General features: G+C 44.2%; 1 protein-coding gene across 1 annotated transcript; it reads left to right on the forward strand.

Moving 5' to 3' along the window:
- Positions 1-8856: 8856 nt before the first annotated feature.
- On the forward strand, positions 8857-463541 carry LOC124605243 (transient receptor potential-gamma protein-like). The gene is made up of 19 exons (XM_047136797.1): positions 8857-8924; positions 36710-36911; positions 65811-65981; positions 120469-120703; positions 142793-142951; positions 231489-231628; positions 237997-238127; positions 257149-257282; positions 281869-282004; positions 284207-284411; positions 290968-291162; positions 329893-329934; positions 336331-336514; positions 338947-339104; positions 350497-350507; positions 378604-378874; positions 378923-379036; positions 383599-383823; positions 463296-463541. Exons 1-19 carry the CDS (start codon positions 8857-8859, stop codon positions 463539-463541), a joined length of 3027 nt encoding a protein of 1008 aa, XP_046992753.1.
- Positions 463542-576716: the final 113175 nt, after the last annotated feature.

Below are 576716 nucleotides of genomic sequence, written 5' to 3' on the forward strand. Positions count from 1 at the left end.
TTGAATTAGCTTTAAGCAAATACACAAAAACAGGCATTCACTTTAACAATTAAAAAAGATTTCAATAAAATCTGGCACTGGGCTAAATTTCGAGAGAACAACTCTCATCATAAGACGATGTTCAAAACAAGTTACTCCTGAACAAAGACAGCTCCACCAACACTGGTTGTAACATCGTTAACTAGAACTTAGCAGGAGGTTCTCAAAATTGCTAATTACAGTTCACAGATCATGACAAAATAAAACTCACCAATTACTACAGAATTACAGCTAGACACTTTTAGGCCACAAACATAGCATTCAACCTTACCCAACACTCATATTAAAATTTTTTGGGAAAGATAAAGAAATCAACATATCCCGTTTACAAATAGAAATGGTTTTCATTTTTTTACAACCAGTACAGGCTTGTTTTGAGTGCGCCTTTTTCCCTTGGGGCAGACAAAGAATGGTCAGGCCACAATATCGAAATAACACCTCTCCTGCTGAGCTCAGATACTTCACAGTTAAGCAAAAGGTTCCTGACCCGTCAGCACACAACACAGTTACTATTTGAAATTACTGACAAAAAATTAAAACTGCTGCAATCAACACTCTGAATATGTGTAACAAAGTTAGCGTGTCACCCAAGTCTCAAGTGCAGCTGACCCAGTTATCGCTTGTCCGTACGTACAGTGACGTCCTGCTGGAAGACAAGGCAGAGCCCACTTCACGGCCATATCTCACAACTTGTCCACGCCGCTGTACAGAACAGCTGCCCTGCGAGTCCTCGCGGCATCCCTAGCGACAGCCGACTGCCCTCCCTGGGCCTGTGACGTGCCGTTTCATAGGTTTCGCGCTCCACAGAGCCTACGTCCCTCAGTATAAACTGATAGGTCGGACTCAGTGCAGACACATCAATCTCCCACCCTTAAAGTAAAACTCCCCAGGAACTGCTCACCTTAAGCTGGTTTATACGGGTACTGATCTCCCTGTACGTTTGCAGATGTTTTACCAAGTAAAGTGAGGACGCTAATCACCATTCATGGGCCGACATGTCTGGGTCCTTGTAATGGACTGGCCTGCACAGAGTCCTGACTTGAACCTGTACAACGCCTTTGGGATGATTTGGTACGCCGACTTCGTGCCGGGCCTCACCGACCGACATCAATACCTCTCCTCAGTGCAGCACTCCGTGAAGAATGGGCTGCCATTCCCCAAGAAACCTTCCAGCATTAGAATTAGAAATTTTTGTATTAGAATTTTTAATAGGTTGGTGTATAAGTTGAGCAAATATTCTAGTAGAAAATCAAACAGCACGTAGGTATGTCATCAATATGACCATAAACACATGGAATACTGTGGAAAAAATATGGAAGATGACACAAAATCGGTAAAATTGGAGGAAAACCGTGTGTAATCACGAAAAATTGATGTGAGATACGTAAAAATAGATGGAAATACGGTGAAATATGTAAAATCGCGAAAACCTAGTAAAATTACGAAAATTGACTAAGAAAACATAAATTTAGGGACAAGTACCATGAAAAGAGTACTGAGAAAAATAAAAAAATGGCGTGTTCCGAAGGAGGCGAGTAGACTGATGCCATATATACATACCTTAACTGTCGAGAGGAGGCATACTAGAGACGTGACGTCAAGGGGAAACGGCAGTATTATCCTACACATGAGCAACACAGCCTAGCATCGGACTTCGACTTCTGTGAGAAAGAGGAAGGTTAGCAGGAGCGGTGGTAAATTGCGGTAAGACTGTTACATATCCTCTGGCTACCGATCGTGGTGTTTATTCCGTCGTGAGAAGTCACTGTTTCTTCGTATGCATTTTTGGCTGTCGACGATCATTTTATAGGGCTGTTATCAGCGTATCATAATTTCCAAACCGTAATCGTCCTTCGTAATCACCAGGCGTCATACACCTCTGGAAACATACGTAGTGTTTGTATTGCTAAGTCTCAGGCGCTGCAGTCATGGACTGTGCGGCTGGTCCCGGCGGAGGTTCGAGTCCTCCCTCGGGCATGGGTGTGTTAGTTTGTCCTTAGGATAATTTAGGCTAAGTAGTGTGTAAGGTTAGGGACTGATGACCTTAGCAGTTAAGTCCCATAAGATTTCACACACATTTTATTTTTTTGTTTGTATAGCAAAGAATCGATGTTTTCTTTGGTGTGCAAGGTAGTACTTTTATCACTTCACAATTTGTCGCCAAAGTATGCCGTAGAGACAATTTCATGGAGAATGTATGTCATGCACTGGGAATATATTTATTACTTCGGAATATTAACAATGGTGCATTCCGCACGACTAATAGGTAGGAAGCCGCACTTCTCTGGCATTATACTCGTAGCATACAAGTCCATAAACGTGAAGCCTTAGGAATGCATGTGTTTGTCCACGATCATTTCTCTCCTACCAATATCTTCTTCGTTCTGACTTTAGACACTAGATCAATACTTCTGAATTGATAGCACGGTTGATTTACGTAAAATGCTCCAAACTACGTCCGTCTAGAGCTCCATCATAACCGTATGTTATATCATCACAAACCCCCATATGTGCTATACACCAATAAGGGGTGATAACTTCCTCGAAATGCGCGCATCTGGATAGATGTTGTGCACTTGGGTGGCGCCGTGAGTAATATTGGTGCGGAGCAGCCTTTGTGGAGACCTGTTACGGACTCGGCTCGCTCTGTTCCTTCACGAGACGTGGAATGTAGCGCCTCCTACTTCTAGTCTGTTGCAAATTGAATCAGTGATAGTGTTGCAGGAAGGATTGGTCAAAGACAATCTGGGCGAATTTTTCAATCTCCATCTTCATCCTAATAATGCGAGTATGCTCTGTGACTCCCATGTGTATAGGGGCAATTGGCAGTCGTAATCGTAAATTGCGTGCTATGACCGAAGTGCTAGAAATATGTTGATCTATACTGGACGCTGTCCAGTATACTCACAAAGTGGTGGTGGGGTTGCTTAGCAATTATACAGAAATTGGGAATCATGCTGCCACATCATTGGTCTGTGTTGAAATTACGGGAAAACTGGTAAAACTGCTAAAATTGATCACGCTATCAATTGTGGTGCTTATTACAGTACATCGATGGTGTCTTTTCTATCCCATCCGTCCACTGGTACACTGATGATTACCACATAGTGATTGACTAACATCATTTGTTTGAGATAGATAATATTAGCGGGAGCAAACCCCTCCGAGGATGGCCTGCACAGAAACAGCGATCACGTCCATGACTGCAATGTGAGGGATCCGTCGAAATGGAACACCTAGACGTCTGCTACCACGTCACTGTGAAAGATGACTCTAGATGTAGAGGTCATCAGTCACCGTCGGACAGCTGTGTGGGAATACCCTACAATGCCACAACACTCTTCCCGTTTCTATCTGTTGCAATGTCTTCCACATTTTTTTTTCAATAAGAAGCACCACCTCTGTCTTTTGTTTCAGTCACATTGTGTATATTGTGGAAGTAGCACCAGTATAATCTACACCATGTTTTCTGTGCAAGCCAATGCACTTGCACCTAACACAGACCTCACGGTGGAGAAAACAAAATGATGCCAGTGTATGTAGCTGTAGTCATATACTGCTTGGAAGTGTTACAGTAAAAAAAAAAAAAATAAATAAATAAATAAAGTATCTAACAACTGCACGGTGGATGATCCTCCTACAATATAGGTGACGAAACTTTACATTGGTCTGTGAAAGCGACTTCGATTATGAGCCACCTGCTACAGCGAATATTTAATATGGCCAATGCCGGTACGCAGACAGTATCTGTTTCCGATATATCAGCAGACAGGGACATGGTAATATGTTATCGAGTTCTCTACTGGATGATGTTAGTGGAGTGTTTATAGTCCATAGTTTTTTTCTGTTGGATGGTAAAAATAATGAGGAGGGAGAGAATGTTTGGATGACATAATAATGCACCCTGTGGGACGCACATCTCCTTTGGACTGCAGTACCTGTAAGTAGTTTGGAGATGTACCGCATTGCAGTAGCAAAACCCTCGTCCTTCTTCCAGTTCCTGTATAATGTGGAGTCTTCCTAATTTTCCTGATAAGGAACACCACTGTAACTACTCGCACTATTTTTTCTGCTACCTCGTGTTGCAGGAGAAAGCTTCGTTTGGCGCTGGCCTTACACATTATACATGTTTGGTGGAGCTAGAACAACATGTTCGCATTTCCAGCGAGTGGTCAAAACGTGGTCCTATCACATCAGCTTAGCTCACCCTGTTTCTCCACGGGATGCAGAAAGTCTTAGTTATAGCGCTCTCTGACTTCCTTGCAGTTCCGACTCCCATTGGGACGATCACACGGACGAAGCTGCAGAGAGGGCTGGCAGAGACTGAGCAGCAGATACAAGACGCAGAGGGACTGTCTAGGAAACCACGCTGGTGTTTTTGCTGCAGCAGATAGGTTCGCAAAAGTTGACTCGTTTTGAGATATGAGAGTGGCATGAATATGATTCGCCAGTTGTAATCATTAAAAGACATCTCCACAGTATCCAACGCAAGTATGTGAGTGTGAGGTTGAAAAAAATGGTTCAAATGGCTCTGAGCACTATGGGACTTGAGAGCTGAGGTCATCAGTCCCCTAGAACTTAGAACTACTTAAACCTAACTAACCTAAGGACATCACACACATCCATGCCCGAGGCAGGATTCGAACCTGCGACCGTAGCGGTCGCGCGGTTCCAAACTGAAGCGCCTAGAACCGCTCGGCCACTCTGTCCGGCGTGTGTGGTTGAATGGGCTTAATTCAAAAATCGCAGACAGCATTTTTACAAGAAAGCGAAACCCTATCGGCGACTCTTGTGTGTGCCTGTAGGACCAAGACCGCTTTTTATGGAGTGTGGCAGTAACATACACCACTGGCCATTACAATTGCTACACCAAGAAGAAATGCAGATGATAAACGGGTATTCATTGGACAAATATATTATACTAGAACTGACATGTGATTACATTTTAACGCAATTTGGATGCGTAGATACTGAGAAATCAGTACCCAGAACAACCACCTCTGGCCGTAATAACGGCCTTGATAGGCCTGGGCATTGAGTCAAACAGATCTTGGATGGCGTGTACAGGTACAGCTGCCAGTGCAGCTTCAACACGATACTACAGTTCACCAAGAGTAGTGACTGGCGTATTGTGACGAGCCAGTTGCTCGGCCACCATTGACCAGACGTTTCAGTTGGTGAGAGTACTGGAAAATGTGCTGACCAGGGCAGCAGTCGAACATTTTCTATATCCAGAAAGGCCCGTACAGGACCTCCAACATGCGGCCGTGCATTATCCTGCTGAAATGTAGGTTTTCGCAGGGATCGAATGAAGGGTAGATCCACGGATCGTAACACATCTGAAATGTAACGTCCACTGTTCAAAGTGCCGTCAATGCGAACAAGAGGTAACCGAGACGTGTAACCAATGGCACCCCATACCGTCACGCCGGGTGATACGCCAGTATGGCGATGACGAATACGCGCTTGCAATGTGCGTTCAGCGCGATATCGCCAAACACGGATGCGACCATCATGATGCCGTAAACAGAACCTGAATTCATCCGAAAAATGACGTTTTGCCATTCGTGCACCCAGGTTCGTCGTTGAGTACACCATCGCTGTCTGTGATGCAGCGTCAAGGGTACCCGCAACCATGGTCTCCGAGCTGATAGTCCATGCTGCTCCAAACGTCGCAGAACTGTTCGTGCAGATGGTTGTTGTCTTGCAACCGTCCCCATCTGTTGACTCAGGGATCGAGACGTGGCTGCACGATCCGTTACAGCCATGCGGATAAGATGCCTGTCATCTCGACTGCTAGTGATACGAGGCCGTTGGGATCCAGTACGGTGTTCCGTATTACCCTCCTGAACGCACCGATTCCATATTCTGCTAACAGTTATTGGATCTCGACCAACGCGAACAGCAATGTCGCGATACGATAAACCGCAATGGCGATACGCTACAATCCGACCTTTATTAAAGTCGGAAACGTGATGGTACGCAATTCTCCTCTTTACACGAGGCATCACAACAACGTCTCACCAGGCAACGCCGGTCAACTGCTGTTTGTGTATCAGAAATCGGTTGGAAATTTTCCTCGTGTCAGCACGTTGAAGGTGTCCCCACCGGCGGCAACCTTGTGTGAATGCTCTGAAAAGCTAATCATTTTGCATATCACAGCATTTTCTTCCTGTCGGAGCCGCGCGACCGCTACGGTCGCAGGTTCGAATCCTGCCTCGGGCATGGATGTGTGTGATGTCCTTAGGTTAGTTAGGTTCAAGTAGATCTAAGTGTAGGGGACTGATGACCTCAGATGTTAAGTCCCATAGTGCTCAGAGCCATCTGAACCATTTTTAAATTTCGCGTCTGCAGCATGTCATATTAGTGGTGTAGCAATTTTAATGGCCAGTAGTGTAGTCGTTGTGATCCTGTTTTTAATAGCGCAGTCTGTAAGCAAAATGAATGTTGCCAATAGTGGAATCCTTGTGTGGTCAACTGCAGCTGTCGGTTCTGACTGTTGTTCCTCGAAAAGAACGTCTGCCCTTCAGGGATTCCCATTTGAACTACTTGGTGATTGTAATATGACTGCTGAAAAAGAAAATTACTCGACATGCTTAATGACTCTCATGATCATTTTTTTTAATTATCCTGTCAATCCGATATCAGAGACGTGCTTCCTGGTGGATGGAAGCGATAGCTAGGGCAATATGGATATGATTCTTGACTCGGGGTGATAAGCACGATTTTTCTTTTTTTGTTTTCGTAGCGGCGCTGACTTGTAACGATATTTCCATCTCCTCCACCTTCACAGGGAGACAACCATCATAATAAAAGCAGACGTAATCCCGAATTTATAAAGTGACACGTAGTATAAACCTGATATTTACAGCTTCCCTGTGCTGTTATTTAAGAGACTTCATACACTCCTGGAAATTGAAATAAGAACACCGTGAATTCATTGTCCCAGGAAGGGGAAACTTTATTGACACATTCCTGGGGTCAGATACATCACATGATCACACTGACAGAACCACAGGCACATAGACACAGGCAACAGAGCATGCACAATGTCGGCACTAGTACAGTGTATATCCACCTTTCGCAGCAATGCAGGCTGCTATTCTCCCATGGAGACGATCGTAGAGATGCTGGATGTAGTCCTGTGGAACGGCTTGCCATGCCATTTCCACCTGGCGCCTCAGTTGGACCAGCGTTCGTGCTGGACGTGCAGACCGCGTGAGACGACGCTTCATCCAGTCCCAAACATGCTCAATGGGGGACAGATCCGGAGATCTTGCTGGCCAGGGTAGTTGACTTACACCTTCTAGAGCACGTTGGGTGGCACGCGATACATGCGGACGTGCATTGTCCTGTTGGAACAGCAAGTTCCCTTGCCGGTCTAGGAATGGTAGAACGATGGGTTCGATGACGGTTTGGATGTACCGTGCACTATTCAGTGTCCCCTCGACGATCACCAGTGGTGTACGGCCAGTGTAGGAGATCGCTCCCCACACCATGATGCCGGGTGTTGGCCCTGTGTGCCTCGGTCGTATGCAGTCCTGATTGTGGCACTCACCTGCACGGCGCCAAACACGCATACGACCATCATTGGCACCAAGGCAGAAGCGACTCTCATCGCTGAAGACGACACGTCTCCTTTCGTCCCTCCATTCACGCCTGTCGCGACACCACTGGAGGCGGGCTGCACGATGTTGGGGCGTGAGCGGAAGACGGCCTAACGGTGTGCGGGACCGTAGCCCAGCTTCATGGAGACGGTTGCGAATGGTCCTCGCCGATACCCCAGGAGCAACAGTGTCCCTAATTTGCTGGGAAGTGGCGGTGCGGTCCCCTACGGCACTGCGTAGGATCCTACGGTCTTGGCGTGCATCCGTGCGTCGCTGCGATCCGGTCCCAGGTCGACGGGCACGTGCACCTTCCGCCGACCACTGGCGACAACATCGATGTACTGTGGAGACCTCACGCCCCACGTGTTGAGCAATTCGGCGGTACGTCCACCCAGCCTCCCACATGCCCACTATACGCCCTCGCTCAAAGTCCGTCAACTGCACATACCGTTCACGTCCACGCTGTCGCGGCATGCTACCAGTGTTAAAGACTGCGATGGAACTCCGTATGCCACGGCGAACTGGCTGACACTGACGGCGGCGGTGCACAAATGCTGCGCAGCTAGCGCCATTCGACGGCCAACACCGCGGTTCCTGGTGTGTCCGCTGTGCCGTGCGTGTGATCATTGCTTGTACAGCCCTCTCGCAGTGTCCGGAGCAAGTATGGTGGGTCTGACACACCGGTGTCAATGTGTTCTTTTTTCCATTTCCAGGAGTGTATGTAGCGAGGCATTTGATTACCTTAAGAGAGAGTTCGAAAGTGGTGATCTTAGCACTCCATCTTGAGCCAAATAAGTGTTAAATATTCTAGTCCTGTGATACGTGATGTAACGGACAAGGAAAAATTTTTCCTACCTGATGAGAAAATACTTAGAGGAAATGTAGTCTATGCCATACTGCTACAGGATTTTCACAGAAAGTAACACTACTTCAGCGATGTGAAAAGCGCGTATGGCTCGATTTCTTCTGTCTTCGAAAATAACTCGCATAAAAGGGGGAAATGTACATTTCACGTCAGAAATTCTAAGTGTATGCAAGCAACATTGCCGTATCGGATTGAGTAAAGTGGTATTTTTAAACTCGTGGGTGTATGTCATGGTGGAATTGTTTAGCCCTTTCGCGGTTACAACAAGGGCGGAGCGTCCTTCCTGCCCGGCCGGCTGACGGGAGCAAACGCCTGGCTGGCGGGCGGCGGACCCAGCTGTCAGCCATGTGGCCGCTGCAGGCTGCGGGCTGCGGCCACTCCGGGCTTCACGGCGCGCACACAGCCACTGCTCAGTAACGTTCTTCCTCTAAACAGCATACCCTCTATGGTCACAGTGGTTACAGTTTCCGAAAACCACGAAAGACAGCTTCGAGACTAACCAACACCTTCAGCTCTATGTTTATTATGGGTTCAAAAATAGTTAGTTCAGAAAAATTATGGGAACTTTTTAAATAGTGATTCCTGTAACGTGAAACTTACACCGTCGATTTATGTGTCTATAACATATTTAAATTTCATCAACATCGAATGAATGTGTTTCAAGATATATAGTTTTAAAGTGAGTAGTGCATAGCGAAAACGCCCAAATCTCGGACAAGTCTTGATGCTATCTTAATTAAAACCAAATTGTGTCCTGTATCTGGACTCAGAGTTAAACAAAGAATATATCTGGATAACACATTTTGTGTTAGGTCCGTGGCTTCGTTTGTAACTAAAGCCTAAAGTCGATTCCCCGCAGTAAGACATCGGATAGTAAACGTCTGCCTTCTTCATGCTCGCTGTTTTCTTTTTTAACTCGCCACGTTCAGTACGACTTACTTCAGTGGTTTCCCATCCTCATTTTTGACGCAGGCTTTGGACTGCAGCTGGCTGAGTCAAAAACCTTTTATTTACTTTTTTATTTTTATTTTTTACTTTCATTTACTTGAAACGTACACAGTTACTAATATTTCTTTAGTGTGTGATATTTTTCGAAACATGGCACCATGCAGACAACCACATCACACTTTTTGCATCTTACTCGTATCATTTTTCGCTGTGAATTAGCAGTACATATTACACAGCGTCTCTGGGGAATCTCCTTTCTCTCCGTTGCTACGAGGAACCCTCGTTAATGTCCCTCTTTATTCTGCAGCCGGAAAGGGCTTTCTTCTTTGGTTGTCCGTGGGAATGCACTTCTACACGTTTGACTATGAAATTTATCAAACAATTGATGGATTCAGAATGAGATTTTCACTCTGCAGCGGAGTGTGCGCTGATATGAAACTTCCTGGCAGATTAAAACTGTGTGCCCGACCGAGACTCGAACTCGGGGCCTTTGCCTTTCGCGGGCAAGTGCTCTACCAACTGAGCTACCGAAGCACGACTCACGCCCGGTACTCACAGCCTTACTTCTGCCAGTACCTCGTCTCCTACCTTCCAAACTTTACAGAAGCTCTCCTGTGAACCTTGCAGAACCAGCACTCCTTTTCTTTTCTGTCCCCTAGAAGTAAGACTACTTTTTTTCCAAGGACCTTTCATATTTTTTTTTTTAGACGAGGGTCGAAATGTAAAAAAATAAAAATAATAAAAATAGTAGGCCGCGAACAGGCGACCATAAGTTTAGAACGCACGACGGTTTCCACTTTTTTTTTTAACCCTCCTTTTTTCTTAGTCTCCTTCTTCTTGTTGGCGAAGAAGCAATCTTTTGGAAAAAAAAATTTTTTTTTCAAAGCCAAACTCAAATTTCTTTTTCCTTTAAGAACAAATTGTGAGGAATAAATAAGGAAAAGTTTTTTTTTTTTCAAAAGAAAACAAAGACTCCGATTATACTGGTTTCTCCTTCCAGCAAATAAAAATGAGTCTCCTTCGTCTTGTTGGCGAAGAAGCAATCTTTTGGAATAAAAAAAGTTCCTCAATGCCGAAATCAAATTTATTTTTCCTTTAAGAACAAACTATGAGGAAGAAATAAGGAAAAGCTTTTTAAGTCGTCGTGCGACTTGTAGTTAAAGTCCAGTTCTTACAGGAGCTCCTGAAGTGTATCCGCCTACAGCATGCCAGCTCGTCTAAACGTGTCTTCTCATGGCGTAGGCGTGGGTTCTGGGTAGCAGATCTATTCAGTTCGGTTCGTTTTATACAGTTTTCAGCTTCTCAGGGCTTGGACGTTCCAGCTACTAGGTGGGTCATCGAAAGTGCTCCGTAAGAAATTGGAAAAATATTGTTTATAGCGTGGGTTGCGTATCAGGACGCAGTGTCGTTTGTTGAGATAAGTCCAATATCCTAGCGTAGACTTGTCGCCAGAAGTAAAAAGATAGCGGATCGTGTGGCGGAGGGGTAGAAAGTCTTATCGGGGTACAAAAGCATGTGGACGTCGATCTGAGCCGGTGTCTGGCGAGTAAGAAACGCCAAAATTCGCCGCGCAAGTGTCCAGACGTCTAGCGCTGTGCCACAGTGGAACCGGTGGACATCCGTGTCATCCACTCCACAGTGGGTGCAGAGGGATGAATCGGCGAGATGGATGCGGTGCAGACGATCTCGGTTAACTTGTTTGCCATTCGCGGTGATGTACCACGCTGATTGAACGTCTGATTCGAGAAAACGCGCATGGATCGCCTTCCATATGTGTTGCCACACGTACTGTGGATACTTACGTTCGATGGGGTTGGACGGGCGGCACTGTTGTAACAATTCGGAGACTGTTTTCGTGAGGTACAAACGTGTAAGTGGTAAGGACCGGTAGATATAACTGAACTCCAGGAAAAATCGTTGGATGTAATAAAAGGGGGTTGGAATGGTCGATACCAGTACTGGGGCGGACAAGGAGGCCGGTGCAAAGTTGTTAAGCAGGAGGCTAGTAAGGCTCTGCGGGCAACGATGCCAATGTTTTAGTTGGGAGCTGACGTATAGTGCCTTGACACGAGTCGGCACGTGGATGAGTCCCACCCCGCCACGATCTCGTGGCAGTGCAAGGAATTCATACTGCACCTTGAATAACATCCCCGAGCTGACGAAGGAGCCGAAAGCCATCAACAGTCGTCGCGCCAGGAGATTTGGGACTGGTAGTACTTGAGCCACGTGTGGTATACGGGAAGCATGATACATGTTCACGTAGTGCGCGCGTTGGATAACGTCGAGAGCTCGTAGCCGGTGATCTGCGAGATTTGCTCTGATTGTCTGTAGCAAGCGTCTACCATTGATAGTCGCTGAGCGGCGCAGGTCTGCTGTGAAATCAAGTCCAAGACACCGTATGGTGGCGGCGACACTAAGGGGGGCAGCGCATCTCTCCGGCAAGCCCTCACCAATGAGCAGGACCTCGGATTTTGACACGTTGAGGCAGCTCCCCGACGCTTCTCCGTAAGTCGCCACCCATGTCAGTGCTGCTCGTACTTCATCTTCAATGCGCAGATATAGTACTATGTCGACTGCGTAGGCTGTACAACAAAAACGGTGGCCTCGCACAGCCATGCCTTCCAAACGTTGGCGCATGCCCTGGAGCAGGGGTTCCAAGGCGAAAGCATACAAAATCGTGGAAAGAGGGCATCCTTGTCGTACAGATCGTCCGACGACCAGGGACGGTGTAAGACGACCATTGTACATGATTTTAGAGGTTGCACTATTCAACAGGCGCATAACCACTGTGACAATACCGCCAGGAAAACCCATATGCTGAAGAACTGTCCGTAAATAGAAGTGGTCAACACGGTCGAAAGCCTGGCTAAAGTCCAGTGAAGCCAAGGCGCCAGGGAGACGCTGATGATGCGCTAATGCTATCATGTCTCTGTAACGGCAAAGGGCCGTACGGATGTTGTTGTCGCCTCCTAGGGAAGTCTGGTCGCAGGATGTGACGTAACGTGCGACCTTCTTGAGTCGCGATGCCAGTAGCCGTGTGAATATTTTCATGTCGCTGTTGAGCAAAGTAATTGGTCGATAGTCCTGGACCCTCGATAACCTGCGCGGTTTATGTACGGGGATAATAATTCCTTCTAGAAAGGCGCTCGGGACCACTGTCATCGGTGATATCAGCTCTTGTGCGATTGCCGTCCACGTGGAAGCCAACAAATAGTGAAAAATTTTATAAAATTCGATGGGTAGACCGTCAGGTCCAGGAGATCTGTTATCGGAACCCGCCTTGATAGCATCTACCACTTCATCTGTGGTTACGTCGTCTTGGAGGTCATGCACTGCATCCTCCGGAAGAGTGTTCGTAGTAAGCTGAGCGACTTCTGTGATCAGTGCTGCAGAATGCGGTGCGGCTGCGTAGAGCCCGGCAAAATGAGCATGGAGAGCACGACCGATGCTTTGTTGGGTGTCGTGCCGGCGCCCTTCCACATCAGTAGGGACTTGGATCAGAGCTCGTCGTCGTCGTTGTCTTTCCTGGAGGAGGTGGTACATCGACGGACGTTCTTGAGGGATTCGATTACAAGCGCGAGAACGGACTACAGTGCCTTCCAAGTTACGCCGCATGATCAAGGAGATCTGCGCCTTCGTGCGATGGACCATCGACTGCCGGGCTGGTGAGAAAGGCATCGTCGTACAGTCACGTAGAATGGTGTAGTAGAAGTGCAGGGTATTAGTTTGCCACGCCTTTAATTCCTTCCAAAAACTCATCAGAGTCTTCCTGAGGGTCGGCTTTGCACAGGAGAGCCACCATGATAAGGTGGAGTCATAGGCTTCTCGACGATGGTGGTAGCGTGCCCACGCTTCTTCGACCATACGGCGACAGTGAGGAAGTCGGGTTGAGCGACATTGAGTTTCCACAGACCACGACTATGCCACACTTGCTGTCGGGCGAGAGTGACGTCACAGAGGTACGCATCATGGTCTGAAAAGGCCAAGGGCCAGACTTCCGCATGACGTGTGCCATCAGCAAGGGAGCGGGTAACGTAGATGCGATCTATGCGGCTTGACGAGTGAGAGGTGTAGAATGTATAGCCCGGTTGAATTCCGTGGAGCTTCTTCCATGTGTCAACAAGTCGGAGACGGTCGATGACCACTGAGAGAGATGCACAAGGGGAATGTCGCGGGAGTTGGTCCGCGGGCTCTTGTGTCGAGTTAAAATCCCCACCGAGTACCAAATCGTCCTGCGGACCGGTGAAGAGGGGTGTGACGCTTTCGGCAAAAAAAGTTTGTCGGTCATGACGGCGGCCAGTGCCGGACGGAGCGTAGATATTAATAATACGCACGCCGAACAGTGTGAGGGCCATACCTCGCGCAGTGGGGAGGTAGATGACCTCCTCTGCAGGGAGTCCGTCGCGTAGCAGGATGGCGCCGCCGCTACCGGTATCGGATGCGGGGGAACGTGGGCGTTGTATCCGGTGGGAACTAGGAAGTCAGCCACAAACACCTCTTGTAAGAGTGCTATATCCACATCCGCAGAGTAAATAGTGTCTCTGAACATGGCCAGTTTATGGGGGGCACGAATGGTGGCAAGATTCATCGTGGCGATACGATATTGCTGTGTGCGGCCATCCTCAGTATTTGCAGAACGTGCGGTAGAAGTAGCCGGCAGGTGGAGACCCGCCGGTGGTCCCGCAGTGGTGACAATTACTGGCGGGGCGCCAGCCCCAGTGTCGCCGAGGTGGACTCCTTTGCAGACACGCTGGCAGTCTGTTCCACTTCTTCTTCAACGTCATCGGCCCAGGAAGCTGACGATGTGGACATGTGACGGTCACGTACTTCCGGAACGGGTGTTGTGGATTCCGCAACATGAGTGGCAGGGGGACCGCCGTCATCATTCGTTGACAACGGCGAGGACACGTCCCTGGCTGGGAGAGTAGGCGTCACAGGAGGGGCGCCTGTTGCTGCCACATCGCGTGACTGGACGCAATGTGGGAGATCACCGTCAGACATCAGGTCGACATCTCGTGGGGCCGTCTGAGAAAGGGCGTCATCGGAAGGCGTTCGTCGTCGTTTCCTGTGTTTGCGAGGCGACCGCTGTTTTCTGAAGTGGCCTTCTGAATCAGAATGTGGTCGCCCGTCGTCTGACGCCGAACCCGTCTGGACAAAGGCAGACGTCGGCACGACACCGAGGTCGACGTCCATGGTTCCAGCAGGAACGTCGGTTTCGGTCTGCAAACCGGACGGTCCTGAAGCGAGCACTGGAGGTGACGCCGTTCTTGTGTCCTCGGCGCGTTGTGCTGCGGCGGGTGGCGTTGACGATGCTGCTGGCGCAGTCGAGATTGGTACGACGGGGTCCTGTGCAACCTTGGCGTAGGCGATGGGTAAGGACGTGACCGTCGAAGCCTGGGTCTCTTCACGTAACGGCGTCTGTATTAAACGGCGGTGTAAGCATTCGGAACGTACATGTCCCTCCTGGCCACATCCTGCGCACGTTCGTGGCTGTCCATCGTACATGACGATGGCCCTCACACCGCCAATCAGCAGGTACGATGGGACATGTTTCGTCAGCTCAATTTTTATTTGCCGGACGCCATTTAATACGGGGTAGCTCGTAAATGTTTGCCACTTCTCCGCGACGTGACCCAAGACGGTGCCATATGGTTGGAAAGCGGCAATGACCACATCCTGAGGCACCTCGAACGGGAGCTCAAACACCCGCAATGTCCGGAGACCGCATCCAGCATGGGCGACCGTCACGGCACCCATATGACCATCAGAGTGTTTAAATTTCAGTCCGGTGGCATGACGGTGAATTATGTCATTGCAAATTTCCTCCGTCGACATCTTGATGTAGACAACACTTCCAGTGATGAAAAAATGTATGCCGATTACGTCCTGGGGGTTCAAACGTAGATCCTCACGTATGAACTGTTCGACTTCGAAAGCTCTGGGTCGTGGATGTTCGGGCTGAAACGTTACTTTGATCGTTGCACGGCGGTACGAGTGCGCCATGGTGTACGTTAGTACTGGACTCGATAGACACAAACACCGCGACGCGGAAGTAAACACCGCCGACAGCGGAGCGTCGGACGGCGCGCGGAGCAGCTCCGCACGGTAGCACGGCTGAGAGCCGACAGACTGAAAGAAAGGATATTGCGGAGACATGGCTTAGCCACGGCCTGGGGGATGTTTCCAGAATGAGATTTTCACTCTGCAGTGGAGTGTGCGCTGATATGAAACTTCCTGGCAGATTAAAACTGTGTGCCCGACCGAGACTCGAACTCGGGACCTTTGCCTTTCGCGGGCAAGTGCTCTACCAACTGAGCTACCGAAGCACGACTCACGCCCGGTACTCACAGCTTTACTTCTGCCAGTACCTCGTCTCCTACCTTCCAATATCCTTTCTTTCAGGAGTGCTAGTTCTGCAAGGTTCGCAGGAGAGCTTCTGTAAAGTTTGGAAGGTAGGAGACGAGGTACTGGCAGAGGTAAAGCTGTGAGTACCGGGCGTGAGTCGTTCTTCGGGAGCTCAGTTGGTAGACCACTTGCCCGCGAAAGGCAAAGGTCCCGAGTTCGAGTCTCGGTCGGGCACACAGTATTAATCTGCCAGGAAGATTCAATTGACGGATTATTTACAAGTGTTACTTCGCTAGTGGTACCTTCTGTTGCTTTTGTATTTCAAAAATAGTTTTTGCATTAAGCACACACAAGTCAGTCAAATCAAAGAATACTGTCTTGTATCACTGCACTGTCTTGCGGATGCACTGTACGAAGATAACAGCACTTTTTTTTTATCAACTACACCCACTGACTTATTACAGCTGACAACACAGGTAGGTTTCAATTTGTTTTGGCCTGTTCAACGTTCTTTTCGCCCTATCTCCACAAATTCTAGTCTATTTACTGTGGAAAGCATCCAGATTTCTTTCTTGTTCATCCATTTTAGTGCCATTAATGTTCCACAGGACTTGAACTGTATGTCCCAATTTTTCAGCTTGTCTGGCAACGGTGGTTTCCTTTTTTTGCGTATTGTTCCTATGAGGTTGACGGACATCATTTTGAGCATTCATTGCATTAGTGTGGTATTTACAGGTAATCAAGCTGTAACAGCATGCGTTCTCAGAAATGATAAGTTCACAAAGATACATGTATCACATTGGAACAATCGAAATAAAATGTCCAAACGTACATACGTTCTGTATTTTAATTTAAAAAACCTACCAGTTACCAACTGTTCGTCTAAAATTGTAAGCCATATGTTTGTGACTATTACAACGCCATCTATCAGAAAGCGAGAAAAGTGGTCCAACTACAACATTCATATTTCTTTACGTACTACACGAATGTGTAACAAAAAAATGGGGCTCTTATTTAAGAAAGCGCAGTTGATATCCGTTTGACATATGGCAGCGCCATCTAGAGGGCCAACCAAAGTGCCATCTGGTTTCCCCCTTCAAGCTAGGCAAGTCTCGTTGTGTGTAGTTTTTTCGTTTGACGCTTATTTCCTGAGATATTTGGCCCGGTAACGATCAATGGACCACCCTGTAGATATTGATCTGTATCAGTATTTCATATGTCAGAAATGAATGAAATGCCCTCATACATGACAACTGGTAATTTTAAAATGGGGAATGCTCTCAAACTACACCGATTTTGCGTGTAAAACTATAGTAATTGACTATATCTATTCTCATGGAATCATGTTTTTTTATTATTACTTTAACGGTTGTGTGTTTGCAAATACGTTGTATCGCAACTCTTGTGTTATTTCATAGTACACAGCTCCTAATTATAAAGTAGACACTGGTTGAATTATAGCTCGTTGTGGAACCTAGAAATGATATACTTTTTGCTGACATGTGAGTAGATTGCATGAAACAGGCTGTTCTGTGATTACCAAATTGCTTATGAAACTACAACTCATGAATCTGCTGCAGCTGTGGATGGTGGTCTGTTGGGTGACAGGAACTTTACACACAGGCCGCTAAAGCCTATTCCCGGCGGCGTCAGGGATTTTCTCTGCCTCGTGATGGCTGAGTGTTGTGTGATGTCCTTAGGTTAGTTAGGTTTAAGTAGTTCTAAGGTCTAGGGGACTGAAGACCATAGACGTTAAGTCCCATAGTGCTCAGAGCCATTTGAACCATTTTTTTTTTTTTTTTTTTTTTGCTAAAGCCTAGTTATGGCGCAAAAAAAGTCAAATGTTAGCACACATACAGTATAATTTTCGATGTATTGGTGGTATCTTAAGGTCGCTAGAGGCAAGTTGTGAAGCAAAAAATGTCAGATGTCAGCATACAGACAGTATTTGTTTTCGATTGATTGGTGGCATCTGAAGGTCGCAAGAGCCAAGTTATGGAGCAAACGATGTCAGACGTCAGCATGCATATGGTATTTGTCTTTTATGTATAGGTGGAATCTAACAGGGTTCTCCACTATGTGATATTAGGAGATTCTGTAGCAAGTCGTGCCCTCACTGTTTTGTTTCTTTTCGTTTCGTAAACGATAAAGCGATAGAGAAAGACATGGGTAAAACAACGAAGTCTTCTTGAATTCTAGCTTCTTGTCATTGCATGTAAAATGTTTTGTTTCTTCCAACATATGGGCAACTGGCATGAAAGGCTGTATTCTGTGATGTTATTTCACATATCTGGAATGTTTTTAATACACATGTGCACGACAATTTATTTATAAACACTGATGAGAATGCGAGGGACGTTCTCTAGTCATGTCACTTTGTCCACCAACCTGAAATAAATCGATTAACACAGATGTTTTTTCTTTGGAATTTAAATTCTCGCGTTTTCTTTACTCTGATGACAGTTTCGAAACAACATTCTGTAGTGATCGGTATATTTCACGGCAAAATGGTGGAAGGCTTTAATTTCGGTTTTAGACAGGGTGGACATGTAAAGGAGATGTGAGAATAAGTCAATACATCGGTCTGATGTGTAGCACGGACCTCTGCTGTTTGGTCATCTGTAATCAATGTCAGTGCTGCAGTTTTTTCTCCACTCGGGTGGATGTCGCAAAATAATGGGAGGCAGGTTGGGCAGCAGAGAGATGTGAATTGTATTCTCTAGTCGAACATAAAAAGCTGTATCAATTTTGCAGGGGTAGCATACTGAAGGCGTGGGGGTGTGTTCCATAGGCGGTCGCGTCTGGTGAACAGCTTGTGTTTGGGGTAGTCGTGATCCTACCTCGCTCTGTTCTGTGACTTGCCGGCATCGTGGCCTGTTCTGTATGTTGGCATCATTAGCACCGACCAACTCCCTGGGCCACCCAGCCACCTGCTCTGCTGGGCGGAGGTGCCGACAGCTTGCTGGGTGGGTGCCAGCGGGGCGCAGAAGTGGTAGCAGCAGCTGTTCATTTGAAAAAGTGATCTCGTCAGTTCTCAGAAATTCCGTTGTTGTTCTGGGAAGTGGAGCGGAGGGGGGGGGGGGGGGGGGGGAGGGATGTAGTCTGTCTGAGAAATATGTTTAACAGCTTACAGGAGGCGTGCATCTGTGACTGAGTTCCGCAGACCGGAAACAGTAATCACTGCCACCAGACGGATCTCTTAGTGGTCCATCAGTGACGAGGTAGAACAGGCGTGTACCTGTGCCTACGATGGGGAGAGTGAGGGGTGAGGGGTGGTAGGGGTGAGGTAAGACTGCCTGCTTTGTGACCGCACATCGAGGAGAGCACACGCGCAATTGCCGCCCCTGTCCCCTGGTGCCGTATTTTGGGACGATGAATTTTCCCAAACCCTAGTACATGTCTTGAATGATGACCCATTTTTTACGAGCTCTGTTTTTTTTTTTTTTCACGACAGTTTCGATGTGTAATTAGAAGAGTGAAGCACTTTCCATCATGTGCTGCAGTGTGATTGTCTAGCAGTGCAGTGGAAGACGTCAGATGTCAAACAGCGATAGACACGGTCCTCAGCTGTACGCTTAGAGGTAATGCATTCATTAAAATTCCTCTCTGTCCAGCACCCGCATCTCATCAACTGAACACAGTTCCTAAAAAGAATAAAGGTAGTACCTTACACTGCAGCGTTTTTCCATCCGGCTTGTAGGTGAAGGGTCATCCTATGTAGCGTTTGAGTATGTCTGACATTAGGTTCGAGTGGCATTGTGAAATTTTTCCCCAGCAGGATAACACCAGTAGTATGACATTGTCAATTTTTGAGCTGTATTGCGATTTTAGGTGTTCCATGTGTAGCGCTGTGAATATAGTTGTGTAATTAGGACCGATCTTTATGATTAATTACGTAATTAGGACCTATCTATACTTCAGTTTCCCACACAAAAAAAAGTACACTAACCTAACCTTCCTCTCCCGCATCTGACAGTTTCCCTCTGTTGGGGGGCCACCTTGGGCTCCCATCCAGAAGGACCGGGCTTCGAGTCTCAGAAAGGGACCGCTATTTTTAATTTCCAGCCAGTTTCCGGGTGAGGGAAGGGGTGGGGCGTCAGCACAGCCTTGGGACAAAGAAATTCCCGCCATTTTTCAAATTCCGAACAATTTTTTTAATTTCCCGCCAAAATTCTAAATTATTGCGAAACTCGAAATTTCTGCCTATACGGTACATGGCCCCCCCATGAACCATAGACCTTGCCGTTGGTGGGAAGGCTTGCGTGCCTCAGCGATACACATATCCGTACCGTAGGTGCAACCATAACGGAGGGGTATCTGTTGAGAGGCCAGACAAACGTGTGGTTCCTGAAGAAGGGCAGCAGCCTTTTCAGTAGTTGCAGGGACAACAGTCTGGATGGTTGACTGATCTGGCCTTGTAACAATAACCAAAACGGCCTTCCTGTGCTGGTATTGCGAACGGCTGAAAGCATGGGGAAACTACAGCCGTAATTTTTCCCGAGGGCATGCAGCTTTACTGTATGGATAAATGATGATGGCGTCCTCTTGGGTAAAATATTCCAGAGGTAAAATAGCCCCCATTCGGATCTCCGGACGGGGACTAGTATAGAGGACGTCGTTATCAGGAGAAAGAAAATGGCGTTCTACGGATCGGAGCGTGGAATGTCAGATCACTTAATCGGGCAGGTAGGTTACAAAATCTAAAAAGGGAAATGGATAGGTTACAGTTGGGTATAGTGGGAATTAGTGAAATTCAGTGGCAGAAGGAACAAGACTTTTGGTCAGGTGAATACAGGGTTATAAATACAAAATCAAATAGGGGTAATGCAGGAGTAGGTTTAATAATGAATAGGAAAATAGGAGTGCGGGTAAACTATTACAAACAGCACAGCGAACGCATTGTTGTGGCCAAGATAGACACAAAGCCCATGCCTACGACAGTACTACAAGTCTATACGCCAACTAGCTCTGCAGATGTGGAGAAATTGAAGAAATGTAAAATGAGATAAAAGAAACTATTCAGGTAGTGAAGGGAGACGAAAATTTAAATCACGGGTGACTGGAATTCGATAGTAGGAAAAGGAAGAGAGGGAAACGTAGTAGGTGATATGGATTGGGGGTAAGAAATGAAAGAGGAAGCCGCCTGGTCGAATTTTGCACAGAGCACACCTTAATCATAGCTAAAACTTGGTTCAAGAACCATAAAAGAAGGTTGTTTACATGGAAGAAGCCTGGAGATACTGACAGATTTCAGATAGATTATATAATGGTAAGACAGATATTTAGGAACCAGGTTTTAAACTGTAAGACATTTCCAGGGGCAGATGTGGACTCAGACCACAATCTATTGGTTATGAACTGTAGATTAAAACTGAAGAAACTGCAAAAAGGTGGGAATTTGATTAGATGGGACATGGATAAACTGACTAAACCAGAGGTTGTACAGAGTTTCAGGGAGAGCATAAGGGAACAATTGACAAGAATGGGGGAAAGAAATACTGTAGAAGAAGAATGGGTAGCATTGAGGGATGAAGTAGTGAAGGCAGCAGAGGATCAAATAGGTAAGAAGACGATGGCTAGTAGAAATCGTTGGGTGACAGAAGAAATATTGAATTTAATTGATAAAAGGAGAAAATATGAAAATGCAGTAAATGAAGCAGGCAAAAAGGAATACAAACGTCTCAAAAATGAGATCGACAGGAAGTGCAAAATGGCTAAGTAGGTACGGCTAGAGGACAAATGTAAGGATGTAGAGGCTTATCTCACTAGGGGTAAGATAGATACTGCCTACAGGAAAATTAAAGAGACCTTTGGAGAAAAGAGAAACACTTGTATGAATATCAAGAGCTCAGATGGAAGCCCAGTTCTAAGCAAAGAAGGGAAAGAAGAAAGGTGGATGTACTTGAGGGCAATGTTATAGAAATGGAAGAGGATGCAAATGAAGATGAAATGGGAGATATGATACTGCGTGAATAATATGATAGAGCACTGAAAGACCTAAGTCGAAACAAGGCCCCAGGAATACACAACATTCCATTAGCACTACTGACAGCCTTGGGAGAGCCAGTCCTGACAAAACTCTACCATCTGGTGATCAAAATGTATGAGACAGGCGAAATACCTTCAGACTTCAAGAAGAACAAAATAATTCCAATCCCAAAGAAAGCAGGCGTTGACAGATGTGAGAATTACCGAATTATCAGTTTAATAAGTCACGGCTGCAAAATACTAACGCAAATTCTTTACAGACGAATGGAAAAACTGGTAGAAACCGACCTCGGGGAAGATCAGTTTCGATTCCGTAGAAATGTTGGAACACGTGAGGCAATACTGACCTTACGACTTATCTTAGAAGAAAGATTAAAGAAAGGCAAACCTACGTTTCTAGCATTTGTAGACTTAGAGAAAGCTCTTGACAATGTTGACTGGAATACTCTCTTTCAAATTCTGGATGTGGCAGGGATAAAATACAGGGAGCGAAAGGCTATTTACAATTTGTACAGAAACCAGATGGCAGTTATAAGGGTCGAGGGACATGAAAGGGAAGCAGTGGTTGGGAAGGGAGTGAGACAGGGTTGTAGCCTCTCGCCGATGTTGTTCAATCTGTATATTGAGCAAGCAGTAAAGGAAACAAAAGAAAAATTCGGAGTAGGTATTAAAATCCATGGAGCAGAAATAAAAACTTTGAGGTTCGCCGATGACATTGTAATTCTGTCAGAGACAGCAAAGGACTTGGACGAGCAGTTGAACGGAATGGACAGTGTCTTGAAAGGAGGGTATAAGAGGGACTTCAACAAAAGCAAAACAAGGATAATGGAATGTAGTCGAATTAAATCAGGTGATGCTGCGGGAATTAGATTAGGAAATGAGACACTTAAAGTAGTAAAGGAGTTTTGCTGTTTGGGGAGCAAAATAACTGATGATGGTCGAAGTAGAGAGGATATAAAATGCAGACTGGCAATGGCAAGGAAAGCGTTTCTGAAGAAGAGAAATTTGTTAACATCGAGTATAGATTTAAGTGTCAGGAAGTCGTCTGTGAAAGTATTTGTATGGAGTGTAGCCATGTGTGGAAGTGAAACATGGACGGTAAATACTTTGGACAAGGAGAGAATAGAACCTTTCTTAATGTGGTGCTACAGGAGAATGCTGAAGATTAGATGGGTACATCACATAACTAATGAGGAGGTATTGAATAGGATTGGGGAGAAGAGAAGTTTGTGGCACAACTTGACTAGAAGAAGGGATCGGTTGGTAGGACATGTTCTGAGACATCAAAAGATCATCAATTTAGTATTGGAGGGCAGCGTGGAGGGTAAAAATCGTAGAGGGAGACCAAGAGATAAATACACTAAGCTGATTCAGAAGGATGTAGGCTGCAGTAGGTACTGGGAGATGAAGAAGCTTGCACAGGACAGACTAGCATGGAGAGCTGCATCAAACCAGTCTCAGGACTGAAGACCACATCAACAACGACAGGGTACATGGAGAGTCAGGGGTGGGGAATGGTAGGGAGCGGGCTTGGGAAAACATATGCAATCACCTGCAGCTGGAGTGTGGGGTGAGGGATAACTATTTGATCAATTTAATTAATTTGCTTATCAATTTGATATCAAAAATGCACCCAGAGCCCCGTCATCCCTCTAATCGAGCGACCATCGTGTTTGCGTTGCCTGATGAATACTGATACGTTCTACATTATGCTCGTGGAAGGACGCACGTCCGTCGTCTTGCAGGCGAACAGCTCCCACGCAGCTGCTGCGGGCCTGATACAAACTGGCGGCAGCTCCATTATGGTCTGGATAACATTCACATGGGCATCTATTGGTGCAGTGGACCTCTTACAAGGCACCATGACGCCAAGGAATACCGTGCAGACCACAGACACCCCTTCGTGACGATCACTTTTCCCAACGTCCGGGGGTTTCTTAATAAGATAATTGCACCAAGGCCAGGCGTGTGGTTCGAGGAACACAATGGCGAGTTCCAATTGATTTGCTGGTCCCGTAACTCTCCAGGTATGAATGTGATGGAACACATCTGGGACATAAGTGAACTTGGCGTCAGAGCTCAACACCCTGGGGAGTAGGTGTACGGACGTGGTGCCGGCTCCCTCCCGTGGCCTGCCGAGGCCTCACTTCTTCTCTGCCACGACCTCGCCGCTGTTACCCGTGCCACAGGGGACATTCCGGCTGTTAGGCAGGTGGTAATAATGTTCTGTCCGACAGGTGTACTTGGGCGTGCACCACAGCTGTGCTCTGTCACAGCTCGCCTGCTTTACAGAGCAGGCTAGCCTCTGACGTTCAGTGATGAGGCCCTTCAGCCACTTTGGACAGTGGCACACGAATAGCCTTCGCCCTCTGAGTCGAGCTACGAGGCCTGCCCTCTGTCAAAGACTCTCGCGTCAGCGGACTTTGCCTTCTTCGGCCTGTATCGTCGCTAGAATGATTTCCCGCCCGTCCCTGCTCCACTTACGTCCTTCTCTTAGCGCACCACACGTCCGTTCAGTCTCGCAGTGAGCACTGTTGGTAATGTTTTGGGTAATCTGCTCATACTGAAAACTTTTTGCTGTCGCCACGCTGGAGACGGAGAAATGATCATCGCACTAGAATAAATCGTAGTTCGTCCCAAAAGATTTAAGTGTTAATTTCTGCCGCTCGCTCTTGCAGAAAGGAACAGTGGAGAAATAGTCCGAAAGTGGTTCGAAGAAACCTTTTCCAGGCACTTAATTGTGGGTGCAGAGTAATGCTGTAGATGTAGATGTGGCTCTATAATGGCTAGTTAGAAACGTCGTCTCACGATGGTTTATTACTTACGTAGCCATTCCATCGCTTTTTTTTCGGTAGCTTTCGCGCACCTGCTCATTGAAAAACCAACTGCTGAATTTTTATCCAGGCATGTTATTTGTGACACTCTGACCTCATCTGTAATGAACTTCCTGATTTTTGCAAACTGACAAATCACGGCATATGAGGTTGCGGCTGTTGCAATCAATTTGCCGACTGTGAGGGCAATTCTGCCCTCTAGCGGCACGGCGTGGAACTAATGAAATGACGTCAGCACGAAAACCACGTGCTTTTCCGGTCTCTCTGGTCTCCTTGACCATACTGACGTCATTGCGGCGTAAACAGGAGCTCTGCGTTTGCCACTGTACGGTGTATGGTTTGCAAGTATGGGACATCAATCCGGCATTCGATATCCACTGCCGAGTTCTATGTCCGGTCATTCGTTACGGTCTTCAGGCATCCACGTTGCGCTCCTGCATTTTTCATCTCTACACTTCCCACGTCAGTCTGTCGTTACCTCTCGGAATCCGAAAGACACCTCGCTTGACGGTTCTACCGTCCGCTCGCTTGTCTTTACGCCCCGCCTCCTTCTGTTACGTTTTCATTGGTGTCATAATGACGTTATCCTCTACAGTCTGCTCGCTGTTGTTTGTTTTCGGGGCGTCGGGAGTTAAGACAATAAGCTACACATGTCGTCCCACGTTAAGACCATCGCACAAAGAGAGTGGTGGGCTGCGATGAGAGAGTACAAGTTCCGAATTTGCTTCAAGCACAGTTCTGCTGCGGCACGAATAACAGTTGCACCACAGTGTGCAATTGAAATGGTAGAGCAACTGGAAACGCACTCGACACTTCAAGTACGAAATACTAAGAATTTTGTGAGAAAGACGTGTAATTTGCGCACAGATTCACCGTGAAATTCTTGCAGTGTACGTATCAAACGTAATGTGACATTTAGTCGTAGTCAACTAATGGTAGAAACTGTGTGACGATGGCCGCACGGACGACTGACTCTGACCGGGTGAAGGACGGCCATCAATATCGGCCACAGATGGCGCTCACCAGGCACTCGGGGAAGAACACCTCAGGAGGGGGCCGAGGTTTACTAACGAAACGTTAAATAGGATTTACATCTGCCTTTATTCAACGACCGCACCCACAGAACAGAACTGACTAACAATTATTCAAAACTGATATATACTCGTTGTTGAGAGTGCTCTCGACACTGTCAGTAATATGTACCACACTCCAACAGAGATGCACCCCAACGACGAGGAAGTTCACGCAGCGATTCTCCAATGGCCCCGCGACCAGTGCGCAGATTTCTGCCGTCTGGGAATTTGACGGTTGGTACAATGTTCCGACCGGTTTTTACGCAGACTTGCTGTCTATGTCCAAAAATAGCGTCAAAAATCAGTGTCACTTTCAAGTGTTGTACACTACTCAATAAAAACTAATTGATATGCCATAATAATGTGGAACTTACTTCTTAAAGACTCTTTGTAATTTCCATTACGCACCTCTGCATCCCTCGTTGAGCTACATCCATTTTGTAAGTGGTTTTCGTATTAAAAGCCTGTGCAGCACAGCTGAAAGCTGAAAACTAGAAACATACTAAACAGTGAACATAACACAGGGATTTTAGTTTTCAAAACTCTGTGTGTGCAGTGTACTGAATGCACTCCAGCCTTTTTTTCTGTGCATTTCATTTGATATCCAGCTAGTGCTTGTCGTCAGCTATTGTAAATATAAAATTTGATGAACTCGTTGTACTAATTTATTGGCCATTTTTCACATTTTCTTATCCACATGTTGTAATCGAACAGAACGCATATTAAGGAGACAACGAAACCTAATGTCAGGTGCTGTGGATGCTCACCAAAAATGATGTTAACGCTGGTTCAGAGCTCGAAATTATCGTCCAGGCGCGTAGAGATGCGAGCCAAAGATTCAAAGGCCAGAGTCGCTCATTGTGTGCGACAGAGCCGAGTGGAACGCGTGGAAGATGATCGCGGACTCGCTGGCGACGGGAAGGACCGCTGGAAGCCGGCGGGGAGGGGGGGGGGGGGGGGGGGGGTCACGGTCCAGTAAGTCCTGTGTTGCTGAAAAACACGTTTCGACCAAGAACCGGGTCTGCGAATCTCAGCTGTCCATTTAGTTTTTGTATGGGCTAGTCGTATAAAACAGAAAGTGTTATTTTGCTTCAAGGCAAGTACACAAGGAGAGTGTGTCTCCATCCAAATCATTTGGAATGTTACTTCATTTTCGTAGTATACAGTAGATTGTGCGTACATTGTATTGAAATCAAACAGTCACGTTGAGAGAGGTGCCGGCTGCGGATTGGCGAGCGAACTGGTCAGGAAACCGCACTACCAGCTCGAGACACTTGTTCACGACGATTCAGAGGGGCAACTTTGACCGTTCACATCATTTGGTTGGATGCTGTGTTTCGTGTGCTTTGCTCGTGTTGCGCTGGTCTTCCTAAAAAATAAACAACTGAGGGCAAAGACCTTCTACTGTGTGTGTACTCAAGGAATGGTTCTTAAGTGAAGCTAACTGAGGAGATACGCTTTAGGTTGACTAAAATACATGTAATTGTGGGTTAGGGACAGGGTCTCGACCTTGGCGTTTTCCTAGTGAATACTGACGCCGTTTTACACGCTTTATGCGTGCATCGTGTGACAAGGAGTACGATTAGATGTAGATGTAAGCTCAGATGTGAAAGTGTAGCTGGGTGTTGTTTGAGTTCGTGCAGCACAAAGCAGATCGGCACACTGCGTTCCGCAGGAAGACGAATTAACGCAGTTAATTAGGATACGACCCGCCACACATTACTATCGGAGTTTTCATTGTAGATTACTACACTCTATACTAAAGGTGTTATCCAACTTCCGTGCTCTGTAAGTTCTGTGTAACTAAAAGTGTATGTTGACCGACGTTAATATACTTCCTATTTGCTGAATTCCTTTAAAAGCACCAGTGATGTAAACTTTTGGAATATCCAGAATGTTTGCGATGGTTCAAGAGAACTTGCAGATTGAATTAGATCGACTAAACGGCAGAATTCCTCTACGCATGACGCACAACATGACATACAACCCGAGCACTCAGGGGAAGTCATTTCAGCATTGCGAGCTGCAGCTGTCCGCCCCCGGTAGCTGAGTCGTTAGCGCGACGGAATATCATACCTAACGGCCCGGGTTCGATTCCCGGTTGGGTCGGAGATTTTCTCCGCTCAGGGACTGCCTGTTGTGTTGTCTTAATCATCATCGTTTCATCCCCACCGACGAACAAGTCGCCGAAGTGGCGTCACATCGAAAGACTTGCACCCGGCGAACGGTGTAGCCGACGGGGGGCCCTGTTGTTGTTGTTGTTATTGTGGTCTTCAGTCCTGAGACTGGTTTGATGCAGCTCTCCATGCCATACAGTAAAGCTGCATGCCCTCGGGAAAAATTACGGCTGTAGTTTCCCCTTGCTTTCAGCCGTTCGCAGTACCAGCACAGCAAGGCCGTTTTGGTTATTGTTACAAGGCCAGATCAGTCAATCAACCAGACTGTTGCCCTTGCAACTACTGAAAAGGCTGCTGCCCCTCTTCAGGAACCACACGTTTGTCTGGCCTCTCAACAGATACCCCTCCGTTGTGGTTGCACCTACGGCACGGCTATCTGTATCGCTGAGGCACGCAAGCCTCCCCACCAACGGCAAGGTCCATAGTCGCACGAAATTTACATTTTCCTGCAGCTTACTTACATTTATTATTGTTGTCAAGTTATTGTAAGCAGACTAGCTGTTGAAGTAATGTTTGAGTAGAGGGGTGGCTGACCGCAAGTGAGAACGCTTTAGATCAGGGCAGAGCTGGTGTCGCAGGCTGCGCCATCCTCGTCGCCGGCCGTGAAAATCGCTGTGTGGCGGTTCTTCGATGCTTCGTGCGTTTCGTGTTGGACAGCGGTAACTGCAAGCTGACCGCCGCGGCACACTTGCCAACTCGACACACTGTATGAAAAGTAACACCACAAGAAAAGAAAAAAACTGGCGACGAAAGATCACTTACGCTGCTCTGTCTGTGGTCGGCGGCGGCGGCGCCCTCTGTTCCGAGAGCCTGAAAACTATTTCTGTGGTCAGCCCGAAAGCGACGGAGGACATACTCACCGTTGTTTCCAGTCTGCAAGTCCACATTCTTGTCCACCCCACTGAAAGAAATATTTCCATTCTCTATTTAATCAGCGGTATCAGGAATTACGATTATAAATTAAATTTTAAGTTGTAATTGATAGATATATATGATCAACTTTCGCACGCAAAACATAGTAATATTCCTAATGATAATAGTGATAATAAATTTGATGTCTCTATCTTAAACAGCACTATGAGTAGTTCAGGGGCGACCTCTACGGCAAGTTCCCACTAAATGGTCTTCCTCCCTGACTTCTGATAATCAAAGTTAATTGCTTACTACAAATGTGGAAAATACTTATCACCACGTACCATGCGGCTTTGTTAACATTGCGGGCGGCACACAAACAGTCACTTCAGCGCAATCTAAGCGATCCAGGACGGTGTACAGTCATCGCGTATTCACTTCCTGGTTGTACCGATAACACGAGTTTCGTTGCAGTCTGGCTGTAACGTCACCCGAGACAGCGCGTAAGCCGGTGTTTGACTGATGCAGACGACACGGTAGCTGGGTGCGAACTGAAGATTCTGCTTGCTTCCTTCGTGACACACAGCAGAGTCTGCTGTTCCTGCTTCGGTGAACCATAGTATATTCATTTTCTTTTCTTTTTGGCTCGTCTTCTGGGTTGCATTCTTCTTCTCTTGCTGCCCGGTTATCATTCCAGGAGCAGGTCCGGCCATCTGGTGGCTGGGCGTCAGTGAAGTTGGTTTCCCAATCCACTGACCAGCGGGTTTCTGGATGTCCTCGCCGACGCGTAGAATTTCGTCGCAAGCTCGCGGAATCGTCGCTTCAGCGTCGGTGCATATGGTTCGTATGGCTCTGAACACTATGGGACTTAACTGCGTCAGCGTCGGGATTGCCGCGATATCGTTAAGCTGCCTCGTACCAAAGTCTCGAGGCAGATGAAGCGCCACAGCCGGAGGGCTTTATTCTGCGCTCGTTGCAGTGTCTGCAGATGAGTGTCTGTCGCGTTTCCGCACACCACCGCCGCGTACTCCAACATCGACCTGATGAGTGCTAACAAGGGAACCTCCCCATCGCACCCCCTCAGATTTAGTTATAAGTTGTCACAATGGATAGGCCTTGAAAAACTGAACACACATCAATCGAGAAAACAGGAAGAAGTTGTGTGGAACTATGAAAAAAATAAGCAAAATATACAAACTGGGTAGTCCATGCGCAAGATAGACAACATATAGCACAGCTCGACCTCAGGAGCGCCGTGGTCCCGTGGTTAGCGTGAGCAACTGCCGAACGAAAGGTCCTTGGTTCAAGTCTTCCCTCGAGTGAAAAGTTTAATTTTTTATTTTCGCAAAGTTATGATCTGTCCGTTCGTTCACTGACGTCCCTGTTCATTGTAATAAGTTTAGTGTCTGTTTTTTGCGACCGCACCGCAAAACCGTGCGATTAGTAGCCGAAAGGACGTGCCTCTCCAATGGAAACCGAAAACATTTGATTGCAAGGTCATAGGTCAACCGATTCCTCCACAGGAAAACACGCCTGATATATTCTATACGACACTGGTGACGGCATGTGCGTCACATGACAGGAATATGTTGTCGACCCACTTAACTTGTACACTTGGTGAATGGGTAAAAAGTTTCTTCTACCTTGCCCGATTTAGGTTTTCTTGTGGATGTGATAATCACTCCCAAAAAAGTGATGAAAACATAACAGTTTGTCACATAAACTGCAACAAATGAATGCAACAGTTTCACAGTCGCACAGTTTTGCCTGTGCTCTGTCAAAACATATGTTTTTAACGTTTTCAAATTTTTCCGTGTGTAGACCGTCAAACCCTGCATATGTCCAAGCAAATCTGAACATGTTCTGGAATTTTGGAGAGCGAAGTTGATTATGTGTGAGTGCCTGACCTTTGATAATTGTCTGAAAATAGAAAGTTAAACTTTTCACCCGAGGGGTTGAGCAGGGGGTACAGCTGTAGCTTAGCGGCATCTGACTAAACAGTTACGTTACAACAGCTCTCAATGCATGTGCAGCTGGTCTTACCCGTAGAAGCAGACCTGACAGGGGAGGATATGGGGAACTTTCAAACACATCTCTAAATTTCTATCTGTATACCTACATCTCTAACTAAAAGCGTTAGATATTCGTGTGATCTCTAAGCTTCGAGTAAATAAATCGGTATTCTGACACGTGTCAAATGACTTTCTAATTGTTTCCACAGTTCTGGTAGCTTCCGAAGTTCCTCAGTTAACCCCTTGCATCGCTTACTGAAACCTACATGCAAAACCACTATGCACCCCACATACACATCACTCTGTGATGAAGTTTCATGTGCACGACTGGCTGTATGGTCCATTACGCTGTTATTCACTTCTAAACCCGTAATTTTCTCTTTGACTAATTAAATTGTCATGACTTTTTACCATCATTTAATAGTATGCTACAGACTTAACTCTCTCGTTCGTTGATAAAATTTTACTAAAAACAGTCTTGACTGCATAAATATTTTGTTTAAAGTGGTAAAGCGGGGATCGGTTTCGATCTATTGCACTTAGACCATCACGACGGTGACAGGAGGTGCGCCGGATGAGCAGGCTGAGCAGGCCGGCCCAGCTGCTGTGGAGTACAAAGTCTGAAGATGGTCTAAGTGCAATAGATCGAAACCGGTCACCGCTTTACCACTTTAAACAAAATATTTGTGCGGTAAAGACTGTTCTCAGCAAAATGTTATTGACATTTCCGAGATCGCTGTTTCCCTAGGAGAATGTTCCAGAAAACATTTTCTTGTTTGTTTATGTGTACGGTTGCTCTCAGTGCATATTTTCTCCTTCTACATATGTTGTTTGCTGTGTCGTTGTTCTTTTGGCATCCATCAGACATTATGTACATTTTAAGTTTACTTGTCTTTCGGAAGGAACTTGCGAGAGGAACAGGCACAAAATTATAGGGCTAAGTTTCTGTGTCTCACATCTGTAGTTGACATAAGCGCCTGGTCAACTCGTACGATAATTACACTGACGGCCCAAAGTAATGATCACCTGCATCGGTACACCTTTGGAACGGAGAGCCGTAGCGATTCTCAATAGCGCCGATCCGACGAGCCCTCGGTAGGTTTCCCGACGGATGTGGTGCCGGATGTCTGGGCACAGGTCGCGAAGTCGCCGTAAATGAGGGGCCGGTGGCCGGCATCGTCCCAGGAGAGCGCCGTAGGGCTGAGGTCAGGCGGCTGTGGCGACCGAGGTAACAGCGTCAGGGCACTGTCACGGCCCTCAAACCACTGTAACAGGATTCTGGTCGGCTGACACCGGCAGGCAAGACACCCAGTCTGAAACGGTGCAGGTGATGTGCAATGACGTACACGTAGTCCACAGCTCCCACGGCACCTCCAATTACTACTACGGGCTCCAAAGATTAATGTTTCTCCGACAGTCACCACGTGTGGAATGGTGCAGTTTACGTAGGTAACTGCATCTCTGGACACGACCTTCGACCTGGTATAACATGAATTGTGATTCGTCTGACCTGCAGACAGTTGTACATCTATCCGAGGCAGAATGTAGGTGATCTCGTGCCCACTGCAACTGTAGTTGGCCAAGTCATTAGGTGGAAAAGCGAACGCAACAGGACGTTCCTGAGGCCGTAGTCAGGAATGTGGGCTGAGTGGTACGACCTGCCACAGGTCGCCGCTCGTGCTGCTTCACAGACGAGGCCGACCTGCGACACCTCGTCATGTACTCGAGGTTCCGCCATTCCTTCCTCAGATGCTCACGCCAGTGTCACGTGAAGAACCGACCAGCTTCGTTACTTCCAGCTTCCGGTTGCCACGTTCCGCGCCCTGTTCTTTGCCGAAGTGGCTCGCGTCAGTGAATATCCCCGTATGTGACCCGTATCGTCGCTAGATCATTTCACAGGACACAGTGTTGTGCACATATGGGCAAATCGCTGTGTACATCATTCAAATTATTAGAATACGTTTCAGAATCTCCCACCACAGATGATAAATTACCCATTCTGGTCATTTTTTCACTAGACAGCCGTAGAAACCAACAGGTAGTGTTTATTGTGTGGTTTGTCCTTATGTGTGGTTTACATCTAAATACATGGTGCGACTTAAATCCCTGGACTTTTTCTTATTCAACTGTTCACCCGTTTGCGGATTATTTGCACTGGTGTATGCACAGACACTTCGGGAAAGTCCCCCATAAATCCCACCTGTGAACAACAACAGCCGGTCAACATCGTTTAAGAGTGCACTGTTCACATATGTCGGTTCGAGCACAGTGTCCTATGGAAGTCCCGGTGCAGTGTAGTGGAATGCAGGATCCAGAGAGGATGTCTCCAGGCTTACACTCTGGAAACTCGTTCCAAAAGCTCACCTTGTGGCCACACTCCACACCTGGCCTTTAAGTTTGCTCGAGAACGCCGCTACGTCAGGCAACGTAGTTTACTGAATTTCTCCACCGAATCCAAATAATCATACTGGAATTCCCCTTTTTCATTACAAGCTGAAATATATGATCATCGGAATGCACAGCTCGAGTGAGATACAAATCCTGCTGACGCACGGTTTCAGAAAGTGGCGCCTCCGTGAGTCTTAGTGATTACACGAAGCGTAGAGTGATGCTCTCGGTGATTCCCTTCAAAAATGAAATATATTTCTCTGTGCTGTCAGTTAGGACACAAATCCTGTCTTACAATGAATGTAATCGGCCGAGTGCTCACTGAGGAAAGGAGGATCGTACCCTCTGGAATTGTGTGTGGGTACGGATATGTGTCACGGTAGTGTGCGCAGAGCAGCAGAGATTGCCAATTAGACAGCACTGAACGCTGCACAGTGTTTCAGATGGGTGTCGGAGCCGTCAGTGAGCTAGTCCGTCCCGTATGTGTGTCAGCTGACGCCAGCTGCCCTCGTCGGCTACTTGCTGGTCGCCACGCCCACGCGGTGCAGCCACCACGTGTCCGCTGCTCGCACCGTACTGTCTGTTCAAATAAAGGCTCACTTGTTCCTAACACATCGTTTTAAACCGAGGACAAGTCAGCTGTTCGGCTACAAACTGAGAATGGCAGGCTGCGATATCAGCAAGATATGCAAATTATTTGTAGCTAAAACACCATTTTACACACAGTACAAGTGGCACGTGACGCCAGGGGAAAGCTCAGTAGCCATCTTGGATTCTAAACCTAAAACACACACTCAGGTGACGAAAGTCATGGGATAGCGAGGTGCACACGTACAGATGGCGGTATATCGGCAGAGCATTGGCGGATCTCTCGTTTGTACTCAGGTGATTCGTTTGAAGAGCTTTCCTACGTGGTTATGGCCGCACGACAACAATCCATAGAGTTAGAACGTGGATTGGTAGTTGTAGCTATACGCATAGGACGTTCTATTTAGCATATCCTTAGGAAATTCAATATTCCGAGATTCACAGTGTCAAGTGTACGAAATTTCAGGCATTACGTCTCACCACGGACAACAAAGTGGTCGACGGCATTCACTCGATGACCGAGCGCAGCGGCGTTTGAGTAGAGATTTAAATGCTAACGGACAAGCAACACGTAACCGTAGAAGTGAACGTAGGACGTACGGCGGACGTATGCGTTAGGACAGCAGACGACCTTTGCTAGCAGCGCGACCTCGCATGCAGCGCCTATCCTAGGCTCGTAACCACCCTGGTCAGTACATAGACGGCCGGAAAACCGTCGTCTGGTCAGATGAGTCCCGATTGCAATTAGTGACAGGTGACGGTAGGTTGAATCCAGGTTGTCAACAAAGCACTGTGCAAGCTGGTAGCCGCTCCATAATTTTGTGGTCTGTGTTTTCGTGGAATGAAATGGTTGCTCTGGTCCAACTGATCCGATCACTGACTGGGTAGTGTTCGGCTACTCGGAGACCATTTGCAGCCATTCACGGACTCGATGTTCCGAAACAACGAGAGAATATTTAGGCGTGTAACCGTACCACAATTGTGTTGCGATTGATGTGAAGTACGTTCTGTCATTTCGAATGAATGGTTTGGCCACACACATCGCCGGCCGGAGTGGCCGTGCGGTTCTAGGCGCTACAGTCTGGAACCGCGTGACCGCTACGGTCGCAGGTTCGAATCCTGGCTCGGGCATGGATGTGTGTGATGTCCTTAGGTTAGTTTGGTTTAAGTAGTTCTAAGTTCCAGGGGACTGATGACCTCAGTAGTTGACTCCCATAGTGCTCAGAGCCATTTGAACCATTTTTGAAGCACACACATCGCCCGACATTAATTCCATAATTTAGAGATGATTTAGTGCGTAAAATCGTAAACAGGCTATAGAGGCTGCACGGCTCAGAACTTCTGCAGGCGACTCCCAGCGACTCGATGAGTCCACGCCTCGTCGAGTTGCTGGACTACGCCAGGAAAAAGGAGGTCCGACGCGATGTTAGTGCCACGCCATTAGGTTTTGTCATCTAGCTGTATGGATCACTGAAGTCGAGTTTGTGAACGGTATGAGATACAAAGACGCATTGATTGTTGGTGATGAGGTATGCGGTTTTGATGGAGTGGTAAAGCTGTGGGACAACGTAAATACATGCTTAAAGCAAAGTGGACTTGCATAATTTGGAGGACGTTAGTGTAAGGGATACCTAGGCAACACAACAGGTTGAATCACGGTTTTGTGGGTGGGGAGGATAGTGGAAGATACTATCCCTATGTTCGACCGCTTGCCTGCTTCAGCAGTCTTACTCTATAGTGTGACTTAAGTGTAGCATTGCACAAAAAAAAGTCACTTTTTCGAAAGCCCGTAATTGTCTCCCACTGTGAGGCGTAAGTTTGAAATTTGGCTCAAAGGTGCCTACAACCTTCCAGTGTAATCGCGCAAAAGCGAGGCCCCCTGCGGCGCCACCGTGCTGTGGCCCGGCGGCGCTTGAAACAGCGAGGGGTCGCAGCTGTGGAGGAACTGTCAGCTTAGTGATGTCACGCTGGCACCAAATGTCACCAACCCCATCTTTGACATGTCACATGACTGAACGGTCGTCTCCCTAACCCGCATTTCAGCCCTTGTTTCGATGCCTGATGTCTAATGGAGGTCAGAACCGCCACGTCCAAAATTGAAATCGTGCGGTTTTGTTGCGGGCAGCCGAGGAAAACAATTCAGAGACTCCGACACCCAGAATCGACACGAAAAGCCCTGAGGGGATGGAAGAGAGGCCGTCAATGAATGCACCTCTCGACTACCACACATTTGCACATTCGGCAGTGCGATGAGCAACAGGACCACGTCTTGACCATTTTCTACAAGGCTGACATCGCCCCGGAGGATTCGACTCTACTCTAAGGATATTAGGGGGCTGCAACCCCGTCGAACGTGATCTCATCCCTTTGAAGTGTAGTCCGACCGCAGTTTTTGCTGTTACCGTACAGTGTGTTACCACTAGGAACCGCTGAATACCATTCGAGGAAATCTGAACGTCATCCGAAGCAGCAAATGCTTTTTCATGCGTCCTGTTTTGCACTCTCCTGTGGCGTGATCACGGATGGGTGCAACATTGGCACGTTCGCAAATAAAATGCCAAAGAGTCCCTCCGAGACCTCCGACTTCGGCAACACCCTCTGTGCCACCCACGCATCTTTGCTAAGCACGTTAAAAACGTGCCTCTAGAGACTTCGGTATCCATTCAGCTGAGTGGCTGCACTAGCACCCGAAGGCACGCAACCTCGACGGCTGTGGAAGGGCTCAAATTTGATCAAATGATTTTCAACGATCCCCGGTCTTTCCAACTCGTATACTAGAGCAAAAATAGCGATTGCTCTACACTCCAGAGACGTCTAACCGCGTTCAGTGGGGTTGCGTCCTCGGAGTTGCTGAAATGTGGTGTTAATGTGACATCGGCACAATTGCAGAGGGAGGTTTTAGGGCCCTACGAGCTAAATTCCCGACAGTTACGGGCTTTACCTCTTCTTTGCGAGCCGTGTGCCAGTGTGGTGAGAGTGCGTGCGGCCCGCAGGTGCGGCTGCGACGAGTGCGTGGTGTCGCGCCAGGAGGACTCGCTGCGCCACTCGCGGTCCCGCATCAACGCGTACCGCGCGCTGGCCAGCCCCTCGCTCATCGCGCTCTCCTCCAAGGACCCCATCCTGACCGCCTTCGAGCTGTCCTGGGAGCTGCGCCGCCTCAGCTTCATGGAGCACGAGTTCAAGTGCGAGTACCAGGTAGGTGGGCGCAGCGCCGCCACACACCACACACCACCTGCAGGCTTCTGCTGCTGCTGCTGCTGCTGCTGCTCTGTGCGGCCGTGTTCAACTTTCTGTTTACCCGCATCAGCTGCTTCATCACTACCACAAAGTACTCTCCCTTACTAGTTTCCATTGGTTGCTCTAGTATACTGTGCACATCCACTTCCAAGTGTCCACTGCCTGTGTCTACCGTATGTTATACAACCTCCCTTTGCTGTAAATAATAATCTGATTCTTAAGTCGTCGATACGCACAAGTCGCACCTGTCCCTCTGCAGGTCTTTGCAACAAAAATCAGTGAAGAAGGACTTGATCCTAGTGTCTATCGTTTCGGTATAATAACGGTCAGTCCGTACCACATTCATTCGCGTTCCTATCACCAAAGACATTTCCAGGGGCAGATGTGGACTCTGACCGCGATCTATTGGTTATGAACTGTAGATTAAAACTTAAGAAACTGCAAAAAGGTGGGAATTTAACGAGATGGGACCTGCATAAGCTGACTAAACCTGAGGTTGTACAGAGTTTCAGGGAGAGCATAAGGGAACAATTGGCAAGAATGGGGGAAAGAAATACAGTAGAAGAAGTATGGGTAGCTTTGAGGGATGAAGTAGTGAAGGCAGCAGAGGATAAAGCAGGTAAAAAGACGAGGGCTAATAGAAATCCTTGGGTAACAGAAGAAGTACTGAACTTAATTGACGAAACGAGAAAATATAAAAATGCAGTAAATGAAGCAGGCAAACAGGAATACAGACCTCTCAAAAATGAGATCGACAGGAAATGCAAAATGGCTAAGTAGGGATGGCTAGAGGACAAATGTAAGGATGTAGAGGCCTATTTCACTAAGCGTAAGATAGAAACTGCCTACAGGAAAATTACAGAGACCTTTGGAGAAAAGAGAACCACTTGTATGAAATTTAAGAGCTCAGATGGAACCCCAGTTCTAAGCAAAGAAGGGAAAGCAGAAAGGTGGAAGGAGTATATAGAGGGACTATACAATGGCGAAGTACTTGAGAGCAATGTTATAGGAAGGAAAGAGGATGTAGATGAAGATGAAACGGGAGATACGATACTGCGCGAACAGTTTGATAGAGCACTGAAAGAACTAAGTCGAAACAAGGCCCCGGGGGTAGACAACATTCCATTAGAACTACTGACAGCCTTGTGAGAGCCACCCCTGACAAAACTCTGCCATGTGATGAGCAAGACGTATGAGACAGGCGAAATTCTTCAAGAAGAATATAATAATTCCAATCCCAAAGGCGGCAGGTGTTGACAGATGTGAAAATTACCGAACTAACAGTTTAATAAGTCACGGCTGCAAAATACTAACACGAATTCTTTACAAACGAATGGAAAAACTGAAAGAAGCCGACCTTGGGGAAGATCAGTTTGGATTCCGTAGAAATGTTGGAACACGTGAGGCAATACTGACTCTACGACTTATATTAGAAGCTAGATTAAGAAAAGGCAAAGCTACATTTCTAGCATTTGTAGACTAGGAGAAAGCTTTTGACAATGTTGACTGGAATACTCTCTTTCGCCAGCCGGAGTGGATGTGCGGTTCTAGGCGCTACAGTCTGGAGCCGAGCGACCGCTACGGTCGCAGGTTCGAATCCTGCCTCGGGCATGGATGTGTGTGATGTCCTTAGGTTAGTTAGGTTTAATTAGTTCTAAGTTCTAGGCGACTGATGACCTCACAAGTTAAGTCGCATAGTGCTCAGAGCCATTTTTTTATTCTCTTTCAAATTCTGAAGGTGGCAGGGGTAAAATACAGGGAACGAAAGGCTATTTACAATTTGTACAGAAACCAGATGGCCGTTATAAGAGTCGAGGGACATGAAACGGAAGCAGTGGTTGGGAAGGGAGTGAGACAGGGTTGTAGCCTCTCTCCGATGTTATTCAATCTGTATATTGAGCAACCAGTAAAGGAAACAAAAGAAAAATTCGGAGTAGGTATTAAAATCCATGGGGAAGAAATAAAAACTTTAAGGTTCGCCGATGATATTGTGATTCTGTCAGAGACAGCAAAGGACTTGGAAGAGCAGTTGAACGGAATGGACAGTGTCTTGAAGGGAGGATATAAGATGAACATCAACAAAAGCAAAACGAGGATAATGGAATGTAGTCGAATTAAGTCGGGTGATGCTGACGGAATTAGATTAGGAAATGAGACACTTTAAGTAGTAAAGGAGTTTTGCTATTTGTGGAGCAAAATAACTGATGATGTTCGAAGTAGAGACGATATAAAATGTAACTGGCAATGGCAAGGAAAGCGTTTCTGAAGAAGAGAAATTTGTTAACATCGAGTATAGATTTAAGTGTCAGGAAGTCGTTTCTGAAAGTATTTGTATGGAGTGTAGTCATGTATGGATGTGAAACGTGGACGATAAATAGTTTAGACAAGAAGAGAATAGAAGCTTTCGAAATGTGGTGCTACAGAAGAATGCTGAAAATTAGATGGGTAGATCACATAACTAATGAGGAGGTATTGAACAGGGTTGGGAGAAGAGTAGTTTGTGGCACAACTTGACTAGAAGAACGGATCGGTTGGTAGGACATGTTCTGAGACATCAAGGGATCACCAATTTAGTATTGGAGGGCAGCGTGGAGGGTAAAAATCGTGGAGGGAGACCAAGAGATGAATACACTAAGCAGATTCAGAAATATGTAGGTTGCAGTAGGTACTGGGAGATGAAGCAGCTTGCACAGGATAAGCATGGTGAGCTGCATCAAACCAGTCTCAGAACTGAAGGCCACAACAACAACAACAACACATCACCAAAGACATGATTTCCCATGAACTGTCCTTTACCATTAATATTCTAAGTTCTAGGGGACTGATGACCATAGATGTTAAGTCCCATAGTGCTCAGAGCCATTTGAACCATTTGAACCAAAATGTATTTCCAGTCACAGATTTTACTTGCCTTTTTTTTCATGTCTTTTATGAAAATATTAGTAACTAGAAGATATTGATCATTACCTCGCTTTATTTGCGGTGTGAAGTAAAAATTGAATAAAAAAGGATTGTGAACTCGACCCACGACCCTCGGATTGCCAGTCTGTGCTCTTACCTTTATGCCCCACACTGCCTGGAAAGCACACTATGACAAATTGCTGATGCCTCCTGACGAGGGCCAAAAATACTATTCTCTAAACATTTGGCCATCCGGAATTCCCAGTTCTGTTATTTTTATTTCTGACCAAAACTCGCATATACTATAAATTTGGACTAAATCGGAATTGATAAGTACGCACGGTCTCCTTCTGAGTGAAATCTAAGTTAGATCACAGCAGAACTTGTAAAAGATAAATTCTGTGAACTTGTGCAAAGTGAAGTAAAGTAGTCATAAACAAATATGTATTATTAAAATGCACTGACGAGGACGACTGGTGTGGTAGCATGTTGCCCGGTTAAAATTACGTCACACAGGAACAGGCGTACTGGACCAAAGGGCTGGCTACAAAATGTGCAACACGGCAGTGTGGCTGTTTTTGGCGTCGCAGAATTTTTGTGAACAAACAGCCAATGGATGGTAGTCGACGTTCGCCAGTGCCCAAATTAACATCTGCGAAAGAGTGAACTAAAAGAGCACGGATCATTTAAGAAATTCGTGGCAAGTGCGGATCTGAGTTAGGAGAAGACAGTTAATGCAGCAGCATTTGATATGAACGGGCGGAAGTATAGCTGTGAGGACTGCCTCTGGGGCACACAACTGTTTGTGTTTGAAACCGTCTGTGTAGCAGAACATGCCGTGATGACTCAGCCAAGAAGGAAAGTTACCTTTCGATGGAAATAATGTTAGAACGACTTATTTTGAAATCGAAAAGTTCCTAGAAGAAGAATTAAAGGTGAGTTGGGACGATGTTATATGAATCCATATGTCGAGTGTCAAAAGTGTTTGTTTTCTCAAAATGGAGAAGGCAGAACTTTGTGACAAAGGAGTAAATTCGTGTGGAAGCAGTTTACAAGTTACACGTTGTGAGGGCAGTATTGGTGATATTAGTGTTTCACATGCTAGATGTGATATCAGAACTATCAGAATTTCTGAGTAGCCGTTTGAAGTGCCTGCTGAATCGGTATGCATGCCACAGTATGCATACTTAATATGTTCCAAAACGCCGCGCATAACAGTGGGATTTTCTGCTGCTTATATGTCGGGTTCTATTGGTGATAGAAATGTAGGGTCAAGTGTTTTCGACAGCCCTTGAGCTGGGAACCATTTTTATATTCAACAGAATAATCTTAATGTCGTTACCCTACAGCACAGGGTCAAAGTATGAATATTCCACGCTTCCTTCTGCTTAGGCAAATGGAGCAAATCGGTGGTTGGTTCTTCTTGTATTTCATGTGGTCTGCGGTGGCCTTAATGAGACTTGCACGGGCTACATTAGTTCATGGATGGTTCCTCGAAAAAACCCACAACATGGGTTTCTTTACTATATTTTCGCCGTCACCAGCGGACCAAAATCCAGCGTAGGATTCCGAGACGACTATGCACAGCAAATGTCTGAAATTTTTACAATGTATTCGTAAGATCTAGATCTCGAACAACCTTGAAAACTTTCTTTGTAACTTTATCTGCTCCCGAGATACAGATGTTCAAAGTTGCTCTAATTCTATACGTAAAATCCGGTATGAAGCTGAATCGAAATAATAAATAATTGCAGCAAATTGCTCAAATTTTAACGTTATGTTCTATAGGCATTTATTTAGAAGAGACGTCTCCCCGTTTTCAAAAATCTTTATCCGTTATCGCGAAACACCCATAAAACTCCTTTCTTGGGTACTAAGACCCAGCCGCGGATTCCGAGAGGGCTATGCACAGGAAATGTCTGTAATTTTTACGTCGTATTTCCAAGACCCAGTTCTAGAACAACCTTAAAAATTTTCTTTATATTATTGTCCATTTCCGAGATACACAGGTTCGAAGTTACCATATTTTTACACGTAAAATCCGGCTTAAGGCGTGCCAAAATTTTTGGAAAAGTATTTAAAGGTAGAATGAGGCAGCTGGTAGCCCACTTTTTGTGTCAGAGCCTTTTCTACAGACGGGAACATATTCGCATTTTTTGGGCTGGGATGGGAGCATTTTTCCGCTAGTATATTAATTCAGTTTTCTCGAGTTACGGGAAGTCACCAGTAATATTGCATGGTCCAATGCCTACAGGTTCCCTGTATTCAATGGCGTCAGACAAGTAAAAGTTTATCAGCAACGACATTTTGCGTTCTACGTTAATGTGTGCGGATACACATCCCTTGTATATGGTGCGCACCCGTCCCCGTCAACTGGAGCCGGGTCACGTGCACACGGAGCTGCCTGCCCGCCTGAGAGCCGTGGCCGCGAGCTGACTGGGCAGAGATCGGCCACCCCGGTGACGGCAACGATCCCAGGTGGCAGTGCCACTTCACAGCTCCATACCCCACGCCGTCCCCCTGACAGGGTCTCCGCTGTGTGCTTCTTCCAGCTCACTGCATACTGTGGAACAGAGATCAGCGTGTGCAGGGGTAAAAGGCGTCTGGCCGACGATTAGGCAGAAGTTAGCTCGAATATCTAGAACAGACCAACTAGTATCACATCGGCAGACTTTTTACATACAGGTGGAATTGCATATCCGAACACGAAAGGATATGCCATCGAGTGCTTCAAGGGACATACGAGCCATTACATTCTGACGGCAGATAACAAATGAGAGGAAAACTTCCCCACATGCAAGGGGAATTTGAAGGCAGCAGTGCCAGCACGGGCAATCTTACGCATGATTTTAGCCGCTTTCTGAATAACAGATTTCATATGTTCTAGAAAGTTTCTTGTCTACTCTAAAACAATGCCTAAATATCTACTCGTACAAACAGTGCAACGTATTACAGGGATTCCGTCAAGCCTCAGGGAGGCATCCCTCGCAAGGCAAAGTCGTCCCTTCAGAAGTATGTATGTAGTTTTATGAACTGCTACAGTCAATTTGTTGCCCTTGCACCAATGCTGCAACTGAGCAAACACATCATTAGTCTTTTTTTCTTTTCTTCTTCTTCTTCTTCTTCTTCTTCTTCTTCAAATCTCGCCCTGGAGTCTGCAGACACAACTATTAGGATGTCATCTGTGTATCCACAAACAATTACAATAGCGTCTGCCCCGTCTAACAGATGTAGTAAGGGTTTAGTACTAAGATCTCGGAACAATGAACCACTTACGGAGCCTTAAGGGCAGCCCTTGGTAATCTTTTTGATTACCTCACTCTGCTCCACAAGCCACTGGACGCTCCATCCACTACAATAACCCATAAAGGTCTTACGCAGACATTAGGGGCACCGACATCTCGGAGGCGTGCAAACATCGCAGGCCACCAAAGAATATCGAGTACCCTGCGATGTCAATCATGAACGCGCCTGCATACTTCACTGTCGAATTTTCTACAATCAGAAAAGCTCTATTAACCGTATCATCTATATACTTCCCTTTTCTGAAACCACATTGACACTAGTTTAGATCCGGGGGCTCCCTATGCACCTGCAACTGGTCACACAGCAAACTCTTCTGAAGTTTGACAAAGACGTTAGAAGTAAACAGGTGATTACGTCTTTATCCTGTCACTTTTTAATCACTGCTGCACTAGCTCTTTTCCATATCGCTGGGATCCTACCTGTCCGCAACACCTCTTTTAGTAATGCTGTCAAATATGGCACCATCAGTGGACCCACCACCCGCACGATCTCAGGGTAAACGCTGTCCGAACCAGGTGCGTTTCCAGTTTTGGGCTTGCTACAGCAAGAAAAATTCGGAGTAGGTATTAAAATTCATGGAGAAGAAGTAAAAACTTTGAGGTTCGCCGATGACATTGTAATTCTGTCAGAGACAGCAAAGGACTTGGAAGAGCAGTTGAACGGAATGAACAGTGTCTTGAAAGGAGGATATAAGATGAACATCAACAAAAACAAAACGAGGATAATGGAATGTAGTCAAATTAAATCGGGTGATGCTGAGTGAATTAGATTAGGAAATGAGACACTTAAAGTAGTAAAGGAGTTTTGCTATTTAGGGAGTAAAATAACTGATGATGGTCGAAGTAGAGAGGATATAAAATGTAGACTGGCAATGGCAAGGAAATCGTTTCTGAAGAAGAGAAATTTGTTAACATCGAGTATAGATTTAAGTGTCAGGAAGTCGTTTCTGAAAGTATTTGTATGGAGTGTAGCCATGTATGGAAGTGAAACATGGACGATAACTAGTTTGGACAAGGAGAGAATAGAAGCTTTCGAAATGTGGTGCTACAGAAGAATGCTGAAGATAAGGTGGGTAGATCACGTAACTAATGAGGAGGTATTGAATAGGATTGGGGAGAAGAGAAGTTTGTGGCACAACTTGACTAGAAGAAGGGATCGGTTGGTAGGACATGTTCTGAGACATCGAGGGATCACCAGTTTAGTATTGGAGGGCAACGTGGAGGGTAATACACTAAGCAGATTCAGAAGGATGTAGGTTGAGTAGGTACTGGGAGATGAAGAAGCTTGCACAGGATAGAGTAGCATGGAGAGCTGCATCAAACCAGTCTCAGGACTGAAGACGACAACAACAACAACAACAACAGCAACTTTGTGAGCATGAAGTACCACGAACATCTGATTGCCCTATTCGTTACCCTGTGCACTTCTAAGTTGTGCGTATATTTCAGTATTAGCGTTGTCATCAGGAAGTACGGCGGTCAGCAGGTATTCTGCTGACTCCATCCATCCAATTGTCTTTGACCCATCCTCATTACAAATTCTAGGCATGAGAATAGATTCCTTAACCTTTTCAGTCAGTGGCTTGTAAGGTCTTTTACATAAGTCAAATTGCAGTTGCCTTGCCGGCCGGAGTGGCCGAACGGTTAAAGGCGCTACAGTCTGGAACCGCACGACCGCTACGGTCGCAGGTTCGAATCCTGCCTCGGGCATGGATGTGTGAGATGTCCTTAGGTTAGTTAGGTTTAAGTAGTTCTAAGTTCTAGGGGACTTATGACCACAGCAGTTGAGTCCCATAGTGCTCAGAGCCATTTGAACCATTTTGCAGTTGCCTTCGCAGGAACCTCTTACAGCATGATTTCCTCTGCTTGTGGCCCTCTGTTACTGGCAGTTATCCCTTTGATGACAACTGCATATTGGTCACTGGACCGCCATACAATTTGCTAAAGTGACATCTGTGTTAGTGGCTACACATGCTTGTCTCTCTAATATAGTGTTACTTAAACATCGATAAACTATCAGCTATCGATAGCGTCTGAACTATCTACACGATCAATAGACTTCTTTAACAATCGATAGTCATATCGCTTACAATGCAAATTTGCTCTAATCGGAGCGCGAAAAATTGGCGGATTCTGTTACCTCCATGGCGTGTGGAGTGCACAGGAAATCTATTGTGTGGAGGTATTTAATCAACATCAAATATGGTGGCGTCTTTATTAACGTTTATTGTTAATAGATTGGCCTCTGTGGGCGGAGGGGGCGAGGGATAACGTGTGACACGGAATTTTGTAATTTTGCTCCTAATGATGATAGATAACTCATCGTCGTGCGTATCTCGTAAATTGCAACGTAAATAACATGGATTCATGAATAAGCATTATAAAGATAGTCATCTTCAATTGTATGTGCATACTTACGTGTAACAAGAAATACAAATGAAAATAACGCTGTTGCACTACAAAACAGGTAGTAGAGGTAAAACGACATTTAAAATATTTGTTGAGCGTTTTTGACTGTACTGCATAACCAATTTTAAAATAAATGCAATTACTATCGTTATTAATCAGACACACCCGCTAATGTAATTTCTGGTTCTGAGTACTCATTGTGCTTACAAGTGTCTTCAACTGTACATGTTAACGCATAAGGTGATTCGAAAATACAAAACATCGATGAAATTCTAATGGCCCTATGCCACTTTTCCTTTCGCAGAATTACAAATATCGTTCATATTTTGGCTGACTGTGTTGTGTTCGATTAACTGAGCTTGTTCCTTCAAAGATGCACCAGTTACCAAAAAACTGAATGTAGTAAAATCACAACCTGCCTAGTGTCAAGTTTATTTGTGTGGTTTTAAAATATACATCTGTATTTACATGCTGTCAGTTTTAACAGTATTGCAATGCATATTTATAAGTAATTCGGACGAAATGTAAATGTTTTAATGGAGGTGAGACAAAACTAATCTCTGTGGGATGTGAGGTCCGCCAGTTATGCAAAACACCGTTTTTTTCAGTACCCAAACACGTTTCAGCACCACTGTGCCATCATCAGTGGGTCTCCGTTTTATTTATTCTGTAATGTGAATATTTCTGTTAAATGATTACAAAATTATGAGGATGTTTAGTTGAAACAATAGTTCGTTTCTTTTTGTTAATACCTTTACACTTGGTGTGCATGAATTTTCCGTATCATTTGTCTATTATTTACTACAGGTAGCTTGTCAACTGCAACAAAACGATGTTGATGAGAAAATTTTGCTGGGCGTTAACCTATCCTCTAGAATGTAATTTGGTTTGTCGCGATGTTTTCTCTCCTATATGCGTTTTTACTTACGTTTTCGTGTGGCAAGTCCTTTTATTCTCCACATCATGGTGAGGTGTCGTAATGCACACGTAAATATAACACCTATTTTCCACAAATAAGGTAGTAAAACACTTTTCACTTCACCAAAACACAGTCTCATTGTGGTTTGTTGTGTGTCCCAGTAAGTGTTCATTTGTTCACCAGACTTCGGTGCCAAATTTGAATTTTGTTTACATTTTATCTTTGCGTGTGTGTGTGTGTGTGTGTGTGTGTGTGTGTGTGTGTGTGTCTGTTTTCTGTACGCTTCTTAGCTGCTTGTGTTGTCTTTTACATGGTAACTGGCGGACCTCACATCCTACAATTTTAACTGCAAACATGTCAACACAAGGAGCTGCAAATCCAAATTATGAAAACTAATTTCTTCTTGCCAAGAGCTGATGGTGAATTCCCGGGAATGATTTTGCTAAAACTGCCAACCCTGTAGCTACTTCTTAAGCGCTAACCCAATAACGTTAAAACCCCTTGTTTGAAACATGTGAAGAGGATGAATTAGCTCACCATCATTTTTTTTCTTTTTTTTGTTTACAGCAATCTGCAAGTTGATTAATAATTTTTCGAGTGTCACGAGGAAGAATGCTGCCCGTAAAGCCTGTAACTCTTCGGGGTGTCGTGGGAGATGCCCCAGTGTGTCAACCGTGGCTTCTTCGTCACTTATTTCATTATTTAAACCCCACACAACAATCGGATCTACATCTGCATGGATACTCTACGAATCACATTTCAGTGCCTGGCAGAGGGTTCATCGAACCACCTTCACAATTCTGTATTATTCCAATAACGTATAGCGCGCGGAAAGAATGAACACCTATATCTTTCCGTACGAGCTCTGATTTTCCTTATTTTATCGTGGTGATCGTTCCGCCCTGTGTAGGTCGGTGTCAACAAAATATTTTCGCATTCGGAGGAGAAAGTTGATGATTGGAATTTCGTGAGAACATTTCGTCGCAACGAAACACGCCTTTCTTTTAATGATTTCTACCCCAAATCCTGTATCATTTCTGTGACACTCTCTCCCATATTTGGGTATAATACAAAACGTGCTGCCTTTCTTTGAACTTTTTCGATGTACTCCGTCAGTCCTATCTAGTAAGGATCCCACACCGCGCAGCAGTACTCTAAAAGAGGACGGACAAACTTAGTGTAGGCAGTCTCCTTAGTAGGTGTGTTACATTTTCTAAGTGTCCTGCCAATAAAACGCAGTCTTTGGTTAGCCTTCCCCACAACATTTTCTATGTGTTCTTTCCAATTGAAGTTGTTCATAATTGTAATACCTAGGTATTTAGTTGAATTTACGGGTTTTAGATTGGACTGATTTAGCGTGTAGGTGAAGTTTGAGTTCCTTTTAGTACTCATGTGGATGACCTCACACTCCTCGTTATTTAGGGTCACCGGCCGAAGTGGCCGCGCGGTTCTGGCGCTGCAGTCTGGAACCGCGAGACCGCTGCGGTCGCAGGTTCGAATCCTCCCTCGGGCATGGATGTTTGTGATGTCCTTAGGTTAGTTAGGTTTAACTAGTTCTAAGTTCTAGGGGACTAATGACCTCAGCAGTTGAGTCCCATAGTGCTCAGAGCCATTTGAACCATTTAGGGTCAACTGCCACTTTTCGCACCATTCAGATATTTTTTCTAAATCGTTTTGCAGTTTGTTTTGATCTTCCGATGACTTTATTAGTCGATAAACGACAAAGTCATCTGCAAACAACCGAAGACGGCTGCTCAGATTGTCTCCCGAATCGTTTATATAGATAAGGAACAGCAAAGGGCCTATAACACTACCTTGGGGAACGCCTGAAATCACTTCTGTTTTACTCGATGACTTTCCGTCAATTACTACGAACTGTGACCTCTGTGACAGGAAATCATGAATCCAGTCACAAAACTGAGACGATATTCCACAAGCACGCAATTTTACTAAGAGCCGTTTGTGTGGTACAGTGTCAAAAGCCTTCTGGAAATCCAGGAATACGGAATCGATCTGAAATCAATTATCAGTACCACTCAGCACTTCATGTGAATGAAGAGCTGGTTGTGTTTCACAGGAACGATGTTTTCTAAACCCATGTTGACTGTGTGTCAATAGACCGTTTCCTTCGAGGTAATTCATAGTGTTCGGACACAATATATGTTCTAAAATCCTGCTGTATATCGACGTTAACGATATGGGCCGGTAATTTAGTGGATTACTCCTACTACCTTTCTTGAATATTGGTGTGACCTGTGCAACTTTCCAGTCTTTTGGTACGGATCTTTCGTCAAGCGAACGGTTGTGTATGATTGTTAAGTATGGAGCTAATGCATCAGCATAATCCAAAAGGAACCTAATTGGTATACAGTCTGGACCAGAGGACTTGCTTTTATTAAGTGATTTGAGTTCCTTCACTACTCCGAGGATATTTACTTCTACGCTACTCATGTTGGCAGCTGTTCTCGATTCTAATTCTGGAATATTTACTTCGTCTTCTTTTGTGAAGGCATTTCGGAAGGCTGTGTTTAGTAACTCTGCTTTGGCACCACTGTCTTCGATAGAATCTACATTGCTATCGCGCAGAGAAGGCATTGATCGTTTCTTGCCGCTAACATACTTCACATACGACCAGAATCTCTTTAGATTTTCTGCCAGGTTTTGAGACAAAGTTTCGTTGTGGAAACTGTTATAGGCGTCTCGCATTGAACTCCGTGCTAAGTTTCGAGCTTCTCCAAAGGATCGCCAACCTTGGGGATTTTGCGTCTGTTTAAATTTGGCATGTTTCTTTCGTTGTTTCTGCAACAGTGTTCTAACCCGTTTTGTGCACCAAGGAGTATCAGCTCCGTCGTTAGTTTATTTGGCATAAACCTCTCAATTGCTACCGATACTATTTCTTTGAATTTAAGCCCCATCTTGTCTACACTTGTATTATTAATTTGGAATAAGTGGAGATTGTCTCTTAGGAAGGCGTCAAGTGAATTTTTATCGGTGTTTTTAATAGGTATATTTTTCGCTTATTTTTTCGTGGTTTTGGGGATTACAATATTCAGTGTCGCTACGACAACCCTGTGTTCACTAATCCCTATATCGGTTTTGATGCTGGTTATTAACTCAGGATTAATTGTTGCTAAGAGGCCAAGTGTGTTTTCACAACCGTTTACTATTCGTGTGGGCTCATGAACTAACTGCTCGAAATAATTTTCAGAGAATGCGTTTAGAAAAATTAAACATGTATTTTCGCCAACATATCGAGGGTACATTAAAGTCACCACCAACTATTATTGTATGAGTCGGGTAGGTGTTTGAAATCAAACTCAAGTTGTCTTTGAACCTGAACTGCATCATCTGAACTGGGAGGTCGGTAAAAGAATCCAATTATTACCTTATTCCGGTTGCCAACAATGACCTCTGCCCATACTGACTCACAGAAAGTATCTACTTCAATTTCGCGACAAGTTAAACTACTTCTGACAGCATCAAACATGCCACCACCAACCGTGTTTAGCGTATCTTTCGGAACACCGTTAGGTTCTTCGCAAAAATTTCAGTTGAGCTTATATGCGGCTTTGGCCAACTTTCAGTGCCTATAACGATTTGAGCATCAGTGCTTTCTATTAGCTCTTGGAGTTCTGGTACTTTCCCAACACAGCTACGACAATTTGCAGCTGTTTTACCAATGGTTCCTGTGTCTATGTTTTTCCTGTGTTCAGCCTGCACCCTTTGTGACTGAAGCCCATCTTGTGTTTTCCTGAGACCCTCTAACAAACAGAAAAAAAAAAACCGAGTCCATGCCACACAGCCTCTGCTTCCCGTGTAGCCGCCTCCTGCGTATAGTGGACACTTAACCTAATCAGTGGAACTCGAAACCCAACCACCCTTTGGCGCAAGTCGAAGAATCTGCAGCCTACACGATCGTAGAACCGTCTGAGCCTCTGATTCAGACCCTTCACGCGGTTCTGTACCAGAGGTCAGCAATCGGTCCTGTCGACTATGCTGCAAATGGTCAGCTCTGCTTTCATCTTGCAAGCAAAACTGGCAGCCTTTACCACTTCTGTTAGCCGCTCGAAACCAGAGAGAATCTCTTCTGATCCAAAGTGACACACATCATTGGTATCGACGTGAGCAACCACCTGCAGTTGGCTGCACCCTGTGCTCTTCATGGCATCCGGGAGGACCCTTTCCACATCCGGAATGACTCCACCCGGTATGCACACGGAGTGCACATTCGTTTTCTTACCCTCCTTGTCAGCCAAGTCCCTAAGGGGCCCCATAACGCCTTAAGTTGGAGCTCCCACCCTCTGCGATTGCCCGGATCTTGCAAGCTGCGTGGTTTCCTCTGAAACAGGACAGGCGACAGCATCCGGCTCAGAGACAGTGTCAGCCACAGACACCACCTGGAACCTGTTTGTCAGACGAACTGGGGAGGCCTTACGTGCGGCCGCATGGGAAGTCTTTCGCCGCCTGCTTCGCCCCGGGGCCGACCTCCCACTCGACCACAGGTGAGGGGTCAGCCTCAGTGCGAGCAGTAACTGGGTTCCCCCCAGTGAGGACCGACCGGAGGACTCTGACGCGATGGAGGTCCGTTGGATCCCCACGGTCGGCCCACAACGGTGGTGCCCATCCACTGCAGCCTCAAGCTGTGTAACCGAAGCCATCACAGCCCGAAGCTGAGGGCGAAGTGTCACCAACTCGGCATCTGCACACAACAATCGCAGTCCCTGTCCATAACAAAGACCGTGGGAAACTAAACTATGCAGATAAACGGACTATCGGCACGTGCTGCGCAGCTCTAATGACGAAAACGCACGAACTGTTGTTGTTGTGGTCTGCAGTCCTGAGACTCGTTTGATTCAACTCTCCATGCATACAGTAAAGCTGCATGGCCTCGGGAAAAATTACGGCTGTAGTTTCCCCTTGCTTTCAACCGTTCGCAGTACCAGCACAACAAGGTCGTTTTGGTTAGGCCAGATCAGTCAATCATCCAGACTGTCGCCCCTGCAACTACTGAAAAGGCTGCTGCCGCTCTTCAGGAACCACGCGTTTGTCTGGCCTCTCAACAAATATCCCTCCGTTGTGGTTGCACCTACGGTACGGCTATTTGTATAGCTGAGGCACGCAAGCCTCCCCACCAACGGCAAGGTCCATGGTTCATGGGGGGACGCACGAACTATGTCTAGTAATACGCAGATATCCAAGAACCGAACTACAGAAGCACTGAGGCGAAACTAAATAATTTGCCCCTGATAGGGAACTTGTAAGATATCACAAAATCGGCTTACATTCTGACACAAACTAAAATGCGAGAACTGCGGCCATTAGATTTTAAATTTACACGCAGAAACTCAAGAAACTAAAGTATTAAAGCAGACAGATGTTATAATAAAATTCGCTCCTGGTTAGGAACTCGTAAATGTCACAGAAGCGGTTTACTTATCTGTTGCTGCGACTGTCGCGCTCGGCTACTGCTGCCTTACTTTTTCACGCAAACATAGTGCCACCCACAACTGTTGAATCGCTGTCGATGGCACCAGTGAGACAAAGAACGCTGTCGCCACGAAGAGTTCCGAATGATGCCGATATGAAACGATTAGTATTTTTCGCTTGTCACCGATTTACTTTTCTCATTAAGTAAAGAAATAATTATATTTTCATGTTCCATGCATTACTAAATTACCAAAGGCCAGGAACTATCGAGAAATAAATCCAAAAACATCCGAAATTCACTCTTTCAGTGTCTTAAGCTGTTGTTTGTTCATGAAGAAACATGTTTAAATTTGAGAGAAACTGCAGCTTACTTCGCTGACAACAGGAAATACAAGCAGACATTTCATGCCCGAGAAGCATGTATTTCTTTTGTCGTCTGTTCTTACCGTCATAAGCACTTCCCTTGACGCGTAAAAATGTTTGTATGGAGCCCAATGATTCGACCATTCTTAGACTATCCGACTTTCTGATGCACAAATATTTTTGTAAATGTAATTACTTTTGCTTCAAACGCGAATATGTTGTAGATTATTTCCGTTTGTAACTCAGATGCAGCAACAATTGTGGAATTGGTTCCTTCGCTGCTGCGAAACAGGTTTATTGGTTTTTAACGTTTCACTATAGCGTCTTTGCGGTTCTCCCTTCAGGTACATGTGCGTTGGTTTATTTGCTACGTTAAATAATGTAGGTATTGCCTTTCATACCGGTTTACTACGCTCCACTGGTCGTGGCATTACAATTACTGTATTGCTGTCTTTCCAGTGGTAATGGATAACGCTCAGTTATAGTGTAAAGGACCTCCCCCATGAACCATGGACCTTGCCGTTGGTGGGGAGGCTTGCGTGCCTCAGCGATACAGATGGCCGTACCGTAGGTGCAACCACAACGGAGGGGTATCTGTTGAGAGGCCAGACAAACATGTGGTTCCTGAAGAGGGGCAGCAGCCTTTTCAGTAGTTGCAGGCGCAACAGTCTGGATGATTGACTGATCTGGCCTTGTAACATTAACCAAAACGGTTTTGCTGTGGTGGTACTGCGAACGGCTGAAAGCAAGGGGAAACTACAGCCGTAATTTTTCCCGAGGGCATGCAGCTTTACTGTATGGTTAAATGATGGCGTCCTCTTGGTAAAAGCCGGCCGTGGAGGACAAGCGGTTAAAGGCGCTACAGTCTGGAACCGCGCGGCCGCTACGGTTGCAGGTTCGAACCCTGCCTCGGGCATGGATGTGTGTGACGTCTTTAGGTTAGTTAGGTTTAAGTAGTTCTAAGTTCTAGGGGACTGATGACCTTAGAAGTTAAATCCCATAGAGCTCAGAGCCATTTGAACCTCTTGGTAAAATATTCAGGAGGGAAAATAGTCCCCCATTCGGATCTCCGGGCGGGAACTGTTCAAGAGGACGTCATTATCAGGAGAAAAAAACTGGCGTTCTACGGATCTGAGCGTGGAATGTCAGATCCCTTAATCGGGCAGGTAGCTTAGAAAGTTTAAAAAGGGAAATGGGTAGGTTAAATTTAGATATAGTGGAAATAAATGAAGTTCGGTGGCAGGAGGAACAACACTTTCGGTCAGGCGAATACAGGGTTATAAATACAAAATCAAACAGGGGTAATGCAGGGATAGGCTTAATAATGAATAAAAAAATAGGAATGCGGGTAAGCTACTACAAACAGCATAGTGAACGCATTATTCTGGTCAAGATAGACACAAAGCCCATGCCTACTGCAGTAGTACAAGTTTATATGCCAACTAGTTCTGCAAATGACCAAGAAATTGAAGAAATGTATAATGAAATAAAACAAATTATTCAGATAGTGAAGGGAGACGAAAATTTAATAGTCATGGGTGACTGGAATTGGGTAGTAGGAAAAGGTAGAGAAGGAAACGTAGTAGCTGAATATGGTCAGAAATGAAAGAGGAAGCCGTCTGGTAGAATTTTGCACAGAGCATAACTTAATCATAGTTAACACTTGCTTCATGAATCATAAAAGAAGGTTGTATACGTGGAAGAAGCCTGGAGATACTGACAGGTTACAGACAGATTGTATAATGGTAAGACAGAGATTTGGGAACCAGGTTTTAAATTGTAAGACATTTCCAGGGGCAGATGTGGACTCTGACCACAATCTGGTGGTTATGAAATGTAGATTAAAACTGAAGAAAGTGCAAAAAGATGGGAATTTAAGGAGATGGGACCTGGATAAACTGAAAGAACCAGAGGTTGTACAGAGTTTCAGGTAGAGCATAAGGGAACAATTGACAGGAATGGGGGAAAGAAATACAGTAGAAGAAGAATGGGTAGCTCTGAGGGATGAAGTAGTGAAGGCAGCCGAGGGTCAAATAGGTAAAAAGACGAGGTCTAGTAGAAATCATTGGGTAACAGAAGAAATATTGAATTTAATTGATGAAAGGAGAAAATATAAAAATTCAGTAAATGAAGCTGGCGAAAAGGAATACAAACGTCTCAAAAATGAGATCGACAGTAAGTGCAAAATGGCTAAGCAGGGATGGCCAGAGGACAAATGTAAGGATGTAGAGGCTTGTCTCACTAGGGGTAAGATAGATACTGCCTACATGAAAATTAAAGAGCCCTTTGGAGAGAAGAGAACCACTTGTATGAATACCAAGAGCTCAGATGGAAGCCCAGTTCTAAGCAAAGAAGGGAAAGTAGAAAGGTGGAAGGAGTATATAGAGGGTCTATACAAGGGCGATGTACTTGAGGACAATATTATTGAAATGGAAGAGGATGTAGATGAAGATGAAATGGAAGATATGATACTGCGTGAAGAGTTTGACAGCGCACTGAAAGACCTGAGTCGAAACAAGGCCCCGGGAGTAGACAACATTTCGATTAGAACTACTGACAGCCTTGGGAGAGCGTCCTGACAAAACTCTACCATTTGGTGAGGAAGATGTATGAGACAGGCGAGATACCCTCACACTTCAAGAAGAATATAATGATTCCAATCTCAAAGAAAGCAGGTGTTGACAGATTTGAAAATTACCGAACTATCAGTTTAATAAGTGACGGCTGCAAAATACTAACGCGAATTCTGTACAGACGAATGGAAAAACTGGTAGAAGCCGACCTCGGGGAAGACCAGTTTGGATTCCGTAGAAATATTGGAACACGTGAGGCAATACTGATCCTATGACTTATCATACAAGAAAAGTTAAGGGAAACCTACGTTTCTAGCATTTGTAGACTTAGAGAAAGCTTTTGACAATGTTGACTGGAATACTCACTTTCAAATTCTGAAGGTCGCAGGGGTACAATACAGGGAGCGAAAAGCTATTTACAATTTGTACAGAAACCAGATGGTAATTATAAGAGTCGAGGGGCATGAAAGGGAAGTAGCGGTTGGGAATGGAGTGAGACAGGATTGAAGCCTCTCCCCGATGTTATTCAATCTGTATATTGAGCAAGCAGTGAATGAAACAAAAGAAAACTTCGGAGTAGGTATTAAAATCCATGGAGAAGAAATAAAAACTTTGAGGTTGGCCGACGACATTGTAATTCTGTCAGAGACAGCAAAGGACTTGGAAGAGCAGTTGAACAGAATGGATAGTGTCTTGAAAGGAGGATATAAGATGAACATCAACAAAAGCAAAACGAGGATAATTGAATGTAGTCGAATTAAATCGGGTGATGCTGAGGGAATTAGATTAGGAAATGAGACATTTAAAGTAGTAACGAAGTTTTGCTATTTGGGAAGCAAAATAACTGATGATGGTGGAAGTAGAGAGGATATAAAACGTAGACTGGCAATGGCAAGCAATGCGTTTCTGTAGACGAGAAATTTGTTAACATAGAGTATAGATTTAAATGTGAGGAAGTCATTTCTGAAAGCATTTGTGTGGAGTGTAGCCATGTATGGAAGTGAAACAAGGACGATAAATAGTTTGGACAAGAAGAGAATAGAAGTTTCCGAAATGTGGTGCTTGAGAAGAATGCTGAAGATTAGATGGGTAGATCACATAACTAATGAGGAGGTATTGAACAGAATTGGGGAGAAGTTTGTGGCACAACTTGACTAGAAGAAGGGATCGGTTGGTAGGACATGTGTTGAGGCATCAAGGGATCAAAGGGATCACCAATTTAGTATTGGAGAGCGGCGTGAAGGGTAAAAATCATAGTGGGAGACCAAGAGATGAATACACTAAGCAGATTCAGAAGGATGTAGGTTTCAGTAGGTACTGGGAGATGAAGAGGCTTGCACAGGATAGAGTAGCATGGAGAGCTGCATCAAACCAGTCTCAGGACTGAAGACAACATAGTGTAAAGGAAGCCGTTGTATCGTAAGTATTGTGAAGCTGGCGAAACGCTGTCTCTCAAGATCTCTCAAGCGCAAACTTGAGCGGTCCGGGTATGTTACAGGAATACATGGTATGATGGGCGAAGGTGCCCCACACCTTCCCTTACCCTTCGTTACTGTTGTGCTCATTATGCCGCTCCGAGCGCTTCCCTCAGTGAACAGCGAAACTCCCAAGAAATCCTGTACTTCATGCCCGCTGCGTTAAGATTACGGGTGCTGCCGACCTCAGCGATGTAGCAGCCGTAGAATGATCGCCTTATTGTTTCGTACTGAGTGTCAACTTCAATGAGAAACAACATATGAGTGCCGAAGCCACCCGGGGTCTCTTGAATGCCCTTTCACCGAACCTTGATACTCCCGTGCGCAGTTTGTTTCATATCTGCTGCAGTTCATGAGCAAGCATGCAGACCAGTGAACACTTCCCTCCCGCACCCCTCTTCTTCGTCTTCTTCTTCTTCTACCTCTTCCTCCTCCTGCTTTCCCCGTGCTTCTAAGACGCTGAAGCTCAAATTGACATCGACAAATACTATATTACCCCCATTTTTAAAAGACTTATTTTTTATATATCAAAGTAATTTTTCAGAGAATAAGACATTGAAGAAAGAATTTTTTGGGGAATAATATGCCAATTTTCCGACGTATTGGCATTTAACATTACATTTTTCGGGTAATCAATCAGATCTTACTAGAATATAATATTTGTGATAAGCCAGTAGTAGTGGTTACAGACAACGCTGCAGCTATGTAAACAACTGCTGGAATCTTAAAGATTGTGTTTTGCCCACTGTACACCTAAATAGTACGAGACCAAAATTTTATGGGAAATGGAAGCTACTGTGACTTTCTTTCATAACTCTATACTAACCAATAACAAACAGGGCAATGCTCAAAAAAGAGCAAACAAAAAGAAGTGAAACTGATACAAGAGGTGCTGACTCGATGGAACTGCTCAAACTCCATGCTCAAAAGAATTCTGGAAGTACCAAGTGAGCTTGCGATTGCTATGAATGAAAGTTCAAAAGCAACACCTTCCTTCACAGTAGAAAATTACTGAGCTGTGCAACAGATAATAAGTCTTTTGAACCTTTTCAAGTAGCAACAACAACAATTTCAGGGGAGTCAGACCTCACTCCTCCATAATTATATCTCTTATTCCGTTTCTTTTGCAAAGGTGTCAGACTTTGAAAGCAATTTAACAATTAATGGAGCACTAAGTGTTCTGGTTTCCTTGATTAAATCAGTCAGTCGAAGACTGGAACCATTTAACACACGGTCTTTTAATATGCTTGGGACATAATTAGATTCTAGGTTTAATAAAGCTTGGTTCCAGGGCATTTCAAGAGCAAGACAACGCTGCACAATTACTTCAGAAAGAGTATACTGTAATCATCGCATCAACACAAAGAAATAATATCTGAAACAGATGCACCCATGAGCAGTTCTAACACGTCTCCTGATACGTATACCAGTTTGAAATCGGATGATCTCTCTCTCTCTCTCTCTCTCTCTCTCTCTCTCTCTCTCTCTCTTTCTTTCTTTCTTTTTTGCCGTATTGGGAACAGCGTAACGTCGATAACGTGGCACTAGTGGAGGATTCCACAATTGTAGTATGTCAGTATTTAGAAAAACCTTTAATAGACTAGCAGGCCTGCGTATTAGAATAACGAGCAAAATGTAAAAGTACGTTGTGTGTAACGGCCACACTAAATATTTGTGCTGTCCAGAGACTTCACTTCCTGATGAGAGAGTTTTCCCCAAGACAGGAGAAATAATGAATGAGAGACGGGACTAAAGAAAGTATTTAGTACCTTACTTTTTATAAAACAAAGATTGTATATTTTGTAATTTTGTATTTTATCAAAATACTGAAGGACAGTTGTAAAATATCTTACTTTTTATAAAACAAAATTTGTATGTCCTGTATTATTTAAAAGAATAAGAAATTCTTAGAAAGTTACTTTTCATTTGAAATAGCTGTACGAAACTGTCGATAGTTATTCGACATACTTACAGATTTTAAAAATGCTATTGATAATGTAGTATGTGTCAACTATCGATATTTAAGAAACCATACTCTAATGTACACGGCTGGCCATCTAGACTTAATAAAAAGAAAGAAAAAAGAAAGAGGTCTGTAGTTCCTGTACTGCGTCCTCTGGTATCTCACCTCGTTCGTCAGTCTGTCTACTGTGCCACAGAGAGGATTTTGCACTCGCATCTGTTGCCACAAGGAGATACACACCTAGTTCATACAGAGCTGTCTCCACGAGTTTATCTGCGTGAAGTACGATGGGATGAGAATGCTACGCGTATGTGCTTACTACATCCATTTTGTCGGCGCGTTCTTCACTTCTGTTGTGTCCAGTTACATGGACAATGACGTGGCTAGTAATAATACAGTTAATTAGAACAGTCCGGATAAGTAGTATCTTATTAATTACAATAAAACTTGTCTCTGGTCGCCTGGCTCGGCTGTAGCTATGAAATTGCAAACGTGGACTTCCGGCTCAGAACGCACTAAATGAGCCACAATTACTGAGTGGAGAACTGACAGTGCAGAACGGGTGTACCGTGGCTACCCTACAGTCACTGGAAAACACAAGTTCGTAGACACTCGTCGCAATTCTGATACGGCTGAGGCTTGGGCGGAAGTGTCTTCACTGCCCTACGGTTGACACGGGCTGCGTCACGGCGAGTAGGCAGCACTCTAGTCGTTACTACTAGTGGGCAGCCTCAGACCGCCAGCAGGGCTGCCCCCCTGCCCCCCCTGGCCCTGCCCCCATGCCACCTTAGTCGCTACCTCAGGGCAGAGGCGACTCGGAACTGCGGGAGGCGCGGCTTCCTCCCAGCCTCGCGATACAGCTCTGCAGTGGTCCATACTTGCGGCGCCGCACCTGCTACTGTGATCATGTGCTTGTCACACAGCTGTGCCACCTTAGTCGCAGTGAATTTCCTATTTTAATCACAAACATCTGCAGATAATTGTGGGAGCCTATTATTTCTATAGTATAACAGATTATATGAACACTGCGCTCGTCAATTAGTTTTCGTATCTCAGTCCCAGACAGTTTAATTCGCGGAATAGTTATCTGTTGTAACGTTCCTTTAATGTGTTTCACTTCGGAAAGGGGAGGGCTGGGTCGAAGAAAATGCGCCCGTACGCTTTTACAAAGTCCGAGTATAAATGCCCAATGTCGAATGGTTCATTTCTTCTGGTGAACACATTAAGTGTGTGCAACATCCTGAGGGAGCTTGCCACACCAAGTAAGGAACTTGGTAAAGGTGCGTACAGTGGAAACAAAAGCCAAGAAAATACCAGTGGCACTGTCCCACAAATTCAGCGTCAGAACAGGAATAAGACAACGCATTGTTGTTTGACCACCAGTTTTTCATTTGGATGCGGAAGCACTGAAGCCTTAGCGGAGTGAGAGGTGGAAATGTGGATTATGATTAATGTGGATAAGATGGAAGAACCAATAACGCCCCATTTCGCTAGGCGTACGGAACGTAGTCAGAGTGCAAAATTTTAAATATTTTGCACCCTCTTGAACAGGCATAATAATTTAAAACAACAAATTAATCACTGTTTTGTCAGTGTCAAGCAGATAATGTCAGAAAAAAACTTTGAAGGGAGACCAGACTTAAAGTCTACAATGCAATGGTAGGACGAGTGTTGTTAGATGGGGCATAAACCTTGAGCACTGCAAACGAAGATGATCTTTGAACGGAAAACCATGAGAAAGACCTTTGGACTCTCTGAAGAGAACACTCGGAGACGTAGAAAGAGCCGTGAATTGTGTGACCTGATGAAACAACCGAACAGAGTGGAGAAGCGTGCCGGCCTCAAGCTGTGCTTACGGGAGGACCTGCTGGTCTCCGTCCAATTGTAACACCGACGAAACGGTCGCAGAGAGAACTGCAGAACCGTCTTCGGCAGCTGGGTGTCCTGGAGAGCAGGATACAAAGTGCACTCGATCGCCTCTTGTGGAAGAACATTGTGGGTCGGCACGGGATCTTCAGAATCTGTGATCGCCGGTATGTACGTATGTATCACAAAGGCGTAAAAATACTGTAGAATCAGTTTGATAACGTCCAGTCGGGGTGTCTGAGATGCAAGACATTCAATTTTCATCCATGTATTGTGGGGGGAGGGCGGGGAGGTTATAGAGCACAAAAGGTCATATTATTCTGGAGCAAACACGTAGTTTCCATTCGATACCTGCATCAGCTCAGATGGAAACCCAGTTCTAAGCAAAGAAGGCAAAGCAGAAAGGTGGAAGGAGTATATATAGGGTCTATACAAGGGCGATGTACTTGAGGACAATATTATGGAAATGGAAGAGGATGTAGATGAAGATGAAATGGGAGATACGATACTGCGTGAAGAGCTTGACAGAGCACTGAAAGACCTGAGTCGAAACAAGGCCCCCGGAGTAGACAATATTCCATTGGAACTACTGACGGCCGTGGGAGAGCCAGTCCTGACAAAACTCTACCATTTGGTGAGCAAGATGTATGAAACAGGCGAAATACCCTCAGACTTCAAGAAGAATATAATAATTCCAATCCCAAAGAAAGCAGGTGTTGACAGATGTGAAAATTACCGAACTATCAGCTTAATAAGTCACAGCTGCAAAATACTAACACGAATTCTTTACAGACGAATGGAAAAACTAGTAGAAGCCAACCTCGGGGAAGATCAGTTCGGATTCCGTAGAAACACTGGAACACGTGAGGCAATACTGACCTTACGACTTATCTTAGAAGAAAGATTAAGGAAAGGCAAACCTACGTTTCTAGCATTTGTAGACTTAGAGAAAGCTTTTGACAATGTTGACTGGAATACTCTCCTTCAAATTCTAAAGGTGGCAGGGGTAAAATACAGGGAGCGAAAGGCTATTTACAATTTGTACATAAACCAGATGGCAGTTATAAGAATCGAGGGACATGAAAGGGAAGCAGTGGTTGGGAAGGGAGTAAGACAGGGTTGTAGCCTCTCCCCGATGTTGTTCAATCTGTATATTGAGCAAGCAGTAAAGGAAACAAAAGAAAAATTCGGAGTAGGTATTAAAATTCATGGAGAAGAAATAAAAACTTTGAGGTTCGCCGATGACATTGTAATTCTGTCAGAGACAGCAAAGGACTTGGAAGAGCAGTTGAATGGAATGGACAGTGTCTTGAAAGGAGGATATAAGATGAACATCAACAAAAGCAAAACAAGGATAATGGAATGTAGTTTAATTAAGTCGGGTGATGCTGAGGGAATTAGATTAGGAAATGAGACACTTAAAGTAGTAAAGGAGTTTTGCTATTTGGGGAGCAAAATAACTGATGATGGTCGAAGTAGAGAGGATATAAAATGTAGGCTGGCAATGGCAAGGAAGCGTTTCTGAAGAAGAAAAATTTGTTAACATCCAGTATTGGTTTAAGTGTCAGGAAGTCATTTCTGAAAGTATTCGTATGGAGTGTAGCCATGTATGGAAGCGAAACATGGACGATAAATAATTTGGACAAGAAGAGAATAGAAGCTTTCGAAATGTGGTGCTACAGAAGAATGCTGAAGATTAGATGGGTAGATCACATAACTAATGAGGAAGTATTGAATAGGATTGGGGAGAAGAGAAGTTTGTGGCACAACTTGACCAGAAGAAGGGATCGGTTGGTAGGACATGTTCTGAGGCATCAAGGGATCACCAATTTAGTATGGAGGGCACCGTGGAGGGTAAAAATCGTAGAGGGAGACCAAGGGATGAATACACTAAGCAGATTCAGAAGGATGTAGGTTGCAATAGGTACTGGGAGATGAAAAAGCTTGCACAGGATAGAGTAGCATGGAGAGCTGCATCAAACCAGTCTCAGGACTGAAGACCACAACAACAACAACCTGCATCTTGTTCACTATGAAACGATGTTTGCTATGTTATGAACCGTAGTGCCTATTTGTCAAAGCCAGACTAGATTATCGATGTCCGTAGCGTATCGACAAGTACCTGAAGTGAAACTGATGCCGGACTCCGTGCGCGGCATTCGAGTAAGCTACGCTAGCCATCTGTGAGGGACTGGCTCGCCGTCTCCGTGTTGTGTTCAAACGGGAGCCCCACTGAACCCTGCCTCCCACTGCCAGGCCTTACTCGTCGTGCTTCTGGTTACGCCCGTTTGCCGTCGCAGCAGCTGCCGTCGGCTTGTGTGTAGGATGACGCCGCCACCTGTTGCAGTGGCCTAATCAGTTACCTAGCGGAAGATCACCGTCACAGACACTCTGACGCTGCGCATTTCGGCATTGCATACTGAGCGATTTTGAGCCGAATGTTAATAATAAGAGAACTGCGGCACTTGTTTATTTTTTAATTTTTAATATAATAACAACTACAATAACATGCAGCTATTTCAGTCTCCGGTCAGATACAAATTCTTCAAGTCGAGCAGTAATTTATGGAGAATGGAGGGCTCGTGCGTTGCTGCAGAGTCCGCAAAATGAAGCGGCCCTCGTCGCCCACTCACTCTCCTCCTCCCTCCCTCCCTCCCTCCCCCCCCTACCTCCACCACTCCCTACCTCCCCCCCTCCCTCCCTCCCCCTCCCTGTCCCTGCCCCTTCCAGGCTCCACTCGTCGGCCGCCCTCGTACACCTCCCATCATTTTGTCACCCATGCCTGCAAATTTCCATTTCGCTTTCTTAACCTGCGGTATTACGTTACTAACTTCCGTCGTACTCGAGTTTCAGTAGTTCTTCTACGTTCCATTAGAGTCAGGAGTAGCATCCTTTCTTCCTTGTCTCTCTGTACAGTTCTGATCGCCCCATTTACGAATTCCATTAATATTCAAAATTCGTAAGCATAAGTTAAGACGCGTGAAAAAAGTTGAATATATCATTTGTTACGTGAGCAATACTAAAGACTAAAATCTTTATTCTTAGAAGAATTTTAAAAAATCGTTCACAGAATAAGAGTGGCTTAGAAGAAGCTATTTTAGATGGGACTTAAAATTGCCTTTCTCTCTTTCAGACATTTTATGTGATTGACCAAAAGCAGAAAGACGTTTGTGGCTTGCTACTGAAGTTATTTCTCAGCCATCGGCAGCCTTAGTGATCAGTACCAAAGGTCACTTCTCCGAGAGTGTTGTTACCCCCACACCACTAATTTCCTCAAATTGTGATGGTTTATTTATTACGAATTTCATTACAAAGTGCGGTTTCCGGTTCCTTGTCTCCACATATGATGCTTTTTCAGTGTCCTGCCATCAGAAATGAAGCTCCCATTTTGCAACCACCACATGTGCTGTTTCCAGTTCCTCAACACCACATATGGAGTTTCCAGTTTCTGCCACAAAACATGAATTTCCAGTTTTCTGTCACCAGGCATGTAGCTTCCAGTTTCCAGCTACCAGGCACGGATTTTACAATGTCCTGACGCCAAAAATGCTGTTTCCTATTTATTGGCACCAGATATTCAGTTTCCAGTGTCCTGCCAACGATATGTAGTTACCAGTTCATTGCTACCAGACATGTAGATTCCAGTTTCCTGTCGCCAGATACAGAGTTTCTAATTCAGTGTCTCCAGAGACGCAGTTTGCAGTTTCCAGTTTCTTGCCGCCAGACATGCAGTTTCCACTTTATTGGCACGAAATATGTAGTCCTGTTTACTGCCACCAAACACGTAGTTTCCGGTTTATTGCCACTAGACATGAAGTTCAGAGCTTCCTACCTCCATAATTTCCCGATACGACCAGGTGGCGCTGTCCCGCCGCTATACCTCTATTTCGGCTGCCCCAGCCTTACGCAGCGCATTTTTGTGCTCTCGGTCTTCGGTTGGCATCGTTTTTCTACCCAAGTGCATAATACTGCTGAAGGAAATACACTACTGGCCATTAAAATTGCTACACCACGAAGATGACGTGCTATAGACGAGAAATTTGACCGACACGAAAAAGATGCTGTGATATGCAAATGATTAGCTTTTCAGAGCACTCACACACGGTTGGCGCCGGTGACGACACCTACAACGTGCTGACATGAGGACAGTTTCCAACCAATTTCTCATACACAAACAGCAGTTGAGCGGCGTTTCTAGGTGAAACGTCGTTGTGATGCCTCGTGTAAGGAGGATAAATGCGTACCATCACGTTTCCGACTTTGATAAAGGTCGGATTGTAGCCTATGGCCATTGCGGTTTATCGTATCGCGACATTGCTGCTCGCGTTGGTCGAGATCCAACGACTGTTATCAGAATATGGAATAGGTGGGTTCAGGAGAGTAATACGGAACGCCGTGCTGGATTCCAACGGCCTCGTATCACTAGCATTCGAGATGACAGGCATCTTATCCGCATGGCTGTAACGGATCGAGCAGCCACGTCTCGATCCCTGGGTCAACAGACGGGGACGTTTTCAAGACAAGGACCATCTAGACGAACAGGTCGACGACGTTTGCAGCAGCATGGACTATCAGCACGGAGACCATGGCTGCGGTTACCCTTGACGCTGCATCACAGACAGGAGCGCCTGCGATGGTGTACTCAACGACGAACCTGGGTGCACGAATGACAAAACGTCCTTTTTTCGGATGAATCCTGGTTCTGTTTAAAGCATCATGATGGTCGCATCCGCGGATGGCGACATAGCGGTGAACGCACATTGGAAGCGTGTATTCGTCATTGCCATACTGGCGTATCACCCGGCGTGATGGTATGGGGTGCCATTGGTTACACGTCTCGGTCACCTCTTGTTGGCATTGACGGCACATTGAACAGTGGACGTTACATTTCAGATGTGTTATAACCCGTGGCTCTACCGTTCATTCGATCCCTGCGAAACCCTACATTTCAGCAGGATAATGCACGGCCGCATGTTGCAGTTCCTGTACATGCCTTTATGGATACAGAAAATGTTCGACTGCTGCCCAGGCCAGCACGTTCTCCAGATCTGTCACCAATTGAAAACGTCTGGTCTATGGTGGCCGAGCAACTGACTCGTCACAATACGCCAGACTACTCTTGATGAACTGTGGTATCGTGTTGCAGCTGCATGGTCAGCTGTAGCTGTACACGCCATCCAAGCTCTGTTTGACTGAATGCCCAGGCGTGTCCGCATCTCGTGGTCGTGCGGTAGCGTTCTCGCTTCCCACGCCCGGGTTCCCAGGTTCGATTCCCGGCGGGGTCAGGGATTTTCTCTGCCTCGTGATGGCTGGGTGTTGCGTGCTGTCCTTAGGTTAGTTAGGTTTAAGTAGTTCTAAGTTCTAGGGGACTTATGACCACAGCAGTTGAGTCCGATAGTGCTCAGAGCCATTTGAACCATTTTTTTTGCCCAGGCGTATCAAGGCTGTTATCACCGCCAGAGGTGGTTGCTCTGGGTACTGATTTCTCAGGATGTATGCACCCAAACTGCGTGAAAATGCAATGACGTGTCAGTTGTAGTATAATATATTTGTCCAATGAATGCCCGTTTACCATCTGCATTTCTTCTTGGTGTAGCGATTTTAATGGCCGGCAGTGTATAAGATGAAGTGGCTAGCGGCCCCGCTGTGCCGGCAGGAGCTGCGCAAGCAGTGCCAGGACTTCGCGACGGCGCTGCTGGACCACACGCGCAGCAGCTACGAGCTGGAGGTGCTGCTCAACCACGACCCCACGGGCCCGGCCTTCGAGCACGGCGAGCGCATGCACCTCAACCGCCTCAAGCTGGCCATCAAGCTGCGGCAGAAGAAGGTAAGCCGCTCGCCCGCTCTCGTCTCGCACGGCTTAACATAAAAAGGACTCACTTCACTCAGTCTGTTCTCCGTTTGTTTTCTGTATTGGAAAAAAGTGAGCACTTAACCACCTCATTTTCGTAGCATCTAACTTATGCAGTGTAGTGGTATACTCTTATAAACAACTCGAATTACGAACACGAATAAATTTGGCGTTTGTGCTACACAGGAACACGCAACATATATTGTCCGTGAGAGAAAAACGGCTCTTTTAAATTCACTTCACAACAGTTAACACTACCCTTTCAGTTATTGGAAACTTTTGAAATTTGATGGTAAGTTAGTTGAAATGAGTGGAATTAGTGGCATGAACTGTCCTTTTCCTTTCCGGATAGTATTTCCCCTCTGTGGGATCATCTAGAAGGTTTTTTGCGATAATGTAAGGGGAGCGTGAAGCGAATTCAGTAATTCCGTTGGCAAGTGTGCGGTTTCGTCTCGGTTTTCGTCGTGTAAATGGATTTAAATATTTCTTCCTCATTGGATATGAGATCTTTCAGGTATCGTGTTCTGTATTCGCTGATTTGTTTTTTGAACTATATGATTTTTACGGTTGCGTACCTCAGTTGCCAAAAACGGAAAACCTAATAGGATCACTTAGTAGTCAGTCCGTCTGTGTGGCTGTCTGCTAGGACGCCTTTTCCTCTCGATTGGGTACGGGTGTTAAGTTCAAATTTATTTCACATACTAAGGTCTACGGTCCCCCGGCGTTGTGAAAAACTTAAACTTGTAAGTTAAAGCAGTCAAAAAATGCGGTTACTCCCGTTATATATTCCTGTAGTAGCAAACCCACTCCAGAAACCTACACGGTACTTCTCCTTTAACTTGAATCGTGAAATTCGGCAAGAGGCAATGTTCCGTCGTATAAGTTAACGAAAAAAACAAAAAATTGTTTATTAATAATTCTAATTAACATTTTTTTTCGTATTGCTTGCCCGTCTGTCTGTCTCTCTGTTGATATCTCTTTCTCCCAGGAACGGGTGGAAGTCCAAGTTCAAATTTATGTCAAATACAAACGTCTGCGATCCCTTCGTGATGTAAATAATTTAAGCTTCCCAGCCAACGGCGTCAGAAGACACGACGATGTTGGTCACATATTCTGATACCAGAAAACTCATTCGTGAGAATCTATAGATGTTCTTTCGGACATGTCTGAATAAACAGACAGAATCTTTTGATCCAGCAGCCGTCATGAATTAAGACCCGAAGGAATGGCAACCATTGGCTGTTAGCGGCCATTTATAGTATCAGTGGGGAAAGTTGAAAATTCTTGCCGCACCCGGATTCGAACCCGGGTCTCCTGCTTACTGGGCAGAAGCTCTGACCATCTTTTTTTTTTTGTGGTAATTATTGTTTATTTACTTATTTTTATTTACTGTTTTAATACATTCTGAATGTGGTTTTACTTTATACCACAACAAAAATAAATGTATCTAGCACCGCATCGTGCTCTGAGAAAAACAAAACAATATCTCGGCACGTTCCTACACCGAGGTAATGTATATGGGGAAAACGAAAAAAAAAAAGTGCTTCATACAGGATACAGAAGGGTGTGTCGCTACTCTCCCTACGCTTCATCATCCAGGTACGTCTTCACGTATATCATGTTGTTCCACCGAGAATCGAACTTAGTCATGTCAGCTCACTCAATGGGTATCTTCTCCTACCTGTTGATGATCCAGCTGCGCGGAGGGTCGCGTAGGGCACTCCCTAAGTAATTAGAAAAATACTGTCTGTATTTTGGGTTCCGTACGATCTTGCAATGACGTTCTTGTAGGTAGTTCCAAAAGTCTAATACATCTTTAGGTCCATCGTGAAATAAGTAGTGTACCGCATGCGCGCGGATCCACGTGACAGCGTTGGTCTTGGCGCGCGGGAAATACTGTTGATCCGGAAATAGTAGAAACCGAGGTGTAATGTGTTCCGGAGTCACTCGTAGAAAATACGACAAAATTTGTCGCACCAAGCGCCATACGTCTTCTGCCGCGCCACATGTGAGACGGTGTTCTTCCGTGTCTGGTATCCCGCAGTCTACGCAGAAAGGCGATTCCGCCATGTTTATCTTGTGGAGGTGTGATCGGGTGATCTGTTTACCATTGACTGTGATGTACCATGTGGATCGGACGGCTGTGTCCAGTGTAACCGCGTGAATCGTCTTCCACACCACCTTCCAATTAACCTGAGGGCTTTTCGTCTCCACGATGTTTGGTGGGCGCCTCTGCTGTAGGACATGATATATATCCCGCGCCGACGCCTGTTTCGTCGGTGGTAGTGAGATACGGACATAGCTGTGTTCAATGTAAAAGTTCCCGAAGTACTAGAAGGGTGGGGGTATGTCTTGCGTCGTCAGTGGGGGCATAATGGACGGCGGAGCTAAGGACTCCAACAGCAAACCTGTCAAACTTTCCGGGTGGTGGCGCCACAGCTTGATGTGTGAGCTGACATACAGGGACACAGCTCTGTCGTGGACATGGACTAGGCCAAGACCTCCCCTTTCTGGGGGAAGGGTCAGTGACTCATAACTGACTTTGAAGAGCATGCCTGTACTGACGTAGGCTCCGAATGCCGCTAATAGACGTCGAGCCATCAGTAACGGTATTGGGAGAACACGCGCTATGTGTGGAAGGCGCGATGCGAGGTAAACATTAACGAAGTGTGTCCTTTGGAGAATGTCGAGGGTCCGCAGACGAAGGTTGAAGATCTGGACCCGAATTTGTTGTAATAAGCGGCGGTAGTTAAGAGCCGCGGTGCGCCGTATGTCGTCGTGAAACTCTATTCCGAGACATTTGATAGTGCCACGAAGCTGTAGGGGTTCGACACACGCTGGGGTCAACCCGTCTCCTATGGCCATGGCGACCGATTTGACGACGTTGAGACAGCTGCCGGAAGCCACACCGTACGTGGTAATCCATTCTAGTGCTCTGTTGACATCATCGCGATTGCGGAACACGAGAACCAGGTCGTCTGCATATGCTGTACAGCGAAATGTGACGTCACGTAGAGTAAGACCGGTGAGGCGTTGACGGAGACCACAGAGGAGCGGTTCCAGTGCCAGAGCATATAGTAACGTCGACAAGGGGCAGCCTTGACGGACGGAGCGGAAAATCGGGAGGGACTGCGAGAGACGCCCGTTAACGAGCACTTTGGAAGTCGCTCCTCGGAGTAGGCGCATCACGACGGCTGTGAATTGCTGTGGGTACTGCATGTGCTGGAGAACGGACGTTAGGTATGCGTGATCCACTCGATCAAACGCTTGGCTAAAATCTAGTGATGCCAGTGCTCCCGGGATGCGGCGCGCCCTGGCTAGGGCTATTAAGTCACGGTATCGACACAGTGCTGTGTGGATGTTGTTGATACCCCCTAGGGAAGTCTGATCTGGCGAGATGACGTAAGGTAGGGTCGGTCGTAGACGGTTTGCTAATAGTCTGGTGAATATCTTCATGTCGCAGTTGACGAGTGTTAGCGGGCGGTAATCTTGTATTCGAGCCCCACCTTTAGGCTTGTGAACCGGTATAATTATTCCTTCTACGAAGGTCGCAGGGAGCGGCACCGCGGGGGACATAAGCTCCCGACAGATGTCTGTTAACTTGGGAGCCAGTAAATACTGAAAAGTTCTATAAAACTCCACAGGGAGCCCGTCGGGGCCAGGAGACTTATTCGCCGCTCCTTTACCGATGGCGTCGATAACTTCGTCTTCCGTAATGTCGTTCAATAATTCAGTTTGTAAATCCTGTGGAACAATGCCGTAAACCAGTTGTGAGACTGCTGTCACCGTCATCGGGTCGGAACATTGAGCAGAATAAAGTCGTGCGTAATGGTCGAAGAAGGCTGCAGCAATATCGCGTTGTGTGGTGTGATGAAGGCCGTCCTCAGTGGTGATGGCATGTATCAGCGCCCGTCTTCGCAGTGTACCTTCTCGGATGACGTGGTACATGGTGGGTCGTTCCGTTGCGAGTCTGTCTTGTGTCCGCGCTCGGACGATCGTCCCTTCGAGGTGTCGGCGCATATGGGCTACGATCTGTGCTTTCGCACGCTGGACTGTCAGCTGTCGTTCCGGTGTGGGTGGCAAGGAGGCGCATTCGCGAAGGACGGTGAAATAAAAATCAAGGGTCTGCCGCCTCCAAGCAGCAGTCTCACGACCATACGTAATAAAGGTTCGCCGTAGGGCCGGCTTGGCGCAGGTTAACCACCAACTAATCGACGTAGGATACGTTGGGAGGCGGCGGACGCACAAACTCCACGTGTCTTCGATGGCGCGTCGACAATCCGGAGAAGCGAGATGAGCAAGGTTTAATTTCCAGGGATGTCGGCTGCGCCACACCCGTTGGCGACGAAGGGTGACGGCACATATATAGGCCTCGTGATCAGAGAAGGCTACTGGCCACACCTCCGCGTCACTCACCGTTGCCGCGAGAGAACGGGAGACGTAAATCCTATCGATGCGACTAGACGAGTGACTCGTGAAATGGGTGTATCCCGGTCTATGTCCTCGGACATGTTCCCATGTATCTACTAGCTGGAGATCGCCGATGAGTGTCCCAAGTTCGGGGCACGGTGAATGGCGTGGCAGCTGATCTTTAGGTGCTTGGGTGCAATTGAAATCGCCCCCTAATATCAAGTCATCGTGCCTGCCCTGAAAAAGCGGTGCTATTCCTTCTGCGAAGAAGAGCGATCGGTCACGACGGCGATTCGTTCCGGAAGGGGCGTACACATTGATAAACCGGACGCCTTGCACCGTTACGGCCATTCCTCTAGCGTCGGGGAGATATCGGACCTCGTCCGCCTCGAGGCCCTCTCTGAGGAGAATTGCGACTCCACTGGTAGTTGGCGAGTCGTGGGACACATCAGCCGTATAACCATACATACCCGGGAAATCTTCGACGAAGACTTCTTGGAGAAAGACAATGTCAACGTCTGCTGCATTGAGCATGTCTTGGAGCAGCGACAACTTCGTACGTGACCGAATGGTGTTAATGTTGATGGTCGTTAAGCGATAGGTTTGTAGATCGTCTCCTGCGGTGGGGGCTGCCGTCAGTGTCGCCGTAAAAGGTGGGGCCTGTGATCTGCTGGCCGCGTCCGCGCCGTCATCTGTTGCTACTCGAGAGGGGCCGAGGTGTGGGAGGAGAGACCCCTCTCCTCATCCACCACAGCGGCCGTAGAATCGTCTTCAATGTCATCCGCCCAAGGTCCGCAAGTTAACGGTGGCTGCGGCAGAACACTTGTGGGCTGAGTGACTAAGGGTGAATCCGCAGTTGTTTCCGGTTGTGTACCAACGGCGGGCGCTGTGCTGGCCATCCGTTTGTCCGAGAGAGCGGAAACGGATTTGTCAAAATCAGACAAAGTGACAGGTGAGGGCGATCTCGTGTCATCCATTCTCCTCGTCGTTTCGTCGGCCGTCCGGTCGTCAACTGGAGAAGACGTCCGCCGGAGGCAATCGTCTGAGGGTGTGCGACGTCGCTTTTTATGTTTTCTCGGTGACCTTTGTTTGCGGACGTGGGTTTCTGAGTCCGAAAGAGTTTGAGGTTCCCGTATAGCATCCCCCTCAGGGAGAAAGGCAGAGATCGGTACAACCCTAGCGTCGAGTTCCATTCTCTCGTCCGAATCTTCTTGTGGAGTCGATGGGCGGCGTTCTTCAACCCCTGCAGACACCGTAATGGTGTTGGTCAATCCAGGACCGGCGACAGGTGCGCATTCTAACGCTTCCTGTCTTCCGGGGGGGTCGTCGTCTGTCATGACGGTCGATCGTGTCACCTCTGCGTAATTGAGGGGGAGGGCCCTGAGCGTAGGAGGTGGTGTCGTGTCATGCAATGGAAGTTGTGTAATCCGACGTTGAATACACGCCGAGCGCACATGACCCTCCTGGCCGCAACCAGAACAAGTACGAGGTTGGCCGTCGTACATTATTATTGCTCGACTGCCACCTATGACTAAGTAGGACGGCACATGTTTCTTTAATTCAATTTTCACTTGTCGGACGCCGTTGAGGACTTGGTACGTCTCGAAGGTGTTACATTTTTCGGCCACGTGGCTAATTACCGTCCCATAAGGGCGGAAAGCTGAGGTAGCGACGTCCGGTGGTACTTCGAAAGGGAGTTCGAAGACTCTTAGTGTGCGTAATCCTAGTCCAGCATGGTCAACAGTAACCTCTCCGATGTGACCATCGGAGTGTTTGAACTTGATAGTGTTCGCGCATCTGTTCACAACTGCGTGACATAACTCGTCATCGACCATCTTGACGTAAACGACGCTGCTTGTGATGGATAGGTGGATACCGATGATGTGCTGTGTTGGTATTTGAACTTCGTCACGGATAAATCGTTCGACTTCAAAGGCTCGTGGTCGTGCGTAGTCGGGCTGGAAGCTGATCTTGATGGTAGCTTTTCTGTACGAATGAGCCATGGCGACTCAGCGTTAACGGACGCGAGTATTAGGAAGTAAACAAACTACGCGCGCTCGCGACTCTGCCGACGGGACCGCGACACTGCGGACGGGACGTAAACAAGACGTCCTCGCCGTTCACCAGCCGAAAGCAGACTGCGACCATCGAACCATCCGGACATAGCGATGGTTGCAACTGCACAGTCTAACCGTGCACGCCTCCCGTCAGGCCCAAAGTCTCGACTACTGACGTAGTGCCACATGCCCATTATGCTCATTACTCGAGGCATTTCGCCAATTTCCGTAAGAATTTGAGCCTGTTATACATCCCCACTGAAGAGGTCATTGGCCATCTGGCGTTAATTATATGTATATATGGTGTTTCTTCTTTCAGACATGTCCGAAAGAGCAAACATCATTCTTTGATCCAGAAGGCGTTATGAATTAAGACACAAAGAAATTACATATTCCCCCACTGACTGCAATCAATGCCCGCTCGCAACCAGTGTCTGTAATGCCTTTGAGTCCTTTGTCTTACAGATGAACTATCTACGTACAAGGCGTGCCTGGTGGTTTAGCGATGCCTGTATCTCCTAGAGGTCGCGGGATCGAATATCGAATATCTTCATTGTAACCTAGACTTCACCTACCAACGATGTGAAGCTTCGCTGGAAACAACACGTGGTTCGGATTGCACGGAAAAGTGGAGGTCCCTTTCCCTCTGACATAACTGGGGCGGGTCAGGGACATGCAAGTCGCAGGAGTGCCGCCCTGTAGGACTTGCACCAGGCCACTGAACCACACGGCCTTATTATCAGTCTCTGTGTACCCTCAGAGTGGGGGTCCTATTCGCACCTGTCCGCCTTTATGTTGCTATCATTGTTTGCTCATCACACAATCAATCTTTGTTCATGTATCCCTGTAATCGGATACAGTTTTTCGAAGAGTTGCTCGCCTAACTATCTTTACTACGTTGTACAACTCACCGTTAAGGACTATTTTGACAGAGTGCGCATCAGTGCGGTACGTACCGTTTCAAGGCTGTACTGTCGAACATTTGAAAATATTCTAGAACATTAGCAAACATATCAGTTAATATTTGCAAAAGCTCGAGAAGTTTATAGAACGATTTCGAATTTGTTTCCTTGAAAAATACACTGATGCGGAAGACACGGAAGGTGTCCTGGTGAGCACCACGACGTGATGGCGGCCGCTTCAGTGACTCGCATCTCCACAAGCCCGGCAGCGCCCCCCCCCCCCCCCCCCCCCAGGGGCTCACTGTTCTTCCGTGAGTACGTGCGTGGCGAGCACGGGGCCCCGAGCTATGGCAGCCCTCCTTCTTTCCAGGGCTGCATTTCCTTGCCCTTCCCCTCCTTTCCTCTCCTTGCTCCTTCCCCTTCGCCCTCTCCTCTTCCTCTCTTGGTGTCCTTGTTTATGTTGGCGCCGCTATCCTCCTAGTTCTGTTGGTTTTCAATTTGGTTTTGTTGCGTAATCACCTCATCCTTTTGGCATTCCCTTTGACCTCCATTACTAAATTTCTGTTCCATAGTGTGAGCCATTTGGGGAAGAGCACCTTACCTAGTGTCTCCGACGTGTGCCCTCCTAGTTCATTCCACCTTTTCCTTCGCGTCGTTGTCTGATGCTAGGGTGCATAGCCAGCAAGGCAGCCATCCCGTGTGGTGGGGTCGCTATGTACCCTTTTGGGTGAACCCCCTGAACACACAGGGGTCACACTTCTGATACCTGAGCTGTGACCTCCTCATGTCAGACTAGAAGTGGTTGCTGGTCGTCCTGGAGCATCGGAACTTCCGGCAATGGCCACTGTGCCAGAGGGCCGTTGCTGTGGCTGGGCGGCGCCCTTGGGGAGAGCCCCTGATCAGAGTGGGTGGTATCAGGGCGGACGCTATGCAAATGAAACGCATACGGATTCAGAACTCTGGCCATTCTTCTGCGGCCGTCTGTCCGTGTGGAACTGATTCTTTTAGTGCTGCTTCTCTTGCCCCTTCGGCCTTCCCTTCCGTGGCTACCCCCTGGGCGGAGGGTCAGGCCCGTCGGCTAGGGGCGAAACCTTTCCCACGTTATCTGGTTTGCACCAGGACTGATGAGGATACTTTCACCAATACCAAACCTTTATTCTTTGTGGAACACATTGAAGGCAAGTTTGGCCAAGTGGACTCTCTGAGCAAGATGCGATCAGGTTCGTTATTGATAAAAACTGCTTCAGCTGCCCAGTCTGCGGCCCTTTATGCCTGTAACCATCTTGGCACAATTCCTGTGTCCATTACCCCCCACCAGTCTCTAAATATGGTTCAAGGTGTGATTTTTCACAGGGACCTCATCCTTCAAACTGATGAGGAACTTTGGGACAATCTCGGACAGCGGGATGCTCATTTTGTTCGGCTTGTTCAGAACGGTCCGAACGACAATCGTATTGATACTGGTGCCTTTATCCTGGCCTTTGAAGGGGACACCCTCCCTGAGAAGGTCAAGGTTATGGTTTATCGATGTGACGTGAAGCTGTACATCACACCACCTATGTGTTGTAAGTGCTTGCGTTTTGGACACATGTCTTCCCGCTGTCTGCAGGCCCCTCTCTGTGGTGACTGTGGACGTCCACTCCATGAGGGGAGTTGCTGTGTTACCCCTCCTGTGTGTGTTAATTGTCATGGCAATCATTCCCCACGTTCACCAGATTTTCCAGTTTATAAGAAGGAAAAGAAGATACAGTAGTATAAGTCCTTTGATCGTTTAACCTACAGTGAGGCTCGTAAGAAGTACGCAAATCTTCACCCTGTGTCCATGACATCTAGTTATGCTTTAGTTACATCTCCACTCCTTCCTCCCCCTTCCTTACCCCAGTCCCGAACCCCTCTCCTCCCTCCCTTCCCCTATGGCTCCCACACCCTCTCCTCCGGGCGCCGCTCGCCCTCCACAGCCACAGAAGTGTCCCACTTCTTCGGCGTCTGCCGGTGAAGGGCGCCCCTCCCGGGATACCCCTTCCTGGTACCTTCCAGGCCAAATCTCATTTCACTGATGACCACTCACCGACCCTCTGTGGGTTCCATGCAGGCCTCTGGTGCCGTTTGTACGTTGGTCCATATGGACTTTGCTAGCACGTGGATTCCTATTCAAACTACATTGAAAGCGGTTGCTGTTAGGGTCCACCTGGACTCTGAGGTCGCGGTTTGCAATCTTTATCTCCCTCCTGACAGGACTCTTACACCTGCTACCTTAACTGCCCTTCTTCAGCAACTTCCTCCTGCCTTCCTCCTTCTCAGAGATTTTAATGCTCATCATCCCTTGTGGGGCAGTGCATTTCCATCTAGACGAGGTCTTCTCATAGACCAGTTTTTTGCAGACGACTTGTGCCTTCTTAATGATGGCTCCCCTACTCATTTCAGTGCCGGTCATGGTACCTTTTCTGCCATTTATCTTTCTCTTTCTTCTCCCTCCCTCCTCCCTTCATTACACTGGTCGCCACACGATGACCTTTCTGATAGTGACCATTTCCCGTCGATTCTCTCGCTCCCTTCCCGCTCTCCGATGGACAGGTTACCTCGTTGGTCTTTCCAACGCGCCAATTGGCCTCTATACACTGCACGGGTCGAGTTTTCTCCCTCTTTGTCGGGTTGTATTGATGACGTCCTACGTGACGTGTCTGACGCGATTGTTCGCGCTGCTAGCCTTGCTGTACCGCGCTCATCTGGACCATTTCGTCTTCGGCAAGTCCCGTGGTGGAGAACGGCCATTGCCAATGGCATCCGTGATCGCAGTCGAGCTTTGTAACACCTTAAGAGGCACCCATTGGTTGCCAACCTTATTACCTTTAAACGCCTTCGCGCTAAAGCCCGTTACTTAATCAAACAGAGCAAACAGATGTGTTGGGAAAGCTTTGTTTCTTCCCTCAGTTGTACTGTCACTATGTCACAGGTATGGGCTATGCTTCGGTCTCTCCAAGGTTGCCATCGGCAGTCTACCCTCCCGGGCCTTCACATCCTGTATGGCCTTTGAATGGACCCGTTGTTTCTCGCAGACACTCTTGCGACCCATTTTGCAACAGCATCAGCATCAGCCTCCTATCTGGTTGCTTTCCTTCACCAGAAACAGCGGGCCGAAGCTTCTGCCTCATGTTTTACCCCATGTCAGTCAGAATCTTACAATGTACCTTTTACTGAATGGGAGCTTCTTTCCACACTTTCTTCTTCTCGTGATACGGCCCCTGGCCCAGACTCCATTCATAACCAACTGCTTCAACATCTCAGTGCTCCAGGTGTTCAACCGTATTTGGTTCAAGGGTGACTTCCCTACTCAGTGGAGAGATAAGATCGTGGTTTCTGTCCTTAAGCCTGGTAAGAACCCCATGTTTGTCGATAGCTATCGGCCAATTAGTCTGACAAATGTTGTTTGCAAGTTACTTGAACAGATGGTAGTCCGTTGGCTCAATTGTGTCCTCGAATCTCGGGATCTATTGTCCCCTTACCAGTGTAGCTTCCAAGAGGGACGGTCTCCCATCGATCATTTGCTTCGCGTGGAGTCCACATTTCGGCAGGCTTTTTCCCAGCTCCGCCATTTGGTTGCAGTATTTTTCGATCCTCGCAAGGCCTATGAGATGGCTTGGTGCCATCATATCTTACTTACACTTCATTAGTGGGGTCTTTAGGGCCCACTCCCGATTTTTATCCGCCAGTTCCTGTTCCATCGGTTGTTCAGGGTTCGGGTTGGTACTGTTTTTAGTTCTCCACGGACCCGGGAGAATGGCATCCCACAGGGTTCTGTATTGAGTGTACTTCTATTCCTCATTGCTATAGATGGACTTGTGGCCTCTGTCGATCCTTTGGTCACCCCTGCTCTGTATGTGGATGATCTCTGCATTTTGGTTAGTTCTTCTTTGATGGCCTCTGCAGAGCGGCAGCTCCAGGGAGCTATACAGCGTGCCTCTGCATGGACTCTCTCACACGGGTTTCAATTCTCTCCATTAAAATCGCGGGTGGTCCACTTCTGTCTCCGTACTACGATCCACCTCGATCAGAAGCTCTATCTCGATGCACGACGATTACCTGTGGTTTAACAGTTTCGTTTCCTGGGTCTTCTTTTTGACAACAAGCTGACTTGGCTGCCTCATATCAGACTTTTGAAGGTAGATGTTTCCGTAAACTCGATGTCCTTCGCTTCCTTGCCCACACCTCTTTGGGTGCGGACCCCTCCTTCCTTCTTTGCCTTAATCGGGCTTTAGTGCTGTCTCGCTTGGACTATGGTTGTCAAGTTTATGGTTCAGCTGCTCCTTCCACACTGCATCTGCTGGATCCAGTCCACCATCATTGTATCCGTTTGGCCACTGGTGCCTTCCCTACTAGCCCTGTTGATAGTCTCCTGGTTGAAGCTGGGATCCCCCCCCCCCCCCCCCCTTCCTTTCTGTTTGGCGGTCCCAGCTTCTGGTTTCTTATGCAATTGCTGTCCATTTCTCTCCCACTCATCCTCCCATTCTATCCTGTTCCCAGACCATGGACGTCACCCACCTGATTCCCACCTTCAGACGGGTTTACCAGTTGGGATCCACCTTGCATCTCTTCGCCGTGATTTTCAGCTTCCTTCTTTGTCCTGTCTCCCACACTCCTTCCCCAACATCCCCCCTTAGTTAGTTCCTCGGCCCCAAATTCGCATGGATCTCCACCGAGGTCCGAAAGATTCCATTCCCCTGATGGTGTTCCGTTGTTTCTTCCACCGAATTTTATGGGAGTTTCGGGATGCTGTTGCTTTTTACACCGATGGCTCTAAATCTGCTGATCATGTGGGATATGCCTTCACGTCCTCTGTTGCCACGGAAAATCATCTACTACCACCTACATGTTGGGCGTTTACTGCGGAATTGATGGCAATTTTACAGGCCCTTGCCTTTATTAAACAGTTCCAACTCAACCACGTTTTCTTATGTATAGACTCAATGAGTGGCCTTCTGGCTATTGACTGGTGTTTTTCCCGCCATCCCTTGGTCTCGGCCATCCATGACCATCTCGCTGATCTTCACCGTGCTGCTTGTTCCGTTGACTTCCTTTGGGTCCCTGGCCATGTGGGTATCCCAGGTAATGAGCTTGCTGATCATTTGGACGGGGGAGCAGTCACTTACCCCTCCTTCTGTGTAACCCCTCCTGCGGCGGGGCCCGCATCTCGTGGTCGTGCGGTAGCGTTCTCGCTTCCCACGCCCGGGTTCCCGGGTTCGATTCCCGGCGGGGTCAGGGATTTTCTCTGCCTCGTGATGGCTGGGTGTTGTGTGCTGTCTTAGCTTAGTTAGGTTTAAGTAGTTCTAAGTTCTAGGGGACTGATGACCATAGATGTTAAGTCCCATGGTGCTCAGAGCCAGAGCCTGCGGCGGATTTACGGCTTCACATGAAATCCCACTTCGCACAATAAAGGACCAACTCTTGCGAGGCAACCTCCCTGTCTAATAAACTTCGTGCAATTAAGGTGACACTAGTCCCATGGCGTTCTTCCTTCCGCCTCTCCCGAAAGGCCTCAACCACCCTGTCTCCGCATCGGCCATACCAGGCTGACTCATGGTTTTCCTTTGCGCAATGAGTCACCCACACTTTGTTGTTGTGTAGCCTTCCAGTCAGTAGCCCCCATTTTGATGGAATGCCCCCTTCTTTTGGCTCTGCGTACTAAGTACAGACTTCCCCACACTTTACCTTTAAGGCTGGCTGACGATTCCCAGATGGTCGAATTGGTTCTCAGTTTCGTCCGTGAAAGTGGGTTTTATTCTCAGTTTTAAGGTTTTTAATCCCATTCTGGTGTTGGGGCAGGGCGGTGAGCGTTGGGGTGTCTCCCACTGTAAGCTGTGTTTGGAGATTCCCGACTCCCCTCCCTGGCCAATATCCTCTTTTCTTTCCCTTTTACTCTGTTTTTATCACTTTTTGGAATTGGTTAGTCTCCTTTTCCCGTAAGCACTTCTACATTCTAGCGGTTGAACGCTTTTAAATAGCAGGTGGTCTTGCCTCTACTGCTTCAGAGGTGCCTGCCTCTAGCAAAGCTTTGGGGTTGCTCTCTAGCTGACTTCCCGCATTTTGTTTCTACCATTGACGACACGACTGCACTTTTGCGTTTTTTAGCCTTTTCCCTTTTATCGTTCTGACTTTTCTGAGATGTCAAACTGTCTGAGTGGACCACATTTGAAACAAGGGACTGATGACCTTGCTGTTTGGTCCCTCCAACCCCAGTCAACCAACCAACCCTTCAGCGGCGCCACCCGCCTGAGGCACTCTCTCACAGGTATTCATGCTCAACACGACAGTATACATTGCAATCCATTAATCCTTCAAACTGTAATCATAAACTCATTTGCAAAAAAACTAAACTTTTAACATAGCATAATGAGACAGGAAAATGAAATGAAATGAAGCAAAATGAGATGAAAAGGATGAACACAACCAACGAAAAAAATGTTATTTTTTAATTTGTTGTTTTCTTTTAATTTTTAATTCCGTACTATTCAGGTTTTCATCGTTGTTTCGGAAATACTTATAGTTTTTCCAACCTCTTTTCGTGCCTCCTGGCCTAAGTACATTGCATCTTACTACTCTGTGTTCGGCATCTCTTATATCTGTACCACTGTTCGATTCTCCATTTCCCCTATTCTAATTCTACACAGTACTTGTACAACAGTGTACAAAACAACCGATTCCCTGCTGGTAACATTTTAATAACTAAGATATATGATTTGCAAGAGGTCATGAAGAAGCACTACTTTCGATACCCTCTTTGCAGTTACGTCCACGATGAACGTGGGTCTAGGTGTCTTAGAAGAATGTACACATCTCTGGAGGGAATTTGTTCCCTAACGTCTGCTACAAGTCGACAAAGTGATATCATGTGCTCGGGACCCCTGACTCGTTGACAGTTACACTCGCTGCCCCACCTACGCCGCCATTCGTTTACTATCGAGAGCTCTAGGCTGCCTTTATCCGTCATCCTGGAGCCTGTAATTAATTTCGTAGGCCCTGTTTATTTCACGTGACCGGATCCAATACGACGAACCCGTACACTGAGGTGACAAAAGTCACGGGGTATGCACATATACATAGGACAGTAGTACCGCGTACACAAGGTATTTAAAAGGGTAGTGCAGTGGCTCAAGTCGCCCACATGAAAAGGTTTCCGACATGATTATGGCCGCACTACGGGAATTATCAAAATTTGAACTCGGAATGGTAGTTGGAGCTACACACACAGGACATTCCCTTTCGGAAATCGTTAGGGAATTCAATATTCCGGGATCCAGAGCATCAAGAGTGTGCCGAGAATACAAAATTTCAGGCACCTCGTCTCACCACCGACAACGCAGCGGCGACGGCCTTCACTTAACGACCTACAGCAGCGTCGTTTGCGTTGGGTTTTCAGTGCTAAGAGACAAGCAACAATGCGTGAAATAACGATAGAAATCAATATGAGACGCACGACGAAAGTATTCGTTGGGTCAGTGCGACGAAATTTGGCGTTAATGGACTGTGGCAGCAAACTACCGACGGGAGTGCCGTTGCTAATTTATGGATTCGTAGTTTTAGCTTGACGATATCCACTCTGGACAAATGGTGGTTACTGTGATTCTGAAGAAGGTTGGGTTATCCCGACTAAAACCTACGTGCCGCGCGGGATTAGCCGAACGCTGCAGTCATGGACTGTGCGGCTGGTCCCGGCGGAAATTCGAGTCCTCTTACGGGCATGGGTGTGTGTGTTTGTCCGTAGCATAATTTAGGTTAAGTAGTGCGTAAGCTTAGGGAATGATGACCTTAGCAGCTAAGTCCCATAAGCTTTCACACACATTTGAACATTTTGAAATCTACGTAAATTCTAGGTAAACGGTGCAATTGAGGCTGTTGATTATTAAAATTAAAATTACCATTACAGAGGCTTACCGACAATCATTCTTCCCGCACGCTATTCGCGAGTGGAACTGCGTTGGAGGGATCAGTTAGTGGCTCAAAATGTATCCTCTGCCACACACCATTAGGTGGCTTGCGGAATATGATATACATGTAGTAAGCACTAACCCATGAAACTTATAATATAGGAATTTTGAAATTTTTAATTAATTGGGTCATATAGAATACAGGGTGGTCCATTGATAGTGACCGGGCACAATATCTCACGAAATAAGCATCAAGCGAAAAAACTACAAAAAACGAAACTCGTCTAGCTTGAAGGCGGAAACCAAATGGCGCTATGGTTAGCCCGCTAGATGGCGCTGCCATAGGTCAAACGGATATCAACTGCGTTTTTTTAAAATAGGAACCCCAATTTTTTATTACAAATTCATGTAGCACGTAAAGTTGGTAGAGCACTTGCCCGCGAAAGGCAAAGGTCCCGAGTTCGAGTCTCGGTCGGGCACACAGTTTTAATCTGCCAGGAAGTTTCATATCAGCGCACACTCCGCTGCAGAGTGAAAATCTCATTCTGGAAATATTAATGTTTTAGTTGGACCACTTTTTTCGCTTTGTGATGGATGGCGCTGTAATAGTTACAAACGTATAAGTACGTGGTATCACGTAACATTCCGCCAGTGCGGACGGTATTTGCTTCGTGATACATTAAGCGTGTTAAAATGGACCGTTTACCAATTGCGGAAAAGGTCGATATCGTGTTGATGTGTGGCTATTGTGATCATAATGCTCAACGGGCGTGTGCTATATATGCTGCTTGGTATCCTGGACGACATCATCCAAGTGTCCGGACCGTTCGCCAGTTAGTTACGTTATTTAAAGAAACAGGAAGTGTTCAGGCACATGTGAAACGTCAACCACCCTGCAACAAATGATGATGCCCAAGTAGGTGTTTTAGCTGATGTCGCGGCTAATCCGCACATCAGTAGCAGACAAATTGCGAGAGAATCGGGAATCTCAAAAACGTCGGTGTTGAGAATGCTACGTCAACATCGATTGCACCCGTACCATATTTCTGTGCACCAGGAATTGCATGGCGACAGCTTTGAACGTCGTGTACAGTTCTGCCACTGGACACAAGAGAAATTACGGGACGATGACAGATTTTTTGCACGCGTTCTATTTAGCAACGAAGCGTCATTCACCAACAGCGGCAACGTAAACCGGCATAATATGCACTATTTGGCAACGGAAAATCCACGATGGCTGCGACAAGTGGAACATCAGCGACCTTGGCGGGTTAATGTATGGTGCGACTTTATGGGAGGAAGGGTAATTGGCTCCCATTTCATCGATGACAATCTAAAAGGTGCAATGTATGCTGATTTCCTACGTAATGTTCTACCTATAGTTACTACAAGATGTTTCACTGCATGGCAGAATGGCGATGTACTTCCAACATGATGGATGTCCGGCACATAGCTCGCGTGCGGTTGAAGCAGTATTGAATAGCATATTTCATGACAGGTTGATTGGTCGCACGTTCACCAGATCTGACGTCCCCGGATTTCTTTCTGTGGGGAAAGCCGAAGGATTTTTGCTAACGTGATCCACCGACAACGCATGACAACATGCGTCAGCACACTATCAATACATGTGCGAACATTACGGAAGGCGAACTACTCGCTGTTGAGAGGAATGTCGTTACACGTATTGCCAAATGCACTGAGGTTGACGGGCATCATTTTGAGCATTTATTGCATTAATGTGGTAGTTACAGGTAATCACACTGTAACAGCATGCGTTCTCAGAAATGATAAGTTCACAAAGGTACATGTATCACATTGGAACAACCGAAATAAAATGTTTAAACGTACGTACGTTCTGTATTTTAATTTAAGAAACCTACCTGTTTCCGACTGTTCGTCTAAAATTGTGAGCCATATGTTTGTAAGTATTTCAGCGCCATCTATCACAAAGCGAAAAAAGTGGTCCAACTAAAACATTCATATGTCTTTACGTACTACACGAATATGTAACAAAAAATGGGGGCTCATATTTTTAAAAAACGCAGTTTATGTCCGTTTGACCTATGGAAGCGCCATCTAGCGGGCCAACCACAGCGCCATCCGGTTTCCCCCTTCAAGCTAGACAAGTGTTGTTCTTTGTACTTTTTTCGTTTGACGCTTATTTCGTGAGATATTGTGCCCGGTCACGATCAATGGACCCCCCTGTATACTAACTCAGCGGGATTTTTCGCGCTTAAAGCCAAGTTCACCACTCAACAGAATCTTGCGTTTATAACATTTAGTTTTCTTGTTACTGTCAGATCAAATCGAAATTCAGGATGCCCGTTGAAGTCACAAGTGATTTCAGAACTTGAGCTGCCTCGGTATGAATGTTTTGCCACGGCGGACGCTGGACAGTTATCTCGGGCGCCGATGACCGGCAGCTCACAGACGGACCGCGCCGCACTCACCTGTCCAGCTTGTGGTCAAGCCCCCCAACGCAACCCGTTTCGTATTATTCAGAACCTTATGTATGTTGTCCGTTTGCTTATGTGCTCTTCCTCCCGTCACGGACCGAGCGACCTAGACGGGTGCGAAGACACGGTCACCCAGGGCAAGGGTTCGAAAACAATACAGGATTTGCTTGTGGGCTTTTGGCAAGATCTACGGGTAGTTCATTGTCTATAATAATACATCACAATAACAGTTATTGTAATAGCGATCGTACGTTCAGGAGCCTTCAGTTTCTTCTTCTTGCGTGCTGAAAGCGTTATGCACTAATCGGCTGTCTGACTTGGCAATGTCTCGCCCTCATTGCTGGGATGGCAGAGCGCACTTTCCTCTCTGTTGAAAAGTGAAGCCACTAGATTCACTGTGAAATGCATGAAATGCAGCTCCGGGGCGTGTTCCTCAAACAGACGGTCCGTGCGGTCTTCGAGATTCTGAATCTAACGTCGGTTACCTTATACCTAATTTGTAACGAGGTAGGAACTGGCTTAATGTTGGAGTGATTTACGGCAACCGGGCGGAACGTGGAGGTTTCAAAGCCTGACCTGATGAGAATGTTTCACCATTTTGTTTAATGAAACTTCTGAATTGTTAGGAAAGATTCCCTTGCAAGTGCAGTGTACGTATTTAATTCTCTGAGTATTTAGAACACGAATGTAACTGAAAAGTAAAAGGGTGCCTCCTAGAGGACTGTACCCTGTGTAGACGTGCTCGCTGTATTGTGTCCGCCTCAGCAGAGGCGACTCGTACAGCAGAAGTGGTTTGCTTGTTGCGGTCCCCTTTCATGTCGACACGCCCATTGTTCGGAATGCTCGGCGTTTAGCGGGCCGCGCGCCGCTCCTGAACACACAATACGTAGCGCTGCCACAAGGGACGCACGCCCTTTATAGCCAGCCGCGTGTGTGCGCCGCCAGACGAGATCGAAACTCTTACTGGCTAAACGACGGGGCCCGAGTGCCGTCGGGTATCCACATTAGTGCTCAGCGTGTTTTCTTGTCTGAAACACGTCTTCATGGTGTTTTATGTTTGTACAATGAGAAAATCTATTTCTAACAGTGTAGTACTGTCTTTTGTCACACTTCACTTCTGTCTCAAGTCCAATACTACCAGTCGTAGGAGTTCTCGCTTTCAAAAATGTAACCTATCCCGTTTGTTCTCGACAACGGTGTTCTCAATTCCTTTAACATGAATCCAGTCGTTACTTCCTAAGGAGTTGTCCACAGTCCGAGGGCTGGCTTTGAAAACACAACGCTTTATTTAGCACTTTCATATTAGAGGTGATGCGCTCCTTTACCTTCCTCCGATCTTCGTACGGACTTACACTCCACTTACGCACTCCAACTTCGACTCACACGTACTCGTAAAATACGTCCAAGAAAGCTCTGGTATTTGGTGTCTGACAGTTCTTCGCAACAAAGATCTTCTAGCACTATTTTGAAAAATGCTAGATATTTTTCTCGGAAGGTCTTTACTTCTATTTTATTATCAGATCACTTTTAAGTCGTATACAGATGTCTGCAGATAGCTTTCAGCGGAGCTATCTTGTCCGAATTTTCAAATAATGTTTTGTACTGAATCTTCCTACTTCGTCAGGAAGTTGCCCATGTTAAATATTTCAATCTATAAAGTGTGTACAGGCGCGATGCTTACATCCTCATTAGTTTTCAGTTTTTCAAGTAGGTGAGTAGGTGACCATATCTCTCTCTCTCTCTCTCTCTCTCTCTCTATATATATATATATATATATATATATATATATATATATATATATATATATATATATATATATTTATTGTGTGTGTGAGAGAGAGAGAGTACATTCTTCCGGGCAACGAGTGAAATCTCGCGCGGAAGCTCACCAGCCAAAATGACTCGTCATTATTAGCTTACTGCAGATTTGTTATATGCAGAGCTTACCCAGAAATGAAAAGTTTCCCAAGTGAAAGCTCCAAAGGAACGAGTGTAAAAAGAATAAAAAATAAAAAATACAGCATTTCCGCGTGGATCGGGCGTGGCACGAGGCATTTATGTTAGCGTTGTTACTAGGCCTCGGTTGGCGCACTCAAAATAGTACAGATCAGTAATCCGAGGGCCCTAAGTTCGGATCGACCTTTGGAAACTGTTTTTTTTTCTTTGTGTTACTTACACTGGAAATAAACCGAAATAATGCTCAATGTATTTACTAACATTTTCATAAAAGCCTTGATAAGGAAAGGCATAAGACAACCGATCCCCTCATTTAGTCAGGTTGTGCCTTAAATTTCTTGTCTCCCTATTTCTGCTGAGTACCTCTTCATAAGTTTCGTCATCTACCTATCTAATCTTCAAAATTCTTCCATAGCTCCAAATTTCAAAAGCCTCTGTTCTCTTCTTGTCTAAACTGTTTATCATCCATGTTTCACGTTCGTACAAGGCTACACTCCAAACAAGTACCTTTTGAAAAGACTTCCCGACACTTAAATCTACGTTCAATATTGACAAATTTCTCTCCCTCACGAACACCAACTATGCTGTGGTTCCCATGCCATCCTCTCTGCGTGCCACTCTTGGAGACATGTCCCCCTTTCTCAGCGCCAGCCAGGTTTGGGCTCCCTCCTACAACCCCTACCCTTGACGTTTCTCAGACTGAATGCCTGCTACCACAGGCTTGTACATACACCACAATCACACTGTGTGCCCTAAGATTGCCTGCTCTCTTTCAGTTCCAGATCTTTCATAAGCCTCCTCTCCCTCCATGCCCTGCCCTCCTCGACCTATGAGAGACCAGAAGAAGAAACAAAAGTCTCAGGACAATTCCCCCCCATTCCAGTGCCACCACAGGTGCCATCTCCATCTTCACAACCTGAGTCTGACTTCTTATTCGTGGATGCAATCCCATCCTCTTTGGTGATGGATGTTGACCTGGCAGCATGATTGGCTTGAGACCGTTGGATACCCGCTCTGTGGTTGTTTAGTTGAATTGTAATGGATTCTACCGTCATTTCCCAGAGATACAATCCCTTATTGCCTTTTACTCGGCAGCTTGTGTCGTTCTCCAGGAAGCCCATTTTACTGATGCTCACTTACCAATGCTTTGTGGGTTCTGTGCTGTGTGTTGGAAACAGGTCGGCCCTTTGAGGGCTTCTAGTGGCAATTTGGTACGTATAGATCTTATCAGTACATGGGTCACCCTTTCTACCTCATTCAAAACAGTTGCTGTCGAGGTCCAGTTAGACTCTGTGGTCATAGTTTGTAATCTCCCTCCTAACAGGCCATCTCCACGTGCTGTCCTAACTGTCGTTCTTCATAAATTCCCCCTCCCTTCTTCCTCCTTGGAGATTTTAATCCCTATCGCCGTCTGTGGGACATGCTTTCTTGTGAAGACTGGGGATCCTCACTGACCAATTTCTTGATGACCACGATCTGCACATTCTTAATGATGGTTCCCCTACTCATTTTAGTGCCACATATGACACTCTTTCTGCCATTGATTTTTCGCTCATTTCCCCTATCCTTCTTCCTTGCTTACACTGATCGGCATACAACGACCTCTGCGACAGTGACAACTTCCTGTTCATTCTCTCATTCCCTTCCCGCCTCCCAGTGGCATGGTTAGCCTTCTGGTTTCCATCATGGAAACCAGAAGGCTCTGTGTTCGCCTCTGTGTACCTCCTTTGTCAGCCTGTATTAATGAGGTTGCACGTGAACTGTCCGATCAGTATTCCAGGATGGAGGCATCGCTGTTCCCTTGCTCGATGGGCCCCATTTGCCATTCAGCCAGTTTCATGGTGGAGCACAGCAGTTGCCGCCACCATCCGTGGTTGTCGCCTGACCTCTGCTAGTCTTATTACCTCTAAATATCTTCACACCAAAGCCCATTACTTAATCAAATAAGAGTAACAGGTGTGTGAGAATGCAGGTTCCTCAGTCCCTTTGTCACACGTGTGGGCTACACCTCATACCCTCCAAGGTTGTCAGTGGCAGTGACCCATTCTGGGCCTTGCCCTTCCAGGTGAGCACTGGCGTCAGCCTCCTATCCAGCCACTGTTCTCCTCTGGAAACCGCAGGCTGAAGCTTCTCGCTTATTTATACCCCTTGTCAGGTGGATTCCTACAATGAACCTTTTACTAAATGGAAGCTTCTTGGTCCTTTCTTGTTCCCACAATTCAGACCCTCCTCATCCTGATTCCATCCATAGCTAATTATTCAACACCTTAACGAAACTATCTCCTCGAGATGTTTACTCATATTTGGCTCAAAGGCATTTTCTCCTCTCAATCGATAGACAGCGTTGTTGTTCCTGTCCTTAAGCCAAAAATAAAGAAAATAATCAACCCCAATTGTCCTTCTGTAGCCACAGCTCAGCTCAGACTGAGCTCTTTTCCAACTAATTTCCACGTGGGGGAGGGGAGGGGAACACTCTGTAACGTAATTGACACTGATTTGAACTTTGTATCATGGGACCTTCCACACCAACATCTCAGCACAGATTTAGTCTTTTTCCCACCAATTCAGAAATGGAGGCGGGGAGGAGATGTGGAGGAGAGGGAAAGTGGGGGAGGGAGGGGGCCTGGAGGGATTCCACAGGGGGAAGAAAAGTGGCTCAGAAGTAACTAGGGATGGGTGACAAGTAAAAGTATCCCAGGATCAGCATCCCTTTTTCCAGAGGGCAGGGGAGGAGGAGGGGAGAGGTGGAAGGTTTCTCAGCATCAACCCCAAGGGGCCCATAAATCAGTTAGCATACCAATAGCTTAAGAGGAAGAGAAAGGGATAGTTTAGCCCTGATGAATGTTTGCCCCTGAATAAATGCAACCTGCTCAAACAAAGTGGCATAGAAGTCTGTATCCTCCACAAGTCTGATATATTGAATTAGCTCCATAGTTAACTCCCTTGCTAAGCTCATATTGCTTAATACTCCCCGATCTAAACCGGACAATCGAGCTACATGCCATGTGGTGACACCCTTCATAGATTTCGCCATTTGCTGGATCTAGCGAAGTGTATAATCTAATTTCCAAACGTCTTCCTCACCCATTGTCTCAAACACTATTTTTAGTAATTTACCACCTGCATTGAACCAACCTCATTTCATGCAAACTATGGTCCATGGTACAATATTCACCAAATATGATAACTGCTCTCTCAATTTACCCTAGGTTAACTGTAACTCACGGTATTCCGATTGCCCTTGGCTTTAAACGTCACCTCCCTGTGCCTCTTTACACCATTTAGAAACACATCTTCAAATTTTCGAATTTCATTCCCGATTTCCCAGGTCTCTGCTGTTGATTTCGGTTGTGGTCTGGGCGCGTCCACTCTGATGAAAATCTCGCTGCCTCTGAAAAGACTAATAAAGGCGTCCTAGTAGGATGGTTCCGTGGGTTCTAGGACAGCACACACACAATGGAAGTAATACAGAACAGTGCATAATAAAATACATTACTCAGCTTTGGTGACGTTGGTTAGAGCAGCTGTAGAACGCAGCTTTAGCCTGTCTGTCCTGCGTTGACTACAGTTCCACGAACACAAATTAAATAATGTTCTCCGAACTAAAGTCAGAAGAAAAGTAATCTTTTGTCTTGATGTACTATTCGACGAACAGCTCCAAAATAATAGTACTCAGTTTAAAACGCTAGGCAGGCTGTCACTGTTCATACACGATGATTCTATTCAGTGTTCTGTTTCTATTGGCCACTGCCTCCGTCCAGCTCGACGACTTGAAGGTGCGACGAACGTTCTGCAGGAACTCCCTAGCAAGACTCTGACTGACTTACAACTTGCAACCCACAACTCCTGCTCGTGCGCGGTTACTGAGGCGCCCGTCTCTCTGGCCGGTGGCGCTGTCGCCCCAGGGGGCGCGACTCCGCGGGCGGCGTGGGCGGCTTGGGCGCAGCGACGTTCTTGCTGCGGACGGACGTGTGCTACCAGCTGCCGCAAACTCTTCTTGTGCGGCATCTCAGTTTCAGTGTCCACTGATGGCTCGTAAGTAAGGCACCCGATTTCCTAGAGAAAACCACAACTGATCCCAACAGCTGAACGACAGTTAAGCTTTCTGCTCCACTCCCCATGAAGTATGGCCAGGGCACGACCGTTCCCATAATCCAGGATATCCTCACCAAGTCCCTACCCCTCCCTCCTTCCAAAACGAGTGACTAACGACAATTAGCAACAAAAACCTGACAATAATCCTGCAATAATAAAAGAAAAATACACACGGCAATAACATGAAAACACTAAATCCAACAGAACACAACACACTACAAAACATAATCATAACACAAATATCAAAAATAATTCCAGCTCCAACATAACACTGCAAGGAATCTAACAATATAACTAATTTTGTGACCTCAAAGTCCTTACTGTGTCTTGTGGCTTGCATTGTCTAACCCCTAGAGGTTCCTTCTTTCTGTCTATTGTACCTCTGTGCCCACAGTTAGTCGTAGCATTTGTAGTACCACATCTATCATACCCTTGAATAGTTTCACCTGACTGACATGCACGATAGACCGTTTGGTAGGTAACTGTACGTTTATGCTCTGTTGAGGTCATCTTAACGATCTGATATTTTCCGTGATACTCGGTCAGGGAGTTCTTCCTCTTTCCCTTTGGTGTAGACATAAGTGACCAATATTCACCGTCGTAAACGATGTTACAGTGCTTTGTCCGTGTGCCTCTTCTCCCATTCCTCGCATTCCAGAGCTTTTGTGCTCGGCTTTTGTACATTTCTCCCTACACCCCGTATTCTTGTCACAAACTTTTTCACTGATTCGCAGTTTGGCTCTAATTTAGGGCTTAAAACGTCAAAGGGGGCAGTAGATTTATTCCACACACTAACTCAGATCGTAAGCACTTACCTTTTCCCTGCAGGTACTCTGTTACATGGTCTACAAATGTCGAACACAAGCATTTGAAATAGCTTTGATGCCTCTGAGAAACAGTGCAAAGGGATTTTCTGATGCAGAATACTAGTGGAGCAAATTTGTGCCATCGCACTCTCCGTTGTTGCCAGTTGTATCCAAGATGGCGGTAATGACATCATCCAAGATGGCGGCCTGTAGACTTCGAAACAGCGCATGACGTAATCCAAGATGGCGGCCGTGACATCAGCTGATGCTGCGAGTACCGTTATCCAAGATGGCGGATTTTGGCGGGAAAGTGGCACGCCCTCCTGCTGGGATATTTTCGAGTGGAAATATCAGTTTCCTCTATCTTTTCGAGTTTTCACGTAAAGGTCTTCCGAGACGGGATGCGTTTCTCAGTCGAATGTGTAGAACTATATCGATTTTGTTTATAAAACTAAATGGACATAGACTTTGTCTATTTTCGTGGAAAGAGGACATGTATTATCGTCGCCGATTGTTTTTTCCCTTTTTTTAAATAGTTGCTTTATTTCAGGGCTCGAGTTGATGTTAAATAATCCAGCACAGAATGGCGAGAGAGCTCTCTACGAGACTGTGGCTCTCGTCCGGTCCCATCCGGAGCATCCTATGTGACGTTAATCAAAAGTGTTTTCCATCCCAGAACGAGAGGCGTATTGGAGGCATTGGGACCTGTCTAATCTGTGACAGCTTGTGGCCACAGCTGCGCCCCCTAACCATTAGGGGTAGCTGTCTCACTGCATTATGACCCATTAAATACGAGTGCTTGTTTTTCCACGTCAATTTCGAAGTGTAATTAGAACTGTGACGCATTTTTTCCATCAGCTGTGATAGCGTGTATTGACTTCGGTTAGCTGGGCTTTAGGGTGATTTTTAGTAGGCGTGTGTAGTGAACTCTGACGCCAAACAGCGACAGATGCTGTATGCTTGTAGGTAATATACTTTTTAAACTCCTCTCTGTCCAACACCAGCATCTAGTCAGTTGAACGTATTTCCCTCCAAAAAAAATAAAGATACTACCTTAAACGCCAGTCTTTTTCTTCCTAGCTTGAAGGTGTAGGGTTGTGTTTGAGTGTTTCTGTTGCTGTTTTTGAGGCGTGTTGCGAAATTTTTTCCCGGCAGGATAACACCAGTTGTATGGTATCGTTAGGTTTTTGAGCTGCATTGCTATTTAATGCCGTCCTGGTGTAGCGCTGTGCATATAGTTGTGTAATTATGACCGATCTTTGTTACTTATTTGTAATTTGGATAGATGTTTGAGTCAGTTTCCTGACCAAAATAAATAAAATACACTAACCTAGCCTTCCTCTCTCGCATCAGGACAGTTTTCATGTGTTAGGGGTGCACTTGAGTTTTCCATCCAGTAGAATCAGAGTTGCAATTGTTGATACGTTGCGGCTTTTACGTACACTGAGTGTTTGTGTACTGCATCAGGCTCTATGCTCCCATCTCGTAGTTGCTGTTCAATGAACTCCTCACTATATAACAGTTTCCTATAAAGTGGTGTACTATGTGCTGTTAGTATACAGTGTATTGGTATACAGTGATAAGTTACCGGAGTTTTCTTCCTCTAATACTTCCAGAGTGGCTATGACTATATGTTTTGACAGACTAACTTCACTCTGGGGGAATTCAAGAATATGTGGAAGGAGTAGTTTGAAGAACTGCTGAACCCAAATGGAGACCAGGATGAGGAGGAACAAGCCGAGGAGAAAAAATAGGTGGAACAGCAAATAGAAAAGGCCTTACATGGGGAGAAGTGGAAGAGGCATTGGACACGATGAAGGGCGGGAAGTCACCAGGTCTGGATGAGCTAAGTGTAGAGATGGTGAGAGCATCAGAAGTGGGGACACAATGGCTCTATCGAGTAATGAAAATTGTGTGGAGACAGAAGATGATCCCAGAAGACTGGAAGAACGAAATAATTGTCCCGACTTTTAAGAAGGGAAATAGAAAAGAGTGCAAGAGCTATCGGGGTTAGCATTGATGAGTCCTGTGCAAAGATTTTTGAGAAAATTTTGTAAGCACGCATTCGGGCAAACTTAGAAGGAAGAATGACAGAAGAGCAACATGGCTTCAGAACGGGAAATTGCACGGTGGATCTAATTTTTGCTGTAAGACAACTGCAGGAACAGCACTATGAATATGGAGTAGATGTACTAATGACCTTCCTGGACACTGAAAAAGCGTACGATAGTGTACGTAGAAGCAAAGAGGAGTAGCAAAACAGATTATTTGGAGGATAAGGGAATTGTACCATGGAAGTGTGAACTGTGTGAAAGTGGGAGGAGAGAGATAAGCTTGGATTGGACAGAAGAATGGCTTGAGGCAGGGAAGTGCACTTTCACCATTACTCATCATTGTAGCGATGGATGATATAATGAGTACAGTAGCACAAGTAATTGGTGAAAGGAAGATGAAAGCTATGGTGCTTGCAGATGATCAGATGATTTGGAGGAATAAGGAGGAGGAAGCACAAGAGCAGTTCGACGTATGGGAACGAGCAGTAAAAGAATATGGGATGAAATTTAGTATAAGTAAGAGTGAGATGATTATTACAACAAGAAAGGAGGAGAGAGGAACTACGGGAATAGCAATTGGTGGGGAACGATTGAGGAGAGTGGAGAGTTTCAAGTACCTAGGATGCCTGATTCAGGAAGATGTAAAAAAGTACAGAGGAATAAACTAGCGGGGGAGAAAAGCAGAAGCATTTAGGAAGAGTGTCAGAAGCCTGATATGGAGCAAGGATGTACCCCAAATCAGTAGAAAGATTATATACCAGTCATACTATGTCCTGCATCAGAAACCTGGGTTACGAAAGTAAGAGAGAAAAGCAGAGTACAAGATAGTGAGATGAAATTCTTGAGAAACAGTTTTGGAATGACAAACATAGACAGGTTAAGAAATGAGAGGATCAGAGAGTTAATGAAGGTGGAACCATTACAGGAGGAGATAGAGAAATCAAGGATGAGATGGTATGGACACGTTAAGAGAATGGAGGAGAAGGAGGATACACGAGATGCAATTGGAAGGAAAGAGACCAAGAGGAAGACCGAGAGACAGATGGCTGAAAGGGGTAGAGGAATGCGTCCAGACGATAGGAGAAGACTGGACCAAGGCGAAGACGGAGAGATGGTGGCAAGACAGAAGCCGATGGAGAGGCCTATGTTCCATGCAGACCCGGTCAGAGGCTGGAACTGTCCAAGATGATGTGATGAACCGTGGTTCAGGCTGTGACTGAACCTGACCAGCTTCCAAATCTATGAAAGAGGTCTTCATGCTCCTAGTTTTGGCGAAGATTTTCCTCTGTTTACACCCCCACTTCCTCCGTTAGAGCAGCAACAGACTCCACAGTACGTGTTTCTTCCATTTTGCGTACTGTAGTTTAATTGATGCCAGAAATAAATAACCCACTAATACACTAAGAAAAAAACCTTCTAAATTACTTGTTCAACCATGTACGCTATGAAAAATAGTGAGCCAAATGAGCAGCACATCTATTCGTAAAACATGTGGTTCGTACAGCTTTAGTGCACAGCAATTTGTATCCTGCAAGACTGCGAAACTGACACCTTATTCGTAGTAGGTCGTTGGGTCTGCCGTTATCCATGAACAGTAATAAGTCAGAATGTCCTTATGACTTTGGAAACATAACGTTAAACATACTCTATGCAGTATTCCACAAATTGGGTCTAATAACTGAGTACAAATACCGAACTGAACATAAACAAAGTCAGACCTACGTTACCCCCTTGTGCTGAGCCGATATTGCTGAACTGGAGAGATGCCAGGAACCACTTCTCTTACATAAATCTCGATCTTAGTGTTCAAAATTAAATCACAGTGTTTAGGTGTCAAGAGTTATCCAAAAATATCTTCTCTCATCAAACCGTACCGTTTGGTCGTTGGACGAACACTTCCTGACACACCCTGTGACGTAAAGCTGACACCAGCTGTAACGAACTGGCATATTCTGGGCAGCTATGCATCAGGATTGGTGAGAGAAATGATGAGGGACAGGGCAGATTTAGGCTGGGGCGTACAGTCAGAAATTGGAAGTACTGACAGGCTCTTATACAACTAGCCTTATACAGCACCCCAGCCTCCTCACGACCTTGCTGTATGCTTGCGACCGCAGCCGATCACAGAATGCGCCGAAGACCCAGTCCGCCTGTGACGTCCATTGTCCTGAATGCCGAGAAGCCCACCAGCAGACGACGTCGATCGTGCCGCCAGGGATGAGGAACTAGCGCAGCTCTTCCAGCTCCTCCAGCAACTACAGAGCTCTCCACTTACTCGTGCCCCATGCCGTGCGCTTGGGTGCAGTAGCCGACACCAGATGTCTGTTGCCATGTAGCAATGCCGTAGTCAAGCCCGCTCTACCCCGACTAGGCACTGACTGGGACGAAGGCTGACGACATCTAGATGGCTAAGAGACCGCAAGGACGCGTTACAAAATATTGCTTCACTCTTTGTCACACCATACCAGCTGTCGCACGTGCTTGACCGTTCACCAGTGTCATAAACTTTCGACTGCCCAGAGTGGTTTGTTGTAATGTCAACAATACCGTCGAGTGGCTTACTTGAGCAGGTCAGGCTTAGCTGGTCTCTACTGCCTCGACATGGTAGGAAAAAAACTTTTAAAAAATGCCAATTCGCGTGCCGAACTTTTCTGTTGCGCAGCAGCACCTTTCAAAGACATTATCCATAAAAACCCTCCCCAAAGTATAAATATAACCCTTCTTAGTTATAGAACGAATTGTGATCCCCAAGTCCATAGCACACTTAATAATAACGTACCATATGCAATCTTAACAGCATAATAATGTTTGTAAGGTTTTAGTTGAAAGAAAATTGGCTATCAGTTTAGGGGAGAGAGGGAGGAGGAAGTTGATTAGAAGGTGGGGAAGCGGAGGTACAATGGTATACTATATACATTTGACGTTCCAGAGTATTTATTGAAGGACTACTTCCAAACATAATGGGTTGCATATGAAATGTTTGTCAAACTAGTATTCAGATGTATAACCCATCACACAGAGAAACAAACAACTGTATGTATAACAGTTTCTGCGACATGACAACTGTACATACGTGTGTAATAGCAGCCTTGGATTACGCAAATCTATAGCAATGATTTTTGTGTGTGTGTGTGTGTGTGTGTGTGTGTGTGTGTGTGTGTGTGTGGAAAGGGGCGGGGGGGCAGTAATATGACAGGACATGAAAACCATCCTATCACGTAATACACAGATTGTCGTATACGTTATTGCTGTCGAGCCTTCCATGTAACAATTGTTGATCACGTCCGACATAACTGTCATATAGTGTAAATATGGGACTGGCAGATCAAAGAGTCTACATTACCTGTCTCTTGTCATTTGTCGAATCATATTTATATACATCTGTGAGATGCCTTCAGATATACTGACAGAAAAGCATCCCAACACGAAGAAATAATTAATGTAGAGTAATGAATTTTCGGGAATATATTTGTCTAGGAAACATATTTAAGTGATTAGCTTTTCAGCATCACAAGAGCGATTGCAATTGTGAAATTGTGGTACATTAAAACCGGTGAAATCGGCAAAATGTTGAATTCCAGCATAGAAACGTGCATGCATTATGATGTGCAGCTGCTGGATACCACTTTCTGTGAAGGAGTTCCGTGCCTGCTAAATCTGGTCGCTCAGGAGTTCCATGCCTGTTGCATCTGGTCGCTCAGTACAGAGGCTGTTAATGCTGTTTGTGGATGACGCTCGAGTTGTCGTCCGCTAATCTCCAATATGCGCTCGATTCGAGACAGATCTGGTGATCGAGCAGGCCGAGGCAACACATCGACACTCTGTAGAGCATGTTCGTTTACAACATAGATTGTGGGCAAGCGTTATCGTGTTGGAAAACACCCCCTGGAATGTCCCTCATGAATGGCAGCACAGCACTTCGAATCACCAAACTGACATAGCAATTTGCTGTCCGGACGCATAGGATAACACGAGAGTGCTCCTGCCGTCCTATGAACACAAGTACAGGTGCAGGCTCAGTGCGTCCAGCACGCACACAGGTTGGCTGTAAGCCCTCAGCTGGCCCCCTCCTTACGAACACACAGCCATCGCTGGCACCGAGAAGAATCAGCTTTCATCAAAAAACACAACAGCACTCCACCCTGTCCTCCAGTGAGCACTTGTTTGACACTACTGAAGTCGCAAATGGCGGTGGTTTGGCGTCAGTGGACTGCACGCTACAGGGCGTCTGGATCGGAGCTGTCCTTGAAATAACCCATTTGTGACAGTTCATTGTGTCACTGGGGTGCCAGCTGCTGCTGCAGGCGCAGCCATACGCCGCAGACGACGGTATTCCGTTTCTTCATTTTTTCTTTGTGTCGGTAGTTTCATGTGGTTTTCTTGGACCGTACCTTCCCGTGAGCACGGCTGCCAGTGGCCACAGTCCTGCCAAGTCATTCAGCAGTGTCGCCTAAGGAACATCCAGTTTCACACAGCCCTATTACACGCCCTCACTCAAACTCAGTGAGTTGTTGATAATGGTGTCTTCGTCTTCTTAAAGGCATTCCTGACTGACTGCTACTCGCTAGGCTACTCTCAAAGGTAACTTACGGTCACGATCGCTACAGTGTGTGTTTAAAGCAAGGTTGAAACTCATCCTCCTAGTGGTGCTACTAGCCCCACTGGTAAGTGACGGGCGTGAAATTTAAATACGTATCATCTTTCAGATGTAGAAAGACGCCTACCAACTTTCGTTCATCTTGTACTACGCCTTCGGGGTGTTGGAACTTTTTCCGTCAGTGTATGTAAAACGCGATCTTTGGAGAATTACTATATAAAGGTAGAATAAACAAAACTGTATAAAATTGGCAACTAATCCAACATATCACGTCAAGTTAAACAATTTTACGTGCAAGGTATGCAGAGATTCCAAACCGAACCTGTTCGATTAGAACACTGTGTATTTCGTATGTCATACTTCACGTTCCGCAACTCTGTTTGCTTATTGACGATGTTGTGCAGTTGTTTTTGCGTCGTATGGGTGTATATTTCAATTGTATCTACAGTATTTAATAATGTGCCTTCCTCTGCTCTATGAATAGTGGTGATGTTTTTATTAGGGTCATTAGCAGAATTCTCTTAAAAAGGCAAAGAATGCTGAGGGACAACTTCACTAACATAATATGTTCTCTCCGTCTCGTTTTGAAGTCGCTCCCTGTTTGTCAAACACAAAATCTACCACATTCACTACGTGTTGTTTTATATACACTTGACATGTTATATTTTTGGTTCTTATCTGTAGTGTGCATACGACTTGATATTACATTGTGTAGTCTGTATTCGACGTGATTTTACATTATTCTCTGCCCTGAAGCAAATTTGAAGACTAGCTGACGAACGAACGACTTATGTTGTTGGAGATCTGACCCTGTATGGCAAGATTATAGACTTATTTTTCTCTACTTGTTCGTTCTTTCTTAATGTGATCTGATTTCCATTCTCAGTACGTTCCGTTTTTTGTGTATGATTTCTTAACCACTTTTGGGTCATAGCCATTGTTAGATGCTACCTCGTCCAGTGAATATAATTCAGGATTGATGTTCACCTCGTTTAAACGGTATTTGATTAATCTTTGAGTCGCTGAGCGGAAATGTGACAATTTATGGGATCTTGGATGACAAGAACTACTACGAATTATGCAGTCTGACGCACTGGGTTTCCGGACCGTGTTGAAAAAGTGGATATCTCCTTCTCCTTTAACTGTAAGGTCGAAAAGTTAATGTCCCCATTGCGTTCATATCATGAAAGTGATGTTCTTATGTAACTCATTAAATCATTGGTAACAACTATTAGCTTCGTAAAGAGTGCCATCGTACAAGACTAACGCATTGTCTACATAAGAGAGAAAGTATATGACTCTTTTAGTCAGATCATCCCGATTTGAAAAAAAAAAAAAATATATTTTCGAGTGTTCCTGACAGGCAGTTCCCTATATCTAGACCTACTTTCTGTTCATATTGGCTATTGAAGGTAAAACAGTTCTGAGGCAGAAATAATTCAATAATTTCACCCAGGTCATGAATTTACATTTAGCTCATTTTATTGAATTTGGATAAGTTAGCTTTGATAATGGATATAGTTTCAGCTATTGGGATGTTCGTGTAAATATTAGTGAGATGTATGGAGAAGAATCTGCCGTTAGCTGGGATGGGAATGTCTTTGATCTGGTTTATCAGTTCTACTCAGCTTTTAACTGTGAACTTTTCTCAAATGCATAATTTGGTTAACGATAAAATTAAGCTTTCTGCTTAATAAACATGTTGGGCTATTTATACAATCAAGTGCAGCTTATTGTGTATAGAACAGGTACTTTAACAAACATCTAAAAGTTTCGAAGCAGTGAACATTCAAGATTTTTATATGCTGGGGTATTTTGTAAAGAAATCACATATATATTCAATAGTTTCATGTTACTACACACTTAATATAGCTCGATAATGTGAGAATCTGAAACATACAAAAAAGTTCTGTATACATTTTCGAAAATAACATACCAATATATTCATCTTAAATTAACAGAAGAAGTCCTATAAGACATAGGCTTATTTATAGTAAGGGGATGACACAGTCCTAATTTTAAAAAAATAGAGAAAATTGTTAAAAGTCCCGTATGCAAAGGATTGTAATAAAGAGATGGTAAAGCGCCAACCTGTTTCTACCGTTATATGGGTCGTTTGTCCACTTCGACGGGACAGTTTGGGTGGATTTCTCCATCAGTTCAACTCGCTCCACGCCAACATACAGTTTATTATGGAGATGGAACAGGACGACGTCCTCCCGTTTCTTGGCGTCCTGGTGAAACGGAAGCCAGGTGGCGAGCTGGGACACCGTGTGCACAGAAAGCCTGCAGACACTTATCTGTCTCTACTCGCACGCCTGCAGTAGTCAGCGGAAAGGCGTCTTACTACACTTTTTCACAGGACGTGATCCATTTGAGATCAAGATAGCTTTCCAACTAAACTGAAGTACCTGAATACAACGTTCCGAAGCAATGAGTACGGCGTATAATTCCTCGTCTGGATTTACCGTCTAATTATCCTGCTTTATTAAAAGTGTGACTGTGAGCATCGGACTACAGTCTTGTAACAAACATCTAAGTACACGCGGTAATAAAATTTCACTTTTACGTGAATAACTTTAAATTAGAGAGAAAGCAAATATTAACGATAATAGTAAGGGTGACCTAGGTCTGTTAAAGCAACCAGCGAAAAAATGCATCTGTATACTTCGGTATATTTATGTACTTTGACACATTAAACAACAAATAAGTACGCCAAATATATGGTTAACACAAAATCGCTTGTCTTACTTTTTTTGTGGATACTTTGCTGATCGATCGCAATTCATCAAAAACGACCGCAGCATATGATTTCTGTTTTAAAAGAACAAAAAGATATATTTTACTGAATTTACAGTCTTTTCAGTTTTAATAATTTTTGTCAGTCATTTTACGTTTATTTTTGAGACATGTTAAGAACCTTTTTAACCAATTTTTTTAATCATTGCAGTACCACCTTGGCAATATTTGTGCCCACTGTACGTACAGTGCGCGACATAAAGCTTTATTCGTGAAAAAATGCCGACTTGATGGCCTCAGAACCCTTCTGGTGTCACCAGAACCATTTCCAAGTGTTCACTATGCCAGTTAAAACAACATTTACGCCTCAGACTGGATATTACGTGCATATTTTAAGTGCATTATCTACGGTAATTGTGAACCTCTAGATCTCAGTAACGGATAATTACATCGAAAAAAGTTTCGAGATCCCTCGAGATCATCGTCTTATCAACATATGGCAAAAAATTCGACGATTTTCCATGAACATAAATTATAGAAGTATCCCACTGGCACTTTTCGTACCCAAAAATCACGATTTTTCGGGGTTTTCTTAGAAAGTGTCCTAGAACAAATGGTGCTTTGATAGGCTACCTAAGATGCGCCCTAGCCTGATCTAATACAAAAGAACCAACCGATTTGCTCAGTTTGGCTGGGCTGGAGGAAGTCTTTAAGTTTTGACCCCGTCCTGTAGGGTAACTACAATATGGAAGTCCTTCCGACTGGTATACAAATAGTCTCTAGACCAAAGGTTTCCAAAACACTTGACCCTTGATCTCTGTGACCGGTGGAACCCTGATATGAGCCTCTGAAAAACTGCACAGTCGCGCGCGTTCTTGGAGCACATTGGTACCGTGCACTCGATGCTGTTTTAACGAATAAAATATCTAGCTGACCAGTGCAGTTTACCTACATGCGTGATAAAATGTTTAATTTCTTTTTATGGTACTGTTCTGGTGATGTTCACTGTTTAGAAAATTGATCACAAAAATAATAATATACACAATTACTAGTTTTCTCAAACAAAGAAAAATAGCATCGTTTATACAAACAAATTTTGCGCTACTAACAAATGGCATTACTACTTTACATTTTCAAGACACTCGGGCATACTCTGAAATACCTCAACTGGATTATCATTTGAAATTAACAAATATGCGAATAAAATGGTTCTGTAGATTTATGTGTGGAAGGTGAGTGTCTTGAAATGTATGCTACCGTCTTAAGTGTGTCATTACAAGCAACAAGCACGCAGTTAGAGAGGCTGCGCCTATTCACGCATCATAAATCATTAGGATATATTCCGTTTGTCGGCAATAATTATGGAAATTTCAGCAGAATCTTGGAACAGCACAGTCTCACATTTGTATTTCCCCCCGCCCGCTAAGATCTTGAAACTACTAGATTCACTAAAGGGTGATCTAGGCCTCAACAAAGCAAGGGTCTGTCAAATCACTTGGGGAAACAGTACGCACGATAGAAGAAGAGTTGTTGTGAACATAGAAGCCACAATGAATTACGTGTGACCTTAAATTGGCTGTAGTTGGTCACAAAATTAGCTATACTATTGAAGCAACCAGAGGAGATGTTTGGAAGTCAGTGTAACTTTGTATACTCTGTCTCTGTTTCTCTCTGTCTCTCTCTCTCTCTCTCCCTCTCTCTCTCTCTCTCTCTCACACACACACACACACACACACACACACACAGACACACACACATTGGTGTGTAAGTGGCTCAGATGGCTCTAAGCACTATGGGACTTAACATCTGAAGTCATCAGTCCCCTAGGCTTAGAACTACTTAAACCTAACTAACCTAAGGATGTCACACATATCCATGTCCGAGGCAGGATTCGAACCTGCGACCGTAGCAGCAGCGCGGTTCCAGACTGAAGCGCCTAGAACCGCTCGGTCACAACGGCCGGCGGTGTGTAAATAAGTAGAGCTCCAGTTCTCTCTGGGTACCAGAGTGTTGTTCATGTATAACCCCCATCGACGGGTATATAAATAATTGTAGTTCCAGTTCTCTGACAGGCATCTAGGCTACCAGAGTGCGTTGATGTTGTCCATGTGTAATGGTGTTACCAGGCCTGCGGGGTGTAAACAGTATCAAATATTGATGCCCCAGACTCGAGTGAGACCGCGTTTTGGGCACATAACAGAGTTTGAATGGATTCTCCTTGTCGAATCGTGCAGAATCCAGATTTGTAGAGCCTTCGGACGTGACAGTGGCCTACACGGGAACATGAGGACAGGCATATTTGTCTTCAAGGTTCCGGTCGAGCACACCTGGCCACCACAAAAGAGTATCGCTGTATTACGCGCCGAGCTCACTCTAGGTCCTCCACATCTGCAAGTAGTAAACTCCATGCAACGTTCTATGTCATCTGGCACCACTAGTCGGAGACTAACAGTAATTGGACCAGAGAATTACTGTTCCATGTGTAGGCTGCCGTTGACATCAGAGAAGCAATGGCTTCGGTCGGAGTGGTGCCAACACTGGGAAGCACGGACAACTGATGAACAGAGTTGCAGTTTGTTCAGCAATACGCAATATATAGTGGTTCTGTATTACTTCGGATGACCAAAGTCGGGGTCCTAGGGAGAGCTTTCACTGTACCAACGTTCAGGAGAGGCACAGCGATAGTACACCTGTCGTCATAGTGTGGGGGGACATCAGACGTGTCTTGTGGTCACTTCTGGTCACGGCTGGCAGTGATGAGGGAACTCTGGTGCGACAACACCACGTGCCGCACATCCTGACGACTCGTGCATTAGCCGTCATACTACAGTATCGTGATGCCGTTTTCCAGTAGGGCAGTATTCGTCAACATACGGCACGACCCTCTATGTGCGATGTAGAGATGCCCCTGTGGCCAGGAAGATCTCCACATCTGTCCAAGACTGAACGTGCGTGGCACCAGTTCCGATGCCAATTCCGTCCCAGTGCCAGCGCCCAGGATATAAGGGAACATCTACAACAGCGGTGAGGCCAGTCGGAAACGAATCACAACATGCGTACTGGCCAGAGGGGCTGCTAAGTCGTACCGAAAGCTGGGCTCACACTGCCAAGTTCGTTGTAAACTTCACTCGATGCTGTAACCACTGCAACAACATCACACATCCTCTCAACCCGTAAACTCTCATTTCGTTCTCCCTCCCCTTCTGGGGGCTTCATTTTTTTGTCACGCAGTTTGTGTACATGTGTGTATACATAAAGCATGTAATTATATTATTAGATGACCATTACCAGACATCGTCTCTGGCGTGCGCTAAAAAGAAGTGGGCCTATTGGGAACGTGCCCGCATCAAATACACGTTGATTAATATAACAAAAATGGTTCAAATGGCTCTGAGCACTATGGGACTTAACTTCTGAGGTCATCAGCCCCCTAGAACTTAGAAGTACCTAAACCTAACTAACCTAAGGACGTCACACACATCCATGCCCGAGGCAGGATTCGAACCTGCGACCGTAGTGGTCCCGCGGTTCCAAACTGTAGCGTCTAGAACCGCTCAGCCACACCGGCCGGCTTAACATAACAGATTTGTCATCTCGCCGAGATGCAGAGTACCAAATGAATAAGACTTCTGATTAGTTGCTTTGTCTACCCATTTTATTTTCAACATTTCTTGTAGCAGCACATTTGAAAAGCTTTTATTCTCTTCTTGTCGGAGCTGCTGATCGTGCGCGCTTCACTTCCGTACGAGACTACACTTTAGACAAATACATTCAGAAAAGACTTCCTAGCACTTATATTTATGTTAGATGTTAATGAATTGTTCTTATTCGGAAACGCTATTTCTCCAGTTACCAATCTGGATTTGATATCCTCTCTGCCATCGTCAGTTATTTTATTGCCCAAATAGCAAAACACGTGAAGTGATTTTAGTGTTTCATTTCCTACTTTAATTCACTGAATATCGCTTGATTTAATTCGACTACTTGCTTCCTTGCTTCTTTTGTATTGCTGTTTATGTTCTGTGTCACTTTTCGAGACACTGTCTATTCAGTTGAACTGCTGTTGCTAGTCATTTGCTGTCTGTCAGAAGTACAATGTCACCACAAAACCTTCAAGTATTTATTTATTTTCTTTGGAATTTAATTCCGGTTTCAGTAGTTTGTAAATTTACTGACCTCATCTTCCGCATTCACAAGTTTTCTTCATTCATTTCATCATAACAAGTACATAAACTCTTTCTGATCATTTTACAGCTCTGGTGAATGATTTCGAAAAAAACAGAGATATGTGCTGCTGTTCAACACAGTGAATATCGCTAATAATAACTATTATTAATGTCTGTAAGAGTTGCAAGAATGATCTACTTTTGTTTAGGACATTCAAGATTTGATCTTTTCTTTGACGCTTTGTTGTTGTCATAATTATATTCACCAAGGAAACCAGCTCCTAGACTGGTCCTGCGATCATTATACAGTTTTTCGAATGATACTATCTAGATCGCTTAATGATTATTTTTTTTAATTTCTTGCAGTATTTCTGGACTTGTGAGACGGCTTCCTCGAGTATCGTTACTGGCAATCCGACCCTCCTTCGGTATCTGACGCGAACAAAAGCCGAGTTTGTGGTTCCACTTGCGCCGAGGTCTCCGCGCTACTGAATAAAATATCCTCTAAGCATTTCGGAGCGCAGAGCACAAAGCCCGCGTTTCTCTTTCTGTTTTCCTCTGCTCCTCATTTATTCCTTTGATGTCGCTCCTCTGGAAAACTGGAGAGCCGTCATGCGTAATCAGATTCCGAATCGTTGCGAAGGCAGAGGCAAACTCAATCCATTCCTCAGACACTAGCGCGTCCAAATTTTGTCGTGATGTTCCACAACGAGCCAGCTTTTGAACTGTACGCTTTAGATCTAGAAAACTAGTAGCGGAGCCACTGTTCAGAGACTGGGAGACGATACTTTTTTGCCGTTTGCCTTCTCTACAACTCTATGTGCTCGTTTCAGTACATGCTGTTCCACACCGTTACGCCTAGATATTGAACTGACGTGACTAAGTCAAGTAGCACGTCATTAGCACTGTATTGGAACACTGCACGAATGTTTGCCCTATTCATGCGCATTAACTAATATTTGTTCACATTTAAAGAAAACAGTCGTTCAGGAGACCAGGTGGAGACACTTCAGTGTTTACAAAGTGTATGAGGTGTTGCATGTAAACACGGCAGAAAAAAAGCAGCCCGTGAGACAGTTTACCTCAAAGTCGTAGACACAATTCACAAATTTCTTTTTTATTCATATAAATCTATCTAAAGATGGGGGTTAAACCTCTGAAACGCGTAGCGAAAATAATGTACATTCTCAATGGAAACAGTAAACCTGTAGTTTCAGTCGCAGTGTCAATGGCATTGTATTTCTGTGAACGCACAGTACCAGTTTCGGCAGGTTTGTGTCGTCTAGTTGTAGCCTACAACGAGAATTATTTTACATTACGACCGAGAGCGTTTTTACATGTATGATGGGTAGAATTATGAGAAAGTCTTTCGAATTTGTCAGCAAGCAGTACACCGGGACGCGTTTCCAGTCCCTAGCGTTGTCCGTGGAGACTAGTGGATCGTACAGGCGCTGCTGCGGGTCACGTGACAGCAAAGAAGGCAGCCGCGGCCGGGCTGCGACACGCCCCCTGCGGCCCGCGGCGGCTGTGGCCATCTGTCAGGCTGCTGCTAACGAGGTGGCGAGAGACACGCGACGCCCCCGGAGGAAGACGGCCACAGTGGCTAGCGGGTCAGGCTACGTGGCGCGCAGTCGGTGGCTCCTACCGACCGGCGCACTACCCGCCGCTTACCGCCGTAGCAAGCGGCGAGCAAACGGGTCACCTCAAAGTTATTGAATTTACGTGTTGTATAGAGAAACAAAAACGTTTAACTTTGTAGGGATTAGAAAACTACTCTTCCAAAATTGTTTTGCATAAGTATACAATTTTTCAGTGATCGACTACTTCAAAATTAACTTTTAGTCGTGTTCATCTGGACCTGGACTGGGAGCCACGCCCTCACCTTCTAACGACATGGCGGTAAGCCCCCTTCCACGTCCTTCCTGCTGCAGACCTTGCTGGACGCTATATCCCTACACAGGCGACGTATCCTCATCGTCCCCCCCCCCCCCCCCTGCCCCTTCCCCTCCAAGCCACAGTCTTTCTCCGCGAACTGCGTAGTTTATGATGGGTCTTCCTAAGGATTCGGGACCAGGATGCTACTCGCGCGCCACTGGAAAATACAGACACGCGTCAGAAATCTACTCGACGCTAGAAAACATCGACACTGGCGCCAGACATGCAACAGACTCAACGCTACACTCCCCATTAAGTCTTTTATCTTTGGAATGCATTTCGTCGACTCACTGGCAACCATACCATACCTCACTACCCACTCATCCACAACAAACATATCTTACCTGACAACTAGAGCAAAGCGTCCTACCTCTCTGACATTGTCTCGACTCTCACTATGATTACTCCCTCTTTCCTAGCATCTACGAACGCACAAATACCACTGTCTCCCAGCTTCCAGTTCTTGGACAACATACCTGAAACGACAATGGAAATTCCAGGTTGGAATATCAACAGTGTAAGGAAAAGATAGATTGCCACTTACCATAAATATAACACATTAAGTTGTAGACAGGGACAGTTAAAATACACTTAGACATCAGCTTTAGGCCACAGCCTTCGTCAGAAAAAGAAAGAGAAGCTGAGAGTGAAACACATCATTCATTCACAGAAGCAAGTACACGTGATGCACACATGTCCGTTCACTCTGGCAGCTCCGACAAGAATCCGGCTGTAGGAGCAGTATGCAGGGGGGGGGGGGGGGCGGAGGGGACGGGAAAGGAAGGTGGGAGGAGACAGCAGCACTTTTTGTCTGACGGTGTGTGCAGGGATCGCCAACAGGCGCAGCACCGGGAGGCTGTTGGGCAGGGAGCTTGCAAAAGTGGAGCGAAAAATGAGGGCAGTGGGGAAAGGTGCGCAGATGCATCTGTAGAGGGAGGCACGCAAAGGGGGTGAGAGAAGAGAATGGGGAGGAGGTGGCAGGGCTGAGGGTGTGGGGGCAGTATGTTATCGTAGCCTGATGCTGGGATAATTTCGGAAACGGAGAATGTATTGTAAGGATAAAGGGAGCATTCCTTTGCGGGTGGTTCTAGGGGTGGTGCGAGATTTGGTGTGTGAGGGGAAATGGTATGGTAAATCTGTTTGCAGACTGTCTGGCGGCCATAGCCTCTCTATGATAGCATACTGCGCAACAGAGTTCTTGACACTGCAGATACGCCATCCCCGTGTGGCCAGGCTGTATAGGAGGGATTTTTTGTGTGAAAGGGGTGACACCTGTCGAAATGTACTGTTGATGGTTGGTGGGTGTAATGTGGACAGAGGTGTGGATGGTGTCATCGGAGAGGAGGAGGTCAATGTCAAGGAAGGTGCCACACTGGGTTGAGGAGGTACAGGTGAAGTGGACGGAAGAGAAAGTGTCGAGCTTGTGAAAGAAAGAAGATAGCGTGTCTCGGACCTGTGTCCAGATATCATCAATGAACATGCACCGGACTAGTTGCTTGGCGTTTCGTGAGGCTAGGAAGGCCTCCTTTAGAAGGCCCACAAACAGGTCGCCACAGGAGAGACCCATGCAGGTGTCCGTGGCTGTGCCGTCAGTTAGTTCGTATACTTTCCCTTCTAAGGAGAAGTAGTTCCAGTTTGTGGTGTCATCGCAAGACACATCGTGTGCTGGCAGTCAAAAGCCTGCCATGACGCCGATGACAGCACTCTGGAGCCACTTTGTCAGTGTAGATGGTCTCCTCAGTATGACAGAATAACTCCATGGAACAGCGCTTGCCGACCTCATAATTACTTAGGTCTGTGGAAATAAGCACAGCTAGAAAGATAGTTTACTGTCGAATTAACAAAGACTTTATAGAAGGACTGGAAATGCTTGTATGTTCTACATGACTGCTTCTCAAGAAATAAGTGAATGTCTCTGATCATTCAATTATAGCATTATCTATTGATATCCTGTAGTGTGCCGAGCTACCCTGGTCTGTTCCTGCTTCCTAGTCTACGAATTACTGTTGTGACCACCTGAGATGCAACACCATTGTTTGATACCTCATCCAGAATTAAACAACCCAGTCGCAGTATGTGACATAAAACTAGTACTTCACAGAAAACGCGACACATCCCCTGGTCATGACTGTATCATCTATGGACACCTTACATATACCCCTTTCCTTTCTAGCCTCCTTTGCCTTTATACCATTATCCTTTGCGCAGGTTACTATCCTGAACTGTAGAAAATCTCCAAAATCCTACTTTTCCTCATACCTCTACCGATACCTCCTACTGCCACTCCATCTACCTCTTTTCAGCATGGTCTTCGAATCCATCCTTTCTCATGGTATCCATCAACACCTTAACCGAGACTACCTCCTTTCCAACACCCCAGCGGTTCCCATCATGGGGGTAGTTACCCCCTGAGGGGTAAAATGCAATTTTCTGAGGGGTAAAAACAAAAGTGTTCAATTATTCCTCGCTCACGAAACTAAATTACTTGTAAAAGATCATTACTATTGTCAACATTTTGTAAGACTCCGATACTGATGACTTAGTTACCAATGATCGGAGTTTTCTCAAATACTAGTCTTAGCGTTAGTCACTGTGTGGTGAAAACTACAGGCTGTAAAGAGAATATGTGAGCAACAGCTTCCTCCCGTAATCCAACCCGTATAAACACTTTTTACGATGCGTCTATGACAGTGGAATTTAAACATATATGTCATATAGGTTTAAATGTCTCATGAAATTGTAGGTAGTTCCCACAATGGCTCATAAACTGGTTCACTATTTACTCTGTCCTATATAAACGAACTAATTGACGGCATTCAATAAATAAAGCCACACATTTCTTTTTCTCAAAGCGGGTTGGTCTCATTCAGGATTCCAGTACACCACATTACTCTTTTGGCTACAGAATCTTATTTTTCAGCATAATCTGAGTTGAGTGCGGCAGCCTTACTCCACCTGTACGGCTGTGTTGGCACCTGGTATAGTCTGTCTGCGAGCAGCGCTTTTGGTGGGGGAAGTGGACTTTCCCGGAAGAACGCTGCCACCGGTCTACAGGGGCACCCAAAATCTGTTGCCCGTTATCTGTCTAGCGGTGTAGATCGGCGTGCAGTGATATACGTCGTTTCTGTTCGTGGGATCTTAGCTGCCTGTGTCAGTCAGTTGACTTTGTGTACTCACTGATATACTTCAGTATCCGGAAGTGATGGGTAATCGCCCTGCATTCCAAGAAAATGTGCAGAATACGAAGAGGAGGTATTTGTGGGGTAACGAGCGTTCGATTATCTCTAACGTTATTACAGCGTGTGTTAAAGAGGCGACACAAAAAGGACTGTTGGCTAATTTTTGCAGTCCCAATCAAAGGGCTACAGCGTATGCAAACGTCAGCCTCGCCACAATAGGACGCGGGGTTTACTGGAATCGCCGTCAAGGAAAACTATCCTGACTCTGCTCATACACTATAAAGTTTCTTTTCGTAGAAATGTACTACACGGTAGTAAGAGTGTTAAACAATTTTCCAAGATAAATACGGTCAAATGTGGTCCAAAGCAATAAATACCTTTATCACTAGTTGTACAAAATCAGGAATAACTTGACAACTTCGTGGTAAAATCAATCAAATTTTCGCTAGTAGAACGTGATTCAATCACGTAAAACCTTTGATGCTTATAGAACACCAGCATTTGAATGTATTCTGTCACTAAAACTCTATTTGAGTTACTATTCACATGATTCTAAGACATATTGCTTATAAAATGCGTCTAATAGCTATTCTAAACACTGCTGAAGTTCCTTTCCAAACAGGTATACCGATTCTGGACTTCTATGTAAAAAGCTTGACATACGAGGTGTGCTGACAAATTAATTTTTATTTTTTGGTAAGAACTTTACTTGTTAATCTACAACAATGTTATCCTCTTCAAAATATTTCCCATTACATGCTATACACTCATGCCAGTGCATTTTCCAATTCCCGAAACATTTTAGAAACTGTTTCCTCGGGGTAGTTCATAGGTCTCTAACTGTGCATTTATAATCTCATCCATTATTGTAAAACCACTTTCCTTTATAAGGCCTGCTTTGAAATATTTATACCACTTGTATGCTCTTGGTTTACTCATAAGAGACGCACCAAAAGCAATATTTAAAGTTTCTAAAAATTTGATACACTTTATTCCATTCTTATAACAAAATTTAGTAAAGATTCGCTAATCTATTTTTATACAAAACAAATAATAGTTGATGCTACCAAAACACATGTAACCTTTTTGACAGCTGACAGCAGTGCAAATACCCATTATGCATAACATTATACAGATACTTTTCAGACATGTTTACGAAGACAATGACAAAAAAGTAGTGCAAATCGAACTAATACAACACACGAAATTAGAAATTTCTGGTTACTTTTTAAACACTCTTCATGCTGCAAGTTTCAATGCAGCCGTTCAAAGAAAACTTCTACCTTTTAGTAGAAACACAAAGTAAGAACGAGCCTCAAATTCTACAGATTGATTGCACTATATCTAGTTCGTCTTATCAATAGAGGAAGATACATTAACATGAATAGGCATTTGGTTCTGCGTTTGTAGTAGAATCCTGACTTCCGTTCTTATGTTAATATTATCTATCGTCTTTTGTATTCATTATGGTCTTAATGTATTTGTCTAAGAATAAGCGCAGCAGCCGGGACGTATCTGTACACGGCATCGCCACAGATGTAAAGCGCGCGCCGCGGCAGGGCCGGTACTGCGTTCTGAAACAGCCCGTAGAAGCGCCCTGTGACGTAGCAGGGTAGGCAGAGTGGGGTCTCGCTAGCTCGCTCTTCAGTTTACAGACAGACTATACCACCCTACAGGTCGACGTCGGAGCCAGCGTCTTGCTGCAGCAACAACCTCCCCATCCTGCACGTCCAACTTCCCACGGAGGGCATCCTTCATTTGGGCCAAATTGAGCAAGAACAGTACAAGGAAATTTCGAGAGCTTGCGTGACACCTGGTGTGGTCACGGAGATGGACACATTTGATTGGATTTTTGTGACGACGAATGTGCCGAAGTCGCATCTTCAATTTCCTGATGGTAGCACAGTACACTTGGGAGTTGGTCGTTGCACCGTGGAAGAGTAACAGAATAACCCCTTCAGAGTGGCGGGACAGCGTCGTCGTCACCTTACCGGCTGGGGGCGCTACTTGGAACGTTTCCCCTGGTGGACGTACGGTGTGGCGCCACTCCACGGATTGACGTTTCGTTTCCAGTTCGAAGCGATGTACCCAAGTTACATCGCCTGAGCCGGTGTTCGACAAAAAATTGCTACGATCAGCCTGGTAACGCTAAGCAGTTCCGCCCGTGTGGACCTTCCTTGCTCTTTATCGTCTTCTTTTAGGCATCAAGGAACCCGACGGTCACTCAACTGGTGGAAGACTGTGTCAGCGTTACCGACACGGACATGTAGTCGTGCACTGAAGTTTTTGATAGTTATCCGTCGATCAACACGAATGAGAGTGTTCGCACGTTCCAACATCGCAGGAGTCATTGCTGTGTGCTACCGGCTGTCACACAGGGGATCAGAAATGTTCTGGAAGCACCTACGAACATCTGCGGTGCTCTGGCTCCCTCCCAAAAGAAACCCAACTGCCGCTCTCTGCTGGGAACGCACCTCCACTGCAGACGCCATTTTTGGAGGCTACGTATAGCGCCACCACCTATCGGAACTTCGTGAAACTACAGGAGCTGAAGCAGGACTATTCCACGATGTCGCACAACTAATTCCGCGTTTTTCCAACGGAAATGAGCCGAAAAAAAATTGTTGCATTATATTATTGGAGGTCCTCATATTATAATAATTATTAATGGCAGTGGTCTGGATTTATGTGATTCCAGAAGCAAGCAGTCAAGTGGATTGTGAACAATAAATACGGTGCACGTACTGCAAATGGGTGATTTTTAATTTTGGTGCAGGCTATTGTTTAAGTAAGTCTGCTAGGTAGGGGAGTGATGCAGCTTCTTCCTCAATGTGGATAATTATCTTTCTTATTTAGAAGGAATGTAGATAGCCGTGGCTTATTAAACTCATAGTTCGGTAATTTTCACATCGGTCAACACCTGCTTTCTTTGGGATTGGAAATAATATATTCTTCTCGAAGTCTGCGGGTATTTCGCCTGTCACATACATCTTGCTCACTAGATGGTAGAGTTTTGTTAAGGCTCGCTCTCCCAAGGCTGTCAGTAGTTCTAATGGAATGTTGTCTACTCCCAGGGCCGTGTTTCGACTCAGGTCTTTCAGTGCTCTGTCAAACTCTTCATGCAGTATCATATCTCCCATTTCATCTTCATCTACATCCTCTTCCATTTCCATAATATTGTCCTCAAATACATCGCCCTTGTATAGACCCTCTCTATACTCCTTCCACCTTTCTGCTTTCCCTTCTTTGCTTAGAACTGAGTTTCCATCTGAGCTCTTGATATTCATGCAAGTGGTTCTCTTTTCTCCAAAGGTCCCTTTAATTTTCCTGTAGGCAGTATCTATCGTACCCCTAGTGATAGATCCTTAAGTTTGACCTCTAGGCATCCCTGCTTAGCCATTTTGCACTTCCTGTCGATCTCATTTTTGAGACGTTTGTATTCCTTTTTGCCTCCTTCATTTACTGCATTTTTATATTTTCTCCTTTCATCAATTAAATCCAATATCTCTTCTGTTACCCAAGGATTTCAATTAGCTCTCGTCTTTTTACCTACTTGATCCTCTGTCACCTTCACTATCTCATCTCTCAAAGCTACCTACTCTTCTTCTACGGTATTTCTTTCTCCCATTCTTGTCAGTCGTTCCCTAGTGCTCTCCCTGAAGCTCTCTACAACCTCTGGTTCTTTCAGTTTATCCAGGTCCTATCTCCTCAAATTCCCACCTTTTTGCAGTTTCTTCAGTTTTAATCTGCAGTTCATAACAAATAGATTGTGGTCAGAGTCCACATCTGCCCCTGGAAATGTCTTACAATTTAAAACCTGGTTCCTGAATCTCTGTCTTACCATTATATAATCTATCTGAGACCTTCCAGTATCTCCAGACTTCTTCCATGTATACACCCTTCTTTTATGATTCTTGAACCAAGTGTCAGCTGTGATTAAGTTATGCTCTGTTCAAAATTCTACCAGACGGCTTACTCTTTCATTCCTTAATCCCACTCCATATTCACCTACTACGTTCCCTTCTCTTCCTTTTCCTACTATCGTGTTCCAGTTATCCATGACTATTAAATTTTCGTCTCCCTTCACTATCTGAATAATTTCTTTTAACTTATCATACATTTCATTTGTGGAGCTAGTTGGCATATAAACTTGTACTACTGTGGTAGGCGCTTCGAATCTATCTTGGCCACAATAATGCATTCACTATGCTGTTTGTAGTACCTTACCCGCATTCCTATTTTTTATTCATTATTAAACCTACTCCTGCATTACCCCTATTTGATTTTGTATTTATAACCCCGTATTCACCTGACCAAAAGTCTTGTTCCTCCTGCCACCGAACTTCACTAATTCCCACTATATCTAACTTTAACTTATCCATTTCCCTTTTTAAATTTTCTAATCTACCTGCCCGATTAAGGGATCTGGCATTCCACGCTCCGATCCGTAGAACGCCAGTTTTCTTTCTCCTGATAACGACGTCCTCTTGAGTATTCCCCGCCCGGAGATCCGAATGGGGGACTATTTTACCTCCGGAATATTTTACCCAACAGGACGCCATCATCATTTAACCATACAGTAAAGCTGCATGCCCTCGGGATAAATTACGGCTGTAGTTTCCCCCTTGCTTTCAGCCGTTCGCAGTAGCATCACAGGAAGGCCGTTTTGGTTAGTGTTAAAAGGCCAGATCAGTGAATCATCCAGACTGTTGCCCCTGCAACTACTGAAAAGGCTGCTGCCCCTCTTCAGGAACCACACGTTTGTCTGGCCTCTCAACAGAAACCACTCTGTTGCGGTTGCACCTACGGTACGGCTATCTGCAGCGCTGAGGCACGCAAGCCTCTCCACCAACGGCAAGGTCCATGGTTCATCGGGGATATACGACTGGAATTTCATGACGTTTTTGTGGTTCTGCTACTGCTACGGAAGATTGCGCAACTGACTTGTTTATTTCTGGATTTCTGTTCATGACTATGTCGGATGATACCACCGATTCCGTTGCTTCGCTACTGTTTTCTGTACGATTCTCGATACACTGTTTCAATTCTGTACGAAAGTCTTTATACTCTTTCCGATTTTTCGAGACTATCTTTTCAATGCGTGTGTCGAATCGCTTTAATGCGGCTCGTGTGACACGTTTTCCGACATTGAATTCTTGCACGATTTGTTGCGCCTTACTAGACGTCTTAAGTGCTAACTTATCCACTCTTTGATTAACGTTAGACACCGCATCCTGCACCTGGTCAACGTCAGAACGCATCTTTTTCTGGTCAGCCATTAACGATTGAATCAATTCGCGCGTGTCTCTCGCCTCTTTCCGGATTTCAGTAAATTGTTCATTGACTTCTGTTCGTAGTTTTTGCTGAATTACGCGGACTTTTTCGAACCCAGCGTAAGTTTCAAATTGGAGACTATTTAATGCAGTAGTTGTTTCTGTTTTTAAATTCGCCGTTTAAGCTTTTAACGTTGCATTTGTTTCTGCTTTTAAATTCGTTAACCCCGCATTTGTTTCTAATTTTAAATTTGCTGTTTCTGATTTTTAAATCGGCGGTTTCTTTAATATTGCAGACACACTGACTCTTCGCCATCGTCACCTGTCACCATTTGATTAAAATTTTGCCGTTCGCGTCTTTAACGTGGCGTTTCATCGACTTCTGTGCATATTGCAGACGCGCTTGCATACGTTCTTTCTGTAGTAAACTGTGCCGTTTGGTTCAAAATTACTATATTCGGTTCAACATACCGAAGTTGTCGTCCTCTGACTCTATTTCTGACGCACTAGATTCGTCATTAGTTCGTTTTTGTGCATTCTCCGACTGTGATACCAATCGTGAAACTGCTACCATTGTCACTGCACTAAGTTCCGTTCCGTGGCTCGCACTTGATACATTCTGTTGTACATCAATCTCTATCCCGTCAAGATCTATAGTTTCAAGTCAAACTGTAGATCTTGACAGCACAGAGATTTTGACCTCAAACTGTAGATCTTGACATGATAGAGATTGATGTAGAACGAAAAGTATCAAGTGCGAGTCACGGAACGGAACGTAGTGACAGTGCAGAGGGAACGGTAGCAGTTTCACGATTGGTATCACACTCTCCGGCTTTCCGCCATCTCTGGTCGTCTCACAAACCTCTGTCTTTCTCGTATTGCTGTGATCTCGTCAACATCAAGTTATATGATCTTACCCGTTTCCAAAATACCATAGAAAGTCCAAATTATCATAGAAAGTTTCTTAGATTATGCACACACCATTAGCAACGCCGTTCACTGTTTGTGGAATTTCAACCCAACTCAAGAACGCCCTGAACAGCTTGCGCGCGACAGCAAGGTCATGCACAAGCCACTTCTACACAATGACAAATATTCTTCTGCTTGTTAATACAACTTTTCTACGCTTTTGATCACACATTTGCTGTATTCTGAACACTATACATTTACATTCATTGGTTAACCTCGTCACAAAACAACAACACAAAAAAATGTTTTTTCAAAATTCAAGATTTTTTATTTTATACTAATTTGACTAAATGCCATCCAGGCAGATCAATTGCCACCCTGGCAGGGTCACCATTTATATGGTGATATATTCGGTTTTTCTTATTCTATGGCTGAGGACAACTGTGTACACGCTTTTACACAGGTTACAATGTGACAGTTCAAAATGGTTCAAATGGCTCTGAGCACTATGAGACTCAACTGCTGAGGTCATTAGTCCCCTAGAACTTAGAACTAGTTAAACCTAACTAACCTAAGGACATCACAAACATCCATGCCCGAGGCAGGATTCGAACCTGCGACCGTAGCGGTCTTGCGGTTCCAGACTGCAGCGCCTTTAACCGCACGGCCACTTCGGCCGGCAATGTGACAGTGTTAAAACAGATTTCAGGATAACGCATCTCATCAACATCAAAAAGTGAAATAATCCTAAACACAACAATATTAAATATTAACTCTCAGAGAGTTAAATTATCCTAAAGACGACAATATTAAAGTTTAACTAGAAGTTTCTTTACAAAATTATTCTTACGATTTCGTTATGATGTTGGTCAGTACTACACTAAATCATCCGATTCCGGTTCAAAGTTCAGTAGTATTTTTAGAATGAAATTCAAGTCTATGGTGGATGGTTAGTAATGTGACAAATTGAGCAAAAGATTACCCAAGTTCACTCGAGTTTACAGTGGACGCAAGCTGGTGAACCAACAAGTTTACTTATCTGCACGCGATATTTACCTTAATCTGTAATGAGCTGTCGTCTGCTAGGCTGGCCTCTCCCTCTCAAATTTCTATAAAAATATATTAAAATCTTTGCTGACTTTTTTCAGCATAAACTCTCCCTATGTTTCTCGTTATGCGAGAAAACATGTATTCAACTTAGTCTTAGAATATGGCTACATACATGTGCCTGGCTGGAGCAGAGTGCATATTATAATGCCCTCTCAGTTCTCGCAAGAACAATCAACTGATTGGCTGGTTCGTTTCCCCACAGTTGGAGCTAAACAGTGCTACAGCTGATTTCTAGCTGGATGTCAGCTGCTATGAACGCAGTATTCACCCAAATTTCTTTTCTGCGTCGTACAGACTGTTATGCGCTCCGTTCTGCACCTACGCCAATTCAGAGAAGACTCCCCCTCAAAATTTCCGTCTTGTCTTTCTCATAGGTGAACTGTCTCCCCACCTGGGTTCTTCCATTCTTCATGTCACAGCTTTATTCGACCAATAGGAGCGTTCCTCTTATTTTGTGGAAACTCTCTCTACCAATCGCAAGGGCCCTACCATTAAACTGAGTCTAAAGTTCAGTTCTTTGCTCCTTGCTAGTACGTTTTGTGGCCGCGCCAGACGTCAAAATGCATACATTGTCTCTCACGTGTGTACCACTCACTGGACACATGATCGAAAATGCGTCACTGGTCTTGTTAGTATCCATTTTGAATTCTGAAACGCAGTTTTTAACAGCTTTCTTTCCTGTCCTTCCTCAGGCGGCCCGTTAACTCTCTCCCCCCTTCTGAGTGACGTGGTCGGTCGTTGACCTGGCTTGGGACGCCCCTTCTAGTGATTTCCATTGTATCTCCCTTGGAGTGGCCTTGCCTCTGCTCTCGCCCCTCCGAATTCCAAACTAAAATGCCTCTCACTGCTTGTTACACCTTCTGCTCATAGACATGCATTATATAGGAACGGTGTGTTAATTACCGTCGATTGAGTGTCATCCCTTTTTGCATTACATATTGATAGGCAAATATGCTCATAACCACCGAATTAAGTTAGGTTTCATATACAGTTTCCCATTGCAATGTATAAAGCTCTCATGTAAGGTGCGAATGTGACCTTCACTTATTCTGCCACCTTACACTTTTCGATCTCATGCTTGAGAATCTGGAGCATATGAGAAAACTTTAAAATTATTTCCTAAAATAAAACTTTTTGCTTGTAATAGGTTTAATTATGATTTGATATTGGCACTTCGTAAATTATATTCTGTCATGTTATTTCTGTAAATGAGGTAGATAAAAATAACTACTGGTTCCAAAATAACGTCGCTTATTTAGCATGTGTTACAACTGCTGCAATATTAGAAAGGCCTATTTCGTTTTATCTAGCAGACGGTGACAAAATAGACGTCATCAAATGGAGAAACCACACGAGTCTTGGGTACTGTTCGTATCAACGGCGTTTTGAGTATTAAACAACGTTTGACAAATTTTGAAGAGTAATAGATTATTTGGCAGAAAGGAAAGCATACCTTGTAAAACTGTAGCAAGATTATAGAGGAAAAAAAAGCTGGGATCTAAGGATTGAAGAAATGTGTACTGTCTTGCTTGTCTCCTCTCTTTACTGCTTTCATGATTCCTATATGTCACACGCAAGAGAAAGTTATTAGCTAATAGGCAACAAAGAGTGCAATAGTAGAGCAACAATTTGGGGGATACCTGTATTAACACGACAAAGCACGCTGTCATCAACCAGCATCTGTGCAACATTGGTCTGTGGAAAATAACATTCATGAAATGGAGTATTGCCGCGCGGGATTAGCCGAGCAGTCTGAGGCGCTGCTGTCATGGACTGCGCGGCTGGTCCTGGCGGACGTTCGAGTCGTCCCTCGGGCATGGGTGTGTGTGTTTGTCCTTAGGATAATGTAGGTTAAGTAGTGTGTAAGCTTAGGGACTGATGGGCTTAGCAGTTAAGTCCCACGAGATATGACACACATTTGAACAATTTTTTTTTTAAATGAGTAGCTTCTCTGAGCCCTGACCGCAACCCAGTGAAACATCTTCGGGATGAGACAAAATGTCAACTTCTCTGCAGTCGCCAGCCTCCTGGTTTCTGCCAATTCTCCAGACACTGGGACAGCTCACTGAAAGTGTACCCAGAGGAGTTCACGCCAGCATAAGGCCAAAGGGCGAACACACGCCATATTAACGTCCGCTAATAGGTTGCTGACGGTTGCTGATCGGATGGTGAACGGCCAGTATCTGGCGGCGGAGGGAGGTGTATCCTTGCGGGAGGAGAGAGAAGTAACTAAACCGACTTGCTGGCCCGCTCAGCAGCAGCACAGCCCTGCCTCGGTACTATGCGTCGGTGGCACGCGGCGTGAGGGCCACGCCGGCTGCAGAGGAATCCCTGCCCTGGCCTGCTGCACCTCACCTGCCCGCCTTTCCACAGTGGGAGCAGGCTCACTGGAATCGCTTCTGCACACACATCTCACTTCCGGGAGGCGGGCCACCCTGTGGAGAAGCCCTGGCAGTCCAGTAGCAAGGTTATCCCAGCTGCTACCCGACTTCTATTGCAAGTGCCCAGCCCTTCAAACATTTCGAGCACATCGACTGGAGCTGCTGGCGCTATTTGCTGCCGGTGTGTACGACTTTGTACACAACGGTAAGAAGATGTAGGCTACAAAAGTGGAGTGGCAACCGTCGTCATAGGAAAGTTGAATAGGAACAGAAATGATAAGCGAACGAGATAACACAGCAAACACAACACTTACTTAACTCGTATTTTTCCGAGTGAACAAAGATACAAATAATGCAGCAAGAAACATTGTCCAGCTATCACAAAGTCAGTAACGGTGAGGGTCGCTTTAATAGGCACGGAGGACAGTATCGTAGCCGAGAGGCTCCGAGTGCGCCGGAGTTGTGGCGCAGCATTGGGTCTGCCGGATCCCCCGTGACCGCTGTCACTGCCAGACGTTACCAGCTTCACGACACCCGCGGGTTCGTATCGATATTTGACACCACAGCTATTGCTTGCCATTTCGAAAAGTTAACGGTCGCCTCGAACTGAATTTTTTTAAAGGTATAGCTGTGTTGTCCTCTACCTTATTTAGCTTCCTTTTCTTTGTTAAAATCTTCTCAGGCTTCCAGCCATTTGAGGTGGTTAAAATCCCACGGGCTTTCGACTGAGCTCTCATTGGCCATTGTCAAGTGGTAAACGAGTGCTGTGCTATCGTGGGCTTACCGTCACATAGGCCCATTGCTGGCTGTGAAGTCAGTGACGTGCACTTCCTCGCCAGATACAGTAACACCTGCCACATCCACTTCAACCTAGTGACGGCCACATCACAGGCTGTGGTGATCCGCAGATCGCCGTCCTTACTGATGTTTTCGGATTTGGTTTTTTTACTGTTTTTTTTCTATAATTCCGTACCAAAGTTCTTTCATCCTCATCATGACATAATCCGGTGTCGATGTTGTAGAGAGTGCTCTGCGACGGCTGATTTTTCAGGATAGCGTAGCCCTCTCGTCTTCTGTCTGGCGTTGCTCTACAGTGCCTACTGATTGCCTGAGTTAGTATAGCCACACTGACGTGGTATCTTGTACGTAACAGGCGTTCTCACCCCTAGGTCACCCTTCACAGTATTCACGAACTGTCGTTTTTTTTTTTGCTGGGGGCCCGAACAGTGACAGAACTCCACGTTTTTGTGCCGAATGGTGATCGCTGGGAGCGTGTAGATGACGATCCGTGGGTCTGGGTTTTCTGTACACAGTACGGAGGTGGTGCACATTGGTTTTTTCGGCGAACGTACCGTCTGTCTCCACTTCCATCGTAAACCTGACGCGATCGTGAATGCCGTTCAGGTTTTGTTTTGCACAGAAGATCATTAGAATATATGATGTACGTTTTAATGGTTTACGATAATGGTGTTGCACACTTAATCGGGCGCTAGTAGGTGTGGCCCCCCTGTTGCAGTTCGTGGCGCACCCGAACGTGCAGCAGCTGCTGGCGTCCATCTGGTACGAGGGGCTGCCCGGCTTCCGGCGCAAGAACATGGTGCTGCAGGCGCTGGAGATCGTGCGCATCGGCATCCTGTTCCCGCTCTTCTCGTTCATGTACGTCGTCGCGCCGCACTCCCGCTTCGGCCAGACGATGCGCAAGCCCTTCATCAAGTTCATCTGCCACTCCGCCTCCTACTTCACCTTCCTCTGTAAGTATCTCGCCGCCAACATTTTGACAACAATCCCAACGTGTAACTCATACAATCCACACCCTATAGCAATAGCCCAATCCGCCGTAATGAACATTCCTCGAAGGTTCCGAATTGCTGTCGGGGTGGAGGAGACGTTGCGACGATATTTCGACTCGCATTCGTTACGCTTGAACGTGGCTGATCGGTTCTCAGCAGAAATATCGTGGTGACAGGTCTGCCTCATCAGACTCAATCCAGAAACTCTATTCAATAGTCTACTCAGACGATAAAAGACACGGAGTAGAAACTACCAAGTCTCTAAAACTACAGAACATAATCTAAATGTGAAACCTCTTATCTTAGAATTTAATAGGTGCCACATTTCAGTCACAATTACAGTACTCGTTACTATTGCAGCCAATTTCAAAATGACGAGAGTAGATTATTAAGCATAATTCACTCGTTGACATACTGTTTTTTTTACTGTTGGGGCAAGATGGGGTAACTTACTGTTTTCATACCACAGAAGCAGTTATATCCTGTATTAGTTCCAGGACATCCAGGACATATTTCAAAGAATTTGGTTTACCCTTATACGCTCACGGGACACAGCACTAGTCGGCCCCTTAAACGAGCACTGCCGGTGGTGGTGCCGGACTGCGACCTCACGGGCGTGTGGCCGCCAAAGCGTCCTGTAAGTAGCGGGCGGCATCGTGGGAAGGCGGGCCGACGTCGATACCCGTCACAATGACGCAGAGGACCTGCCGTGTCTGGACGCACGGTCACAGGCTGCGTCAACTAGCACCACATTTGAAATCGAAATTCCTGAGCTACACGTAAAAGCATGGCAGCAGCTGCAAGTGAATCGTGCACCGTGGGAAAAACGGAAAAGAAGATAAGCGAAACTTTCCACATGTGGTGCTGCAGAAAGTTGTTGAAAATTACGTGAACTGATAAGGTAATGAAAGAGGAGGTTCTCCGAACAATCGTCCAGGAAGTAATAGGTGGAAAACAATGAAAGGTAGAACGGACATGATGATAGGATACGTGTTAGCACATCAGGGAATAACTCCCATCGTAGTTGAGGGAGCTGTAGAGGGTAAAAATTAACCAGACTATATATATCAAATGCTTAAGGAGTTTGAGTATGTTGCCACAGGAGAGGAAGTCGTGCAAGAGCGCATCGGATCAGTCAGAAGACAGACGACAAGGACTAAGAGTCCCTTTGAAAATTAACATAACAAATTTAACTGAAACTAGAAATATGAAAATAAAACAGAATTGAACAATTATTCTGAAGTGTTCTATTATCGAATTTTTAATATTTACTTCTAAAATTAGGAAAGGAGAAAAATTTGTGACACACTCAGTGCTCTGCACTAGGATAATTCGTTGATTTGTCCGACCATTTCTTCAATTTTTTCTTAAATGATTTATATTTCAGTCAATAATTTGTGCTGCCCACTGACTGCGTCCGTGATTGAACTAGTACTCACATATAAATTTCAAACTCAGAGTGTGCGTAGCAAATTGTGTGAGAGTCTAATGTTTCATCTTCATTAAGTTGCAAATGAGGAGTGTCTGTAGTATTTGTATTGATAGAAATGATTGTTGGTACTGCCAAATAGGTGAAATTTATCACCCTCATCGCTACACACAATAGCTCACTGAAGAAACAGTACAAGTCTTTCAGTAAGCTTCGAGTAGTGTTGGTCACCACTTCATGTGTGTGACTGATTTACAACCATGAATCTGCACCAAGTCCTTTTATCAGGTTCCCGACTTTCCAACTAGGATGTGTACAGCTGAATCCTGCCGTCGTTGTCTGCCACTTCCCTTTTCTGTCTTACTGCTTAGCTCGAGCCTTCGATTGTCACTGACTCAATTTAGTCTCATGAATAAGCTTCGATCTAATTATCCGCGTTCTGTTTCATTTATTAGCTACTGAATTTCCAATTAACTTCCTTCCTCATTTCATTCTAACGTTTGCCGCTTGTTTCAAATGTAGTAAAAATTGGTAAGTTTCTTACAAGGTATTTTATTGTGCGCGCTTCTTTCGAAATGTTCCTCTGCTACCCACTCGTATATCATTATAGCCTTAACTACCGAGAAGAAATATTTTCTTTTCTTCTGCCGTAATATTAAATTAAAAACAATAATTTCTTAACAATCACCTTAAATGTTTCTAATACCAGGTAATACCAATTTTTTGTGATACTTAAGCACGCTGCACTCTAGATTACAGTCGTAGCGATGGGAAATAAAGCTAGCAGGCAAAGGCAAAACTATTGACCTTCAAGTTATTTATGTTTGAAGACCATTAGAAACTCTAGATCACAAAGTTTAAGCAGACATCATAAATACGCATATTGGTTTTAATTTGTTCCATCCACATTGCTGTAGCTATGTTTTAGCACACAACAGCGACGGAGCTATTGAAAAATGGATGGACGAATACTTAGCGCCCCAGCCAGTGTAAACGTTAGAGATCCAAGAACATTCTGATCTGGTAGCCAGCTGAAGGATTATTCTCGTGATTTGTGCATCATATCTAAATTTGGACGTAACGACACCATACAACGAAAAGTCATCAAGTGTTTCCGACACAACAAGAATAGGACAGTCATAATTCATCACGGGACTGAAATTCTTCTAGAGTCACCTGCGTCCCTCAGTCTCGATGGAATTTTCAACTTGCTAACTGGGAACTGTTTCAACGAGGACTTGAGAGTACCGTTCAATGTATTCTCCCAATTTCATTCAGTTATGAAAGATCTATGGGACGATTAACCCAATGTGCTCCACGTGGTTTTCGGAAGGAGTACATCTCGGTTGGTCTCAAGAAATCAATGAGTTATATGCTAAATATTAAGAATCTGAAAATGACGGGACAGTTGATAACCTATTGACAGCTCTCAACAAGTACAGAAAATTGAAGTGGCAGACAACGACGGCAGGATACAGCTGTACACATTCTAGTTGGAAAGTCGGGAACCTTATAAAAGAACTTGGTACAGATTCACGGTTGTAAATCAGTCACACACATTAATGCCAGCGCTGTTGCATCCAGGCCAAAGACGACTTAGAAAACTAAAAAAGACGAGGCACAGATACTAAACCAGAAAAATGAATTGTACATAAAGAGGTCCCATCTAAAACCACATCCAGCCCACTCATGGCTTGTGCATTGAGGAACTTGATGTAGCCTTGGATATGCTAAAGTAAATAAAGCTGTTTGTTACGATGGCGTACATTCAGAGAGTCTTAAATCCATCGGAACTTAAAATTGTGGCTCACTGAATTTTTCAGTGAGATTCTGAGGACCGGAAAAAGCTTTTCAAGCAGGCTAAGACGGAACCGGTTCTTCTCTCTGTTGACCAGCATCGCTGCTAGAAAGGCTTTCTTTAAATCGCATTCTAGAGTCCACTGAGCAAATCGTCCCTGTCGAACAAGCTGGCTTTAGGAAACAGAGCAGCTGTTGTGATCACGTCGTGCCATTGATAATCTAACAGAAGCTGGATTCAGCGGGTTCTGCATCCGGCTACAGTTTTTGTGGCTCTTATGGCAGCTTTGACACTTGTGGAGGGAGGAATTGATGTCGAAGTTTATTGAAATCGGTCCATATCAAAAGGTGACATTACTAATGAACAACATGCTCTCTGAAAGGCACTTTAAGGAGTTGGTGAATGAACAAGCTAGCAGATGGAGGACTCTAAATAACGGCCTGCTTCAGGGGTCAGTTCATCTTCATCTACATAATAACTCTGGAATTCACAATTAAGTGCTCGGCAGAGGGTTCATCGAACCACATTGCAGCTACTTCTATGCCGTTCCAATCTCGAACAGTGCCCAGGGAAGCGAATACTTAAACCATTCCATGCGCGCTCTGATTTCTCTGATTTTATTATGACAGATCATTTCTCCCTATGTAAATGGGCGCCAACAAAATGGTTTCACACTCTTGAGGATAAAATTGGTGATTGAAAAACGCCTTTGTTTGACAGCCACCACGATTCGTCTATCATATCTATGGCTTTTCGCGATAATACACAGGTAGCTGCCCTTCTTCGAACTTTTTCCATGTTCTCTGTGAATCCTATATGATGCGGATCTCACACCATTACAGCAGTACTCTTGAAGAGGGCGGACAAGCGCAATGTAACACGTCTCCTTAACAGACGTGTTATATTTTCTAAGTGTACTGCCAAATCGTAGTCCCTGGTTTGCTATCCCTACAACACTAGCTATGTGATAGTTTCACTTTTAAGTTATTTGTAGCTGTAATCCCTAGTATTTAGTTGAATTTTCAGTTTTTAGGTTTGTGTGATTTGTCTTGTAACCGAAATTTAGAGGATACCTTCTAGTACTCTTGTGGGTGACTTTACACTTTTCATTATTTAGAGTCAATTGTCACTTTTTGCACCATGCAGATGTCTTGTCTAAATCATTTTGCAATTCGTTTTGCTCATCTATTACTTTACAAGACGGCAAATGACAGCATCATCTGCAGACAGTCTAAGACGACTGCTCAAATTGTCCACTAAATAATAGTTCGTGTAGATCAGGAGCGGCAGAGAGTCTGTAACAATCCCAGATATTACTTCTCTTTTACTCGATAGGTTCCGTCATTTATTACGAACTGTGACCTTTCTGACAGGAAACCACGAATCCAGACATACCAGTGAGCGGCTAACGGAAGCGGTAAAGGCTGCCAGTCTTGCTTGCAAGATGAAAGCAGACCTGACCATTTGCAGCATAGTCGACAGGACCGACTGCGGACCTCTGGTGCAGAGCCGAGTGGAGGATCTGAATCAGAGGGTCAAACGATTCTGCGACCGCGTAGGCTGCAGATTCCTCGACTTGCGCCATAAAGTGGTTGAGTGTCGGGTTCCGCTGAATAGGTCAGGTGTCCACTACACGCAGGAGGCGGCTACACGGGTAGCAGGGACTGTGTGGCGTGGACTGGGCGGTTTTTTGGGTTAGAGGGTCTCGGCAAACGCAAAAAGGGTTTCAGTCTCAAAGGGTGCAGGCCGAACACAGGAAGAACCATCGGTAAAACACTTGTAAATTGTCGTAACTGTGTTGGGACAGTACCAGAGCTGCAAGCGCTAATGGAAAGCACTGATTCTCAAATCGTTATAGCCACTGAAAGTTGGCTAAAGCCGGAGACAAGCCGAAATTTTTGCGAAAATCTAACAGTGTTCCGAAAGGATAGGCTAAACACAGTTGGTGGTGCGTGTTTGTTGCTGTTAGAAGTAGTTTATCTGGTCGCGAAATTGAAGTAGATAGTTCCTGTGAGTTAGTATGGGTAGAGGTCATTCTTGCCAACCGGAATAAAATAACTGGATCCTTTTACCGACCTTCCAATTCAGATGACAGGTTCAAAGAAAACTTGAGTTTAATTTCAAGAAGGTACCCGACTCATACAATTATAGTCGGTGGTGACTTTAATTTACCATCGATATGTTGGCGAAAATACATGTTTAAATCCGGAGGTACGCATAAAACATCATCCGAAATTGTGCTAAATGCATTATCTGAAAATTACTTCGAGCAGTTAGTTCATGAGCCCAAGCGAATAGTAAACGGATGTGAAAACACACTTGACCTTTTAACAACAAATAATCCTGAACTAATAGCAACCATCGAAACGCTTACAGGGATTAGTGAACCTAGGGTTGTCGTAGCGAAACTGAATATTGTCATCCCCAAAAAAATCCCCCTAAAATAAACGAGAAATATACGTATTCAAAAAAGCGGATACGATGTCACTGGAAGCCTTTGTGAGAGACAGTCTCCACTCCTTCCGGGTCCAGCGTAAGCGTCAGAAGCGACCGACAGCGAGGGACTCCTCGATACGCGACACTGCAGCGACAAGCAGCAGTACAGGGCGAAAAGCTCGGATGCCCTGCGTGCGAGCGACCCTGTCGCGCTACAAGATGGCTGCTGAGAGCCGACCAGCTGTTTCTTTAAAACGGCGCTCCTAAACGGTGGAATACTGTAGCTCGAGACCAAGGCTACATAGCTTTGCGTAGGAAGATATAGCGGAAAGGAATGCTGTGCATGAAATTTACAAAGGACGGAATCTTCATGGAGATGATCACCAGACAATTCTTCAATTATACATGAATGAGCAGAGGAGCATTCGACTATCTCATCAATAAAGTAAAGACGAATATTACATGATCAAAAACTTGTAACAGCTGATAAATGCGGAAGAATGATAGACTACCGTAAATAACAAGAACGACGAGTGCTAATAGAAAGTGAGCTGTGATGTAACGCTAGCGTTCCCAGTTTGTAACTACTCGTAGGAAAGGGTCGTGGGTGCGATCCCAGTGATCTCATATATTTTAACTGACTCAGCTACAATTTCGTATGCTAAGTTTTGTGTATACTGTTTACACTGCGTCACTAAGTATATTTACAAGGTCGTGCCAAAGTACTTGCTCTTTAACTGTATACATACCTATCCCAGTATATCACACACATTAAATTCTCAATAAATTACAATGAACAGCGATAAAATTTTACAGACAATTGATGTTCCGAACGTAATTCATCAGCAGCCAGTATTAAGGCCAAGCGTTTCAGTTAATATAAACAGTACGTAAAAGTGAACGATAAAAACTTTTTGAAAAGAAAGTTAAACGTTTTATGAAATGATTTGTCTAAAAGTATGAAATAAAAAATATTAGGGAAACATTTGATGCACCTCATTTTCCGTTCATGATTTCGAGCATCATTCAAAGAGATGTAGAACGTTTTTCTGGTCTATTTATTTCTTTTACACAAATCATTTCACAAACTATTTGACCGATTTCTTTCGTTCTTTGTTTTCAAGCGTTATTCACAAAGCATGATCTTTCTGACTCCTCGATTGTCTTCCTGGCGTCTTCTGTTCTCGGAAATCCTAACTGTGGTACTTGATTCGAAGAAAGCCTCTTTGACATTTGCGTACCGCACCACTGTATCTTTTTATGTGCGAAATAGCTGGCCGTGAACAGATGAACTTTTTGACATTCCATTTACACAGCCTGGCAGCAGCTTTTCGTGAAATATTTCAATTATTCCTATAATCATTAATAAATTTTCCTTAATTACCCTGATTACTTTCAAGCAGTTAAATGTTTTCATGCAAAAATAGACCTCACGCTGCCTGTTTCTCCCACTTTGTTTGGCTATGAAAAACCGGACAAAACCGCATGGTGCAGTTTATACGGAGTCTTGTTTACGCTCTGCTCATGCGTTTACAAAAACGTATCGAGTGTTAATCATATGATAAAATAGTCATTTCTGCGTGCTGTCTTTTCCAAAAACCGTCCTTTCGATATCTTCAACCGTTTATGAGATACGACGATTTGTATGACCACTTGATTCCAGAAGCGCAGGAAGGATTCGGACGCGCCGCGAGCGACTCATCCGCGGATAGAACAAAAAGAGATATCAATCCGGTCTCAACTTTAAATACAATTTAGATATATTGGTTACATTTAACACGCAATAATGTATGGCCTTAAATGACCTATACGGATAGTCTACGTAGTGTGATTTTACCTCTACAAATTCTTAAAATTTTCGTGCAGCCATATACTCAGTTTCGTGCATCACAGTAACTATTACGAATAACGAAATAAATTCAGACCATTATCAGCAAAGATATCAAGCTATAACATGCGGACGGACAAAATTTTTTCACCGAATAGTTTTCTTAAAACCGGATGATAGAATACACGTGGCTGTAGCTCTCTCTGCCGCGCAGGCTGCAGCGACGAGATTCAGACACGTTTGAATTCTAACGTCGCCAGTTGTAGCAGAGGACCGGCAGCGCCACGGATGTCGCCCATGTAGGACACTTCCGTAACTATATCAGCGGTTGTGTTTTGTCGCCTGAAGCCGTCGCTCGCTGTCGGTCGCTTCTGTCGCTCCAGTAGACCAGATGCGGCTTGAATTAAAAGAAATAGTAACGGCAGCAGTTGAGAGATTTATACCAAATAAATTAACAAACGACAGATCTGATCCTCCTTGCTACACAAAACACGTTAGAACACTGTTGCAGAAACAACGAAAAAAACACGCCATATTTAAACGGGCGCAAAATCTCCAAGATTAGCGATCTTTTACAGAAGCTCGAAATTTACGCGCACTTCGATTCGAGACGCTTATAGTAGTTTCCACATTTTCTCTCGAAACCTGCCACGAAATCCAGAGAATTCTGGTCATATGTGCAGTATGCCAGCGGGAAGACGATGCCTTCTCTGCGCGACAGGAATGGAAATACTGAAGACGAAAGTTCTGCCAAAGCAGAGTTACATAGCATTTCGAAATTCCTTCACCAAAGAAAACGAAGTAAATATTCCAGTAGGGGGACAAGGGGCGTGTCACCCCACTCTCCATTGTTGCCAAATTTATTAAAGATGGCGGCGATGACGTCATCCAAGATGGCGGCATGTAGACTTGGCAACAGCGCATGACGTCATCCAAGATGGCGGCTTTTGGCTGGAAAATAGTCCAATTGTGCTACGTCCACTAACCTAAACTCAAGAAAAAATGGCGGGAAGTTTGAATTCCAACAGGATAATGCATGCAAAGACCGTACTTGTCTTTATTATTGATTATCATTCATTAACATTCATTATCATTCATTATCATTTATTAACATCCATTATCATTCATTGTCATTCATTATCATTCATTGTCATTCATTATCATTCATTATCATTCATTGCCATTCATTATCATTCGTTATTATAGGCCTACCTCCACTAGAAAATTGCGCCAAATTCAAATTCCAACACGATATTCTCTCGAAAACTGTACTTCTATGTATTATTATCATGTATTATTAATTCAAGATGTCCGATTTTCTCGGTGAGAAAGCCATTCTCCTTACATCCATAACAAAAATCTATCACAAGTTGAAATCCCCAACACCATAATTGATCACATGTACGAGCTTTCTCCGTCACTTATCTTTTTTTTTCACTGGTAACCTATCATAATCGTGCCAAATAATATACTGCACTTATAGTAACGTAATTCACGTCCCTTGATTTTTCAGGGGGGGAAGGGACTGAAGACTTTATTTCAAGCAGTACGGTCATCACTTGTTCTCCAACACAGTCAGCACACACATCTTTGATATCGCAGTGCAGTCACCACGACGTCCGCACTCCAACTGAATTAGTTCAAATCCTCGCCACCCCCTGGCCAGCACGCGGAGACACTACCTACGCCTGTCACGTGAGGCGGCCAGCCACTAGCGCGGGGGGTGAGCCCAGTGATCGCTCCCACGTCGTAAACATATTTCGCTGGACACGTTGCAACTTGTCGAGTTTGACGTCACAGCGGCCCCCTGTCCGCTCACCACGTGCATTCGTCGCCTCCACATGTTTCCCGCCAAAATTGACTCCCTCGGAGCTGAATCACACAACGGTCGGCCGTTTCCCTGCAACACTTCCGGCACCACGTCCAAACCTGCAGATACCGACCTCACACAGCCGTTCGCCACGTGTCCCTGTGCGAGCGAGATCGCAGTGCTACACTTTTGGCGGCAAAGTTTGCTCGACAGTGGAATCCGCCATGACTATATAACAGCACCTTTGGACTGCACTAGAACGCCCGCTAATTGACTCGCTCTCGCACGCGCGTAATAACTGTACAACCGCTGCGCCACCCCCCCCCCCCCCCCGCTTACGTCACACACCCTCCATACACGGGACGGACATCGCCTTCTGTAAATTCCTGGAAAATGATTCTTTATTTCAGACATTACGGTCATGCAGGTGTATTCCAAGTGACTTGTCCATGCTCACACAGCGAAACTCCAGAGCGCGGCCGGCTGAGCCCGCTCCCTGGCCGGCAGACGTCAGGTGGTTTACGGCGCCTGCCCACTGGCCAGCCCCCACGGCCCGCGCGACATGCAGGCCGCGCCGCCACAAACGGTCGCTCGCACCCGCGAGCACTTAATCCCGGATACGATGGTTCCTGTCGACCGCGTTCCGCGCGCGTTTATTCGTCGCGAGAACGCTCGCTAATTCACTCTCACCACCCCGCTATATTAAATAATTCCATTTACAATTTCGTATACATATTCAAACGTGTTCAACTCCCTAATATCAACTACTTTTCGAGGACCAGAACGCTACCTCCTCCTCCTAGGAACCAGCGCCAAGTTTGAAATCTGCCAGTAAACAATAATTTTGAACAAGCATTTACGCTCCCACATACAACCCAGCTCAATAGAACATAATAATTCCTTTTCACATTTTTGTTAGGTAACATGATATAAATAATAATAAATAAAAAATAATAATAAATAATAATAATTGATCATAAATGGTAATAAATAACTGGAGCAGCTGTCTGAATGCAGAGACCTGTTGGGGTGTATGGATCTGTAACAGCGAACTTTGATGTCCTCTAGACAAACGAATAGCGAAGTAATATTATGTGTTGGGCGGCTTTGGTGATCAAGTCAGAATTTGAGAAGATGATTGATTTGGGTTGGAGTGTTATTAGATGGGATGTAGATTGTTCCGTTGACTACTTCTGCACATTTGCTTCCTTTATTTAGCTGAGTGAAGATCGATTGTGGTGTGTTGGATACATGCTTGTCTGCTCTCTAGACCTGGGATAGACCTTAGTTGACGTGTAAATTATAGCAAAGATCTCGAAAATGTTACATGACTGAGACCGGTATTCGAGAGTGGAAATATCATTTTGCGTATGTTTGTTTCTAGTTAGTCAGTGGTTTACAGCATGCTGCACATAGATAAAGTTCAGCGTTTGTAGAGAATTAATTTGAAGTCTGTATCTTGGGAATTATGACGAACTAGTGATCGGTAGGGTGTAGCCTCGTGCATGATATTGCGAAGTACAGCTAAAATAGTGTGATATTATGGAGAAAGTACATGTGTTCTTGCAGTCTATGAGTCTGAGGATGTTTGAAGAAAAGCGAACAGATAAGGAAGGAGAGACAGTAAGGCGTTTGTGCTGAGGAGGGGACGATACCGAATTTGTAAAAAAGAGTTCTGAGGGTGACTTAGGTTCGCTGATGTAAGAGGGAAGATTAGCTCTGAGTGTCGGGTGTGTAGAGAGAACAGGTTGACGGTGCTTTCTTAGGATTGGGGAGCATTGCTGTATAAAGACGCTGTAGGGATAGGATAATTTTTCGCATGCTGTAGAGATATACTGGATAAGTGCACTGTTTTGTGTCAAATGTGTATGTATGTATTGTGAAGTTAATGTGGTTTACATTGTGTAGCGTTTGTATATACTGCACTGTAAAATTAATATTGATTATGTTATGTGACGAGTAGAGAGGAAGTCGTAAGGAGGGTAGCGATATTTCCAGAGTAACAGCGGTCAAGAGAGTGTATTTCCGATACTTAGCTCATTGTGGAATGCCAATCAAATGAGACCGCGATCGTAAAATTTAACTGTATAAGTATAATGAGATCAACGACTTGGGTATTCGAGAGTGCGAATATAATTTTTTGGTCTGTTTGTTTCTAGTTATTGAGTGGTTTAAAGGATGCTGTACTTAGAAAAAAAATTGGTGTGTTCTTGTAGTCTATGAGTCTGCATAAGTTTGTAGAAAAAAAGCGAGCAGGCAAGGAAGAAGAAGAGAGAGTAACGCATTTGTGTTGAGGGGGAGCGATCGCCGAATTTGTGGAACAGTTCTGAGAGGGACTTCCGTCCGTTGATGCAGAAGGGCTGATTACCGCTGAGTGTGGCGTGTGTAGAAAGAAAGAGCAGATTCACAATGCTTCCTTAGGAATTAAGAGAATTGGGGCATGTAGTGGGTATTGTAAAGTTAATGTGGTTTACATTGTGTAGGATTTGTATATAATGGGTTGTAAAGTTACTAATGCTTATGTTATGGGATGAGTAGAGAGGATGACCGTATGTGTGTGTGTGTGTGTGTGTGTAAATTGAGAGGGTGGAGGGCTGTGGAGGTAATTTAGCGATCTCTGTAAAAGTAAGCACAGGAAGCATCACAAAGAAAAGCAGGATGGTACTTCGATAACGGGTCCTTAGGAAATTAGACCAGTAAATTCGATAAGAAGGAATACGAATGATTAATCGGTTGTGCTGGGATATAGGAGGGTTGAGAACATTTGCGTATGTTGAGAGCTGGAAAGGTAGGAGGTAGGGAGCACATTCAGTATTATTTTGGTAAACAAGTTCTGTTAGGGTAAGAATTTGAATTTACAAATAAGCTTAGAAAACACGAAAGCGAGCGTTAACTATTTTTTGGGGGGGGGGGGCACTATACAATTTCGGAGAGGTTCACTGGGCTCTTATTTTTTATTTTTATTTTCAAATGATCGTTTTAGATTGAGAGGGGAGAGAAGCGCTGGGATGTGTGCCGACGGTGTGTGTGTAAACTCGCTCTCGGCTATTCTGACAACAGACGTGAAGGTGGAGATGTGGCGCATATAGGCCGGCGAGTAATGGAATGCGACCTTAACATGTGTGCTGGACCGCACTGAGTTAGGACGGTGGCAGACGACTCGCGTGGCCTGGCTTGGATAGTCATGTTCGGCGTGTAGGTCATACGAATTTCTCAGGTGTTCGGTGTGAATGCGGCTGTCATCAAGTCATGTTTCAAGGGTCGAACAGAGGCCTTCGAGCGAATTGAGAGCTGTCGGACGTGTGACGTAATGTGGGATAGGTTGATTGCGTGCGTCTGTTGAGTTACTTTGCTGTGCGTTATTTGGACAGATTACGAGTACTGATGGTGTTTACAGTTATGTGTAGTGCATTATTTAGGAGCAGTTTGATATTGTGCACTGAAATTAGGAGCTGTTTGCGTGTCTGCCTACTGTGCAACATGACACCAGGTATATCAGGACGAGTGTTTTTTGTATGAGAGTGATAGGTATACTCGATGCGTAAATAAAATGTACGTTAAGTATTTCAGGGACGATATAGAATATGAGAGAGTTCGAGTTGGTTGTTATTTTTTCTACTTGGAGGGTGTGTTAGATCGAATTGCTGAGGTGAGTAGCTACGAGAGCGCGAGGGATGTGATTGCAGCATATCTCCGTCTCTCAGCGGTTAACTAAAGATGGGGCGAGCAATGTTCTCAGCTTAGGTACTGGACCGTGTGGATTGAACAACAGTATTAGGGTCATAGTTTAGCTAGAATACTTATACAGGAGTATGTCCGACGCTAGTATAAAGGTCCAGACTGTGATGTCGGCGGTCTCGCGCTCGTGGTGTGTGAGAGAGGCAAAGCAGACGATTTTGAGTCATCACAGGTGACTTAGGTTAGTGGCTACGTTTGCCACAGTTTTCTTGTGTTTGGTAGCGAAACACGAACTGACCATCAGAATTGAAGCTTGGCTTATTTGTATTTAAGTTAATGTGGGTTAGTACACGTTAGTGCACGTTAGTAAACGGAGGCAAGCATTAATACATGTTAGCCAACGAACATCGGTCGGTAAAAGGACGTGGTGGTCGGTAGGGACTTTAACTACACTCCTGGAAATGGAAAAAAGAACACATTGACACCGGTGTGTCAGACCCACCATACTTGCTCCGGACACTGCAAGAGGGCTGTACAAGCAATGATCACACGCACGGCACAGCGGACACACCAGGAACCGCGGTGTTGGCCGTCGAATGGCGCTAGCTGCGCAGCATTTGTGCACCGCCGCCGTCAGTGTCAGTCAGTTTGCCGTGGCATACGGAGCTCCATCGCAGTCTTTAACACTGGTAGCATGCCGCGACAGCGTGGACGTGAACCGTATGTGCAGTTGACGGACTTTGAGCGAGGGCGTATAGTGGGCATGCGGGAGGCCGGGTGGACGTACAGCCGAATTGCTCAACACGTGGGGCGTGAGTCCTCCACAGTACATCGATGTTGTCGCCAGTGGTCGGCGGAAGGTGCACGTGCCCGTCGACCTGGGACCGGACCGCAGCGACGCACGGATGCACGCCAAGACCGTAGGATCCTACGCAGTGCCGTAGGGGACCGCACCGCCACTTCCCAGCAAATTAGGGACACTGTTGCTCCTGGGGTATCGGCGAGGACCATTCGCAACCGTCTCCATGAAGCTGGGCTACGGTCCCGCACACCGTTAGGCCGTCTTCCGCTCATGCCCCAACGTCGTGCAGCCCGCCTCCAGTGGTGTCGCGACAGGCGTGAATGGAGGGACGAATGGAGACGTGTCGTCTTCAGTGATGAGAGTCGCTTCTGCCTTGGTGCCAATGATGGTCGTATGCGTGTTTGGCGCCGTGCAGGTGAGCGCCACAATCAGGACTGCATACGACCGAGGCACACAGGGCCAACACCCGGCATCATGGTGTGGGGAGCGATCTCCTACACTGGCCGTACACCACTGGTGATCGTCGAGGGGACACTGAATAGTGCACGGTACATCCAAACCTTCATCGAACCCATCGTTCTACCATTCCTAGACCGGCAAGGGAACTTGCTGTTCCAACAGGACAATGCACGTCCGCATGTATCCCGTGCCACCCAACGTGCTCTAGAAGGTGTAAGTCAACTACCCTGGCCAGCAAGATCTCCGGATCTGTCCCCCATTGAGCATGTTTGGGACTGGATGAAGCGTCATCTCACGCGGTCTGCACGTCCAGCACGAACGCTGGTCCAACTGAGGCGCCAGGTGGAAATGGCATGGCAAGCCGTTCCACAGGACTACATCCAGCATCTCTACGATCGTCTCCATGGGAGAATAGCAGCCTGCATTGCTGCGAAAGGTGGATATACACTGTACTAGTGCCGACATTGTGCATGCTCTGTTGCCTGTGTCTATGTGCCTGTGGTTCTGTCAGTGTGATCATGTGATGTATCTGACCCCAGGAATGTGTCAATAAAGTTTCCTCTTCCTGGGACAATGAATCCACGGTGTTCTTATTTCAATTTCCAGGAGTGTATTTCATTTCAAGTCCAGGTGGGTGTGGCGGTGGCGAAAATTGATTCCAAGTCTAGGTGGACGTGGAAGTTTTCCGCGTCAGAGAGGTTAATTAATTGATCAGATTAATTAAATAGTCATGTGGACTATGTTACATTCACCTGCGTAGGTACTAAGCTAGGTGCGCGCGATGGCTCATGTGTACGGACGTGTGTTTTCGCCAAGACCCTGGATTAGATAATCTAAGCATGTGGGCTGAATAATGAGAATCAGGTGATCAGTTAACTTAGTGAGGGCGTTCTTTGTCTGACAGAGCCACGTGGTCGATCGCGCGTTGTGACGTCAAGGAAGTTTCCAACTCGGTAGAAAAAAACATTCCGTTTACCAGAAACGTGTAGGAAGAGGTTGAGTGCTGGTGGCTTAGTTTGAAGCAATTTTCTTAGGTTGGTGGCGGAAGCGCAAGTGAGCTTTGTTTACTGGCAGATTTCAAACTTGGCGCTGGTTCCTAGGAGGAGGAGGTAGCGTTCTGGTCCTCGAAAAGTAGTTGATATTAGGGAGTTGAACACGTTTGAATATGTATACGAAATTGTAAATGGAATTATTTAATATAGCGGGGTGGTGAGAGTGAATTAGCGAGCGTTCTCGCGACGAATAAACGCGCGCGGAACGCGGTCGACAGGAACCATCGTATCCGGGATTAAGTGCTCGCGGGTGCGAGCGACCGTTTGTGGCGGCGCGGCCTGCATGTCGCGCGGGCCGTGGGGGCTGGCCAGTGGGCAGGCGCCGTAAACCACCTGACGTCTGCCGGCCAGGGAGCGGGCTCAGCCGGCCGCGCTCTGGAGTTTCGCTGTGTGAGCATGGACAAGTCACTTGGAATACACCTGCATGACCGTAATGTCTGAAATAAAGAATCATTTTCCAGGAATTTACAGAAGGCGATGTCCGTCCCGTGTATGGAGGGTGTGTGACGTAAGCGGGGGGGGTGGCGCAGCGGTTGTACAGTTATTACGCGCGTGCGAGAGCGAGTCAATTAGCGGGCGTTCTAGTGCAGTCCAAAGGTGCTGTTATATAGTCATGGCGGATTCCACTGTCGAGCAAACTTTGCCGCCAAAAGTGTAGCACTGCGATCTCGCTCGCACAGGGACACGTGGCGAACGGCTGTGTGAGGTCGGTATCTGCAGGTTTGGACGTGGTGCCGGAAGTGTTGCAGGGAAACGGCCGACCGTTGTGTGATTCAGCTCCGAGGGAGTCAATTTTGGCGGGAAACATGTGGAGGCGACGAATGCACGTGGTGAGCGGACAGGGGGCCGCTGTGACGTCAAACTCGACAAGTTGCAACGTGTCCAGCGAAATATGTTTACGACGTGGGAGCGATCACTGGGCTCACCCCCCGCGCTAGTGGCTGGCCGCCTCACGTGACAGGCGTAGGTAGTGTCTCCGCGTGCTGGCCAGGGGGTGGCGAGGATTTGAACTAATTCAGTTGGAGTGCGGACGTCGTGGTGACTGCACTGCGATATCAAAGATGTGTGTGCTGACTGTGTTGGAGAACAAGTGATGACCGTACTGCTTGAAATAAAGTCTTCAGTCCCTTCCCCCCCTGAAAAATCAAGGGACGTGAATTACGTTACTGTAAGTGCAGTATATTATTTGACACGATTATGATAGGTTACCAGTGAAAAAAAAAAGATAAGTGACGGAGAAAGCTCGTACATGAGATCAATTATGGTGTTGGGGATTTCAACTTGTGATAGATTTTTGTTATGGATGTAAGGAGAATGGCTTTCTCACCGAGAAAATCGGACATCTTGAATTAATAATACATGATAATAATACATAGAAGTACAGTTTTCGAGAGAATATCGTGTTGGAATTTGAATTTGGCGCAATTTTCTAGTGGAGGTAGGCCTATAATAACGAATGATAATGAATGGCAGTGAATGATAATGAATGACAATGAATGATAATGAATGACAATGAATGATAATGGATGTTAATAAATGATAATGAATGATAATGAATGTTAATGAATGATAATCAATAATAAAGACAAGTACGGTCTTTGCATGCATTATCCTTTTGGAATTCAAACTTCCCGCCATTTTTTCTTGAGTTTAGGTTAGTGGACGTAGCACAATTGGACTATTTTCCAGCCAAAAGCCGCCATCTTGGATGACGTCATGCGCTGTTGCCAAGTCTACATGCCGCCATCTTGGATGACGTCATCGCCGCCATCTTGAATAAATTTGGCAACAATGGACAGTGGGGTGACACGCCCTCTACTTATTCCAGAATTAGCATCATGGCAGCTGCCAATATGATTAACGTAAAAGTAGATATCCTTGCAGTAGTGAAGCAACTTAAATCACTTAACAAAATCAAGTCTTCGTTCCAGACTGTATACTGGTTAGCTGATACAGTAGCTTCATACTTAACAGTCATATAGAACCGTTCGCTCGACGAAAGATCCGTATCCAAAGACTGGAAGGTTTCATTGGTCATACCAATATTCAAGATAGGTAGTAGGAGTAATCCACTAAATTACAGGCCTATATCATTCAGGTCAATATGCAGCAGGATTTTGGAACATATATTGTATTCGAAAATCATGAGTTACCTGGAACAAAACGGTCTATTGACACATAGTCAACACGTATTTAGAAAACATCGTTGTTGTGCAACACAACTAGCTGTTTACTCGCATAAATATTGAGTGCTATTGAGAAGGCATTTCAAATTGATTCCATATATCTAGGTTTCCGGAAGGCTTTTGACACTGTACCACACAAGTGACTTGTAGTGAAATTGCGTGTCTATGGAATATCGTCTGAATTATGTGACTGCATTCGTGATTTCCTGTCAGAGAGGTCACAATTCGTAGTAATTAACGGAAAGTCATCGAGTAAAACAGAAGTGATTTCTTCCGTCCCCCAAGGTAGTGTTATAGGCCATTGTTGTTCTTTATCTATGTAAACGATTTAGGAGACAATCTGAGCAGCTGTCTTAGGTTGTTTGCAGATGACGCTGTCGTTTATCGACTAGTAAAGTCATCAGAAGATCAAAACGAACTGCAAAACGATTTAGAAAAAATATCTGAATGGGTCGAAAATTGGCAATTGATGCTAAATAACGAAAAGTGTGAGGTCATCCACATGAGGTTAGACGATAAATCAGTCAAATATGAAGGCCGTACATTCAACTAAATACCTCGGGATTACATTTAGACAAACGTAAATTGGGAGGAACACGTAGAAAATGTTGTGGAGAAACCTAACCAAAGACTGTGTGTTATTGGCAGGACACTTGGAAAATGTAACAGATCTACTAAAGAGACTGCGTACACTATGCTTGTCCGTCCTCTTTCAGAATACTGCTGCGCGGTGTGGGATCCTTACCAGATAGGTCTGGGATGCTAGATGTGGTACGAGGTACCCTCCGCCACGCACCGTGTGGTGGATTGCGGAGTATGTATGTAGATGTAGATGTAGAAATTCAAAGAAGGGCAGCACGTTTCGTAGTATCGCGAAATAGAGGTGAGTGTCACAGAAATGATACTGGATTTGCGGTGGACATAATTAAAACAAAGGCATTTCGGACAGAATCTTCTCACGAAATTTCATTCACCTCCGAATGTGAAAATATTTTGCTGACGCTGACTTACATAGGGAGAAACGATCATGATAATAAAATAATGGAAATCAGAGCTCGCACGGAAAGATAGCTGTTCGTTTCTTCCTTGCGCTGTACGCGATTGGAATAAGAGAGAATTATTGTGAAGGTGGTTCGATGAACCCTCTGCCAGACACTTGAATGTGATTTGCAGAGTATCCATGTAGATGCATGTAGATGTAAATACCCTTCTAGAAATATAAGAAAACGGAATGATTTGATGTCCCCTGTCTGTAGCAGTCATTACCCCGTGTAATAAAGAGCTAGTGGCATTTTACAAGAACGATATTTTCTGAATCCGTTTTGGTTATTTGTCATAAAGTCGTTTTGTTGGATATAATTATATTGTTCGAGCATAGTATATTTTCCAAAATTCTGCTGGAATTCTGATATGGGTCTGTAATTAATCGGGTTACTCCTATTTCCTTTCTCGGGGATTGGTGTGACTTGTGCAACTTTCCACACTTTGCGTACGGATCTTTCCATGAGCGAGCGGTTGTATATGACTGTGTAGTACTAATCAGCATACTCTGAAAGAAACCCGACTTGTTTTCATTCTGGATCGGAGGCCTTGCATTTTTTAAAAGTGTTTTAAGCTGATTTACTGCACCGAGGATATCCACTTCTAAGTTACTCACGTTGGAAGTTGTTCTTGATTCGAATTCTGGAATATTTACTTCGTCTTATTTTATGAATGAATTTCGGAAAACTGTTTTGTAATTGTGCTGTATTAACACTGTCATCCATAACATCACCATTGCCATTGCGTCGTGAAGGTGATTGCGTCTTGCCAGTGGCTTAGTTTACGTACGAGCAGAATCTCGTTGGGTTTTATGCGAGACAGAGTTTCGTTATGGAAACTATTAAAAGCATCTTGCATTGAAGTTCGTGCCAAATTCGGAGCTTCTGTAAAACATGGCCGATATTGGGTATTGTGCGTTTTTCTTTTTCCTTTAATTTGGCCAGGTTTTTTGTTGCTTCTGGAACAGTGTTCTGACCTGTTTTGTATACCGTGGGCGATCAGCACCATCTCCTATTAATTTATTTGGTATATATCTCTCAATTGCCGTCCATACTATTTCTTTGAATTTAAACCACGTCTCGTGTACGCTTACATAGTTAGATTACAGGGAGTGGAGCCTGTTTCTTACGAAGGTGTCAAGCGAACTTTTATATGCTTTTTAAAACAGATGTATTTTGCGTTTACCTTTGGTGGGTTTGGCTGTTACGGTACTCAGTCTAGCTACAACAACCTTGTGTTCACTAGTCTCCGAATCCGTCACGATACTCCATATCTGGTCAGTATTATTTGTTGGTAAGAGGTCAAGTATGTTTTAGCAACCATTTACACTAAGAGTTGAGTCCTGAGCCGAGTGTTCAAAATAATTTTCTGAAAAAGCATTCTGTACGATTTCGGATGACATTGTATGCCTACCACCGGCTTTAAACGTGTATTTTCGCCAGCATGTCGAGGCTAGACTGACGTCACCAGCAACTATAGTTGTACGAGTGAGGTGCCTATTCGAAATGAGACTCAGTTTTTCTTCGAACTGTTCAGAAACAATAAAAACCCAAAAAGGGCCTCCTGCACGGGTTTTTCGACGGAATCGAAGTACGGCACAGCTACAGGAATCACTCTGGCTCGGTCCCCGACATTCAAAGAGCAACGCATTGAGTTAAGTAAGAGACTCGGGTCGACAGCGATTGTGCTTCACACGGCGCGCTACGCTGTGCTGCTCTCGCCCGTGTGCGTTCTGGTGGTGGAATGTTGGGGGCGTGCGTGTGTAGACGGCGCCCGCGCGAGGGACCGATGTGCAGCTTGATGAAGCCACGAGACTTTAGACCTGCTTCCACTCAGTCACAGCTAATATTGCAGTGTAAGCTCTAAGGAACAAGGCACTGCTACGAGTGAAAGTCTGACAATGCCAGCCACTCGTGCTGGCAAAACGTCAGATAAATAATCGCACAAACTTCGGCCGAAGAACCTGAGACAGAAGCCGGCAGGCAGTTCGATGAAATACCCAATAAGTTTGCACTTTATACGACGGTGGCAAGACGTCGCCCTCATTTGCCATCAAACTGATAAATGTGAAGCAGAGAGCAATTTTGTTGTTGTGACTAGTCCGTCGTTTCCCGCACAAAGTTATGGACCCACAGAGGGAGAAGTTGCGTTATTGTTCGATTAACGTACACCGTGTCGAACTCTGAAACATTGAAACATATAGACAAATCTTGGGCCCGTTCGATCACTTTGACCGTTTGAGCAGCAGTAGCACAGAAGAAGAGCACGTCTCCTGTTGCTAACAACTCTGTGTGTGTGTGTGTGGGGGGGGGGGGGGGGGGTCAGAGAAGTCTCAAGGACGTCTTATCTCCAGAATATTACTTGCACTATTGTGAGAACATTTTGAGTTCCTTTCGAAGCAGCTTTTTTTTTTTTCGTGAAATTGAATAATTTCTCGGTGTAGGATTTTTGTCTGCAAGCAGCCCCATTCTCTGCCCTATCACATTTATAGACAGAGATTAGTAATACGATAAGGTTTGTTAAAATTGTTTTAAGGGTGGTCCACATTGCTGGAATGAGCTTGGAAGACTTCCTATTGGGGTAGTGGCCGATATTAAACATGAATAAAATATATTAATGTGACAGTGACGGCTAACTACCACTGATTACTAAATCAAAAGCCATATTGTAAATAACTTGTATTTATTGTAAATTATCTCACGATAGAAATTAGATCATATTGAAAAAATCATGAATGAAAACAAATTAAACAAATTGTACACTGTTCTTAGATATACTACACTGGTAACATTGGCTCCCAGCTCTTAATGTTAATGCCGCCAAACTCTTAATCAGCCAATCCCGACGCTGCAAAGGCCTCCCACATCTCCCTCGCGGAGTGATACAATTTCTCCACCTATCCAAAAAATTTCTCTGTCCAAACAGCGGGCGTTGACCCCCAGCGTTTCCCGCACTTTCTTATGAACTGCCCGATCAGAGCTCAGCCCATTTGCCGCTGAAACAGCGCGCGACCGTGCGGCGCCAGCGCGTACGTTGGACGCTGTCTGTCTGCTCGACGTTTCCCCTCTCTCTCTCACCTGGCCCCCGGCGGCGTTCCTTTTGATGCTTGCAGGTCAGCGGCCGCATCCCCTGGGACCCCCGGCCCCTGCACAATGCTCTTCCGGCGCTCGCCGGCCTTCGCCTCCCCGCCTCCATTGGCAAACCCACTTTGCTTACACCTACAGCATGCAACTGAATATTATCATTACCAAAGCCCGTATTATTGCAGACATGTGTATAATCATCACGTATCTCTTTCTAATCCACCTAATAAGACTAATTAACCATTATATGGGTTTATTTACTCCAAATACGCAGAATAATCTGCGAAATGAATGTCACAAATGAAAGCCACCTTTGAAGCTTTCACCTTACTAGCAGAGTACCTGACGTCGCCCGGATATGGATGTACAGATACTGTAGACGATATCAGAAAAAAATGTAGGGACTAGACGTGCGTGGGAGTGCTGTGGAGTGACGCAATGCCCGCAGTCCTGCTGATCCTGGCGTCGCAGCGCATCGAGTCTGTGATCGGGGACTGGTTCGGCAACGACACCGAGCGCCGGCCGCAGCCGCGCCAGGTGGACGTGACGGCGATGCGCGGCGGCCCGCCCTCCGTCGTCGAGTGCATGATCCTCGCCTGGGTCTGCGGTGAGTACACTCTCTCTCTCTCTCTCTCTCTCTCCCTCTCCCTGCAAGCCAACGAGTCAAGCCGAGCCAAACTCCAGAGGCGACGCTGACAGAGTCCTCACTCACTGGCTCATCGTCACCGCTAAGGATAGAAACCTGTCATTTGCAGACGGGGTTGCTCTTATAGGTCAGGCATCGTTTAAGAAGTGATAGTTCAAAATTCCACACCAAAAGAGATGAAACAGGCGATGAAAAGTCTTAAGAAAATATTTCATTATTTAAAACAATTTAAACTTAAATCTATGTAAATAGTTATTTCACTTCTCGATTACATATGAAGAAATATGTGTCAGGAGGTGAAATTTTCTATGAAAATACTACCAGAAGCACGTTCAGAAAAACAGTGCTTCTTTGGCCTTGCGAAGCAGCGGGCACTAAGCTCGTGATTGATAAAAAAAGGACCTGTCACGGCTGCACTTACGTAGAACCTAACTAGACGAAGCGGCAGAAATGCATTCACACACACCGATCCCCACCAACTTATTGTTTTGGGTGCACAAAAGAAGCGTTTCTAATTTTTAAATCAGAATAACACCGAAAATATCGTGAAGATATTACGATAGGGTCAAATTACTGTGGTGACTCTTGCACGAAATGTTATCAGAACTACGTGATGAAGTGGAAAGCTATTTTAGTGACGTATAACATTTATCTCAGTACCCCATCCGAACGAGCCTCGGAACGCCTCAAAGTTTCGGCCGACCGCCGCGTCATCCTCAGCTGAAGACTTAAGTAGATGCAGATAGGGAGGAGCTAGTGGTCAGCACACTGCTGCCAGTGAGCCGCTACTTGCCGGTCAGCTAGAGCTCGGAGCTCGGTGTACCCGGCGCACCCCGCCTGCCGACAGCACTCGGCAGACCCGGACGGTCACTCCTGCGAGAGCTACCTGAGCCCGACACCACTGAACTGCGGTGGCCTGGCGGGAACCGGTGTTACCGCTGCGGCGAGGCCGTTGGCAACAAATAATGTTAGTACACTCAAATGACACTGCTCTAAATTATCATTTCGTTTCGACCTACCGCTTAAATTCTTTGAGTCACAGTACTAATATGAAGACCTCACCTGGAAACAGGGGGAAGGAACTAGCTAGTTGTTTTGAGAAATTATGCAGTAAAGTTTCAGTAACAACTCCTAAATAAGATTTTTGATTCAGATAAGTTTTTCTTTTCAAATACTTCTTGAGTAACTACATATTTTGGCCAAAGTTTTATTCTTACAAATGCATTACTGGGGATTTAACATTGTTTAAATGCAAACTGAGTACATTTCACATCTGTTAGCATTTACACTCAACTGTTTATTTCTTAGGCAAGTTAATGAGACAGCATTGTGAAACCTCTCATAATACCTAGTTATCATTTCCGAACTGTTTCAGTTCATGATACTACAACTTGATTTACCCAATTTCTGCAATAATACATTGTAATGGTCTCAAAAATTAATCTATGATTCAGTGGAGTATAAAATTAATTGTTTTGTCACCTCACTCCCTACGGCCCCATCCCCTCCCCACCTACCATTTTGGTCGGAATATCAAATGTTGTGGGGAATTTAAATTTTGGCGGGAATTTCTGTGTCCCACCCCACACCACACCTGAGAGTTAGCAGGAAATTAAAAATGGCGGTGCCATGTATAGGACTCAAATACTGATCCTCCCAGACAGAAAGACGAAGTGCACAGCCCACCACATGGAAAATGCCCAAATGCCGAAGAGGAAGGTTAGGTTAGTGTACTTTGCTTACTTTTCTTGGGAACCAGGATTAAAGACCAGTCACAATTACGTAACAAATCATAAAGTTCAGCCCTAATTACACAACTATATGCATAGCGCTGCACAATGAGCACCTAAAATCGCAACACAGCTCAAAAATGGACAGTGCCACACAACTGGGAAAAAATTTTACAGTGACACTCGAAGCTGGTGACAGACGTACTCACCTATAAAGTGGCGGGAATGGGAATGGGGTGGAAGGTGGTGTCTTTATTTTTTATGGGAATAGTGATGAACTGACGAGATGCTGGTGTTGGACAGAGGAGACTTTAATACGTATACAGCTGAGGACTGGGTCTATCGCTGTTTGGCGTCAGAGTTCGCTACAGACGCCTTCCCCTACACTGCTTGAAAATTACCCAACAGCCCAGGTAAACACGCTAACACAACTGATGGAAAATGCTTCACTGCTCTAATTACACATCGAATTGTCATGAAAAGAAAAGAAATGAGTCGTAATGGAACACGTGTATGGGGAGAAATTGTCTGTGAGCACACTGAGTAGCCACGCCTCCAACAGCTGCAGAATGCCAGCCACTCTGTGAGAAGACATTTCATTGTAACAGTTGTCTCTTATAACTGAGCACCCGTTAAAAAGCAAAACACAATCGCGACAACAATAAATGTACTCTTTCCACGAAGATAGGAGCAGTCCATGTTCTTTTAGTTTTATGAGCAAAATCGTCATAGCTTTTATGTTCGGTGGCAGGATACGATTCACATTTCATTATTTGGCGACATTCAGGAGTAAAATACAGGGAGCGAAAGGCTATTTACAATTTGTACAGAAACCAGATTGGCAGTTATAAGAGTCGAGGGACATGAAAGGGAAGCAGTGGTTGGGAAGGGAGTAAGACAGGGTTGTAGCCTCTCCCCGATGTTATTCAATCTGTATATTGAGCAAGCAGTAAAGGAAACAAAAGAAAAATTCGGAGTAGGTATTAAAATCCATGGAGAAGAAATAAAAACTTTGAGGTTCGCCGATGACATTGTAATTCTGTCAGAGACAGCAAAGGACTTGGAAGAGCAGTTGAATGGAATGGACAGTGTCTTGAAAGGAGGATATAAGATGAACATCAACAAAAGCAAAACGAGGATAATGGAATGTAGTCGAATTAAGTCGGTTGATGCTGAGGGAAATAGATTAGGAAATCACACACTTAAAGTAGGAAAGGAGTTTTGCTATTTGGGGAGCAAAATAACTGATGATGGTCGAAGTAGAGAGGATATAAAATGTGTTAACATCGGGTATAGATTTAAGTGATAGGAAGTCGTTTCTGAAAGTATTTATATGGAGTGTGGTCATGTATGGAAGTGAAACGTGGACGATAAGTAGTTTGGACAAGAAGAGAATAGAAGCTTTCGAAATGTAGTGCTACAGAAGAATGTTGAAGATTAGGTGGGTAGATAACGTAACTAATGAGGAGGTATTGAATAGGATTGGGGAGAAGAGAAGTTTGTGGCACAACTTGACTAGAAGAAGGGATCGGTTGGTAGGACATGTGTTGAGGCATCAAGGGATCACCAATTTAGTATTGGAGGGCAGCGTGGAGGGCAAAAATCTTAGAGGGACACCAAGAGATGAATACACTTAGCAGATATAGAAGGATGTAGGTGCCGTAGGTACTGGGAGATAAAGAAGCTTGCACAGGATAGAGTAGCATGGAGAGCTGCATCAAACCAGTCTCAGGACTGAAGACCACAACAACAACAACAAGTCGTAGAGTCAGTTCGGTAATTTTCACATCTGTCAACGCCTGCTTTCTTTGGGATTGGAATTATTATATTCTTCTTGAAGTCTGAGGGTATTTCGCCTGTCTTGTACATCTTGCTCACCAGATGGTAGAGTTTTGTCAGGATTGGCTCTCCCAAGGCCCTCAGTAGTTCTAATGGAATGTTGTCTACTCCTGGGGCTTTGTTTCGACTCAGGTCTTTCAGTGCTCTGTCAAACTCTTCACACAGTATCATATCTCCCATTTCATCTTCATCTACATTCTCTTCCATTTCCATAATATTGTCCTCAAGTCCATCGCCCTTGTATAGACCCTCTATATACTCCTTCCACCTTTATGCTTTCCCTTCTTTGCTTAGAACTGGGTTTCGATCTGAGCTCTTGATATTCATACATGTTTTTCTCTTTTCTCGAAAGTTATCTTTAATTTTCCAGTGGGCAGTATCTATCTTACCCCTAGTGAGATAAGCATCTACATCCCTACATTTGTCCTCTAGCCATCTCTGTTTAGCCATTTTGCACTTCCTGTCGATCTCATTTTTGAGACGTTTGTATTCCTTTTTGACTGCTTCATTTACTGCATTAAAGCAGACTAGCAATGGAAAAAAGGACATTCCTGGCCAAGAGAATTCTACTAGTATCAAATATCTGCCTTCATTTGAGGAAGAAACTTCTGAGAACGTACGTCAGGAGCACAGCACTGTATGGTAGTGAAACTTGGACTTTGGGAAAACCGGAACAGAAGAGAATCGAATTATTTGAGATGTGGTGCTACAGAGGAATGTTGATAATTAGGTGGACTGATTAGTAGGGAATGAGGAAGTTCTTCGCAGAATTGGAGAGGAAAGGAACATGTGGAAAACACTGATAAGGAGAAGGGACAGGATGATAGGACATCTGTTAAGACATGAGGGAATGACTTCCATGGTACTAGAGGTAGCTGTCGAGGGCATAAACTGTGGAGGAAGACAGATATTAGTATACATCCAGCAAATAACTGAGGACGTAGGTTGCAAGTGTTACTCTAAGATGAAGTTAGCACAGGAGAGGAATTCGTGGCGGGCCGCATCAAACCAGCCAGAAGACTGATGACGAAAAAAAAAAAATCCCTCATGCTAGTACCTTCCTGGTGCTGACTCCAGGCATTGGGATAATGCTTCAGAATTGATAGCACAGTTGATTAATATGAAATATTTCAACCCACATCCATCTGGAGCTCCATCATGTATAAATCGTCCGTTACAACATCGCAACACTCTCATGTCTGATATGCACCCTCTTCGACATGCACACATCTGGAGAGGTCTTGTGCATTTGTGTGGGTATTGTGGGTAAGACTGATGTGGTACAGCTTTCGCTGAATAGCAGTTACGAACAAAGCTCGCTCTGTTCCTTCACGAGACGTGGAATGTGATGGGTGTGGACTCTCACACTTCTGGTCAGTTGCAGATAAAATTGGCGACCGTGTTGCAGGGAGGACTGGTCAAGAACAATGTGGGAGGGATGTGACAATCTCTGACTTTATCCTACGAATGCGAGAATACCCTGTGACGTCCATCCACTACTTCTTCTACACTATTCTGGTGTCCTAGGAAGGAATTGTCAGTCTATATCCAACGCTCGAGCTGCTTATAAACCAACTACAACAAAATCAGGAAACTGCTGTTCTCTCTTTAGGAAAATTAATGGTTTTTATAAGTCTTTTTGTCCGCCGCTCTTGGTCTCACGGTAGCGTTCTCGCTTCCCGGGTTCGCTTCCCGATGGGGTCAGGGATTTTCACCTGCCCCGAGACGACTGGGTGTTGTTGTGTCGTCTTCATCATCATCATCATCATCATCATCATTCATCCCCATTACGGTCGGAGGAAAGCGACCTTGCCTAGCACGGCGGTACGGGTCTCTCGCATCGTTCTCCTACGCTCTGTCAAGGAGCATGGAACTTCATTTCCATAAGTCTTTTGAAACCAGAAACGTATATACCTTCAGTCACATTAGCTGTGTCACTCGTGTTTATTATTGGTGGTAGCAGGAGCTTTAACAAATGCCGTTATGTATCACTAGGAAGCAGAACGAGGAAAAAAACAACATGAATATTGTCGATAGTAGATACATTGAGCTATCACCCATGTTCTGCTGCACACGAAGAAGCAGCAACTGCATACGAGGGAGTAAGCACAATGGTCAGTAGGCAGAGGAGGTGCAACAGTCTTACTGCTGTTTGCAGTAGAATCACAATGGTTCTGGTAGTATTCCTCTTGCCTGGCGTGATGTTGTGTAGTTTTGCTCATGTATAGGATAATGCAGAAATTTCGTCCTAACACCACGTTTCTAGAGTATACCCTCCTCGCATTATTAAGACAGATATATGTGGCATCTGTCAGCTCTCCTAAAGAACACGCTAGGGAATGACTAAAGTGTGATAAACGCATTGACTCTTCTCGTCGTCCTTGACATTGTTTGTGAGAATCAACAGTAATTCGATAAATCTATATTCGACTGCACGTGTCGGAACACAGTTAAGGATTGGGATACACGTGTGACGCCTGCTTTAATGCACTGCCTCTGTGTACTACTTATATCACTTCTGTTGATGTATGTGCTAGGAAAACCACGTAGTTTGCACGGGGAAGGGTTAATACTAAATGCGGTCCGAGCATAATTCTTGAGCATTTCTCGATCTTGAGTGTCTGCTTACCACCAACCCACCTCAGTTCCCACATTTTATGGGATTTTTTCCCAAATTTTATGTATTCTCAGTCAATGTACGTAATTTTTCAACAGTTTTTCGCGATTTTACATATTTCGCTGCATTTCCCTCAATTTCACGTAGTTTCCATAAAGTTGTTGCAATTATACCACGTTTTCGTCTATTTTTGCCGATTTTATGTCATTTTTTCATATGTTTTCGATAGTTTTCCGTATGTAAATCGTCATATTGCATACCCATGCGTTATTTGATTTTATACAAGGATATTTGCATGTCCTATACATCAGCCTAACAAAAACTCCTAAGAATTTACCTCTTCCCGTAGACCCACATGCATGCATTTTCAACAGGAAATTCGAGAAATTTATAGTAAGACCTTCTTCGTACCTAGATGAGGCTCAGCGAGTGGTGCAGATCGGAAACTCGTATTCTGGAAACAAATCCGTGTCCTGCTGCGACACATCGGAGGGCTTGTCTATAGACTCAGGTAGCGATGCACTCGATGATGTAAACTCTAAGTCTGGCGCAGCTCTAGACGTTCATCTGACTTCCACTCTATCGTGTAGGGATCTGCAACAGGGAGTTGACTTACGTACAGAGTTGATTTCTGCAGCTGCGCTGATATTTTCCCCCGTAAGTATAAGCTCTTATTGATTACTAGATGAGCTTCCCTACTTCTGTTTATACCTTCCAACTTTGATACGTCTTCAAAAAACCTCTCAGGACATCTGAAAACTGAAGATTTTGGCTATTTTTTTATCCTAGTAGTAAGTTATTCGTTAGCTGACAGTGTTCAACTGTACTTAGCATGCTGGAACGTGAGTTTCCCTTCTCCGTACCAAAGTGCACATCTCCGGCAGCGTAATTTATACACGAGCAGTTAGCAAATTTTGCTTTCGAACCGTAACCGTCTCCGCTGAGGGCTGTACACACAAATATGTAGACACTATGCGTGCATATTACCGATCATGAAGTCTCGATTTAAGCCACTTGTGCGTTATTTTCGACAGTGCTACAGCGCCGCAAATAGCGAAGAACTCTTCGCAAAACGATTCTGTATGGGATGCAAGCACATTTAAATTCATCTACATCTACATCTACATTTCTACATCTACATTTATACTCCGCAAGCCACCCAACGGTGTGTGGCGGAGGGCACTTTACGTGCCACTGTCATTACCTCCCTTTCCTGTTCCAGTCGCGTATGGTTCGCGGGAAGAACGACTGTCTGAAAGCCTCCGTGCGCGCTCTAATCTCTCTAATTTTACATTCGTGATCTCCTCGGGAGGTATAAGTAGGGGGAAGCAATATATTCGATACCTCATCCAGAAACGCACCCTCTCGAAACCTGGCGAGCAAGCTACACCGCGATGCAGAGCGCCTCTCTTGCAGAGTCTGCCACTTGAGTTTATTAAACATCTCCGTAACGCTATCACGGTTACCAAATAACCCTGTGACGAAACGCACCGCTCTTCTTTGGATCTTCTCTATCTCCTCCGTCAGACCGATCTGGTACGGATCCCACACTGATGAGCAATACTCAAGTATAGGTCGAACGAGTGTTTTGTAAGCCACCTCCTTTGTTGATGGACTACATTTTCTAATTCTAAGCACTCTCCCAATGAATCTCAACCTGGTACCCGCCTTACCAACAATTAATTTTATATGATCATTCCACTTCAAATCGTTCCGCACGCATACTCCCAGATATTTTACAGAAGTAACTGCTACCAGTGTTTGTTCCGCTATCATATAATCATACAATAAAGGATCCTTCTTTCTATGTATTCGCAATACATTACATTTGTCTATGTTAAGGGTCAGTTGCCACTCCCTGCACCAAGTGCCTATCCGCTGCAGATCTTCCTGCATTTTGCTACAATTTTTTAATGCTGCAACTTCTCTGTATACTACAGCATCATCCGCGAAAAGCCGCATGGAACTTCCGACACTATCTACTAGGTCATTTATATATATTGTGAAAAGCAATGGTCCCATAACACTCCCCTGTGGCACGCCAGAGGTTACTTTAACGTCTGTAGACGTCTCTCCATTGATAACAACATGCTGTGTTCTGTTTGCTAAAAACTCTTCAATCCAGCCACACAGCTGGTCTGATATTCCGTAGGCTCTTACTTTGTTTATCAGGCGACAGTGCGGAACTGTATCGAACGCCTTCCGGAAGTCAAGAAAAATAGCATCTACCTGGGAGCCTGTATCTAATATTTTCTGGGTCTCATGAACAAATAAAGCGAGTTGGGTCTCACACGATCTCTGTTTCCGGAATCCATGTTGATTCCTACATAGTAGATTACATCGTGTTAAAGGGAATAACATCTTCGACGCAAGTTATACTACTGATATTTCATGAAAATATTATCCATATTCTCCAGTAATAATAACAAACCAAGGCAAACTGTCGCTCCTAATAGAAATCGGCTGTATCCATTCTCATGGAAACATATTCATATTATTATCATCGTGAATGCATGTTTAAAAGTAGATGTGCTACCACAAGTCCTGTGTTATTTCATACCTTATATTCTTTAATTGCAAAGCATGTACCACTTGAATTATAGCTTTGTGTGGCACATAAAAATGATAATGTTTTTCCAAAATGTGAGTAGATTGCATGAGACAGGTTGTGATAATCAAACTGCTTACAAAACTGGAACACAGGAATATGCTGCAATTGTGAATGATTGTATGCTGCATGATAGAGAGTTTACAGGCAAGGCGCTTGACAGGGGTTATGGAGCAAAAATGTCAAATGTAAGCATGCACACGGTATTTGTTTCAACGACGTGGTGAAATCTTATAGGAGGTTGTATTACAAGATAGGCTCTCATGATGCGTTTGTTAATACGATTGTGATATACCATCGCACTGGTAAAACAGGACGTGCCGCAGTGTACAAAACGGCAATGTCCTCTTCAATTACAGCTTCTTGTTGTCGAACGTAAATTGATTGTTTCCTTTCCGACATCTTAGCAAATGCCGTGAAAGGCTATATCCTGCAATGTTATTTCACGTGTCTGAAATGTTTGTAATACACACGTGCATGACAGTTGATTTACAAAAAATGGTTCAAATGGGTCTGAGCACTATGGGACTTAACTGCTGAGGTCATCAGTCCCCTAGAACTTAGAACGACTTAAACATAACTAACCTAAGGACATCACACACATCCATGCCGCAGCGGTCGCGCGGTTCCAGACTGTAGCGCTTAAAACCGCTCGGCTACTCCGGCCGGCGTTGATTTACAAACACCAATTTGAACATGAGATAGATGTTCTTTCTTCGGACTTTAAACTCTCGCTTTTTCTTTACTATGATGACGGTTTCGAAGTAACGAAGCCATTCCGCAATGATTGATAGTGTTCACAGCGAAAGTGGAAGTTTTCTCCTCTTGTTTTATGCAGGGTGGTCACACACGACCTCTGCAGTTTGGTCTTCTCTGATTGGCGGCGTGGCTGTAGTTTTTCTCACTTCATTGAATGTCGCCAAATAATGAGATGTGAATTGTATCCTGCCGTCGAACATACGAACTGTAACGATTTTGCTCATAAAACTAAAAGAACATGGACTGCTCCTATCTTCGTGGAAAGAGTACATTTATTATCGTCGCGATTGTGTTTTGCTTTTTAACAGGTGCTCAATTATAAGGTATGTGTTGAGGTTAAATAGAACTGTTACAATGAAATGTCTTCTCGCAGAATGGCTGGCCTACTGGAGGCGTCGGAGGCGTGGCCACTCTGTGTGCTCAGACACAGCTGAGCACCGACCAGGGGGACAGCGAGAGCTTTGTGTGGTGTGGCGCGGTTACTTTTCAGACGAATAAACAAGGTGCACTTGTGGGGAGGGGGCCTCACATTGTTTAGCTGGTGGTGAGGGGCCAATGCCTGCACCTCCACCTCAAGCCGGGCTGGGTGCCACACGCGGCACGCCCACTCGTCTGCCGGCGGAACGGTGGTGTGCTGCGGAGAAACTGTGAGGGGTGCGCTGGCAGCTGGTTGTACTCCAAGCATCCATCTGGAGAGTTCTCTGGAATTTCGTTGATGTTCCAGCAAGGTCTAGTCTTTCCCAGAAATACGTTTAACAGATTACATGAAGCGTCCTGTTCTTGTCATTTGTCTATCTGTGACCGTTTTATGCAGATTGGAGACAGTACATCAATACCACCATAAGTATCAGTAACAAGATAGAACATGCCTCTATCCATGCCTGTTGTGAGGAGAGTAAGGGAAGGGGTGGTGGTGGGAGTGGGGGGGGGGGGTAAGACTGCCGCTAAGATGGTTAGTTTGTGAGCACCCACTGAGGAGGACGCAAATGCAACTCCCACCCCTCTTTCGGGCTGACAATTTTCCCGAGTTCATGTGTTGCATTATGACCCACTGATTATAAGCGCAATTTTTTTCTTTTCACGACAATTCGATGTGTAATGATAACAGTGAAATATTTCCCATCAATTGTGGTGGTGTGTATTGGCTTCGATTACCTGGTCTGCAAGGTGGTTGTCGAGAAAAGTAGGGGAGAGTGTGTGTCGCGAACTCTTAACGACAAACAGCGATAGATACAGTCCTCAGCTGTATGCTTTCAGGTAATATACTTATTAAACTTCTCTGTCCAGCACCAGCTTCTCGTCAATTGAACACTATTCCCACTTAAAATAAAGACAGTACCTTCCACTCCAGCCTTTCTCCAGCCACCTCGTAGGTGAAGGGTAGAGACTGAGTACACCTTCCACTACATTCGGGTGGTAGTGTAAGTTTTTTTCCTAGCTGGATGACACCAGTTATATTGCATTGTCAATTTTTGACCTGTCTTGCGATTTTAGGTGCTTCTTGTGTAGCGTTATGCATGTAGTTGTGTAATTAGGACGGATCTTATTGATTAATTACGTAATCAGGACAGATCTTTACATCAATTTCCCAACCAAAATAAACAAAGCACGCTAACCTGACCTTCCTCTCCTTCATCTGCACCGTTTCCATGTATATGGGGAAAGGGTTGGGGGAGGGGGGTGGGGGGTGGGGAGTGCACATCTGCTTTGTGTACAGAAAGACCAGCCAGGATTCAAGTCCGAGAAAGGTCTCTGCCACTTTAATTTCCCGCCAATTCCTGGGTGGGAATGGGGTGGGACGTCAGCACTGCCCTGGGACACAGAAATTCCAACCAAAATTCGAAATTCTCGCCAAAGTTAGAAATTTGAGCCAATGGGATAGGTGGTGGAGTGGGATGGGGAATGGTGGGTCAGCGGAGGGGCGGGGACCCTCGTGCATGCTGAGGAAAACACGTGACGTCATTCAGGGGTAGGGGGCGAGGGTGGGGCGTGGGAATTGAGGGTAATAATTGATCAATATCATTAATTTGCATATCACTTTGATATAAAAAGTGTGCTTGCACTGCCCTTACCCTACTACTCATATTACTGGCTTCTGGGTTGACGTCTAGTATTGCTAGCACTGTGCAATGTGGTGTTATCGGAAGACAGTTTCTGCATCAGTATGTGGTAGGTCGTGAGCAATGTGAAGTTCATCCGGTGAAGGCCATCATCTTGAGTACGCCTTTGACTGGGTCATAGACTGTGCTGAAGCATCTAGGACATAGATTCACCACAGTATCGTAACCATGGAATGGAATACTATTAGTGTGAATGCTACCGATCGCAGTGATCAACTCGTGACAAGAGCTGGAGAGCTGGTGTATTTAAAGGGAGTTAGCGTGAGGCAGTATGGCAAAGCTCGGTTTGTATGGACCGAATGTGTCCTCCTTATCCTGCTGCATTCTCTTAAAAGGCTGTGTCGGTCCCTGGCTATGTGCTCTTGTGAAACAGGTACGGTTGCTCGCTACATATCTTACGAGCTAATGAGTATGCTTGTCTCGCTTCCTGTAGCTTTCCGTTGACAGATTGAGCTCCCTCCTGGCCTCATTTCAGGTTACTGAAACCCGCGCTGTGTCTCGTTAGCCGACGCTGTACGCTGCTCAGGGCCCCCCAGAGAGACTGACCTGCGCCGTGACGTCATGACGCGGTCGCTCCCTCGCGCTTATTCTCTCACTGTCCGTACGCCCTCCCAGTACCTGCTCAGAGATAATTATTTCCAGCGTTCTAGCTTTCTGTTTACGTTTACTCGGACTCTGAATCAATTAACAATTTGTCATGAAACTTCCTGGCAGATTAAAACTGTGTGCCCGACCGAGACTCGAACTCGGGACCTTTGCCTTTCGCGAGGTTCGCAGGAGAGCTTCTGTAAAGTTTGCAAGGTAGGAGACGAGATACTGGCAGAAGTGAAGCTGTGAGGACCGGGCGTGAGTCGTGCTTCGGTAGCTCAGATGGTAGAGCACTTGCCCGCGAAAGGCAAAGGTCCCGAGTTCGAGTCTCGGTCGGGCACACAGTTTTAATCTGCCAGGAAGTTTCATATCAGCGCACACTCCGCTGCAGAGTGAAAACCTCATTCTGGGAACAATTTGTCATGTTGCACTGCACTCTCGTTGTTCTCCCGAGACTCGTTATGTTATTATGCCTTATACGGAAATGACCTTGAGCAGCTAAACAGATAACCGACTCGTAAAGGCAACATGTTAGATCTTCTGGTCACCGACAAGCTCGATATTTTCGAGTCCGTAGATCAGCTGATCGGTGATGAGGCTCTTAAGGCAATACTGAATACGACTGTAAAAAGGAATAGCAAGGATATTAGTAAGATATACCTGTTTAGCAAGAGCCATAGGAAATAGATATCAGATAGTTAGCAACAGCGACAAGATAAAGTTTTCAGATTGCCGGATCTGCCAGCTCCGGCATTGACAATACTGTGCACCAATGGACAAAGTTAGAGCGTAAACTTTAGACAGATATGTGGCAAGAAACGTTGTGAGGTATAGGAAAGTTCCGCCGTTGTTCGACAACCGTGACAGAAAGCAGCTACGAAAGCAAAGACAGGTTCGCAGCAAATTCAAAACTGTTTCTTTACAGCCTAGTTCAAATGGTTCAAATGGCTCTAAGCACTATGAGACTTAACATCTAAGGTCATCAGTCCCCTAGAACTTAGAACTACTTAAACCTAACTTAAGGACACCACACACATCCATGCCCGAGGCAGGACTCGAACCTGCAGCAGCAGCACGGTTCCGGACTCAAACGCCTAGAACCGCTCGGCCATAGCGGCGGGCTACAGCGTTGTGTAGACATCGGATTTACAATTATTATTCAATTATCCGGTCTCTCTTGTATTCTATACAATGGACTTTTTATGTTCTTTTTCGAAACTGATCCGTTATATTATTTCTCTTTGCATTCCATGGATTATTGTCCATGAAAAAGAATAAAGATTGATAATAATATGACTAGACAGTTTGTTTTTTACATTTCTGTCGTGATATAGCCAGTGTAAATCATCCGAATATGAATGGAAAATAATTTAGAATTTAGACTACAATGCTGATGTTGCATTCTTCAGAAGCCTGATTGTTCGGAAGCCGGGACGTGTCACTGTGACCGCCGCAACAAAAGAACAAGGCGTGGAAAGCACAATTAAAGGCAACAGCGCCGGTGCGTCGCGTACGCGGGGGGGCCGCCACACTCCGAGTAGTTGACGCCAGGCATGGCAGCCAGGTCGCTGTGGACTGTGTTTGTGTGAAATACAATGGGACAAAACGATCCTCATCTAATTTAGTCGAAAATCTGTCGTCGTTGAACAAATGTAGATTGCAAGGTGCAACTTTTTCTGTGTCGTGCAAATCAGCATGTAATGGCACGCCAGATGACGCGCGAATCCACACGTCACCGAACTGATCTCCTTCCTATACTGAAATATAACAAACTGTATATAGCATAATTAAAAGATAGTACCTTATATTGATGAATCAAACATCAAGTAAATCATTGTCTCCAGTAATTATTTCTAAAGTTCTTATGAACAAATGCAAGAGATATCTACACTCTGAAATGCAGGAACAGACAGAAGATAGGAGACAATTCGTGCCTCTTTAATTCTACAGAGTGAAATAATTAATTCCAGGGTTGGAGGCCTAGCTATGCGCTGCATAGCGTGGACGGAGTTCAGGTAACTGGTCAGCCGGTCCAGTACAGGAGACTCACAGAAGAAACACGTCTAATTTACTCCAGTCTCCTCAAGATGTGTGCAGGCTACCTTTCGTCTCCTCCCCCCTCCCCCACGCGCCGGCCGGGGTGGCCGAGCGGTTCTAGGCGCTACAGTCTCTAACCGCGCGACCGCTACGGTCGCAGGTTCGAATCCTGCCTCGGGCACGGATGTGTGTGATGTCCTTAGGTTAGTTAGGTTTAAGTAGTTCAAAGTTCTAGGGGGCCGATGACCTCAGAAGTTAAGTCGCATAGTGCTTACAGCCATTTGAACCTTTTTTATCACGCCACGCCACGACTTGGGCCAGTCTGTGAAACCTACTACATAGTGGTAATCCTGATTTACAACTTCATCTAAATAACGTTAAATTAAAGCAGTATCTACTGCAACTCAGTAAACCTAAAATGCTTCCGGATGCCTTCAGTGATCAGCATTGAAGTCAGTTCGAAATCTTAGTTAATGGTTGTTGAATTGCCCGACTGTGGGTGCCTCCAGATAGTGCTGTGTGTGGACCACAGAATTCCGGATTTCTCTGCGAATCGTACTGACGTTCTTTTGGAATATCGGCCGCGCTGTACTTTCGGAACACGGAAGACGACAGCTGACCTTTGGCGCCCCTACGTCACGCCGGACCACCGACTGCCAGGACTGCCAGGACCCTATACAAGGCTGTCCACCGGCTTGCTTGCTTAGTTAGAGACGCACTCATCTGTCTATCTTCTAAAGGCGGTATAATGTGCAATGTATTTTAACGCTGAATAAAGGATCTAATATTTCCTTTCTGACGACGTGTTCTAACATTCTGCGTGGTTTCTGTTTCTTCTAAGTCGTGTCTCCCTACCACTTTCGCGCAACGACGCTCTGAGCGCATTTTTTAGGGAATTGACTAGTTTGAACAAGGGACCTGTTGCTGGTAAGGAGACGCCAGACCAGACATGACATGTAGAGTTCAGAAGAGTTCAGTGATACTGGCGATGATATAACCAAATACTTAATGATTTCAGCGTCAGCTCCACTGCAGTCCCTGTAAAAGAAGCTTAATACTAACTAAATTTAGTGGAAGGGATTCAAGGCTTTCCTATTTTTAGTTAGCTGGTAAAATAACGTCGAAAAAGCAGTTAAGTTTACCATTGGAAATTTTATTCTACTCACAAAACATTGTTTATAAATTGCACTATTGATAAAAGGAAATATTTTAATACAGGATGATAAAAACCAACTGCGTTCAACAAAAACGTGAACGAATATTCCCTGAGTGGGTTTCCAAGTTCTACAATGGATCGAAGGATGACCTATGCCATATCACATCTATAATCTAGGTTTAAATTAAGTTTCGCAAAAGAGAAAACTATCAAAACGGTCTACAGTGACCCTCAATTATCTTTAATTACTTATCTAACTTGTCGTAAATTACAGTGGCAGATGCGGCTTCTCAATAATTATATAACAGAAAAATCATCGTGTTTCAGATTTTCACTTACGTAGCAAATGTGAATACCATGAGCTTTAATCGACGATCGACAGTAGTATTACGCAAAACGGGGGTGTAACAGATGAGACTTCTGCAGTTCTGAGTGAAGCCTTATGCGCTGTTATGCGGCATCGCGTGCGTTCATTACCTTGTCGTTGGTTAGGCAGTGTCAGAGGGCGTCGGTCGGCACAGCTCCACGCACCTCGCCGACTCGGAAGCAACTCTCTCCCAACTTCTCCTTACTACAATTTACCGAAGTTGGTTTAAAAAGAACTATCTGGCTGTGTTTTCATCTGACCAATCAGAGTCTCAATGTTAACCTTAAGCTCCGCCTACAAAAATTCTGTCTATCCAATGAGAAACGTTATACTTTTCGTGGTGGGGCAATGTTTTTTAAAGTTTGCAACGTAACAGAGACCCAAAAAAGTCTCACGCTAAAACTTGCAGCTGGTGTGGCCCTTTTAGTGTTATCGTAAGATCTATTCTGTTCTTCTGGAGGGCTCTATCTTTTAACATGGGCTGGGGGGTGGTCCTGGTGGTTAGCTGGCGACGTGGGTGTCCGTCCCTTATCGTAGGGCCTTCTAGCTTAACACGGTTCTGCTCTCGGCTTCTGTTCTCGTTTCTCCCCTCGGAACTGCGTCTGTCTCACGGTGGGAAGGTATGACATGCATTTAGGCATTCTTGTGTTAGTCTGTGGTATTCCATTTGCTCACTCGTTACTCGTGTTACTTTGGTTAATTTAATGTCACGTTTTATTCGGAGCTATGTGACATACTACTGGATTTGCTTATCATGTCAGGGTTTTCATGGAAGGTGTTGGATTTGCCTGACACCTTACAGTGTAACAATGAAGCATGTTGCTGTAGTTGTAACCACAAAGAACGATTTTTTGAAATAAACCACGAAGTTGCAAGTTCGAAAATGCGCCAAAAGAAAACGAGCATTAGGAATTTAATTACGTTGCCGCGTCACATACATCTACAAATACATCACATATCACAATATTGCTGCTATATATTCTTATCAATGAAAATAACTTTATTGATTTGATCTGATTTGATTTGAAATGAGAAGAGAATGTTTTTTGAAACTATTTACAACAATTGAAGCTAATTTATGATAAGATACGATGATTAGCCAGCTCATTATGACCACCTACCTTATAGCCGGTATGTGCACCTTTGGCACGGGTAACAGCGGCGACGCGTAGTGGCATGGGTGCCACGAGGCCTCTTTTTTTATTTTTTTTATTTTATTTTATTTTATTTTTGTAAAAAAAATACAGTTGGACGCGAACAGGCGACTATAAGTTTAGAACACACATCGCTTGCCACTTTTTTTTTTTTTAAGGAGGTGGGGGAGGGCGGGGAAGGCAGAGCGATCAGGGGTCGTAACCCGAGGCCTGGTCACAGTGTCCCCCTCGTCCGTCAAGGAATCAAGGAATCAGGGATGGGAAGGGGAAATCTTTTGTGGGAATTATTATTTATTTTTTACATTTTTATTTACTGTTTGTAATACATTCTGAATGTGGTTTTACTTTATACCACAACAAAAATAAATGTATCTAGCACCGCATCGTGCTCTGAGAAAAGGAAAACAATATCTCGGCACGTTCCTACACCGAGGTAAAGTATATGGGGAAAACGAAAAAAAAGTGCTTCATACAGGGTGCAGAAGGGTGTGTCGCTACTCTCCTTACGCTTCATCATCCAGGTACGTCTTCACGTATATCATGTTATTCCACCGAAAATCGAACTTAGTCTTGTCAGCTCACTCAATGGGTATCTTCTCCTACCTGTTGATGATCCAGCTGCGTGGAGGGTCGCGTAGGGCACTCCCTAAGTAATTAGAAAAATATTCTGTATTTTGGGTTCCGTACGATCTTGCAATGACGTTCTTGTAGGTAGTTCCAAAAGTCGAATACATCTGTAGGTCCATCGTGAAATAAGTAGTGTACCGCATGCGCACGGATCCACGTGACAGCGTTGGTCTCGGGAAATACTGTTGATCCGGAAATAGTAGAAACCGAGGTGTAATGTGTTCCGGAGTCACTCGTAGAAAATACGAAAAAATTTGTCGCACCAAGCGCCAAACGTCTTCTGCCGCGTCACATGTGAGACGGTATTCGTCCGTGTCTGGTATCCCGCAGTCTACGCAGAGAGGCGATTCCGCCATGTTTATCTTGTGGAGGCGTGATCGGGTGATCTGTTTACCATTGACTGTGATGTACCATGTGTGTGGCCGTGCTGTTAAAGGCGCTTCAGTCTGGAACCGCGTGACCACTACGGTCGCAGGTTCGATGGTTCAAATGGTTCAAATGGCTCTGAGCACTATGGGACTCAACTGCTGAGGTCATCAGTCCCCTAGAACTTAGAACTAGTTAAACCTAACTAACCTAAGGACATCACAAACATCCATGCCCGAGGCAGGATTCGAACCTGCGACCGTAGCGGTCTTGCGGTTCCAGACTGCAGCGCCTTTAACCGCACGGCCACTTCGGCCGGCCCGCAGGTTCGAATCCTGCCTCGGGCATGGATGTGTGTGATGTCCTTAGGTTAGTTAGGTTTAATTATTTCTAAGTTCTAGGCGACTGATGACCTCAGAAGTTAAGACGCATAGTGCTCAGAGCCATTTGTACCATGTGGATCGGACGGCTGTGTCCAGTGTAACCGCGTGAATCGTCTTCCACACCACCTTCCAATTAACCTGAGGGCTTTTCGTCTCCACGATGTTTGGTGGGCGCCTCTGCTGTAGGACATGATATATATCCCGCGCCGACGCCTGTTTCGTCGGTGGTACTGCGATACGGACATAGCTGTGTTCAATGTAAAAGTTCCCGAAGTACTAGAAGGGTGGGGGTATGTCTTGCGTCGTCAGTGGGTGCATAAGGGAGGGCGGAGCTAAGGACTCCAACAGCAAACTTGTCAAACTTTCCGGGTGGTGGCGCCACAGCTTGAAGTGTGAGCTGACATACAGGGCCACAGCTCTGTCGTGGACATGGACTAGACCAAGACCTCCCCTTTCTGGCGGAAGGGTCAGTAACTCATAACTGACTTTGAAGAGCATGCCTGTACTGACGTAGGCTCCGAATGCCGCTAATAGACGTCGAGCCATCAGTAATGGTATTGGAAGAACACGTGCTATGTGTGGAAGGCGCGATGCGAGGTAAACATTGACGAAGTGTGTCCTTTGAAGAATGTCGAGGGTCCGCAGACGAAGGTTGAAGATCTGGTCCCGAATTTGTTGTAATAAGCGGCGGTAGTTAAGAGCCGCAGTGCGCCGTATGTCGTCGTGAAACTCTATTCCGAGACATTTAATAATGCCACGAAGCTGTGGGGGTTCGACACACGCCGGGGTCAACCCGTCTCCTATGGCCATGGCGACCGATTTGGCGACGTTGAGACAGCTGCCGGAAGCCACACCGTATGTGGTAATCCATTCTAATGCTCTGTTGACATCGTCGCGATTGCGGAACACGAGAACCAGGTCGTCTGCATATGCTGTACAGCGAAATGTGACGTCACGTAGGGTAAGACCGGTGAGGCGTTGACGGAGGCCACAGAGGAGCGGTTCCAGTGCCAGAGCATATAGTAACGTCGACAAGGGGCAGCCTTGACGCACGGAGCGGAAAATCGGGAGGGACTGCGAGAGACGCCCGTTAACGAGCACTTTGGAAGTCGCCCCTCGGAGGAGGCGCATCACGACGGCTGTGAATTGCTGTGGGTACTGCATGTGCTGGAGAACGGATGTTAGGTACGCGTGATCCACTCGATCAAAAGCTTGGCTAAAATCTAGTGATGCCAGCGCTCCCGGGATGCGGCGTGCCCTGGCTAGGGCTATTAAGTAACGGTATCGACACAGTGCTGTGTGGATGTTGTTTATACCCCCTAGGGAAGTCTGATCTGGCGAGATGACGTAAGGTAGGGTCGGTCGTAGACGGCTTGCTAATAGTCTGGTGAATATCTTCATGTCGCAGTTGACGAGTGTTAGCGGGCGGTAATCTTGTATTCGAGCCCCACCTTTAGGTTTGTGAACCGGTATAATTATTCCTTCTACGAAGGTCGCAGGGAGCGGCACCGCGGGGGACGTAAGCTCTCGACAGATGTCTGTTAACTTGGGAGCCAGTAAATACTGGAAAGTTCTATAAAACTCCACAGGGAGCCCGTCGGGGCCAGGATACTTATTCGCCGCTCCTTTACCGATGGCGTCGATAACTTCGTCTTCCGTAATGTGGTTCAATAATTCAGTTTGTAAATCCTGTGGGACAATGCCGTAAACCAGTTGTCAGACTGCTGTCACCGTCGTCGGGTCGGAACATTGAGCAGAATAAAGTCGTAGGTAATGGTCGAAGAAGGCTGCAGCAATATCGCGTTGTGTGGTGTTCAAATGGCTCTGAGCACTACGGGACTCAACTTCTGAGGTCATCAGTCCCCTAGAACTTAGAACTACTTAAACCTAACCAACCTAAGGACATCACACACATCCACGCCCGAGGCAGGATTCGAACCCGCGACCGCAGCGGTCATGCGGTTCCAAACTGAAGCGCTTAGAACCGCACGGCCACACCGGCCGGCCGTTGTGTGGTGTGATGACGGCCGTCCTCAGTGGTGATGGCGTGTATCAGCGCCCGTCTTCGCAGTGTACGTTCTTGGATGACGTGGTACATGATGGCGAGTCTGTCTTGTGTTCGCGCTCGGACGATCGTCCCGTCGAGGTGTCGGCGCATATGGGCTACGATCTGTGCTTTCGCGCCGGCCGAAGTGGCCGTGCGGTTCTGGGCGCTGCAGTCCGGAACCGCGAGACCGCTACGGTCGCAGGTTAGAATCCTGCCTCGGGCATGGATGTGTGTGATGTCCTTAGGTTAGTTAGGTTTAACTAGTTCTCAGTTCTAGGGGACTAATGACCTAAGCGGTTGAGTCCCATAGTGCTCAGGGCCATTTGAACCATTTTTGTGCTTTCGCACGCTGAACTGTCAACTGTCGTTCCGGTGTGGGTTGCAAGGAGGCGCATTCGCGAAGGACGGTGAAATAAAAATCAAGGGTCTGCCGCCTCCAAGCAGCAGTCACACGACCATACGTAATAAAGGTTCGCCGTAGGGCCGGCTTGGCGCAGGTTAACCACCAACTTATCGACGTAGGATACGTTGGGAGGCGGCGGACGCACAAACTCCACGTGTCTTCGATGGCGCGTCGACAATCCGGAGAAGCGAGGTGAGCAAGGTTTAATTTCCAGGGATGTCGGCTGCGCCACACCCGTTGGCGACGAAGGGTGACGGCACATATATAGGCCTCGTGATCAGAAAAGGCTACTGGCCACACCTCCGCGTCACTCACCGTTGCCGCGAGAGAACGGGGACGTAAATCCTATCGATGCGACTAGACGAGTGACTCGTGAAATGGGTATATCCCGGTCTATTTCCTCGGACATGTTCCCATGTATCTACCAGCTGGAGATCGCTGATGAGTGTCCCAAGTTCGGGGCACGGTGAATGGCGTGGCAGCTGATCTTTAGGTGCTTGGGTGCAATTGAAATCACCCCCTAATATCAAGTCATCGTGCCTGCCCTGAAAAAGCGGTGCTGTGCGAAGAAGAGCGATCGGTCACGACGGCGATTCGTTCCGGAAGGGGCGTACACATTGATAAACCGGACGCCTTGCACCGTTACGGCCATTCCTCTAGCGTCGGGGAGATAACGGACCTCGTCCGCCTCGAGGCCCTCTCTGAGGAGAATTGCGACTCCACTGGTAGTTGGCGAGTCGTGGGACACATGAGCCGTATAACCATACATACCCGGGAAATCGGCGACGAAGACTTCTTGAAGAAAGACAATGTCAACGTCTGCTGCATTGAGCATGTCTTGGAGCAGCGACAACTTCGTACGTGACCGAAATGGTGTTAATGTTGATGGTCGTTAAGCGATAGGTCTGTAGATCGTCTCCTGCGGTGGGGGCCGCCGTCAGTGTCGCCGTAAAAGGTGGGGCCTGTGATATGCTGGCCGCGTCCGCGCCGTCATCTGTTGCTACTCGGGAGGGGCCGAGGTGTGGGAGGAGAGACCTCTCTCGTCATCCACGACAGCGGCAGTAGAATCGTCTTCAATGTCATCCGCCCAAGGTCCGTAAGTTAACGGTGGCTGCGGTAGAACACTTGTGGGCTGAGTGACTAAGGGTGAATCCGCAGTTGTTTCCGGTTGTGTACCAACGGCGGGCGCTGTGCTGGCCATCCGTTTGGCCGAGAGAGCAGAATCGGGTTTGTCAAAATCAGACAAAGTGACAGGTGAGGGCGATCTCGTGGCATCCATTTTCCTCGTTGTTTCGTCGGCCGTTCGGTCGTCAACTGGAGAAGACGTCCGCTGGAGGCAATCGTCTGAGGGTGTGCGACGTCCCTTTTTATGTTTTCTCGGACGGGGGTTTCTGTGTCCGAAAAAGTTTGTGGTTCCCATATAGCATCCCCCTCAGGTAGAAAGGCAGAGGTCGGTACAACCCTAGCGTCGAGTTCCATTCTCTCGTCCGAATCTTCATGTGGAGTCGATGGGCGTCGTTCTTCAACCTCTGCAGACACCGTAATCGTGTTGGTCAATCCAGGACCGGCGACAGGTGCGGATTCTAACGCTTCCTGTCTTCCGGGGGGGTTGTCGTCTGTCATGACGGTCGATCGTGTCACCTCTGCGTAATTGAGGGGGAGGGCCGTGAGCGTAGGAGGTGGTGTCGTGTCATGCAATGGAAGTTGTGTAACCCGACGTTGAATACACGCCGAGCGCACATGACCCTCCTGGCCGCAACCAGAACAAGTACGAGGTTGTCCGTCGTACATTACTATTGCTCGACAGCCACCTATGACTAAGTAGGACGGCACATGTTTCTTTAATTCAATTTTCACTTGTCGGACGCGGTTGAGGACCTGGTACGTCTCGAAGGTGTTACATTTTTCGGCCACGTGGCTAATTACCGTCCCATAAGGGCGGAAAGCTGAGGTAACGACGTCCGGTGGTACTTCGAAAGGGAGTTCGAAGCCTCTTAATGTGCGTAATCCTAGTCCAGCATGGTCAACAGTAACCTCTCCGATGTGACCATCGGAGGGTTTGAACTTGAGAGTGTTCGTGCATCTGTTCACAACTGCGTGACATAACTCGTCATCGACCATCTTGACGTAAACGACGCTACTTGTGATGGATAGGTGGATACCGATGATGTGCTGCGTTGGTATTTGAACTTCGTCACGGATGAATCGTTCGACTTCAAAGGCTCGTGGTCGTGCGTAGTCGGGCTGGAAGCTGATCTTGATGGTAGCTTTTCTGTACGAATGAGCCATGGCGACTCAGTGTTAACGGACGCAAGTATTAGCTGCGGCGAGGAAGTAAACAAACTACGCGCACTCGCGACTCTGCGGACGGGACGTAAACAAGACGTCCTCGCCGCTCACCGGCCGAAAGCAGACGCGGCCTCGGTAGGTCACAGGAGGAAGTCGGTACCACGTCTGCACGCACAGGTCACTTGATTCACGTCAATTCCCGAGAGTGGGGCGATGAGCTCTGACGCCACGTTCTAACACATTCCAGATGTGACGGTCGGATTCAGATCTGGCGAACTGAGGGGGCAGCACAGCACTGTGTTCCTCGAACCACTCCATCACACCCCTGGCCTTGTGACATGTCGCATTATATTGTTGAAAATCCAACTACCATCGGGAAACATAATCTTCACGAAGGGATGTACGTGATCTGTAACCAGCGTGAGATACTCCTAAGCCGTCACGGTGCCTCGCACGAGCTCCACTGTACCCACGGGTGCACACTTGAGTTTTCCCCAGAGCGTAATGGAGCCGCCGCCAGCTGGCCTCCGTCCCGCAGCACACACGTCGAGGAGCTGCTCCGCTGGAAGACGGCGGATCAGCGCCCTCCCAACCACACCGTGGAGGAGGTATCGGTACTCATCGGACCGTGCAACGACCTGCCGCATCGCCAACGCCCAATGCCGATGGCCACGCGCGTGCCTAATTCAGTCGTAGTTGTCGATGTCGTGGTGTCAACACTGGCATTCTGTGTTCACACACACTTCTGCCCCGCCCAGCACGGAAGTCTGATGTTACTTCTGCCACAGTTCGCCGCCTGCCCAGTTTTACCAGACTGCCTAGCCTACGAAGTCCGACATCTGTAACGAGCAGTGTCTGCTCAACCCCACGATGTCGAGTCGTGTTGAAGACACTCACCACAGCACTCTTCGAACACCCGACAAGTCGTGCAGTTTCCTAAACGCTCGTGCCGCGCCTCTGGGCCGTCGCAGTCTGCCCTCGGTCAGACTCGGATAGATGGCGCCTATTCCCCATTCTGCACACAGACAGCACACTGACTGATAGTATATCCACCTTGCGTGTGTCTGACTAACAGTCATTCCTCGCCAGACGACGCTGCTCTCGCCGGGATGGTTTTACATTGACAGTAGGTCGGTCGTCATAATGTTCTATCCGACCAGTGAATCTGCCTCAAGTTATAAGTCTCCCGACATACTGCAGCACAACGGGGATGATTAAAAGACCACGTAATATTATATATTGCTTCTCGTAATGCAGCGAGCAAAAGAGAAGGTCGACAAAGATTTTGTAAATTAAACGTAATAGCGTCTCTGGTTTCTTATACTAATAAGAACAGAGTCCCAAGGGACCCACACCTAGTGAGTACGTGGCTGGCGACCACGGGCTCCCGAGTTGAGTCCTGGCATTGCTTCCACTTACTTATGCCAGGCTCCTCACTTTTATCTCCCCTATCTGGCCACCCTCGGCCAGCTCTTGTTCTTTTCCGACCCTGACGCTATTAGGTTTCGAGGGCTAGGGGTCTCTCATTTTCCAGCCTATACTTCTCATCTCGGATAGTCAACGGCGTGGAGGACGGAAGAGGGTGATTAGTGACACCTCAACGGCTGAAAGGGCGGATCAACCACCATCACTAAACACATGATGTGCGGGGTTTACTAATCTCACATCAGGCGCCTCCCCGGGCGGTGGATAGGGGAATGTCTCTCAGATACGGGTGATACTGGTGAAATGGAATAGCCAGGGCGGACCAAAACTAGTAAACTGTGGCGTCTGTCCCAGAATGAGCGGCTGCAACCAGCATCTGACCCAGAATGGGCGGCTGAGTTTCATACACTGTGGAGCTCACAGTCTACGGCATCATGTCATAAGAATCATAAGACTGCCTTGGTAACCATAAATGTAAAACTCTCTTCTTCAAGTTGGAAAATAGAAACAAACGCTAGACATACTAAGGGAAAAAAATTTAATTATATCACCTCTACAGGAGACCAGATTCACAGATGAATGTTGTTTTGAATCAGAAGGCTTTAGAATATTCAAAGGAAAACCTGGCAAAAGAGTCACAAAAAATATACCACATCTAGCCACTTGCTTTATTGTCATCAATAAAATTATCGATTCAGTCTTGGATTTTTCTTCAAGTTGTGGAAGAATGTCAACACCGTTTTCAAATCTATGAATAAAACTTATACGATAGTAAATTTCCATGCTCCCACAAATGAATCAAACAAAAATGAATCAGAATCAGTCGACAAAATTTCGGAAAAACTTGAAGAAACAATTCACAAAGTTCCAAAACACCATTCCATAATTTTGATGGACAATTTAAATGCACAAATTGGTAGAGAAAAAGTATAAACAAATTGTTGGTGATTACCCTGCACATAAAAGAACAAATAAAAATGGTGAGCGACTAATTCGTCATCTGGAAAGAATGAACCCGCAAAGACTAACTCATCAGTAGTATATGCTTGATCTGGAACTCTTTGAAGACGTATATACGCAACGAGGACGCTTACTACACCGCATTGTACCCATCTGAGTCATAGCGCTCTGGCCGTTGTCCAAGGTCGGGCAGCCGTCCAGATGAGTCACTTACGTACACACACACACACACACACACACACACACACACACACACACACACACACACCCACACAATATGTTTACAATTACAGTTTTCTCTCTGTGTGTATACAAGAGGTTAAAAGTTGCATAATTTAATATGGGAATGTTGTTAACTTCCCTTTCTTACGAATTATCAGTTAAAGTATTAAAAGGGTAGGTTTAGGCCTGTTGAGGTGAAAAAAAAAAACCCCTTGCGTGTGTCACTTTTCCAGTTTGTTGTGCAAGTGTAGGTTAGTTCGATTTGTGTACCACGGAAATAGGTCGATCGGACAACCACTAACAAAGTGCGGTTTAAGTACCACGGAGATAGTTCGTTCTGTGTACAATTTCCTGTGTACCACGATTGGTCAAGTCTGTGGCTATCCTTCGACTTTACCAGAAGAGTGGCGGTGGCAAGGAGAACTGGAGCTAATGCTGACATAATCGCCCATTTTAAGTTTCGGAGGGCGTAGATCGATCATTTTGATTTTATTATACACCTCCACAGGCTGCATTTTAATTGTCCTGTGTTTCGTGTGATTATATTGCTTTACGAATCCTTGTACAGTATTAATCAATGTGTAGGAGCTCTGAGCAACAAATTTTCTGAACATAAGACTCTTTAGAGTTCTGCTGAAACGTTCAACTACGGAAGCTTCCATATTTGAAAAAGTGGACTAATGATTAATTCTGAGATGTTGCATTAACTTTTTGAAACTAGTATTGTAGAATTATTTCCAAAGATCAGTTTGTAAGTGTACGGGAACCCGCCTGCTTTTTGTGTACATTTTTTTAAGCGCGGTTGCAACTACAACACCGCCTTTAGTCTTCAGAGCAACAACCCATGCGTATTTGTAATGATCATCAACCACTGTTAATAAATATTTATATCCAGAATTCCATTTCGAATATGCAGTCATGTCAATTAAGTGTGCGCGATGGAGGCTGCCAAATCCTTTTGTCATAACTGCCCACCTAGGATACGTTCAACGGGCAGGACGATGAAGCTCATCAGCAATCGCAGCTTGCATCTCTCTTTAACTTTAACTTAGTGAAAACATCTGCTCAAGCCTAGTTCAATGCCGTTGGCTACTGAACAAAAGGGGACCACTACTGTTAGTAATAACGTCTCTACTCAGGTATTAGGGGAAATGGAATTAATGATGGACGACAAAATGAAAGAATCGTAAAGGCAATTACAATCTGTACTGGAGGAAGACAAAGAGATGTGGGAGGAAAACAAAGAAATATGGGAGGAAAACAAACAAATTCAGGATAAAATCAAAACTACATTGAACTCGTTAACAGATACTGTCAATAATTTGCGATCCGAGCTTAATGAGATGTTCGATGAAAAACATGATCAGCTCAGAGAGGGATGTAAAGTCAAACGAGAAGAAATCGAAACGGAAACCCAAGAATTTCGGACCCGCGTTGACAAAAAAAATGCAAGCAAATAATTGAACTGGTTAGTAAAGCTCTTGAGAAGACACAGGCGCAAAATGATGAGATCATTAAAATCAATAATAAAAGCAAGAAGGACAAAAATCGATGAGTATAATGGTTAACGGCGTACGGATCTAGTGCAATGAATTGAACAATGAAGTAGACAAAATCCGTGACATAACTACTGGCAGTGAAGAAGAGTCAGTTGCATTTAGTAAAGAGAATGTGCGTAACGAAATTAATGCTGTGAGTTCAGAACTCACAGAATTAAGACTTTAAATCACAAATTTAATTGAAATATCTACAACTAGTGACAGACGACTACTAGTGCTCCACAGCAATAAGTGAAAACAATATGAAAATTGTCAATAAAAAAATTCGGAATATGAAAACGTGCTTATTTTTCGTAAGCCAAGTTAAAGTGCCACCTACAGCATGTGACCAGATGAGAAGAAACGCCGATTCCAAGGATTATCCCACTGAAGATGCATAAAAGTAAAATGCAAGACACGTCTAAAGGAAATAAAATACACTGCAGCAAGAAAAGACAGTTTTTGTTTATAAAACGAATATCTCTTCGCAATGTTCGCTCGAAAACTCGTTGAAACGGATCTGCGTTCACTGACAACAGAAATTCCTGTCAGTTTTAGAGCTTCGTAGGCACGTTGAACAGTCCGCGTTGATATACAAACAAATCTTTCTTCTATGATACTGTATCTGTGCATTGAGCAAATAGTATAGGAAAAAAGGAGACATTTGAAAAGAAAATTAAACTTCAAAGAGAAGAAATGAAAACTTTCGAGTTAGCAAGATTAACATTTCTCAAAACTCAAAATTTGCGTACATCGAATATGAATTAAAGTGCTACGAATTCATTTCACAGTTCGTACAAGGAGAGAATATTTGAACAATAGTGTTACAGAAAGAAGGTAATATATGTGGCAGAGACTTGAAGACACTGGAAGGTTTCAGATTGATTATACAGGGTGAGTCACCTAACATTACCGCTGGATATATTTCGTAAACCACATCAAATACTGACGAATCGATTCCACAGACCGAACGTGAGGAGAGGGGCTAGTGTAATTGGTTAATACAAACCAAACAAAAATGCACGGAAGTATGTTTTTTAACACAAACCTACGTTTTTTTAAATGGAACCCCGTTAGTTTTGTTAACACATCTGAACATATAAACAAATACGTAATCAGTGCCGTTTGTTGCATTGTAAAATTTTAATTACATCCGGAGATATTGTAACCTAAAGTTGACGCTTGAGTACCACTCCTCCGCTGTTCGATCGTGTGTATCGGAGAGCACCGAATTACGTAGGGATCCAAAGGGAACGATGATGGACCTTAGGAACAGAAGAGACTGGAACAGCACATTACGTCCACATGCTAACACCTTTTTATTGGTCTTTTTGACTGACGCACATGTACATTACCATGAGGGGTGAGGTACACGTACACACGTGGTTTCCGTTTTCAATTACGGAGTGGAATAGAGTGTGCCCCGACATGTCAGGCCAATAGATGTTCAATGTGGTGCCCATCATTTGCTGCACACAATTGCAATCTCTGGCGTAATGAATGTCGTACACGCCGCAGTGCATCTGATGTAATGTCGCCGCAGGCTGCCACAATACGTTGTTTCATATCCTCTGGGGTTGTAGGCACATCACGGTACACATTCTCCTTTAACGTACCCCAGAGAAAGAAGTCCAGAGGTGTAAGATCAGGAGAAAGGGCTGGCCAATTTATGCGTCCTCCACGTCCTATGAAACGCCCGTCGAACATCCTGTCAAGGGTCAGCCTAGTGTTAATTGCGGAATGTGCAGGTGCACCATCATGCTGATACCACATACGTCGACGCGTTTCCAGTGGGACATTTTCGAGTAACGTTGGCAGATCATTCTGTAGAAACGCGATGTATGTTGCAGCTGTTTGGGCCCCTGCAATGAAGTGAGGACCAATTAAGGTGGTCGCCAATGATTCCGCACCACACATTTACAGTCCACGGTCGCTGTCGCTCTACCTGTCTGAGCCAGCGAGGATTGTCCACGGACCAGTAATGCATGTTCCGTAGATTCACTGCCCCGTGGTTTGTGAAACCCGCTTCATCGGTAAACAGGTAGAACTGCAACGCATTCTCTGTTAATGCCCATTGACAGAATTGCACTCGATGATTAAAGTCATCATCATGTAATTGCTGATGTAGCGACACATGAAACGGGTGAAAGCGGTGACGATGCAGTATGCGCATGACACTACTTTGACTCAGTCCACCGGCTCTCGCAATTTCCCGTGTACTCATGTGTGGGTTCATGGCAACAGCAGCTAACACACCAACTGCACACGCTTCTCCTGTGACGGGCCTGTTACGGACCCGTTTGCGTGCTACGACCATACATGTTGCATACAGTTGGCGGTAGATGTTTTGCAATGTGCGGCACGTTGGATGCTCTCTGTCCGGGTACCGTTCTGCATACGCCCTGCAGGCTTCAGCTGCATTTCGTCGACACTCGCCATAGATGAGTATCATCTCCGCCTTTTCAGAGTTCGAATACACCATGGTCACAGTTCCTACAACACTACACTATCACAGACGTCTGGTAACACGGTGTACTACAGTTGGTCTGCGTGCGGAGACGAATGCAGAATAACAGTAGCAGCAAGCGCTACATGCGGACACTGCGACAGCTAGACCAAACCACAACAGTGCACTACAGCTACACTCGTAAACACGGTCGTCATCGTAAACATGTCCCTGCAGATGCTGCTCGCCGACCGTGGCCCGTGTTTGTTACAACACGCAACTGATCGTCGGAGGTTTCAAGCGTCAACTTTAGGTTACAATATCTCCGGATGTAATTAACATTTTACAATGCAACAAACGGCACTGATTACGTATTTGTTTATATGTTCAGATGTGCTAACAAAACTAACGTGGTTCCATTTTAAAAAAAACGTAGGTTTGTGTTGAAAAACATACTTCCGTACATTTTTGTATGGTTTGTATTAAACAATTACACTAGCCCCTCTCCTCACGTTCGGTCTGTGGAATCGGTTCGTCAGTATTTGATGTGGTTTACGAAATATATCCAGCGGTAACGTTAGGTGACTCACCCTGTATAATGGTAAGACAGATTTCGGAACCAGGTTTTAAATTGTAAGGCATTTCCAGGGACAGATGTGGACTCTGACCACATTTTATTGGTTATGAACTGCAGATTAAAAGCGAAGAAGCTGGAAAAAGGTTGGAATTTAACAAGGTAGGACCTGGATAAACTAAAAGAACCAGAGGTTGTACAGAGTTTCAGAGGGAGCATTAGGGAACGACTGACAAGAACAGGGGAAATGAATACAGTAGAAGAAGAATGGGTGGCTTGGAGAGACGAAATAGTGAAGGCAACGGAGGGCCAAGTACGTAAAAAGATGAGGCCTAGTAGAAGTCCATGGCTAATACAAGAGATATTGAATCTAATCGATGAAAGGAGAAAATATAAAAAATGCAATAAATGAGGCAGGTGAAGGGGAATACAAACGTCTAAGTGAGATCGACAGGAAATGCAGAATGACTAAGCAGGAATGGCCAGAGGATAAATGTAAGTATGTAGAGGCGTATATTACTAGTGGTAAGATAGATGCTGCATAAATCAAACTTAAAGAGACCTTAGGAGGAAAGAGAACCACTTGTATGAATATCAAGAGCTCAGATGGAAAACCAGTTCTAGGCAAGGAAGGGAAAGCAGAAAGGTGGAAGGAGTATATAGTGAGTGTATACAACGGTGATGAACTTGAAGGCTATATTATGGAAATGGAAGAGGAGGTAGATGACGATGAAAAGAGAGATATGATACTGCGTGAAGAATTTGACAGAGCACTAAAAGACTTAAGAAGAAACAAGGTCCCGGGAGTAGACAACATTCTGTTAAAACTACTGATAGCCTTGGGTGAGCCAGCCATGACAAAACTCTTCCATCCGGTGGGCAAGACGTATGAGACAGGCAAAATACCTTCAGACTTCAAGAAGAATATAATAATTCCAATCCCGAAGAAAGCAGGCGTTGACAGGTGTGATAGAATATAGGTTAAGGATGGATAAAACCTACGTTTATAGCATTTGTAGACTTACAGAAAGCTTTTGACAGTGTTGACTGGAATACCCTGTTTCAATTTCTAAAGGTTGCAAGGGTAAAACACAGGAAGCAAGAGGATATTTACAATATGTACAGAAACCAGAAGGTGGTTATAAGAGTCGAGGGGCACAAAAGGGAGCAGTGGTTGAAAAGGGAGTGTGTCAGGGTTGTAGCCTATCCCCGATGTTATTCAAAATGTATAATAAGCAATCTGTAAACCAAAAAAAAGAAAAATTTGGAGTAGTAATTAAAGTTCAGGGAGAAGAAATAAAAACATTGAGGTTTGCCAGTGACACTGCAATTTTCGCAGAGACAGCAAAGGACTTGCAAGAACAGTTGAATGGGTCGGACAGTGTCTTGAAGGGCGGATATAGGATGAACATCAACAAAGGCAAAATGAGGATAATGGAATGTAGTCGAATTAAATCAGGTGATGTTGATGGAATTAGATTAGGAAATGAAGCACTTAAAGTAGCAGATGAGTTTCGCTATTTGGGAAGCAAGATAACTGATGATGGTCGAAGTAGGGAGGATATAAAATGTAGACCGGCAATAACAAGAAAAGCGTTTCTGAAGAAGAAAAATTTGTTAACGTCGTATACAGATTTAAGTCTCAGTAAGACCTTTCTGAAAGTAATAGTCTGAATTGTAACCATGTGTGGAAGTCGGACGTGGACGACAAACAGATTAGACAAAAACGGAATAGATGCTTTTGAGATGTGGTGCTACAGTAGAATGCTGAAAGTTAGATGGGTAGATCATGTAACTAATGAGGAGGTACTGAACAGAACTGGGGAGAAGAGATATTTGTTTGGTTTTGTTTGTGGGGAAGAGATATTTGTGTTACAACCTGACCAAAAGAAGGGATCGGTTGGTGGGACACATTCCAACGCATCAAGAGATCACCAGTTTAGTACTGGAGAGAAGCGTGGGGAGTGAAAATCGTAGAGGTGACCAAGGGATGAATACAGTAAACAGATTTAGAGGGATGTAGACAGCAGTAGTTACTCGGAGATGAAGAGGCTTGCACAAAATAGAGTACCATGGATAGCTGCATCAAACCAGTCTTTGGACTGAAGACCACAACAACACAACGACAGTTTTATACAAGAACGCTGTAGATTATACAGATACATTCGATAACCAACGAAGAGGTTTTAGCTTGTATTGCGGAGAAAAGAAAATTACGACATAATTTCGCTGGAAGAAGAAATCAGCTGGTCAGCCCATCCTGAGGCATCACAGATTTGTCAATTTGGTAATTATGGCAAGTTTCAGGAATAAAAATTGAAGAGGGAAACTGAGACTTGCCTACATTAAGCATGTTCAACTGGGTGCAAACTGCGTGGTTACAGAAAAGAAGAGGTACACTAAAGGCTTAAAAAAATTTATACAGAAAGCAGGCGGGTTCCAGTACACTTACAAACTGATCTTGGGAAATAATTCTACAATACTAGTTTCAAAAAGTTAATGCAACATCTCAGAATTAATCATTAGTCCACTTTTTCAAATATGGAAGCTTCCGTAGTTGAACGTTTCAGCAAAACTGTAAAGAGTCTTATGTTCAGAAAATTTGTTGCTCAGAGCTCCTACACATTGATTAATACTGTACAAGGATTCGTAAAGCAATATAATCACACGAAACACAGGACAATTAAAATGATCGATCTACGCCCTCCGAAACTTAAAATGGGCGATTATGTCAGCATTAGCAAACAGAAGACAGTCTTTGACAAAGGATACACTGCAAACTGGTCAACGGAAATTTTCAGAATACGTGAAGTGCAGTTTCTCAGATGCAGATATTGGTGGTACGTCTTCCATTTCCGAAATCTGGAGCTCGCAGGCGAGCTCTTACCTGCTACCTTTTTGGTTTAGTTCCCATTAGTGCAAGGGGTGAGGAATCTTGGCTGCTACATTTCGCTCCAGTTCTCCTTGCCACCGCCACTCTTCTGGTAAAGTCGAAGGATAGCCACAGACTTGACCAATCGTGGTACACAGGAAATTGTACTCAGAACGAACTATCTCCGTGGTACTTAAACCGAACTTCGTTAGTGGTTGTCCGATCGACCTATTTCCGTGGTACACAAATCGAACTAACCTACACTTGCACAACACACTGGAAAAACGACACACGCAAGGTGTTTTTTTCCACCTCAACCGGCCTAAACCGACCCTTTTAATACTTTAACTGATAGTTCGTAAGAAAGGGAAGTTAACAACATTCTCATATTAAATTATGCAACTTTTAACCTCTTGTACACACACAGAGAGAAAACTGTTATTGTAAACATATTGTGTGTGTGTGTGTGTGTGTGTGTGTGTATGTGTGTGTGTGTACGTGACTGACTCATCTGGACGGCTGCCCGACCTTGGACAACGGCCAGAGCGCGATGACTCAGATGGGTACGGTGCGGTGTATTAAGCTTCCTCGTTACGTATATACGTCTTCAAAGTGTTCCCGAACGAATATAGACATACTACTCTCATCGCATACATTCATCAATTTCAAAAATAAAATCGTATTCAAAATGGGCAAGCCAAGTTAAAAAGGATTTACAGGAAGCTGAAATTTCATTTGATTACATTCAGGAACGATAAGTTTTCAGAGAGAAAGTCAAAATTACTAATAACCTTATTTCGCTTACTACGCCAGTTCCACGTCCTGCCTGCAAATTGTCAAAACAGAGAAAAGAAGCTCAGTCAGCCAAAATGAAAATCTGCTGGCGCAAGAGGAAAACACAATCAGGGAAGAGATAAAAATCTTCGTGGTCCATAACAAGCCGAAACGATTTTTAAAAAAAAAATGAGGTTGCAAATCGCGAATTCTAGACACCATATACACTGAAGCGCCAAAGAAACTGGTATAGGCATGTGTATTCAAATACAGAGATATGTCAACAGGTAGAATATGGCGCTGTGATCGGCAACGCCCATATAACAAAAGGTGTCTGGCGCAGTTCTTAGATCGCTTACTGCTGCTACAATGGCAGGTTATCAAGATTTAAGTGAGTTTGAACGTGATGTTATAGTAGGCGCACGAGCGATGGGACCCAGCACCTCCGACGTAGCGATGAAGTCGGGATTTTCCCTTACGACCATTTCCATGAATATTAGGAATCCGGTAAAACAGCAAATCTCCGACCGCAGAAAGATCTTGCAAGAACGGGACCAACGGCTACTGAAGAGAATCGTTTTACGTGACAGAAGTGCAATCCTTCCGCACATTGCTAGAGGTCTCAATGCTGTGCCATCAGCAAGTGTGAGCGTGCGAACCATTCAACGAAAGATCATCGATATGGGCTTTCGGAGCCGAACCACCACTCGTGTACTCTTGATGACTGCACAAAACTTAGCGCCTCGAGTGAACCCGTCTACACCGACACTGGACAGTTAACTGGAAAGACGTTGCCTGACCGGACGAGTCTCGTTTCAGATTGTGACGAGCGGATGGATGTGTAGGGGTATGCAGACCTCCTCATGAATCAATGGACCCCGCATGTGAGCAGGGGACTGTTCGAGCTGGTGGAGGCACTGTAATCGTGTGGGGTACGAGCAGTTGGAATGATACGTCTAGATACGACTCTGACGCGTGACACGTGCGTAACCATCCTGTCTGATCACCCTCATCCATTCATGTCCATTGTGCATTCCGACGGACTTGGACAATTCCAGCAGGACAATGCGACACCCCACTCATCTAGCAATGCTACAGAGTGGCTCCAGGAACACTCTTCTGTGTTTAAACACTTCTGCTGGCCCCCAAACTCCCCATATATGAACATTCTTGAGCATATCAAGGATGCCTTGCAACGTGCTGTTCAGAAGAGATCTCCACCCCCTAGTAATCTTGCGTGTTTATGGACGGCCCTGCAGGATTCGTGGTGTCAGTTCCCTCCAACACTACTTCAGACGTTAGTCGAGTCCATTCCACGTCGTGCTGTGGCACGTCAGCGTGCTCGTTAGGCCCTACACTATATTAGGCAGATGGTCCAGATTCTTTGGCTCTTCGGTGTATCATAGCTGCAGCCATTCTCCCCTGCCTTCTGTTTTCCTATTAATTTCCTGATTAATTTGCTGCTTTTTACTTTCCATGAAATCTTGCTTGGTCTCCTCTTGGTCGTGTTTTCCAGCACTTTTCCTTCCATTCCGTCTTTCGGAAACTTAAAGGTAATCATTCTTCCGTGTACAAAACCGCGTCAACGTTTATGACGTCTTATCTCCTGTACTGTGTATCGTACAATGATGAAACTTTGCCGATGCATAGAGTCTGCAGAATGTGTTGCGAATAGAGTTGGTAGTGAAGAAGTAATAAAACGTCATGCCTGAAGCTGAAGTTGTACTGCTTGAAGTAGTATGTGATAAACGTTTTTCCTTTCACTGTTTTGTAGTGGGTGTCAGCGAGAAAAAGTTTCGAAAACCTGTGCTATTATGTGACAAGTTGTTGAAAACCGCTAAATGTTGTCATTCTGAAACACAGTCGTGTAATTAGAGCGCCCTTCGTCACAGTGCACCAAGACATATTCACAGTTACTTACTTTAATACATGTCCTACTGTGGTCCACCTCTAACGCGCGATATATCTCTTAATGAGTAGATTATGACAGTACTTTACTTTTTTAATTTGATCAATAATTGTAGGAAATACTGAAAATAAACATTTTGGTGCCCCTGGAAACCATACGACAGGCAACCCGCAACGCACAGAAGGTGTGCATAGTCGTTTCGTGCTTTAGATAACGTCTCAGAAAAAGCCCAAAAAATTCTCCGTCGCTTCTTTCGATAGTTACTACTAAGTTTCTCTGCTCATCAGTATCCTTCAGAATATCGCCATTGGTTTCTCTTTCTCTCTAGCCGGTCCACGTTAGCCTTCTCTGGAGTAACATTTCCATCGCTTCTGTCTGCCTTCAACAGTGGAGGGGCTTTCACAGCCATACGTGAGCACACTCCAGACGAACGTCTCGGAAAACAGTTGTTTGCTTTTCTATACTAAAAGATTTACTCACTATAACGCAATTCGAGCGCGTCTATCGCAAATTATGGCAATATAACAAACGTTGCAATAAACATGGAACCAACAATAATTGTTATAGATTATCTACAGGGTGTTCATAATTGTAGTTCCAGTTACAAAACACTACAGAAAGAGAACCACTGCTCAGAATATCGTCAAATTTGAGAGGCATGTTGTTGACGTAGTGGAAAACGTCAAGGAAAAAATATTACCAGTATGTGGCGCTGTAAGCGTCTTAACATAAATGTGGTTGGCTACAACTAATGAATCGCCGTGCGACGGCTTTGGCTACATTTGCACATTCCACCATCCGCACGGGTAACGACAGACGTGGCATCACAGCAAGGTCGTCCCACATCTGATGAGAAAAATAGGCTTTTAACTGTCCCATCTCCTTAAATTCCCACCTTTTTGCAGTTTCTTCAGTTTTAATCTACAAGTCATAACCAATAGATTGTGGTCAGAGTCCACATCTGCCCCTGGAAATGTCTTACAATTTAAAACCTGGTTCCTAAATCTCTGTCTTACCATTATATAATCTATCTGATACCTTTTAGTATCTCCAGGGTTCTTCCATGTATACAACCTTCTTTCATGATTCTTAAACCAAGTGTTAGCTATGATTATGTTGTGCTCTGTGCAAAATTCTACCAGGCGGCTTCCTCTTTCATTTCTTAGCCCCAATCCATATTCACCTACTACGTTTCCTTCTCTCCCTTTTCCTACACTCGAATTCCAGTCACCCAGAGTAGGTATTAACATCCATGGAGAAGAAATAAAAACTTTGAGGTTCGCCAATGACATTGTAATTCTATCAGAGACAGCAAAGGACTTGGAAGAGCAGTTGAATGGAATGGACAGTCTTTTGAAAGGAGGATATAAGATGAACATCAACAAAAGCAAAACGAGGATAATGGAATGTAGTCGAATTAAATCAGGTGATGTTGATGGAATTAGATTAGGAAATGAAGCACTTAAAGTAGCAGATGAGTTTCGCTATTTGGGAAGCAAGATAACTGATGATGGTCGAAGTAGAGAGGATATAAAATGTACACTGGCAATGGGAAGGAAAGCGTTGCTGAAGAAGAGAAATTTGTTAACATCGAGTATAGATTTAAGTGTCAGGAAGTCATTTCTGAAAGTATTTGTATGGAGTGTAGCCATGTATGGAAGTGAAACATAGACGATAAATAGTTTGGACAAGAAGAGAATAGAAGCTTTCGAAATGTGGTGCTACAGAAGAATGCTGAAGATTAGATGGGTAGATCACATAACTAATGAGGAAGTATTGAATAGGATTGGGGAGAAGAGAAGTTTGTGGCACAACTTGACTAGAATAAGGGATCGGTTGGTAGGACATGTTCTGAGGCAGCAAGGGATCACCAATTTAGTATTGGAGGGCAGCGTGGAGGGTAAAAATCGTAGAGAGAGACCAAGAGATGAATACACTAAGCAGATTCAGAAGAATGTAGGTTGCAGTAGGTACTGGGAGATGATGAAGCTTGCACAGGATAGACTACCATGGAGTGCTGCATCAAACCAGTCTCAGGACTGAAGACCACAACAACAACAACTCTGAACTTTTCTTTTGTTTCCTTTACTGCTTGCTCAATACACAGATTGAATAACATCGGGGAGAGGCTACAACCCTGTCTCACTCCGTTCCCAACCACTGCTAATCTTTGCACTGCTAATATTGTATAAATTTGAAATAAATAAAATGCGTGCGTAAATAATAGAAAAATAAAACGCACAAGTAAATATATGCAAAACCGTACGGCTAAACAGAGCACAAAAAAATTGTCAAGCAGCCCTCGCGCCCCCCCCCCCCCCCCCCCAAATCGCCACCATCCATCAGGCCCGCTGGCCGCCGTGAAGCGGCAGTAGGACACACTTGGACTGCTTCGTCAAATCTGTCCCCAGTCACGCCCCCCTCCCCCACGTCCGTCCAGTATCCGCTGTTAGTTTGTCACGGCTCACACTCACTGGAGCAGTACTCTCCTGCCGCCAGTCTGGCATGCGACGTCACACAGTAACGCCTTTTGAAAATGCGGCTAACGGCAATTGCGCGTCGTATTATCTTGTAGTGGTGCTTAATGTCCCGTCGACAACGAGGTCATTAGAGACGGAGCACAAGCACGCATTAGGGAGGAACAGGGAAGGAAATCGGCCGTTCCCTTTCAAAGGAACCATCCCAACATTTGCCTGAAACGATTAAGAAAAATCACGCAAAACCTAAATCAGGATGGCCAGACTCGGGCTTGAACCTACGTCCTCCCGAAGGCGAGTTCAGTCTGCTAAACACCCCGCCAGCCCTCTCGGTTTTTCTTGTGCTCGTCACGTGTATGAGCTATCGTAAGCATATTGTAAGTACTTATACTCTGTGTGTACTTTCGTTCCTGATGTTACACTGGTCTTATAGTATTCATATATAAGCTTTTCTAATTTTATCTTTCGTGTTAATTTTGGCCACAGTCATCTGATGATGATTGCTCGAAACACGTCATAAGTAAAGTATTTAGTGATCAAAACATTTCCAAGGAATGACCACATGTCGAGCCTGAATGGTCGCGTACCAAAAAAAGGATTACTTCATGGAAGTTAAACAAGAATATAAACGGTCGTGGGTATATGTTACTCAAGGAATTAAATTAGAGAATAAGACACTGTAACCAATAGATGAGTTTTTATACTTGGGCTGTAAAATAAATGGTGGAAGCACAATTAAAAAGACTATAAATGTGCACTCGAAATGGCAAGGAAAGCTTTCCTGAAGAACAATCATAAGGTAACGCCGAAAACAGATTTAAGTACAAGGTCTTTCTGAATGTATTTGCTTGATGTGGCATCCGATAATTAACTGAAACTTATGTGATAGACAGTACGGACACGAAAACGATAGAAGCGTTTGAAATGCTGAAAATTTTATGGGTGCATTGACGAACTAACGAAGAGGTATAGAATAAAATTGGGGAGAAAAGAAATTAATGGCACAATTTGACTAAAAGAAGAGAAACGTTGATAGGATAAGTCTCGAGGCATGAAGGCATCGACAATTTGATTAATGGAAGAAAGTGTGTGGCGTGTCGAGGGAGTAGGGAGCAGGCTGCAGTGGTCATGCGGAGGTGCAGAGGCTCGTACTGGACTGAACATTACGAAAACTATCACGACATCTCCAGGACCTCGTAAAAATGATCCTCGGATAAATAAAACTACTACGTCTGCAGAGATGAAACACTTGCACGGAACAGAGTAGCACGGAGAGCATTATCGATACAGTGTTTCTACTGGAGAACACAGCAATGTGTCGTGAAGAAACTATAACGTCTGTTGTGTGACCGTCAGTGTATTAAAAATAACGAGAGCTAAATACCTATTGAGTTACATTCACTGTATTAAAAATAACAGTTAAAGCATTCATTCCGGGCTATTATTCTGTAGTAAAAGTCGAAGCTAGTGGTGAGAAATGACTATTGCTGCTGGTAGACCTTTCGGTATATGAGGTTTACCAGCAGCTTTGACATCCAGTCGCGAATGCCTTCGTTCTGTGATCGGAAAGGACTATTCTCCGACGTATTATTTGGACTGTGCCCGCATTTAACCACTGTGGCGCCGTTACACGCGTTGTGTGCGAAATCCGCAGCGGGCCGGCCAGAGGTTATCGGAAGCAGCTCTCGAGCTGACAACGAGCAGATTCTCCGAAATTGCATTACTGTGAGCGGAGGCGGCACAGTGCGGGCCGCCGCATATGAATATGCATGCAGGCTGGCAGCGGCAGGGCACGCGGTGGCGCCGGAAGCTGCAGCCGGCGCGCCGGTGGCGGAGGCAGCACGCAGGCAGCACTCCACCACACCCCCTCCTTTACATCTCGGCAACGCTTACCAGCTGCTGCACATTTTCCACAGGACGTCTGCCTCTGGTCAGCCATCCGGCATTCTCCAGTCGAGCACCGAACGTCACTGGAACCGCTTGGAGATCGAGAAGGAAGGCCAAAGGCCGCTCGGTGCTCGGTACTTGAGCTCGCCTCCATCCTTCCCAAAGGATCGTAGGATAAGGAGAGTTGTGGGGAAAGCTGGGTTTGGAGGCCACCCTCAGCTCATGAAAACGGCTGACAATTGTTGAAGACACGTAGCCCGTCATACGAGATAGCAATGCTGCTCACGATTTTCAGGATTGTACCCAGAACCTATCGCAGTTCTCCAGTTCGCCGGCCGGAGTGGCCGAGCGGCTCTAGGCGCTACAGTCTTGTATCGCGCGACCGCTACGGTCGCAGGTTCGAATCCTGCCTCGGGCATGGATGTGTGTGATGTCCTTAGGTTAGTTTAGGTTTAAGTAGTTGTAAGTTCTAGGAGACTGATGACCTCAGAAGTTAAGTCCCATAGTGCTCAGTTCCGAGTTGTATGGCTTAAATCGGTAACTCAGATGATGCTGCGATGTCTCGGATTCAGATTCCCTGACCTTCCCTGTCGAACAGAAAACTCCAGCTCCTCCTCAATAATTCAGGCAAACATTTCACAAAGAAGCCATCTACTTGATTACCTGAGCATGCATATGGGAGTGTTTTTAGGTTCGAGGCCCCTCCGTACACTCCGTGATGATTTACGTACCGTGGCTGGGGAAAACTGATCCACGTTGGCACCAATACTGTGGGGCTCCTGGTCCGCGGCTGGTAAGCTTAGTGACACATGTAGGGGCACGTGGTGGTCCGTAAGCTGCGGCCAAACACGACTGTTGTTCATCTGTATACCCACTGGGTGCAGCGCACAGTGGATCTTCTCAAATTATGCGTCACGAAGTTAAATATTCTGCATTATTTGTTAAAATACGTGACGATAGAGGCAACACTTACGCATTTTACGAATTCTGTCAGTATCACCTGATTTAATTCGACCATTCTGCGTTACCTTTGCTTTACTGTTCTTGATGTTCATCTTATAACATCTTTTTCAATGCACTATGCACTATGTTCAACTGTTCTTGCTTGTGCTTTGCAGTCTCTGACTGAATTACAATGTCATTAGCAACCCTTAAGATTTTTATTTCGTCAACTTCAACATTATTTCCCTTTCCAAACTTTCCTTGGCTACGTTTACACCTTGCTCAGTGTATGGGTTGAATAACGTAGAACATACGCTACAATTCTGTCTCGCTCTCCTCACAACTACAGCTTCCATTTCATGTCCGCCGACGCTTTAAGTGCACTCCCGTCTCCGCACAGGTAGTAAATAACCATTCAACCCCTGTATTTTCTCCACATTGCCTTCAAAATTTCCAACCCTGTACTCAGTTGAACATTTTGAAAAGCCTCTGAATCTACAAATATTATGAAAATAGGTTTGCCTGTCTTCAGCTTATCTTTCAGTATTGCCTCTCATCATTTCACCGGAACGCAAACCATCCTCCCTGAGATGGCTTCACCAGTTTTTCCATTCTTCCGTACATCGTCCGCATCCATCACATGTCGTTGTAGCGCCTACTACTGGAGCTACATTAACGCGTTTACTAAATGAATGGCGAAAGGTGTTCTTTGGATCTTTTGTGTTTTCTCTATCAAAACTATATGGTACGGATGCTAGGCTGACAAGCAGTATTCAGGCGTAGGTCAAAGGAGGATTCCGTGGATGGAGTACATTTCCCGGGACTTCCTTCAGTCAATGTCTGTCTGGCACTCCCTTATCTGATATTAATTTTGTAAGATAACTCCACCTTAAATCGCTGTGTACGCACACTCCCAAGTGTTTAATGAATGTGAGTGCTTACAGTGATGCTTGTGCAATGCTGTAATCATGCAATAATAAGTATTTCCACTTATTTATGGATAATATATTTCATTATGTACAGAGTCAACTGCGTACAACAGCATTATCCACGAAAAGCCTCATGAATCTTCGGACATTATCCACTAGTTAATTTATACAAATATTGTCAAATGTAATGGCTCTGTAACACTTCCTTGCGATGCTCCGCATGTGACCTTTATGTTTACAGATTCCCCTCCGTTAGGACAGACAAGTTGTATACTCTTTGCTAGGAACTCTTCGATCGAATCACATGTAAGTATTTTATTGTTTAGACGAGAGTGTGGGTCTGTATCGAACGTCTTCTAGAATTCGCGAAGGAGTTCCCGCTTTCATAATTAAATATCTCGAAAACTAAGATGGGCAGACGAGTGCAACAAACGGTATGTTTATTGTGGAAGCTGTAAGAATTTTGCACAGAGGTTATACAGAATTTTCGAAATACTTAGTTTGAAAAGCTTCTAACAGATGACTCTGTAGTCGCAATGCATAAAACATATAAATAGTGCGCTGCAGCACAGAGCGATCAGTTCTACATTCGAAACGTGAAAGGAGGTTAGCGGACCGAAGGAAGATGTATTCCACTGAACAGCGTCTTTTTCTGTTCTACAGTAACGAGGCACCGTTTTCAAACGCAATTTAATATTCCAAAAGTATCCGATTCAGAAACCATTCAGAAGCTCTTCACGAAATTGCAAAGGGCTGGCAGCGTGGCTGACAATCTAGCGGGGGATGCTGGGCCCCGGAATACTACACTTACTCCCGAAAATGTCGTCACGGTTTGTGGAATTATTCAGTAAAATCGAAGAAGTGCAGCAGGGACTGGTTTAAAGCGATCCAGCATGCAGAAAATATTGACATAGAGCCCACACACGTTTCCGTCTACAATACAAAGCTGTCAGATAGAGGGCTGAATTTTGCGATCCAGATTCTCACAACAAGTGGTAACTGTCGATTCAGGGGTTCCGAATACCCCCATTGTGTTAAGGGAAATCACTGAATTCTCTCAAAGTTACTGTTTGGGCTGCAATACGCAGCAGATGCATTGTTGGCCCATTTTTCGTGCAATTCTGTGACAGTCTGTTGCCACAAAGCTGGCGTTGGAGTGTCGACCAGGCACAGAGCGGGGCTAGACCACTTCGCATCAAACAGGTGTTTCGCTTTGTTGATGAATACTTCGGGAACAGAGTAGCTGCGTTGGACTGTCGTCCATATTCGCCCAGCCCGTCTCCCTGTGACTGCCTGTTGTGGAGGACACTGAAAGACGCTGTCTACCCGAACCACACCAGCACTCTGGACGAGCTTGAATTGACTATTGTGAGGCATACGAATCCATTTTCGTTGAGATACCGTGTTAGTTTGCGGCCCCTGTACTGCAAGCTGAGGACATTTCGAAAAGATTGTGATGTTACTGCAAAGGCTGATTGCAGAGGACGGCTTTAGTTACGCTCACTGATATGGTACTAGCTGCACAGCGTACTGTGCCAAGTGTTAGCAGCTTTTTCGAACTATTCGGTAATCACACTTTTTGTCGCACTCGTCTATCGATCTTAGTATTCAAGATAATTACTTTTCAAATCAGGAACTCGTAAGGTACCCCTTCTTTCTTCTTCTTTCGTTTCACCCTCTTTGGGGTACGCTGGATCAATCATTTCTTTGTGCGTTGTTCTTTTCTTAGGGCCCAGTATTTCTTAATTCCTTCTTCTCCTCCTCTCTTCTTCCGAGATGAAGGGTTTGGACTTTTCTGTAGATTTGTCTTGGAACCTTATGTTTTCATCTTTAGCAATTAATTTAGCTGTTCGATCAATAAGTGAATTTTCTGAAATCTTTAATTCTACTAGGTATTTCTCAGCTTCTTTAAACCAGTTGGGTTTCGTTACGGAATAAGTCAAAGATTTCTTTAGTTAATATGTTGGAATTGATTCTGAGAAGATGACCATAAAAATGTATTCTCCTTTTTCGCATTGAATCTGAAAGTTGTTCAATTTTCTTGTAGGAACTTTCATTTTTGATGTATATAATCGTATTGTTTTGAAATTTTGGTCCAATGATTTTTCTTAAAATTTTTTTTTTTCTTTAGCTCTAGTTTCTCCATTTTGCCTTTGAAATTCATGTTAAGTGTTTCTGCTGCATACAGTGCTTCTGGCTTAATCATTGTCCTGTAATGTGTAGTTTTGGACCCCCAGGAAAAGGATTTTTTGTTGTATGTATTTTTTGATAGTTGGAAGGCCAATTCAGGTTCATTTTTTCTGGATTCCACTGCTTTGCTTTCCGTAGCATTCCAACTAATCCATTCTACGAGACATTTGAATTCTTTTACTATTTCAATCTTCTGTTCTTGAACTTTGAGGTATTTACATGAGTGCTTGATGTTTGTCAAAATCTTAGTTTTTTCAAAGGAGATGTGAAGACCTATTTTAACTGCTTGTGTCTTTAGTGCAAGGATTTGCTCCCGTGCTTCTTTCATTGTTTCAGCAAACAGGGTCACATTATCTGCAAAAGCAATGCAATTTGCTTTAAGGTTCTTCTTTTTGCAACCCAGTCTCATACCACTCTTAATATTTGTGTTCCATTCTCTGACTACTTTCTCAAGCACACAACTGAACAGCAACGGTGAGAGCCCATCGCCCTGTCGCACTCCCGTTTTTATTTCAAAGGGTTCCGATAATTCTCCTATAACTTTAACTTTCGAAAATGTATTTGTGAGGGTCGCTTTATAATATCAGTTGTTTTCTTATCGAAACCCATTTCTTTCAGGACTGATAATAGAGATTCTCTATCAATCGAATCATATGCTTTTTCGAAATCAATGAAGGAGATTACATATGTGTTTGCCCTTGATTTTTTGTATGCCATAATGTTTTTGAGGTTTAGTATTTGTTCCGAACATGATCTACCCTTTCTAAAACCTCCCTGGTATTCCCCGATTTGCGGATCCAATTGCGGCTCTGCCCTGTTCATAAGGACTTTAGAAAGAATCTTGTACGTTATATCCAGCAGTGATATTCCTCTGTAATTGTTGGGGTCTGTCTTCAAACCTTTCTTGTGGATAGGGTGGATGAGAGCTGTTCTCCATTCTGCGGGGATCTCTTCTTCTTTCCAGATATGATCGAAAACACACTTAAGGGGTGTAAGTGCATTTTTGTCAGCCTTTTTCCATAGTTTGGCCACTATTTGGTTTTCTCCGGACGCCTTGTTGTTTTTAAGTTGTGAAATGATCTTCTGTAGTTCTTCAGTTGTCGGTGGTTCTGAATCCGGCTTCTCGCGGTTATTTGGGATGGATTCAAATTTTTCGAGGATGGGTTCACAATTCAAGAGTTTCTCAAAGTAGCCTGCTAGTAGTTCGCAATTTTCCGTGTTATTGTAAGCGATGGTCTCATTTACATCTCGAAATTGGAGGGTGGGTGCTTTGTATCTTGATAACCTTTGTCTGAAAGTTCTGTAAAAGCTTCTTGTGTTATTTTTAGCAAATTCTTCATCAATTTGGAGGAGAGTTTTGTTTTCATGTGACATCTTAATCCTTTTTATATTTTTATCTACCAGTTTTCTAACTGTAATGAAGGTACCCCTTCTGTTCAAGTCACATTTTATTTCCTTGTTTCCTGACTTTACAATGCTGTACTGCGTCTGCAGATGTCACGTAGCATTGAGAGTAAAGCGGTAGTGCAGAGCGGCACGCAGTCGGGAGTAAGACTCCAGTTGGTACGCTGGCTGGCTGGAGGTGGAGCGACGCGCTGTGTCTGGACAAGAGGACGGCCGTTACGTCAGCAGCGGGCTACGTAGGGAGAGCACGGGCTGCGGGCCTTAGTCGCCAGTCGCCGATAGGATGGATGCCTTCCGATCTGGTTCTGCTCTCGGGAAACTTTTACTTTTCAGTTAATCGTCAAGTATTGTGTCGATATTAGCAGTTTATGGTGTTCAGTAAATAAATATATCATAACGGAATTTCTTTTGAACATTATTCCGAATAATATAGCTTCCCGCTTCATCAGTTACAATCACGGGAAGTAGAATTGCACTTCACAGAGAATCCGACGGCGCTGATGCTGCCTCTGTATACAGTACATCGAGAGGTTCTCGGCAAGACAGAAGGAAAGAGTTCTACACGACGATTCACTCAGAGAGTCCGAGGACGGATTGTCTTAACCTCCGCAAAACTTGGATGGAAAAGCACTGCCGTCCGCAGCTCGTGGTCGTGCGGTAGCTCTCGCTTCCCACGCTCGGGTTCGATTCCCGGCGGGGTCAGGGATTTTCTCTGCCTCGTGATGACTGGGTGTTGTGTGATGTCCTTAGGTTAGTTAGGTTTAAGTAGTTCTAAGTTCTAGGGGACTGATGACCATAGATGTTAAATCACGTAGTGCTCAGAGCCATTTGAACCATTTTTTGAAAAGCACGGCCACTGATACTGTACGCCTCTTACACCATACTGTACGGACTTACTGGCTCAACTGAGATATTTCCAGAGGTTTAGAACAAGTGGGGGCAATTCTTGCAATCTTCAGCGCTGGTCTCCACGTAAAAGATGCTCCATACTTGTACAACAGACTGAAATCACCGATCCACAACTTCAGTTCTGTGCTTCTGTTGGACGGTTCGTCTCGAAAGCGGCAGTGAGTGAGCGGCGCCGGTGCGTTGTTCCGACCATCCTGGCGGGCAGGGCCGTGCAGATCTGCCGGGTTATCCCGCTGCGCTCTGAACACCCACCCCGCTCCCACCGCCGAATCCGGCAGAGTGAGCCGCGAGTGTAACGAGGCAATTTGCATCCGGGCTGTCAGCGGGGGCGGAATCCGCGAGGCCGTTAAAACAAAACAGCCGCTGGCGGAGGGGCGCGCCGGCTCGCAGGGCGCGGAGCATCGCTCTGCCGCTGTCGTTCGTGAACAGTATTTTGCAAGGAGCGGTGAACGAAACAGCCGTCTTGTGAACACTTCGGAAACCGAAGCTCTACTCTAGCACAGTACTGAAATCAAACACTCGTATATAACATTTGTCAGCAAACTTTTCAGCGGTACACGCCTCCGAGCGTAGTAGGGAACGGTATATATAGCCCGAACAAAGAGCAAAGTGTTTTTAATTTCAACACGTTTGTATTAGGTCGCTTTCTTGTCTGTCTGTTCGGTGCAAATTTTGCAGTTGATTTTAAAGCAGCTTATCGGTGTGCTAGCCATCTGAAACTTTCAACATACCACAGTACGTCACGACAATGCAACATTAACTCCCTTTTTTATCAGGTGGTTGGCGGAGGGTACTTTGTTTACCACTATCATTTCCGAGTGAGCTTGACGCCTGAAAATTTCTACACAGATCAGTTTCGATGAGAGTGTAGTATTAACACACTTTCGTGTCTGTTCCAGTTCCGAATGTTTCTTTATAGGAATGATCCCCTAATTTTTACCTTCCGTGTCTATCAACGTTGGCAGACCGTTGTAAATAGTCAAGGAATATACAGCGTGTTCAAAAAACAATCATTCGGTTTAACACGTCTATACTTCCGGCACTGAAAACATATACCGGGTGATCAAAAAGTCAGTATAAATTTGAAAACTTAATAAACCACGGAATATTGTAGATAGAGAGGTAAAAAGTGACACACATACTTGGAATGACATGAGGTTTTATTAGAACCAAAAAAACCAAGTTCACAAAATGTCTGACGGATGGCGCTGGACAGCAAAACGTCAGTGACTGCGCATGGCAATCGCGGATAAGAGGAGCTGTAATGAGAGAGAGAATCAAATGCGCCAGCAGTCGCAGCATGTCGACGTTACCTGAAAATGCGCTTTTAGTGGAGCTGTATTTTCAGAATGGGGAATGTGCTAGTACAGCGTTACGATCCTACCGCCATAGGAAGGGGATTCGAACCGGTAAAGGCCCGTTGACAAATGCAGCTGTGGCGAGAATGATTTCGAAGTTCGAAGCCACGGTTTGTTTAGACGATAGGCCTCGTAGTGGCCGACCGAGCACAAGGCGTAATGCTGCTGAGACAGTTCAGGAAGAAATGGAGACTGTAGCAGGTTCGTCTATGCACGGGGAAGTCAGCGCTCGTGCAGTCGCACGTCGCACCGGCATTCCATACACTACTGTTTGGTTGGCAGTTAGGCGTACCCTCCGAAGCTATCCGTACAAAATCCATCGCCATCATGAACTGTTACCTGGCGATTTAGTGAAGCGGAGGGCGTTTGCGGTGTGGGCGTTTCAAAAGATGGCGGAAGATCACGATTGGTTGAGTAACGTGTTGTGGACCGACGAAGCTCCTTTCACGCTCCGAGGGTCTGTCAACGCCCACAACTGCAGAATTTCGGCTACCGAAAACCCTAGAACTGTCGTGGAAACTCCATTGCACGACGAGAAAGTCACTGTATGGGTTGGCTTTACCACATCTACCGTTATCGGGCCTTTTTTCTTCGAGGAAATGCGTGATTCTGGTTTTGTAACTGCTACCGTGACGGGTGAGAGGTACGCCGATGTGTTACAGAATCGCATCATCCCGAGCCTGGCTGATAAACGCCTGCTGGAACGTACGATGTTTATGCAGGATGGCGCTCCACCCCATACTCCTAGACGCGTGAAAGATCTCTTGCGCGCGTCGTTTGGTGATGATCGTGTGCTCAGCCGCCACTTTCGTCATGCTTGGCCTTCTAGGTCCCCAGACCTCAGTCCGTGCGATTATTGACTTTTGGGTTACATGAAGTCGCAATTGTATCGTGATCGACCGACATCTCTAGGGATGCTGAAAGACAACATCCGACACCAATGCCTCACCATAACTCCGGACATGCTTTTCAGTGCTGTTCACAACATTATTCCTCGACTACATCTATTGTTGAGGAATGATGGTGGACATATTGAACATTTCCTGTAAAGAACATCATCTTTGCTTTGTCTTACTTTGTTATGCTAATTATTGCTATTCTGATCAGATGAAGAGCCATCTGTCGGGTAGTTTTTGAACTTCTGTATTTTTTTTTTTTTTTTTGTCCTAATAAAACCCCATGTCATTCCAAGAATGTGTGTCAATTTGTACCTCTCTATCTACATTATTCCGTGATTTATTCAGTTTTCGAATTTATACTGACTTTTTGATCACCCGGTACAATGAATTTTGTTTTTTGATGAACGGGAAACTCAAAAAGTTATTTTTCATAGGTGTTCAATATGCCGCCCTTGAAATGCACGGCATATGTCAACGCGGTATTAAAATTGTTTCCACACTGCAGCGAGCGTGTCTTGAGTTACAGCTTCCACAGCTGCTGTTATGCGATGTCTTAGTTCATTCATTGTTGTTGGTAGCGGAGGCACATAAACAGAGTCTTTTATAAAAACCCACAAGAAACAATCGCATATAGTCAGGTACGGCGACCTTGGAGGCCAGAAATGTAAGGCAGAATCATTTGGCCCAGTGCGACGGATCCATCGTTCAGTAGCCCTTTGATTTAAAAATTCCCGTACTTCCCGATGCCAGTGTGGCGGTGTCCCGTCCTGTTGATTAATGAAGTCGTTCGAATCAGTCTCCACCTCTTGGAAAAGAAAGTTCTCAACCATATCGAGATGTCTGGTTCCTGTGACTGTGTTTCTAGCGCAGAAAAATGGACCATGCACCTCCTCCCGTGAAACTGCAAAAAGCAGATTAAATTTTGAAGAGTCCCTCTCATGTTGTGCAACTTCATGTAGTTGTTCCGTAGCCTGAATTCTCGCATTATCACGCTCATCTTTCCATTTAAATGGAATGTTGCCTCGTCACTAAATACTTAAGCGTACAAGAAAACTGTCATCGGCCGGCCGCTGTGGCTGTGCGGTTCTAGGCGCTCCAGTCCGGAGCCGCGCTGCTGCTACGGTCGCAGGTTCGAATCCTGCCTCGGGCATGGGTGTGTGTGATGTTCTTAGGTTAGTTAGGTTTAATTAGTTCTAAGTTCTAGGGGACTAATGACCACAGCAGTTGAGTCCCATAGTACTCAGAGCCATTTGAACCATTTGAAAACTGTCATCCTCCATCTTGCCAAGAACGAAATTACAGAATTCCACACGTTGTTTGTCACCTTAACGAAGAGCTTGCAGTAGCTGAATTTTGTGTAAACGTCGAAGCAGCACACGCCAGCCGGTCATCGGGGGGGGGCATGTTTGAACTGTCGAGATGCACGGCAAACGGATTTCTACAGACTCGTTGTGAAACTATGGCGGATGCATTCGACATCTGTGTCAGATACTCGGGGATGGCCCGGCGATTTGCCTTTACACAAATAACCTCTCTCTCGGAACTGTTCACGCCATCGTCTAATGCGCTGTGCTGTAGGAGGATCCACACACCATACCTAGTACGAATGTCACGCTGAACAGTTGTTACCGACGCGCACTTCGCAAAAGACAGAACACAAAACGCTTTCTGTCGTCCCGGGCGCGCACTGTCGCTACCTAGCGGGAACCATGTAAAACTCTAGAGTTTGCTCTTTCCAACAGTAAGTTGTTCACGTACGTAACTCAAACAACGTAATAGTTACGATTTTTTTTAATCGGACGATTCTTTTTGATACACCCTGTATGTTATTGATGACTGAATTTCTGTTAGGTGTATCTATTGTGTTTGTTAAACTTATGGACTATGCTACGAACTTATGCGCCAACCCAATGCATACTCCGCAAAGCAGCCGACGGTGTGTGGCAGAGGGTACCCTGTACCACTACTAGTCATTTTCCTCCACTCGCAAATAGAGCGACGGAAAAAAAGAAAGCCGGCCGAAGTGGCCGAGCGGTTCTAGGCGCTTCAGTCTGGAACCGCACGACCGCTACGGTCGCAGGTTCGAATCCTGCCTCGGGCATGGATGTGTGTGATGCCCTTAGATTAGTTAGGTTTAAGTAGTTCTATGTTCTAGGGGACTGATGACCTCAGATGTTAAGTCCCATAGTGCTCAGAGCCATTTGAAAAACGACCGTCTACATGCCTCCGCACGGGCCATTATCTCTCTAACCTTATCTTCGTGGTGCTTACGCGAAATGTACGTTGGAGCCCAGTAGAATCGTTCTGCAGTCAGCTTCAAACTCCGGTTCTCTAAATTTTCTCAGTTATGTTCCTCTCGCTGAACGCCGCCTATCTTCGAATGATTCCCAGCTCCGAAATACTTGTGTGTTGTTCGAACCCACAGGTAAAAAGTGTAGCAGAATGCCACTGAATTGCTTCTATGTCTTCCTTTAATCCGACCTGGTTGGGAGCAAAATTACACGAGCGGTACTCAATAGGGTCTCACTAGCGTCTTCCACGCTGTCTCCTTTACAGGTGAACCACACTTTTCCACAATTTTTCCAATAAACCGAAGCCGAACATTCGCCGTATCTACCACATTCTCGTTCCACTTCATACAGCTCCGCGACGTTTCGCCCAGACATTTAAACGACGTGACTGTGTCAAGCTCTATCCCAACACTACGGGTTTGTTTTTCCAACTCATATGCATTAACTTAGGTTTTTTTACATTTAGAACCAGCTGCCATTCATCACACCAACTAGAAATTTTATCTGAGTCACACCATGCTACAGTCACTCATCTTCGAGACCTTCGTGTACACTACAGCGTCATCAGAAAAGAACCGCAGAATACTGCCCACCCTGTTCGCCAGGTCATTTATGTGTAAAGAAAATAAGAGCGATCCTGCCACGCTTCCCTGTGGTACTCCTGACGATTGCCTCGTCTCTGACGAACACTCTCCTTCGAGTAATGGATTCCGTTACTTAAGAAGTCTTCGAACCACTCAAATGTCTGAGAAGCTATTCCGTACGTTCGTATCTATTTAACAGTCTGCAGTGGGACAAAGTTTACAATGATTTTCGTAGTATGCCTGTTGCCCTTCAGGCGTAGTTCGCATTGTATCAAGTGAGAAAAGGGCATGCTGAGTTTCGCAGGAGTGATGCTGTCTAAATCCGTGCTGATTCACAGAAAGAAGCTTTTCTGTCTCGAGGATATTTATTGAGTTCGAACTGACAATATGTTCAAGAATTCTGCAGCAAATTGGACTGTAATTTCGTAGGTCCCTTCCTTTATCCTTCTTGTTGTTGTTGTTGTTGTGGTCTTCAGTCTTGAGACTGGTTTGATGCAGCTCTCCATGCTACTCTATCCTGTGCAACCTTCTTCATCTCCCAGTACCTACTGCAACCTACATCCTTCTGAATCTGCTTAGTGTATTCATCTCTTGGTCTCCCTCTACGATTTTTACCCTCCACGCTGCCCTCCAATACTAAATTGGTGATCCCTTGATGCCTCACAACATGTCCTACCAACCGATCACTTCTCCTAGTCAAGTTGTGCCACAAACGCCTCTTCTCCCCAATTCTATTCAATACCTCCTCATTAGTTATGTGATCTACCCATCTAATCCTCAGCATTCTTCTGTAGCACCACATTTCGAAAGCTTCTATTCTCTTCTTGTCCAAACTAGTTATCGTCCGTGTTTCACTTCCATACATGCCTGCACTCCATACAAATACTTTCAGAAACGACTTCCTGACAAACTCGATGTTAACAAATGTCTCTTCTTCAGAAACGCTTTCCTTGCAATTGCCAGTCTACATTTTATATCCTCTCTACTTCGACCATCATCAGTTATGTTGCTCTCGAAATAGCAATACTCCTTTACTACTTTAAGTGTCTCATTTCCTAATCCAATTCCCTCAGCATCACCCGACTTAATTCGACTACATTCCATTATTCTCGTTTTGCTTTTGTTGATGTTCATCTTATATCCTCCTTTCAAGACACTGTCCACTCCGTTCAACTGCTCTTCCAAGTGCTTTGCTGTCTCTGACAGAATTACAATGTCTTCGGCGAACCTCAAAGTTTTTATTTCTTCTCCATGGATCCTAATACCTACTCCGAACTATTCTTTTGTTTCCTTTACTGCTTGCTCAATATACAGATTGAATAACATCGGGGAGAGGCTACAACCCTGTCTCACTGCCTTCTCAACCACTGTTTCCCTTTCATGTCCCTCGACTCTTATAACTGCCATGTGATTTCTGTACAAATTGTAAATAGCGTTTCGCTCCCTATATTTTACCCTGCCACCTTCAGAATTTGAAAGTGAGCTATTCCTTATTGCTGTATCTAAAACCTTAGAGAACTTCAGACGTATCTCATCACTCCTTAGTGCTTCCGTATCCCACTTCTTTGCATACCGATTCTTCCTGACTAATCTCTGACACTTTAGCCTACTCTTCATCGCTACTGAATAGTGATCTGAGTCTGTATCTGTTCTTGGGTATGTCGTACAATCCAGAAACCGATTTCGGAATCTCTGTCTGACCATGATAAAATGTAACTGAAATCTTCTCGTATCACCAGGCCTCTACCAAGTATACCCCCTCGTTTTGTGATACTTCAACAGAATGTTTGCTGTTACTAGCTGAAATTTATGACAGAACTCAATTAGTCTTTCTCCTCTTTCATTCCTTGTCCCAAAGCCATATTCTCCTGTAACCTTTTCTTCTACTCCTTCCCCTATAGACGCATTTGAGTCTCCAATGACTATTAGATTTTCATCTCCCTTGACGTATTGAATTACACGTTGAATATGCTCAGTTTCCCACCCCAAGGGCAAGCGAGTGCCCTAAACCACTGTTGGCGAAAGTCTTCAGCCAACAAAACTGATGATTTTTATTCACAATGTAAGCGGTGGTGCGGTTCGAACCCGCAACGGAGGCCGCTTTGCTTACGAGTCAAAGACGCTACCCTTTTCTCGTGTACCTATCTTCTCATCTAAGTTTCGTCTCCAAAAAAGAAAGAAACAAAAATCAAGTGTATCCCTACTTGGCACAGCCACTTTCATTCTACCATAAAAAAGAAATGAACTGTCCTTCTCCAGCCATTGCTCCTAATTATTCCCAAACATTCTCCAAGGAATAGATTCCACGGGTCTATAATTTGTTTGTTTATTAATTTTTGTAATTACATGATTATAGCTAGTAGATGTGCACAAATGAAAATGCTGTAAAACAAAATATTACAGTAAAAATGTGATACAAAATATTGTAAAAAACAAAATATCTTTGTACATTGCTTATTCTACCTCAGCGAAAAGAATCTTTCTTCAGGAATTGGAGGTACTGGAGTATTCTTCTCCCCTGCCACTAGCGTTTTCTATGTCCATCAGCACTGTATAAAACATGTACAGAAAACTCGTGCTGCGTTGCTAATGCCTCAATGAATGCAGCGTTCCTGGCATCAGCTAATCCTTTTCCTTTGGCACTGTTTGCAATGCAGGGCATTCTGTCTTCGATGAGGTACTGCGCCGTACGTTACACTGGGTCTGGCACTCCCCTCCTAGCTGTGTGTGTGTGGGGGTGGGGGGGAGGGGGGGGGAGAGTTACGAAAACGCCGCGTAAATAATTTGTAGAGAGCGTACGGTACCTTGGTGTGCGTGCAAGAGCGGCTTTGCAGGTACCACCAGTAATCGAGTCCCACTTTTTCCCCTTCGCCGAAGATGTAATCGATTGTCATTCCCTTAAATGATGTAAAGAGAATGATATTTTAGCGAGGGGAAGCCAGTTGGAACACGTACGTGTCAGTCGCCAAGCGGCGGACGACGACATGTGCGTGAAGCGATGTTCATCAGTGTCCAGGAGGCGGCAGATGCGGTAAAGTGGGGAGTCCGTTAATCCGATAGCGTGGAGCTGGCGTGCCGTCTCATATTTTTTGTCGCTGACTCGATGGCACGTGGCGCGCACGGTGGTTGGCAGAAAATGGTGTTGTATCGTTTTCCACACTCGTGGCCAACTGAGAGCCGGGTACTTGGTTTCTACCACGTTACGGGGAACTGCCCGCAGAAGGATAGTGTTAAAATCTTTCGCCTTCGGCGGGCGCTTTGTGGGGGGATCCGAGGCCACGTAGCTGTATTCCAGAATGAATGCCGATACACGGGAGAGCTGTGACGCGACGTGCGCCACCAACATCGACGGGACGCGAGAGACCGGCATCAGGACGCCCGAGAAGGAGGCGTGCTGACCGGTCCCTGTTTCCCACGTACTGCTCATATACAGGGCAATTGCTCGTGCTCGGAAATTAGCCAGTCTCAGCTCTCCCCTGCGTAGGGGGAGAATAATAGTGTGATAATGTACTGTGGATAGGCCGCCTGAAATCTGCTACTAGGGGGAAGACCTGTGGCACGTGAGTGAGTTTTGATGACACGTAGAGTTGACGTATTCCAGACGGAGCAGCTGGTTCGTGTCCCAGAGCAGGTTCCAGCGCACCATCACGCATACAATCTGCAGTAGTTTGTGCGGCTGTTGTGCTTATATCCTTCGTAGACGTGACTCCCAAATATTTCGCTTCAGTAACTGAGGGGAGACCGCGCCCGATATCCAGCGCCGCCAACTTGTAGATGTCCAGAAGACTGCCTGCAGCCTGTCCATATCGCTCGATCCAACTTAGTACGCTGCGGACTCATCGGCGGAACGAACCGGCAGTAACGGGTCGTCGACGTATGCCCTAAGCACAAGGTAATGTTTCGCAGTTGATGTCAGACAGCCTGTGGTCGAGACCGTCGAGGAGTGGCTCGAGCGCGATTGCATCGAGGTGTATAGAAAGAGGGCAACCCTGTCGCAGAGACCTCTCGATGGTTTCCGGATCCACCGTCCGCCCATCAATCTCTAGCTGCGAGCTGCCCGCTGTCAGAAGGCGTTGCAGGGTGTCGGTGAGCTGGGAGGAAATACCGTGCGGTCCATCGCCTGTAGTAGGAAGATGTGGTGCACTCTGTCGAACGCCCGATTAAAGTTGACGGAGACGATCACCGCTCGTAATCCGGAATCCCACGCGATCGCTATTAACTCCCTGCATTCGGCAGTGGCAATTTCTATGTTGGCGTCTCCCGCCAGCGACGTCTGTTTTGGGGCGGGAATTACTGGCAAAGTCTTCTTTATTAGGCTTGCTAAAGATCTTGTAGATATGAGAAGACCTTCGAAGGCACGTGATATATTGTCGGCGGTGTCAGCGCACGTTCGCCACAACTTGCTGTTCGGCCGTGCCGTAGCGAACGGACTACGGAGCCTTCAAGGCGGTGCTTCCTCAACGACTGTATGTGAGCTTCGATTCGGTGTCGTTCTCGTTGTCTGTCTGGTGATAGAGACCGAGCGTAGGGGTCGCTGAGCGCCGCTTAGTGAAAGCCCAGGATATGCCATTTCCTCACCGAACCGCACGAGTGTCTCGAGGACTGCCGGTGTGGAGCAGTGTTATTGTTGTTGTGGTCTTCAGTCCTGAGACTGGTTTGATGCAGCTCCCCATGCTACTCTATCCTGTGAAAGCTTCTTCATCTCCCAATACTTACTGCACCTACATCCTTCTGAATCTGCTTAGTGTATTCATCTCTTGGTCTCCCTCTACGATTTTTACCCTCCACGCTGCCCTCCAATGCTAAATTTGTGATACCTTGATGCCTCAGAGCATGTCCTACCAAACGGTCCCTTCCTGTCAAGTTGTGCCACAAACTCCTCTTCTCCCCAATTCTATTCAATACCTCCTCATTAGTTATGTGATCTACCCATCTAATCCTCAGCATTCTTCTGTAGCACCACATTTCGAAAGCTTCTATTCTCTTCTTGTCCAAACTAGTTATCGTCCGTGTTTCACTTCCATACATGCCTGCACTCCATACAAATACTTTCAGAAACGACTTCCTGACAAACTCGATGTTAACAAATTTCTCTTCTTCAGAAGCGCTTTCCTTGCAATTGCCAGTCTACATTTTATATCCTCTCTACTTCGACCATCATCAGTTATTTTGCTCCCCAAATAGCAATACTCCTTTACTACTTTAAGTGTTTTATTTCCTAATCTAATTCCCTCAGCATCAACCGACTTAATTCGACTACATTCCATTATTCTCGTTTTGCTTTTGTTGAAGTCCCTCTTATACCCTCCTTTCAAGACACTGTCCACTCCGTTCAACTGCTCTTCCAAGTGCTTTGCTGTCTCTGACAGAATTACAATGTCTTCGGCGAACCTCAAAGTTTTTATTTCTTCTCCATGGATCCTAATACCTACTCCGAACTATTCTTTTGTTTCCTTTACTGCTTGCTCAATATACAGATTGAATAACATCGGGGAGAGGCTACAACCCTGTCTCACTGCCTTCTCAGCCACTGCTTCCCTTTCATGTCCCTCGACTCTTATAACTGCCATGTGATTTCTGTACAAATTGTAAATAGCGTTTCGCTCCCTATATTTTACCCTGCCACCTTCAGAATTTGAAAGAGAGTATTCCAGTCAACATTGTCAAAGGCTTTCTCTGAGTCTACAAATGCCAGAAACGTAGGTTTGCCTTTCCTTAATCTTTCTTCTAAGATGAGTTCTTTCTCCACCTGAGGGAAGCCTGTTACTGTGTGCTCCGTACGGAAGTATGTGCGACGGTGAAATGACGGTAGGTTTGTAAGATTCTCCTGCGTGAACGGTTTCTTAAAGGAGGAATTTAAAACTTCTGCTTTATTTTTGCCGTCTTCAACTGCGACACCACGCTGGTCAGCGAGTGATCGGACAGAAGTCTTAGTCTAGCTGCAGGAATGTCGCGCAACTTGCGAGAGCGCGCTCCCTGCTCGTACAGCGCGAACACGCCAGGCCGCTCCCCGCCGCAGCGCCGCGGGCTCCGCCTGCGGGGCAGACTGTCCCGCACGTCGCAGCGGTGTGCGTCGTGGTCGATGGAGTGAGGGAAGTCCGGCGGAGGAGGAAGCAAGTACGAGGCGACAGCTGCACCACTTGTTTCGCGTGCACGGGAGCGAGCTAATGCTTCCGATTTAACACTTGATACATTCACCCTTATGTCCAATGTAATACATTTGCAAATATATCTGTACTTATTTTTTAATCACAGTTATAATGAGTTATTATTGCTATTTCCAGAGCTCTTTTCATAATCATTTCCTTTTCAAATCCCGATTGGTCGGGGTTCAAAACAAATTCCGCACTGAACGGTGAGATAAGTTCGTTTCTCATCAACAAACTTTCGGGCCGATTCCGCAGTGTGCTGTGCATTGTCAAGTTGACGCTTTATTTGAAATTTTGTTATCCTACGTCTTCCACTGTTTGAAATTAGGCAACCATCCACTGCTTCCCTTGAAATCGCTGTAATTTAGGTAGCGCGGAATTTGATGTGCACAACGTGGTAGATCATTATCGTGCACATCCTGTATATTTTATCGAGCATCCTCGAAATACACTAACACCAGTTTTTGTAACAACTGTAGCTTGTCCTCCCTTGAATATCAGCAGTTTTTATTATGCACTACACGGTCATACAGCTGCGGATCGATTTGAAAGCTGTTCGTAATACTTTGTTTACCGTGCAGCTGGCGTTCCACGTATGTAATTATGTGTAGTGCCAGCTCCTTGGACAACGACCATCTTTTAACACGTTTCACTGGAGACGGGATTTGTGCCTCCTGTGCGACAGGGGTGAGTTGGGAGTTACTCGTCGGCTAAGCAGTTCAGCTACGCTCCATAAGCGTGATTTGACACCTTCTAAGTATCACTTTCACTTGTTAACCACGTATCTTCATCACTGTATTCCTCACGTACATTGTCCGCACAGTCGAGCGTTTGCGACACCAAACATTTCCCTCACTCGTATTGCAGAAACGCTAATATTTCATTTGCCACTTCTTTCTCGCTCAGCGTAATCCCTTGGGTTCTTTTGTGACGAAATGTCAACTCCTGCAACTGCTGTTGTAGATATAATTCAGTCTTTTCTTTGTTTATCGTTGCCATTGCTCTGCTTTGTATCAACACCACTGGTACTGTTGCACTGTTGTGAGTTGCTCGTCGACTGAACAGTTCAACTAGGCTCCGCAACCTCATGCTGCGCTCACCATCGAATACCTCCAGTTCCGCCCTCTGTTGCCATTAGCAGCCAATATAAAAATATAAGTGGCGTCGAATGCCGTAAACACTATCGGCCTTTTGCGACTCGTACTTGAGGGGTTCCTTGTCACACGTGACATTTTAATTCATTAATTCACAGTTTTTTGAGTCATCTGATTTAATGCAACTCGCCACGAATTTCTCTCCTGTTTCAGCCTCATCTCAGAGTAGCACTTGAAACCTATGTCCTCAGTTATTTGCCGGATGTATTCGAACCTCTGTTTTTCCTCTACAGATTTTATCCTCTACAGCTATTATCCTCTACAGCTACCTCTAGTAACATGGAAGTTATTCCCTGAGATCTTAAAAATGTCCTACCGTTATGTCTCATCTTCTTGTCAGTGTTTCCCATATAGTCATTTCCTCTCTGATTCTGCAAAGAACCTTGCCACTCCTTACCTTATCAGTCCACCTAATTTTCAACATTCGTCTGTAGCAATGTCTATCAAATACTTCGATTCTCTTGTGTTCAGGTTTTCACACAGTCCATGTTTCACTAACACACAATGCCCTTCTCCAAAGGTACGTTCTCAGAATTTTCTTCCTCAAATTAAGGCCATTGATTGATACTGGTAGACTTCTCTTGGCCAATAACGCTCTTTTTGCGAGTGCTTTTGATGCCCTCCTTACGCTGTCCGACATGGATTATTTTGATCCCTAGGTAGCAGAATTCCTTAACTTCATCTATTTAGTGACCATCAATCCTAGTGTTAAGTTTCTCGCTGTTCTTATTTTTGTTATTTCTCGATACTTTCGTCCTTCTTCAATTTACTTTGAACCCACATTCTGTACTCAGTATTCATTCAATTCGGCAGATCTTCTAATACTTCATCGCTTTCACTGAGGATAGCAATATCACCTGCGAATCTTAGTTGATATCCTTTCACCTTGAATTTTAATTCTGTTCTTGAACCATTATTATATTTCCATCATTGCCTCTTCGATATATAGATTGAGCAGTTGGGGTGAAAGACTACATCCATATCTCATACCCTTTTTAATCCGACCACTTCGTTCTTGATCTTCCGCACCTATTATTCCCTCTTGGCTCTCGTACATGTTGTGTATTACCTGTCTCTCCCTATAGCTTATCCTTATTTTCCTCAGAACTTCGAGCATCTTACATCATTTGACAATGTCGAACTCTTTTTTTCAGATCGTCAAATCCTATGAACGTGTCTTGATTTAGGATTGCTCCCATTATCAACCATGACGTCAAAGAACTACCTCTCTGATGCCTTTACCTTTCCTAAAGCCAAACTGATCGTCGTCTAACAGGTCCTCAATTTTCTTTTCCATTCTTTTGTATATTATTCTGGTGAGCAACTTGGATGCATGAACTGTTAAGTTGATTGTGCGATAATTCTTGTATTTGTCAGTTCTTGCAATCTTCGGAATTGTGTCGATGATTTTTTTTTCTGAAAGTCGGATGGTATATGGCCAGACATACATTCTACACACCAACGTGAATAATCGTTTTGTTGCCACTTCCCTCAAAGATTTCAGAAATTCCTATAGAATGTTATCAGTCCCTTCTGCCTTATTTGATTTTAAATATTCCGAAACGCTTCTAAATTATGATTCTAATACCGGGTCCTCTTATTCTTCCCTGTCGACTCCTGTTCTTCTTCTATCACTTCATCAGACAAATTTTCACCCCTTACCCCCCTCCCCCTTCCCCCTTCCCCCCTCCCAAAGGCCTCTTTCCAACTATCCGCTCTCTCCTCTGCATTTAAGAGATGAATTCCCATTGAAACCTTAATCTTAACGCCCTTGCTTTAATTTCACCGAAGGTTGTTTTGACTTTTCTATTTGTTGAATCAGTCCTTCCATCGTTTACTTTTCGATTTCTTCAGATTTTTCATGCAGCCGTTTTGCCTTAACTTCCCTGCACTTCCTATCTATTTCATTCCTAAGCGATATGTATTTCTGTATTCCTGAATTTCCCTAAAATTTTTGCATTTCCTTCTTTCGATGATCAGCTAAAGTGTTTCTTCTGTTACCTATGGTTGCTTCGCAGTTATCTTCTTTTTACCTAAGTTTTTCCTTTCCAACTTCTGTGATTGCCATTTTTATAGATATCCGTTCCTCTTCAACTGTACTGCCTACTGAGCTATTCCTTATTGCTGTATCTAAAACCTTAGAGAACTTCAGACGTATCTCATCACTCCTTAGTGCTTCCGTATCCCACTTCTTTGCATACCGATTCTTCCTGACTAATCTCTGACACTTTAGCCTACTCTTCATCGCTACTGAATAGTGATCTGAGTCTGTATCTGTTCTTGGGTATGTCGTACAATCCAGAAACCGATTTCGGAATCTCTGTCTGACCATGATAAAATGTAACTGAAATCTTCTCGTATCACCAGGCCTCTACCAAGTATACCCCCTCGTTTTGTGATACTTCAACAGAATGTTTGCTGTTACTAGCTGAAATTTATGACAGAACTCAATTAGTCTTTCTCCTCTTTCATTCCTTGTCCCAAAGCCATATTCTCCTGTAACCTTTTCTTCTACTCCTTCCCCTATAGACGCATTTGAGTCTCCAATGACTATTAGATTTTCATCTCCCTTGACGTATTGAATTACACGTTGAATATGCTCAGTTTCCCACCCCAAGGGCAAGCGAGTGCCCTAAACCACTGTTGGCGAAAGTCTTCAGCCAACAAAACTGATGATTTTTATTCACAATGTAAGCGGTGGTGCGGTTCGAACCCGCAACGGAGGCCGCTTTGCTTACGAGTCAAAGACGCTACCCTTTTCTCGTGTACCTATCTTCTCATCTAAGTTTCGTCTCCAAAAAAGAAAGAAACAAAAATCAAGTGTATCCCTACTTGGCACAGCCACTTTCATTCTACCATAAAAAAGAAATGAACTGTCCTTCTCCAGCCATTGCTCCTAATTATTCCCAAACATTCTCCAAGGAATAGATTCCACGGGTCTATAATTTGTTTGTTTATTAATTTTTGTAATTACATGATTATAGCTAGTAGATGTGCACAAATGAAAATGCTGTAAAACAAAATATTACAGTAAAAATGTGATACAAAATATTGTAAAAAACAAAATATCTTTGTACATTGCTTATTCTACCTCAGCGAAAAGAATCTTTCTTCAGGAATTGGAGGTACTGGAGTATTCTTCTCCCCTGCCACTAGCGTTTTCTATGTCCATCAGCACTGTATAAAACATGTACAGAAAACTCGTGCTGCGTTGCTAATGCCTCAATGAATGCAGCGTTCCTGGCATCAGCTAATCCTTTTCCTTTGGCACTGTTTGCAATGCAGGGCATTCTGTCTTCGATGAGGTACTGCGCCGTACGTTACACTGGGTCTGGCACTCCCCTCCTAGCTGTGTGTGTGTGGGGGTGGGGGGGAGGGGGGGGGGGGGAGAGTTACGAAAACGCCGCGTAAATAATTTGTAGAGAGCGTACGGTACCTTGGTGTGCGTGCAAGAGCGGCTTTGCAGGTACCACCAGTAATCGAGTCCCACTTTTTCCCCTTCGCCGAAGATGTAATCGATTGTCATTCCCTTAAATGATGTAAAGAGAATGATATTTTAGCGAGGGGAAGCCAGTTGGAACACGTACGTGTCAGTCGCCAAGCGGCGGACGACGACATGTGCGTGAAGCGATGTTCATCAGTGTCCAGGAGGCGGCAGATGCGGTAAAGTGGGGAGTCCGTTAATCCGATAGCGTGGAGCTGGCGTGCCGTCTCATATTTTTTGTCGCTGACTCGATGGCACGTGGCGCGCACGGTGGTTGGCAGAAAATGGTGTTGTATCGTTTTCCACACTCGTGGCCAACTGAGAGCCGGGTACTTGGTTTCTACCACGTTACGGGGAACTGCCCGCAGAAGGATAGTGTTAAAATCTTTCGCCTTCGGCGGGCGCTTTGTGGGGGGATCCGAGGCCACGTAGCTGTATTCCAGAATGAATGCCGATACACGGGAGAGCTGTGACGCGACGTGCGCCACCAACATCGACGGGACGCGAGAGACCGGCATCAGGACGCCCGAGAAGGAGGCGTGCTGACCGGTCCCTGTTTCCCACGTACTGCTCATATACAGGGCAATTGCTCGTGCTCGGAAATTAGCCAGTCTCAGCTCTCCCCTGCGTAGGGGGAGAATAATAGTGTGATAATGTACTGTGGATAGGCCGCCTGAAATCTGCTACTAGGGGGAAGACCTGTGGCACGTGAGTGAGTTTTGATGACACGTAGAGTTGACGTATTCCAGACGGAGCAGCTGGTTCGTGTCCCAGAGCAGGTTCCAGCGCACCATCACGCATACAATCTGCAGTAGTTTGTGCGGCTGTTGTGCTTATATCCTTCGTAGACGTGACTCCCAAATATTTCGCTTCAGTAACTGAGGGGAGACCGCGCCCGATATCCAGCGCCGCCAACTTGTAGATGTCCAGAAGACTGCCTGCAGCCTGTCCATATCGCTCGATCCAACTTAGTACGCTGCGGACTCATCGGCGGAACGAACCGGCAGTAACGGGTCGTCGACGTATGCCCTAAGCACAAGGTAATGTTTCGCAGTTGATGTCAGACAGCCTGTGGTCGAGACCGTCGAGGAGTGGCTCGAGCGCGATTGCATCGAGGTGTATAGAAAGAGGGCAACCCTGTCGCAGAGACCTCTCGATGGTTTCCGGATCCACCGTCCGCCCATCAATCTCTAGCTGCGAGCTGCCCGCTGTCAGAAGGCGTTGCAGGGTGTCGGTGAGCTGGGAGGAAATACCGTGCGGTCCATCGCCTGTAGTAGGAAGATGTGGTGCACTCTGTCGAACGCCCGATTAAAGTTGACGGAGACGATCACCGCTCGTAATCCGGAATCCCACGCGATCGCTATTAACTCCCTGCATTCGGCAGTGGCAATTTCTATGTTGGCGTCTCCCGCCAGCGACGTCTGTTTTGGGGCGGGAATTACTGGCAAAGTCTTCTTTATTAGGCTTGCTAAAGATCTTGTAGATATGAGAAGACCTTCGAAGGCACGTGATATATTGTCGGCGGTGTCAGCGCACGTTCGCCACAACTTGCTGTTCGGCCGTGCCGTAGCGAACGGACTACGGAGCCTTCAAGGCGGTGCTTCCTCAACGACTGTATGTGAGCTTCGATTCGGTGTCGTTCTCGTTGTCTGTCTGGTGATAGAGACCGAGCGTAGGGGTCGCTGAGCGCCGCTTAGTGAAAGCCCAGGATATGCCATTTCCTCACCGAACCGCACGAGTGTCTCGAGGACTGCCGGTGTGGAGCAGTGTTATTGTTGTTGTGGTCTTCAGTCCTGAGACTGGTTTGATGCAGCTCCCCATGCTACTCTATCCTGTGAAAGCTTCTTCATCTCCCAATACTTACTGCACCTACATCCTTCTGAATCTGCTTAGTGTATTCATCTCTTGGTCTCCCTCTACGATTTTTACCCTCCACGCTGCCCTCCAATGCTAAATTTGTGATACCTTGATGCCTCAGAGCATGTCCTACCAAACGGTCCCTTCCTGTCAAGTTGTGCCACAACCTCCTCTTCTCCCCAATTCTATTCAATACCTCCTCATTAGTTATGTGATCTACCCATCTAATCCTCAGCATTCTTCTGTAGCACCACATTTCGAAAGCTTCTATTCTCTTCTTGTCCAAACTAGTTATCGTCCGTGTTTCACTTCCATACATGCCTGCACTCCATACAAATACTTTCAGAAACGACTTCCTGACAAACTCGATGTTAACAAATTTCTCTTCTTCAGAAGCGCTTTCCTTGCAATTGCCAGTCTACATTTTATATCCTCTCTACTTCGACCATCATCAGTTATTTTGCTCCCCAAATAGCAAAACTCCTTTACTACTTTAAGTGTCTCATCTCGTAATCTAATTCCCTCAGCATCACCCGACTTAATTCGGCTACATTCCATTACCCTCGTTTTGCTTTTGTTGATGTTCATCTTTTGTCCTCCTTTCAAGACACTGTCAACTCCGTTCAACTGCTCTTGCAAGTGCCTTGCTGTCTCTGACAGAATTACAATGTCATCGGCGAACATCAAAGTTTTTATTTCTTCTCCATGGATTTTAATACCTACTCCAAATTTATCTTTTGTTTCCTTTAGTGGTTGCTCAATATACAGAGGAGCCACCACCAAAAGTCGAGTGGTATCTGGAGTGTCAGGATTCACAGTTGGCTCACGGATCGGCGACTTGCTGACGGAATTCCGGATCCTGGAGGAGTGTTACATTCATCTTCGAAAGTACGCCAGAATTGTCGAGTGTGGAGCTGCACCGTCGAGATGTAGCCACTACGGTCATAAAAGACCAGAGGCCACCGTTCGGGGGCCACCACTCCCTATGTAAGAGCTCGTGACACATGTATGTCATCCAATCGGCTCGCCGAATGACTAGTAAGATGCGTGTGTCCAGAACTGTCACAGTGTATCTTTTCCCACACGTCGTACAAGTGAAATCACGAATCACCGAACCCAGTTCCGGACCAGGTGTGTAGTGCGGCATTTGGTGCTCGGGATGAAGGACGTGATTAAAGTCGCCAGCGAAGACACTGTGTCGGTATCATTAGAAAAACGGGGGACAATATCGGCGGAGTCACGACGTTTGGTGGAGGCTGACGGTGCGTATACATTAATGAATGAGGTGTCAAATGCCGTGCTCCGCCCACAATGTGGGCCTGGACGCTTGCTCGTGTATCATAAGATCGTGGTGGTTGACGGGGACGGACCGAGCGGCTTCGCAGCCTGCAGTGGAACCTTCCCGTTGATGACCGTTCGCTGCAGAGGACTGGCAGACGCCCCATCGTCCGTTCTGCAGGGACGGCAGCGGATTGGTTCCTCTCCCTCCTGCGAGTAGCAGCTGCAGTGTTCCGAAGTGATGCTACAGCGTTGTTTCCGTCGTTTGGAAGAACGCTGTTTTCGTGAGTGGCCTTCCGTGTCGGACGGTGGCAGTGACACACGCTTCGCTGGCAAGAAAGGCTTCCGTCGGTACGATAAGGGGCACCGATTGCCCCCTTGCTGTCGGCGATGGCTGCAGTGTCCGGTGCTATCGATGACAGTGGACGGAGCTGTGCCACAGCCCAGTCTGACTGATCGGTCCGGTGTTGGTCTGCGGAGGGCGGTTCCCGTACTGCAGCGTCGGTCTGTGGCGTCTGGGCGGACGGAGACGTGCTGAACAGGACTGCCGGCGCCGTGGAGGTGCCTCGTCCAGGGGTGCAAGCTGCGTGATGCGACGCCGGAGGCGCTCACTGTGCACCTGGCGTGCTCCGCCGAAGAATGCAAAAGTCTAACATTGGGTCCAGGCCTAGATTAGAGCTTCACTGTTACTACATCGTCCAGAAACTATGCGGATGTTATGGACTTATACCGCTCAAGGGAATTGTCAAATTATGTCGTCGTACGGCACGTAGTTTAGAAGATGCGGCGTGCTAAATATTGACTAGTGAGAAAAATAAACTTTTCTGAAAAACTTACATATTTATTCCGGTAGCACAAAACTTTCATCGAATTACAAATGCTGTCAGGAGGTAGTTCTCGTGTCAATATCGTGCACAGCTGTCAATTTATAAAGAAGACTTCACTTTCAGCAGACGTTTTGACGTGCACCGCCCCGCGTCAGAAGGAGAGCGTTCCGCGCATCGTCCTGCGGGCCCGCCTCGGACTGCGGAAGACGAAGGCATTCCGCGGTAAACTTCAAAAATGGTTCAAATGGCTCTGAGCACTATGGGACTTAACTACTGTGGTCATCAGTCCCCTAGAACTTAGAACTACTTAAACCTAACTAACCTAAGGACATTACACACATCCATGCCCGAGGCAGGATTCGAACCTGCGACCGTAGCAGTCGCGCGGTTCCGGACTGAAGCGCCTAGAACCGATAGACCATCGCGGCCGGCGTAAACTTCCGCACCCAGGGAAACGGAGCTCTAGACTTCGTCAGCGATTTTACGTATGGCCAGAATTTTCTCGGGTTCAGGAGGATCTTTTGCTAAGTTATAACGGTGCTAGTTTTTACCTGCTTCGTGCATCGATCTTTATGCAGACTCGTGAATCTGTACTAATCTTAGCCTGTCGTCCTTTGACCGTTCTCTTTTGAACCGAGAGTAGAACAGCCCTTGCTTGCTCACCATTTTCCGAATTTCGTTGTTTTACACAGTGGATCTCTTCCGTCCTTAATCCGGCACGTATTTATCCGGGGCTACAATCCGTTTAAATTTTGCCCATAGTTGCTCTACGTCCATCACACTGGAACTAAATGATGTCAGTTCATTGTCTGTTTATTTGCTCTTTCCAGCAGAAATACTCACCTTGCCTTATTGACTGATTTATTAACTTTAGTGACCACGGTTGCTACAATGACATCATGGTCACTAATCCCTGCCTCTATGCTCATGCCATTGATGAGGTTATCTAAGAGGTCTTGTAGCTACAAAATCTAAAATATTTCCATTGCGTGTGAGCTGTCGAACTAGTTGCTCGAGACAGATGGTGGAAAACGAATTCAAAGGTGAGATATTGCAGTGCCTGTGTTATTCTGATTACGATGCAAAGCTCCTTTGGAGATGCATGCACGTCCTGGGCCCCGCATGATCTCGACGACGGTTCACTGATGTGGTCAGCATTGGGAGCGAGCGAGTCTGTCGCGATGTCTGCTAATCCTGGGTCGGTGATTGACAGCGGCAGCAGAGAGGACCAGAGGTGGTACTGTCCCGTCACGTCCGCTGCTGGATGGGCCGCCCTTACTGCAACATCTCCTTAATAAAGATTAGCATGTCGATCACCGAGCTGAGCGCTACGCAGCGACCCAGTAAACATCTAACTGCGAGTGCATGGGTGTGTGTGTGTTGTCCTTGGCGTAAGTTATTTTAGGTTAGGTTAATTGGTGTGTAAGCTTAGGGACCGATGACCTCAGCAGTTTGGTCCCATAAGACCTTACCACAAATTTCCCAAATTTTTACTTGCAACTGATATTGATTGAGCTAGTATTTACTACTGACCGCAGACTTTCATCGAATGACTGTAAAACTGTCACAACGGAATCGGATGGCTGGTAAAAACATCCAGCAATCAACATGATTTCACCTAGACCTGTTATGTATTAAATCAGGGACCCAGAAATGACGTTGCCCTCAGTGGTCCACCCACCCCACCGCCGCCCCACACCGAACCCAGGGTTATTGTGCGGTTCGGCCCCAGTAGACCCCCCCTTTCCCCCCTTCCCCCCTCCCCCACCTCCCCGTGAACGTCTCATACCCTACGAGTGTAACCCCAGATGTTTGCGTGTTAGAGTAATCATTGTGTAACTGAGGCGGAATAAGGGGAAGCAGCCCACATTCTCCGAGATAGATGGAGAATCACCTTAACCCTTTCGGTCACGAATCATTTTATTCCTGAAAGAAAATCATGGCTTTTGCTGCCCAGTTCTTCGAATTAAATGATGATTTTTCAGATGTATAAAATATTCGGAGGTGCCCCCCCCCTCCCCCCCTCCCCCCCTGCAATGTGGGATAATACGCGTCCCCCGATGAGGACATTATGTTAAAGTGGGTGCAGTATAAATCAAAAAGTCAAAGTATTTTATTTTATTTTATTTCACCAAAATACATAAATTTTGCAAAGCTTACTCAATGATTATATACATAAACTAGGGTTTTACACTTGTGAAGAATGATAATCAAAGAAACAATTTTTCGTATCCAGACGTAAGTGAATGTTACATTTTACACAATAAAATTTGGTTTTGCCTTTGCAACACGGTTTCGTGCACCCGTCAGATGGTTTCTTGTCGCTGACCACTGGAAGATGCCCAACGTTGTCCAAACGAACATCGGCTTCTGGACGACCTTCGGCATTGGCTCGTTTTGAAGTACTTGGAGATGGCACTGGACTCTCAAAATAGTGCGACGGCTCCTTACCATGACGACCGGCTCATCTATTTTTGTCAGTACTTTCGCCGTACTTACCCTAGAATGAAGCAAATCAAGGATCTTATTATTAGAATACATAATTCTGATGGTAAGGGGATCTCCAGAACCGATAATAAAAAAAAATGATGTTACAAAAAGAATAGTCATAAAAAACGTACATCTGAGTAGCCCAGATTAAAATGCCGCTACATTAATTCTATGTCTATTTTGAGGTAGGCACACGGCCGTATAGATTTTTTCAGCGCCTACGTGGTGTAATATGTTTCAGGTTGCAAAACCAGCTATAAGCCGTCGAAAATGGCTGTCTAAAATCGTGGCCGGTTTCAAAAGCAGCTTACTGCATGTTGTTTTCAGGTGCAAAGCCCGCTAAATGCCCAATAGGCGTGGCTGTTGCCCTGCCGTGTCCGGATGCAAAGCACGTCAGCAGACATCAGATTTACCAATCTGGACATTCAAAGCTACCTTTCAGTCTGTTACGATTAGAATGGATGTTGTTCTTATTCAGGTTTAGGTTGGCTGCGCTGTAACAAATTCGTACGCAACAATAACATGTTCGCTGCTAATGCATTTTCGTTTGGATGGGACGAGTGTTTCGTGATTATCTCAGTGTCACTTATCAAGCAGTTAGCGAGCTTTGCGTCTAGGCTACTCAACTTACAATACACCGTATGATATGAAACGTCTAACATTACCTCCATCATTGTCCTCTTGTTCAAAATCATCGCAAGGATCATCGGATAGATAGTCAATTTCAGATGAAGTAAGGAGCTCTATTGCTTCTTCTGTAAGTGTCCGTCTATCTTGGACTCGGGGCATTGTGAAATCCCCGTAAGATGACTAAAAAAACAGCGAAATAATGTCCTCAGTTTCTATGCTATTACAACCTTTCAATCACAATGTCCTCATTTAGAGACATGTATAAAGTTATAAATATGTCACATTTCGTTCCGAAAGACACCTTTAGTTTTCACCTTTAAGGGGCTCCGGAACGCCCTATACTTGCAATGTTAAAATAACGCTTATAAATTACATCTTTCCTCACAAAGTATTTGAGGTAGGAAGTTGAACTTTTTACAGATTATTTATTGGAATATGGGCTACAACTTAACACAGGGATTTTACAAAATTTTAGTTCAGTTATTAAAGATGATTTTTTTCAATTGTAATGAAAATTCACAACATTTTTTTGCAATTTTTTATTTATATATTCAAAAATATACAGTTTTTTGGAAAAAGGCTGTGTTAAATTATGCAGAAGGTACTGTGTAACATTTACTGAAAGTTTGAAACAAATATGTTTGGAAGATCCTTAGAAAACATGTAATTAGTATGAGAAAATAAAAGTTTTGGGAATCGAGCGACAAAGATTGGATTAACTTTTTAGTGCATTCCAGGTCCATAGGATGGATTATCTTCATCCTCTGCAAACTCCTCCTCCAGCTTCCTCTTGTTCCTCCTCCTGTTTACTCTTGCTTGTATTTCTAGACTCTTTACAGCCCTGTCTGCAGCCCGAAGGCGTTCCTTGTCTAAAGCAAGCATCGCTCGTACCATGTTAGAACCTATCTTCATTCTCATATTTCTAAATACCTTGCACCTTACAATGTTGCCATCATTGAAAGTCGCAACAGCATCATACACACCAAAGTGAAGTGTTTCTATTCCAACAAATACAGTCTTGGGGATTCTCGACCATATAACACTATTTACACTTTCATTGGGGTTTTGAGTTTTTCCGTGAATACACTTTTTCAACAGTTCAGTCTCTGAAAATAGGTTTTATTACCTCCATTATTGCATGAGGCAGACTATGCTTATGAGTGTACACTTCACCAGTTAGCAATCCTTTGTTATATTTACACCAACTGTCTTCTTCTTTGGGACACAAGCAATGTTGGGGATTTTCATCGGTTGAAGAAGTATGAAAAAAAAGAGCCCAAACAGCCTTCTTCATTTCGTCGACACTTTGTGTATTTTGCCTAATAGCCATTCCATAATAGTTCTGTATTTTGCCAATTACACTGTCAGTTAACCTTCCCTTCCCATCCAACCCTTTACCATCACTGAGTTTTTGTTTTTTGTACGAAGCTTTCAGTCGCCGAAGTCTTGTTCCCATTCGCTTCTGTACGTGTCCAATACACTCAAATTTCTGCACTACAACATCATCACCATAGGGCTTCAGTCCTTGAACTTGTTTGAAACTTTTAGAATCACCGTCACCAAGGTAATTAACATATCGCACTTTATCACACGCCTCAGAACGCTGGAATATACTGGCAACACCAGCCACTTCCATTCCTCCACTACTGCCACTATAGTCAGCTTTGCAATTATTTTCATGTGTACCTTTATATTTTTGTGGACATCTACAATACTTTGATATTGCTGCTACATCTAAAACTTTCCCTGTATACATTCTGGTGGCAGATACTACACCATGAAGAGATGTGTGTCCCCGTTTATGCCAGGTACCATCGAACGCTGCAGTCAAATCTCTGTTACCATTATTTTCCATTACTGCCTCTTCCACAGCGTTCTTCATAGATTCTATACAGACATCTTCTACTTTAGACCCTATTAATTTATTATAGGTCGTAAACTTGGTTGGGGGATTTGGAAGATTCATGATGCCACAGAAAATTGCACCTGCAGTAGCACCCTTACCAACTGAACGCAAGGAATAAACAAATCTAATGTTGTGTTCGTAGATTTTGCTACCATTTTTTTCAGTTGCAGTTACTGCAACACTGTTCCAAAAGGTGGTCATGTATGAACACTTATCACATTTCAGTTGTATTTCACTAGCCAGTCCTACGTGCTTTATTATGGAGAGTTCCAGACCAACTTCACTACAATGAATACATCTTACCGACATATCAAATATTTCATTCACATCCTATTCGCCCATAAAACATTCATAGTTTTCACTCATTGAACCAAGCTTCTTCTGTGAAGTATTTTCTTTCCCACTTTGACTGCTATGGGCAGGTGTACTTGGGAGGTTAGGTTCACTCACTTGGTTATCGTCTTTATTGTTTACAGTAACAACACATACCTTTGGCTTTCCAACATTTCTCCTTTTCTTAAAAGCCTTTAGAGGATTTCAAAATAACTTTACTTTTACTCATTATTATACTTCAACAAAACAGAGACTCAAGAAACAGAATTAATTACGAATATTTTCGAGATAACGACAGAGTAAATAAACATGAAACAATCGACAATCACACCAGCGATATATATTGAACCATCACAGGTTAGCCACAACACATACTTTATCTCACATCACTAAAATGTACCTGATGAACACGGAAGTTAATAATAACACCATTTGACAGCAGTTTAACAGCGCCAGAGTGGGTCACGCCCATGTAGAACACATTTCAAAAAAAAATTAAAAATAGTTGTAGTCTTCGGAATTGAATAAATTACATATCTATTAAAAGGTAATAGTCTGCAGATTCAGAAAACGCAAAAAAGTAAAAATTGAACTTTTCATGATTTTGAGCCTTTCCGGAGCCCCTTAAGAATGCACATTTCTAAGCAGAAATAAATTTTTTTACCTAAACTCAGAAGATATTACCAGACTTATGGGAGGTACAAATATTACTGGGAAGCGTGCATGTGACTGTGCACATTCAATTTTGTTTTGTGGTACCACAGATTGACAGGAGATGTCGACACTCTTCTCAAATAAACTCTTTGGTTGTAACAATATGACGACAACAGTCACAAGTGGTAAAAAGTAGCGAATTTTAATATACAAAGCATTCATTTAGTATGTCCTTATATGAGGACGCCATGACCGAAAGGGTTAAAAACGATCCACAGGCTGGCGGGACCACCGGACCTCGACACTACTCCGCCGGGCGGATTCGTGCCGGTGACCAGCACGCCTTCACACTCGGGAAGCTGCGCGGTAGACCGCGCGGCTACCCGGCCGGGCTTCTGAATCTGTTATGCGCGACCATATAACTTCACTATCACACTCAAATTTGACCTCAGTAGAGACAATATTTTTGTCAGTTGCAATGAAAATTCCGCTTCCCATTGCGTCTAATCTGCCTTTCCGATACACATTCCATGACTCACTAAATATGTCGGAGCTTTCTACATCGGGTTTCAGCCAGCTGTCGGTCCCGAGAGTAATTTGAGGGCAAACGTCGCTGGCGTTCACTGTTCGCAGAACATAACTGCGCGACTGGAGTAGCTATTGTACGTTTCTTGGTCCAGCAAACGACAATCCTTTTCCTTCTCTATACGTTCGGTCCACCGACAGTGCTACAGAAAACTTGCACATTTTTCCGTAGCAAAAGGCGCATTTAGACCGGTCAAAATTTCAATATTTCGAACATGGCTGTACTACAGTAACTGTTACAGAACAGCATGTATAAAAGATAGCCAACCATTTGCAATAAATCGTTGTTTTCAAATAACCTTTGCCATGGTTTCGACGGATTTAATCAGTCTTCTTCAGAAGACCAGACAAACTTCACATTACCGAGCGAGGTGACACAGTAGTTAGCACACAGCACTCACATTCGGGAGGACGACGGTTCAGTCCCGCGTCCGGCCATCCTGATTTAGGTTTTTCGTTATTTCCCTAAATCGTTCCAGGCAAATGCCTGGATGGTTCCTTTGAAAGGGCATGGCCGACTTCTTTACCCGTCCTTCCCTAAGGCGATCAGATAATGTTAGTAGCTACACGGTTTTACTGACGTGAGAAGCCCTTGACTCTAGGGGTCTTAATTTTTTTCATATGGATGTACAGATCGTTGCCTATACATGTCATGTAGAGACAGCTTTTACTGAATGAATTTCTAATGTGAAACTTACCAAATGTCAGCTACGTTGAGTTTTCTTAAACAATGAATTTGCGCGAGATTCTATTATGGCTAGCTCATTTCCGGATGGATTAATTAGTAACGACCCTGTAACACCCTCTTGCAGTAGTCATAAATAAATTACTTTTAGTATCGGTAAGAAACCCGTTATCTGCAAAGAGCCCTGGAAACAGTTGCAGATCTCTTTCGATACACTGTAAGCTCATGAGCTCATGGACAAAAAGAGAAGATTGTGAAGGCTGGTTTCATCTCCTCTTATGAACTACGATGCTTACGGTCTGAAAAACAGCCGTAAATCCTTTAGCAATGCAAGCGTAAATTCGCTGCGTTCCTTGCCTCGAACTGTCGCAGCAGCAGCTGCTGGACTGACTGACACCTCCTGATGAACAACGAAGGCCCAGTGTGCAATTTCGTCTACCAGGTAACGCGCGCAGTGTTTTATTGCTTAAGGTGATGCTTGTTACAGCCTGAGTTTTCTGAATAACAATCTATATGACATTCAGACACGATAAAAAATGGCCTAGGGATTCTGATGAAGCGTGGGAGTAAGAGAGTAGTGCTGATAAACTGCGAGTCCGGCACCAGAAGGAGCTTACAGTGTCTCGGGACCCTTGTCTCAACTCTGGAGCCAGTAAAAGAACGCTGCGCTCACAAGAAGAGGTGTTACTTGGCACTCGGTGCCCATCTGGTGAATCTTCCACTGCTCAGTCGTCTGAGACCTCCGTATGCGTCTCTAGTTCTTGACACCTTAACTGCAATAAGCAGAGTGCCTTTTCTCTTAACGACGTAGGCAGACTGTTATACAATATGAATGAGACAAATATCTGGTAGATTTTTACTGTTCACGACGACATTTATACAAGTATTTGACAACAGCGATGTGTCATCGATATTGTATTATTTGACGCATTTGGTTGTATATCGCCTTCTAAGCTGTTGCGAATATTTTGTTACTCGATTATGGTCTGTGGACCAAACCTGGTTGTGTAATAAAGAAACTTTTATCAGCAGCTCCTGGCAGTGAACCATGATATTTCCAAACATTTAGTAGCTGTGGGTACAGCCTTCTTAAAGTATATTATTATTATTTTCGATTATTCCCTTAGAGAGCGATTGAATTTGAGTAGTCATGATTTCTTCTTCTTTCTTCGTTCTTCCCAAATTCTCTTCATACGTTCACTATGTTCTCTCTTGCGTCTTCCGACCATCTTTTACCCGTTCTGTTCTCCGTGTGTTCTTCTTTAAGTGTGTGTTTCTTTATGATGTTTCTGAACTGTTCTCTGTTGTTTATGTTGTCTTGTGTGATCCCCAATTCTTTAATGTCTTGTTCTCTTTCAGTGATCCACTTTGTCTTGTTGTTTCTCTTATTTACGATCTCCAATATTTGCCTTGTGAGTCTCCTTTTATTCATCCTGCTGATATGTCCATAAAATTTCACCCTACTCCTTCTAATGGTGTCTGTTATTGTTTCTATGTCTTTGTAAATCTCTCTAGTTGACCTCTTCATCGAAGTTCCGACCCGAAACACTGGTCCATATATTTTACTCATAATTTTTCTTTCCTACTTTTCAATCTCTCTGATCTTCGTATGACCATGAATCACTGTAGTTTTTTGCAGCAGAAAGTGCTTCTGGTAGGAATACTGAGTTGTAATGCCTTAGTTTCGCATTGACAGAAATAGATTTCTTATTATAGTGATTCCAAGTGAGCTTATACGCTTTTTGTAACCTGGAGATTCTATCTTTATTGGCTATTGATTTCAGTCCTTATGGTTGGATTATCTCTCCCAGATATCTGAAGTGGGCAACTTGTGCCGCCTTCCCGTATTGGGTAGTAATGGGGAGATTATCTACAGGTTTGTTTCCTATACACTATGTTTTCTCGTAGGAGATTTGTAGCCCAGTTTTCTGTGAGATTTCGTATAGTTTTTCCAATGCAAGTTTGGCTTCCTCTCTATTGTTCGTTAGAATGGCGGGATCGTCCGCGAAAGCCAGACACTTCACCCTGATTCTCTGCTCTTTTGTAATCCCAAGCTGAATTCCTTTTATTTCCTTTTCCCATGTCCTCACATTTTTTTCCAGAATCATGTTCAATAGGAGGGGGGACATTCCATCTCCTTGGCGAACAATGGAGATGGCGAACAGTGGATATGAAATGCTTCTGAAGTTTGTCCCATGAACTTAACTTTGGAGGTTGTATCTGTTAATGCCTGTTGAATAATTGACCTTGTTTTCCTATCAATCCTGGATTGCTCTAAAGTGAGGAACAATGTTTGTCTTTCTATTCAATTGTAAGCCTTTTTAAAATCGGCAAAATTTACCACAGTATTTCTACATCCTCTCATTTGCAAAATTGTTTTTAAGTTCCGTATCTGTTCGATGCAAGATCGCCCTTTGCGAAACCCTGCCTGATACTCCCCTATTAACTGGTTCGCTTGTTCTTCTAGTCTGTATAACAGGGCCTTTGAAAGAATTTTGTGTATTACAGGGAGCAGTGAAATTCTCCTGTAATTATTTGGATCGGTTTTTGCACCTTTTTTGTGGAGAGGGTGAATTAATGCACATTTCCACTCTCCAGGTATTTGTTCAGTTTCCCAAATATTTGATATAATTCTGTGGGTTGCTTGTGTGAGATTATTGTCATTTAATTTCCATACTTCTGCTACGATTCCATCTTCCCCTGGAGACTTGTTATTCCTAAAAGAATTGATTAATTCCTTTACATCTTTAAGTGGTGGTAGATTTGAATCGGGATTGGATGTGGGTTTTTCTAAATCTAGTTGTTCTGTCGGAGGCTCGCAGTTGAGAAGTGAGTGAAAATATTAAGCTAAAATTTGACAGTTCTTTTTAGGGTTGGTTTCCAGTGATCCATCGCGCCGGCGAGAACACCGATTAGGTGGTTGATACCATGTTACGTTTTCTTGATAAATTCTTGTTGAATTTCTTTAAGCCTGCTTATATCATATCTGCGTTTCTCTCTTCGTATTCCCTTGGATGAATTCTTCCGTATTCCAAAAAATTCCTGCCATTTTTCTATAGTTTTGTTGCTACTGAAAGTTTTCCAAGCTTGTATTCTTTCTTCTACTGCTTGATCACATGCACTGTTCCACCATCTGTGTTTTCTCTTTCTACGGGGTTCTCCAAATTTCATAGTGTTTTTCAGTACTTCTGCAAGTTCCTTCGGTTTGTTGCATTTGATTGCCCAATTTCGTGGAGAATTTCCCGCTTGTTAAGTTTAAGGTATTCTGGATCAATTCTAACCGTTTTGTTCATTGGTTGTTTCTTTATGTTAGGTTGAAATCTAATCTTTATGTGCAGCAGATGGTGGACTGACTCAAAAAATCCTTTTCTTGTTCATACGTTGAGTATTTCTTATTAGATATGGCAACATGGTCCATCGAAAATTCACCCAAAGTTGAATTTGGTGATTTCCATGTTGTAAGATTGTTTACAGGTTTAAGGAATTGTGTAGACATGATTTTAAGTTCAAAAACAGATTTTGAGAAGTTCCGACTCTTTTGCACATGACGTTCCTGGTCCCCCATGTGGGCTTACTAATAATGAAACGAAATGATGTGATGAGGTGTTGCCCTCAACTAGGTACCCTCACTCAGAGTTGAAATATTAAAAGTTATGGCTGGTTTCGTTGTCTAGGGGCTGCCGCATTACAAGCCAAATACTGCTGAGTCTACAATTGAATACACACGTGAATCGAATGGTCGAAGGTTCCCATCACTCGGCAATTGCGAACGTAACGTAGAAACTTATGAATGAGAGAATGCAATTAAATAAAATCTTCAGGTACTATCTTAACAATTTTAAATGATGAGTACGATAGTAGACGTACTTTTGAGAATGCGGTATATTTCTGCAAACATTTATTGGTGTCGATGGTCCAGCAATTAAATAAAACATAAGTTGAATAACAGGGAAACAATCGATTCCTACTTCACGTAATCAATTATGAGCAACAACATAGCTCGCGAGATATTCACTTCTAAACGCATACTACGTCTTCGCTGTAGAAATCACCGAAATCTGACAAGTTGACGACAAGTCGGTACTCCGAAGTGTTTCTGTCACCCTAACCACGCGCAAACCGCTCCACATTCTCCAAGTCTCTCTTGCGACCGTGCGTCCGCCGCGCCGTACTGTTCCAGACTCTCCCGTGTCCTCTCGCGCACTCTCCCACACTCTCTCGTGTCCTCTCCCATCCTCCCGAACTCTCCTCTCACTTCCATCCAGTCTCCCCTTTCACGAGCGCTGTGATTTGCTAGAGCGCTACGCCATGTCTTCAAGCCAACGCACCCACACAAACATAATGAAACACATTCGAAATACTGGATTTACATTTAAATAACTTGAAATTAAATAAATATTCCTACGGCTGGACCATAAACACGCTCTAACACACGTTATTAAGTACATAAACAAATTAAATAAACATATATCAAAGGAATAGAACAAAAGGTAGGCCAGTAGCCTAATGTCTCGGTGCTTTCTAAAACACAGTAAACATTTAACCAATTTGTTCGTGAATAGCATATATCGGATATAAACCAAGACATACACGAATAAATATATTTATAAGCATGCTTCTGCCGTTTTTTCGTGTCACTGTGGAGTTCTTATGGCCTGACGCGATCGACAGTAATCGGCCACTGTTTGTGGCTCCCCTTTAGCCGCTTTTCCTTCATCGAATCTGTTCCTACCTTCTTTAAGTCGAACGCTGATGGCTTACCTTCGGTAGTCTGGCGCAAGCAATCATTATAAACGGTCGATAGGCCAGGAGGGTCACTACCTAAATTTGCTTTGTCGTGGGGCTGCGTATCATGAATTAAGTAGCGACTGAAATGAGTACCACACATCCACAGACACGCATTTATCACTTCTCATTTGTGCTTTATCCTATAGACATCTTACCCAAGAGGTCATCCCCATTTTCAATATCCTTGCATCGTTTTGTATAGCTGAAAGGCTGTGAACGTGATCGGATTAACTGGAGCACGCAGAGACGCGTGTAGCGGCCTCCCTTCCCGCTCTCCCCTGGAACGGCTGTGGAGCCCCCTCGACTGACTGGAACTGACAGTAGTTCTCAACTGTTGCGCAGATACGACTCACTGATCGCTAACAAAATAATGTGGCTGGTGGTGTACATGGTACACAAATGCTCGGCTATCCATCTTTATTTATTTATTGGATTATGGTTTGATGACCATACAAGCAACCATAACTTATACATATCACTAACAACTGTTAGTTTTGACTGTTATCCATGTACAAATTTAAATCCATTTATAGCAAAAGAAATATAATTTTTATAAAGTTGGTGTGTATACACTACGGTTATCTACGTACGTAATTAAATGAAAGTCTGCTATAACAGAAAGTGTATTATTTCTCACTAAATAAGTGTTTACACCCCCCATGAACCATGGACCTTACCGATGGTGGGGAAGCTTGCGTGCCTGAACGATACAGATAGCCGAAACGTAGGTGCAACCACAACGGAGGGGTATCTGTTGAGAGGCCAGACAAACGTGTGGTTCCTGAAGAGGGGCAGCAGCCTTTTCAGTAGCTGCAGGGGCAACAGTCTGGATGATTGACTGATGTGGCCTTGTAACACTAACCAAAATGGCCTTGCTGTTCTGGTACTGCGAACGGCTGAAAGCAAGCGGAAACTACAGCCGTAATTTTTCCCGAGGGCATGCAGCTTTATGTATGGTTCAATGATGATGGCGTCCTCTTGGGTAAAATATTCCGGAGATAAAATAGTCCCCCATTCGGATCTCCGGGCGGGGACTACTCAACGAACGTCGTTATCAGGAGAAAGAAAACTGGCATTCTACGGATCGGAGCATGGAATGTCAGATCCCTTAATCGGGCAGGTAGGTTAGAAAATTTAAAAAGGGAAATGAATAGGTTAAAGTTAGGTATAGTGGGTTATTAGCAAAGTTCGGTGGCAGGAGGAACAAGACTTTTGGTCAGGTCAATATAGGGTTATAAATACAAAATCAAATAGGGGTAATGCAGGAGTAGGTTTAATAATGAATAAAAAAATAGGAGTGCTGGTAAGCTACTACAAACAGAATAGTGAACGTATTATAGTGGCCAAGATAGACACGAAGCCCATGCCTACTGCAGTAGATCAAGTTTATATGCCAACTAGCTCTGCAGATGACGAAGAAATTGATGAAATGTATGATGAGATAAAAGAAATTATTCAGATAGTGAAGGGAGACGAAAATTTAATAGTCATGGGTGACTGGAATTCGACAGTAGGAAAAGGGAGAGAAGGAAACATAGTAGGTGAATATGGATTGGGGCTAAGAAATGAAAGAGGAAGCCGTCTGTTAGAATTTTGCACAGAGCATAACTTAATCATAGCTAACACTTGGTTCAAGAATCATAAAAGAAGGTTGTATACATGGAAGAATCCTGGAGATACTAAAAGGTATCAGATACACTCCTGGAAATTGAAATAAGAACACCGTGAATTCATTGTCCCAGGCAGGGGAAACTTTATTGACACATTCCTGGGGTCAGATACATCACATGATCACACTGACAGAACCACAGGCACATAGACACAGGCAACAGAGCATACACAATGTCGGCACTAGTACAGTGTATATCCACCTTTTGCAGCAATGCAGGCTGCTGTTCTCCCATGGAGACGATCGTAGAGATGCTGGATGTAGTCCTGTGGAACGGCTTGCCATGCCATTTCCACCTGGCGCCTCAGTTGGACCAGCGTTCGTGCTGGACGTGCAGACCGCGTGAGACGACGCTTCATCCAGTCCCAAACATGCTCAATGGGGGACAGATCCGGAGATCTTGCTGGCCAGGGTAGTTGACTTACACCTTCTAGAGCACGTTGGGTGGCACGGGATACATGCGGACGTGCATTGTCCTGTTGGAACAGCAAGTTCCCTTGCCGGTCTAGGAATGGTAGAACGATGGGTTCGATGACGGTTTGGATGTACCGTGCACTATTCAGTGTCCCCTCGACGATCACCAGTGGTGTACGGCCAGTGTAGGAGATCGCTCCCCACACCATGATGCCGGGTGTTGGCCCTGCGTGCTTCGGTCGTATGCAGTCCTGATTGTGGCGCTCACCTGCACGGCGCCAAACGCGCATACGACCATCATTGGCACCAAGGCAGAAGCGACTCTCATCGCTGAAGACGACACGTCTCCATTCGTCCCTCCATTCACGCCTGTCGCGACACCACTGGAGGCGGGCTGCACGATGTTGGGGCGTGAGCGGAAGACGGCCTAACGGTGTGCGGGACCGTAGCCCAGCTTCATGGAGACGGTTGCGAATGGTCCTCGCCGATACCCCAGGAGCAACAGTGTCCCTAATTTGCTGGGAAGTGGCGGTGCGGTCCCCTACGGCACAGCGTAGGATCCTACGGTCTTGGCGTGCATCCATGCGTCGCTGCGGTCCGGTCCCAGGTCGACGGGCACGTGCACCTTCCGCCGACCACTGGCGACAACATCGATGTACTGTGGAGACCTCACGCCCCACGTGTTGAGCAATTCGGCGGTACGTCCACCCGGCCTCCCGCATGCACACTATACGCCCTCGCTCAAAGTCCGTCAACTGCACATACGGTTCACGTCCACGCTGTCGCGGCATGCTACCAGTGTTAAAGACTGCGATGGAGCTCCGTATGCCACGGCAAACTGGCCGACACTGTCGGCGGCGGTGCACAAATGCTGCGCAGCTAGCGCCATTCGACGGCCAACACCGCGGTTCCTGGTGTGTCCGCTGTGCCGTGCGTGTGATCATTGCTTGTACAGCCCTCTCGCAGTGTCCGGAGCAAGTATGGTGGGTCTGACACACCGGTGTCAATGTGTTCTTTTTTCCATTTCCAGGAGTGTAGATTATATACTGGTAAGACTGAGATTTAGGAACCAGGTTTTAAATTGTAGGACATGTGCAGGGGCAGATGTGGACTCTGACCACAATCTATTGGTCATGAACTGTAGATTAAAATTGAAGAAATTGCAAAAAAGTGGGAATTTAAGGGGTTGGGACCTGGATAAACTGAAAGAACCAGAGGTTGTACAGAGTTTCAGGGAGAGCATAAGGGAACAATTGACAGGAATGGAGGAAAGAAATACAGTAGAAGACGAATAGGTAGCTCTGAGGGATGAAGTAGTGAAGGCAGCAGAGGATCAAGTAGGTAAAAAGACGAGGGCTAGTAGAAATCCTTGGGTAACAAAAGAAATATTAAATTTAATTGATGAAAGGAGAAAATATAAAAATTCAGTAAATGAAGCAGGCAAAAAGGAATACAAACGTCTCAAAAATGAGATCGACAGGAAGTGCAAAATGGCTAAGCAGGCATGGCTAGAGGACAAATGTAAGGATGTGGAGGCTTATCTCACTAGGGGTAAGATAGATACAGCCTACAGGAAAATTAAAGAGACCTTTGGAGAAAAGAGAGCCACCTGCATGAATATCAAGAGCTCAGATGGAAACCCAGTTCTAAGCAAAGAAGGGAAAGCAGAAAGGTGGAAGGGGTATATAGAGGGTCTATACAAGAGCGATGTACTTGAGGACAATATTATGGAAATGGAAGAGGATGTAGATGAAGATGAAATGGGAGATAGGATATTGCGTGAAGAGTTTGACAGAGCATTGAAAGACCTGAGTCGAAACAAGGCTCCGGGAGTAGACAACATTCCATTAGATCTACTGACGGCCTTGGAAGAGCCAGTCCTGAAAAAACTCTACCATCTGGTGAGCAAGATATATGAGACAGGCGAAATAACCTCAGACTTCAGGAAGAATATAGCAATTCCAATCCCAAAGAAAGCAGGTGTTGACAGATGTGAAAATTACCGAACTATCAGTTTAATAAGTCACAGCTGCAAAATAATAACACGAATTATTTACAGGCGAATGGAAAAACTGGCAGAAGCCGACCTCGGGGAGGATCATTTTTGGATTCCGTAGAAATGTTGGAACACCTGAGGCAATACTGACCTTACGACTTATCTTAGAAGAAAGATTAAGGACAAGCAAACCTACGCTTGTAGCATTTGTAGACTTAGAGAAAGCTTTTGACAATGTTGACTGGAATACTCTCTTTCAAATTCTAAAGGTGGCAGGGGTAAAATACAGGGAGCGAAAGGCTATTTACAATTTGTACAGAAACCAGATGGCAGTTATAAAGTCGAGGGGTATGAAAGGGAAGCAGTGGTTGGGAATGGAGTGAGACAGGGTTGTAGCCTCTCCCCGATGTTATTCAATCTGTATATTGAGCAAGCAGTAAAGGAAACAAAAGAAAAATTTGGAGTAGGTATTAAAATCCATGCAGAAGAAATAAAAACTTTAAGGTTCGCCGATGACATTGTAATTCTGTCAGAGACAGCAAAGGACTTGGAAGAGCGGTTGAATGGAATGGACAGTGTCTTGAAGGGAGGATATAAGATGAACATCAACAAAAGCAAAACGAGGATAATGGAATGTAGTCGAATTAAGTCGGGTGATGCTGACGGAATTAGATTAGGAAATGAAACACTTAAAGTAGTAAGGGAGTTTTGCTATTTGGGTCGAAGTAGAGAGGATATAAAATGTAGACTGGCAATGGCAAGGAAAGCGTCTCTGAAGAAGAGAAATTTGTTAACATCGACTGTATATTTAAGTGTCAGGAAGACGTTTCTGAAAGTATTTGTATGGAGTGTAGCCATGTATGGAAGTGAAAGATGGACAATAAATAGTTTGGACAAGAAGAGAATAGAAGCTTTTGAAATGTGGTGCTACAGAAGAATGCTGAAGGTTAGATGGGTAGATCACATAACTAATGAGGAGGTATTGGGGAGAAGAGAAATTTGTGGCACAACTTGACTAGAGGAAGGGATCGGCTGGTAGGGCATATTCTGAGGCATCAAGGGATCACAAATTTAGCGTTGTACGGCAGCGTGGAGGGTAAAAATCGTAGAGAGAGACCAAGAGATGAATACACTAAGCAGATTCAGAAGGATGTAGGCTGCAGTAAGTACTGGGAGATGAAGAAGCTTTCACAGGATAGAGTAGCATGGAGAGCTGCATCAAACCAGTCTCAGGACTGAAGACCACAACAACAACAACAACAAGTGTTTACAAAAACATTTGATTTTTTGTGTTCCGATGTATTGGGTCCGTGCGGTTCTCGGCCTCCGGTCCGCCCCCTCTGGCTGGCCCCGCCCTCCTCCTCCTCCTCCTCCTCCCTGCCGTAAATCCAGATTCTGGCGTATCATTTCATACGGGCACTGCTGATTCCTGGAGACTTGTGTATAGGAGTTGATACACCGTAGCGTCTTTTGTTCTTAAGAGGAGGCTCCTGTGCCACATGGCACTCACTTGATTTATTGTCTCATCTATCCTCTCTGATCTAATATTACATGCTTCATGTCTTCTTCATCTAAACAACTGCAAAGACGATTCTCGATCAGTCTCAGGTGATGTAAATATTCTTTAAAACGACCGTTATCGAATTTCATTCGCGCAGTGGAAGGGTAAGACACTCCTAACAGGGTGTGCTTCGTATACCAATGCGTTAACAGGATCGCAGGCTGTACTGCTCTGTATGTGGTCGATTCGTCGGCTCCGTTCCTCGCCCCACCTCATTCTCGTCGTCCTTTTAAGTCGTTGTACGGAGTCCGTGTGCGGCACCGTTGGACAACGTTCTGCTCCTGACGTTGTGCCTTGTTCAGCGTTGGTCTGACTCCTCTTTGCTGATTTTGCAGCATACTGTCTTGTTGTATAATTCCATAAACAACCAGATTGTTGTGTCACTAGGTAAACCCATTTTTCAAGATTAACGCTCGCGAATGGGTTAAGTTAATAACTTTGTCCCGGATGCAGTTTTCTGTGTACGTAATTGCCTGTAAAACGACTACTAGCTCCGCCGTCATAAGAGATATTTCTACAAGTAATTTATAGGGTCCCGAAGCATCTGTTGTCTAGTCTATGAATGCACACTCAGTGCCATTTGCAATTTTGACATCATCTATATATATTACTCTGGGATCTGTTATATGTCCTAAGACATATGCTGCGAATGGTTACCATAGGTATGTTTCACAATGTTCGCTTTGATTTGAGGAAGGATATGTGATAACAGTTGTAACATGGTAGATCTGTAGCGCGTATGACTTCGTGCTGAGCTCTTCAATTTCAAAATAATCCAGAACATATGTCGGCGCCTTTTTGTTGATCCAACAGCATCCGATAAAACAGTCGATCGCCACCGTACGGATACTCGATACAACCAACGCTCTCGTAAACTGGCTGTATGCTAGCATGAATTTCGACGAGAGATGATGCAGTAGGAGGTGTAATGGGGCTTCTAATGTCTCCCATAACAGTGTATTTCTTCGCGTAAATTTCATTGCACCGACACAGATGCGGAGCGCTTTATTCTGTATTTTGTCTGTACAGAAAACGGACGGCGGTAATAAGAGTCTAGGGGCACTAAAGGGAAACAGTGGTTGAGAAGGGTGTGAGACACGGTTCTAACCTATGCCCGATATTATTCAATCTGTACACTGAACAAGCAGTTAAGGAAATCAAACAAATACTTCCAGTAGTAGTTACAGTTCAGGGAAAAGCAATAAATACTTAAAGGTTTGCCGATGACATTGTAGTTCTGTCAGAGACAGCAGAGGATGGTTCAAATGGCTCTAAGCACTATGGGACATAACATCTGAGGTCATTAGTCCCGTAGAACATAGAAGTACTTAAACCTAACTAACCTAAGGACATCACCCACATCCATGACCCAGGCAGGATTCGAACCTGCGACCGTAGCAGCAGCGCTGTTCCGGACTGAAGTGTCTAGAACCGCTCGGCGACAACGGCTGGCGCAGAGGTAGAGAGGATATAAAATGTAGACTGGCAACGGCAAGGGAAACATTTCTGAAGGAGAGAAATTTGTTGACTTCGAATATACATTAAAGTGTTAGAAAATCTTTTCTGAATGTATTTGTATGGAGCGTAGCCATGTATGGAAGTAAAACATGGACAATAGACAGTTTAGACAAAAACGGAATAGAAACTTTCGAAATGTGGTGCTGCGGAAGAATGCTGAAGATTAGATGGGTAGATCGCGTAACTAATGAGGAGGTACTTAAAAGAATTGGGGAGACAAAACAGTTGATACGGCGCCTTCTGATACACCAAGGGAGCACCAGTTTAGTATTGGAGGGAAGCATAGGGAGCAAAAATCGTAGAGAGACACAAAGAGATGAATACAGTAAGCAGATTTAGAAGGATGCAGTAGCTAATCGGAGATGAAGAGGCTTGCACAGGATAGAGTAGCGTGGAGAGCTGCATCAAACCAGTCTCAGGACTGAAGACCACAACAACAACAACAACAATTAGGGTGGAAGTGCTTGCAGATGCATTGCAAACGCATGCACAGTCCAGGTAGGGACGATTAAGTGCTCTGTAAATACGTAGAGCCACATTGGAGGCACCCGCTCCCCCCCCCCCCCCCCCTCAACCTCTCCCCCTCCCCCCCTCCCCTCCCCCAGGGCAACTGCCGTTTCGCATTTCTGTTTTACTCTTCCTACATGTAGACTTCATATCAGCTTGTGACCTATTTCCGAGTCAAATATTTGATAGTTTCGTCGATTGGTAATGTATATGGGCCTAGTTTCATTTAATTGAGTCCAGTACATCTTTGTCTAGTGAATACACAGAGTGAGGTCTTCCTGGGAGATATAGACAGTGAATTAATAGGAGCCAAGACTGGAAATTCTCCATCAGTTGTCCTAATGCCTCGGTGCATAAATGTAGAGTCTGTCAGCAAATTGCACGATCTTAGTGTGATCGCCCACTAAATAATTTGAAATATTGAATAGCATTGACGACGAAATAGAGTATTGCGGCAAGCCAGTAGTCGCCATCCGCGGTCCCTTTGTTTGTGGGCCATTTTTAATCATGATCTGTCGATGTGATAATAATAGTTGTACATTTGAGCAAATCTTCTTATCACATCGTTGGTAATCAGGAAATGTGTTGATATCGGTAAGTATTTATTTTCGCGTAGGGATTTGCGAATGTCGGTTGTTAAAAGCATTAGAAGTTCGTTTAAGGCCTTTCCTCTTCCAGTCCGAAATTGGTACGCCGACAGAGGGCTTGCCTTTTGCCGCTCACCACCCCAGCCTCTAATGTTTTGTGGGTGCATGTTAGCAACATTATCGGTCCACGTGATTCAACCTTCTCTTCTTTCTCAGTTGTCACTGTTCTCGCTAGTTTCATGGACGGAATAACGATACATTGATCCTATACACTGTTCAGGAAGTTAATTAGGTGTTGTTTTCCTACTCGCGGGAGGTGGCAAAGCATTCCGTAGTCAATGTTGTCAGGGGACGGGACTGTACATTTGGAACGTAGTGGTTCTTTCTCCACCTCTGTCAGTGTGTGCGGCTGCACACGCTAGTGCCTTGAACCCTCACACCTCTGTTGGGGTCTGGCGGCCGCCACTTTCTGCAGCGCTCCCTCTGGCACGCCGTCCCTCTCTTGGCGGGGCGTTTAATTTTCCGCCAAATTTATGTAAGTGGTATTTCTTTAAAAAAAAAGTCCAACATAATTTTCCCCAGTTTCTTCTTAACTTTTGATTCAAAGTACGTTTGGCATTTGCTATAGCACAGTTAACTTCGAAATGATTTACTAATGTGGTGTATTGCTTGTATCGCCTTAGTGCTTCTTTTTACTTATTAGCTTTGCGTCCTGGCTTTCTGCCTTCCACCGTGGCCTCGGAGGTTCTCTAAGAACATAAGACGTTCGCTTTTGCGCCGTGGACTTTCTCGATTATGGCCTCTGTAAAAGCAGTATACGTTCCTATAGCGCCACGTGTATCCGCAATTACATATATGTTGTCTTCCACGTATGTGTACGCCTTCTAGTCGGCTTTCCGTATATCCCAGATATACATGTTATAACGAATTTCGGTAGACCGTTCCGGCCGTGGAAGCTTATTTAGCAGCTTTAGGTGGTCCGATTCTAGTGGGACATACACTATGCACCCTGCCATTACAGGAGCCAGATAGCTAGGCCAACAGCTGACTTTTCCCAACTAGACGTACTGATGCAGTTCGCCGACTAATCGATCAGCGTGAGCAATTTCTCTGCATCGATTTTTTCCAGAATCATGTTCCTCTCACTATCAGCCCGTCTACAGCGCCATGCTCGGTGGCGTGTGCTGAGATCTCTCGACATCGCTTTAGAACCGCCCACTTGCTGTAATACTGTTTATTGTCCTCCAGTAATCAGTCCTGTCGCCAGAGGAAGGCGCGCTGACGGACCATCCACCACCTGTGGCCTCTCCGCCTACCTGCTGTGTTCCCGCCGCGGTCCGCTCCCAGGGGCGGTGGTGCCTCCATCCATCCCAGCATTCAGATCTCTACGACTGAACAAAGTCTCGTCCTTTGTCCTTGCAGAACCAAGTGCTGACTCCCGTACTTCGCTGAAGTTATAGGCAGCATTGCGGTTGATCAGGTGGTCCCTGGTTCGACTCAGTGCTGCAGTCCCAGGACTCCAGTGTAACTGTATTCAATATAGCCGGCCACTGAGCCACACCTGACCTCGGTGAGATGATCGATCACAAGCTGAAAGCACATCAGTGAGTTGTTTTGCCATTTAATGCGCTGGGTGAAGCAGAAGGACCAGGTAAAGGATGGCAAAAGGCAAATGCTAATGGCAAGTCGACAGGCCGTGGCACGTGCGCGTGTCTGACCCTCGTTCTCTTGTGTTGTGTTGTGCAGGACTGATTTGGAGTGAGGTGAAGCAGCTGTGGGACGTCGGCCTGGAGGAGTACGCCAACGACATGTGGAACGTAATCGACTTCGTGACCAACTCGCTATACGTGGCGACGGTGGCGCTGCGCGTCGTCGCCTACTACCAGGTACGGTGCACACATCCACTACACTGTCAGGTGTCGCTGCATATAGCACGTCCACATACACTGCAGGTGTGACGGTAGCCTCAGCGAAGAAGAATGGCCCGATAATTCGATCGTGCAATAGCGCGCACCACTGTCAGGCGGCCCGCCCCACATACTACCAGTCACCCCGCATGTGCGGCGCACCCGCCCCACATACTGTGCATCTGTCCCGCATACTACTATGTACGCTGGCCCACACACTATTATGTACGGTCTACCTGCACGACGTCCGACTACGTACAGTACATAGATACAGTGCGCCTTCTCTGCATACGAACACGTACAACGTGGACTCGGACATTTCTCTCCGCCTTTCTTATAACGTGTACTGGATTGTAAGTACAGGGTGTCCGAAAAGTCTTTCCCTGATTACATAAATTGATAACTCAGGCTATAAGTAAGATACAAATATGAAACGGGTGTCTAATTGTTTACAAACTATCAAAGTTTTTTTCACACATCAGTAAACTTCCACATGAGCACCCTTGGTAGCACGTTGCACATCTACGCGATATTCAATTTCCGTCCACACATTAGCCAACATCACTGGAGGGATCGATTCAACGACTGTGGTTATCCGTTGCTGCAGGGTTTCAAGATCTGGTACACGTATTCGGTAGACCTCGTCCTTGACATAACCCCATAAATAGAAGTCTGATGGGGTTATGTCAGGAGAGCGTGGAGGCCAAACCGTTGGCCCATCACGACCAATCCATCCCCCAGGAAAGGTCATATCGAGATAGGCACGGACGTTCAAACCCCTATGAGGCGGTGCACCGTCTTGCTGAAACAAGACATCGTGGTGATACTGAAGCACCTGTGGAACAGCATAAAGTTGCATCATGTCCAGATACACTGCAGATGTGATGGTAGCCTCAGCGAAGAAGAATGGCCCGATAATTCGATCGTGCAGTAGCGCGCACCAAACATTCACCTTTGGACTGCCTCTGGTGCACTCCATGACCTCGCCAGTGGGTTGTGATCCCCAAATGCGCACATTATGGCGATTCACTACTCCACTGACAAAAAAGGTCGCTTTGTCGGAAAAGGCAATTCGTCTGAGATAACCATCATCGTCCTCAATACGTGATAGCATTTCGACCACAAAGTCATATCGACGTATAATGTCATTGGGCAACAATGGAAGTGGAAGTTTAGTGATGTGTGAAAAAAACTTTGATAGTTTGTAAACAATTAGACACCAGTTTCATATTTGTATCTTACTCCTAGCCTGAGTTATCAATTTATGTAATCAGGGAAAGACTTTTAGGACACCCTGTACTTTAATTATACTGTTATCTGAATTTGCTTTTATTTCATTTTCCACCGCCGAACATTTAGATGAAGGTATTGGATTCAGTTTTGCCCGAAATAAAGTATGACTTTGTTACTCAAAGTTATCGCATCAGACTTTTATGCTGCCTAGTTTTTTCGAGGAGATCATCTGATTGCATCGTGAAACTTCACTGGCTCCTTGATTCCACACCTCCACTAACTGCACTGGTTTATTAATTTTATTCTGATTTGGTGTCGTGTTTTCTTTTTATGCGTATCAACATGATCACAAAATGAAAAGTGCAAGTGATGTAAGTTATGTGTTGTAAAAAATGTGGGTAAATAAACGCCGTAATTCGCCCAGCTGGAGCACGGGGACTGATGAACAGATCTCCAGGACCACACATGTGGGCTACCGACGCTGGAAATCGCCACTGAAGATACTTCACAAATAAAAGAAGCGAAACGCGTATGGCAATAAACAAACTGCCTTTCATTTAGGTACGTAAACGGAACATAAACGAATTTTGAAGCAACTAAGGAAAGACGGAAAAGAGAAAAAATGACGATACAATCCATCTCTTCAAAAACTGACTAATACTTACTATAAACTCAAGAAAGCAGGAGATACCTGTCTTCCTCTGCTAGTATCTTTTTCAATATCTGTATGTTATTGGCAATGTTTATAAAGACGAAATTAAGTCAATCGATTCGACTAAAGCATCGTCGTGAGACGCATTTGGTCGTTCACTAGTCGTAACGTGAGGTGAGTGGGCGCCAGTGAGTGTGTAACGTGCGCGTGGGGCACACCATACTCACTAAAGCCTGTACCACAGTAAGTGACTGGGGTTCACCTTACGAGACAGGATTTTTGTATATATATTGACTGCGTGTACCTGAATGGTGGCAAATCAGACTTACACCCACTCTGTAATAACAATGATACGTCAAATAAGTCCGAAATGCAACTACACGTCAGGACGGACAAAAAGCTACACAGAAGATACTACTAATTTGTTAATAATACGGTCGCCAGCGTAATTAGGCATTAACTGAGTTTCTTCCCTGTACAAGTTGGCAGATATTCATGCAAAGCAACAAGTAGTAACACTGCATAATATAGTAAAATTTTAGAACTAGAAAATCTATTGAACTGATAATTTCACGTTCTGTACTGATATGGATAAACTATAAATACATAACACTACACTATAATGTATACTACCAAATTTCGTACTGTCTATTGATCTGATTAAAATCGGGCATAGGTTACCCTAGAAATAGCACTTTGGGGCCACACACAAAATGTCAATTTTGATAAAGATAACACTGATAAATTTTGGCTTTTGCATTGACTTTAACTTTTGCTGGTGAAATCAATTTAGAGCACTTCAGAATTCAAATGAATAAAAAAAAGGGGGGGGACCTGAAACTGTTGTGATCACTGTATTAAGAAATTTGATTACTGAAATTATTATGCGCTCAAGATTTCCAGCATATGAGTTACTACTCTTTTTATCGCATTTACTGCTCATTTAAATACCTTTATATCTGTCTCAAAATAATTAAACTTCATTACTATATCAATATTAAAGTTATCTCCCAACTTTGTCAGACCTTCGTTATTCATTTACTGGTTCATTAACAAAACAGTTCTTTAAACACCATTCTTACATAGTTAGGTCTGAAGGTAATTATTATTAACACACATTTTAATTTTTCATCTCGGGACACTCAGATTGCACAACATTTGGAAAGGACCCTATCTAGGTTAGTTGTGAGGATAATTAAATGATAGGAAAGTTCTGGTAAAATTTTAGTTGTTATTGAACAGTATGGAACAAAAGTAACACTGGTCCATACGAATACAGTACTAAAAGTTTCAACCTGTTTGTATCGATGCGGCGGCTGGCAGGCGGCGAGATGGCGAGGCACAAAGCACACATACAACCACAGCTATGGCTCTTGACGTATCGGCACTTTATTTCTTCACAGCGTCGCAATACTTTTCCATTTAGTGCCTATGGAATTTTGCCATGCTGTATGGGCGTTGGAACGGCATACCCGAGGCTCAATGAAACTACATCTTCTAGGAGAGCCTCCTTGCTCCAGAACGTGTTGCTCAGACCAATGCCAAACTCCAACTACTACTGCTGAGCCCGTTGTGCCGTGCAGTGCACGCGTGCATTTTCCCGCGCTCGCCTGCCATCCACCTTTTACCGCTCCCTTACAGACAGGGTATTCACCCGAGGTTTTGCATTTTACATATCCTAACACATTGCCTTCGTATAGACCAGACGCACAGTTACAATTTTAAACATCTTACAACAGTCTCAACATTTGTTACATTTCAATTCTATTACAATATTGCTTGACATTTAACATAAACATTAATATTCACATTGAAAATTGTTTACAGTTTTCTTAACACAGTGGCATGAAACAAGAAAACAAATGAAATCAGAACATCAATTACTTAAGTTTAAAGAAAAATCAGATGGAAAAAAATATTATTTATATGTACAATAGTACAACGTCGTTGTTGTTACAAGTGACGTCCACCTACTCTGCTCTGCATGTGGGGCGTGGCTTCAGCAAGTATCTGCCCGTAACGAAGGTTCACAGGAAATAAAGTGATCCGTTACAGGCGCCTTGTATGTTGGTTGCTCAGTTGTTCATTTATTAGATCTGGCAGCTTAATACAACAATGAAACCTTACAGCTCTAGTTAATTTCCGGAACTACGCGACTCATTCGACACATGGCACCTCTCTTTACTCACAACCTTTCTGCTGACTCTTCGTTACACTATCTGAGCAGTTCCGTTTTCCTCTGTGTCAAAAACTGAGGCAGTGCCACTCTGACAGGAAACAGGCGTTGATCCAAGGGGAAGTGAAAATTGTTTAGCATTTACCACCACAGGTCTTGGGCATACAATTTTCCAGTAATATAATCTCTGGAAGTACATTGTTAATCACAGAGTGCTTTGATTTCTTTAAAATATCATTTATAGAGTACGTTTTAATTCATATTTTAGTGATATGTTTGGTTGTATATATTGACTGTCTGGTAAAAAATACTTCTTGTTCTCTAATGTCTTCGATATGTGACGTACACGTAACAAGTAAGTTCCATTTGCATTTCTTTCTGTGCTGTTGCTGCAGGCACACTTTGGAGCATGTGTAGTAGTTGCTTTGAATGGAGAAGGAGATTAGACAATTTTATTTCTGTGAATAATGTTGATGCTGTAGAGTGCTTGTTTAGAATGGCGAAGCTGATTTAAAATCCCGCAGGTTGTGAGATTAAATTTGGATGTAGCCAGTCTGACCACCTTTCGTACAGCCTCTAGCGACTTCCATCTCATTTTCCACCCAAAAGTGCTCCTTGAACGTCAAAATTTCAGCAACGACAACAGAGAACATGTAACCACACAATCGACTACATAGGCGACAATGTTCTATACGAAGACCTGCGGAATGCTATGACCCTGTAAAACAATAGTTTAAGATTGATAGTTTACATCCAATAAATGGATGTAATGGAAAAACTGGTAGAAGGCGACCTCGGGGAAGATCAGTTTGGATTCCGTAGAAATATTGGAACACGTGAGGCAATACTGACCTTACGACTTATCTTAGAAGCTAGATTAAGGAAAGGCAAACCTACGTTTCTGGCATTTGTAGACTTAGAGAAAGCTTTTGGCAATGTTGACTGGAATACTCTCTTCCAAATTCTGAAGGTGGCAGGGCTAAAATACAGGGAGCGAAAGGCTATTTACAATTTGTACAGAAACCAGATGGCGGTTATAAGAGTCGAGGGGTACGAAAGGGAAGCAGTGGTTGGGAAGGGAGTGAAACAGGGTTGTAACCTATCCCCGATGTTATTCAATCTGTATATTGAGCAAGCAGTGAAGAAAACAAAAAGAAAAATTCGGAGTAGGTATTAAAATCCATGCAGAAGAAATAAAAACTTTGAGGTTCGCCGATGACATTGTAATTCTGTCAGAGACAGCAAAGGACTTGGAAGAGCAGTTGAACGGAATGGACAGTGTCATGAAAGGAGGGTATAAGATGAACATCAACAAAAGCAAAACGAGGATAATGGAATGTAGTCGAATTAAGCCGGGTGATGCTGAGGGAATTAGATTAGGAAATGAGACACTTAAAATAGTAAAGGAGTTTTGCTATTTGGGGAGCAAAATAACTGATGATGGTCGAAGTAGAGAGGATATAAAATGTAGACTGGCAACTGCAAGGAAAGCGTTTCTGAAGAAGAGAAATTTGTTAACATCGAGTTTGTCAGGAAGTCGTTTCTGAAAGTATTTGTATGGAGTGTAGCCATGTATGGAAGTGAAACATGCACGTTAAATAGTTTGGACAAGAAGAGAATAGAAGCTTTCGAAATGTGGTGCTACAGAAAAATGCTGAAGATTAGATGGGTAGATCATGTAACTAATGAGAAGGTACTGAATAGGATTAGGGAGAAGAGAAGTTTGTGGCACAACTTGACTAGAAGAAGGGATCTGTTGGTAGGACATGTTCTGAGGCCTCAAGGGATCACCAATTTAGTATTGGAGGGCAGCGTTGAGGGTAAAAGTCGAAGCGGGAGACCAAGAGATGAATACACTAAACAGATTCAGAAGGATGTAGGTTGCAGTAGGTACTGTGAAATGAAGAAGCTTGCACAGGATAGAGTAGCATGGAGAGCTGCATCCAACCAGTCTCAGTACTGAAGACCACAACAACAACAATCCAATAAATATTTTTGTTATATCTATACTTCTTTTGTTTGTATTAATAACAGTACTGATTTCTGGGTACACCTCACAATATCATTTGACTCTGTTCCTAGTTCACTATCACAAATGCAGCTGTTGCTGTATTAAGTACTTTGTTTTTAATAATGTGTATAATTGGTTGCCAGGCGTCCTCAAAAGGTGCAGCAAAGATGCCCAATTCCTTACACAGATATTGACAATGTAATGGAATACATTAGTTGTTAGCATCCTTACGGGACTAATGTGGAGGTAATGCGTGTGCGTGTGTGTGGTGGCAGGTGCAGAAGGAGCTGGCGCTCCGCAGGGAGACAGAGGGTCCAGCTCCGCGGGACCTGCCGCGCGAGGAGTGGGACACCTGGGACCCCATGCTCATCGCCGAGGGCCTCTTCTCCGCCGCCAACATCTTCAGGTGAGCCGCAGCCGGCGCTGCCCCCGCCTCCCTGAAGTCAGCCCTGCCCTAGTCAGGTGGATGGTGCAGGGCTGCGCCTAGTCAGCACCAGAGGCCTCCTACACAGCCCGCAACGTGTCTGCGAACAGTTAAAAATTAGTCCCAGTCCATCTCCATATATCCACCTTGCATTTCCAGAATTACTACTCGGTATCGGTAGGTAACTGTCAGCGCCATTTCTTGGTATGTGGAAGTTCAATTACCATACCTAATCTCAGAAACAATGCGCAGTTCCCCAAAATGGTATTATTTAGGGATGTGGGTATTCCAGTGAATAAAAAGAAACAGCCGAGTGAGCGGCGTAGCCCTGCACACTCCACATTAATATTGTCGTAATGAAATTAACGTCAAAAAAAGTTTTCAATCACACCGGTTCCCAGAACTCCTGAAGATAGACGTGGACTGTGTATATCGTATCAGCCTCTTTCACTGTTCAAAGATGTCACTAAACCCGCCCAAAGATGTAAACAACCGTGTATGAGCAGCGGCTGTTAGACGGATTGGGTCAGCCGATCAGTTCCAGTCATCTCACCAGCAAGGAGGACACGGCTCGTGTTGTCCGCAGTTTAACCGTGCCTAGACGGTCAATACGGCGGTTCGATCGCGTCCGCATTGTTACTTTGTGCCAGGAAGGGCCTTCACCGAGGCAAGTGACTAGGCGTCTCGGAGTGAACCAAAGTGATTTTGTTCGGACACGAAGGAGATACAGAGAGACAGGAACTGTCGATAACATGCCTCGCTCAGGCCGCCCAAGGGCTATTACTGCAGTGGATGACCGCTACCTACTGATTACGGTTCGGAGGAACACTGACAGCAACGCTTTTCGTCCAGCCACAGGACGTCGTGTTACGACTCAAACCGTGCGCAGCTTCACCCCCCACGTCCATGGCGACGCCCATCTTCGCAACCACGACACTGTGCAGCGCGATACAGATGGACTCAACAACATGCCGAATGGACCGTTCTGGATTGGCATCACGTTCTCTTCACCGATGATTGTCGCATATGCCTTCAACCAGACAATCGTCGGAGACCTGTTTGGAGGGAACTCAGTCAGGCTGAACGTCTTAGACACACTGTCCAGTGAGTGCAGGCCAAGGTGGAGGTTCCCTACTGTTTTAGGGTGGCATTATGTGGGGCTCACGTATGCCGCTGGTGGTCATGGAAGGCACTGTAACGGCTGTACGATATGTGAATGCAATCCTCCGACCGATAGTGAAACCCTATTCGCAACATATTGGCGGGGCATTCGTCTTCATGCGCGCCCCCATCGTGCATATCTTGTGAATGACTTCCTTCAAGATAACGACATCGTTCGACTAGAGAGGCCAGCATGTTCACCAGATATGAACCCTATCGAACACGCCTGGGATATATTGAAAAGGGCTATTTACGGACGTCGTGACCCACCAACGACTCTGAGGGATCTACGCCGAATCGCCGTTGAGGAGTGGGACAATCTGGACCAACAATGCCTTGATGAACTTGTGGATAGTATGCCACGACGAATACAGACGTGCATCAATGCAAGAGGACGTGCTACTATGTAATAGAGGTACCGGCGTGTACAGCAATCTGGACCACCTCCTCTGAAGGTCTCGTTGTATGGTGGTACAACATGCCGTGTCTGGTTTTCATGAGCAACGAAATGGGCGGAAATGACGTTTCTGCTGATCTCTCTTCCAATTTTCTGTACAGGTTCCGGAACTCTTGGAATCGAGGTGATGCAAAACCCTTTTTGATGTGTATATTACCAATTGAATTTGTCTCAACCACAGCACTACGTCGAGTTCTAGCACAAATGACACATTACAGCTCGTGTTTAGAAATGCCCTCAGTTCTCAAGATTCCACATTACATCTCTCGACGTATGTTTCCCACAGAACTCAGCCCCATCGCATTTTCGGATGCTCTGGGGAAATTTTATGCGTTCCTCCAGCAGACACTATGGAGCTGGCGTCGGAGTGCCCGTTGCTGTCAGTGTTTGTGGATTCAGGAAGCTGACACAGATTCTGCAGTACAGTAGTGAATGTCACAGCAGGCAGCGGCCAACTGACGACGCAGACTGGTGCAGGCTACGTGTTGCGTTGCTATGCCGCTATGGTGGTGTGGGCTGAGCTGCACTCTAGAGCACTGAACTTCTCTCGGTAGGGTCCCCCACTAGCCTTCGCACAGGCAAGCATTCTCCAGTAGGAGAACAGTGGGAGCTCTTCTCCACTTTGTACCCCCTCAATGTCGTCGTCCTCAGGCCCTATTTTACGTGTCAACATCATCCCCCTACCTTCCAGCTATAAGTATCAAGGTAAGCTGCAACCCTCCCTGGGACAAAGGGATCCATTGTGCCGCGAGGGGTTAGCCGAGCGGTCTAAGGCGCTGCAGTCGTGGACTGTGCAGCTGGTCCCGGCGGAGGTTCGAGTCCTCCCTCGGGCATGGGTGTGTGTGTGTTTGTCCTTAGGATAATTTAGGTTATGTAGTGTGTAAGCTTCGGGACTGATGACCTTAGCAGTTAAGTCCCATAAGATTTCACACACATTTGAACATTTTTTGTTCTCTTATGTAAACAGGTCATCCACTTAGCCTAGCCTCCTTAAGTAAACATATCATTCACTTGTGCTTTACGAGTTATTTGTTTAAGTCTTTGATATTTATTTAGCACTTCTTTGAAGTTGCCACCTCCCTTGTCCTCACTCACCCAGGAGTCCACTTCTGCTCTTATGTTAATGTAAACAAACCATCCACCTATGCTCCTATCAGGTATTTATTTAACACCTACATGTTTATTTAAGACTTCTTTTAAATTACTGTCTTGCTCCTCTTCCTTCTCCAAGACGCCCAGTTGTGCTCTTAAGTTATATTTTCATACGTCTAATATATTACCCACCATAACGACATGACTGTCAGAAGCTTATAGCAGTACCTTAATAACCATAATTTTTGTTTCCTCCACTCCTCTAGGCCAATTGTATGACGTATAAATAGCGTAAAGTTACCCTCACCACTGGTGCAAGTAGTATCGTAGCTCCCATATCCCTCCCAACAGGTGTGGCACCTGTCTTGAGGTGGCCTTAGCATTTGTGCTCTGTATCAGACACCATCCCAAACACATTAAAAGATTATCACGTGCAGTTCATGGGTAAGCTACCGATAACATACCTGATGCTCTCTGAGAGACTAAATGTGGCGTCAAGAAACTGATCTTTATTTATCACCTCTTCCAAAATATTTACTGGGTAATGGGAACTAGAGTGTCCCAGAGTCTCCCAGATTCCTGCTCTCTATTATTTCTATCTGATTCTTTCCTACTTTTGCCTGCGTCAATAACTATCCAAAACCAAGCTCCTAAATTCTTCATATGCTTTTAGTCGAATTTTCGTCACTGCTTCGTAATCGAGGTAGTTGCACATAAAGCCCGTGCAATGTGTCAGTGTCATGAAGGCGACAGACTGTCGATAAAACTGTTAAATTGTTCATCCCAAACTTTCAGACACTAAAGACGGAATTTTCTCTCGGATATCTATTACTCATGACTAAAAGATTCGTCTGTTGATGGTAAGAGAGAACTTCCTGTTCACCATGCATCCGTGGATCAGTCTGCTCTTCTTCACGAATCTTCCTAAGTTTCGACGTTCCACTTTACTAACATGTTGCTGTAAGATGGGAATTTGTTCTAGTTGTGTTCTCATTTCAATTGAATGTGCCTCCTGCCTAAGCAACAAGTCTTTAGTCGCAGAACTCCACACTTCCTCACCGTTACTCTGTTTGTAAATTTTCTCAATACTCTGGTTTGTATATGGGATCATTCTCAATAGCCTTGAGAAATATACATAATTTATACTCCATTCCTACTGGTCTCGCTGATGACACACTAGGCTGGCTCCATCGATTAGATGTAGTCGAAACGGACCACGTATTTCCTTCCATTTCTCTCGCTTCAGAAGACACTGCCTCACTTATGTTCTGGATTTCCGTTGCATTGTCTTACATCTTCATTGTTCCTGCCATCCGTTGCTTCTTTCCTAATCAATATACTGCTTCAGTAAATGTTTTTGAGGATAAGACTTGATCAGTGTAGCTTCATCCTGATGGGAATCCAGTTTGCTCAGTTGGAAGGTTCTGGGAGATCACTGGAATAATCTGATTGTACATAATTCCTTCAAGCAACTTATAAATAGTGCTCGACAGCACAACACGTCGATAGTTCTTAGGCTGGTCTGATGCCTTGCTGGGCTTTAGTATTGCTATGATTTTTGAGTGCTTCGTTTTCTGTGGGACTGAACCAGATATCATAGTTTCAGAGAAGAAATCCGCCAGTCTTCTTTTTGTAGAGTTCTCACTATGCAGAAAAAATTCTGGGTGAATTCCGTCATTTCCTGGTGCCTTTCCAGGTTTTAGAGTTTTAAGTGCAGCAGGAATTTCAGATACAGAGAAAGTTCTTGAGAAGTTAGATTGTTCATTAGTGTTCTTTTTGGGCAATGTGAGTTTGCGTCTGATGTATCTGGCAAAAGTTTTACCCCTTGGTGCTCTTGATGTGGACAGTAAATGTGACGCAGTTCTATGAGCTGATGAATGAGTGTTGTCCCTTACTTTAATTTTGCTTTCATCCAACTTCCTTAGTAATGACCATGCTTCACTACTTTATGTTTGAAAACTGAGTGACTCAATAGTTACTACCCACCTAGTACTTACGGCTGTATCGAGATTATGAAGCAGTTTATCTGCTGTTTCCAGAAAATTCATCATATTGTTTCTCATTAGATTCATTGCAATCTGGAATATATTGGGTACGGTTGTGGTGCGGCGGGTTAAATAATCTTCTTTGCCGTTTCGAGAGCCTGAAAACTATTTTTACGGTCAGCCACAAAGCGATGAAGTACATAGTGATCATAATTTCCAGTCTGCAAGTCCGCATTATTCTTGTACCTCTTTAAGAGTTCTTGTATTGAGCACTATTTACACTAAAGCCTTGAAAGTTGGTAAGGATGTGTTATTTCCTTAATGGAATCCAGTGCTGTAATTAGAACTTTCTGCAACAATTACAAATGACGCTTAATATAATGTAAAGAGGGACGTTTCTACTCCAAATTTTGTTTTTAGTAAATAATTTGAAAATTAATAGAGGTAGCTTAATGGAGACACGTAATTAATGTTTTTATATGAAACTGACGCTACGTACGAACTTTTATCTTTCTGAGTCTAACATTTAGTACCATCAAATTTTCGTAGATACACCGATTTTCACGAAAAAATTGTATGGAGTGTAGCCATGTATGGAAGTGAAACGTGGACGATGCAGCTCTCCATGCTACTCTATCCTGTGCAAGCTTCTTGATCTCCCAGTACTTACTGCAGCCTACATCCTTCTGCATCTGTTTAGTGTATCCATCTCTTGGTCTCCCTCTACTATTTTTGCCCTCCACGCTGCCCTCCAATGCTAAACTTGTGATCCCTTGATGCCTCAGAACATGTCCTACCAACCGGTCCCTTCTTCTTGTCAAGTTGTGCAACAAACTCCTCTTCTCCCCAATTCTATTCAATACCTCCTCATTAGTTATATGATCGACCCATCTAATCTTCACCATTCTTCTGTAGCACCACATTTCGAAAGCTTCTATTCTCTTTTTGTCTAAACAATTTATCGTCCATGTTTCACTTCCATACATGGCTACACTCCATACAAATACTTTCAGAAAATTCTTCCTAACACTTAAATCTATACTCGATGTTAACAAATTTCTCTTCTTCAGAAACGCTTTCCTTTCCATTGCCAGTCTACATTTTATATCCTCTCTACTTCGACCATCATCAGTTATTTTGCTCCCCAAATAGCAAAACTCATTTACTACTTTAAGTGTTTCATTTCCTAATCTAATTCCCTCAGTATCACCCGTCTTAATTCCACTACATTCCATTATCCTCGTTTTGCTTTTGTTTCCACAAAAATAATAGTGACTTATTGTGAGACTCAGGCACATGGTTGAAACATCATTGTTTACATCCTATAATTAAGTTGCACACTTATAAAAAAATTATCATTGAAAATTTCGCACCAATGCCCCTCAGGTGATGTACCCCTCTTTTCTCTTGATGTATTTTACTTCATTCAGCAGATTTTCCTGTATACTGTTGTGTATTTATGAGATAATTGGTGTCACAAACTACAGCACTATACATGTTTATCCTGTACTGTCCAAGTTTTGCAGGAATGCACACCATGAAGAGACACCGTCCCCTGAAAGTACGTAGGTGCTCATCAGCTGTAATTTGAGGTCCAGGGACATAAAGCGAAATGAATGCGTCAGTGAACATTTCAGACACAGCCCACATATTGTGATCCACAAAGTGTTTTTTTTTCTTTTATTCTTCTCTTCCTCAGTTTGTCATCGAACCTGAGGCACAACAGAATATGACGAAATCCTGAAAAGCTCGCACTCATCAGATCGAAATACGCTCAAAGGTTTTCCACGTGCCTCGTGTAAACCAGCTATTATTAGTAGACCAAAGAATACCCGTTCTTCTGTGGAGTCAAATTCAATCCAGCATTCAAGATGTGAGTGTAGAATTTTACCGTAATCTGCGTGGTTACTGGTTTGTATTACTGCTACACTGTGCATGTGATTGGTGATAAAGGTTGAGACACTTTGTTCTTGTCTGTATTTGTGATCTAAAACGACGTGAAATATGTGTATTATGGTCCTGGAACCCTGATTACAGACATCAGCTGATACCTGTCCACTTCCAGATACATGAACAGGCGCACTAATTTCCTAAATACCATTATCACCTTGTTCACTTTCGTTAACATTCACGTCATGTCCGACCTATATATACATATATCCCTGTCACACCTACCTCAGAATCACTCATCCCCGTTTTCAAAAGTTGATTCACTGTCACTATCACTCTTACGTATATCTGCTAAAACTTGCTCTAGTCTGTAGCCGCTTTCGAAGCGTAAAGCGTTCTTTTCACTTTTCGCTCCTTTTCATGCCTTTTATGAAAATATTAGTAAATACAATATACTGAGCGTTAGTTTGGTTTCTTTTCATTAAAAGTAACGAATAACTGAAAATAAAAAAGTTGCTGCATAAAGATTCGATTTCATGATCCTCTGAACACATTCCCGTCCTCTTTACGCTGCCCCAACCGCTGCCTGCAGACTACGCTAACATAAACGTTTCATTTCTCAAGCGACCCGCTCCAAACATGTCACTTTTTCTAAGAGCTTGTCCATCTAGATCTCCCACTTCAGTCACTTTCTTGCCCCACTTATGCCAAAAATTTGGCGATGACGAGCAGGAGCGGTCATCTTATAAGTGATGCAGTTGAACTATCTCTGCAAGAAGAAAGTGCGATAATGTCTATGAAAGAGAAAAATCCAATTCCTATGGGAACATACTGGCACGGTAATAATGAACCGAAGTGGGATATGGAATGTTACAATATTCTGGGAAACACTGCGATAAGAACTGAAAGAACGTCAAAATACAGCGAGATGATAAAAGTCATGGAATATCGATATGCACATCTACAGATGGCGGCAGTGTCGCCCACACGAGGTATAAAAGCGGAGTGCATTGGCGGAGCTGTCATTTGTACTCAGGTGATTCGTGTGAAAAGGTTTCCGACGTGATTATGGCTGCAGAATGGAAATAACAGATTTTGAACGCGGAACGGTACTTGGAGCTGGACACGAAACGTTAGGATATTCCGAGATCCACAGTGTCGAGAGTGTGCCGAGGACACCAATTTCCAGGCTTTACCTGTCATCACAAACAATGCAGTGGTCGACGGTCTTCACTTAACGACCGAGAGCAGCGGCGTTTGTGTAGAATTGTCAGTGCTAACAGACAGGCTACAATGCGTGAAACACCCGCAGAAGTCAATGTGGGACCTACGACAAACATATCCGTTACGACAGTGCCCCGAAATTTAATGTTAACGGGCTGCGGCAGCAGGCGACCGACGCGAGTGCCTCTGCCTGCAGCGCCCCTACTGGGCTCGTGGCCGTGTCGGTTGGACGCTGAACCGTCACCTGGGCACACTGATTCCGACTTCAGTTGGTAAGAAGGGTCTGACTGTGGAACAGACTGAACAAAGCCGGAGAGCCAACTGGTCAGCAAGGCACTGTGCAAGCTGCAAGTGACTCCGTAACGGCGTGGGCTGTGTTTACATGCAATTGACTGGGTCCTCTGATCCAACTGAACCGATCAGTGACTGGAAATGGTTGTTTTGGGATACTTGGAGACCATTTGCAGCCATTCGTGGACGTCATGTTCCCAAACAGCGATGGGATTTTTATGGATGACATTTCGCCCTGCCACCAGACCACAATTTTTTACGAATGGTTTGAAGGATATTATGGACAATTCGAACAAATGGTTTCGCCACCCAGATCGCGCAATATCAATCCCATCGAATATTTATGGGACATAATCCAGAGATCCGTTGGTGCACAAATTTTCGCACCGGCAACACTTTCGCAATTATGGACAGCTATAGAGGCGGCATGACTCAAAATTTGTGCAGGGGACTTCCAACAACTTGCTAAATTCATAACACGTCCAGTTGCTGCACTACGTTGGGCAAAACGAAGGTTTTTCGAAAGACGTCAACACCCGCTCACAAGGCACACCTGGCTAGCTTTCCCATTCGTGTCACGTGCATTATTCTCGGCTACTGACAATGCACTGACCATTGTGTTGTGCAACGGATCAGTTGTTTATTTTTCTCCATAACAACTGTTTTATTCGTGAATCACACATTGTCAGTTTGCCAAGCCGTAGGTGAGTAACCAGTACGTGGGATGTGCCTGGCATTCGGCCTGCACGGAATGATCGTCGATATTTTAATACTTCTCAGATGGATAAAAGCAATAAAATCCCTTAGTAAGTTTCCATTCCAGTCGTTCAGTGTGAAAAATACGATGGGTTACGGAGATTCAATCAAATGTCCAACAGAATCGGCGATTTAATTTTGTGTGAATTGTTAACCTTTCCTCACTCGAAGCAGCATCACCATTTATCAGTAAAGGCCACATTTCTCTTGTTGACAGGTGTAATTGTACTTCCTTCGCCAAAACACCGTATAATTTGCACAAACTCATCTTACAGCAGTTATTGCGACAAAATTCTGAAATAGAGTGTCTCATTGAAGAAGTAATTGCCAACCAGAGAGCTCAATTGCTTACAATAAACCTCACTGTATCGGTTTTCAGTAACGTAAGAGAACTAATTTTATGTTTATTTTCATGGTAGGAAACTCTTGTTTCATTAGCTGCCGATAACATTCAATAAATTACAGTCATTCGATTGAAAAAAATCAAATAGGAAGTATGGCTTCTGATGTATCGACGTAGATAAGGAAGTTCCATGTGTTTACGAACTGGCAAAATATTTTCCTCGTTGTGTGCTATTATACTCCAAAATCTCGTTTCGATGTCTCGTGCGGTTTAGGGGATATGAGGAACAGTGTGAATATGTCATTCTCGCAGGAGTGAGATCCGGAGTCAATGCGGTACATAGGGTTCATTTCCTCCAGATCGGAGACAGATAGAGACCTGTTCGCAAGTCTAAAGAAAAAATTCAATATGTGAGCTACATTTCATACGCAGCAACGTATGGTGTAATACGCACCAAACGCAAAATCATAGCGACCCGTCCTTTCATTGCAAACTTTTCGAATTTTGTGTAGTGTCTTATTAAAATGTGTATATCAAAATATGTATGACCATTAGCGACACGATGCTTACTTGGCTATCAAGCTGACGTATAACGCTACAACCAAGGCAAAATCAATCATTTTTACTGAATAGTCTCTGTAAAATCGTTTGAGAAAGATTACCGTGTTGGTGCGCTTCGATTCTGTGAGCGCAAAGCGTCGCCTACCGGCGCGTGCAAAGTCTGTGCGTGCGACTCAGTATGCGCAGGACCAGCGCGGCACGTGCAGAACGCCACACGCCACGTGCGCTGCACGCGCCTCAATTTACGCTTAGCCAAGGCAAAATGCCTTCGACACAGACGAATAGGCAGCACCCTGCGGCATCAGTGGACCAACACCATACACGGCCGAGCTGCTCACACAACCCCTCACTCTCATGGTTGTTGTTGTTGTGGTCTTCAGTCCTGAGACTGGTTTGATGCAGCTCTCCATGCTACTCCATCCTGTGCAAGCTTCTTCATCTCCCACTACGTACTGCAGCCTACATCCTTCTGAATCTGCTTAGTTTATTCATCTCTTGGGCTCCATCTACGATTTTTACCCTCCAAGCTGCCCTCCAGAACTAAGTTGGTGATCCCTTGATGCCTCAGAACATGTCCTGCCAACCGCTCCCTTCGTCTAGTCAAGTTGTGCCACAAATCCTCTTCTCCCCAATCCTATTCAGTACCTCCTCATTAGTTATGTGATCTACCCATCTAATCATCACCATTCTTCTGTAGGACCACATTTCGAAAGCTTCTATTCTCTTTTTGTCCAACCTATTTATCGTCCATGTTTCACTTCCATACATGGCTACGCACCATACAAATACTTTCAAAAACGACTTCCTGACACTTAAATCCATACTCGATGTTAACAAACTCACTCTCATAACGTGTCAAAATGTAAGTTACCGCATCCGGTTGCAAAAGCAGGCGTTATTTCTAGACCGTAAGGTGTGTCAGTTTCAGATTCTGACTCTAATTGTGCAAGATGTGAGGGGTCGGGACTTTGTAGTGGGGAGGAATCTGTCGAATACGTTGGATGATTTGTTTGGTAGGTCAGAATACATTGGGCGCCACTGTCTCAAGGGCTAACATAGCCGAATTAAGTATTAGGTATGGACAGTTGAAGAGGGAGTATTTGCCACGCTGGGGGACGATAGCAAATAGTGTGTCTGTTCTGGAATCCGCACTTGGCTCCCCCGTACCAAAACCTCACGTGTTTCCTCCCACGCTCCCATTGGTCAAGAAATACAGGCTACGGTCGCCAAGCGTCCATCCATCGGCCATCTTTACTGTGGCAACTGTGCTCTGCCCAGCAACATTTTCTGGCACCGGTCTGTGGGAATAGTCTCCCAGCCACGTAACAATTCTTAACCTCAAGCAAAAAAAGCCTACTACTTTGAAATTTTTGAATAATATATCTCAAATTCCTTTCAAACAGTGAGCGCCTGCTCAACATACTGTGTGCTGGTAAGCGCCAAACCAGGTCATTCTTGAGACCAGAAAAAAATAGTTACATAACCTTAAAGTTACAGGACCATATATAACTTGGAAAGTTGATAGGTATTTTTCAAATATTCGTTTTTTTAAATATTATGTTATGCAATAAATTGATATAAAAATGAGCCATGTGAGCCATATATGCAGAGTGAACAATAATGAAACGACAAATTGCAGTGACAGGGAAACATGTCCTATGTCTGGAAATGGATGGTGAGTGTGCAACGACAACAGATCGTCCCAGCACACAGTGCAGAACTGCATCGCATGCATACATGTCACAATGCGTGACCATTATGCAGACTGATGGTGCCATTTCTGGTGAAGTTTGCTTCGTCGGACTGATGACATAAATCTGATAATTGTGATGATCGGGTGCAAAAACCATCGACATTCTTACCGTAGATGGAAATCCGCTGCTGCTAATCATTGCACTCGTTGGTGATAGCAACAGCAGCATTTGTCACGCAGCATACACATAATGCTGCTTTTGCTTAGATCATTTTGAGGTGTTACTTTCCTGCAGCTTGTGCTACGGTTCGTCTCAGTATTCTGTAGAACCCGGTCCTCCAGATCTGGTGTACGCACAGTCCGCCGCCTCCCTGCACGCTTGTCTGTCTGGAAGGGCCCACGATCACACGAACGCCAAAAAGGGCTTGTCTTGTTGTGTGATGTAGTTTTTGTCCGTGACGGTAGTTGTTTTGGTACAGCCGTGCTGCCTCTTGACTACTTTCATCTCCTTGGCCATACACAAACACCATCTGGGCTTGCTCTCGATGCGAACACCGGACCACTCTGCTGCTTACAGCACGCTGCGTCAACCACACAGTCTGCAACACACGAGGAACTCAGGGCACGTGGTCAGTGGAACTTGCATTCGTCAGCGCCGTCTACCGCGGCAACGATGCGTTTCCGCACTCATGTTCGTAGGACCTTTCTTCCTCCATTTCCAAGCAGGAAGCCGTCCCTGCAGTTTGTCGGTTTTATTAAAGTTGACCCTGTATATATACCTCGCACTGTCATCAGTTAGGTACAATGCCAAAACATTATTCGTGGAGAAACAGATTCTTCTAAACTCACTTTCTTCCTCATTCAGCACAATTTTTTGTCTTTAAGCTATGACGTGCTAGGAGCCACAGGCATGTTTCAGTTGCTTGTCATTTTCTGTTTTCTTTTCTATCATCTTTTCTCTTCTTTTCCCTAGTTTCGCACCTGTCCTGGAATCACTTCTACCATAGAATCCTTCCAATTTTAAAGAATTCATACTGAAGACATTTGTCTCTGTTCCGTCATTTCCTTTCTGTTCGTAGTTCTAAACCCTTTTTCACTTTTCGGGTCCATCTTGTTCTTAATTTCTTGTCCTTAAGGCATCTGAAGATCTATCTTGATAACCTGTTCTCCTTCATGCCACATAAATGTTCTAGAAATCTGACTGTTTTGTAGCTAATTTTTTGTGTGATGCTTCTGTAGTTTACTATATTTCTTCATTACTTATTAATTTCACGACTTCTGTTCTTATTGTACCTACAATTTTCTTTATAAACTCAAATGTAGCTGAAGTAACGGACAAAAGGTTTCATATAATTTTGCAAAACTATATTGTTAAAACAAACGAATGAACAATTATGAACTCCTTGAAGACATTTAGTTTTTGGTCAATGTTTACTTCATTATACACTACTGGCCATTAAAACTGCTACACCAAGAAGAAATACAGATGATAAACGGGTATACATTGGACAAATATATTATACTAGAACCTGACATGTGATTACATTTTCACGCAATTTGGGTGCATAGTTCCCAGAACAACCACCTATGGCCGTGATAACGGCCTTGATACACCTGGGCATTGAGTCAAATACAACTTGGATGGCGTGTACAGGTACAGATGCCCATGCAGCTTCAACACGAGACCACAGTTCATCGAGAGTAGTGACTGGCGTATTGTGACGAGCCAGTTGCTCGGCCACCATTGACCAGACGTATTCAATTGGTGAGAGATCTGGAGAATGTGCTGGCCAGGGCAGCAGTCGAACATTTTCTGTATCCAGAAAGGCCCGTACAGGGCCTGAAACATGCGGTCGTGCATTATCCTGCTGAAATGTTGGGTTTCGCAGGGATCGAATGAAGGATAGAGCTACGGGTCGTAACACATCTGAAATGTAACGCCTACTGTTCAAAGTGCCGTCAGTGCGAACAAGAGATGACAGAGACGTGTAACCAATGGCACCCCATACCATCACGTCGGGTGATACTACAGTATGGCGATGGCGAATACACGCTTCCAGTGTGCGTTCACCGCGATGTCGCCAAACACGGATGCGACCATCATGATCGCCGGCGCTCCTGTCTGTGATGCAGCGTCAAGGGTAACCGCCGCCACGGTCTCCGAACTGATAGTCCATGCTGCTGCAAACGTCGTCGAACTGTTCGTGCAGATGGGTGTTGTTTTGCAAACGTCCCCAGGGATCGAGACGTGGCTGTACGATCCGTTACAGCCATGCCGATAAGATGCCTGTCATCTCGACTGATAATGATACGAGGCCGTTGGGATCCAGCACGGCGTTCCGTATTACCCTCCTGAGCCCAACGATTCCATATTCTTCTAACAGTCGTTGGGTCTCGACCGACGCGAGCAGCAATGTCGCGATACGATAAACCGAAATCACGGTTGGCTACAATCCGACCTTTAGCAAAGTCGGAAACGTGATGGTACGCATTTATCCTCCTTACTCGAGGCATTACAACAACGTTTCACCAGGCAACGCCGGTCAACTGCAGTTTGTGTATGAGAAATCGGTTGGAAACTTTCCTCATGTCTGCACGTTGTAGGTGTCGCCACTGGCGTCAACCTTGTGTGAATGCTTCGAAAAGCTAATCATTTGCATATCACAGCATCCTCTTCATTCGCATCTGTAGCACGTCATCTTCGTGGTGTAGCAATTTTAATGGCCCGTAGTGCATGTCCCCTCAAACTACCTTGTGGTGATGCCTTAATTTTGCGTTTCTAAATGCAGAAATTTCATAGTAAAAATTTTCTTAACTGCTCCCTATGCTCGCCCCCATTTTCTGTATTTTTTGTCTATGATATGTTTTACCACGCATTTTTCTGAATTACCCGTCCTATGTAATTTAACATTTTAGCCGTTTCATTTTACCCACGCCCGTATTTTGGTGCTTTTTGCTTTATTGACATAAAATATATCTTTGACAGTTCCCAATATAAAACTGTCGCCAGATTCTACAGAATTAATATTATTTCAACAGCAGTATTTCAAGAACGCGACATTTTTATGAAACAGTCAAGTATTACAAAGTAAACGGTCACTCTGACTATTACAGTGTAACTTATTTCACGATTTTTCAGGCTATAGTGTGCTTAGAAAATTTAATTTATGGCAGCATACAGGCATCGAAACTGCTGCGATGATATTGAACTTTAAAACAATAACTCCCGAAAATCATTGAACGCACTGGATGCCTAAGATCGAAGACATTAATACACACAGCTCTCAGCTGAAAGGAGAGACGCGTCTGAAGAGCTAGTTTGGGGCAGCGTGAGGCGTGTACGTTGGAAGAATCCGGGAACGGCTCGTGACCAAAAAGATGGCGGTGCACTTCGTTCACCAAGAAATACATTGACAAACGAGAGAAAAATTAACGCACTGCTCACGTTTTTGTACGCACACATGATATAAACAGATCGCTCGCTCATTTCATTGCATCATCCTTCATATTAGCAAATTTTTCAGTCTCTCTTTGACAGATCAGGAGCTCCTAAAACGAGATGTCGTTCAATAGAGAGCATTGCGACTGCTTATAGTCTTTCTTGGCAGTAGTATTTCTAAGAATATTTTGATGCGTTTTAGTGATGAAAATCAATGTTCTGTTTTTGATGTGATCATTTCTATTGTAATTATCGCTTTGAAGAGCTTCACAAAGTCGTTTGATGCAAAGCTCCACACGTACTTTTCAACCCCTCTCTTCCATAGATAAAACAAAATTCTGTTCAAAGTGTCTTTGTTTCCAAAAAAGAATAGCTTTCAGTGGCAGCTCTGAAAGGAGTTCCTCGAAAAATGGACGAGTAAGTGGCGCATTTCTCTAGCAAAAAAAGAGAGGCTGCAGCTAGGTGTTCAGAGAAGTTGGATCTTTCTTCGTAAATTATAACATCACGTACTTCTTTTTGCCTTCTACAGTATATTACACATCACTCCTCTATCTTCAGTTCTACCTGTTTTATTATACTCGTGCAAATCTGTTGAATTTTCACTCAGTCCTTCCCAAATTTTTGTAATTTCACGGTGAAAAGCTGTCAGCTGATTTTGTGCAAAAGTTGGGACAATATCTGTTTTCTGTAACTGATTATACAAAATATCCACATGGTTCATAATTTTATGAAAAAACGAGACCTAAAAATTAACCTTTCATCCTTCAAAATCGTTACTAAGCCATAGTTTTGTAGGATGGTGTTTTCATTACACTGTTTTTTCCTCATTGCTCATTCTATTCATGTTCTTGATAATATCTTCCCTATATTCGAAAAAAGTATTGACTCTCCTCTGACACTGAACTTGGCAGTCCTTTTCATACCATTTTTTTGAGAATTGCTAATTTTTCTGGGAATACTAGAAAGAAGCTGCAATGTCCCCCAAGTTTAGTGAAAAATATTCGCACATTTTTAATAACTGCAGCGGCTGTCAGCTTGAGATTCAACTGGTGAACACAACAGTGAGTGTATGAAGGAAGCACTGGAGAACGTTCTCTTAGCCGGAGCTTGCACTCCACGTGGCGACCCACTCGTGAGTGCTGCACCATCACATCTTTGTGCTGTTAGTTTGTGTGGGTAATTCCCCAAGTGGTTGTTTATCTGCTCTATAAGGCACATTGCCAAACACTGTGCATCACAGTTTTCTGGTGCTACGAAGTTCCAAAATCTTTAAACTAGTCTTTCATTAATGCTCTACCTATGTACTATAACTACCTGTAAAACGCAGGCTACATCACAGCCAGAAACTCTGAGTCCTTAATTTCCTTTCTAATTTCGTCCTGGCAGACTTGAAACATGCAGTGGAGGAGGTCATTCTCTATGGTTTTAGAACTGCCTTTGAATACTGTTGCTTTTTTCAAATGCGATTTTAATACAGGGTCTAATTGTGCGCAAGAAATTAATCAAGGAGCGAAAAACACTAGGACTGGAAGACGATTCTATCTCATCATGTCTGACGGCAAGATCCAACGCTCCACAGAAAAGTATACAGATAATAATTATATTTACTACGTTTCTACACTCATGTTCAGAAAAAACAGAACACAGGTAGGAAGTTCATATTCACAGGACATGTACATTAGTATCATCTGCAGAACTGGTTAGCCTCCTAGTCACCTCGCTTAAGTATGTGCTCTGTTGCTCAGTAGGGACAGGGTGCGCCATGTACATTGTCCACTTGTTGTTCCATATATGATATATTCGACGCGTATAAAGCTCAAATTGTATCCTTTGGTATAGCCAGCCATCCACGATGCATTCACATGGCTCCAAGGTCATCTGTGGTGGTTGACACTGGGTCACAACGGTGCACCCATTGTTTCACCATATCCGACACATTTTCGATTGGCGACAAGTCTAGTGATGTGGCGGGCCATGGGAAAAGCCTGACGTCCTGTGGTACCAACAAGGCACGTGTTCGTGCAGCAAAATATGGTGGTGCATTGTCTCGCTAAAAAAAAAAAATGGCGTCTGGGGTGTTGTGCAGACAGGGTACGGCCACGGCTCGCAGGACGTCACTCGGGTAGGCCACAATGGTCACACACCAACTGTGGTTTCTGGTTGTACACAGTAGCACCCCACACCATAAGGCTTTGAGTCGGTGCTGTATGCTTTTTACGAATGTATTCACTGTGATGTCGCTCCCTGTCTGCCAACCAAAATGCGGTCATCGTTTCCAAACTACCAGAACCTCGATTCGTCTGAAAACACTATCTGATGTCATTGCTATTCCCAGTGGTATCGTACCATAGACCATTGCCGTCTAGCACGTTTCTGCACATTCGCCAAAGGTAGGCAGAGAAGAGACGACGCGTACGTTGCCCGTGGCATAATAAACGGCAACGGATAGTGTACACTGTGTTACACTGCTCCACTACTGCGCCAGAGGCGAGGACGACGCAGATCTGTCCTGCAATGCCATTCGGATGAGGCGGTGATCTTCTAGCAGGGAGGCGACCTTACCCATCTCGTAATGCTCTACGTCCTTTCGTGAAGAATTCTACGTACATCTGCTGCACTGCCGAAACACTTCGTCCCACCCCAGCAGGAGTTAACGATATGGATGCATCACATTCCCTGACACCAGTACTGTGATTTGACGGTACTGTTCTCCAGTAATGTGCCTCTTTAAGACTCAGTGATTTGACGCTACTGTTCTCGCATACGGGTGTTGCGCGACAATATCGATGTTGACCTTGAATCCGCGGGCCCACATGTTCCTTGCAGAACATACCGAGTACTTGTCGTGCGAATACGAACGTCCTGTCTCTAGTCGTTCGAGGTGTTCTGTTTTTTCTGAACATGAGTGTACTTCCGGTAACTTTTTGGTTGTGTAATGCTGCGGAACTGCTTACCCAATGCCTAATTGGGTAGCTACATTTACATTGCCTAGACTTGCCACATTCAAAACGTTATTGCATAGACCGAAGAAAGTTTGTTTTTCCTAGTTTTGTCATGGAGATGTTGAATGTCACAGACTCGGTGTTTAGTCGACAAAATATCTCCTACAAATAGTAACAAGAGAAACAGAATAAGCCGCTCTTCGTATCACCACAACACAGCCTTTCATCCTTGCTGTACAGTTCGGAGTTAAATTTTCTATTGAATTGACGGGGTTTCGCTTAAACTGTCAGCGAAATTGTTAAAATCGGTCTACGTAGCCTCTCTAGTTATAATTTATCTGTTTCAAAACTTGCGTAAATTGAAAGGTTCTGGGGACAAGTAAATTACTTGATTTACTATTTTACCTATTCACTTTTTACTTGAGCCCCAAAATTCACTATAGAACAAGCTAAAATAACAGATACAACGCACAGTGAGTAGTTGTTTCACTCGCAGCTGCGAATGAACTGTTAAGGAAATACGAGAATTCCAGATTTAACACCCCCGGCTCTCTCCAGGAGGGTGTGGCCCAGTCTCTGCGTCCGGCAGGGTGGCTCGGGTCAGGTGTTTGTACGATCGGGCCCCGTATACGAGTACAACGGTGCCAGGCTTTGCCTCCGCACCCCCCGCTCCCCTCCGACACCTGCCCCCTGAGGCACCATAGTCCGCGTTTTGAAGCGGGTTGCCAACCGAGGTCGCCGTCGGAACAGTTCCGTCCCACTCGCCTGTGTTCGGCGACTAGAGCCACAGCCCGGGCATTTCAAAACAGATAAATGGCGCTCTACTTCTCCACCTGTACAGAAAGCTCAAAAAGTAAACACAACTGAAAAAAATCATTTCCGAGGGTAGCGCAAACCAGGAAACCTATACAGAATCGTGTAAAGATGGTGAGGAAAATTGCTAAATAATGTTGTGGAGTTGTAGCATTTGGTAGACGTACACCTGCTACATTCTACTTCGTCCACTTGAGAACGAGGTTTCGAATCTCCTGTCCTCGACGTATAGAAAAATATAACTGACACAGATAAATGTTATATGTCGTTTAGCACCGAGTGTTAATCTAAAGCACTTTGATAACCAGGGCTTGGCTGCAGCACATTAAGACACCGTCCTGTTTTCTTGTTTGTAGCTCTCTGAAGCTGGTGTACATATTCTCCGTCAACCCGTACCTGGGACCTCTGCAGGTCTCCCTGAGCCGCATGGTGCTGGACATCATGAAGTTCTTCTTCCTCTACGTTTTAGTACTCTTCGCCTTCTCTTGCGGTAAGTGATTATCTCTTTTTATGAAGCTGAAATGTGCTTACATTACTAAGAGACATTTCTACGAAAACTACCCGTAATTGTTGCGCCTAGATTAGAGATATTTTAAATTGCAATATTAATTTTAGATAAGGCAAAAGAGAGACAGCAACGAAGGTAGACACCGTTGGAACCCACGGACTAGTAGCACGCATGCGCAAAGCTGAAGACCAAGTACATCTCCAGTACCTGTTGCCGCCGATGATATAAAATATGTATGAAGACTAAGATGAATATTCTGTTCCTATCGGAATAACGAGGTGCAATTATTTTATTTTCTTACATGACACTGACCACCAATCTGACTCTGTCACAAATATTAATAGAGGGACAACGGTGCCTCAAGTCAAGACGTTGTTTGTAATTTGCACTAATTTTAATTTTACTGGTGGTTACCGGTTTCCGTTGTACAACAGCCACCACGAGCCGAGTCTCGAGTCCACGCGGAGCGCCGGCACGAGCAGCAGCTGTGTCCGCACCACCGCCGACTGCCGCCACCCACACGGCGCCTCTGCACACCGACGCTCCCTCACGTGGAATACAAACTGGTCTCATGGAGGTAGCCACCAGCAAAATGTAAATTAATGCAGATTGGACTGATACTCTTCATTTGTAACAACTACAGCCGTTGATGTTCCAGCACCATGTCAAACACTCTCAGACACTCACTTTTGACAAAAAGAACTACAACACAAGATCATTGAACATGCATCTTTTTGCAGTATATGACGTTGATAAGAGCAGCGCCATTCCAGCTCCATTTCCAAAACGAACATAGTTGTGGTAAGTAGGGCACAGGAGAAGCGCTCGTCCACACCCGCAGCTAGGCTGGAACTGCAGTAGGGTAGCACTGTGGGTCCTGGCGCAGATAACGATCTCACCTTGTCGGTTCTAGTGATAAGAGCAGACTTCCAGGAGCTCTACCCGTGCACCCGAAGCAACTTCAAGGTCACGCTGAAGATGATGATGATGACGTTTCGTTTGTGGGGCGTTCAACTGCGCGGTTATCAGCGCCCGTACAAAGTCCCAACCTCTGCTCAGTCCAATCTCGCCACTTCCGTGAATGATGATGAAATGATGAGAACAGCACAAACACCCAGTCATCTCGAGGCAGGTGAAACCCCTGACCCCGCCGGGAATCGAACCTGGAACCCCGTGCTCGGGAAGGGAGAACGCGACCGCGAGGCCACGAGCTGCGGACCCAACGCTGAAAAGGCGCCCAACCTGCCCCCACGGAATCCCCACACATCGGGCAGCTGCATTACGTAGGTACAGGATGCATCCTGATACTGGCCAATAGGGAGTTGGGAAACTCCTCCTGCGATCCTTCCCGCCTTTCTCTCTAGACCGACAGGACCTCTCCCCCTTTTCTCACAAGAGTGGTTGTGTGCCATTCACCATTCGAGGTCGGTGCACCATACCGAGAGGAGGAATCATCAGCAGCAAAGTTATCCTGCTGAAGAAACGGCGGAAAATACTGTCGTACTTCACATAGAAAGGCACTTTCACATTACGCTGTGTGGCTGAATTACTATAATTAAATGATGTCATGACATTTTCTGTAAGCAGTCACACTTCCTATTCTAATTCACAATAATTTTACCGATTTCCTCCAACTACCCACATTTCCAGTATAAGATATTTCGAAATACGAGATTTTAAATGTTTAACAATTACCAAAACACTTTATTTCAAACAAAATATGCCAGTATCCTGCATTAAACAATTTTCACAATGCATTATTTAACAACGAATACATTCCTGCTTTTACCTTCTGCGAGCTGCAAGGATCTACATCTACATCTACATACATACCCTGTTCCACTCCCAAACAGAACGAGGGAAAAATGACTGCCTATATGCCTCTGTACGAGCCCTAATCTCTCTTATCTTTGTGGTCTTTCCGCGAAATATAAGTTCGCGGCAGTAAAATTGTACTGCAGTCAGCCTCAAATGCTGATTCTCTAAGTTTCCTCAGTAGCGATTCACGAAAAGAACGCCTCCTTTCTTCCCGAGACTCCCACCCGAGTTCCTGAAGCGTTTCCGTAACACTCGCGTGATGATCAAACCTACCAGTAACAAATCTAGCAGCCCGCCTCTGAATTGCTTCTATGTCCTCCCTCAATCCGACCTGATAGGGATCCCGAACGCTCGAGCAGTATTCAAGAATAGGTCGTATTAGTGTTTTACAGATGAACCACATCTTCCCAAAATTCTACCAATGAACCGAAGACGACTATACGCCTTCCCCACAACTGCTTGTCCCACTTCATATCGCTCTGCAATGTTACGCCCAAATATTTAATCGACGTGACTGTGTCAACCGCTACACTACTAATGGAGTATTCAAACATTACAGGATTCTTTTTCCTATTCATCTGCATTTATTTACATTTATCTATATTTTGATTTAGCTGCCATTCTTTACACCAATCACAAAATCCTGCCCAACTCATCTTGTATCCTCCTACAGTCACTCAACGACGACACTTTCCGGTATACCACAGCATCATCAGCAAATAGCCGCACATTGCTATCCACCTTATCAAAAAGATCATTTATGTAGATAGAAAACAACAGCGGATCCGCCATACTTCCCTGGGGCATTCCAGATGATACCCTCACATCCGATGAACACTCACCATCGAGGACAACTTACTGGGTTCTATTACTTTAGAAGTCTTCGAGCCACCCACGTATTTGGAAACTAATCCCCTATACTCGTACCTTAGTTAGGAGTCTGTAGTGGAGCTGGCTGGGTGTTGTGTGCTGTCCTTAGGTTAGTTAGGTTTAAGTAGTTCTAAGTTCTAGGGGACTGATGACCGTAGATGTTAAGTCCCATAGTGCTCAGAGCCATTTGAACCATTTGTAGTGGAGCACCGAGTCAAACGCTTTCCGAAAGTCAAGGAATATGGCATCCGTCTGATACCCTTCATCCATGGTTCGAAAGATATCATGTGAAAAAAGGGCGAGTTGCGTTTCGCAGGAGCGATGCTTTCTAAAGCCGTGCTGATGCATGGACAGCAACTTCTCTGTCTCAAGGAAATTCGTTATATTCGAACTGAGAATATCCTGCAACAAACCTATTTTAAGGATATTAGTCTGTAATTTTGAGGATCCGTCCTTCTACTCTTCTTATATACAGGCGTCACCTGCGCTTTTTTCCAGTTGCTCGGGACTTTAGGTTGGGTAAGAGATTCGCGATAAATGCAAGCTAAGTAAGGAGCCAATGCAGTAGAGTGCTCTCTGTAAAACCGAATTGGAATCCCATCAGGACCTGGCGATTTATTTATTTTCAACCCATTCAGCTGCTTCACAACCCAAGGGATGTCTATCACTATGTCCTCCATACGGGAATCTGTATGAGACTCAAACGGCGGCATGTTTGTACGATCCTCCTGCGTGAAAGATTTCTGAAATGCTAAATTTAAAATTTCAGCTTTCGTTTTGCTGTCTTCCGTTGCCAGGCCAGACTGATCAGTGAGTGACTGGATGGAAACCTTCGACCCGCTTACCGATTTTACGTAAGACCAGAATTTCCTTGGGTTTTGAGCAAGATATTTTGCTAAGGTATGACGGTGGTAGTGGTTGTATGGTTCGCGCATCGCTCTTTTTACAGCAGCACAAATCTCTACTAACTTTTGCCTGGCCTCATTCTCCCGATCTTTCTTGTACCGCGAGTGCAACTGTCTTTGCTTCCTGAGCATTCTTCGAATTGCGCTGTTAAACCACGGTTGGTCTTTTCCGTCCGTAACCCACTTTTTCGGCACATACTTCTCCAATGCGTGATTTACAATGTGTTTAAAGTTTGCCCATAATTCTTCCACGTCCATCGTACCGGAAGTAAATTAAATCGATTCATTTACTAAGTGGGATGCTAACAACTGTTTGTTTGCTCTTTCTAGTAAGAATGCTCTCCTTCTTGACCGACTTTTTAACTTTCGTAACCATAGTCGTAATGACAACATCATGATCACTAATCCCTGTCTCAACACTGACACCGTCGATGAGGTGTGGTCTGTTCGTGGCTAACAGATCTAAAATATTTCCATCACGCGTTGGCTGTCGATTTAGCTGCTCAAGACAGTTTTCGGATAATGTGTTCAAAAGTAATTCACACAACGGCTTGTCTGTACCACCTGTAATGAATCCATAGACATCCCAGTCTATACCAGGTAGATTGAAGTGGCCTCCGACTAATATAGCATGATCCGGGTACTTCTGCTATACAGAGTGTAGACTCCCTTTGAATGATTCTAGAAGCGTCACGGTGGAACCTGGTGGCCGGTAATAACACTCAACAATTAACTTTATTTTTCCTAGCCCTGTTAAACGTGTCCAGATAACTTCACAATCACACTTTACTTCGACCTCAGTAGACACAATATTTTTGTCAACTGCAATGAAGACACCACCTCCTACGGTGTCTAATCTGTCTTTCCGATACACGTTCCAACCCTCACTAAATATTTCGGAACTTCCTATCTCAGGGTTCAGCCACCCGCTTCCTGGAGGGCAGTAAATTCAGGAACTTTATTCCGAACACTCTGAAAATTTACTGCTAATATCTTGATAGCTGAAGTGTCTTTACACTGAGCGCGTCCTGATTTCCCTGCCTGCACGTCGACTGGTGAGTGTTCATCAGGACACCTCGCACTACTGCCTAGCCTAAAAAAAACCCATGTGCACGCCACAAGTACTCTGCTACCCGAGTAGCCGCTTCCTTTGTGTAGTGCACCCCTGACCTATCTAGGGGCGTCCTACAATACCCCACCCAATAGCGCAAGTCTAGAAATCTACAGCCAAGACCGTCACAGATTCGACGAAGCCTCTGGTTGAGACCCACCACTCGGCTCCAAACCAAAGGACCCCGATCCACTCTGGGAACGATGCTGCAAATAGAGAGCTCTGCTTGCACCCCGCGTGCGAGGCCAGCGGTCTTCAAATCCGCCAGCCGCCTGTACGAACTGAGGATCGCCTCAGAACCCAAGCGACAGGCATCATTGGTGCCGACGTGAGCAACTACTTGCAGACGACTGCACCCCGTACGCTCGATAGCCGCAGGTAAGGCCGCCTCCACATCTCGGATGAGGCCCCCTGGCAGACAAACCGAGTGCACGTTGGAATTATTTCCAGCCCTGTACGCTATTTCCGTAAGGGGCTCCAACACCCGCCTAACGTTGGAGTTGGCAATAACCAGCAAGCCTTTGCCCCCGTGTGCCTGCTCGGGCCCTGTTGAAACGAACGGGCGAGGCCAGCCGGACAGCCTGCACATTGACCCTCCCCCTCGAGCGACGCGAACCGGTTCAATCCGCCACTCACCCGGAGGTGAGGGCGGCCCCAACACGCCGGGTACACTAGAAGGTGCCTCGTGGCTGAGTCAGCGGGCGCAGCAAGCGACACCTGGGGTGTCTCAAGCGACGCGCCAGACCCCCCGCCGTCGCTGCACCTCGAGGCAGCAGCCTGAAGGCGGGCTGACCGTGGCCAACAGCACGCTCAGCTGCTCGCGAACCGCGGCCAGTTCCTCCTGCACCCGCACGCAGCACGCACACACCCTATCCATCCTACTGCTAATATCTGGTCGTATAGAGTTGCGACAAATAAAACAGCAATATGCGACTGCACAGTTGCGTCACCAGCGCCAGATTGAGCTGCGATACATGAACAATTACTTACGAACTAAGCAATCAAATGGCCACGACTACGCCACTACACAGATATTATAATGCGATCCTACCCCTGTCTTAGTACAAATGACAACCGCCAACGCGATGTTACACTCTACCGTTATTAAAATTTGATATTACCCCTTTCTAATTCGAAAATACGCAAATATCCGAAAAATTACACCACGCAAGCACACAAACACACAAAGTAATTTGAATTAAACCTGCGGAACTAATACAAAAAACTAAATATACGACTAGTTTCTGCTACTGCTGCTCGCACACTTCACTCTGCAAGCACAGATGAAACTGCACTGGCCTCTGTCTGCTGCTAACTCACTCTACGAAATAAACATAAAGCACTGGCTGTCCAAAACAAACAACTGACTAACGACTCCGCGAATTTATACTTTACACCTATCAATAAGCAATACGAGAATACGCAAGGATTTTATGTAATTAAATATGCAAGCGCACAAACATTCGGAAAGAAATTAAGAATCAAACTACAACACAAATATGACAGCTAAATATGCGACTCGCTACTGCACTGATACTTCACCAGCGGCTGCTCAAGGCTCACTGCATACTGACATATAACCACATCCCTTTATTGCTATTTACAATTCGTTACTATTTTGTTAATTCTCCCTCGATATTACAAAGACACACACCTAAATACGTGACTGAACAATTAAGAGTTATTGCGTCGATATCCCGTGTTAAACAACAAGCACAGCCTGATATTTTAAAAAATGCGCCTACATCTCGAGTTAAATAAATAACACACTGCAACAAATACGTGCGAAGTCCACATTATCACTACATTATTAGTGTGTGACGTCAGTATGAGGATCCCTTAGAAGAGTCTAACGCTATAGGATAGTACATTTGTAAACAGCAATGATGGAATAATCGTAGTATGTACACTCACAACACACACTGTAAACAATAACCACCACAGGCATAGGAAGGAAATAGGACCGAAAAGAACTTTAATACAACATTACAAAAAATTGCAAAATGGAGTCCCTCATGTAACCGTCCACGCGAGATCCACCTGGCAGCTGGCTGGGGCACACTTCCGTGGTCTGGACCACTCCGCCAGGGGCCTCCCCTCTGCTCAGGAGAATCTCGTCTGTGCTGCAACGACCAGAGCACTGCTGTCTCTGTGACCATTAAAACGGGGAACCCCTGCAACGCCACGTGTCAGTAACTAACCGTCATACGCACAGGACTCAGCCAGCAGCAGAGCAGAACTGAAGCTGTTTTGTTTGTTGTTAAGTGTCTGTTTCGCTTCACTCATCCCCACTATATCTATATGGAGCCATCCCTTTACTCATTTTACAGCTTTCCTACCACGTCCAAACTTCTGGAATTCCACCCCCGACCCATAGAACGATATCCTTTCGTTGGCTATTCAGTCGTTTTCTCCTCATGTTCACCTCCCACTTGGCACTCCCGGAGATCCGAAGGGGGAAATTTTCCGTAGTCTTTTGCCAATGGAGAGATCATCATGACACTTTTTCAATTTCAGGCCACATGTCCTGTGGGTACACATTACGTGTCTATAATGCAGTGGTTTCCATTGCCCTCTGCATCCACATGCCGTTGCTCATTGCTGATTCTTCGCCTTTAGGGACAATTTCCCACCCCAAGGATAAGAAAGCGCCCTGAACCTGTGTCCGCTCCTCCGCCCTCTTTGACAAGGCCGTTGGCTGAATGAGGGTGACTTCTTTGGCTGCCATTGCTGATGACTTTTATTTAAAATCTAAGCGTTGGCCGGGTTAGAAACGGGGAATGAGGGAGTTTTGGTAACTAATCAAAGGCACTATCCATAAACCAAGGCGTAATCTATACATAGTGAGGGGCAGTGAAGTGAAATAGAAGGAAGACAAGGATTTTTGGTCAAACGAGTATAGCGTTGTATCAACAGCAGCAGAAAATAGTATAACGGGAGAAGGATACATCGTGAACACGGAGGTAGGACACAGAGTGAGCTACTGTGTGCAGTCCAGTGGTAGGGTCGTTCTCATCATGATCAGAATCGACAAGAGACTAACACCGACAACAATAGTTCATGTATACACGCCGACATCGCAAGCAGACGACGAACAGATAAAGAATACTGAACGAATAATTCAGTGTGTAAAGGGAAATGAAAATGTAATAGTCATGGAGGATTGGAATGTGGGAGGAAGTAGGAGAAAGGCTTTACGCATACTACGGGCTTGGTAGTAGAAACGAGAGAAAGGAGAAAGACTAATTGAGTCCTGCAACAAATATCAGGTAGTAATAGCTAATACTCTGCTCAAGAATCACAAAAGAGGGAGGTATACTTGGAAATGGCCGGGAGATATGGGATCATGGGCAGGCAGAGATCCGAAATCAGATATTAGATTTAGGTTTGTTTATGAATAACTTTCTGCTATCAGTCAAGATTTTCTTTTATTTATGTTCCGGAAAATGATTTCCATTTTCAAGTGTGTATTTCTTTGTATTACCGGTATGCCATTATTTCGTAATATTTTCGATGTGTGAGATTCTGCTGGGTTTGTTGACTTTACTGTAATATACAAAAAACGCGCAACTTTTTAGTTTGTTATCGATTTTTATATGTAATTAGTGGCGAAATTTGGAAGAACGTGTACTTACGGTTTTCTTATGATCCATTTGTGCAGAGCTTGACACATGTTAAGCATCACTCACAACTTTCAGTGCACAGTATACATCGAGAATAACGTTCATAAACAAACAGTCACAAAGATGGTTTTCGATGTAGTTGACAGAGATAGTGTTACAGGTCCTCCACAGAGATGCTTTTGTACAGAAGGTATTTATCTTAACAATATGGATTTGCTTACATCTTTTTTACAGTGGTGTTTATTTCTGTGTGTTACTACTTTTTTAAGTTATTGTCAAAGTATCTAAAGAAATTCGCCGATTCACTTTCTAGTTATTCGTTTATCACTTTGTCTTCGTGTTTTCTCTAATTTGTGTATATCTCCAATTCTTCTAACAAGTCCATTTCATGCCTTTTATTTAGCCGATGGAGTAATTTGACATTTTCCTCTACTTTTCCAAATGGGATGTGTGTCTGTTGTGTGCGTAGGCCTTAATGACCTTTGTGTGCGTGATGTTTGCCCCAGACAGAACACAGGGCATCCAGAGTCTGGGTAGGGATCGTCATTACACTCTATATTATGTATTAGTTTTTGTTGTAGCTTATTTGATGTATTAAACCTAACTCTGTGATTTTTGAGAATATTTGCTACCTTCTGTGATATATTCCCAATGTATGGGATGCTAGATATCCCATTTACAATGGACAAGATCAGATGTTGGTCTGTAAGGCGTACCCACGAGCAGATATAGACTGAGATAACAATTTATTAATGATGAAGAGTAGGCTGAAGTTTCAGAGATTAGTCACGAAGAATCAGTGGGCAAAGAACTGCGATACGGAAGTACTAAGGAATGAGGAGATGCGCCTGAAGATTTCTTAGGTTATAGATACTGCAATAATGAGTAGTTCCGTAGGCAATACAGTTGACGATAAATGGACATCTCTAGAGAGGACAGTCGCAGAAATTGAAAAGAAAACCGCACGTACATGGAAGGCAACTGCGAAGAAACCACGGATAACAGATGAAATACTTCAGCTGATCGTCGAATGAAGGATGATGTTCAGGGAAATTCAGAAATTCAGAAATACAAGTCAATTAGGAATGTATTAAACAGGAAGTGCAGGAAAGCTAAGACAAAACGGCTGCATGAAAAATGTGAAGAAATCGGAAAAGAAATGATTGTCGGAAGGACGGATTCAGATGGAAAAGTCAAAACAACCTTCGGTGAAATTAACAGCAAGCGCGATAATATTGAGAGTTCAGAGGTAATTCCACTTTTAAATGCAGAGGGGGTGTGAGACAGTATATGGTCTGTAGCCCCTACTGCTCAATCTATACTTCGAAGAAATAATGAGGAGAATAAAAGAAAGGTTCAAGAATGGGATTAAAATTCAGGCTGAAAGAATATCAGTGATAAGATTCACTGATGACATTGCTATCCTCAGTGAAGGTAAGAAGAATTGCAGCATGTGTTGAATGGAATCAACGGTCTAAAGAGTACAGAATATGGACTGATAGTAAATCGAAGAAAGACCAAGGTAATGAGAAGAAGCAGAAACGAGGACAGCGAGGAACTTAACATTACAATTGGTGATCACGAAGTAGACGAAGTTAAGGAATTCTACTACATAGACAGCAAAATACCTATGACCGAAGGAGCAAGGAGGACACGAAAGGTAGTCTAGCACTGGCGAAAAAGGCATTCCTGGCAATGAGAAGTCTGCTAGTGTCAAACATAGGTCTTAACTTGAGGGAGAAATATCTGGAAATGTGCGTTTGGAGCACACCAGTGACGCATGGACTGTGGGAAAACCAGAACAGGAGAAAATCGCGATCTTTGAGATGTGGTGCTGCAGAAGAATGTTGAAAATTGTGTGGATGGATAAGGTTCTCCGCAGATTCAGCGAGAAAAGAAACATAAGGAAGCCACTGCAAAGAAGAAGGGTCAGAGCGATAGGCCATCTGTTAAGGCGTCAGCAGATCATTTCCATGGTACCAGAGGGTGCTGTAGAGGGTAAACAGGCTAGAGGAAGACACAGACTGGAACACATCCAGCAAATAATTGAGGACGTATGGTGCAGTTGCTTCTTTGAGATCAACTTTACTTTGTCCTCCACAAGCTACAATCGAAAATAAAACAATTTCTAATACATGAAACACTCAAATGCGTCGTTAAAGTAGAGAAAGTCGAGCCTAGGAAAAGGTACCTCTTGTCGCTTATGGAGAAAAAACACGGGCCGACAAGAGGCCCCTTGACTACTGCGCATCATTTTGAAAAATAGCCTCTCCTGAATCCTAGCATCAATTGAGGCAACTGTTACTGGTTTCTCTCAATAGAAGAAAGGTACCTGGTACGATAGTGTCTGCTCCAACTACACGTTCCTTTTCCTTCGTAAGTTTACAAGTCACTAATATTGCTGATATTCAAACTCTAGCTCTGCTCATTTCTTTTTAAGAGTTAGCTACTATGAGTGGTTATTTATTTTAAACGTTTACCGTAGTGTATCTAGCTTTTGTAAAAGAATATTGGTAACAATTCAGAAAACTGCATATCCATCAGCGCAGCAATACAGTTAAAATTAAAAGTGACTGCAAAATTTTACATGTCTACCTGTGATTGACTGATGTGTGAGAGAAATGAGTAAAGATAAAGTTTTAGTTATATTAAATGAGATAGTATCGATAATTACAGTATTAACAGTGATAAAGGTTACAATGTGTGTGCAGATTATTTTTCGGAAAGATGTCTAAGCAGTGACGAATCAAGCGAAGATGGAGACCTACCTGAACAAGAAGAATCAGTTAACCTTTCAGAAACTTGTTTGCTAAAATACATTCCAAATGTGGATGAACTTTCGGTAAATAACTTCTACAATCTAGTTAACATTGGCAATGCTGTAGCTGAAATGGAAGTAAGTCATGACGTTCAGGAGGAAATTGCTGATGCTTGGAGTAACGTGTCACAGTTAATAACTGTACTGATTTAATTGAATGCTTTCATGCTGAAAACGATCACAGCCTTGTAGTGAGTTTCCTAGAAACTGGCCGTGGATGTAAGGAAAATTGTTGTCAGTTATTTCCTGCCAATGACTATTTGCAAATACGTTATTAATGCGCTGAAATCAATCATTACCATGGCAATGTTAATACAGTAGCTCAATTCATTTTAGGTCAGCTTCGCTGCCTGACCTCAGATTTACATTAACATATAGTTCGAAGAAAAAAAAGGCAAAAACCGAAAGTACACGAACCCAATACATGTCAAAAGGTAGGATGGTCTCGAAAACCACCTATATGTTTGGTCATCAGATCAGAATTAAAAGGGGTGAAACGTCATACTAAAGTGTAACACTCAGGTTTCATGGCAGAAGTGTATGGAAATACGGAGAAACTGAAAAACACTGTATCACGTTTTTCAAACAATGAATTTATGGTAAAGTTTCTGAACAATTACCCAGATCAGCACGCTATTATATTGCCTGACGAAAGCAGAACAGTATTCCAGACATGTCAAACCTCCTAGTGACTCAAACGAAAACCTCTGAAACTTAAAAACTGTCTTTTACAAATGAGGTGTTGCAAAAAACTGTACATTCGAAGATATTTTCTGACATTTGGAGTGAATTTTGCTCTGATATCGTAGTAGTCAACCCAGAAAAGATTTATGTGCTTTGTGCCGAAAGCAATTAACATTTGGTGCAGAAATGACTTTCGTTCCTGAAGAGACAAAACTGTAAATGATTGATGAAAAGAGATATCACCTACAGATTGTTTCTAAGGAGTCGATGTATTACAACGATACCATAAATAAAACTAGAGAAAACTTTGCAAATGGCGAGAAAACTTCTTTGCATTACCGGTTCGACATAGCACAACAAGTATACATACCAAGCGGTCCTATCTTTTTCCTTCTTTTTTTTAATTGCTGTTTGAAGTTGGTATTTTGGATGTTACGTGCAATACCACAAATAAACAAATAAAATATCTTATTCCTGAGAGTGCCAAAACAACAACAGGTTCTAATCTTATAGGTAGCCGTTTTCGTCATCATTTATAAAATAACAGTTTAGGAGAAGAAACGATGTTTATATCCATGCCGACAATTGGGTTGGACCAAACAAAATCATCATCTTGATGGTTTACTTGGCATGGAGAATTTGCCCAAAGAAAAACAAGAAAATCGCTGTGTCATTCATGCCAGTAAGCTACAAAAAAATTGCTTTTGATTGGACTTTCGAGCATTTTAAAAAAAAGTTTAAAATAACTTATGTCTCCTCTTCGTTAGACTTGCTTGACTGCATTGGAATGTTAATTCCGCTTTGATTGTTGGAACTGAAAAAGGTGAAGTTATTGTGAAAATACGTGACTGGTTAAGTTTTTTGCACAACAGTGGTGTCAAGAAAGTGTCCCTTGTAACTCAGTACATCAAATTTGAGCTGAATGTAGAGAACCAAGGCAAAGTGTATTGCAGATTAGACGTTACAGGGAATGTGTTCATGCACCAGATGTTGTCATTAGAAGATGGACCTCACTAATTCTCCAATGAAGTGACTCCAGAAGGAATGACAACGCAACCTCAATAATACCTTCAAAGATGTTTTATGTCGTCAAGTTGGACTTACTGCTGAAACCAAGAGAATTTAATGTTTAATTTGAAAATATTAATAACTCAAAACCGAAAATTTCCCGTGTGCTTCACAATTAAACCTTATTAACATTCAACCACCGCTAGCCAAGAAACGATTTGATATCCGCATACGATTTTAGCCTATGTCGATCTCCACGCAACTGTAATTTTTGTGGCAACTTGTTGTTCGCTGTCTGCCACATCTCTGTGTTGGCGATATGGATGACTTCTCCGAATTAAATGATTTATTATTGCTATGTGTGCCACTGAGCATTTCTGTGACCTTATAGATTCGACCGTACTGTCCAGTTTCATTCATTGTGTTTAATCTGAATGTTTCTGGCTATTGTCTTTATCATCTTTCATTAACAGTCTTCTCGAAAACACACACTGTAATTTACAAGGCTCGAGATAAAGTTGCTGCCACCCGTCTACAGCCTGTGTTTGCCCTGATACCTCACGCAGTCCTTCGTAAATCCTACCGACTTGCAGTCAGTTTCAGAGTATTTGTTAGATTTTTCACGACGAGGGCTGAACATTTTGTCCCATAACCTGGTAAACGTAGACTGCCTTCTGTGGTCCCTGGCTACACGAAACAACATACAGTTTCAAATGAACCTACCAATGTATTTTTTTTTAATTTTTGGTACCTATTTTCTGTGAATTATATGTGCAACGTACCGCATTTCGAACAGGACCAGTATGTTGACCACTCCTTCGGATGATATTCAGTTTCCTTGTATTATTCGCTGTCAGAGCCCCTCTTACCCTTCATGCGTTGTCAATTGGGTCATGTACGTTTTCCCTCAGTTTCACATGAAACTCTTCCATTTCGACACATTTGGCAAAGGGATGTGTGCATCTATTGAACCGCAAGAGCTGTGTTTTATCAGCTGAGCCAGAAGAACTGCGTTCATTGTTCATATTTGGTTCCACCACTACCCGATGCTTCCCCTCAAACCTCTTTTATATTGGAGTTTTTCGCTGTCTCTTGGGATTCTGAAAGTATTATGGTAACAGGCACGGACGATGAAATGTCTTGCACCAGCGTATAGTCCTGCCGACTATAAGGATTAATGGTTTTATATAAATAAAGAACACTGTGACATGGCAACACTGTCTAATGAAACTCCGGGTTGGGAATGGTTCTTATAAGATGTCCAGTTATTTGCACTTTGGAAACCATTTGGTAGCAGTTGTGACGTCATGCTTTATAATGGAAGCAAGACTGAAAAAATTTAAGATACGCTCATAGGAGACGCCATAGAAAAAATAAGTAAATACAATACAGACAATAATAAAGAGAGAACAACAAGACACAAAGCCCAAGAACAACGTGCTTGGATTAAAGAGGGTGTAAGACAGGGATGCAGTCTTTCCCCCTACTGTACGTACATTGAGGAAGCAATAACAGAAATAAAAGAAATGCTCAAGACTGGGAATGAAACTCAAGGTGAAAGGATACCAGTGATGACATTGTTTTTCCCAGTGAAAGCAAAGAAGGATAGCAGGATCTCTTGAACAGAATGAACAGCCTAATGAGTAAAGAATATGCATGGAGAGTAAATCGCAGAAAGACGAAAGTTATCAGAAGTAGCAAAAATAAGAACAACGAGAGACTTAACATCAGCATTGGTGATAGTGAAGTAGATGAAGGTAAGGAATTCTGCTACCATGGAGAAAAATAATCAATGACCGATGAAGCTAGGCGAACATAACAAACAGACAGGCATAGGCAAAGAGGGCATTCCTGGCAAGAGCAGTCCACTGGTATCAAACCTAGGCCTAAATTTGAGTAAGATATTACACAGAAAGTGTTTTTCGAGCACAGCATTGTATGGTAGTGAATCGTGTGTAGCGGGTAAATTGTAAGGGAGCAGCATTTGAGAAGTGGTGCCACTGAAGAACGTTGAAAATTAGATTGACCGATGAGATAAGGAATGAGGAGGTTCTCCACGATTATGGAACACTGACAAAAAGGAGGGGCAGGGTTGGAGGACATGTTTTAAGACATCAGGAAATAACCTACGCGGTACTTGAAGGAGCCGCAGAGGATAAACGTCAGAGATTGGACTATATCCAATAAATATCTGAGAACGCGGGGAGATAGTGCTACTCTGAGAAGAAAACGTTAGTGGTCGGCATCAAACCAGTCAGAAGACTACTAGAGGCGTTCAGTACGTAATGCAACACAATTGTTTTCTGAAACCAGGACCGTTTTATCCGGGATTCCAACACACCACATTATTCGCCACTTTCATTCGCTACAGAACTCTATTTTTCAGCATAATTTCCGTTCAGTCCGAAGACCCTCCGCAAGCGTTCTGGGAGGGCCTGTACGCCTGCGTAATGTTTCTCCACTGCATCAGCAACCTCCCCACCGCCCACGTACTTCTTCCACGGAGTGCCTGCTTCCGCGGGCCAAACTCATCGCTCTTTATTTTACGGTCTTCTGTTTAGGCAGCCAGGTACCTGGCGGGCACGCGACTTTGAATACCCCAACTGGTAGACGACTGTATCAGCATTACCGACAGATACGCCAAGTTGTGCAGCGAGGTTTTTGACTGTGATCCGGCGATCACCTCGAATGAGAGTGTGCGCACGTTCTACCACTGCAGGAATGACAGCTGTGTGCGGCCAGCCGGCTCGGACTTTGTTGCAAAGATGACAGACACCTCCCCACCTCCCCTACGACTCACTACGCTTCTGATAGCTGCCAGGTCTTCATAGACATTCTGCAGGCACCTGTGAATATCTGCGATGCTCTGCTTTTCTGCCAAAAGAAACTCAGTGACAGCTTTCTGCTATGGAGGCTCAAGCATGAATATTCCTCGGTGTCCCACAACGTTTCTTCAACAGAAACTGGCCGGGGAAAAAATAAGTTGCATTACTTACTGAACATCTTTCTTATACATATTGTTGTTTGTGAAAATAAGAAATTCTGAAGAACTCTACTTACAAGGAGACGGCACGAGCGTGAGGTCGGGGTGTGGTGAAAGAGGACCCCTAATGCCTCACGTGGTTAAAATATTAGGACGCACTACCCGGAAAATCCTGGGAAAAATCGATACAAAGTTTCTTAGGAGCCTTATGAGTATAAAATGTCAGTCCATTGCCGAGCCGCCGTCTGGCCTAGATGTTTAGGGCTCGGACTCTTACTCCAGAGGTCTCGGGTTCTATTCCTCCTCTGGCAATTTTTTTTCTTCTGTTTCATTTTCTTTTGTTATTCCACTAATTATCCAGAAAGTTTCCCAAACCTACATTATCTTTAACAAATTAGTTACATTATTGAATAAAAATTATTTTCTTTTTGTCCAACAACACAATTCGTGGCGGTGCTTTTTCCTTTTTTCATTGTAAAGTATATAAGGAGAATCATTGGGTTTTTAATCAGAATAACAAATTCTATTGGGAAACATTCACTTTTTATACATATAATAATTATAAACAAGAACCGCAGTGGTAATTACCGTAAAAACAAACAAAGCAATAATTTTTGCGACAACTTGCGCAACATATAAAAGCGGATTTTTTACAATCACAGGGCGTTTGCAATAAATCTGTACAAAAATATGCCACATTAACATTTACGAAAATGTTTTGAGTTTCTGATAATTTTGAGACAAACCAGGCATATTGAATCATGTCTCAGAATATTGGTGACCATAACTGATGGTGAATTATAGAGTGAATTTTTATACAGTCTTCCCGGGAATTAGTTTCACGATTCTCCTGTAACAATGCGCTGCAATTTTGCTGCAACAGAAGGAAAAAAAAGTGCCGGAGGAGGAATCGAACCCGAGACCTCTGGCGTAAGGGTCCGAGCGCTAACCATGTAGGCCAGATGGCAGCACGGCAACGGACTAACATTTTATACTCATAAGGCACCTAAGAAACTTTGGATGGATTTTTCCCGGGATTTTCCTAGTAGTGCGTCCTAATATTTTAACCGTGTGAGGTGTTAGGGGTCCTCTTTCACCACACAAAATTTCGGACAAATCCCGGACCCCACGGTCGTGGCTAATGGCTGACTTAATCGAAGGCTTTCTCGAAATCGATATTCAGTACCACCAATGTCTGTGCGTGTTGAGCCATCAGAAGAAGACCGTGTCTTTTTAGGAACAGATTCCATGTATGGTGATTTTGATGAGTATATTAGACGCCTATTTTGAAATGAAGATGTCTGAGGGGTATGTCTGAATCTTGCTTCTATGACACGCTATACGATTTTTGAGTCTATGCATAACAACGTTATTAGCCTATAACCCGTTATTCTCTTTCTTGCCTTGGGAACGAGTATTACACATCTTTTTCAGAGTATAAGTGCCCCTAGCTCTGTTTCTCGCTCACTCTTTCCGTCTCGTTCTTGACGACTAATTAATTGTGACAGCCAGAGCGAGAGCACCAGCAGCAGCGAGTACTGTTTGTATAAAGCGTTTATTTTGCATTTTGTTTACGACCTTCCACTAAGGAAGGGATTCTATTTGTGTTTATCTGCTCTGCATAGTAACTAACAGTTCTTGATAAAACTTTACGTAGTTTTCGTGCTAGATTTCTTAGTGTTTTCTTGATCGTTTAGAACAGAAAGCGCCCTAAAACCGTCTTTTGTTTGTTTCGCGGCCGTTAGCCACTAGTCACTTGAATCAGCAGTTGTCTTGTGACAGCCAGAGCGAGAGCACCAGCAGCAGCGAGTACTGTTTGTATAAATCGTTTTTGTACTTATTTGCTGCGCTTAGCTTTTAAATAGTTTTTCTGGGAAAACCTAGCGTAGTTTTCGCGTCTCGTATTTCAGTGAGTGTTTCTTGATTATCAGAGTAGCTCATCAGAAGATTATCTTGGGAATTTGTCACCGTATAGAGTAGGGTAAACATAGTCATGTGTAGGGACTGTGGTTGTTGTGAGCGGACGCAAGGAGAATAGGCCACTCTTCGGGGGCAGGTGGAGGCTTTGTCTGTTAGGCTCATCGAGCTCGAGGCGCAGGCGTCGGCTCGTAGTGGCGTTGGGGCAACTGTGGTGAGACCTATGCCTACTTCGGTGGCCTTGGAATCACATGGAACCCCTGATGTCGCTGCGTCTTCCGGCAGTGAGCATCTTACCGGTCAGCCATCACTCCAGGGTGAATGGCGGACAGTGGTGGGCTCGCGCGTGCCTGGCCGAAAGGCGAAGGTGGGATCTGGCCGCGTGGCAGCTGCCTTACCCCTTTCCAACAGGTACGGGGTGCTTCCTAGTGGTGATGACATCGTTTCCGAGCCACCACAGGATGCCTCGCCTGTTGGGCCAGTGGCCGATTCTCCGGCAAGGTCCCGACAGTCACAGAGGGCGGGCCTATTAGTTATAGGGAGCTCCAACGTTAGGCGGGTTATGGAGCCCCTCAGGAAAATAGCGGGTAGGTCGGGGAAGAATGCCAGTGTGCACTCGGTGTGCTTGCCGGGGGGTCTCGTCCGTAATGTGGAGGAGGCCCTTCCGGCAGCTATTGAACGCACTGGGTGTGACCGGCTGCAGATAGTAGCACATGTCGGAACGAATGACGCCTGCCGCTTGGGTTCTGAGGCCATCCTTGGTTCCTTCCGGCGGCTGGCTGATTTGGTGAAGACAACCAGCATCGCACGCGGAGTGCAAGCTGAGCTTAATATCTGCAGCATAGTGCCCAGAGTCGATCGCGGTCCTCTGGTTTGGAGCCGTGTGGAGGGTCTAAACCAGAGGCTCAGACGACTCTGCGACTATAATGGTTGCAAATTCATCGACCTCCGTTATTGGGTGGAGAACTGTAGGGCCCCCCTAGACAGGTCAGGCGTGCACTACACACCGGAAGCAGCTACTAGGGTAGCAGAGTACGTGTGGCGTGCACACGGGGGTTTTTTAGGTTAGAGGGACCCCCCCTTGGGCGAAACGATAAAATACCTGACGGCTTACCAGAGAGGACATTATCATCGTTGATAAAGAACGTCCGTCCTCAGAGACCAAAAACAGGAAAAGTTAACGTAATATTGGTAAACTGCAGGAGTATCCAGGGCAAGGTTCCTGAATTAGTATCTCTTATTGAAGGAAATAGTGCGCATATAGTATTAGGAACGGAAAGTTGGTTAAAACCGGAAGTGAACAGTAACGAAATCCTAGACACAGAATGGAATATATACCGCAAGGATAGGATAAACGCCAATGGTGGAGGAGTATTTATAGCAGTAAAGAATTCAATAATATCCAGTGAAGTTATTAGCGAATGCGAATGTGAAATAATCTGGGTTAAGTTAAGTATCAAAGGTGGGTCAGATATGATAGTCGGATGCTTCTATAGACCACTTGCATCAGCAACCGTAGTAGTTGAGCGCCTCAGAGAGAACCTGCAGAACGTCGTGAAGAAGTTTCGTGATCATACTATTGTAATAGGGGGAGACTTCAATCTACCAGGTATAGAATGGGATAGTCACACAATCAGAACTGGAGCCAGGGACAGAGACTCTTGTGACATTATCCTGACTGCCTTGTCCGAGAATTACTTCGAGCAGATAGTTAGAGAACCAACTCGTGAAGCTAACGTTTTAGACCTCATAGCAACAAATAGACCGGAACTTTTCGACTCCGTGAATGTAGAAGAGGGTATCAGCGATCATAAGTCAGTGGTTGCATCAATGACTACAAGTGTAATAAGAAATGCCAAGAAAGGAAGGAAAATATATTTGCTTAACAAGAGTGATAGGGCACAAATCGCAGAATATCTGAGTGACCACCATCAAACGTTCATTTCTGAGGAAGAGGATGTGGAACAAAAATGGAAAAAATTCAGAAACATCGTCCAGTACGCCTTAGATAAGTTCGTACCGACTAAGGTCCAAAGCGAGGGGAAAGATCCACCGTGGTATAACAATCATGTACGAAAGGTACTACGGAAACAAAGAAAGCTTCATCATAGGTTTAAGAGTAGTCGAATCATAGCTGATAAGGAAAAGCTGAACGAAGCGAAAAAGAGCGTAAAGAGAGCAATGAGAGAAGCATTCAACGAATTCGAACATAAAACATTGGCAAACAATCTAAACAAGAACCCTAAAAAGTTTTGGTCATATGTAAAATCGGTAAGCGGATCTAAATCCCCTATTCAGTCACTCGTTGACCACGATGGCACCGAAACAGAGGACGACCGAAGAAAGGCAGAAATACTGATTTCAGTGTTCCGAAACTGTTTCACTGCGGAAAATCGTAACACGGTCCCTGACTTCAGCCGTCGCACGGACGCCAAAATGGAAAATATTGAAATAAACGATATCGGAATTGAAAAACAACTGCTATCACTTAGTAGCGGAAAAGCATCCGGACCAGACGAGATACCCTTAAGATTCTACAGTGATTATGCTAAAGAACTTGCCCCCTTTCTATCAGCAATTTATCGTAGATCGCTGGAAGAACGTAAAGTACCTAGCGACTGGAAGAAAGCGCAGGTCGTTCCCATTTTCAAGAAGGGTCATAAATCAGATGCGAATAATTATAGGCCTATTTCGCTTACGTCAATCTGTTGTAGAATAATGGAACATGTTTTGTGTTCTCGTATTATGACGTTCTTAGATAATACAAATCTCCTTCATCATAACCAACATGGATTCCGCAAACAGAGATCATGTGAAACTCAGCTCGCCCTATTTGCCCAAGAAATTCACAGTGCCGTAGACACTGGCGAGCAGATTGATGCTGTATTCCTGGACTTCAGGAAGGCATTTGATACGGTTCCGCACTTACGTTTAGTGAAAAAAATACGAGCTTACGGAATATCGGACCAGGTTTGTGATTGGATTCAGGATTTCCTAGAAGAAAGAACACAACATGTCATTCTTAACGGTTCAAAATCTGCAGATGTAGAGGTAATTTCGGGAGTACCGCAGGGAAGCGTGATAGGACCTTTATTGTTTACAATATACATAAATGACTTAGTTGACAACATCGGTAGCTCCGTGAGGCTATTTGCAGATGACACGGTTGTCTACAAGAAAGTAGCAACATCAGAAGACTCGTACGTACTCCAGGAGGACCTGCAGAGGATTAATGCATGGTGCGACAGCTGGCAGCTTTCCCTAAACGTAGATAAATGTAATATAATGCGCATACATAGGGGCAGAAATCCATTCCAGTACGATTATGCCATAGGTGGTAAATCATTGGAAGCGGTAACGACCGTAAAATACTTAGGAGTTACTATCCGGAGCGATCTGAAGTGGAATGATCACATAAAACAAATAGTGGGAAAAGCAGGCGCCAGGTTGAGATTCATAGGAAGAATTCTAAGAAAATGTGACTCATCGACGAAAGAAGTAGCTTACAAAACGCTTGTTCGTCCGATTCTTGAGTATTGCTCATCAGTATGGGACCCTTACCAGGTTGGATTAATAGAAGAGATAGACATGATCCAGCGAAAAGCAGCGCGATTCGTCATGGGGACATTTAGTCAGCGCGAGAGCGTTACGGAGATGCTGAACAAGCTCCAGTGGCGGACACTTCAAGAAAGGCGTTACGCAATACGGAGAGGTTTATTATCGAAATTACGAGAGAGCACATTCCGGGAAGAGATGGGCAACATATTACTACCGCCCACATATATCTCGCGTAATGATCACAACGAAAAGATCCGAGAAATTAGAGCAAATACGGAGACTTACAAGCAGTCGTTCTTCCCACGCACAATTCGTGAATGGAACAGGGAAGGGGGGATCAGATAGTGGTACAATAAGTACCCTCCGCCACACACCGTAAGGTGGCTCGCGGAGTACAGATGTAGATGTAGATGTAGAAAGTTTAATAAAATTCGTGGGGAATACCATCTACTCCTGGGCTTCTATGTTCTGTCATGATCTTTATTGTATTCTATTTCTTTTTCGACCACAGGTTCTGACAAAGTGGAAATACTTCCCAATGTCTGATATACGTGCAATCTTCTAGCAGCTGTGCCGTTTTTTTGTAACATCAGATGGTCGTGCTTCAACAGCCATTGCAAATGACCTATTTATTGTCCCTCTCCCCTCCTGGCTAACACATTTGTTCCCAGCTCCAGACAGCTGTGTATCTGTGTCGTTATTAAAAATCGTCATAATTGGGTAATTTTCCATCAGTGTACTATTTCTTCTTCATTTCCTTAAAAATAATTCCAAAAGTACGAATCTGGTAGGTTACTATGATCCGACATGACTTGAAGAATCCTAACAGCTATATAAAAATCTGAGGCATACGTATCTTTGTCGCTGGTGATAGGCTTACAATTCCAGTTGTCCGAACTATTAAAGCACCCTCCATGAGTGCAATTACCGCCTTGTAACCTGTTTTGCATGACACACCACGAACGATACACAGAAGAAAACTTAGAAATCGGAGTCATATCATGAAGTGGCTCATGCACGTGATAAATAATTTGAGTTTTAGATCCTCTCGGATGAGTAATTTTATGTATAATTTCGGTGGATTTTTGTCAGTAGCATAGCACAGTGGGATCGCACACATATTGTTTTGTCTTTCTAGTATTAGACTAACAGGATCTCCGACATATGGTTGGAGGTGACGTCACCAGCCAACCAGTCACGTCATTCGATTTTATCAGTGGTGTAGGTATGTGTTCTAATTTCAGGAGCCATAACATGAAGCGACGTCATGACCACGTGACCAACTTATAAGCATAAATACAGTTTTACAGTTGCCAGCGATTCCTCATATAAAACGTAATAAAACACTAGCTACAGCAGCAACTGAAAAATTATTCTTACATTTGCAATGCAATGCATTACAAAGTTATGAGCATGTGTGTTTTAGCGGAAACGAACACTATCTCTGTTCTACACGTTCAGTTGCAGCCTCTAATCGTTACTAGAGCAGAAGATGCCTCCAACATGCTCCTCTCTCATGACAAACACATGCTAACGGATGATGTGGAAACGCACACAATATTTACACTGCAGTGTGGGGTACGTCTGCACTTGTCTTGCTGTGTTGCTGTACAGAACTGACCGACACTTGACTGTTAATTGATCCCAGCCACAGTAGCGCAGATAGCTGTCCTCGACTATTTATCGGAAGGTGCTTGTTTCGATACCACGTCATAATTCTATCTATCTGTATGTGTCACTTCTATCAATTCTTAGCAATAGAGGGGTATGGTTATACGTTAGTGTGTTTGCGGAAGGTACAAACAGGATTGTATTTATCGTTAAATAATGCGTTTCATACGTTGTTTAAAGCTATATATCAGAGTATTTTGTTAAAATCATGTGCTGTGGTAATTTTCAAACATGTAAAGTCATATATTTACGTATATCTGACAATGGAAACGTGAGTTGTAGGAGGAAATCGGTTAAATTATAGCAAATTACAATGAGAGGTGGGATGGCTTACAGAAAATGTCAAGACGACATTAATTTATAGCAATATAATCACATACCGTAAAGTCTTATATCGTAAATTATGTTAATATTTATCGCTATTTTTTTGCAGAATATGCCATGGCCTACTGTAATTCATTTGTAGGAATTCAGTCACACCCTGTAATGAGAATGTGTCTCACATCGCAAATAACGTTTATATTTGCCACCGTTTTTTAAGTAGGAAACTAATGATCCTTCTGCTACAGTATACAGACTTTGAACGACGAAACTCACGCAACTGCTCTAGTGAGTGCGGTGGAATTGGAGGGCGAGGGGGGGGGGCGAAAACTCGCCAATTTAAATGTTTTACTATTGATGTAGAGACATAAGAAAAAGGGAGAGAGGGGAGTTTTTCCGGCTACTTATTGGCCAAGATCAGAGCAGGGAGTGTGATCTGTGTCTGGTCCCAGAACTAACTGCAATTTACTGAGAGACGTGACAGAGTATTAGGTTGCATCCTGAATCTCACACAATTGCCCAAGACCTCACACAATTGCCCAAGACGTGGGTTTCCATGGGGGGTGGGGACAGAGGGTTCCCTGTGTTGACCTGAAGATACAAAGTTCAGTTGCATTAGGTGTGTGGGTAGAGTTCCCTGAAGTCTTAACTTGACACTGAGGTGTGATCTTCATCTGTGCCCGAACCTGCAGTGGTTCCCTACTAGCCAGCAACTACCAGACACAAACGGATTCTACGTATCTACTCCTTTCCTTTGGATAAAATTTCAGTAGCTCAGGAATTCAATTTCCTCAAGTACGTTGGACAAAAACCGCTTTTCGCGATTATTAAGAACATCAGAGTTGTATGTGACAATTTCTGAGATTGACTGGCGACTGCAGAAGACATTCGAGACTGGGAATCACTAGGGAAGAGGTCTAGCTCGAGGCTGTTGAGGCTAAACCTAAGATTCTACTTCCTGGTTCCCACGATGACTGTGAAGGTCTCTTGGAAAGATCTCCACGAGGCACTGATAATGTGGACGTTGGCACGGGCATACAGTGCTGCCTTGTGCCTTGATATGCTAATAGAGGTCGTAGGTCTGTCTGCTGCAGGGCTCAACCAGCTGGTCAACATCGAGAAGCAGTGCTGTCCCACGCCTTCATATTTTCGTGGGTTGTAGGTAGTGGCAGATTTGTCTGCCACGAGACTGAAGCAGCTGCTGTGATACTCCACAGGCACGGATAAACAGCGCTTGATATGTTTGTGGATTGTAGCTGGTAATGGATGTGTCTGCTGCAGGGCTGAACCAGTTGCTGTGGTACTACGCGGACATGGAGAAGCAGCGCTGCCCCAATGGAACAGCCACATCCCCTCCCCCAGGCTCCATGGACCCCAAGGACCCCGACGCCTGCGTGGTTTGGCGCCGGTTCGCCAAGTGAGTAACTCATATCTCCCATGTGTGTGTGTGTGTGTGTGTGTGTGTGTGTGTGTGTGTGTGTGTGTTCTTCCGACCTGTTCTGTTCAACATAACGCCATAGATAACACCAGCGCTTCTGGCCTAAACAATGGCAAGTTTATCACCTGTAACTGGTGGTAAGTTCCTGTGGGACCAAACTACTGAGGTCATCGGTCCCCACCTGTAATCGGATGCGTTGTAATCAGGAGTCGTGCTGCATCGAGATTCTTTGCTCCCAAAGGCGCAATGCCATTAGTGAGCAGTTCCTGCCTTACAGATGTGGCGCAGCTCTTGCGGGTACTTCACCAGAGGCAATGCAGCTACCTCCGTCGTAGTGCCAACAGCAGCCTACGGGTAGGATGGCACCTGTTGCTAGCTTTCGTCAGATCGTGCAATGTGGCGCAGGTTGTTGCAGTGAGTATTACACACGTGTCCGTACGCCAAGAGCAGAAGCGAAGGCGTTCTTGGCATACAATTTGCCAATCCTCCTTTCTTGTAGGTACCCAGACAGTTCATCAGACCACTGACGACATATGTGGTTTTCTGCACACTCCTATGCACTCCAACGTGGTCGCCTGTTGCATCTGAACGCCCACCTACCCGGACATTGAACTGTCCCACCAGCTAGCGACATGTAGACTGACAACAACGCCCGTTTCAGTGTGTTCGGGCCACTGTTACTATTGGCTCAGGCGCGCACACCGTGATATTTGTGGTCCTACACAGTGCTCATTGGCCACCAGGCGTTGGCCACACCCATTATCTGCATCACTAAACGTCCAAAGCGGTCACCTGGTCCCTATTGCAGGTTGCCAACCTAACGGCTTCCAGGAGCAACAACTATTTTGATTTTCGGTATTTCACATAATTATTGACCAAATTTATAATTTAAAATGCTGTCTTAATCTACTTATTAAGAGGTATAATCTTATGTTAAAGATTTAACACAATAAGTCTAGAATTAAAGTTAGCAGCTGTGTATGTATCATGGGCGGCATAGCACACAGCGCGCAATTTACGCAGATTGTATTCATCCAGTGTATGAGAATGAGAGTATTCAGAGCCTTCGAAAAAACTTATCACGTAATCCGAAACTTTTTCAAAACTTCAAATAAATGAAAGGAAAAAAATCTATCGCTTACCATATTTTCGTTGTTTGTAAGTAAAACTCTAGCATTAGGCGTGATGTCTTAATTTTTTATTTCTATACTACTGGGACAATTCATAACACATTTTGCAGGTAGTATCCACGCAAACCACTGAATGGGCTGCGAAATTATATAATCGCACAGCTTATAGTTCAGGAGATATGAAAACATCAAAACGACTAAAAAGTTTTATACGTGGGAGTTGGATTCTTTAAACAATGGGATTGTTACTGGTATACCCTGACAGGACTGGTAACACGGTCACGTGGTGACAACGCTACATAGTGTGTCCCAGTCGCGTTAGGACGGCTTGTGTGAAATTCCAAACTGCAATGCTATCACGTGACGAGCTGTGGCGTTTCGATCATTAGAGTTTCAAAATGAAGGCGTTGACATTGCTGTAGCAGGCATCCTGGCCGCGAAGGCAACAGTATGTGTCACACTCGTTGGAAAAGGGCAGTGGTGCAGTGAGGCCACATGAAGTTCTTTGAAGCCTCCAGCGTTTGTGGGCAAGACTTCATCTAATTCGACTCTTCCATGACGGCACCCAGCACGCAAAGCGACGATTGTGCACTAGTTTTGGCCAGCTAGTGGATCACATCCCTGGATCACCCACAGTATTCGCCGAATTTGGCACCAGCTGACTGGTTGTTCCCCAAATTGAAGTTGGCAATGGAAGGACACTATTAAGACACAATTAATGACATCCAAGAAAACTGCACTGAAATACTAAATGCAATTCCAAAAAAGGACTATAGTTATTGTTTCAAAACTTCTAAAACGATTTCACGTGTGTATTAATTCAGGGGGAGACTGTTTTGAATACAGTGGTTTTGTGAATAGAACCTCTGACTTTTATTTTTCATGGCCACGGGAATGGGACACAATCCCTGTTGTACTTTGGTGTCAATTCTACACGTCACTCACCACTGTGACTTTAACCATTTACAGAAGATGAAGTACCTACGTGTACAAAATCGGCTGCACAACGTGCTCAATTGTAGTCGTAAGCTTGGCTGTGGTGTGCCCGCAGCCTGTTCGAGACGACGCAAACCCTTTTCTGGGCCGTGTTTGGCCTGGTTGACCTCGACAACTTCGAGCTGGCCGGCATCAAGAGCTTCACGCGCTTCTGGGGGATGCTCATGTTCGGCACCTACTCCGTCATCAACATCGTGGTGCTGCTCAACCTGCTCATCGCCATGATGAACCACTCCTACCAGCTCATTTCCGTAAGTTCTGTAAGTCCCGCACTATGTTTGAGCCTCACCTCTCTCTCTCTCTCTCTCTCTCTCTCTCTCTCTCTCTCCCTCTCTTCTCCACTCTGCAGCTGCTTCTCACTGCTAGCCAGTGGAACGTGGCACGCACACGCCTGAACACAAAGCGCACGGCACAGCACTCGCCAGGTGTCTGCAGTGGATCTGGACCGACACCGTAGACGCGTGGTGCGGTGCTCGGCACACAGGTCCCTCGAGGCAGCGGTGGAGTGTGGGCGTGATGGCAGCTCTCACAGCGCTAGCAGTTCACAGGGACAGTGGGTCGTCAGCCTTGTACTAAGTGCACTTTAGTGATTTTCAGTCTGGGGAATACATACTGAACGTCGCCTTTCCTTTGAGTTATCAGTGTCTCTGATATTGGCAATTGGTTACATGATGAAACTGATTTGAGGGAGAGCGATGTGTCAGGTCTGCAATACAGTTTCCTGACAGTTCCGCTCGTATAACATGTTTGCCTACTGTGTCAGCAACAGAAGGTCCTCCTCATTTCGTGCACTCGATCAGAGGAATCGGACAAGTTCGTGTTAGTGTCACCAGGCTGTGATGAAGAACTGTACAGAAATACCGTGGACCTTCGAAATAAGGCAAAAACAACAAGTGTTCCGTCTCTCATTTGGTTACCTGCAAGAACGATTTTGTTTCTTAAGCAGATCATAGTGTCTCAATACCCACTAAATTGGGAAAATTTTTTGTTCAGGTGTGGTGCTGTTTACTTTATTCCTTCTTTTGTCATTGTATACTACTATTTAGTTGTGTTTTATTCTTGTTTTCTGTACATTAAATGCATTGCGCATAATTGGCCAATTATGGAACTTTAATTAGTAGCTATGACAATTAAAAACTGTCATATGGAGCGATGTAATACTACTGAAGTAAATATAACCAGAGAAGTTTGCAGTAACAATTAGTAGTTAAGAGATAAACGAAAGACGTTATTAGCATTATATAATGATAATAATGAAAATAACATCAGTTTAGATACATGTGGTTGACATGAACTTGTAGCACAGGTTAGGAACATGACTGTGCACTAATAATGATAATAACATAAGAGTGCATGTTTCCTCATGTGGTGCACTCAGGGGCTAAATATTGTTGCAAAAATACAATCAGAATCTGGATACTATCATTGGGAGTCTCCATCCATGCAGTTACAGAATGAGTCCTGATAGCTGTCTGTAATGAAGAAGTTACAGAACAGCCACATCCTGAACACGTTACATGCAGGCCAGGGGAGCACTTGTATCCGTAATTTTCCATAGCAAGTTTACACACTTTTAGGCTCATATGGTTCGTGACAACAAATTAATAGAAGCACACATTCTTCCGTTAAAGAGTTAGTTAAATAACTTAAATAAGTAGGTAGTGGGTTTAATTAATGACTTATTTCGCTTGATAAATCTGTTTTGAGGGTGGATATCCGTCCGCTTACATAATGTCTTGAGATAGGTGAGCTTGCCCCCGAGATGCCGTGGGTGCAAATCTGCATGCATCTTGTGAAATATGCTGTAAGTTGTCTTCTGTGAGAGATTTTGCTTTGTGAACCCCTTTAATAACAAGACAGGTATGTAGGTAAATTAGTAGCATGGGAAAAAGCACTGCAGTTGTTGCATGCAAAAAGCCAACGAATGCAGTGGCACATAGTCTCTGGAATGCTTCACTGTAGCACATATGCTACATGGTGGAGTAAGGTAATTCTATAGTAAGGCCGGAGCAGAGTAGTTAGTAGACGCCGAATGGAGAAACAATTGCCATATAACCTGAGGGAGGGAGCGCGTAATCGTGGATATGCGGGCCTGCTGCTCCCTCCACAATATTAGCAATGCTGGACCGTTGGAGGATGACGCTGAGAGCACTCTTCGATTGGAGGAAGTCGCTTCCGAGGTAGCAAGTCAAGTGTCAGCCAACAGTCAGAGGTCGCACAGAATAACTCGGTCCTCGTGCATTCCCACTCTAGCTGCCGAGTGCGCCACACCTTCACTACAGTGAGCGGCCACCTCAGCTTGTTGCCACGTGCTGAGCTGCGTGCTTCATCCATTAGAAGCGCCCATCTCAGTTGTTCGTGTGCCGATTTGCTTATTCAGTATCCTACCCGTGGACAATTGACTTGGCAGATTATTGGTCTTAGTGGCATAACAGTTAATGCAATCGTTTGCAGACGCGCTAGCTGCAGCTTAGAAGTACCGCATGTGTGTAGGCTTCAGCTGTCGAACTGCAACTACCCCTCGGAACGGAATTGCACCCATTATGGTTGTCCCTCCCCTAATACATCACAATGCAGGTAAGGGCCGAGTCATTTAGCACACACTCTAATTTTAATTAGACTTTAATTTCCATTTCACGTCTGTAGTTCTACAATGGCGCTTTTCTGCCCTGCTTGAAGTTCGATGTTAGTGTACCTAATGTGAATAGTTAAATGCAAGGACAGCAAACATTCCCTTATGAATAGCACCCAAGTCAGGCACATATCACCCTTGCCCATGCACCCTGCCCCTACTCCCTCAGCCCTTCCCTATCCCACTGCCCTAGCCCCATTTCCCCAGCTGCACCCTGTCACCCACCCCCTGCCCTGTGCCCCACACCACCCTTCCCCCTGCCTCCCTTCCCTCTGCCTCTCCCCCACTGCCTACTCCTGCCCCACTGCCCCTACCTCAGGCCCCTGTCTTCTTCCCCTTCCCCTGCCTCTGCCCTGTGCCCTTACCTCCTGCCCCCCGCTTCTTTCCCCTGCCTCTGCCACCCTGCCTCTCCAACTGCCCCCTTTCCCCTACCACTGCCCCTCTGTTTCTCCCCCTGCACCCTGCCCACTTGCCCCTGCATTGGCCCCTGTGCCCCTGCACCCTGCTCCCTCCCCCCTACCTCTGTCCCACTGCCTGCACCCCAGCCCCTTGTCCTGTCCCCCTGTGTCTGCCCCCTGACTTCTTTCCCCTCCCTCTGCCACCCTGCTGATACACCTGCCTCCTTTCTACTACCCCTGCCCCTCTGTCTGCCCCTGCTCACTTCCCCCTGCATCGGCTACGGTATCCCTGCACCCTGCTCCCATCCTCCTGCATCTATCCCCCTAACCCCCTCCCAACTGCCCCTGCCCTCCTGCCTCTGTCCCTGCCCCCTACTCTTGCCTGAGGCCCTGTGCCCAGATACCCCTACCCCTTCCCCTTCCCTCTGCTTCTACTCCTTACCACCCTCTTCTGCTGCCCCACTGCCACTGCCACTGCCCCTGGCCCTGCCTCTGCCCTGCATCACTGCCACTACCTGCTGCCCCTGCCCTGCCCTCTCACCCTGTCCCCTCCACCTTCCCATTGCTCACTGTCCCCTAACCCTTGTCTCCCTGCCCTACCTGCTCATGGCAACCTGCCCACTGCTGTTTGATGTTGCTGCAACTTCATCCTGGTGCTAGCTCAGACATCTGCTGCACACTGCATTCCATTTTGTGTCGGGCAGTACCGTACTGCTAATGACATCGCGCCCTTCTGAGCTGCCCAGCGTTGCACTGTATTCAACTTTTGCCAATTCAGCTCCTTAACTGCTAATCTTACGAACTCGTCATAATATCGACATTTAGCATGTTCCGTCTAAATGACACCAGCCAGCCAGTTTTGTAGGTCAGTGCTTCACGAATGAGAATACATAATGCGTGGGGGTTTGACCTAGTCATTACAACCGTATAATGAGGCTAGTAACGTAGCATGATGGCCACCTGCCAATCATTCTACATCAACATCTACATACATACTCCGCAATCCACCATACGATGCATGGCGGAGGGTACTTCGTACCACAACTCCCAAACAGAACAAGGGAAAACTGGCTGTCTACATGCCTCTGTACGAGCCCTGATCTCTCTTATCTAATCTTTGTGGTCTTTCCGCGAAATGTAAGTTGGCGGCAGTAAAATTGTACTGCAGTCAGCCTCAAGTGCTGGTTCTCTAAATTTCCTCAGTAACGATTCACGAAAAGAACGCCTCCTTTCCTCTAGAGACTCCCACCCGAGTTCCTGAAGCATTTTCGTAACATTCGCGTGATGATCAAACCCACCAGTAACAAATCTAGCAGCCCGCCTCTGAACTGCTTCTATGTCCTCCCTCAATGCGACGTGATAGGGATCCCAAACGCTCGAGCAGCACTCAAGAATAGGTCGTATTAGTGTTTTATAAGGGTCTCCTTTGCAGATGAACCACATCTTCCCAAAATTCTACCAATGAACCAAAGGCGACTATCCGCCTTCCCCACAACTGCCATTACATGCTTGTCCCACTTCATATCGCTCTGCAATGTCACGCCCAAATATTTAATCGACGTCACTGTGTCAAGCGCTACACTACTAATGGAGTATTCAAACATTACAGGATTCTTTTTCCTATTCATCTGCATTAATTTACATTTTTCTATATTTAGAGTTAGCTGTCATTCCTTACACCAATCACAAATCCTATCCAAGTCATCTTGTATCCTCCTACAGTCACTCAACGGGGACACCTTCCCGTACACCACAGCATCATCAGCATACAGCCGCACATTGCTATCCACCCTATCCAAAAGATCATTTATGTAGATAGAAAACAACAGCGGACCTACCACACTTCCCTGGGGCACTGCAGATGATACCCTCACATCCGATGAACACTCACCATCGAAGACAACGTACTGGGTTCTATTACTTAAGAAGTCTTCGAGACACTCACGTATTTGGGAACCAATCCCATATTCTCGTACCTTAGTTAGGAGTCTGCAGTGGGGCACCGAGTCAAACGCTTTCTGGAAGTCAAGGAATATGGCATCCGTCTGATTGAAGCCCAGCATGATGCAGTGACTCACCACCAGTGTTCTGCTGGCCTCCCAAGTAATGAGTCGTGCAATGGCACGGTGTAGTACGGCTCCAGCGACACCAACTGTGACGGTGGCCTCCCGATAAGGAGGTGTGCCACAGCATTCCGTGGCGCCAGATAACTGGTAACGGTGGCCTCTCTAGCAGTGAGTAGCGCCATCGTACGGCACAGTGTGGTGGCAGTATATCACAATTGCCGACGGCAGCCCCTTAACGACGAGCTGCGCACATTGGTGTGCCAGTAACCTACCACTGGTGGCGGCCATCACCCTATTACTGAGGCAACATTACATGGCGGCAGTGACTCGCCACTAGTGTGACTGCGGAGTCGCTGGGAGTGAGGCATACTGCTGGTCCCCACTCCTCAGCTGGGGCACAGCTATGTTAAACAAGCGGAATTCGGCAGTGCCCTGTAATAGATCTCTAGCCAAGTGTTAAATTATATTCGTACATCATTCCAGTTTCACTATGTGATTCATTATTATCAAGATATGAGATTGCAACACGGCACACTGCATAGTAGCAAATAAAATTATGCAGTACAATCATAAAATTTGTTTAGCACATTGTTAGAAAGACACTTTGAGCTAGATTTTATGTTCCCACAGTGGGAGTAAACATTTTCAGTTGTCAGTTACATACTCTTATCAGCATCTTTGTGTCGTTTATCTTCTGTATGAGCTTATCAAATGGGTTCACTCCCATATTGAAATAATCGAAAATTTAGAGTTACAACATTCATACGTAAGCACGGCTGTGACATTGATTTGAAAACGATGGATACTACACAAGACATGCCTCTCGAGTTCCCAAATTGTTTTTGTTTTCTATATAGTCATGTGTGACATACATCCTTTAATTCAATATTACATATTACTGACCAAACAGTACTGAAATGTGGAATAGGAATATTTCCATCTCTCAGTTACCTCGTGGCGTAAACAGAAGTGGAAGTACGTACCTGTGAAGAAAGCGTCATCCTAACGTTCGTGTAAACCTGGCCTTTTGTATGATGAGTGGTTTATGAAGACACTGCGTGTGACAGGAATGTTGCAGTACAGGCATATGACAGGTGTCTGAACACATCAGTACACTGACGGCAGCCACTGTGACTGGCTCTGCGCAGGGCTCAGCTATCAGCGCCAGGCCCTTGCTGCCAGCTGTGTTCGCTGTCCCTCCTGCCATTAACTCGCACACCTCCCTGCCCCCTACTGCGACCCGTATCCTCGTGCTAACTCCTGTAGCGTGCCCTGTTTTTCGTGCAGCATGTCCTGCTGGAGTTTCACGCTACATTTGGCTGCCCTTAGTGCCGCATGAAATACCACTGACACTGTGTCCTCCAAGACAGTATTCCCTTGCACGTCTCCCTGTCCTATCTTCTTGTCTCTCGCCACCTGCCACCTGACTCCTTACTGTCAGCGTGTCCTCCTTGTCCCACTTGTCCTCCTGACATACACACTACCATTACTACCATGACTGCTCTGCTTTCTGAGTCTTCCTTCTACTGGTTGTCCCTCTGCACTCTGAGCAGCCCCCTGCAATTGTCTCTCTTACAGCCTGTGCCGGGACCACCTCCTCGCCTCCCCCCTCCTCTCTCTGTACCCCGTCCTGTCCCCTACCTGTGGCTCTATTACTCCCCGTCTAAGCCTGGAGCCCCATTGACACTTGCGGTGCGCCCTGCGCGCCCTCGTTTGCCAGGAGCGGGCCGACGTGGAGTGGAAGTTCGCGCGGAGTAAGCTGTGGATCTCGTACTTCGAAGAGGGCGGCACCGTGCCGCCGCCCTTCAACATCGTGCCCACCCCCAAGAGCGTCTGGTACTTCATCCAGTGGGTGCAGCGCCGCCTCTGCGGGCACTCCCGCGCCGCCAAGAAGGAGCACATGCGCACCATCCGGGTGAGTACTGCACAGTGGCTGCATCAACTGCAGGTTCTTATGTAGTCGTCTCAGTGAATTCCCTCAAAATGATATCATTTTGTAATCACTTGTGAAAGACGTGATCTGGTGTAGTCCAGCTACTGATATCCACTACGCCTTGCTATCCAGTGAAGTGAATTTTCGTCGCAGCCTACATCAGTGTAGACATAGTTTGCTCGTGAGTTGTTGCTGTCACTTTAGATCACCTTCCCCTCATTGCACTTGTACATATTGGGGACATGTCGGTGGCTGAGTGTTGATACCACTCTGATCGAGTAATTCTTACGAGATTGTTAGGAACCGTATCTGATTGTCATGGAACGAATATGTTAAATTTTTTACATGTTACCTTAATTAACAAAATATGAATCATCAAATTATAAAACTAGTTTAACAGTTAGTTACAATCTTTACCACATTCCCTCACAGTCGTCCAAAATAATGGACGATGGCTGTCAAACAGTTAAGGAGAGTATAGAACGTACAGGCATGTTTCTGGGCAAATCTATGCCGTGACAACACGTACATACGCACGCTTCTCCACAATTTCATGTTAGTGGTTGATCATTTCTATACAGATGTCAACGGTAAGTGATACAAAATGAACACCTTGACCAAACACTTCAGACCTGATACTCCAGTACTTCCCAGGCTGTGGGATATGTTTTTTAAGACATCTTCCTTATACAATAATATTGTGGATGCAGAAGAAAGCCACTCCCACAGACAATGTATGGTGTGAGAGCACGATGGCTACCGGGTGTATCCAAAATCACTGGAATTTTTCAGGTCTGCACTGCAAACAGCCAACGGCCTTGCTGCAGTGGTTACGTCGATTCCCGTCAGATCACTGAAGTAAAGTGCTCTGAGCTTGGTTAGCGCTTGGATGGGCCACTGTCTGGGTCTGCTGAGTATTGTTGGCAGGTGGGGTGCTGTCAGCCCTCGTGAGGCCAATAGAGGAGCTGGCTGGGAGAGCGGTGTGCTGACCACGTGCCCCTCCGTATCTGCCTGTGGGCTGATGATGACACGGCCATTGGTCGGTACCCTTGGGCCTTCGAGGGCTGTTCAGAAGGTGTTTGTTTGTTCGGACATTGCAAAACAGCATGGCTAGACAACGTGAATTTACAGTTTGTTACCATTTGTCAAAGTCTGAAAAAATATGAAACCATTGGCGTAAGGGACATGGGAACAGCACACCGACAGATCGCAGAGACAGTTCGCTGTAGTGCAGTGACGACAGAACCAGTTCTGATGAGATGTACTCAGAACAACAGTATGTGAAGAAAGGTAGGCTCAGATACTTCCAGAAATAGTACATCACGAGAAAACCAGAGATTGTTAGACTGCCTCTAACAACAAGAGAGATGTGAACAGCTGAAATGCGGACGGAGTCACCACGAACACTCGGGAATAAATTAATGGAAGCTGCGTTGAGATATCAAATTACCAAACGTCGTATACCGCTGACACCGTACCACAGAAACTTGTAGTCTCGACTTAACTGAGACATTGAGTGGCATTGTGTGATGTTCAGCAATGAGTCTCGCTTCTGGTTGTGGTGGTCAGGTCTTCGCCAACATGTCCACAGATGATTACTCAAAGGTCACAGGAAGCAGCGACTGTCGAGACCCGTACCTCTACAACTCGTGGGATCACGGTGTGGGGAGTTATTGGATACGGCACCAGGAATTTGCTAACTGCTGAAGCGAGGCTGAATGCTCACCGGTATGTGGCAAGAATGGCAAACCCAGTTAGCATACCTTTCATGACAACGGTACCAGATGGCATTTCCCAGTAGGATAATGGAACATCTGACGCCACAAACACCTCGAGGAATGCGCGGCTCTTCACTGGCCTGGCCAGTTGCCCGATTTGTCATCCGCAGAGCAGGTCTGGGATGCGATGAGGAGACGAACACTTTCCCGTTAGCCTCCAGCCAGCAGTCTACATTAGCCGTGTTTCAGGAATGGCAATAAATTCCTCAAAATGACACTTGCAGGCATTTTGCTTCCGTGTCACAGAGAATAAAAGAGTGTCCTCATGCTCGTGAGGATCGTGCCACATAATTTGATAAATGTCAGACTGGAAATCGCATGGAGAGGGATCGAAGGTGTGTAAGGGCTTCCCAGCGTAGTCGAAACGACCTCGCGACAAAACGCCCGCACACATCTTGTCATAGTTGCTACGCTAACACTGCCCCTCAAAATCTCCGACGACAGCAAGCAGTAACACGTGACCGGATGACATTCAGACGATCCAGACGCGTAGCTGTTCGTAACACAATGAAAATCTTACCAAGCATTCGGTTAAAATCTAGAGAACTAATCTAGTAAACATTAGCTAATTCGCCCCAGAAAGCTACAGTCTAAGAACGGAATGGAGAAATCATTGGACGTCCTTCGATAGTCGTAAGAAGTTGGGTGGAACAGGTGTGACCATCCAACAGGTCCAGGGAAACTACGGCGCTCCCTCAGAACTGGCTACGCCGTCACCACACAAATGGGGAGTCATTGACGAGTGCGGAACACAGGAACAAAGTCTGGAGGACATTTTGCACGACTGTCCAAGAAAGATGTTCGTGGGTACCTTGAAAGACTTCGTAGAACCTCTGCACAAATTAATTATCTGGTTGGAGTCTTTAGACATCCAGCCTCTTTTATCTACTGCCTGTTTTCAATGTTTCTTTGTTATATATACGCTTGTACTGATTCACATCATTTTAATTGTATTTGCACTTAAAATATAATTCTGTAAGCCGTACGATAAATAAATAAAATTCGAGTACGCTGCTGAAGTTTCACTGGCAAGCGCTTACACTCCATACAGTCCCGATTTCCCCCTATGCGAGTTCCATACACAGTTCGGTTCAGCTGCCCCTACTACTGTCGTTTTATGCAATCCTCAATGTTACAGCAGGCCTTCATAAACCACGCTCGTGATTTTCATATTCCCTCGCTCGCTGCGCGCAGAAAAAAATTAATAGGACCTTTTTGTAGGAAATGTAGTGTAATTAAGATTTTGTACTGGTGTAAGTTCGGGCTGCAGGCCACGGTTGTATAGTTATTAAATAAAAACGTACGAAAGTTACCTTCAAACGCAACTCCACCCCACACTTACCCCTCATCAGTCGGAATTTTCAGAATGTTGTTCGTGGCACTTCCTCCTATCACTGTACAAAAATTTCCAACTGCGAGAACTACCCCCCGATATTCGACTGTTTTTGGTCTCCATTGATTGGGCTATTACGCCACTAGCGTAGTCGGGTACTTCGTTAAAATTATTAATTTTAACGTGTCCGCGATGGTAATGAACGAAAAACGACTTTTGTAAACGATACGTTAAAACTGACTACGTTGACAGTTCGATCCAAGCTTAACCTTTACCAGCACAGCAGTCTCGTAGTCAGAAGGCCTGAAGAATACAACGTTCTAACTGTACATTGTACGCCGTTTAAATTCGGAAAACTGTTAAGTAAAATTTACGCAAACGTCAATTTTACAATTGTAAGTGTTTGACTAAGTCAGTGACATAATAAGTCTGGTGTCACCGCCAGACACCACACTTGCTAGGTGGTAGCCTTTAAATCGGCCGTGGTCCGTTAGTATACGTCGGACCCGCGTGTCGCCACTGTCAGTGATTGCAGACCGAGCGCCGCCACACGGCAGGTCTAGAGAGACTTCCTAGCACTCGCCCAGTTGTACAGCAGAGTTTGCCAGAGATGGATCACTGACAATTACGCTCTCATTTGCCGAGACGATAGTTAGCATAGCCTTCAGCTACGTCATTTGCTACGACCTAGCAAGGCGCCATTACCAGTTAATATTGAAATTATAAAACATGTACCATCAAGAGCGATGTTCTCCAATTATGGATTAAAGTTAAGTATTACATCAACTACGTACTTTATTTGCTACAATTAATTCCTTTACCTTGTTCCAGACCTCACGCCAATCTGCGTGAGCTTAAAAGCGTGCATTTCGGCCTCCTTTAGCAACACGGTGTTGGCACTTCTGCCAACACTTCAATAAGACCACTCAATGAAAACCGAAAAAGATCGAATGTGGGATATAATTTCTGCAGTCGCAAATATTTGTACAGTGTTAGGAGGGTGTGCCACGAACGACATACTATATATCCTCACCAGTGGGGGCTTAGTATGGGAGCGGGAGTGCGTTTGAGGGTAACTTTTGTTCATTTTTATTGAATAACTCGAAACTTACTCCCTCTACTGGAAACGTGTCTCATTACAGACTTTAGCTACGTTAAATTTCCTACAAAAAGGTCTTACTCAGTTTTTCTGTAGGACTAGTAGTTTGCGCTTAGTGAGCGAGAGAATATAAAAATCTCGCGCGTGGTTTATGAAGGCCAGCTACAACACGGCGTGTTGAATGAAACGACAGCGGTACAGCGGTAGCAGGAGCAGCTGAGTCTCCCAGTGATCAAAGACATTCGTGGCCGTCGTTTTGCTTCGAACGAAGAGGTGCACTCAAGATTCCGTAGATAACATCGAACATTTTTCCATGAAGACATCGACCATCTTCTCTCACGTAGCGACAAATATATTAACATTTCTGCCAATTACTTTTGAAATAATAAACAGCTTGCTTACATTTTTTCCCTTTACCCTTTATATTTTTCTCTATCTTTCTCCAATTCTGCCATATGCTTGTAGAGCAGACTACCCTGCAACCTTATACTGATATTTATATCACGCTGTATTCGACAGCGTATTAAAACTTCTTCCTCCCGGTATATTCTCGCTTGTACAACAGCTGTCAACACTTTCTCAGCGTTCCTCATTTTTATTTCCATCTATCCATCTTCTGTCCATTTTCCGTCGTCATCTCTTCTTATCCAGTTTTCTTCAGATCAGTTAACTTGTTTTCATTCTACTCCTAGTGGTGCATGGCCACTACTCTCCTATTCCTTACTCCTATGTTCCGAGAGTGGTGTACTGTTACATAGCCTTTTAGCACGCGCTTACGTCCCAAAGGCTTATAACCAAACTTCCAAATGTTGAAACAAAGCAGTCACAACAACAGAATAGAGCAGCCGCATCCATAAAGTAATTACACACAGCGAAAAACTGAGCGATGACAAAACAGATTACGCTATTCGACACATCGCATCATTAAACAGTACGCAGTAGACGCTTAAACGCACGCTAGCACACTACAAACATGCAGCCCCTCTTTCTCTGTCACTTTTCCACTGACAAACATACACACAGAATTATTTGCACGAGCACTTTCAGCGGAATACAGTCGACAGCTCGGCGACTTTCGCAGTCAAACGACTAACAACGTCTGAGTAATATCAGAAAAAGCTGCTGCTAAGCGGCCTGGGAAGGGAGTCGACAGGCAAAAGTCAGCGAACGCCGCTACAACTGCACAACGCAATCATCATCTAACACAACCGTTGTAATAACCTAAATAATACAGAACTGCATGACACCGCAGCCTGCCAAGAAAAAATAAATACGGCTAACAGAGAAGCCTAAAATATTCATCTAACATGGCTCAGAAAAGGGCTACTACAACAGCAGTGTGAGAGAAGACGTACGCTATCGTTTCTGACAATACATGTTTTCACGGCGTCACAAACGGAGGCCTTAATTTCCGACAGAGGTATCATCCGAGTCTACCAGCGTCAACAGTAGAGTTATACACAAAGTGCTTAGACAGAGGAAACCAAATGTAATTTGGAAGTAACACACAGTTAAACAAAAGCATTATGTCACACGTGGTTGTTAGCATCACACTTAGATAGTGAACTGACATTGTTTAGTTCCAGTGTGATGGACGTAGAGGAAATATAGGCAGAGTTTAAACATATGGGGTTTCGTTCTCTCAAAAATAATGTGCCTAATGAGGGGATTAAGGGCGGAAAAGACCCACCTAGTTTAACAACGAAAATCGGAAAATGCTAAAGAAGTAAAGACTCGTGCACTGTCGGTTCAAAAGAGAACGCGCAAATGAAGCCAGATAAAGGTTAGTAGAGATTCTTGCGTCTGTGAAGCATGCAACAAATACCGCCGTCATATTTCAGCAAAAGTTCTTGCCGAGAACCCGAGAAAATTCTGGTCCTATGCATACTTGCTAAGCAGGCCTAAGTCTTCCATCCAGTCACTCGGTGGCCAGTCTCGGGTGGAAGCTTGAAATTTCGCGTTTAATAAATCGATCGCGCTGGAGTATCGGACAAACACACCGTCGCTTGACCGTCGCGCAGTGTCTCTGGTATAGAGAAAAAACTGAAGCAACTGAAGACAAGAAAGTGGCCAGGGCGGTTTTACTGAGGGTGCTCTGTGGCACGGGCCCCTCACACGACACGCGTTTGTCGCGTATCTCTCGTCCAGAGCACAGTCCCAAGTGACTTGAAAAGGCGCACGTGACTCCTGTATACAAGGGTAAGAGAACTGACCCACAAAATTACAGACCACTATCCCCAATAACGGTGTGGTGCAGAATGATTGAAGATATTCAGAGTTCGAATATAATACGTATACTAGAGACCCAAAACCGTACGTCCAGCAATAAGCACTGTTTTAGAAAGCGTCTCTCGTGCGAAACTCAGCTTACCATTTTCTCACATACTGTAAGACGAGCTACTGACGAGCAACAGTCCATATTTCTAGACCTGCGAAAAATTTTTGACACGTTGTCCCACTGCAGGCCGTTAACGGAGGTACGAGCGTATGGAGTAAGTTCTCAGATATATGAGTGGCTCGAAGACTTCTTAAGTAATGTAACTGACTATGTTGTCTTCGACGACGAATGTTCATCAGAGACGAGGATATCGTCCAGCGTGCCCCAGGGAAGGGCGATAGGACCGCTGCTATTTTCTGTACACGTAAATGATCCGGCACACAGGATGGGCAGCAGTCTGCGGTTGTTTGCTGATGACCTTATGGTGTACGGCAAGGTGTCCAAGTTGAGTGACTGTAGGAACATACAAGATGAATTAGACAAAATTTCTAGTTGGTGTGACGAATGGAAACTAGCTGTAACTTGAGAAGAATATACTTTAATGTGGATGAGTAGGGAGAACAAACCAGTACTATTCAGATACAGCATTGGCAGTGTCCTGGTTGACACAGTCACGTCGTTTAAATATCGAGGCGTAACGCTGCAAAGTGATATGAAATGGAACGAGCATATGAGGATTGTGGTGGACAAGCTGAATGTTCGATTTCCATTATTTGTTGAATTCTGGTAACGTGTCATTCATTTGTAATGTGGACGCTAGTGCGACGTGTTCTGGAGTACTCATCGAGTGTTTCAGAAACGCACCAGATCGGATTAAAGGAAGATATCGAAGCAATTCAGAGGCGGCCTGCTATATTTGTTCCCGGTAGGTTCGAACAACACGCAGTGTTGTGGAGCTGCTACGGTAACTCAAATGGGAATTCGTGGAGGGAACGCGACGCTTTTTTCGAGGAACACTATTGAGAAAATTTAGATAACCGGCATTTGAAGCCGACTGCAGAGCGATTCTACTGCTGCCAACATATATTTCGCCTAAGGATCACTAAGGTAACATACGAGAAAGCAGTGGTCATACGGAGGCAAGTACACAGTTGTTTATCCCTCCCGAGTTGAACAGCAAAAGAAATGACTAGCAGAGGGTCAGCGCATCCTCCGCTATGTCCTGTACGGTGGCTTACGGAGTACGTTTGAACAGAGACCAACTGTTTCAGAAGTTCTCATTAGAGCCGACTATAGTATTCTGTATGACGGCACTGGCCGATTGTCGCGTTCTGGTCGTGTTGTTATATCCTGTTCACTATGATGAGCGTTTTGTCGAAACTTGGCTGTCGTCGGGTGGGTTTTCAGTTTCGTTGAACCTGCCATCGTCTGCCTGCGGCTCCAGACTGTAGTGGGGCTTCATATGGAGGACACGGACGACGACGCTGCGTTTTTGTCTTCCTTATGAAGGGTCATAATCCTCGACGTCAAATTTGACGCCCGATAAGCAACAAAGGATACGATAGTAGCGCTTTAGTAACTTTGCCGATTCTCGCACTTCCAGCACAGGCGTTTCTGAGTATTGTCCTGTTGAAACGAGAACGGTGTATCCATTGTCTCGTAATCGTGCAGCAGAAAGAATGGAATAAGAGTGTAATATCTTATTTCGCTGTGTTTTAAGCGAATGTCACGATACGCAGTGTTGTGTGCAAACCTCTCTGTGCGACTTCAGAGTACATAGGGAGCATATCTGCAACGCCTTATTGAAACGTTCTGTGCGGCCATTCGTCTCTGAATGGCAGGCAGTTGCCATACTGCGGGTGATGCCGCAACATGAAATCTCTGATACTAGTTTCGACGAGAAAACTTTTATACGATGAGCCATGTCTACTACAAGGAACTTAACAATTTTCGGAGCTTCAGCAGTCGGTATAGCTTTGGCGACAGCATAGCAGGTGAGATAGGTGTGTCTGTGTCGATTTTGGGAACATTCCCACGAGGTGTGATTCCAGTTGGATGGAATGGCGCTGCTGCAGGTGCGATTGCTAACGGCTGCTCTGCAGATTACTGTGGCACGTGCGTTCCTTACAGTGGCTCACGCTGTGTGCTCATATAACGCGCCGGCGGGGACTCTGCCAGTGATACCTGCATCTGATTCTGTCTGAAGTCTTCACGAATCCCAGGCGACCGGATGTTGAACCATCACGGAAACACTTCACGGTATCTGGCTGTAGATGAGCTGGGACGACGATCAGCCATTTACCGCCACATTGGGTCATTGTCCCTCTTATACAATAACCCATTTATTAATCGGAATTCTCCTTTCATCGTTTCCTCCTTTCCCAATGCGTCAGTGACCTCCCCTCTGTTCGGCAGGAATTTCGTTTAATGCGGCAGCGATGACTGAAATTTCACCCACACTACTTTTCTGCCAAAGAACTCCTTGAAAGGGCAGTTGGCACCCTTGTGTTTGTAACGGTTTTTGTATGTCACTGTGACGTCATACCCGTGAAGCCTCAGTGTCCATCTCGCCAGCCGACCGACGGATCCTTCGGGCTAGTCAGGCAGCACAGATCTAACATTCTGCGTGGTGTCTGTTGTTCTATATCGTGTCTCCCTACCACTTTCGCGCAACGACGCTCTGAGCGTGTTTTTTAGGGAATTGACTAGTTTGAACCTGGGACCTGTAGCTGGTATGGAGACGCCAGACCACACATGACATGTAGAGTTCAGAAGATTTCAGTGAGACTAGCGATGATATAACCAAATACTTAATGATTTCAGCATCAGCTACACTGCACTCCCTGTAAAAGAATCTTAATACTAACTAAATTTAGTGGAAGGGGTTCAAGGCTTTCCTATTTTTAGTTAGCTGGTAAAATAACGTCGAAAAAGCAGTTAAGTTTACCATTGGAAATTTTACTCTACTCACAAAACATTGTTTATAAATTGCACTATTGGTAAAAGGGAATGTTTTAATACAGGATGATAAAAACCAACTGCGTTCAACAAAAATGTGAACGAATATTCCCTGAGTGGGTTTCCAAGCTCTACAATGGATCGAAGGATGACCTATGCCATATCACATCTATGATCTAGGATTAAATTAAGTTTCACAAGAGAGAAAACTATCAGAATGGTGTACAGTGACCCTCAATTATCTTTAATTACTTATCTAACTTGTCGTAAATTACAGTGGCTGATGTGGCTTCTCAGTAACTATATAACAGAAAAATCATCGCATTTCAGATTTTTACTTCAAGTGGCAAATGTGAACACCATGAGCTTTAATTGACGATCGACACTAGTATTATGCAAAAAGGGGCTGTAACAGATGAGACTTCTGCAGTTCTGAGTAAAAGCTTTATGCACTGTTGTGCGGCATCGCGTGCGTTCATTACCTTGTCGGTGTTCGTCAGGCGGCGGTGGGCAGCACAGCTCTGCTCACCTCACCGTCTCGGAAGCAACTCTCTCCCAACTTCTCCTTACTACAATTTACCGAAGTTGGTTTAAAAAGAACTATCTGGCTGTGTTTTCATCTGACCAGTCAGGGTCTCAATGTTAACCTTAAGCTCCGCCTACAAAAATTCTGTTTATCCAATGAGAAACGTTATATTTTTCGTGGTTGGTGCATGTTTTTAGAGTTTGCAACGTAACAGAGACGCGAAAAAGTCTCACGCTAAAACTTGTGGCTGGGGTGGCCCTTTTAGTGTTATCGTAAGATCTATACTGTTCTTCTAGAGGCCTCTAGCTTTTAACATGGGCTGGGGGGTGGTCCTAGCGGTTAGCTGGCGACGTGGGTGTCCGCCCCTTATCGTAGGGCCTTCTAGCTTAACACGGTTCTGCTCTGGGCTTCTGTTCTCGTTTCTCCCCTCGGAACTGCGTGTGTCTCACGGTGGGAAGGTATGACATGCATTTAGGCATTCTTGTGTTGGTCTGTGGTATTCCATTTGCTCACTCGTTACTCGTATTACTTTGGTTAATTTAACGTCCCGATTTATTCGGAGCTATGTGACTTACTACTGGATTTGCTTATCATGTCAGGGTTTTCATGGAAGGTGTTGGATTTGCCTGAGACCTTACATATCACCACCCTCCGAACTTAATTTTTGTACTGAAGTTAGGCAATGATTGAATCGTTGTCTAAGACAGTCAAAAATTATTCCGTTATCTAAATTTTGTTGCCTACTGTTCAGCCACATTATTCTGTTCTATGCTAGTTTGTATTACTAATTTATATTTTTATATTCTTCCACATTATTATCAAAAATATGTTTGTACTGACAAGGGAAGAATATTTTTATTCTATTATAATTATTATTTTTTAATTATTTTCTTTCTTTATTTAATTGTGAAGTTTGTTTTTTAAGAAGTTTGTTATCGAAAGTGAGGAGTCTTTCACATCGATTTTCTTAGAAATATTGTATTTATAAATGTAGTAATTAAGTAAAATCTGTTCCTAACGCATTTTCTAAATATCATGTACAAGTAAAATGATTTTGTTTCTAGACACTCATTTCAACATTGTTACACTAACAAATAAGAATTATTTCCAAGAATTGCTTTGACAAAGAAATATCCTTACTAATGGTACAAATGTTAACAAGAAGGGAAAACATCCAACAAGATAATTTTTTATTCTTTTTTTTTATAAGGAGAAAATAAGTAAAATATAGTTATTCTTTTATTTTTATGAGGAGAAAATAAGTGGCATATAGTTTTGGTGTTTATTATGCCTTACTTTTGTTCTTTATATACTGTCCATTTCAGAACTAATGACTTATTTTTATCAATAGTCTATTTTTTACTTAAGTCCATAGTCAGTGACTGTTATTTTGTAGTTTATTAGCTGTCTGGTGTGCTTAACTTATTTAGTTTTTCACACGTTTCTTTTGCACAATTCCTACATCACATAATTTGATTTCACACATTCACACAATCCTATGAATGTTTAAGCATGGGGTTGGCGAATGTTTTTTGCACGAAGGTGATGGACTTGAGCGAGATGGATGTGGGCAAGTATTTGATGTACAGCTTTGTTCGTCGTTCCTTGTTGGCTTTGCAAGTGTGTGTTGCTGTTGTGGAGGTCCCATAATGGAATGGAGCTGAATCTCATGGTTTACTGGCTTTGTATGCGTGAAAGTCACCGTTATGTGTCGCTGAAAGCGGTCGTTTTTCGTTGTAATACTTAGCAGACGACTAGTTTACAATAGGATAGGTATTTGGGAAGGTATGTCATCTATTCTTCACCCATCTTCTCTCTTGGTCTCAATCTTGTGAATCTTCAACTTCTGTTCTTCCTGCTTTTTCTCTGCTTCTTACTTGATTCTTGGTTCTTCTCTGGGTAGCATATGGAAATATTTATTGATAACTAGTCGCTTTGAAGTTCTCCTCTTAGTAACAGTTTGATAAATTGTTTGGAAATGTCATTTTTACTTTGTGGAAGTTTTCTTCAGTTTCGTGCATCAGCGTGCTGTTTAATAGCAGTAGTGTGACTTTTACACATATTTTTTTGCCAGTGGTGGCTTGACCGAGCGGTCTTCTCGTAAGGCCGTTTTTTGCTCGCTCCGCTGAGTCGGGGCGTTCGGAGACCCTTCTGGCGTTCGTTGTCCTGTCATGTCTCTGCAGGGTTCCGCCACTGTGTGCTTCCGTGTTCTGTCCCAGCAGGGTTCCACCACCCTGTGGTTCAGCATGGCAGCAGATTTATTTGCTGCCCACTTTGGCTACAAGGGCCTTCTGTTGGTCTCACTGTCCTTTCCCTTCTCTCGACGCTTCTACCTTGTAGGAATCGTGTCTTGCTAATTATGTCCTTTCCTTTCTTGATACTTCTCGCATTGCAACTTGTGGGTCGTTGCATCTCGTCCTTGCTTGAGTTTTGATAATGGTTCTTACAAAAAGTTTTACTTATAATCATCTAACATATGTCTAGTACCTACATTGTTTTACGCCTTCTTAAAAGCTTTACAAATTTCGGCGCCCTTTCCATGTTACAATTCTAAGATATTTTGAGTCTTAACATCTACCACAATCCTCAAATTCGTTTTTTATTTTTGTGTAGTGTCGTGGTGTATAGCATTTTAGTATTTCATGCTGTTAGACTATCTACGCTTTATCCCTTCACCTTGATCTATGGTACTATTGATGTTATTATTGTTTTTGTTTTTATTGAAACTACTTTTTTTTCCCTCCTTCCTCTCTCTTCATTCTTCTTTCTCCTGACGATCATATGTGAAATATTGTGCTGATTATTTACCAGTAATAAAATTAATCTTCAAACTTTTTGATATGGCTCACATGGTGAAGTCCTAAGGTTTTGCCTGTTTTTGGGTTCATTAGTTCCACAGCATTACCATGAGCAATACGGCTAATTATGACAGGTCCTTTGTATGCAGCGTAAAACTTATGTATTTTGTGTTTCTGTTAGCTGGGGAGATGGTGTGTTTTTACAAATACTTTCTGGCCTACTGAGAATGTTCTTTTAATTGCTGTTCTATCTCCTCTTTCTTTTCTTTTAATGGCTGCCTGATGTTGGAGAGTGCTGTTTCTATGACTTGTTTGTGCTGTCTACGTGGTACAATAGGAAATCTAACATTTTCTCTGGTTATGTTTGGGGGTTCAGTATTTTTAAGTACAGTAACTGGAGGTAGTAGTGTAGTGCTATGTGGCATTCCATTTATTACTTCTTGAAAATCTTTAAGGTATATATCCAAAGTGTTGTGTCTTTTTCCTGCATATAATCGGCGTAAAGTGCCTATGTCCTTCGTAGATCGTTCTGCTGGATTTACGCTAGGTTTGTACTTAGATATGTAGATGGGTTTTATTTTGTGTTGTTTTAACATGTTCTGCCATTGCACTGATTTGTATTGTGGGCCATTATCCGAAATTATTCGTTCCACTCGACCTACTTGTCTGAGAAAATCTTGTCTAAATGCTTTACTTATAGTAAGACCTCTTGCCCATTTTAATGGTGTCAAGGTAACATATTTAGAAGTAAGTTCCAAAACGACAAATATGAAAATATATCCATTTTTTGTGCGTGGGAGGGCCCCATCAAATCTGTTGCAGCTATTTGTTTTAATCTTTTAGGGATTATTGGAAACATAGGTGGCTTGGTTTGGAAAGTGACGTGTTTAGCCCTCATTTTTTGCATTTGACTAATACTGTTCTAATTCGTCTTTCCATATTAGGAAAATGGCTTGTTTGTTTTATTTTTAAAAAGCATTTCTTTGGTCCAAAGTGGCCATTACTTAAATGTGTATACCATATGTACTTATTAATTAGTTCATCTGGGATATAAATTAACCATTCATTCGTTGCAACATTTCGTCTAAAAAATAAAACATTGTTTTTTACGAGATAGTGCTGTCGAATGTCTGGAAAATCCTTACTTCTCCACTTGTGTTTTATTCCTAGTATTTCGGGATCCTTGTCCTGTTCTTTGCTTATGTTTTTCAATGCTGTCGTAATGTAGTTTTCGAAAGGTACTTGTTTCATATAGTACATTGTAAACTGGTCTTCTGCTGCTTCCAAACCTATGTTATTGGATGCACCCTGTGGACATCGTGATAAAGCATCTGCTAATACATTCACTGGTTCTGGTATGTGTGTAATAGTGTAGTCAAATTCTTGTAGTATTAACATCCATCTGGCTAACCTCCCATGAGTTAGTTTGGCGGATAACAGAAATTCTAATGCCTTGTGGTCAGTGTATACTTTTGTTTTTCTTCCGAATAGGAAGTATCGAAAACGTTGGAAGCCCCATACAATGGCCAATGCTTCCAGCTCCGTGACTGAATAGTTTTTCTCGCTTTTTGTGAGTACCCGACTGGCAAATGCAATTGTTCTATATGATCTTAGCCCTGCCTGTTCGTATTCTTGGAATAAAACAACTCCTAAACCTGTTTTCGCGCTATCAGTGGCCATACAAAAATTTTGTGTTAGATCAGGATGTGCTAAAATCGGTGCTGTTGTTAGTGCGTTTTTCACTTTTAAAAATTCTTCATTGGCTTGTTGATCCCATACCCATGGCGTATTTTTTCCAGTCAATGCACATAGGCGTGGTGTTGCGAGAGAGTCGATCCAAATAAATTTTTGTATAGAATCCGGTGAGACCTAGAAATCCTCTGAGAGTTTTCTTATTATATGGAGTACAGAATTCTTTGATTGCCGTTAGTTTTTCTGGATCGGACATTACCCCTTTCTCTGAAATTATGTATCCTAGAAATATGACCTCTCGCCTTCCAAATTTGGATTTTGTTATATTTACTGTGACCCCATGCTCTTTCATGATCTGTAAAAACAGATTTAATGTGTCGTTGTGATGTTCCCAAGAGGGTTCTGCTATAATCACATCATCAACATAACAAGTAATTTTTTGTAAAATTTCAAGACTGAGTATAGTATTAAATCCCCTAATAAACGCTGCTGATGATATGTTTAAACCAAATGGCAATCGTTTAAACTGGTAACATCTACCGAATACGATAAATGCTGTAAATTTTCTACATTCTGGGGCCAATTCTATTTGCCAGAAACTACTCCGTAAATCAATTGATGAAAATATCTTAGCACCGTGGAAGTTTTGTATCAATTCCTCTAATTTTTCTGGGTGATCTGTCTCAGTGATAATGATTGTGTTGATCTGTCTGGAATCAAGCACTAACCTGATGCTCCCATCTCGTTCTTGTACAATATGGAGCGGGCTGTTATATGTGGAGGTAGCTGGTTCAATAATATCATCATCTAACATTTTAGATATCTCCTGGAATGCTTTATTCCTGTAGCTTAATGGGATTGTATAGGGTGGCACTCTAAATGGTTTGTGCTGTTTTACTTCAAACTTGTACTGAAAGTGTTTAATACTGCCAGTCTTAGGTAAAAATACCTCTGCTTTATCTCGTAAAATACCCTCTAATTCTCTTTTACTGTGTTCCGAAATACCTTGAACCTCTTGCAATTTTTCGTCGATTTCTGTATGGACTTCTAACATGAGTTGAGGCGATTCCTCCTTTTGTGCATACCATTCTAATTCTTCATCCTCTTTATCTCGCGTCATTCTTAATTGTTTGTTTATAACTGGTATTTCTTCTAATTTTAGCTTTTGCTCAAAGAGAAGTGTCACATTACCGAATGTTACGCTATCTTTCCCCATATCTATTATCGCTCGTCTCTCATTTAAAAAATCTGCACCTGTAATCAAATCTACAGTTAGTTTAGGTATAATCACGAAGTTGGCTTCGATCTTTTGACCTTGACACGAAAGAGTTAACCTTGTTTGTCTCGTAACTTCCGCAGCATTGTTTCTAATAGGACCTCTTACTTTAATTTTACGTGTTTTCAGAACTGGCAATTCCTCATTGGCATTACACTGCATGAATAAATTTTCTGAGATCGCAGTCAGTTCACTTCCGCTATCAATTACAATATTGACTGGGATATGCTTTACCATGGCCTTCACAATTGGTTGAATTTGAAAGGGTTGGTTCTGTTCTTCTTCTTCTTGCATCAACGAATCCTCCACTGAATCATAAATGAGTCTTTTTAGGAATTTCCCTTGTGAATTCGAACTTTCTGTAGGATAAGCTTCGACTGCTACTTCTCTCTCTTTTATTTCCTCTTCTCTATTTCTTCCTTCATTTACGCTTTCTTCAACATCCTCTACTTTTTCCTCATCCTCGTCTATCTTCTCCTTCTTCGTCGCTACTTCCACATAATCGCATCTAAATGCTCTAATTATCGCTTCATAACTTCCTTCATTATATACGTTGGGTTGTGTGCCCACTCGTAACTTATTTTCATCTTCTGTCGACTGCGCGTTATCCTCACTGAATTTGCTTTCCCTGGTTTCCATCTCAAATAACTCTGCAATGCTCATTACTTCGTCCTTTCCTCCTACAAACGTTGTGCATGCCTCTGGTAATTCATCTTCCTCGTCAGTATTCTCCAAATTAATTTCGTCCCAACACGATATTGTTATTTCCTTGTCTTCGTTTTCATCTGGTCCCTGCGGATTTGTTTCTTCGTTCTTCTCTTCTCGTGATAAGATTTTTACTTCTCTGCTCAAGGTGCGGTAATTGTCCTGGGTCGGTGCGTCATTATCTTTGGCATGGGCGCTTAGCTGTCAATTCGAACGTTTATCGGGATTTGGTTGTCTTACCTCCACCTCTTCTATCTGTATTCTCTTTTCTTGTTCAGCTTGTTGTTAGTGGTTTCTTTGTTGATAATTTGTCGGTCTATTGGTTCTCCAGTACCCGTTCCGATTGTCGTTATTCCCTCTGTAATAGTTGTTGCCGTTCCTGGGTGAATTATAGTTATTTCCATATTCTCTTCTAAATCCATAACCGGTTCTTTGTTGAAATCTATTGTCGTTTCTTGGTGCGAAGTTATCACATGGTTCGTAATTATTGTTTCTTCGTACTGTGTCTTGTGGATTCCACTGCTTTTTGCTTTCGTTTTCACGTGCGCTTCGTCTTTTTCTTGCGTCATCTTCCGAAAATATGAACTCTAGTTCCCTTAGAATACCTTTAAATGCTTCGACGTCATTGCCTCCGCGGCCTACTAATGATTGCTGGTATTTCAATGGTAGCTTCACCGCGCATAATTTAATCAACTCTCCGTCGCTGTATGGTACATCTAAGGATTGATTTTTCTTTGCCATTAATTCGAAAAATTTCACGGGACTCTTCTCTCCTGAATTTTCAAAATATGGATTCTGTAATAATTCGTACTTCACTCTGTTCTGTGCTTCGCTGGACCAATATAGTGAGAGAAACTTCTCTCTGAGATCTTCGTACGATCGGCATGTCGCTGCAACATTCTGCATGGTTTCTGCGACTGTTCCTGACATGTGTGCACATATAAAGTCTAATTTGTGTGCTAGCGTCCAGTGTTCTGGTAATCCTACTCGGAACTGATCAATAAAAGTTCGTGGATGTAATGAGTTTCCTTCTCGAAAGTGGTGAAATTTTCTGACTATGAGGAAATGATCGTTGTCGTACTTCGTCATAGTTCCATATGAAATTCGCGATTCTTCGCCACTTTTGTTTCTGATCATTTCTCCCGTCGTTCTTTCCGGTTGTGGTAGATCCATTGGATATTGTCCACTGTAACTTTCGCGTACCCTTGCGTAGTATCGTTGGAGTGTTACGCAATAGTTTTCTTCCATCGGTTGTGAACGTGTAGCTGAATGCATTGCACTGTACTCTTCGCGACCTGGCTTTCCATTGTCAGGTATTGGTTCGGTATCTTGTCTGGCTAACCTTGCTGCTTCATTGCACGATCCAAACTGTCTTGAAACATACATTTGTGGTTCCGCATGTGTTTGTGATGACGTTTGTTCATCAAGAATTTCGAAACGGTTTTGTTGCTGTGCAGGCTGTCTGATTTCACGTATGTTACTTTCCGCCTGTGATTGGAATCGCAAATGCGTAATATCTTCGTTAATTGCTTGTTTTTACGGTGGTGTTACAGATACGGATGTGGTTGCAGACTCTGTGCTTGTTCGATCCTGTTCACTACGCTCTTCAATGGTTTGCAACAATTCTGTTCGCAATTTCTGAAATTGTCGCTTCATTTGCGCTTCTATTTTGACCATGCGGTTATCATATCTTTTCAGCGCTGCTTTTGTGATACGTTTGTGTAACACACTGTTTTCAACAACTTCACGCGCTGTACCTGCTGCTTGTCTAGTAATTTCGTTTATCTGTTTCTCTAGTTTCTTGACGTCTCCCTGGGTGTTGTTACGTAATGTTTTGATCTCGTCCTGAATGTCATTACGCAATGTTTGTATGTCCGCTTGTACCTTGTCAATGTCTGTTCTCAATTGATTGTGACCTGTTATTAAGTTTCCTATCACTTATCGAGATTCTTTTGCCTCGTCTTCAATATGACTTAGGTGTAACTGAATTTTTTTGTTTTGTTCTTTAATCGCACGCATTTGTCTCGTGGTTTCTGCTTTCTGAATTTGAATTTGGTTCGCTAGGTCTTTATTTTGCCTTGTCATGGTTTCCGTAATTTGTTTTAATAATTCTGCCAGATTTGTGGGTCCTATTGCGTTTTCTTCCGAAGTCCTACGCTCTGTGTTTTCGCCCAAGTGTTGGTTCGCAACCGATTGCATTGAACTGTGCTGTGACACGTTTCTGCTTGCATTCCTTGTACTCTGTGGTGAGGGAGCTCTGATTACTTGTACTATGGGTTCTACGTATTCAAGACGCAAGTTAGAATCCTCATCGACTGTCTCTCTACTTTCCTGTTCCTCTGTCGTATGCTGACTTACGTTTTCTATACCTTGACGTACATTATCCTCGTTATGGTGCGTTATATGTCCTATTTCTCGCGATACTGCATCGTCTGTTGTACCGTCCTCTATTCTCTGTCCATTTTCATGCTGGGTCTCTACCTCAATTCGGTCAAGGTCTCGATTTGCCATTGCTAATCTTTCCGAATCCCTTATTTTCTTTTTTAAAAGCAATTCACGCGCCCTACTTCGAGTCAACATACGCTCATACAATCTCACGCGTTTCATAAACTTTTTGTTCACACGACTTTACACTTATTATACCCAAGACTGACAATCCATTCACTTACTTGTTGGGTCAGAACCAACTTGTCAAAGATGTATCCGCCACCTGTGCGCTTGGATTGAGGAGAAAACTTAATTCTAACAATTTTTAAAATTCATAACTTAATTATGCTGTTGTCTCTGCTACAACGTCTCACTTTTTATTGAATACTTTCTTACTATCTATCGCTGCAGCTACTGTTTTCGACTATGTATGCCTTTCAAAAAAAATTTTTTTTATTACGATAATTTTTTAACAGGATATTTTTCTGACCTAGTTATGCATGTGGTCGACCTTCAGTCACGGTATTTTACGGTCCTGGCAGGGTCGCCATTCTCCAACATTCTGCATGGTGTCTGTTGTTCTATATCGTGTCTCCCTACCACTTTCGCGCAACGACGCTCTGAGCGTGTTTTTTAGGGAATTGACTAGTTTGAACCTGGGACCTGTAGCTGGTAAGGAGACATCAGACCACACATGACATGTAGTGTTCAGAAGAGTTCAGTGAGACTAGCGATGATATAACCAAATACTTAATGATTTCAGCATCAGCTACACTGCACTCCCTGTAAAAGAATCTTAATACTAACTAAATTTAGTGGAAGGGGTTCAAGGCTTTCCTATTTTTAGTTAGCTGGTAAAATAACGTCGAAAAAGCAGTTAAGTTTACCATTGGAAATTTTACTCTACTCACAAAACATTGTTTATAAATTGCACTATTGGTAAAAGGGAATGTTTTAATACAGGATGATAAAAACCAACTGCGTTCAACAAAAATGTGAACGAATATTCCCTGAGTGGGTTTCCAAGCTCTACAATGGATCGAAGGATGACCTATGCCATATCACATCTATGATCTAGGATTAAATTAAGTTTCACAAGAGAGAAAACTATCAGAATGGTGTACAGTGACCCTCAATTATCTTTAATTACTTATCTAACTTGTCGTAAATTACAGTGGCTGATGTGGCTTCTCAGTAACTATATAACAGAAAAATCATCGCATTTCAGATTTTTACTTCAAGTGGCAAATGTGAACACCATGAGCTTTAATTGACGATCGACACTAGTATTATGCAAAAAGGGGCTGTAACAGATGAGACTTCTGCAGTTCTGAGTAAAAGCTTTATGCACTGTTATGCGGCATCGCGTGCGTTCATTACCTTGTCGGTGTTCGTCAGGGGGCGGCGGGCAGCACAGCTCTGCTCACCTCACCGTCTCGGAAGCAACTCTCTCCCAACTTCTCCTTACTACAATTTACCGAAGTTGGTTTAAAAAGAACTATCTGGCTGTGTTTTCATCTGACCAGTCAGGGTCTCAATGTTAACCTTAAGCTCCGCCTACAAAAATTCTGTCCATCCAATGAGAAACGTTATATTTTTCGTGGTTGGTGCATGTTTTTAAAGTTTGCAACGTAACAGAGACGCGAAAAAGTCTCACACTAAAACTTGCAGCTGGCGTGGTCCTTTTAGTGTTATCGTAAGATCTATACTGTTCTTCTGGAGGGCTCTATCTTCTAACATGGGCTGAGGGGTGGTCCTGACGTAACAGAGACGCGAAAAAGTCTCACGCTAAAACTTGTGGCTGGGGTGGCCCTTTTAGTGTTATCGTAAGATCTATACTGTTCTTCTGGAGGGCTCTAGCTTTTAACATGGGCTGGGGGTGGTCCTAGCGGTTAGCTGGAGACGTGGGTGTCCGTCCCTTATCGTAGGGCCTTCTAGCTTGACACGGTTCTGCTCTCGGCTTCTGTTCTCGTTTCTCCCCTCGGAACTTTGTCTGTCTCACGGTGGGAAGGTATGACATGCATTTAGGCATTCTTGTTTTAGTTTGTGGTATTCCATTTGCTCACTTGTTACTCGTATTACTTTGGTTAATTTAATGTCACGATTTATTCGGAGCTATGTGACATACTACTGGATTTGCTTATCATGTCAGGGTTTTCATGGAAGGTGTTGGATTTGCCTGACACCTTACACGGAGAATGGTGGTCTGTCACAGTGGTGAACGGTTTGCCAACTAAATATGGTCGGAACTTGATGATGGCCCAAACAACTGAAAGGTACTCTTTCTCATTTCTATAGTAGTTCGTTTGAGACGTGGAGAGTAGTTTGGAAGCATAAGCTGTCACCTTCTCAGCATCTTCCTGAATTTGTACTAGAAGACACCCTATCCATAACCGCTAGCATCAGTATGAAGTTCTCTCTCTCGGCATTCTAGTCATACAATATTAGGATTGGAGAAGATGTTACCCTCACCTTAAGAACAAGGAAAGATCTTGCTTGCGCTTTGTTACAGGAAAATATAACGACTACCAGTTATAATTCTTTCAAGGGACATGCAGTGTTACACAAGTCCTTTATGAATCACCAGTAGTATGAGAGTGTTACCAAGAAAACTTTTTTCGGGCATGCTTCAAAAATGGCTCTGAGCACTATGGGACTTAACACCTGAGGTCATCAGTCCCCTAGAACTTAGAACTACTTAAACGTAACTAACCTAAGGGCATCACACACATCCATGCCCGATGCAGGATTCGAACCATAGTGGTCGCGCGGTTCCAGACTGAAGCGCCTAGAGCTGCTCGGCCACTCTGGCCGGCTTTCGGGCATGGGTGTGTGTGTTTGTCCTTAGGATAATTTAGGTTAAGTAGTGTGTAAGCTTAGGGACTGATGACCTTAGCAGTTAAGTCCCATAAAAAAAAAACTTTTCACGTCGTGAATGTGCCATCAATTAGGCAACCCAAGGTAATTGTTTCTTGTGCGAGGAGGGGGCGCTATTTCGGACTCCGGCGGAGATCTGTAGTCAAAAAACGCTACAATAGGGTTGTCAGGTAGCTTAAACGTCCTTCAAATGTCTCGCAGAGAACAACAATGTCATCCAAATAGCAAAGACACGTTGTTAATTTAAGGAAGCCGGCACGGTAGCTCAACGTGTTCGGTCAGAGGGTTAGCTACCCTCTGTAACAAAGAAACTGAGTGAACAGATCAACGAAGAACCTAATTGGGTGTCATCGGACTTCCGCCCCGAACAAGTTCAACGAACAATATAGAACAAAATGAGATTAAAAAAAGGGCACAAAGCAGATTGTCCAACGGACGTTCGGAGGTGACTGGAGTTTTACACAGTCCAAAGAGTATACCTTTAAACTCGTAGAGGTCATCAGAAGTGATCTTTTTCCTGTCAGCCTCATTGACCTCGATTTCCCAATAGCCTCCCTGTATGTTCATAGTTGAAACATACTCTGATCCTTTCAAGCTGTCTAGGATGCCATCAGTGTGCGGCAATGGATGGACATCTTAGTGATTTTGTTCAATCGTCGGTAGTCGACGCAGAAATTCCGTGGCCCATTCCTCTTCTTCGCGAGGACCACAGCAGAATAGGACAAGAACTCTCTGGAGGTTCAATGGTATCATCTAGCAGCATGCTCTGCAATTCCTCCCGCATTATCCGTCCTTCAGCTGGCGACGTTATGTATGAGCGTTGGTTCAATGGTAGATGATTCCCGGTGTTGACATATTTTTTACCATGGATCACTTCCTCTGTCTTGGAAAGTATCCGGAAACTGAAGCAGAATGGCTATCACCCAGTGACGTTGTTCCTCCGTGTGGCCAGATGCTACTCGCAGTTCGAAGGTAATTCCTCCTCTGCGTTGTCTGTAGTGGCAGCGGAGGACGATTCTTCGTCGACGATGCCAAGCTGCTCTAACTGCTGTTCCTGAGCACACGCCTTGAGAAATGACTTGTGGCTGCTCATGACGGTAAGTAATCGAAAGTACTCCCTGAGCACATACAACGCTTATGATCGTTGCTGGCACATAGAATTATTTGGTGACCTGAGTAAATTTTTTGAAATCGACAAAAATGTGACTCTTTAACAAAGCTGCCAACTGATGACTGGAAGTCGACCACTGATAATGGCGACACAACTACGTTTTGCACGGCAAACAACCACCCACCGCCTCATCAATCTGGAGCTCTGATCGTCCACAGTCGATGACTGCATGTGATGCGCCAGCCGGGGTGACCGAGCGGTTCTAGGCCCTACAGTCTGGAACCGCGCGACCGCTACGGTCGCAGGTTCGAATCCTGCCTCGGGCATGGCTGTGTGTGATGTCCTTAGGTTAGTTAGGTTTAAGTAGTTTTAAGTTCTAGGGGACTGATGACCTCAGAAGTTGAGTCCCATAGTGCTCAGAAGCGTTTGAACCATTTTTTTGCTTGTGATGCCTGCAAGAAGTTCCACCGAGAATAACACATCGAATACATTCTGTTAAAGCGGCAACTTCGAAGGGCTACGTTATTTCATTGATAGCTTTTCTTAAAACACATGTTCAAATCGGCTGTTCCCATTTGCGACTTCCAGCACAATCGGTTTTTGCATCACGGAACGTATTCGTCTGCAGCTGACCATGATAAGCTTTCGACACTACGGAAAAGAAAACTCCTGAGTTGACTGGCTCCCGGGCAGTTGGCTGTTGACGATGGCGTCAACAGAACTGTTGTGATGATTGACGTCTAGAGACGTAACAGTCGTCGGAAGCTCTCCTCCTTTCTCTGCAGTGGCACACAGCGCTTCCAGGACGTCCGCAGTGGAAACACGCCCGCGTTTTATCCTCAAAATGTCTGTCCCCCTACTGGGCTCCAGCGTCGGTTTGTCGAGGTCCGAGATGGCCGGGTTGTTCTCCTGGCTCATTACTCTGGGGGCTGATGCTGGTGCAAAAGATCGACACACCTCTTCAGAAATATTCTCTATTGCCTCCTCCTGACGTAGTGGCTCATATTCGTGGCTGCTATCTCTCGCTTACTGGATTCGACAGCTCCGGTTCTCCTACAGTGTTGTATCTCTTGTCTCGTTACCTGGCGTATGAGAAAGGTGAGGCAGTGGTGGTCTCTCACTACTAACATAGGTTTACCAACTTTTCGGTTGTTGTGACATCCTTTACCAGAAGAACTTCGGATATGTCATCTGCAGCTCTTTTCATAAAGTGTGAAATTTTATCAGCTTCTGTCGTATTTGGATTCACAAAGTGGCATACAGCCAGAAACGATCGCTATGCGGGACAGTGCAGTTAGGCCGTGACACAGTGCCCTGTTCATTAATTTTTTTTCTGCTTAGCGGACTTGCTGCTGATCGTCGCCAAATGTTTTCTTCAGTTTCCCATGGAATTTATCTGCCTATTGAGCTTCTTTTCGTTGTTCTCGAATCACTGTTTTTCTGTACCGTTCAAGTGAAAGTAATTGTTACCGGAACACATCGTATCATCCCATCCTTTGTATCCGGTGATTCGGTCGAATCCTTTCAGCCATTTCGTCGTGTCCTGATCATCATCTTCGGAGAATGTGGATGCGTGAGGTGCAGCTGACCAACTGCTGGCTTGGCATCCATTCGTCTCTGTGGCATCCGTAGACAAAAAATATGTAAAAACTTTTGGAGACACAAATTTCGATCACTTTGTGATGTAGCCTCTTTGAGTCGGCATGCAACAAAGGATCCCTGCGGGTGCTTCCTTTTCTATCCGAGCTCGCTGTTACCAGTTCTCTCCAGCTGTCTTTCGTAAGTCTCTGTCCATATGTACAGTGGTCTTCCTCTTGGTATTTTTCGGTAAACTGGGCTCCAATCTGGCACTTGTTTTGACCACCTGCCAGATTCTCTTCGGGCGACATGAGCAGCCAGCCCACTGTCGCTTCAGAGTATCCACTCTCTCCATTATGTCACTGACCTTTATTGTCTGTCTGATATCAGCTGTTCATTGTGTAAACTGACATGATCTTTCCATTCCTCTTTGGGTTACTAATAGCTTTCTAACAATGAACTCATTTCACGTCCATGTTTCACAGCCATAAGTTATTACGGGCAGTATACACTGCTCAAAAACTGTTTTCTTCTGCTCAGCCGACATCTTAGATTTCAAAACTGAAGAGTATATTCCGTAAGCTTGCCAGCCTAAATTAATTCGTCAAAATATTTATGGGTTTTGGTCTCCTTTTATATTTAGGGACAAGTTGACCCAGAAGACATGTTCTGAGACCCTTTGCAGACGCGTACGTGCAACAAATGCGTTATAGTTCCCTGTGGTAGCCATTCATTCATCGTGATCTTGGTTTTATCATAGTTCATTTTTAGACCAACTTCAGAGCAAACTAATCTTACTTCACTGATCAATATTTTAAGTTCTTCTATACTACTTGCAGACATAACAATAACATCCGCGCCGGCCGGAGTGGCCGTGCGGTTTTAGGCGCTAAAGTCTGGAGCCGAGCGACCGCTACGATCGCAGGTTCGAATCCTGCCTCGGACATGGATGTGTGTGATGTCCTTAGGTTAGTTAGGTTTAATTAGTTCTAAGTTCTAGGTGACTGATGACCTCAGAAGTTAAGTCGCATAGTGCTCAGAGCCAATAACATCCGCAAATGTCGGGTTATTTAATCTCTCTCGCAGAATTTGCATTCCCTTTGCTCGAACAGTCCACTGGTATACCGCCGGTTCAGGTATCTCCGCTCGTACGTATTGCTGGCACTTTGAACAGCAACTGGTACCTAACAGGGGTTGTGGAGCCGGAGGTACTCCCTCTGCTTCAGGCCACATTTCAATACGACAGTGCCCTGCCACATGCTGCGAGGAATGCACAGGCCTTCTTCGAAGAGCGATGGGTACCATGCATGTCGCCCATCGAACACGTCTGGGATATGGTTGGTCGGCACCTGGTGCGTCACGGTGCTCCAGTAACTGGTGTCACGGGTTTGTGGGCTCGGATACAAACCGCGTGCAAGGAAATCCCTCAGGAACGTATTCACAACCTTACTGATTCAATGCCTCCGCGTATAGCAGCTCTATCTGCAGCGCGTGGCGGCCACACGACATACTGAATAGTGGGGCTCAAAGGACATATGTACAGATTTGAAAAGGTACTCATTTGTTACTTGTCGTGTACCTAGCCTGTGGTATTAAATTAATTGAATTCTTGCGTTTCCTTCTTGGTGCTGCAATTTACAAAAACAGTAGTGTAGTTGCGGACATTCTGTCGCATAAAATAAACACGCAGCAAAGAGAAAAAACAATGCAGTCAACGTAATCACAGTTGGTATGTTAGCGACCGCAAGCGTCTGTTGCAAGGGACAACTGAGCATTGAGCATTTGAGAACCATGAACAGGAAACAGTACGTGACCGGGCTCTTTCCTTGCGATGTAAGCTGTCCCAGAACCAACCAGCTATCGATAAGTTTTTTGTTCTAATCCAGGTATAACGTTTACAATTTTTTCTTTCTCCTTCGTTATGGCCAGGCAGAAATGGGGCCCTTGAATTTTACTTGCTGACATTTCGCCTGAAAGTCGTGTACAAGCCTCGAATGTTGTTCTTCTTCAACATTTCCTCAATCTGCAGTAGTTGTTTCTCGTCGTGAGCACATTTTACCTCGCAGACAGTTTTCATAGCGTCTTTCTTCCCATCCGACATATTTCGTTCAATTCTGCCATGCAAGCTACGTTTGTCACGAAACCAAATCACATTCGCGTATTTACCGTGGATCTTTATTCGGTGTTGTTGGTGGGACTGCTTTGTTAGCTGCCTTCATCAATCCTTCTTGCAGCTGGTCCCATTTACGTAGCTCTTGGAACTCCAGCTTCTGAGAGAACTGTTTGCTAGATCTGAGCTTCACGGTGTCCACCCCGCTGATTTTTATCGGTTGGGCCTCCTTAGCGTTCCTTGTCAGAAACTTAATCATATCTGGGACATAGCAATGTGGGCCGAGGAGTGCTCTTCTCATAATTTCGCCAGTCTAGATCTGCCGTTGTACTTTCATTACGGTAGCGACGTGATTCATTTGGAACTGACCTACGGTGGGATTTGGGGATGTGCAAGTTTTCTATTTCCTGGGTAAGTGTTTGAACGCCGTTGATTTCAGGATCAGATTGAATGCCTAGCAAAACACTATGATTCCCTTCCATTTTATGGCAAGCAACATTTTTTCCAACAATGTTTTTTAATTTTCTCTCTGCGTCGATTTGTGCATTGAAACCCTTGAGCACAGTGACTGTATGCTTCCCAGGAATCTTATAGGCAGAGTCTCGCAATTTCTACTACAATACATCTCTTACAACTGCTTCCTTATTGTTATCCTGATGACTGAAGCATGCACATTTACGGTTGTATAAATTTTGTTCATACTTCGAAAGGTTGCAGAAGCACACAGTGTGAAATTTCCTAACCCTCCAAAACTAAATTTGTTGAGGCCACCTCTTTAAGAACTAACCTTTAAATTTTTCTGTGCAAATTTGAATGGATAACGCTAAAATTAGGGCCCTGGGAATAGCTCTTATAGTGGAGAATTTGTATAAAATTTTACTCTGACTAACGCTATCTGACTGGAGTAGAGTGTTGACTACGATTGTGAACTCATTGCTAATATCTTCCAGGACACAGATTAAAAGCCTACAACTTAAAGTAGATGAAGGAATCGAACAGAAACGATGATTAAATTCAATACTCACATTTATTCACGAATAGACTTATGGGATCAATACATAAAATGAATAATGGAAAAGATGTCTAACTCTGCATGAAGATTAAATAGAAAGCAGTATCGCTCCAATATCAGTTAAATTACGTCTTTCCCTGTAAAGAATTTAATCTCTCCCGAAGCTCAGCGATAAAGACAATGTTGTACTCCTGTAATTTCCGATCAGAACAGTGGCTCGAAGTTGGTGACTAGATCCCAGAAGTCCACACATTCATTACCAGTGCAAAAGGAGATGACACGGGCGATTCCACAAGTGTGAAATCAAGTCGAAGCTCTCTGCCGGTGCTGCGATTCGTGTTCGCTGTAGGTAGGAGCGTGCTGCGCCGACCTGTGCCCGAATCGTCAGCACGTTTGCTGGACTCCGGGTGCAGCGGCCTCCAGTCAGCAGCTATGCCGAGTCGAGCAGGACACCACGGCGTCCCGGTCCGAATCCGACTCTGACACTCTCGTGTCCTGCTACCATCTGATTCACTCGCGGTGCTCACTTCCACCCTACCCATTCCTTGTCGCCGACAGGTCCCAGTCGCCAATCGCAAACACTCCCTCCAACAGAGAATCCCGCCAGAAGTGGTGTGTCTTTTCCACCCTCCAACGACAAAATGAAACCCTCCCCTACTACCGAAGAGCATACAGTTCAGCGCTGCAGTCTGGCGTCACACATTTTTACACCAACTGACGTTCTCCAACCAATGTCCGAGAAATTCAGAGGCCCGCTGTGAGGCAAGAGTTTGTTTCTTATGTCCCTCACCTTGTAGAACCGGCAGACGGCTATCTCCGAAAGAAGTCGTAACAAAAGCTGCAAGAAGTCGTGTGGGAGAATAATGCAAGGCGCAGCCTCCCCTGAATCAAAAAGCAATCTCGATCACGCAAAGCGATGGTGGGGTGTTTACCACTTAGGTAGTATCATTCACTGAACTTTGCTCCGCGCTTTCATCACTTTACCACTCAGATCAGTGCCGTTCCACACTGACCACGTTACTGCTGAGGCTCTCAGCCCTGGACCACCAACACTGATTGGTCCGTTGATCTGGAATGCCTTATTCGACGACCCACTCGATTGCTCGTCTTAACAGGGAACCTAACGTAGATTACGTGCTGGAACTGAAGTGAGAGAGGCTGCTTTGGTTTATCTGTTGAACTGCGGCAGATGGTGAGCAGTGATGCACTAGGTCTCCTGAAAGGGTGATTACTAGGACACAGCGTTTTTGGCCTTATTTTCTGTGTTTTGGTATACCCTTCATTACACGGGTCAGTTACGGTATACCCTTCATTACTTGTGTCAGTGACTTTTCACACTGACTACGTTAGTGCCAAGGCTCTGAGCCTCGGATCCTAACCTCAGATTGCTTCGCTGATCTGTGTTTGTTGACCCAACCACGTACTGGATTGCTCAGCGTAACAGGGAACCTCTCGTAGATAACATGCTGGAAATGGAATGAGTGAAGCTGTTCGGATTTTCTTATTGTATCCAATAGAATAATGCAGCAGATGGTTAGCGATGACGTACTACAATCCCTTTAGCACAGAGCCACGAAGTCTCCTCTCAGGGTGATCCCTGAAACGCAGTGTTCTTTCCCTTGTTTGTGTTATTTTTCTATGTTTTGGTGCATTCCTTCATTACTTGGGTCGGTGACGTCACTGCCAAGGCCCTGTCCCTCGGTGCCCTGGCTGTGATTGATTTGCTGATTGCTTACCCATCCACCCACTGGACTTGTCAGCTTAACAGATTGCGTGCTGTAACTGGAATGAGAGCCAACGGTCTTGCGGCAACGGTAACACCGGCTCCCGTGAAATCACCGGATTTAAGCGCTGCCGGGCTCGGCTGTGCGTCACCATCCGGTCTGCCAAGTGCCTGTGGTCGCACTCAGCCCTTGTGATGACAACTGAGGAGCTACTTGACTGAGGAGTGGCGGCACCGGCCAGGAGAGTGGGGTGCTGACCAACGTGCTCCATCGCCTGAGGATGTCGCTACCATCGAGCCTTCGAGGCCTGTTCAGAAGGTGTTAGCCCAGAACCACGAGGTCTCCTCACTGGCTGATTCCTGGGACCTATTGTCCTTTTTCTTTTTGTTTGTGTTGTTTTTCTATGTTTCGAATATTCCTCGATTACTTCTGAATTTGTAGCTTGTGTGCTTTTTATTTCTGTATGCAGGGTTAAAAGTATTTAAACCGACAAACTCTGGTAGGTTGTAGGGGACATCAAAACAAATATTTTTCCCTAATGTCATTTTTTCCTATGAGGAGTATTTAAACCGGTAGAGGAAGATTTCTCTGGCGGCAAATTAATTAAACAAACAAACACATTTCCATTTTTTATGACCAAGAGACAACAACTAGATAGCAGATATGGCCCAGTTAAACAGTCCCCAACAACACCGACCCACACATTAACGAAGAACCGCACTTGATGAGCACTAGTAACTGTGGTATGTGGGTTATCCTCACTCCAAACATGCGAATTGTGCATGTTGAAGACTCCATCACGCCCGAACGTTGCTGCATCGGTAAACAACACAGAGGATGGAAATGTAGGATGCATTTCACACTGTACCAGGTACCACTGCGAAAACTGTGCTCTGGGTGGATAATCAACTGGTTGCAGGTTGTGGCCACGCTGTAAGTGAAATGGACGTAACAATTGCTCTCGAAGGACTGTTCTTACATTCGTCTGATTCGTCCCCATGTTACGTGCAATTGCACGAGTGCTGATTGAAGGATTCCGCTCCACATGCTGCAAGACAGCTTCCTCAAATTGCAGCGTTCTTACCGTGCGACGGCATCCCTGTCCAGGTAATCTGCTAAATGACTTGGTCTCACGCAGACGTTGATACACAGGTCGTATGATGCGGGATACGGCGATTAGGATATTGTTGTTGATAAACCCGCTGTGAAGCTCGTCCGTTGTGGTGCGCTATGTAGTACGCACCAATCATATCAGTGTACTCACTCCAGGTGTATCGCTCCATTAGTAAACAGAGACAATGCACTACTACACTCCTGGACAGTAGTTGCCTACAACTGAAGAGCGTGATACGCCCTCTAACTACTGAAGAGCGTAATACGGCCTCCAACGGTTTAAATAATCCTCGTAGGAAAAAATGACATTAAGGAAAAATATTTGTTTTGATGTCCCTTACGACCTCCCAGAGTCTGTCGGTTTAAATACTTTTCACCCTGTATAAAAAGTAGTGTTCTGGCTGGCTGGCTAACTGGCTCATTGTCGTTCAGCCCAAACCACTGAGTATAGACACTTGAAATTTGCGGAGGCTGTTGCTCATATACTGTAAGAGTTGCTTAAGAAGGGATTTTTGCATGTTCGACCTATTAGGGGAGTGAAATATGGGCTGAAAGGCTTTGTGAAATTTTTCGCTATATAGGCAGTTTTGAAGCTAGAATTGGTATTTCAGTTCTCGGTTAGATATAAAGGAATATGTGTTTGGGGATGGGTGTTTCTATAGGAATACCACCACAAGAACGCAAAAGGCTAACAAAAACCTTGAGCTCCAGCTACCAGAACCGTTTTTTGATTAGCAGTACATTTGCAAACACCGTGCTTCTATGACCTTACTTAGCGTGAAAAGTTTAGAAGGCGTTGCAATTTGTGAACAACTTAAAAATTCGATTAAAGAAAAAAAGAAACAAGAAAGGTCGGTGCAGACCATACAGTCTACGGGAGAAAAGCAGCGGTCGCTAAACTAGTCGGACATAAAATGTTCTCAATATATCTTCTCCCTAACACTTTCAGTTTGTCTCCTTTGTACTGTAGTTCACTTCCAGACTATCTCTTCCATACAGAGTTTCTGATTTTGCTATTATGATGTATCACTTTTTAATAACCGCACAGTAAACTTATCACGTACAGCGACCAGCAGATCCAAAAGTGGTAGTTCCTGAATATCTTTCCATGCCCATTTTCTGATTACTCCAGGCAGTAAAATGCGTTGCCCGAACCCTCAGAATGAATTACGAGCCACCCCGTGTTTTACACTCAAGAAATTCATAACAAGAAACTGCGATCACCTCAGACGCCTAGCTGTGGCACGCTTGCTCCCTTTGCTCTTTTATTCCCGTTCCTCAAAGGTACAAGGCTTATGAATAACACATATAATGTGCTCTACACTTGACAGCAAAAAAAGTGAAGGCGAAGAACTGCAGCCATAGTTCGATATATCACTAACGTGAACCAAATGCTACGTGCAGTTCTTCCTGTTTGCGTAAAGAACTCGAGAAAGGAAATCATTACCTAAAATACCACACAAAATAGGCCATGTCTTAATTCTAGTTCTATTCGTCGAAAGCACAAAAGCTTTTCTACAAGTAAAATACACTGTTATCAGCTGCAGGTACACTACAAAGACTCTTAGCAGGGAAATTTTTGCTAATCGACACTGTATCTAAATGATCAACCTGTGGGCCTACTGCATAAGAGGGCAACGGTTGGATTCCATGTTAATTTGCAGCAGTAAGAGACAGGTATGACGCGAAACTTGTCCCTCTGTTCTGATGATGTACAGCTCAGTTAATTTTTCATAGTTGATGTGACAGTTTTTAGGGCTGCATTTCAACTATAAATCTGGCGGCAACATTTCATGTTAGACCAGTCGCATAGGATGGCTCTGTCTTCTACAGAAGATGATAGCAATAATAATAATAATAATAATAATAATAATTTAGTAATGAATTAAAGTAAAGTAAAGTAATGAGAAGTAGCAGAAATGAGGATAGCGGGAAAGTTAACATCAAAATAGGTGATCACGAAATGGACGAAGTTAAAGAATTCTGCTACTTGTAAGCAAAATAACCCATGACGGACGAAACAAGGACATAAAAAATAGCTTTACTCAAGAAAAAAAGTGGCATTCCGAGCCAAAAAAAATCTACCGGTGTCAAACATATGCCTTTAACTTGAAGATTAAATATCTGAGAATGTACATTTGGAGCACAGTATTGTATGCTAGTGAGTGACTCATGGACAGCGGGAGAACCGGAGCAGAAGAGAATCGCAGTGTTTGAGATGTGGTGCCGCAGAAGAATGTTGAAAATTAGGTGGACTGATAAGGTATGGAATAAGGAGGTTCTGCGCAGAATCGGCGAAGAAAAGAACACACGGAAAACACAGTCAAGAAGGAGGGACAGGATGATAGGTAGTGTGTTAGGGCATCAGGGAGTAAACTCCGCGGTATTAGGTGAAGCAGAAGAGCTTAAAAGCTGGGGGGGGGGGGGGGGGGGGGGGGAGAGAGAGAGAGAGAGAGAGAGAGAGAGAGAATGGAATACGTCTAACAAATAACTGAGTATGTAGAGCGCAGGTGTTGCTCTGAGACAATGGTTCGCTACTGAGAGGAATTCGTAGTGAGTCGCATCACACAAGTCAAGAGACGGATGACTTAAAATTAATTAAACCCGTCACAGAGTATAAGACTGAATATTATCAAAAGTTGGTAATTCAGTCCACACAAGTGGAGCGGCATAACATTGAGGTTTTCTTGTGATTATACGTAGGTTGGAACTTAAATAGTGGCAACTATTTATTCACAGCCGATACAAAAGAGTTACATGTTTGCACCTGTTACTGTCCTTCAAAGCGCTGTGTAGAATCCGTTGCCAGCGATGTGGAAGGCGTTGTATACCTTTAGCAGAGCCTGTTCTGTTGATGGTGCGAATGGAGCGCTCCGCTGCCTGTCGAATCTCTGGAACAGTTCTGATGCGAATGCCACGAAGTGCTTCCTTCATCACAGGAACCAAATCAAAGTCACAAGGACTTAAGTCCATCGATTGAACAGAGCACCCACAGCTTGCGCTGTATGCACCCGCGCATTGTCGTGCAAAATGATGGGTGGGTTGCGCAGAAAATGTCGCCACTTCTTTCGCAAAGCTGGTCGCAAGAGATGCTCCAAAAACGAACAGTAATACTGTGCATTGACGGTCTGCCGTGGAGGCACGTAATGCGTTAGGATAACACCATCACAGTCGTACACGAGAATCACTCTAACTTTGGACTGCTCCATTCGCACCAGCCGGCCGGTGTGGCCGTGGGGTTCTAGGCGCTTCAGTCTGGAGCCGCGTGACCGCTACGGTCGCAGGTTCGAATCCTGCCTCGGGCATGGGTGTTTGTGATTGCCTTAGGTTAGTTAGGATTAAGTAGTTCTGAGTTCTATGGGATTGATGACCACAGATGTTAAGTCCCATAGTGCTCAGAGCCATTTGAACCATTTCCATTCGCACCATCAACAGAACAGGTATACTACTCCTTCCACATCGCTGGCAACGGGTTCTACACAACGCTGGTGACTACTCTGAAGGACAGTAACAGGTTCAAACATTTAATTCTTTTGTATCGGTTGTGAATAAATAGTTGCTTCTATTTAAGTTCCGACCCTTGTATTTCGACAAATCCACCAATATCAATCTGCACGAGCACACTGACTTGGATGATACAAAAATAACTCTTATAAAAGGAGTCACATCATTATTCATTAGTTTCCGACAGAGGACATGTGTCTGACATCCTTAAAGTTGATAGCTACAGGTGTAGGGGGGGGGGGGGGGGGGGCTGACTGCGATCCGGATCATTGTATGTTAAGAGTGAAATACAGACAAAGAATAGCAGTCTATAGATCCAGAGGGAAGAGAAACGCTCCGCGAACATACAATGTTTCCAAATTGAAAGAGAAGGAAGTATCCGAAAAGTTTGAAACAGAACTGCAGAGAAAGTGTTAGGCTAAACGAAGCCAAGCTCTGGAAAGCATCGAAGGGGAGTGTGATTAAAGAAGCTCTACAAGAAACTGCAGAAGAAGTCTTAGTTTTAGAAGAAATGGTGAGAAGGGTAGGATGGTACGATGAAGATTGTAAAAAGGCAGTGCAAGAGAGAAATGAGGCAAGGAAGAAAATGATAAACAGGTTCGAATGGTTCTGAGCACTATGGGACTTAACATCTATGGGCATCAGTCCCCTAGAACTTAGAACTACTTAAACCTAACTAACCTAAGAACATCACACAACACTCAGTCATCACGAGGCAGAGAAAATCGCCGACACCCCCCGCCCCCCCCCCCCCCCCCCCGCCCCGGGAATCGAACTCGGGAATCCGGGCGTGGGAAGCGAGAACGCTACCACACGACTACGAGCTGCGGACGATAAACAGGACAACAAGATATAATACAGAAGAATTCATGAAGAAAAGGACAGAGGCAGATAGGATTTGCAGAAGAAAGAAACGAGAACTAGAGAGGAGATGGATTACGGAGCTAGAAGAAGAATATAATGATAAAGAAGTAAGAAAATTCTACAAGAGAGTTCAGGAACGGAAAAAGGCTTCCAAACACGTACAGTATTCTGCAGAGATAAAGAAGGAAATTTTATAGGAGGAGAAGAACAGGTTCTAGACCGATGGGCCGAATGTCACTACAGAAAGAGAAGTTCTGGAAGAAAACGAAACAGAGGGTCACCAACCGTGGCAGAATGTTAGTCAAGATGAAAGACCTGTGCCTGTACCAACAATAAAGGAGGTTAGGAAAGAAATTAAGAGCCTAGATAATAATAAGGCTCCAGGTAATGATAACATTTCAGCAGATATGGTCAAGGGTGGAGATGAACATCTAACAAGATTGGTACATCAGCTCATAGTGAAAATATGGGAAAAGAAGGAGATGCCAGACCAGTGGAACAGGGCCATTATATGCCCGATTCATAAGAAGATGGACAAAGCAAACTGTGAAAATTATCGCGGTATTGCTTTAGTCAGCGTGGTGTACAAAGTATTAGCCAAAGTCATTGCTATGAGACTTACACCAATTACAGAAGAAATACTCGGAGACTACCAATGCGGTTTTCGACGGGGCAGATCAACAGTCTTCACTATAAGGCAGTGTTATGAATATAATGTGTATGTACACCAACTTTTTGTAGACTTTAGACAGACCTATGATAGTGTTAAAAGGAAAAAGCTATATGTCACCTTAATGGAGATGGAGTTCCCAAGTAAACTTATCAGACTGGTACAAATGGCCCTCACCAGCACAAAATGCCAGGTAAAAGTGGAAGGAAAACTTTCTAAAGAATTTGAGGTGAACCGAGGGTTAAGGCAGGATGATGTATTATCCACGCTACCCTTCAACACAGTGTCGGAGAGAGTGATGCAAAGGGTAGAGACTGATAACCGAGGTGGCACTCTGTTTAACCGTATGCACCAAAATCTGATGATGTGTGTACTTTGTCTAGAAGTTTGAAGGATTTGGCAGACTGGAAAAGGAGGCAGAACAGTTGGGACTTGCTTCCAGGAAAAATGATAAAAATGATGTTGCTAAAGAGAAATATATGAAGTTGAACAGAGGTAATTATGACAGATGAGAGAAGTTCCAATACCTGGGAGTACTGGTTATCGAGGATAGCAGAATAAGAGAAGAAATAAAATCTAGGATTGGCGCAGGAAATAGAGCTTACTGGGCCCTGATCGAGATCCTTTAGTCACGTAGTATGAGCAGAAGAAGGAAGGTGACTGTCTATCGAACAGTCATAAGACTGGTGGTAATGTATGGCTCAGAAACGTGGACAATGACTGTAGCAGAAGAGCTCTCGAGAAGATAGGAGAGGAAAATATTAAGAAAGATTTTTCGAGCCGTATATGAGGCGGGGCAATGGAGGATAAGGAGAAGCAAGGAATTGGAAGAACTGTAGAGAAATCCTGACTCGGTGACTGAAATTAAATGTAACAGATCGAGATGGCTGGGCCATGTAGAGCGAATGTCAGAGGATCGAGCTGTCAAAAAGATTTACACAGAAAACACAGGTGGCAAAAGGAGCAAAGAGGGAGCCCGGGAACGATGGCTGGAGGATGTGGAAGATGATTTGAGAGTTACTGTAGTCAGGAGATGGAGGAAACGAGCAGAAAATGGTCAGTATTGGGCTGTGACCATCAGAGAGGCCAAGGCGTGGGCTGTAGCGCCAAGGAGTAAGTAAGTATATTAGTTTCGGGGGCCGCACAACCAGAGGCGCACCGCGCCCTCCGCCTCCGCCTCCGCCGCCGCCAGAGGCTGCTCTGTGCCGCCCCGCGCCGCCTCCACGGCCGCCCCTCGCCTCCAGCAGCCTCTCCCCCTCTCTCTGCCTGTCGTTGTTCGTGCGGTGACCGGCCTGTCCCGCCACCCTGGCAGCCCAGTTCTACTGCGTGTGGCCATTGTCAGACACTGTGCATGTCTCACTGTATGTATTCCTCGGGACAGGAGAGGAGCTTCATTTTCAAGCAAGTTCAATAATAGTCTCACGAAACAACACAGAAATAAGAAAAAATGTTTTATATCCAGTGTAAAAATCTAGTAACTTCAGTAAGCACGCATTTTCGACCTTATTTCCTAAACCATCTTGCAACGTACCGTCCCTGTACAGTCTGTTAACTTTCGGTTTAATGACTCTCTTCAATTTTCTTAATAAATAATAGTTCATACGGTTCAATGTTGTTGGGGAAGGACCGGCAACCTACCACTGGTAAACCTTCGTTTAAATTTCTGACACAATTGCAAGTAATTTATAGTGGTGACTAGTTTCGACCGCACGCGTTCGTTTCCACTAGCGCAGTGTCAGCACACTGAACTCGCATTCGAAAGGACGACGGTTCAAACTCGCGTCCGGCCATCCTGCTTTAGGTTTCCCGCGATTTCCCTAAATCGCCTCAGGCAAATGCCGGGAGGGTTCCTTCGAAAGGGCACGGCCGCTTTCCATCTCCATCCCTTCCTAAACCGAGCTTATGCTCCGCCCCTAATGACCTCGTTGTCGACGGGACGTTCAACACCTCCTTCTCCTCCTTCCAAACCAGACAGCGCTAAAAGTGTCTATCAAAGCAAAATTCAGCTGACATACTTGGGCGACGTCCACACAATACATCGTCATACATTGCATATAGAGTAATCTCATCACAGCGTGCAACATTCAGCAGACGAAACTGGCATCGTTAACTTGTGCTTTCAGTGCCATTTTCATCTCCTGAATGTATCACACATGCAATGAATATGTTCTGTATGACTGTGTATTGTGTGAATCTTAACCACGTACAATGTCAGTGGAATTTTGCTTTGATGAATACTTTTAATGCACGTCTGGTTTTAAAATGAACGGCTACGCTCTAAACCAGTCACCAGCATAAATTACACGGAACTATGACAGAAACTTTAACAAAGAATTATCAGTTGTAGGTTTCACAGATTTCAGTTAGTTATGAATAACAGTTTGATCTTTTTCAGTGACATTTAAAATAAATACTGTGAAGATACTAGGTTTACAATTACAACAAATAAGAGGAAAATAGATGCAATTGTAGTTGCTGTTACATGAAACATAACAATTCGTATACAGTTGGACAAATTTCCTTTAGTTTCTCCGAACTATTAATCACAAGAAAATGCTTATTAAAATTTCCCCGTCTAGAAAGCTATAAAATAAAACACGACAAATCAACTTGTAGAAACCTTTCCAGTAGAGAAACTTTACGTTTCACGATCGTTTGCAATATAGTTGCTAACACAATCCGCTTCCAATCACGGCTCACTTTCTGTTGATGTGATCTTGTCTTAAATAGAAACTGCTTTGCTAGGATTCACAGATGTTCATTAAATATTCAAATGACTCTAAATGAAGTTAATTATTAATAAAAGTAATTTTTTTTTAACATGATATTAGGCCATACATTCTGAAGGAATAATTTTATTTGTGTAGTGATAATCTTTATGAAATAAACTCCAATACCAGTGTGTATTTTTATACGATGTTTTAGTAAACATTTTTAGCTTTATGCTCTGAACGTATTTTTTTGTTATTTTATATCTCCTGTATATCAACATTTTCATTATAACTAAGAAAAAACGGTGCTATAAAATTACTGACATATATTTTTGCAATATTCAGTTTCGTGTGAAAAAAAAAACAGAAATTTGTATACCTCAATACAGTTTACTTCAGGAGTCTCACAAAAATGTTAGTAGGCACAGCCTGCAACATTTATTATATTAACCTCAGAAAAAGTAACAGAATCGAAATGAAGTTGATACATCTATTAATTATTAATGTGGATTAGTTTTCTTTTTATGCCATGCATGTCTAGCCATTCCTCAGAGTAGAAGGCTACTATCCTTCATTTATTAGTCCGATAAGCTGCATGTCTGATGGTCTGACGGTTGTTCCTTTGCAGCGGAAGGTGAAGCAAGCGAGCGAGAGGGACTTCCGGTACCAGGTAAGTGTCTCCCACGCAACTCTGCTCTACTCCACCACTGCCTCGTAGCTCTTACAGCACTTCTGCCCTAGCATTCTGCTTCGGGTCTCTACAACAAGGCATGTTATTCAACTGCGAAAGCAAGTCAAACGTTGTCCGTGCTTTCACAAAAACACAGCAGCTTTCTTTGCTGTCAGTGTAAGAGTAAGCGCACGGCTCATGACGTGCCTGTCACGTGGTAATCCGCATTAGTTTCCTTACTGCTGTGATACGGTCCACACGTCCGTTCCTACACTGGTGTGAGCAGCCGAGGATCGCAGAAAAGTGACCATATTTCTGTGTGCGCCTGCTGGGCAGCTGAGGAAGCGGCGCGAGTAACGAAACACAACGTAGACTGCTGGCACGATGCGCGTCTCCGCTGCTCGCTCATATTGCAGGATAGTTTCGAGATTTTTGTAGAGTGCTGATCCCCCCTCTCACTCCCTGCACACCGTGCCCGGCTAGCTTGCGCACTCCGTCCCAGCACCGCTCATTGGTAAATATACTTCAGAAAGGCAGTAGCTAAGGCCATAGACAGGGAGACGGGCAGCGCATGACGTCATAATATGGACCAGTACCTTTGTCAGCTGGCGGGAGTGCATCGCTTGCAGGCGGTTTATGTAGTAAATGTTTGTTCTTCTTAATGCTAGAGTTGCAAGACACTGTATCAAACGTAGAAATTAAACGAGTGTCAGCAAGCTTGCTTTCAAGTTATTTATTTACAGTTCTGTAAAACCTTGTACAATCCATAATGCAACCCCTCTGTGAATGCTGCTCTTTGTACAGGATGAGTTAGTTGACGTTCATAAACAGCTGGAAATCGACTTCACTGCTGTCTCACGACGGGGACCTGCCGCAAATGTGTGAGGTTGGATGGGTACCGAGAGCCACGTACCAGGGGTACTAAACGTAGCTCAAGTACTGTGCTCCCTCGTGGATTCTGTCTTCTCCGACGAAAGTATAGGTTCTGTCACTACTCGTCCACTAGGCGCCCCGTACAGATGAGACAATAACCAGGGAGAAAGTGTCTTTACGCATCCCCCTAACCAATAAATTCGAAGTGCTGCCTCCACTCTAACTGAAAGAGAGCCCATGTCGGGAAGTGTGCTGTGTCCCGAGTCAAGGGAGACAGGCATAAAAGAATAAGGCCCTGTTCATCATCTTGCGTTCAAATGTACGACGGATAATGATGCCCCTCAGGGAAATGGCACCGAGGGATAGGAAGGAACAGCAGGTGGGCTCAGTGTGTATTCAAAACGCTGAACAGCTTTAATTCCGGCAGCCATTGAGGGAGAAAGGTTGAAATGCTCACGTTGAAACACACGATGTCTGTCGTCTGGGATCTGATCATTTCAGTGACTGCCAAAAAGGGTTGAGAATGATTTTCAACCAAGTTCATAGTTTGCAGCATCCTCACAAGAACTGATCGTAGTTCTGTGGTTCTACGTCGAGTGGAAGACTTAAACCAGAGACTTCGAAGCTAGGCGGCGCTTTCGTAGATGTGAGCCACATGGTTGAGAACTGTAGAGTCCCCCTAAAGAGGTCAGGTGTGCACTACACGTCAGGGGCTGCCTCCAGACTCTTCACCGTCCAAATAACGACATCTGCAGGAAATCGTGAAATACTAGCTGGAGACGACTTTAACCTACCGAGTATAGCCTTGGATGTCTATCGATTCATTGTGGGGGGGGGGGGGGGAGGGGGGGGGGGGAGCGCACAAACAGCCAGTCGTGCTAAATACTTATGAAATTGTCTGAAACTTGTCTTGAGCAGCTAGCTCAGCAGCCCACTAGCAGTGAAAATATCTTAGACCTTGTCGCTACGAATAGACCGAACCTTATCGACAGTGTCAGTATGGAAACGGGGATTAGCGATCGTGATCTCATTACAACAACTGTGATTACTTACGTTAGTAAATTAGTCAAGGAGAGTGTTTGTGTTAGACAGAGTAGATAAGCAGTTGTTAGCATCTCACTTAGATAGTGAACTGATATCACTTAGCTCCAGTAAGATGGACGTAAGGGAATTATCGGCAAAGTGTAAGCAGATTGTAAACCGTGGTCTTGAGAGTTATGTGCCTACGAAGTGGATAAGGGATGGAAAAGACCCGCCATTGTTTAATATAGAAATTCGTAAGATGCTGAGGAAGCAGAGGCTGTTGCACTCACGGTTCAAAGAAGAACGCACAAATACCGACAAGCAAACGTCATTAGGGTTCCATGTATCTGTCAGAACATTTATGCGGCAAGCACAAAACAACAACCGCGGTCATACCTTAGCACAAGATCTGGCAGAGCATCCGAGAAAATTCTGGTCGTATGTAAAATCGCTAAGCGATTGTAAGGCTTCCATTCAGTTCCTTGCCGACCAGTCTGCTGTGCCAGTTGAAGATAGCAAAACGAAAGTCGAAGTATTAAATTTCAAGTTGAAGAAATCGTTCACACGGGAGAAGCGTACAAACATACCGTCAGTTGACCCTCGAACAGACTCCCGCATGGACGACACACTAATAAACATCCCTGGCGTAGAGAAACAGCTGAAATATTTTAAAGCAAATAAATAACCAGGCCCGGATGAAATCCCATTTCGGTTTTGCAGATTACTCTACGGCACTGCCCCTTAGCTAGCGCCGGCCGGTGTGGCCGAGCGGTCCTAGGCCTTATAGTTTGGAACCGCGCGACCGCTACGGTCGCAGGTTCGAATCCTACCTCGGGCATGGATGTGTGTGACGTCCTTTGGTTAGTTAGGTTTAAGTAGTTCTAAGTTGTAGGGGACTGGTGACCTCAGAAGTTGAGTCCCATAGTGCTCAGTGCCATTTGAACCATTTGAACGTTAGCTAGCTTGCGTTTATCATAAATATCTCGCCCAGCTCAAAGTTCCAAGTGAACGAAAAAAAGCGAAAGTGACTCGTGTACATAAGAAGGGGAAAAGAACAGACTCACAAAATTACAGACTAATATCCCTAACTTCGGTTTGCTGCAGAATCCGTGAACGTATTTTGAGTTCGAAGATAATAAACTTTCTTGACACTTAGAAGCTTATATGCACGAGTCACCACGGTTTCAGAAAGCATCGCTCGTGCGAAACTCAGATTGCCCTTTTCTCACGTGATATACTGCGAACTATGAATGAAGGGCAACAGGCTGAATCCCCGAGCATATAGAACAAGTTTACAGATATGTGAGTGGCTCGAAGACTTCTTAAATAATAGAACCCAGTATGTTGTCCTCGGCGGCGAGTGTTCATCAGAGACAAGGGTATCGTCAGGTGTGCCCCAGGAAAGCGCATTAGGACCGCTGTTGTTCTCTGCACACACAAATGATCTGGCGGACAGGGCAGCAGCAATCTGCGGTTGGTTGCTGATGATCCCGTGCTATACGGTAAGGTGTAGAAGCTGAGTGACTGTAGGAAAATACAAGACGACTTACACAAAATTTCCAGTTGGTGTGGTGAATGGCAGTTAGCCCTTAATGTGCAAAAATGTAATTTAATGCGGAAGAGTCGAAAGATCAAACCTACGCAAATCAAAAATGTTTTGCATCACCTCGGTTCAGAGAGTTCCGGAACCTGTACAGAAAATTGGAACAGAGAGCAACATAAACATAATTTCAGCCATTTTTACTGCTCATGAAAACTACACATTGCATGTTGTACCACCATACAGCGAGACCTTCAGAGGTGATGCTCCAGACTGCAGTACACACCGGTACCTCTAATACCCAGTAGCATGTCCTCTTGCATTGATGCATGCCTGTATTCGTCGTGGCATACTATCAACAAGTTCATCAAGGCACTGTAGTTCCAGATTGTCCCACTCCTCAACGGCGATTCGGTGTAGATCCTTCAGAGTAGTTGGTGTGTGACGTCGTCCAAAAAATAGCCATGTTAATCTATTCCAGGCATGTTCGATTGGGTTCATATCTGGAGAAAATGCTGGCCACTCATGTCGAGCGATGTCGTTATCCTGAAGGAAGTCATTCACAAGATGTGCACGATGGAGGCGCGAATTGTCGTCCATGAAGACGAATGCGTCGCCAATGTGCTGCCGATCTGGTTTCACTATCAGTCGGAGGATGGCATTCACGCATCGTACAGCCGTTACGGTGCCTTTTATGACCACCAGCTGCATACGTCGGCCCCACATAAAGCCACCCCAAAACACCATGGAACCTCCACCTTGATGCACTCGCTGGACAGTGTGTCTAAGGCGTTCAGCCTGACCGGGCTGCCTCTAAACACGTCTCTGACGATTGTCTGATTGAAGACACATGCGACACTCATCGATGAAGAGAACGTGATGCCAATCCTGAGCGGTCCATTCGTCATGTACCGCGCTGCATGGTGTCGTGGTTGCAAAGATGGACCTCGCCATGGATGTGAGGGGTGAAGTTGCGCACCATGCAGGCTATTGCGCACAGTTTGGGTCTTAACACGACGTCCTGTGGCTGCACGAAAACATGGTGGCGTTACTGTCAAGGCTCCTCTGAGACATAATCCGCAGGTAGTGGTCATCCACTGCAGTAGTAGCCCTTGGGCGGCCTGAGCGAGGCATGTCATCGACAGTTCCTGTCTCTCTGTATGTCCTCCATGTCGGAACAACGTCGTTTTGGTTCACTCCGAGACACCTAGAGCTCTTCCTGGTACAAAGTAACAATGCGGACGCAATCGAAGTGCGGTATGGACTATCTAGGCATGGTTGAAATACAGACAATACGAGCCGTGTACCTCCTTCCTGGTGGAATGACTGGAGCTGATCGGCTGTCGGACCCCCTCCGTATAATATGTGTTACTCATGCATGGTTGTTTACATCTTTGGGCGGGTGACATCTTTGAATAGTCAAAAGGACTGAGTCTGTGAGACAATATCCACAGTCAACGTCTATCTTCAGGAGTTGTTGGATCCGGCGTGATGCAAAACTTTTTTGATGTATGTGTAATGTTCGGTTTTAGTATTATTGGTGTCCTGCTTGACACAGTCGAGTCGTTTAAATGTCTGGGCGTGACGTTGCAATGCGATATGAGGTGGAACAAGCATGTGACAACTGTGGTACGGAAGGCGAATGGTCGACTTCGGTTTATTGGGAGAATTTTATGGGAGAGAGTGGTTCACCTGTGAAGGAAAGCGCATACAGGACGCTGGTGCGACCTAGTTTTGAGTAATGGTCGAGTGTTTGGGATCCGTATCAGGTCGGATTGAAGGAAGATATCGAAGCAAGTCAGAGGCAGGCTTATAGATCCGTTACTTATAGGTTGGAATAACACGTAAATGTTACGGAGATGCTTCGGCGAAGTTCATTTCGAGGAAGACTGTTGAGAAAATTTGGAGAAACGGCATTTGAAGCTGACTGCTAAACGATTCTACTGACGCCGACATACATTCCACTTACGGACCGCGACGATAAGGCACAAGAAATTAGTGCTCACTCAGAAGCATATAGGCAGTCGTTTTTCCCGCCCTCTATTTGCGATTGGAACAGGAAAGAAAATGACTTGTATTGGTACAGGGTGCCCGCCGCCACGCATCGTACAGTGGCTTGCAGAGTATCCACGTGAATGTAGATGCGGGTGGACTGAGGCATCTGTGTGAGATCCAAAGAAATGCCTCCAACAGATGGAATCATTATAGTCCTAGTGGTTAACTGCCAGAGCATTCGTAATAAAAGGACAGAGTTTCGAAATACCTCTAAAAGATCAGTGTAGTTCACACTATATAATACTGGGTATAGAAAGCTGGTCAAAAAATAGGGATAGTTACAGTTCTTAAGTGGTGTGTGTGACCTGACATCCTGTGAAACATTACTAACAAACTACTTAAAACACGAAGGAAGGGAGATTAGAATTTACGTCCTGTCGACAGCACGGTCATCAGAGACGGAGCACAAGCTGGTATTAGCAAGGAAATGGAGAAGGAAATCGGTTGTTCTCTTTTCAAATGAACCATCCTGACATTTGCCTGGAGCATTAATTCTACAACCTGCTGTACTACACTTCGCTTTTGATTCGCAAGTTCTTTTGCAGGGAAAAGAGTTCGTGTCTGTCTGTCCACACATCCGTCTTACTCGCCAGATTCAGCACCACGTGACTTCTGGCTCCTCCCAGAAATTAAAAGCGTCCTTTAAGGGAAAAGTGTGGACACCACTGTTGACATTCAGAGCAGATGAACGCCCTTCGAAAAGAAGCCTTCCGTAAATGTTCCGAGTCATAGATTCAACGTTGGGATAAGTGCACTGCTAGCCGAGGCAGTACTCTGAAAGAGATTAAATCAAGTTTCATGTAAGCGTACTACTTTCCTTCTAATAAGACTATTCACGTCGTACATTTGTGTGTGTGTGTGTGTGCGGGCGGGCCAGCTGACTGGCCCAGTTTTGGTGTGCGCAGAGCATAATGCGCAACCTGGTGCGGCGCTACGTGACGGTGGAGCAGCGCAAGGCGGAGAACGAGGGCGTCACCGAGGACGACGTCAACGAGATCAAGCAGGACATCTCGGCCTTCCGCTGCGAGCTCATCGAGATCCTCAAGAACTCCGGCATGAACACGTCCACGGCCGCCGGCATGGGCACCGGTGAGTCAGCCTCGCTTCCTGTGATTTAGCCAATCGAAATGTAAAGATTTTTAAAAAAAGAAACGAGCCGGAGGTTGTGAAATGAATACTGCTGAAGGAATCGTAATGTCATTACTTACGGAACAAGGTGTGGCCCTATAAGAGCACCGATGGCCCAAACTCTCCTCCAGCGCTCAGTAGAGCTGAGAACCCTGAGAGGAGCAAAGGGCTGTAGTGCGTTTCCGGCAGCGGGTGGAGTGTGGGGAATGGAAATTCATCGAACAGTGGCACAAGTCTGCGAAGAGCACAGCATGCCCGTTGCAAGGGTCAAGGCGTGTCACAGGCGATTCATTGAAGGAAGGCGTTGGCCGGTGTAGGACCACCTGGAACGTCAGACACTGCACTGGCCAGCAGGTGGGGCCCTCATTGTTGGAGGCCGGCGGCTTATGGAGGCAGCCACTGCCCCGAAGGTCGCAATTGCAAAGCACATGCAGTGCCATCCGTACAGTTGTACCATTCTTCGATGAATTTCAGTTTCGCGTGGTAAGGAAACTCAGTACAGGCATTTGCTCTTCTTCGAAGCCCCGCAACTGAGTGTGGTGGACAGAGGACGCGTGCAGCTCCTCGGTCTGCCGTCATGTGAGTGCGCGCTCGCGCGCCCCCAGAGCCAAGTCTGAGCGACGCCTCCGCGCTCTTACAGGGGCCACAACATCTTCCGTAGGCAGTGAGTGATATCTTCTATCGTTTCTATTTTAGAGCTCCTTTTTGAATGCCTCTTATACAGAGTGATACCGTGATGATGTTACAAACTTTCACAGTCGATGGAGTAGGGTAAATGCATCGAGTGAGATAAAGGAACGTCGCACGGAAATGACAAATGACAGAGTGCAAAGTTATAAGCCAAAATCTTTCTATTACCTCTGATGGTGCAATACACGTAGCGGTACCGCTTTGCTGAGATTGTAGGGTAGGCAGTTCCGACGAGCACTTAAGTGTAGAGGTTGGGCGTACTGCGTACTGACGAGAGCAATCCTGGTGTACAGTGTCTGTAGCGTTATAGACTGCAGTCTGTGTTTACAGGTTGAAATACTAATGTCGATCAGGGCTAACCTAATGGAGTTGTGCCCGGCGACTGAACTTGCAGAAATGATTTTTGTGTATAGGCAAGCGAATGGAAACAACAGACAAGCAAAACTGTTATACAGGGCTACAATTCGCCTACAAGGCATTCGGCTCACACCGTATTCTGAGTCTGTTCCAACAGAGCAGTCGGTACCACAGTACAACGACCGAGAAGGGCGACCGAGTACACGGAACTGCGGGAGCGGATGAGGTGCCTGCAATCGGCACTCGATCACGTGCACGTGAAACGAATGTCTCTCTGAGTCCCTTGTGGCGACGGTTACGGGAATTGCAGCTACACGCCCTCCGTGCACAGTAAATGTACGCTTCGAGTCCCGATGACTTCCAATCTCATGTCTTGTCCAGCCAATGGTTCTTGCAGGACCTTACAGTCAATGTTCATTTCTCTCCATATGCGCTTTTCACGGATGAAGCCCGTTTCACCAGAGACGGAATGCTAAGTAGTCGGAATAGTCTTGTTTGGGTCGACGAGAATCTCCTCAGTACAGTTGTGAAGAGCCATCAGTACAGATTATCACTGAATGTGTTGACAGGCATAGTCAATGATCGTGTACTAGCCGCTTGGGTACTTCCTCCTCACTTAAATGCAAAAGCGTAGCCAGTGTTTATCAGAAATATACTACCCGGGTTCCTGGAATATATCCCACTCGTTACTCGTCAACGGATGTGGGTCCACCACGATGGAGCCCCACCTCGTTTCGTGTATACCTGGATCAGACATTCCGTGAAAAGTGGATAAGCAAAGGAGGTCCTGTCTCGAGCCAAAACGTTCACCTGATCTCATCCTAGTCGATTTCTTCTTGTGGACCCACGCGCAAAGTCTTGCGAACGAGACCCTCGTCGAAACTGTCGAGACTGTAAAGCGAGAAGTACCGCTGCCAGCGACACTTCAGACGACAGTGGGGGTGTCGGAACGGTTACGACAGAACCTCGCACGACTTTGGACTTCCAGTCTCTGTGACATCGAGTTACGCGCGCCGTTGCTAGTCCGTTAACAGGTGAAGTAGCCCGAGGGTACTGGCGCGCGTTCATCGGGAACTCTGAAGGCGATGTCGAGGTTTCGGAAGTCGGGTCCCTCAGTCTGACCTCTGTGAGAGGCTAAGGCGGAAATTTTCGCCCGTGCCCTCCGACTCGGTCGTTACCGGACTCGAATCGGCTGCATCGTATTAATGCATTTCTCCTTCTCCGTCATCCCAGAAGTTTGTGACATCGTGGAATCTCTCTCTCGAAATGCACAAATAAGTAGAGTGAGTGTAGAAATGTTGTGGTGGAGGCGGCGGCCTATTGTAGTGCGCGCGGTCGCTTCGCAGGCTCGGGCGGCAAGAAGAACCGGCAGAAGGAGCGCCGCCTGATGAAGGGCTTCAACATCGCGCCGGCGCCGCAGACGTCGGGCGCGCCGCTCGGCTCGGTGGCGGAGCTGATGGCCAGCCTGGCGCACCACCAGTCGGTGGCGGCGGCGGCCGCGGCGGCGGGGGCGGCGCCGGGGGCGGGCGCGGGGGCGGCGCACGGCCACGGCCACGAGCACGCGCTGCCCGCGCACCTGCACGACCTCTTCGGCTCGACCACGTCGGCCATCTTCGCCGGCTCGACGCCCAAGAAGTCGCCGCACCACAGCGCCGCCGGGCTGCTGTCGCCCGGCCTGTCCGCCGCCTCCGCGGACGCACACAACGGCGACCACCACCGCGTGCTGGCACGCTTCGCGCCCAGGTAGCCTAGCCGCCCAGGTAGCCTAGCCGCCCAGGTAGCCTAGCCGCCCAGGTAGCCTAGCCGCCCAGGTAGCCTAGCCGCCCAGGTAGCCTAGCCGCCCAGGTAGCCTAGCCGCCCAGGTAGCCTAGCCGCCCAGGTCGCCTAGCCGCCCAGGTAGCCTAGCCGCCCAGGTAGCCTAGCCGCCCAGGTAGCCTAGCCGCCCACGTAGCCTAGCCGCCCAGGTAGCCTAGCCGCCCAGGTAGCCTAGCCGCCCAGGTAGCCTAGCCGCCCACGTAGCCTAGCCGCCCACGTAGCCTAGCCGCCCACGTAGCCTAGCCGCCCAGGTAGCCTAGCCGCCCAGGTAGCCTAGCCGCCCAGGTAGCCTAGCCGCCCACGTAGCCTAGCCGCCCAGGTAGCCTAGCCGCCCACGTAGCCTAGCCGCCCACGTAGCCTAGCCGCCCAGGTAGCCTAGCCGCCCACGTAGCCTAGCCGCCCAGGTAGCCTAGCCGCCCACGTAGCCTAGCCGCCCAGGTAGCCTAGCCGCCCAGGTAGCCTAGCCGCCCAGGTAGCCTAGCCGCCCAGGTAGCCTAGCCGCCCACGTAGCCTAGCCGCCCAGGTAGCCTAGCCGCCCAGGTAGCCTAGCCGCCCAGGTAGCCTAGCCGCCCACGTAGCCTAGCTGCCCAGGTAGCCTAGCCGCCCAGGTAGCCTAGCCGCCCACGTAGCCTAGCCGCCCAGGTAGCCTAGCCGCCCACGTAGCCTAGCCGCCCAGGTAGCCTAGCCGCCCAGGTAGCCTAGCCGCCCAGGTAGCCTAGCCGCCCAGGTAGCCTAGCCGCCCACGTAGCCTAGCCGCACACGTAGCCTAGCCGCCCAGGTAGCCTAGCCGCACACGTAGCCTAGCCGCCAAGGTCGCCTAGCCGCCCAGGTAGCCTAGCCGCCCAGGTAGCCTAGCCGCCCAGGTCGCCTAGCCGCCCAGGTAGCCTAGCCGCCCAGGTAGCCTAGACGCCCATGTAGCCTAGCCGCCCAGGTAGCCTAGCCGCCCAGGTAGCCTAGCCGCCCAGGTAGCCTAGCCGCCCACGTAGCCTAGCCGCCCAGGTAGCCTAGCCGCCCAGGTAGCCTAGCCGCCCAGGTAGCCTAGCCGCCGACGTAGCCTAGCCGCCCACGTAGCCTAGCCGCCCAGGTAGCCTAGCCGCCCAGGTAGCCTAGCCGCCCAGGTAGCCTAGACGCCCACGTAGCCTAGCCGCCCAGGTAGCCTAGCCGCCCACGTAGCCTAGCCGCCCAGGTAGCCTAGCCGCCCACGTAGCCTAGCCGCCCAGGTAGCCTAGCCGCCCAGGTAGCCTAGCCGCCCAGGTAGCCTAGCCGCCCATGTAGCCTAGCCGCCCACGTAGCCTAGCCGCCCAGGTAGCCTAGCCGCCCACGTAGCCTAGCCGCCCAGGTAGCCTAGCTGCCAAGGTCGCCTAGCCGCCCAGGTAGCCTAGCCGCCCAGGTAGCCTAGCCGCCCAGGTCGCCTAGCCGCCCAGGTAGCCTAGCTGCCCAGGTAGCGTAGACGCCCACGTAGCCTAGCTGCCCAGGTAGCCTAGCCGCCCAGGTAGCCTAGCCGCCCACGTAGCCTAGCCGCCCAGGTAGCCTAGCCGCCCACGTAGCCTAGCCGCCCAGGTAGCCTAGCCGCCAAGGTCGCCTAGCCGCCCAGGTAGCCTAGCCGCCCAGGTAGCCTAGCCGCCCAGGTCGCCTAGCCGCCCAGGTAGCCTAGCTGCCCAGGTAGCGTAGACGCCCACGTAGCCTAGCCGCCCAGGTAGCCTAGCCGCCCAGGTAGCCTAGCCGCCCAGGTAGCCTAGCCGCCCAGGTAGCCTAGCCGCCCAGGTAGCCTAGCCGCCCAGGTAGCCTAGCCGCCCAGGTAGCCTAGCCGCCCAGGTAGCCAGCCCCTGCTCGCGCTCTGCCTCGACTTCGCACTTGCAGTTGATAAGAAATAGAAGCGACAGCTGCACGAATGTAAATATAGTACACTACAATGATTTTATTCCCACAAAAAACCTACATTTGGGGTGAATGCTAGACTGATTGCATTCGCGTGATTTATTCTGCCATTTTGTAGCATAGGATAGAGGGGAAAAAAGAGGGTATGAGGTCAGTCTGCAATTACAGACCTGATAAGACCAAATACAGGAAGACAAATTTCCAGTGACGGCTCAGGTCAACGCCAAACACTGTCGCTGGACGCCTACGAAAGGTGCGGATTTTGGACTCGACGAGGAAATTCGTAGCGGGGCGCGCGGCAGACTCTCGGGTCTGATTAACACCGTTTTGCTGCATTCAAACTACATACTTCGTACAACGAGGCCATTCCTACGCATCGGAAAAAGCGAAGGGCTCGACTGTTGGCACAACAGAACTCGGTGTCAGAGTGTGTGAGATGAGAGGTGAGAGAAGCAGCAGTCACTAACAGCATCCTAAAGTACAAACACGTGAGCAGCACTCCGAGTGGGAGAACGACACTCGTCGCAGCTCTCCCCAGAATGGTGACGAGCGGCACGGACCTGGCTGCGCAGCGCTTTCCACACGGGAAACGCCAGATTTTAAAGGGTGTGGCGGCGCAGTATTTCGTCCTGTCTACACTCGTCCGCCAACCTACCGCCATTTTACAGACACTGGACTCTGCTCCTCCGTGCTGCCTCTGGTCAATCACCTTCTCCTTTCCCACTCTCTGTATAGGGATGTTCCCAACTTTTAAACTAAAAAACTCCAAATTTGGTAGCAATAGCGTTCACCAGAAAACTTAATTGCGCTACCGTTCCCAACATGCCTAGAGAAAACAGTGTTTTTCGTTACTTGCGTTCACGCTAAAGCAAGAGACTTCTCTCTCGTTTTTCTCGTCTCCAGTCTCACTGTAGCCTCTACGACTCCACTGACGTCGCTGCCTGCGCTAAAAAGCGTCTGTATGCGACCACCATCTACCGTGTCACCTTACAGTTGCGTTTAGGTCGTTTTTGAAATTACCAGTTAACTCTCTGAAGTAAAACTTCTCCCTGTGACAAACGCCCAGAACGTCTGCAGTTCGCAGCCCTGCACCTTTACTGCTTACCTCTTGTAACCTCAGCGCTGCCACTTCTGCTTGCTCTCTCCGTGGTGTCTGTTTTCGTAGCCTGGTGTCCGCTCATTGGTTTCCAGCTCCTCAAACATACCAATGCGTAAGTCAAGAAATCGTCTGTACATGAAAATTCCACCACTTATATTTTCATCATATACTACATTTCCCTTTCGTGCACCGGATCCAGCGCTCTCTTCAGCCTCGGATAGATTCTTGTTGTGTGCCTTCATCCGATTTTAGCAGGGTCATTTGTCAGCGCAATTTATCGCTGTGGCATGCCGATTGGTCTACACTTCCTGAAAACAAGCTTTGGGCCTTGAAACCTCTCCCCACGGCTCGGACGACCTCTTCACGCCCTTCTCGGCGGGAGGAGGTCGTTTTGGCCCGGTTACGGATTGGTCACTGCCGGTTCAGCCATCACCATCTGTTGACGGCTGCGCCGGCGCCGTTCTGCCCGTGTGGGAAATTGCTGACGGTCCGCCACATTTTAACGTCCTGTCCAAATTTTAATACACTGCCCATTGATCTGGCCTGTCATGTACTCTGGATGACATTTTAGCGGGTGACCCAGGAGCAGCTGCTTGCGTTCTTCGTTTTATCCACTTGACAGACCTGTCTAAGGACATTTGATTATGCTGTTTTCTTTTAATCCCTTGCCTGGTAATGTGCCTTTTATAGTGTTGTCCTTTTTAGTTGCTGTTTTAACCTCGTGCCTCGCAGTGCATTCATAACTTAGTCTGGGCGCTAATGACCACTGTAGTTGTGCGCCCTAAAACCACAAAAAAAAAAAAAATTCCAGCAGCAGATGTAGACTCTGACCACAATTTATTGTTTATGAACTGTACATTAAAACTGAAGACATTGGAAAAAGGTAGGAAATCAAGGAAATGCGACCTGAATGAGTTGAAAGAACCAGTGGTTGCTGAAAGTTTCAGAGCCTTAGGCACCAGTTAACAAGACTGGGGGAAAGGAATACAGTACGAGACGAATTGGTAGCCTTAAGATATGAAATAATGAAGGCAGTAGGGGATCAAATACGTAAAAAAGAGAAGGCCTAGTATATATCCTTGGATAACACAAGAGAGATTGAATTTAATTTATAATAGGAGAAAAAATAAAAATGCAGCAAATGAACGAGGCCAAAGGCAGTATAAACGTTTAATAATGATTTCACTAGGGAGACTACGGATACCGCCTAAAGGAAAATTTAAGAAAGGGGAAAGGAAAAGCAGCTCTGCGATTATAAAAAGTCCAGGTGGAAAACCAGTCTTAAGGGAAGAAGGGAAAGCAGAAAGTTGCAAGGAGTGTGTGGAGGGTCCATACAAGGGAGATAAACTTGAAGGCAATGTTGTAGAAACAAAAGTGGACGTACATAAAGATGACGTGGGAGATATAATACTGCCAGAAGAATATGACAGAGCTCTGAAAGATCTAAGTCGAAACAAGGCCCCGGGACTAAACGATATTTCGTCAAAGCTACTGATAGCCTTGGGAGAACCAGTCATGACGAAACTCTTCCATGTGGCGCAAAATGTACGAGACAGGCGAAATACTCTCAGACTTTAAGAAGAATGTAATAATTCCAACTCCAAAGAAAACTGTTGCTGACTTGTGTGAAAATTACCGAACTATCAGTTTAATAAGTCATGATTGTAAAGTACTAACACGAATTCTTTGCAGAAGAATGGAAAACTGATAAAAGCCGATCTCAGAGATCAGGTTGGATTCCGGAGAAATGTAGTAACACGCGAGGCAATAATTACCCTACGACTCATCTTAGAAGATTCCTTAGATTAAGGAAAAGCAAACCTACGTTTATAGCGTTCGTAGATTTAGAGAAAACTTTTGACAATGTTACTGGAATGGTCGCTTTAAAACTCTGAAGGTAGCAAGGGTAAAATACAGGGGGGAGGGGGGGGGGGGGAGACGAAAGGCTACTTACAGCTTGTACAAAAAACCAGACGGCAGTTATAAGAGTCGAGGGATACGAAAGTTAGGCAGTGGTTGAGAAGGGAGTGGTACAGGATTGTCGCCTATCCACGATGTTATTCAATCTGTACATTGAACAGGCAGTAAAGAAAACAAAAGAAAAATTTGGAGTAGGAACTGAAGTTCAGGGAAAAGAAAATCTTTTAGGATTGCCAATGACATTGTACTTCTGTCAGAGACAGCAAAAGGACTGGGAAGAGCAGTTGAACGGAATGGCCATTGTCTTGAAAGAAGGATATAAGACGAACATCGCAAAAAGCAAAACAAGGATAATGGAATGTAGTCGAATTAAATCAGGTGACGCTATGTGAATTAGATTTGCAAAAAATTGTAGATGAGTTTTGCTATTTGGGCATCAAGATAACTGTCGATGACCTGAGTAGAGAGGACACAAAATGTAGACTGACAATGGCGAGAAAGGGATTTCTGAAGAAGAGTAATTTGTTAACATCGAATATAGATTTAAAAGTCAGGAAGTCTTTTGTGAAAATATTTATCTGGAGTGTATGTAAGTGAAACATGGACGGTAAACGGTTTAAACAAAAAGAGAATACGAGTGAGTACCCAAAAAAGAAATAAAGCATAATAACACTGTTGTGGGTGGAGCTTGTGCCGCTAGGCGTGTATAACGCAACTTATTGCAGGTTCAGTGCCGCTCGTTCTGTTCGTCTGCAGTGATTGTTTTTGCTAGCGCAGTTTTGTTCTTGTTTCCTTTTTTGTGATGGCAAGTTTGAGTGAACAAGGTACAGCTGTGAAATTCTGTTTTCTACTCAGTAAAGATGCTGCTGAAACTGTTTTAATGTTGAAAATCAAGAGGACGCTATGGGAAAAATTCAAGTGTACGAGTGGTTTGCTCGATTTGATAATGGCGACATGTCGACTGTTGACAAACTTCGTTCTGCACGTCTATCAGCTGCACAAATAGACGAAAATATTGAAAAAATTGGAGCGCTTCTGCTCACAGACCGTCGACAGACAATTGATCAACTGTCAGAGATTAGCGCGTTATTTTGGAGCTCGGTTCAGCCTCAGAAAAGACCCGATCTGTGGCAGACGGGAGACTGGTTTTTCCACCACTACAATGCACCTGCATACACAGCCATCTCTGTTAGACATTTTATGGCTAAAATGGTGTGATTCCACTGCCCCGTGCACCTTACTCTCCTCACCTGGCATTGTGTCACTTCTGTTTATTTCTACACTTGAAAAGGGACATGAAAGGACACCGGTTCGACAACGTTGAAGAAGTCAAGAAAAATCCGAGGGTGGAGCTGTCCACCATTTCTAAAGATGACTACAAAATATGTTGCGAACAGTGGAAGCACCTGTGGGACAAATGTATTTGTTGTTTTGAAAACAGTTTGCAAATATATAGCTTTTAAAAAATAATTACGTTTTTTTGGTACCCTCTCGTAGAAACTTTCAAAATGTGGTGCTACAGAAGAATGTTGATGATTAGTTACGTAGATCAAATGACTAACGAGGAGGTACTGAAGGTAATTGGGGAGCTAAGAAATTTGTGGCACAGCCTGACCAAAAGAAGGGATCGTTTGATAGGACACATTCTGAGACGTCAAGGGGTCTCCAATTTAGTATTGGAGGTAAGTGTGGGGAGTAAAAATCGTAGAGGGAGGGAGACTAAAAGATGAATACAAACTCAGAAGGGTGCAGGCTGCAGTAGTTGCTCGAAGATGAAGAGGCTAGCACAGGGTAGAGTACGATGGAGATCTGCATCACACCAGTCTTCGGACTGAAGACAGCAACAACAACGCTGCAATTCAAACAAAACACCACTTGTGCTACTAAAAAATTCAGTTACACATGCAAGATTTTCTTTATCACCAGGTAAAAAACTACTGAATTTTCGCTTACAAATTTTTGGCTTATACAAATTTTATTATTAATTATAGACTTTGCCTGTATCCCCGTATAAAGAAAAATGGACTATTCACTGCCTATCTTTGCTTAAAAGTGGTTTAATTACTGCAAAAATGTCCGCCTTCGTAGTGCCGCGGCAGCGTTACCTCCTACCATGCAAGGGGGCCCGGGTTCGATTCCCGGCAGGGGCTAGGTGTTGTGTGTCCATCATCATTTTCATCATCACTGGCACGCAAGTCGCCGAAGCGGGGCCAAATAAAAAGACTTGCAATACGGCGACCGAACCCCGAAGGGGGATATCCCGGCCGATAAATGCCATACGATCATTTCATTTCACTGCAAAGATTATTTTTCTTGTCATGCCAGTTTAAGTAACATTAATTCCACAGAGACATTCACTAATAGTCTTCCGAATCTTTTTCTGATAATTTCTCATATAATTTTCCAAGACATCTTTCACGCATCGTATATTGTTTAATACACTCCTGGAAATGGAAAAAAGAACACATTGACACCGGTGTGTCAGACCCACCATACTTGCTCCGGACACTGCGAGAGGGCTGTACAAGCAATGATCACACGCACGGCACAGCGGACACACCAGGAACCGCGGTGTTGGCCGTCGAATGGCGCTAGCTGCGCAGCATTTGTGCACCGCCGCCGTCAGTGTCAGCCAGTTTGCCGTGGCATACGGAGCTCCATCGCAGTCTTTAACACTGGTAGCATGCCGCGACAGCGTGGACGTGAACCGTATGTGCAGTTGACGGACTTTGAGCGAGGGCGTATAGTGGGCATGCGGGAGGCCGGGTGGACGTGCCGCCGAATTGCTCAACACGTGGGGCGTGAGGTCTCCACAGTACATCGATGTTGTCGCCAGTGGTCGGCGGAAGGTGCACGTGCCCGTCGACCTGGGACCGGACCGCAGCGACGCACGGATGCACGCCAAGACCGTAGGATCCTACGCAGTGCCGTAGGGGACCGCACCGCCACTTCCCAGCAAATTAGGGACACTGTTGCTCCTGGGGTATCGGCGAGGACCATTCGCAACCGTCTCCATGAAGCTGGGCTACGGTCCCGCACACCGTTAGGCCGTCTTCCGCTCACGCCCCAACATCGTGCAGCCCGCCTCCAGTGGTGTCGCGACAGGCGTGAATGGAGGGACGAATGGAGACGTGTCGTCTTCAGCGATGAGAGTCGCTTCTGCCTTGGTGCCAATGATGGTCGTATGCGTGTTTGGCGCCGTGCAGGTGAGCGCCACAATCAGGACTGCATACGACCGAGGCACACAGGGCCAACACCCGGCATCATGGTGTGGGGAGCGATCTCCTACACTGGCCGTACACCACTGGTGATCGTCGAGGGGACACTGAATAGTTCACGGTACAGCTAAACCGTCATCGAACCCATCGTTCTACCATTCCTAGACCGGAAAGGGAACTTGCTGTTCCAACAGGACAATGCACGTCCGCATGTATCCCGTGCCACCCAACGTGCTCTAGAAGGTGTAAGTCAACTACCCTGGCCAGCAAGATCTCCGGATCTGTCCCCCATTGAGCACGTTTGGGACTGGATAAAGCGTCGTCTCACGCGGTCTGCACGTCCAGCACGAACGCTGGTCCAACTGAGGCGCCAGGTGGAAATGGCATGGCAAGCCGTTCCACAGGACCACATCCAGCATCTCTACGATCGTCTCCATGGGAGAATAGCAGCCTGCATTGCTGCGAAAGGTGGATATACACTGTACTAGTGCCGACATTGTGCATGCTCTGTTGCCTGTGTCTATGTGCCTGTGGTTCTGTCAGTGTGATCATGTGATGTATCTGACCCCAGGAATGTGTCAATAAAGTTTCCCCTTCCTGGGACAATGAATTCACGGTGTTCTTATTTCAATTTCCAGGAGTATAGTTGCAATGTATACAATAAAACTTCCTACCTTAATCAAATGTAGCCTATGAACAAGAAGGAGCCCCCACATTAATGACAGAGACAAACTGACCGAAAATGTAAAATTTTTAAGGAAAAGTTGTGATGGTGTCAGAAAGGAAATGCTTCAGTTTTTTATTACACGCCACAGGACTTGTATTACGCGCAGAGTGCAGGGTAGCTTGTTCGAGGGGCTGACATCAGCGTTGGACGAGGCGTTTGCGAGTGTTTTTGTTTTTTTGGATGCACACGGCTGGAACAGTAGAAAAGTGTGACCGTGTGTGCCGATTATGATGAAACTGAGAGGTGATGTGAGGTTGTGCGGCGCGTGCGCGCTGAGGAGCAGATGATGTGCAAACAGCGCATGACAAGCCACCCAGTTCGCCTGATACATCCCACCTTGCCGCGCTTGACACTTGTTGCAGATCTGATGCACACATGAGTCTGCGGTTTTCGGTAGATAGTGCCATTCCAACAAATTTCTAAAGTTTTCCTACGTGGAAATGATGTCTTTGTAAGCACTATTCGTGTACAACTGCAAGCTTCTTCCATATATGATAAGTCGATTACGCAGAGTCAAGTTTTCAGCACAGAACTAAGAGCTTTGGTGGCTGTTACTAGTTATAATTTCGGGAAAATAGAAATAGCGTTTTAGCTTTTCACTAATGAGCAATGTTCATGCCTGGCTCACGGTTTTAATCTGCCAGGATATTGCTACATAGCATATAGTCTGCCCAAAGAAAGTAATTTCTGGTAGAGAGTAAATACTTATGGATTAAAGAAGACCACTCACCAAAAAGGAGAAGCGTTGAGTCGTCGATAGAATTAGGGGGACAAGTTACATTGTGGCACATTTTTTGGTGTGGGTTGCCTACATCAGGGGCAGGTAAGCACTCATGGGCAAACCTGTTGTTCTCCTTTGATTGACAGGTACTTAACCTATTGTTCTCCTGACAGGTACTCAACCTATTGTTCTCCTTTGATTGACAGGTACTTAACCTATTGTTCTCCTTTCATTGACAGGTACTTAACCTATTGTTCTCCTTTCATTGACAGATACTTAACCTGTTGTTCTATTAAGTGGTTTTCCATGTCAGCTCCATTTCCTTTTGATTTCAAGGCACTTATCCTACTGTCCCCCACCCCCTCCCCCTCCCCCAACACCCTCGCCTCCCTTCACTACTACAGGTACACTTCAGATCTGAGTTATTGGAATAGCTTCTCTCACTCTTATCAATTTGATTTACTACTTTATTAAATTTATCAATTAATTAACCTTTCACACACTGGTAAATCCCCCCCCCCCCCCCCCAGAAAATCTGGACAATGCAACACACCACGGCTACCTCCACTAACCTAAGTCACCCGACGGCCACCTTTTCCTAAGAATAGGCAGGAAAAGGACTCTGCCTGTGCTGGACGTAAGTCTTTCTTTGCAGTCCTTATTTAAGCAATTACAGGCAGTACCGCCACCAAGTGTGTTCACCCCAAGGTCCAGAGTCCAACTGATCTAGTACACAGTACTGCCACCAGAGGCCTCTGTCATCCCTTTCATGACCTAATCCAAGATGGCCATCTGGTGGTGGTGGAGAGGAAGAATCTCATAACAGGACATTCAAGGGTATATTGTTTATTTATTAAAAAAATCAGTTTGTGGTGTTGGATTTCTCTTCCTCATGTTTCTCTGCTGTTTGGAAACATGTAGGTCTTGTAGGAGGTAATTACATGGGGCAAACCTATTGCATAACCTAATGTTCAGCATGGTATTTTGGTGTCTTAACCTAATGTTTGCGCCTTTGTCGGCACCTAACCTATCGTTCTGTTAAGTGGTTTTCCATGTCACCCCAATTTCCTTCAACTATTGTACCCCCCTTTGATACCAAATTAAGTAATTAGTTATGTCCTCCCACCATTTTCTGATACACTTTTCGAATTTCACATGCTTTTGCACACCATTTCTGGCGCATTCTTCTTTGTCACCCACCCCTTAAACTATTGTACTGCATTTTACATAAAAGTTACGCAAATTAGCCTATTGTTCTGCATGTAACCTGCTGTTCTGCTCCATGTCACCCACTCACACACATCCTCCCCTTAACTGTTGTGCCGCTAACACCACATTGATATAAAAAAATTATTCAAATTAATAAAATAAGTATTCTTCACATGTATGTGGAAGTTTTTCTCAATTCGCAGCATCCTATTGGTCGGCAAAATCAATGGAATATAGTTGAAAACAAAAGATCACTAGTAAAAAACATGTCCAGCCACCAAATGGCCAATGCCGATGCCAGAGTCTAGGGGCATTGGCAGGCCCTGCCAAGGGATAATGTGGCAGTCAGCTGCACAGCTGTTCAGGACCCACAAGCACAAGGTGGCAGCATCCCTTTCATGCTTGACACCCAAGAAATTCGTTAGCTAGGCACCGTTGCTGGCACGATGATGCATAGCTGAGGTGTGGGTCCAGTGCCAAGAGATGTTGAAATGCTTCCCAGAATAGCAAAGGGTGCATTGTTCCTGGCAATCCTAATGGAACAGCCTGTCCGTCACTGAATTTACCAGTCAAACTCCTACTGCAGCCGGTGTGGGAGCATTATCTGCCCTTCCTCTTTTTGCAGATGAGACATTCAGAGGCAAAATACTATTTTCTACACATTTCCATATTGCACTGGCAGTTAAACCCCGCAAAAGTTGTCTACAGGTCATGAAATACATACAAGATTCACAATAATATTGGGAGCCAGGAACATATTTACCGGTGTAACTGCCGGTCGCTGTGGTTGAGCGGTTCTAGGCACATCAGTCTCTAACTGCACAACTGGGACGGTCGCAGGTTCAAATCCTACCTTGGGCGTGGATGTGTGTCATGCCCTTAGAATAGTTAGGTTTAAGTAGTTCTAAGTTCTAGAGGACTGATGACCTCAGATATTGTCCCATTGTGCTCAGAGCCAAAAATGTTCAAATGTGTGTGAAATCGTATGGGACGTAAGTGCTAAGGTCATCAGTCCCTAAGCTTACACACTACTTAACTGAAATTATCCTAAGGACAAACACACACACCCATGCCCGAGGGAGGACTCGAACCTCCGCCGGGATCAGTCGCACAGTCCATGACTGTAGCTCAGAGCCATTTGAATCATTTGAACTACAATTAAATATTACGATTGCTGCTAAAGTCTGAGACCGATCGACGTGCAGGTAATATCTCATCCTGACAGCTATGGTTCTGCAACGAATCTCAGTATCTATAGCGCACATAATTTACCACGTAAAAATATCTCTCATATGCTCGCACTTATCGATATGCTGAATCTATACATCTGTCACAATAGGACATACATTCATTTTCCCTGATCATGCCACGACATAAGCCGCAGTAACTTTGAAATGCAATATACAGGGTGTCCAGAAAAGCACTCCCTGATTTCAAAATTAAATATCTCGAAAACAAAGATCGATAGAGGAATGCAGTAAACGGTATGTTTATTGTGAAAGCTGTAAGAAGTTTATACAGCAGTTTCAAATAATAGTTACAAAAGCTGCTAACAGATGGCGCTGTAATCGCCATATGTAATGCGTAGTATAAATAGTGATCAGAAGCCCAGAGCGATCAGTTCCACTCTTGAAACGTGAAAGGAGGTTAGCGTACCGAAGGAAGAGATTAAAACCGTGTACTCACTAAACAACGCGTTTTTCTGGTGCTAGAGTACCACAGGTTAGAAGAGAGCCCTACGGCAACAAGGCGAAGTTTTCAAGCACGATTTAATGTTCCAAAAGGACCCGATGCTAAAACCATTTGTACGCTCTTCGCAAAATTTCAACGAACAGGCAGCGTAACTGATGATCTAGTTGGCATGTTGGCCGCAAGCAAACCGCAGTTACGCCTGAAAATATCGCCACAGTTTCTGGAATTATTCAGCGAAATCCAATGTCATCCGTCCATAGAAGTGCATCTGAGACTGGTTTGAAGCGTTCCAGCACGCAGAAAATACTGAGAAAGAGCCTACACATGTTTCCATTCAAAATTCAAATGCACCAGGCCATACCCGTACGATCTGTGCAACAAAGGGTTGCCTTTGCTAATCAGATGCTCACAATGATTGATAGTGAAGGATTTGATGTCGGCTGCATCTGGTTTACAGATGAAGCACACTTCCACCTGAATGGATACGTTAATACGCAGAACTGGCGATTTTGGGGTTCCGAAAAGCCATATTGGTGTGAAGCGAAACCCCGTATCCTCTTAAAGTTACTGTGTAGGCTGCAGTATGCAGCAGAGGCATTTTGGCCCTTTTTTATTCGAGAAACGGTCACTGGTGCACGTTACGTTGCAATTTTGGAACAATTTGTCGCCACACAGCAAGAGGATCGACCAGGTACTTAATGATTTATGCAAGATGGAGCCCGACCGAACAAGTGTTGAGGAATACTTTGGGAATCGAGTCATTGCTTTGGAATATCCCAAATTTACTGGTGCAGGCATGGATTGGCCTCCATATTCGCCGGATTTGACTCCCTGTGACTTTTTTTTGTGGGGCACAGTGAAAGACATGGTATACCCAAAGCATCCCGCCACGCTGGACGAGCTTGAATCGGCGATCTCTGTGGCATGTGAATCCTTTTGGTTGAGACACTACGCAATGTGATGGCGAATTTCATTCTTCGTTTGCGCCACCTCTGTAGTGCCAATGGTGAACATTTTGAAAACATTGTGATGTGATTATTTGCAAAGATTGTTTTCATACGATTATTTCACTTATGTATGCTGACATGAGCTGTACAGCGTACAGCGCCATCTGTTAGCAGCTTTTGTAATTATTATTTGAAACAGCTGTATAAACTTCTTACAGCTTTCACAATAAACATACCCTTTAATGCATTCCTCTATCGATCTTTGTTTTCGAGATATTTAATTCTGAAATCAAGGAGCCCTTTTCTGGACACCGTGTATATGCATTTCAAACAAACAGTGCAGTTATCTTTTATACCTGTACAGTGCCCGAAAAATTATGGTATGCCTACACTCACTCTGGCTATATGTCTCGGTTCTCCTCAGGCCAAGGAAATTATGTGACAAAGTTTTCTAATCAGCGCTTCTGGAAGGTGCTGCCTCCTGTCAGTGTTCTCTCAAACAAGTCTTATGAAGGACTGGCGTCCGGCACTTTGTGTGATTATGAATACCACACCCGCGGACTTAATGCTTGGAAAGATATCACCAACATGGGTTGGTGTACTGTAATCAACATCACTATCGATAGAAGAACAAGGAAAATGAAAGGGTACGCTTAGGGGTGCCGATAATGTTCTCACCGCTATGTAGAGACTCCTACATCCCAACACAAAAGATGTCTTGTGAATAAATGATTATGATTGGTTCTTATCGAATTTACCCACCGTATTACTGATGCCACCAGTGTGGAAGCACCATATTTTTTCTGCAGACGAGACTTTCAGCGGCAAAAGCTATTTTACACAGATCGCCATATTGCACCGGCAATTAAACCTTAAAAGTCCCGTACATATCGTCAAACACAGAAAGACTCTTACTTACAATTACACTGCTCTCCGTCTGATGACAGGAGCTTGAATATTAGAGCATGAAACCGATCTCCAACCCAGCAATATATCGCTGCATACTTTGCCGATCTAGTAAACATACAATTCGTATCCTGAGCCATACAAAATCACCCGTTTTACATTATTCGTACATATATTGCGAAGACACACAGGATAAGCACATGCCCCATGGGTATACTCGTCGGACAAGGTATTTCCAACGAGGTCTGGTGGTCAACTACTCCCAACGCGTGACCAGCATGCCCTCAGTGGATCGAAGTCACTCTCAGAACTGTTGTGCAAAGACAAGCTCGTTCCCCCCTCGGCAGAAACGTGTTACTTTTTCTGATCCGTACCTGCTTGCTTGCTTGCTTTTCTACACACATCTTCAGACACTGGTATTACAAGAACATATGTAATTTCGAATAGTTTGCTAGAATATCATACCATTTTTGCAGTACTTATCGATATCAAGAACATAGCAATATCGCTTGCATAGCAGCATCGCTTGCACAGCATAATTCCGAAGATATAGACTGGAAATTATTTCTCTAGAAACCCTAAACTTTATCTAGGTGAAGCGTGCTCTAAACCATAGAGTAACTAGAAACTTATGCCATCTGTGAATTCCTATATGGGAGAAATCGAAAAAGTAGAGGAAACTGATAATTCCACTCTGTGATTACCGATGTCAGTGATGTAACAGATTCCAAATCATCCCTATAATTTACAAAGTCAACTAAGGTGTTTCTCATGTCTAGAGAACCAGCAAACATGTCTTCCCCCCTTTCACCTGCTAGATGCACACACAACAATCTATGTCCTCTCAACAAATCAAAGATGCAAAATGAGAAGAAGCAGTCAACCAAACAATTTACATGGGAGGGAATTATGGTCCAGTGCAAACACATGTCCATGTTGAATCTTCTCAGATTTCCATGCGATCACGAAAGCTGCCCAACACATACTAAGTATTAGTTCGCTAATCGGCCGTCTAGAGGACGATACAGTTAAGTCAGCTACATTCCTTCATTCCCAACAGACCTTTCCATTCGGACAGCTCCTATCGTTAATGGGAAACGTGAATCATCCCCGCATTGGTCACTAGCACTACATGCCAAGCACCCCTAGACAGAATTCTCCTAGGAAATCAGTCACAAAAAAATGTTCAAATGTATGTGAAATCTTATGGGACTTAACTGCTAAGGTCATCAGTCCCTACGCTTACACACTACTTAAGCTAAATTATCCTAAGGACAAACACACACACCCATGCCCGAGGGAGGACTCGAACCTCCGCCGGGACCAGCCGCACAGAAATCGGTCACATATATATTTGATCGCTATACTTACAATTGAATGTTACGATTGCAGTCTCAATTGAACGAAATTCGACAATGAGCGAAGTATCAGAAATACTCGCTGCTGATGGCTGTGGCTCTGGAAATAGAAATATCTGTATTATTGTTCCGACTTTAAATACTGTCCCCTTTGCTATCACAGTCTTCCATGTCAGATCCATACCTTCCCTACGACTAGACATAGTCATTTTTTTTGCACATGTTGGAACACAGACACCTACTTTATAAGGCTGGTGCTCATGGTGAAGTTATCGTGCATCCCCTACTACTAAGTATAATACTTTGCCAGTAAATGATTCCCCGTGATATGAAATAATACTGACCAAGAGTCATGATGGGTGGACATGTTAATAAGTTTTCTTGTGAGTGGTACCACTGTGTCTTAGAAAGAGAGGCGTAATCGTCTTACAAACCGCCAGATGTTAAAAAACACAACCATATTACAATCACAAGTGGTCTTGGTTCTACAAGTACATACAAGTATCCATATTGAAAGCTATACTGGCTTTATAAATCTACGTATGGGATTACCTCTGAATGAAGTGGTTTCTTGCAGACAAATACCAAGACACTGAATATAGACGGTGATCGCCGGAGTATATAGTATCAGACCAACGTGTCGCCAATGGCGCAACCTTGTAATAACATTACCACATTTTGAAAGTGATTCGGCTAAGGAGTGTGGTATGAAACCGGTAACTCCCTCTCGCCGCCGCTGCTATATATTTCTCCAATATTTGTAACACATTCTATCTCGATGCCATGTCAGAGGTTCTGTGATATATCCACTGAGTTATAGGCGATGATTGATTGAGAAGGATCAGAAACAGTAGTAGATGGTATGATGACTGAAGTCAGAGGAAATGTACACTAGCTTTTCAGATCTCTAGTGCTACGCTTTCGGTAGAAATGATGTCTATGATTTGGAATCAAGTCTTTCCATTTAACCACATACGAGTACCTGTGTTGGACCCTATGGAGTAGTCCATTAATGATTACAGCCACCAGTGAATCATATTTCTGGCACACACATACCTCGTAATGAGCCACCTTCCTCGAACCTATCTGCTGCAGTGCGGAGTGGCCACGCGGTTTGAGGCGCCATGTCATGGACTGTGCAGCCCCTCCCACCAAGGTTCGAGTCCTCCGTCAGGCATGGGTGTATGTGCTGTTCTTAGCATAAGTTAGTTTTAGTTTAAGTAGTGTTGCGACTAGGCACTGATGACCTCAGCAGTTTGGTCCCTTAAGAATTCACACACATTTGATTTCTACTCCTCACTCTCTGCGCTACCGTCCCTGCAGCTTGGCGCATGTGATTGCTCCAATGTAAGTCGGAACTGAGTAGTAGTCAGAGATAGCCAGCTACTGCAAACCATGTAGAAACAGGCAAAGCTGAGTTACTGTGACAGAACTGTGTTTTGACCATTTGACGGAAACGATGCCTGCACCTGCAACATGAAGTAGAATAAAAGACAGTACAGGAACTGCGGGAAGGACGTCGATTTTGCTACTGCATTGTGGTGCTTCTCCAAACTACAAGTAGATGGGCCCACATCCCTCAACGTCCATTCACATCTATCACCCAAACATCCTATCGTCGTTATTCTGTACCATCCACCAGAGAAAAATTACGAACTATAAAAGCTCGACTAACTTCATCCGATAGAGAACTTGATAAGATTTTTACCACATCTCTCTCATCCCATACATCGTAAAAAATACCGCATGCATGTGACAATCCTATTAAATATACAGGTATTGATCGCACAGACCAGTTTAAAGTTTCATCACCTATACTGTAGGAGGATGACCATATCCCACAGACTATACTGTAAGTCGCAAGAGAATCTCCCTGTGACCCTGTGTCATTGTTTGAAACATTGTTTTTTTTCTGCTGTAACACACTTTGTACACTGCTATACATTTTCTCTGTCTGCCACGACTTCGAGGTCTGTGTCAGGTTCTAAACTGACATTAACACGTTCTGATCCATTGCCTCTCACAGAAATCTAGATGTCACACAGTGTAAATCATGTTGTTATTGCACCTACCATAACATTCCACACACACTGGATGATTTTAAATAAAAGAGTTTGGCTGCGTTGTGGAGAGTTTCCAAACTGCTGTCCAAAAGTGGTTGACGACTCTGTATTTAAACTCATCTGTCACAGTGATGGAGTAGCTAATGGCTCCGCATTCCATTTCGACTGATTCCTAATATTACAGTCATGTACGTGATCACTGTTTTGGTGGTATCCGTCCCCAGAAGGTGTTGTCCCTCCACCAAAACTCTTTCTCCAACTCAAACAAGTGTGTAGTACGTCCCTGCTTTGTTAATTCTCGAACACGTCCACCATCAAAGTATATCAGACAGTGCTCTACATATTTCTAACACTTTGAGCATAGTACTTAATTTACGATCAATCTCTATGCTGATGAGAGTCACAGAGCGTTCTCGGAGTCTTAGGGTAAAATTAGATACTGAAAGACCCCCCCTCGCACTGTCATTGACCAACCCGCCCTGCAGCACCATTACCGATTTAATCTGCAATCGACCAGAAGCAGACCACTACATTCCACATCTCATGAATGAATGGAGCTTGCCGAGCACTCGCCCATCCAGGTGCAAATGATTTCTTGAGATGCGCCCATGTCGAGAAGGTTGGCTCTCCTTATCGATGTACAGTAACATATTTGAAAGTGTTTGATGTAATAGCAGACAGTGAAGAAGAACAAGAAACAGGTAATTTTTATGCACAGTGGAGCTCCAGACGGATGGAGTTCGAAGAATTTTTATGTAAATCAACCAAGCTATATATTTTAAAGTATTGTTCCACAGTCAAGGATCAGTATCTGGAAGATACTGGTAAGAGAGAACATAAACACATGCACTCCTAAGGCTACAATGTTCCGCACTTAAAACAGGCTAGAATGTTAGATCGCTTGCGTTTCTGTCCTATCTGTCGTATGGAATGTAGCGCTGTTCAATTCCAATGTAAGAAATATATTTCAAGCGCTTGAGATACATCCTTCTTCCCGGTTTCTCTACTATAAACTATGTTATCGAACCGTAAAACGAAAAAACTGCTTCCTTAAAACATTGGCTTTGTGTGATAGGAGCACATTATACCTTCTGAGAGATGTATAGCGTCCACTGTTCATACCCGGTCACGCTTTAGAAATTATACTATGCGTGCATCAGACCTATATAAAATTTTGGTTACTAGTGGGGAATACATCTTACAAGGAAACAGCATAGCAGCAGCGTCCGACATGTGAAAATTACAAGTTATTTCGCCATTAACTCTGTAAACAGCACATCTGTCATGCAAATTTACATACGAGGATTGAAGTGCCTCACAAGCACCTATCGCTAACTTAGTTATGAAGCTGAAGTCTTGATTTTACACACAAGATGCGACAGGGGGATAGAGTACATCCATAAATCATAGTTCGTTTAGAGGAATGTCTTACGTTTCATCACCCATGAGATGGAGGTCCTCTGATGCCCGTCAGGTTTACCGTTTACAATCGCAAGTAGACAGTGCTTTAAATCACATACAGAACACATGGCTGTATACAAGTCGAACTCGGGCTATGTCATGTGACTGATGCATCCGGGCAGAACAGTGGAAAAATTGACCTAAAGCAACGTCTCCCTCTCTAGAATGCATCACCAGTCTACCATTAAATCGTACCTCATTACAGCTCCATCTCACTCTACCACTCCATCCACTCTCTGTCATCCTTTAACGCAGATGCATGTAAGTTTAGAGGCGGATTGTCCTCTGTCTTCCTGAAAAGCGTCAAATACAGTAGTCAACTCGCGTGTCTCACTGGTATCTCAATAGACGTACAGTATAACGCTGCCTCGATGAAAAAAAAAAACACAATTGACTGCTTCCCTAATTCTGTCTACTGTCTATGGGTGCTTGGCGTGCAGCGCTGGCGACCTACGTGGGGATGATTCTCGTTCCCTGTTAACGGTAGGAGCTGTCTGAACGGAAAGGTCTGTTGGGAGTGTAAGAGTGTAGCTGACAACCGTATCATCATCCTGTAGACAGCCGAATAACGAAGTAATACTTAGTATGTGTTGGGTACCTTTCGTGATCGCATGGAAATCTGAGAAGATTCAACATGGGCATGTGTTTGCGCTGGACAATTATTCCCTCCCATGTAAATTGTTTGGTTGACTGTTCATTCACATTTCATGTCTTTATTTAGTTGAGAGGACATCGATTGTGGTGTGTGCATCTAGCAGGTTGAAGACAGGTAGAAGACACGTTTGCTGGTTCTCTAGACATGAGAAACACCTTAGTTGACTTTGTAAATTATAGGGATGATTCGGAATCCGTTAAATCATTGACATCGGTAATCGCGAGTGTAAATATCAGTTTCCTTTATTTTTTTTGAATTCTCACATAAAGGTCTTCGCAGACGGGATAAGTTTCTAGTAACTCTATGGTTTACAGCACGCTGCACCTAGATAAAGTTTAGGGTTTCTAGAGGAATAATTTACGGTCTATAACTTCGGAATTATGTTGTGCAAGCGATGCTGCTATGCAAGCGATATTGCTATGTGCTTGATATCGACAAGTACTGCGAAAATGGTATAATATTATAGCAAACTATGCGAAATTACATATGTTCTTGTAATCCCAGAGTCTGGAGATATGTGTAGAAAAGCAAACACATCCGGACCAGACACAGTAACAGTTTTGTGCCAAGGGGGAAACGAGCCCGTCTTTGCACAACAGTTCTGAGAGTGATTTCGATCCACTGAGGGCGTGCTGGTCACGCGTTGGGAGTGGACGACTATCCGACCTCGCGGGAAATATCTAAGTGATATATTTCTGGGTTGTAGATCGGTTTCACCCTTTAATATTCAAGCTCCTGTCCTCAGGGGGAGAGCAGTGTAATTGAGTAAGAGTCTTTCTGTGTTTGACGATATGTAGGTCACTTTGCAAGGTTTAATTGTCAGTGAAATATGGCGATCTGTGTAAAATAGTTTTTTGCCACTGAAAGTGTCGTCTGAAGAAAAAAAGAAACGGTGGATGGTGACATCAGTAATTCGGTGGGTAAATTCGATAATAGCAATCATAATCATTCATTCACAAGACATCCTTTGTGTTGGGATGTAGGAGACTCTACGTAGTGGTGAGAATGTTATCGACACCTCTTAGCGTACCCTTGCATTTTCCTTGTTGTTCTATCGTCAGTGTTGTTGATTACAGTACACCAACCCACATCGGAGATGTCTTTCCAAGCATTACGTCCACAGGAGCGGTATTCACTGTCACACATAGTGCCGGACGTCTGTCCTTTATGTTTGAGAGAATACTGATAGGATGCCGCACCTTCCAGAAGCGCAGATTCTAAGGCTTTGTCAGATAATTTCCTTGGCCTGAGGAGAATTGAGATATATAGCTGGCGTGAGTGTAGACATACCAAAATTTTTTTAGGTGTTGTACAGGTATAAAAGGTAACTGCACTGTTTGTCTGAAATGCATATATGTTGAAGTGCAAAGTGACTGTGCCTTATGTCATGGCATGATCAGAAAAAATGAGAGTCTGTCCTATCGTGAGGAATGTATAGATTCAGCACATTGATAAGCGAGAGCATATGAGAGATATTTTTGCGTGCTAAATTATGTGTACTATAGATACTGAGATTCGTTCCAGAACCAGAACTGTCAAGATGAGATATTACCTGTACATCGATTGGGGTCAGACTGTAGCAGCAATCATATTATTTAATTTTAGTTACACTGGTAAATATGTTTCTGGCTCCCAATATTATTGTGAGTCTTGTACGTATTTGATGATATGTAGACAACTTTTACGGGATTTAATTGCCAGTGCAATATGGCGATGTGTAGAAAACAGTTTCTTGCCACAGAAAGTCTCGTCTGCAGAAAGAAAAGGGCAGACAGTGCTCCCACACCGGTAGCAGCAGCAGTTTGATGGGTAAATTCAGTGACGAACGGGCTGTTCCATTAGGATTGCTAGGAACTATGCACCCTGTGCTATTCTGGGAAGCATTGCAACATCTCTTGGAGCTGGACCTGCACCTCAACTATTCTTCATCACACCAGGAACAGTGCCTAGATAAACACGTATTTCGACAGGAATTTCTTGGGTGTCAGGTATGAAAGGGATGCCGCCACCTCATGCTTGCGGGTCCTGAATGGACGCCCTGTGCTTCTCTGTGCAGCTGACAGCCACGTCGCCACTTCACAGGGCCTGCCGATGCACCCGGACTCTGGCGCCGGGCATCGGATGGTGGTGGTGGTTAGTGTTTAACGTCCTGTCGACAACGAGGTCATTAGAGACGGAGCGCAAGCTCGGGTTAGGGAAGGATTGCGAATGAAATCGGCCGTGCCCTTTCAAAGGAACCATCCCAGCATTTGCCTGAAACGATTTAGGGAAATCACGGAAAACCTAAATCAGGATGGCTGGAGACGGGATTGAACCGTCGTCCTCCCGAATACGAGTCCAGTGTGGTAACCACTGCGCCACCTCACTCGGTGGGGCATTGGATAGCCGGATGTGTTTTTTTATTAGTGATCTTTTGTTTAAACTATGTTCTATCGCTTTTGCTTAAAGTATGGTGCTGTAAATTAAGAAAAACTACCCCATAAATGTGAAGAATACCGATTTTATTGATTTAAATAAATTTTTTATGTCAACATGGTGTTAGCAGCACAATAGTTACGGGTGAACGGGTGACATGGTGCAGAACAGCAGGTTGCATGCAGAACAATAGGTTAATTTGCATAATTTTTATGTAAAATGCAGTACAATAGTTTAAGGGTGTGGGTGACAGAAAAGAATGCGTCTGAAATGGCGTTCAAAAGCATGTGAAATTCGAAAGGTGAATCAGAAAATGGTGGAAGGACATAACTAATTACTTAATTTGGTATCTCCACCACCACCAGATGGCCATCTTCGATTACGTCACAGAAGGGACGACAGTGCCCTCTGGTGGCAGTACTGTGTACTGGGCCAGTTGGACTCTGGACCTTGGGGAGAACACACTTGATGGCAGTACTGCCTCTAATTTTTTGAATAAAGACTGAAAATAAAGGCTTATGTCCAGCACAGGCAGAGTTCTTTTCCCACCAATTCCTAGGAGCAGGTGGCGGTCGGATGACTTAGGTTATGGAGGTACCAGAAGTGCCTTTTTTCCTACTATTTTCTTAGGTTACTGGAGGTAGCTGTGGTGTGTTGCATTGACCTGATGGAGTTTGAAGTTACCACCATTTTGGGGGGGGGGGTGCCAGTGGGTGGGAGGTTAATTAATTGATCAATTTAATAAAGGAGTCAATGAAATTGATAAGAGTGAGAGGAACTATTCCAATAACTCAAACCTGAAAGTGTTACTGCAGTAGTGAGAGGTGGGACGGGGGTTGGGGGAGGGGAAGGTGGTGAGGGGGCAATAGGACATGTGCCTGTCAATGAAAAGGAAATGAGGGTGACATGGAAAGCCACTTAACAGAACAATAGGTCAAGTTCCTGTCAATCAAAGGAGAACAATAGGTTCGTCCCTGAGTGCTTACTTGCCCCTGATGTAGGCAACCCGCACTAATAAAATGTGCCACAACATAGCTTCTCCCCATACTGATGGACACACACAAAAGGAAGAAAACTTGTCTACAATGAGATTCAATTGCCATTGCCTGCACCATGCGTCAATTCGCTGCAGATCCTCCTGCATTTCAGTACAATCCTCCATCGTTACAACCCCTCGACACACCACAGCATCATCCGCAAAAAGCCTCAGTGAACTTCCGATGTAATCCACCAGGTCATTTATGTATATTGTGAATAGCAACGGCCCTATGACACTCCCCTGCGGCACACCTGAAATCACTCTTACTTCGGAAGAGTTCTCTCCACTGAGAATGACATGCTGCGTTCTGTTATCTAGGAACTCCTCAATCCAATCACACAATTGGTCTGATAGGCCATGTGCTCTTATTTTGTTCATTAAACGACTGTGGGGAACTGTATCGAACGCCTAGCGGAAGTCAAGAAACACGGCATCTACCTGGGAACCCGTGTCTATGGCCCTCTGAGTCTCGTGGACGAATAGCGCGAGCTGGGTTTCACACGACCGTCTTTTTCGAAACCCATGCTGATTCCTACAGAGTAGATTTCTAGTCTCCAGAAAAGTCATTATACTCGAACATAATACGTGTTCCAAAAATCGACGTTAGAGATATAGGTCTATAGTTCTGCACATCTGTTCGACGTCCCTTCTTGGAAACGGGGATGACCTGTGCCCTTTTCCAATCTTTTGGAACGCTACGCTCTTCTAGAGACCTACGGTACACAGCTGCGAGAAGGGGGGCAAGTTCCTTCCCGTACTCTGTGTAAAATCGAACTGGTATCCCATCAGGTCCAGCGGCCTTTCCTCTTTTGAGCGATTTTGTTTCTCTATACCTCTGTCGTCTATTTCGATCTCTACCATACCTGGCCACTGTTCGCGAACAGCTGAACGTGTTGATGGCCGCGGTCAGCCGTCTTCAGGCTGCTGCCTCAGAGTGTAGAGGCAGTGGGGTGTCGCAAAGTCCTGCTGTAATTGCCCAAGTCCGTCGGAATGCACTATGGACATGAATAGATGCAGGTGATCAGACAGGATGCTTACGTACGTGTCACCTGTCCAAGTCGTATGTAGACGTATCAGGGGTCCGACATCATTCCAACTCCATGCTCCCCACACCAGTAGAGAGCCTCCACCAGCCTGAACAGTCTCCTGTTGACATGTAGGTCCATGGATTCCTGAGGTTGTCTCCACAACCGTACACGTCCATCCGCTCGATACAATCTGAAACGAGACTCGTGGACCGGGCAACACGTTGGCAGTCATCAACAGCCCAATGTCGGTGTTGATGGGACCAGGCGAGACATAAAGCTTTGTATCAAGCAGTCATCAAAGGTACACGAGTGGGCTTTCGGCTCCGAAAGCCCATATTGATGATGTTTCGTTGAATGTTCCGCACGCTGACACTTGTTGACGGCCCAGCACTGAAATCTGCAGCAATTTGCGGAAGGGTTGCACTTCTGTCACGCTGAACGATTCTTGTCATTGCTCCCGTTCTTGCAGGATCTTTTTCCGTCCGTACACTCGTGAAATAGTCGTAGGGGAAGATCCCCACTTCATCGATATGTCGGAGACTCTGTGCCCCATCGCTCGTGCGCCGACTGTACACGGTCAAACTCACTTAAATCTCGACTGCAACAGCAGTATCCGATCTAACAACTGCGCCACACACTTGTTGTCTTATATAGGCATTGCCGACCTCAGCGCCGTATTCTGCCTACTTAGATATCTCTGTATTTGAATACGCATGCCCAGTTTCTTTGGCGCTTCAGTGTGGGATGAGTCTGCTGTCGATCAGTCCGTCTGTCTGTTCGACTTCTGAAACCCCTTTTTCTCAGGAAGGGGTAGGGAGAGGTATCCAGTTGCGGTTTGTCCAGTACTAAGGTCTTTGGTTCCTTGGCGGCGCGAGCACTTTAAGCTTCTAAGTCAATGCAATCAAAAGATACTGTTATTTATGCCACATATTTTGATAATCGCTAAATCACTCGAGATCACGGGATCAGATCTCGGTCGGATCACCGATTTTTCGGTCTTCGTTTTAACCTTGCGTTCACTTCTCAACGATATGAGGAGTCGTCAGAAATAACACGTGGTTCGGGCTCCACGTTAAACTGTAGGTCCCTGTCATCCATTTGGATAACTGGAGTACGTCAGCAACGAACTGGCGTCCAATAGAAAGAATTGCACCACTCATCGAGATAAACGAAATGTTCAGTATCTGTACAAGTATATAAGTTTGTACGAAGCCTTAAGAGTGCGGGTCCTAGCCGCACTGCTCCGGTTTTTTTAATTTTTTAGATTATAACATTCGTGCTATGAATATCAACTGTTCCAAATTACCGGCACATCGTCTGACGAAAAAACATCGTCTTTGCTACGATTTGGTGTAATAAAATGACAGAGGCTACATATCGGTACTTAAAGGCTTTTCGCATTTGATAATTTTCATACAGTAACTTGAGTGCTGCAGAAATGTACCACTTCAGTGCTACGGTACGCTGATGACTCACAAAGAGCGCGTCGATTTTGGTACACTTTGCTACAGTTAAATACCAAGTAGTTCAAAAATGGTTCAAATGGCTCTGAGCACTATGGGACTTAACATCTGAGGTCATCAGTCCCCTAGAACTTAAAACTACTTAAACCTAACTAACCTAAGGACATCACACACATCCGTGCCCGAGGTAGGATTCGAACCTGCGACCGTAGCGGTCGCGCGGTTCCAGACTGTAGTGCCTAGAACCGCTCTGCCACACCGGCCGGCCTTTAACAAGGAAAAAAATGTATATATTCTAAATAAACGGTCTCACATGTAACATTACTATAGTGAAATTTATTAGTGCACGTAGTAATGGAATTAGCAAAATGGGACGGAAATCGGAAGATGTAATGTGCATGTACACACAAACGTGTGATTACAATTTCAGAAATATTGGGTAATTTATTGAAGAGAAAGAGCTTGAGAAATTGAGCAAGTCAATAATCCGTTAGCCCACCTCACGTGTTCTAATAGAGGATGGAGGGAAAACAGGGGTCAGAAGTCAGTAGGCAATTTACAAGCAGTTAGGAGCAAACGCAGGAAGACAAACGTTCAGGAAAGTCCGGTTCATTGCGTGGGTCACCACCAAACAGTGTCACGAGGCACCTACGAGAGGCGCGGATTTTCAGACTCGGTTGGACGTTCGCAGCAGAAGACTCGAGGATATCAGGGTCCGGTTAACACGGTTTATTTACCATCAGGCCAGATTCTGCCCTGAAAGCTGTTCTAAACATTTGGAAAAAGCTAAAGAGGCAACCGGTTGCGCAACAGAATTCAGTGTCTGAGCGCTAACGCAAGCAGTACAAACTTTGAGAGTAGCACTCCAAGTGAGAGAAACAGACTTGTCAGAGCTTACCCGAGGCCAGCGGTGAGGTGCACGGAGTTGGCGTCCCAGAGGTCTGACTGAGAACTCCGTCTGAATATAAAAACATGGGTTTTTGAAGGCTAGCTGTGGCGTACTATTTCTTCCTTCCCTGAGTCGGCCCACCAATCCCCGCGCAGTTTACAGGCTTTGGCTCTACACCGCCATGGTGCCTCTGGTCAGTCACATTCAGATTCCTCCCCCTCTCCTACTTGGTAGGTAGCCATGTTTCTGGACTTTACATTAACATCCTCCAAGTTTGGTGGCACCAGCGTTCAGCTGAAAGCTAAACGTCTCTGCCCTTCCTCTTGCAGCTAGCAATAACAGTGTTTTATGTTGTACGTCACTTTGCCACGCCAAGAGGCCTTTTTTTGTGTCTTAGGGTGTATAGACCCTCACGAAGTTGAATAAATATTTGTTTTTTAAAATGAAATATAAATGACATATTGAAACTTAATTAACCTTCACATAATGACTGAGACCTCCCTTAGGTATTCATCTGTTTCAGGACTAAGCACAGAAATACTTTGTTTTAAAATGACAATTATTTCACGCTGCTATACAGCATGATTCAGCTGCCCTACCGATTTTGTTTTATGGATGTGGTAGTCTTATATCTGACCTTCATAAACCACATGAGATTTTCAATTCTCTTGCTTACTTCGCAGAAACTATTAGTCCTGGAGAAAAAATTAACAGGATCGTTTTGTAGGAATAGGTAAAATCTGTACTGGGATCCATTTTCGATAGAGGCCGTAGTTTTTGAGGTAGTCAAGAAAAATTTACAAAAGTGGCCTTCAAGCACACCCCCAACCCCATACTCAGCCGCCACTGGTCAGGATTTCTAGTATGATGCTGAAGGCACCTCCTTCCTACATCACTGTACAAAAAATTGCGACTGCTGGAATTATTTCCCACATTGGACCGTTTTTTGTTCTTCATTGACTGGCCTTATTACGCCACCGGCGTAGTCCAGCACCCACAAATTGTAAAATTGACGTTTCTGTAAAATTTACCTAACAGTTTTGTCAGTTTTCGCACCATAAAATAAACTGTTACAACATATTCGTCAAGCCTTCTGACTACAGAACTACTGTGCTTGTAAGGATTAAGTTTAAATCAAATTGTTAATGCAATTAGTTTTTTGCATAACGTTCACAAAGATCGTTTTCGTAAACTCATAATGTTAACAAAGTATCTGACTATGCTTGTGGCTCAATCACAATGTGTACAACCTTACGATACTAATGTTTCCCTGCTTCTTATTATTCAAAGAATACCCTGCATTCTCAATGCTCCCTGTGGCCATGTGCCCTCGCCTACGACACATGAAACACAACTGGCTTTACCTTCTTACAAGAACCTCTATATCCCAATCGGTAGTCGATTGTCCCTTTGAGTGCCTACTGGAAAACTTTTTACAAACATAGAAGTCTATAGTACACTTACATACATAATTTTCCAACAAGATGTTTCTTGCTTTCATGTGGAAGGTAAGTCAGCCATGAGCAGTTTACAGTTCACTACATGGAGGACTCTGAATGTGGGTTTTTATTAACTTTAACAGTATTTGATAGTCTGCTTCACACAGTAGTTCGAAAGCTATATCCTTAATTTTGATAAATTCATTTAACGCAGATTTCGCGCCACAGAATATGAGAATAGTTCGTGCGTAGGAAATTTTTGTACAGTGGTACGAGGGAGTGCCAAGAACAACATTCTGGAAATCCTGACTGGTAAGCGATGTGTGTGAGGTGGAGGTGAATTTGAAGGTCAGTTTTATACATTTTTCTTGAATAACTCCAAAAGCGTAGCCTCCACTGTAAACGTATTCCAGTAGAAAATTTAAGTAAATCGTATTTCCTACAAAAAGATGGTGCCTCGCTTTTTCTGTAGAACTAATAATTCACAGATAGCATACATGAGAATATGAAAATCATGCCTGCGGTGCACGAAAGCCAGCAATAATATTGCAAGCTGCACACAGCGACAGCGGTGGGGACAGCTGGATCAACCAGTATGAGTCGCCAGTAACCAGCTAAGGAATGCCAGCCTTATCGCTGCAGTTTCCCAAGCAGGAAATCTAAAATCTCATGTTACCTCCTTCTGAAATTTGCAAACGTAACGCTGTCGTCAGTTTGTGTCACTCGTACCTCTGTTTTTTGGATATATCTTTAGCTACAGTCGCTGTTGTGTTTTCTTTTCCTGTCTCATTTTCATTACAATAAATGCAGCACAAACTCTGAAGGAAAGAAGGGGATCCATAGCAGACTGCTTGCACAATGAGGCAACTTGTGGACAAGAGAACACCCATGCATACATGCGTTCTTTTCACAAATTTTTATGCATGCTCTTTTATTCCCATGCATCTGCGATTGCACATTACGAAAGAGATGTAGTGTCGACATACCTTTATGTGCAGATCATTCCATGTTCTGCCTGTTGATACATGGACTTCGAAATTCGAAGACAAACTGACTGAACGATGTGATTGGCCGCTGAAAGTTCGTACTCACATAACATAAAAACACGACTGTGAAAATCGGGCATGGGCAGTCTTTGGTGACCCACGGATCTGATACCCATACTTTTTAAGCTTGTCGGAAACCTCATCTCGTGACGTAACAGCAGAGCTCCGTGTGTGTGACATCAAAACTATAGCGTCCATGACGTTATTGCGGTAATGCACCAATATGAATGATACCTCTTTTCCGACGTGCCACACCAACAAATTATGCTTCAAAAGACAAAATTATACTTCAGAAGACACGTTTTTGAGAGTCCATTCATTTTATAGCCATCTCATCTTCAGATATTTATATTTATTCATACGTTGTGAATACTGTTTCTTTACATGCAACATTTTAGAATAGGTGCCTCAAAAACTTGTGTACAAAACTCTGTGAAGCTGTCAGCAAGAAAACAATTTTGTTAATATATAACTAAATGTAAACATCTGAAGATGGGATGCCAGGCAGTTTCAAATCCATCATGCCACCTCCTGCGTATTATGAGCCTCCGCCACTATATCATTCAACAACAAGGAAGAAAAACCAGTAGGACTGAGCTTACAGAGAAGGCACAACATTTTGGGCATTCATAGTTGTATTGCTGTAAGTGCAGATGAAAACTTGTCTTAATTATTATCTAAGCAAAAGACCATAACTGGCAGTTGTCCATGACAAGAAATTTTGATGCACACAGTTCAATAGAAAATTAAATAATAAATGTTTAATGTGATTGTGACATTTCCTTACATAATAGCTTTATAAGTTGTTGTTTCTTGATGGTTTTTGTCAGTTGTCCTTGGGAATCTGTAGATGTGTGTGTGTGTGCTTAAACTTTCACTGGTCTCCAACGTGAGCCGCAAACCCGAGACGAGCCGAGAGTCAGAGGAAATATCAGAAAATACTTCTCGGTCCAAGTAGAGTGTACACACCTCGCATTCTCCACCACGAATTTCTTCCGCAGGCCACATTTAAACCAATCGCGAGCCAGATCCTGCCCGCGGAATTCCGGTTGCCCACCCGTGGTGTATATGGTCTACTGTGCCGGTCATTAGAACTGCAGTATCATAAAGAGGGCATGCACCAAACGTCAGATCTATTGTACACTACAAGGTTGCTTATGCAAACCAGTAGCGTAACGGCGCAGGTGAACAAAGTAGGCGGAGTGATCCATCTATATTTTGTACACAAAGAAAGGTTAAGCGTGTTTCTCACTCACAAACTGCACTTTAGTGTCGGTCATTTTGGAAAAGTTGGTGTTATGTCTCGTGCAAGACGGATCAGCACGTGTCGAAGTTCTACGGCAGTGTTTATTGACACTGCGATTAACTACTGTGTGGTACTGCCGCTCGCACGAGCACGGAATCGACGGACTCGGGAGGCTACGTCACGCAATGCACAGCCCGGCGCGACTAGCGCTCGAGAGGACACAAGTATTGTTGCGCTGGCCGTGTAGGATCGCGTCGAGTCGAGAAATGGGCTCGTCTGCAGCGAAGCAAACGTCCACAGCGTGTGTGGCGCAGCGGACCGACGGCACAGTCGCCACTCTTCTGATGAGGCAGCACGGCCGTGCGCCTGGAGACAACTCTGCGCGCAGCGGCTGTACGACGCCTTCTTTTCAGACGACTCCCAGCTCCACGCACTGCATCGCGACGGGCGTAACCGTGACTGAAGGGTCCAAGAATGTTCACAGATTGCAATCGTCATTGTTGTCGTCGTCATTCGGCTACCTAATAATATCACTTCTGGTTCGTGTAGGCAGCAATAGCAACAGCAGATGTTATCTTCATGAAGTGTTAAGGGCGGTGGCTGGCCCTTTCTCCGACATCTCATTAGTGTTATCTTTTAATAAGATCTAAATAAGATAATGCAAGACCGAAAGTTGCCCAAGCCATCCTCACCTACCTTGACAGACAGTTGCCCTGTGCAAATCTGCTGCGGACTGAAAACATCCGGTCAAGGTTTGCCACCACTTGCGGTTTCTGGCACAGAGTCGAAGCAGCATGTCAGATGACGTTCCCGTGTCTGTCATGTGAGCTCATTTCGACCCAATGCCCAGCTGGGTTAGGGGTGTCATTCCTCCCTGTGCTGAATTTCGCATCTTAAATGGCTCTGAGCACTATGGGACTTAACATCTGTGGTCATCAGTCCCCTAGAACTTAGAACTGCTTAAACCTAACTAACTTAAGGACATCACACACATCCATGCCCGAGGCAGGATTCGAACCTGCGACCGTAGCAGTCGCGCGGTTCCGGACTGAGCGCCTAGAACCGCTAGACCACCGCGGCCGGCTTTCGCATCTTCTATATCCACAAATTTAATAATGTATTCTTCGCAGTATGGGACATACGTAAAATTGGGAATTTCGAAATTTATTCACTGCGAATTCTTTGACATCAGTTGTACAAGATATACACATACAACCTATTAGTGATATGTGAAAATATGTTCCGGAGCGGGACTCGGATCCAGATTTGCTGCCTAATGCGGGAATTCTGGGTTAGAGTCTTGGTCTGGCATGACTTGCCATATGTCACTAACAGGTACTGTAGTACACCTATACCTAATACTTCAGATGTCAAAGAATTCGCAGCCAGCGAATAAATCTGGAATTATTCGACAGCTCTCAGCAACGTCTGTTCTTTCAGAAAAGCAAGTAAGTGTTTCGGTATTTGCTGCCGTTACCTGCTGTTGCAGTTTCAATGGCCGGCAGTGTGTCGGATAGCTAATACACCTGTAGTCATCCTCGTGTACTCAAAGGATTTCGATATTGATATTTTTAACTACGGAAATAAATTGGTGAAATATTTGGTGACGCGCTTCTCGTGGTATATCGCTGCTGTTTCGTCTGTACTCTCGATCAGTGTCTGCCTATCACCAGTTTCTCTGCGCGCGCCACGCCCAGTTATCGGATCGACCCGAGCTGCAGCAGGAAGTAGTCGGCCGGCGCTCGCCGCATCCGCCGGGCACGCACGTAGAAAAGCAGCAAAATCTGAAGTACTGTAAACGTTTTCTAACAGCGTGACTGTTTGTAAAATCGCGTCACAGTTCTCATATGAAAGTCCAGGAAAACTATTTGGTTTTGCCAACTGAGATGTTAATTACCAATAAATACACCCTGTTGGTCTCTAAATAAGAAGTGGAAGACATAGTAATATGTTGCATGCGCGACAAATACACTTCTACAGGCTGAATCACAACTCTACCGACAATGTTTCAAAGGTTGCTCAGCGATACATTCAGACTATTTTGGTATAATGGATCCACAGGTTCAGTGGCTCGTTATAGAGTAATAACGTTATCAAGATTTATGCGGCTCCTTACATCACATTCACTATTGATTTTGTGAGCGTACCTTCACAACAGTAAAGAAGTCCGTAGTAAGCAGTAACCAGAAAGTAAAAAACACAACAAACAACACAGAGTAATACAATAAACCTCAGAAGAAACGCTATAATGCGATAATGCGATGCGGTTGCGTAGTCAGAGATCGTTCATTACGTCGATTAGCTTCTGGATGTCGTTATTTGAAAGTTCGACGAATTTTATGTTTTCTACTGGTGTTAGCTGTTGTTATGTGAATACGAGCAGGGGCTAGGAATTTATCAATTGCTTGCTTTAATCATAAATATATGTCCGAGTGATGCTAAATCTTATTATCTTTACATAAAGAAAAGTATCAGCGTCTGAATAACATTGAAATTCTGAGCTGCACCTTGAACTTTTTTACACGAAGTTAGTGTATTTGCTCATGGCACTTTTGTTACCTGTGTCTGCTGTCACGTACAGAACTTAAATTAATAATCAACTTAATAAGATTGAACCTCGAATTGCTGATGTACTCATATATCACCACAAAAAAAAACACAAAAAAATGAAACACTGAACAGTTGAGGGATTATGAATGAGAATTACAAAAATAATGACAAGTTTTTATTAATCCCTTTATAACTACAACGAGCTGATAAATCTTCCAAAAAGATGACAAACACAAATCAGGGGAAGGATAGTACACGATTGGCAAAGGAATCACTGGGGTGCAAGGTACACAAATTCTCCCCCGAATTAATCCCTTTCACAACACAATCTCATCTTGTTTACGTGAATCTACTGTGTGGCCCAGTTGCATTCAAATGGAATCAGCTACGACCGAGTATACCACAAACTATGAACAGGGAGCTGTGAATATCAGTTATCGACGCTACACCGGTGCAGCAATGCTTTGATTCGGGCGGCAGCAGAAAGCGGCGCGCTGTGGGCAGCGAGTGGCGCACTGCGCCAGCTGTTGTCTTCTGGCGCGACCACCAAAGTCTGCAGACTGCACCGGCAGGCGGGAACTTCCCTGCCAGAGCCCCGAAGTCCCAGCGGATTTCACTGTGAGATGCACTCGTTCGCCGGTCTCGCCAAACCATTTGACTCGTAGGCACGATGCCACGTACTGGAATTGTCAAACATCAGACGGCCGACTCGGGACGAATAAGTTCTCTCTCGCGACACACGATATGTCCGAGACGATATGCAGTTCCACTTTCGGCACAGCTGGAAACTGCCACTGGCTCTCAGTCGACTGCAAGTTACAGACGACAAGTCACATCCACCGGGGAAAGGCCTCAAGTTCTCCACCACGGGAGCACCGGAAGACGAAGAAGACAAAGAATCACAACTACTTTCCACCAAGCTTCCGAAGAGCTATCGACCCATAACCCTTCTCTGCCACCTGTTTAAGCTCTATGAAAGATTGATCCTCAACAGAATAGAGAAGATCGTTGACTCGAAGCTAATTCCACACCAAGCACGTCTTACACCTGGAAAGTCCTGTACCAGTCAAATTCTGGCATTGACGGAACTTATCGAGGATGGGTTTGAGAATAAACTAATCACCGGGCTGGCACTAGTCGACCTAGGTTCCGCCTATGGTACAGTAGATCACCGGACACTACTGCATAAAACCTACGAGACCCTGAAAGACTACCACCTAGTCAAGATAATCGAATCCCTGCTCCAAAATAGACAGTTCTTCGTAATGCTTGAGGGGAAAAAGAGTCGATGGCGGAATCAGAAAAATGGGCTCGCCCAAGGGAGCGTGTTGGCGCCAATCCTATTCAACATATATACAAATGACCAACCAACTCCAGACAAAACCAAAACGTTTGTATATGCAGACGACCTGGCAATAACAGTTCAAGGCAACAGGTTTGAAGCCATCGATGAGAAACTAGGAACCGCCCTTTCTATAATGTCAACCTACTACAAAAAGAACTCTCTAAAACCCAATCCCTCCAAAACTCAAGTGAGTGCATTCCATCTGAACTCGAGGCAGGCAAAGTACAGGCTCAATGTTACCTGGGATGGGACATTACTAGAACACAGATACTCCCACCTACATTGGCGTCGTGCTGGACAGAACATTGACATGCAAATATCATTGCAAAAAAGCAGAAGCACGAAATTCTCTAATAAGAAAGCTGTCCAATAGCAAATGGGGTGCCAAACCTACCGTGGTCAGAACTTCAGCCCGAGCTTTGTGCTTCTCAACTGCCGAATATGCCTGCCATGTATGGTGCAGATCCGCCCACGCAAAAAAGGTAGGTATTAGCTTGAATGAAACATGCAGGATAGTGACAGGCTGCATGAAACCAACCCCCATAGAAAATCTTCACAGGGCCGCAGGTTTCACAAACCCTGACTCATGTAGGAAAGCCCACGAACATACCGAGAAGCTAAAACAAACCTTTGATGGCCGTCACTCAATATTTGGCCTAGAGTGTGGCCCCAGCAGACTCAAATCCAGACGCCGTTTCCTAAGTTGCGCCTTAGATGAGCCCCCATCTACTATTCACTAAGCGAAGACCCACCAAGCGGCGTTTCTGGTGATTGGAAAACCTGGAGAACGCTTAAACGCATCAGAACTGGGGTGGCTCCTGTGAAATCTAATCTGATGAAATGGGGTTTTTTGGACGAAAATGACGACAAATGCGACTGCGGCACTCGGCAGGACATGGAACATCTCCTACAATGCCCTGCCTGCCCCCACAGATGCACCCTCGACGATCTATGGCTGGCTAAAGAAGAAGCATTGGACACTGCCCAATATTGGGCAAACAAATTGTAGTTTCCCGACACGAAAAAGTAAAGTACAACTGGTACAACTGCCGAATTAGCAAAAACGAAACCGCCTCCACATTGTACAGACCAATCAAACTATCCTCTACTCATCGAATGTCTCCTCTTGACTATTCTGTTGGTCTGGTAGCCAATCCACACACTGCACGAGGGAGTAAGCCTTTGCTTTGCATATCTTGAGAGCAGCCAATCAGCGACTCAAAATCTCTCTTGTCTGAAAAAAGATTTTAGACTAGGGAGGCGTCGTTCTTACGGTAAGCATGGCCAAACTTGGACAAAAAAAAGTCTACCTAGACGGGACCACAATCCCTCGTTTACAGAGAGATCTAACCTTTCCAGGCCGACCATTTCCATTTTCTGAAAGAAGGCTGTTAAACTTGCCAGACAGTCAGGTCCATGAAGTATATGTTTCTGTCGCTCGGTGATTTCCCTAAATCGCTTCAGGCAAATGCCGGGATGGTTCCTTTGAAAGGGCACGGCCGATTTCCTTCCCCATCCTTCCCTCACCCGAGCTTGCGCTCCGTCTCTAATGACCTCGTTGTCGATGGGACGTTAAACACTAATCTCCTCCTCCTCCTCTCTGTCGCTCGCTAAAAGAACCTGGCGCCTTCCTAGCGCCAGGGGAGTTACAGTCTTCTCTCGACTAAAGATGCGCAGCAGCCGCAGCCGCTCCGTCCGTACCGTCCCAGCTTCTAACGTGAGAATGCTGCTTCTCAGAATCACTCGCACTACCAGGTCGCTGGACTCAAATTTATGGCCCGCTGTCCATCTCTCTCCCACTTCTCCATAGCCTCCATTATGGCCTCTCTGGTACAGGCTCTCTGCAGGTCACACCTGCAGGTATATGAACAGTCTGCCACAATTTCCTCGTGTAAAAGAATTATAAACCACACATACCAAAAGTAGCACTGGGGAACACCGAGATTATGACGAATATTAATCTTACTGATAGTGTTGTCGAAATGAGTGGCATGTCACTTCTCACAATCCTGGTGATACGTTGCTGTGCTGACGAGCTTTCCGCTGAGAGGAATTCGTTCGGCGTGTGCTAAGTAGTGGTTAGCGGTACTCCAGTTGTTCTTTAATTATTCGTGTTGTTTTAAGTGCTGCGCCGATTAGCTTGGCATCTACTAAATGTTGCGTCGTGATGACACGTCGTTGTCATTGTACCATGTAAAATCCCATCGGTGTTAGTAATATTCATGAGGAGTGGGTACGACTCCCATATAAGCATATCCGTTGAAGGGTGTGCCTTTCGTTGCAACTATTTCCCTAAATTGTTAGTAAACAGCGTAAGGTTGACATTGTTTGTGGTTATATTGCAGCGCATACGGAATTGAGTGGGCTTAGTTCATCAATTTTTTCTAATATGTCTCTAGGCATGGTGCTCATATTTGTTGTTTTATCACCAAGTTTGACTAATTGTTTGTTCTTCAGGTGGTTTCCAGATTACGTTCATCCGGGGATCACTGGTTTTGGAAGTTGTTAAGTAGGGCAGTCACTTGGGTATCCGACTGGAAATGAAGTCTGTTGTAATGTTAGTGTAGTTGTGATAGTTTATCTCTTATTAATATGTCAGTGGTTGTTATTTGCATTTCATGTTTGGGACGGTAGGACAATTCTGAACTGTAGTGAAGCTAATGCCCGATATATCTTACGTCGGTTCAAGTGGCTTACTTTCTGTATTTAGTCGTTAGTCTCCATATGATGTTATACTTCAGCATATATCAAGTTGGCCATGATCACATATCGAATTACGTCTTGACTCGCAGAGTGTGTGGCTTAACTGCCATAGTTGGTTGTCAGTTCTGGTATGTGACTTGGATGTTGTAATTAGAGTTGTTTAAGTATCGCGATAGGGATAAACCACAGCCTTCCACTTACACTTGCAAAAACTTCTATTCGAATTTACTGGTACTGATTGTATCAAATAACTATTCACTGTTACTACATAAAGTCAATTATCTCAACACTTTCCAATAATTACTTTTTGGCAATGTGCAAAACACTTTAGTCACTTTCACACTGTCACAACTACAAAAAAGGACTGAGGCATATTAGTCATTCTTACTTATAAAGAGCATCACTGAGTAACAAGAGGCGCTCCTTGCAGAAATGATTCCACGAAAAACTAGACTTTGAGTAATTTCCTTTTCAGCCCACACTTACTTAATTCAGAGAGCACTGAGTGAGGTGGAAATGCGACAGTAGCTCCAATGATTATAAAGAAGAACTGAATCGTTACTGGGAAGTCATACCAGCACAAAGGTGAATTCACTTTGTCAGACGCAGCATCAGTTCTTACACATCTCATTTAACATTTAACAAAACTTTTAACGAAATATTTATTAGATGGAGAGATTTTGATCGTGTTACAGGTTTCGACACACTGTCGTAAGTACAAAACCCAAAATCCCTTCTGTTAATCTTATCTACAATGAAGAGTTGCTGCTACGTTGGCGCCGATAATAAATCAATTTTAGCGGAAATTTCTTACGCATAATTTAAAATGTTTAATCCAAGATATTTTCTATATTTTCTCTCGAAAAATATTCCATTGTTGTCATTTCACATATATACGTAAGGAATGTTGAAAATGCAGATAGTATGACTGTTCCCATTGAGCCACTGTCTGATCAGATGTCAGTGCTTGTAATCAGCTTGGGACAGCAAAGTTGCTCTGGCGACAGATAAACAGCGTGAGAACGCACAGTATGATTTCCAGCCGAAAGAACAGGTTTGGAAGGTACGACGCAACTGTGACAAGTTTCAGGTGCTACACTCTCATTAGAATTAGCTGGAGTGTGATGTTCAATGTGTCAACTACAGTCTGCCGCAGTGCCACGCTCTTCACGGTGATAGAAAAACTCATTTCTAAACATCTGAACTTACATACAGTATACATGAATCTAAATATCTTCGACATTTCGCAGCCCTGTCAGCAACTGTATAATTTTAATTTTAATAATGAACAGCCTCAGTTGCACCGTTTACCTAGAATTTACCTAGGTGTCAGTCCACTATGGACAAACGGTAGATACTGTTATCCTGAAGAAGGTTGGGTTATCCCGACTGAAACCTAGGTAAGTTCTAGGTAAACGGTGCAACTGAGGCTGTTCATTATTAAAATTAAAATTAATACATGAATTTGTTTTGTGTAAGAATCTTGACAATCTGTTCCTCATTTTAATTAGGGCCGTTGTTTCTTCAAAATAGGCGAAGCTTTTGCTCGAAAAATGTTTCCTACTTCAGAATGGAGAGGCAGAATGTTATGTGCTACGAAAGTGGTGACATAGTGGGTGCCGACATTGTTTTTGCAGACTGCTCCTACTGGTATGTTGCTGGCAGAAGCAATCCACTCCTGTCCTGTCCCTTGCAGTACAGTCCAGTCCATTGTAGTACAGCACAGTCCCTTCCAGACCAGTCCTGTCCAGTTCTGTCCTGTCAATTCCAGTCCAGTCCTGTCCAGTTCCTTGTGATCAAGTCCAATACAGTCCTCTGGAGTCCCTTCCAGTCCAGTCCAGTCCAGTTCCTTCCAATCCATTCACATACAGTACCTTTCAGTCCAGTTCATCATTCCAGCCCAGTCGAGTCCAATCCAATCCAGTCACTTCCAGTCTAGCCACACACATCTCCTTCTAGTCAAGTCCAATCCAGTACCTTCCAATCCATTCTTGTACTGTCCGTTCCAGTCCAGTCCTGTCCCGTCCAGTCCCTGGACTAGCCCAATCCACTCTCGTCCAGTCCCTTCCAGTCCAGTCCACTCTCGTGTCCAATCCGGTCCGGTCCTGCGCACTCCAGCCCGGTTCACTGACTGCCGAGTGCCTGTATCGGGTGTCTCGACGTGCCGGCAGGTTCCACATGAAGCGGTCGTCGTCGCACAAGCGGCGCTGGGGCACGCTGATCGAGGCGGCGCGCTCGGGCCGTGTGAGCCGGCTGATCGGCCGCAGCCGCTCCGAGGACTCGGTGTGCGGCTGCCACAGCCAGGGCTGCCCGCAGCACGGCCACGGCCAAGGACACGGCGCGTGCACGGTGGCGGCCGCTGGGGTGGCCAACAGCGCCAGCCCCGCCTCCACAGAGTCGCCGTCCGACTCGAACCCCAGCCTCAGCGAGGGCCTGCACCACGCGCTGCCCTTCCACCACCACCACCACCACCACCTACAGCACCAGCAGCCGCACCACAACAGCTCCAGCACCAACGGAGGAGGCAGCGGGGGCGGGCCCCTCGCCGCGCTCAAGCGCAAGAGGAAGAAGTTCTCCGCGTCGCGCGCCGTCGACGCTGTCGAGGTGAGGCCCGCTCTCTGCAACTTCCCATCCACTGTCTCAACTCGTACACTCAAAGTCACGTGTAAGGAGTCGCTACTGTGAGCACACAATAACTCGGTCCGCAGCCGCACAGGCGGCGCTCGAGGGGAGGGGCAACGGCTTCGGTGCAGGCTCAGTTACCAAAGGCCGCTGCAGCAGTTGGTCAGCTGAAGCAGTCACAGAGGTGCTTGTCCCGCACAGCTTGAAAGCTACAGCTCGTGAATCTGCAAACGGTGTCCACTAATATGACCAAGACAGTCGCTCCGAGTCTATTCTTTCTCGTCTGACAAAAAATATAAGACACAGTGTACAGAATAACATTGCTCATTATGATACTGACATTGTGAAAACAATTGAAAAAAACTCAGCCAAATGTTTTGTGAATGATTTGTTTAAAAGTAAGAAACAAAACTGGTTAGAGGAGCATTTGATGTACCTCATGTACTGTACATTATATTGAGCATCATTCAACAGCGTGTAAAATATTTCTCTATCTATTTTATTCCTTACTTTTAGGCAAATAATTTCACAAAACATTTGATCAGTTTTTATAATTTTTTTTTGTATTTTCAACATTCGTTCAGAGAGCATGGCCTTATTGACAGATCTGCTTTCCTAAAGTTTCCTTTTCTCGGAATGTCGTGAACTTACTACTTGAGTCGAAGGAAACAATTTTGACAGTTAAAGTATCACACCAATCTAATCTTTTGTGCTCAAAATAGTTGGGCTTGGAAGAGATAAACTTTTTCACTCTTCATTGAAACAGCTAGCAGCACCTCTTCCCGAAATATTTCAATTTTCCCTCAAAAGACTAAGTCAGTTTATGTTAACCAACTTGATTACCCTAAAGCGCTCAAATATTTTTTTGCGAGACTAGACGTCACGCTGATTGTTCCGATAACCCATTTGTGCATTCTTCGTTTGCCCATGAGAATTCAGATAAAAACCCATTGTGTCGTTTATAAGGAGTTTTGTTTTCACTCCTCTCGAACATTTAACCAATAAAGAACATGTCATGTGGAACTATATTTCAGTCCCACGGAAACCTTCCCGCCAATATCAAAATACAGAGTTCTCTTCTCCTGCTTCCATATCTTTCTGAAGTAGTAGAATCTGTGAGATCACTGCTAGCTGTGTTTCCCCTCTCTTTCTGTATTCTCTTCATTGCGCACTTGGAATAAGTAGCGGTTCCTGTTACCTTCTAAAACACACCATTTACTGAGACTTCTGCTTCCGTATTTGCCTCTTCTAACAAATCTAACGGCACTACATTCAGGGTGTATCACAATTAATGGCGTAAACGACATATTTGAACGTATACAAAACTAGAAATAAAAGTCTCAGTTAGAATAGCTCCACAAACAAACTTTTTGCAAGGTAATTGCGATTTACTGGCTACCAGGAACCACTGACTTGATTCTGTTGCAACGTCGTCCCAGTTAGGAAAAGGTAAAATTACTGTAAAACAGTAAGAAAAGTTGTTAAAGATACTGTAGTGAAATGAGCACGACAACACTTACATGACTGTACTCGTGGTTAATGCAGCTGTTCAGTGTCGTTCATGTAACCAGATGCAGTCCTGCATCCGTTGCCGCAATGAGTTGAAGTATTAAAGAGGATATAATATTCACTCCTTTTTTAATTATTTAAAACAAGTTATGTTTAAGGTTTTGTAAAAAAGTGATGAAGTACTTCACTTTCCTAAAAATGCAAGGACCTACAATGGGAAGCAGTAATTTGGTTCAAAGTTTGAGAGATACTGATGGCATAAGGTGGGAGTTGGAAATGGAGCAGGGCAGTTGTTATTTGTGATGGTAGGTGGTAGTGAAGAAGGAAGATAGATCAGGAAAGATGGGAAGGGGAGGTCACGGATTGGGTTAGCCATGGCACTCACAGCATCTGCTGTCTGCAGTAAATAGACCCCAGAGTGTTATATTTGCAACCTGAGGTCCGATAAGGGAAACAAAGTTGGATGCTTAAAGATTCGAGCATCAGATTACAAGGAAGACCATTCGACACAGAATGGAAAATCAGAATTTCAAAAGCTGACACCACATATCAGAACGAGTGCAGTGATGAGGCTACTAGTATGAAACTCAGTAAAAAATCGGCTGACGTGGCTCCGGAAATTAAAGTCAGAATACTTTATGCGAAAATGGTTATAAATCACCTAACACGATGTACGAAAATCTCTCAAGCGACGCTCGATTCACCTGAGAATGAAATCCCACCCCTCTACGAATCAGAGTCCCACTGCGTGAACTCCGAGTGAGACAGTCGTGTGTGAGTTGACAGTCCCGCCAGAATGATCCTACCGGTGTCGAGGCTGCCCGTGCACTGCACTTTATTTTCACTCTCCGCCAAAGTGTCCTTCAGGGTGCTCATTTTCGTGCTGTATCGTCTCTGTCTTTGGTGGAGTCAGTTAGAAATGTCAGCCAGCAGACGATCGAGCCTGTCGGTTTCCGAACACGGTGCCAAACGTTCCAGTCTCGCCACCGGGCGGCGCCAGTGTACACCGTGGCAACTCCCGCATCGTTCTCACGCTGCCTCGAAGCACGTTGCGGGATGATCCACCATCGCCTCCCGCATCCTGAGTGCCTTACAAGCGGTTGGCGTAGTCCCCTGCTGTCAGCCAGTCAGAGTGGGGCGAACACTTCCTTTAATCCGGAGCTGTCCGTCTTCCGGGAAAGCCTCACAATATCAGCTCTGTGTGGCATGTGGGACCCTTTTCTCGTCAACGTCAGGCTGTGAAGTATTACACGTAGGAGGGGATTTCACACTCTGAAAGAGAATTTGGTGGGTATATGCATAATGTGAGTTGGAATTATGATATAAGGTGTTTGTATAACTGTGGCAGTACTCCAGGTTTGGAGATAAGACAGGAAGCAATGGCATAGAGGTGTTCACTGAATGTGATAAGGGTAGGAAAAGTGATTAGCTAGTAATGGATTCGTGTACAGGACGGTAAACGGGTATTGAAAATGAGTAGAAGCATGTGGCATTCAAGAGTTTGGAGAGAAAGGGAGAGAGAGAGAGAGAGAGAGAGAGAGAGAACTTGGATATTGAGCCTACACTGGCGTAGCACGGATCAAGACTTGCAGAGTGCAAGTTGTTAGATGAATGCTATCGTAATGTTTGGTTTGTTAGTCATTTTAGTCGTTCTGGTCTATTGTGGGCTTTCTGTTGGGTGGTTAGTGCGTGGAGTGTTTGTATCAGTTCACAGTCTGCGGTATTTTGGTGTGTTAATTGGATAGGTCGATCATCAGTGATTAGGAGAAAGTCATAGAGACTGAATGTAGCGAGCGGGGAGCTCCGAGCGGAAGTTGCTGGCTCAAAAAAACTTCGTTCCCCAAAAGAAACCAATATTTTATTTACTCAGACCAGCGCTGCATTGTTCAGATAAGAAACACTAGTAGTTGCTAAAAGGTTTAGAATTAATTATAAAAACGCACCGTAACAAAGACACCGAATGCGTGTAGAAGACTTGGGACGACGCACACAACAAGGCGCCGGCCCCAGCCAGCTGTAGTGGGCGTGCACGCTACCTGAGACCCTGGCAAAATTCTAAAAGCATCGCAACAGTTTAAAAAGGGCCAACACCTGCGTGCACTACTAAGCCCCAGAACTATTACGTGAAAGGGTGATTAACCCACGGGAAACACTCGGCAAAATAAATATAATTACGATATCGATTTGCAGAGAAAACGTAAGATAAAATGAATCAGTTCACCGAGCTCTCAGAACACGCCTCTGTTAATCCACTGTCAGAGGGCTCTGAGAAGTAAAGACAGGGCCAGCCACCTAGAGACATCCGTGGCAGCGAGTAACCAAGCTCGAACCCAAAATGAAAGTGGCCAGGATGAGTGTCAACAGGCCCGGTTTGCAGAACATGAAAATGTCGGAAGTTAATGTTGAGAAATGCGCTCGCCGATGGTAGTCCCGCTGGTGACGGCAACTGGCATACGAGATGTACTCCGCAGCAGCAGTTTTCTCAGTCCACGCAGGCTGTGCCTGCCAGTGGCTGGTGGCTGGAGCTCTCGACGTGTCTCCACAGAACGCAGTCCTGACAGCGGCTCCGTTCCTCCCCGGCTCCTAAACGCCAGTACGCGCTGCCTCGCCTACCCACTCCAGTCGTGATGCCGAAACAGGACGAATGGCAAAATGCGTCGAGAGCCCCCTAAAACGTCCCAGGCAGACAGGCTGCACCCCCTCGTCGGACGCATCCCAACTCGTTGCTGGGTAACTACCGCTGACAACAGTGGACAGACACTATCGATACAAACCGCCACGGCCCAGAGACGGAAACTGCGAGCAGTTTGTCTCGAATGTGTTTCCTCACCGAAGGTGGAATCAAAAGGATGGAGTGAAGGGGCAGCTAGGATACTGTGGAGGGGGTTGTATAGCGCTACATACGTGGCAGCGCGTAATTGGGGAACTGCAGGAGGTGGTGGCTGCAGCATGTCAGTGGTAAAGGATATGTCGTAGCGAGAAACGAGACGGCGGTGTCGGCGCTCGTGTATAGACAGGCCGTGGTGGGTTTGCAGGTGCCTGCAGGTGCGAGCGCGCTGTCGCCGTGTTGCGGCCGCCGCCAGCTGCAGCTGCAGAGGGCATCCAGCGTGCCGACGCGCTCCTGCGAGGCCGTGCTGGCCGCGCCGCCGCCCGCGCACCACCCCCACCCCCACCGCCACCACCTGCAGCAGCCGCCGCAGCCGCCGCAGTCCGTGCAAGTGTCGACGACGACGAGCGGCGATGCGCGGCTCGTGCGTCACGTGAGTACGACAGCCGCGTCTCTTCTCCTTTACTGCTTCACCGTGTCCCTCGTTGTTGCTGCACTGTGGCGGCACGCTGTTTCTTTTGACACTGCAACTCGACTCAGTTCAAATCGTCCTGACGGTACCAGTTTGTATTCTGCACAGTGCGGGTAGGCAGTCCGTGTCTTCTTCGAGCTGTGCCGACACGGCCGGCCGCTGTGGCCGAGTGGTTCTAGGCGCTTCAGTCCGGAACCGCCCTGTTGCTACGATCGCAGGTTCGAATCCTGCCTCGGGCACGGGTGTGTGTGTGACGTCCTTACGTTACTTAGGTTTAAGCAGTTGTGAGTCTATGGGACTGATGACCTCAGATGTCAAGTCCCATACTGCTTAGTAGGGCCATTTGAACCATTTTTGTGCTGACGCGGACTTCGACTATCGAGAATTCTTACTTCGGCCTTCTCTGATGTTGCAATAGTCATTTTTGTCTGCCTTTGAAGTCGCTGGCGTTCTTTATTCGTAAACTTTCGCAGGGACTTATTTCTGGCCAGATAGAAACGATAAGCTTTTAAAAAATAAATTGCGAGGAAAAAATTTGGAAAAGAAAATGGAGCGGAGGACAGGGAAAGTATGAGAATATCTACCTAAGGTAATTCAATGTAAAATTATCGAGAAATAACAACCACAGAACAAAATATAAGAGTGTGGTTGCAGTGACGAGGCAGATCCTTCAGAAGTTGACGATAAATTGTGTTCTGTAAACAATAAAGCTAATTTATATCGTAACAAAATATGTAAAAAGATAATTGTAAAGAAAATGACTAGCTGCAGTGTATCCTTTCTGACATTATCGAGGATTAGTTGACCCTCTGCATTGTTATTCGACCCAGTTTTTATTTTGGGGACTGGTTCCACATTCTTTAAGAACCCTCCCTCACTTATACAGTGTCTGTGGAAGCAGTTGTGAAACAACCCCTCTTTTGCAGTAAAACACAATACGAGCGAACTCGTGCACTGCCACCGAAGCTGAAACCTCAGCTCCCTCGGACGACCCCACTGCAGGTGTAGCAGTCCTGCTGGCAGTGTAGCATTGAGAGAGTGTTAGCACAGCACGGAGGAGGCAAGTCCAGAGCCTTACGCCACAGCCCTGCTGCGCCTCGTGGCGCACCACGTCACTCTAACTAAACTCACTCAGCAAGCCGGTGGACCAGAGTGTCAGGGGGCTCTCCTTGACGCCGGTCTACGTCTGCAACTACGTCTACGGTGTGTGGCGGTGGGTACTTTGTGTACCTCCGCCGCTCGCCCTTTTCCTTTCCTGGTTTTGCGTTCGCGGTCTTTTCTGGAGATGTACACGGGAGGCTGTGATGTATTGGCTGACTCTAGTAAGGAAAAAAATTAAATGGTCGTATGGCATTGCTGGCCTGGAGGCCCCATTCGGGTGAGTTCGGCCGCCGTATTGCAAGTCCTTTTTAGGTGACGCCACATCGGCGACTTGCGAGTCAGTGATGATGAAGGCCACACAACACCCAGTCCTCTGGCAGGCATCGAACCCGGGTCCCCTGCGTGGTGGGCGCTAACGCTACCGCTACGCTGCGGAGGAGGACATTCTGGTAGGAAGTCTCACAGCAGACCACACCGTGATGCAGAACCCCTTCCTTGTATCGTCTCTCAACACAGTTAGCTGAGCATCTGCGTGACATTTTCGTGCTCCGCTTTTCTTCGAATCCTTTCTCTTTTCTCTGCCAATCACATCTCATATGCATCCTAAATTAACGAACAGTAGTAAAGTATTGGCCGAAACGGATTTGTAATATTGCTCCTTCGTCGGAGTATTCCACTTCCTGACGATTCTTCCAGTGAATCTCAGTCTGCCCTCTGCCCTTCCTGTGATTCGCTTTGTGTGGTATCCCTAGTTCAAATCGCTCCACGCGCACGCCTCCACAGCTTTAATATAGGTACATGTGACTTCCTAAAGTGAATATCGTGCAATCGTGTAATCGTACAATAACGGTTCTTTCTGCCTATTTACGTGCAGTACGCCGTACTTCTTTATGGTGAGCCTCACTTGTCACTCCCTGCACCGCCGGCCGAGGTGGCCGAGCGGTTCTAGGCGCTACAGTCTGGAACCGCGCGACCGTTACGGTCGCAGGTTCGAATCCTGCCTCGGGCATGGATGTGTGTGATGTCCTTAGGTTAGTTAGGTTCAAGTAGTTCTATGGGACTGATGACCTAAGAAGTTAAGTCCCATAGTGCTCAGAGCCATTTGAACCATCACTCCCTGCACCGAGCGTCACCCTCTGCAGGTCTTCCGGTATCTCGCTACAGTTGTCTAGTCTTGCGACTACTCTGTATACAAGAGCGTCACCCGCGAAAAGCTTCACGGAACTACCGATGTTGTTCACTACGTAGGTCCTTTAGTCGGAGGGATTCAGTTCCGCTAATGATGTTCTATGCAGCCCGCAGTGCTATATCTCGCCTTCTAAAACCGCGCTCGAGGTTTCATATTCTCTCGCTCGCCATGCGCAAACTGTTAGTCCCACAGGGAAAAAAAATGAATAGGACCTTTTTTTAGGCAATTTGATGTAGTTAAATTTTGTACGAGGAAACGTTTTCTCCGGAGCCCACGGTTTTCGAGAAAAACGTACAAAATGACCTCTAAGCGCACCTTCAGCCCCGCACTCTTCGCTCACCAGTCAGGATCGTGTCATTCACCTCTACCATTGCACAAACATTTCCGACTACACAAACTGTCCCTGATATTCGACCTTTTGGATAATTACACCAGCATAGTCTGCTGTTTCGTTAAAATTATTTATTTAAACGTGCCAGTGAGGATAATGAAACAAAAGCGACTTTCGTAAACGTTATGCAAAAAATAATTACGCTGACCATTGGATGGAAATTTAACTTTTACAAGCAAAGTAATTTCGTAGTCAGAAAGCCTGACAAATAGAACGATGTAAATGTTCACTTTGCGCTGTTAAAATTCACAAAATTGTTAAGTAAAATTTACACATAAGGCAATTTTACAATTTTTGTGTGCTCGAATAAGCCAGTGCCGTAGTAAGGTCAGTCAATGACCAGAAAGGATCGACTGTGCGAAATAATTCATGCAGTCGCAAATGTTTATACAGTGGTAGGAGGGAGTTGTCATGAACAACGTATTATAAATCCTGACCGGTGTGACTGGGTGGGGCAGTTGTCCTGCGTTTGAAGGTGAATTTTGAATGTTTTTCTCGAATAACTCGAAAACTACGAACTCTAGTATTTAGCAACATTAAAATTGCTGCAAAAAGCGTCTTGTCCATTTTTTCTGCAGAAGTAGTAGTTTCCGCGTAGTTAGCGAGAGGATCCGAATACGTACACTATCTGATCAAAAGTATCCGGTAATGCTGGAATACAATATAGTGTTGGCTCACCCTTAGACTTAATGACAGCTTCCACTCTTGCAGGCATACGTTCAGTCAGGTGCTGTAAGGTTTCTAGGGGAATGGCAGCCCATTCTACACGGAGTGCTGCACTGAGGAGAGGTATCGATGTCGGTTGGTGAGGCCTGGCACGAAGTCGGAGTTCCAAAACATCTCAAAGATGCTCTATAGGATTCAGGTCAGGGCTCTTCGCAAGCCAGTCCATTACAGGGATGTTACTGTCGTGTAACCACTCCGCCAAAGGCCATGCATTATGAACAGGTGCTCGAACGTGTTGGCAGGTGCAATCGCCATCCCCGAATTGCTCTTCAACAGTGGGAAGCAAGAAGGTGCTTAAAACATCAACGTAGGTCTGTGCTGTGATTGTGCCACGCAAAACGACAAGGGTTGCAAGTCCCCTCCATGAATTACACGACCACACAATAACACCACTGCCTCCCAATTTCACTGTTGACACTACACACGCTGACAAATGACGTCCACCGGGCATTCGTCATACCCATACCCTGCCATCGGATCGCCACATTGCGTACCGTGATTCATCACTCCACACAACGTTTTTCCACTTGAGCAGCCGCTTGACCTTGAAATCCAAGTTTTCTCACCTCCCGCCTAACTGTCATAGTACTTGCAGTGGATCCTGATGTAGTTCGGAATTTCTGTCTGATGGTCTGGATAGATGTCTGCCTATTACACATTAAGACCCTCTTCAACTGTCGGCGGTGTCTGTCAGTCAACAGACGAGGTCGGCCTGTACGCTTTTGTGCTGTACGTGTCCCATCACGTTTCCACGCCACTATCACATCGGAAACAGTGGAGCTAGGGATGTTTAGGAGTGCGGAAATCTCGTGTACAGACGTATGACTCAAGTAACACCCAATCAGCTGACGCGTTCGAAGCCCGTGAGTACCGCGGAGGGCCCCATTGTGCTCTCTCACGATGTCTAATGACTACTGAGATCGCTGATACGGAGTACCTGGCAGCACAATGCACCTAATATGAAAGACGTATGTTTAAAGGGGTGTCCGGATACTTGTGATCACATAGTGCACTCGAGCGTTGTTTTTGAAGGCGAGGTATAACATTGTAGGTTGTATAATACATCGGTAGCGGCAGCAAAGTCACCCCGTTAGGGAGTTCCGCGCCATTTTCGTCATTCTGTTTCTGGCTGGCTAAGGGAATGGACGGACTCTGTGACCGTGTAGTCAGGTTGAACGGTGAAGTATCAGAGTAAGGTGTATTGTATTTAAATGAAACAACATGTGTACTGTAACCAGTCATTGTTTATTTATCTCCACGACGCGTTTCAAAGGTTTCGAACTCCATCTTCAGGTGGATTTACATGTGTTAGTCTGACATTTGTGTGTGTTGTGTTACGATTTTTTGGCGGAACTTGTGGCACTGTCTCCAGTGGTCACAGGTTACTTTCACTGTCGTAACACATCACATGTACACTGTCATATTCTGTACACAAAACTCCATATTTGTTTACAGAATACGACAGTGTACATGTGATGTGTTACGACAGTGAATGTAACCTGTGACCACTGGAGACAGTGCCACAAGTTCCTCCAAAAAATCGTAACACAACACACACAAATGTCAGACTAACACATGTAAATCCACCTGAAGATGGAGTTCGAAACCTCTGAAATGCGTCGTGGAGATAAATAAACAGTGACTGGTTACAGTACGCTTGTTGTTTCATTTATTGTTGTGTTAGATTCTTTCATGTGTTTGTCTATTTTTTTGTTTGTCTGTTGTCGATGTATTATGCTCGCAGTAAAAAGTCGTAACAACGTAATAAAATTGTCTGTGATAATGCTGTTAAAGAATTACTGTTTGTTGCGCGTATGAAGAGTCTTGGGAGAGACGGCTGGATATTTTTAGCAACTATTGATACATGAGATTGCAGGTTCGACTGCTGTTGTCCACGTCTCATCCCGTACACGTTGCATTCAATCTGAAACAATTCTGCTATTTCAATACTTCCAAAAATACTAATAAAGGTCGTGACGCTCACCTTTGTTCTCATGAAATAATACCGGTTTATTGTGTCTCTTGTACAATTCTCCACATAACATCGAAAGAAGCGAACAGAAAACTCTAGTTACCCTTAGTTACGAGTAAACCACAGAGAGAGTAATATTCCGAGTCAACGATATAATTATCATAGAGTCTCTCAGATAACGTCTTTGCCAGTTAGCTTTCTCACAGTCGATTCAGTACATTACATATTTATTACACTACAGTGTCAATAGCAATTAAATATCGTTCTTGCGAAACACAACTAGCTCTTTATACTCATGAAGTAATGGGTGCTATCGACAGCGGATGTCAAATTGACTCTATATTTTTGGATTTTCAGAAGGCTTTCGACACCGTTCCTCACAAGCGTCTTCTAACCAAACTGTGTGCCTATGGAATATCGCCTCAGTTGTGCGACTGGATTCGTGATTTCCTGTCAGAAAGGTCACAGTTCATAGTAACAGACGGAAAGTCATCGAGTAAAACAGAAGTAGTATCCGGCGTTCACCAAGGAAGTGCTATAGGCCCTCTTATTGTTCCTGATCTATATAACGACATAGGATACAATCTAAGTAGCCCTCTTAGATTATTTGCAAATGATTCTGTCGTTTACCGTCTTGTAAAGTCATCAGATGACCAAAACAAATTGCAAAATGATTTAGATAATATATCTGTGTGGCGCGAAAAGTGGTAATTGATCCTGAATAAAGATAAGTGTGAAGTTATTCACATGAGTATTAAAAGAAATCCGCTGAATTTCCTTTATTCGATAAGTCACACAAATCTGAAGGCTGTAAATTCAACTAAATACTTTGGCATTATAATTACAAATGACCTAATTTGGAACGATCACATGCATAATGTTGTGGGTAGAGCAAACCAAAGACTGGGTTTCATTGGCAGAACACTTAGAAGGTGCAACAGATCTACCAAAGAGACTCCTTACACTACACTTGTCCGCCCTATTCTGGAGTATTGCTGTGCGGTGTGGGTTCCGTATCAGGTGGGACTGACGGATGATATTGAAAAAGTTCAAAGAAGGCAGCTTGTTTTGTATCATCGTGAAATAGGGGAGATAGTGCCGCAGACATGATACGTGAATTGGAGTGGCAATCACTAAAACAAAGGCGTTTTTCGTTGCGACGGGATCTTCTCATGAAATTTCGATCACCAGTTTTCTCCTCCGATTGCGAAAACATTCTGTTGGCACCCACCTACATCATCACGATAAAATAAGAGAAATGAGGGCTCGCACAGAAAAATTTATGTGCTCATTTTTCCGCGCACCGTTCGGGAGGGGAACAGCAGAGAGACAGCTTCAAGGTCGTTCATTGAACCCTCTGCCAGGCACTTAATTGTGTATACTAGAGTAATGACGCAGATGCAGATGTAGACGGGGTGATGACGGCGTGCTTTTGCCTATTAATTTCCTTTAGATTTCGATAACATCTTTTAACTTTTTTTACTTTTACTACGTAGCCGTGTGGCTCCAACCACTCTAACAAAGAGCAGGTACTTCAATATAAATTTTTCAGCTAAGATTTCTACGCATGTGAACAGTGGGTAATATACAGGGTAAGTCACTAACTATTGCCACCAAGAATAACTCCAAAAGTATGATAGGAGCTGAAACGTTTGTGGGACAGAAGTTGCATGGGACAACGGGGTGATAATATGACGTTGGTTTTTTGTTGCTAGGTGGGGTCCCTCCCGTCAGAGATACCAAGGTTAACTGTTTTTTGAAATGGGGTGCTATAGTTTGGTACTTATTTTCTGATAGCGGCTATCGAGACGAATCCAATGATGTGTAACAGTAAGGTCTTTGAAGTTCACAAAGGTGGCATGAACGTCCATTTACAGAGGGTGTTCGAAGTGATGACCATTGTTTTCAATGCAGTGCTGCAATCTTCTTATCATGGATTGAGTGGCATTCCTTATCACATCGGCACTTATCGAAGCACATGCTCTGACAACTCTCTCGCATATCTTCAGGTGTAGTTGGAATGTCTTTATAAACAATGTCCTTTACGAATTCCCACAAGAAAAAAACGAGAGGCATCAAGTCTGGCGAACGAGCCAGCCATGGCACATCTCTTTCGCGTCCAATCCAACAATTTGGGAATTGTCTCTGCAACTGAATTCTAGCCATCGGCGAAAAATATGCCGGAAACCCATCCTGTTGATACCACATTCTGTTCCTTGTTCCTAAAGGTATTTCTTCCAATAACAGACCTAATGTTTCTTGCAGGAATGTGGTGTACTTCCTAACATTGAGATTTCCTTCGATGAAATAGGGGCCTATAATTCTGTCGTCAAGAATCCCACACCATACATTCACCGACCATGGTTTTTCGTGTGCAACTTGCCGCCGCCGACATGGATTTTCAGTTGCCGAATAATGCATGTTATGCAAATTAACATATCCATGGTTCGTTAATGCAGCCTCATCAGTAAAAAAAATTAAATTCATAAATGTGTCGTCCCTCTGAATCTGAAGTTGAACCCATCGGCAGAATTCAATGCAACGCATACAATCCGTACCAGTTAATTCTTGGTGGACACTGATATGGTAAGGATGATATTTATGGCGATGCAAAACACGAACAACACTACTCTGGAATGAGATTTTCACTCTGCAGCGGAGTGTGCGCTGATATGAAACTTCCTGGCAGATTAAAACTGTGTGCCCGACCGAGACTCGAACTCGGGACCTTTGCCTTTCGCGGGCAAGTGCTCTACCAACTGAGCTACCGAAGCACGACTCACGCCCGGTACTCACAGCTTTACTTCTGCCAGTACCTCGTCTCCTACCTTCCAAACTTTACAGAAGCTCTCCTGCGAACCTTGCAGAACTAGCACTCCTGAAAGAAAGGATATTGCGGAGACATGGCTTAGCCACAGCCTGGGGGACGTTTCCAGAATGAGATTTTCACTCTGCAGCAGAGTGTGCGCTGATATGAAACTTCCTGGCAGATTAAAACTGTGTGCCCGACCGAGACTCGAACTCGTGACCTTTGCCTTTCGCGGGCAAGTGCTCTACCACTGAGCTACCGAAGCACGACTCACGCCCGGTACTCACAGCTTTACTTCTGCCAGTACCTCGTCTCCCACCTTCCAAACTTTACAGAAGCTCTCCTGCGAACCTTGCAGAACTAGCACTCCTGAAAGAAAGGATATTGCGGAGACATGGCTTAGCCACAGCCTGGGGGACGTTTCCAGAATGAGATTTTCACTCTGCAGCAGAGTGTGCGCTGATATGAAACTTCCTGGCAGATTAAAACTGTGTGCCCGACCGAGACTCGAACTCGGGACCTTTGCCTTTCGCGGGCAAGTGCTCTACCACTGAGCTACCGAAGCACGACTCACGCCCGGTACTCACAGCTTTACTTCTGCCAGTACCTCGTCTCCCACCTTCCAAACTTTACAGAAGCTCTCCTGCGAACCTTGCAGAACTAGCACTCCTGAAAGAAAGGATATTGCGGAGACATGGCTTAGCCACAGCCTGGGGGACGTTTCCAGAATGAGATTTTCACTCTGCAGCAGAGTGTGCGCTGATATGAAACTTCCTGGCAGATTAAAACTGTGTGCCCGACCGAGACTCGAACTCGGGACCTTTGCCTTTCGCGGGCAAGTGCTCTACCAACTGAGCTACCGAAGCACGACTCACGCCCGGTACTCACAGCTTTACTTCTGCCAGTACCTCGTCTCCTACCTTCCAAACTTTACAGAAGCTCTCCTGCGAACCTTGCAGAACTAGCACTCCTGAAAGAAAGGATATTGCGGAGACATGGCTTAGCCACAGCCTGGGGGACGTTTCCAGAATGAGATTTTCACTCTGCAGCGGAGTGTGCGCTGATATGAAACTTCCTGGCAGATTAAAACTGTGTGCCCGACCGAGACTCGAACTCGGGACCTTTGCCTTTCGCGGGCAAGTGCTCTACCACTGAGCTACCGAAGCACGACTCACGCCCGGTACTCACAGCTTTACTTCTGCCAGTACCTCGTCTCCCACCTTCCAAACTTTACAGAAGCTCTCCTGCGAACCTTGCAGAACTAGCACTCCTGAAAGAAAGGATATTGCGGAGACATGGCTTAGCCACAGCCTGGGGGACGTTTCCAGAATGAGATTTTCACTCTGCAGCAGAGTGTGCGCTGATATGAAACTTCCTGGCAGATTAAAACTGTGTGCCCGACCGAGACTCGAACTCGGGACCTTTGCCTTTCGCGGGCAAGTGCTCTACCAACTGAGCTACCGAAGCACGACTCACGCCCGGTACTCACAGCTTTACTTCTGCCAGTACCTCGTCTCCCACCTTCCAAACTTTAGAGAAACTCTCCTGCGAACCTTGCAGAACTAGCACTCCTGAAAGAAAGGATATTGCGGAGACATGGCTTAGCCACAGCCTGGGGGACGTTTCCAGAATGAGATTTTCACTCTGCAGCGGAGTGTGCGCTGATATGAAACTTCCTGGCAGATTAAAACTGTGTGCCCGACCGAGACTCGAACTCGGGACCTTTGCCTTTCGCGGGCAAGTGCTCTACCACTGAGCTACCGAAGCACGACTCACGCCCGGTACTCACAGCTTTACTTCTGCCAGTACCTCGTCTCCCACCTTCCAAACTTTAGAGAAGCTCTCCTGCGAACCTTGCAGAACTAGCACTCCTGAAAGAAAGGATATTGCGGAGACATGGCTTAGCCACAGCCTGGGGGACGTTTCCAGAATGAGATTTTCACTCTGCAGCAGAGTGTGCGCTGATATGAAACTTCCTGGCAGATTAAAACTGTGTGCCCGACCGAGACTCGAACTCGGGACCTTTGCCTTTCGCGGGCAAGTGCTCTACCAACTGAGCTACCGAAGCACGACTCACGCCCGGTACTCACAGCTTTACTTCTGCCAGTACCTCGTCTCCCACCTTCCAAACTTTACAGAAGCTCTCCTGCGAACCTTGCAGAACTAGCACTCCTGAAAGAAAGGATATTGCGGAGACATGGCTTAGCCACAGCCTGGGGGACGTTTCCAGAATGAGATTTTCACTCTGCAGCAGAGTGTGCGCTGATATGAAACTTCCTGGCAGATTAAAACTGTGTGCCCGACCGAGACTCGAACTCGGGACCTTTGCCTTTCGCGGGCAAGTGCTCTACCAACTGAGCTACCGAAGCACGACTCACGCCCGGTACTCACAGCTGTACTTCTGCCAGTACCTCGTCTCCTACCTTCCAAACTTTACAGAAGCTCTCCTGCGAACCTTGCAGAACTAGCACTCCTGAAAGAAAGGATATTGCGGAGACATGGCTTAGCCACAGCCTGGGGGACGTTTCCAGAATGAGATTTTCACTCTGCAGCGGAGTGTGCGCTGATATGAAACTTCCTGGCAGATTAAAACTTTGTGCCCGACCGAGACTCGAACTCGGGACCTTTGCCTTTCGCGGGCAAGTGCTCTACCAACTGAGCTACCGAAGCACGACTCACGCCCGGTACTCACAGCTTTACTTCTGCCAGTACCTCGTCTCCCACCTTCCAAACTTTAGAGAAGCTCTCCTGCGAACCTTGCAGAACTAGCACTCCTGAAAGAAAGGATATTGCGGAGACATGGCTTAGCCACAGCCTGGGGGACGTTTCCAGAATGAGATTTTCACTCTGCAGCGGAGTGTGCGCTGATATGAAACTTCCTGGCAGATTAAAACTGTGTGCCCGACCGAGACTCGAACTCGGGACCTTTGCCTTTCGCGGGCAAGTGCTCTACCAACTGAGCTACCGAAGCACGACTCACGCCCGGTACTCACAGCTTTACTTCTGCCAGTACCTCGTCTCCTACCTTCCAAACTTTACAGAAGCTCTCCTGCGAACCTTGCAGAACTAGCACTCCTGAAAGAAAGGAGTGCTAGTTCTGCAAGGTTCGCAGGAGAGCTTCTGTAAAGTTTGGAAGATAGGAGACGAGGTACTGGCAGAAGTAAAGCTGTGAGTACCGGGCGTGAGTCGTGCTTCGGTAGCTCAGTTGGCAGTCTGCTTTAGGCAGTGGCGCGGCACGGACCTGCTGTCCCGGCCGCGGGCGCGCGTGAACGAGGAAGTGTTTACACCGCCGGTACTCGCGCGTGTTGTTGTCTGACTCGATCGCCATGGCACACAATTTTCGAAAGACTACGCTCCAATTTACGTTCGACAACGAATTTGCCAGACCCAAAGCTTTCGAAATAGAGCGTTTTTTGAGGGAAGAAGTTCGTTTACCTGCTGCAGACATAATTGGAATACACCTGTCCATTGTAAGCAGTACAATGTACGTAAAGATGACCGATGAAGCTGCGTGTGAAAGAACTCTCTCCGCTGCTCAAAGAGGATTTAAATTTCGACACTCTGATGGCCATATCAGCGATGTAACAGTAGCTCCTTCAGGATTGGGTGTGAGGGTCATTCGGATCTTTGAATTGCCGTTTGAGGTGCCTGAATCGATGGTTACTGAATCGCTGCGACCATATGGAACGGTACTTAGTCATACGCCTGAACGCTGGGCTAGTTTTAATACCTATCCTGTGCTAAACGGCGTGCGACAGGTGCGGATCGTCCTTACTAAACATATCCCGTCTTATTTATACATTGGCGGATGTCGAGCTATTGTGATCTACGATGGCCAGCCACGCACCTGTTCTGGCTGTGGTGGAGAAGGACATATCCGCTCGGAGTGCATACAACGCCGCGTCGTGCAACTGCCACGTGGAGAAGCGTCACAGCGAGACGTTCCCACGCAACTGCCGATGACGTACGTGTCGGTGGCCCGCCGCGAAGTGTTGCCAAGTTCGGAGCGTGACAAGGACGTGTTTATGCAAGAGCAGACCGAGTTACGGGAGCATGGAGGTGACTCGGAGAATGTCCCTGCACCCATGTCACGACAGTTGAGGGAGGAACCTTCCGAAAACTCACATGTAGCAAGAGACGTGGAAGTGGAGGTCCAGACGGTGGCGCCGGCAACGGACCAGCGAACGACCGACGAACACAGTGAGGCAGCAGAGGGCAGGGCACGCAAACAGCGATCGCCGAAGCGTCGCAAAAAGCGTCGCCATAGTTCGGGTGACACGTCCCCCCCTACCCTAGGGGACACGGAAGGTATCCTAGCCGAAGAACTGTCTGACACAGAACACGTGTCTTCAGAGGACGCTGACAGGATTCCGTCCGATGGTGACCGGATGACCTGCCTTTTAGATGGTCCCTCTTCATTGACACCGACTGACCCAGCGCTGCCGACGAAGGAGTCAGGGACACCAATGTCCCGGCAGCCATGTCGAAATACATCAGAGGACGTTTCTCGGATGGATGACCACTGCGACTGGGCGGAACCAGTCGAAGACCTACAGGAATTGCCACCCCCAAATGATGACCACTCACGTACAGGATGCACACCACGGAACGACAACGAAGGAGGGCAGCCCGTTGGCGGGCACCCCTCTGAGCACGAATAGTGGACTAAAGCCCTTGGAGTTCTCAATGACATGACACGAGCATGACAACGACAACGAACCAAGCATATAAGGTGGGCACAGTGAACATTAACACCGCACGTTCGCTTGCAAAGATGTAACTTCTCCGGGACATGATTTACGCCACAGACGTTGATATTCTGCTGATGCAGGAAACCTTCAATGCTGCTTTTCCCGACGTGCATGGATACCACACTTATCTAGCGCCGACTCCAGATGGAGGACGTGGCACAGCGATACTAGTCCGGGAAGGGATTCCGATGTGTGACCTCGATTACCTTCCTTCGGCTCGGGGTTTGGCTATGACCGTGAACGGCATTCGTATCGTCAACATCTATGCACCCTCCGGATCTGACAATCGACAGGCGCGTGCACGATTCTACTCGGAGGAGATTGCCCCCCTATTCCATGGGAGGTATGACCACATCTTGGTAGGGGGGGATTTTAACTGTGTACTCACACCGAAGGATCAAACTCCTAATGTCAGCTCCTGCCACGCATTGAACACGATCTGCCGGGACATGGCCCTTATGGACACGTGGGAAAAGATCCATGGGCAGCGAGAGGGCTACACGTATTTTACTAGCCACTCGGCGAGCAGGCTGGATCGGATTTATGTTTCTGACGGATTAAGAGATCACGTGTTGGCTGCTGAACGTTGGCCCACAGCTTTTACGGATCACCTTGCGTATTTATGCACGTTAACCCTCCCACGGCAGCGGGTCTGGCGGAGTCGTAGTTCCTGGAAACTTAATTCCTCCTTATTGGTGGATCTCGAATGTCGCCAGCGGATCGAAGAAACATGGCAGACTTGCACTCGCCGTCTGCCGCTGCACCGTACCGTTCTTTCGTGGTGGCTGCAGTGTGCAAAACCGGCGATACGAAGAGCTCTCATAACGTATGGCAAGGAAAAAGCGAAATGGCTCCGAGATACACTTGACTATTACTACATGGTGCTCCGCGACCTGTCCTCCAGGGCCCCATCGCCCGAACGTCAAGCGGAAGTCCATCGCATTCAGGCCTGCATTTTATCGATCACGAGACGTCGACTGGAGGGACTTTCGATCCGTGCTCGGTGCTTGGACAACGTCGATGGAGAACGTATTGGCATGCATTATGTGTCCAAGGGACATGCGCGTAATCGCCGATCCCTAATCACAGTCCTCCATGATGACGATGGTCGGCCCTTGACGTCACAACAGGCCATTGCTGCTGAGTTTCTGGAGCATTACCGCCTCCTTTTCACTGGGACGCCGACGGACAATCGGACAGCAGAAGAAATTTTGCGACAGATGCAAACGGAGGTGGATGGTCCGGATGCAGAGGTGCTATTGGCACCCCTAACGGAAGATGACATCCGGGGCGCACTCGCGAAGGGTGCGGTGCATAAATCCCCTGGGCCAGACGGGTTGACACTCGAATTTTACCGCGCATTTGCGGATTTAATGATGTCCCAGTTGGTATTGATGTATAACGAGTTATTGAGCCCTGACACGGATGTTCCGTCGCAGTTCATGGCGGGACTGCTTATACCAATACCGAAATCGACAGCGAGTGACGGCGCCCATCAATTTAGACCGCTCACGATGCTCAATACTGACTATAAGATCTTTGCGCGAATGTTGGCGGCAAGGCTCAAGATTGTAATATCCAAAACAATACCACCAGACCAGGCTTGTCTAGGGGTTCGGAGCAACATACATTCTATCCTCGGCGAATACCGTGACGTAATTTCCCTGACGGAAGCTTGTCGCATGCGAGCGGCGTTCGTATCGGTGGATTTTGATCGTGCCTTTGACAGGATCAACCATGATTTCCTTGACTCGACCATGCGACGCATGGCGATACCACAGGATTTTATTACCGTCCTCGTGCGCCTCCTTCGCGGCGCTTCTTCGACGGTGAGAGTCAATGGCAGGGAGGTAGGAACGATTCCTGTTCGCAGCTCAGTTAGGCAAGGATGTCCCTTGTCGATGATACTGTTTACAATAGCGCTCGAACCATTGATGCAGACTCTTAGACGGACTCTAACAGGCGTCCGACTCCGTGCGAGCTCCTTCACGTGTCGTGCATATGCCGACGACTTGATGATACTCGTCCGGTCGGAGAACGAAGTAAGTCAGGTGGTTACCCTTCTTACTACGTACGGGGTAGCTGCGGGAAGCAGGGTCAACATGAATAAAACCAAGATCATGCACATCGGTCGAGGGCTGGACGCTCTGCGAAGTCCGTTTACGACGGTGCACATCTTGCGATGCTTAGGTGTCTTGTTCACCCGATCGCTACGGCAATCAGCGGCGGCGAGCTATCGACGTCTCCTCCAGAACGTCCGACTGCACATACGCAACAATTCACTCCGAACGCACGACCTGCTCCAAAGGGTGGACTACACTAATGTTCACCTGGCCTCGCGACTGCCGCACTTGGCACAGGTACTGCCAATGCCACATGGTCTCGCTGACAGATTAATGGCGGCCTTTGGATACTATGTCAGCCAAGGAATGTTGTTTAAGATCAAATACGAGACTTTAACTCTCCCATGCCACTCTGGAGGACTTAACCTCACGGATGTGCGGAACAAGGCTCTAGCTCTATACCTGCGAGCGACGCTACGAACTTGGAACCAGCGGCAACACGCCATCACGTCGGCCATCCTGGATGTGCTTCTTCCCACGTCCTTTGAACCACCGGTAGCAGTAGGCACTATCTCGCCCTCGTTTTCTCACGTCGCGCGATTTTTTGTTGATTTTAGTTATGTTCAGTTACAGATACCTTCTACCAGAATCCCCACTACCCGTGAGATATATCGATACTTGCGGCGTCATAATGGCAGCAATGTTGTCGAACTTAAATACCCAACACGAAACTGGCGACAGATTTGGCGAGCTGTCCACACACCTCTCCTCACCACAGCAGCGCGATCGTCATGGTATACACTAATCAACCGCAAGACAGTCAACCGCCAACGATTGTACGACATTCGCATGGTAGATTCCCCGCTCTGCCTTATATGTGGCATGCAGGACACCGACGAACATTCTCTGCAGTGCGGTGAGGCAAAGGATGTTTGGCGGCTGACGCAACGCATCATGGCCCTCCTCCGACGCACCGACGAATCCACGATCACGACGGACGCTTTATTTTTCCCTGAGCCTGTCTTTTTCCCCTCACACAAAACATCGGCAATCCGATGGATTGGAGGACACGCATCACACTACGTGCTCTCGCGGACCTTGATATCGGGCATGGACTATTGTCATTATCTACTAGAACAACACGAAATCATCCGACGCCACTCTAAATATAAAACACATTTTGCGAACTTTCTAGGCAGCATGTTTCATAACCCCCCGAAGCGGTGGGGAGTCCCAGGCTTACGTTGTTTCGAGGGATAGGATTTACTCCCAGTGAAGTGACGAGGATGTCACTTCGGCTCTATATTTATTTCCCTTCTTTTTTATATATGATTTTTCTTTTGGGACATTAAAATTAAATGAATAAATAAAATATTATTGTTACTAAAAAAAATAAAAATTACAATATCAATGTTTCCTTCCTGCTGCCTCTCCCTTATCCTGTCAGGAGATGGGGACACCGTGGCCAGGCCTCCAAGTACGACCCCTGCGCACTCTGCCCCCTGACCTACAAAAAAAAAAAAAAAAAATAAAAAAATAAAAAAAAAAATAAAAAAAAAAAGTTGGTAGAGCACTTGCCCGCGAAAGGCAAAGGTCCCGAGTTCGAGTCTCGGTCGGGCACATAGTTTTAATCTGCCAGGAAGTTTCAACACTACTCTGGCTCATGCCAGATTCCCTTGAGATATGACGTGAACTAACACAAGGATGTCGAACCACAGTTGCAAGAGTACCAATTTCCGTTTCCTCATTAGTAACTTTCCTTTGCTCGATAAGTTTCCGATGCGTGAAAGAGCCCATGTCCGGTGAGTACATTTGAGGATATCTCTCTGCGTATAAGTCTCTAGCTCTCACTGAATTTCGTTGGCATTCTCCGTAAATGAGAAGCGTGTCGACTTGTTCTTCGAAGGAATACATCATTCACATTTGCTTGATTCGACTATACTATAGCCAGCGTCACGTAAGACGACGCTTCCGCGCATAGAGGCGGAGCAGTGAAAGGATGAGAACTGCGCATGCGCGGCAGCATAGAACGGGGCAAACAAAATCCACGTTGCCGAACTGCCTTGCTGCGAACAACAGTCAGACGCATTTGCCTATGGTACGTCGTATTATACGTTCACACCTATGAGGGGAAAACCAATTTAGATCAGTCGTCATCAGAGAAATATTAATTCACGTCTTGACGACATTGCGACCACTGCTCCAAAGATTTACTCTGCATGACGTCGGGAGGCGAAAACAGCTGACACAGCTATGTGAAGACGTGAAGTACAATTTTTTTTTTCAAAATAACAATCGTCTAACGACAAGATCATTGAAACTGCTTGCAATAATGATTATTTATTGCGATTTGAACTGTATTACAAGTAAAAATTTAATACACAACAAAATCAACTTCAACCACAAAATGAAATCATCATATTTGCTTCTACTCAATAGCATTTTGAAAAGTGTGTATAAGGTGTGTGTGTTGATGCGTTTGACTGTAATTAAGTGTAATACTAAAATGTAGACTTTCACGGCCGGAAATGTCATGTCTATTATGACATCAGCAAATTGAATGGCATAGTGGTCCAGCCGGAGGACATATTGGTCAGCTTCGATGTGGTATCGCTGTTTACCATGGTTCCACTTAATGATGTATTGGAACAGCTGGATCGAATTTTTCCTGCCGATATTTCAGAACTGTTTAAGTGTTGTTTGACGACCACATACTTCAAGTGGAATGAACAGTTTTATGAGCAAACGGACGGCGTGGCTATGGGAAGCCCCCTAAGTCCCGTAATTGCAAACTTCTTTATGGAGAAATTCGAAGAACAGGCCTTAGGTACTGCCACCAAAAAACCAAATGTATGGTTCCGATACGTGGATGACACGTTTGTGCTGTGGAGACATGGCAGGGAGGAACTAAGCCGGTTCCACGAACATCTAAATAGTATAAACTCGAGAATTCAGTTTACAATGGAGGAGGAGGTAGACGGCAAATTACATTTCCTCGATGTGCTTTTTTTAGAAACGAAAGTAGTAGTTTGGGCCACTCAGTATACCGCAAACCCACGCACACGGACCGTTATTTGCACCGGGATTCGAACCACCACCCACAACAGAAGCGGAGTGTTATCAAGACGTTAGCGGACAGAGCTAGAAATATTTGTGAACCTGAGTTGCTCGAAGCTGAGATGGAACATCTCCACAATGTAGTAATGAAGAACGGATATTCGTCCACCGAAATAAAACGCGCGTTGAGAACCTCAAACAGTTGGAAATCATCCAAAACAAAGCCTTCCGTATAGTTGCAGACGCTCCGTGGTTCTCGAGCAGTGAGGAGATAAGACCAATGTTAGGACAGCCATCATTCTATCATCTCATAAAACAAAAATCATTAAAATTCTACGAATCATCCAACGCATCACCACACCAACTCATCAACTCTCTGGGAAGGGATGTAAACCCTGGCCAGAGAGCACCAATCACTACCATCCATCGCCAATTCAGGCGTTAGTCATATAAATTCATGCGCAAACATACACTTACATCATCATCGCCGCCGCCTCCACTAACATCATCTACCCAGGGGAAAACCGACCCCTAGCCAATGCCATATATAACCCTGAATCCGCACCATCAAGGAACACCTCGTAAGACAGAGCGTTTTCAAGGACGCTGGTTCTTCAAATACACCATGGGTATAGACCCAGCCATTTCATGTCGCGCGTTGAGACAGCCTCGCAGAAATCATAGTGACGTACAAGCTACTACAAATCTAAGGTTTTCCTGCCGTTTGTTAAAAATGTAACGGAAAGAATAGGGAGGATCTTGACGAAGCGGAATATTACTGTAATTTACAAGCCCACCAGGAAGATAAAGGAATACCTTAAGCCTGCCAAGGACGCTCGCAAACCATTAGAAAAATCTGGAGTGTATAGGATCCCATGTAGCTGTGGAGATGTTTATGTGGGTACCACTAAACGAACGGTTTCAAAACGTTTGGAAGAGCACAGGGGCAATTGTAGAAGAGGAGAAACGGAACGATCAGCTGTTGCGGAGCATGCTTTCCAGCCAGGGAACCACCATATTCGTTTCGAGGAGATGCAAGTACTAGCGGCCACAGGCAGATATTAAGATAGGCTCTACAGGGAGGCAATCGAAATCGCTAAACACCCTAATAATTTCAATCGTAAGGAGGAGGGCGTGAAATTAAACGGTATATGGATGCCGATGTTAAAGAAGTTGTGTACCACCTGTCCACTACTGGGTGATGGCAATGGCGGCCGACGGCAGCGGACAGCGGACACGGAAGCGCGCGGACACGGAATTTAGCGGCAGTCAGTAGCGAGCCAGTGGGTGTTTTGGACCTTCCATCGATCTACAGACCCCGTTGAAGATGTCTCCCGCAGACGGGGACGAAACGTTGGGATTTGACAAAGAATTCACCAACCGACCACGGCATAACAGCCCGGATAATTATAATGGACATGAATTAAGTGTAATCACTGCACATAAAAAAATTTGTGGTAAAAAAGACTGATGAGAACACTGTGGTAAAAATGGTCAGTAAGTTGTCATATTTTTCACTGTTAACGGACATTACGAGTGTAAACTAACTCGTTCGACATTACAGTGAGAGACCGCATTTATAATCCATTGAACAAGCAAATAATTAACCACCATCTGCAAATAACTCCAGGGAATGATGATCGATAACATCGAAAACCATCGATACTTCGACGATTAACAGTTACTCTCATTTTAGGGCCTTATCCAGTTCGTGCCTTGAAAATGACAGGGGTTACATGTGGAAATATCGGACTTTGAGGAATTTATCCAGCTGCATTCTCGCGTGTTATTAGAGCGTACAACATGTTGGGAGAAGCTTAACTTCTCCTTGGGCAGTATGTTGAACATCATAGTCTGCATAATTAAAAGGATACAAAGTCTTAATCAAAGAGGCTAGAACGTTCTCATTGTTATGTACGCATGATATGTTGACAAACACATTTTTAAAACCACGAGTCTTTAAAAGTAACGAATGTTATTACTTTGTTCCAAAGTCCACATCGCAATACCACCGTCCCTTATACTTGAATCGCCGGCCGAAGTGGCCGTGCGGTTAAAGGCGCTGCAGTCTGGAACCGCAAGACCGCTACGGTCGCAGGTTCGAATCCTGCCTCGGGCATGGATGTTTGTGATGTCCTTAGGTTAGTTAGGTTTAACTAGTTCTAAGTTCTAGGGGACTAATGACCTCAGCAGTTGAGTCCCATAGTGCTCAGAGCCATTTGAACCATTTATACTTGAATCTGTTTCCGAACAATCTGAGCGTAAATTTACGACGATAGGTTCAAGCCTTCATATCCATCATCACTTCCCTGTCAGATTATTCTCTCTGAAGCTTTTCAGCATATCACACAGGCGGTGCCCAAGCTAGAGGTGGCACATTGTCTATTGCCTCATACAGAAGTGATTCAGTGAATGTTATCTTGAATTTTTTTTCTTCCACATAGCCTTATCCATTGCCCAAATTAATTCCATAGGGCTATAATGACAGTGACACGTGGGTAAACGCAAAACCGTGTGACCCCATTCACATGCAAGGCAGTCAAATTTGTACGTTCTGTCACGTGACTTGTATAAACTAACAGCTGCAGGAGATGGGCACGAGTCTGGTTTATGCTGTGCTTAATATTTTTATTTAAAAGCCAGGGAAAAATATCCGCTTTTCTAGTGTTTATACCTGGTGTGACGGAGTTATAACTAGTAATGACCGACTTCGAAGCAAGGTATGACAAGAATTATGAATCACATCACGAAACTGACAACGTTCATTTCCGAATGGTAGTGACTGCTGTTTTTCTTACACGTAAATACAAGTTTACTATCAGAAACAAACCCGAAAGAAGAGTCAGCACGCAGAATAATTATCCGTGAATCTATTCCTATGAAAACTTTAAAATCGCCAGAACTATCACTTATTTTCCATCAGATCTTCTTGGAATGATTATAACTGACCCATGTTTCATCAAGGTTGAACTACAGCCTCCTGTTGCATCGTAAATCTTTAAATGGGTTGTAGTTTGTGCTGCAACGATGTCACTTTTCTGAACTAAAATTTCTCTACTTAACATATCAGGAACCAACGTCTTTTAAAATTCTTTACGTTGATGAAGCACTTATCATTGAAGCTAATTTTCTCCTGCATTACTGTAACAAGTTTCTGTCATGTCGGGCACTCATCATTTACATGAAGAAAACCATCCATTTGTGTTACAAGTTCCTTGCGATTTCGATGTTCACCAGGTGACACGAAACCAACTTTTTCTACGGTTCCTACAGCTCTGACACTTTCGTTTACAATTCTCGTTACAGTTCTCTTGTCGACACCACACAGTTCTGGAGTCCGTTCTTGTGTCTTCAAATGTTGACAGTAGCAGATCTGCTTTCAAATTCATGTTTGAAAAAGTTGTAAATGCGGTAAATAATCCCTCTCGCTTGCTTGTGAAGCACTTCACATTTATTGTCATCACCTGGGCTTTTTTAATTTTTTTAAATCTCACACCTATACTGCTACAATAAAAAGAAGAATACAAAAAAAAACCTGACAGCTGAATGAATAATTCGGTTGTTGCAAAGTACGGCAACAGTGGAGCATGTAAGAGCGAGATTCTCGCTGTCTAGCAGCTCGGAAAGAGAATGAATGTTATTGGTTGCCAGTGGCTAGTGGAGGGGGATGCACGGAACGGCTGACAACTGAGGCGCCATCCAACATGACACGGACTTTAGTCTTACCGTTCCTATTAGTGTTGTATTGCGAGACCGTCGAATGGTGTTTACATGGCAATGGCACGTTAGATGGATACGCCGAATTCGGCAAATATTTACTATTTGCACGATATACGAGAGAGAATTGTCAGATCGTGTGCTTCAGTAAGTGCCGATGTGATAAGGAATGCCACTCAATCCATGATAAGAAGATTGCAGCACTGCACTGATACCAATGGTCATCACTTCGAACGCCTTCTATAGATGGACATTCATGCCACCTTTTTGACCTTCGTTGATCTTCAAAGACCTTACTGTTACACATCACTGGATTCGTCTCGATAGCCGCTATCAGAAAATAATTACCAAACTACAGCATCCCACTAAAAAAAAATAAAAAAAAAACAAAGTTGACCTTCATATCTCTGACGCAACCCCACCTAGCAACAAAAAACCAACGTCGTATTATGGCCCCGTTGTGCCATGCAACATTTGTCCCACAAACGTTTCAGCTACTATCATACTTTCGGAGTTATTCTTGGTGGCAATAGTTAGTGACTCACCCTGTATAAGTATATTTGCGTCTGAAGTTGAATGATTTTGTTGCCACATTTTGTAGGGTCTTCGTTTACAGGTATCCACACGAGCAAGACTAGTCAGACAATGAGCCATACCGACCCTAAATAAGTTAAGGCTAGAGCCCCGTGTGAGTAGGTGAATAATTTTGATTAAGATCCTAGAACGATCTTTATTCTCACGAAGTAATGAGTATTATCAACAGGGGATATCAAATTGATTCCATCGTTTTAGAATTTCAGAAGGCTTTTGACACCGTTCCTCACAAGAGTCTACTAATCAGATTGAGCGCTTATAGAGTATCGTCTCAGTTGTGCGTCTTGATTTGTTAATTCCAGCCAGAAAGGTCACATTTCGCGGTAATTGACGGAAAGTCACCGAGTAAAACAGAAGCAATATCTGAAGTTCCCAAAGGAAGGCCCTCTGCTGTTCCTGATCTAGATAAACCCCAGAGGAGACAATCTGAGCAGGCCTCTTAAAGTGTTTGCAGATGATGCTGTCATCTACCATCTTGTAAAGTCATCAAGTGATGAAGACCAATTGCAAAATGAGTTAGACAAATACCTACATGTTAAAAATAATGGCAGTTTAAATGATGAAAAGTGTAAGTCATTCACACGAGTACTAAAAGAAATCTGCTAAATTTCCGTTACGCGATAAAGCACATAGAAATAAGGGCCGTAAATTCGTCTGAGTACTTAGGGATTACAATTATGAGTAACTGTAATTAGAAGGATAACATAGATAATGTTTCGGGGAAAGCAAACCAAAGATTACGATTTACTGGCAGAACACTTAGAAAGTGCAACAGACATACTAAATAGACTGCTTACACCTAGCCTGTCTGCCCTCTTCTGTAATACTGCTATGCTTTATGGGATCCGCATACGTGAATTGGGTTCAAAAATGGTACAAATGACTCTAGGCAGTATGGGACTTAACATCTGAGGTCATCAGTCCCCTAGACTTAGAACTACTTAAACCTAACTAACCTAAGGACATCACACACATCCATGCCCGAGGCAGGATTCGAACCTGCGACCGCAGCAGCAGCGCAGTTTCGGACTAAAGCGCCTAGAACCGCTCGGTCACAGCGGCCAGCGTGAATTGGGGTGGCAACCATTAAAACAAATGTATTTTTCGCAGCGGCAAGATCTCCTCTTGAAACTTCAATCACCAGCTTTCTTCTTCTATTGCGAAAATATTCTGTTGGCACCCACTGCGTAGGGAGGAATGATGATGATAAAATATGAGAAATAAGAGCTCGCACGGAAAGATTTAAGCCCTTGTTTTTCGCGCTCGCCTTTCGAGAGTGGTGCAGTAGAGAAATATCTTGAAGGTGGTTCGACGAATCCTCTGCAGGCACTTAACTGGGAATTGCAGATTAATCATGCAGATGTAGATTCTGTCTCTGTGAATCCTTTATCATGAGTGTGAATGTAACGTAGACGTATTTTACCCTCACTGTCAGCGTAGCTTCCTTTCACACATACCCACCCCGTGCACTTCAATTTTGAAGTGAGTTACGAGACCATTTACATACAGTTATTGAGAGCCTTCAGTGCCTGATTACACTTTGTACTTCACCAAAAATTCTGCCGTGTCCTTTAATAAATTGTATATTTGAACAACCGTTGTTCACACTCGTATTACACTCATCTTACGTCACCTGATAGTTCAGTCCTACGTGGATCTATCTCCGTCAGCTGATCGTAGTTGAATTAATAATTACATTACAATACTAAGTCGATAATAATCAGCCGGCCGGTGTGGCCGTGCGGATCTAGGCGCTTCAGTCTGGAACTGCGCGACCGCTACGGTTTCAGGTTCGAATCCTGCCTCAGGCATGGATGTGTGTGATGTCCTTAGGTTAGTTAGGTGTAAGTAGTTTTAAGTTCTAGGGGACTGATGACCACAGATGTTAAGTCCCATAGTGCTCAGAGCCACTTGACCCATTTTTTTGATAATAATCATGTGAGACAAAGATGCAGTCACTTGCGATATGTTATTTTCATTTTCATTGGCTACTTGTCCCCCCCCTCCCCCCCCCCCCCCCCCCAATTGCGTTATTTCTTGTGCCAGTTAATGTAATTTATGGTCAGTGTACTCAATATCCTTCAAAGTTTGGAGAAACATTCGATATGTTAGCTACATTTTACACACAGCAACGTATGTAACACGCACCAAACGCTAATTGATTTTTTCACAGAACAGTTTCTTTCCAGTCGTTCGAGAAAGATTGCAGTTTGTCCGGCTCGGGTGCTCTGCCGATTCACAGAGTCGAGCCAGCCAGCTACGCAGTTTCCCATGTCAGAGGTAGTTCAGCACGGCTGAGTCGCACTACATGCTGGTAGCTACTCGCGCTGTGTCGAAGACGACAGGGAGCGCTTATCGACTTTTGCGATCGTTTGAGACGCTAAACTGCAGCAGCCATTTTTGCAAACGAATTAGAGGAGCAGATCGTTATATCCTCAATTTTGAAAATTGTTGATGTCTTTATTTTCTTTGGAATTGTGGACCCGCAAACTTTTGGAAAAAAAAGGAACTCGCAATCGTTTTGTACGTGGTAATTTTGGGAATAAATGTATCACTGTGACAGTGGCACAGATGATGGTTCAGATGGCTCTGAGCACTATGGGACTTAACATGTGAGATCATCAGTCCCCTAGAACTTAGAACTACTTAAACCTAACTAACCTAAGGACATCACACACATCCATGCCCGAGGCAGGATTCGAACCTGCGATCGTAGCGGTCGCGCGGTTCCAGACTGTAGCGCCTAGAACCGCTCGGCCACCTCGGCCGGCCGACCAGTTACACATCATACGAGCAAAATCCAGAGTTTTATTAAAATTACCCATCACAATCCTAAAAGCTTAAGGCATGACTAATGACAAAGTGTTTAAGAAAAGCTGTCTGCCTTGACACACGCAGAAGGGCATTAACATGCCATAGGTTATTTTTCCAGGTAGTTCAGTATCTGCATCCCAGTTCCCTCGAAAACAGAGTCGTTCACTCCAGTATTCATCATGATTTGGTAACTCCTGCAAATGTTACAATGTGTTGACTGTCAAATGATTGCATTTTACTGATATGAAGAACCATTTGCATATATTGTCAGCTCAGGACAGTCACTTGGGACTGGCATTTGAGAAAAAACCTCTTTGGTCGCCCATTTTCAGCAAAAATGCTATACCGATCGTGTAGACAGAAAGGAAATGAGAAGTTAAACTTAGCATTAGATGTGACTGATGACTTCCTTGATGTCTCACGGCAGCTAAGTCACACTGCCACCAGTCTCTCTCCCTGGTGAGATTGAAAATCTCGAAAGTGTGTTTGGAGGTCAGATTCAATAATTCTTACTAATAAACTGACGGTACTGGGACAACGTCAGACACACTGATCCAGTTCTTCAATGATATTTGGAATTGGTTGACATTATGGAGGATATCCTTTGGCGTTAGACATTTCAGTCTTTAATTTTGACAGTTGCATCATTGCTGAAGGTAATTCCCTACTTGCGTCGAGGTTAACGTGGACTCCGAACCAGCTGCTACTTGAAGGCAACTTACGTATTTAAAAAAGAAAATTGACCCTTGGTATCTTCGAACACAGAACTGCTCTCACTGTAGAACAGTATTAATGTGACTGAACCACTATGACGGGAAGGCAGAATCTCCCAAATTTATTATTTGCAGTCCGCAGCTCGTGGTCGTGCGGTAGCGTTCTCGCTTCCCGCGCCCGGGTTCCCGGGTTCGATTCCCGGCGGGGTCCGGGGATTTTCTCTGCCTCGTGATGACTGGGTGTTGTGTGATGTCCTTAGGTTCGTTAGGTTTGAGTAGTTCTAAGTTCTAGTGGACTGATGACCATAGATGTTAAGTCCCATAGTGCTCAAGAAATAAATAAATAAATAAAATTTTATTATTCTCAAAGCATATTGTGAGCTGTTTCTTCCAGAAGTTGGCAGGTTCATATTTTCAAAGAAAATAAGCACGTCAATAGCTTCCAGAATTACAGTGAATATACCAGCTGAGATATAATGAGCTGCTCTTTTAATACGTGTGCAAAAATGGCTACCGCAGTTTAGAGTCTCGAACAATCTCAAAAGTCGATACGCGGTCTCTGTCGGATTCGATTCAGCTCTTAACGTAATAATGTCGTCACACGTGACTCTGGACTCACCCGGGGTCACACTTGTTTCACAGCAGTTCCCGCAAACGTGATGTCATTTTGACATCACACGCAATATCGACGACCGCGCGATCGCCTCTCGACGTGCGTTAGCGTTCGATGCGAACCTCTCACAAGACTTATGCAGGCGTACCGGCGATTTCGAAAACACGTCATTCTTGGAGTGATTTATCAAAATTATTGCTATAATAAATTGTTGCACGAGGTTTACCGACGGTTAATGCCTTCTACTCTCTCAGGAATGAGTTATTATCGCCAATAATTTACAAATTCAGCACGAAACACACTTGTTTCATATTTCGCAGTATGCCGTTTCACAGTAACGGAGCATGAAAATGTATCACAAATATGTCACCATTATCATTAAATGTCACTTAGTAATGCATTAACGATATAAGCCTTCAATGAGAGAATATCATATCCAAGACAGGAGATAGACATCGCATGAGTAAAGTACAACGTTATGGTTTCTCAAGTCGGAGATTGTGTGTTCGCATCCCGCTACACTCCGAGTAGTTGGGGTGTTACGGGTGCGAGAAGTGAAACGAGAAACGTTCTGGAAATGCGTGATCTGCTCAGGGGACGATACATTGTTTTTAAGTTACCGAGAAGCCGACCTTGATACACACCAAGTGAACCGTTGCAGGGTCCCGTTTTTCTTTGTTAGCGAGCTCTTTAAATAAAGACGCGGCTGGGAGACGTTTTACGTTTGGCTGTGTTGAATGGCACCTTTAGTTTCTGTATGTTGTGCTTTGCACCTACAAAACACCAAAAAACCAATAACCAAAAAAACATAAAATAAAAATAAAAAACACCATTTGATCCCTTGGACCACATCCCCAGGAAAGGGAGGGAGGAGAGATTGTGGCGAGGCCTGGGGTCGCGACCCCTGCCCACACTGCCTCTGCCAAGACACCACCTCATCCGTTAATGCTCTTGTAAAAAGTAAATAAATAAATAAAAATAGAGAAAATTAAAAAATCACACGCAAGTATTTTTTCATGTTAGCGTTGGTAACACATTCTGGAACTTTCTTATGAATGTAATACAAGTATGTTCTGCAATACTCGATGTTATTTACGTTCAGTCTGGTTTGAGAACGTAGGGTGGAATAAATATTTAGCGATTTCCGAGTGAGTGGTTGGGCAGGAACCTAAGAGTACCATTTTAATTACTGGAACGAACAGCAATAAAATTCATATTCTGCCTTTTCACAAATATTTGGCTCTTTACTTCCGAGTACGTGGCGATTTCCAAGTGTAGGGTTAGGCAGGAACCTAAGACGACAGCTTAAATTACTGCGAGTGAAACCAGCAGCAATAACGTTCATATTATTCCTTGTCACAAGTATTTCCTTGTTTCTTTCCTAGTGTGTGGTTAGGCGGGAATCTTAAGAGGACAGTTTAAATTGCTGCAAGTGCACTGAGGAGCAACGACACAGCGGGCGGCAGATTCCGCGCTGTGACTGCCGCGGCTCGCCGCTTACCAGGGCGCAGGCGTCCACTGGATGGCCACGCTCTGCTCAACAAATTACAAGCAACTTTTTAATCGTACTCGCGCAGCGTACAGCTATCATCGAAGAAACACTATCCGAGTATAGATTGGTACGATAATGAAGAAAGCACGCAAGTTCTCGGTTCTTTAAATTTTGCGAATTGTGTAAAGAATGGCAATGGACGAAAGATTACTCTTTGGCATGACGAAGAATCGAGTAGCATTTTCTCTTCTTCAAGTTGGAACCCTTCAGGAAATAAGAGAGACCGCAACCGTGAAGAGAGAAGATGAATTGGCAGCTTCTGTTGCGCAAGAATATTTGGAAACCGAGAAGAATCTGAGAGATTAAACAAAGTAAATTCTCCCATTTCGAGACGAAATTGAAACCAAAATAAAGGTGTTCGGCGCGATAGCTGGAGTACAAATGAGGCTGCAAAATGCGTTTCGAAGTATACGGCAAGTATGATAAGAAATTACTTCATGTAGCACCCACATAAGTCGAAATCTGCCCCCACTCATTTCAGAAAAATGTAACTGTAATAGATGACTTGTATTTAGAGTCAACTGAATCAAATGAGTTGTTCTTTGCTGAAATAAAATATACGAGGACAGCTGCTAAAGTCAAGGCGACGGTCGTCGGGGACTCTGAAGGGATCATTCTGTTTGATGTGGTCCATCACGGTGCAACAATCAACTCGGAAGTATATTGTGCTAACCCCAGGAAACTGGAGAAACGACTCGGCGTATTCGTCGCCACGAATTTCTCCTTCTCCGTGACAATGCAAGGCCTCCCACAAGTGTGCATACGCGCGAGGAGCTCACAACACTTCACTGGACTTATCTTCCTCGTCCACCCTGCAGCCCTGATCTCGCACCTTGCATCTGTCTGGCCCAGTGAAGGATGCGCTCCACGGAAAGCAGTATGTGGACTAGGACGGCGGCTTCGACGTCGACTCGTAAAGTGGTACCGTGCGGACATACAGGCCTTCTCGGTAAGGTGGCGTAAATCCGTCGTACTGAACGGGGGTTATATTAAAAAAATATGTTTTTATAGTCACAAGAGTAGGAAATAGTATGGTGTACTGGAATCCTAAATAAAAGCAACCTGCTTTCAGAAAAAAAAATGTGTTGCATTACTTATTGCGTACCCTTCGTAGTTATCAGTTTAAAATAAACTTGCATACTTTATGTAAATGTAAGTATTTCCTTATACACTTTCTGGATGATGGCTTTTGTGTGGTTACATCTCTGCGTAAGTTAGTCAAGGAGGCCGTAATATTCTCACGAATCTTTCGATAATATGGTTCCCAGAACCGATCGCGGTCCTCTAGTTTGGAGCCAAGTGGAAGGCTTAAACCAGAGGCTCAGACGATTGTGCGGAGATCTGGGGTGCAAATTTCTCGACCTCCGCTATCGGGTGGAGAAATGTAGGGTCCCCCTGAATAGGTCAGGCGTACACTACACGCCGGAAGCGGCTACAAGGGTAGCGGAGTTCGTGTGGAGTGCACATGTGGGTTTTTTAGGATAGAGAATTCCCTCCCTAGGCCCGACAAGACGCCTCCTGAGACGCGGCAAAGTATGAGTAGGCAAAATGCAACAGGGAATAACAATATTAATGTGCTAATAGTAAACTGCAGGAGCGTCTATAGAAAGGTCCCAGAACTGCTCTCATTAATAAACAGTCACAACGCCCATATAGTACTAGGGACAGAAAGTTGGCTGAAACCAGACGTAAACAGTAATAAAATCCTAAACTCAGATTGGAATGTATACCGCAGAGACAGGCTGGACAGTGAAGGGGGAGGCGTTTTTATAGCGATAAGAAGTGCAATAGTATCGAAGGAAATTGACGGAGATCCAAAATGTGAAATAATTTGGGTGAAGGTCACGGTTAAAGCAGGCTCAGACATGGTAATTGGATGTCTCTATAGGCCCCCTGGGTCAGCAGCTGTTGTGGCTGAGCACCTGAAGGATAATATGGAAAATATTTCGAGTAGATTTCCCCACCATGTTATAGTTTTGGGTGGAGATTTTAATTTGCCGGATATACACTGGGAGACTCAAACGTTCATAACGGGTGGCAGGGACAAAGAATCCAGTGAATTTTTTTTAAGTGCTTTATCTGAAAACTACCTTGAGCAGTTAAACAGAGAACCGACTCGTGGCGATAACATATTAGACCTTCTGGTGACAAACAGACCCGAACTATTTGAAACAGTTAACGCAGAACAGGGAAACAGCGATCATAAAGCGGTTACTGCATCGATGATTTCAGCCGTAAATAAAAATATTAAAAAAGGTAGAAAAATTTTTCTGTTTAGCAGATTACAGAGTACCTGACGGCTCAACACGAAAGTTTTGTCTCAAGTACAGATAGTGTTGAGGATCAGTGGACAAAGTTCAAAACCATCGTACATTATGCGTTAGATGAGTATGTGCCAAGCAAGATCGTAAGAGACGGAAAAGAGCCACCGTGGTACAACAACCGAGTTAGAAAACTAACTGCTGCGGAAGCAAAGGGAACTTCACAGCAAACATAAACATAGCCAAAGCCTTGCAGACAAACAAAAATTACGCGAAGCGAAATGTAGTGTGAGCAGGGCTATGCGAGAGGCTTTCAATGATTTCGAAAGTAAAGTTCTATGTAATGACTTGGCAGAAAATCCTAAGAAATTTTGGTCTTATTTCAAAGTGGTAAGAGGATCAAAACAAAATCTCCAGACACTCTGTGACCAAAATGGTACTGAAACAGTGGATGACAGACTAAAGGCCGAAATACTTAATGTCTTTTTCCAAAGCTGTTTCACAGAGGAAGACTGCACTGTAGTTCCTTCTCTAGATTGTCACACAGATGACAAAATAGTAGATATCGAAATAGACGACAGAGGGATGGAGAAACAATTAAAATCGCTCAAAAGAGGAAAGGCCGCTGGACCTGATTGGATACCAGTTCGATTTTACACAGAGTACACGAAGGAACTTGCCCCCCTTCTTGCAGCGGTGTACCGTAGGACTCTAGAAGAGCGTAGCGTTTCAAAGGATTGGAAAAGGGCACAGGTCATCCCCATTTTCAAGAAGGGACGTCGAACAGATGTGCAGAACTATGGACCTATATCTGTAACGTCGATCAGTTGTAGAATTTTGGAACACGTATTATGTTCGAGTATAATGACTTTTCTGGAGACTAGACATCTACTCTGTAGGAATCAGCATGGGTTTCGAAAGGGACGGTCGTGTAAAACCCAGCTCGCGCTATTCATCCACGAGACTCAAAGGGCCATAGACACGGGTTCACAGGTGGATGCAGTGTTTCTTGACTTCCGCAAGGCGTTCGATACAGTTCCCCACAGTCGTTTAATGAACAAAGTAAGAGCATATGGACTATCATACCAATTGTGTGAATGGATTGAAGAGTTTCTAGATAACAGAACACAGCATGTCATTCTCAATGGAGAGAAGTCTTCCGAAGTGAGAGTAATTTCGGGTGTGCCGCAGGGGAGTGTCCTAGGACCGTTGCTATTCACAATATACATAAATGACCTTGTGGATGACATCGGAAGTTCACTGAGGCTTTTTGCAGATGATGCTGTGGTGTATCGAGAGGTTGTAACAATGGAAAATTGTACTGAAATGCAGGAGGATCTGCAGCGAATTGACGCATGGTGCAGGGAATGGCAATTGAATCTCAATGTAGACAAGTGTAATGTGCTGCGAATACATAGAAAGATAGATTCCTTATCATTTAGCTACAAAATAGCAGGTCAGCAACTGGAAGCAGTTAATTCCATAAATTATCTGGAAGTACGCATTAGGAGTGATTTAAAATGGAATGATCATATAAAGTTGATCGTCGGTAAAGCAGATGCCAGACTGAGATTCATTGGAAGAATCCTAAGGAAATGCAATCCGAAAACAAAGGAAGTAGGTTACAGTACGCTTGTTCGCCCACTGCTTGAATACTGCTCAGCAGTGTGGGATCCGTACCAGATATTTTTGATAGAAGAGATCCAACGGAGAGCAGCGCGCTTCGTTACAGGATCATTTAGTAATCGCGAAAGCGTTACGGAGTGGAAGACTCTGCAGGAGAGACGCTCAGTCGCTCGGTACGGGCTTTTGTTGAAGTTTCGAGAACATACTTTCACCGAGGAGTCAAGCAGTATATTGCTGCCTCCTACGTATATCTCGCGAAGAGACCATGAGGATAAAATCAGAGAGATTAGAGCCCACACAAAGGATACCGACAGTCCTTCTTTCCACGAACAATACGAGACTGGAATAGAAGGGAGAACCGATAGAGGTACTCAGGGTACCCTCCGCCACACACCGTCAGGTGGCTTGCGGAGTATGGATGTAGATGCAGTTGTAGAAAAAGTGTATAAATTTCCAACAAATGCGGAAACATAGTATGAAATTCTCCACGTTAATGTCTTTTTGTCGTACACATCTTTTATATTGTGTTCCCTTCTTTCCCTCCTGTTTACTCAGCAGCACGCCGGCAGTATGTTTGTTCCCTGTGACACGGTAGCCAAGCGCTGAGCCTGGAACCGCCCAGTGAGTTGGGAACAGACGGCTGGCTGCGGTGAACGCCCAGCCCCTCAGACAATGCGAACCGCCTCCTTTCCTTCCAGCTTTCATCGCCGGTTCTCATTTACAAAGGCTAGCCTGTAATTTGGCCTCGATCCACGGCAATGCTGTGTTAGGTGTCAGACCGAGTAGGACGGTTTTGGTAAAAGAATATGGCTTACTGAGGTATTTTACATTGGAAGCAAACGGTATTACTCCCATGGTAACTAGAGTTTAGTTTTGTGTCACTGATTAATTCTTACCCTTTTGAATCCTGACCCTTCATTGCTTGGAGAGTGTGAAACTGTTCCCATACGGGAGATAAAGTGTTAAGCTGCTTTCACAACGTACTGCTTCCGTCAAAGAGGAACGTCATGTCTCGGTCTACATGTAGTGAGAGAGCTTCTGGCGTTAGGAACTTGCTTATTAATATTAGTGATGCTGTAACTGTTGGTTGGTAATATTTACTGACAAAATGCAACCTAAAGCTAGATGGCGTACTTACGGCTATCCTGTGTGGCCGTTTTTTAGTACGACTTTAAAAGGGAGAGAGATTATTAATTGATCACCGACGCGTCGGTTCTCGATTGTGTTCAGGACACGTACGTATTGATTACGCGAATAATAGACCTTTTGACCCAGATTGACTTCACGAAATCAGAATTTTCGATGAAAATACCTAAGAGAGCTATTTGAATATAATAACGGAAATGAAAGCAAATTAGTGGAATTTCTTAAAAGAAAGATTAACAGATCGGAAGTTGAACACATTAGTGGTCTCCCAAATACAATCGAGACATCGCGATAAAGAGCGAACCTGTAACAAAGCTCGTTTACAATTTGATCATCATTTTCGGTTAGTGAAAGAAAAGAATAAGAAGAAAATTACTGCATCGTAAAATATTAATATATTTTGAACAAATTACCTTTAAACTTCTGCACATTGACAGACACACAATAAATGCATGACTTTCATCTGACTTTCCTTTTGTAAATGGCGCAGTCCCATAATCGCTGCTTTGTCAGTCCATTCCTTCTTAAAATTAAGTGTCCTTGCGTGTGCGTAAGTACATTGTATCCACACCCGAGTTACCGAAATGTTTGTTCGTCGCTTCACATAGTTTTTACACAAAATAAATACACAACTTGTAGCAATGCTATGTAGTACGTCTTAACATGTCGGCGACCAAAAGTACAAGGGATAATGAAGTCTCTAGAATGTTTCTTAACAAAAGATAGATTGTTCTTTCTTCTCCAGAATGAAATTTTCACTCAACAGCGAAGTGTGCACTGACATGAAATTTCCTGGCAGATTAAATCTGTGTGCCGGACCGAGACTCGAACTCGGGACCTTTGCCTTTCGCGGGCAAGTTCTCTACCGACTGAGGTTCGCATGAGAGCCTCTGTAAAGTTTGGAAGGTAGGAGACGAGGTACGGCCGGAATTAAAGCTGTGAGGACGGGCCGTTAGTCGTGCTTGGGTAGCTGAGTCTGTAGCCGGCACGGTAGCTCAGCGTGTTCGGTCAGAGAGCCGGTTGGCCTCTGTAATAAAAAAATTGAGTGGAAGGATCAACCACCGAACTTGAACAGGATGTCTTGCTACGTCCGGAACGATCAAACGCAACGATCAATAACGAACAAATTGAAAAAAAAAAGTCGGTAGAGCACTTGCCCGCGAAAGGCAAGGGTCCCGAGTTCGAGTCTCGGTCCGGCACGCAGTTTTAATCTACCAGGAAGTTTCATATCAGCGCACACTCCGCTGTAGAGTGAAAATTTCATTCTAGAAACAACCCCCAGGCTGTGGCTAAGCCATGTCTCCGCAATATCCTTTGTTTCAGGAGTGCTAGTTCTGCAAGGTTCGCAGGAGAGCTTCTGTAAAGTTTGGAAGATAGGAGACGAGGTACTGGTGTTCTTTCTTCTGTTTCGCAGCTTCTTGCTATCAAGCGCTGCGGCAACGATTTTAAATATCTGCGCCCAGCCGGTCAAAGTGTTTATTTATTAAGAGTATTTAAACGCTGGACGCGCGTCTTGATATAGGCGCACATTAAAAAAAAATATTTCGTCTCTTTACTCTCGCGCTGTGATGCTTAGCACCTTGACGAACTATCGCTCGTTGGCTGTCCTATTCTTTTATGACAAATATCTCATATGCAAAGTATCTGAAATCCAATAATATTACATTGCTTCCCGCGTGAGGGGCGATGACTCTGTCAGATGTATGGCATTAAACAAAATGGTTGACGTAAAGAATAACAGGCAAATATATTCGTACGACTGAAACTGATGGTAACTTGTAATTGAGCCGTATTCTTACTAACGCATTATATAAAGATAACAAATGTTCATTTCTCGTTAAGAGACAATGAAATTAGGATAAAGATTCATATACATAGATACATTATACATGGCATCACAAATATTAAAAAATAAGAAAGAAATGAATTATTTGACTTCGCAGGAATCTGGGTGCAGTGTCCACTCTTGGAAAAGTACAGGGTGATTCAAAAAGAATACCACAACTTTAAAAATGTGTATTTAATGAAAGAAACATAATATAACCTTCTGTTATACATCATTACAAAGAGTATTTAAAAAGGTTTTTTCACTCAAAAACAAGATCAGAGATGTTCAATATGGCCCCCTCCAGACACTCGAGCAATATCAACCCGATACTCCAACTCGTTCCACACTCTCTGTAGCATATCAGGCGAAACAGCTTGGATAGTTGCTGTTATTTCTCGTTTCAAATCATCAATGGTGGCTGGGAGAGGTGGCCGAAACACCATATCCTTAACATACCCTCATAAGAAAAAATCGCAGGGGGTTAGATCAGGGCTTCTTGGAGGCCAGTGATGTGCTCTGTCACGGGCTGCCTGGCGGCCGATCCATCGCCTCGGGTAGTTGACGTTCAGGTAGTTACGGACAGATAAGTGCCAATGTGGACTCTCCATACAGTTGATTGTGGAATTTGCAGCTCTCTGCTAGCTCTGCGAGTCGATTTTCCTGGGCTGCGAACAAATGCTTGCTGGATGAGTGCTACATTTTCATCACTCGTTCTCGGCCGTCCAGAACTTTTCCCTTTGCACAAACACCCATTCTCTGTAAACTGTTTATACCAACGTTTAATACAACACCTATCAGGAGGTTTAACACCACACTTCGTTCGAAATGCACGCTGAACAACTGTCGTCGATTCACTTCTGCCGTACTCAATAACACAAAAAGCTTTCTGTTGAGCGGTCGCCATCTTAGCATCAACTGACGCTGACGCCTAGTCAGCAGCGCCTCAAGCGAACAAATGTACAACTAAATGAAACTTTATAGCTCCCTTAATTCGCCGACAGATAGTGCTTAGCTCTGCCTTTTGTCGTTGCAGAGTTTTAAATTCCTAAAGTTGTGGTATTCTTTTTGAATCACCCTGTATATTACAGAGAATTGACATTCTTGTTTTACAATTACATATTACAGGAATATTTTTTTTACCGTGGTTTCGACGAAGATTTCTTGTAGTGAACACGTAGCACTTTACCGACTTGTGGCTTTCATAACCTGCAAATAAAAAGGGTTCACTACACCTGGGTAAGTATGACTTGCACTGGGAGTGGTAGAACTTCGGGTATAAATGGTAGCACTGCACTTGAGTGAGGGAAATTGATTGAACTTCCAAAGTGGAGGAAAAGAAGGGCATCACTTTCACAGTGGAGGTTGAAGTGACTGTCTGGATGTGAGGGTGCGTTGGAAATGCGTCGTGAATCAGGAACTGGAAGACTGGTTCTGCAACGTGTTGTGCCGCTTGGTGGCGTATTTCACTTGACACATGTTCGACCTTCCATTCATGTTCTCGTACATGAAAAATACAGAGAAAATCTGTATTAGAATGTGTCTAAAAGAAAAGTGGATTAGGTAAGGATAACAATTGTTTATGTACTTAAGGTCTCATTCTCTTAGGAGTGCTTAGTTCTCGTATTTATTATTTTTCTGGTTTTATTTGGATCGACACGTTTTCGTCATTACTTGGCCTGGTCTATATATTCGGTAGCAATTGTCAAAGTCGAGTTTAAGACTTTTCAGATTAGTGTCTTGGTGATTTTATAAGGTACAGAAGTGCTTAACTCATGGCTTTATCAGATTTGATATTGAAAGTATTTCAAACGTATTTGGCGCCCGCGCTCGACGTGGAAAGGGATTTGGATTGTTGAGCGTGCAGCGTACTCCGTGTTACGTCCGTTTGTCATAGTCACGTGATAGGAACTTGACGGCTTCACCACGTTAGCAGCAATATTCTGCGAGAGGCAGAACGTTTGGTGTCTGCTAGCCGTTTGCGAGTTTTTACAGTTTTTCATCGACTCGGAATTACGGAAGCAGCCAGACGTGGCGACTCCCCCAGCTGTGGTGAAGAATGTGTCCGTGGGAAGGCGTACAGTACCGGTTGCGGTAAGTGCAACACTTACTACTTGCACCGTTCGGCTTTCTACATCGTGGTTTCGTGGTACAAGTACTTATAACATACTTCACACGCGGAATTTCACACGTGTCCATAAAGTTATCACCCTTTAAGTTCACACGTTATGATTATTTCGTGTCCACATGTATTTGGTCGTCATGTTAAAGTTCACACGCACCACTTTTATACGTGTCCGTTTATGGCTTGTCTATAGTCGGTTCACACGCCGCAGCACATACGTGTCCTTTAATTGCTTGTGAATGGCCGATTCTCACTTGTCCATAAATTGATGACTGCATTATTACTACAAAGTACAGTTAACATTCGGTATACATATTGTGTCTAAAAATTATTTACAAAGAAAAATTTGTCTCTGTGACTACAAGGCCTGACTAAAACACGTGTCTCTTATTTATTGTTTGTGCTTCCAAGGCACTTTAGGTTTACACCTTGATCGAAATCTTGTTATTCTTTTCTTTTTACAGTAATTACTCTTTTCTCAAGTTCAGCTCTTTCATTTTCTCTCTGTTAATTACGTTGTTAATTTGAAGACATATTCAATGTGACTTCGTTCACGTGGTGAACAGTTCATGTTCAAGTTTCCATTAGGGAAATTGGGGAGCTTGGTGTTCCCTATCGTGCAACTGCAAACAACAAATCTTAACTGAATTCGCAGTTCGCGGAAAATAAGCATAGCCTGTCTACAACCAAAGTGTCGCGACCATCCACACGTACAATCTGTATGTATCAGCATGCAATCAGTCCGTGAAATTCACTTCTCTACTGGGTAAGGTAGGAAGGTAAGGATACTGATTAGAGGAAAACACAATAGACTTTTATGGAGTGAAGCGATTTGAAGACACAATGTTAATGACATCTGAAATGATGAGCCTAACATAAATTGTGCGTTATTATCCTAGTTTTTCATGACAAGTAGTTAGCGTAATTAAATCGATATAGTAGTCTCAGTATCGTCTGATCCAGCTCTCCAGCATTTCTCTATAGTCTATACATATCTAAAATTGCTTACACCATGCATTAGCAGTGCACAGAGGCCGATAGCTATTTTCTGTTCTGAAAAAAAGAAACAGTCGTCGTATCTTGAGGACCTGAAATAGATGCTTCTGGTACTAAATTAGTTTACTTATAAATGATCTTTGTAAGTATTTCACCCGCACTATGCCGTAAAATTCTTATGAACACATACGGTTTTCTCATTACTGTAATAAATATAATTGAGCTGCGCACTTCTTCCTACAACCTGGATCGTTATTGATTTACTTGAGTCTTATATGCTAAGCTGCTACCTTTGTCTGCTGCTTTTCACGGGTCTCATAAAAATTGATGTCAAACACTCCTTATACATAACATAACATTTTCCTCATAAGAGTAAGCGACCTTAATCAACTTTTATTTACGAGCAATCATTCTGGTCCGAATGATCATTTTAATTTATTTCATTCAAGAGGAGAGAGCTTTGCTATACTTAAAACTAATGGTAGCAGGTGGCAATTAGCACGTCCCTACTTCTTCTTCTTCTTCTTCTTCTTCTTCTTCTTCTTCTTTATCGTCGCCTTGTCCCCCGTCTTTAGGGTTGGCGTTGCTCTTCAGGACCCTTCTCCTCCATAGTACTCTATCCATTGCCTCTTCCTTCTTCCATCCTTTGTCCCTTAGGTCCCTGGATATCTTATCCTTCCACCTCATCTTCGGTCTTCCTCTCCTTCTCGCTCCTTCAATCTTTATATCTCCAACTTTGTTTCCGATATACTCTTCCCCTTTTCTCTGTAAGTGTCCGTACCACCTTAGTCTGCTCTCTTGTATCTTTTTCCCCATGGGTCCCACTTTCACAGCTCCTCTAACAAATTCATTTCTAATCCTGTCCTTCCTTGTTACTCCACACATCCACCTCAGCATCCTCATTTCCGCCGCTTCCATCTTCCTTTCCTGGGCTACTGTGATTGGCCACGTCTCTGCCCCGTACATCATAGCAGGCCTTACCACCGATTTCAGCTCATCATCCTGGATCTTGCAAGACCTCATCTGCACATCCTTCAGTGCTAAATATTCTGACTTTGTCCTGCTAATTTCCATCCCTCTTTCTTCTAGTGCCGTCCTCCAATCCTCCAGCTTTTTCTCAACTCTGCCGATGCTCTGCTCACAAAGAATCGACAGACTTGAGGAAAAGCTGCCCCTACTATATTATTTATTTGTTAGCTCTCTGGCTGTGGCTGTTCATGGCTCAATTAACTTAAAACTAACTTACATCTAAGGCAAATCTTACTCTCCTACAATAAATGGAAATTTTTTTTCTGGTGCTCACATAAATTAGTTCTCTTGCGGAGGCAGGTCTACAGGGTGTTAGTCCTGTGCATTATTCTTATGTAATGTACACTTGTACTTCACACATAGTATGACAACTTATATCTTATTTAGCATCTTAACTTAGCTGATCTCTTCAATGGTTGACTCGGTATGTCTGTAAGTCTGCATGGTGATACAACCGTTTTATTCGTCCAGATACAGGATCAGCTAACAGATAGCAACCAATGTGCGGTTTTCTTAGTATAATAAATGGTCCTTCATACAAGTGCTGCCACTTGCGATTCTTATGATGAATCAAAGATGGCTTGAGGTGGGTCTTTAATAGCACTCGTTCATTTATACGATACGATAAGACTTTGCTATTGTGTTTGTCATGCGCCTTTTTTCTTACGTTGGCATGAGTGGTTAAAGATACGAGAGCTTGTCTTAACTTGTCGTCTAAGGTTACCTCAGGCTGTTGTAATTTCGGAATGGGTCTACCCATTCATTTCTTTCTAGTCGTTTAGAAACTAGTTCTGATGGTGTGAAACCAGTTGATGTGTGAGGTAAATTATTAACAATCTCTTCAAAGGGTGTGACGAAATAAATCCACCGTGTCTGCTGGTTTGGAATATAAATTCGTATAAAACGATTGAACTCTTTGAATATTCTACCTGTGGGATTACTCTGTGGTCGGTACCAGGATATCAAAATTTGTCTGATGATGGTTGCAAGAAAATTTCGTCATCGTTTCCCTACAAAAGTTGATGCGTTATCAGATAACATGGCTTCAGGTTTTCCAAAGCGAGGAAAATAGTCCTTCTCAATTCGCCTGAAGAGTGGAAGTATATTAGATAACTTAATTGCACAGAGTGGTAAAAAGATCTAAAAATACAACCAGATACTTAACACCCCCTCTTCCCTGAGGAAGTGGACCTGCATAATCCAAACTGACGATTTGGTTTGGTCTTTCTGTACGTATCGGGTTCAAAGGCAAGGCATTTGGTAGGTTGAAAGGTTTTGCCTTTTGACAAATGGAACAATTTCTTAATAGTTAGTGAACCTTCTTGTGAACATTAGGTACATAGCAGTATGCTGAATTTTGCGCTTACATTTCTCTGGGCCGTAGTGACTCCAGGACAGGTGTGTGTTCCAGATGAGATGTTCAACATAATCTCCCGGGATACAGACACACCACCTCCCTGTCAAAAGAGAAGTTCGATGGAACAAAACTCCATTGTGTACTTTATAAAATTTTGACAACGAGTGATTAGGGTTGTTTTGAAGAAGCTGTTTGATTCCTAGCCAACTGCGATCTGTGTCTTGAAGAGTGTTCATTTGACGGCAAAGACGAAGAAAGTAACTTCGATGCAGGGGATCTTTCATAAGAAGTATTTTGTAATTAAAAATCTGTTCTGTTTGTTCAATAGGTTCCGGTAATCCTTCCGGCATACGTGACAATGCATCAGCAACAATGTTATTCTTGCCCTTTACGTAAATAATTTCAAAATCGTATTCTTGTAAAAATAGAAGTGGACGTTTTTCTTGAGCAAATTTAACAACGCTGGATTGTTCATTTGTTGATTCGGAATGAAGCGACGGAAGAATGAAGCTAATCCAATGAAACCTTTTAGTTGCCTTTAGTGCAAGGTACAGGGAAGTTTTCTATTGCTTTTAACTTGCTGGGATCAGGAGAGACCTTCCGAAGAAATTATATGTCCTAAAAACTTGACTTCTTTCTCGGCGAATTTGGATTTTTGTAAATTTGCGGTAACGCCGAAATCAGAGAATCTTTGGAAGATTTTTTGTAGTAGAGTTAAATGTTCTTCCCAGGAAGTCGTTGCTATTAGTAAATCATCAACATAGACGGTGATTTGGTCAAATAACTCTGGACCTAGCACATGATCAAGTGCTGCAATGAAAACACCATAACTAATGTTGGGACTGAAAGGTACTTCACGAAAATGATAGGATCTGCCGGCAAAGATGAAGGCTGTGTACTTCCTAGATGTTGAGGATAGTTTCACCTGTCAATAGCTACCGCGGAGGTCAATTGAGGATAAGAATTTCACACCATGGAATTTTTGCAGTTGTTCGTCCAGAGCTTCAGGTCTTGTGCATACGGGTATGGTGATTTTATTAATATTCCTTGCGTCCAAGACAAGTCTGAAGCTTCCACCGTGTTTGAAAATAGATAACAACGGGCTACTGTAAGGAGAGTCGGACGGTTCTATTATTTTCCACTTAAGCATTTTACGAATTTCTTGTCTGACGGCTTCTTTACGGGACTGCGGAACTGAATAGGTTGTTTTACAAAAAGTATCATGGGGTTTCACTTTGATGTTAAATTCATAGTCTGCTATGATACCTGGTTTTCTGGAAAAAAATGTTCACAAATTTTGATGATAAGTCATGTAGTTCATATTTCCGTCTGTCATTGAGTCCTTCTGTTTCCATAATTTTTACGCGTAACTCGTCGGCAGTTGGCATCAAGTCAGTGTCATTGTTGACGTCACTGAACTCGTCAATCGCACGGTAGTGATGTTGCCTGTCGGAGAGTCCGCGTACTCTCACTTTATGTTCTAGGTTGGTTATCCTGACTTTGGTTCTCATCAGATGTATGACGAGTGTTCCATCGTCTAGTCTTAACGTGCGCGTACCTTCACCTAAATCAATGATGGCACGGTTTTTTCTTAGAAAGTCCATTCCTAACAAACATGGCACAGACAGGTTCTTTACTTCTAAAAATGTGCACCGTATACAGTAGGATTCTAATTGTATCGCTGCTTGTACCTGCAAGCTAACCTTCTGTACTAAGGATCCTATTGCTCCGGATACAGTACATCCTTGTACAGGGAGTGAAGGAATTTTTGTTACAGAGCACACCTTTTTGTATACACACATAGACATAGCACTGATATTCGCACCTGTGTCGATAATGACAATGATTGGTATATCAGAGATGTGAATCAGAGTTGACGCCTCTACTTGGTTCTCCCATAAGTCGTCGTTGTCGTACGTGTTCTTTTCGTCTAACAGGTCGTCCCGTAAGTCGCTGTCTTCTTCGTATCTAATTACGTTGATATGTCTTTTAATGAAGTTGCCCCCCATTTGTTCCGCAGCTTCCCTGTGGAGTCACAAAGAAGCTGCTAATGGTTTTCCGACTTGAGTGGAGTTTAAATGTCAGTTATTTTTACTTGATTAGTATTTTGTATCATGGCAGGCTGAAAACTTGCGTTCGTATCCCATACGAACTGTGCATCACTTAATTGCGTGTCATTCGACATCGCGTTTGATGCTTGGTTCGCCTGTGTGTAAAAAATGGTAGGGTTTCCTTGGCTATTACGACTGACGGTATTAATAAAAGCATGCGACGGATTGTCCTGATTATTGTTCCTGAACTGTTGGTTGGGTTGGTGAGAAAATGCATTTTGAGGCTGTAAAGAATCCCTTTGATGTGAGGGAGTGAAGTGACTTGGCTGACTGTACTGTTGTAGCCCGTTATAATTGTTGCATTTCTTTCCCTTGTGACGATTTCCATTTTATTTCCTGTTGTTCGGATGCTGGTAATTACCGTTGTGATTTATTGTTGAGTTACCATATTGTCGCTGTGTGTTTTGATACATCGGGTCGTATCTATCCTGGCTTGGATATTTACTATGTGGTTTTCCATTGCGGCAGTTGAAATTATTATGATTGTTGTAAGGCAGAGCGTTTGGTTGTCTCGTGTTATGTTGGTACGACATTCCGTTGACACAGTTTGCTACATGCTGTTGCGAAGCGGGCGGTCCATCATTGTAATTATTCCGCGCACTCGCACGCACATCCTCATTGATCATATCCAAATTGTCAAGAACGGAAAGAAAAGCATCCTGGTCCTCTTCACTCACATTAACTAATTTTTCCCTTATTGACACAGGAAGTTTTGACTTTAAGATCATGATGACATCTTTGGTTGAAAGGGCGTGTCCCAATACTGAATTTTACGTATTTTTCGAAATAACGCCTCAAATCTCCTCCCTTGGTGTTGAAAGGTTCGGCGTTGTAGACCTCCATTCAGAGTCTTTGTTGTATACCAGAATTTATTCAAAAAATGCCTTTCGAAATCTGCGTAGGTGTGACATTTGTCTATTATTTCAGTACCCCAAATTGATCCTTCTCTGTGTACATATCCTAATATAAACTGCATTCGCTGTCTGTCGTTCCATGATTCTGGAAAAGCACCGGTGAATGATTTTAGAAATACCATGGGATGTATATTTCCTTTTTTCAGGTATAAAAGGCTGGAAACCTGTGTTTCAGCACACTCTCATCTCACATTAGTTCAACGAATGTCAGTTGATCGATATGACTATGCGACGTTGAAGCTTTATCACGCGTACTATTTACTGTTGGTGAGAATTGTACCTGATACTCGGGATGTTGACGAGTATCTTGTTCTGGCGGTAGTGAATAGTTGATTTGATTGTCACCTTGCAATTCTATAACTTGCCTTTTCAGTAGATCTATGTCATTGGTCAGCCGTTGCTTCCATTCCGGAAGATCGTGGCTGATGGCTCGTCTGATTTCGCCTAATTCACTGGTTAAAGTGTCAACAGAAGCACCGGAGCGGTTAGGATTTCTATTGTGGCGGATTTAACTGCATCTTTTAGATCAGAGTGTACCTTACTTTCAAGGTACTGTTCCTTGGATTGTATCCACTTTTCAAATTCCCTATTAAGTGTGGTGCTTATTCCTGCGGCGACATCTTAGATCCTTCTGTCAATAGTGACATCGGATATTCGCTGAGCAAGGTTTTCTACTCGCTCTCCAATGTGGCTGACACCTTCAGTCAGTTGCGCTATCTTTTTGAAACATCGTTGTAATGTTTCAAAGAGTCACTCGCTGATGATTTACACACATCGACTTGGGTCTGCAAATCTGTAAACTTTCTACCAATGTTCGTTCAAATGGTTCAAATGGCTCTGAGCACTATGGGACTTAACATCTGAGGTCATCAGTCCTCTAGAACTTAGAACTACTTCAACCTAACTGACCTAAGGGCATCACACACATACATACCCGAGGCAGGATTCGAACCTGCGACAGTAGTGGTCGCGCGGTTCCAGACTGAAGCGCCTAGAACGTCTCAGCCACTTCGGCCGGCACCAATGTTGGTATCGGCGGAATCCACCATGGAAAGAACACTGTCTATTTTTGCATGTACGTTTGCGTGTAGCTCGCTTGCGTAAGCAGTGGTAATGTCTTCAATTTTTTCCTATATGGTGTCATTCGAAGTTTTGATTTATGTTTGGATGTCGGTAATAACAGAATTAATATTGGTCATTCGCATTTCAGTCTGGCATCAACTTCCGCTATTTGGCTTCTAAGATTACCCATGTGAACTTCAATATTGTCACTTTTGTTTGTTAATTGACTGATCTGCATTTCAGTATTGTCACTTTTATTTGTTAACTGTCCCATGTGTGCTTCATAACTGATTTTCACATCAGCAAACAATTTTAGTACATCTGACAACTAGCATTCACGCGGACTGTGGCGCCGACACCTCGCGTGTCGCTTCGTCGTCTGTTGTTCCTTCACTACGAGATTCAAGTTTGTTTACACCTGCGCTCGGTCTAAGTTGTCTGGGTTGCTCATCTGCCATCTTAAATTTGGTTTAGTTACACCACACCAGCCAGAAAATATAATTTACAATTATGATTTTCACTAGTCAGGCGCGCCAATGATTTCGCGTCCTGATTTTACAGATGTTGCTTGCGCTTCATGAACAATTGAAACACTAGCACACGAAGATGCCAATATGGCAACTGGAGAGATAAAATAAATGAAGAACACTTATACACCACTGAAACTGGTATAGATAGCGGCCGTTTTGATAAACAAAAATATACAACAATGGAAATTTTGGCTAACTATTTCTATTTCAAGCGAAATGATGTGAAGGGGACTGTTCTAACTGGAAAAAGGAAACGGAAATTTGGGATTTAGAGAGCGAAAGGAAAAGGAATAAAGCGTAGAGAAGGAATTCTCATTAGCCGATTGAATACTTGCTACGCATATCTTCAAACGTAATGAAAAGTCGTACTCACTTTTCGTTGTCTTTAGCGCTGCAATTTACGGCTGTTGTGGTTTCGCACTGCGATTTTTTTCTTTTACTGATTTCTCTGCCAGTCGCTTCCAAATCTCCCCAGTTGGTTGCGTGAAAAATAAAAAGAACAGATTAGTTTTTAGTGAAGTCCCTGCTTGGGCGCCACATCTGGCGTTAGGAACTTGCTTATTAATATTAGTGATGCTGTAACTGATGGTTGGTAATATTTACTGAGAAAATACAACATAACGCTAGATTGCGTACTTACGGCTATACTGTGTGGCCGATTTTTAGTACAAATTTTAAAGGAAAAAGAGCTAATTAATTGATCACCGACTCGTCGGTTCTCGATTGTGTTCAGGAGAAGTACGGATTGATTACGCGAATAATTGACCTTTTGAACCGGATTGCATTCAAGCAATCAGAATCCTCGATGAAATTACCAAGGGACCTATTTGAATATAAAAATGGAAATGAAAGCAAATTAGTGGAATTTCGTAAGAGGAAGATTAACAGACCGGAAGTTGAACACATTAGTGGTCTCCCAAACACAATCGAGGCACCGCAATAAAGAGCGAACCTGTAACAAAGCTCATTTACAATTTGAACTTCATTTTTGGTTAGTAAAAGAAAAAGAATAAGAAGGAAATTACTGCATCGTAAAATATTAATATATTTTGAACCATTTTTTTAAACTTCTACACATTGACAAACACACAATAAATGCATGACTTACATCTGATATTTCTTTTGTAAATGGCGCAGTCCCATAATCGCTTCTTTGTCAGTCCGTTCCTTCTTAAAATGTAATGTCCTTGCGTGTGCGTAAGTACATTGTACCCACACCCGAGGTACCGAAATGTTAATTCGTCGTTTCACATAGTTTTTACACAAAATAAAAATACAACTTGTAGCAATGCTATGTAGTGCGTCTTAACGTGTCGGCGACCAAAAGTACAGGGGATAATGAAGTCTCTAGAACGTTTCTTAACAAAAGATAGATGGTTCGTTTCTCTGTTTCGCAGCTTCTTGCTATCAAGCGCCTGCGGCAATGATTTTAAATATCTCCGCCCAGCGGGTCAAAGTGTTTATTTATTCAGAGTATTGAAACGCTGGACAGGCGTCTGGGTATAGGCGCACATTAAGAAAAAAATATTTCGTCCCTTTACTCTCGCGCTGTGATGCTTAGCATCTTTACGAACTACCGCTCGTTGGCTGTCCTTTTCTTTTACGACAAATATCTCATATGCAAAGTATCTGACATCCAATAATATTACATTGCTTCCCGCGTGAGGAGCGATGACTCCGTCAGGGTCATCGCGACTCACGCGTAGTCGTAATATGATTGCTTTCGTGAATCAAGTTAGTATTACTTGCTAAAATTCTTTACAATAGATTTCATATATGAGATTAGACAAAGGGGTTGACTGACCTGCCCCATCCCCGGCTTAAATGCATCGAGCCCATCCAGAATACATTGGGGAGATGTACTCTAGCACGTCCATATGCACGAAGGACCGTCCGGCAGCTGTCGGAGGAATGGAATACCCTACCACGAGGATATGTACATAGCATGTTCTGAAGAAATGATTAGTATTTGAACGGTGTCACCAAATGGGTTCGAGGTCGACATCGATATCGCAGCTCGACACCGCCTGCCGGTAAGATGTGCCTGTAGCTCTTGTTGTCAGTATAAACTGAAGGTAATGGATCAGTGTGACTTGAGTATGCATCGCAGATGCCTGTGGAACCGTACTGTCAAATCAGTGAGTTTGAAATAAGGCACATCATTGGCACCACAGATCGTGATGCATCAGTCCGCGAAATTGCTGCTCGTGTGTGATGAAGTGTTTCAGCAGTCCGACAGGTGTGGGCAAATACTTCGTGGAAATCTGTAGGACACGAGTGATCGGTCAGGTCGTGCCACCCAGCCGACCACCGAGCAGGTCGACACCTCATTCGGATGGCATTGCAGGACAGTTCTGCATCCTCCTCAGCTATGGCGCAACAGTGGAACACTGTAACACATGGTACACTATCGGGGGTAACAATCTGTATCGTACGTGCACATCGTCCACTTCTCAGTCTACCTTTGACCGATGGTGGATGGAACGACGTCACTGGGTACAGGAATGGCATCAGATAGTGTTTTCAGACGAATCCAGGTTCTGTTCCTTCGAAAATAATGGCCACATTTTGGTTTGGCACAGAAATGGGAGCAGCATCACAGTGATTGCATTCGCACGAGATGTACGGCGCCAACTCGAGCCTTACGGTGTGGGGAATATTGTATACAACTGCATATCACAGATGGTGTGTATCCAGGGCAATGTGACCATTTTGATCTACGTTAATGATATAATGCGACCCGTAGCCACACCCTTTCTGCACGACACCCCTGACGCCATTTTTCAGCAACACAATGCACTAATCCGTGTTGCTGCACGAACACGTGTCTTCTCGGTGTCATAGGGTGCCAGGCTTTTGCCCTCGGTTCCCAGATCACCACACTTGTCGCCAACCGAAAATGTGTGGGATACGGTGAAACGCCGGGTGCAGAGCTGTGGTCCAGTGCCGACCACCACAGTAAAGTTTGGAACCGGGTGAATGCAGCACAGGTGGCTGTACCACAGAATGCCATTTGCAGTTTATACTTGCCAATGCCGTCACACGTGGATAAAGTTATCAGTGCCCGTGGTAGATCCTGTGGCTACTAAGCAGCAGAACACATGCCAACTGTTGTGACTGAAATGTTAATCATTCCTGCAGAATATACTAATGTACATGTGCTGTGAATATGAACGTCCTATCTCTAGTTTTTCAAGGTATTCTGTTTTTTTTTTTTTTTTTTTTTTTCTGAACACGAGTGTATGTATGGCTCAGATTTAATTGACCTATGTTATTTGCAAGCAATAAGTAAAAGTTACATTTGTCCTTACATTTTGCACACCAGTGGTATAACACTTACGTGAGAAAAGTCACGGAGGACCTCCTAAGATCGTGTCAGACCTCTTTTGGCACGACACAGTGCAGCAACTCGACATAGCGTAGACTCGACATGCCTTTGGAAGTACCCTGCAGAAATATTGAACCGTGCTGCCTCTGTAGCTGTCCATGATTGTGAATGTGTTGCCTATGCAGGATTTTCTAGACAAAAAATAAAAAAAGAGATAAAAAATATTTTCAATCCTTGAAGGATAAAGTTCTAATTTCTAAGAATTTTAAAAATAAAATATTCTTTCAACCTTAAAGCGAAGATCTAAAACTTTTTAATAAAATATATTTTTTAATTTTTTTAAACAAAATGCAATGTTCTTTCTGACCCATAAACAAAGATCTAAAACTTTTAAAAATAAATAAAATATGTTTTACATCCATAAAGGTTTAAGCAAAGATTTGCGAGTTTTGAAAATAAAATATTCTTTCCAACCCTTGAAGCAAAGATCTAAAAATTTTCAAATTAAAATATTTTTAAAATCTTTTAAGCAAAGATCTGAGAGCCTCTTATTATTATTAACGTGATTGGCCACATTGAACCACTTGAGTCATTCCATGTTCACTTTCTCTTTGAAGATTGGACTACTTTCTTCTTGTGCTCAACCCAGTACTTTTTCACTCATTCCGAACACAGTTTTCTTAACTTGTCCGACATCTCTACCGGTTTTGTGTGTGTCATTTCTGCTTAAAATTTATGATTCATAAGGAGAGTGTTAATTTTGTTTGTGTTCTCTGCATCAGTAATTCTAAGTCCGACTGCTTCAAGGTCTTGCTGAATTTCTTTGACCCTCTCTCCTCCTGTCTTCTTTCCAAGACCTCTCATCACTAGTTGTTTTAAAGTCCTGTTACCAGACATGAAAGAAATATGACAGTCTTTTCTTCTTCATTGTGCTCACAATAGATTGTTTTATTAGGATGGATTCTCCAGACTCCGTCAACCTCGTATTTTTTATTGATGCATGTTCTGATAATTCTTCGTTCAGTCTTTAGAGTTGATTGGCTCTCCTTTCATTTTTAATTTGGAACAGAGTTTCACAAGCATAAGTTGCTTCCAGGACACTTACAGTTTTGTAATGTTGGATCTTAGTGTCTACTGACAGGCTTTTCTTATTATACATTGACCAGGTTAGAAATTGTGCTTTTTTGATTTTGTTGATTCTATTTATCCATGTTGCTTTCTCACCAAAGTTGTGCAAGATAATTTCTCCAATGTATTTAAATTGTAGAACTATGTTAATTGCTTGATCATTTTTGAAGATTTTATCTATGCAAAGAGGTTTCATGGGCATGATTTCAGTTTTCTCGAAGGATATTTGTAATCCTATTTTTGAAACAATTCGCTGGAGGCTTGTGATCTGAGCACGAACTTCTTCCATGTCAGGGGCTAAGAGGGTTAAATCATCAGCAAACCCAAGACAGTTTGCTCTTATTGCTGGTTTTCCTCCAATTTTGATTTTACATGGATTTTCTTTTTGCCAGAATGTCGTGGTGTAATTGAGGACCACCTTGAAAAGCAAAGGGGACAATCAATCACCTTGTCTGAGTCCTGTTTTTATTGTGAAAGCTTTTGACATTTCTCCTCTAAACTTGACCTTTGAATCTGTGTCAGTTAAAGTTAGCTGAATGAGTCTTACCAGATGGAGGTCATATGATCTAAGGATTTTTAGAAGTGTGGGTCTATGAACACTATCATATGCTTTTTTTAAATCAATGAATGAGATGAATAACTGTTTGTTTTTATACTTTTAATACTCCATTATTAGCTTCAGGCTAAGAATTTGGTCTGAGCAGCTTCTGTATGGTTGAAATCCTCCTTGATATTCTCCAAGTTGTGGTTCCAGAATGTTTTTGATCCTATTGCAAATTATGTGGGAGAAAATTTTGCATGTGCAGCCCAGAAGGGTTGTTGTTGTTGTGGTCGTCAGTCCTGAGACTGGTTTGATGCAGCTCTCCATGCTACTCTGTCCTGTGCAAGCTTCTTCATCTTCCAGTACCTACTGCAACCTACATCCTTTTGAATCTGCTTAGTGTATTCATCTCTTGGTCTCCCTCTACAATTTTTACCCTCCACGCTGCCCTCCAATACTAATTTGGTGATCCCTTAATGCCTCAGGACATGTTCTACCAACCGATCCCTTCTTCTAGTCAAGTTGTGCCACAAACTTCTCTTCTCCCCAATCCTATTCAATACCTCCTCATTAGTTATGTGATCTACCCATCTAATCTTCAGCATTCTTCTGTAGCACCACATTTCGAAAGCTTCTCTTCTCTTCTTGTCCAAACTAGTTATCATCCATGTTTCACTTCCATACATGGCCACACTCCATACAAATACTTTCAGAAATGACTTCCAGACACTTAAATCTATATTCAATGTTAACAAATTTCTCTTCTTCAGAAACGCTTTCCTTGCCAGTCTACATTTTATATCCTCTCTACTTCGACCATCATCAGTTATTTTGCTCCCCAAATAGCAAAACTCCTTTACTACTTTAAGTGTCTCATTTCCTAATCTAATTCCCTCTGCATCACCCGACTTAATTCGACTACATTCAATTATCCTCGTTTTGCTTCTGTTGATTTTCATCTTATATCCTTCTTTCAAGACACTATCCATTCCATTCAACTGCTCTTCCAAGTCCTTTGCTGTCTCTGACAGAATTACAATCTTTCCCTCGGGGAAGATCAGTTTGGATTCCGAAGAAATCTTGGAACACGTGAGGCAATACTGATCCTACAACTTATCTTATAAGCTAGATTAAGGAAAGGCAAACCTACGTTTCTAGCATTTGTAGACTTAGAGAAAGCGTCTGACAATGTTGAGTGGAATACTCTCTTTCAAATTCTGAAGGTGGCAGGGGTAAAATACAGGGAGCGAAAGGCTATTTACGATTTGTACAGAAACCAGATGGCAGTTATAAGAGTCGAGGAGCATGAAAGGGAAGCAGTAGTTGGGAAGGGAGTGAGACAGGGTTGTAGCCTATCCCCAATGTTATTCAATCTTTATATTGAGCAAGCAGTGAAAGAAACAAAAGAAAAATTCAGTGTAGCTATTAAAATCCATGGAGAAGTAATAAAAGCATTGAGGTTTGCCAGAAGGGTCATTCCTCTGAAATTATCTGGGTTGGTTCTATCTCCTTTTTTTAAATAATGGATGGATTATTCCTGAAGTCCAGTGCTCTGGAATTTTCTCTGTGATCCACATTTCTATTAGATTTTTGTGGAGATTTATGACTGCAGGTTTTCCAGCATTCTTCCATATTTCTGCAAATACGTGGTCTTCACTACATGCCTTGTAGCTTTTTAGTTTCTGAATTGTGACCTCTACCTCATTGATAGTTGGAGAACCTATTAAGTCTGGGGTGGCTATAATAGGTACTTCAGTGTCTACTTGAAATGTTTCCAGTGGGTCATCACAGTTTATAAGCTTGTTGAAAGTCTCTGCAAGGATCTCTGCATTTTCTTGATTACTATGCGCCAACTTTCCTGACTTATTTCTCTGCATCTATGTTGGGGGCTCGTACTTTTTAAGATATCTCCCAAAGGTTTTGTAATAATCTCTTGACCATTTCTTCTGGAAGTTCTCTTCTATATTTTCTAGGGTATTGTTAAGATGTTTGCATTTTGTCTGTCTGATGATTTTATGGCTTGACTTTCTTTGCTTAGTTAGTTCTAGATGAGACTCTTCAGACTTTTGGGCTTGATGCTTTATCCAAGCTTGGTGTCTTCTTTCTAATGCCTGGTTACATTCTTCATTCCACCACTCATGTTTCTTCCTGGGATTTATTGGAGCCAACTCTTCTACTATGGATTTTAATTTGGTGGTTAATTCTTCTAGCATATTATAGTTGATAGATCCTTCACCTGTTGTCCTAGTGTATTCCTTTTTTTTTTTTTTTTTTTTTTATGTCAAATTTTCTTTTAGTTTTTTTCTGAGACCTTTTCTTTACCATTGGTGTTAATTTTACTTTGATCTACACAACATAGTGGTCTGACTGTGAGTCTTCACCCCTTAAGACTTTGACATAGATTTCACGATGGTGAAATTTATCCACACATACATGGTCCAGTTGCCATTCGCCTTTTTGGAAATCAGGGTGTTTTGAGGTTTTTTATTTGTGAGGTTCCCTTTTAGAACATGTTGATTTTGAGACCAGGTTATGGTTTCTACAAGTTTCAATTAACCTTTGACCATTTTTAATAGTCAATTTATGTACTGGCCATTTTCCAATGATATCCCTGTATCTTCTTTCTTGCCTCTGTTGAGCGTTGAACTCACCAAGGAGAATTTTTATGTTTGATGGAGGAATGTTGGTTAAGTCGTGATCCAAGAGGTCCCAAAATTTCTGTGTTTCTTCTTAGTCCTTCAGAGTATTATTTTTCTGTGCATTGATAATTATATATGTCTTATTTGCAGATTTCAAAGTTAGTTGCTAGTCTGCGTGGCTGAGATTTGAATTCTATGTCAAGTCGATAATTTTGAGATCTATAAGAAATCCATTGCCGAATTGTGGACAGTTTTTCATGACTTTATAAAGTTGGTATCCCTGTGATTCCATAGGGTCTTGATCATTGTTTCAGATTTATTGAAGACCCATGATTACAATTTTGTATTTCTTCATGATATCAATTACGATTTTTAATTTTCCAGCTTGGCACTCGGAGTTAACATTGTGTGTCAAGAAGAATGGGATTAGTTTAGGTTTAATCCTTTGATGTTTTTTGGTTTGTACCGACTGTTGAGTTTCTAGATGCACTGATCCATCATTATCTTCTGAATGACAGCACACCGAATCCGAATGCTGTCTTTCCTGCAATTTATGGTTGCAGTCAGTGGTATTATTCTTCACAAGACTGTTCATGGTCGACTGAGCATTCTGAGCCTTTTAAAAAGGGTCAGAAGATTTTTTTCAGTCACTGAAGCAAAGATCTTTTTTAAAAAAAGAAGAATTCTTTCCAAACTTGTGACCGAATGTAAGAAATGTAAATAAGAAATCTTATTTTAAAAAATCAAGTTTACCCCAATTACTTTCATGTTTTTGTAAACATAATAAAAATTATTTCTTATGAATCGAGACGAAACAGAGACAGTTCACAAGTTAACTTCATGATTATCGTAAGGGAAGTAGTTTAAATGGATATTATAAATTAAGAAAAGTTGATTTAATTGCTCTTGCTTTAATTTAAAGCAAAGACAAAATTTTTGAAACTGAAGAATCTAAAAAATTCAAAGAAATATCTGCATTTTCTACTAATGTATTTGGGGAAAAAAGGAATAAGAAGTAATAAAGCGTTTGTGAACAGATTACAAATTCTAAATTCCAAAAACAGTCTAAACTTGCGTAATCCAATTTCTTTCTGAGTGTCTCGAAGCCAAAATTATGAAAATATTCTAAGGTAGACTAAAAATTCATCATGGACTGAAACTTAATTTTCTGTTATGTTGTGAGTAGCAAGCAGATAAAAGAATTATGGGCTTTACGTTTCTGGCACAAACTATGCAATTATAAATGAAAGACAATTAATTAAAAAATTAAAAAGAGGAAAAAAGATAAATTGCATCATGAATGTCTCAATTTCAAGCATGAGGATCAGGGTGGACATTAAACAGACTTACAGGTTTTCAATTAGAAATTAATAGATATGTTCATTAAGAGGCTCTTCTTGTACTGAATAGTATTCTTTTATAAAAATGGGGATGAAATTCAAATAATTTGAGAGCCTGCTAAAACACTCCATTCGAGTCATGTGATGCCTATGACATCACTGGCTAGCTCACTGCTCCTACTGTCATAAAGCTAATTCACAGTGATGTCTTGTTATGGAATTTGGAAAATGGATTCCAAAATGCTGTGTAGTACCACACTGTATAAATACTTCCAAAAAGCTCTTGAGAAATTGTTTTTGAGTATTTCAGAGAATGAGAAGGTGCAGAAAAATTGGTTGCACTGTACCAACAAAATGCCACCACGTCGTACCCAATTTCCCTTACTTAATCAAAAATGTCTTACACTCTGAAGTTAATATTAATTTACCTCCCAGATACATTTTCCCACAGCTACAAAGAAGGATATTATCAGTTGACGAAATTAAACCTTTAGTAATAATTATCGTTATACCCGTTTACTTGGTTGGTAGGGCAATGGACTGTCGAATATTAAAAGATGATATCCATAGGTTGTTGGTTCAAATTTAGCCTGCAACAATATTTTAACTTATTTATAAAACAAATTGCTAGTCCGTTCATATGAAAACCAAGCCAGAATTACAAAACTTCACCACACCAATTACAAACAGAGTATTATTGGGTTTTCTTGTTTTTTACATGTGGTTACATGTGCAATAGCTGTTCACACGTCACGTTCAAAAAAATATTTTCTTGTTAATGTGGCCAAACACTTCTTACTTTATTAATTTTTCTTTTCCTTCACACTGCCCACGTTGGATCCTTATTGTCCAAGCTTTTGAGCCTTCATCATCTTACGTAAAATGAAGTTAAGTCTGCTTCAGACATGACATTAGTTTACACTTACAAACAGTACAGGCCTTACATTTGTGTTACCTGCATGTTGTAAATGCTTTATATTTCTCCGCATACAAATTCTCATCATCCTACACCTCGTACTGTGGGAGTACGATGATATCTTCACTACTAGCAACACTTTCCAAAAAGGTAAGTGTTTGTAAGCAAAATAGATCCATTTATAGAACCCTAATTTCTTTTCTTCATATCTGTAGTCACATATGCTATCCATTGCACCACAGAGTGCATGCTGCTTGTGGTACTTATGCTGCATTCCTTGTATACCAGCAATCAGCACTAAAATTTACCAAGAATAATTTTATTATGCTTTGAGTGATATTTCATGACTGATAGTCAACAATCTAGATATGAGATAAAGACCCAAAGTTCTACATTTCCGTGGTTTTGAGTGGGTTTAATGATGCTGCATGGAGGAGGCAAAATAATCTTCATCCTTGCACATATCACTGCTCTAAATGAGTGGAGCATAAATGCATCAATTTTCATAAGGTTGCCTCTATCAGCATCCACAAAATTCCTTTCTATTGTTACCTAAAAGTTGTAAATACATTTTCCATAGCTAAACAGCTAAACTATTTGCAGAAAAAGTACATAAAAACACAGTAACTTTGGCTAACACTGTAGTAACACACATATAGCTTCGTCTTACTCCTTTTCTGTGACATCACCAGAACTTCAGCCAAGAACAGAACATTTTCGATCATGCGACCAACTCTTGATATTTAATGATTTTTATGCTCCAATAACAAAGACATAAGAGATATTGACTGTACATGTGATTTGAGTGTTATAATCACTGCAAATAACAACAATCCAAATCACATTTTTAATGAAGGAAAATAGTCTGTTATCAGAAAGTTTATATTAACATTAGAAACAAGGAATAATGGACTATAAATGCTGCATTATTTCCTGCAAACAAACAACCACAAGGAGTTATTAAATATAAGAATGTAGGTCTTGATATTGATCAAAAACTTGAAAATCCTGAATTTCCAATTATGGTTTATAATACTCCAAAAACTGAGACTAAAATTAATATATCAATTAATGATTATTCTTTTGATTAAAAAAAACTACAAAATGTAAGAAAAAATCATGTAAATTTATTAAATTTTAAAGGAGGAGGAACTTTCACTGTTATTGGACAAAAGGTTTATCTAGACTTGTTTCAACCCAAATTACAAAACATAAAGAATCAAAATTTATTTACAGTTGTGTTTATTACATTTCAATAATTAGTAAAAATTAGATAACCACACCAAATATTGTATAGTTTATAAACCCCTAAAAGTAGAGTTACCAAAAAAGGCAAATATATAGTTTTTAAAATTATCAACCTGCAAAGACAGTTCCTTTTGTTATTTACGCAAATTTGGAAAGTTTGCTTCATTGCAAACCAAATCCAAAATTGATAAAAATATTTAAATTATTTCAAACATATCCCATCCTAGCAGAATATGATTTTCATAGTTGTTTTTGTGAGGAACTATTAGATGAAACATATAAATTTAGCAACGAAAAGATAATTCTAATAGCTTTAACATTAAATGATGAATCTCTAACTACAAACTATCAAAAACATGCACCAAATGTTCTTTTTATTATATTAAATATATTAATAGAGATCGTAAAGATCCTGTCATATATAGAGAACCAAACTCTCATAAAAATGTACAGAATGTATTAAAAAAGATGTTGAAGAAATAGGAAGAATTTATTCTGAAACAGAATAAATGAAACCTCTAACACCTGAAGAAGAATCAAGACATAATAAATCTAAAATATGTTCTTTATGTAGATGCTATTACTCATGAAAAAATAAAAAATGTTTATCACCACAGTCATTTAATGAGAAATAAACCTTTTATTTATATACATTTATATACATACCTGGAGTTTTCATTATTAAATTACCATTTTAGTTTCTCTACAAATGAGAAACAGTTTCCAATGAAGAGATAATTGCAGTAAATCAAAAGTTGATTGAGATGTATAACAATGATTCCAACATTAACTAGAAAATGAACTGGTTCGAGGCTTTCTTCCATGAGTTGCAGTAATATTATGAGGAAGATGAAAAGGAATTAGTTAGGACAACATTATACAGAGGAGGAATTGAATCACAGGCAAGCACAATGAAAAAGACTAGTAAATATTTAAGCTTTCAGACAAAAAAGTCCTTCTTCTAAACTAGAAACACATACACACACACACACACACACACACACACACACACAACACACACACACACACACACAAGTGTTGCCTCCAGGCACTGAGACCTGACTGTAAACTGCGATTGCATCTGACATGAGTAGCAATCTGCTGAGGTGGGTGGTGGGAGGAGGAGGCACTGGGGAGGGGAGGGGGAGGGATAGCAGGGTTGTTATTATTCCATTCTAGACTTTCCATTGTTTAATTATTCAGGACAACTCCTTCATTTTTTACTAGAAAAATAGTCAAATACTATATTCACTATATCAAGGTTGCTCTAAGAACGTACTTGTCATTTGTGGTCGCATATAGCTCCGAACAAAAGTAATTTTTAAACTGAAAGTTGATCAAAGACTAATTTTGAATCTCCATGTTAGAAGACATGCTCATAATTTGCCTTCGTTCAGTACTGAATGTGATATTTTCAGACAAGTTATGAAGATGATATGAGTAGTGTAATTAGTATAAAGTGCAATTACAAGCCAGTTAACCAGTAAGGTTATGTGAAACTTCCATTTTAAGACTCACTGTTTAGAAAAGTATTGTATTTGAATAAAATGTATGTAAAATTTGCTTGGCTGTTAGGACTTTCGTTATCTAGTAATTACCTCACAGACATGTTCTGTTATACATGTAACATTAATTTTAAAATAGAAATATTGGTTTTGGATGACCAAGAATGTCAACTTTTTAATGTAGGATTTTGTTGCTCATAGTGACTTTAATTGAATATTGTAGAATATCTTAATGATTTCAATTCTTTTCATTTTTTTATTCTCAGTAATTCATTAAATCATAAACTGTTAGTACTGAAAATTCTAGAAAAATTAAATAATAAACTTTAAATCTTCCGTTTTAGACATTTAAATAGAAATTGCTTGAAAATGATATTTTTGCAGATTAATTGCTATAAATGTTTCCCTGACAGAGCCCACACAGCAAGTTCAGCTTAGTGGTCTGTAGATCCCAAGATGTGTAAATGAAAACAGCCTTTTAACCAAATAAGAATATTACAGTGTAACAGGAAATGCCACATAATTGTTCAAATTCTATCTCTTTAGTAGGAAACAAAGGTTGTCAAGGAAAGAGTTCTGTATTAACTTGTCAGTCATCATCCAATTGGGAAAAAATTTGGTGTACTAACACACAAGAGTCCATGTTAGGGACCTTACTTTTTCTTGTATATATTAATGAGATGTCATCAATAACTTTAGCAGATGGTGACTTTGTTTTAGTTGCAACAATCATTGCAATAAATAGGACATTAAGAGTACTTTTAGATATTTCAGTTAGTGAAATTTTCATGAACAGTAGTAAACTGTTCCAAGCCAGATCATTGTCAATAATCTTTTAAAAGATACACTACACGCAGTTTTGAACTTGTAAGAGGTTTCAACCTAATATACACTGTCAGGAAAAAAATTAGTGCACCTGGAAAGATGACATCGACTTCAATCCAATGACAGCATGCTGGCACAGTCTCTGGCATCCAGTCAATGATACAGCTGGCGAATACTGTACTGGGATATGTTATGTAATCCCTGCTTGACCTCTTCATGTAATTCTGTAAGGGTTGTTGGTTGACGAGTCGCACAAATCATTTCTTGCCCATTGTATCCCACACGTGCTCAATTGGAGACAAGTCTGGAGATCATGCTGGCCATGGAACGTGTTGCCCATGTTGCAGAGCACATTGTGTTTCACCGGCAGTGTATGGGTGAGAATTATCCTGTTGGAAATAAAACATCACCTCCCTGTTGCAAGAATGGCAAAAGAATGGGTCTAAAAACATTCTGCACATGGTGAAAGAGACCCGTAGCCCCCTTTTTTGGGGGTGGGGTGGGGGGTCATCAGTCTTCTGGCTGGTTTGATGCGGCCCACCATAAATTTCTCTCCTGTGCTAACCTCTTCATCTCTGAGTAGCACTTGCAATCTGTGTCCTCTATTAGTTGCAGGATGTATTCCAATCTCTGTCTTCCTCTACAGTTTTTGCCTTCTAAGCTCCCTCTAGTACCCATGTCTTAACAGATGTCCCATCACCTGTCCCTTCTCCTTAACAATGTTTTCTACATATTCCTTTCCTCGCCGATTTTGAACAGAACCTCCTCATTCCTTGCCTTATCAGTCCACCTAATTTTCAACATTTGTCTGTAGCACCATATCTCAAATGCTTCGATTCTTTTCTTTTCCGATTTTCCCACAGTCCATGTTTCACTACCATACAATGCTGTACTTTAGACATACATTTTCAGACATTTCTTCCTCAAATTAAGACTGATATTTGATATTAGTAGACTTCTCTTGGGCAGGAATGCCCTTTTTGCCATTGCCAATCTGCTTTTGATGTCCTCCTTGTTCCATCCATCACTCGTTATTTTACTGCCTAAGTAGCAGAATTCCTTAACTTCCTCTTCTTTGTGACCATCAATCTTGATATTAAATTTCTCACTGTTCCCATTTCTACTACATCTCATTACCTTCGTCTTTCTTCAATTTACTCTCAATCCATACTCTGTACTGATTAGAGTGTTCATTCCATTCAGCAGATCATCTGATCCTCCTTCACTTTCACTCAGGACAGCAATGTCATCAATGAGTCACATCATTGATATCCTTACATCTTGAATTTTAATTCCACTACTGAACCTTTCTTTTATTTCCATCATTGCTTCCTCGGTGTACAGATTGAACAGTAGGGGTGAAAGACTACATCCTTGTCTTACACCCTTTTTAATATGAGCACTTCATTCTTGGTCATCCACTCTTATGATTCCCTCCGGGCTGTTGTACATATTGACATATTGCATATGTCCTGTCTCTCCCTAAAAGTTGTAGCTTATCCCACCCCAAACTGTGAGACATTGGGTGGGGCAAGTGTGTCTCGGACAAATGCAGTCTATAAGACAGCGCTCACCAGGTCATCATTGTACAGGCAAATGGCCATCACTTGCATGCAGGCAGAATCTGCTTTCATTGCTGAAGACCATAGTGGACCATTCCTGTGATCCTCTGACAGCACCAGTAGAGCCATGCACAATGATTGCTGTATCTGTGGTAGCAGGTACAAAACACGAAAGATATTCCTCAATCTGTTTTTATTGTGACAAACCAATAAACAAGAACATTGCCAATGTCAATAAAGTAGATGCAACATAATACAATTCAAGCAAGAAACAATTAGGGATCCCACTTTGGATCTTATAACAGAAGAACAAAAAAATAAAATGTTTTCCCTGCGAGTCTCTCACTCGAGAATGCACCCAAGAAAGGACAGAAACAAAATTACTAGAAAGTAGTTACCACAGCATTACCACAAAGCTGTCCAGGGAGGCCAGATCACTGTTATATGACACTCTTGAGTCACAATCTGAAGCTACCATTCCAAATGATCTGGGAGTAGCAGCAGATGAGGCACGAGGATGTTGTGGCTGGGATGGCAGATCCCTACAAGTCTGGGTGGCATATCAAATTGCCTTCAGCCAAGTGGTGCACTGGCTTATAAGGCCAGTTTGCGGATGGATCTTCTTGCACTATTTTTGATCACTTGTTGATTGCAACCTCTGGGGCTGCTGTCGATCCATGCTGCTTGGGTAGTGGGCCCTTGTGACCTACATATGAGACACAAGGCTGTGTTTTCATCTCCAGCATTGGCCTCATTCATACCATAAACATCTGCTTTGGTTTCACTCCAGTGATGAAGGCATCCTATATCTATGTTTCGTCATGTGGGCTGCCAGTGTCACAGGTGGACAGAACGGACAGGACGGATGCTGCACCAATGTTGAGGTGAGAGTAGATGATGTGTGTGTGCCCACGGTCTCAATGCTAATAACCAGTTCACAACCATTCATGTTGACACGTCTGGGATCTGCGCTTACAAGTCCTCTTAACTGTACTGTGGTAGCTGTACGACCTGCCACTGCTGCTCTTACAATATGATATTCCTGGAGGGTGTCTGTGGTGCATGGATCTCCAGAAGCTCATCTACAGGTGTGAGAATGTTCACGTGACCACAGATACCACCTTTGTTGTACAACTGATGCAGTACCTCCAGCTTGTGTGGCAAACTCATTCAGTTGGCTGTAGGAAGCACAAGCATGTCTCTGTGTCATTGTTGCCAACTTGCTTGACTCATTTGCATCATAATGATTGTGATAATTGCCTATTAAAGCATGGACACAGATGGCAGTCTGGTAGCTAGGCCACTATGCTGTCTGTTGATGGACATTGTTGAAACCATTATCGGTACATCTACTATCCCCCACACATTGCTGTGCTCCACACATTGAGGAGTGGTTGCCTTCCCCTTATTTTACATACTGATATGTAATAAGGTGATATAAAAATAAAGAAGGCAAAATTACTTCATTCCCGTAATGATATATGGGCTCAGTTTTTTGAGGTACAAGCCAAAAAAAAGTTTTCACAGTCCAAAAGCATGTAATGTGAATTATTTGTGGTGTTAACTCAAGAATGTCCTGCAGAATCCCATTCAACACACTGAGTATACTGACTACTGATTGCTTAAGTTTTTATTTTTTAGTGAAATTTGTCAGTTTTTCCATCTAACTGCATAGTTCATGGCATAAGCACTAGAAATGAGAATAATCTTCATAAAGATTTAAAGTCCATGTACTTTGGCCCATGAAGGTGTACTTTATTCAGAGACAAACATTTTCAATGCCTTGCCACCGTGGCAGCCACAAAAAGTTTAACTGCTAATTAAGTTCATTTGAAGAGGAGCCTAAAGGATTTATTGGTGGACAACTCCTACTCCATATACAAATTTCTTAGTAGGACTTCCTGAAGTATAAATTGTTACTTATATAAAGTAACACATTCTGTTCTATCTGATTTCATATGCACCTCACTGTACAGAAGTATGCTAAAACTTCCTAACTGAAAATATGTATGATCTTTTAACTTATTTCACATCTATTAGCATCTCTCTTTTTTTTTGTAAACAAGTGTTGTGTGTTCTTGTTTTATCAGACCTTCCACATCCTATGTAACAAAAAATATATCTAATCTAATCTAATCTCACCATGTATTATTAATAAGGAAATTACTGTTAGAGAAGGTAAATAATTGGCTTTAAAAGAACTGGTAGATGATGAAGGAGAGAGTCTTGAAGTCTTCATGGTGAGAGAGTGCTTCCTTAGAGAATACAAATTGAAACTAAAGCTTGAAAAACATCTATACATCTTTCAGTAGATGGCAAGAGGGGTTGTCTCTTGTATTGTATTTGAGTGAATTCACAATATGTGCAGCATAAATATAGAAATGTTGGTAGATTTGCTTGCAATTTATGATGGAAATAATTTTTGCATTTGCTTTTTTTCTCTCCATAATTGGTATTTGTATTGACTGATGAAACTGTTACTACCATTTTCTCATCACTGAACATTTCCTGGACAACTAAGATATAGAAAGTTGAATGCTTGACACTTTCACCCAAAAATCTGCCAAATCTCATGCTCAAATTATGATATGTTTATATGGATCATAAAGCCTAACACATAAAGACATTAATTTGAATCCTCTTGATTGGAAGAATTGACCATTAATCAAGTAAACTTGTAAATGACACAATTGCAGTTTAGTTCAGTTTAGTGCATCTTTTTGCATTATTTATTGTGTGAAGAGATGTGTCTCAGTAGGTTTGTAAACCTACATTTTCTCTACAAAAACATGGCTGTTGCATGCTGACCATTAACACATTTGCTACTTTTTTTGCAAATCTTGATCTATAACAAAATTTGATAAATGTGACCCAACTACGTATATACTCTCTATTCCAAAATTCATCTATGAGGTAAAAGGAGTTGTCATGAAAAAATTATTTTGGTTTGTTTCTAAAACTTTTGTTATTTGCCGACATCTTTAATTCACATGTAAGGTGGTCAAATATTTTTATGGCTGCATGCATTATTTCTTTCCATGAGAGAGTAAGTTTTAGGTAGAGCAGACTCTTCTATTACCACGTGTTGCATTTCTGAATTGTGCTCTTAATTTCAGATTGTGCCTGATTCTTGACAACAGATTTCATACAACAACAAATTTATTGTGAGGTTGTTGTTAGAATGACTAATTTTTCAAACAATGGAAAATACGAGATGGAATGTAACAATATTATGAAAACGACAGTTGCTACTCACCATATAGTGCACACACACACACACACACACACACACACACACACACACACACACACACCTGCAGCTCACACACACATCTCATGCAGCTGAAGCCAGACTATGGGCAGCAGCAGCAGCAGCGCATCATGGGAGAGACAACTGGGTAGGCACCAAGGAGAAGTTTGGGGTGGGGAGCGGTAAAGATAGCAGGGTAGGGGTGGGGTACAGTAAAGTGCTGCTGGGGAGCATGCAGCGACAAGGTGGAGAGAGGGTAGGGCAACTACGTGTCGTTGGTAGGTGAGACGGTAGGTGGGAGAGGGAGAAAGAGAGGGGGCAGGGCGTAGTGAAAAAGGAGAGAAGTAAAGAGACTGGGTGCACTGGGTGCATTGGTAGAATAGGGGCTAGATGTGTGAAGACAATGACAAATGGAAGTTCAGACCAGGAGGGTTATGGAAATGTAGGATATATTGCAAGGAGAGCTCCCACCTGTATAATTCAGAAAAGCTGCTGCTGGTGGGAATTATTCTTACGGCACAGGCTGTGAAGCAGTCATTGAAATGAAGAATGTCATGTTGAGTGGCGTGCTCAGTATCGAGGTGGTCCAGTTGTTTGTCAGTGTCCATTCATGTGGACACATAGCTTGTTGGTTGTCATAACCATGTAGAATGCAGTACGGTGGTTGCAGTTTAGCTTGTAGATCACATTACTGGTTTCACAGGCAGCCCTGGTGTTGATGGGTTAGGTGATGTTTGTGAGCAGATAGGAGTAGGTGGTGGTGGGAGAATATACGGGCCGGTCTTGTATCTAGGTCAATTGCAGGGATATGAGCCATGAGGCAAGGGGTTGGAGCAGGGATTGTGTAGGGATTAATGAGGATATTGTGTAGGTATGGTAGACTGTGTATTACCACTTTGGGGGGTGAGGAGGGTAGTGGACAGGACATTTCTCATTTTAAGACACAATGAGAGCTAGTCAAAACCATGGTGGAGAATGTAATTCAGTTGCTCCAGTCCTGGGTGATACTGAGTTATGAGGGGAATGCTCCTCCGTGACCAGATGGTGGGACTTTGGGAGGTGTTGGCTGACTGGAAAGATAAAGCACAGAAGATTTGTTTTTGTACAAGATTGGAAGGATAATTACAATCTGTAAAGGCTTAAGTGAGACCCTCGGTGTATTTTGAGAGTGACCACTCGTCACAGCAGATGTGACAGCCAGGGGTGGCAAGACTGTATGGAAAGGACTTGTTGGTATGGAACCGATGGCAGCTGTCAAAGTGGGTGTATCACTGGTGGTTGGTAGGTTTGATGTGGACAGAGGTACTGATGTAGCCATCTTTGAAGTCGAGGTCAACATCTAGGAAGATACCTTGTTGGGTTGAGTAGGACCAGGTGAAGTAAATGGGGAAGATGGTGTTGAGGATCTGGAGGAATATGGACAGGGTGTCCTCACCCCTGATCCAGATTGCAGGTGAGGGGTTTAGGATTCTGGGTGACTGGGAAGGATTCCTCTAAATGGCCTGTGAATAGGTTGGCATAGGATAGTGCCACACTGGTTCTCATAGCCATACCCCAGATTTGTTTGCAGGTAATGTAGGTAATGCATTCGGAAGAGAAGTAATGGTGGATGAGGATATAAACCCAAAACCATTGCTGATCTGAAAACAGCCATTCAGGAGGTCATCAACAGCATCAATGTTCTGACACTTCAGCTAGTCACCCAGAATCCTAAACCCATCACCTGGTTCAGATACACTAATGGCATCTTTGTGATCTGGATAGAGGGTGAGGACAACCCATCCACATTCCTACAAAACCTTAACCCGTCTTCGCAATTTACTTTACTTAGTGCTACTCGACCCAACGAGCTACCTTACTAGATGTTGATCTCCACTTGAAAGATGGCTACATCAGCACCTCCATTCCTATCAAACCTACCAACCACCAGCAGTACCTCCACTTCAACAGCTGCCACCCCTTCCATACCAAGAAGTACCTCCCATACAGCCTAGCCATCAGTGGCCATCAAATCTGCAGTGACGAGCAGTCCCTCTTGAAATATACTGAGGGTCTCACTGAGGCCTTTACAGATTGTAATTACCCTCCCAACTTGCACAAAAATTAATCTCTTGCACTTATCTGTCCAGCCACCCACCACCTCCGAAAGTCCCACTATTGCACCACAGAGGAGCATTAAAGGACTGGAGCAACTGAATTACATTCTTGGCTAGGGCTTTGACTACCTCTCATCATGCCCCCATACCCTGAAATGAGAAATGTCCTTGTTCATTCCTACACAACACCTGCTCCCAACCCCTCCCTCATGGCTCATATCACTGTAACTGACATACTGTGGCCACGAAACAACTGGACCACAATGATGCTGAGCATGTCACCCAACACAATGTTTTTCATTTCAAAGACTGCTTCACAGTGTGTGCCACATGGATACTTTCCACCAACATCACTTTTCTGAATTGCAGAGGTGGGAACTCTCCCTGCAGTACATCTCTTGCCATCAACCTTTGTTAGTCATTATCCTCACCAATCTAGCTCCTTCCCTGTTGCTGTTCCAGCACTAAACAGCCCTCTATTTCGCCAATGCACCCAGTCTTTTTACTTCTCTCATTTTCTGTTATCCCTCTCTTCCTCCCCTGCCCACCATCTAACATTGCCGACTGCACATTGCTGCCCTTTCCCCTCCCCACCTCATCCCTGCAAGCTTCCCAGCAGCACTTTACAAGCCCCACCCCTACCCTCCTATCCCTCCTTGTCCCCACCCTAGCGTCCTTCTTACCCCCACCCAGTTGCCTCTCTTGTCACGTACTGCTGCTGCTTGTAGTCTGGCTTCAGCTGCCAGAGAGTGTGCTCATGTGTGTATGAGTTACATTTTGTGTGTGTGTGTGTGTGTGTGTGTGTGTGTGTGTGTGTGTGTGTGTGTGTGTTGTCTGTGTTTGTCTATTTTTGACAATGGCCTTGTTGGCCAAAAGCTTATTTTGTAACAGTCTTTTTGTTGTGGCTATCTCCAAATCAGCATCTCCGCTATATGGTGAGTAGCAACTATCATTTTTATAATATTGTTAATCTTTTAAACAGTTGAGGATCGACACCAGATATTGTTTCTATGTAATGGGCACTTGGTGTCTATGCATGGAAATACCCCAAACAATTATTTCATAAGACATCAGTGAGTGGATGTATACAAAGTACGCAAATTTTCTAACAGTTTCATCACCAAAATCAGCAGTCCACACATATATACATATTATAAAAATGTATGTATTTATATACTGGGTGACAATTAATTATTAGATAACTAGTTAGAAACTACAGCATGCACACGCTTTATTTAACATGTAAACATCACTAAAGACATTCCGATTTAGGTTATGACGTGTTTCACATGCCTGCCATCACTGGCGATGATATGGTGCAGACGAATAGTGAAATTCTGCATGACTCACTGAAGTGTCAGTACACTGATGGTGTTGATGACCTCCTTAATAGCTGTTTTCTGCTCAGCAGCAGTTTTGGGGTTATTGCTGTATGCCTTCTCTTTAATGCAGCTCCGCAAAAAGGAGGCGCATGTGTTCAGATTTAGAGAATGTGCCAGCCAATCATGGCCCATGCAGTGGCCTCTGGGTATCCCAGTGCCAGAATGCAGTCCCTAAAGTGCTCCTCCAGATCAAACACTCTCCTCCTTCGATGGGGTCGAACTCCATCTTGCACAAACCACATCTTGTTGAAATGAGGATCACATACCAGAACAGGGTTGAAATTGTCTTCCAAACTCTTCACGTACCATTTGACAGTCACCATACCATCAAGGAACATCAGAATATCACACCAATTTTTCTGTGATTGGACATTGCACACCCCACAGTCATCTGTTGAGGATGAAGAGACTTCTCAATCATGAAATGCGGATTCTCAGTCCCCAAATGTGCCAATTTTGCATACTGATGAACCCATCCAAATGACAGTGGGCTTCACCTCTAAAGGAAACCACGTGTGGTGTGCGTACTGTAAGACCTTCAGTACACACACCATCAGATTATTTGACTTGTCGCTCTAACGAAGTAGGCGAGTGTCAGAAATATGTCTCGTGGTCTTATCGTGGCATGTTTATCTTCTGCCATTAGGTCGGACAATAGAAATGCCACTTGCACGCTAAGAGTAGCAGATTGATGGTGACCAACTTTAAACAGAACTTGATTAATTTTCACACACATTTATTAAAATAATAGAAAGGATAGACATTATGTAACTTGATTCTGGATGCTGTTTACAACTGACAATCTGAAGTTCCTTTGGTCTTGGTACGTTAATCTTATTTTCACATATCTCTGATACTTTACAAAGTGTCTATACATTTATCTTCATGGCTATATACAGGAATATTATAATCTTCTTAGGTGCAGACTGAAACTTGACTATAGACCGGTACAGACTAATGCAGACTGGTACAGACAAATACAGACTGACTAATTGGAGGTCTGTACACTCGTTATAATACCTCGCGCGTTCAGGTATCACTGCGCGAGTGTGATCTGCGTGGAGTAAAGGTTCTACGTTAGCAGCAATCTCATTGGTTGCGTTACATATTAATACGCGGATCAGCGGAAGCAGAATTCGGTCCGTCTCTAAGGCAGCGCCATCTCATAGTGCAGAGACGGACGAGCGCTGCACCTGCGCTGTTGTGCTTAGTGGGGCGCACTCTAGTGGGAAAGTTGTGTACGCGCTGACTATGCAGCACTATGTCCACAACACCATGCATGTACATTCTAATTCCCATCATGCCCTATGGCCAACCATACAGGTTTCAATAATTGTAGTGCTGTATGTATGTATGTATGTTCCACATCTGTTCCTAAGCCACTGGACAGATTTTAGCCAAAGTTGGTACACATATTACTTGCTTTCTGGAAAGAATTGCTGGGGTAAGAACCACCAAACAATCAAGGGCTGGAGGTGTGGGTGAAAAGGAACTACAACCAATGACATGGTAATACCAATTTCTCATTCACCCAGTATTTGAGAATGAGACCACTTAATGGCTTACAACAAACTTTACACATAATTTCCAATCTTCATGATACTTTTTCTCACTTTATAAACTCCACACAAAATGATGAAAGGAAAAGAGTTTTTCACTTACTACACTAAATCTTTTCATGCAGTAAAACTGCCACATCAGACATGTTGTTTTAATACACTCCTGGAAATTGAAATAAGAACACCGTGAATTCATTGTCCCAGGAAGGGGAAACTTTATTGACACATTCCTGGGGTCAGATACATCACATGATCACACTGACAGAACCACAGGCACATAGACACAGGCAACAGAGCATGCACAATGTCGGCACTAGTACAGTGTATATCCACCTTTCGCAGCAATGCAGGCTGCTATTCTCCCATGGAGACGATCGTAGAGATGCTGGATGTAGTCCTGTGGAACGGCTTGCCATGCCATTTCCACCTGGCGCCTCAGTTGGACCAGCGTTCGTGCTGGACGTGCAGACCGCGTGAGACGACGCTTCATCCAGTCCCAAACATGGTCAATGGGGGACAGATCCGGAGATCTTGCTGGCCAGGGTAGTTGACTTACACCTTCTAGAGCACGTTGGGTGGCACGGGATACATGCAGACGTGCATTGTCCTGTTGGAACAGCAAGTTCCCTTGCCGGTCTAGGAATGGTAGAACGATGGGTTCGATGACGGTTTGGATGTACCGTGCACTATTCAGTGTCCCCTCGACGATCACCAGTGGTGTACGGCCAGTGTAGGAGATCGCTCCCCACACCATGATGCCGGGTGTTGGCCCTGTGTGCCTCGGTCGTATGCAGTCCTGATTGTGGCGCTCACCTGCACGGCGCCAAACACGCATACGACCATCATTGGCACCAAGGCAGAAGCGACTCTCATCGCTGAAGATGACACGTCTCCATTCGTCCCTCCATTCACGCCTGTCGCGACACCACTGGAGGCGGGCTGCACGATGTTGGGGCGTGAGCGGAAGACGGCCTAACGGTGTGCGGGACCGTAGCCCAGCTTCATGGAGACGGTTGCGAATGGTCCTCGCCGATACCCCAGGAGCAACAGTGTCCCTAATTTGCTGGGAAGTGGCGGTGCGGTCTCCTACGGCACTGCGTAGGATCCTACGGTCTTGGCGTGCATCCGTGCATCGCTGCGGTCCGGTCCCAGGTTGACGGGCACGTGAACCTTCCGCCGATCACTGGCGACAACATCGATGTACTGTGGAGACCTCACGCCCCACGTGTTGAGCAATTCGGCGGTACGTCCACCCGGCCTCTCGCATGTCCACTATACGCCCTCGCTCAAAGTCCGTCAACTGCACATACAGTTCACGTCCACGCTGTCGCGGCATGCTACCAGTGTTAAAGACTGCGATGGAGCTCCGTATGCCACGGCAAACTGGCTGACACTGACGGCAGCGGTGCACAAATGCTGTGCAGCTAGCGCCATTCGACGGCCAACACCGCGGTTCCTGGTGTGTCCGCTGTGCCGTGCGTGTGATCATTGCTTGTACAGCCCTCTCGTAGTGTCCGGAGCAAGTATGGTGGGTCTGACACACCGGTGTCAATGTGTTCTTTTTTCCATTTTCAGGAGTGTATATTATTTCTTTACTACCAACTGTATTCACAGCACACTTTACAGATAGTATTCACATAAACCACTGAATTTACTTACAAAGTTGTATCATTGTACAACACTTAGTTCACGACATATCACATCATAAACACTGGTATGCATGAAAAAGAACATGTAGGTTGGAATTTTCTAGAGATACGGATGAAATTTGTGTGCAAATATGTGTGGAATATGTTAAATATATGTGACATGTGCATACATTGGCAAAGCCATGGGTAAAAAAACTCCTCCTAAACCCAGGGATCAGTTTCAGCCAAACTTGGTACTGTGGGGGTAAGACCAGAAACCTCCAATTGGGTGAGCCAGATAACTTGGAGAGAGAATGGGGGAGGGGGAGATGGACAAACACAGAGAAGGGAGGGGAGATGGACAGAAAAGTGAGGGAGGGAAGTGGACAGAGAAAGGAAAGACAAGGAGTTCACAGACAGACAGGGAGGATGAGATAGGAGATGGACAGGGGGAGGGAGCAGGAGAAATGGTCAGAGGCAAGAAAGAGGAGATGGACTGAGAGAGGGGGAGGAATAGATGGGCAGAGAGAGAAGAAGATGGACGGAGGGAGGATGGAGCAGGAGACAGGGGGTCATGAGGAGATAGAGGGCAGGAGAAGATTGACTTAGAGGGGGAGGAGGAGATGGACCAAAGGGGAAGGAGCAGATGGACAGAGGGGGAGGAGTGGATGACAAGAGAGAAAGGGAAATGGGGAGGAGCAGGTGGACAGAGAGAGGGAAGAGTACCAGCCAACATTGTCAAAAGCTTTCTATAAGTCTACAAATGCTATAAATGTAAGTTTGCCTTTTCTTAAGCTATCTTCTAAGAGAAGTCATATGATCAGCATTGCCTTGAGTATGCCTAAACTTCTCCAGAATCCAAGCTCATCTTCCCCAATATTGGCTTCTATCAGTTTTTCCATTATGTAAGGGATTAATGTTGATATTTTACAACCATGACTTATTACACTGATATTTCAGTAATATTCACACCTGTCAGCATATGTTTTCTTTGCAATTGGAATTACTATATTCTTCTTGATGTCTGAGAATATATTACCTGTCCCATACATCTTGCACACCAGATGGAAGAGTTTCATCATGGATGGCTCTCCAAAGGCTCTGACGGAATTTTGTTAAAACCAGGGCATTGTATTGACTTAGGTCTTTCAGTGCTCTGTCAATTTCTTTTTGCAGTATTATATCTCCAATCTCATTTTCAGCTACATCCTCTTCCCTTCCTGTAATATTCTCTTCAATAACGTCTACCTTGTACATACCTTCTACATACTCTTTCCATCTCTCATCTTTCCCTTCTTTGTTTAGACCTGATTTTCCAGCAGACCTCTTAATATTAATACAGCTGCTTATATTTTCTCTAGAGGCCTTTTTAATTTTCCTGTAGGCAGTATCTATCTTTCCCTGAATGAAACATGCTTCTAAATCCTTACATTTGTCCTCTAGCCATTCCTGCTTAGCTACTTTGCACTCCTTGTCAATCTTATTTTTTTAAATGTCTGTATTCCCTTTCACCTACTTCTTTTTAAATTTTCTCTGTTCATCAATTACATTCAGTATTTACTACATTATCTAAGGATTTCTACTAGGCCTTATCTTTGTACTCAATTGATCCTCTGCTGTCTTCACCATTTCGTCTCTCAAAGCTACCCATTTCATTTCGACTGTGTTCCTTTCCCCTGTTCTCATCAATCATTGCCTAATGCTCTCATTGAAACTATCAACAACTTCTGGTTCTTTCGGTTTGTCCAGGTCCTATCCCTTTAATTTTCTGCCTTTTTGCAATTTCTTCAGTTTACAGTTCATAATCAATAAATTTTTATCACAGTCCACATCTGTCCCTGGAAATGTCTTACAGTTTAAAATCTGGTTCCAAAATCTCTATCTTACCATTATGTAATCAGTTCGAAATCTTGGTTCAAATGGCTCTGAGCACTATGGGACTTAACATTTGAGGTCATCAGTCCCCTAGAACTTAGAACTACTTAAACCTAACTAACCTAAGGACATCACACACATCCATGCCCGAGGCAGGATTCAAACTTGAGAGCATAGCGGTCATGCATTCCAGACTGAAGTGCCTAGAACCACTCAGCCACACTGGCTGGCTTTGAAATCTTTCAGTGTCTCCAGGTCTCTTCCATGTATACAGTCTTTCATTAGTCTGAAACCAAGTGTTAGTGATGATTAAATTATGCTCTGTCCAGAATTCTACCAGGTGGCTTCTTCTTTCATTCCTTCCCAGTCCCTATTCACCTACTGTTTTTCCTTCTCTTCCTTTTCCTGCTGTCAAATTCCAGAACCCTCTGATCTATTAAATTTTTGTCTTCCTTAATGATCAGAAGTACAAGTTTGGGTGCCATTTAGCTCTGCAGATGAAGAAGAGATTGGAGAAATATATGATGAGATGAAAGAAAACATTGTAGTTAATGTCAGGGAAACTGTCTATTATTATGAAAGAAAACATCCTGTTAGATCAGGAGATCATTTAAAGGTGAAAAAGGCACAATACAATACTGAAAATCTGAGACATTTCACTGTGCCCAAATAGTCGTCAGGGACACTATGACAGTTTGTTAATAAAAAAATTAATGTCCTGTAAAAATTAGGACAGATGAATCCCCTAACTATTTACACACAAGTGTAGATTGTAATGGGTTCTTCAGTACTGCCTGTTCAGTTATATGTCTTCAAATGATGTTGACCATTACTTTGTTGTTAGTTTGCACTAAGGCCCATATCACATATATAGTTCAAAATTAGTGCTTATTTTGTTTGTTCATTGTTGGTCTCTTGTCTTCCATGGAGTATGTTGATGGTTCCAAGTCATTGGCCTTGTACCAAACAACATTAAATGGTCAAAAGGTTGTTATTCAGGTAACTTCAGATGGTTATTCCAAAAAATGTTATTACTGAACTTTGAAATTAATACAGTTTTCAGTATTTCCACACTCACTTCTAGCAATGTATAATACTTCTGCCTTGAGCAGTACTATATTTTTTATTTATTTATTTATCCATCCACAGACAATAAATATTGTATGTATGTTGTCCAAAAGTACTTGAAATTTATGGGAAACAATTTGTGCGAAAGGAACATACAAAATTTTACATTAAGTAGTACAAAGAATAATACATACAAAACTGTACAAAAATGTACAAAGAATAATACTTGGTCGTACAAGACACAGTAATACAACTTTTTATACATGTATACTAACAGTACTGTTACTGCATAGTCTGTTTGCCCTAAGGCTTTACTTTTGTCTTCCTTGAACAGGAAGCTCGCATATTTGCTTCAATTATTCAGTAAAGATTTTACCACACTCAGTAGCTGTCCATCAGATATACGAAATTAACAGAAACTTTTGGGGATGTAAGACAGTGTTTTCAGTTTTACCTTAATATAAACATTATCAGAATTATTTATTGGCCTAAATAGTCATTTACTGAGTGAAAACATTGTTCAAGTAGAAATTCTTTAAATTCTACTTTAAATCTGTTTCCATCTTCTAACTTCCTGATGTTGGCTGGAAGTATGTTGTAGAGTTTTCTACCAGTATGGCTCACATGCCTTTATCTGTGTGTTCTTTTTGTTCGCTGAGTATGGAGTGTATGCTATTTCGAGTATTGTAGTTTGGCAAGTCGGCATTTGTCTGAAAATCTGCAAGATGGGCCCTAACACATATTTGTACATATGTACGGAAGGTATTGTTATAACTTTAAGCTTGTTGAATAAGGGTTTGCATCATATCTGTGGATGACTGTATGTTTTTATTTGGATAGCCCTCTTCTGTAACAGAAACATTTGTTTTAGATGGCAAGTGGTGGAACCCCAAAATATTATTCCATATGTTGCAAGAGACTGAAAATAGCCAAAATATGCCATCCTGGTACCCTCTTCATTAAAGACATTTCCAATAATTCAAAGACCAAAACAGGCTGAGTTAAGTTTCTGCACAAGTTTCATTACATGGTCATTAAAATTAAGATTTTCATCTACATGAATCTCCAGCAGTTTTGTTGATACCACTCTGTCTGTGGCCTTGTCACCCAACAACAGATCAAGATTTACGTTTTGACAGTTTTCCCAAACTGCGTATAATTTGTTTTATTTGCATTTAATGTCAAATGGTTTGCATCAAACCAAGTGTGGACATTTTTTATTACTTGATCAGTAGACGTTTGCAGTATTTGCTTTGGTGCACCTATTATCACGCTAGTGTCATCTGCAAATTGTATGGCCTTTGCTGCTCCATCTGAGGTGTGGAAGTCATTTATGTAGACAAGGAACATTAAGGGACCTAAAATACTGCCTTGCTGCACTCCTATTTCCACTTTTTTTGCATCTGATACTAAATTTATTTTGTGGTTGGAGTAATCTGACATCAGTCCTACAATCTGTGTTCTGGTCTGTTTTGTAGGTATGATTCAAACCACTTTTTTCCCTGTTCCATGTATACCTAATGCTTCCAGTTTTCCTAAAAGAATGCCATGATTGACAGTGTCAAATGCTTTGGAGAGGTGTAAATTTATTCCTACTGCATTGTTGTCGTTTTCTAGATTTTTGATTATTTGTTCAGTGTAGCACATTAATGCTGTTTCTGTTTTTGCCTGCCTGGAAGCTATGCTGATTTCTATTTAGTAACTCACGGTCATTTGGATACTTGTTGATTCTGTGCTTCATTAATTTTTCTACTATTTTGGAAAATGCTGGAAGGAGGGATATTGGCCAATAGTTTTCTACCTTATGCTTGTCACTGTTTTTGAATAATGGTTTCACTTTTGACATTTTCATTCTTTCCAGAAACACTACTTCACTAAATGATAAGTTGGCTATGTATGCCAAGTGCCTTGCAATTTGTGCAGCTGTCATTGTTATGATATAAACAGGCATCTCATCTACTCCTGCTGACATTTTAGGTTTCAAGCTCTTTATTACTTTGAATACTTCATCTTCATCTGTTGGATCTATCCTCATGCTACAAGCAGCTTTTGGAAATTCAGGTTTTTCTTGGTTTGTAAATTTCAAGCTTAATAACGTTGTTGCACTTATGAAATAATTGTTGATGTAATTTGGCAAATCTTGTTTTTTAATATTGACATTTTCTGTGTTTTTGAGAATGATATCCTGGCCCTCGCATCTCTTTCCTGTTTCAGTCTTCACAATACGCCAAATGGCTTTTGATTTGTTATCAGACTGTCTTATTCAGTTGTCATTACTCATAAATTTTGCCTTGTTAGTAACTTTTCAATATACCCTTTTGTAATTCTTAACATATTCTATGAACTGTGGATCTTTAGAGTCTTCAATTTTTAATTTAGTCTCTTTAGAGTTCCACAAGAATTTTTGATGCCAGCTGTGATCCAAGAACTGGACTTTGTATTGTGATGTGATGTGATTCTTGACAGCTACTTTGGAAAGTGCATTTCAAAATATCCCATGAAAATTGAAGAAAAAGTGTTATATGCTTAATTTGAAAAGGAAAAACACACACACACACACACACACACACACACACACACACAGTTATCTGAGGCTGCAGACATGTGTGCAAGTTGCGTTTGTGTTTGTGTGAGTGTGTGTGTATGTGTGTCTATTGCTGACAAAGGCTTTAACGCTAGAACCACTGATATTTAGACATACCTAGAACCGCAGCCGGGTCACTAATGACCCGCGATCTTTTCCTTTATTTCCTCTATGTCAATGGGTTATTGTTACTGCCAATGAATCTATTGTTAGGAGCACTAAGAAATTTAGAATGAAATTAACAAAAATAAACAAGGTTTACACAAATTATAATTTTATATTTTAAAACTTACATGTATTTGCTGAGTGTTTTTACTGGCTTCCATTACATAATGAACACAAATAATAGTCTTTTGATGTACATTTGTTGCACACAGTTTTCTTGCAGATGTGACACTTTACAAATGATTTGTTTCCTTCACAGTTAGACTTTTTTACAAGGCAACGTGTTCACTTTTTTTGTCTGTCAGGAATATCTTCAGGTCTGACAGGGACGCTAGTCCTTCTAGTCGCTGTGTGCTTCTCAGCAAGTTCCTCCCCCAGCTGCAGGATGAAATCCCTGTGTTTCAATTTTTTATCGTTTAGAGAATTGAACAATACCCACACATTTTTCCCAGCCAAATCCAGCAAGTTGTAAAATGTGTGAACAGGCCAATGTCTCAATGGTGCTTTGACAGAGTATTTGCGAGCCATTTGGTCGACCACGTCTACTCCATATTTAGAGCAGTTATAAAACGTAACTGTATCTGGCTTCTTTTTTATACCATCTGCAATTGTCACATAAGGATGCATAGTGCTCAGAATCAGAACATTCTTGTTGCTCTTACCCTGATAAACAGTCAGTGTGGTATCATCTTTTTACAACAATACTGTGCTGTATAATTGTTCTCTTGCCTTCTTGATACAGACTGGTATTTCCCTGCGAGATCGGTTTATTGTGCCCACAAGACTCACAGAATTAGCTTTCAGTGTCTCAGAGAGTGCTGAGGAGGTGAAAAAATTGTCACATGTGACATTTATTCCTTTGTTGAGGTAAGGTTGCATCAATTTTTTTACAACAAAGTCACCAAGACGCTCTTCATTCCGCCTAGTGTCATCCTTTCCTAGATAAGGGATAGCATTCACAATATATTTTGAGTCTTTATCTACCTCCATCCAATACTTTTGCCCGTATTTGTTCGGTTTTGAGGCCATAAACTGCGTGAATCTGCAACGGCACTTTGAAGGAAAAAGCTGTTTGTCGATTGTTATATATGGACCTGGTATGTAGCTAGACTGTGCATTCACAATGTACTCATTCCAGATTTCTGATACCAAAGCAAACTTGTCTTCTCTTAGTCATTCTGATCTTGTGGATCTAAGGTCAAATCTGAGATAACGCATTATCTCTCTGAATCTGTCACAACCAAAGTTGATTTCACACAATTATTTCCCCACTTCACTGACCACAGTGTGTCTAGTTCTAAGCTCTTAGCCCCAATAGCACCATGGATCATACAATATAGCTATAAAAGCTTCCAGTTCTTCAATTTTTATAGCCTACTCATCTGAGCTCAGTACACGACGTGCTTCAGTTTCTGTACATTTTACAATATGTTTCAAAATTTTGTCCTTTATCATTAGATGCCCTGTACTGCAACAGGTCTCATTCATGTTTCGTTTTGCATGCAGAGATGGTCCTCTCCTATCTTTGAAAACATTTTATTGTCCATATCTTCCAGATGCACAGTCACCTATTACACCAACTTTCCAGGTTGTTCCATTGGGTGCCGCTACCTGGAGGAAACTGAAGTAGTCCAGAACCCTGGGCATTTTGTTGTCCACGCCGACCTTGAGGATGTCCATGTACTCGAGTTGACTTAGTCTTTGTGGCAGCTGTTGCTGTAATAGTAGTTATACATATTAGAACGCGATTTAATGTTGAATATATTGTGTAATATTAGAACAAAAACACACCTTCATAAATGTAATATATAACTTGTAAAAATTCAACACGAAACAAAGTATAAACATAATTGTGGCAATTGAAATTAGTGTCTACTCAACATATACATAAACAAAAATTATTATAAAACAAACACATAAACAAGCGTACCTTTCGCATCAGCATTCAGTAGAACCCTCTCAGGAGTAACATTGTCTTCTGATGAAGAATCCGGAACTATTGGCGATGGAAATTCTTCCTGAGATAAAGACTCCAGCGGTTCGCCCTCAGATTCATTATCTAAAATCTCATGTGCGTAGGAATTTGGCCATAATATATTCGTAAGTTACAAGCACTATCTACACAGACAGAATGCACTACTAAAGCCGTTTTCGTGGTACAAAACTCTGGATGCGCAATATCTGCATACAAGGTCAGACTTGCTTGAACCTCTCTCCCTCTCATCCCCTGCTGAAAACTGGAGCGTCAGCTGGAATGAAGTAAAAACGAGTTTTGCGATTGTTGACCAACCACACACTAACAATAGGCATGAAGCTACATGAAAAATGCGATTGTTATAGCGAGTGCACTGGGTGGGTCAGAACTGACCCTTCCACAGTTCTAGGTGAATCTTCATATTTCTCGTTTATGTTTTCGCCATAAAATGTGAAATGAAGTATAATCACTTATTTCATAAAAAGTCACAGAAATGTAACACTCTAGGCAATAATACAAAAGAGTGACAAACAAAAGAATTATCAAGTGGGTCATGAGTGACCCAGCCGTGGTTCTAATGTTAATGGCCGAAAGCTATAACTGTGTGAATCTTTTTGTTGTGCCTATCGCGACTCAGCATCTCTGCTTTATGGTGAGTAGCAACTTTCCTTCTCTAATATTGTTACATTCCATCCTGGATTTTCCATTGTTTGATATACACATCATTTGTATTTATTAGGGACAGCACAACTGTCCACGGCTCACTAGTTAGGATATTCTTTAAGTCTACACAGTTTTCAGTGGAATATTTTCTTTTATATCTGAAGTACTCTTTTTTTTCTTCCAGTGGCGTTGAAGGAATTTTGAGGACAAGAGCATTATGGTCTGATAATCCTAAATCAGTATTTGTTACTTCCGCTTCTGTGGATCGTACATTTGAAAATATATTATCTATAAGACTATTTGTATTATATGTTATTCTTGTGGGTTCGTGTATGTGTGGAAACAGATTGAAACTACATAATAGATTTAGGAATTATTTTTTTAGCCTACTTTCATTCATAAGATTTATGTTGAAATCCCCACAGACAACTACAGTGGCTCTTTCAGTAAAAAGAATGTTAAGCAGTGTTTCTAATTGATTAATGAATATTTCTGTATCCCCAGTAGGTGGTCTGTATATTTCTGTGACTATGGCTTTTCCCTGTATTTCATAGAACTGTATAGCTGCTATAAAACAAGATCAGGTCCCTTTGCAATGACGCTTCTGTAAAGAGTGTCCATTCCACAACACATTCCCACCAAGTCTCTTTATCTCCCTATAACGAACAAGAACAGCGGTCTCATGTAGAAGTAAAAGTTTTTATAACAGTATCAATAATGATTGCTGGAACAACTTTAAACCTGTTAATAAAATAGGTTTACATGAATGCAAGTGACATGCTTTAACTTTATTTTCTATGTGCAGGATACAAATACTTAAGTATGGAATAATTCATTTTTATTGCTGTGTAAATATCAAAATTATTCTTATCAAACTCAAAAGATTGATATCCAATGATATTGTATGTTTCTTATGATATTACTGGCTAGTTTGCATTACAAGATGTAACTGAAGACTTCACAAGAAATTCTTTTTGTATTAAAGTGTCAATAGAAAACGTTGTTTTAGCTTCAGTTTTGGAATCAGTTACTTGGTATTTGCCCTTATACAAATCTTACTTTTTTATCACATGACTTCCACCCCCAATAATATAATATATATTGTGTTTCAGGATCAGAGTGCAAATTTCCACCAGGATGCACAGCAGCAATGTCAAGAACCACAGGTGTCATCAAGCTCAACTACAACGGCGACATCAACAACAGAGACAGACACGACTGTCATTTCTGGTGAGCAGCAGCAGCAACAGGGAGTGACTAAGCTGCCACGCAATGGCTCTGTGGTGGTGGCAGCACTGCCACACCTGCCGGGAATCCAGCCACTCAGTGGACACGACGGCTCAGCTGGTTGGCTGTGAGCTGCATTACGGCTGGTCCGTAATGGTGGTAGCACTGCACAAACATTCAACGTCTGTGCACTGCTACCCAGCTCTGAACTGATTGTTCTTCCCCTCTGAGTGGCTGAACAGTCAGCAGTCACACATCTGTGGTCTGAGGATGGTGATATCTTGAATTAGAAGTGTCATGTGCTGCTCTCCTGCTGGCCTAAAGTAACTGTAGCATGCAGAAAGGGCTGTACAAGAATTGTGGTACACTTTCCTCTGCTTGATGCTCAAGAGCGTAATCTTAATATACAGATCATATAAAAAGTGCAGGAACTCCACACTTCCTCAGTTACGTGGAAACAAAAATGCTATGATGCTCTGTATTATCACTCACTCTGCACTGTCACCCAAAAGTGAACATGCTCAAAGACATAATCTGTAAACTATAATAGTGTTTTGCCTAAAAATGTCAATTTAGGCATTGAGTGTGGTTTATCTCCATTTGATAATCTCTTGACACTGTGTGAGACCAAAGCATAAAGAATCAGGAGCCCATTAGCATCTGTCATCTCTCTCAGGCGGCAGATAGTCTTTTGCATTATTTTCCTAGTAATGTACACAGTTCTCAGATAGCAACTGGAACTAAAACAGCAACCTATATTGTAGTCTTATAAATAGAAACTCAGTGAAGGGTAAGTGTGACAAAGTATCCAAGGTTTAGTGATGAACTATTCATAATCATACTGCATAAATTTCATGTGCCATCTGTGGATTATTTTTATTGTGAGGAAGCAGTTTATTCTCCTCTGAACACACATTAACATAAAGTCATTACAGAAAACTTTATTTACCTACATTTTGCTGACTCTCTCACATTTCCCTGAGAAATTCTCGAAGCATCTCCAACAAATTATTAAACGTATTGAATAAAATTTTAAATGATATTTTTGATACTCTCAGTGTTTATTGACTAAGATATCATTTGACATTACTTGCAGAAGGATGTGAGTGTGAGCAGGATGAGAATGTGTTTCTGGAAGCAACACTTTTGTACTAACACTAGTTAACAATGTTAGGAAAAGAGCACACAAGAGTGGAAGTATTAGGAGAAGCTACATCATGCATTTACATTGGAAAATCTATTGTCTGAAAGACACTGGTAGGAATCAATAAATAGCAGAAGTCAGAACACATCTCATGTCAGCCTCACTATATTTTAAATATGTACTTTGGCCAAGTATTTCCCTCATGATACCTCGTATTACAGTCGATCTCATTTCGAAAACACACAGGTGATAAATTTCAGTTATGACATTATAAGTTTACAGATGATGTCAGGTAGCTTAATTGTTTTATGCAATGGTTTTTAGTAGCCCATTAATTCTCAATAATAAGCAGATTTTACTACTTCCATGTCTTTTCAGAAAATCCTTAAATTCTTGGAAGAAAATCACAAATTCTCTTAATGTTTGTCATTTCTTATAAATGTTGGTCACGTTTTTGGCTGCCCTGTATTTTTATTGTTAGTTTTAAATTCTGTTCAATATTACTAGACTGTGAAAATAGCTATTCTTCTTAAGCTTGCAACAATATTAATATTTGACGACACAGGAAAGTAAAAGACAGAAAGACCATGATCAGTCCAGGAAACAAATCACAAAAAACTTCTTCAGAATTCTTCAGTGTCACCTCTAACTGTAACTGCAATAAATATCCCATAATGTTAGCTTTCACAAGCAAGATTAATACTCATAACATTCACTAATATGGTTGTAAAGTTTAAAATACAGCTCCACGATAAGTAAATTTTATAGATGTGAATGCAGTACCAGACTCTTGAAGAACATACTGCCTCTCATGTAGGAGCAGAAACTGAAGAAACCCTCATTCCAGATGTCAGAAATGAATTATGTGCCACCAAATCTAATATACTCTATAAGTGGAGTTCAGAGTCCGCCCCTGGCAGCTGAGTGGTCAGCACGCCGGAATGTCATACCTAACGGCTCGAGTTCGATTCCCAGCTGGGTCAGAGATTTTCTCCACTCAGGGACTGGGTGTTGTGCTGTCCTTATCATCATCATTTCATCCCCATTGAGATGCAAGTCGCCGAGGTGGCGTCAACTTGAAAGACTTGCACCAGGAGAACAGTCTACCTGACGGGAGGCCCTAGCAACACAGCATTTCCATTGTTAGTCGAGTTCAGAGATATTTCAGTATAAGTTATTATTGAGATTTTTTCCAGTGGCAATTTTTTCCTATTATATTTTTCAAAATAGAGACTGGGGAGTGTAGTAAGTCTCAAAGAAGAGAATGAAAAGTGATTTTTCTTCGTTGTAAATTATGTGCATACTTTTGTGCAAATAATAATTATTCCCCATCATCTTGAATAAATCAGTACACGCCTTTGGAAATATAAAATCAGAACTGTGTCAAACCACTATTCCTTCAGTTTATAGCAGTTATCACTTTTTATTTTTTAAAAACACGTACCTTATCAACAATTACTTTAGCCAGAAAAGGGCAAAAATTTACTATGATGTTCATTTATTGTCAGCTTTAAGTTGTACATGGGTTAATGTACATGGGGAATCAGATGTAATAAGCTGCTAGTAAAATAACTGTATAACATCAGACTTTTCATGGTATGATCTGTAAATACACAGATTCTGCACATTAACACCAAGAAACTGGAACGGGGTAGCAATTAAAAATAAATATGCAGTGAAGTACCATGCTTAATGTACATATGCTTCATGCTATAAACCACCTATCAGAATTTTGATAAAAAAACTGTTGGTCCACTGCAGAAATTATTGAACTTTAGACTACAGTGATGGAGAACACATTTTCAGCAGGGCAGTATTTTTATTATTAGCTGTAAATTCTGTTCAGTATTCTTCTTAAGAGAAAAAATTAGCTAATCCTTTGATAGTTCCATCTTGTGGTAAAATATTTGTAGTGAAAGTAACACACAGCTAATGTAATTTAATTATCTACATACTGCTGAGCACTAGTGGTTCTTCAGACATTGATGCCACCAGTTATCCAACAGATCTGCTCCTGGCTAGTTGCAACATGAGGTGTGTCTTTTTTTGGAGACAGAAAACTAGTAGTTTAATTTTAATCATTAAACTCTAGTTCCATAACTTTCTTATTTTTACCTGTTTTCATCTGAATCAAAAGAAAGACATTATCAGTATTTCACAAATTCTGTGTATCAGGTCTTCCAATTCAACAACAATATGGAAAGGATATATTGCTACTTACCATATAGAGAAGGCACAGAACCACAGATGACACAGTGGAAAAGAGTGCTACAATATGAAAGTTTTTGGAACAAGTCCTTCTTCTGCAGTCGAAAATACACACACATTCACACAAGCAAATGTGAGTTGCATCTGTGTGACTGTGTGTATGTTTTCTATTGCAGCAGGAGGACATTGTCCAAAGTCTTTAATATTTTAGCAGTCTTTTCCACCATGCCTGTCTGCGACTCATCTCCTCTATGTGGTAAGCAGCACTTTATCATTTCCACATAATTGTTATTTGAACCTGCACTTTCCATTGTTAGACCTCCCAATTCACAAGATATTAGCAATATACAGACTACACAGATTTTTCCAGCTACACTTTCTACCATTCCTAACTTCAGTGAATGTAATAAATGGTTCAACATCACTCTTCATCATTGCAAATGATTTTAATTATATAAAAGATTGTACTACTGGATTGTGAAATAACTTGAATTCTCTAATCACTATTTGCATACATATGTCATATAATTGAAGAACATAATGTTTCAAGTGCAGATTTTGTTCATGTAAAGAAAAATATCATTTTCTGAAAACTGTAACGCAAAAAATAGTACACAACAAAACATCATTCATGTTTAAAAAATTAAAAATATACTTAATGAGTTTTGAATAATTATTTCACATCTGAGATAGTTCAATATGAGACAGTTGAGATCATCCTTCTCATACATCGGTGCAATTTTATCAGACATACTGATGATCTGTAGAGGACAAATCTACAATTTTAATTGAAGAGAAGAAGAGACATTATGTATGTTAGTTTATTTGTGTTCTTCTTACAGTTACCCTCTTACAGCTTTCAAAATGCTCACTTTCAGTTTTGGAATATGTTACAGCAAGAAGTTATTGTCATATCAAGAACACTGTTACCAATGAAAGCACAGTTTCAAACAACATGTTTCCACTTTGTACTGTAATAATTATAACAAGCATCATGAACAGTCATGATAAGATGATTTTCAAAAAATACAGGAAACCTTATTAGTGTACGATAAAATGTACTGAAAGGAAAAGTCAGTAGAGAAAACTATGAAATTAAAAGGAAACAGAAAGTCAGTATTTATCTTTATGAGGTGAGATTCAACATATGTGTGAACAGAAAAACTCAGAAGCAGAATCAAAAAACTTCCCAACTTTTGGAACCTGTTTCTGCCTTCTTCAGGGATGAAATAGGCACAGGTTGAAGAGGAGGGCTGGTCAGTCAGGCTTTGGGTTGTGAACTGAATGGCCTGCCTTGCCCTACTGCCAAACCTTCCCCCACCTATGCCTCTTCCATCCTTGATGAAGGAATGTACAAGCTCTGTATGAATAAATTAACATTTTTTTAAGTATTTTCGCAGTAATGAAAATTTTAATATATTAATGCGATTTTATCCATGCTGAACCTTTCTGAACTCCAAGGCTGTTATTCAACTAAGAATTGTTGATGGTGAATGCAACCAGCAACAAATACTTTTAAAAAGACTGTATTTTATCCTGATTATCGTGCACTTCATGAAATGGCTGAATTTGTATGTATGCGTAGGTGGTACAGGAGTGGACAATGTGCTGCTGACAAATATAATACTGTTGTAAAACAGATGAAGTCGTTTGAAGATGGACATGATGGCCTAAAACTGGTTACAGCAAAAAATTAAAAAATTTTAAAAAGTGGTTGCTTTCTGAATTAACAGTTCTTAGTTGAACATATTTCTTTAAGCATTGTATATCTAGGAGCTTTAATCAGCATTTATGTTACTCTTTGCCATAGCTTCCAAAATTATTACTGTATTGAATATCTTTCCAAGTTCTTATAATAATGGCTTATAAATGAATAAGTGCTGCACAATCTACTTTCAATTTCGAAAAGAACATTGTGAAGCTGCAGTGATATTTTTCTTATGTTCCTTTGAAATGCCACATGATAATTTCTCAAAGTACTGTTTTTGTGTTCATTTTATGTTACAAAATCTTACAAAGCTACATTACCATATAAAAACATATAATCATATTCAGACACCTTGTTAATTCTTCACATAATTATTTACAGAAAATGCAGCTCCCACTACAGTTAGTAAAAAAACATGTAAATAAACAGAAACCACACTGTTTCCTTCTCACAGCAAAAATGAAACTTGCAGTTGTGGAAAACCAAGGTAAAAGTTACAGTATTGTTCAATGGGATTCTTGCTGCAGCCCATTGGTGCACACAGACAGTGTCTCGTAGTGTTTCAGTTTTCTGACCTTTTGATGTTTCAAGAATGTACAATTTATTCTTCAGTATTCCATGTACTTTAAACATTTTGATCATGTGTTTCTCTATAATGAAGTGGAGAACTCTCTGTGATATATAGTTTTTCTCTACTTTTCTTCCATTTTTTTCTTTTTTTACATGAACCAAGGATAAAATATAAATATGTCTTAAGAATAGTGTTGAGAGTTAGACAGAATACATACATTACTTAAAGACAAGTGATAACAATAATTTTAAAAATTCCTCAATTTGTTGTATTCTAAAGGAAAAACACAAAGTTGCTTAAAAAAACGACAAAGCAAATCTCATGACTACTTTGCATACTTATAATCTGTTTAAGATGAACTTATTTTGTGGTTTAATCTCTCTCTCTCTCTCTCTCTCTCTCTCTCTCTCTCTCTCTCTCTCTCTCTCTCCCCCCCCCCCCCCCCCTTTTTTTTTTTTTTTTTTTTTTTTTTTAATCCAAAAATAATTTTCTGATTTACTATACAAGTTCTCCTCTGCAGCTCTAGCCCTATATCTCATTCTTTTTGACATTGTAGGTGTTGAAGTTCTGTAATCCAACACTTGTATGTTTTCTGCTTTCATTACATACCACTTGAAAACATCAACTTAAAATTATCCATTTCATCTCAGAGATGTTATAATTACTCTGAACATTACAATTCACACTTGCATTGGAAGTTACACATCAGGAACTCTTAACAATTAACATGGTATCTCCAGGTTTGCTTTGTCAAATAAGCATTTGATTTTTTTAAAAGAAACTTTGCAACCGAGACATGTTTTCTTATAATTGCAACATCTGGTATTCAAATATCTTCTTGTCGATCAGAAAAACAGGATGTTGGCATACCTCGTTTTCTTGATTTGGGTTTATACTGAGCTTATGTTTGTTCTTGAACAAAAATGAGTTTGTTTTGTTTTATGTTGAACCTTTATACTGAATGTGTATCTTCAGTTCTGTTAATGAAGTGTACTTCTCAATGGGAAGTTCTATTTCATCAACTCTTAATGTAGAAATTCCCAAGTTGGTTCAGTTGCATACAAAGTTTCTACTCATATTATTCAGTTTCATGTTATCACTGTGCCAGGATTTCATTATTTTGTGCATAACAAGTGATTGTGATTGTGCAGAGAGGGGCTTATGGAGCCTTGCTGATTATTGTATCAACTCCAGTGGAATCAAATAGTAATAGATTTATTTTCCGCTAGTATCTCTGTATCTCTCACTGAAAAGAAGCTAGATGTGAAATACGCCTATGTTCAGGACTCTGTGTTTTATGTGTAAAATATTGCTTTAGGTGTTTAATTACAGTTTGAACTGATATCAGCAACTCTCACACAAATGTGAGTCTGAAATGTCCAAAGAAGAAATACTGTTATCACTATATGTTACATACATATAAAGGTAGGGGACCATTGTCACGTCTTATGAATACCTTTATAACCACAGATAAAAGTTAACAGTATGCATGATTAGAACTAACTTTTGTATATAGTTTGTTTTAGTGATATACTCATTAAATGACAGAAGAGGCCTTATTATATCATGTCACACAATATAGACACATGTATTATATTGTGGCATAACACATTGTTATTACAAATAACTCCAAAATTGAATCTGGAGTAGCAACCAAACTTGGGAAATTTAGTCCTACTATACTATTTAAAATATTTTATCATAACAACAGACGATTAGTAATAGAGTGCTAATTCTGAAGTCTGTAGACAGATAACTTGTTGTAGTTATCACAGAGAACATTGTAATATAGCTCAAAGGATATTAAATACTATAATGTTTGTGCAAATAAAGATTCATATTTATTCATTTCATCTGACTTTAGCTTTTATACACAGTTAATGAAAAATTTCGGTGAATGAAAGCACAACTTTGATCATTGTGTGCGCCAACATTTTAAGGCTTCTACAAGTAATGTGTTTGCTATGGAAAATAAAAGAAATCATATCTATTCCTGTGTTTTCATTCAATGACACACGCTTTTGGAAAATGGGTGTTGTGCAGCACAGAATCCCTTTCTTTTATGAGAAACACCACCAGCTTGCATACTGATTTTTATCATGCTATTGCTAAGAATAATCTCATTAAAGACTAGGTGGCTATAGGATATTCACAAGATTTAAAAAATTTGTATGGAGTGATTCATCTATCAAATTTAATCACCACTTATTTGTGTAAATATGAAGCCTTTCCTGAATCTATGACTGAAATAAAAGTATGCATGTACAGTATACTAATGATGGAAGTAAATTGATTCTATAAATGTATGTGAAATTCAAAAACAACATAATAATTATTGAAACACATTGCAATGTGATATTTTTTTCACAAACATGACTGATGTTTAAGGAACTGTGTGCTCCATTTCCTTACTTCTTTAGTTTTAGACAGAAACTAAATTGTTGTCTGATATTATATACACTCACAGCCATCAAAATTACAACACTGTGAAGGCAGCAAAAACAAATGTCAAATTGGCATGAAGTGTACTACATGGAAATGATGAGCATTTCTTCACAAATGCACAAAGTAATTAGGAGTAATGCCACCTATGTTCTGTATATAAGGAAAGATTGCAGTGAGTTAGCATTCTAATTTTGATGTTGTGAAAAGACATTGATATGTCTCATTTAACTAGCAGAAATGTTCACCAGTACACTAGAATTCCTCTGCAGTAGGATTCTGGCCTATTAAAACAGTGGCTTATTGTTTCATGATATTGTTTGTCATGTCAGTTTGGATCCCACGACTCATGTAAATATAGAATCTATGGCTTTAGAAGGGCCATACTTCATGCCACACAGGATCTTAACAGCCCATTGTGACTAGTGCCCAATAGGATGGATGTATCATTTGTTCAGCCATTCAGGATCGTATGGCCGTGTCACATACCGGTTGATTATAATTGTAAGTGAAGCTACTCACAGAGGGCCAGAGTGACCTGAAATTATGGTATGGCAACAAAACTTGGTAGGTATTCTAATGCATTAATTTGGAACCAGTTTATACTGAAAATAATTAGTTACAATTCTAACCGTGGGGTGCAAGTTTGGTGCTGTGAATGCAAGAAAATCATACATAAATATTTCCATATGTAATAAATTAAGAAAGGAAAGTGGGCAGAAAACATCAGACAAATGAGAGAGGTATAATGTTGACTTTATTACTAACTGCCACTTACATAATTTGTTCAGCAGTTTCTCACAGCAGTTCCAGTGGAATCTGAGCAATGTTTTCCTGTATATTGGCCTTCAGATCAGGTAGAGACCAAATGTGTCTCTTTTAGACATCACCAGAGCCAAAAACCACCTGGATTCAGATCATGCATCTGGGAAACCCCTGGAGATAACATGTTCTTGGAAGGTTGCATTCAACAGATCCTTCTGTGGTTGAGTAACATGAGGTGTTGCCTCATCTTGACAAAAACAGTGGTTTTGACACAGTTGCACTCTTTCAACACATGCTGTATAAGTGGGTCTCAAAAATGTGCAGACATCACAGTGCACCTGACAGGCCATCTGAGTGCATTCTCTTCAAAGGAGAATGGACCAAGAACACAGATGCTTGTGGACCCACACAGCACAGTCACATACGGTGACTGCAATGGCTCATTGTGCACAATGTACCCCAAATTTGGCAGTTCTTTTTACTCACTGCACCCTTTAGAATAAAATGTGCCTCGTCCCTTATAGAATATTGCCCAGCCACATGTTATCAACTTCAGTCTATGCCAGAAATCGGAAATCAATTTCAGAATGTTGCTAATGATTGTGAGGTTCCAATCGCTGCATCATCTAGGTCTTGTACAGGTACTAGAGTAAAATAGGTCAGAAAACTTTCTGTACTGTTGACCACAGGATGGACAATTCATGTGAGACTGCACAAATACTAGTGCTACCCAGGACACACACTACACGGTCAGCTACATCAACAGCAACCTCGACAAAAATTTCCACCGGAACAGGACGCCTTCCTCTTCCAGGTCTCACACTAAGCTCATCTGTTTTCAAATTTCTTTATCGTGTTCTTTAAAGCATTTAATGACATTGGGCCTCTCCTCAGACCTTACAGTCAGCAATACTCTACAATGCACTACTGTAATTACTTCTGTTCACACAAAGCAGTTTCACTAACAGTGCACGATCTCTCTGCTCGATAGCCGTACTGTTTACTCAATTTATGACTTGTCAAATGACAGTTTAGGTGTATACCTTCATGCAAACAGTGTACAGTGCCAGGTTTGCACCTGACAGCTGAAAGTGTAATTAATTTTTTTCCAGCATAAATTGGTTCCACATTGACGCTCTAGTTTTGCTGCCGTACAATAATTACAGCCAACACTGGATGTCTGTGAGTAGCTGCACTTTAATTACAACCATCTGGTACCACAAGTTAGGGAATGGGCTCGTTTGCAACGGGGCAAGTGTCCACACGGACAATGGGAGGACTTGTGGAGCAGCACAGACCATCTGGACAGCGACCAGTTTTGTGGCTTCTCTCAGTGTCGCCACAGGGAGGCACTGCACCTGACAACGATAACAGTGGACGTGGAAGAGGTGCAGAGTCGTCTTTTCAGGTGAGTCTCAGTTCTGCATCAAACATCACAATGAATATATCTGTGTGTGGAGGTTCTGAGGAGAACAAACACTGTCAGATTGCATTTGTCATTTTGTGCAGTTCCAACACTCGGCACAATGTATGAGATGCCACTGGTTACAAAGTGTGATCAGATCCAGTTAACACAGCTGATAATCTAAGTAGTGCTCGGACTTGTTAAGGGTGGTGGCCGTCCGTATCGTCGAGGACTCTACGACATTACCTTTTGAAGAAATATCTCGAGACTCCGTGTCACTTGTGCTGTACTGAGGGACCCCAGTGCTGAGGGTATTTGACTGTTGCACTGGCCAGCACGTTGGCACTTCTCTCATCCGGCAAAACTGTCTGGTTGTCGATTACCTACATGTGTCAGCTATTATGACTGATGAACTCTGCCACAGAGTTGAAGCAGGGTGGGATGACATGCCTCCTTCTCTCAGTTTGATGTGATGCCCAGCCAGTTTAGAGCCACTGTTGCTGGAAGAGGTGGCTGCTCTGTGTAATAAATTTTGCACCTAGTATGCCCCCAAATAATTTACAAATTTAGTCACATATTCTTCCAGCACAATAACTAAACTGCCGTTACTTTTAAGCTTAAAAGATTAGATACATTTAAATTATGCAACATGTTGTCACTAAATAATTATCATTTAAAACATTTTATCACAAAATGCCTTAGATGTTACCTTTCTTTTAATGAATATCGAAATTCATGTATGGAAAAATATGTAAAATAAGGGAAAGGCAACCACTTACCCATAGTGAATTGGGCACAGAAACACTTAATAGAAACAGTTAACACTAATTTTCAAGCTCTTGTTCTTCTTTCTAGTAAACGCACATACTTGTAGGTTCACCCATATAACCACACAGACACCCAAGTGTAAAGAGTATACGCCCATTGCAGTGGTGACACTGATTATTGAATATCGATTACTGAAGCGGCAGGGTGTGGAGGAGGAGCGGGAATTGGAGGAGGAGGAGGAGGGGGGGGGGAGGGTAGGAAATGATGCACAAGGCGAGGATGGTTTAGTGTGTGACACATATGACTCAGCACCTGCGCAAAAGATGCTTTGTTGCCTGAATAGAGCTGCCATCTAATGGATGAAGCTCAAGTACTATGACAGTTATTCCCACTAGCTACTAGCCAGAGGGTGTATATATCAGACAAACACACGGTGAATCTGTGAATTAGCAGAACATGAACAGATATATACATCACAACTACTTTCAGTAAGGTATGTAGTTTGGACTGTAGCCTCAGTTCTATAATTGATGGCATAAGCCACATTGCTCAATTATGTCACCTGTGTTTTAGACTTAGTGAAACATAATGGACAAGAAGATAATCTACGTACAGTAAGGGGTGCAGGTAACAGTTTGGACTGTAACCTCAGTTCTATAATTGATGACGTAAGGCACATTGCTGAGTGTGCTTCTCATATTAGTGTGAACATTGTGTCACTCTTTGAGCTGGACAATAAGCCACAGACAGAGAATTCCATGGAACTTATTAACCCTCACAATAGTTGGTGGATGGGAAGGGGGTGCTTATGCCTTTCTTTTGGAAATATTGGTATCTAATCATGTAGTTTGTATTTCAAAGTTTTGAAAAATTATTAATTATTTTCAGAAGGTTTATGTTTTATGGATATATGACCCAAATGAGCTGTGAAAGATTCACCAGTTGCATGCTCACCTACTTTCAGGAGAGGAAAACAAAATGGGCCTGGTTCACAGAGGTGGAGAAAGATCTTAAAGAAGTGGGGATCACCTGTGATGACATCTTGGAGTGTGTCTCACTCGAGGAGAAACTTATGGCATCACAGGGTTTCCAAGAAAAGCCAAAACTAAAAACAGAAAAGGCTTGGACCCAGGAGACAAAGGAGCAACACTGAGAATGAATGCGGGAACACTGGGCAAACATCAGAACTCATAAAGCAAGGCAGCTGAACTAACATGGTCCAAAGATGGCTTATTTGAAATGAATGAATGAATGAATTGTTTTTTATAATGTAGGAAAAGATAAGATGCTACTTACCATGAAGATAACACATTAAGTTGCAGACAGGCACAACTGAAAGACACTTACACATAAGCTTTCAGCCACAGACATCATCAGAATGCTGTCATTCTGGCCCAGGTTGCCAGAGTTGGTGGTTGTATGCATGAGATGTGCTTGCTTTTGTGAATGAATGGTGTGTGTTTCTTTCTTTTTATGATTAAGGCTGTGGCCAAAGGTTTGCGTGAGTGTAACTTTTAATTGTGCCTGTGTGCAGCTTAATGTGTCATTTTTATGGTAAGTAGCAATCTGTCTTTTCCTACATTGTTGATATTCCAACCTGGAGTTACCAGTGTTTAATTGTTTCTAATGATTTCTTATACCACATTCTGTAATACTTTATTTTTCAGAAATAGTTTATTTTTCAGTAAGACATTACCTAAAAATTTAAGTCATAGGAGTTGTGGTGACTGTTGATAATCAAACAGACTACTCCTATGTTAAGCTATGATCTTTAACTGTACTCTCTGCTCTCATGTGTTAACTTTTGCATGTGCTTCTGTTTACATGTTGTGTTTCTGTGACAATAAAATGAATTCTGTATCGAATGTGGTGCCTTTTCTTATCAACATTGAGCATGGATAGAGAAAATTCAAGTGGTGACCCTGAATTCGGTTTTGTTTGCAAATTATTCATTGTGTTTCATGTGTTACCATTACTCGTTACTGGCCAACAGACAACTGATTTCCTACCGTGTAATGCTTTGGATCCTGCTTTTCATTCCTACATGTCAGGCTTTGACTGTGATGCACAGGCAATGTCAACAGTGCAAGCACCAGCTTCTCTTGATTATGAATCCACTTTTTACACTGGTCTTCATGCAATGAACTTAACCTCATCTGGACGACAATGTCGGGACATGCATACTACAGCTCTCCTCCAAACGATGGCATAAGGTGGCTACCACATTCTGTTTGCTGCCCCAGATCATGGCTTATGCCTGTTGAAACAGAAATTCATCCCACAACCTTTCATCTCGATACATCTACCACATCCATCAGCATGTTACCTACAACAGATGCTGATTAGTTATTCCAGATTCGTAATGCAAGGTACTGTCTGGCCTTCTGACATGCAACCTCATCCATCAATGACCACAGTCACTCTGTCCATGCCAGTAGCTTTGTCATCCATGCTTGTTGCATTGTGCAACACATGTGAGAAACACCTCGCTACCCCCATCACTCTCCCCCCCCCCTCCCCCCCCCCCTCCATGGTGACCTCAAACAATGCGTCACATCCTTATTCCAAGTCATGTGATGCCAGCAGTCAAAATTCTGTACCATCTATCAGGGAGGTACCAGCACACCCATCTACATCACAGCCTCTGTCACACCAAACGTCATTTCAGTCATTAGCTACGCTTCCCACGAGAAGATTTCCTAAATTGCCTTGACTAAAAAGAAAAAAGAAAAAAAAAAAAAAATCTGAGACTTGGTTCACCCTGATTGACATCCTGCCAGATTTGTATGGGGTCCTGATGATGATGCTCAGTTTATTTGCTTAGTTGGTCATTTACATTTTCATGCAGATCTTATCAATCTTATCAGTCGCATCCTGCTGAGACCACCAGCACAGCTCAAGTATGCTACGACAAAGGCAAGTCTCATCAAATGTCTACTGCATCCTCTGACAGAAGCTACACCCCGCACAATCCGTGAAGAACACCTCAGCACAAGATCACCTTGTCAGCTGTGGAGGCACCAGTGTGTACAAGTGGGACCTGAAGTCATATCTGACATTGCACTCTGGACATAACAGCTCATCAAGCTTCCGCATTAACTTCAACTGCAGCTCCCCTCTCACTCCACTGACCCTTTGGAGGGCAATTTTCAGATAGCAGACCATGCCTACACAGGCAACTACTTCAAACTACAAACACTTCTGTGAATGAAAAGTTGGCAGCACTGCATCCACTCCCCATGCTCCGCTGTTGCGCTTGGCGGGTAGAGGCTGTGCGAGAGCTGACTTGCCGTGTGTCAATGAGTCCTGCCAACTCGCTGCCCAGGTGACAAGTGAATCACAACAGAGCACAACAGATGGTGCAGGTGATGACCACCGTACCCCATACCCAGAATACCCACTCTGAGGGTTCCACGTCACCTTCGGTGACACAAAGAGAAATTCCCACCCTCCCTGCACCTACACAAACTCTATGCGCAGGCTAGTCTAGATGCCACAGCTCACAACGCTCCTGCAGGGTGCTGCTTCGGACAACAGTCATCAAATATGGTAACCACAACATGCATCTTAGACCACTACAATAACATGAACTTTCTTGTCTGCTCCAGACACCAGGGTCATCCCATCCTCTTATTCTCCCACTCAGTTAATTTCTGTGAAACTTCCTCTTGGCACAGCTAACAGCTCGCACATCTGTGTTCGTGGTGCAGTGGAACTCTGGCTCCAGCTTTTGCTACAGATACAGTTCATTTGAAAATTTCATGTCACAGATGTCAGTGACCAAGTCCTTAGTACTGACCTTCTAAAAAACCTGCAAGTAGCATCCCTGATTCACCATGCAACGTGCACTCACACACCAGACTTCTTACGTCCTTCTGCTGCTATAGCTTCCTTGAGATCTGATCAGCTTCTCCCACCTCTATCCAAGTGTGCAACACTAATGGCTCACCTCACCGGCACACGGATTGAGCTCACTACTCAAAGTGCCAAGATCGACCCCATGCTGAGCTCACATCCCTGTCGATGACATGTCACAGAAATTGGCACGTGCTAAACACAGACTCAATAGCCTCACCAGTTCACAGCTGACACATACCACCATCATGCCCTCTGTTGTGGCCTGCACCTCCACAAGCTAAGGTGCCTTCCTCAAAGCATTTTTCTTCCTCACGCCAACCCCTTTGTGAGATGATAATTGTGTTCCTATCTCACATACTTGAGCTGCACAACTACGTGCTATTAATAACAGTACTTGCCATAAGGTAATTATGACAGAAGGAACTCCCACATGTTACAAAACAAAACACCTCACTGAAACAAATTGTCATGCTAAAGTGGTTATTAATGAGTTTTTGGGTGTGAACATTGCACGCCCTTCAGACAGTAACAGTTCTTCGCCCATCCACATTGTGCTTAAGGATGGTTTGTTTTGGTTGTCTATTGACTATCAGGAACTTAATGCCCATCCTATTATGAACAATTATCCCATCCTTCACATACGGGACTTCGCCAACTGCTTAATGGGCGTCCTTGACAATCAAAAAGCATACCATCACATTCCTATGTTCAAAGACAACATTCCCAAAACAGCCATCATTATACCATCCAGCCTATTTTGAATACTGCTTTACACTTATGGCCTGAAAACAAGGCTCAGACTAGGCAAAGGTTCATCAGCTACCTTATTGCTATGCCTATCTTTATGAAATTCTCATCTATTTTACTTCTTCCAATTTATGATAGGCTACAATCCTGTCTCACTCCCTTCTGAACTACTACTTCCATTCAAGTTCCTCTACTCTGCAGTCTGGTTTCTGTAAGTTTTAGATAATCTTTTGCTCCAGGTATTTTACCCCAGCTGCTTTCAGAATTTCAAAAGGTAAAGTGCAGTCAGCACTGCCATAAGCTTTCTCTAAACTACATATGCTGTAAACATGGGTTTGCCTTTCTTTGGTGGCTTTTCTGAGATAAGTTGTAGGGTAATTTTATCTCAAAAGTTCCTATATTTCTCCAGAACCCAAACTGATCTTTCCCGAGATCAGACTCTAGAAGTTTTTTCCATTTTTCTGTAAAAAAATCATATCAGTATTTTGTGGTATTAAATTTTTATCAAGTGAGGTAAGCAGCCGTCCCCACTTTGCAACTGCAGAGTACTACGGACTGCCAGACCCATTAAAAAAGAATACTCTGTAACATCATTATGATGGTACATCAGAAGGCTTCTTTGGCAACCCTAGTTGATGCATTACATAAATACACTAGATGTTCATTTGTAAACTTTTGTATTATATTTATGTTATACTCCACATACTTTTATTATCTTTATATACCATTACATATTTTTAGTATTTCAAGAAGTTAGATGATAAATAAACTGACAGTTTGCTAAGACACCTGTCAGCACTACCTTTTTTGGAATTGGAATTATTTGTGTGTGTGTGTGTGTGTGTGTGCGTGTGTGTGCCCGCATGTGTGAGTGAGTGAGTGATTTTGTGTGTGTGTGTGTGTGTGTGTGTGTGTGTGTGTGTGTGTGCGTGTGTGTGTGTGTGTGTGTGTGTCTGTTTGTTTGTTTGTTTCTATCTCTGATGATGAACTTTATCTGATAGCTTAATAATACCCGGTGTCAATTTTCAGTTATTGATGACTGTCGCTCAATATCATCTCTGTATGGTGAGTAGCAGTCTACCCTACTTCATACTGATGTTGTGCATCAGTTGAAACAGTTTTATCATGGCTGTCTCGCCCATAAATTTCAATAATTGTGAGCAAATTAGTCTTCTCCAGGGGGTTTACTTTGATTTAGGTTTTTCAGTGTTCTGCCAAACTTTTCTAACAGCATCATATCTCATCTTCATTTAATATTACACAGTTTCTGTTAACACTGCCTACAAGTTAATTTCTCTTGCATAGTCCTGCTACATATTCCTGCCACATTTCAGCTTTCCCTTCTTTGTTTAGTATTGGCTTGCCACCTGAGCTCTTACAATTCACATAGCTGCTCCTCTTTCCTCCAAAGATCTGTAGCAGCATCTATCAACCATCTAGTCATTCATACTTGTACAGTCTTGCAGTTGTCCTCCAACTACAGCGGCTTAGCTATTTTGTGGTTCCTTTTTCTTGATTCACTTACTGCATTTTTATGTTTTCTACTTTCATCAATAAAATTAAACATCTTTATATGATGTTCAAGTCATAGTCCACAGTAGGGCACCAACACCCAGACACAGTGGCCATATGCATGTTAGATGTGCTTGTGTGTATGTGTGCATGTTTTCTATTTTTGTCCAAAAGCTGCAATGTTTAGCAGTCATTTTCATTGTGATGTCAGTGACTGACATCCCCTCTACATAATGAGCAACCATCTAGCCTTTTCATATTGTTGCTGTTCCATCAGAGACTTTTCGTTGTTTAACCTTTTAATGACAGGAGGTACAACCAACTGGCTGCCCCCCCCCCCCCCCCCCCCTGAATGGATGGTTCTTGGACACATAAAGTTCAATTATTGTTGTGCCGAAGAATTTGGTTATGGTAGTGAATCACTGCCAGATTCATTTTCACTGCTGACCTCAAAATTTCTGTCTTATAGCAGCTTCAAGGCTTGTCTGGGTGAGTAAAACACTTTGCTCATTTTCAAAATAAAGTCTTACACAAAAATAATACATCTACAACTGAGAAAGAAACCAATACAGATTAGGCATTTTAACAACAAAGATGCTTCTGTTCACACTGCACTGCTAACTGAATGCTCAAAATCATTTGCATGTACCATAATGCTGAATGAATGTCCACGATAATTAGTGACAATACACTACAAAAAAAAAAAAAAAAAAAGCACCAATGTCTTTGCTTCCACGACAATTTAATTTATCAAAATGGTACGAACTCCGCGGGAGGGATTGTCTCTTTCCCAGCTGCCTTCTACAGCAGTCTGGCATCTGCAGGACCCAATTACAGTGGACTTCTAGAGGGGTCAATTGCAGTCAAAAGGTTAATATATTATGGTTACACAAAAGGGCAAATCACGAAGTGGCAGCAGGAGAACATACATATAACAGATATTGAAATGCACAAGATTTTGGAGCCAGTGACTCTTCTTCTGGGAGAAATGCTGAAGAGAAAGGATTCAGGATGAAGGAAAAGGGCCAATGAGGTTAAGGAAACCCTTTCTTCCAGGAGTGCTAATCTTCCAAGATTTGCAGGAGAGCTTCTGTGAAGTTTGGAAGGTAGGAGATGAGCTACCGGCAGCAGTAAAGCTGTGATGATGGGTCATGAGATGTGCTTGGTAGCTCAGTCGGTACAGCACTTGCCCTAGAGAGTCAAAGGTCCTTACTTTGAGTCTCAGTCCAACGCACAGTTTTAATCCACAAAGAAGCTCATTTTCATTGTGCTGAAGACCTTCCATAGATTTTATTTCGTTTCCATGAATACAGCAATATCATCTTCATAACACAGCATGTTTATCTTCTGTCCATTAATTCTGATCCCCTCAGGAGTTGTTTCACAAACTTGGTCAATAGTTTTCTAGATGTAACCACTGAATATAACTGAGGAGAGGGCACATACTTGTCTCAAGCATTTTCTGAATTTTGCTGCTTTTCCCTTACAAAAATTCCTACTCACTGTAGTTTTTCTCTTATATCATTTGAGTATTGTACACGCTGGAGTTTGTCATGGTGGAAACTGAGCAGAAAGTGAGTGTCCGGTGGTGTTGGGAGAAGACCTCATTCCAGTCACCAATGGAGGTTTTATTTCTCGAAAAGCCTTTGCCTGAGGGGTACATTAAACTCAAACTTGCTATGAAAACAGGAGGCTGTTGCACTTAAACTGAGAGGCATTGTGCCCCAAAAGGGAGAACTAGTGGACATATCCAGTTGCAGACCGAGCTGTCGGGCAAGACAACGTTCTCAATACTAACGCATCCTCACCAACTTGTCCGGTGCACCCCACGTGACCACTCCCCACCCTGCAGTCATCCTGCTGGTGGGCAGATGGTGCTTCAGTGGGCATCCCTCTGTCAGTGGTATTGAACACATAATGTCCCTTGTCAGCAGTGCTATTGTGGATCGATATTCACATGGACTGACCGTGGGTGTCATGCAAAACATCTGGTACTATATCGACTCAGGTTAAGCCACAGTCTTACCAAAATGGTTGTACTCTATGTAGTATTTTCATATGACATATAGTTAAAATGAAAAATTCAAGAAAAATTTGAAAAACCACTTTTCTCTCAATAAAACTGCACACCACACACATTTCATCCCCCCTTCCATGGGAGCTGTTTTACAGATCCTAAAAATGAGTTAAAAATTATAAAATTAAATTCAAATCTAAATGACTCCCATGGATGTTCTGCCAACATTTTTGGTAATGTAGGACCTTAGAATTATTGGGGGTGGGGAGATTGAATTAAAGAAAATCATTTAAAAGAGGCATGGTTTACAAATCATTTGTAATAATTGTTTAAACTGATTAATTTGGTTTTGTCATTTGTGTAGATCAATGGCCACGTGGAACTTGTTACAAAATTAAATGAAATTGAGCAAAATTGCAAAGAATTGGCCTCATAAGTTAGATCTCGATGTGGGTTTGCTGATGCAACACTGTCAAAGTGAGGGCAACTGCTGTCAAAGCTGCTGGATGGCAGTGTAGTCAAGAGGGTCAGTCGGACCGTGGCTGAGCAGCGCACAGCAGGAAATTTACTGGGCTGCTGCTGTAAGGGGGGGGGGGGGGGGGGGGGCAACAGGCTCAGTGAGTAGGCCTCACAGATTACAGTTACAGGTGACTCTAACAATCAACAATGGGGCTCATATCAGTGGATGATGATTTTAGGTGAGAGGCACACAATACCATGATCATCAGTGCCCTGATGACAAGTCAGCTTGCCAGTCTCGTGGTTGGGGATGAAGACTGTCCCACTTGCAGAGCAGTTTATAATGCACTTAAGTCTCCCTCTGTTCCCCACCAATTTAGGGATGAGGTCCAACATTTCACAAAATGTCACCACTCTTGTAACACTGGAATCAGTATCATTGAGAATGGAGCGAAGATCTCCATTGAGTCTGAGGACAGCCCTGATAGCAGTGTATAAGACACATGTTGTCAAAATATACTGAACTGAAAGTGGCATACCACAAACCTCGAGTGGTGGATCCTTCTGCTAGAGAGGGAAGCCATGCGTTAATGGGCAACCTGGTAAACAGAACCTCCTTCCAGCAGTGAGGCTGATACGAAGTCCACCTTGTCTGTGTGGTCAATTTGAGTGACCACAGTTTGTTTTCTGTCACTTGCAACCATTCAGTCTCTCACTGATGCATGATGCGCCTGTCCGAAAATGAGATGATGACGTGCAACGGGGTGGGACATTGACAGACAACATGCTTCCTTGGCTGCTTTGTTGGCCGTGTTGTTTCCCTGTATCCTGCTGTGTCCAGGTACCCAGCAAACTACCACTTCCTTGCCACAGTGTTGGAGCCACTGTAAGGAGTCATGGATAAGCTGGTTCAATCTGATCTACCGGATACATTTGGTGAAGTGTTTGTAGTGCACTAAGCGAGTGGGAACAGACGAGACCTAGCACTGTGATATCTCTGAATCCTCCCCAGTGCCATCATAATCCCATATAACCCACATAATAATTTGTAATGTGTTCAAGAAGACGCACTTTGAAAACCCTATCAGTGAAAACAGCAGAACAACCAAGGACATTCTCTTGATTTCATTTGATTTTAACAGGAGAGCTAAAACAGCTTAGGTCTAACCCGCCACTGCCCACACCGAAACTAGGTTAATTGTGCGGTATTGCTCCCTGTATATCTAGTAAAGCCAACCAGTGCCCTTAAATAGTGCAAGGAGTCCCTCTACCAGTTTTTTGTTACACACAATTTCTTTAGGTCTGTTGTTGTTGTTGTTGTTGCTGTGGTCTTCAGTCCTGAGACTGGTTTGATGCAGCTCTCCATGCTACTCTATCCTGTGCAAGCTTCTTCATCTCCCAGTACCTACTGCAATCTACATCCTTCTGAATCTGCTTAGTGTATTCATCTCTTGGTCTCCCTCTACAATTTTTACCCTCCACGCTGCCCTCCAATACTAAATTGGTGATCCCTTGATGCCTCAGAACATGTCCTACCAACCGATCCCGTCTTCTGGTCAAGTTGTGCCACAAACTTCTCTTCTCCCCAATCCTATTCAATACTTCCTCATTAGTTATGTGATCTACCCATCTAATCTTCAGCATTCTTCTGTAGCACCACATTTCGAATGCTTCTATTCTCTTCTTGTCCAAACTATTTATCGTCCATGTTTCACTTCCATACATGGCTACACTCCATACAAATACTTTCAGAAATGACTACCTGACACTTAAATCTATACTCGATGTTAACAAATTTCTCTTCTTCAGAAACGCTTTCCTTGCCATTACCAGTCTACATTTTATATCCTCTCTACTTCTACCATCATCAGTTATTTTGCTCCCCAAATAGCAAAACTCCTTTACTACTTTAAGTGTCTCATTTCCTGATCTAATTCCCTCAGCATCACCCGACTTAATTCGACTACATTCCATTATCCTCGCTTTGCTTTTGTTGATGTTCATCTTATATCCTCCTTTCAAGACACTGTCCATTCCATTCAACTGCTCTTCCAAGTCCTTTGCCGTCTCTGACAGAATTACAATGTCATCGGCGAACCTCAAAGTTTTTATTTCTTCTCCATGGATTTTAATACCTACTCCGAAATTTTCTTTTGTTTCCTTTACTGCTTGCTCAATATACAGATTGAACAACATCGGGGAGAGACTACAACCCTGTCTTACTCCCTTCCCAACCACTGCTTCCCTTTCATGTCCCTCGACTCTTATAACTGCCATCTGGTTTCTGTACAAATTGTAAATAGCCTTTCGCTCCCTGTATTTTACCCCTGCCACCTTTAGAATTTGAAAGAGAGTATTCCAGTCAACATTGTCAAAAGCTTTCTCTAAGTCTACAAATGCTAGAAATGTAGGTTTGTCTTTCCTTAATCTTTCTTCTAAGATAAGTCGTAAGGTCAGTATTGCCTCACGTGTTCCAGTATTTCTACGGAATCCAAACTGATCTTCCCCGAGGTTGGCTTCTACTAGTTTTTCCATTCGTCTGTAAAGAATTCGTTTTAGTATTTTGCAGCTGTGACTTATTAAACTGATAGTTCGGTAATTTTCACATCTGTTGACACCTGCTTTCTTTAGGTCTAGTTGTCCCAAAGATTCTGTACCTTTTACTCTCCAATGCCATGCATTTAAAGATTAGGTTTGATGCAGTTTCTTCACCCTCATCACAGATCCTACATTTAGGGTCCTCTTCCATTATACCCATTGTGTGTAGGTGTTTTTTGAAGTTCCCATGGCCAGTCATCAGTCCAGTCATGAGTTTGATCTCTTTCCTGTTCAATCCCAGGATTACAGAGCTTCTTTTAAAACATGGCTTGGGCATCATTACCTTACCATGTTTTTGTTTATCGACTTTGGTCCAATATTCTACGTTCTGTTTCCTAAGCCATTTCCATAGTTCTAATTTGATCATAGCCTTGGTGATTGTCAAGACAGGTTCTGGTCCAATAAATGTAGTTGTTGCCCCCATCCTAGCCAATCTATTGGCTTGTTCATTGCCACAGATCCCTGAGTGGCCAGGGGCCCACACTAGGTACACCCTATTGCTTCCCCCTAGCTCCACCAGAGCCCTGTGGCAATCTACAACAATCTTAGATCTTGTTGCAGGAGCTACCAATGATTTCAGGGCTGCCTGGCTTTCTGAATAGATGTAGATGCTACGCTCATTGTAGCACCTACTCATATTCTCTTCCACACATGCCCTGATTGCAGTAATTTCAGCTTGGAATACAGAGGCCAGTTTCCCTAGAGAGATGCTGCTCTCCAGTCTCGGCTGAACCCCGTACAACCCTGCCGCAATGCCTCGATCTGTTTTCGACCCACCGGTGAACCAAATGATGTCCTCCGTACGGTGTCGATCTGTTTTCTCCCACTGCTCCCTACTTCCAATTATTATGTTGTAAGGTTTGTCGAAGCAGTTCAGAGTTATTATATAGTCAGTGGGCATTTCCCCAGCCATACCTATATTTACCTCACTCACTATGTTAGTGTGTGATTCTGGGTATCCAAATGAGACCCAGTTTTGGCCAGTTTTAAGTCTGTATGCCCCAGCTACTGCCTCCATCTTAGCCCAAAAGTGAAGTGGAGGCATATCCAGCATGGCTTCCATCCCAGCAGTTGGTGTGCTGCTAATTCCACCCATTATGGCTAAGCAGGCCAATCTCTGCACCTTAGCAAGCTCTTTAGCAGCAAACCACTGTTCTATGTTCTTCCACCACACTACAGCCCCATAGTAAATCCTAGGTCTAACCACTGTGGTGTATATCCAGTGCATAACCCTGGGGCTAAGGCCCCAGTTTTTGCCACAAGCCCTCCTAGTACTCACTAAAGTGCTTTTTGCCTTGGAGCAGATACTCTTAATATGAGGGGTCCAAGTTAGCTTCTCATCCAAGGTTACCCCTAGATATTTCACTGTCCCCTTCACAGGTAGAGTTTCGTCAAAGAGCTTTAGATTCCAACTTGCATGCTGAATATGTCTCTTTGTAAATGGCACCACGACAGTCTTCCTGTTTAATGCATCATTTTTGCACAATGTCCAACCCTCCTTGTGCCATATTCCTGACTGTGTCATTGAATTTGCAAGTATTACTATGACAAGGTCATCTGCGTATCCTTGGCAGAAGCATTGTCTGGAATTTAGTTCCTCAATGAGTTTTTTCACCACTAGATTTCACAATAGAGAAGACAAAACTCGTCCTTGTGGGCAGCCTCTAGTGATCTTAATTACCATATTTTCATTCATCATGGTAGCCTCTACCTTCCTTCCACTAAGCATGGCTCTGGTCTGCCTACATATAGTGGTCCCCAGGTCATGAACCTCTGCTGCCCTTACCATAGAATTGAAGGTCGTGTTACTAAAGGCCCCCTCGATATCCAGGAAGATGGAGAGGGCTATTTCTTGGAAGTGAAGTGCTTTTTCCACCTTCCCGATGAGTTGGTGGAGAGCTGTCTCACATGATTTACCTGGTTGGTATGCGTGTTGGTTCAGGTGTAGAGGGACCCTACATACCCAATGTTTTGAGAATGAAGGAGGACAGACTGATTGGTCTCATATCCTTGGCCTTGGTATGATCAACTCTCCCTGGCTTTGGAATGAAGACAACCTTCACTGCCCTCCAAACATTGGGAATGATTCCTACTGCTAAGCTAACCCTAAACAGCCTGCATAGGATTCTTATAAGCTTTCGTCCTGCCTGTTGCAGGAGAGCTGGAAAAAATCCATCTGGGCTAGGTGACTTGAACAGCTGGAATGTTCCCACCGCCCACTGGATTTTGTTGAAGTTCACATACTCCTTGGCCGATTCCCAGTCCTCTCTCCGAGTGTCTGAGAACCGTTGTCTCTCTGGAGTCACATACTGGTCCGTGTTATCCAGCAGAGCATATTGAGGAAAGTGAGTTTTGAGGAGCAATTCCAGTGTCTCATGTGCTGTCTTTGTATATTCCCCATCCTCCTTCCTCAACGTACCTTCTGGATTAGTTGGTACTCTAGTGAGAATCTCGTGAAGTCTGGCTTCTGCAGCCGTGTCTTTCACTTCCTTACAGAATGCCTTCCAGGATGCCTCCTCTGCTTGTCTTATTGCAAGATTGTAACTGACAAGGGCCTCACGATATTTAGCCCATTGTCCTTTACGTCTTGCAATATTAAACAGTCTCCGTACCTGTTTTCTTTGTGTTTCCAAGGACATTCTCTTGCTGTGATCCACCTGTGCAAACAACAATAAAATTGTGGTACATACTTAAAATGTAAGAAAACAAATTCATGAAAACATAACCTGAAGTATAAGTTTTCTTGTGTCGCATCAAGCTTAAAATCACTTTGGGCATCTGAAGACAATAAAGTGACAACATGTTCCATCCCTGGCTGTGTATTCATAGATCTGACAGATGCAGATCCTTGAGATGGTCAGTAACATGTATCCAGAATAGCTTGGTCGCAGGGGCCAATTCCTGAACAGCCATTCAAAGTTGGATTGGAACACTGCACAAACTGTCAATGACTGAGGTGACACAGATTTTCAGTGCCTGCTGAGCCAAAAGGATACATCACTGATCCAGAGTGGTGGTTCACCAGCCTCTGTACACAGTCTCTGAACTGGGCTGGTCCCAAAGGTTCCAGTCCATATCAGAGTGCATCTAAGATCTTAAGGTAGGAAATATGGGATGATCCATAGACCACACTGCCATAATCTAAACATGATTGAACAAATGCCAAATAAAACTGCAGGAGGCAAGACCTGTCAGCTCTCCATGCTTTTCCTCTCAGGCAATTGAAAATATTCAATGACTGGAAGCCGTTTGTTCATAGGTCTTTCAGATGTGGGAGCCACATTAATTTTGAGTCAAATAATAAACCCAAACAGTGCACATATTCCTGAAAACGTAAAATATTGTCCCCCCATGTGAGCACTGGTTGATTAAAACTTGAACAAGCACAGTTAATATTGACACATTTAGTCTTCTCTGGTGAGAACTGAAAACCAGTCTAGGCCCAGGTTTCCAGCCTCCTGATGTTCAGCTGTAGCTGCCTCATTGTCATTGTAAGATCAGAGGAAGAGCAGAAGAATGTGAAATCATCTACAAAAAATAGCATTTGACAGGGCTCCTGGCTGCAGAGGCAATGCCATTGACAGTAATGGCAAGCCATGCGACACTAAGTGCACTGCTTGGGGGGACCCCATTCTCCTGAACATAGCACTCATACGAGGCATCACTAACGTGATATCAAAAGCACTGGTCCTCGAGAAAGGATTGGATAAGGAGTGGCAGATGTCCATGTAGTCCCCACTCGAGAAGTTAGTGAAGGATTTTGTGCCTCCAAGTAGTGTCATACGCTTTTTCGACGTCAAGAAGCACACAAACCAAATTTTTTTGGTGTAAGTGTAACCCACACTGGGAGTGGCTCAGGTGACCTCAGGATTCAAGCAGCCAAATGAGGCAGCAGTTGACTATGCATTCAAGAGTCTAACCCATACAACTGGTTAGGGCTACACTCCTGTAACTGTTAGGAGCACAGTGGTCCTTGCCTGGTTTCTATAATGGAGTTAATATTGACTCCTTCCAAGTCGTGGAGTACTGTCCATCATTCCAGATCTAATTCAAACAAGAGAGGAGCTGTCCTTTTACTTAAGGGCACAGATGATGGAGCATGGCATAATGAATCTCATCAGGTCCTGGAGCAGTGTCTCTAGCTACAGACAGAGCTGATTCCTGTTCCCACATGGAGAATAGAAGGTTGTAGACTTCCTCACTACGCAAGAAGAAATGGAGCTTTCTCATCTCTGCAGTGCTACAGAACACCTGAAGTGCGGGAACTTATCTAGACGATGCAGTGACTGTAAAAAAGCATTCAGCTAAAACCTGAGCCATAACTTGGGCATGTCCACCAAGACCCCATTTCTTGACAAGGCTTTAAGGGGACGTGTGCTGTTCTTCCCTGAAATACACCTTATTAATTCCCCAATTTGTGCATTGGAAGTGGACAGTCAATGGATGTTGTTAATTCTTTCCAGGAATCCCTCTTTCATTCTTTTATCACTTGCTTCACGTGTGTTCTTGCAGATTTGAAGGCATGAAGGTTTTCTGTAGGTTGATTGTGCTTGAAGTTCAACAGAGCTGTTCATCTGACTTTGATTGCCAACTGACAATCGTCATTCCACCAAGGTACAGGCCATCATTGAAGTGGTTGTTAGACCGAGGGATGGACTCTGGAGCAGCCAGTTGGATCTCACAAGTGATATGGACCAAAAATGGTCTGATAACTGTGCTGCAACCAATTTGCCCTTTGAATCATCCATCTTAGTGGCCTTTTGTCGACCACTGTCTGAGTTGGAAGACACATCAGCACTGGGAAGTGGTCACTGGAATGTAAATCTGAAACCACTTCCCTCTGAACTAAGTCTGCAATAGCTGGGGAGCTAAAACAAAGGTCAGTGCCTGAAAAGACCCTGTAGCCATGGAAAACTGTCATCTGACCCAAGTTCAAAAGGCAGATATTCTTAGAATGGATGAGTTGGTCAGTAATTCAATCCCTGGAGCAAGTGGTTACTGAGCCCCACAACACATTTTGTGCATTGAAATCCCCAACAAGGGGGACGGCCATGAGAATGCCTGGAAGAGTTCCGTCAGAGTGTCCGGATCCAAAGGATCATCAGGTGGAAGATATAAAGGGCACACTGTGATGTTAATGGTGCTAGAACTTTCACAGCAACTGCTTGCATGGCTGTGGTAAGAGGGACAGGAAAGGAGTGGCATTTGTCACTAATAGAAACAGCCACTCCCTCTTTAGCCCCATCTCCAGTAATATTGTCCTTCCAGTAGGAGTGGTAATTCCTCAATCCAGGTGTGTTGGTGACTTTAAAATTAGTTTCTTGCAACAAGATGCAGAACAGGTTCTCATGGACCACGAGCTATAATTCTTCCAAATGTGATTGGTATTCATTTAAATTCCACTGCAACACAGAACTCTCTGTGAGAGCCATTGATTAGTGATGGTTGGTCTCATTTTTCTCCCTCAGAGGTGATGATTTACCTGGGAGGTCAGTGCCCGATTCTCCAGTTTCTCCAAGTGGAAATCCATATCCTCAACAATAAAGTCCACATCTGAGAGGGAGAGAGCTCACCGATCTGAAGGTTTAAATGTCACTTTCTTTGACTTTGAACTACTTTTTGAGGGACATTTTTCTGTACTTATGGGACAAGCTGGTTTCTTGAGCTGAGGGGATAGCTTAGTAGGCTTCTGATGGTGGGCAGCAGTATGTGGCTTAGGTCATAAGCCCACTGCCAATGGCTTCTAAATGATTTCTGGTTCAAGTGTAACTTCCCCCCACCCCACCCCCCCACCACCACACAGGTACACTGACAGGTGCATGTGCTCATACTTGAATCTGTGGTCTGAGTTTGTGTGAAGGCATCACACATGGCATTTGGCTTCCTAAGGGCCAATGCAAACGAAATAGCAAAAACCAAAGATTGCATAGCTTTGAAAGCATTTTTAGCTTCACCACGAGGTATGCATCTTGTGACTTTCAACTCCTGAATTTTCCTTTCCTCATTGTATACTTCACACTTTCTGCTCTGTACTGGGTGATCCCAGAGCAGTGTATACATTTCGGAGGAAGTGTACAAGAATTGCCTGATTTGTGAGCTGAGCTTTCACAATTTCCTCACATAGCTTTCCCATTACAGCCCATAGTGGTATGGCCAAATATTGCAATGGGTTAATAACAAACTGGTGAAACTTAAGATGGATATAGTATGCGAGTACATACTCAGGTACTTTTGGAGTTCTAAAAGTTAGAATAAATGTTGCAGATTTTTCCAGTGTGCCATTGACTCTCCTCATATAGTTCTAGACTTCCATGACACCCATATTTTTCCATTCCTCACATAACTCTGCAGCATCCATCTCCATTTTATTAGAGCAGGTTACAGAAGTTAAAGGTGTTGTGCAACTCAGTTTTGAGTGGGTAGTCACCTAAGGTCTTACATCCCAGAACCTTCAATACTTGGTCTGAATTAGCAGTTTCATCTAGTAGTGTTCCACTATGGAGTCGTTTGACACTTTTTAAGGGCCCAGCAATATCCTACAATGTTTTGTGAATACACAAAGGGGAACCAGCTCAATGTTTCCTCCTGTTCTCTTGATTACAATGAAAGTGTTATGGCACAAAAGTGCTCTTCACTATGATTCTGAGACCACTACTTGGGAGGACTGACCAAATGAGCTCTCTTTGATGAGTGGGTGTAGGTACAACCTGACAGTACACCTGTCCTGTCAGGGGCAGTTGTCTGATGAGACCATTTCCTAGGGATTCAGCATGTAGCTCACTTTGAAGTTAAGTGGTTTTTTTTATAGAGGTGTGTAGCTTCCTCACAGTCCAGGTGGTGAAGCCAAGGCCCCAGGTCTCCGAAACACACAACATTCTACCACTGAGCTGCATGGTGATCACTGAAGCATGCCCAAAGCTTATGGTGATGGGCTAGCAGTACTTACCAGTCCTCAGCTAAGGAACCCAGGGTCACCAAGCCCGTACCCAGCAAACGAATGTTGAGCCCCCGGAGGGGGGGGGGGGGGGAGGGGGGGTCACATCAGTGGAGAGCCCAGGGAGAATTCAGTGTGCACATACATGCCACATAATTGGCTTTGTTCAACAAATGAAGACAATTAGGCAATCTTTGTGAATGTGGTTTATAAAAATGTGTATTCATTTATGTTTCTTAATAAAGATGGCAAATAACCATTCTGCCTGATATGCATGACTTTTAACATTCAAATACAAAAAATCTTCAATACACAATTATCCACTGCAGTGACCCAGCATGACCTCATGCCAAAACAGGAGATTTGACCATTTAAGGGGAGCATCACTGTAACAACACAGACCACTAATTTCTACATCTTAACAAAATGGAGGGCCACGCCTGATGTATGGCTAGGTATTAACCATGATATTCACCCAATGGCTGTTGCTCAGGTAATGGCTAAGGTGATGCCTTAAAATATTTACAATAGCCATGGGCATACAAGATCCTACAATAAAGCAAACAAGGATTCGAGTTAGAGGGACAGTTGTAGCACTGGGAATAACACTCAGTGCTTGTAATCTTTATCATTCCACTCAATGAGATGCACAATTGTGTGATCAAGAGTGTTCTGTCCATGTTCTTTAGCAAATAATTTGTTAATGGACTCTAAAAGTCGAGTCCATGAATTGTTGGGTAACATTGGAAAGCTGTCTGTGTGTGGTAACACATCATCTACTTTAGGCAGATATCACATAAAAGACCTAAGACTAGCATTGTGGGAGTAGGTTAAATGGACAGAAAGATTAACAGTGGACAGAACTATGTCACAAGAAGAAATGTTAAATAATAGTCTACTGTCAGCTACAACAGCCCGGTAGGTCTAAGGCATGAGCATAGAATGATAGCAGATCGAAACTACTGAGACTGGTTGTGCCACAGAGTATCACAGGCTGTTCCTGTCAGGGATGAACCAAAGTTTGTGTGTCATAAGCATGGTATGAGGATAAGGAGAGATTTCAGTCTTGTGGTAGTGAAGAACACAGGCTAATAACTGGTATGGGTACAAGACTGAAAGGCATTAAGAGATTACTGCGTAAGTCTGACGATCTTTACTGATGACCAGGATACCCTGGGTTTTACCAGAGGATGTGTTTCTGGGTGGGTGTCCAGGCACCTGGAAAAGAGCATAAACAGCAACACTTGAATTCATGACTGGCACAAGTAATAGGTAGGGATATTATTCTAAAGTAGCCATCAGGTGGTTTACATCTGCGTGCCAATTTTAAAGGAACAATAATGCCACCAATTGTTGTGGATTCTTATCCTCTTCCATGACTGGAGGAATTGATGGATGAACTGGGACGGGGTAGATACTTTTCAAAGACTGAATTGCATGAGGCATATTTACAGTTACCACTAGATGAATAGTGCAAGCAGTACATTGTGATGAATGCTAACTTAGGTTTTTTCCCAGTTCAGAATACTACAGTCTGGAAGTGCTTCAGTTTCTGCAGTTTTTCAGTGGTTCCTGGAACAGTTAACAACAGAAGTCCCTTCTCATATAAACTATTTGGATGATATTTCAGCCATAGGATTGAACACCTGATGAACATGTAGCAAATTTAGACTGTTTGTTTTGCATTCTTTCTGTAGCTGGCCTGAAGTGTAATAGAGAAAAGTGCTCCATCATGCAGGAAGAACTGAACTACTTAGATCAAGAACTGAACTACTTAGATCATATAATTCATGGACAGGGAATTCCTCTTACTACATTGCACTTGGCTGTGATTAGAGATACGCCAGTGCCCTGTAACATTAGGGGAGTTAGAATGGAAAAAAATGCACATTTTCAGATTTTTATCTCATTGTTGTTGTTGTTGTGGTCTTCAGTCCTGAGACTGGTTTGATGCAGCCCTCCATGCTACTCTATCCTGTCCAAGCTTCTTCATCTCCCAGTACCTACTGCAGCCTACATCCTTCTGAATCTGCTTAGTGTATTCATCTCTCGGTCTCCCTCTACGATTTTTACCCTCCACGCTGCCATCCAGTACTAAATTGGTGATCCCTTGATGCCTCAGAACATGTCCTATCAACCGATCCCTTCTTCTGGTCAAGTTGTGCCACAAACTTCTCTTCTCCCCAATTCTATTCAATACCTCCTCATTAGTTACGTTATCTACCCACCTAATCTTCAACATTCTTCTGTAGCACTACATTTCGAAAGCTTCTATTCTCTTCTTGTCCAAACTATTTATCGTCCATGTTTCACTTCCATGCATGGCAACACTCCATACAAATACTTTCAGAAACGACTTCCTGACACTTAAATCAATACTCGATGTTAACAAATTTCTCTTCTTCAGAAACACTTTCCTTGCCATAGCCAGTCTACATTTTATATCCTCTCTACTTCTACCATCATCAGTTATTTTTCTTCCCAAATAGCAAAACTCCTTTACTACTTTAAGTGCCTCATTTCCTAATCTAATTCCCTCAGCATCACCCGACTTAATTTGACTACATTCCATTGTCCTTGTTTTGCTTTTGTTGATTTTCATCTTATACCCTCCTTTCAAGACATTATCCATTCTGTTCAACTGCTCTTCCAAGTCCTTTGCTGTCTCTGACAGAATTACAATGTCATCGGTGAACCTCAAAGTTTTTATTTCTTCTCGATGGATTTTAATACCTACTCTGAATTTTTCTTTTGTTTCCTTCACTGCTTGCTCAATATACAGATTCAATAACATCAGGGAGAGGCTACAACCCTGTCTCACTCCCCTCCCAACCACTGCTTCCCTTTTGTGTCCCTCGAATATTATAACTGCATCTGGTTTCTGTACAAATTGTAAATAGCCTTTCGCTCCCTGTATTTTACCCCTGCCACCTTCAGAATTTGAAAGAGAGTATTCCAATCAACATTGTCAAAAGCTTTCTCTAAGTCTACAAATGCTAGAAATGTAGGTTTGTGTTTCCTTAATCTAGCTTCTAAGATAAGTCGTAGGGTCAGTATTGCCTCACGTGTTCCAGTATTTCTACAGAATCCAAACTGATCTTCCCCAAGGTCGGCTTCTACTAGTTTTTCCATTCGTCTGTAAAGAATTCGCGTTAGTATTTTGCAGCCGTGACTTATTAAACTGATAGTTCGGTAAGTTTCACATCTGTCAACACCTGCTTTCTTTCGGATTGGAATTATTATATTCTTCTTGAAGTCTGTGGGTATTTCGCCTGTCTCATATATCTTGCTCACCAGATGTTAGAGTTTTGTCAGGACTGGCTCTCCCAAGGCTGTCAGTAGTTCTAATGGAATGTTGTCTACTCCCGGGCCTTGTTTAGACTCAGGTCTTTCAGTGCTCTGTCAAACTCTTCACGCAGTATCATATCTCCTATTTCATCTTCATCTACATTCTCTTCCATTTCCATAATATTGTCCTCAAGTATGTCGCTCTTGTATAGACCCTCTATATACTCCTTCCACCTTTCTGCTTTCCCTTCTTTGCTTAGGACAGGGTTTCCATCTGAGCTCTTGATATTCATACAAGTGGTTCTTTTTTCTCCAAAGGTCTCTTTAATTTTCCTGTAGACAGTATCTATCTTACCCCTGGTGAGACAGGCCTCTACATTCTTACATTTATCCTCTAGCCATCCCTGCTTAGCCACTTCCTGTCGATCTCATTTTTGAGATGTTTGTATTCCTTTTTGCCTGCTTCATTTACTGCATTTTTATATTTTCTCCTTTCATCAATTAAGTTCAATATTTCTTCTGTTACCCAAGGATTTCTAGCAGCCCTCGTCTTTTTACCTACTTGATCCTCTGCTGCCTTCACTACTTCATCTCTCAAAGCTACCCATTCTTCTTCTACTGTATTTCTTTCTCCCATTCCTGTCAATTGTTCCCTTATGCTCTCTTGGAAACTCTGTACAACCTCTGGTTCTTTCAGTTTATCCAGGTCCCATCTCCTTAAATTCCCACCTTTTTGCAGTTTCTTCAGTTTTAATCTACAGTTCATGACTGATAGATTGTAGTCAGAGTCCACATCTGCCCCTGGAAATCTCTTACAATTTAATACCTGGTTCCTAAATCTCTGTCTTACCATTATATAATCTATCTGAAACCTGTCAGTATCTCCAGCCTTCTTCCATGTATACAACCTTCTTTTATGATTCTTGAACCAAGTGTTAGGTACGATTTAGTTGTGCTCTGTGCAAAATTCTACCAGGCGGCTTCCTCTTTCATTTCTTCCCCCCAGTCCATATTCACCTACTACGTTTCCTTCTCTCCCTTTTCCTACTACCGAATTCCAGTCACCCATGATTATTAAATTTTCGTCTCCCTTCACTATATGAATAATTTCTTTTATTTCATCATACATTTCTTCAATTTCTTCGTCATCTGCAGAGCTAGTTGGCATATAAACTTGTACTACTGTGGTAGGTGTGGGCTTCGTGTCTATCTTGGCCACAATAATGTGTTCACTATGCTGTTTGTAGGAGCTTACCCGCACTCCTATTTTTTTATTCATTATTAAACCTACTCCTGCATTACCCCTATTTGATTTTGTATTTATAACCCTGTATTCGCCTGACCAAAAGTCTTGTTCCTCCTGCCACTGAACTTCACTAATTCTCACTATTATTCTCATTATTTTTTTAAAATATAATCTACATTGGTTGAAAATGTTAAAAATTTTATGAGCATTTCTATAAGATATAATAAAAATCAGTATTGTTTTATATGTATAATGCTGTGTTATAAAGGTTAAACTGCATGTTTGTATTGGTAGCACTGTCAAAAATGGTATCATATCGTTTCATAGAATAAACACACATTGTATGTTGAAGTGCTAACGTTTTTCCAAGGAAAAGTGACGAATAGATTGATAAATCTCTCAAAAAGTAATGTATGATGCCAAAATGAAGTGTTTTTAAGAAACATGGGTTTCATGGTAATAGATTTTCAAATAAAGGGAAACATTGTGTTCAACATGTGGTGTGCAAAGTTACAGAGAATAAAATACAGGCAAACTTGTCAGAGTCTAGAGAAACACCCATTAGTGCTTCGAAGCTAAAATAAAACGTTGTGATACACAGTTTTCTCAAAACAAAAGTTATGTAAATGGTAGGTTATGTTATATTCTGACAGATTTACACATCCTAACGAGGTTGTTAGGCAAAGTATGTGTTGTAAAATATGTGGAGAGCCAGTTAGTTTACATGAAGATAGTGAGGTATCAAATGGACTAGCCAGGAAACGTATCATTAATTGTGCCAGTTGTAAATATACTGATTCATTCTGGAATTCTGATAAGTGTAAAGATAATTATTTGGAAATAAATGTTAGGTGGTTTTATTTATTGAGAGCTATTGGTAAAGGACACACAGCAGCAGAAACAATGTGTGCCATGATGAATATGCCACGCCCACCATGTAAAATTGACAAGTGTGCAGGATTTACTGGAGCTGCTGTGGAATCTGTTGCTTGTGAGTCAATGAAGGGTGCTGCAAACAAAGCTGTTGAAATAAATGATTAGATTAGATTAGATTAATACTAGTTCCATGGATCATGAATGCGATATTTTGTAATGATGTGGAGCGAGTCAAATTTTCCAATACATGAGATAATTAAGTTAATTTAACAGCATAATTAAGTTACTATAACAACTTTTTTATTTTTTGTTTTTTTAATTTTTTTCTTTTTTTTATTATAATTTTTTTGTTTGGTATTTTTCTTAATTTATATCTAAAAATTCCTCTACGGAGTAGAAGGAGTTGTCATTCAGAAATTCTTTTAATTTCTTCTTAAATACTTGTTGGTTATCTGTCAGACTTTTGATACTGTTTGGTAAGTGACCAAAGACTTTAGTGGCAGTATAATTCATCCCTTTCTGTGCCAAAGTTAGATTTAATCTTGAATAGTGGAGATCATCCTTTCTCCTAGTATTGTAGTTATGAACACTGCTATTTCTTTTGAATTGGCTTTGGTTGTTAATAACAAATTTCATAAGAGAGTGTATATGCTGAGAAGATACTGTGAATATCCCTAGATCCTTAAATAAATGTCTGCAGGATGATATTGGGTGGACTCCAGCTATTATTCTGATTACACACTTTTGTGCAATAAATACTTCATTCCTCAGTGATGAATTACCCCAAAATATGATGCCATATGCAAGCAATGAGTGAAAATAGGCATAGTAAGCTAATTTACTAAGATGTTTATCACCAAAATTTACAATGATCCTTATTGCATAAGTAGCTGAACTCAAACGTTTCAGCAGATCATCAATGTGTTTCTTCCAAATTAATTTCTCATCAGTGGACACACCTAAAAATTTTGAATATTCTACCTTAGCTATATGCTTCTGATTAAGGTCTATATTTATTAATGGTGTCATACCATTTACTGTACGGAACTGTATGTACTGTGTCTTATCAAAATTCAGTGAGGGTCCATTTACAAGGAACCACTTATTAATTTTCTGAAAGACATTATTGACAATTTCATCAGTTAATTCTTGTTTGTCAGGTGTGCTTACTATACTTGTATCATCAGCAAAGAGAACTAACTTTGCCTCTTCATGAATATAGAATGGCAAGTCATTAATATATATTAAGAACAACAAAGGACCCAAGACTGACCCTTGTGGAACCCCGTTCTTGATAGTTCCCCAGTTTGAGGAATGTGCTGATCTTTGCATATTATGAGAACTGCTTATTTCAACTTTCTGCACTCTTCCAGTTAGGTACGAATTAAACCATTTGTGCACTGTCCCACTCATGCCACAATACTTGAGCTTGTCTAGCAGAATTTCATGATTTACACCATCAAAAGCCTTTGAGAGACTACAAAAAATCCCAATGGGTAGTGTTCAGTTATTCAGATCATTCAAAATTTGATTGGTGAAAACATACATGGCATTTTCTGTTGAAAAACCTTTCTGGAAACCAAACTGACATTTTGTTAGTACTTCATTTTTACAGATATGTGAAGCTACTCTTGAATACATTACTTTCTCATAAATTTTGGATAAAGCTGTTAGAAGGAAGATTGGTAATTGTTGACATCAGATTTATCCCCTTTTTTATGCAAAGGTATAACAATAGCACATTTCAGTCTATCAGGGAAAATGCCCTGTTCCAGAGAGCTATTACACAGGTGGCTGAGAATCTTACTTATCTGTTGAGAACAAGCTTTTAGTATTTTGCTGGAAATGCCATCAATTCCATGTGAGTTTTTGCTTTTAAGGAAGTTTATTATTTTCCTAATTTCAGAGGGAGAAGTGGGTGAGATTTCAATTGAATCAAATTGCATAGGTATGGCCTCTTCAATTAACTGCCTAGCATCTTCTAATGAACACCTGGATCCTACTGTATCCACAACATTTAGAAAATGATTATTAAAAATATTTTCAACTTCTGACTTTTTGTTCGTAAAGTTTTCATTCAATTTGATGGTAATACTGTCTTCCTGTGCTCTTGGTTGACCTGTTTCTCTTTTGATAATATTCCAAATTGTTTTAATTTTATTATCAGAGTTGCTGATTTCAGACATGATACACATACTTCAGGATTTTTTAATAACTTTTCTTAATATAGCACAGTAGTTTTTATAATGGTATGACCAACATACCAGTAGCTTTTGATGGCACTTGGCAGAAGTGCGTCTACATTTCTAAGAATTCTGTTGCTGTGGTGACCATTGTGAATACTGGAAAAGTAATAGATTTCCAGATTTTAACCAAACATTGTTATAATTGTAAATCAGGGAATGAAGAAGGGCATATCTGTGACAGAAATTATGAGGGAACAAGTGGTGGTATGGAGGCCTCTGCAGCTATTGAAATTTTTAGTCAATCTGTGAATGAAAGGGTGATGGAGACTCAAAAGCATATAACAGTGTAGTAGCCACTCAGCCTTATGGTGAGAAGATTATCACAAAGCTGGAATGTGCTGGTCATGTCCAGAAGAGGATGGGCACCAAGTTGAGGAAGGTGAAACAAACTTTGAGAGACAAGAAACTTTCTGATGGTAAAACCGTAAGAGGCAGGCTGACAGACAAAATGATTGATGAACTACAGCAGTATTATGGGATGACCATTAGAAATAATACTGAGGATTTGTTGAAAATGAAGCAGGCAGTGGGGGGCTACCTTCTTCCACAGACTGTCAACTGATGAAAACCCAGTACACCACATTTGCCATCCTGGACCCAATTCATGATGCAATTACTGCAATGCCCAGTACTCAAACGGTTCATACAGCCATAAACATTCCATCCCAGCAACAGTCATGGATGTCATAAAATCTATTTACACAGACCTGGCAAATCCTGAATTACTGAAGAAGTGTCTGCACGGTCAGACTCAATGAGTCGTTCAATAATCTTATATGGACTCACTCCAATAAAAAATGTTTTTGTTGGAATGAAGACACTAAAGTGTGTGTGTGTGGGGGGGGGGGGGGGGGCAATGATGCTGTTATTGCTTTTAATGATGACAACATTGGTAGGGTGAAAGTGCTATGGCATATGGGAATTAATCCTGGAGCAAACTGCATAAGAGAACTTGAATGGATAGACAAGATTCACATTGATAAAGCAGAGTATGCAGCACACTTGGCCACTAAGGAGTCCAGAAAGAAGAAAAGAAGAAAAAACTTTGAAAACAATCAAGACAATGATATACAGGATGGTGCAGGATGCTTCTGAGTGACTAAAAAGTGAGTTACAGTCTTTTGAAACTTTAGAAGCCGTTCCTGAAAATTTACATTTTTCTGTTGCATTTTCCCCTAAATATCAGAAACCATTTCGAGTAGAGTATCCAGATTTTCAAGGAGTAATAACATACATATCCTGAGGCTACTGAACTAAAAGAAGAACATAATGTTATGAATAACTAAAATTATTTAGGATAACATACAAAAAAATACAAAAAATTTTAATTGTGTAATTAAAAATTTGTATTTCCAAAAGAAATAGCTGAAATGCAATTATTGTAGTTCAGCAGACTCAGAACATACAGTTTAATGTCCTGTTCCTGAAATACAGTGAAGCCAAGTCACTAAATTTAACATCGTCGGGATAGGGCATTCCAAGTCCCCTTAAGGAGCTCCATTCAGTCATGGGGAAGCTTGCCTACTACAAAATATATTTTTAATGCACACGTTGTTGCACCATACAGCTGGCTGCACTGGAAAAATGTTTCTTTTGTGTGTCCAATGAATGTCAGAAGATATTTCAGTAATAAGAGGACATGTTACGACTTTAATGTTTGAGTTATTTTGATCCAGCTAAGCCTGTCACATTAGCTGTTGATCCACCATCTTACAGAATCAAGACAGTGCTCCTCAATAAAATTGGTTCTTTTGATAGACCTGTTGCTTTTGACTTGAAAACTCTTAACAAAGTGCAGTATAACTGCAGTTAGCTTGAAAAGGAAACCCTCACCATGATCTCTGGTGTTACAAAGTTCCACCAATATTTGTTGGTCAGCAGTTCTATTTGCTGACAGATTGTCAGCCTTGATGGCCTTGTTTAATCGTGCCCCATCTCATATAGTGCAAAAATTCCAATGTTGGGCTCTGATATTATCTAATTATCAGTACGAGTTGTTGTACAGGCCCAAAACTCAGGTGCTGACTTGTTGTCTTGGTTACCAGTCAGTGCCAACACAGCATTTGATTCATCACAAGAATCATGTTTTAAAATCAATTCACAGGATTTTTAATGTCTTCAAAACTTTCCACTCAATTTTCAGTGTGCCACCTTGGAAACTGCTTCTGACTTAGCTCTACTCGCTGTTTTGCAATATGTGCACCATGGGTGTCTGCACAGTTTCAGATAAATTTCTCGCCCAGTGTCTCATCACTATTTTTCGCACTGTCACATGCTATCTGTAAGATCAAGTGTTCTGCTGTTGCATACAGAGAATGCCGATGCGCACATTGCGATTCCTCACTCCCTTCAGCAGGAAGTTTTGTCTTTATTGCAACAAGGTTATTGCGGAATAGTCCCCAAGAAGCAACTCACCTAACATCATTGCATTTGGCAGGGCACGGACACTCAGACTGAGCAAATGACTGCTCATTGCAAAGTTTGTGTGGAAAATCAGTCAGCTCTGGCACAACACTTTTCTGAGTGGCCACATCTCTCCAGTCTATGGTAGCACAGTTATACTGATTTTTGGAGGTCCATTCCAGAACACACAACAGTTGTTGTTGGTAGACACTTAACAGTAAGTTGCCTTTTGTTGTCCCACAATATCCAGAACTACTGCAAGTACAGTATTGGCTTTGTCTTCTATTTTTTACCTCAAAGGTCTTCCAGAGATCATTGTCTCACACAGTCAGCCACAATTCACATCAACCGACCAATTTCCAACAGTTTTGTGCCACTAATGGCATACATCATGTGATATTTGCAACTCTACACCCTCAGTCTAATAGTGAAGCTGAACATTTCATTTTAATGCACAAAAGTCACGTGGGGAAACTTCATTCCTCCCACACACGGGAGCAAGCTATGAAGATTTTTCTGTCCTACTACTTCTTGCCACAAGACTGGATATCCCTGACAGAACTGTCACACGGTTGTGGGCATCATACTCTGTTACATCTCCCGCAGCCACGATGGAAACACTTCATTCCACCAGGTCCTAAATAGTTTCAGCCACAGGATGAAGTCTTTTACAAAGTCGTCACTGAGCAACAGTGTCAGAGAGCACAAAGTCATTACTAAAGCTGTTGGACATTCTTCTTATGTCACCTGAGGTTCTGTTGGACTGCAGTGTCAGCTTCTGTGATTCTGCTACAGAACGTTTGTCAACAGACCCAGCACACTGCTGGGATCCACGCCAACCGTCACTCCCGTACCACCACCCGTCACAGCTGCCACCACGTACTGTGATGCTCGTGACCACTGCCACCAGCGCCCTCCCTGCAGCCTGAACTGATGTTTGAGGATGCACAGCCCTCAGAAGGTCATCATGCTCCCCCAGAAGGTCATCAAGCTTCCCCACAAGGTCACTCTGTTGTTCAAATGACCTGGAGGCAGGTGTGTACCCTGTGAGTGGTCTTTCAGCCGGTGTTCCCAGTCACTCACAAGGTGGATACTGGGCTGCAGGCAGGTATCTGCCGGCGACTGTAGTGACACTCGCTGTCTCCTTATCTGTGTCCGTATTCATCCTCCCCCACCGTTATCACCTGCAGCCACCCTAGATGACAATCGCGCAGTGGTTTGTGGGGAGGACTGTGGTATCATCCAAAGAGTGGGGTGCCAAAGCAAGATAGGCACCTTGCACTAAAATCACAGAAGAGTAAGTAGTCACTAATCACTACATACCACACCGACAAATGAGAAACTCCAGTGTAGCCACGCCTCCCAGAGCTTCTCCACCCCACCATAACCACTTGTCTACTTATGGCCAAGCAGACAAATACTCTACGCAGTTCACAGTCAGTGACTGAGATGACAGCATCATCTTAGGTAGGTCACCAAAAGATTAATGTGAACATTGTCAGTTATTCTCCAAGTGAAGAATCTTGTAAATTTGTCTGTATCAATCGATACTTCAATATACAGAGACAATAGTAAATACTAAGAACATTCCTGTGGAAAAGGATTGTACAAAGTTAAGTAAATCTTCATACTCAAGTTATAATAAGTTGAACTAATATTTTAGGCATTATAGTCCTGCTCAATCTCCTCCAGGAGTGAACCAGAGAACCCACCATTGTGCTGTCCAGAGTGATTTCATATGGCAAACCAAAAATCATTTGTGTTTGTGCACAGTTATGACCACTGACGTAAATAGAACAGAACAGAACAGAATAGAATAGAACAGAACAGAACAGAATACAATATTTGCCTTTAAGTATTTTTTCATATGATTGACTTCACCAAAGTTTACAGTGGAGTCAAGTTTTGTATAATAATCAGTTACATATACAGACAACAACACATAAATTAACTAGCTTATTTAAAAATTAAAGCAATTACCACTTACCCAGAACATATATTATAACGATTAGTTTCTAGATATTCTTCTACGGAACAGAATTAACTGCATTTTAACCGAGTTTCTAACACATTCTTATTTTTATTTAATGGTACGGTACAAACTGAGTATGTTAACAAATTGAAAAAAAATTATGTTCAAACTACAGTTATATGCACCACAACAAGTTTTGAGGAACACAAATCCAACAAGTGAATATTTCCAGCATTTTTCTGATCAGCCAGAACATTATGACCACCAACCTGCTGTCGATATAAATCCATCGAGGTGCTCGCTGTGTCACCTGGCTAGGAATGTCTGCAAGTCACACACACACGCTTCGTGTAGTATAAGCAAGCATGTAGAATGGGGACGGTGCACGATCTATCTGAGTTTGACCAAGGATAGCTTAGCACAAGCATTTTGGAAACTACATAATTTGCTGGGTGTTTGAGGATTACTGTGGTGAGTGTCTTCAACATCTGAGAAAATCATGGTGAAACTGTGTCCAGATGTCATGAGGCTAAGCAACCACCCTTCAATACAGATGTCAGATATCGTTAACTGGGCACACTGGTAAAAGAGGACAGGTGGCAAAATGTTGTGGAACTAACACCAGACTTTAATGCTGGGCAGAGTATAAATGTGTCTGAACACAGAGCAGACCAAACACTCCTAACAGTGCACCTTCGCAACTCACAACCCACGCATGTCCCAATGTTAACACTATGACATCGGTAACTACGACTAGAATGGGCACTCGATCATCAGCATTGGATGTTGGTGCAATGAGAGAATGTTACATAGTCTGATGAATTCCAATACATTCTTAATTGTGCCGACGGGAGGGCACGAATCTGCCTTCCAGGCGATCAGCTCCTTGACACCTGTACTGCAGAATGGAGACAAGCTGGCAGTGGCTCCATTATTCCCTGGAATACATTCATGTTGGTACCCATTGGTCCAGTGGAGCTCGTGCAAGGCATCGTGATGGCCAAGGAGTATTGTACACTGGTTGCACACCGTGTATGACAGTCATGTTTCCTGATGGCAGTGGTATTTTTCAGCAAGATAATACTCCATGTCACAAGGCCAAGAGTGTGAAGGAGTGGTTCAAAGAACACAGTGACGAGTTCCAGTTCATGTGCTGGCCCCCTAACTCACCAGATCTGAATCCAATCAAACACTGTGGTGCCAACACCCTCCAGCGACCTGCCGAAGCCTCACTGCTTCCGTGCCACAGTGCGTCACTGCTGCTATCCCTGCCAAAGATGGACAAACTGGCTACTAGGTAGGTGGTCATAATGTTTTGGCAGATCAGTGTGATTCCTCCAGGATATGTGGTAATCCTACTAAACATTTGACTGTCTTCTTCTGCCATTTGAAAATACATTTCACTCTCGGTGAAGGGCCCCAGACCAGTATTCAGTACTACAGATGGGAATGGAAGAAAGCAAAATATGAGTTGAGTAACAAGTAATTGCTCATACTGTTCCTTAATTTATACAATTAAGGAAGTACCTGAGGTAGTTTGCTGCACTGATAATTAGTATGACTTCCAAAAGAGTTTCGGTCTATGAATAGACCGAGTAGTTTTACTGCTTTATTTTCATTTTGGGTTACCTACAGATTAAAAACATATTTTCCTTTTTTTGTCGGTGTTTTGTACAGGTGACTAGCCTGGCACCAGTGACTAGTCATTTGCATCACTACTCTGCTGTTAGCTAGTATACTTTCTAAATTATAACTTGTAGTTATTGTAAATTATCACTTGTAGTTATTAGGCCCCCCCATGAACCATGGACCTTGCCGTGCCTCAGCGATACAGATGGCCGTACCGTAGGTGCAACCACAACGGAGGGGTATCTGTTGAGAGGCCAGACAAACGTGTGGTTCCTGAAGAGGGGCAGCAGCCTTTCAACTAGTTGCAGGGGCAACAGTCTGACCTGGCCTTGCAACATTAACCAAAACGGCCTTGCTGTGCTGGTACTGCGAACGGCTGAAAGCAAGGGGAAACTACGGCCGTAATTTTTCCCGAGGGCATGCAGCTTTACTGTATGATTAAATGATGATGGCGTCCCCTTGGGTAAAATATTCCAGAGGTAAAGTAGTCCCCCATTCAGATCTCCGGGCGGGGACTACTCAAGAGGACGGCATTATCAGGAGAAAGAAAACTGGCGTTCTGCGGATCGGAGCGTGGAATGTCAGATCCCTTAATCAGGCAGGTAGGTTAGAAAACTTAAAAATGGAAATGGATAGGTTAAAGTTAGATATAGTGGGAATTAGTGAAGTTTGGTGGCAGGAGTAACAAGACTTTTGGTCAGGTGTATACAGGGTTATAAATACAAAATCAAATAGGGGTATTGCAAGAGTAGGTTTAATAATGAATAAAAAAATAGGAGTGCGGGTAAGCTACTACAAACAGCATAGTGAACGCATTATTGTGGCCAAGACAGACACGAAGCCCACACATACTACAGTAGTACAAGTTTATATGCCAACTAACTCTGCAGATGATGAAGAAAGTGATGAAATGTATGATGAGATAAAAGAAATTATTCAGGTAGTGAAGGGAGACAAAAATTTAATAGTCATGGGTGACTGGAATTCAAGAGTAGGAAAAGGGAGAGAAAGAAACACAATAGGTTAATATGGATTGGGGGAAAGAAATGAAAGAGGAACCCGTTTGGTAGAATTTTGCACAGAGCATAACTTAATCATTGGTTCAAGAATCATAAAAGAAGGTTGTATACATGGAAGAATCCTGGAAATACTAGAAGGTGTCAGATAGATTATATAATGGTAAGACAGAGATTTAGGAACCAGGTATTAAATTGTAAGACATTTCCAGGGCCAGATGTTGACTCTGAGGACAATCTATTGGTTATGAGCTGTAGATTAAAACTGAAGGAATTGCAAAAAGTTGGGAATTTAAGGAGATGGGACCTGGACAAACTGATAAAACCAGAGGTTGTACAGAGTTTCCAGGAGAGCATAAGGGAACAATTGACAGAAATGAGGGGGAAAAATACGGTAGAAGAAGAATGGGTAGCTCTGAGGGATGAAGTAGTGAAGGCAGCAGAGGATCAAGTAGGTAAAAAGAAGAGGGCTGCTAGAAATCCTTGGGTAACAGAAGAAATATTAAATTAAATTGATAAAAGGAGAAAATATAAAAATGCAGTAAATGAAGCAGGCAAAAAGGAATACAAACATCTCAAAAATGAGATTAACAGGAAGTGCAAAATGGCTAAGCAGGGATGGCTAGAGGACAAATGTAAGGATGTAGAGGCTTATCTCACTAGGGGTAAGATAGATACTGCCTACAGGAAATTTAAAGAGACCTTTGGAGAAAAAAGAACCACTTGTATGAATATCAAGAGCTCAGATGGAAACCCTGTCCTAAGCAAAGAAGGGAAAGCAGAAAGGTGGAAGGAGTATATAGAGGGTCTATACAAGAGCGACATACTTGAGGACAATATTATGGAAATGCAAGAGAATGTAGATGAAGACGAAATGGGAGATACAATACTGCGTGGAGGTTTTGACAGAGCACTGAAAGACCTGAGTCAAAACAAGGCCCCGGGAGTAGACAACATTCCTTTAGAACTACTGACGGCCTTGGGAGAACCAGTCCTGACAAAACTCTACCATCTGGTAAGCAAGATATATGAGACAGGCGAAATACCCTCAGACTTCAAGAAGAATATAATAATTCCAATCCCAAAGAAAGCAGGTGTTGACAGATGTGAAAATTACCGAACAATCAGTTTAATAAACCACAACTGCAAAATACTAACAGACAAATGGGAAAACTAGTAGAAGCCAACCTTGGGGAAGATCAGTTTGGATTCCATAGAAGTATTGGAACACGTGAGGCAATACTGACCCTACGACTTATCTTAGAAGAAAGATTAAGGAAAGGCAATCCTACATTTCTAGCATTTGTAGACTTAGAGAAAGCTTTTGACAATGTTGATTGGAATACTCTCTTTCAAATTCTAAAGGTGGCAGGGGTAAAATACAGGGAGCGAAAGGCTATTTACAATTTGTACAGAAACCAGATGCCAGTTATAAGAGTCAAGGGACATGAAAGGGAAGCAGCGGTTGGTAAGGGAGTGAGACAGGGTTGAAGCCTCTCCTTGATGTTATTCAATCTGTATATTGAGCAAGCAGTAAAGTAAACAAAACAAAAATTCCGAGTAGGAATTAAAGTCCATGGAGAAGAAATAAAAACTTTGAGGTTCACCGATGACATTTTAATTCTGTCAGAGACAGCAAAGGACTTGGAAGAGCAGTTGAACAGAATGGATAGTGTCTTGAAAGGAGGAACATCAACAAAAGCAAAACGAGGATAATGGAATGTAGTCTAATTAAGTCAGGTGATGCCGAGGGAATTAGATTAGGAAATGAGGCAATTGAAGTAGTAAAGGTGTTTTGCTATTTGGGGAGCAAAATAACTCATCATGGCCGAAGTAGAGAGGATATAAAGTGTAGACTGGCAATGGCAAGGAAAGCGTTTCTGAAGAAGAGAAATTTGTTAACATTGAGTATAGATTTAAGTGTCAGGAAGTCGTTTCTGAAAGTATTTGTATGGAGTGTAGCCATGTATGGAAGTGAAACATGGACGATAAATAGTTTGGACAAGAAGAGAATAGAAGCTTTCGAAATGTGGTGCTACAGAAGAATGCTGAAGATTAGGTGGGTAGATGACATAACTAATGAAGAGGTATTGATTAGGATTGGGGAGAAGAGGAGTTTGTGGCACAACTTGACAAGAAGAAGGGACCGGTTGGTAGGACATGTTCTGAGGCATCAAGAGATCACAAATTTAGCATTGGAGGGCAGCATGGAGGGTAAAAATCGTAGAGGGAGACCAAGAGATGAATACATTAAGCAGATTCAGAAGGATGTAGGTTGCAGTAAGTACTGGGAGACGAAGAAGCTTGCACAGGATAGAGTAGCATGGAGAGCTGCATGAAACCAGTCTCAGGACTTAAGACCACAACAACAACAACAACAAGTTATTAGGGTCACGTCATAAACATACAGTATATTCTTAAATGATATATAATTTGAAAAATTAATGTAGAGAATAAATGTGAAAGGCACAAGAGTAGAGACTTGGTGTATTTCTGTTTTGAGTGGGGAGCATTGTTGATCTCTCCTTAATTGCATGCACAAGCATAACTTATTGCTTAAATAAGATTTGAATAAACTGGGTGGTTTACCTTAACATTCTAACTTTTTGATAGGTATGCCATAAGACACCAAGTCAGATGCTTTGTTTAAACTAATAAGTGTTTCACATATAGATAACCTTTTGTCATACCCTTCATAAACATTGTTCACCAAAAATTCAATTACCTTTATAGTTGATGGATGAGACCAGAACTCAAACTATTGCACATTTAAAATTTTGCTGGGCTCAAAATAGCTGGATATCTGTTCATGCATACATTTTTCTATTAACTTGGATATGACTAATACTACAGAAATGAATCTGTAGTTATTTGGGAGGTTTTTATGACCTTTTTCATACATAGGTAATGTAACTGTGAGCTTAAGACATTTTGGGAAAATTTCTTTCATCTAGCACTCCGACAGTGAGAGTGGTGAAATTTTTATTTCCTTAGCTGTACACGTTGTGATGAAATTACTGAGTGCAAAATAGCCTTCTGTTTCGGAATTGTTTAGTTTGTATATCAGTTTATGAACCTCATTTAAATGATTTGGATGCAGGTAAATTTCTCAATTGTTTGTTTTGCATAAATGTGCAGGGCCTCTATATCTAAAGTAGAACTATTGAGTAGAATAGTGGTACTAGCACTATTTACAAACTTTTCAATTATTTTTGGAATTTAAAATACACTCGCCATTTGCACTGCACATAACATTTTTTGTTTGGATCTGTAGAGTTTCTCATGTAATGTAATTTTCCTTGTCCTTGTGAATTTTATGAGATTTTGTTTTCAATATTAGTAGTACTATCTGGAGTTTCTTGTGTTTGTTAAGTTGTGGAGTGTACCATTTATTGGTATGACGCTGCTTAAGTGTAGTATTAGCACAATATCTTTTGGTTACAGAAAGACATATCTTATCTACTATGTGCTTTACCTCCATCAGGAAAATGAAAAAGCATTTATCAGTTATTTATTATTATCTGTTACATGAGACCAATCCATTTCCTTTGACTGGTCTGTAATATTGTTTATAATTAATTCTTCTGTAAGTTTATATGTCATTTACCTTTCTCCAGTATTGAGAGCTGAATTTTCCATTTGAAGTCACAGCCCTTCGTGGTTTGGTTTTCCCAAATCTATAACATCACATTCAAGAAAGCCTTTGTTTAAATTACTAATTATGTTATTAATAATTTAACTGGATGGATAAATAAAAAATCTACTCGCCAACGGTGGCAGAAGACACGCACAAAAGAAGATTATAATAGGCAAGCTTTTGGAGCCATTGGCTCCTTCTTCAGGCAGGAGGGTTGAAGGGGAAGGAATAGGGGTGAAGGAAAAGGCTGGAGAGATGTAGGAAAAGTGGTAGATTTTGGGAAAGTCACCCAGAACCGCGGTTCAAGAGAGACATACCGCGGTTCTGGGTGACTTTCCCAAAATCTACCCCTTTTCCTACATCTCTCCACTCTTTTCCTTCACCCCTCTTCCTTCCCCTTCAACCCTTCTTCCTGAAGAAGGAGCCACTGGCTCCGAAAGATTGCCCAATTATAATCTTTTTTTATGTGCGTGTTCTATCGCCGCTTGGCGAGTAGATTTTTTTATTTATCTATCCAATTACATTATTTTCTCAAAAATTGATTTTTTGCTATAATTAAGTTATTATGACACATGTTCCATTTGTTAGGCTCAAGACAGTGATAGAATTAACCACATGAATCACATTTTTTTCTTTTTTCCTTTTATATCTATGCTAATATCACCCACAATTATAATGTTATGTTTTTTGTTTTTGGATAACTCCAATTATAAAGTGTTAATTATGACTATGAATACTATTTCAGTGAAGCCTGCATTTTGATAAAGTGAGACTATATATAAAGACATCCTGTGTGCCATTTTACATCCAACACAGTAGTTCAAGCTGAAGTCTTGTCAATGCCATATTTGACTTCCCATTGGCTAAAATAGAGGGCTGCCCTCTTCTGAGAATGTAAAGCACACCCAGTTAAAATCTGATTCATTGAAATACACATGCCACAAATTTCACAACCCCTGTTGGTGTAGAAAACCATGAATCTGATGACAGTGGGCAACAGAGAGACTAATGAATGTCATCTCATCTTGTCTCAATGGCCAGAGACAAGATCAGCACAGCCACACAGCTGGTTTCACTGCTTTTGCTTTATTTTCTGCTATCTCCAGACTCTCCCCCCCCCCCCCCCCCCAAAGGTTTATAAATGTCAGGTGCAACAAATCAGCTGACAGGAAAAGACATTTTTTGCATTGTGTTTATGGCAGGCTTCCTCAGTTGCTACATCAGCTTCCTCATTTCCCTCTATTTCAGAATGTCTCAGTATACAGCAGAATACCACTTTTTTTATCACAAATGTGTAGTTGAATAAGGTTCCCTTTCTTTGTAGGATATATATACAAAATGCACTTTCAAGCCACCGAGGAAACTGGAGCAGATGAGGCAGATCTTAATTCTGTCATGGCTCATCTAACCCTATGGTCTCAGGACTGCACCATAAACTGTTAACTCAGGTGGAAGGCAAACACTATTAACATAATAATTTTGTTTGCTTGAAGGCCCGAAGCTTCAATATAGTTTATTAATGGTCTGCTAAGAGTGGTACAATTTTCGATTTGGTCAGGAGAAACTAATGAACAGACAAATTTTATTAACTGTATGTTATGGCAGGTATAATTTTCAAATTGGTCAGGAAGAACTACTGACCAGCCAATAGAGCTCCTCCCCAGCTTAGATTGATCCATAAATACTGAAATAAAATTTTGGTGTTTGTGTAAAATATTGTGAAAGATTGTTTGAGAACAAAACTAGGAGAGTTATCTCTTAGCAAGTTGTTATATCTAAAATAAATCTGTCTGTCATAAAAAACCAAAGTCATTTGGTCTGGCATGAGGCCCCCCCTTTTCCACTCCTTTCCCTTTCCAACACATACTACCAGCACTATTAACATGCATCCACGCAATGCCTTTTTCCTGTTCAACTTTGCAAGTGTGCTTCACATTTCCAACAGCCCAAGCAGGCGTCCAAATTTTGTTCAAATGAAGAGCATGTTTCATGGGAATCTGTAGAACTGTTTAGATGGTTGTTTGGTTGATTGGGGGTGGGACTAAACAGTGATGTCAGTGGTACCATGATCTAAGGTGTGTAATCTTACCCTCCCACACATCACTATTTAGTTCACTGTCTTAATATCTTCACTATTTACAAAAGCTTTGGGAGGAGTAAGATTACAAAATAATATTTTATTTTACTTATCTTCATTATCTCACTGTTATTGTCAATGGCTCAAAGAAGGGTACAGGGTACATTCTTGCTGCTAAAAATTTTGATTTAACATTACTGGTTCTTATTGCACTAAATAACTGTTGAAGATTTGCCTGTTGCTGTAAATATCTTTTTATTTGATCCCTAGTGATAGTGAAGGCTGCCACCCTATCCCAGGTCCTGGAACTAGATGCTCACATCGGCCACCGCACCACCTCTTCACGCCTGCTGCCACCTTATCCCAGGGCCAGGCAATAGACGCTCACATTGGCCACCGCTGCACCTCCCCACACCTGCAGCCACCCTGGCCCAAACCCTAGCAATGGTCCCTCACATCTGCCATCACGCAACCACCCCACAACTGCTGTCACCCTGACCCAATTGCTGGGGAAAAACATTCACATCGGCCAATGATCCACTGCACCGCCCCTCCTACCTCACTGGCCAAGGCACTGACAATAGACGCTCGCATCGGCCTCCACTATACCTCCTCTCTCCTGCTGCCACCCTGGTCCAGATCCTGGCAGTAGACTTTCACATCAGCCACCGCTCCACCTCGTCGCACCTATTGCCAACATGGCCCCGAGTCCTAGCAATAGACGCTCACACCGGCACCCGTACCACCTCCACACAACTGATCCCACCATGCCGAGGTCCTCGCAATAGATGCTGACATTGGCCGCTGCTTCAGCTGCTAGTGGAGGCTGCCACCCTGGCCCAGGTCATGGCAATAGAAACTCGAATCGGCCTCTGTGCCACCTCCTTGCTCCTGCTGCCACCCTGCCCCACGTCCTGGCAATAGACGCTCAACTTGGCCTCCACTCCATTTCTTCGTGCCTGATTCCATCGTGGCCCAGATCCTGACAAAAGATTCTCGCATCAGCCACCACTCCACCTCTTTGTGCCTGCTGCCAACCTGGCCCAATTCCTGGCAATAGACGATGAATCCAACCACTGTGCCACCTTCTAGCTCCTGCTTCCACCCTGGCCCAGGTCCCAGCAATAGACACACATATCAGCTACGCTACACCTCCTCATTCCTGCTGCCTTCCTGGACTAGGTCCTGGCATTAGATGCTGACGTCGGCAACAGGGCCACATACTCCCGCCTGTTGCCAACCTGGCCCAGGTCATGGCAATAGACGCTCACTTTGGCCAGTGCTCCATTTCACCACACCTTGTGCTAAACAGGCCCAGGCCCTGATAATTGATGCTCGCACTATCAACCATGCCACATACCCACACCTGCTTCCACCCAGGCCCAGGGACTGGCAACTAATGCTCACATCGGCAACCGGGCCACATCCTCCTGCCTGCCGCCACCCTGGCCCAGGTCATAGCGATAGACGCTCACATCGGGAACAGCGCCACCTCCTAGCACCTGATGTTGTCCTGGCCCATGTCCTTTCGATAGACAGTCACATCAGCCACCACTCCACCTCCTCACTACTGCTGCCACCCTGGCCCAAGACCTGGCAATAGACGCTCACATCAGGCACAACTCCACCTAATCATGACTGCTGCCACCCTGGCCCAGGTAATGGCAAGAGATGTTCACATCAGACACAGCACCACATCCTCACAAATGCTGTTGCCCTAGCCCAGGTCTTGGCAGTATACACTTAAATCAACCACCGTTCCACGTCCTCTCACCTGCTGCTGCCCTGGCCCATGTCCTGGCAATAGACGCTCAAATTGGCCTCCAACTCTTCGTGCCTCCTTCCACCCTGGCCCAAGTCCTCACATTACATAGATGCACGCGAGCCACCGCTCCACCTCCTCGACCCTGCTGCCACCATTGCACGTGTCGTGGCAATAGAGGCTCACATCGGCATCTGCTTCACCTCCTCGTACCTGCTGCCACAATGGCCCGAATACTGCCAATAGATGCTAATCTTGGCCACCGCACCACCTCCTCCGTCCAGCTGACACCATGGACCAGTTCGTGGCAATAGAAAAACCTCCTTGCTCCTGCTGCCACACTGGTCAAGGACCTGGCGATAGAAACACACATCTGCAACTATGCAACCTCCTCACACCTCCTGCCACCGCAGTCCAGGTCCTGGCAATAAACACTCACATCGGCCACCCTTCCAGCTCATCGCCACTGGTGCCACACTGGCCCAGGTCTTTGCAGTAGACGCTAACATCAGGAAATGCTCCTCCTTGTCATGCCCGCTGCAAACCTAGCCATGAGTCCTGGCAATAGACGCTAATATCAGCCACCTTGCCACCTGCACACAAATGCTGAAACCCAGCCAGGTCCTCACAATAGACACTCACATTGCCCACTGCTCCACCTGCTCGTGCCGGCTGCCACAATAACCCAGTTCCTCTCAGTAGAGGCTCACATTGGCCACTGCGCCACCTCTTCACACCTGCTGCCACCTTGTCCCAGGGACTGGCAATAGATGCTCTCATTCGCCACTGCTGCACCTCCCCACACCTGCAGCCCCCCTGGCCAGGCCCTGCCAATGGTCGCTCACATCTGCCATCACGCAACCTCCCCACACCTGCTGCCACCCTGGACCAGGTCCTGGGAATAAACACTCACATCGGCCAACGATCCATCACATCACCCCTCCAACCTCAATGGCCCAAGCCCTGGCAACAGAAGCTTACATCGGCCTCTACTCTACCTCCTCACTCCTGCTGCCACCCTGGCAAAGATCCTGGCAGTAGACGCTCACATTAGCCACCACTCCACCTCGCCACGCCTATTGCCAACCTGGCCCCGAGTCCTGGCAGTAGACACTCACATCAGCCACTGCTCCACCTCCTCTCATCTTCAGCCGCCCTGCCCCATGTCCTGGCAATAGACGCTCAAATTGGCCTCCACTCCAATTCTTCGTGCCTAATTCCACCATGGCCCCGGTCCTGACAAAAGATGCTCACATCAACCAGCAGTCCACCTCTTCGTGCCTGCCGCCACCCTGGCCCAGGTCCTGGCAATAGATGATTCCAACCACTGTGCCACCTCCTTGCTCCTGCTTCACCCTCCACTAGGTCCTGGCATTAGATGCTCACATGGGCAACCGGGCCACATCCTCCTGCCTGCTGCCACCCAGGCCCAGGTCATGCCAATAGAAAATCACATCAGCACCGTGCCACCTCCTTGCTCCTGCTGCCACACTGGTCAAGGACTTGGCAGTAGACACACATCGGCAATCACGCAACCTCCTCGCACCTGCTGCCACCCTGGCCCACGTCCTGGCAATAAATGCTCAATAGGGCCACGGTGCCACCTCTTCACACCTGCTGCCTCCCTGGCCCAGGAGCTGGCGATAGACGCTGACATCGGCCTCCACTCTACCTCGTCACTCCTGCTGCCACCCTGGCCAAGGACCTGGCGCTAGATGACACACATTGGCAACCACGCAACCTCCTCACGCCTGCCGCCACCCTGGCCCAGGTCCTGGTGACAAACGCTAACACCGGCAACCACGCAACCTCCTCGCACCTGCTGCCTACTGGCGCAGGTCCTGGCATGATGGACGGCTTTCCTGAGGGACCTGGGTTCGATTCCAAACTGGGCAAAAAAATTGAAAAAAAAATTATTTAAAGTATAGTACAATTGCATTATTAGAAATGTTCTGCATGTGTGAATTTAGTCTATTTATCTTCCTCTCTTATATTACAATTGTGGATGCAGGCAGCCGAATTAAAGGACACTAGTGCATGTCAAAAAATGAAGAAAATCCTCCTTACTTGGCTCCACTTCTTTTCAATAATAATACTTAATACTGTTGTTAAGTATTCCCTTATTAGACTCCCGTATAATACACAACACTCATAATACTTCATAATTTGAGCAATATATCTTAACCATCCTTCTACATATGAGAGAGTGAAACAAAATCATGTACAAAGAAAAATGAATGCTGCTTTCTTTTTCATTTGTCTGCACCTTACTGTGCATTCATAATTAATGTCTTTGCTGATGCTCATAGTTGATGGTTCTTTTTTTGCCTTTTTTTTGTTAATAAATAAATTTTAACTTAAACATATCTGGGGTCTTTCACCATGTACCTACAATGACCCATTGCTGTAAATATGGAAAGTTAAGTATTGTCTATTTAATTTACTGTAGTAAACTCCATTAACAAGATTTGCTTTAATTTTTGTCTGGCTATCCAAGAAAACAACTTCCTAGGTACCCTATAGTAGACTAGAGGGCCAGAGGCGACACAAATATACAAAGAATAGTTCATGGTTGTCACCATGTACACACTGTGGGACATCGGGCACACTTCCCCTCTGTATTTATTCACGGCACATCGTAGCATCACGGTGAGTGTTTGGGTGAATGCAATCTTAAGTACTAGCTGACTGTTACTTTTGTGCGACTTGCAGGCAGCCAGCTAAGAAGAAATATAGTTTAAGATGGAAGCAGTAGGCCAGCACCTCAAATGTGGAAGCCCCTTCCCACTGTTTCATGAGCCAGCCAGTGAGACATATTAGAATGGGCAACTTAAGGACAGTGACAGTTTAATGACCAGCAGTTCTCAAGTTGCCAAGATACGTCCTCCACCTCTCATTTACAGATAATTTTTTTTCGTTTCTTTTTCTTTTTTGTCAATTATGTAAATATAAATAATAGTAAATCCAAAATTCGCTTTACACAATGGAAAACAAGTTATGTGTTTATATTGGTACTACATGACCCAAACAGTGGATATTTAAAGTATTATATGTAGCTTTCAAGTGGTATGAACTGTGTAAAAAGTCTGCTCAAATGCAGAGATGCTGCAGTTATTTCATTAAGTGCTTTCCCAGTATATCATTTGGTCACCCAGTTGACGATTAAGTTCTACATATGCCAATAAAGGCATAAATGCAAAAAATAGTGTAACGTTAACTGTGCATTTTTTATGTACTTTCATATATCTTGCAATTCTCTGTTATGTACGTATAACTTCTCTATTGTAAATTTTACCTTCTTGTATTCCATGTAATTTTTTAATCAGTTACCCACCAGTAAATGAAGCAGGCAAAAGGGAATACAAACGTCTCAAAAATGAGATCGACAGGAAGTGCAAAATGGCTAAGCAGGGATGGCTAGAGGACAAATGTAAGGATTTAGAGGCTTGTCTCACTAGGGGTAAGATAGATACTGCCTACAGGAAAATTAAAGAGACCTTTGGAGAGAAGAGAACCACTTGTATGAATATCAAGAGCTCAGATGGCAACCCAGTTCTAAGCAAAGAAGGGAAGGCAGAAAGGTGGAAGGAGTATACAGAGGGTTTATACAAGGGCGATGTACTTGAGGACAATATTATGGAAATGGAAGAGGATGCAGATGAAGACGAAATGGGAGATAAGATACTGCGTGAAGAGTTTGACAGAGCACTGAAAGACCTGAGTTGAAACAAGGCCCCGGGAGTAGACAACATTCCATTAGAACTACTGATGGCCTCGAGAGAGCCAGTCACGACAAAACTCTACCATCTGGTGAGCACGATGTATGAGACAGGCGAAATTCCCTCAGACTTCAAGAAAAATATAATAATTCCAATCCCAAAGAAAGCAGGTGTTGACAGATGTGAAAATTACTGAACTATCAGTTTAATAAGTCACAGCTGCAAAATACTAACGCGAATTATTTACAGAGGAATGGAAAAACTGGTAGAAGCCGACCTCGGGGAAGATCAGTTTGGATTCCGTAGAAATGTTGGAACACGTGAGGCAATACTGACCTTACGACTTATCTTAGAAGAAAGATTAAGAAAAGGCAAACCTATGTTTCTAGCATTTGTAGACTTAGAGAAAGCTTTTGACAATGTTAACTGGAATACTCTCTTTCAAATTCTGAAGGTGGCAGGGGTAAAATACAGGGAGCGAAAGGCTATTTACAATTTGTACAGAAACCAGATGGCAGTTATAAGAGTTGAGGGGCATGAAAGGGAAGCAGTGGTTGGGAAGGGAGTGAGGCAGGGTTGTAGCCTCTCCCCGATGTTATTCAATCTGTATATTGAGCAAGCAGTAAAGTAAACAAAAGAAAAATTCGGAGTAGGTATTAAAATTCATGGAGAAGAAGTAAAAACTTTGAGGTTCGCCGATGACATTGTAATTTTGTCAGAGACGGCAAAGGACTTGGAAGAGCAGTTGAACGGAATGGACAGTGTCTTGAAAGGAGGATATAAGATGAACATCAACAAAAGCAAAACGAGAATAATGGAATGTAGTCAAATTAAGTCGGGTGATGCTGAGGGAATTAGATTAAGGAAAGAGACACTTAAAGTAGCAAAGGGGTTGTGCTATTTAGGGAGTAAAATAACTGATGATGGTCGAAGTAGAGAGGATATAAAATGTAGACTGGCAATGGCAAGGAAAGCGTTTCTGACAAGAAGAAGGGACCGGTTGGTAGGACATGTTTTGAGGCATCAAGGGATCACAAATTTATCATTGGAGGGCACCGTGGAGGGTAAAAATCGTAGAGGGAGACCAAGAGATGACTACACTAAGCAGATTCAGAAGGATGTAAGTTGCGGTAGGTACTGGGAGATGAAGAAGCTTGCACAGGATAGAGTAGCATGGAGAGCTGCATCAAACCAGTCTCAGGACTGAAGACCAGAACAACAACAACCCAGTGTTTCATCTATTATAACTTTATGTAAGCTTCGGCACTTGTTCTATTATTGTCAAGATGTGTAGCAAATTCAACACACCTTGCTTTCAGTTTGTTGCCAATACATGCAAGAACTATAAAATTAATTTATTTTTAATCCTGTTTAATTCTTCTTTTGTATGTTCAGCACCACCAACTTGTTCAGTGTAATTGCTTTTATTCTGTAGTCATGACAATATTTTATGATCGCAGTTACACTTTCTGTTATGTAGTATGAAATTAATTCATAATCCATTGTACAAAAAGTAGAATGATACAGCTTTGTGTAACAACTGACACTTGTCTTCCACATAAATAATTGTAATGAGTTAAACATAGATCACTGTAATTTTATTAGCAACACACATGTAAGACAAGAATAAAAGTTCAGTCCCTTTAGCCCTTTTTACATTGTCAATGACTATGCAGCTACTGGACTATGTACTTCATAACTTACAATTGTTCTGTGAGATATTAATAACCATTCCTGATATGTGTTACATAATTACATAGCAGTTGTATTTTATAATTATTTGCTTACTGTTTATGTGTTAAATGATGATGCTGTTTGTTGTAATCACTCTTAGCTGTTCCTTGTTGTTGTGTATAATTGCCTGTTTAACATTTATTCATTTCTATTTGTGATTTGTTTTGATTAATTTGGTATTTAGTATCAGTTCTGTTCTTAGGGTGTTGTTGATGCATATAAAAATGATGAACACACATTTAACTCTCCCACGGAGCACCTCTCTCGGCACAGTTCACTGTACTCAGTGTGTCATAGTTGCTCGACGTACTTCAGGCAGGTGGTTGGCAGAATGGTTGTGATAAATGTTTTGATTGGTCTTTAAAATTATCTATGACAACAAGAGATGTTTGCACCAGGCTGGACATTCTTGGTTGGTAGAACAAAGTAATTTTGTCAGTGCCATATGTCAGGAGAATACCAAAACGAAAATGAGGACAGAACATTGTGTGGAGGATGTGAAAATCCTGACATGTTGTGAGCCATGCAGCAAGAGCTGGTCTAGTTGTCGAATTGGCTCTCTCTCTCTTTGTGTGTGTGTGTGTGTGTGTGTGTGTGTGTGATACTTCATATAGTATTGAAACATGTCCCTCTTCTGAAGTTCTGCTGATTCTTGTTGATTCTTGTTTTATTGCTCATAAGTCATAATGTGTTTAAGAGAAGAACGCTGTTTATGTAAGTATTTGTGATTTAAACATCATTCTCTGCTTCTGTTTTACAACAGTACTGCTGCTCTGACTTGCAATAGTTCTGCTGCAGAAAAGCTGTGGTAGGTTCAAATGATACTGGTACTGCAATGTATTTTAAATCAATATGCAGGCAATATAGTTATGTACCAAGTAAAGTAATCTCATCACTTACTCCAGTTTCTTATTTCAATATACACATTGCATACAAACAAGTTGCTCATTGTATTACAGATGTCAATTAACTATGAATATTTAACCAAAATAGTTATTTATATAAATAAATAAATGGCATTGTGGTTCTTTTTGTCAGAAACATCACACCATTCTTACTGTTGGCTCATTTTTAGTATTGTCACATACATTTTACACAAATGCAATCTGTTGTAAGGTGACCACAAAGTGCTGTTATAAGTTTGTTTTATTAATGTGCATTTAGCTCCTTGTGGTAATTTTACAACAAAATATCTCTGTGCAAGACAAGCTGCACAATTTTCAGGTGATTTTATTATAGACACATTGTGATAGTTGTATGGTGTTTTACAATGTCACTTTTTTTGTTTTAGTCATTGCCTTAACCCAAGATGAAGAGGTAGTGAAATTATGTCTGTCTTATAATACAGTAATTTGTGAAAAATGATTTTAAGAATATAGAGTCGATAAGACAATACTTGTTCGTAATCTAGTGTACTGCTGTTAATAGTTGCAGTACTGCAATTAAACTATTCACTGTAATGACTGTTTGAAATTCAAGTGGTTTCAAACTCCTCATCACCACAAGCAAAACATAAAATCTACAGATTGCCCTATATACAGGGCATTTCACAATTCCTATTACAAGCTTCTATAGGCTGTAGAGAGAACTTGGTACATTTCCAGAAATATAATCACTATCAAAACATAACAGATAAGGCTTGCTCTGGAAACTCCCATCGAAGACTGTTATCGGAATTGTGTCAAGCTAGTGTTCTTAATGACTAGATGACTGGCAAATGTTTAGATATGAAGTAAACTGGATTATTGATGTTCAATGGCCCACAGTAGTTAGCATATAATTCCACTGGATGAATTTTTACCTCACAACCTCTGTGTTGTTTTTTCCAACCCTTTTCCCACTTTGACAGTGTACAGTTTTAACCACAGGCTATGTCTGCGGTTTTCTTCAAGCACGGGAGATATAATTTTGGAAATGTCTGCTATATATCTTTGGAAGCAGACATGGTCACATGCCTCCTGCTCCCATAAAACAATTTGTGCTGCAGGATAGGCTTAATTCCATGCAACCATTCTATATACTTAGTTATCTTCCATCTTCAACTTCATCTCCTTAATGGCACTCATCTTGAGCAAAACTAATTTCATTATGACCTGTACAGCCTTTATATACATACATAATGCAATAGGGAATAGGGCTTTTGTAAATAATAACAACAAAAAAGATGTATGATGATGAATTTTATTTTCGTCTGTTTTTCAGTTAACACAAATACAATATACACTCCTGGAAATGGAAAAAAGAACACATTGACACCGGTGTGTCAGACCCACCATACTTGTTCCGGACACTGCGAGAGGGCTGTACAAGCAATGATCACACGCACGGCACAGCGGACACACCAGGAACTGCGGTGTTGGCCGTCGAATGGCGCTAGCTGCGCAGCATTTGTGCACTGCCGCCGTCAGTGTCAGCCAGTTTGCCGTGGCATATGGAGCTCCATCGCAGTCTTTAACACTGGTAGCATGCCGCGACAGCGTGGACGTGAACCGTATGTGCAGTTGACGGACTTTGAGCGAGGGCGTATAGTGGGCATGCGGGAGGCCGGGTGGACGTACCGCCGAATTGCTCAACACGTGGGGCGTGAGGTCTCCACAGTACATCGATGTTGTCGCCAGTGGTCGGCGGAAGGTGCACGTGCCCGTCGACCTGGGACCGGACCGCAGCGACGCACGGATGCACGCCAAGACCGTAGGATCCTACGCCGTGCCGTAGGGGACCGCACCGCCACTTCCCAGCAAATTAGGGACACTGTTGCTCCTGGGGTATCGGCGAGGACCATTCGCAACCGTCTCCATGAAGCTGGGCTACGGTCCCGCACACCGTTAGGCCGTCTTCCGCTCACGCCCCAACATCGTGCAGCCCGCCTCCAGTGGTGTCGCGACAGGCGTGAATGGAGGGACGAATGGAGACGTGTCGTCTTCAGCGATGAGAGTCGCTTCTGCCTTGGTGCCAATGATGGTCGTATGCGTGTTTGGCGCCGTGCAGGTGAGCGCCACAATCAGGACTGCATACGACCGAGGCACACAGGGCCAACACCCGGCATCATGGTGTGGGGAGCGATCTCCTACACTGGCCGTACACCACTGGTGATCGTCGAGGGGACAGTGAATAGTGCACGGTACATCCAAACCGTCATCGAACCCATCGTTCTACCATTCCTAGACCGGCAAGGGAACTTGCTGTTCCAACAGGACAATGCACGTCCGCATGTATCCCATGCCACCCAACGTGCTCTAGAAGGTGTACATCAACTACCCTGGCCAGCAAGATCTCCGGATCTGTCCCCCATTGAGCATGTTTGGGACTGGATGAAGCGTCGTCTCACGCGGTCTGCACGTCCAGCACGAACGCTGGTCCAACTGAGGCGCCAGGTGGAAATGGCATGGCAAGCCGTTCCACAGGACTACATCCAGCATCTCTACGATCGTCTCCATGGGAGAATAGCAGCCTGCATTGCTGCGAAAGGTGGATATACACTGTACTAGTGCCGACATTGTGCATGCTCTGTTGGCTGTGTCTATGTTCCTGTGGTTCTGTCAGTGTGATCATGTGATGTATCTGACCCCAGGAATGTGTCAATAAAGTTTCCCCTTCCTGGGACAATGAATTCACGGTGTTCTTATTTCAAGTTCCAGGAGTGTAGTTCTTGAGGTACAATATAATTCTTGAGGTGCAACGTAGATTTTGAGGTACAACATAGTATCCTTCGGGTATAAATTGGCAGAAATACTTTTAACTTACACGCTACAAGAACAACACTGGTAGGAAATTCATTTTCATAAATCTCCCCTAACGACCAATGCCGACATTTCCAAGGGCGAGTAATGCACCTACAGTCAACGTATGGAACACTACCTGGCAGGCCTGTAGCATCTTTCCGATGCACCACTGCCAGTTTACTGTAACAGTCACACCCTTACATTGACGATTTAACAAACAAAAAATTGCATAGCTATTAAATAGTAAATGACCCGTGCCAAAATATTCAAGTGCTAGTAACGCGCCTGCAGTCAACATATGGAGCACTACCTGGGATGCTGTAGCTTCTCTCCAATGTAACGCTGCCAGTTTACTGTAACTCTCACAACCTTACATTGACGATTTAACACAATAATTGCGTCCCTATTGAATAGTAAATGACTGAAGCCGACTTCCTCAAGTGCCAAAAATGCGCAGTCAACGTATGGAACACTACCTGAAATCCTGAAGCCACATTCCGATGCACCAGTGCCAGTCTACTGCAACCCTCACGCCCTGACATTGACATAAACCCAGAAAGTGGGTCGCTACTCAACAGTAAAGGGCCCGCGCCAACATCTCCTAGGGAGAGTAACACACCTTCAGTTAACTTACGGTACACTAATTAGCAGATGTGTAGCTTCTTTCCGATGCACCACTGCAACTTTACTGTAGCCCTCACACACTAACATTGACAATTTATAACAAAAATTGCGTTGCTATTCAACAGTAAAGGACCCATGCCGATATATTCAAGGGTGGGTAACGCGCCTACAGTCAACGTATGGCAGTCCTGTAGCTTTTTTCCGATGCACCACTGCAAGTTTACTGTAACCCTCACACAATTACATTCACTATTTAACACAGAAATTGCGTCGCTATTCAACAGTAAAGTACGCATGCGGACATCATCACTGGCAAGTGACGGGCGTCCAGTCAACGTTAGGAACTCTACCTAGCAGTCCTGTAGCTTCTTTCCGATGCACTACTTCCAGATTACTGTAAAACTCTCCCTCTTACATTGACGATTTAACACAGAAATTTCGTCGCTATTCAATAGTAAAGGACCCATGACGACTTCTCCAAGAGCCAGAAACGCCACTACAGTCAACGTATTGCACACAAACTGGGAGGCCTGTAGCTAGTTTCCAGTGCACCACTGCCAGTTTACTGTAACCCTCACTCCCTTACATTGAGGATTTAACACTGAAATATGGACACTATTCAATGGTAAAGGACCCATGCTGGTATCTCCAAGTGCAAGTAATGCGCAGACAGTTAACATATGGAATACTACCTTAGGTGACCTGTAGCTTCTTTCCGATGCACCACTGCCAGATTACTGTAACCCTCACACCCTTACATTGCTGGTTTAACACAGAAATTGCATCGCTGTTCAATAGTACCTGTGGTCTAGGGTTAGCGTCTTTGATTCATAAACCAACGTCTTCGGTCCCGGGTTCGATGCCCGCCACTGCCTAAATTTTGATAAATAATCAGCATTGGCCGAAGACTTCCGGCATAAGAAGTCACCCTCATTCTGCCAACGGCCTTGTCAAAGAGGGCGGAGGAGCGGATAGAGGTTCAGGGCACTCTCTTGTCCTAGGGGTGGGAAATTGCCCCTAAAGGCGGAAGAATCAGCAATGATCAACGACATGAGGATGCAGAAGGCAATGGAAACCACTGCATTAAAGACACGTAATGTGTATCCACAGGACATGGGGCCTGTAATTGAAGAAGTGTCATGATGATCTCTCCATTGGCAAAAGATTCCGGAATAGTCCCCCATTCGGATCTCCGGGAGGGGACTGCCAAGGGGGAGGTTACCATGAGAAAAAGATTGAATAATCAACGAAAGGATAACGTTCTCCGAGTCGGGGCGTGGAATGTCAGAAGCTTGAACGTGGTAGGGAAACTAGAAAATCTGAAAAGGGAAATGCAAAGGCTCAATCTAGATATAGTAGGGGTCAGTGAAGTGGAAGGAAGGCAAGGATTTCTGGTCAGATGAGTATCGGGTAATATCAACAGTAGCAGAAAATGGTATAACACCTGTAGGATTCGTTATGAATAGGAAGGTAGGGCAGAGGGTGTGTTACTGTGAACAGTTCAGTGACCGGGTTGTTGTAATCAGAATCGACAGCAGACCAACACCGACAACGATAGTTCAGGTATACGTGCCGACGTCGCAAGCTGAAGATGAACAGATAGAGAAAGTGTATGAGGATATTGAAAGGGTAATGCAGTATGTAAAGGGGGACGAAAATCTAATAGTCATGGGCGACTGGAATGCAGTTGTAGGCGAAGGAGTAGAAGAAAAGGTTACAGGAGAATATGGGCTTGGGACAAGGAATGAAAGAGGAGAAAGACTAATTGACTTCTGTAACAAGTTTCAGCTAGTAATAGCGAATACCCTGTTCAAGAATCACAAGAGGAGGAGGTATACTTGGAAAAGGCCGGGAGATACGGGAAGATTTCAATTAGATTACATCATGATCAGACAGAGATTCCGAAATCAGATACTGGATTGTAAGGCGTACCCAGGAGCAGATATAGACTCAGATCACAATATAGTAGTGATGAAGAGTAGGCTGAAGTTCAAGACATTAGTCAGGAAGAATCAATACGCAAAGAAGTGGGATACGGAAGTACTAAAGAATGACGAGATACATTTGATGTTCTCTAACGCTATAGATACAGCAATAAGGAATAGCGCAGTAGGCAGTACAGTTGAAGAGGAATGGACATCTCTAAAAAGGGCCATCACAGAAGTTGGGAAGGAAAACATAGGTACTAAGAAGGTTGCTGCGAAGAAACCATGGGTAACAGAAGAAATACTTCAGTTGATTGATGAAAGGAGGAAGTACAAACATTTTCCGGGAAAATCAGGAATACAGAAATACAAGTCGCTGAGGAATGAAATAAATAGGAAGTGCAGGGAAACTAAGACGAAATGGCTGCAGGAAAAATGTGAAGACATCGAAAAAGATATGATTGTCGGAAGGACAGACTCAGCATACAGGAAAGTCAAAACAACCTTTGGTGACATTAAAAGCAATGGTGGTAACATTAAGAGTGCAACGGGAATTCCACTGTTAAATGCAGAGGAGAGAGCAGATAGGTGGAAAGAATACATTGAAAGCCTCTATGAGGGTGAAGATTTGTCTTATGTGATAGAAGAAGAAACAGTTGTCGATTTAGAAGAGATAGGGGATCCAGTATTAGAATCGGAATTTAAAAGAGCTTCGGAGGACTTACGGTCAAATAAGGCAGAAGGGATAGATAACATTCCATCAGAATTTCTAAAATCATTGGGGGAAGTGGCAACTAAACGACTATTCACGTTGGTGTGTAGAATATATGAGTCTGGCGATATACCATCTGACTTTCGGAAAAGCATCATCCACACAATTCCGAAGACGGCAAGAGCTGACAAGTGCGAGAATGATCGCACAATCAGCTTAACAGCTCATGCATCGAAGCTGCTTACAAAAATAAGATATAGAAGAATGGAAAAGAAAATTGAGAATGCGCTAGGTGACGATCAGTTCGGCTTTAGGAAAAGTAAAGGGACGAGAGAGGCAATTCTGACGTTACGGCTAATAATGGAAGCAAGGCTAAAGAAAAATCAAGACACTTTCATAGGATTTGTCGACCTGGAAAAAGCGTTCGACAAAATAAAATGGTGCAAGCTGTTCGAGATTCTGAAAAAAGTAGGTGTAAGTTATAGGGAGAGACGGGTCATATACAATATGTACAACAACCAAGAGGGAATAATAAGAGTGGACGATCAAGAACGAAGTGCTCGTATTAAGAAGGGTGTAAGACAAGGCTGTAGCCTTTCGCCCCTACTCTTCAATCTGTACATCGAGGAAGCAATGATGGAAATAAAAGAAAGGTTCAGGAGTGGAATTAAAATACAAGGTGAAAGGATATCAATGATACGGTTCGCTGATGACATTGCTATCCTGAGTGAAAGCGAAGAAGAATTAAATGATCTTCTGAACGGAATGAACAGTCTAATGAGTACACAGTATGGTTCGAGAGTAAATCGGAGAAAGACGAAGGTAATGAGATGTAGTAGAAATGAGAACAGTGAGAAACTTAACATCAGGATTGATGGTCACGAAGTCAATGAAGTTAAGGAATTCTGCTACCTAGGCAGTAAAATAACCAATGACGGATGGAGCAAGGAGGACATCAAAAGCAGACTCGCTATGGCAAAAAAGGCATTTCTGGCCAAGAGAAGTCTACTAATATCAAATACCGGCCTTAATTTGAGGAAGAAATTTCTGAGGATGTACGTCTGGAGTACAGCATTGTATGGTAGTGAAACATGGACTGTGGGAAAACCGGAACAGAAGAGAATCGAAGCATTTGAGATGTGGTGCTATAGACGAATGTTGAAAATTAGGTGGACTGATAAGGTAAGGAATGAGGAGGTTGTACGCAGAATCGGAGAGGAAAGGAATGTGTGGAAAACACTGATAAGGAGAAGGGACAGGATGATAGGACATCTGCTAAGACATGAGGGAATGACTTCCATGGTACTAGAGGGAGCTGTAGAGGGCAAAAACTGTAGAGGAAGACAGAGATTGGAATACGTCAAGCTATAACCCTCACACCCTTACATTAACGAATTAACACCGAAACTGCTACGCTATTCAATGGTAAAGGACAAATGCAGACATCTTCAAGGGCAACTAATGCATAGACAGTCAATGTATGGAAAACTACCTGGGAGTCCAGTAGCTTTTTTCCGAAGCGCAACTGCACGTTTACTGTAACCCTCACACCCTTACGTTGACTATTTATCAAAGAAATTCTACCGAGCGAGGTGGCGCAGTGGTTAGCACACTGGACTCGCATTCGGGAGGACGACGGTTCAATCCCGTCTCCAGCCATCCTGATTTAGGTTTTCCGTGATTTCCCTAAATCGTTTCGGGCAAATGCCGGGATGCTTCCTTTGAAAGGGCACGGCCGATTTCCTTCCCAATCCTTCCCTAGACCGAACTTGCGCTCCATCTCTAATGACCTCGTTGTCGACGGGACGTTAAACACTAACCACCACCAAAGAAATTCTGTCCCTATTCAATAGTAGTGAACCCATGGTGACATCTCGAAGGGTGAGTACGGTAACACGTCTTCAGCCAACGTATGGAATGCTACCTGGGGTTATTCAAGTTTGTTTCCGATCCATCACTGTAGATTTACTATATCCCACACACCCTTACATTGATGATTTAACACAGACATTGCGTCGCTACTCAATAGTAAAGGACCCATGCTGACATCTACAAGGGTGAGTATTGCGGCTTGAGTCAACGTATGGAACGCTACCTGTGAGTATTGTATCTTAGATTCGATCCTCTACTGCAAGTTTACTGTAACCCTCACACCATTACATTGATGATTTAACCCAGAAACTGCGTGGCTATTCAATAGAAAAGGACCCATGCAGGAATCTACAAGGGCAAGTACGTGCAGACAGTCAAGGTATGGAACACTACCCGGGAGTATTGTAGATTGTTTCCAGTCCACGACTGCAGGTTTACTGTAACCCTCACACCCTTACATTGATAATATGATTCAGAAATTGAGTCTCTATTCAATAGTAAACGATCCGTGCAGACTTCTCCAAGAGCCAGTAACGCCAATACAGTCAAAGTATGGCACACTACCTGGGAGTCCTGTAGCTCCTTTCCGATGCACCACTGCCAATATATTGTAACCCTCACACCCTTGCATTGACGTTTCAACACGGAAATGGCGACGCTATTCAATGGTAAACGACCAATGCGGACATCTCCAAGGGCTAATAACGTGCAGACAGTCAACGTATGGAACACTAGCTGAGAGTCCTGTAGCTTCTTTCCGATGCACCACTGCCAGTTTACTGTTACCATTACACCCTTACATTGTTGATTTAACACAGCAACTGCGTCGCTATTCAATAGTAAAGTGGCTATAAGCACTATGGGACTTAACATCTATGGTCATCAGTCCCCTAGACCTTAGAACTACTTAGACCTACCTAACCTAAGGACATCACACAACACCCAGTCACCACGAGGCAGAGAAAATCCCTGACCCCACCGGGAATCGAACCCGGGAACCCGGGCGTGGGAAGCGAGAACGCTACCGCACGACCACGAGCTGCGGACTATTCAATAGTAAAGGACCCATGCTGATATCACCAATGGTAAATAACGCGGCTTCAGTCAACATATGGAGTATGCTGACATTTCCAAGGGCGTGTAACTTGCCTACAGTCAACGTATAGTCCTGTAGCTTCTTTCTGATGCACCACTGCCAATTTACTGTAACCCTCTCAACCTTACATTGATGATTTAATATAGAAATGGCGTCGCTGTTCAATAATAAAATACCCATGTCGACTACTCCAAGAACCAGTACCTGGGAGCCTTCTAGCTTATTTCCGTAGCACCACATTACTGTAACCCTCACACACTACATTGAGATTTAACACAGAAATTCCGTCGCTACACAATAGTAAAAGACACGTGCTGACAGCTCCAAGGGCGTGTAACGCCCCTACAGTCAGCGTATATAACTCTACCTGGCAGTCCTGTACCATCTTTCCTATGCACCACAGCCAGTTTACTGTATCCCTCACAACATTACGTTGACAATTTAACACAGAAATTGCGTCGCTATTCACTAGCAAAGGACCTATGCCGACATCTCTGAGGGCGAGTAACAAAAAAAAAATTGTGTGAAACCTTATGTGCTGCTAAGGTCGTCAGTCCCTAAGCTTACACACTACTTAACCTAAATTATCCTAAGGACAAACACACACACCTGTGCCCGAGGGAGGACTCGAACCTCCGCCGGGACCAGCCGCACAGTCCATGACTGCAGCGCCTTAGGGCAAGTAACACGCCTACAGTCAACGTATGGAACACTACCTGCGTGTCATGTAGACTCTTTCCGATGCACCATTGCCAGTGTACTGTAACCCTCACAACATTACATTGACAATAACACAGAAATTGCGTCGACATTCAACAGTAAAAGACCCATGACGACTTCTCCAAGGGCGAGTAACACGCCAACAGTGAGTGTATGGAACCCTGCATTTCAGTCCTGTAACTCCTTCCCGATGCACCACTGCCAGCTTATTGTAGCACTCACACCGTCACATTGACGATTTAACACAGAATATGCGTCGCTATTCAATACTAAAGGACCAATGCCGACATCAACAAAGACGAGTAACGCTCCTACAGTCAAAGTATAGAACAACACCTGCCCATCCAATGCACGATTGCCAGTTTACTGTAACCCTCATAGCATTACATTGACAATTAAACACAGAAATTGCGTCGCTATTCACTAGTAAAGGACCTATGCTGCCTTCACCAAGGGCGAGTAACGCGCCTACAGTCAACGTATGGAACACTGCATTGGTGTCCTGTAGCTTCTTCCTGATGCACCACTGCCAGTTTTTTGTTACCGTCGCAACATTACAAATTTAACACAGAAACTGCGTCGATATGCGATAGTTAAGGACCGATGCCAACTTCTCCAGAGGCGAGTAACGCACCTACAGTCAAAGAGTCGAACACTATATAGAGTCCTTCAGCTTCTTTCCGATGCACAACAGCCAGTTTACTGTTAAACTCACACCCTTACATTGACGATTTAACACAGAAACTGCGTCGATATTCAATAGTAAAGGACCCATGCCGACGACTTTTACTAGGGCGAGTAAGGCGCCTACAGTCAACGTATGGAACACTACATTGGAGTCCTGTAGCATAATTCCGATGAACAACTGCCAGGCTGCTGTAACCCTCCCACCCTTACGTTGACGATATAACACAGAAACTGCGTCGCTATTCATTATTAATGGACTTACGCCGACATCACCAAAGGCGAGTAACGCGCCTACAGACAACGTATAGAACACTACCTCGGTGTCTTGTAGCTTCTTTCTAATGCACCATTGCCTGCTCCCTGTAACCCTCACAACATTACATTGATTATTTAACACATATATTGTATCGATATTCAATAGTAAAGGACCCATGCCGTCTTACCCAAGGGCGAGCAAACTGCCTACAGTCAACGTATGGAACACTACATTGCAGACCTGTAACTTCTTTCCAATGCACCACTGCCAGTTTACTGTAGCACTCACACCCTCACATTGACGATTTAGACAGAAATTGCGTCGCTATTCAATAGTAACGGACCTCTGCCGATTTCTCCAAGGGCGTGTAACACGCCTACTGTCAACGCATTGTAGAGGACAGGGGGTTATTTTTAGGAAATATGGTGCAAAATTGTGATTTAGTGTGTTTGAGTGCGCGATGCGCCAGCCTCACGGCAGACGGCGGACGAAGGCTGGCCGGCGCGTTATGCAGGCGACACAGTTTTGCAACGAGCGTCGGTATGTGTGTACGTCCGCGGCAGCCATCAACAGCCAGAACGCAGCATTAGCGGAATTACGCAGGCGCGGGCCGCGTGTGGCGCGGTTGTGTTAGCCAACTCGTCGAGAACACTCTAATAAACACGGCGCCGCGTAACCGGCGGATTCAGCAGCGGTCTGCACTATTTAAGGGCATCAGAGGTGGGCGTCGGCATTCGGTTCGACTGAGTGGGCGTTCGGTCGCTGTTACTTCGTCGCCATCAGTGCCGCTGTCCCCGAGGACCGGCCGGCGGAGGGCGTTCTCCCCTGCTGCACCGGCGACTCCCGGCGTCGTCACGAGCTGCAGCGTCTGCAGGAGATGGGCCAGACCTCCAGCCGCTGACCTCCTAACGCCAGCGCAGCCACTGACCGAGCACGGCGTCACGTTCCTCGGGCTGCACGCATCGGCACGTCTCCACCACGACGTGAGCGGTATGGATGAGCTACCGGAAAATGTATTGGAAGAACCGACAATAAAGTAGAAGATTGCTAAAAACAGCCACCTTCTTCTACCCAGCCACGTCCTACAACGTGCTTGATAATAAATTCAACTGGGAGGAGCACACCACAGAACTGCTGAAGCGTCTTAACAAATCTCTGTTTGCAATGCGAATTTTGTCAGACATAGGGGATATAAAAATGAAAAAGCTGGCATACTATGCTTACTTTCATTCCATAATGTCATATGGGATTATTTTCTGGGGTAATTCATCAAGCCAAGCTAAAGTTTTCCGGGCACAAAAACGTGCAGTAAGAATTATATGTGGTGTGAACTCAAGAACATCCTGCAGAAGCCTGTTTAGGGAACTAGGGATACTAACTACAGCTTCCCAATATATTTATTCCTTAATGAAATTTGTCATTAAAAATATATCACTTTTTCAAACCAACAGCTCAATTCATGGAATCAATACTAGAAATAAGAATAATCTTCACAAGGATTTAAAGTCACTTAGTCTTGTACAAAAAGGTGTGCATTATTCAGGAACACACATTTTCAATAACTTGCCAGCAGGCATAAAAAGCTTAACAACCAATGAAATTCAGTTTAAGAGAAGCCTAAAGGATTTATTGGTGGCCAACTCCTTCTACTCCATTGATGAATTTCTGAGGAAAACCAACTGATTTGTATATAAGTACAACATAACTTCTGCACAATTTCAGTGCAGTAATGTGTTCACTGAAAATTTGTGTGTGTGTGTGTGTGTGTGTAAGTATAATCTAACTTCTGCACCATTTCAGTGCAGTAATGTGTTCATTGTAAATAAGTATTACAGTAGTTGTATTACATGTTCCTTACCTTATAAATAAATATAAAACTTTTTTATTTTAAATTCAGTGCAATAGTATTTGTAAAATGACTCTTAGTGTTCATTAAAAAATGACGATCATTCCACTTGGGACCTGTGGAATGGTACATTAGCTTATTTGTTTTAGCTTAAATATTTGTCATGTATTGTTGTTTTTCTGACATGTTCCACATCCTGGAGGACCTCCTCACTACGGATCAATTGGAATGAAAGTAAATCTAATCTAATCTAATCTAACCCCGACTACATCACCCGCTCCGGTCATCCTATTAAAAGTGGTGTCAGTCGGGCAACCTGCGCATCACACACTCCTGTTACAATTGGTGGCAGTAGTGGTCTTCTCCCTGGATTTGGAGGAAATTGTGGCTGGTAATCGACGAGGATATGTGGCATCTGAGAAGGGCAACAATGGATCAGCTACTCCTGCAACATGACAAGTAAGTGCCAATTTTTAGTTTGGTGGTTTGTCTGAACCTGAAGCACAGTCCGTCTTCCCTTCCTGTTCTTCTTTCTGGGCTTACTGCAGTCTTGATTCGATAGCTGGTAGTGATGGAGCAGTCTGTGTCAGCTGAGGTAGCTATTCAGCAGCTACTTGTGCAATTGTCAGAATTAGAGATAGAGCTTGCTCGGTCTAAAGAAGCGAGAAAAGAACGGTTTCCTGTTAATTCAGTAATTCTTGACACTAACGCTGCGTCTTTGGTCACCCCTTTCTCGAGAAAATCTGGGGAGGATGTTATGATTTTTTTGAGAACCTTAGCATGGCCGCTAAATTGGGAAATTGGGGTGCAAAAACACTTTTGCATATGGCTAAGTTGAAAGTAACTGGGGATGCCAGAGCATACGTTACATGCCATGAAAAATTAAGGGATGCTCGGACATTTGAAGTATTCAAAAAAGGGTTGCTGGAAAGGTATCAAAGGAAAAATACGTCTAGACATTATAGGGAACAATTGAATAGAATGTATCAAAGGAATGGGGAATCAATAGAAGCTTTTGTAGATCGAATTCGAAAAATTAATGTTAATACCTATGAGCTGACGGATTCTGATAGGGTTAATGAAGTCATTCCGCAGGAAGTTGAGCAGAGGGCACTAGACGCATTTTTGCGGGGAATACAACCCGAAACCTCCGCAAGATTAGGGTGGAATTCCCTAAGACTCTCAATGAGGCAGTCGGAATCGCTGTGGCGTTAGAGGAAGTTGAAGCAGTAACAAAGACGCAGGACAGGAAAGCAGTGTTTAATGCAGAAATAAAATGTTTCAAATGTGGTCGGATAGGACACATTAGACGCGATTGCAAGGAAGTGCAGTGCAGGAAATGCAGACGTTGGGGTCATCGGGAGCATAATTGCAATGGGTCCTGACAGAAACATGACAGGAAACCGCAAGGTAGGCCTCACCCCCTCAGTTAAATGGAGCAGGATGTGGTGTGTCCACTGTGCAACACCCCCAGTAAAGATTAATGCTAGTGTGGAATCAGTGGCAGACTTTTTTCTGACCGGCTTGGTGAGGGGCCGACCTTGCAAATTTTTATTGGATACCGGGTCTCAGGTATCCGTGGCGAGTAGAAATGTACTCGGTAAAGTAGAATTAAAACCACCATGCTGGGCGTTAAGTGGCGTGGGTGGGGGACAAGTGAAGTCATTCAGATCAGCGGTGTTAAACTTCCGATTGGAAATGAGGAACTTCCAGGTGATGGTAGAAGTTCTTCGAGTTGTTGGCAGCAGCTATGATGTCATACTCGGATTGGATTTCCTGGTTGCGCATCACACAAAAGTTAACCAGGATGGGCGTACAGTAGAACTGGACGGAATACAATTTCGCCTAGGTTCTGCGGCCGAAAAACCATAACTGTCACAAGGAACCACCCAGACGTCAGGTGGCCCACCTAGACTGTGTACAAGGTCCCTTAGGGTTAACACGTGGGATACTATACCGAAGGGTACAGGGAAAATAATATGGGCAGATGTTGGAGCTAGCATTCCGGTAAATTCGTTGTTTGTCGTTGAACCTTTTTCTGAGAATGAGCCACTGGATAAAATGAAGTGTTTTACGCGCCGTAGCGTGTCCTACATGCGGGAGATAGAAGGAAAAAAGGCTTTGCCTGTCAGTATTGAAAATTTTGGCCTTGAAGAGGTGCAGTTAGCCCGGGGTACCGTAATAGCGAATCTGGAGATAATAGAGGAAGATGAACTGGATAAGGATTTCGCAGCAGTTTACACAATGCCGGGAGAGTCTGTCAGCTGGTCTGCACTGAGGGGTAAAGTAGCACATTTAGAAGGGCATGACAGAGAAGTCATGGAGAACCTTTTGACGGAATATAAAGAGTTACTTAATTCTCATGCTCCACTGCCCGCCACACTGTTAGTTCAGCATTACATCCCTACTGGGAATGAAGCACCGGTGTATAAACGTCCATATCGTGTTCCAAAAAGTTTACAGCCTGTCATGGAAGAATTTATTAATCAACAGCTTAGGGATGGGATAATAGAAACCAGTAATAGTCCCTGGTCCGCTCCTGTTGTAGTAGTGGGTAAAAAATCACCTGACTGGGGCATACCGTTTTTGTTGTGGTTATCGTTTCCTGAATCAAAAAGCGCTATCGAATGCATACCCAATGCCTAATATCACTGAAACTCTGGATAATTTGGGTCAGTGTCGGTACTTCACAACCTTGGATCTTCGAAGCAGGTACCCCCAGTTGGAGGTCGCCCTGGAAGACCGACCGAAGACAGCTTTATCAACACCTACAGGTCATTTTCAGTATCGGCGAATGCCTTTCGGACTCAAAAATGCTCCGGTAACATTCCAACAGTTACTAGATAGCGTGTTACGAGGGCTGAAACCTAATCAGTGTATGGTATATTTGGACGACATAATTGTTTTCTCAAAGGACGTGCAAGAACATATGCGCCATTTACACGAAGTTTTTGATCATATGAAAGCAGCGCAGTTATCTCTCCACACGGAAAAATGTCATTTTTCGTTGCAAGAAGTCCGTTATTTAGGTCATATTATAGGACAGGAGGGTGTCCGCACAGATCCAAAACTTGTAGAGGCAGTAACGAATTTTCCAACACCTACAAAAGTAAAAGAGTTGCAGTCTTATTTAGGTCTCGCCAATTTTTGCACACAGTTGTTGAAGAAGGGAGCAAAATTTCACTGGTCAGCAGAATGCGAAGAGGCTTTTCAAAAGTTAAAAAATTTGTTAACATCTAGTCCGGTTTTGGCTTTTCCAGATTTTAGTAAACAGTTTTATCTTGTGACTCTAGCAATTTTACTTTGCGTATTGTATTATCTCAGGAAATAGATGGGCAGGAACACCCGATAGCATATGCTTCCAGACAGCTAAACAATGGAGAAAAAATTACTCAACAACTAAGAAGGAGTTATTGGCATTAATTTTCAGAATAACCTATTTCCGGTGTTATTTGTATGGACGACGTTTCAAGGTGATTACTGACCATGCAGCGCTCAAGTGGTTCTTAGGGCATAAAGACACAATGAGCAGATTAACTAAGTGGGCTTTGTGTCTTAGTGAGTACAATTTTGAAGTGATTCATCGACTGGGTAAATCGCACGGAAACACAGATGGTCTGAGTCGTAAAGTATGTGCCATGGAATGCACAGGAATAAATGAGAACGAATGGGAGGAGGCACAAACCTCCGACGCAGATTGTCAACGATTTACCTCGCAGTGACAGTTTGTTGTGGAAGATGGGATATTGTACCGTAAAACTAGGAACGGTCAACGCATAGTAGTACCAGAAAAATTGCGAAGCGAAATTTTAAGGCAAGCACATGATTCAAAGTTTTCTGGTCATTCAGGTCGAAGAGCAACAGGAAGTAGGGTAGCACAGAATTATTGGTGGTCAACGCATAGGCAAGATGTCGATCAGTATGTAAAAAATTGCATTCCGTGTGCTCAACGGGCGGAACTGAGTCGTCAGAAAATTGTGTTGGAACAACTACCGAAAGGGGATAGACCTTTTCCATTACTTGGCTTAGACGTCTTGGGACTGTTTGTGCAAACACCAGCGGGTAATCGCTATGTTTTAAGAATAATAGATCATTTTTCGCGCTATGTGTCTATGACAGCTATTCCGGACCAGTGAGCCGAAACAGTGGCTCACACCATGGTACATCAATGGATATTGAAATTCGGTACACCTAAAACTATAATTACAGATCAAGGGTCAAACTTTATGTCCGATTTGATGAAACAGTTATGCAAGTTGTTGCATGTAAAGAAATTGAGAACGAGCACGTTACACCCGCAGGCTAATGGTCGGACCGAGAGAGTTCATCATACAATAGCTAAGATGTTAAGTTATTAAGTAAATTCACATCACAACAATTGGGATACCCTATTGGCATTTGTAACACGGTGTATAACTAAAAAGTGCATGAAAGCACAGGATTGTCTCTGTATGAAGTACTGTTCAGTCGGAAGATGCTATCTCCGTTTGAATTGCTCAAGACCCACCAGGAACCGATATTTCGGCTGTTAAGGATTTATCCACAAAGTTGAAAACAATCTTGCTGCAGGTGGAAAAAATTAACACTAAAGCATTAGAGAGACAGGACAAAGTTCACAATAGAAAGGCGGCTTTACCCAATATCATGTAGGACAATGGGTGATGATGACTAATCCATATGTGCCAAAAGGCAAAACGAAAAAATTTGTATCTCATCATCAAGGTCCTTTCCAGGTGATCGAGATGACATCGAGGGTGAATGTAAAATTACAGCTTCCAACTCGCACTACTGTTGTGCATGTGAGGCGAATTAGGCCTTTCAAGGGGAATTTTGAGGAACATCCTTCATTGTCTGCAGTAACTTCTAGTAGAGAGAAAGATGAATCTAAGAAAAAGAATAAGAAAGGAGTAAAACAAGAGAACCAAGTTAGTTGTGGAAGCGATCAGACATGCTATTATGCTCTTAGGCCACACGTAAAAAGGAAGAGCTAATGTGAGTTCTTTTCCTTTTGTTTCTCAGGAGATGTGACGTTCTGGTAAGAACAGCAGTTCCAGCATCATGGGTTATGCTGAAGGAAGAGGGAAGGTGTGCACTATCTATCAGCATAGTTATTCTGTTTTGCTGTTGTAACTTAGCTGAAGCCTTGAAGGTACGGCCTATATCAAGTGGTGTTTTGTTCTCACGACAAGCGGGGTGGCTAATCAGTCAAGGTTTAATGACACACAGGGGGAATATCAGCTACTACGATCAGCTTTTGCACACTTACAAGCTCAGTAGTGGCAAACTGCAGGGTTAATCCCGCACATCCGTAGGAAAAGAGGATGGTTAGACACAGGTGGCTGTATCGTAAAAACTGTTTTTGGGACCGCTGACACAGAAGACATTAAAAGTATTAATGAAACGCTACAGCAGGTACAGGACAATGTGAATAGCTATCAGGGAATGCTAGACCTTCACACAACCCAATTAGAGAGTTTAATATTACGTGCCAATTGTGAGCTTTGGTCGTGACCTTGATGACCCACATTGCCACAACCAACACAACCAATCACGACTTGGGTATAATCAAGTACTGGTTGGATAACATCGATTCACAGCTGATAATTGCTAAGCTGCTCCGTTTTCTTGCTGATAGTATTACGGAAGCACGCATAGAAGCCACGGAACTACAGGAGGCTTTTTTGCACGCAATGCACAGGCACCTAACCCCAGTACTGTTACCTTTGGAACAACTTTGGGAAGGATTACGGAAAGTTCAATCGGAACTGCCCGCATCCCTGGAGCTACTGACGACATTAACAGACGAACACTTATCTCTGTACTATAAAATGGCCACTGTTACCAGTACGCGGACGGGTACCCTGCTGAGAATTCATATCATAATACCATTAACATGTAAGAATTGTAAATTTGAATGTTAAGCCTTGCATACGTATCCAGTGAAGTGGGAAATTTTGCAGAAATTCATACAATTAACTGTATGGGAAATACTGTTAGTGGCATGTAACAGACAAGCTCATGCATTCCTCACTGCACAAGACTTGCTGCATTGTTGAACAGATCCAGTTACCATCTGCCCCGTGAAATTGTTACACACTGTTCCCAAATCTTGTGAGTATTCTCTATTCCGCTCTCAAGAACCAGTTGCGGAGTGCCCTAAGAAAATTATAGCTGGCACAGTGCAGTTCTTTGAGCAAGAGGTTCCACATTGGGTATTTGCAGTTATGGAAAACACAGTCGTTATTTGTGTTTGTTACGAGCAGGGTAAGCAAGGGAGTACACAAAGAATAGAATTGCACAGGCAGGGACTGTTAATTAACAACACGTAGTGTGGCATTTCAGGGCCAACTTTCCGTTTACCAGCAGTGTTTACTGGAGCTACAATCATGACCATAACACGCACATTGATCTATGCACCCAACCAACCGGTGCAATTTGTCACGAAAGAAAATTGAACCGTATCATCTTCATCTGGACGGGCTGTATGATAAGGAAGCTCGGTGTGGCAACTGTTGACGCGGCGAGTCCGCATTGGTATGGTGGAACTGGGGTGTATAAAGGCACATTTGCATGCCGAGCGTGAGTTTCCTCGGAAACGCGAAATATTAATTAAATAAATAATCAGTGAGAAATAAATAAAGCCTATGGCAAACAACTGCAGCACTGTGTCGCTGATAAAACAAAAGCACAATTACGTTACTCTTATGTTTGATTAAGAAAGGAGAGCTCTGGTTGAAGTGGTGCGAGAAGCACGTATTTTATTTTATTGTCTGGCACCCCGCCATATTTCATGTTATAGAAGAATACTGCGAGTTGCAACTACACTAGGCACTCGATTCTGTAAAGAATTTATATTTATAAAAGTAAGTAGGATTATGAACTGTAGGCTTATTCATTGAATATATCTGATTTAACTAACTGTGTAACTTTTTTATGTTTAGTAGACAATCACCTCTGTACGACGTATTGGCATGGCTGGCAAATTATTGTAATATTGAGATTTAGATTATGAGTCCACACCTACCGCAGCAGTCTTTGGAAACGATTTAATTACGAAGTCCGATTATTCAGTTTTATTTCACGGTCAACTACGAGTAACATTGCCTTTACGAAAAAGCCATTGTCAAGCGTCTGATACCGAATAATTAAACGTCCACGTTCCAGATAAGCAAATACAATTGCAATCACAATCACCATCATACAGATAGAATAATTAACATATTTAAAATAACAACATTTTTTTATTTATTTTATTTATTTTATATTGGCGACTGCGTGTCGGACTTGTTATTTTGTCATTTGTTACATTGTTCTCTTTGTTTCATGTAAAAAATCAACTTTCTGGACCTGGACGTCAATGTATGAGAGATTACAAATTCTGAAGATATTTTCCAATTCTGAAATTTTGCGGGAAGACGCAATGAAACTTCCAGCAAAATAAGGTAAGACGCAGCATCTTTGCATTGGTAGGCTTGACCAGACGTATAATTCAGTGTATTAGCTTTTCAGTAAATTCTGTAGTGTTTCTTTTCTGCATAACAGTTTCAGTGATAAATTTCATTCTCAGTACTTTTCCCTAAACAATAACGTATGCAACAATACCAATACACGAGTGTACAATATGGCCGACTTCTGTACGATATCATGTAACATGGCTAGCAGCCATTACCAATAATCTCAAATTCAGTTTATATTTTTAAATTAACAGACAGCCATTGTTGCTACGAGCGATTCATGCTCAACTACATTTTATTTTAAAATCAGTGTCAAAAATTTTCTTGAAACATATATCACGTGTGGCATGGTAATAACTAGAAAACAATACGCAAAAATGGAACAGCAAGGACGTACTATTCAGACGCAAACCGACTCGGACGTGAGACAAGTGTTAGAAAATGACTTTACGACAGCAACCGGTAGTGACGATTCATCAAACATTGACGCAAGTGTTGACGAAAATTTTGACGATAGGCCGTCCACTACAAAAATTTCAAAATCTCAATCAGAGCCCATGTTAATGCATCACGTCACGTCTAATGACGCGGCGGGGGCAGAGACCTTGCAAACGGTAAACATTGCCGACATGTTACAAATGCTAATGAAACAGAACGCCGAAAACATGGCAACCTTAAAGGCACAATTAGAGACACAAAATGAACAGTTAAAAACACAAAATGACGAAATCAAATCTGATCTCATAGCAATCAAGATAGGTAATGACACTTTATGTAAGCGTGTGGAACTTATAGACGCCACACTGACCAAACAGATGACTGAACTCAGTACTAAATTTTCCCAGCTTAATACGAGACAAGAAAAGACTACAACTGACGTAGCACTTTTACAGACACAAGTAAAAAACCTTAATGTCACGTGTGAAGTTCTTACTGAACAAATTCAAACATATCCTTCAGTACATGACAATCTTGAAAAACGAATTACTGACGTACAGAATAAATTTGACAATGTTGAACAACACCTGACTGACATCTTACAATCAGATGCCACAGCTCATTTTCAAAATATTAATAAAGAATTTCATGATTGGGTTGAGAACAAAGACAAACATTTTGATAGATGCTTACGTGAAAATTTACCAACAATTGTGCACGACTCCGTAGCGCAATACATTACTAATAACAAACAGTTGATCAGTGACGCAGTACAATCCGTCACTGCACCCATGAGACAATTCACCGATCAACTACAGTCTGAATGTAACGAAAATATCAGTCAAAATGTACAGTTCAGAAACCAATATACATTCGAGTATGATACTCACATTCCGCACACGACAAATACACAAGAACAAAACACACCACGACTACAACACATACCACGATGTGGAAACACAAACACAAGCTATTATCATGGTAAACCACAGCAACATTATCGTAATTACCCGCCAGCTGAACATACCAGTAATTACAGTGGAATAAATCCATATCACAATGCGAAGGAAGATGAAAGCTTAATGAAACACAGGCAATTTCAGATTTTTATCCCAGAAAAACGAACCATTCATCCGGTGATTTTTCTTAAATCTTTTAGTAACGCATTTCCACGCACTTGGAGTGACCGGAAAAAGATTTCATATATTGTCGGTTACATCCAAGGCGATGCAGCTGTCTGGGCATACAGTCAAGCTGACGTATGTACCACGTACAGTGAGTTTGAGCGTGCTTTTCTGAACAAATTCTGGTCGCAATCCGTCCAGGAGCGACTCAGAAGACAAATTTTAGAACCTGAAACTTTTAACAGTAAAAATGGTAACTTACGCAGATATTTTGAAAAATACTTGAACATGGGACACTTTTTAGACGAACCAGTCGCAACGCGTGATATACTCCGAGCGTTGAAGGCCAAATTGCCTTTCAACATTAAGGAAAAACTTCTACATATCCCGGATGACGATTCAGATTATTTTTTAACAGCTTTAGATTCGGTTGACATGTTACTTGAAGATCAGCGCTTCGCGCGGCAAAACAGCAGCCACAATGTTTACACTAGTGGTATGCAAAACATGCAGGCTTGCCAACACAATTCTGGCGCGCCCACAGTTGGATACGCGGTACAACAAAAACAGCAAACTCACATGCCGTCTCAGTACGGAAATCAAAATCAACACGCGTATTCCAATACAAACAATAGTTACAACAGTAATAACATTTCATGCGGCAATCCATACAAAAGGCACCGCGGTAATAACTACAACGGTAACAACGGATACAAAGGTAACAACAAAAACACAAACAGAAATAGAAATAATAATAACTACGAGCCAAGACAGCATCAAGGTTGGACTCGTAACGATCAGTACTTTCATTCAAACTCTGCTTTACCACAGCAGCCACCAGGACAAAATTGGAGCATACCTTACGACCGACAGTTAAGTTATAATGCGCAACAGCAACAACAACCGCAAAAGTTTGGAGATCATAATAGGCAATATCCGAATGTGAATATAATAGAAATGACACCTGATGCACAACCTCAATCTGTGTCAGTACCTAGTACAAATGATAATCCAACAAACTAGAAACAGTCACTATTTTGCCCCAGGTCGTGGCTGAAGAATTCTTGGGGGGCGACTTCAATGTTAATCAGTTATTTGACACCACACTTGATCAACAGAATAATGATATGCCGAGTAATTCTAAACAAAAACTACCTGTTTTATTTATAAGATACAACCACAATAACAATATATCAGATGAACTTTTACAAGACAGTACACAATGTCGTTTAAACACAAATGAAATTGTTTTAGCATCTACTACTGGTGTAGTAGGTGGGATTCCAACTACTATTATCCTAGATACAGGTGCAGCTGTGAGCGTTTTGTCTTTTAATTTCTATAAAAATATGTGTGAATTGGAACCTGTGCCTGAGTTTCCTGCCCAAAACTGTAAAATAACTACTGCACTAGGTAATAAGTCATGTAGGGTTACGAAGCAAGTTTTTGTAAACGTTAAAATAGGTAATGGAACCGTACAATGGCCATTCCTGGTTGTACAAAACCTTGTGACAAATTGCATATTAGGAATAGATATTATGAGCGAGAAGGACTGCATTATAGACTTCTCCAAAAGTAAATGTATTTTAAATGATAAAGGCAGTGTAATTATTATTGATTTGGACAGGAGAACTCTAAAGCATGACAAACACTGTACAGGGTACAAGGTTCAGTTAGTACTTGACAATGACATTCAAGACATGCAAACACACTCATCTGACACAGAGCTAATGGACTTGAAAACATTGCTTGATCATAAGATAAGTGAAGCTACAGCTCTCAGTGTACATGAACGTATAAAACTACAGGAAGTGTTATCCAAATATTTACAAGTTTTTACCAAACGATTAGGTGTTATCAACACGTATGTGTACAAGATTGAAGTTAAGCCTCACAAGATCTTCTACCATAAGACATATAACGTACCGTTATCTCAACGACCTGCTGTGTGGCAAGAATTAAAACAAATGTTAGACTGGAAGGTCATTGAACCATCCACCTCACCTTATTGTAGTCCTCTACTTGTTGTCAAAAAATCAAATGGAAGCATTAGGTTAGTGTTAGACGCACGAGCTATTAATGAAATAATTTTACCGGTTCACACAAAACCTGAAAATTTAGAAGAGCAATTACAGAAATTTCTAGATGCAAAATATTTTTCCACAATAGATCTCGCTAATTCGTTTTGGCAGGTGGGTATCACTCCTGATTCTCGGAAATATACTGCATTTATGTTCGGGGGGCGAACCTATCAGTTTTGTGTTCTACCCTTCGGACTGAATGTCAGCTCTGGGGTATTCATTACAGCCCTGGATACCGTGCTTGGCGACGATTTAGTTGAGACAGTCACACACTATGTAGATGATATACTGATAGCTACACAATCTTGGAATGAACACGTTGACACTCTTCAAAGAATTTTAGAAAAAGTTGCACAAGCTGGAGTCACAGCCAACCTAAGAAAATCAAAATTTGGTTGCAGTGAGATAAAGTATTTAGGACATATCATTAATTCACAGGGCATACGTCTGGATCCCAGTAAATTAGATGCTATCAGAAACTTTCCTAGCCCTCGAACTAAAAAGCAGTTAAAATCATTCCTTGGGCTATGTTCATTTTTCAGACGTTTTTTGCCACAACCACTTTTGAACAGTAAACATCTGCTAAATCTACTCAGAAAGAATCAAGTTTGGATCTGGTCGGAACAGTGCCAGAATGACTTTAATACAATTAAACATGCTTTAGTGAATGCTAACATATTGAGCCATCCAGATTTCAATTTAGATTTTTGTATGACTTGTGACGCTTCACGTACTGGCTTGGGCTGTTGCTTATTTCAAGTTGTAAAGAATAAAGAGGAGGAACAGATAAGAATTATTGGGTTTGCGAGTCGCACTCTAACTGAATGTGAGCGTACATACTCCACTACTGAGTTAGAAACACTTTCCATAGTATGGGCATTCAAGAAATTCAATTATTATTTATTTGGAAAACATACGATAATTTACACCGATCACCAGGCCCTGACATTTTTGTTAACTTGTAAACTTGTACATCCTAGACTATCACGATGGGCAGTTACACTTCAGAACTACTCTTTTGAAATTAAGTACATAAGAGGTAAGGACAACACCATTGCAGACACTTTGTCTAGACTTCCACAAGGTATGAATGATACCAACAGTGACTTAGAAAATATAAATGACTACAGGATTCTCTTAATGCAAGACAAGCAGTATCACCAATATTATATTGATATGTGCAGAAACATGGCTGAATTACAAAAATCTGATCCTCACTGGTATAAGATAATAACATTACTGGTAGAAAAACACAATCATCCTTTGACTAAGTATTACAAGTTACACAATGATGTGTTATTTTACCGCCGACATCCAAATGCTACTAACTGGTGTGTATGCATTCCCAAAGAGTCTGAACGTAATCTAATTTGGCACACACACTTAGTTTGGGGTCATTATGGGACGAAAAAGTGTTTGGCAAAGCTCAGCACATACTGTTATTTTAGCAATATGAGAAGAAAAATTTACAGGGAACTAAAAACATGTGTCATATGTCAAAAATCAAAACCTCAGAATTTATCCACAAAAACAGATTTACATTCTATTTTACCTAGTAAACCCTTGGAAATTCTGTGTACTGACATCAGTGGACCGCATCCAGCAAGCTCTGGAGGCGTCAAATATATCTTAGCTTTTTACGATATATTTTCTAAACATGTAAAACTTTATGCTTTAAAATCCGCCACTGCAAATGCTATAATACGAAGATTCTCAAGTGATTACCTGACGCACGTGGGAAAACCTAAAGCAATTCTATCAGATAATGCAGCATACTACTCTGGGTACAAATGGAGAAATTTCTTGAAGGACAATAACATCAAAAGTATATTTATTTCGAAGTTTAGTCCACAATGTAACGCGACTGAGAGACTTTTCCGAGAATTAAACCGTTTCATGAGGACCTATATTTCATCAAAACATACTAATTGGGTGTCCTACCTAAGTCTTTTCGAAGACGTACACAATAACTTAAATATTTACGATACGAATTACACACCTAACGAGATCATGTTCAATTGCAAACAGAACGATCAGTGGATAGAACCATTACCTAAATTGTCAGACAAGGAAATCACACCTGAACAGAAAATAAAAGAAGTATTGACTACATTGACACATCACGCGCAAATACGAAACAAACATCACAGAAACATAATAAAAAGAAAACAAAAATTCGAGGTAGGAATGCTTGTACTACTTCGTACTCATCATAAATCTGTAGCACTCAAACGACGCAACGCTAAGTGGCGTCTGCTATATGAAGGACCTTATATAATTGTTAACATACCGCATCCTGGTGCGTATCTGTTACAACATCCTAGAACTAACAAAATTATTGGGCTATACGCACACCGAGATCTTAGAGCATTTCATGCTGAATAATGTCAAAGTCATACCCATCAAAATATTGCTAAGCAACTCGAAAAACTCTGTTGTTACAACACAGATAATAAGTAGTATAGAAATTTTCATTTCAGCGGTTCCAGTGACGCAGTTGAAGACAGAAGAACTCTTCTTTCAGCGCGCGCCTCCACCTAAAAGACGGAATATTAAAGTAAAATTTATGATTACGTAGCAGTGGATGACATATTAATTTTTCACGGAACATTTGTTACTGAAGGTACCACTGACTTGGTGTGACACCTGACGAACTGACAGACGTCATCTGTGAAGCGATCTTTTACTTTGAGAAATAGATTAGACGCACATCTCTCAACACGAAAAGCATCTATCAGTAGTCAAGGCCACACAGACACTCTACACACGCGCACAAAACGCGAGGAATCGAACATTTTCTCTCTCTTACTATTTTGAATATTTATTGAGTAGTGAAAACGCCTGGTCTTGCCTACTGATGTAATGAATGTTGTGTCTAACCTATCTTAATTTCAGATGACATCACAAAAAAAACATCGATAATATCCCAGCAAAACCGCTAAAGAGGATGTAAATATCTGCAATTCATGTAATCAAATGTGACACAATGTAATAACCTATAGCGATGTAATGATGATGTAAACATGTTTATGTGCAACTATATTATGTTTATGCTAAGAAAATATGTGACGTGTGTATGTATAATTACTTTTTTTTTTTAACTGATGTATAGTGTAACTGTTACTATGTAAAAATTTGAACAAAACGAGTGCCAAAAAGACATTGCATAGTGAACCACTGTTCACGGACATTAACGAACATTACTAACTCAGCAACTACGCAGAAACCTATGTGAAAGAAACTGTTAATGCCATACATTATGCAGCGTATCTATGTAAACGCGATGAACGATTTCCTTGATTAATAACTACGAACATTTAGGTGAGCTATATTCAGCAAAAAAAAACTGAAAATGTGAAGTGCATAATTCGTGCATCGTCTAGTGATATTACTACAGTACCCAACTTCAAGATGTTAACTGGATTAAATGGACACAAAGTGCCTGTCCAGAAAACAACACGACGGGTGGAAGAATTTTGGTTGGAACTTCAGGGAATGAAATGTTCTCGAAATGTGACGGACACTCTTACCTGGACTGTCCAAGGATCGACGCCAGCTATGTGCCGTCCGAGGTTCTGCAACCAAGCTTCCACGGAATGTAAAAAACGAACTGCACGTGGACCAATTACTCGACGGGTCACGTCTGATCTGTAATAAGCAATGCTTTTAGTCACAACCAACTGCATCACTACGACTATAATGGAAATGAGAAATGGACACGCTTATGTATTAATCACGTTGTTATACAACGATGTTACTGTGATCAAAAAACTTTACCACGACGATACTAACCTGTAAAAAATTATTGTGCAGCGGATGAATATGAACTGTAATAACGACACGATGTGTATAGGTCAACGCACCTGAAAAATACGGACATTTCTCTTTGAAGTATTTCAAAACAATACTATGTAACTAAGAACATTCAACAATCTAAGTTGTATTGTGTTATAACAAATATTGTAAATTTAAAACTAAGTTACCTGTCATAGAATGTAGTCTTCATATGTAATCTTGGTTGAATATTTTCTTTGTGCAACGACTGAAAAACGCGCGCACACGAACAATATGAACTGCAATACTGTGCCGCGTGATCTAACTGTACGATATAACGGCAGTGCCGCAGTTACACAGACGCTTCTGCGCATGCGCGCACTCTATCTGCCAACATTAGAACTTTTACGGCGCACCCGCGTCATTCAAATTTTGTATATAATGTGTATAATGTGTAATGTAAGTCATGTAAATAGTTGTAGATAACTTAGATTTTCTTGTGCCTTTAGGTGAATTGCTCGCCTGCAGGTGTGTCCTTTCGCCTCGCAATTCAGGGGGCAATATAAAGGCACATTTGCATGCCGAGCGTGAGTTTCCTCGGAAACGCGAAATATTAATTAAATAAATAATCAGTGACAAATAAATAAAGCCTATGGCACACAACTGCAGCGCTGTGTCGCTGATAAAACAAAAGCACAATTACGTTACTCTTATGTTTGATTAAGAAAGGAGAGCTCTGGTTGAAGTGGTGCGAGAAGCACGTATTTTATTTTATTGTCTGGCACACCGCCATATTTCATGTTTTAGAAGAATACTGCGAGTTGCAACTACACTAGGCACTCGATTCTGTAAAGAATTTATATTTATAAAAGTAAGTAGGATTATGAACTGTAGGCTTATTCATTGAATATATCTGATTTAACTAACTGTGTAACTTTTTTATGTTTAGTAGACAATCACCTCTGTACGACGTATTGGCATGGCTGGCAAATTATTGTAATATTGAGATTTAGATTATGAGTCCGCACCTACCGCAGCAGTCTTTGGAAACGATTTAATTACGAAGTCCGATTATTCAGTTTTATTTCACGGTCAACTACGAGTAACATTGCCTTTACGAAAAAGCCATTGTCAAGCGTCTGATACCGAATAATTAAACGTCCACGTTCCAGATAAGCAAATACAATTGCAATCACAATCACCATCATACAGATAGAATAATTAACATATTTAAAATAACAACATTTTTTTTTATTTATTTTATTTATTTTATAGGTGATTGACATAACTCGAGTTGGTGCTGGTTGCAACCTATCGCCAAATGCTTGTCTGTCTTCTGGACTAACGGTGAGAATTTCTTGACTTGATGTGTCTCACTCATTTTCTGCCCATGTCGTCGGGTGTGTTTTGTTGCATGCCATGGTGTTTTGCAGTTTTAGTAGGCTCAGGCGTGCCCTAAATCCTGGTTCAATGATCTGCTGTTATATTGTCAAGTGTAACTATCACTAGAAATGAGTGTTAACTCTCTGTGCCTTAATAACTGAACCTCAAATATTATCTGTGGTTGAAATTTTATTCTGACTCATGTGCAATACGATCTTGTATTTTACAATTTGAGTGATATTATTATTTAGTACTGGCCATCACATTTACTAAGTCGAAGATTTACGAAGGCTAGTGTGCGTCATTAACAGTTCCTGCCTAGATAGGTGTTATATTTTGAACCATGTTTTTCAATGTTTAGTAATTTTTATTTTATGTGTACGATTCGCCACGTTGGTGAAGTTTCTAGTTGTTCTGCTGGTCTGTGCCATATTGCTAAAGCAGGCAGTCCTAGCACAGATGATTGTAAATTTTTCCTAGTGGTGTGGAGCACGGGCTGGTTTTAAGTGCTAACTCACTAACTTCAACCATTCTCAAATATTTATTACTACTGATATTCAGGCCCTTCAGGACGAGTGGCGATGTCACTACCCCATTTTGGTTATTAATTTTATCTTGTTAGCTTGTTTCATTAAAAAAAAACACCACTGGTATATGAATTTGTCTTTTGGTCTTTACCGCTCCTTTGGATGAAGTAAATTAACTGTTAGTTTTGCATTCTTGAAGCATTATCAAAACAGCATTTGTGGATATATTTGATGGGCCTTTCTGGCCGAATGATTAAATTCATTCCTTTCAGTAACTTATTGTATTGGTCAATAATTAATCAAAAGTGTTGGGTCCTTCAGACCGTGATTACCTTAAATCTTAAGATTGTCATTCTGACATTACAGTTGTGAATGTTCAGCGGCCTATCAGGCCTGGAGTTTACAAAATTTTTTTGTGTTTTGTGATATATATATATATAAAACACAAAACACAATGTACCAGTGAACAAGTGTTTTTTAATGTTTAATAAAATTAAATTGTGTCTGAAACTGTAACATCATTTGGGTCTACGCTTTCACTCCCTGCAGCCTTTGAGCTCTGCTTACTTTATGTTTTGGTTAAGTTTTCCCACACCATGACGTATAAAAAATCTCACTCTTTTGAATAGCAGATTAGACCCGACTTTTCTCGCCTCTTTGGACTGGATGCTACCAGCTCAGGATGGACGTATAACTATGGAACATCTTTTTCAACGAGTGCATGAGTACCGTAATGAGCATAAACAACGCTTACTAGTTATTAGATCATCAACCACTGCCACCCGTATTTTTATCTATGTCATACGATTAGTGTACTATCGGCTCAAGAGGAAGGTAGCCTAAATCCCGCCCCTTCCAACCTTTAACCTAAGGGTCCACACAAAATGACTGAACAGTTGTGAGGCACTGCAGCAAAACACAGTAGTGTTTATGGACAAAGATTTGACTGAGGATAGAAGTGAATGAACACAGTGTAAATAGTGAATTAAGCGCATTTTGTGGTGTTTGTGAAGTGAACTATAGTTGTTTCGACTTTTTGGTCGAATTCGGGGACAAATTCTTTTTGTACGAGGGAGGAATTGTGGAGGACAAGGGGTTATTTTTAGGAAATACGGTGTGAAATTGTGATTTAGTGTATTTCAGTGCGTGATGCACCAGCCTCATGGAAAACGGCGGACGAAGGCCGGCCAGCGCGATATGCAGGTGACAGTTTTGCAAAGAGCGTCGGTATGTGTGTACATGCGTGGTAGCCATCAACAGTCAGAACGCAGCATTAGCAGAATTACGCACTATTTAATGACATAAGAGGTGGGCATCGGCATTCAGTTCAACCGATTGGGCGTCTGGGTCGCTGTCTCTGAGGACTGGCTGGCGTTGGGCGTTGCCCGCTGCTGCACTGGCGACTCACAGCGTCATCACGACTGCAGTGATTGCAGGAGGTGAGCTGAGCCGGGCCTCGTGCTGCTATCCTCCTACCGCCTGTGCAGCCGCTGACCCACCAAGGCGTTGCGTACCCCGGACTTAGTGCATCAGCACGTCTCCACCAAGACAAGAGCGGTGGGGCTGAGTCACCAGAAAATGTATTGGGAGAACCAACAATAAAGAGGAAGATTGCTAAAAACAGCCACCTTCTTCTACCCAGCCACGCCTTACAATCCTGACCACGTCACCCGTTCCAGTTATCCTATAACACAAGTCTTGGCAATAGACACACATCAGCCACCACTCCACCTCATTGCACCTTCTGCAACTCTCGCCCAGGTCCTGGCAATAGACGCTGACATTGGCCACCCCTACACATCCCCACACCTGCTGCCACCCCGGCCCAGGACCTGGTGATAGACACTCACATCGGCAGCCACGCAACCTCCTCGCGCCTTCTGCCACCCTAGCCAAGGCCTCACAATCCTGTACAGGTCCTCACAATACAGGCTCAAATTGGCCACTGCACCACCTGCTCGTGCAAGTTGCCACCCTAAGCCAGGTCCAGGCAATAGATGCTCACGTCAGCCACCGCGCCACCTTCTGCTGCCATCCTGGTCCAGGACCTTGATATAGACACTTACATCGGCAATCTCCCAACCACCTCGTGCCTGGTGCCACCCTGGCCGAGGTCCTCACAATAGACGCTAACATCAGCCATTGCTCCACTTCCTCGCACCTTCTTCTACCCTTGCCCAGGTCCTGGCAATAGACACTCGCATTGGCCACTCCACCACCTCCCCACACCTGCTACCGCCCTGGCCCAGGCCCTAGCAATTGATGCTCTCATCTACCACCACAAAACCTCCCCACACTTCCTGCCACCCTGGCCCAGGTCATGGCAATACTAACTCACATCATCCACTGTGCCACCTCCTTGCTCCTGTTGCCACCTTGGCTCAGGTAGTCAAAACAGACACTCACATTGACCACTGTGCCACCTCTTCAAGCTTGCTTTTGCCCTGGCCAGGTCCTGGCAATAGACAAAAAAATGGTTCAAATGGCTCTGAGCACTATGGGACTAGAACTTAGAACTACTTAAACCTAACTAACCTAAAGACATCACACAACACCCAGTCATCACGAGGCAGAGAAAACCCTTGACCCCGACGGGAATCGAACCCGGGGGCAATAGACACTCACATCAGCAGCTTGTGCATGATGCTACCCTTGACCAGGTCTTGGCAATAGTCACATCTCAGACCGCTCCACTTCGTCATGCCTGCTGCCAATCTGGAACCGAGTCCTGCCAATAGATGCTCACATCAGCCACCGTGCCATCTCCACACAACGGCTGCCATAATGCACAGGTCCGAACAATACATGCTCACATTGGCCACTGCACCACTTACTCTTGCCAGCTGCCACCCTAATCCAGGTCCAGGCAATAAATGCTTGCATCAGCCACCGCAGCACCTCCTCACACCTGCTCCCATCCTGGTCCAGGACCTCGATATAGACACTTACATCGGCAATCACGCAACCTCCTCACACCTGTTGCCACCCCAGCCGAGGTTCTGCCAATAGACGCACACATCAGCCATTGCTCCACCTCCTCGTACCTTCTTCTACCCTGGCCCAGGTCCTAGCAATAGACACTCGCATTGGCCACTCTTCCACCTCCCCACACCTCCCGCCACCCTGGCCCTGATCATGGCAAATAGAAACTCATATCGACCACTGCGCCACCTCCTCGTGCCTGCTGCCACCCTGCCATAGTTCCTGGCAATAGACGCTGACATTGGCCACCACTCCACATCCCCACACCTGCTCCTACCATAGCCCAGTCCCTGGCACTAGATGCTGACATTGGCCACCACTCCATCTCCGCACACCTGCTGCTACCCTGGGCCAGTTCATGGCAATAGACGCTGACATTGGCCGCCACTCCATCTCCCCACACCTGCTACCACCCTGGCCCAGACCCTGGCAATAGACGCTGACATTGGCCACCAGCTCCCAACACCTGCTGCTACACTGGCCCAGTTCCTGGCAATAGACGCTGATATTGGCCACTACTCCGCCTCCCCACACCTGCTGCTACCCTATCCCAGTTCTTGGCAATAGATGCTGACATTGGCCACCACTCCACCTCCCCACATCTGCTGCTACACTGGCCCAGTTCCTGGCAATAGACGCTGACATTGGCCACCACTCCACCTCCCCACACCTGCTGCTACACTGGCCCAGTTCCTGGCAATAGACGCTGACATTGGCCACCACTCCACCTCCCCACACCTGCTGCTACACTGGCCCAGTTCTTGGCAATAGACGCTGACAATGGCCACCACTCCACCTCCCCACACCTGCTACCACCCTGGCCCAGACCCTGGCAATAGACGCTGACATTGGCCACCACTCCGCATCCCCACACCTGCTGCTACCCTATCCCAGGTCTTGGCAATAGACGCTGACATTGGCCACCACTCTGGCTCCCCACACCTGCTGCTACCGTGGCCTAAACCCTGGCAATAGACGCTGACACTGGCCACCACTCCACCTCCCCACACCTCCTGCTACCCTGGCCCAGTTCCTGCCAATAGATGCGGACTTTGGCACAACTCCACCTCCCCACACCTGCTTCTAACCTGGCCCAGTTCCTGGCAATAGACACTGACATTGGCCACCACTCCTCCTCCCCACACCTCCTGCTACCCTCGCCCAGTTCCTGGCAATAGACGTGGACATTGGTCACCACTCCACCTCCCCACACATGCTGGAAACCTCGCCCAGTTCCTGGCAATAGACGCTGACATAGGCCACCACTCCACCTCCCCACACCTGCTACCACCCTGGCCTAGACCCTGGCAATAGATGCTCACATTGGTCACCACTCCACCTCACCACATCTGCTGCTACCCTAGCCCAGTTCCTGCCAATAGACGCTGACATTGGCCACCACTGCAACTCCTCTCACCTGCTGCCACCCTGCGCCATGTCGTGGCAATAGACACAGAAATTGTCCTCCAACTCTTCGTTTCTGCTTTTACCGTGGCCAAGGCCCTGACAATAGATGCTCACCTCAGCAACCATTCCACCCGTTGAGCCTGCTGTCTCCCTGACCCAGATTCTGGCAATAGAGGATCAAATCAACCACTGTGCCACTTCCTTACGCATGGTGCCACCCTGGCCCAGGTCCTGGCAATAAATGCTCACATCAGCAACCGTGGCACCTCTTCATGCCTACTGCTACCCTAGACAAGTTCCTGGCAATGCACTCTCACATTGCCCGCTGCTCCACCTCCTAGCACCTGATGGCGTCTTGACCCTGGTCCTGGCAATAGACAGTCACATCAGAGACCACTCCACCTCTTCGTGCCTATTGCCAACCTGACCCTGAGTCCTAGCAATAAATGCTCACATCAGCCACCATGCTTCTTCACACAACTGGTGCCATGCTGCACAGATCCTCACAATAGATGCTCATATTGGCCACTGCTCCACCTGCTCGTGCTGGCTGCCATCCTAACCCAGGTCCAGGAAATAGATGCTCACTTCGGCCACTGCGCCACCTCCTCACACCTGCTGCTTTCCTGGTCCAGGACCTCGATATAGACACACACATACGCAATAACGCAATCTCCTCACTCGTGCTGCCACCCTGGCCCAGGTCCTGGCAATAGACACTCACATCAGCACCCGCTACACTGAATCTTGCCTACTGCTACCCTGGACAAGGTCCCTAAAATGGACGCTCAAATTGGTCTCCAATCTACCTCCTCAAGAATTCTGCCAACCTTGCCCAGATAGTGGCTGTAGACGCACACATCAGTCAAAGCGCCACCTCTTCGTGCCTCAAGCCACCCTGGCGCCGAGTCCTGGCAATAGAGGCTTACATTGGCAACCGCACCACCAGTTCACGCCCGGTGCCACCCTGGCCAAGGCTCTGGCAATCGACGCTCACATCTGCTACCACGCCACCTCCTCCCGCCGGTTGCCACCCTGGATCAGTTCATAGCAATTAAAACTCACATCACCCACAGTGCCATCTCCTTGCTCCTGCTGCCACGCTGGCCCAGGTCCTGGCAATAGACGCTCAAATCTGCCACCGTGCCACCTCCCCTCACCTGCTTCCACACCGTCCCAGGTCCTGGCAATAGACATGCACATCAGGCACCGCTACACCTCGCCATACCTATTGCTACAAGGGCCCCGAGTCCTGGTAGTAGACATTCACATTGGCCATTGTGCCACCTCCACACAATTGCTTCAACTATGCCCATGTCCTCGCAGTACAAACCCACATTGGCCACTGCTCCACCTGTTCGTGCTAGCTGCCACGCTAACCCACGTCCTGGTAATAGATGGTTACATCGGCCACCACACCTCCTCCTCATGTCTGCTGCCACCTTGGCCCAGGACAGGGCGATAGTCGCTCACATCGGCAAACACGCAAGCTCCGTCCACCTGCTGCAACTCTAGCAGAGATCATGGTAAAAAACACTCACTTCAACCACTGCTCCACCTCCCCCCGCCTTCTGCTACACTGGATCAGTTCCTGGCAATAGACACTGACACTGGCCACCACTCCACGTCCCCACATCTGCTGCTACCTTGGCCCAGTTCCTACCATAAGAGGCTGACATTGGGCACCACTCCACCTCCCCTCACCTGCTGTTGCCCTGGATCAGTTCCAGGCAATAGACGCTGACATTGGCCACCAGTTCACCTCCTTACACGTGCTGCTACCCTGGACCAGTTCACGGCAATAGATGCGGACACTGGCCACCACTCCTCATCCTCACACCTCCTGCTATCATGGCCCATACCCTGATAATAGACGCTGACATTGGCCACCACACCACCTCCCCACACCTGCTGCTACCCTGGCCCAGTTCCTGACAATAGACGGTGACATTGGCCACCACTCCTCATCCCCACACCTCCTGCTATCCTGGCCCAGTTCCTGGCAATAGACGCTGACATGGGCCACCATTCCACCTCGCCACACCTACTACCACACTGGAGAGAAACTTTCAATAGACGCTGACTTCGGCCACCACATCACCTCCCCACACCTAATGCTGCCCTGGCCAAGTTCCTGGCAATAGACGACAACATTGGCCACCACTCCACCTACCCATACCTGCTACCACCCTGGCCCAGACTCTGGCAATAGACACATACACTGGCCGCCACACCACCACCCTACACCTGCTTCTACCCTGGCCCAGTTGCTGGCAATAGACTCTGACATTGGCCACCACTCAACCTCCCCACACCTCCTGCTATCCTGGCCCAGTTCCTGGCAATAGACGCTGACATTGGCCACCATTGCACCTACCCACACCTGCAATGACTCTCGCCCAGACCCTGACAATAGATGCTGACAGTGGCCACCATTCCACCACCCCACACAAGCTTCTACCCTGGCCCAGTTCCTGGCAATAGACGCTGACATTGGCCACCACTCAACCTCCCCACACCTGCTGCTATCCTGGCCCAGTTCCTGGCAATAGACGCTGATATTGGCCACCACTGCACCTACCCACACCTGCAACCAATCTCGCCCAGACTCTGTCAACAGATGCTGACAGTGGCCACCATTCCACCTCCCCACACCTGCTGCTGCCCTTCCCCTGTCCCTGAAAATAGATGCCGACATTGCCCACCACTCCACGTACTCACACCTGCTGCTACACTGGACCAATTCCTACCAATAGACTCTGACATTGGCCACCACTCAACCTCCCCACACCTGCTGCTACACTGGCCCAGTTCCTGGCAATAGACGCTGACATTCGCCACCACTCAACCTCCCCGCACCTGCTGCTACCCTGGCCCAGTTTCTGGAAATAGTCGCTAACCTTCGCCACCACTCCATCTCCCCACACCTACTAACACACTGGCCCAGACCCTGGCAATAGACGCTGACATTGGCCACCACTCCACCTCCCACACTTGCTGATACCCTAGCCCAGTTCCTGGCAATAGACGCTGACATTGGCCACCACTCCACGTCCCCACACCTGCTGTAGCCCTGGCCAAGTTCTTGGCAGTAGACGCTGACTTTGGCAACCACTCCACCTCCCCACACCTGCTGCTGCCCTGGCCCAGTTCCTGGAATAGACGCTGGCACTGGCCACCGCTCCACCTACCCACACCTGCCACCACAGTCGCCCAGACCGTGGCAATAGAAGCTGATATTGGCCACCATTCCATCTCCCCACACATGACGCTGCTCTGGACCTGTCCTTGCCAATAGACGCCTACATTGCCCACCACTCCACCAACTCACACCTGCTGATACACTGGCCCAGTTCCTACCAATAGACGCTGACATTGGCCACCACTCCCCCTCCCCACGCCTACAGCTACCCTGGACCAGTTCATGGCAAGAGACGTAGACATGGGCCAACATTCTACCTCCCCTCACCTGCTATTACCCTGGCCACAACCCTGGCACTAGACGCTGACATTGGCCACCTTCCCACACCTACTGCTACCCTGGCCCAGTTCCTGGCATAAGAAGCTGATATTGGCTATCACCCTACCTCCTCACACCAGCTGCCACCCTGGCCCAGTTCTGGCAATAGACTCTGACATTGACCACCACTCCACCTCCCCACACCTGCTGCTACCCTGGCCCAGTTCCTGGCAATAGACGCTGACATTGGCCACCACTCCACCTCCCCACTCCAGCTACCACCCTGGCCCAGACACTGGCAATAGATGCTGACATTCGCCACCACTCCACCTCCCCACACCTGCAGCTACCCTGGCCTATTTGCTGGCAATAGCCGCTGACAGTGGCCACCAATCCACCTCCCCACACCTTGACCACACTGGCTCTGTTCATGGCAAAAGACGCTGAAATTGGCCACCATTCTACCTCCCCACACCTGCTATCACCCTGCCCCTGGCAAAAGACGCTGACATTGGCCACAATTCCACCTCCCCACACCTGCTGCTGCCCTTGCCCAGACCCTAGCAATAGATGCGGACATTGCCCACTACTCCACCTACTAACACCTGCTGCCACACTGGCCCAGTTCCTGGCAATAGACGCTGACATTGGCCACCATTGCACCTACCCACTCCTGCAACCGCTCTCGTCCAGACCCTGGCAATAGATGCTGACATTGGCCACCACTCCACCTCCCCATTCCTGCTACCACACTGACCCAGACCCCGTCAATAGACTCTGACATTGGCCACCACTCCACCTCCCCACACCTGCAGCTACCCTGGCCTAGTTCATGGCAAAAGACGCTGACATTGGCCACCATCCTACCTCCTCACACCTGCTACCATTCTGTCCCAGACCGTCGCAATAGGCGATGATATTGGCCACCACTCCACCTCCCCACACTTCCTACCACCCTGGCCTAGACCCTGGCAATAGACGCTGACATTGGCCACCACTCCACCTCCCCACACCTGCTGCTACCCAGGCCCAGTTACTGGCAATAGACGCTGACGTTGGCCACCACTTACCCTCCCCACAACTGCCCCACCCTGGCCCAGACCCTGGCAATACACACTGACATTGGCCACCTCTCCACCTCCCCACTCCTGCTGCTACCCTATCCCAGTTCCTGGCAATAGGCGCTGATATTGGCCACCACTCAACCTCACCACACCTGCTGCTACCCTGGCCCAGTTCCTGGAAATAGTCGCTGACCTTCGCCACCACTCCATCTCCCCACACCTACTAACACACTGGCCCATACCCTGGCATTAGACGCTGCCATTGGCCATCACTCCACCTCCCACACCTGGTGATACCCAAGCCCAGTTCCTAGCAATAGACGCTGACATTGGCCACCACTCCATTTCCCTTCACCTGCTGCTACCCTGGGCCAGTTCCTGGCATAAGAAGCTGATATTGGCCAACACCCCGCCTCCCCACACCAGCTGCTGCCCTGGCCCAGTTCTGGCAATAGACTCTGACATTGACCACCACTACACCTCCCCATTGCTGCTGTTACCCTGGCCCAGTTCCTGGCAATAGGCGCAGACATTGGCCACCACTCCACTTCTCCACACCTGCTGCTACCGTGGCCTAGTTCCCGGCAATAGACGATGACATTGGCGATCACTCCATCTCCTCACACCTGCTACCACATTGGCCCAGTTCCTGGCAATAGACACTGACATTGGCCATCACTCCACCTCCCCACACTTTCTACCACCCTGGCCCAGTTCCTGGCAATAGACTCTGACATTGACCACCGCTCCACCTACCCACGCCTGCTACCACCCTGGCCCAGACCATGGGAATAGACACTGACATTGGCCACCACTCCACCTCCCCACACCTGCTTCGACACTGTCCCAGACCCTGGCAATAGACGCTGACATTGGCCACTACTCCTCCTTCCCATTCCTGCTGCTACCCTAGCCCAGTTCCTGGCAATAGACGCTGACTTTGGCCACTACGCCACCTCCCCACACCTGCTGCTACCCTAGCCCAGTTCCCGGCAATAGACGCTGACTTTGGCCGCTACTCCACCTCGCCACACTTCCTACCATCCTGGCCCAGACCCTGGCAATAGACACCGATATTGGCTACCACTCCACCTCCTCACACCTGTTACCACCCTGGCCCAGACCCTGGGAATAGACACTGACATTGGATACCACTCCACCTCCCCACACCTGCTCCGACACTGTCCCAGACCCTGGCAATAGACGCTGACATTGGCCACTACTCCTCCTTCCCATTCCTGCTGCTACCCTAGCCCAGTTCCTGGCAATAGACGCTGACATTGGCCACCACTCCACCTCCCCACACCTGCTTCTAACCTGGCCCAGTTCCTGGCAATAGACGCTGACATTGGCCACCACTCCAACTCCCCACACCTGCTGCTACCCTGGCCCAGTTCCTGGCAGTAGACGCTGACATTGGCCGCCACTCCACCTCCCCTCACCTGCTGCTACCCTGGCCCTGTTCCTGGCAGTAGACGCTGACATTGGCCGCCACTCCACCTCCCCTCACCTGCTGCTACCCTGGCCCAGTTCCTGGCAGTAGACGCTGACATTGGCCGCCACTCCACCTCCCCTCACCTGCTGCTACCGCACGGCCACCACGGCCGGCGAAGCGAGACTAACTTACTGAATAATGTTTGATTTTAGTTTTGTAGCAGTGATAGTCAGTATTTTCTTCTTTCTAACTAGTGAAGTTATCACATTCTTGCCTCGTGCTTGTGCTCCACTCATTTATAATTTCTGTCGCTGCAGTACTTTACAGCGGTTTGGAGACACCACAAGTAGCGATATTTTATGTTGCTTGTTCCTTCCTGATGAGGTTTTATCTCTCTTTCATTCTGCCACCGCGCCACCTCCCCACAACTGCTTCCAAACAGACGCAGGTCATTGCAATAAACACGCCAACTACTCGTGCCTGTTTCCACCCTGGCCAAGAACCTGGCGATTCACACACACATCGGCAACCACGCAACCTTCTCGCACCTGCTGCCACCCTGGCTGATTCCTGGCAATAGACACCCTCATCAGCCACCGCTACACCTCCTCACGCCTACTGCTATCCTGGCCCAGGTCCTGGCAATAGACGATCACATTAGCCACTGCTAAACCTCCCCACATCTGCTGCCACACAGGCCCAGGCCCTGACAATTGATGCACACTTCTGCCAACACGCCACCTCCCCACAACTGCTTACATGCGGGCCAAGGGACTGGCAGTTAACGCGCACATCAGCCACCGCCCAACTCGTCACGCCTCCTGCCACCCGATCCGAGGACCTGGCGATAGACACAAACATCAGCCAGCACTCCACTTAATCATGACTGCTGCCACCCTGGCCCAGGTAATGGCAAGAGACGTTTACAACGGTTACAACGCCACCTCCTCAGACATGCCGCAGCCCTAGCCAAGGTCTTGGCAATAGATGATCATATCAACCATTGTGCCAACTCCTCCCGCATTCTGCCACCTTGGCCCAGGTCTCGGCAATAACCGCTCACATCGGCCACTGCGCCACTTCCCCACACCAGCTGCCGCCCTGGCCCAGGTCCTCAGAATAGACACTAACATTAGCTACCATGCCAGCTCCCCATACCAGCTGCCACTTTGGTCGAGGCTCTGGCAATAGACACTCACATCAGCCACTGCTCCACCTCCTTGCACCTTCTGCTACCCTGGCCCAGGTCCTGTCAATAGAAGCTGACACTGGCCACCGCTGCACCTCCTCTCCTCAGACCTGCTGCCAACACGGCCCAGATCTTCGGCAGTAGATGCTCACATCAGCCACCCCTGCACCTCGCTGTGCCTGCTGCTACCCTGGCTCACGTCCTGGCAATAAATGCTCACATCTGCCACCACGCCACCTCCCCACACCTGCTTCCATCTAGGCCTAGGTCCTGGCAACAAACACTAACATCAGCCACCGTGACACCTCCTCCCACCTGCTGCGACCCTGGCCAAGGAACTGGCGATAGACACACAAATTGGCAACCACGCAACCTCTTCGCAGATGCTGCCACCCTGGCCCAGGTCGTGGCTATAGACACACACCAGCCACCGCTACACCTCCTCACTCCTGCTGCCGCCCCTGGCCCAGATCCTGGCAGTAGAAGCTCACATCAGCGAACACTCGACCTCGTTGTATTTGCTGCTATCCTCGCCCTGAGTCCTGGCAATAGAGACACAGATTGTCCACTGTGCCACCTCCGCAAACCTTCTGCTATCCTGGCCCAGGTCTTGGCAATAGACACTCGCATTGGCCAGCATGAAATGTTCTTGCTCCAGCTGCCACCCTGGACACGTCCTTGCAATAGACACTCAAATCTGGCACCATGCCGTCTCCCCACACCTGCATCCACGCCGGCACAGGTCCTGGCAATAGACACTCACATCAGCCACCACTACACCTCCTCACGCCTGCTGCTACCAGGGTCCCGAGTCCTGGCTGCAGACGCTCACATCGGCCACTATGCCACCGCCACACAACTGCTACCATCCTGCCAGGGTCCTCGCAATAGACGCTCACATCGGCCACTGATCCACCTGCTCATGCCTGCTGCCACCCTAACCCAGGACCTGGCAATAGATACTCACTTCGGCCACCGTGCCACCTCCTCACGACATCTCCCACCCTGGCTGAGAACCGCATGATAGAGCACACAAACTCATCGCGCCTGCTGCCACCCTGGCCCAGGTTCTGGCAATATTTACTCACATCAGCCACCTCTCGACTTTATCTTGCCTGCTACCACTCTGACCCAGGTTCTCGGAATACGCACTCACATCAGCTACTGCGCCACCTCCCAACTTCGGCCACCACCCTGGCCCAGGTCAGGGCAGTAGAACCTCCCAATGGCCATCGTGCCATCTCCTTGCTCTTGCAGACATCCTGGCCCAGATCCTGGCAATAAACGCTCACATCTGCCACCACGCCACCTCCCCACACCTTCTTCCACACAGACCAAGGTCCAGGCCAGAGACACTCACATGAGCCACTACTACACTTCCCCACACCTGCTTCAACCCAGGCCCAGGTCCTGGCAATACAGGGTGTTACAAAATGGTACGGACAAACTTTCAGGAAACATTCCTCACACACAAAGAAAGAAAATATGTTATGTGGACGTGTGTCCGGAAATGCTTACTTTCCATGTTAGAACTCATTTTATTACTTCTCTTTAAATCACATTGATCATGGAATGGAAACACACAGCAACAGAACGTACCAGCGTGACTTCAAACACTTTGTTACAGGAAATGTTCAAAATGTCCTCCGTTAGCGAGGATACATGCATCCACCCTCCATCACATGGAATCCCTGATGCGCTGATGCAGCCCTGGAGAATGGCGTATTGTATCACAGCCGTCCACAATACGAGCGCGAAAAGTCTCTATTTGGTACCTGGGTTGCGTAGACAAGAGCTTTCAAATGCCCCCATCAATGAAAGTCAAGAGGGTTGAGGTCAGGAGAGCGTGGAGGCCTCCGCCTCTACCAATCCATCGGTCACCGAATCTGTTGTTGAGAAGCGTACGAACACTTCGACTGAAATGTGCAGGAGCTCCATCGTGCATGAACCACATGTTGTGTTGTATCTACATCTACATCTGCATCCATACTCCGCAAGCCACCTGACGGTGTGTGGCGGAGGGTACCTTGAGTACCTCTATCGGTTCTCCCTTCTTTCCATTCTCGTATTGTTCGTGGAAAGAAGGATTGTCGGTATGCCTCTGTGTGGGCTCTAATCTCTCTGATTTTATCCTCATGGTCTCTTCGCGAGATATACGTAGGAGGGAGCAATATACTGCTTGACTCTTCGGTGAAGGTATGTTCTCGAAACTTTGACAAAAGCCCGCACTTGTAAAGGCACATGTTCTAGCAGCACGGGTAGCGTATACCATATGAAATCATGATAACGTGCTCCATTGAGCGTAGGTGGAAGAACATGGGGCTCAATCGAGACATCACCAACAATGCCTGCCCAAACGTTCACAGAAAATCTGTGCTGATGACGTGATTGCACAATTGCGTGCGGATTCTCGTCAGCCCACACATGTTGATTGTGCAAATTTACAATTTGATCACGTTGGAATGAAGCCTCATCCGTAAAGAGAACATTTGCACTGAAATGAGGATTGACACAATGTTGGATGAACCATTCACAGAAGTGTACCCATGGAGGCCAATCAGCTGCTGATAGTGCCTGCACACGCCGTACATGGTACGGAAACAACTGGTTCTCCCATAGCACTCTCCATACAGTGACGTGGTCAACGTTACCTTGTACAGCAGCAACTTCTCTGACGCTGACATTAGGGTTATCGTCAACTGCACAAAGAATTGCCTCGTCCACTTCATGTGTCCTCGTCGTTCTAGGTCTTCCCCAGTCACGAGTCATAGGCTGAAATGTTCCGTGCTCCCTAAGATGCCGATCAATTGCTTCGAACGTCTCCCTGTCGGGACACCTCCGTTCTGGAAATCTGTCTCGATACAAACGTATCGCGCCACGGCTATTGCCCTGTGCTAATCCATACACCAAATGGGCATCTGCCAACTCCGCATTTGCAAACATTGCACTGACTGCAAAACCACGTTCGTGATGAACACTAACCTGTTGATGCTACGTACTGATGTGCTTGATGCTAGTACTGTAGAGCAGTGAGTCGCATGTCAACACAAGCACCGAAGTCAACATTACCTTACTTCAATTGGGCCAACTGGTGGTGAATCGAGGAAGTACCTTACATACTAGCGAAACTAAAATGATCTCTAACATGAAAATTAAGCATTTCCAGACACATGTCCACATAACATCTTTTCTTTATTTGTGTGCGAAGAATGTTTCCTGAAAGTTTGGCAGTATCTTTTTGTAACACCCTGTATAGACTAACATTGGCCACGGCGCCACCTCCTCCCTCCTGCTGCCCCCCTGGCTCAAGACCTGGCGATACACACACACATCGGTATCCACTCGACCCTTATCGTGCCTGCTGTCACCCTGGCCCAGATCCTAGCAGTAGACACTCTCATCAGCCACAACTACACCACCTCACGCCTGTTGCTACCCTGTATCAGGCCCTAGCATTAAATGCTCACATCTGCCACCTCCCCACCTCCCCACACCTGCTGATTCCCTCACCCAAGTCTGGGAAATAGATGGTGATATCGGCCAACATATGACCTCCCTACACCTGCTGCCTCCCTGGCACAGGTCCTGGCAGTAGACGCTCTAATTTGCCTCCACACCAACTCTTCGTGCCTGCTTCCACCCTGGTCCAGGTCCTGGCAATAGAGGCTCACATCAGCTTCTACATCACCTCCTCCTACCTGTTGCACCACTGGCCCAGATAATGTCAATAGACACTAACATTTGCCACCGCACCACCTCCTCCATTCTGCTCCCACCCTGGGTCAGGTCCTGGCAATATTCACTTACATCAGCCACCATTCAACCTCATTTTGCCTCCTGCCGCCCTGGCCTATGTCATCGGAATAGCTGCTCACAACGGGTACCACGCCACGTCCCCACACCGCCTACCAGTTTAGTGGCAATAGAAACTCACATCGGATGCTGTTCCACCTCCTTGCTCCTACTCTCACATTAGTCCATGTCCTGCCAAGTGACATCTGCCACCATGCCACCTCCAGACACCTGCTTCCACACAGAACCAGGTCCTGTCAATAGACACTCACATCAGCCACGCTGCACCTCCTCACTCCTGCCACTGCTGCCACCCTTGACCAGGTACGAACAATAGAGGATCAAATTGGCCACCAGGTCACCTAGTCCCGAGTGCTGCCACACTGGATCAGGTCCTTGCAAGAGACACTCACATCGGCAACAGAGCCACCTTCTAGAGCCTGATGCCATCCTGACCCAGGTCTTGGCAACAGACAGTCACATCAGTCTCAGCTCCTTGTCCTAGCTACTGCTGCCACCCTGGCCCTGGCCTTGGTGAATACACCCTCACATCGGCAACCACAGTACCTCTTCGCGACTGATGCCACCGTGTCCCTGGTCCTGGCAATAATTGCTCACATCTTCAACCACGCAGCCTCCTCACACCTGCTTCCAGGCAGGCCCTGGTCCGGGCAATAGACGCTCACAACAGACACTGCCTCTTGCTGCTGCCACCTTGGCCAAGGACCTGGCAATAGACACATACATAGGCTACCACGCAACCTCCTCGCACATCCTGCCACCCTGTACCAGGTCCTGGCAATAAACACTCTCATCGGCCACCGTGACACCTCTTCCCCCTTGCTGCCACCCTGGCCCGGGACCAGGCGATAGACACACACTTTGGCACCAGGGACACCTCCTCGCACCTGCTGCCACCCTGGCCGAGATTCTGGCAATAAACACTCACATCGGCCACCACTCCACCTCGTCACCCCTGCTTCTATAGTGGCCCAGGTCCGGCCAATAGATGCTCACATCGGGCTCCACACTACATCCTCAAGACTGCTACACCCTCGCCCAGATCCTGGCAGTAGACGCTCACATCAGCCACCGCTCCACCTCCTCGTGCCTTCTGCTAAGCTGGCCGAGGTAATGGCAATAGATGATGACATTGGCCACCACTCCACCTCCCCACACCTGCTGCCACCCTGGCCTATGTCCTGGCAATAAACACTACCATTGGGCACCGATACACCCCATCGCAACTGCCAGGTTGGCAGCAGTCACAACAAAGTGCAGCATGGGCTGTTGTGAGCGTGTACAGCCATGATCTGGGCCAGGGAGGCAGCAGGTGGGAGGAGGTGGCGTGGGGGCCCGTGACAGTCTTTATCTCCTGGACCTGGTATAGATTGGTAGGATGCCCAGGACCTGGCGATAGATGCTCACATCAGTCACCACCCCACGTAGTCCTGTCTGATGCCACCATGGTCCAGGTAATGGCAAGAGACCTTTACATCGGCCATCACGCCACCTCTTTGCGCCTGCAAACACAGTGGCTCAGGCCCTGGGAATAGGGGCTAACATCTGCCTGCACTTCACCTCCTCATGCCTGCTGCTTCCCTGGCCCAGGTCCTGGCGATAACACTCACATCAGCCACTGCTCCACCCCTTCGCACCTTCTAGTACCCTAGCCCAGGTACTGACAATAGACACAGATATTCGCCATTGCTCCAACTCCCCACACCTGCTGCCACCCTGGCCCATCCCCTGGCAATGGTCGCTCACGTCTGCCTTCACGCAACCCCCCCCCCCCTCACCTGCTGTCACCCTGACCCAGCTCCACACAATAGGCACTCACACAGGCTACTGCTCCACCTCCTCGTGTCGGCTGCCATCCTCACCCAGGTCCTGCCAATAGACGATCACAATGGCCACTGCTACCCATCCCCACACCTGCTGCCTCCGTGGCCGAGGCCTAGCTATAGTCACTCGCATCAGGCATCACATCACCCCCCCACCCCTGCTCCCATCCTGACCCTGAGTCCTGGCAATAGACGCTCACATCGGCCACTGTGCCACCTCCACACAACTTGAAACATACCTTTGAAAAATTAATGAGTTACTGTGCTGATAAACCTCTACGTTATTTTATTTTCAAACAGCTGAGAAAAACGAAACGAACTCAGTCATTAGTCTCTTTACTTATTCTGATCAACACTAAACTGACACACAATATCTTTAGCGCAACGCAATCTGACTTTCAAAAATCCCTACAAAAGAATGGCCCTGAATAACAATATCCTATACCTTTCACGAATCACTTACCTCACAAAAATCTTCGATACTCAAACTACTGCAATACATTGAGCACCACTACTGCCAGCTAAATAAAAGGTCCTAGCTACTCAAGGCACTAACTACTGAAAGGCATAATCAGCAAATGAAATATTTTGATAGAGAAAAATAAATGTATTTACCTTAATAATGTTCAAAAGTCATAATATATATATTACTTCATGATATCCAATATTACAAATTTACTCTTTCTGGCGGACACACATCCAGATTGTCCGCTCTTAAAATTCTGCCATCTCTCTTCCCACATCCACCACTGCTGGTGGCTCACCTCCAACTGCACAATGCTACGCATTGTTCACATTCTGCTGCCCAAAACTACAATAGCAAATTTTTCGACAATACAAACCAGCCACAGGCTGCACAAAGCACAGTCAGTGATTTTCATACAGAGCACTATGTGGTGTTACCAACATAAAAACCTAAAGAGCCTACTTACATAGCCCCCACGCTCCCCACAAGAAATTTTACATATTGTTTTGGGCAGTGAACAATAATGATTTCACAAAATTTTTCATAATTACAATAACAAAGATATCAAATGCACACACTTATTGATGCAATGTTGGTCAAAAGCAAAAATTGTTCTCATAAAGACAGTCCAGATCATCCATCACAATAGTAATTGCAGTTTTCTTTTTTTTTTCTCAAAGTCTGAGTAGTAAAAGAAAATGCACACGGAAGTATGGATTTCCATGCAGTCTTGAAGAAGTAGTGTTGTCCTTCCACTGGAAAGACAGTTCTGACTCTTGACATGCAGACAGGTAATGGGCCACAACAGAGAAAACCCACACAGTCATTCATATTTTTGAAGAATATTGGTAGGTAGGTCATCACAGAGCATACCCACTGTAGTCCTGGTAGAGAGTATGGTATTGGTGGGCCATCAAAGGTGCAGACCCACTTGAGTCCTTGTATATATGGCCACCAGCCATCTGTTGCGGTTGTGCAGGTGCACAGTTACCATCGAAGAGTCCTGCGGACAATATAGCAAGTCCATAAATCACTACTTATGCACTCACAAAGTTTTTGGAATTGTCCTTAGAACCAGAAAGGCTGTTAACCAGTCCCTTGCTGAACTGTTAAGACATGTGCAAACACTAACAGTCCCAACTTCTCACATATTGTGCGTATACTATGACCAACATAAATGTGTGCACTGAAATGAATGCTTACAAGTTGCTTAATTGGAGAACTGTTGTCAATTAGAATTTTATAACATGAGAATACAATTACAAAGGTACAGAAAATATCATTAAAAACATAATAATACAGGCTTTACAAGAGAACAGAAATAAACATACACATCAGTTTTACAGGAATTATGACATAAGTAAATACATAAAAGATCAGAATAGCTTTCGAAAACAGTGTCTAACCATCTTTACAAAATAAATAACATATTATTAATGTAAATTATATTTGAGGATAACAGTATACCTCATCGTTGTGAATGTAGCTTAGTATTAGAAAAATTCCACAACATAAATCTTGCTAGCTAAACACATAAAGACAGAAAAAACCAAAATACACAAGGGTACACAAACACATAGCAGAATAACACTAAAGGAAAGGCCGTGTAACATTTGGTACTGCAGACCAAACCAAAACTTCATTCCACACATCTTTCCTCTTATTTCAACATTTGTTCACACACAAACAAACCCTATTAAGCCATTCTTTCTGTATTTATATGTTCACATATTTCTTACCTCATAATTTATTTTCCATTATCTTACCTCATCACTAATTTCCAAGAAAATCCTACCTAAGCCTGGCAATAGACACTCACACCGGCTACCGCACCACCTCTTCGATCTTTCTTTCAACCTGGCAAACGTCCTGGTAATAGACAGTCACACCAGCCACCACTCCAGCACCTCACACCTGTTGTTACCCTTGACCAGATTCTGGCAATAGACGCTCAGATTGAACACTGCTCCACCTCCTAGTGCCTGATGCCATCCTGGCCCAGGTCCTGTCAATAGACAGTAACATCAGAGACCAGTCCACCTCTCCGTGCCTGATGCCAACCCGGCCCCAAGTCCTGGCAATAGATGCTCACATCAGCCACCGTGCCATCTCCACACAACTGCTGCCATCCTGTGCATGTTCTCACAATAGATGCTCACATTCAACACTGCTCCACCCGCTCATGCCAGCTGCCACCCTAACCCAGGTCCAGGCAACAGATGCTCACATTGCCCACTGTGCCACCTCCTCATACCTGCAGCCATCCAGGTCCAGGACATCGATATAGACACACACATTGGTAACCATGCAACCTCCTCGCTCCTGCTGCCACCCCAAGCCATGTCCTGGCAATAGACACTCACATCAGCAACCACTATATCTCCTCTCACCTACTGCTACCCTGGCCCAGGTCCTAGCAATAGATGTTCATGTCGGCCTCCACTCTACCTCCTCGAGCCTGCTGGCACCCTGGCCCAGATCCTGGCAATAGACACTCACATCAGCCACCGTTCCATCTCGTTGTGCCTGCTGCCATCTTGGCCCCGAGTCCTGGCAATAGACGCTCACATCGACCACAGTGCCACCTGCACACAACTTGAAACATACCCTTTGAAAAAGTAATTAATTACTGTGCTGATAAACCTCTACGTTATTTGATTTTCAAACAGCTGAGCAAAACTGAGCGTACCCAGTCATTACTCTCTTTACTTATTCTGATCAACACTAAATTGACACACAATTGATGTGATAATCACTCCCAAAAAAGTGATGAAAACATAAGAGTTTGTCACATAAACTGCAACAAATGAATGCAACAGTTTCACAGTCGCACAGTTTTCCCTGTGCTCTGTCAAAAGATATGTTTCTAACGTTTTCAAATTTTTCCATGTGTAGACCGTCAAATCCTGCATATGTCCATGCAAATCTGAACATGTCCTGGAATTTTGGAGAGCAAAGTTGATTATGTGCGAGTGCCTGACACATGATCACGTAAACAATACTGCTCTGTGTACCTGTGCAGCTTCACAAAATCATAGAATCTTTTCACAAAGTATTTCACTTGCCGAAAACCAAACACTTCTAACGGTTGCACAAGAGGTGTACAACCTGGAGGATTGGTAATCACATCTATTCCCACACTAAAACTGTACAATGCCTGATCCTTCTGTCCTGTATAGCTGTCAAGGAGTAAGGCAAAATCTTTGTCTGCATAAGGAGCAAGCACACATTCATTAAAGTCTTTCACTAGTCTTTTCTCCATTTTTCCTGATGCGCTGCAATTCACAATGACATTCGGCTTTTGTGCAAGTACCCTATTCACCTGTTGCTGAACTTGCAGTCCAAATACACCATTTTTTTCCTGCAAACATAAATAAAATGTGGGTAAACGAAATCCTGCATTGTTCAGTGCATATTGTATGGTATAACTATGTGAAGTGGCATGCAGCTGGTCTACAGCACATTCCTTCTCCAACTAACAATAATGTGTGGGTCAATTTCATTTCATAGTTAAAATTGGACTGATCTGTGCTGATAATATATGCGTCTTCATACTGTTGGAATCTGACTTTAGTTTCTGTAACAAACGTCTTGGAACACTCTAAAAGTTCTTCCAGTTTATTCACATAGTTCTTGCTTACGTATTTCAGAATCTTCCTGCTCATAATTTTGTATTTTCTTTTGAACGTGACAAGCCAATGAGATGAAGCCTTGAAGTCTGGGCCGATTTGTTTAGTGTAATGCAATCCCCAAATCTGTAGGTCTGTATCATGCACTGCACTTAATTCATTTCTGGCTTTAATAAAATGTCAGTAAACATGGTTTTCTAGTTCACTGAAATTCTGTCTTCGGGTTCCACCTCGTTCCACGACTTCTTTGGAATATTTAAGCTTTTTTCCTCCATCCCTTTAAATTTCTTAAATTTATTTGTTACTTCACTCCGTAATCTATATTTGCGTCTTTTAATTGGTTTGGACAGTAACCTGTATTGGAGCATTTCCTTCATGTACCCCAAAGAAATACCATCAGATTGAAGTCGCAGTATTTCCTCTTCATGTTCTTTGTACAGATCATCAGAAATCTCATCATCTGGTACATACAGCCCCACAGCAATCAGCAAGGTATCGTCATCACCACACGTACTGTTTATCAACAAATGTAGGAAATAATCATACAAATGTTCGACAATTGTTCGATCCCTTAAAGAACTCTCTGATTCCTTACAGATCAGAAAATATTCATTGACTTTGTTATTGACGTCACAAGCAATATTTTCTGGATTCATATTGCCCACGGAATACAACTCACTTATTTAATGCACTTTCGCCCAAAGTAGCGAACAGTCAACTGCCAGCCAGGGAGCCTCATTAGCAGGAAATGCCTCTCTTCCGAGCGCTGTAGTCGACTGATGTCGTGTGTTTCGATGCAGTTACCTCGCATCGGACGGACGGACGGACAGATAATAATTGTCTGAAAATAAAAAATTAAATTTTTCACTCGACGGAAGACTTGAACCAAGGACCTCTTATTTTACAGCTGCTCACACTACCCACAGGACCACAGCACTCCTGAGCTCACAGTCTCCTAGATGTTGATTATCTTGAACATGGACTACTAAGTTTGTATATTTTGCTTATTTTTTTCATAGTTCCACACAACTTCTTCCTGTTTCCTCAATTGATCTGTGTTCAGTTTTTCAAGGAATATCCACTGTACCAACTTATAACCAAATCTGAGGAGGGTGCAATGGGGAGATTCCCTTGTTAGTATTAGAAAAATTCCACAACATAAATCTTGTTAGCTAAACACATAAAGAAAGGAAAAACACAAATTCACAAGGGTACACAAACACATAGCGGGAATAACACAAAAGGAAAGGCTGGGGTTTGTTTTCAGTGTAACATTTGGTACTGCAGTCCAAACCAAAACTTCATTCCATAGATCTTTCCTCTTATTTCAACATTTGTTCACACACAAAAAAATCCTATTAAAGAATGCTTTCTGTATTTATATGTCCACATATTTCTTACCTCAAAATTTATTTTCGATTATCTAACCTCATCATTTATTTCCAAGAAAATCCAACCTAAATCTGGCAATAGAAACTCACATCAGCCATTGCTCCACCTCCTCGTGCATTCTGCTACCCTGGCCCAGATCCTGGCAATAGATGCTCACATTGGCCACAGCTCCACCTCCCCACTCCTGCTGCCACCCTGGCCCCGGTCCTCGGAATAGGCGCTCACATCTTCTACAATGCCACCTCCTCCCATCTGCTGCTGCCCTGGCCAAGGACCTGGTGATACACACACACACACACACACACACACACACACACACATTGGCAACCACACAACCTCCTTGCGCCTGCTGCCACACTGGCCCAGGTCCTGGTAATAAACGCTCACATCGGCCGCCGCACCACCTCTTCACGCGTGCTGCCACCCTGGCCTAGGACTTGGCGATGGACGCTAACATCAGAAAACAGGCAACCTCCTCGAGCCCCCTGCCACCCTGGCCCAGCAGACACTACTCCACCTCATTGCCCCTGCTGCCACACTGGCTCAGGTCCTGGCAATAGATGCTCCATCGGGCTCCAATCTACCTCCTCGAGAATGCTGCCACACTCGCCCAGATATTGGCTGTAGACGCTCACATCAGCCACCATTCCACCTCATCACAATTGCTGCGAACCTGGCCCCACGTCCTGGCAATAGACACTCTCATAACCCACCACTACACCTCCTCATGCCTACTGCTACCTTGGCCCAGGCCCTAGCGATAGACGATCACATTGGCCACTGCTACACCTCCCAACACCTGTTGCCCCGCAAGGCGAAGGCCCTGGCAATGATCGCTCACATCTGCCATCATGCCACCTCCACACAACTGCTGCAAACCTGCCCAGGTACTCACAACAGTCACTCACATCAGCCACCACTCCAGCACCTCACATCTTTTGCTACCCTTCACCACGTCCTGGCAATAGATGCTCACATTGGCCACCGCTTCACATCCCCACACCAGCTGCCACCCTGGCCCAGGTCCTGGCAATAGACAGTCACATCAACTATGCTACACATGCTCACTACTGCTGCCTCCCTGTCCAGATCCAGGCACTAGATGCTCACATCAGCCACCGGTCCATCTCGTTGTGCCTGCTGCCATCCTGACCCCGAGTCCTGGCAATAGACACTCACATCGGCCACCATGGCACCTCCACACAACCTGAAATATACTATTTGAAAAATTTAAGAATTACTGTGCTGATAAACCTCTATGTTATTTGATTTTCAAACAGCTGAGCAAAACTGAACGTACTCAGTCATTACTCTCTTTACTTATTCTGATCAACACTAAACTGACAGACAATACTTTTAGCACAACGCAATCTGACTTTCAAAAATCTCTACAAAATAATGGCCCTGACTAACAATAACCTATACCTTTCATGAATCACTTACCTCACAAAAATCCTCGTTACTCTAACTACTGGAATACAGCGAGTGCCACTACTGCCAGCTAAATAAAAGCTTCTAGCTACTGAAGGAGCTAACTAATGATAGGCATAGTCAGCAAATGAAAGATTTTCATAGAGAACAATCAATGTATTTACCATAATAATCTTCAAAAGTCATAAGATATATATACACTCCTGGAAATTGAAATAAGAACACCGTGAATTCATTGTCCCAGGAAGGGGAAACTTTATTGACACATTCCTGGGGTCAGATACATCACATGATCACACTGACAGAACCACAGGCACATAGACACAGGCAACAGAGCATGCACAATGTCGGCACTAGTACAGTGTATATCCACCTTTCGCAGCAATGCAGGCTGCTATTCTCCCATGGAGACGATCGTAGAGATGCTGGATGTAGTCCTGTGGAACGGCTTGCCATGCCATTTCCACCTGGCGCCTCAGTTTGACCAGCGTTCGTGCTGGACGTGCAGACCGCGTGAGACGACGCTTCATCCAGTCCCAAACATGCTCAATGGGGGACAGATCCGGAGATCTTGCTGGCCAGGGTAGTTGACTTACACCTTCTAGAGCACGTTGGGTGGCACGGGATACATGCGGACGTGCATTGTCCTGCTGGAACAGCAAGTTCCCTTGCCGGTCTAGGAATGGTAGAACGATGGGTTCGATGACGGTTTGGATGTACCGTGCACTATTCACTGTCCCCTCGACGATCACCAGTGGTGTACGGCCAGTGAAGGAGGTCGCTCCCCACACCATGATGCCGGGTGTTGGCCCTGTGTGCCTCGGTCATATGCAGTCCTGATTGTGGCGCTCACCTGCACGGCGCCAAACACGCATACGACCATCATTGGCACCAAGGCAGAAGCGACTCTCATCGCTGAAGACGACACGTCTCCATTCGTCCCTCCATTCACGCCTGTCGCGACACCACTGGAGGCGGGCTGCACGATGTTGGGGCGTGAGCGGAAGACGGCCTAACGGTGTGCGGGACCGTAGCCCAGCTTCATGGAGACGGTTGCGAATGGTCCTCGCCGATACCCCAGGAGCAACAGTGTCCCTAATTTGCTGGGAAGTGGCGGTGCATTCCCCTACGGCACTGCGTAGGATCCTACGGTCTTGGCTGCATCCGTGCGTCGCTGCGGTCCGGTCCCAGGTCGACGGGCACGTGCACCTTCCGCCGGCCACTGGCGACAACATCGATGTACTGTGGAGACCTCACGCCCCACGTGTTGAGCAATTCGGCGGTACGTCCACCCGGCCTCCCGCATGCCCACTATACGCCCTCGCTCAAAGTCCGTCAACTGCACATACGGTTCACGTCCACGCTGTCGCGGCATGCTACCAGTGTTAAAGTCTGCGATGGAGCTCCGTATGCCACGGCAAACTGGCTGACACTGACGGCGGCGGTGCACAAATGCTGCGCAGCTACCGCCATTCGACGGCCAACACCGCGGTTCCTGGTGTGTCCGCTGTGCCGTGCGTGTGATCATTGCTTGTACAGCCCTCTCGCAGTGTCCGGAGCAAGTATGGTGGGTCTGACACACCGGTGTCAATGTGTTCTTTTTCCCATTTCCAGGAGTGTATATATATATATATATATATATATATATATATATATATATATATCACTTTATAATATCCAGTATTTCAAATTTACTCTCTCTGGCGGACACACGTCCAGAATGTCCGCTCTTAAAATTCTGCCATCTCTCTCCCCACATCCACCACTGCTGGTGGCTCACCTCCAACTGCGCAATGCTATGCACTGTTCACATTCCGCTGTCCAACACTACAATAGCAAATATTCCAACAATACAAACCAGCCACAGGCTGCATTCAGCACAGTCAGTGATTTTCATGCAGAGCCTATTCACATAGCCCCAATGCCCTCCACAAAAAATTTTACAAATTGTTTTTGTCAGTGGCCTACTAGTATTTGATAACATTTTTCATAATTACAAAAACAAAGATACCAAATGCAAACACTTATTGATGGAATGTTGGTCGAAAACAAAAATTGTTCTCATAAAGGCAGTCCAGATCATTCATCACAATAGTAATTACAGTTTTCTTTATTTTTTTTTTTCTCAAAGTCTGAGCAGTGAAAGAAAATGCACACGGAAGAAGTGGATTTCAATGCAGTCTTAAAGAAGTACTGTTGTACTTCCAGCGGAATGACACTACTGACTCTTGAC

The sequence above is a fragment of the Schistocerca americana genome, chromosome 3 (genome assembly GCF_021461395.2).
Source record: "Schistocerca americana isolate TAMUIC-IGC-003095 chromosome 3, iqSchAmer2.1, whole genome shotgun sequence".
Classification (NCBI taxonomy): Eukaryota; Metazoa; Arthropoda; class Insecta; order Orthoptera; family Acrididae; genus Schistocerca; species Schistocerca americana.

Excerpts from the sequence above, each read along its gene's own strand:
- LOC124605243 (XM_047136797.1), top strand. The coding sequence starts at position 8,857 with ATGTGGCCGCTGCAGGCTGCGGGCTGCGGCCACTCCGGGCTTCACGGC. Across the intron at positions 142,952-231,488 it reads GATCCTCGCCTGGGTCTGCG|GACTGATTTGGAGTGAGGTG; the intron begins GTGAGTACACTC and ends TGTGTTGTGCAG. Across the intron at positions 336,515-338,946 it reads GGCCGCCGGCATGGGCACCG|GCTCGGGCGGCAAGAAGAAC; the intron begins GTGAGTCAGCCT and ends GTCGCTTCGCAG.